Below are 576,716 nucleotides of genomic sequence, written 5' to 3' on the forward strand. Positions count from 1 at the left end.
CCTAAGCCCTCCTAAGCGGAGGGATCCAGCGCCTGAAGGCAATGAACGCTTAGCTGCTTCTCCTGTTACATTTCTAGAGGAAGAAAAACTGAGAGGACATTAGAGGGAAGGAGAATAATGGATTGGACATATTTACTCAGGGAAGCATGTGTGACATCTCTTTTAAATTTACGTCGTCATTCCGGCCCCTCTACAGGGATCAATAGGGGAAATATTGAAGATATTGAAGCGAGTTTTCCACAGTTGTTTGCTCATTACCTTGCTGTGTAAACAGATTAGAAAGGTGTGTGGAAAGGTATGTGTGCGGCTCAGTCAACTCAGGATATCTGACCAACGTTTGCACCCATCCAAATTCCCCCCTTCCCCTTTGCCCCCGCCTCCTCCTGCTCAGTCCGGCCTCAGATTGATGAAATTGGATCAAGATGACACCAATAATTGGCTCAAGCTGTGGCCGGTGCACAGACCCAACGATCCATATCTAACTCCTTTTGTTGCAACGGTGTCCCTTTTCCCGCGCCGTGCTCCATTTGGAACGGTTTACCTTGGCTCTGTCGCGGCGCTACGGCCCAATCCCCCGCTGAACACAACGCCGCGCTGACATCATGAGAGCAACGGAAAGGTTACATTTTTTACAGATGTCTGGGAAATTATCGCTGGCTTTTTATGGTCACCCGAATCATCCCTTTTGTTCGCCGTCCCCGGGGTGGGCGCCACGCAGCGAGAGGACGAGGTGTTTTGGTGTGAAGGGATATCGATATCAACGACCTGAAGGGGGGAGATCGAAAACTTTTGATGGCTTATTTTGAGAATCAGTGGGCTTATACCTGCGATGAAGATCGGCCTGATCATTCTGGAGGAAAGAGGAGAATTCTGGCAGACGTAAAGAGAAAACCTTATCTGCATGCTTCCCATATCCAGGGAAATTCACATCTGATGCCGACACGTCGCCTGGACTCCTGGCTAATAAGCCCTCCGCTTTCGTTCCTCTCCCCCGGCCTGATTTATTTTTTATGGAGATGATGAAGCAAAATGTTTGAAGCTCTCCAGAATTGAAAGTAAATTCTGACAAAGTGCAGCAACATGAGCACAGAAAGGCTTAATCAGAAACAATATACACCTCACAGTTCTGCCGCACCACCTGACAATCCGTCTTTAAACAGGCCTGACGTGTTTGTTATTTTTGAGAATTCCTGACTACTGGAATCTACTTTCACCCTTCAGATTGCTGACTTTCCTGGCCACTGCATTACCTCAGAGCCTGCTCCAATGCAAAACTATTAAAAATAAAAAGTCCGATCACTTGAGTCGCAGACGTCCAGCCATCTAGGGCTGCAGGGTATCCGCCTGCCGCCCTGAGCTGATGCATTCAATTAGGCAATTCTGGCACTATATCTAATGTTCCGTGCTGCGGGCCAAGGTGATCCCGCTGAGATGGAGTCATGGACGAAAACTCACCCTGTCAGACCCGATTCAAACAAAGCCTCTCGGATCCCCTTGCCGTCGTCACCGAGGATACTAATCAGATTTCCATCCTGTATGGCCGTATAAAGGTTTTCCTGATCAAACGCAGAGACTTGACCCAAGCGGCCGGCCGGGACCATTATCCAACATGTTTTCTATGCAGCGGGGTCAAGCACAGTGTAACGCTGGGGTAGAAACACTATACCTGCAGGCTGTAGGTAGAGCCACCAGCAGGTTGGAGAGGTAAGAAACTGATCTCAGAGGGGTCAACGTCGGGTCTCTGCCCGGCACAAGTCCAAATAGAACAGAGGTGTTTTCCAAAGTTTAAACAATTGAAGTTGATGCCTGAAGATGATCTGTCTTTAGAAGTTTAGTAGAAGGTTAGTCAGATTTGCCAGGTTCTAGTCATGCCACCTTATTGAGGCGTGATCCATGATCCACACTGAAAACTAAAGAGATAATATTGTCTGCTGATGTTAGCTGCTCAAGGGAATTTAAATAAAAAACCTTTTCCTGCTCTGACAGTGTTGCAGTGTCAGTCTTCTCTTACTATCCTGAAGCAACAGGTAAGGCAATTCAGTAAAGCAGAATCAAAGATTTGTGTGGCCTCAGCAACTCTGTTTGGAAAATTGGTGAACCATCTGAAAAGGAGCTAGTGAAGACATAATTTTTTTTAATTCCTATTCCTATTCCTATTTTTTTTATAATGTGTTTTTTCATCTGTGCGTCTCTCACAGGTCAATGACTTCTGTCATGAATTTAACAAACTTTCTCTCCTGTATTTGCTCAATAGCGAAGACATTTCTTAAGCTGTGTCAACAGCATTTTTGCCGCTCAATGAACAGTTTAATGTATCAATATTTGAGATGATAGTACCTCTATCTGTGGTTCTTCGAGAGAGAGTGAGAGAGATAGAGAGTGGGTCGATGAAACACATGAAGTTCTGAACAGCTTTAGATCTAATAAGTGTTTCTTCCTTATTTACCGTTTATAATCATGAATTATGGTGTGAGTTGGAGTGAACCTTTAGTCACCCTCCCTGGGTAGAATATGGTTGTTGTATGTAAGTACTTCGTATTGATCCCAAACTGGCTAGTATGCTGTATATTCACATATGAATAAGTTGCTTATTAATGGTTCATATGTGTTGCCAAAGTTACACTTGACCCAAGATGGATTATTACATTACATTGATACTGACTATATACCATACAGACAAATGACCATTAAAGTTACCCTTCGCAAACGAAAAAAAAGAAAAAGAAAAAATAGAAAAAACATGGTGTAAAATATTTGAATTCCCACTTGCTTGGATGGCCACTTTTATTGTAAATATCGCCCATTTTTATGGCTCTACTGGTCCACATTGAGGACAGATGTCTTCTTCTTCACCTGCAACTGTTGATTATTAGAATGAAATATTAGAATGAAAACAATACGGTAAATAGTTTGCCTCTCAAATAAGGTTTTGGAGAGAGTTTAAGAGGGAGGGAGAGATAAACATGAACCTGCTGTGCCACCGAAAAGGGAGATTGCACCCTTCTGTACCAACTAGGACCACAGTTGGTGCCAACTATGATTGGATACTATGTACTAGGAAAACAGCCGTCCCATAGACTGATAGATTGTTACATGTTTTCTACTAAAACAACCATAGCTTAGAAAGCACAACTACCTATCGTAATAAATGATTATATACAGTAAAACACAAAATGGAGTCCACACATCTCTGCACGTTGTTTATAAATCATCTTGTCGCTTAAAACATTGGTAATATGAATTCCAAAACAGGCAGTATTTCAGCATATTTAATAAAACTAAAGGCACTCACGTTTTGCTCTTGCCGAAGATATTGATGCCTGCAATAATGTGGTACCTCGGACTGAGCCACGTCAGTTGATGCAGTATGTCGTGCTAGATGCCATACAGCAGAACAAGATGATATTGTGACACAGTGTTGACGTGAACTGTATAGTAACCAGTTTCATAAGAAACAGCGGCTCAAATAGTTCAGTTTTAAACATAACCTTATTCCTTATTGCATACCATTAAATCCTCTGAAAAGCAACTTGGTAAATCACAAAAAAACATAAATAATACAACATAAACATAAATAAATCCATCAATCACTGTCTTGACTTCTTGTTTTTTCTATTTTTAATTTCTTTCATTCGTAACTTTGATTGGACCTGTTGGACCACAAGGGGCTTCACTTAAAGCACAACTCGATTATGTTAAAATAAAACTTGTTGAGGAACCTTCATCCTGGGATGACGTGTCGCATTCACCCTGTGTGCAGGAGCGACATCACGCAGCAGTACTGACATAACCACACAAGGTTATAGATTTACTCTGAGGCTGCACACAGCCAATCATATGGTGACATGTTTATTGACACAGGACTCGACCTCTGACCTCCGCTGAACTGACAAGATGTGTGGTATTAATCAAGAGTGCCACGTCGGGCAGCTTTCATATGAGTGAGCATCGTGCGTGAAGATAAACAGTTTCAATGACAGAGGGGAGACTTTCTTGTAGAGAGGGTCATCACTAGCTCCTTGTTCTGCCTGAAATCTGAACGTCAGTTTGGTTGAGAGACGCTCTCTGCTCACCTGGGGGGTGGGACTGGGAACACGTTCACTTCTGTTACAAGTTAGTGTTTTTGTGTTTTCTGTCAATTGCGTGTTGTTTTCCTTTTGTTTCCACTTAATCGTGTTGTGTTTTGAGTTAATTTGGCGCTGTTCTGTGTGAATTTTGTATTGTTTTCTGTTTTGCACTTCTCGGCCACCGTAAAAAAGAGATGAATTTTAATCAGCAAAATATGAAAACATTACAATTATGCCATATATATTGCTTATGTATAAAATCAGAAGAAAAAAAATGAATGCAATGGAAAAAAAAAGTATTTAAAATATGCGTACAAAATGTTTAATATAACTTGTTAAACATTAAATAAAAATTTGGAAAATGTAATGGATATTATCAAAATTATCCATAAAATAAAATGAATGAAATAAAATAAAAATGTGACTTGCATCCTTATTTTAATATGATCTTAATAAGAAAGTAGATTGGCAATAGACTTTCAGGCAAAGGGCGGCATGTGGCTGCACAGGTCTGCTACAGGAAGAGAGGATATGTGTAACAGATGGATGCTGCCGGGTCCAAGAGGTGACCAACTTTAAAAGAAAGGCAGGAGCACAGAGGAGTGGAGGGAGTGTTGAGTGGTGGACATCGGCCTTATTCTGTTTCACTTAATGTAACCATGGAGGACGGGGAGCCCCAGCGCTGCCCGCTCTGGGCTTCCTAATGTAAATAGCCATCGCTGCTCTATCACACAGTCACATGTGAAAGCTCCACAGTCTTGTTATATGACTCTGTCTAACCAAACAGCAGTCACAGACATTTCTGCCTGAGCTCTTTTCCCATCGCTCAGCGAGGACGGTAGAGACAGACGCGGAGAGAAAAGGAAAGTGCGAGGGATCGCTTTTTGGTGAAAGAGGAAGCACTTCTTTGGCAGGAGGTGCAAGACAATTACCAGCGAGACATGCTTCTCGCAGACAGAAGAAAAAGGCATTTCTGTGCGAAGAAAAAAGGGGAAGCAGCGATCTCGTGGAGTGAAAAGTTCACGATCTCCTCAGAAACGTCCACCGCGCGGAGTTTACCGGTCTCTCAGGGACCTGAAGTGCCATGACCTGATTGGCTGTCAGCCTGAGATTGAGGCGCTTTATTGGCTGTGGCACATTCCTCTTTCTATCTGACCTACTCCAACTTTTACATTCCCCTTGATGTCGGCCATCAAATTATCCATGGCTCTGGAACAAATGCACGAAATATTTCCTCACACCAGCTTCCATTATTTTTTGTCCAAATTTGGCGAAAATACGTTCGATTAAAGACACTCTGACAGTGTTCTAGAAGAACATCGCAGGCTTCCCAGCTCGACTCCAATGTGTCACTGATAAGGTGGAGAGAGGTTTAAAAGTTCATGTTTATAACTCGCTCTGGGTCCATCATCGTCCTCGTCACATGTGTCAAACTACGATGTTCGCCTTCGCCTCCAGGCTAAAACAATACACCACATCCTCCAATTGTGCCCCCTTGGCAAGCATCTGCCGCTGCCACACTCGCAGACCCCCAGCGCTGCGGGCATGTGTGCGGGTGCCCATCCTGTACAGTGGACACGCGTGCCAGAGGGAAGTGGAAGTTCACACATGCATAAGCAGGGATCCATTAAGCCGCATGTTAAACAAACTCAACATGTGCTGCTTCCTTTTCCTTTAATATGAGCTTTTATCCAGGCTGACCTACAGGCTGCTTGTGTCAGCGCCCGCTGCACAGTTGAAAGACGAGGTCACACACGGAGGTTCATTCATGTGGGTGAGAGGTCAATGACGGTGCCATCGCTAGCTGGAGCTCGTGCTACACACCAGTGAAGGAACAGGTATGTTCCTTTTTCTATATCAGTGTGGCTCATAGCAGGGACTCTAACTCCACCAATCGTGAGAATGCTAGTTTTAGTTCCCTGATAATAGTGTGTATAGTGCAGCTGCTGATGGCGTAACTGAGTTACATTAAAGTTGGGGCTGAGGATCTCCTTCAACAATATATTTTGGGATTAAATTGTGACAATATTTCTCATCTGAGTGAAAAGCAGGCAGAAGTCTGTAAGATTGTGAGCAATCTAAATGTTTTGATGTGACCTGAGGGGGGCAGTCATGTGCATTTGCTACATCTTCTCTGCAGCGTTTATTCCAACAAAAAGATAAATCTAATAAATGAATGTGTCCAGACCGACGCTGACATCACGCTGTTCAGAATTGCGCGAGGATATTGCTTGCAAAATGTTCATTTCAAGTTTAAGTCGGTCAAAGAACTCTTTGAAGATAATAACTTGTGTTTATTTTTCTTGATATAAATGTCACCTGTGTAGTGAAAATTACTTTTAAAACAACCCCCACACGGACACATTTTGCCAGCCAGACATGTTCTGCATGTTCATCATATGATGGGGCTAACGCAAGAGCTATGCTAAGACACATGCAGAACCACAGCAGCTCACTGTTTAACTGTGACGAAAATGACTAAAGACCTGATATCAGTGAGACAATACTGCGTGCGTTTTCACTGCAGCTGATATGAGGGCAGTACTTGAGCTAAAGGGGTTTTGTGCGGGGATGGCATCCCTCCTGAACAAAAAATAAAATGAAATAAAAATCCAGATGATGACAACTAAACTAAAAAAAAAACTGAATTTACATCAGAAATAATTGCATTTAATGCGTCTATTTAAACAAAAAATACCAAATACTACAGTACATGGGTTCTGGGGTTCAGAGCCTGTTTGGCCGACTGGTTAGCACATGTTGCTGTGGAGTGCAATGTTGCTGGTTAGCGTCTAGACTTCTAAATGTAATGCATGGAACGGTTGATTCAGTAACATTTTGTGCTCATGAATCTAAGGATGAGGAAAATAAATGGGTTCGTGATGGGACACTTTTCTCATACAGTTAAAAAGAAGGAAAAAAGCCGGGTCGATCGCCGCACGTACCTTCGTGATGTGACAAGTCTAATCTCGTTGAAAGCCTAAGTGATGTATCCTCACGCATTTATAAGCCAATGCACAGAAATCACCGATCTTTCTGTGGACTATAGGAGAGGTCCATTCATTATTGCCATGCAATCTAAAGCGGGTTCTTCTTCTTCATCTCAGAGCTGATCTTTTCATTTGTGATGGGCTTATGAGGCTTCATGAAACAGCGTCCTCATTTTCAGAGGCCACTAGATGGAACTCTCTGTTCTAAAGTCTTTGGATTTGAACCACCCTTTCAATGAAACCATATGCCATTTCAAAAACCAAGGGTGCCACCTATTAGGCTGAGAAATGAGGACACTGTTTCGTGATCCCTCATCTCTTAACCCTAGCATGTCACCTTCGTAACAGGTGAAATTGATAATTGATAAGATAAATGTTGCATTTAGATCTAGCTTGGAGTCAGAGCCCTCTCTTCCCCACCATCTCTGATGTAAACAACGTTCTGTAATGGGCATGAAGTGAGCATTTTGGCAGTGTTTTTCTCTTTCCAAAGACAGAAGACTCAGCCAACTGCTGTGGTCTAGAGAGGTCCAGCATGGATGAAACCAAGAACAGACTGAATCGAACTGCTGTCATTTCCCGGGACAAGACGAAGGCCATGAAGACTTTGAGGCCATTCTTGACTTCAGTGGAACTGTCCGCACTCAAATGGTAAGGGAAAGTTGGCATCAAATTGCAGCAACACTTTAATAGTCCTGTTGAATCTGAATGTTTTCTTTTCAATGCCCATTCTTTTTCAGTCAATGCCTGAGCAGCATCGTCATTACGGAAAAAAAAAGCTCCCACCCAAAATCTTTTCTTTTCTCCTCATACATTTCCACCACAAAAATTGGAAACAATGGTTTGCTCTTCTCAGTTATCATAATGTGCTTAATGCATAATTGAATAACGGCACAGAACGTAAGTGGAGGTGGTGTTGGAGCTGACAGCATCAGCACACGTTTCCAAAACAGATACGTATCTTGGCCATTCCAGCGCCGCTGCTCCAAGTGAACAGTCAGTTTTGGAAGAAACTGGGGAGACGGGAGATAGTCTCACACAACGTGTGTGTGCGGAGGAAATCGATGACCTCTTTAAAGGACATGTTCCGACAACACGGTGCAGTGTGAGAGCTGTCTCTGCCGTAATGCGAGACCGGAGGAGACTTTTCAAAGGCGAGCGGCTCAAAGCTAAGTGAGAGCAGCTGATGTTGCATCATACTTCAAACATTCTTCGATTTAACAATATGTCAAAGGCTACACACACACTCACACACCATGCATCTATGTAGAACTGGAATCTGAAACGGTGCCTGCATTGAACTCTCAGCATATAAAGCTGCAGTTACTGGATATATCACGCAGATATGTTCTGAAGCAGCAGGGGGCGAGATTCTCATCACTGGTGGAAATTGCAGATGTTTCCAGAGCCGTCTGAGACCAGCTGTTGAAATGTTTTCCCAGCGCATGAGGAGACGACACTATTGGCCGCGGTGCTGGGTCATGTGACCAAGGTCATATGACCAGCGATGGAATGACCGCCGTAACTTCGTTTATCTGAACCGTGCCGGCCCACGCAAGGCTGAGCTATTGATGTGTGGCCAGCGGAAAAGAGGAGGCAACTGTCTGTCACATCAAACAGCCGGAGCCTCCCACTCACAGAGAGAGGGTCCGACTGTACATACAGCGCGCGGGACAGACCAAGGTCAGACAGATGGGAGCACGTGCTCCACACCGTGCTCAGTAAGGACTGTCCGAACTGTCCTCAGCAGATTTCAGAAGATGGTTTTGTTGCTCTGATCCCAAATATGTGGTCAATGTAGTCATGTTCTGTGAATCAGAAAAGTACATACTGCAACTGAGGGACCACTGAAGTCTTATTGTTGCATGTGCAGGGCAGATTTGCATTGAAAAAAATTCAAATAATAAGAAAATGTTCTATAACAATAATAAGAGCAATAACAGATAAGGAGTGTATATAACTGCGTCAAATGAAGCTGATTTATTTTACTCCAAGCAGTCATTCATTGTTTGTTTGAGATTATGTGGATTTCAAGACCAAAAAAGAATCACTTTTCACTGCATCAATCAACATAGTCCACACTGGAAATCTGAAAAATATGGCAACATGACCTCTTCATGAGAAATGAAGACGTCAGTGGAATCATTGAACGTTTATATATTTTTCATTTTCAGTCATTTTGAAAATAAATTAATCATCACCAATATGTGATGACAAGGAAGTGCCATTTTTACCAAAGGTATTTTCCAACTGTCATCAACAATAATATTTTTAAATTACAAAAATATTATTAGGACGAGAATTAATGTTGAAAAAAGTGCGATAATATGGTTCATGGTCCCAACTGATGTTTTCACTGGGAGGTAAATTCTTCAATACCCATCACTTTTGATAGATACTGACCACTGCTGTTATGATGCTGAAGAGCCGTTGTTTTGCTACGAATGAAGAACGACACAATTCCTAGGGCTGTTATGACGGTATAGGAAGTTGTATATACACCCAGCTCTTTTGCAAAAGCGTGCAGATGCATGCAGACAGACCTTTATCTCACTGGAATGTTGAGGAGGAGACTGAGCTCTGGGCTGAGGCCCTCTAGTGCTCTGGATTGGAACTGTGTGTTTTAAAATAAAATTAAAAAAAAAAGTACGAACAATGCATGAAAATGCATTTGAATATTATTTTATGAGAAATATTTTAAACATGCTAATTATTATATCATGCAATGAATGCCATCTTTATTCAGACATTATATGTAATCTGCATTGTTTATTCATTTGTTTATTTGCAGAATGCTTCCTTGCTCCCGCTGAACAGTTTGAAAGTGGATTTGTGTTCTTCCGACTGAAGACAAAGTCGCACACTACATCCTCTCTCCCGCGGCGACAACAACATCAGCTGTTAGCATCTTGCGTGTCACTTCACTTCCGCTCCCCATTACGACCGCAGCCTCTCCCTTGTGTGCACAAATTTGCTGCGACAGACGTGACAGTTATTAATCACCTTTTCTTCCGCCTCTTGCGGCTCAGCGGCAAAGGAGAAGTGTTTTGGTGCACAGTGGCTATTATTAGGGACCGGTTCAATCAACGGACTGATTTAGTGGGAGCCTGTTCTCTTGCGTGTGTGTGTGTGTGTGTGTGCATGCGCTCTGGTCACACTGGACTTCCTCTCCACCAGGAAAACCTTGCTCCCGACATGAACTCATCAGTTGTTTCATGGCGACTCGACTTTAACTGGATCCTCCTCCAAGCACCCGCTCAACCTTCCACTGGTGCAGAAGAGCAGGTGACCTTTGGCCTTTCCAAAAGCTGAGCACCAGCTAGCTTATCAGCGCCACGCTCCCTCTGTCACCTCAGCTCTCGTCCACCCCAATCTAGAATGATAAAGACAACAAAGACTGATTTGGGGGAGTGTGCTGCGTGAGTGCTGCGGCTTCTCACGTTTCAGGTGTGCCCAGTGAAGCTGGTGAGTCTGGGCCTCGCAAAGACGTGGTCCATGAAGGCTTTGCTTTCCACTTAGGTTGGTCAGCAGAAGGAGTGTCAGGTTGGTTGAGGCCATGGAGGTTAGAAACCATATCATTTTTATTATTTATTTACACAGTGGTGAAGTTGTAACTTTCTGAACAAAAAAAAAATGTTTTGGCATTATATTTACAATACAACTTTTATCTCTACAACATATTAGTACAGTATTTTCAAATGTTTCAGTCTCTTTTTATCTCATGAGGAAGCTTAAATCATGTGTGTTTAAATCATTTACACTATTGTTTTTGTTTTTTTCCCCACCACTAAATGATCTTTTCATCATTCATATGACGTCATAGATAGTGTAGACAGTAGACAGTGTTTTTTTTTTTTCCTGATGCAATTCTTATTTATGTAATATCTTTTCAATAATAATTAGAAGTATTTTTAATACTGCCTGCAGTTAAAACGTTATTCTTGGAACAAAAAAAAGCCCAAATAAATATTCGTAACACCACAACTTGCGTGAGAAGGATCCCAATTTTTTTACCACATGGATCAGATTATTGCATCAAAATACTACCACTTTTCTCAATTAGATTTGCACATCTTAATGGCCATTTTTTTGGTCATTTTATTTATATTCATATACAACATACAGTGAATGACAAAGGTAATAAGGTGTTTAAAGAGTTGGTGTGTGTTATATAGCTATATTTGTGGGCACCAACTCTTGGAAATATACCTCTTTGTGGGAACTTTTTGCTGGTCCCCATGAGGTTAAGATTAAATTTGAGGATGAAAACTTCAAAATAATGGGGTTATGATAACTGAATTTGAGTTTGGTCTAGATCCTGGCTAAGGTTAGCCATTTGTTTTGGATGGTTAGGTTTAGGGTGAGAAGTTGGGGAAAGCATGAAAGTCAATGGCATGTCCCCACAAAACTTTACTTGTGAAGTGTGTGTGTGTGTGTGCACCTCCTCCTCTGGGGATGAGGAGTCAGCATTGAACATAAACACATGGATGGAGGTCATTGAAGGTCAGTGGGTGCAGGTGAACTCAGTGTTCTCTGACTCGGGGAACCTTCACCCCACAGCCCAAATTCAGTTCACCTAGTGGTCAACTGGTTTAGACTCAGGGTGAATCAGAGATTTATAAATAAAAATAAAATGTCTGTTTCATTGCCTTTGAAACAGATGTGTCTTCTCCAACACTTTCCTTCCATTTTAGATTCTGGGGATTTTGGAAGTCAGCTGGAGTCCAGCCCTCTGTTCACACTACACTATACTGTGGTATAGTATACTAATAGAGTGTCACCTGGAGAGTGACTGTCTAAGTTATTGTCATGCCAGTAGCCATCACACAGTTGTGACTGCTGTCAAGTGTAATATAGTGCTTGCAATACCTTTCCAGGTCACATAACTCAAGTTTAGTTCTTATTTTCATCCTGCCTACTGTGGCCAGAACAGCACTGGTACAGTAGCAGTCTATTGACAGTGGGACTCGCCAAATTACACGCTTGTTCATGAGCAACTTGTTTTAAGAACTTAAATTAAATTATAGATCAGATTCTTGCATCAAAATACTTGGACTTTTCTCAATGAGATTTGTACAACTTAAAGGAATTTTTTTTATTAGTTCAAGCATCCAACAGTTTTAACAATCTGGCTTGGGAATGTCTTGCTGTAAACAAAAAAGCCGATGATGAGGAAGTCCTGCATTAAAATAGGATTCAAATTGCTGTGAGCTGAAGGGTGAAGTACCTTTATATGCATTATGCACAGTTGGTTTGATTTAAGTGAAGAGCGGTTGCAAAGAGAGTGAACATGGGAAGCTGCCGTGTCGCTCAGATCTGAGAGAGGAGGCAAACGGCTGATGTCAGTTGTCATGTCAGTGTGCCCTCTGCCTCCTCTTCACTCTCACTATCATCACCAGTCATTCCAGCAGCAGCAGGAGAACCAGGCAGCCTTGAGAGCTCGCAACCAAGCCACAACATCCCACACACAGGTGCAGACTCGCACTCGCACTCACCCGCAAGTCATGCTCTCACACACACACAGGTTTGCCACACCATCTTCGTGGGGACCTCTCATTGCTGTAATCCTTTCCCCAGCCTCTCATCCTGAACCTAACCATCCAAAACACATGGATCACCTTAACACTGACTCTGAACCAAACTTAAATTGGATTATAATGTCCCAGCTATCTTCAAGTCTTCATCCTCAAATTGAGGCTTAACCATATGGGGTCCAGTCAATATAGGCATTAGGTCCCCACAAGTAGGTGTTTTGTCAAGAATGCATCCCCAAAAGGTAAGATCAACTGGTGCACACACATGCACACACATGTGCATATTCAAACCCATTTTAAATAACCCTAAATGAATAAGTGAATGTTTATTTCAATCCTCTGTGTTACAAGTTCCATGACATTTGGGTAGCCATTATACCACATGGCTTTATAGTTGATACATTGCATACAACTCAGTCAATATTTCTACATTTATCATACTGAGATTGAACTGGAGCAGAGTGAAGAACAGGTCTTATTATTTCTGGCCTTTGGTCTCTCTTTCCCTGTTTTTCAGATCATATTCATGTATTTCTAGTTTACAAAACTCTATAACTGAAATAATTTTTTTTTTTTTACAAAAAGCATTGTTGAACACTTATTTTTTAGCATTTAGGAATGAAAGAATGGATAAAACCCCATGCAAAATTCAACATGACCAATATAATTATTATTATTTTCCAGTCATAACTGGTACTTTTATCTTATAAATGAGCTTTAATATTCCAATTCATAGTCATTGCTGACTCTTTATTCGCATTTGTGACATCTCGTGGCCCCAGGAAATGCATACTCTTCATCACTAGCATTTGCCTAATATTGCTGGTGGTTTAATGCGAAAGTAGAACTTCAGTAGTTTAAGTATTTTCATGAATTCTTGATGATAAGACTAATGTGATCGCACAGTAATAGGCTGATGAAACAGTGCCCTGAGCTCACTAGGAGGCGCCCTTGGTGATGTGGGTTTTCATGGTTGCAAACATCCCAAAAATTTAGAGCAAAAGTGCCACCTACTGGCCTCAGAAAATTCAAACTGTTTCATGAAACACTACACAATGAAACACTTTATGACAGCCATAAACCACAATGAGCCAACAGAAAATGTTTGAATGTGAATTTTAAGAATTACAATAAAGCCTTATTCGGTGAATCACATGGATTAGGAGAACAAACTTTGAGTCAGTAGATTATTTTTATTCTCCTCTTTTTCATTCAGACTCATATTAAACCTCCTCACGCACACACACACTCCCCTTTCCGTTTCACCCCGCTCTGAACTCATGGCTAAATAAACACATGCGTCAGGATTTTCTCAGCGTGCCCCACTGACGCTTGCCAACCTGGCCACCACCTTCTTCGCCCACTTCATCCTCCTCCCTGATCTCACCCCCACCACAGCTCACCCTAGCACCCATCAAGACTCTCTTCAACACTCAGGTTTCACCGCTCAGCTTCCTGCTGCTCCCAGCTACACACACTCAAGCGCTCATGCATGCATTTGTATGTGTGTCTGAACATGCGTGTGTATTTTCTCTCAGGTTCAGTGTTCATTTTTGCTTGTAGTCATACTTTGTAATTGGTATATGTTTGAGTGTTTTTATCACTATTTTTTTTATGTATTGTGTATGTTTTATACATGTACTCGATATATATAGGATATACTCAAGATCATGGGACAGAACACGTCAAGTTGACTGGCAACCAAACTTAAATGCAGTTCATTTAACTGTCATATTTTAATCTGTTTATCACCTGCAAAGAAAATGAAACTTAGGAGAACAATAAAAAGAATGTGATTATGATGTTGCCTCATTTGTATTGGGATTCATGTCTCAAAAGTAAAACAAAAGTAGTATATATATATATATAGCACAAGATAAAAATAAAACGTGCCTTACTTACTTCATGCACATTTAAAGCTTTGTTTTACATGCATTACAGTCCATTGTTGAACCATCATTCATAGTGAACTAGCAATCATTTTACGCCTCCAAGACAAAACCCCTGTGGTGCTCCATGCCTGACTACTCCACTGACACAGTATAAATAGCCAGCTTCATTTGAGCTATGTGGATTCATGCAGATGTACTGTATATTCACTGCAATGTTGTATTCTTCTTTTTGCACGATATAGATCAGAATTCTAGAGGAACCAACTGTGGTCATGTGATACGTCTCCGTCCAGGAGGTGCTCCTGTATTCTGTGTCCGGACAGGGTTTATTTTCTCGCTTGAGAGAGGATGGCTGAGTTTCACTGGAGTTTCCGTCACTAGCGGGACTTAAAACTGCACAGGAGAGACACAATCCCGTCTCTCGCTCTCCCTCTCCGGATTATCTTCTGTCAGCAGCTCGACAGCTGTGTGCATCTGGTTGTGTCGGGGCCTCTTACAGCTCAATCCACACGTCGTTCCTCCGCTTGTCTGGGGCCTCCGCACTGACTGCCACTGCTCACCTCATTACCGGCCGAGCCACACCTCCATCTGTCCCCCGAATATCTAAATCCTCCTGCAGATTAGCTGGGGACCCTGGTGCAGAGAATAAGAGAGAGGGGATTTTTAGCAACAGTCTTGGCACGAGAATATGGAGAGGTATCTGTGACAGAAGTTGAGTCTGGTACACAGGAATGTGACAGTCAGTAACAGATCAAACATTCTTTAAAAACCCTGGGAGGTTATGCTATTTTCGAGTTTTAGATATTGTTATTATGTAACTACAGTCAAATGAAATAGACATAATAATTCAAGAAACATTTAAAAGACTTTTTCTTTGAAAGCCGAACTTGAGAAGTGTAGTATTACCAAACAAAAAAGAAGAGCAGTAGTCATAATGTATAATAGTAAACTATTACCAAATAGCTCTGCTCTGTGACACACTAAGTTAGAAGCTTCTAAAATTCTACAACTATGGGATCACTCTCACCAAGTACAGATATTTTTCCCTCGAAAATATTTCAGTGTCAGGTCAAGTTTGATTTTTCATGACTTTGAAAAAGAAAAGCATGATGATGTATATGCCAATTAGGTTTGAAAGTTGGACATGATAGCTTAAAAAAACAAACAAAAAAGGAACAATTGTGTTGCTGGTGACTCATTTCTGGATTAACAACAACAACAACAACAACAACAACAACAACAACAATAATAAAGTGACTTTCTTCCAGCCAGTGGTGATGATTCAACACGCTGTAAAAAAGATGAAAAGCTTGTTCATTGATGCAGCTATGGTTGAATAAGTGTGTCTTTTGTGTTGCTTAACTGGGGATTCTGATTTTTGTGCCATGACAAATAGCTCTCAATGAAGCGGAGGATATCAGCCCATCATGATGCGTTGTCAAACCAGACCACGCCTGCCAAATGACCTGGAAAATATCGTCCTTTGTTGATATAAATGCTTTGTGTGCGGTGTGAGCGTGCCATCATCTGTCATCTGAAGTTTCAATTTACTAGTGATAAAGCTTAGTTTTGTAAATCTGATCATGAATGTCTGACATGACATCATCACGAACATGTAGTCTATTCGTGTTAAATACATTATGAGTGCAATGAGCTCAATCTGACTGCAGGTGGCAGCACTGTTACGGAGCACCTCCAACACACAGTCAAGAGGACACAAAGAAGTGGGCTGCGGCAGCAACAGCAGAGGATGACTGTAACTTTCAGACAAAGGTATCTCCACATTTTGTCAGAAACATGAAAGTTGATTCTTCAGTGAGGAAATTGCGTGTTATGTTTCATTGAGTTAAGTGTTACTGTACTTGATTTTTTTTTTTTTTACTGGATATTTCATTCAATAGAAATGGAAATCTTTAGATCGTCCTGGAATCCAAACACAAGTTTTAAAATAAGATTTGGACTTATTGTGTGTGCAAACAAAGTGAACACTACTAAATGAATATAGTTACATATTAAAACAAAACAAAGGTTGTTATTAAACGCCCAAGCATTCTGTCTACAGAGTGGCATATATCAGTTATCATTTTAAGCAGGGGCAGACTATTGACCTCTTGACCACACGCCACCTCTGGATCCACTCACATTCCTTTAACTAGTTCCTTCCATCACATTATGTTGGTCTGTTTTCCGACTTACCATATAGGAGAAGGGGGGGAAAGTAAGAAGAACAAATTCGCCAAACTCATTTATCAGAAGTCAATATTTCCAGATCCCAGATAGACACAACGTTCGGCAAACGCTCATTGACATTTGACTGAATATCTGTCACTGTGAAACTGATTTTCATACAGAGCTATACTATTGGCTGATTTTCAAATTTAAAGGACAAATGACAAAAGAGAGGTGGAACTGACAGATGTGAGTTACGTCTGTTTGTTGTCAATGTTGAAAGCATAATAGGACCAAGCAGAGGTGGATCTGTGCTTTGAAATGTGCATTCATCACAACTACCCCTGATACTTTTATTATAAGGTTTCACCTGAAGTGTCACACATTTCATCAATATTTATTTCTTAGTTTGAATCTAGCTATACCATGACAACTATATGCATTAATACTTCCTTCTTTTTCACTGAACTTTAATATTAAATACAGAAACACAGCATCAGCAAACACTGATATTAACAGTAAATGGTACTGTTTATTTGTAGATGATTTTATCTCATAGATAGCATGAGCCTTTGGTTTTTTATGTCATGTAGAAATATGCGTTATGTTGTGCTAAATATTTTCTCCTGAATTAGTCATACTGATAAGATTTTTTTTTTTTTTTTTTTAGAATATTCAGCCTTTCCCTGGTAGAGTTGAATGAGAGAAAGAGTTATTGTTTTCTCGGGTGAGAGGTTTCAACAAAAGGCTGGCTGAGAGTCCAAACATTTACCGAAATCTGAGCCACAAGATGAATGAATAAATGAAATGAGTTTAAGATGATATTACAGATGAAGGACACATGTCTTTTTCAGAACGATAAATTCTGTATTGGTTGAACCTTCACCTCATGATCATGACACATTCTAACTCAATTTTTCTTCCAGTTGTATTTTATAGTCAAATAAATGCCTGTAAATTGTGTGCATTGCTATCATTTCTTCCTCAGACAAATAAAGGCTCAGTATAACTGATGAACGTGGCAAAAATATTTCAGTGCGTCCCAACATAAATGATTGTGTCTGCGCTCCTTAAGTTCAGCTCTCTCCGAAAATATATTTTGGGTTTAAATAATTCGATCTATTAAACGTAATTTGATAAATAATGATGCCTGTCAACATTGCACCATAAGTAACTCGTGCGGTGGAAGTCTTCTACGTTGGTCTGGCGCCACCTAGCGATTAGACGCTGTACACAAGGGAAAACTCATTTTGAGCGCTTTAACGTTAGTTATTTCACGTCCTAAATCTTTATCAATATTTGAAACAAGCATTACAAGCAGCTTCGATTTGAACCACGCTGTTTCACGTCCACTCAAAAGTCACTTTTCGCGAGATATTTCCTTCCGTCTTTCTGTAATTCACCTGTATCCAGGCACAGGCTTAAAGACTTCATATCCCATGAAACCTTGCTTGTGACGTCACGGACGCGCAGGACGTCACATCCAACATGGCGGCGCTCGGTACAGCACGGTGTATTTTTCGAAGCTTCTCCTGGTCGACTAACGTACAAAAACAGAATCGTTTTTTAACGAAATGTGGTGTTAGGTGGCTTTGTGCTGCGACTCCAAGCACAGGTTTGTTTAAAACGTTTAATTTACTAATGTGGTTTTACATTGACCTTGCGGTGTGTTACGCTGTCATCCGTTGTCATCTTTTATCATATCATATATATTTTTTTAAATACACTTCCGTGTTGTAGTGGAGTAAAGATGACTTTTTATTTCATAAATCTATCAGTACAACTTGCTGTCCAGTGAAAGAATTAAAATTCAAGTTAAAATCAGGAGTACGTCCGTTATGTATAAATCATTATCCATTGAGTTTGTCTGCACTCACCTTATTAAGTCTCGCAATCATACTGTCTCTAAAGGTGATCCCAAGCCGCAGTTCACGGATCCAGACGTGCAAGAGATCCTCACCAGGATAACTGGCCTCGACCTGCAAAAAGTGTTCCGTCCCAAAAAGCAGGAACTGAAGCCACCCACCTATAAACTCATGACGGATGAGCAACTGAAGCAGGTACACGTGGTGCACCAGTTGATCTGATGGCACACTGTGGCACAGTGCTTGCACTGAGGAATCAAGTTACCTTGTGTGTTGAATCAGCCATCCATATTCAAAGTATAATCCCAGTTGTAATGACCGTCCTCCTGTGTCATTCTGTTCCACTAGGCAGTGGAGTTGGCCAAAGAGGAAGCGAGGAAACTTCTCCGGATGCCTCCTGTCCTGCCAGAGAGAAAGCCCATTGACAACGTTCTGTCGGAAGACAAGATCCTGGATGGCATGGACACAGCCAAATACGTTTTCACGGATATCACTTATGACATCCCTCATAGGGTAGAGACACATGATAAACCTCTGTGCAGTTAGTAATGGAAGTGACAGTAGTATCCTGCTGAAGTGAAAAGATCTTTTGTGAGCTTAATCTTTGTCAACATTAAGTCAGAGCTTGCATTTTAAAAGCTGCTTTGTTTTCCCTCAGGAGCGCTTCATTGTCGTCAGGGAGACCGACGGGACTCTTCGAAAAGCTACCTGGGACGAAAGAGACCGGCTCATTCAGGTCTACTTCCCCAAAGACGGCCGCAAACTCACTGTGCCGCTGATATTTAGGGAGGAAAACCTCAAGGTAAAATACTTGTTTTGGAAAATCTCACTGTAGTTTTCCCATCGATTTTCTCTCAAAGCTCACATCAAGTGCGTCTAAAAAATGTAGAGGTTAATTTTAAGTTAGTTAGTTAAATTATCTTTTTTAAACTTATGTTGAAACATTGACATGCATTTGTTGACCTCCCCAAATATTTAAAAAATAATTATTGTCATACGTTTAGTGCCATAAAAGTGAAGCGCAGGTGTGTGTTTTTCTCTCACCTGCCGTAGGTAGTGTTTTCTGAGGACCGTCACGAGGACGTGCTGGACTTGTGCCTGGTCCAGTTTGAGCCGGACTCTGCAGAATACATCAGGGTAACCAATTGTGAATGTATTCAATATTTTAACAGTTGTGATCCTGATTAAAATATATTTAAAAAAAAACTTACCACAGTATTTCATATTGTCATCGGCAATCGGCAAAAACAATTCTGAAGTCTTACCTATTTCACAGCTAACCTGAAAAGCATGGATCAACTGACTATATAGATTTTTTCTAAATCTGCAAGTAACCACTTCCGTAGCTGGTATATGAAGTTTTCTTGTGGTAAAAACTCTTTCCCAGATTGTATAGAGGTAGGTTAGAACTGTGTTTTCTGCACCAGTTTCTAGTTTTCCAGTTTTTTTTGTTTCTAAAACAATTCCATTTCATTTCTGAACATGTCTCAGGTTCATGCGACCACGTACGAAGACTTGGACAGACACGGAAAATACCACCTGCTGCGGTCCACCAGGCATTTTGGAGGAATGACGTGGTACCTGGTACATGCTCGGAGGGTGGATGGTCTCTTGGTGGACATGCTGAAGAGAGAACTGTGAGTGTTTAACATTCAGCCTTTACTTAATGTTAGGTTGTCATGCAAGATTGTTTTATGAAAAACCCCTGGTGATGAGGTGTCTTTATTTTTGGAGGCCACTAGATGGCACTCTCTTTTCTGCGTTTGTCGTTGGTCTACCAGGTCAATGCAACTCATTATTTTAAAACCTAGAGCGCCCCCTACTGAGCTGTGAAAATGAAGACCTGCTTTCATTTATTTGAAATTAATTACAGAAATTTACTGTACACGGGAACAAAACCGCAGATAAACTCATGACTGAGTTCTTGCTTTTGAAGTAGTGCAAAAAAAGGGCAATATATAAATAAAAAAAAAGTCACAGATTTGAGGAGAGGAGGTGAAGAAACTGAGAAAAACATAACAGTGTTAGTTTAAAAGAATGGTGTTCCTTGTTTATTGTAGGCTGATCTGCTCAAGCAGGGAACAGAAGTAGCTCACTAATAGTCTGCCAGCACGCACTGATCCACCGGCGATCTCAGACTGAGACTGACAGTCAAAGTGAGTCGATGCGCTCCTGCTGGAGTCATCAATACTGTCAACATCATTACTTCAAGACAAGGCTGGTGAAATTAAGCGACAAAAGTGCTGCGTGTAACAGAAATGAAACACAGAAACTCTGTTTACCAAGAAGCAAGCTCATCACTTCTCGCTGCCCACGCCCTTCCAGCTGCACCATGATCCAATGTTTAACTCTGCTATGGTCTCATTTTGGGACAGGAATGTGTGTTCACGTTAAAACCACCTCTAGAGTGGAGTTGTGAAAAGTGACTGAAAACTAGTCCCCCTGAACTTTCCCACTTCCCACTACCTTGCAACATGCTCTCACCACTGAGTACCTCGCAGTGTAAGACTGAAATGACTTGAGTTCTCACTCTCATCTGTTTCAGGCTGGAGGATGCGGTGAGTCTAGCGTCGCTGTTCAACATGGTCCATCCTCAGAGTGAGTCAGCTCAGGAAGCTGCTCGCCTGCAGGCCACTGGCACTGACCTGCTGAAGGTGAGAACAAGACTCTTTTCACTTCATAAACAGCTGGTAAGCTTGTGTGAATCTGGAGTCAGAAGAGTTCCCAAGGGGCCATTTCCTTCCTGACTGGGCTTCCCTGTGTGAAAAGGACACATCAAGGCGCATTAGTCCGCACAGGTCTTTGGTAATGAAGCGACACAGATGATCAGTGACAGTGGCAGCCATTTAATAAGCAGTAGTTTGAGGCAGGAGACCCACGTGTCACTCGCACTGGTAGATAAAAAATGGTTTCGGAGAGGTTGCATTTGAAACGCTCGCCATCATTAAGAGTCTTTTTTCAGTCCTTGGAAGTGACGGCTCGCTCTGATCTTGCAGATCTACGCTCAGAAGGAGTCGCAGAGGTCAAGCTACATCGAGCTGGCACTTCAGGCGTTTGAGCAGGCTGCAGACAAGCACTCGGCGGCGTGATGGGTTCCACCAGGACATGGACCTGACCTTCACCTGGCCGTGTAAAACATTCACATGATGTATATAAAGATGACTTTGTATTGGTGACTATCATTAAACCTTGTAAACCAAACTCTTGTCTGGTGTGCTTGCTGGGTATGGTTTCATGCCAGGCTATCTGACGTGGCAAAAGAAGGTGGCGAGCACCCCCTGCTGGCAATTTAACTGAATAAAGTTCATCCCTGACACAGCATTTTTACAAGTAGATAATAAAGATTTGTATCTAAATCTGATCTCCAGGAACCTTTCTGTGTTTTCCAAACTGCTGTCCAAGTTATATAGAAGAGGAAAAGAACAAGTGCTTTTTTAAAAATTATTTTCATTTTTTAAATCAAGAGTTACAAACTAGATTTAGTTAAGGGCCTGTCTGTGTTACTTTTTGTGATTTACGGAGCTGGCGCCGAAGCACGCGGCCCTGACAGAGGCTGTTCGATATCAGATTAAATGGTCCTTTAGACTGGCCTTATCTAAGTAGCGAGAGTGGCATTGTTATCTACTCCTGCACCGATAAGCCGCTATGACACAGATGGTTGAGTATTTCTGATGAACTCACTTTGGAAGTCTTGATGTTTTTTCCGCAAGAGAAATCAGGTCAGAGACGAACAGCGGCCTCTGCAAGATAAATCCTGGTCCCACAGCGGCTCACAGTGATGGGCTGATGAGACATGGAAACTGTCTCCTCGCTTTCAGAGCTCGTGATATGGCACTGTTTTTTGGATTTGGACGATGGTTGCAATGATGTTTTTAACCAACAGTTCCATCTACTGAGCTCTGGTTTTGTGTGGATGCCCTGTCTTGTGCCTTTCTTTTAAAGAAAAAGGTTTGAAAGTGAGCATGAAATCCATCTAATTCTGTACATTTATCATTTAAATAATGTTGGGCAAAGTAAGCTGATTCAAACAACTCAACTTCTCCTTGTAAAAGCTCACATTTCAGACACATTTCTATTCCAACAACCACTATTTCACTTGCACACTGAAAATGACCTGCTGAGCACCAGAAAGTTTACTAGTTAAATGATTCAAATCTCTTCCCAATGTTTGGAGCTTTTGAAACCTGCATAGCCAGTAGGTGTCATATTGATTTTTATAAAAATAAAGGGGCTTGTTTTTTTTCGATTCTTTTCCGTTTCTATGTTTATTTTTTCCTGACTGGAAACATAGTGCTGACAAGCAGGCCAGAACATTCCTTGTTATCGAGGAAACTGGTGGACAGATGTAAATAATTCCAGGCTGATGCTAAACTATGAATTGTTATGATTTAGCTAAAAATGTAGCCTCTCAACCTGGGCTTCTAATCGCAGGTACTACATTTTTCATAGGTTTTCTTTCATAGTTTTTTCTGCAACACTGACATACAATATACAAGTCAAGTGCCTGTGACATATCAGCTCAAAAGAGACGTTGCCCTTCTTGTCACAGAACAGGAGGTGGCACTCTCAGTTTAAAAATGATGGGCGGTATCATTGAAACGGTTGTGCAATAAACGAATGAGTATGATATGAGAGTAGAGGACACTGTTTCATGAAGCTTCATCAGCCCATCACAACAAGTCAATAGCCCTACCAGCTGCATTGACTTGTCCATCGGGTTGAAACTAGGTTTGGGTTCATGAAGCTTCATGAAACAGTGTCTTTTTTAAGATCACACAAGATGGCAAAAGCGCCACCTACTGAGCTCTGAAAACGAGGACTGTTTCATGAAGCCCGTCACTAGTTGATGATGCTTGTTGATGTGTGGCCATGTCTTCTGGATAAGAAAAAAACATCACACACTCCACCAAGTTGCAATTTAGGCCATCAACTGACACACATTTGTGGAGATGTTTGTCAGATTTTGCAACATCACTGGCTGACATCTAAGTTCACTCTGGTGTATTTTTTCATGTGGACAGATGGTTGGCATGTGTGTCGGAGGCATTTGAGCCCACGCGGTTTCACTCATCTGTTTGCCAGTTTTCAGATGAAAATAATGTGAACACAATTGAAAACATTTTCAAGGAATCGTCCAGATATCTGAGTTCTCGTGCCGCTGGTGGATAACGCAACACAGAGAAAGACTGTTGGTGCATAACTGCTCCCCACAGTCTCAGATCAAAAGGCAGAGAATCCAGAGGATGTGGAGGTACATGTGGTGAGAAAATTGTTTGAAAGAGAAGGGGTTGAAGCAGGTTTGGGATTCTGAATCCCAGTCCAGAAGCACTCACTTTTGGAGCAATGGAATGTTTTAGAGAATCAGTTCAGCTGTCTCGTCGACTGATTTGGCTGCACTTTCTCTGAGTCCAACAGGGGGCGCAAAGATACTCCAACAATGAGATGACTTTCAATTTCTGCTGAGCAAATTTAAGGAGTGAATATTAAATGTACTCAAGTCACTCAGCAAACCTTGATGTGAAAGCAGTTGAAGAGGAAGCATCCAGCCTGTGTGTGTAGGCTGATTCAAGGGGAACAGGAAATGAGTCTGGGACTTGAATTACAGACACTTACAGAGTCTTGACAGGCGCTCATATAATATCATAAATAATGTTTAATGAATTACTCAATCACAATGAATACGATTAGTTGTACACATTCCCTCCCACCCTCTTCAATTACTTCATCAAAACTAACACATGAATGTCCCAGAAACAGAAAGCACCACAGTTGTTCATATAAGTCGACAGAAATAAAAATATTAATGACAATAATGTACATCACAAACAAGTCCTACTGTAGTCTGGAACAGAATTATCGGAAAAGATACCAGCAGAATGCTGGAGTCAGTCTGGACGCGTACTGTCCAAGGGTTTCTTACTTAGTTCTTCTGCCGTCACTGTCCATGATCGAGATGGATGATACAGTTTTCCACCACTGCTCTCATGTGTGCCATAAAACATTCACCTCTTTTCTCTCAACGTCTACAGACTCCTCTGAAAACCTGTGCTGTAGCTCATCTCTTCACCAACAACTCTTTTCATGTAGAAAACCTGGCATTTAAAATGTGCATCTATTGATAACCCATCCAGGCCTGCTTGCTATTCTCAAAATTTTAATAATAAATTGCTGTGTGTTTGAGTTGAAGGGCAGAGAAAATGTTTTCCCCATCATTTTTATGCTCCTGTCCAGATCTGTTCCGTTCCGTTTTCACGTTGTAGTCATGTTCTATTTAGCTACTGTAGATGGTTTTAGTACGACTAACCTGGAATTACTCCATCTGTGTGACAACAATGGGAGTGTATGTATTTTTACTGGCCTCTGCAAATGAAGACACTGTTTCATGAAGCTTCATAAGCCCACCAGTACACATGGGTCATTTAGGCTGCTGGGTTGCCAGGCTTGAAAGAATGATACAGTCTGAACATTCAATAATGACTGCCATTTCAGTGACTGTATATTGAATATATTCAGCTCATTCAGCTTCATTGGGAGATATCCCTGACAAAATACAATAATTACGTGTGCTGGGAATAACTACAAACTCTTGAACTGAAGAAATATCTATGGCAGCTTCAAATGTATATTCAAATATTTAACCATCCCCATCTGTTAACATCATTGTTAGTTTAAAATGAATTGACTACCATTTTATTTGTTTACTTATGAACTTTTCTTTTTATTTAATTATCGTTTTTTTGTCTTTTCCACAACTATAAACATATTTAACAACAATAATAAAAATAAAATCATATTAAAATAGTTATAATAATGTACATTTATAATATATATACATGGAGAACTTTAGGGGAAAAAAGTAAATATTCAACTATCTTTTTTTTAAATACTATTTTTTAATTTAAAAAAATATTTAATATTTAATATTCTTAATAAAGACACCAACCTGGTCATCTGTGCAGTTTCTGTGGGCAGACTGTCAAGTCATCTTAGGTGCTGTGAAGCAGTTTGTCTGTTCACCACACTCACCCACGTGGTTCTAACTCCACTCAGTGTCTGGTTTTTAAGGAACAGTCGAAAGCTGCTTTCTGTTTCTCCAAACCAATCTGATCAATCTCTGTCAGACTGTTAAGTTGAAACTATAGTTTACCATTTTGCGTAGTTTTCCATGCATTTTGAAATGTTAGTTTCATTTTCATAAAAAAAAAAAAAACCAAAACAAACAAAAAAAAAAACCATTGCCATTTCAGCTGCAGTAGCTAGTGAGTGCAGTTTAGTGTTTTGCGGAACATTATTCAATCATACTGTTACATTGATACTTTCAATTTATAATACTATTAATGACTACATGGTAAGACAACAGTTTCACAACTACAAATGGAAAAAACAGTCATACAGTGACTAGTAGTGAACATTACTGTAAATATGATTGGAGGGAAATTACTTTTACTGCCTCAAACCGACTGAAAAACTGAAAATGCACATTTTTCTATTCTGGAAGTAATAGCTTCCTCCTGAAACAACTGAATTGGATGCTGACTAAGCAATTCAGTGTAACATGTAAGCATATTCTTTCTTTGTCAGTTTCATGAGACCAAACTACTGCTATCTACTACATTCACACGTGTTCTGGTAAAATATGACATGATATTTGAAACACTGTTTTATTACATTTTTCATCGAACGTGTGAATGTGTAAGTGTAATTCTACCATGATTCAGTTCTGACCCTGTTTTATTTTATGAGTCTTTTCCCTGTGTCGTCTCTGTTCTCCCCGTCTTTACAGAGACTGGAGGCGATCACACTTATCACCGCCAGAATATCCTGTCGTCCCCGATGGATGGGCTATATAATGTTTATGGACCTCTCCTGCCACTGCCTGTCATCTTTCTTCACAAGTTTCTCTTTCTCCGGCCACATCTTTGTGTTATGTACACACTGCCTTAGCGACAGCTCATATTTGGAATTTATCTTTTTAACTCGTAGTTGCTCTTGAACCCTCATTTCTTTCTTGAGTTCCCCCCCAGTCCAAATCATCATATTATCAACCGTTTATTGACCAGAATGTAGCCACTTGTTTCAGACAGGAAACTTGAATTACAATTTTTTATTGACGTTCTGTACAACTGTTTCATAAATAGACAGCAACACTGAGAGGAAGCTCAGGCTTTCTTGAAAACTTGCTTGCAGACTTTGTCCAGGACATGGATTTCCTGAAAAACACGACACCAACTTTTAGTCTGGAGTCAAAGATCAACATTTATCTTGCACAATCACAAGTCAAATGCACCTTTAAACCTTATATAACAGCTTGCAATCATTGTAAACTAATTCAACCGCAATGCAAAGTTACGAATGGCTAACCTATGTAGCAATGTGGCTGCGAATAGCGTGTGCTGTTATTATCGATGAACAAGGTTGGCACCAGTGTTTTGTGTTTCGTAACAATATTCATTCATAGAATCATAAAAGGACAAAATATTGATTTCAATAAATCATCAAACAGCTACATCAAAATGTTCAACATCCACTCCAAAGAAATGTTTGCTCACAGGGTTATTCACCTGTGAGGATTTGCTCTTATGAATCATGGCTCTTTCATTTCTCATTTATTGTTTCTCATCTATGAAATGTAATTCTCCAGATTAAGGAGGGATAGCTGCCTCTTTATTAGCTAGGTCAGAAGTTTGTTTGTGGTGCGTGTTTCACACCGAAGGCAGATTGAAAGTGCTCCCGAGAGGCTGCTTAATAATGAGTCTAAGTTCACAATTGATTCCAATTCTACTTTGGTTTATTAGCTGGGTAGCTTTTCTGCTGCTACAGGTTTGTTCCTCTGGCAACGACCTCCTCTTAAAGCTAGTCTGAGCCTGCCTTTCATTTATGACTTCTCCATGATGGAAATAATAAGAACTTTGTATGTAGTAGAACTTGTTTCTGTGTTCACATTAGAAGGCAGACTGTCTTTCCAGACCCGGTAATTGACCCTTGACCCTGTGCGTCTTTCTGTTTCGTATTGGGCTGTGTTGGCTTTAGATTTTCATATTTTGCCTGTGCAGCTCATTGTTTTATTCTTGTCCCAGTTCTGATCTATATGTGAATCTCCATCTTCAGAATGAAGAAAAAAAAAAAATTATTTATTTATGTTTTGAACCGAGGACTTGATCAACACACCATACAGGGAAATGCGTCACTTTCTGTTTTCATAGTTCATTTTCAAAATAATGTCATCTTAATTTAATTTTTTATTTCGGTTTGGAATTTCCCCTCGCACCAATAAAGGCATATCTTACATGTTTTTATTCCAGCTATGTACAGTTTCATCTCGCTCCACCGTTTCTCTTACCAGATGCAGCATGTCTCCCTCGATCCAGTGCTTCCAGCCACGGTTTTCCTTTTCGCCTTTCTGCACACACACCAGCTTGTCTCCATCCCAGGTAACCAGCGTCTGTCAGGTCACATGACAATAGTTTCAAATCTGCTCATATGCAGATGCAATGTTATAGCTTTGCTTCTAACAATTAGGTTATTAAATTTTACTAGAATTGTTTTTCTTATTATTATTCCTTTATTTCTCCTTAATTCTCTTTCTTTCTATTTTTACTATTTCACCGCATTTTTTTTGCGCTGGTTTTTCTGTAAATCATAAGTACAACATGAATTGAATTTGAACATCATGCTGGTCAGAATTTATCTGTCTTCATTTCATTTCAGCAGATTTCTTTTCAAAACATATATATTGTGACTTGTTCCTTTTATTTTCCGTTGTTTTTTAAAATCACTGTTTCCACACCATGAGGTTGGGATCATTCTATTTATTTCTCAACTTGTTTTTCTTGATTCATGTATTGCGGCTTTTGATTCCAAAATACAAGACAAGCTTTAGTGTTATATGATTTTTCACAATTTTCATAACTCACTCATCATCATGATGACTAAACGATAAATACTAAATGGTGATAAACAACCTAAACTAAATTCTGACAAAGACGCCTACATTATTTCGCAGGTCCTCTGGAGCCAAAGATGGTTTGAAAGATGTTGCCGTGCAGATTTTATATTGCCTTTATCAAGCAAGACTCTTTGTCTCTTGGTGCAATACCGCTATATCAGCTTCACAGATAAGCGCTATCTATTACTTATCCAGCAAAGATCGCAGATATCCAAGCACAATATCTCACTGTAGTCAAGTCTCCTTACCATGACCTTGCGGTTGTCCAGACCCTTTGTATGCTCTTCAAACTCCACCCCCACGGTGAAGTTGACTTCGTAGTTCCTGAAAGTGCTCAGCGTCTTTGTTTCAAACTTGTCACCGTTCTGGACGATGACTTTGGTCTGGTGCAGGTGGGAGGCAATCTTCCTGGTGGCGAAGTCGATGTCTACGAAACAAGATTGTGACATTGTTTTGAACTTTTGTGGCCTCATGCACTTTCCACTGCTTTGTCTGACATTTTTGTTTCCATGAATGAAAGTACAGCGGTAGAATAATAGCATGCACCCTCGTGGCTCCACAGGCCACTTATTATGATTCCACTCCTACTGGTCTTTTGACATTTTGACAGTCTCATTTACCCTTTAAAAGCGACCTTGCTGTGAGTCAGAATAGGCTTAAATTAGTTCCTCTGCCTTGCTTGGCTTTGGGTCCCGCCAATGAGAACCACCCACCCCGAACAGTCTGATATATTCATATCCCATTTGCCCTAAAGTAAGAACCAATTTCTTCCCATCACTCTTACAGATGAGCTTGCTATATTTACCCATCTGAATGATATTTTACCCATTTCCATAAGGATGTCATTTTCCCATCTGCTCCATGGAAATGAGGAGCTGCGAACGAAACAATCTATTCTGGATTTCCAGGATTTGTGTGAGCTCAATGTATCGGGTTGTGTTATGAATTGCTGATAGAGTCGTGAATAATGGATACAGTTTGTGGAGTCGATCAATGACATGCCAAAAGAGAAAGCTTTCTTTTTTTTTTTTTTCTTGAGATGAAGAGCTGGCCTTTCCTCTGATCAGGGGTCGGGATCGAGCCGCATGCTCTAAATGCAAAAGGGAGTGAATCGATATGTATTTGGCGTGGTAAGAGACGGCAACCTCTCAGAGAGGAGGTTAAGTTGGCTTGACAGTGGCTCAATGAGGAAATGAAGCAGTAGCATCCATCCTCCTTCACTTCCGCTGTGGACTTTGGTGCCAGCTCTTCCCTCTGTTGTGTTCATGCTCAAGCCTGCCTCTTTTCGCTGCACTTGGAAATGCTCATGATATGGATGATATCACTGCATTGAATGACCATTTCCACAGTGCATAGCACCCATTTATGCGGACCAGTGGTCAGCCATCTGCACCTCTGTGTTGCACCAAAGCCAGGTGACCATGCTAAACATTCCTGCTGGCGTACATGACTTTGACAGGAGTTCCAAGGAAGGATGTAAGTTTAGCATGACAGACCCTTTTTTGCTCCTTTCAGACCATGGATGCCTGATGAAAGGCCCATTAATGCTCAAGGTTACGGATACGGGCGCAGCCTTCTGCTCGTGCTCTGCGATCAGGTTGCGATATATATTGGGTGACCGTCCACTGCTTTCAGCAATGTTGTCTCTGTTTTGTCTTTTGTCAAGAGGTACATTATCAACTCTTCTTCCACAGCCGCCGTGTTTGTTTTGGAGTTTATAAACATTTGACTGTGAGCTGCTCCCACTGGTGGATATATTGGTGAACAGCAATGTCAACGCTAGGAACGCAAGGAAGCGTGTGATCAGTGACGGTAACAACAATTGGTACAATATCGTTCATAAAGGGAGCATAAATGGGCCTTAGCTGAACTGTTATACTACAGTATTATCCTATAAGTCAGTCCTTATGCTTGGGGTCAGTTAAGTGAGAATTTGTCCCGATAATCGGCTCCCACATGTTCAACATTTACGACGCGAAATCGTCATGTGTGTGGGGAGAGCCGATCGCTACCGCCTTGAACTGTGATGCAGAATGGAATGGAGCAAATCAAGAAGCTCTGAATGACAAGGAGTAACGGTAAGTAAGTGTCACTCAAGCGGCGTGAGCGGCGGATGTGCTCCTCTCATTCAGTTTCTATCATGTTTCTTTTGGGATGCTTCCGAGAAAAATAAAGAAACACACAAAAACACCATCTTCCCACCAGATGTTTTTATGTCTGGGGTCTCTGACAGTCTAAAAAAAATAGGATTTTGAATATCCTTATGTGTGTCGCCCCCTATGGTGGAGTGGCTTAATGTACTTGCATAGACAAACTGCTTAACTCCTGAACTTCAATGAAATCATTGTTAAACAGTGGAAACATTTGGCATTGATCATTTGCAAATGTTTCCACTGTTTAAATGAAGGTTAAAGAGGAAAACTAAATAAAGCTTCCAATGTTGACAGATGTGTGATGTGACGTGGAAATGGGTGATCGCAGCACCAACTGTGAGGCAGAGTCAGAGCCGACTGGCCCATATATGAATGAGTGATATGTACCGTGAAAGCGTGTATGCGTGCCCAACCCTCTCATCCAGGTTCTTGAAAATGCACAGCCAGCATCATACTGTCTTGTCCATTTATTCAGCCAATATCAGAGACAAGTTTGAAGGTCACTTACCGAGGGCCTTCATCACATCCTCGAAGTTTTCGTTGGTCACCATCTCCCACCGTCCATTATAGTCTGCAGGCATGTTTACTGGTGTGTGTGAGTGGATCTGAGTGGAAGAGTGAACTCGACAGGAGAGAGAGGGAGAGAGAGAAGGAGAGTTCCATATATGCAAGCTTTTATTTACACTGTTTGTGTGGGCGTGGGTGAGTGTATGTGGGCCAAAGGACAGGGTCCGCCTGGTAGTTCCTTAATCACATTGAGCACATTAGAATAAGTAAACGGCCCGATGTGTGCACAGCTTATTGCTCACTTGATGCTCGCGTGTTTGCTGTGTTGATGAACTGTTTGCACAATATGTTTGACGCCCTTAAAGAGTGCTGTAGTTCGAGGAGAACTCGGCGGAAGCATGTCTTCATACGCCGCATAAGTGAACAGATAGTGTCCTGGAGCTGATGATTATTGACAGCCACACATGGGGAGGGATTTTGTTGACTCAGCTGCATTTTTGTTCCCAGCAAAGTCAAGCAAAATCTTCTGTCCCGTTGTACTCAGGCGAGGGAAGATTTCAAACTTATCCAAGGTTGACATTTTCAACTTGACTATGGGGTAGAGACTGAGGCTTCATGAAGCAGCGTCCACAAGAAGAATTTCTACACTGCAATTTGATGAAATGTTGCATCATTTTTACCACCTACTGAACTCTAAAAACAAGGCCACTGTTCTAGAAGCGTCATGAGCAGTGTGTCATAGATGCTGACCAGAATACTTTGCATCAAAAATTCATATCCATTATGAAGTGATTACTATTTTGTCTTTTAAAAAAGTCCCATCTGCCGCCAGATCTTAAATGCAAAGCAGTCATTTGTATAAAGTCAAAACTTCAGCTCTGGCCACAGACCATTATTCATGTTTTTAGCGTTGTGCATTGATTTGGCAATTTAATACCACTTTGTTTTGTTTATCTCAGACAGCAACAGAGACACAGTGTATTAGCAGCGGCTGGAATCGATGCAGTTTGTTCTCCAGGTCTCTTCAACACAAACCCCAGAGCCACTGAAAGAGCAAATTACAAAAGGCTGCGGTCAGGTAATAGTCTTTCACAATTCTGGCGCCACTCTGGTCCTGTTGCACTTGCTTCGTGTGCCGGCGACTGTCCGTATGTGGGAGGTCAAAGGTGTTTATCTGCTTTATCAGAGCTGATAACATGTTCGAGCTATCGCTATCTTCCACTCAAAGTTAATGACTGAGGTTCAAATTTCAGCATTTCACTTGATTTATCTATGTCAGGTCAGGTATCAGCGCACACGCTGCAAAGCCACTGAGCTCTAAGTTCACTTCTCTTTAATCATTTATCCAACAAATGCAAACATCTCCTCTTGTTTCATTGTCTGCCAGATGTGTGATATTCACTAAAATTCAGACCAAAATAAACAACTTAGTTTGTATTAAAACATGCTATTTACACTTCTCTGTTTGGAGGAAAAGCCGAATGATTTATTGTGGATCAAACAAGCAATTTAAACAAGCATGATAGCTAAGTGATTTTATTTGCCATTTAGCTGAGGAATATTAACATCAGGTGAACAGGACAGATTATAAATCATGATGGGAAAAGCCCTACACAGGGGCGACTGTTCTGCAAACACAAACACTATTACACTATAATTATACTATAATTATCTCATATGATCTTAGCACCCAGCATTTTAAGAACATTTAGTTTATCATCAGCAGAATATACCTGCAGAACAATGGAAAAAAACACTCCAAAGTCGTACAGAAACAAAGTAGAGTCTAAGTGCAAAGAAGTGTTTGCTTATAAGCAGTTCTGTAACTATGCTGCAGGCTCTGTAATACCTGGCACTGGGCAGTTTCAAAAACTGATTTCATGGTCGTAATACATGCTACCACAGGGGGGCAGTGGTGCTGCGGATAACCGAATCTTGTGGTCAGAAAAACAGCCAGCAGAAGATCCTGAATAGTGGGCAGAACAGTCTGCGATCCAAGTTGCCCTGTGCCATCTGGTAACTCGATCTGAGCTGGTGAAGGTCTGCTTTCTCTGCTGCTTTGCTTTCATCAGGGAAATACCATCCAGTTCAATGTTAGAATCTTATATATATATATATATATATATATATATATATATATATATATATATATATATATATATATATATATATATATATATATATATATATATATATATATATATATATATATATATATATCTGGACTGTATTGAATCTTCAGCTCGGCGTCTTGGCAACCTCGACTAAATGTAGACATGCCTGCACGCGCTTGTAAACAACACTTCGCCAACTTATGCAAATGCAATTAGAGTTGCTTTAATAATTCATGGCGCTGGATACATTTTTAATCTCACTTAATTCCCTTCTAATGGCACATCCGACTCCCCGCACCTTCTCCTTCATGAGCACACTTTTGTTTCCGTCCATTATGTTCCTTCCATTAAACATTGTTTGTCCAAGCGCTGATGTCAAATCCATCTCATTCAACTCAGTCAGGTATGAGCTCCACGTCCACCTCAAGGGTTGAACCAGGTGCAGGACACCTCACCTCCGCCAGGTCAGCAGTATTCCAAACCTGAAATGTATCGAACCAGTGTGTAGATGAATGACTTCCTTTGAACGTGACCACAAATGCTGCTTGTTGCTCACCTCGAGAGGAAATGTCCAACTGAGAAGACAGTGCCTCACTCTTCCTTACTTCCATCAGCACCAAGGAGCTGCTTTCATCTGAACACATGTACATGATGTCAGGGTCATAAAACTGTAGCACGGGTGAACATTAACCCACACACATCACTGTGCATCAGTATTGCCTCAGATTGATAGGTAATGTTAGTCAGAGACGTTTACTTGCGCCATGAAGGACTTGAACATCCTAACACAGAAGGTTCCATGCACCTTGCACCGCCATGCGAAACCAGGTCTTTTTATTCATGAGGATACAGAGAAGATTGATTTCACCACATCATCTGTTATCTAACAAGAGTTTAGATTTTGGAGACATAACTGTCAAATATGACAAGCCAAACGGTGATGTTACAGTTCGCAGGCTGGCACTATCTTTTGTGGGTTCCATCTGTGAACCAAATTTTCAAGTTCCAAGCCATTTTTTTTCACCTCTGAATATCTGAACATGGTTCAAAAGTACATTTGGGACCGTGCATGTGAGAGTGAGATGCTGGGATACTGTGCTGCCGCAACAGTATATATATATATATATATATATATATATATATAGGCAAAAATGCACTTTCCCAAAGTCATGGGAAAGAGATTGAGTTGCAATAGCCAAAAAGCATTCACCGACGTCAGTTATTCCCCTAGTTTCAGCTTTTAGTTTTTAGTTTATGATGACGTGTGTGCATCCATTCGGACGTTTCTAAATTCCAAAAGTTTTGGAATCTGGCAACCCTACTGGTGCTGTATCACTGATCAAGACATCTAAGCTCTCTCGGATTTCCATAGAGACATGACGGAACACTGTACCCGTGCCTTATAGGTACCTGTGAGGCACAGTCCATGAAGATCCTCCTTTAGAAATGTGATGGAACGCCTGTGAGAGGCACCCACAGCGCTACACTCACAGTGAGAATGGTACATCTCTTATCTAAGGACTCCAGTCCTGGAATAACAAACAGTTTGCCCTTGCAACTCTTCTTCAAGGAGAGCATGGAAGGATCATCATGCAGCTCCTTCTGGTGGTGATGTATGACCTTGTTCTTAAGGTGTTGTGTGCGGGAGAGACTGTGAGGGTTTGCTAAGAGGGGAACTGTTCACGTCAATCCAACTGTGAGTCATTCGAACTGAGTCAGTAGTGAGTGGTGTCTGTTTTTTCATGCAGTGGGGTCTGTGTTTGCCTGCATTGGTCCTGAAATGGATTTAGTAAATAATGTAGAAATGTGCACATATTATTAAAGCCTGCCTTTTCATTTCATTTCTATTTTAATATTTTGCCAACTCTTTTTCATTGCGAAGGATTCTGAGTTGAATGTGATGACAATTTTAACAAAAAATAATCTGTATTCTCCAGCAGTTTGGGACAATGTCTTGAGAAACCATTCTGGTTTTGAGACACAAAGCCAGCATGTCGGCAACACAGTTTTACATCGCACATTCCGTCTCTCAGGTCTGATCCCTCCATCGTACACTAATCTTCGCAGACACAGATGTGATATATTGTGTCTGCTTGTTGCATTGCTCCACTTTCCATATCCTGTGTGATTTAATTCAATTTGCTTCATTAGCGTAGCATTGGAAGCGCTGCGATACTAAGTCTTTAAATCCCCTTGCAGCTCCCTCAGCGGCCTCTTCAACGCGCCCATCTCCTCCTCCTCCCTATTGTTTCAACATCAAAAGGTGCGATTATTCACAATCCTCTGAGGGGACAAATGACTGAGAAACTGAGAAAAAGTCTGTGTGTTCTTATGAAATCCTTGCCATGGATTGCAGCAGAGACTAGATATATTTGTTATAATACATTTTCGCTCACACCCCTGGACTGTAATAGTGCCGTGTCTCGCTGTAGGCTTTGATGTCCCAGTGAGAATTGGAAAGGGCCCCAGTGTTCCCACACGAGTGAATAAATCCTGCCTGCATCAGCCTTATGGATCATTTCCTGGGGGGTAATAGAAGTGGAGTTGCCAGCGTCACTGAAAAATAGAAATGCAGCCTCATAAGTGGTGATCACATATGACTATTGAGACTTGCAGGGAATACTATTTTCATTTTTTCAGTCTATCATTCCGTTTGCAAAACAATGTGGCCCTACAGATGATACAGTGGATGAACCCTTACGGACATGGTTTTTCTCATTCTTCAAAATGTCAGCTGATTTGATGCACATTAGACCATGGAAAACACATGTAACTCACCATCCAGTAACAGTGTTTGCTATGTTTAAGTTTATGTTTTGAAATGGCTGACAGTGGAAGTGTCCTTCCGCTAGAGTTGAAACCTAATTCATAAATGGAAAATTCAATTTTCTATTTGTTCTGAAATGGGGGAGTCTGATTGGTCACAATTATATTAATGTAATGTATAATAAAAAAAAAAACAGTGGATCAAAATGCTTCACTTCGGTTAACCCATACGTCGTGGTTCCATGAGGTTTCATGAAACAGTGTCCCCATTTTCACCACCAGATGACACTCACTGCTCTAAAATATTTCCATTTGAACAGCCATTGAGAACCATCATTTTTAAACGGAGAGCGCCACCTACTGAGCTCTGAAATGAGGACACTGTTTCATGAAGCCTCATCAGCTCATCATTGCCTGCTGGTTGTGAGAGGCACTGCAGCCCCTTTACCCTATTCTCCTTATTCACTACAACAGATGGCTCGAAATGTCTGTTTTGAATGTGTGCTTCTGACCATCATATCTGCAGCCACTGTATAGATGTATGTCCAAAATATTGTGATGCAATGAAGAGTTTGCAAAGCAATTCAACTTGTATGTGTTTTTAAATCAGTGTGTGGACACTGCTCTAAAAACACTGAGGCCCCAGGATCGAACCCTTGCTCTCTCACCAGGCTGTAGCACGGCTTACCAATGCAGATCCACACGAATCAATGAAGCTGGATCAAAAATTTTTATTCTCTGAGAACCAGAACACTTACTGTATTTCCTTCTCCTTATCGAGCCACTTGGGTGACACAATTACTGAGTCCCATGGTCCCCTGGAAATGGAGCCTCGTTCATCTTCAGTAACATGATATTCTATTGATACAGGCTTCATTCTGGACGTGACCATGGTGCCAAACATATACCTTCACACTGCTTCAAGCATAACATGACTGCGCTGAAGGTTTACTTATTTCACTGTGTGTAAATGTGTTTCAGAACCAGGGACATGTAGGTCCAACTGTGTAAGTGCCAGAGTGAAAAGAATGGCATGCCAATGGGGGGTAATGTTCAGAGGAAAGAGCTGGAGTCTTTGTTGTTGCCATAGTGATTGTTTGGCAATGTTTTGATCTATTGCTTGAGCACGATGTTTTGGAAGTTATTTTTAAATGTGATGTGATTTTGTGAAATTTAAATTGTGTTGAACATCTTGTAAGAGGGGAGCCAAGCTAACCACACCCCTCCTCTCTGCTCTGTCCAGGTCAGGATCCCTATTGTTTACCATCCGAATGATTTCCTCAGAACTATGGGAGGGCATGCACATCTCATCCATCACAATTATTATTTACATATGGTCTTTATTGTCACTGTTTGTGTTGGTGTGATGCTGTACAATACAACAACAGCATGTGTAGCGGGGAGAAGAATAATCAACTTATTTACTCACCCCTTTGGGACAAGACGTTGTTTCTAGTAGGATTTATGTTTGGGAGACTCACATTCTGGTTCTTTTTTTTAGTGTCCTTCATAAATGATAACTGCAAGTATTAAAGCAACAGAACAGAATAAAAAGTTGCTGAATCGACTGGATGAAATGTCACACTTAGTACTATCACGTTTGATGCAGCTCAAATGAAATGCCAAGTGTTCTCTCTTTGGACGGGGTGAGAAGAGGGGTTTTGTTAGTACAGTGCTCCACATAAAACAGAACTCTGGGGGCCTTGTGTCACAACTTGAAAATGAGTCCTTGTTGATTTGGTTTAATGTTTTACGATGCTAACATCACGTCAGCCAATGGTGTTGACACAAAAATGTCAATTATGCCAAAATAGAATTCTTTGTAGAGTCACAAGTGATGGGTTGGCGAGACGTCATGAGACGGTAGAGCTCAGTAGGTGGCGCTCTTGGTTTAGAAATGATGTAAAGTTCCATTCATTTGGTTATTGAAATCCAGTTTCTAGGCATCTAGTTGGGTCTGAACCCTCATAATACCATCGCTGCTGAGGAGGCTTCATGATCCAGTGTCCTCATCTTCAGAACGCACTAGATCAGTGATTCTTAACCATTGGGCCAGGACCCAATGGTTGTGGCACGAGCGCCTCCTAGAGGGCCGCTAAAAGTTTCTTTGTTTTACACTTTTGGGCCATGAGGGCCGCATGACGCTCAGTTTAATCCATTAGCCACATCTGGTGGCAGTAGTGCGTCACTGAATTGACTTGACGGCCGCAAATCTGTGATAGTTGCCAACTATGGAGAAGATCTTGAAAAGAAAAAAATGATAAAAATAAAATTGATGTCACCCCCCGCCAACAGTAAAAACTGTTCTTATGGTGATACTTTCTTTACACTTTACTTATATCTTCTTTGGAATTTAAATAATATACATTATTTTTATTTTATGATATTTAGACATGGTTGTATTATATTTATTTTATTCAGAATTTGATTCCGTTTTTCATCAACTGCATTTTCCTCCCTTTTTTTCTTTAGTGAATTTGATGAATATGACTTGCACTTGGTTCTGCTGCTGGTTGGACCTTTCAATGACAAATAAATATCTTTGCGGTGATCACAAGCTTTCATGTCCTTTCACAAGGTTTTGGTTTGTTTACGTGTAAGTAGATTAAATTGTTGATCAGAAATGAAAAATCAAGCGTAATGAATCACTTCTATTGAATGGACCCTGGGCCATTTGTTCTGTGAAAGGTGGGCCCTGAGATCAAAGAGGTTAAGAACCCCCGCACTTGATGACACACTATGCTCTATATCCTTTGACTTTTGACCGTAACTGAGGACATATTGAAATCTCCTAGAATTCACTGCAAAAATATTCAGATGACGTTTGAGTTTGAGACAGTGTTGAGAGACCCAGGAGTAGTGATGGGCCGATGAAGCTTCATGAGGCATTTTTTAGGGCCCCCTCGATGGCAGTTGATGTCCAACAAAATGGACATCAAATGGAAATGAAACCTCCACTGAAAGCTCCATTTAGTGAGCAGGAAAATGATCTCCATTAGCCTGTCACTGCTCAGAAACAGAAACAAAAGTAAAAAGTTTTAAATGACAGAACTTCTCAACCCTATCACCAAGTGAAAATACCAAACTCTTCTTGACTGGTCATTCGCCATCGCTGAACCAACTCTCTGGAACTCTCTGGACCCTTCATGTCCGGTCACCAACACACTCACCACTTTCAAAAGTCCACACAAAACCCACCTTTTCAGAACAGCTTTTGAAAACTCACCCTGCGTACCCAAGAAAAGTACTACATAAAACTGATGTATTATTATTATTCGCATTAATAATAATAATAATTCAAGAACCTATAAAGTCATCCAACTAAAACAGCCAATGTCCAAAAGATCCCAAAAGTCAACAACAAGAAACACAAAAATGATTATCGAGTTAGGCATGGGACGTGGCTCCCAATGCTCCGAAAACAAAACAACACAAACCAAATGAATAAATAAATAAAAACAAAAGCCACAACACTTGGTGGTTTAAATGCAAGCAGAGAAATGAATCAATTAGAGAGTAGAGGAGAGTTGAGGCGAAGTGGGAGTCACCATTGCATCAGAATCAGGCATCTTCACGCAGGCTCAGATGCCTCATACAGTAAATACAGCCTCTTGAAATAACATACAGGAAGCAGAGACTAAAAATAAAAGCATGCAGGAAACAGAAAGACAATGATCTTGATTTTAGTTGGAAGTTGTTGGAACAACAAACAGTGAGCACACCTTTTTGAGTAGTCAAAGTGCATTGCTTTCTAAGTGCATTTCACTCGACTTTCATCTGGACAACAACCAGAAAATTCATGTAAATACGAACCTGAGATTGGCATCAGTTCTGTCTTTAAGCATGTCAGTTTCAGGTTTTGATGAAGCTCCTGGCAATTGATCCACCTTGGCTGCAATGCAACACAGTAGTTGGCATCAAATGGAAATACAGACATGGATCTCTTTTCTATTGAGATAAATGATCATTTTCAGTGTGTCACAAAGCTTCTGTTCCTCGTGTCAGTTTTAACTGCAGATGTAGCAGGTCTGTTGCTTTCCTGTTGAAATACCTGTTCACTGGAAACTTTCACTTTTATGTGGAAATGAAAACTGATCTCAGCCAGGAATTCAATGGTCCAGAACACTGCCACAGAAATGGGGCACTCACCCGTTGAAATGCAAAATTTGTGTTTATTTTTTCATCATATCTGGCACAAGATGCAGCAGAAGCAGTGGCTTCATCAGACAGGTTCTGTTGGACTCATATATTAACAAAACTGTATCTCTCTCCAGATGTCATGCCAAGCCTGATCTATATGTTCCTCTTTTTAGTATGGTGAATAGGACACATGGCATATATGATTGACAGCTCTCAGCTAGTGATGGGCTTTATAAGACTGATCAAACAGTGTCCTCCTTTTCATAGATGGCGCTCTTGTTTTAAAAATGGTTTTCGGTTTCATTGGTTTAAAATACGAGGATTTTAGAGCAGTGCGTGCCACCTAGTGGTCTCTGAAAATGAAGGCACTGTTTCGTGAAGCCTCATCAGCTCATCACCAGTTGATAGATGAGGTTTCATGAAAGAAGGCCCTGAGTTTCATAGGCCACCAGATGACATTGTTGGCTGTAAAATGTTTGGATTTGATAAACAAATTCAGTGAAAAAGCCTCTGAAAATTCGGACACTGTTGCATCCACCCTGCAATACTGTTTCATGATACCTCACCTCACCTACCCATCACTACTGACTACAGGAACCAAAGAAACAGGAACAAGTAGTTTGAGGAGGATAAATAAATAAATGAAGCCAGAAAAAATAGATAAATAAAATAAAAATAATTTTTCAATTTTGTCCCAAGGCAAGAATACAGAAAAAACTCACCATGTTGACTTTATTAACAAACTGAGTGAACCTTCTATAATAATTAACAGGTGCTGTGCTTTGTTGAGAACCCAAAGAATTCCCAACATTCCCAGGAAAAAATGGAGTTACAGCAGCATATCCTCGATAGCGGTTGCTAGTGATGGCCGTATGAGGCTTCATGAATCAGTGTCCTCATATTCAGGTTTCAAATCCAAATATTTCAGAGCAGAGAGTGCCATCTAGTGGGCCTTAACAAAAGGACATGAGGCCTCAAAAGCTCATCTTGACTACTCACCCTAAAAACATATCAGTAGTGCTTCATACTCCTCTGTTTGGAACTGCAGCCTCTTAACTCACATGTCCAACTGAAGGTCCGGGGGCTAATCTGGCCTTTTAAATCGTTTTACATGGTCCACAAAAAACTAAATTACTACTCAACTCCTACAGATTAGAGTGTTGTCGCATTGCACCAGGCAACAAATAAGCAAAGTCATCATTTAATCTGGAACTTTACATAAATTTGAGTTGAAAAAAAAAAAACCATATATGTATATATATATATATATATATATATATATATATATAGATCTGTGCCAATAACTGCATCTCATATGTCAGTATCTTCTGCCAGAATAGTTTTCCCATCAGGGCCAGTTTTGCCATTTGATGACATCTGAAACAGTTAATTTCATTGTGTTGAACATGGCTTTGAAACGTGTTGTCCTTCAAACATCAATCGATAAAAATACATTTTCAGACTAAAACCGTGTGCGGCTAAGGATCAGATGGAGAGATTACATGCTCAGTTTTGTTGACCTGATTCTTGGATGAAGAAATTGTTAAGATTTAAGACTGTGATAGAGAGTGAGACGGGGAGAACACCTGTATTGAGTGTCTTATGTTGCATTATATGAGTGATACAGTGCTAATAGCATGCTAGCAGATACCCTGATTCAACAGTTCGGAAAAGTCCCAGCACTCTATCAATGCACCTGATTTAAAAATACTGTGTGACTGACCCAGTTCTCAGGTCCATTTTTCCCAGCGGTGCTGTACATTCGTAGCCAGTCATAAATACATGCATGCTCTAAAGTGTTGCCCCTGGTTGTTTGTCCGCTTATGCATGCTAAAATGCTGCACCTCTCCAGACCGTCCTCACTCAGCAGGGATGATGCAACCTCTGCCAGACCTCCCAGTCATCCTGTTCCTCGCTGGGTTTTTGTGGAGCATAAATCAAACCCCTTCTTGTCCATGTGTCATTCCGTCCCTCGAGAAGTAGGATCGCAGTCCTGACCTCCGCCCATTCAAAGTGTTGCCTCACTCTGCATCCAAATCAGTGAAGGGATGCTGTAAACTCTGCTGCCGTCTTTGACATTTTTTTTTCCCCAGAAAGGAAAACAACTTTTTCTCCCTGAGGAAGATTGAGGAGAAACGTGGAGAGGGAGGGACAATGCTAAATATTTCATGTTTTGGTAATTCTGTGAGCACGAGCAGCACGGGCGACTGTGGGTCTGATTGCGGGACCCTGGGAAACTCGGTGTTTCACTTTCTCTTTCTTACCTCTCTCCGCTGGAATAGGCCCGACAGCTGATGCATAATGGATGGGGCTTCCTATGTGCAGCAGGAAAGGGCTGCAGGTCCTAAGGGATCAGCTGGGGGAATGGGTGTCCAGATTTAAATTCAGTTCTGTTGGTCAAGGAGCATCAAGAAGGAGATATGTTGGAAAACACTTTAGGGCAGTAATCACCACTGTGCTGCAGCGGTATTGTAAGGACAGCTGGAGCACTGCTGATGGGTTTGAACATCCCCCCCACCACGCCTGTTTTGTCAGTCGAGGATTGTACGGTTACACAAAACCCCTTTTTTCGTTACTATGCTAAGATAAATAAAAGATAATGAAGATAAAAATACAATAATATTCAAAACAAACAAATTGAATATGCGTATATGGTATGGATGCCTCATAGAAAAAAAATAGAAAAAAAAAATATATATATATATACAAGTAACATCCGACTTACGACCGGGATCGGTTCCGACCAACTGGACGTAAGTGGAATGTCATTCAAAATATCCGACGCGAGGGTTATAGGTGCTACTGTAGTGGTAGATCGCTGTGTGAGAGTGAGATGCTGGAATACTAGCGTAACTGTCGTACGCGTTGCCGGGCTGCTATGTGCTGCAGTGCCAGACGTGGATAAAAAACATAAATAAAAAGCATCTGCTGGCTGTGGTCATAAGTACGAGAGGACGTAGGTCGAGCAGGTCGTAAGTCGGATGTTACTTGTATATGCAATAGAGTGGAATTGCATTTGATTTTTTTAAATTTGTCAATATATATTTCAGTATTTATTTTTGCTATTATTCTTCAAGTAGACTTTTTTGTTTTTGGACAATTACATTTGAAGTATTACCTACCAGCTGCGTATATTAAAATCAAAACCATGTAAACAAACAAAACCTTATAATCAAGTAAAAATAAAATTGTATGGACAACTTGCTGGTCAATCTGATGGTATGGTGGACAACGGTATAGACCCACCGTCTGAATGTACATTTCTACAGTAGTTTTCTCTTTTACTCTTCAGTGCATACAATTCCGAGCCTCGGTGGTAGTTTCTCTTTTCCCAACATCTTTAACTCTAATAATCCAGGGCGATTACAGTCTTGTTTAAACATATCTGTTGTGTGTCAACAGTATTCCCTTCTCCCCTAAAGCAATTACAAATGGAATGACCCAGATCTTCTCTCTGGCCCACAAAACACCAGCTTCTCTGCTACTGTGTAAATCACTTCTCAAGTATATGCATCCATCAACCAGTATTCAACGACAAATGTTGGCAGGTGGACGTGTTCTTTTGAAAAATTGTAACATCAGCCGCGATCGGGATGTTTCCTCTGTCGCGCATATTGAGCATACTGAATCACTCAAATGTCTCCTCTGGATGTGGCTTGTTCTTCATCATATGTGCTTCTGCCAATGGGGCTTCGATGTTGGACATTTCATTAATGCACGATATACCGCACCATATAAAAACCACACCGCTATGTGGACTTCTCCCTTGGGCAGTCTGGTCCCAGGACAGAGAGAACCATGAAGATGTGGCATGGAGTCCCACACTGAGTCAAATGAGTCCTCCCACTATTGCAAGCCAAGTGATCTAATGTCATACACAGGATGACTTTCAAAGCCTCCGAAGATCAGACCACGAATCATATTTCACTGTGCCTGTTAAGAGGATGGAAGTGTGATACAATACCATGCAACAAGCTCCACCAGCCCTTAGGGAGGGACATTTTGGGTCATGCCCATGAGGAAAGAGGGGGCTTTGACCTTGCAGCTGCTTGGTGAAAGGCGCACTATACAGATCTGGTGCTGAAGAGGATTCCATTCAGGACGGAATAGAAATCATGGAAAGGTTTTGTGGCTTCTTACAACTTCAGACAAATGAACATCTTGGTAGCCATCGGACAGGTGCGGCGACAGTGGCTACCGATCAAGTGGAAGGACCTTCGCTGGACTCCAAGATCATATCGTCCTCCTCCCACATGAGAACCCATGTCAGAACCCTCCCGGAGGAGAGTCTACAAGGTCAGCTGGAGTGTTGGTTTGCCTCTGGGAGGACAATGACCTTGCTTGTACCGTGATGTTTCTTGGTTCTGATAGCTGACCACCTTTGATGGGGGTGCGTAGTGTTGAATGGCAATAGTTCAGGTGCGCTACTGGCGATGTGTTCTGAAATAAACATCCTTCCAATGTCGACAACACAAGGATCTCATGTATACAGAAGACAGAATATTGATGAGACAATACACTAAAAAAATCCAACTGAATCAGAATCAGAATCAGAATCAGAATCAGAATCAAATTTATTGCCATGGTCAGTGGGGAGCCCACTGACTAGGAAAGTGCCTTGGAATAAATTGCAACAAAAAAAAAAACAAAAAAACAAAACAAAAAACAAATAAAATAAAACAAATAGAATAACATTACAACAAGGCTGATCATGAATTTAACAGTCTGACGGCCGAGGGAAAGAAGCTGTTCCTGTGACGGGAGGTTCTGGTCTGGATGGACCGTAGCCTCCTGCCAGAGGGAAGAGGAACAAACAGTCCATATCCAGGGTGAGAAGGGTCGGCTCTGATCCGACCTGCACGTCTCTGGGTCCTGGAGACATACAGGTCCTGAAGTGGGGGCAGGCTGCAACCGATCACCTTCTCAGCAGAACGTACGATGCGCTGCAGTCTGCTCTTGTCCCTGGAGGTGGCACTGTTGTACCAGACGGTGATAGAGGAGGTGAGGATGGACTGGATGATGGTGGTGTAGAACTCCACCAGCAACTTCGTCGGCAGTCGTAGTTTTCGTAGCTGCCTCAGAAAGAACATTCTCTGATGATGGGAGAAAGGAAGCCAATTCAAACTGGATGGATTTTAACTGTACCACAATGACTGAAAAAAGGAGTGGTAGAGTGGCTACATTTGTCAGCAGAGAAGAAAAATGCATAGACGGCATAGCAAAGACTCCATCATGTGACCTAATGTAGAGTGTGGAGTGCCTCCAGGCTCAGTTCTACGACCCAAATTGTTCAGACCATATATACAGTACGTGATATCTGTGTAGTGTCAGAACAAATGAATCATGTGCTGTTTGCAGACGACACAAACAGTGTAGACCTAAAAACACGAATTGAGAACACTGAAGAGGAAAAGAGGCAAATCATTTTCTGGATTGATATAAATAGGCTCTCTGTAAATGCATAAAAAAAGGAACATCTTTTCAAATCGAAATGTGGACTGTAACTTTTCATGGAAAGAGATGAGATATGGTATCAAATGTGAATTTTCTGGGTTTCAATATTGAACAGCAGCAGACATGGAAACAGCGTTGACAACACTGTACTGTACTCTGATATTCCCACACCTACTCTACCCAGTCGAGGTGTGGGGGAACATCTAGCAAAGTAACAAGACCACTGCTTCTGCTACAGAAGAAGGCTAGCAGAATACTGAAGTGATCTGAGCCAGTAGATTGCTGGTCATGTTTAGAGCCAGAGCCAGAAATGGACTGCTATCAGATCATCTACAAATACGTTGAAACTAACTCTTGAGGAGGAGGAACAGAGAAGAAGAGGGAACTTTTACCAACCATATGGTACAACCACACTGAGACTAATGTACACTGCAAGAGTAGGAGTGGAAATGTGGAAGTCACTCACAAAGGAAATTAAAAATACCTGCTCAACATTGAGGGCTTTCAAGGAAATGGATCTGACACAGAAATTACTCTTCAAAAGAGACTTCAAAGGTGAGAAAGAATGGACTGGCAGTGGCACGCAACGTAGCACAAAGGACTTCACACCGACATAAGCTACACACATTATAATTTGTGATGAAAGGTATTTACAATGTGTTTGAAATATTCATACATTCATGTGATTTGATATATGGCTCAATATAAAATGGACAGTTGTTATTGTTATTATAAAAAATATTATAATTGTAAATAGATTATATATACCAATATAATAATAATAATAATAATATTTATATTGTGCCTATTTTTGCATTCCATGAAACAGCAATAATAAAAAGTGCTTCGGCATCAGATGAGAAGCAGAAAGTAATACTTCAGCAAGTCGAACTAATGATGTAAAACCACCACTAGGAGAATCTTCTATCTCCTACTGGGCTGACTAGTGATGGAGTCCACTGGTAAGTTCATTACCGGTCTATTTGACAGTTCCAGATGACCAGTTTTTCCTTCACATTTATTGCTCCTGTGAGCATTTTGGCTCACATCTGAACTCGGCTTCGAAAAAATAATTAGTGGACCAGTATAATATCAGGTTGTCGGTCACAAACCACACTCAGACCACACTTGCTGTGCGCTGATTCAATTGGTTTTACTGCATTTCTATGTTGCAAGAGAGCAGTTTTTTTCAACCATTTTTGAAAAATGCTGCACACTTATCTTCTGAATAATAACAATAACAACAATAATAATAATAAGCTAACTATATTATTATTATTATTATTATTATTATTATTATTATTATTATTATTATTATAAGAAGAAGAAACCAGTGTTGGCAACACAGCTTTGACATTAACCCCAGGAGTCTTGTCACATTATTCATGTTATTTCCTGTTTCCCAGTCTCTATATGCAACAGCTCAAAATACAGGTAATCAAATAAACAAGAAAAGAGATACAGGAGCTTTATATTCAGCTCTCTGCTGAGGGACATCAGGGTGGCAAGGTAGCTTTGAGGGAACAGTGGACCCTGTAAAACAAAGAAATAATCAGTCAAGATAATAAAATAAGAGTGAATAAGGACTCAGAAAGTAATGACTTTCAGCTTATGTTGCAATAAACAGCAACCAAAAGGACATTCTGTACATGCAGTACATTAAATACAGATGAATATTGTGGAGCAGCAGTGAAGGGAGTGAGGAAGATAGGTGATATAAACAAACGGCCATATATAATATGTCAGGCCTGTAGTGGACTGGCACTTACTGCATAGAAGAAGAACATTATGGCTTGTGAAAAGACATGACAATGTTTAAACTACCTGCCTTCATCTCTAAATGTAAGGTCACACACAAGGCGAGGGAGATTAACTCGCAGCAGCGTCTCCACATGCATTTGACATGAAGCCAAACATACAAGCGTTCGGCTTATACCATTTGGACAGATGGAGAGGAGGATGTGATGACACACTCATGAAACATTACAGCCGTGTATAGTGTGGAGATCAGGACACACATTTTAAGGCCATCGCTCAAGAGGGCTTGACGTTTTGTACAAGCAAACACAACAGATCTTTAATGATCCCGCGAAGACAGATTTCAGGCCCGATCAGCTGTCTTTGCAACACTCTGACTCCTGAGGTGTATTGACTGTCGTTGAGTGGACATTTGCGTACAATCTTGACTCATCAAATGACTCACGTGCCTACAGCATATCCTTCAGTTCAAATAGAATGTTACTGTAGTGGGAATGGTATTTGGTGTCTAGAGTACTGTATGTGAAAGTTTGGCACAGGGAGTCAAGCCCTTGATCACAGGTACGGCAGTATATACACACCAAATAACATCACATTAAATTTAGAATCGAAAGAAGTGCCCACCTGGCTTAATGGTTACTGCGTCCTTTCTGTTTTTTATGTGTATGTGACAGTCCGGTGAAGCGCTGGCTATGGCATCAGGAAGTAACACAGGGGAGAAACACTTCATCTGAAAGCCGAATGCAACAGGTAAGACCGAAGCCTGCCTCACTGTTGGATGGATACAAAAGTCAAGTTCTCGAATGGCCCTCTACAGAGAGCTTTGCTTTGCATTGGTGCTTCTGAGAGGCTGTTAGTCGGTGCACTATATGGAATAGCAGTTCATGAGAACCAGGGATTTCTGGGTCACGTTGAGTCAGTTGTATATCTTCAGAGAATAGAACATGTGATTTGGCCCAGCAAGGGTTCGATGTTTCCTTTAAGCCCAGGAACCTGTGGTACGTAGGAGACCTTAACTTCCCTGGTTCAGGAACTGGTTCTTGTTGTCACGCCATCATGCTGCAAGTTGTACCTCTCTCCTGTACACAGTATTTTTTACGCAGTGATCAGAAGCAAACGCCTTACCTGCTCAGCTAGATATGGCTTCTCCCCAGGCCCTACATTGGAATGAAGAAGAGCTGGCCCACAGATAAATCATTGCGTGCAAGCAAAAATATTTCACCACTTATTTATCATTTAAAAAAGCATAATATAATTCTTTAATAGATTATATTTTGATGAGCTAATAGTTACGTACCTCACGCAGCTGCTTCTCTTCTTCTCTCTCTTTCTCTCTCTCCCCCAACAACATTTCAATGTTGGGCATTTATGGGACAGTAAATCAGCTTTTGAGTAACATGGCTGTTATAGAGCATCCTCTCACTGCGTCGTGCAGGTTTGTGCACATGGACATCTCACCTCCACAGCAGTAAAGAGCGTCACTGGATCGCAGTGTGCTGATAAGTGGAGCAGTCTGTTGAATCCAGGCTGAAGAGTAGACAGCTCAGCTCCTGTTATCCCACAGCTTTGGAGCATCTCGGCTTATTGTCTTGGCTTATTGCCCATGGTTCACTACTACGAAGACAAACCCGCGACATCCCTCGCTGTACAAAGACATCCAAAGTCGCTGAACATGAATGAATTACCCAGTGAGGTGGCCTTGTGTGCTTTCTGAATATCAGAATTCACCAACATGGTGGCCGCGGGCCATTGAAAAAAAGTGTAATAACCATCTTATGTTTGATTTTGCAGTTCCTTTGTTGTTACAGTGTTGGTAACTACTGTGAAAACTCAACAACAAGACACATTATCTGATGATTTTTGTATATTCAGAAGTGTGTTCTGAACCAATGGTATCCCTTGGAGTGGCTCGCGGTTGCTAAAAGGTTGGTGACCCTTGCTGTCGATTATGCTACAGAGACTTGTAACTCTAAAGTGATTTATTTATTTATTTTACTGGTGAAATTTATACTGGGACACTATTGATATTTGATATCTGCAATTCCCTACATGGTACTGTGGCACCTGGACAGCTGGGAAATATGAACCCCTCTCTTTGCTGCTTTCATGACAAGGATCCACTAGACCTGGACATGATCTTGGGCCATGGGATGTAGGCACACTGGTATGGTACTCCTCATATGATCAGTCTCATGCAGGAACTTCATTGTGGACACTACTGCATGAAATACTCACAAATGAGTTAGATAGATAAACCTTCATTCAGTCATTCACCAGAGAAAGAATTTGGAATGTTATCGGTAGATATAGTTTCATGAAACATTGACACATTGTCTGAGTGCAGCAGGTGGTGCTCTTGGTTTCAAAAATGATGAGAGAGGGCTGTGAAAATGAGGACACTGTTTCGTGAAGCCTCATCGGCCCATTGCTAATTTTCGACTCATGAGTTGAGAAATACTTGTCAGAGAGACTCTTGAATTCTCTGTTCAGGGTAGAGGGACTATAAATGGCATTGATCAACCAGGGTGTGATGAAGGTTGACTGGTGAGATGACCAGGATGGTGTCATGAGTCAAACGGCGGCCAATCTAAATTCTCCCAATGGGAATGTCCGACTGATATCCAGACTCTGCTGGGTGTCTACATCGCTCTTTCTCTGGCAAGAGTTAGCATTAGCTCAAGTTAGTCAGCACTGCGCTGGCATGTCTTTTTGTTTTTAAGTTTAGTTTATTTTTTTAAATTTCACTTTGATTTTTTGGCTGCATATGTCTTCCTACCTGGTCTGTGTCTCATTTAAATTTGACCTCTTTGTCGACACAAACTCCAGCTGCCAGACAGAAAATGAAAACAGCGGAGTTATCAGCTCCCAGTCGGCAGCAGCCTCGATCCAATATCCTCATCATCTTCCAAACTTGGTTTCCTTTTGGATGCTGTTATTGTTTTACATAATAATTGCATTTAAATACATTTACTTGTATGAGATTTTTATCATTCTGCTTATGTCATATTTTTTTTTTTTAGTTTGGAGAGAACTTGTAATTTGATTTATTTTTAATTATTCCCCACAAATGGCAGTGAATCACAACTCTTCCTTTCTGGCACCGTCTTTACACTCCGATCGTGCAAGTTTCCACTGTAGACAGGATGAAAATGAAAGCTTGCTTCCAGAGACGCTCGGCTGCCAGTCCATCTGGATGAGTTGGAAAGTAGTTGTCACAGAAATTCATCTTTTTCTGGCCACTCACAGCTTGCGGTGGTGGAGAGGAGACTGGAGGGGAGAACTCCATGTAGTAACCAGACAGCAGCGAAAGAGAAATCGGAGTTAAAGGTTTCAGATATTTGTCCTCACATGAACGAGTCTGATGCGCGGCGTGGGAGAGGAGGAGAATGGCGGCACGGGTTCAAGTCTAATTTCTCTTACTTATTTGGCCTTTCCGCTTGCCAGGTTTTCAATCTCGCAGGCCTTCAGGGGGTCCAGATTATCTCTTTTGGTTTGGAGAAAATGAGCTGAGCTGGAAGCTACATTACCCTCTGCCATGTGTGAGCTCATTTTCCCCCTCGCCGCCATTAGCCCGCTAAAGCCATTTGGAGAGGCGCGGTGGAGTGGCACTGTGTTCATCAGTAAGTGCCTGGCATTCCTTCAGTCAATTATCAGCAGAAACGTCTCCGTGTGATAATTCACTCCCGGGGCCCGCGTCCGCGCGCCAAGATGGATCTGCGAGGGACACTTAATGGAAATGTGAAACGCAAAGCGGCGCTGAGTCTGTGTTGTTTTTCACTTTGGCTTTGCCCGGCAGAAACAAGTTGAGCCAATTATAAACGATTGATTGTATCTTGTTTGGGATTTTAATATCGCAGGTTTGTGAGAGACAGCGTCGCGGAACTTTGCTAAGTGCCTTTAACAGCTGCTCGGTGAGTCAGCCAGTGATGAAGACGCTTTTTGAGTCGTCTAATGAACGTGACTTCACAGATTGGTGACACTGAGTGCTGGAGTGAAAGTCGTGAGGTTGTCATTTCCGTCAATATAATGGTATCGTTCCAGTCTGTTGCATTTCTCTATGATATGAAATACTTTGGTCGGTGGGAAACGGGCCAACTCAAAAGTGATTCAGTTTTGGTGGTGTTTTGTTCCAGGTTTCTTCTGTGTGCTCGGATTTTGACGCCCAATGATGGCATTTCACCTCCTGCCCTTCACAGCGTATCCTCATTTTTTTTCTTTGTGGTTCCTTCGTGTGCTGCAGGACTTTTTTGTGCTGCCACCTGCAGTCTGATTCTGCTCATTACGGCCAGTGATATTACAAATGCCAGTTGTCATATTGACCAAATTATATAGGGTAAAAGAGTTAAAAAAACAAACAAATAAAAAAGTGAATTTACAACATCCTGAAAATGTAATGCATTTTAAATAAGTTCCAAAATAAAATATTTTTTGAGAATATTTATTTATGTTCTTGTTGTCAGTATATTAAATCCAATCAAAAATAATTAGAAAAAAATAGAAGAAAAAGAAGATAGACTAACATCTTGTGTCTATACACGGGCATAAATTACATCATGATGAAGATGAGTGAGATGATGGCGTCTTATGACGTAATCATCAACTCTGTAAACATGCACTGCTGAGTGCAGTGAATCAGCAAATGCTGTTAGCCATAGAAGGAAGTATTTCAGTGGTTTGTCAATATGTTTTGAGCAAGAAGATCGGGTTCATGCTTGCGAAGGCAGTGCAGCCCTGCTTATTTGATCCACACTGTCACTGTCAGTGGACGCAGGATCTGATCTTCACAACCCTGGATAAATACATAATATTTAAATTTATACTGCATGTAGCTTTGTAGGATAAAGACATAGTCTCACCAATGTGAAAAAAAATCTAAAATATATTTCTTATTTGGAGTCTTGTTAATAAAATAAAAATAAAAACACTGTATGCCGCCCTTTTCTGGGAACGTTTTGATATCGTTGCTTCTCTCCTCTGTTATTCATATGTTGATATCATCTTAAGCTGTTTGTTTCCGCGTTTGTTTCAATTTTCAATAATCCATGTTTTCTGAACTTGCGTCTCCTATTTTTAAAGATCTTCCCCTTTCAGGAAGAAGAATCTCTCTTGTTGCTAAACTGCACTGAACTTAATATGAAATAGTTTTACACATACTCGGTGGTTGATTCCAATAGACCCATCTTTGTAGATGAAATATGATCATTTCATACTGCATCTTTACGCATAGTTCCAGTACCATGTCAGGGACTCTTTAAACACATATCATACTAAAGTTTTAATATTTTGACTTATTCAGTTAATTCAAAAGTCTCTTTCCTGGCTTGTTTTCATGCAGCGTTATATATTTGAATTAAATCAGACTGCGCTTCTGTTCTCAAAATATTGAAAGAATAAAGGGCCAAGATGCTGCTGACTTTTAAATGACCTACTCTTCTTGTTTGTGAGCTGGAGAACTGTTACTTTGGTTTCGCCAGCACCGAAAGCGTCCGACCAATTTAGCACACAGTATCAGAGTGTCACTTCTAATTCTGAAATATAATTGGCCATCCTGCACTTTTAGTCCGCTCTTTCAAACACAGCCCTTTATCAGTGTTTTAAAACCCTCCTTTTCTGTCCCTCCCTGGCCCGGGCTGCGCTGTTTCAGCTAACCTTTATTGCCAGTTATGGACTCTATGAATAATTGATCCAGAATCTATTTAAGATCCTGACGAGGACAAATGGTATGAGGCTACACTGGCCAATATTTCTTCCTCCACTGCCCTAATAGGAATCCTCTTTACCGGCTCCGCTGCAGTCATTTTTCCTGCCTCTCATTTTCCCCCTCGCCCCCGTCCTTCCCTTGCTGCTTTTATCTTAGCCTGGTCTACCTCCGTCTTACAAAACCCTGCTGCTATTTTAGGAGCCCGACTCATTCCAGACAGTTTGAAGGGTGTTATCAAGGTGCAGCAACGGCTTCTTGACAGATGACGTTAACACTGTTCAATGAGGACGTGCGTTACGAGTCTAGTCCTGTGGTTTTGCAGCCCTTGCCCTCTGGTATCATAACTGGGGAGATCATTTGGAAACAACTGTGCTGTACATGTCTTGGTGGTGCTAGGGGAACAACACAGTCGATGCTAATCGTATTGACCAGCAGCCCTTGTGGATGTCGTCCAATTTTGGAAGTGTATCTCGACAGTGTGGATTCGTGAGTGGGGCTTGAGATGGGAAGGTATCACTGTATGAACAGGAGACGTACTGTCAGAAACTCAAGCACCACATATTTGTATATGTTCTCCTGCAGGGAGGTTATGTTTTTGCTGATCTGTGTGCAAAATAACATGGAGAGACTTTGATAAAGTTTTCAGGAAGTGCTGACAATGGGATGAGGGCATGATTTATGTTTTGGCATTCCATAATACCACCTGGTTCCTGGGGACCACACTTGCTTCTGCCACCTGCTGTCCATGTCTTCTACCCAGCAGGACATGCCAGCCTCAGCCAGCTCTTGCCTATTCACCAGCCCATCCCATGACCACAGGTGAGGTTTGGAACATACTGAACATACTGACTGGTAAAACTAGCTCTCTCCTTCCTCAAAATCTAACAGTCATGTACAAATACTGCAGCATTCACCTCTCAATATTGAACACCTGAAGTCAACTGGAGAGTTTTGAAGGGATGCAGCAGTCACTGAAGCATTTGGCTGGACTGCATAAGAGACAAGAGGTCCAGTCGATAATAAGAATAACATCCTTATTTGATCTTTTTCATTCAAACCAGGTAAACTCCTAACATGAGCGGAAACCACATGTCCACAAGTCCAAAAAGTCCAAAATAAAAATAAAAATTGGAAAAAGGTGTGTAACTTGGACTCCAGTCGCACCTATCAGTGACTTGAGACTTGACTTCAACTCCAGGGCAGAAGTCTCGAGACTTGACTTGGACTTGGACTTGGACAATGTTCAGTTTTGTATGTTGCATTCTGATCTCCTGCACCCGACAGTTACCAACTGTGGCTCTACTGCAGTGCCTATTGTTTGATGGCAGCAACTACAGGTGGTCAACTGCAATGTCAGCGGGTGAAGAATCAAAGATCGCTGCATCGACCATGTCATACATCTCAAAACACATTCCCATAAGTCTGTCTCATGTTGGGGGCAGCATTAGCATTAGCACCATTTACCTGCTAACTTGGTTCCTGTCCACACGGAGAGTACATTTTAGTACATGCAAACTGTAGTCACTTTCATTTGCTCATGTCATATAGACATTATGAATGATGCACCTACCCACGGAGCCTTCGTGGATGAGAAATGCAGAGCCCTGGTCACCACAATTAATGACAGGGATTATCAGCAAATTTTATTTATTTATTTATTCATTTTTAGAAAATGTTTGGAGACAATCTTGAGGCTTGGTTGAGGGCTGACTCTATTTCTTCTTCTGTTAGTGTGCATCACGAACAACATAAACACCTCTTCGGAGATGCTCTGAACCATCTGGAATTGCGACCACATTTCATTCTAAACACTGAAATGGTCTCGACATCTCTCATTGTCTCTCCGCTCATAGAACGACTCGACTTCCTCTGATGCTATTAAAGCACAATAGATGATGTCTTCCTCTGGAAATTCAACACTTTATATTATCTCCTTGTGGTATTTTTTTTTAATCAATTATTGTTATTGGGTTTCTTTTTGCTCCTGTGGTATGATAACTTACATTCCATTACGTTTACTTCCTTACATAACATTTGACTATCTCCTGTGCTGTTTAAATCAGAGCGCAGTCTCTCTTTCATCATTAAAATGCAATAAAGTTCTCTTTTGCTCAGCTTTTATTTTTAGATCTTCGGTTTCTCTGGAAAATGCCAATTCTTTTTTTCGATGATGCCTCCATATGACATGAACTTGACACATTCATTATCACCCTGTGCTATATAAAAAGGTATTTTGTTCTTCTCTTCTTCTGTGAATTGTAGGTTGCTTCCTCTTCATGTTATCACTGTGCGATTGTCTCACTTTCTCTCTCATTATTTCACTTCGACTTCCATTCTGTTTCTGCCATCAAAGGATGCAAAGTCTCCACTTTGTTGTCCAGAACTACTGATGGTCCAACTAGGCTTCATTTTTTTCAGACGCCATGAGATCGCACATAATGCTGTCTTACATAAATAACTATAGAAACCTCTCATACATTCTATACTGAGAGCGCCACCTACTGACCTCCAAAAATGAAGCCATTGTTTCATGAAACCTCAGCCCTTCACTACCCATTTGGAGGACACATTGAGGAACCAAGAATGTCTTTTTTTAACCCGAGAGTGCCACCTAATGAACTCTGAAAAACACTCATGAAGCACCATACTCAGCACCATACACTGCAAGCTCATTTCATAGGAATGAAAACTGGGAAGAGGCAATAGAATAAAAATAAATAAAATAATTATGAGAAGATGCTCTTTGTGAAAGAGGTGCTATATCTACACTGTTTGGTACTTTACTTGGTGAATGAGATTTGGTTAAATGCAGCTGAAAGTGACATAGAGGTGTTTGGGTGTTTGGTATACTGTGTCAAGTGAGGAAAAAAGTTTATTTTTTTGACTGCCACACTTGAACTCTGGGAAACAATATACAGACTGTGGCAGACTTCAGTCTCAATTGTCTTCATTCAGTGTGAAAAGAGTGAATTATTCAAGTAGTTTTCGAGAACTGACAGTAACAATCCTGCAATACCAAATTTAAGTTAAGAATTCTGAAGGTTCTGTACGTACAATAATGTATATTGTCAGCTTTCGTGTTATTCTTAAACTCCAAGTGACAATTTGTCTTAACACTTTCAAGGCATGCTGAGAGAACAATAACACAATTATCAGGTGCACTTTTTTCTTCACAGAGTTATGTTTAGCTAGTTACTTGTTATGGGGCAACGCTGAGTCTCAAGTCTTATACTCAGGTACGACTAGTATACAGTGACTAGCGTGAGCAAGGAGTAAACATGTGTGTGATACGCCCCGAAAATCTTGATTCTGTCCCATCAACGATCAAAATCATAGGCACCACAACAGGGGAACACAACATGCATCATCTGCACACGATTATGGTGGTTATCGGGAAAACATCCAGAGAGAATCATAACAAAATGAAATGATGTACAGCACAGACATCTGAAGGGATGGACCAGGTGAGAGCTGATGTAGAGGACTGACAGTTATTTTCAGTTACTTTCCACGTCACAGTTCAAGTCAGGAGCGATGAAAACACTGGACCAATGTGGTGTTATCACTTCATGCATTCATTCTTGTAAAATATATTTCCTGCAAAACTGCAACTAATTGTCCAGTGTAATGTTTTGTTTTTCTTCTTCATTAGGCATTGTTTTTACTGGTGAGACTTATGGTCCAAAAATACAGTGTGTTTGTTGATTCTACTTCATAGTACTTGGTGGAGCGAGAGTGTGTTAGATATGTTTTTGTTCATAATTGATATAGTTATTGTGCAGCATTGTAGCACAACCTGCATTTCAAGTGAATTCTGTTTTGTGCTGTAATTGTTGTTGACAAGAAGTGAGGTGCTTGTACAAGTGGAGGCCAGTTCAGTCGCTTTTTCCTTTTTTTCTTTTTATATTTTTGTTTTTGTGTGGATTAACTGGGCTCAACACGATGCCTTAGCGAGACCCTGATCCTTACCGTTGTGCCGCTGTCCCCAGTCGGGATCAGCAGTTAGCATTCCACACGAACTCCATGCCGGTGTAGCTGGGAAGCGTCCTGGCTGGTGTTCCCCGGGGCTGAGGAGGATAGACGGAGGAGTCGTGCCAGAGTGGAGCGTCGAGTAATGAAGGAACGAAGTGAACAGTCCATTACTGTGGGGAATGAGAGTCTCTCCCCAGCAATGCCAGAGACAGCAGGATGACGAGCGCTCGGCGCTGGTCCAGCATCGGTGGGAACGTGTGGCGTGGTAGTCGCTGAGCCATGGCTATCGGTGCGGGCGGCAAGTTGGACAGCTTCAGCTATCCCTCCAGTCTGTCACTCGGACAGTGATAGACAGCACCTTCCAGGATGGACTTTCCTGCCCACCAATGTCAGGTGGGCAGGAAAGTGGTGCCCACCAGTGGTGAACTTGGGCTGGAGTCAGTGTCATTGTTGAGCTCTTGGTCATTTCTGCACATCGAAGTCTATTTTATTTATATATGGTACATTTTATTTATTTATTTATATGTTTTTTTTCTGTTTCTAGAGTGTTGGCTGTGTTACTGTGCTGTGTTGTTGCTTTGTCTTGTGTCTTTAATATCAGTGCGCTGGAGACAAGCGAGAACGGAATAGATAAAGACGATCGACCAGTAAATTGTTTCTACATTTACATCTGTTGGTCTGTGGACCACGTTCATTTTTAGAGCAAACTTTTTTTTTTTTCATTGGATGTCCCTTAATTTGAGCAAAACAAAAGTAATCTGACCAACCCACTCTTTTTAACCTCTGTCGATGTGCCTCCACTCAACTCAATGAACCACTACGTGTATTATATCGCACTGTGACAGGATATTATTTACTGTGACTGTTAAGGTGCCGTCAAGCCCAAAGCCAGCCTTTAACTTCATTTTTGTGACTGAAATTTTGTTTATTTAAACAGTGAGACATTATACATTTTGACATTATAAAAGACATAAATTTATTAAGATATTTTAGTGCACAATATCTTCGTTGCAGAACTATGGATAAAACATGTAAATACAGTAAGATATAAAGGCAATTTATTGCAGGTTTTATTCATTTATTTTGAGTCATTATAAACACAAATTAAATAGTCATTAAAATAGTCAAATTTAATTTTCCGTAAAACCACTTGCAGCTAAGGGGAAGTAGAACGGTGTCATAACTGGTTGAAAATAATAAAACAAAAATAGTTATTTAAAAATTAAAACAACTAATGAGTGATACAAGTAATATACAATTTGCATTAAGTGCAACACAGTGGAATTTCTTTTCTAGTTTTGCTTTTTATCTTGTTTCTGCGCTTAGACCTGAGGTGACACGAAAATTGAGAGTTTAGTGGGGGTCTTCAAAGTACAGAGTCCAGTTGCAGTTTGATCATTTATGAGAGAAAAACTAAGAATTATGCAACTACACAGTACCATGTTTCAAAACTACCAGGAGCAATAGTAGTGACAGGTACATTTTTAAACTAGAGATTGATGAGTCTTCAGTTATGGTGGGCCCACTAGAGGGCACTGTCTGCTCTAAAATCATTGTATTTTGGACAACCATTTCAATGAGACCATTTCTTAGCCAACAGCACCACCTACTGGGGTCTGAAAATGAAGGCACTGTTTCACGAAGCCTCATCAGTACCCATCGCTAAGTGTCAGCTGATGATCCCTTTGAAAAAATCAACAAAATGCAATCATGTGGATCCTTTAAATTTCTGGACCCCTTTCTTCATAACTCTACACAAACAACGGCATAATGCAATTTGGGAGAGGGACGGAGAGGGGTCAGCGGATGCTGAGGCTCGTAGTGCAAAGTGGTCGCCAACATTCTGCACAGCCAATTGCTCCAGAGCTCCAAACTTCATGTGGCCTTCTGTTTAGCCAAAGTACAGTACGCAGAGAGCTTCATGGAATGGGTTTCCATGGCCGAGCAGATGCATCCAAGCCATACGTCAACAAGTGCAATACAAAGATGCGTTGGATGCAGTGGTGTAAAGCAGCTGCCACTGGAATATAGAGCAGAGGAAACGCCTTCTCTGGAGTGATGACTCACGCTTTTCCATCTGGCAATCTGATGGACCAGTCTGGGTTTGGAGGTTGCCTGGAGAACGGTACATTTCTCACTGCATTGTACCAAGTGTGAAATTTAGTGGAGGGGGAATTATGGAGTGGGGTGTTTTTTCAGGAGAATGGCTTGGTCACTTAGTTCCAGTGAAAGGAACTGTGACTGCTTCAGGATACCAAAACATTTTGGACAATTCCAAGCTCCCAACCTTGTGGGAACAGTTTGGAGCGGCCTCTTCCAACATGACTGTGCACCAGTGGACAAACTAAGGTCCATAAAGACAGAGTCTGGTGAGGATGACTGGCCTCCACGGAGTCCTAACATGAACCCGATAGAAGACCTTTGGGATGAATTAGTGTGGAGACTGAGAGCCAGGTCTTCTCAACCAACATCAGTGTGAGACCTCACCAATGAGCTTTTGGAAGAATGGTCCGAAATTCCTATAAACACACTCCTCAACCTTGTGTACAGCCTCCCCAGAAGAGTTGAAGCTGGAATCGCTGCAAAAGGTGGGCCAACTTCATATTGAACCCTATGGCTCGGGAAGGGGATGGCACTGAAGTTCATATGTGAGTCAAGGCAGGTGAGCAAACACTTTTTGTAATATAGTATACGACTTTTTTTTTTTTGTCTCCTCTTTGCTTGACTGTCTCTTAACAGTCTCCACTCAGCGCTCATTGATTTTGGGAATGTTTTAATACACGAAAACATCAGGACAGAATGGAACATCCCGCTGTAATTGTGTATTCATGCTAAGAACTTAGCGGCAAATAACAGTGGTTGACACAGGCCTGTAATCAAATGTCAGAGCCGGAGCACAGTAAGGAGGATCGTAATGGAAATCTTTTGTTCTCCTTCTTTCAAGGTGGGCAGAGAACAATCCTCAAATACCAAGCCTGGCACATGGCATTACTTTGATAGTGGTGTAATGGAGCGGTGCTTGCGCAGACTATCATTATCGTCAATGACGGTTTTGCTGAAAAGAAAGAGAAGTTCCCATTAACATTTTATCCACATTCTCATGTTTTTGTCGGGCCTTAATGGAATACCGCGCCTCCCGCTGACACTCATTATCAAGCTCTCCTGTCAACAATCCGCCGTCCTGTCCACAAAAACACACTGAACAATCATACTATTTCCAAGCTCTTTGTCTGCTGTGCATGGTTGGATCCTTCATTGTAGATTGGAAATTTTAAATATGCATATCATTTGATCCCTATTGCTCCTGAAATGAAAGAAGTGCATTCCTCCATGAGCTTGGTATCTTCTGCATCCTTGAAACAAACCACCTTGAGCTGCTAATGCTAAGCCAACTTTCTTCATTTTAGGAGGGAGTACGTCAAGTCAGCACATCCTGACTCCCATGGCATAATATATTGACGTTGGGAAAGTGGACTTTTGCATCGAACGCTGATGCAGAAGTCCTCTTTCATGGTGATGTATTAGCCTTTCAACTGAAGCACATGTTGCACCTTCCGCAGCATATCCTGACCCCGTGACCAGCGTGTCAGGTAAGGAAAAAACTGAGGTTTCTTCTCCACACTAACTGGACTTGGAATGCTAGACAGGAAAGGAAATGTTTGCACTCCATTGAAACAGCTATACTGTATGTCAACATGTGACGCTGAAGGCTGCCTTTGCCAACAACATGGTACTCAAAAGTTCACTTCCCAATGTCATTATACAGTATTACACTGTGGGAGTGAGACTGGTTTGCATCAGCAGGCACACACACACATGCACATTATGTTACATTTTGTGGATGCATTTCATTGACTTTCATGCTTTCCCTAAACCTAAAACGAACAAATGGCTAACCTTAACCAGGGCCTAAACCAAACGTAAATTCAACTATAACTATATTCAATTCAATTCAACTATAAACTATATTCAATTCAATTCAACTATAAACTGTATTTTGAATTTAATCCTAAAATTGAAGCTTAACCTGGTGGCCACTGTCAAAGGCTCCCAACAAATAGCACCAAATAGCAGAAGGTCCCCACAAGTAAGTATATATATATATATATATATATATATATATATATATATATATACATGTAGCATAATATGGACATTTTATTCACCAAGATGCAGCGAGGTTTCAATCGCATGGTGTGGCATGGAAAATCATTAACAGCCCTCAGAAAGAAAGCATATCAAGCAACCATGCCAAGTGAAAGGTAATGCTTTTCTTGCGATCTTCAATCTTTTCAAAGATTGCGCATTTTTACAGCATGCAGTCAAATGTTTGATACACCATGATAGTTTATTGGAGTATTTTTCCTTTTCATCTATCAGAACAGTTTCAGTTCAAACACTTTTTGAGACAAAGGCGAACAAAAACAACAGTGCACAGACCGACAACAAAGGCAAGGAAAAACATCTCTACCAGTGTCACCCAGCTGGAATGGTGGAGCGGAGTGGGTTTTTCTCCTGTGTGGGCTGAGTAAACAGTTAAGTAGAGTGTCATTGGTGACAACCTTCCCCAGGTTTCAGAGGAGCAGATGTTGTATGCATACGTAACACTCTGATGCAGCGTGTTCCCCTTCTCACGCGGCCTGTGATCGCTTCATGTATGTGGACATTTTTACAACAATGGAGGTAGGTGATGTGTTGATTTCAGACAGACCAACTGAAGTGTGTGCTTTGCTTCAACATAATGGAAACCGTGCTCCTTTGTTGTTTTTTAAGCCCATGTGCGATTAAAAAGGTTGAATCTCACATTGCTGGTGCTCAGCTTCAAACCATTAAAACATTAAATAAAGTAAAAACAAAAAAAAAAATTGCTATTAAAAAAGGCATGAAAAATCAGCAACTGATCCCACGCTTCTGCATCACCACTGCTTCCCCTGAGCTGGAGTTGCACCTATCAGAATAATTTGGGTTCAGTTGTGACACGGCTTCTCCTCCACCAGGATGCTCAGGGGATGATTCATGTAGGCATGCGTCTGGCACTGCGATAAAAAGACAGATGACAGACCTTGACGGAGATAGCATTGAAAGGTAGCGAGCGGCCGGGCCAAGCTTCTTGGAGTGGGTGGATGAGGAGAGCACCGCAGATAGCTGCAGAGTGGCACATGTATAATTGACATCCGGCACTTTCTCTCTATAGAGTTTATGACATTTTCTCCCTGTAATCTACTTTTCCTGGCCGGCACTGGCAAGGTGGGGGTGTGAGTCCGCGGCTCTCACAGGGAACGGCAGAGCAGAACATAAGCTTTGCGCACGGAATGTGACAGGAGGAAAATGCCAAAGCAGCCTTGGCATTTTTAGTGTGTGTGTGTTATATTTCAGCGTTACGCAAATCGGTCTGTGAAACAGGTAGAAGGATGTGAAAGAAACAATAAAGAAGCTCAGGACGAGTGTAGGACTTCTTTCAATGACTACTGTGCAAATCTTTAATATTATCCAATATTGTCTTGCTATTGGTCCTCAATGCATAACATAAACAAAGATATTGTTGTGATAATAAAGCGTGATGAGGTTTCAGATGGTAGTGCAGAGAATGCTCAGTCGGCTCTGAAAATGAGGACACTGCTTCAAGAAACATCCAGCCATCACTAATAATGAAGTCCATCAAGACAGTTCCCGATCAGTCTTATCAAGCTAATGAGCCCACTGACATCTTTGGCTGGAAAATGATGAAAATGATCCATAATAGTCGTACCTCAACCTGACTTAAGTCGGTCATCGACTCTGCTTTAGTCAAACAAGCTGCCTGACACGATTAAGAAACAATATGCAGTTTGAAACTATCTTTTATTGTCTGCAAAGTGGGTTCTGTTGAATTTGAACTCTAAATATGTGTCAAAGTATTTCTTAGTAAATAAGTAAGTCAGCGTAGTCTTGCACAAAGCGTGATCCTGAGACGCACTTTGATGATGTCATGATAGGAGTAGCCTGTCGGCTGCTCCGTGTGTTGTCAGTGTAAAGAAGCTCAGAACCTTCAATCTCAGCAGATAAATTTTGAAACCGCGTGTGGCGGCTGGATGATCTAGTTGCACAGGAGAAAGTGTATGTTTGTGCTTATTCCCACATGTAGACCACCAGAAAAAAATGTTTGAAGCAAGTTCACAGAATGAGGGACAAGTGGCAACCAACACCTTCTGTGTGCAGTGATCACTGCGCTACTGACAGTTATGGGGAGTTGCTTGCTATATGTGAATCTTGAACCCTCAACCAAGTTGAAGCTAAAGATGATAAATGTATCAAAACGGCGGCGAAAAGCAACAGTGTCAAAACTGGCCTGGAAAAGAGTAAATTCCTTTGTTCATATAACACAGTCAGACCCCTGATTCTTTTGACAAGCCAACGCAACCTCACTTCCACGTTGGGAAAGTTGCCTTTTGTGTCCTATGCTGACGCAAACGCATTGCATGTTGACGCATTGACAGTGCGACACATGAAAACAAGCATGTTTTCATTGCGTCCTAAAAAATTATTGACAATTTACTCAAATCTTTGCAGCATGTGCGGCTGGGGACGACTGTCTCCGACACTCGGACCCTCAACATTGGGTCTCCTCAGGGCAGTGTTCTCTCTCCATGGCTCTTCTCTCTGTACACTAACTGTTGCACCTCCAGTCACGAGTCCATGAAGCTGATCAAGTTTGCGGATGACACCACCATCATCGGGCTCATCTTAGATGGAGATGAGCCGGATTACAGGAGGGAGGTGGAGCGGCTGGTGTCCTGGTGCAGCCACAACAACCTGGAGCTCAACGCCCAGAAGACAGTGGAGATGGTCATAGACTTTACCCATTTCCATTGTAGACTCCTTCTGCTTCCTAGGAACCACTATCACTGAGGACCTCAAATGGGAGCCAACCATCAGGTCCCTCATCAGGAAGGCCCAGCAGAGAATGTTCTTTCTGAGGCAGCTACGGAAACTACGACTGCCCACAAAGTTGCTGGTGGAGTTCTACACGGCCATCATCCAGTCGATCCTCACCTCCTCTATCACCGTCTGGTACAACAGCGCCACCTCCAGGGACAAGAGCAGACTGCAGCGCATCGTACGTTCTGCTGAGAAGGTGATCGGTTGCGGCCTGCCACCTCTTCATGACCTGTATGCCTCTAGGACCCAGAGACATGCAGGTCGGATCAGAGCCGACCCTTCTCACCCTGGACATAGACTGTTTGTTCCTCTTCCCTCTGGCAGGAGGCTACGGTCCATCCAGACCAGAACCTCCCGTCACAGGAACAGCTTCTTCCCCTCGGCCGTCAGACTGTTGAATTCGTGAACAGCCTTGTTGTTATTTTATTTTATTGTATTTTATTATTTATTTACATTTTGACTGCACATTACTCCATAACACTTCCCTAGTTAGTGGGCTCCCCACTGACCATGGCAATAAATTTGATTCTGATTCTGATTCTGAGATAATGCTCACTACTTCCACTCCACAATCTGTGTTGACGTAGTTGGTTCCCCTCAGCAGCTGTGACCTTTGTTTGACCAAATGAGGGCAACTGACCATCACAGTTCGCTGCACCATGATTTAAAACATGGCCGTGTATGGCAACTTAAAGTTTTATATATACACGGAATAATCATGTCATCACCTTGCTGCCATAAAGGCTACATCTAATAATACTTCTAATCTGAAACACAGTTAACTCAGTCGCAGAATGTCACAAGGAAACAGTGAGCAATTTCAATAACCGTTTAGTTGCCTGAAATAAAGGATGCAGTTGTACATATTTCCATGTTCCCCGACTGAAAAATGATTATGAGGTGGCAGAATTTGGTGCAGGACGTCCACCAGCGGTAAAGCACTTTGAGTGTCAGGAAAAGCTGTATTATTGTTTAAGCATAATTGAGGGAATTCATCACCACGTGTGCTGAAATATGGACTTATTCACTCATTAATTCAAGCCTTGCTGGGAAAATGTCCCGTCATCAGCAAGAGGCAGTTACATTTCAAAGTAATGATCCATCAACTTTCATCATCATTTCCTCTCAACCCACTTGGTATTTCTTTGTCCAAAGGCACCTTTGAGAGTGACTGTCTTTTTTTTCTTACATTTGTCCGATTTTGTCTTTATTTTTTTCCTAGCTGCTTTTTAGGTGTAGACCTCAGGGGAGCAAGCTTTTGCCACAGCAGCGGGAGCAGGGTCAACTGTCAGCATTACCACACATGTTCAGCTGGTAGCTCTCTGAGGAAACATGCCCGGAGACAAGCACGTTTTCCCGTAAGAGATGTGGTGGAGATGCTAAGGGAGCCGCGCTGGTACCACAGTTCTGGAAATGTGATTTTTCCACTCTCGCAAACTGCAGCGTGGTGGTGGCATGTACACCACAGTTCGAGGCTGATGGTGGGGGAACATCTCTGCACCACCAACATCAAACAGATTTACTGTACGATGCCGGATCCCACTTTTACGAGTTTGACTTTTGCCTACATTACCCCAATGGTTTCACACTGAACCATTGAACCAACCATGACAAACATTTAACCAATAATACAAATAAACAAAATGAACAACTTTCATGTGACTGTGGTGACAAAATGTGTTGTTGTGCTACACTTACAATGGTTAGGGTTGTGAGATTGCTGGAGAGAACAATCCTGGAATATAGTCAAGTAAACATTAGGACTAGAATTCCCAAGTCAACGAGAGGACGCAAATCTTGAATCATGGAAGTTGTTTTGTGTAAAGTTTTTAAAAAGTCACATGATTCTAGTTCCATGGTGAACAGTGGTCTCAGAACTCAAGTTTAATTGTTGCACTTTCAGGTGGACTCGCTCAGCCAAACTTGACACTTGGATTGCCTTGATTCTTCCTACATAAATTAAAAAAAATACAAATGGCACAGTCTGACAAATCAGGCCTAGTGAACACAAATGCACGACTGAGCAACACTCAGAGTACGACACAGTTAATTTGCGGTCCAGGATCAAAACCAAAATATCAGTCTGAATAGCAAACATGTTTCATGGAGCAGGCAGATTCTGAGTCCAGGCCACAGCCAATGGTACCACCGACGATACTACCAGTGTAGCAGTCCACACCAGGCAGAAGTTTCGGGATCCAAAGACAAGGTTCAGGATTCAGACAGGCAGGTAGGAATCGTCACGCTGGAAAACTGGATGGATCGGCGGAATTGCTTCGACAAGCAGCGAGGGTTGACACGTCCATCTCTGGAGGTTCTGTCTGCGCCGCCAAAGCGAGTGAGAAGCCTTAGAACGCTGACAGCCCCGCCACCATCCCGCTGTTGTTGTAGCTGAGAGACCCCACAATGAGGGACGGTCCACATCCTTGTCCCCTCCTCCATCAGTGACCCCTCACATTGGCCCTTTTTTTATTTATTCACCCGCACATTAATTCATCCACTTCACAACAGAAAGTGAAATGTCAGTGAAATCTGTTCCCTGTCAATTTCATCACAACAGATGTTGCAGTTTACTCAGGAGACAACAGTTATCTTCATGTGATGAAAACATTTCCACAAAGTTTTGGACCTTGTGAGAGAGATATCCTGCCACAGTGCTCAGTTTCAGGGCAATTTATACAAAACACTGAGGCGTAACTATTGTTCTCTCAAACAGGCTGTTAAAAAAGGCCAGTGCTGATGCCTGGAAGTGTCACAAATTCAAACTCTACTTACACAGTCAGTGGCTGCATGAAGCGGATGTCAGAGAGTTGGCTGAGCACAGCTCTGAATGGGATGGCAACGAAAAAACACCCTGGTGGGTTTGAGGCATTTACATATTGAGAAATAGTTTCCGGGGTATGGAATGTTTTAGAACTTACAAAATAAGACAGGCTTGCCTGTGGTATTCACTGCAGCCGTGGTCTACAGGTGAAGTTGTTGGTTCCTGTGGTCCCTCCTGTGCCTTCTCCCTCTCTGCTGTGGTGTGGATCCCACTTCTGACACCACTTGTGAGGATGTACTCTAGTGATGTCTCCTATGTGCAGTTTTTTTTTTAAATAACCAGGGTTAAGAGAATACAGAGATTAGCCAATCGGGGTGTTGTCGTCGACCAGGAAGTAGCCTAGACAAACTCCATGAATGGTGAAAAGCTTGCTCATTGATGCACATTGTTCACTATAAATGAATAGATCCATTTGGCATGGAGCAAAATTCTCCAGGAAGAAGCCACTTTTTCTGTGACGGTAAATAAAAAGCTACATTAACCTGTTGTCCTGCACAATGAAAAAAAAACAGCTTAACAAATATCGCCTTTTCCTATCATAAATGTTCAGAAGAGTTCCACCGAATCCCTCATTTGAAGTACAAAAAAAAACTTTTTTTTAAATCGCAACTGCCGGATACATTTGGCACTTACACCAGCCGTAACACATGACGTGGTGGACTTCGTTTCCAGATTGAAGTGGCAACAAAACGTGGGGAGCCTCTATAAACAACTTTCGCACACTCGGAATCCTTTCAGTTTGTTTAAAGTCCTCCTCCTCATGGAGTGTGTGTTCACAGAAATGGGACTGGTGACATCACTGGCGCAACAAACTTAGGAGTGAATGCGCGGGAAGGTGCCAATGCTTATTCCTTTTCGTTTTCCATCATTTTTCTCACTTTTTTGAAAACGGTCAGTAGAGATTATGTGGCGTTTCATTGGCCCCTAGTCATTCGTTCTATGTGGACCTGGAGAAAGCGTAACGACAGAGTGTCAAGAGAAGCCTTGTGGTATCGTATGAGGAAATCTGGAGAGGCAGAGAAGTATGTTTGAGTGGTGCAGGACATGCCAGTGGTGAGGTGTGCTGCAGGTGTTCAAGGTGGAAGTGGCACTGCAGCAAGGCTCAGCTCCGAGCCCCTTCCTGTTTGCGATGGCGATGGACAGGTTGACAGATGAGGTTAGACAAGAAGCACCTTGGATGATGATGTTTGCAAATGACATTGTGATCTGTGGTGAGAGCAGGGAGCAAGTCGAAGATAAGCTTTAGAGGTGGAGGTTTGCCGTAGAAAGGAGAGGAATGAAGGTTAGCCGCAGTAAGACATAATACGAATGCTAATTGAATTAACTACTACATATTGCTCTTCCAACTAAACACTGAAACAACCCACTGATTTCTTTGTATTTAAGAAATGGCTGAATACATTATAGTGCATGACTCTATCGACTTCAAGTGTATCTGCCGGTGATGGGCACAATATACCTGGACGTTGTTTACCTCTCGGAATGGCTTCCATCATAGACCTGTCTCATTTGGGCGAAAGGTGTTTCCTGCGCTGCGTCTCGTTTCTCCGTTAGCCCCCTCTCTAACTTGTCATGTTCTTCTGTGGGTTACTTTTCATGTGGTTGGTGCGGTTTGTGGTGCTGCCATATCACCCCACAGACACACGCCACGTCTTGGAACAACTCTACCTTTTCTGTCAGCCACGCCACATCATTCATTCATCCTTTCTGCCTGTGACTTGTGATCAACAAGGCAGCAGGATCTTGCTTCGTACTGAATTCCCTTTTACTTAGGTGTAGTTTTCCACTTATGTCGATGAGATTAGCGTTTTAACAGAACCAACCTCCATTCAAGAGAATACTGAACCGTGTCAGGGACACTTTCAGTCCTGTTTTGAGGCTCACACTGCTCAGTTTACTGTTCTGAAAATGGTTTACAGTAATAATCATTCAGTCAATTCATTTCATACCTCAGATGAAATAACTTTTTTAAACAGTGCCACTTGTAAGCACTTCTGTATGTGAGTACACATACAAAAGCAAGCCTGTTTGGAGGCTTTCGTCACATCAACCCCTGCTGCTGAGATAACGCCAGCTGGACGCCAAAGTTAACAATGACACAAAACAACTGTGGACACTGTGAACTCACCGTTGTGTGTCTCTCACCTGGCTTGGACTGTGTCTGTATTTCATTTTCAGCTGTTTGTATTTGTTGCATTGAAAATCCTCCCCTTTGTCACTTGTCAGCTACTTGGCCATTTTTTTGCCCATCACACCTTTAGCGGCTGCTGCCTGGCACATTCCCTCTTGCCGTCACCTCTTTACTTTGTATTTATGAAATTCATCCATCCGGTCATGCGTGCTGCATTGTTTTTGCAGCGGGCAGTTCCACCTAGCTGCGCTCAGCTCGCGTTGATCTCCCCTGATTCTGGCGTAGTGCTTAGCGGCCGCCCGGAAACAGGCAGGTGGAGATGCTCCGCTGCTATTTGAATTCAGACATTTACATTTCCCGGCTTCACAATTAAACCAACTGAGTGCCGCATTAGCATAAGCCGCACAATACTTAATGAGAACTTTCTTTTGAAAACTGCAGCAATCACGACTACAAGTGATGCGTTTTCGCCTCAGTCTTGTTGCGTCTCCTCTTTCCAGCTCACAACGCGGCGGATGCATATTTATGAACGTCTCGGAGGCGTAGATATGAGCTACATATAATTTTGAGCATTACATTTTCCTCAAGGGCGTGGAAGCACTGTGCAAACACGCTAATACGAGCCACCCACTGACAGCAATTCTTCCGGGACACAAACACACGCACGGCGAGCAACTTAAAAGAAATGAGGCTCCTGATGAAAGCAAACACTGTAATCGAATAAGTTCAATTTTCAGTCCAAAGTGAAAGGATTTGCCTCCTGGCAGACGGGGGTTGCTTGTTTGATTTTTATTTTAAATTTTATTTCTCTTTTTAAGGAGATTACTCTCCTTGCCTCACATCCCACGCCATGTCATCTTCTGCATGCCTGTATTTAGCTTATCACAACAGAAGCAGTCCTCTTTTGAACTGCGGGTTTCTGCCTTCATCTGACTTTTATTGTGAAAAACCCACAGTCGGATGCATTAAAACATATTTCTTTTTCATCAAGTGACATTTAAAAAATAATCCAATGACTGCTTCTGGTTCCATTTTACATTGGGGAGCACATGTTTACCATTTCTAAACCAAGTACTGGCTTACTTGCTGCTAATATTCAGTATTTATGGTGTTTAGAGTGAACTTTGGGCCACCATTCCTGGGCTTAGCAAGACGCTGATCACTACTTCAAAATGAATCATTTCTGGCTGATATGATGCTAATACACAGAAGCATATAGTATGTTGTTTATTTATATGTTCCCTAATCTGAAGTGCAACCAGAGTTCAAATGAACTGCAAGGGAGTGTTGCATATTTTGGCTCATTGTCTTTTAAAATAAAGGACACGGTGACCCCTTCCTGCATTGAAATTCAAAAGGGTTGATTCACACTTGGAAATACTGATCCTCATCCCAGATGTTCTGTTATCAAATGCTGAGTGACTTCGATAGAGCATGTATTATTTGGACAACAGTATCCATCCCATAGTTTGGTAAAAGAATCATAATAGGTCTGCGCGCAACATGGTCAGGCTTATCTTGTATGTTGGGTTGAACAATGTTTTGCAATATCACCAGGGGATAAAATAGCTGCAAAGGTCAGTGTCTTTATCCTGTCTTTATCTACAAAACAGCAAGGTTTCAAAGTAGGAACGCTGACTGAAAAAATCCTCTTTAGAGATGTTTTTCTTATCTTAGTGAATGAATCAACGATCACTTTATTCTTCCGTTTTAGTCATACAAATGTCCCCATTGTGGGAAGAATAAAAGACGGCCTAATCTAGATCTAAAATGTAATAATAGTTATGACGGAAAAAGAAGAAATAATAACAATAATACTGGCCTTGTCTCAGAGGCACAGAGGAACAATTGTCACATGTCTGTTTAATATTTGTGATTTCATGTCATTTATAATCAGACTTTGCATCAATGCAACTGCTGTTCACTATGAGCGTGTGCTTTTTGTAAAGGGCGGCTTTTTAGTTCCAACATCCTGTGACAGACAACACCAGTTGAGAGGAGAGTGAGAGAGTTATAATCCCTCATATTTGGCTATAGACTTTTTTCCCTCTCTGTATACCCTGCAGCTGCAGTGACTAAAGTTTTCAAAGTGATTTTCTTTAGTTTTGCAACGGTGGTTTTATGCAGTGATTTTCACGAACTTCATCAAACTACGCGCAAGTGAAGACCATAGTTTCACTGAGCCTGATGCAGTAAGAGTAAAAGGACACTTTTCAGTTTGAAAGATTCACTGTGTGAGATTCTGCCTATACTTACTATACTGTAGTACTACTATAATATACGTTACAAATACAGGATGCAAGAAGGAGACAGACTACAACAACACTTTCTAAAAACACCTTGTGCAATGAGGACAGACTTATAAAGAACAAAACATAAAAACAAAGAACAAAAGACATTCAAAGTACCGACAGCATCAAGAATGACAACAAAGTACTCCTGAAAAAAACAGAACCAAAGCAGCAGGACCTGCATCTGAGTTCCAGATTCCGGATTGAAAGAGTTTTCAGGCTAAATGAAGACAGGGCTTGCAGAGTCAAGTGAAGGGTATTCACAGAAGACTGTCAAGTTAAGTGGTGTAAGCTGTAATCACTGATGTTGCACCTGAATGGTGAAATTGTACGATTAAAAAAAACATTTCTTTCACTTGCTTTGCTCATCATGAGGCCACTAATGGCTTGGAGGCAAACTGTGATTGCAACAACACTGTAAGTTGCCAATAAACAAGACGGGGGAGCAATTTAAGCGTCAGTGGCTCTGAAAATCTGAAGGGAACACAATGAAAGCTGCGTTTACGGAGCAGCAGACGATCAATCTGTCATTTAAGGTGACGGTTGATGTCTGCATGTTTCCCCAGGGATTTGAATAACCAATAGGAACTGCACCTCAAAAAAAGAGCACTCTCGGAGCGACGAAACAAAAATGTTGTTCTTGGTCAGCAGGGCACTATTCTTGATGTCAAAAACAGGCAACGAATTCAACAAGAAAATGTGTATGCGAAACATAAAAATGTACAAAATAGCCTGGACACACTGTTATTATCTCAGTATTAATGTCAGCTTCCTGCTCAGCTTGTCGACAAAATTGATAGTAAAAACAAACCACAATAGGTGTGGCTTTCAGGAGGAGTAACGCCTCAACACGATGCAGGTGAGAGTCAGAAAGGTCATTTGTATGACAGATAATAGAACTTAATTCACGTTTCAAGTCAGCGTTGAGCCTGGAAAATTAGGAACAGCATCTACGTAAACTTTGAAGTTAAATGTTATATAGTTAGTGGGTGAAATGAGATTTGTATCACTTGAGAGAATATTCTCCACCTCATATTTTGCAACACAGTTTTCTGAATTACATCTGATGCACTCATTGTCAGTGGAATTCTGTATTTCTTGAAAGAGAGCTACACTTCCCATTTCCACTTTATTTCTTAAAAAAGACCCATAATCAAAGACCAGTATCATTCGTTCAGTTTGTTTTGAAAAAAAAAAGCAAAACTGTATATATATATACATATCCATCTGTACAATACATTTTTGAAGCCTCCTTAAATACTATGTTTTACTCCAAAGTTTTGAGCCATTTAAGTACAGAACAACCATAAATGTGGTGCTGACTTCAGGTACACATCATCAAAAAAGACTGTGCATATCCTAGCTGGACAAGCGCATTACTCAGGTGCAAGTGGAACATACAACTTTAACTCGTGACAGTAGAAATGGAGAAAGTGCTGCAAGGCTTCAAGGGACAGTTCATATTATAAATACAGACCTACAACTGCTGAAGATCTAACAATTTATTAATTCACCCAATAACACCAGTGATCAGACAGAAGAACGGTGGACGTCACCAAACCGGCAGCAAACACCAACAGAACCTAGGAATAAATCTGGGAACAGAGATCAAGGAAGAACTTAAGATCACAGCAGTCGCATATGAGCAAAAAAAAGGTCTAGGAACAAAATACACACAGCAGTCAGACACTCAATCGAGTTAAAATACAACAGGCAGTAGCATGGAGTTCAAAAACTCACGCATAGGGAAAATGCAGGAAATATGAAAAAACATAAATAAGCTCATCGTGGAAACGCACGACTGAGGAATCAAGGAGAACAAAGGAAGAGAAAAGAGCACAGAACTGACTCCCAGATAGATGTGTAAGAGCTCAAGGATCAGGAAGCGAGAACGAAGGGAAAACACCATGTTATCTGGATAAGGACCAAGACGATGTAGTGCACAGCACTGGGACAGCAGAGTATAAGAGCGTGTGTGCCATTAGCAGATCAAGCTTAGGTGGACATGGAGGAGGGAACACAGGAAAAGAACAGACAAAACAAACAGTTTGATGATGCGTTTATAGCAAATCTAATGCATGGAAAAATAACCTGCTATTTGTGTCATGGAATCCATTTTGAAAATGAACAATGGAGAAAAAAATACTTTACTTTGCTTACACATTTAACAGGCCGCACATTTTTGGGTGATAATTTAAAAATAAATTTTAAAAAGTCTCACATTAATAGGCAGATTAAGTCCCTATCCAGTTTCTGCAGAGTAAGCTCACCTGGAAATGATCCAAGCACAAACGTCCCTGTCCTCCTTTAAACATCTCTAGATGGCACCAGTCCTCGTTCGGTCTACTCCATTCAAACTGTTTGCCTCTGTTGACAGCTTTATTAAAGCCTTCCCGCTGATTTGCATACGCAATGAGCTCATAGGTTCGGAACCTGTTCAGATTTAAGATGGCAGCTCCTAATTGGAAAACGGAAAGCGCTAAAGCAGGATTTGAGTTGGGCACGCTGCCTCCTCTGAGCCAGGGACTAATAAAGTGAGGTCCCTGCAGCTCGGGACAGATTAACTTGTTTTGTTGTTTCTGGCCTCAGATGAAACACATGAAGCGGGTTAATTGCCTCGGCCCTGCTGGTAATAGCAGAGAAAGCGTCTCGAGCTGAAGCCTAATCTTCTTCCCAAATGCTGCCTTAAGGAGAAGTGAAGGAAGAGTGACAGAGCGAAACAAGCTCGGAACACTGACTCAGCCCCCTGCCGTTCACCTGAGGGGACAGAAGTCGCTCAGTCTTTTAGTCTTTTCGACTCAATAGTTTTTATTTTATTTATTATTATTATGCTTTATTGACTTATGTATTCATCTTTTTTAATGTTGTATTTTACTTTACAGATACTTTACATTTTTTATTATTCAAGCAACGAACTAATAACTCGACAAAAGGAAATGGAAAACACTAAATAAAATGAATAAATAAAAAATTACTAAAATTATATTTGGAATTTGACATAATGACTGTTTGTATGAGGACTTCTGCAGTAGGCTTTAATAGAAGCACTTGCTCAGCCTCCAGTGGAATATCCAGACGCCGTAGACAGAGCATCACTTAAATATACAGACGGAGGTCGGGGCTTGGTTGGTGGTACCTTGGTTCTCGACCATAATCCGTACCAAACGGCCGTTCGAGAAGTGATTTGTTGGAAATCTGAATCGATTTTTCCCATTACAATGAATGGAAAAAGAAATAATGCGTTCCAAGCCTTAAAATAGGCTTTTGTAGGAGTGAATGTAGAGCGTCTGCTGCAGGTGCACTGTTCCTCTATGTGTGTGGCCGCTGCATGTGGGAGGGGTTGCCGAGTGAGTGACGTCTCTCCAGAAGTGAAGAGGTGCCCGGTGCGTGTCCAGCTCTGAATGTGCGCTTCTGTGCAGTTTGGCTGTGACAAAGTCATAAACCAAGTCACGCTCTGTCCCAGACTCGCCTCATCCCTGTCCCAGCTCCAGCCCACAACAGGACATCAAACCCTGGAGTGTGTGCTCCAGCCTCGGAGGTGTGGCGAGCGAGCACCTCCCCTGTGACACTCTACCACGGTCCAGTGCGGAGACAGGAAAGGTTTTACACCTCAACATGAAGAAAAAACAGCCAGTAAATGTAGCTAACGGGACACGTCTGCATACAGAGGCTGCGTTATACACAATAACAAAGCGCGTCGTGGGTCAGCTGATCGGTCCGTGCACGTTATGTTTTTTCCGGCTTTTTTCGGGGGCGTTCGAGTTCTGGATTTTCGTTCGAAATCAGAAGCAAAGAAATCTCTACATTTTTGTTCAAACTCCGATTTGGGGGACGTTCGAAAACCGAGGTCCCACTGTATATGATAAATACGGCACCTCAAAAAACTCACCAACCAAACTGAGAGAGGAGAGGTGAATGACCCGGTTCCTCTTTCTTTGTCCCGCCTACCTTTTCTCCACTCTCTGCAAGTGGTATTGAGACTCTGGATGGGTACAAATCAGATCGGCAGCAATCCGTGCGTTGTGCTAAGTCCAGAATGCCTCAGTTCACTTCTGACATCATCACTGACGCTGCTGACTTCCGGCCGACTCCCAGGGCCGCAGGGATAGAGAGTCACCTGATGGCTTGTCAATAACTCATACTTCAGTCTGAGTTCAGAAAGTTTAACTGATTTTAATCCTCATTTATGACTTGAAAAGCAGAAAAGGAGCCATTGTTCATGAGCTCAGACGGGTAGCTGTCACACACACTGAATTCCTTAACGTTTCACATGATCATCCATCAAGTTGAAATATTAGTATATATAAGTATATGCTGCAACATAAACATAGTCAGACACATTTGATGAAGTGCATACTTGCCCTAGTTTTTCCTAACAGTTCCAGTCAGTCTGTGTTTGTAACTGATTTAATTGGCCAAGGAAGTTTTTCACTTTGCAGTGATTTCTTTGTTAAGAGTTTATAGTGAAGTTCATCAGAATCGATGCTGGATTTGAATTAGAAGGGACACATTTATGGGAATGAGCTCATCATCATTGTCAGTCAAAGTGGCTGAGGTCTTCTTTCTATTAAACTAGTGTCAGTCACCAGGTTCAGCGTCAGACTCTTCGGTTTCACCCCGTCTGGCTCATGCGCTTCTTAATCCCTGCAAGTGTTGACGGATGACCAACCATATGTTGCGTAGAGACAGGTGCGTGTGTCTTGGCGTAATAAACCCTGGTTTCTGCCTGAGAAGCAGCACGTGAGAACTTGCCTGTGCGTTTTTGAAATTCCCCCTTTGCCATATTTGATCTCTGAATTACATGAGAAAGTGCTCTTTTTGACAACCAAAAATATCCAATTTCATAAATCCCCCAGATGGGCCTAATGCCCCCCATTATAGTTTTATACTTTTTTTTTTGGAGCCACTTGTTCACCTCAGTTCAGCGGAACAACTTTCTTAACATTTCTTCATGAATGAGGCACGACTGATAAGAGGATTTGCTTGTGAAGTTGTTTTGAAATCAAAAGTAACCAGTGGATCTTAAAGGCAGAGGTTTTGGAAAATTATTACTTCCCAAAGTTGGTTCTAAAAACAATACCCCATTTTGGTAAGAATTTTCTGAACCAAAATGCAAGCCGTATTTCACATCGCACTTACTTAGAAGCCTATTTTTCTAATGATTAACTCTGGACAGTGTTGAGCATTTTTTTTTAATACAAGATTTTCTATTTTGTCCAGCCAAACTGATTTTGTACATTCATGTAATGACTTGATGGTGGAGCAGAAGCCAATATCCGAGAAATTTTTAGAGCAAATCGATGTTCTTCCTGTGTTTACGTAGGGTAGGGGTGGGCTGTGCTTCATGAAACTGTACCAACACATTCTGAGCTCAGTAGGTGGCTCTCTCCATCTAAATATGATGTGTGCCTCCCACAGTCCAAATAGATACTCACAGGTTGTGGGGTGGTTGTCAATGGGGCTTCAAAGCAGTGGAGATGGGACGTAAGGGAAAATCTGTCATTTATAATAATAATGAATAAATGACACACGATGGAATATATATATATATATATATATATATATATATATATATATATATATATATATATATATATATATTCATAAACATAAACTCCTTGGTGGAGGTAACAATGCTGAGCACAGCTTGCAACACCTTTGCTTTAAATTTTCTCAACCACATGTATTACTTCCTTGTACAGACAGGTTGACTGAAAAATAATGAACAAATAGATTTATAGCCTCGAAAAGAGACATCTAACCGATTCTGTATGAAGATGACTGCAAGGCAATACATTTCTAAGTTCTTCCAAAGAACTGAAACAAGTCGATTGTACAGCATATATATATATATATATATATATATATATATATATATATATATATATATATATATATATATATATATATATATATATATATATATATATATATAAACTCATAAACATAAACTCCTTGGTGGAGGTAACAATGCTGAGCACATATTGCAACACCTTTGCTTTACATTTTCTCAACCACATGTATTATTTCCTTGTACAGACAGGTTCACCGAATATATATATATATATATATATATATATATATATTCCACCTCCGCCAAGGAGTTTATGTTTTCAACATTGTTGGTTTGTATATTTGTATGTCTGTGCTCAAAATAACTTGAAAAGTTAAGGACAGATTTCACTGAATTTTTCAGGAAATGTGTGAAATGTGACAAGGAATAGATGATTACATTTTGGAAGGATCATTTTTTGGTGTTCAGTCAATGAAACATACACACTTTCAAGGTCTCCAAGGCCTAGGGCAGAGCCGCAGTGGGCGCAGGTTTTTGTTCCAACGAATCGCCTTTTTCAGGTGTCTGAGGACTGTAATCGGTTTATTGTCAGTCTGGTGTAGCTTACTGGTTAAACTATGTGCGCTTGTTTGGTTGGAGCAAAAACCTGCACCCACTGCTATGTTTGAGACCCCAGGTGGAGGGCTTAGGTTTCAGAACTCTCATTAATGTGGTCTGGCTTTGATTCAAATGCAGCTTCAGACTGCAGGTTTGCGCTCTCTAAGTGCCTTTCTAGTTAAAGAGGCAATGAAGGCAGAAAAGTATTTCTTTCAGACTGCCAACTGACTGCTAAACCTCACCTGCTAAAGTCATCTTTCCACGTTACATGTCGACAGAATAGGCGTTCAGTTGAATCAGGCGTGTCCTATGCATCTTCTGACTTCTGGACCCCAAAGTCCACTTTAAAACTGTGAAGCGTGAAGACTATGTGTGGCAGGGATGTTTTTATTGGAACCCCTGCTGCATCACCCAGCACCATTTCCTCTCATTATTGTCAGGACGTACTGCGCAGCAGAACAAAGTTTAATGAAAACAATGCCACAGATTTACCATAGTCATCAGAAGCACATGGCAAAACCTCTGCCGCTGGAGGCCGTGCAACTGTGGTGATTGATTAAATATTTAACAGGGCTGTTTAATAAAGATATTTTCTCAGACTAATAGTCAACTAATGAAGTACTTATCAATTATAGACGCAGCCTTTGCCCACTTTCCTTTTGTACCAAGAGCATCATGGGAAAAATGATGGATTAAAATTCAAATGACCTTACTTCAATTTTTCAGAGCCATGTAGTGCAGAGTTCCTCCAGATGTGATCCACACTAAGATGCATACTGCTTGGTATTGTCAGCATTATTTTTTAATGCAGCTGAAGAAAACCCCTCACAAAAATAACCAGTGTTTATTAAATGCCATATTTTGTGAAATAATGATTCAATATTAATTCCAAAATGCCCTGCTTTGCTTCCTTGTTTCTCTCTCCGAATGCTTCTTAAATGGCTCCGTTCTGTTCCACATCCCAGTTCAGGTTGGGAGCGATTGGCTCTCCCGTCGCACATAAAGATTTTTAATTGAAAAATATTACATTTTCTTTCAACTGGTTTTGGAGCAAATGCTTCGTAAACACACCCCAGACATAAAGACTGTCTTACAGGATAATCTTGTAAGAGGTAAGATAGTCGGGCATTTACCACCGAGGCTGAGAGGCAGCGAAAACAGTCAAATTATCATTATGTGCCTGGCTCCCTTTAGTCCTTCAATCTTTATCCACCAGAAGCTGGTAGAAGCAAAAGGCTCGAGCAGTTTTAGAAAACGGTGTAGATTTACCGTGATGCTTCCAATGATACGCCTCCTCGTAAGCCTCATTGGATGGAATGAACTGAAATTTCAGATTTTGTTGGGTAAGAAGAACCTGTTTTGCTTTGGGACACAGAACTCCAAACCATCATCCAGTCTGGAAAAGTTGTTCACTCCCACATGAGAAAGTGTCCCGCCCCAAATTGAGCTGCAGTAAAACTGCTTGTGATTAAGACTTCAGTTGTCTAAAAGCATGATTTGATACTGTAACTAAGGCTGGTTATGTCCATTGTATGCAAACAGCATTTTGGCCAGTGAATGACTAACTGACAATTGTGACTATCCGTGTATTGTCTGAGCGATCAGTCATTTTCTGGCCTGTGATCTGCATTCTGATGATGTCTTCTATGCACACACACACACCAGCATCCACCCAAACATGCGTGTGCGTGCACTGCGGGCCACAAGCGTCACAGTCTTTGTGCCTCCTGCCGACGCACAAATGGAAATTTTAATGAAGTGAGCACAGCAGAGGTTGTCTTGTCAGCCGCCCCTATCTGAGAGAATGCTTCCAATGGCTCACACTGCCCCAAAAACGGACTGGTGATTTCATTAGAGATAGAGGGCAAATCTCCAGTCAACCACTTGTCTATTAACTTCTGCCCTCCTCATGCGCATACACAACATGTCTAACCAGGGAAGTGAATGAAACTCTGACCTTGGTGTCAAGCACTTTGCCTTTAATATATTTCTTTTATCCTCATGTTAGTCACTTTCCCAACTGCTTTATTTTACCACTCTGATCACCTTCATTTGAAGTATATGTTGAGAGGTGGAAAACATTTTTTACAAGAGAGCAACTGGGATTGGATTTTGTTTTAACATGCCTTTTTCAGTGTTGATCTCAAGAGCAAAACATCGTCTTTTCTGTCGTAAGCAGGGGAACTGACACCTTGATGATTTTGGGTCTGGGGAGGTCCTCAGTAGGACAGCACAGCCTCAGTCACTGCCCCCTTCATCTGCCTGTCCTAGTGCAAGTTGTGGAAGGCACAGAATGCCAGAGTGAGCTGAGGGGATACGGAGAACGATGAGGAACTGCCTCCCAAAGCTTCCACCTTTGCTGCTGCTTATGGCTTGCAAACTATTTCAGCACCAGCACCTGACACCCTCACAACATCAGTGAGATACCAGCCACCTCTCCAGCAGTGGATACCAACAGATGATGCCTCTTCCTTCTCAGTATGGGTTCCAGCCCCACGTAAGAATATGCTGCGACGTGGCTGCTCTGATCGAGCCACATACTGCGAGATAGCAGGGAGACGTGTGTCAACGCCTGCATGGCTTACCTACCACGTATGTCCCTCGTATGCAGGGTTGAATGAGACATGCACTGGCATAAACGGTGCAATTTCCAAATGACCTCAGTGCACTATGCCACATACTACAACTTACTCCATGTGTGTTAACATCAACAATAATGAGAGTGGATCTGCAACGTGTCAAGGTTGTTCCAAGTCACATGTCCTTAAAAGTCACATACTTAAGTGGTAGCCTGGGATGCACTGAAGGAGAGCTCCAACACAAAGGCCCGTCCGCTTCAAGATTATCCTCTTCTTCAGTGCTACAGTGGTAAATGCTGTTGACTGAGGTGAGCAGTGGGCAGATTATCCCGAAACACAGGGGGATTATCTCCAAACATGTTGATCTAATTTGGACCAGTGTATTTTCATGGAGGTGAAACAGCATTAGACTGCATGTGGAGATTTGGTTTCGGCAATATGATGACCACGGTTAATCTTCGGCAAGCACTTGATTCCTTTGGGAAATCTTTGGGTACAGCCAGATAAATACTCAGTTCTTTTCAGGGCTGGGCGATATTTTATTTCAAGTGGGTGTAGCGTGACGTGGGTTATTTTATTTTATTACTTTACTTTATTCCGAAGCACTTTCCTAGTTGGTGGGATCCCCACTGACCATGGCAATACATTTGATTCTGATTCTGAATTTGATTCTGATTCTGACTATTACTTCCTCTAAATGTGTTTAATCTTAGTCTACTTAAATCAGTTGGCCACGTTACTTCACTGCATGGCTGCCAAAACATTTCCTGTCAACCATGGTAACACAAGGAACCGTACTGTTTTGGGTGTTCTTAGGGATTTGTCCAAAATGGGTGAACAATCCCACCATTGGCGCCTTGGTCACAAAGCTACAGTAAGTACTTACAGTGATCAAATCTTTTCTGGGGTACCTCTAGTTTGACTGTTGCCTTTGTTAGCTTTAGATTTACTTTGTTTTTGTATGCTTTATATTCAGTAAACTGGCGCTGCTTGAAGTACATAAGTAGTGAAAGGCTTTTTGTGCCTTCTATTTTCATGGAGGTCATTTGAAGGTTTATTTTAATTTTACAAACAACCCATCACAAGTTGTGATGTGCGCTATCGGAGTGACGGAGGGTTTCAAGGTGAGAGTAGGATCACGTCAGGGACCAGCTCTCAGCCCCTTACTGTTTGCTACTGTAATGAATGGACTGACAGATGAGGTGAGGGGGGAGTCTCCTCGGACCATGATGTTTGCTGATGATATAGTGGTTTGTTATGAGAGTAAAGACACGTCGGGGGAGAAGCTGTAGAGGTGGAGGTGGGAGCTGGAGTGAAAAGAAGGTTCAATAGTATGAAGACAGAATAGCTGTCTAAATGACAGAGAGACAGGAGGACTATTGGAGAGTAAGGTGGTGAAGACTTTGAGTGTTTGGGATCAGACATTCAGAGTCATCGGCATAGTTTCAATGCAATGGATCACTGCCTTTCTAGTTCTTTCTAGTTCTAACATCTCTTAAATCTGATGTCTTTTTCATTCATTGTATTTGCCTGGTAGAAATTTAGGCAAAAATGATGGACAGAAAACGCATATGACTTTTTTCACGATGAGATAACATTAAGAGAGTACAGATGTCAGGAGGGAGGATAAAAGGCTGGACTTGAAACAAAGACAAAAAAAAAAAAAAGACTCCATGGCTCAGGTCTCAAAATTAATGAGGTTCCAGATAACATAATGGGACGACTCCATGTTGTTGAAAAACTGTCAAAGTAAACTTTGAACTCTGTGTTATTAGGGGTGAGTCAGGAATCTGCTTGGTCTATTTGGTTTATCCCGTGTTCACTGTGATATATTGATAAGAACGTCACTCACACAAATACATTTACCTCAAGTACTTCTGTAAATAAGGAATGAAATTATTTTCGAACATGTACGTTCAAATCACTTGTTTTGAGAGTCACTTTAACACTGTCGTCGTCATCACTAGTGATGGGCTGATGAGGTTTCACAAAACACTGCCTTCGTATTCACTTCGCAAAAGGTGGAGTTCTCAGTTTATGAATGATGTCATGTTGTTGTAAGTTAGTGTTTCGACTGTTTCGACTCAGTAGGTGGCACTCTCACTTTAAATGGTTGTTCAAATCAAAAGATTTTAGAGCAGAGCGCTCCAACTAATGGACTCTGACAATGAAGCCTCACCACTGCTGTCACTTGTGATGGGTCCTGCAGCACTGGTGCTCTGATGCACGCGCTGAGCGTAAGACAACTGCGTGACTGATGAATGAACTCTGTTGACTCTGCAAAAACATGGCAAACTGTGTTTATAAGGAAGCGCATCTGTCAACAGGATGCAACTGCTGAAACAATCTGATCTCACGGTTTCTTGTGAATGTCTTTATGGATTGTGGAGCAGCTCCAAGGGAAACGCAAGTTGTCTGCCTTGTGGGACCATTTTAATCTCCCATTGGAGAACAATGTATTTATTTCAATCTCCTTGTTTTACACAGTTTTGTTTCGCAGATTTTCAACTTGTCTTGTTCCATTCTAATTCAAATTAATTTCAAGGTAATTCTAATTTACATAGTTCACTATTCATATTGCTTTTTGCGAGAAACGCAACAGAGAAAATTTTAAAACGTTGGAAAAACCTTTTAAAACTTTTTTTTTTAATAAAAAATTGTAAAAAACACAAAGTTCACAAGCATCCTCATTCACATTGTTTTCAATTAGATTTTCACATGATGATATATGTTCACATTATTTAAAGACATGGAATAATACAATATGAATGCAAAGACTTAAAGACTTGGATACAGTAGCTCATCAAATCTATTCCATTCTGTCTATTCAGTCTTTCAAGTCGGTTGCCTGCAGGGATTTTTAATGTCCAGCAGGTGTCAGTATTTAGCGACACAGTATCAGCACAGCGTGTCACTGTGTCGAAACACTTTTTGATGCCTTATTTAACCATCACTAGTCAGCTCTCACTGTAATATTCAATTTATCTTTTTGTGAAAGACTTGGATCACAATGGACACAAAACACAACTTTATTTGTGGTCATTATTCATTATTCATTCAGGGAAAAATATATGAATTACTTGCTGAATTTTGGTGACATACTTGCAGGATCTGCAAAAGTCACTGTGAAGACACAAAAGGCACTGAATTATCTATTCAGTACGAGGTGCACTATGGTATATTCTGTCATTAAAGGTCCTAAAATATTCTCTATTTCAGCATTAATGCTTGTCCATCTGCATATGAAAGGTAATAACTGGTTCATAGCACCTGTGGAAGGATATCTCAGCCTCCGCCTGCTGCTCATTAACTTTGCTTCTGAAGTGTTTCTGCTGAGCGGGCTGTATATTATGTTCATGGAAAGCGAGGGCTATTTACTATTCTGAGGTTGTTGGGAGCTCGCTGAAGCAGGGTGCGTTATATGTTGTGTTTAAAAGGCTTGCTTCAATTTTACCGTGTCATTGTTCGCCACAGTGGCTGGCTGCATGTTAACATGCCAGCACTCCAAAAGCAGGGCCTGAATCCTGAAACTCTTCCAACAAAGATGACTCTGAAAGCCCCGCGTCTTTCAATGCAGGCATCAAGAGAAGGACGTCTTTCCCCTGCTTGTGCTGGTCTGATGCCCCAAAAAGAGCCCTTATATTTTAGTGATGGGCTGATGAGGCTTCATGAAACAGTGTCCCGATTATTCGTGCCCACTAGATGGCATCCTCTGCCCAAAAATCTTTGGATTTGAACAACCATTTCCATAAAAGCTCTCATTACTTTTAAACCAAGAGCGCCACCAACTCAGCTCTGAAAATGAGGGCACTGTTTCATGAAGCCTCATCAGCCCATCACTAATAACTGTGAACTGTCCCACACTTTTTTCTGCAAATACAACACAGGGATATTAGCAGTTGTTGCCCTTTGTGAAACTGCACAATCCACACAGTCCAAATAGGACACCAGCAAGCATTGATAATCTCATAGTATTAACGTATCCTTGTGCAAAAAAAAGCAAAGTGGTAGAGGGAGTCGAGGCTACAGGCACAACTCTCATACTGACTGTTCTTACAATGATGTGGGCCGCTGCTGACGCCAGCATGGTGGTAAACAAAACCTGTCTTAATATACTTTCCATTGCTCAACAGGAAACACCCACAGTGACATTTTTACATCTCGGTGAGTGAGAAATCCCCACTAAAAAGAAGAAATAGAATCGGATTAGTCTTTCTCAAAAAGAAAAGCAACAAGCCTAAATTGGACTTTCTAAGGTTTTAACTTTCAAATTAAGTTAAAACCTGTGCGGTCAAAATTCTAACTTGTGTGTCACTGGTCTGCCTGGGCTTTTTGAAAGGTACAGTGAGAGTCCAAACTTTGGCACACACATGCTATTTTGCTCGTGACGTGTGTACAGGTGTGATTCCTTGCTTTGTGTTTGTCTTTAGCCTGAGCATGTTAAGCACATATAGGTGCATATTTCTTAGCCACATTAGTTTTCTGAAATACTTAATTTGAAACGGCGCATAAAAAGTCTTTCTGTGCCGGCTGACTGAGCCATGTCATAGCTAAAGTAGATGCTTATTAATGAACGGATCCAGTTCTGAAACTACCGTTCTGACTGGAAGGGCAAAAGAAAACAAGTAAGCAAAAGGAGAAAATCAAACAGAGCCCAGAGGATGGACTTGACAGGTTCATTTTAGAGTCTGATAGTGGAGTACCAGTTCATTCCATGAGAAGCCCTCACCTTTGTCTGCATGGTGAAGTAGAAAATTCACTTCTATGATAGTGTAAGTGAGGTACTAGAAAATGTAAGATTATATTTAATATAAATTGTATTATTTTCAAGACTGAGGGTGGATGGTTGCACCGACTTTTCATACCAGTTTAAGCAATTTTTCATCGCTGAAGCCACTGAGAATGACTCGATGATACACGATACATGAAGAAAAGGACATTTAAATCACTGCCTAAAACAACTCGAAACATGCACAATATAGCAGAAACAAGTGGTACGTCAAACGATTAAGTAAATGGAAAAGTGAAAAAGTGAAAGTAATGGACAATGACAGGAAAAGGACCACAACTTACCTGATCCTGGGAGTGATGGAGGAGAGGGTCTTGTGGTTTAGAAGGGGGCCATTTCTGTGGTGGGATCCCTGTCAGTTGATCCAGGAGGTTTTGGGATCTGCTTCATGATGCAGCTGATGTTTTAGTCCCCTGAACGAGGATGGCCTCCCCAACTCTGCTTTGGAAAATGCAGTGATACATTGACGTTGGCCCAGTTTACTAGCCAGTACATCCCTCCCAAGAAGTTGGATTCTGACTCTGCCAAAAGACCTTCTCTCACTCTGAATTTGCCAACTTCCACAGTTTGTCAGCTATAAAATCCATCTTATCACTGAAAAAAAAATGCCTCAATGAAGGGCCACCAGCATCAATACAAGACCATCTTCAAACCAGAGGACTCTACTATTCAGAACCCCCTTAAAAGCTCCATCTACTTTTTTTATTATTAGTCAGTCATTATTATCAGTGTATTACTACAGCACAGTTATTATCAGAGCAGCAGTGACTTCGCACCATGAATCTGCTTTGGTGGTCTACATACATTGATTGTGACCACCCCGGCCCCTTCAATACCAGTTGCAGAATGACTGGTATTTCAATTTCATCACATGGTCAACTATCTCTCATGTGCTGCAATGAGAATGCAACAGGTACAATGACGTAACGGAAGGTGACGCTGGCAGAGGTTCAGTATTGCAGAGGTGATGTTCTGGTGATGTGTGGTGAAGAGCCAATAATCTTGTTCCATGTTCATTTAGAAGTTGTTGAAAACCATCTTGTTAATAACGTTGTGCTGGCAGCGATTTATTATGGAATTTGTGACAAACAGCTTTTATATTTTACTATTTATTTATTCATTTTTATTTTCAGGAGTTGCTTAATATGAGATCAGGGTTTGAACAAAACCAAAAAAATGTAATATAAACAACAACAGCAACAGCATGTTCTCAATAACATAAAGACTGATCCAACCCACCTCAGTCCCCTGGTATGATACTGTATATTGACGTTGGGGAAATGGACTTTTGCGTCCTTTGTATACAGATAACAAAGGCTGCAGAAGACCATTTAAGGGGCTTTAAATTGCCCATGACATCAGGATATGTGTAGAAGATGGATCATGCGCTACACTTGAAAACCATCAACAAGCAACGCTCATGCGACCAGTGTTTATAATGGACACCCATTCAAGTGTGATAAATGATGCTAAGATGGGTATCAACCATCTCAGCAGATGACAAGACTAAAGTGAATGGAACTGTTCCTTCATCTTTGCAATGATGAACACTTCTACATGAGTTTTACTATCTGCTGGCACTCATGTCAGAACTGCCCAATTTATCAAATTACAAAATTCAGAGGAGGGAACTGCTGATAGCCATATGCAAGGACCACACTGAGCCAAATGTTCACTGCAATACAAGTATCCAACTCACTGACAGAGGAAGAGAGATCAGGAGCTGATGTCATGTTTGCACCTGTTCCCTCTGTTTTTATATCTGTTGTATTCCCGCCGCGTTCCTTCCATGTGCTTTTACTTTGTTATTCTCCCCCGTTTCCTGTCTTCCCTCCACCTTCTCAGGCATACGCAGCTGGCCCTCATTCCGCTAATTCTCCTTCCATGGATATATTCTTCCCGATGTCGGCTACGTGTGCCAGATGGTAGCGTTTTGTCTCCACTCAGGTAAAGCTCTCCCAAGACTTCCATGTTCTTGCTCCAAACCCTGTTCTCTCTAAATTCTTTGCACGCTCAAATCCTTATTCAGCCGTAACTTCCTTCCCTCGCTCTTCCTTGTTCCACTCTCGCTTCCCTTCTATCTATTCAGTCCATGTGTGAGCAGTTTTATCAGTCTCAGTCTTTAGTTATTTAACTCCGTGAAGTTTAACCCTCGTGTGCATGTGTGTGTAGTCACCACCGGCGAGCACGTTCGGTTTGTCGCCACCGCGTTGATCTTAACTCCGGGTGTGCTTTTCCTGTTCTCCCCGTTTTAGCAGGACGTTGATTCTAATCCGCCTCTCTTGTCTCCGGTCAGTGTTTTGGCTTCCGGCGCCCCTTGTTTCCAGTGACTGTCTATCTTGTTTACTTCATCAACTTGTGTAATTTAATCTCGTTGTTTGTGTCATCTGTCAACCAACACTAACTGCACTTGGGTCCATCCACTCGCCACCGACAGCTGAAGACATAACATAAAGGACACTGGAGAGCGAAATGTAATGACCTCGATGAAAAAGCAGCACTGAAATAAACGATACAAACAAAAGCCGTCCATACAGACACATATATAAACAAATAAGGAAAAGAAAATCAACAGTGATTGTGACGCAAGAGTGGCAGCTGGAGTGAAAGGGAAGCTTTACCGGACAGTAGTGACACTGACCGCAATGTATGGGTTGTTAGAGAAGAGAGTCATAGAGTGGACATGGAGGGATCTAGAGAGGTTAGGTGCACGAGACTGACTATCTGTGGCAACACCTGAGTGGAGATAAGAAGGTCTTTTGGTAGCTCGACCACAGAGGCAATAGGAGCATGTGCTAGTGCCACAACTAATCTCAGGAAGCTTCTGAAACAGAACAGTGAAGAATCTACACCCTAGAAAGAGGAACCATGGAAAGAAAATTAAATTAGCGTCTGACAACTCTTAGGTTGTATTTGGCAGTACAATTCCTGCTTGAGGTTTACTGTCTCAATACAGCCCTAAAATAAATTGCTTTCATTCAACATTTTCTTTTTTTGGAATTATGATGTCTAATACAATTTCAATCTTTACATAGTGCATGCGATCAGAAAAAAATAAATAAAAAAGTGATTCTTTCTGCCAGGTTTGAGACAAAATTCATGACAAAACATTGCCGAAATGAACCAAAACTTTCACTGTCAAATGACACCAAAGTTTCAGAAATATTGTACAATATGGAGAGAAGTGTCTGAAATATGTTTATTGCACATGCACATGATGTAATAATGGAATCATATCAAAAATAATTAATGCTTATACAAAAAAAACATGCAATACTACTACAGCTACAGATGTTTCCGTAATGTCTTTAATTGTTTCCAAGAAACGTTTACCTGGCAGTTAACCAGTGAATTCAGTGTCCTATGTGAGACTACTCTGTTTATTCAATGCTCTCTATAAAAACCGCAGTCTTTCTACTCTCCACTTATTTCCTGTCCTAGCATCCACATCACATCAGTGGTTTTGCAGTCATTAATGTTTCTGCAGTTGCACGGCTGCATGCCTGACAGAAACATGTCCAACGACACCATCCAAGGCTTTCAGGTGGAGGAGAAGAATTTGCTGTACGCTGGATTCTATGGATGCATCATGGTACTGGGTTTTCTTCTCAATGCTGTGTCCTTGTGGATTCTGTGTCGCCGTCACAGCCTCAAATCCCCCAGTTCCGTCTTCATGGTCAGTCTGGCGCTCTCTGACCTTCTGCTGACCGTCTCTCTGCCGCTGAGGGTCTACTACCATGCCACGGGAACCTGGCCTCTAGGCAACGCAGCTTGTGTCTCCACCAGGATGCTCTTTCGCTACAATCTCTTCAACGGCTGCATCTTCATCACCCTCATCAGTGTGGATCGTCTGCTGGCCGTGGTTTTCCCTCTCAAGACCCGACACCTGAGAACTGTGGCCAACGCTTGGAAAACAGCAGCACTCATCTGGGTCCTCCTGATCTGCGTGTGCATCCCGGAGAGTGTGGACCTTTTTGGAGACTTGAAACGCTCCAATGTGATAGTCTGTTTTGCAAATCAAGAGCATCATCATCATCGAGGCAAAAATATTTTTCAGGTGGTGTTTCTCCTTTTTCTGCTGTTGCTCAGCATTGTGTCCACGGTTTTGGTGACTTGGTCTTTGTATAGACTGAAAAACTCCAAAATGGTCAAAAACAGAGTAAAAGTTATGATGCACTTCCTGATGAACATCATCATGTTCACTGTGTTTTTTTTGCCGCTGGCCATTGCGCTTTTATTGCCAGAAGAGACGTTGGTTAAACCCTTAGAATGCCTCGCCAGTGCCAACTGCTGTGTGGATCCACTGTTGTACTACTTTTCGTTTGGCGGAGTCTGGAAGAGAGACCGGCCTGCAAGAGAGGTTTCACAAACATTTAGGTTGAAATTCAAGTGACGCAGCCCTGTGAAAACCAGTCACCACATCCTGTGCTGATAGCCTCCACTCTCCACATGATCTTCAGCAGCTCACCATACAACCCTCTGAAAGCTTTTTTTGCCTGTGTGATTTTTCAACGGGGTCCAATTGTTGGAATTAACATCAGTTCCTACCTGAGAGACAGGAAGAGTTGTTCCGTCTTCTACACTGATGTTGTAAATCCTCATTTTGTTGAATAAAATATGAATAATAATAAAAATGAATAATTATTGTTTCCGACTGTTTCTTCATTGTTTATCAAAATTATCAACATCCATAGCAATTCTTAAGAGTGGAGTCCAAATGTTGCATAGTAATAATGATAATAATAATAATAATAATACATTGAAATAACTGCAACATTTGTCTTTGTTTGAGCTCTTTCTGATGTCGCACTTGCATGCCTTGATGCACCATGTTCAGTTTTCAATTAGGTTTGGTGACAGTGTTGGATGACCTATGTGTGTTGTACTATTATAATAGAATCCATATATTTCAGTTATTATTACGGGTCGCAGTGGTAAAGCATTGTACCAATGAGCTCCACACATCCAGAACCAGAGCATCCTATGTCTTCTTCTCCCTCTCTCCCTCGCTCTCTCTCTCTCTCTCTCGCTCTGTGTGTGTGTTTGTAAACTTGTATAGCTATACTTGTGGGGTCCAATTGTTGGAACCATACGTCCTTGTGGGTACCTTTTGGGACCATTTGTGGGGACCTTTTGCCAGTCCTCACAAGATAAAGCCTCAATTTCAGGATTAAAACTTCAAAATAACTGGGTCATTATAATTGAATTTGAAAGTTTGGTTCAGAGTCCTGGTTAAGGTGAGCCATTTGTTTTGGATGAGTTGGTTCAGGGTGAGAGGCTGGGGAAAGGGTTATGGCACTGAAATGGAGAAACAATACTGTCCCCCTGAAAATGAGATTAACAAAGAGTTAAGAAGGGACAACTCGGCTAGTGAATCCTGAAAATAAAAACAACAACATGATAAGAGCTAATATCAAAATCTACTCTTTATTTTATACAAATGAATTAACATATATAAAAGAGAAATAGGTGTGAGAATTCAATTCAATTATTCCAATTATTCACAAATAACTGGGAAATGTAGAGAACATGGTCGTGACAGGCTGACATGAAACAGCGTTTTCAAAGCTTTAGAACACAGAGTGCCATCTTGTGGGCTCTAAAAAGAGGACACTGTTTCATGAAGCCTCATTATACCACCAACAGAATATGTAAATCATCCACCAGCTCATGAATGTGTGCATTTTTTCCACTTAAAAAATGATTTCCAGTTATTGACCTAAACACAAATCCTTTGAGGAAAAATATGCATATTATTTTTCTGTCTAGTAACTTGGATGTTTCACGAAACATGTAAGGATAGACCAGTAGTTGTAAGAGTCTTTCCGACAGCCAGTGAAAAATGTCCTTCATATGTGAAAATGTGGCATAACTCCAGAACAACAGTACTATATTGGCATCTATTATGGAAAGAAGCATCAACTCACATTATCAGCTCAGTTTATACTGTTTGACGAACGATGGAACAAATGGACTGGAAGGAATCGGCGACCACAAATCTAAAACCAGAAAGCAAAATGCTTCAATTAAGATCTTCATAACTGAAAGTCACAAGGTTTAATACAAATATGTAATTGGAATCTAAACACCAGCAAATGAATTAAGCACCACCTCGTACATTCAGGCTCTTTTCAATCTTTAAGAATCCATTTTTAAAGCAGCAAAAGACAATATATATACATTTTCTGTTTCATATTGAACAGACTGACGCCATGTAGTCGCCTAGTCTGTGTCTCCAGCTCTCAGTGTAAGGAATCCCAAGACAACGTAGCTTTCCCTTGGCGACCCGACCAGGGGCAGGTCCTGAGAGTCAGGTCGCCACAGCCCACTCATGTGACTAGTAAATAAGTCAATCTAACTGTTCTATTCATTAGAACCATGGCAGAGGTGAAGAAGAGAAAGCGTGAATCTGACAGAGCAAGAGAACCAAGGACATTCAGATGCTGAAATGACAGTGTTTGAACTGGACTTGTAAGTTATTCTATGTTTTTATTGGGTGTCTTAGGTGTGAGATACTAACGCATGTCCCAGTGTCCACTTGACATTTTATTGTATTTATTAAAGTGTAGTGTAGATACAGAATAATCAGCCAAACAGGTTAGCTCCGACATGAGCTGCTAGCGAATGTATCAGACAGAAAAAAAGAGTTTAGCCGATTCACTGTCATAAGAAGTGTTGATGGACTACCTGGTTTGGACAAGAGTAACATGTACTCTGTGACTCAGTAGCTGTCGCAGACTCCAGCGTTCTGACTGCAGACCTGCGCCGAGCGGCGACCACAACATTTCCTTCTGGAACTTATTGAAGAAAAACTCTGACGTTTGTCTCCGCAGTCAACTCGAAATAGTAGTGTAACGGACGCTTTGATCACTGTTTGTATGCTTCTTACCAAACCACACTGAGTCATGACGTAATGGTGTTAGACAGGAAAAAAGCTGCACCACTCTGTCTTATTCTAGAGAAGTTGTAAACGATGGTGGCTTAAATGAGAACTGCCACGCCACGGAAAAAATGATCTTTCTTTAAAGATGAACCCTCTCAAGATCAAACGTATTTAGACAAAGTATAAATATCTGAATAGATGGAAACACATAGCACATCATGGAGGTGGACATAAACATGACGGCATGTTTTTCACAGCGGAGTCCCGAAAGAAAACATCAGAATGACTGAAGTCTGTTTGATCACGGAACTCAAGTCGACATATGAAGAGACAGAGTATGTGAGGACAGCTGCAGATTAGAGACAGATTTACTTATCTTAACTAAAAAATAGTGTTTTATTGTCACCAATTCAGTAAATGTCAAAACTTTCCCCTTTGCTTCATTCTGAAATGTGCAGTTAAAGTTTTATAATCTGGGTCCGTCGGTCTTGCTGCTGCTTCCACCTCTCTCTGGATCCTGCCTCTCCTCACTGGCCGAATGACAGAGTTTGATTCCTGATGTTGAAGGATAGATGTTTCTAGAGTTCACTTTGCAAGTTGACAGTCTTTCCTTATAAAAAAAATAAACCTCAGATGGGTGTGGGGACAAGGAAGCTTTACAGCAGTTTGCAATTACAGCAGCAGCAGAGAAAACTATGCAAGAAGAATTATGAACAAAGTAATTTCAGACCACTGCAGCTAAACCTGCTGTGTAAAATGACCCCCAGCGAATGCTTGTGTAATTATTATTATTATTATTACCTGCTGAGGTTTGTCTGAAAAGTGTCGGAAAACTCAGTAGTGAAAATGTTGAATGGAAAGAAAGGTTGTTCAGAGAAATGAGACAGTGGCACAGAAGACGCACTACTTCCTCTCTCTCCTCTGAAACTTTTTTTTTTCTTTTAACGCTCGATCAAAGCCCTCCCCAGTCATTCAACCTTCCACTTGTTTCCTGTTCTAACACAGACTTCTTAACTGTGGTGGACGAGGAGTTGACATCATTGCAGTTGCACTTCTGCATTTCACACAGAAACATGTCCAACAACACCATGCAGGAGGAGAATTTGCTGTACGCTGGATTCTATGGATGCATCATGGTACTGGGTTTTCCTCTCAATGCTGTGTCCTTGTGGATTCTGTGTCGCCGTCACAGCCTCAAATCCCCCAGTTCCGTCTTCATGGTCAACCTGGCGCTGTCCGACCTTCTGCTGACCGTCTCTCTGCCGCTGAGGGTCTACTACCATGCCACGGGAACCTGGCCCTTCGGCAACGTAGCTTGTGTCGCCACCAGGATGCTCTTTGAAAACAACCTCCGCAGCAGCTTCATCTTCATCACCCTCATCAGTGTGGATCGTCTGTTGGCCGTGGTTTTCCCTCTCAGGTCCCAGCGTGTGAGAACTGCGTCAAATGCTTGGAAAACCGCAGCACTCATCTGGGTCCTCTTGACCATTGTGAACATTCCAGACAGTGTGAAACTTTTCGGAAAGCTCTCCGATGTTGCACCCTGTTTTACAATTGCAGCTCCAAATCCAACAAAATGTATTATTGAAGTGGTGTTTATACTCTCTTTGCTGTTGGTCAACATTGTGTCCACGGTTTTGGTGACTCAGACTTTGTGTAAGTTGGACAACTCCAAAATCATCAAGAACAGAGTAAATGTAATGATTCTTTTCCTGATGACCATCATCATGTTTTCTGTGTTTTTTTTGCCGCTGGCCATTGCGCATTTATTGCCAGGAAAGTTGTGGGTTAAACCCTTAGCATGCCTCGCTTGTGCCAACTGCTGTGTGGATCCACTGTTGTACTACTTTTCTTTGGATGGCTTCTGGAAGAGAGACCGGCCTGCAAGAGAGGTTTCATGACCATTTACATTGAACCTTCATAAATGATTGTTTCAAGAAGTGAAAATGAGTTGTGATATCTTGCTCAACCGAAATGTCACACGTGATAATAAGATGTGTGAAAAACATAGCCAATGCTTCCTGTGTGATCTTGTTATGATGAAGTCGAATATGTTCTGTCTAACTATTTACCATATCACCTTCCAAAAGGTTTCTCAGTATTTAGTCATTTGCATGCTTCTTCTGAATAAGAAACATTTATGCACAGTCAAGATGGTTTTGTCATTTTTGCTGATGTTGCGAATCCTCATTTTATCAAATAAAAGCTCTTCAGATCTTTTTCTACTCTTTTATCATTGCTTCATCCAAATGCATCTGCATCCATACAGCTTTGCTAATAACAGACAATAATACACAACAGACACACATATTCACAGCTAAGCTAGAGAGACACAAGTTCACACAAACACTGGGCTAAAAAACAAGTAAAGAGGGATTAGGGGCAGACATCATAAAAGTAAATGTATCAGAGCAATGAAATAAACATTCACACATTCAGTAATCATTCGTTCATTCAGGTGAGGATGTCCAAAGGCAATCACACATGGATACAAAATATTAACTGCGTCCTACAGTACAGTATAAACAGGACGACTAAATCACTAACTAAGACAAGATAACTACACAGTCGAGTTGTGCAATGTGACGGCAGTGGGGATGAAGGACCTGCGGCAGCGCTCCTTCCTGCACTGCGGGTGTCACCGTCGTCCACTGAAGGAGCTGCTCTGCCCCTCAGCGGTCTGGTGCAGTGGGTGAGAGCTGTTGTCCATGATGGAGGTGAGCTTGGCTACATCCTCTCACTCACCCCCTCAGCTTGCCCTCCTGACCAGGATGTTAAGTCTCTTCCTGTCATGCCCTGTGTTGCCCGGGGCCCAGCAGACAGACAAATAGAAGAACGCTGAGGCTACCACAGAGTCATAGAAAGTCCTGAGCAGAGGTCTGCACATGCTGAAGGACCTGAGTCTCCTCAGATGAAGGAGGAGACTCTGGCCCTTCTTTTACAGAGCGTTTGTGTTGTGGGACCAGTTCAGTTTATTGTTGAGGTGAACACCCAGGTACTAAGTCCTCTCCCTGGATGTTCACCAGCATGTGTGGGAGTGTTTTGCTTCTGAAGTCCACCACCATCTCCTTCCTCTTACTGGTGTTCCGGCACAGATGGTTGCATTCACACCAGTCGACAAAGTCTATGATGACTGACTGACAGACACACAGGCCACGGTGGCGGAGTCATCAGAGAACGTCTGGAGATGGCAGCTGACCATGTTGTAGGTGAGGTCTGAGGTGTAGATGGTGAAGAGGAAGGGTGAGAAGACGGTGCCCTGGGGCGCCCCCATGCTGCAGACTACCACCTCTGACTCACAGCTGCGCAGCCGCACGTACTATGGATGGTCAGTGAGGTAGTCGATGGTCCAAGCAGCGAGATGTCCATCCACTCTGGCATTCTCCAGCTTCCTTTGCAGCTGCACTGGCCAGATGGTGTTGAAGGCACTGGAGAAGTCAAAAAACATGACCCTCATAACTTCGGCCGGTCACCAGATGGGTGAGCGCCTGCTGCAGCATACAGATGACAGCATCTTCAACCCTGATACTGGGCCTGTAGGCAAACTGCAACGGGTCCAGGGTGGAGCTCACCATGGATCGGAGGTGGTCCAAAACGGGGGTCAAAATCAAAACGTTGTTAGATATATTACCACATTTTTTTTTCTCAATTGAAAAGCCAATTGGAATGTTGTCAATATCATACATATAAATGTTTCAATAAAAAGAACAGCAAGGAAAGAAAGAGACAGGCGAGAGATAAAGAGCGAGGGAAACAATCGAAACAGAAACTAGAAACAGAGAAACAATGAAAGTGTCCTCTGAGAAAGACATAAACAAAACACAAGTGATTTAAAAGAGAAATGTTTTTTATTTATTTATTTATCATTTGGGTTTCACTACAAAGTACAAATTGACTTGGTTATTAAACTTCATATCACATGGCTCTGATTTCATGTTTTACTTTTGAGTTATGGTTTAGAGAAATAAATTAGAGAGCATGGAATAGAAAAACAATTATGTAAAATGAAGTACATCTCCTTATTTATTCCGTTGACTCAAAGAGTTATGGGATGGTGTATGTTTGAGAAAGGTAGATGTTTGTAAGCGCCACAAGAAAAATGATTTGTCAACCACAACAACAACAATAATAATTATAACAATATTTTACAGACATCTATAACTCTGAGACTAAGAAAGGTTTCTTTCTGGGTCTTTAAAATAAAGGACACAAAATGAGGATTTCATCCAAATATATTCATTATTAAGTACAACTGAATTGAGCCACATGTACCCACGCTTGCAATGGAAGTGGTATCACTAAGTATATATTCTACTTTCTTTACCCATCAGCTTCAGTGAGGGTGGCCCACACCATCGCAACTGACCAGACGGCAACTATCACGACTATAGGATATTCCCCAGCTGTGATGGTTCAGATAACCCATAATGCCTTGCAGCGAAATGAAACATTGCCCTCTCTTAGAGTAGTGACCTGTTTCACACCAGGTCAGACTGGTTCTAGGTCCGGTACCAGTTGCCCACTGCAATTTGGAGCTAGTCAGCGTGTTCACACAGGTCACACCTGGCAGTTGTCTCCACCCTTCATGCAGTCTCCCCTTCACCTCTTTTAATCTCTGTCCATTACCCTCTGCGACTGAATCCAAATGCTTGAACTCATCCATATTCAAAACTAGCTCTTTTACACTCATGTATCCTACCTTGCTTCTACTGAGCTTCCTTACTCATCTCTCAGTTTCTTCTCCAACTCATCTGTCGCTTCAGATCTTCATATCACCAGGAAACATCGTAGTAACCAAGGAAACTCTACACTGACCTCTCAGGCTATGGAAGGAGAGTATATGGCTGTGTATAGATTCATATTTAATAAAATGTAGTAGAATGTATCATGAATTCAATCATCAGCATTTTTTCCGGTTTTGAGTCCTCTGTTTATTCCATCACATTTCACCCAGAACATGGCATTTCAGTCCTCTTCACGGGAATGTGGTGGCATACAAGTGCCGTAGTGCATCTATGCATTTATTCAATATAATATCACATGTAAATCATGTCTTATATATTAAATATATTGTGTAATTTAAGTAAGCATATATTCATATTTCATATTTCATATTTCATATTTCATATATCTATATCTATCTATATCTATCTATATCTATCTATCTATCTATCTATCTATCTATCTATATATATATATATATATATATATATATATATAATTGTAGTATTTTCATTTTCGGCAATATAAATCTGTGGCATATACAATATATTACAAAATTACAAAATTATTGTATTCCAAAATATTACAATATACAGTAATATATAATATGATGCACTGCTGCGGAAATTCCCCAATTTATTAATGCACCTGAAATATATATCACACGATATATGGAGGCTAGATTGAGCTTCTACTTGCACCTTGAGTCTCTCTGTCACTCCTGCAGGACACCTCACTACTGTTTCACTGTCCTCATACACGTCGTGCACAACCCTCACAAACCTCTCTCATGCTCCGGACTTCTTGGATTTATTTAGAGCCACAACACACAGTGCAACTGTCTCTGACCTTCTCAGTGTTTCTCTATCAACATCCTGAGAGCAAACGATGGATCTGAGCCGCTCTTTCTTGGCATGAAACCATGCTGCTGCTGACTGATAAGGACTGCTCCGCTAAGCCTGGACTCAACTACTCTCATCAATGCGATCCCTCTATAGTTGATACAGTACTCAGAATCCCTGGTGTTGTATTAAATGGGCTCCAGATGAGTCTTCCTCTACGGGCCATCCTCTCAGCCTCAAGGACCTTGGCTGGGGTGCTGTCTGGACCAACTGTCTTTCCATGCTTCATCCTCTTAAGAGCTTCCCTCATGTCATCCACTTTATGGAGAGAATGACTCATTGATCAAGTTTGATGAAAAATGTAACAATTGGACGAGAATGAATCAACAACAAGATGTTGAAACAAAAACTGAATTCAACTGAATTGAAGTTATATTCACAACTTAATGTCAAAATTCTTGCTGAACATATTGAATTGTCATTCAAAAGCAAACTTGTTCACCACCACTTGACACATATAGGTCTTTTTTTTTTGGTTTTGTTTTGGATTTCACCCAAAGAATTTCAGTATAAACAAACTAAGGCAGGGGTTCTTCACCTTTTTGATCTCGGGGCCCACCTTTTCCAGAACAAATGAGTCAAGGAACATAAGGAATATTACTGATTTGTGATTTCAGAATTACTAATTTCACTTGTGTTCAATAACCTCACATGTAAACAAACCAAAACCTTGTGAAATGGCATGAAACCGTGTGAGCAACGTCAAGCTATTTGTCATAAAAAAGTCCAACCAGCAGCAGAAGTAGGTGCAAGTCATGTCATGTTTGCTAAAGAAAAAGGGAAGAAAAAAATATGCACTTGATGCAAACTGTTGAGAAAATTGGAAAAACTGTACGTCAGGAATAAATATGATAAATTGTCTAACTATCATAAAATATTTTCTTTTACAGAAATAAACTGGTGCTTTCAGTTTTTACCGCTAGGGGCGCCGTCACTTTCTTTAATGTATTACATTATGTATTAAAATCTGAGCATCTCACGGCCCTAACAGCCCAGAGGTGTAAAACAAAAACAAACAAAGAAACAGCCCTCTATAAGCGCTTGTGGGCCACCCATGGTTAAGAACTTATGGTCAAGAATCAGTGATCTAAAGTGTGCTAATGTGAGGTTTCCAAAAATACATTTTGTATATTATGATAACACTGTAACTTTGTATATCTTAAATGATTTATTAGCACAATTTTGTTTTTGTTTTTTTCAGGAATGAAATAAAAGGCCAATAAAAACCCCAGAATAAGTAGACAGCTGCAGTGAGTACAGCTTTCTAGGCGTGTTTTTTTTTTTTTCATTCAATGCTCTCTGTGAAAACCTCAGTTGTCTTTGTTCCTGTCCTTTTCGAATCTGTGGTTGTGTAGTCGTTGACATTACTGCAGTTGCACTTCTGCACTTCACACAGAAACATGTCCAACGACACCATGCAGGAGAAGGATTTGCTGTACGCTGGATTCTATGGATGCATCATGGTACTGGGTTTTCTTCTCAATGCTGTGTCCTTGTGGATTCTGTGTCGCCGTCACAGCCTCAAATCCCCCAGTTCCGTCTTCATGGTGAATCTGGCACTGTCCGACCTTCTGCTGACCGTCTCTCTGCCGCTGAGGGTCTACTACCATGCCACGGGAACCTGGCCTCTAGGCAACGCAGCTTGTGTCTCCACCAGGATGCTCTTTCGCTACAATCTCCGCTGCAGCTGCATCTTCATCACCCTCATCAGTGTGGATCGTCTGCTGGCCGTGGTTTTCCCTCTCAAGACCCGACACCTGAGAACTGCGCCCAACGCCTGGAAAACAGCAGCACTCATCTGGGTCCTCCTGATCATTGTGTGCGTCCCGGACGGTGTGGACCTTTTTGAGGACTTGAAGCGCCCCAATAAGACGACCTGTCTCATGCGGCATGATCAGCGTGACAGCAAGTCACTGATCAAGTGTGTTGTTGAGGTGGTGTGTCTGCTTTCTATGCTGTTGGTCAGCATTGTGTCCATGGTTTTGGTGACTCGGACTTTGTGTAAGTCAGACAACTCCAAAATCATCAAGAACAGAGTAAATGTAATAATTCTCTTCCTGATGAACATGATCATGTTCGCTGTGTTTTTCTTGCCGCTGGCCATCGCACATTTATTGCCAGAAGAGACGTTGGTTGAACCTTTAAAATGCCTCGCGAGTGCCAACTGCTGTGTGGATCCACTGTTGTACTACTTTTCTTTTGACGGGTTTTGGAAGAAAGACCAGCCCAGAAGAGAAATTTCAAGAACATGAAAATTGAATGTTTTCTTTTTTTTTCCATAATGTGACACAGCCATGTGAAAATGATCTGAACTCTTGCCCTAGTTAAATGTCCCACATCCTGCAGTGATGTGTGAGCAAACGCACAGTCCTCACTTCCTGTATGATAAAGGCAAATATATGTTATGTTCCAAAAGGCTCCTAAACAAAAGGTTTCAATTGAATATGAGAAATGGAATCGACATGAGACACCTGTTTGATTGTTTTGTCACTCACTTGTTCTTCCTCATTCCAGCAAATATATTCTGTTCACACTTTTTCAATGAAATATTCATTCATTGTCACTGTTTCAAAATGCTGTGGTTTTAAAATGTTTAGAGATGAAAGCATATGGTGAACGAGAACTGAGCTTGAGCTTGGTGCGGGAGTAAATTCAACCAGTGATGATGAATATGATGATGGCTGGGCACTTACTGCAGGAGCATGAACCTACGTTGCTATTTGCACATTATTGTTCTTCTTCTTCTTCATGCCTTCTGCCATGTCTGCCACTGTTTTTACATTTTTTTTTAGCATTTTTTTTTGTATACTCTTCGCTACCTTCTGCAATATTTCCACTGTGCCTCCATCACATTTCAGACAGGACAAAGCGCCAGTAAGTGCTGCTGGTGGATTGAGCAGACTAACCACCACTACACACTGAAGAAGCGCTTCTTCTGCGCAGCCTCACTGTACGATCATCATGCATCGTCCTCTTTAGAGTCAGAGTCAGTCAAACCTGTGCCCAATGCTCTTATGCTCCAACTGGTCTCCTGGACATTATTGCTCTGCATCTTCTCCTGCCTCTAGCTCATTTACACACTCGTATTATGTCCACCTTCACTCAGCTTTTCCTCCGACGCATCTTAACTCTCACTTCAGAGGATCAGCAAACATCACAGTCAGTGGAAACTCCCCTCGAACCTCATCTCTCGGTCTGTCCATGACAATAACAACCAAGGATGGTTTACCCCTCATCCTTACTGAGTCCCTCTGTCACTGCTACAGGACACCTCACCACTGCTTCACTGTCCTCAACCACTCACTTGACACAGTTTGACAACATATTTAACAGATGGACTCGAATGAATCAGTGTAGAAACAAAAACTGCACTAAATCAGCAAGCATGTGCCAAACAAGATATTTATCATTTAATGCCAACATCATTTATGATTTATTTATATTTAAAACGCAAACCTGTTAACCACTTAATTCATCTACACTGTTTTCTCTACTTTCAACTCAAGATTTTGAGGCAAAGTAACAAGGTCAGAGGCAAAAACTTGTTTTATATATTAGAATAGAAGTCTAACTTTGTATTCCTTAAATGATTTATTTGCACAATTATATTTTTTTTTCAGGAATGTGTCTGAATTTGTGGGAATGGAGAATGAAATAAAAGGTCAAGACAAACTCCAGACTGTTTAGACGGCTGCAGCGAAAGCATACAGCTTCCTACATGAGGGTTTTATTTTTTTCCATTTAACGCTCTCTGTGAAAACCTCAGTCGTCTTCAACTGTTGAACATCCTCTTTGAATCTGTGGTTGTGTAGTCGTTGACATTACTGCAGTTGCACTTCTGCATTTCACACAGAAACATGTCCAACGACACCATGCAGGAGAAGAATTTGCTGTACGCTGGATTCTATGGATGCATCATGGTACTGGGTTTTCCTCTCAATGCTGTGTCCTTGTGGATTCTGTGTCGCCGTCACAGCCTCAAATCCCCCAGTTCCGTCTTCATGGTCAGTCTGGCGCTCTCTGACCTTCTGCTGACCGTCTCTCTGCCCCTGAGGGTCTACTACCATGCCACGGGAACCTGGCCTCTAGGCAACGCAGCTTGTGCCTCATCCAAAATGCTCTTTCGCTACAACCTCCGCTGCAGCTGCATCTTCATCACCCTCATCAGTGTGGATCGTCTGCTGGCCGTGGTTTTCCCTCTCAAGACCCGACACCTGAGAACTGTGGCCAACGCTTGGAAAACAGCAGCACTCATCTGGGTCCTCCTGATCTGCATGTGCATCCCGGAGAGTGTGGACCTTTTTGGACCCCTAAAGTGCTCCAATGAGACGAACCCGTCTGAAAATCATCATCATGGAAAAAAAACAGGTTACATGGTGTTTCTCCTTTTTCTGCTGTTGGTCAACATTGTGTCCACGGTTTTGGTGATTCAGGCTTTGTGCAAGTCAGACAACTCCAAAATCATCAAGAACAGAGTAAATGTAATGATTCTCTTCCTAATGAACTTCATCATGTTCGCTGTGTTTTTTTTGCCGCTGGCCATTGCACAGTTGCACAGTTTAACTGACAACCGTTCAATAGAGTGGTCGGTTAAACCTTTGACATGTCTTGCGTCTGCCAACTGCTGTGTGGATCCACTGTTGTACTACTTTTCTTTTGACGGGTTCTGGAAGAAAGACCGGCCTGGAAGAGAAATTTCAACAACAAACGCACTTCCTGTATGATCTTGCTATGATAAAGGCACATATATTTTATGTTCCATAATGTTCCTAAATAAGGTTCAATTGAATTTGAGAAACAGAATTGACATGAGTCACCTCTGCAAGACAGGAAGTGGAGATTGTTTCGTCACTCGTCCACTTGTTCTTCCTCATTTCATCAAATAAAATCTGCCTTCATTATTTCTGTTTCCAAATAAAGCTTATACACGTAAGGATTCTTAACCATTTATGTGCTAGAGTTTTTGTTACGCGAGTGAATTCAACCAATGGTGACGGTGATGATGATGGCTGGGACTTACTGCAGGACCGTGAACCCCACTCTTGCTATTGACACAATATTTTCTCCAGTGGCTTCTGCCACTATTTCAGGGTTATTTATTTTATTTATTTTTATCATTCTGCTACCTTCGTCCACGTTGCCACTCAGCCTCCATTACTTCTACGACACAACAAAGCACCAGTACGAGCTTCTTGGGGACTGAACAGACTCACAGTCACTACCCACAAAGGAGCGCATTTTCTGACCGCCGCTTTCTGTCTCACTGTACGATCATCATCTGAGCGTGAATCGTTTTATCCAGAATCTGACTCAATCAAATCCTTTCTGTTTTGAATGGTCTGTTACTACCAAACGTCTTTTGTCTCCTTGACTGGGAAAAAGTTTGGAAGTTATGCAGTCGGTCTTCGCCACATGGTTGTGTGTAGCACATAACTACATCAGGCTTCATATTTGCGGCTTGGCTTGTTTAATGGGAGTCCTGTTTTTCCTCATCAGCCATCAAATCTTACATAATAAAATTTTAATATTAAATGATAGTAACTTCTATATGACATGCTGATGTGAGAAAAATGGTGTCCTCGCTCAGGACGCTCCATTATTCTACAAAGAACTACAAACATGGGGCATGAACTGTGAGTCACAAATCTTTGAGTCACTTCCAGTTTCAACAGATCACAAATATCAATCACCAAAGCATTTAATCCCGTACCTGACTGTCAATAAAAAATATAACTGACTCAGGTGTCACCTTCGCTTGACATTTTTTGCTGCAATTTAACACTGTAAGTTAGTGTAACAGTGAAACCACGCCAAACAGACTCCAGGTGTGGCTGGATGCATTCCAGGTGACCCAGACTGGCGGCGCACCGATCTGAGATCTGTTTGTATGTCCACCTGACACATGGGTGTCACACCATCACCCACGTGATGGTGTGGACAACATGAAGGTACACATGTTGCAGAATAATGCTTGCACTTGTAATGTGGTCAGTTAATAGCAGCATGGATGAAAAACCTAAAACAGAGTAATTTTTTTGTTCAAAGCTTTGACAAGGATTGTACTCATGACCTCAAATAAGGATGAAGGTGAATGTATTTTTGTTTATTATTTTTCAATAAAGAAAAGAAGGTTTTTGCCATTAGTTGACTCCTCCCGAACAAAACAAAACAAAACAAAACAAAATGGACAGATGAGGCATGGTGTGCAAGTTTGTGCGATTAATGTTTAGAGGTTGGGGTCCAGATTTTGTTTTACCTCCCAATATTGAAGTGGGACATCATGGTGACAAGCAATCAAACACAGATCAGTAATATAGAAACAGAACTGTGGAAAAGGTGGAGGTCAGAGCACACACACAATGAAAAATAAATAATAAAGAAGCGTGTGGTGATCCATCTCACACAGGGCTGAGCAGAAGAAAGGGAAAGGGAAGTGACAGTTGAACTAGTGTGCGGCATAAATGCTGCGAAAAGCTCAAGCACCAGAAAACATGAAGAGGTGACAACTGAGAGGCCATGTTACCAGCATGGGAGCCGATCGATCCACAGGCTTTTCAGCAGCTGGTGTGAGCAGGTAGGAAGCCAGGAGTGGTTCCAGGTGTGTGGCATTACCCTATTAAGCTCAAGGAACGAAGACAGGAAGAGTCCGGTTAAAATAAAACCAAAATATATTTTTGAAAGTAGAGGCATAAATGCAGCATCAAACAAATTCAACCAAGCGTAAGTCACTATCACTGCAATAAGACACTTTGCAACCAAATCATGCACCGGGTGTGATGGACGTAAAAGTGAAAGAACCAGTCCTGTAGCAGAGAGAACCGGCAGGGGGAAAATTGCCACTCCCTAGCATCCTCCTGAGACTGGTCACCAGAAAACCGGTATATTTTGTCTTGTTAAGCACACGTCAAGACTGTGTGATGACGGCCTATAAAATACAGAACATGCAATTGATCTTTCATAGCAAACTACTAAGAGATATAAAGATTCCAGTATGCTCTACAACAGTCCCCTGGTGTCACAGGCAGGTCACACAGCTATTTGGATCTCTTGGTTCCATCCAAAACAAATGGCTAAACTTAACCAGAACTCTGAAACAAGCTTTAACTCAGGTTCATTCAGTTCATCCTCTCATTGCCATGAAGCTTTTGCCAGGATCTCACCCAAAACCTAACCGTCCAAAACAAATGGCTCACCTTAACCAGGATTCTTAACCAATCTTAAACCTAGTCATAATGATCTTGTTGTATTGGAGCCCTTAAATTGAGGCTTAACCTTGTGGGGTCTGACAAAAGGACCCAACAAGGGGGTGTTTTCCCCAAAATTGGACCTCACCAGGGTAGATATGCTTAAACACACACACATGCGTGACTGATCCAGTCCATCTCTTGATATGTTTCCCAGCCGAGTGGAAGTACCAGTTGATGCCAGCACAGCAGAGTGGTCACCTGTGGTTTGTACGGTCACATGACTCACATTATCTTCACACTGGCTGATGATTGTTTGTGTCCCGTGTTTACCGTCCCGCCAGGTGCCACGTCCCCTCTGCTCCTCATCCTCTTTGACTGTATCTACCACCGTTCCTCAGCTATGTGCCTGAGCCGCGCGGCACGCTGTTTCACCTGTCCTGCTGTGAACCTGCTGAGTTTGGCATTAAAGGTCAGTACAAATGGTTTACAGGTCTCACGCGTGCTGCAATTTGGGCCCCACTGCATTACCGCAGAGTCTAATAAACTGTTATTGCGTTCATGCGAAGGGCAAGTGGCAGCAGGGGTGAATTCATGATATAATTATTTGTGCAGGCTCGTTCATCTGAAAACAAAACCGCTAAGGTGTAGTTGAGCAATATATTTCAACAGGCAATTTTCCTGTAGGGAAACTGCAGTTTAATTTTGTGGCTGGCATTGCTTACATTTTTCAAGCAAATCTGTGGCATTCCAGGTGGGCGTTTTTTAGCAGCCAGCTCAGTTTAGTTACGAGAGATGCATGAATCACTGTGGCCTTATTGTGGAGAGTCACCATTGAAATCACTGCCCATCAAACGAATATTAGAAATGTACAACATGCTTCCTAATTTAAGTCAAGCACTCATTTTGAGCTCATGCTGTTGTTTTCATGGACGGCGACCAAGGATATTGTCGTTTTTTTCTTGGGTGATAATACACATTGTGTGTTGTGGTCGCTTGGCAAACTGTTAAAGTCATCCTTAAGTGGATCATTGATGCCTTACCTCCTCTGCTCTGCTTTGTGCTGATACATTTGGTGCAGGTGGCATGATTCAGAGGGAGAGAAGCTGCATGTGTTAAATTATATGACGTCCAAACAAGATGGTGAGAAGTTGCAATGCAGCTTGGACAACCATTTCCTGAGAACAGTGTTTAACATTAGCTTAGCTTAAAGGTATGGTCGGTGATCTTGTTGAAGTATTTTCCAGTCCAATCTTTTTCCTGGCCTGTTTTAAAATGTCCGAATGAGCACTACTCTGTCGTCCTCACGATATTGTTGTGAAGTCACTCCTTTCCTGGAGGGACTCAAGGCAGTGACATCATAGTTCCCAGAAATGTGTGGCTCAACTGTAAAGACTTGGATCCAGTGTTTGAAAATGTCTGGTTTGCCATCCCAGAATCCACTTTGGGACATGTCGGCAATTCAAGTCAAATGACTGGAGTCAACATTTTAACCCATTTTGTCGTGACAAATGTCATTGATAAGCAAAGATGGGTGGGTAAATCACTTAAAATGATTGAATCTATTACTTTTAAAAATTTTTTTTTATAATTTGTGCACGAAAGCATTGAATGAATTAGTAGTGGTAGGTGTCATATATAAATACATGCCTATACTTCCCCAAAAAAACAAGAAAACTGTGTGAACTGAAAAAAAAACATTTACTTTTGCTCCGATGAACTTTAATGACTATCGATGACGGCGATGGGCAGGTAGTTTGAGACCAAGTGTTGCATTGCCAGACCACACAGGAAACAATATCACTGTTCCATCTTTTGACGCTAACATGCGTGGACTCCACTTTTATCAGTTGTTTGTGACAAGAGATAAACCGACTCTGCATTTGGGCAGCAGGCACGATTATAAATTATAGATACGATTAACTATGCTGATGAAATTTCTCAACAGGGACTTTCCATGCTCGGGTCAAGCAGTCCTTTTTGTGTTTTTGTAAACAACTTATAACGCTAACGGAAAGTTGTGCTTCAAGGCAGCGTGAAGATTTTGAGAGCTTCACTAGCAAACGCAGGGAGGTGACATTAGTTCTTCAGACCGCTGCGGAATGTTATACTGAAAGTCAGCAGCGGCTCTGGTGACCGTGGAGAGTCCAGATTTGCCGAAGGCAGTAGAAAAATACGAGGCTCAAACAGAAACAAACGCCTGCTGCTGAGTGGACAAGTGGTGGAGGGTACACCAAAGGGCAGGGGAACATCAATTCACCAGCATGTGTTTAAAGCTGCTCAAGTATAAATACTGCTACACTGCTAGCACACTCAGAAGATCTCATTATTGCCTCTTATGAAGTCTCTCACAAGTGAAAGGCCGATCTTAACGCCTCACTTATGTGATGTAGTAAGCTACTCTCTGTTTCTGTCGACATCATTGAAAATTCGGGTTTAAACTCAGTGAAGGAGCTCGATGGCTAAGGACGGCACAGGCAGCAACGTGAATGCTCATTCCGGTCATTTGATTGTTACCACACATGACAGAAAACATATGGAATAAGAACAAATTTAAATTTTCCATCTTATTTTATCCATCTTGGGTTTTTTGCTGCAGCATTTTATGGCAATAAAACTAACAGATTTTATAGGTCCTACAATGAAGAGCAAGAATAGAGCAGGGTGAAGTGCATGAGGAACAAACCAGAGGTGAGAGTGGATAACAAGATCTGTTACTGGTGTACACTCTGCATGCATATATAGATTGGACATGGTACTGTATGCAAGTGTGGTCCCTGAGGTTGTTAGAGAGTGCAGCCATGGAGCAGGCTTGACCTGCAGCACCTCTTCTTCCTTTACAGAGGGTGCAGAAGGAAGTCTGGAGCAGACTGTTCTGAGCCTCAATGGATGACAGCATGGCCAGCATCCTACTGTCAGTCACCCCCTTGATGGAGTTCAGAGGACACACCATCTCTTTGTAACCTAGTTAAATCTTCTCCTGTTCCTGTCAACAAGCCACATGGTGCAGAAGAACACGGAGGTCACCACAGTGTCCTAGTTTTCAGTAAACATCCGCGCAGCAAATAACCTCAGCAACGTTTGCAGCAGGTGCAGGCGACCCCAGCCCATCCTGAGCAGCATGTGGACTGAAAACCGTTCCTAGAAAACACTTCATTGTTGCTTAGTCATGGTGGAGATGTGGTGGTTGAAGCTTCAGTTAACAAGGTCAACACCCTGTCAAGACCCTGTGGCTGGTGAGGCCACCCTCAGCAGCAGCAACTGCAATCAAACATGTGCAATAACAGTCTTTTTAGCTTCTCGCCTCAGCATCTTATTAGGTCAGGTCAGGAGTTTGTCAAGGTCATCTTTTTCTTCAGCCATTCGGTGGTGGACTTATTGATGTGTTTTGGAGCCGTGTCATGCTGCTGTTCACTTCAGGTTTGAGGTTAGGAACAGATGGATGGAGAGCCTCCTTCAGAATTCATGGTTCCGAGTAGCCCCACGCCATCACACTCTCACCACCACCTTTACTGTGGCCTTGTTGTTCTTTTCCCCCAGACGCAAGTGGAAACACACCTTCCAAAAACTCAGTCTCATCGGACCACTGAGTATTTAAAAAAAAACATCTTAGAGAAGATCAAAATAAGTTTGGGCGAAAATGAGAAAAGCCTCTCTTTGCTCAACTGCAGTTTTCATCTTGGAACACTGAACTTAACCGAGGCATGTGAGGCGTGCTGTACTTTGGATGTAGTCGTGGGTCTTTAGTGACTGAGACGTTGCTGTGTGCCTGGGGTGAATTTGCTGGGCTGTCCACTCCTGGGAAGGTTCACAAATGTTTTCACCATTTGTGGTTAGGGGCTCTCAAACTGGTTCGCTGCAGCCCCAAAGCTAAAGCAAGCTTTTCCAGACTGACAGATCGCTGTAACTTTCTTTCTTATGTCTTTGGAGCTCAGCATGATGTCGAGCTTATTCTGCACCCGCCGATTATTATTCTGGTGTTGCACATAAAACAACGAAGCAGTAAATAAAGCAATCAAAATCCCCAATTCTTCGGCTGTATGTAGTGACAAAGATGCCATATCTTCAATCCAAAGTGCCTGCTGACTTTTGGCTGTGTCAGTGAGGCACTGGAAATGTGGTGGCGGTGTGATGCTGCAGCTGGGTATGGCTGCCTCCTGCAGCTCTTCTGGAGGAGTACTGCATATGGATTTCCCAGATCGACCAGGAGGCATTACCTTTCTAGACTGTTTTGATTTTGCATTATACTTATATGTTCCAACACTACAGTTACAATTCTGGTACTCTGTATTGGCTATATTTCAAACTTCCTCCTGATAATGTTGCATTAAGATAAGTCAAGATAAGCTGGTATTGAATCCTTGACAAAACAACTTCACAACATTCAACAGTGGATAGCACCATCTATTGAGTGTGGAAAACTAGGGCTCTGTAGTAAATAAATAACTGAATTTTGTTTGGGAGAAAGTATATCTGAACCCCTTTTTTTGCCATTCAGCTCATGTTGCCAAGGTCACGCTATTGTTTGCAACATCGAACAGCACAAAGTCAGAGCTCGCCTGAAAGTCGGCGCTCTCTGCACTCCAGGTGGAGTGTGAGTTATTGCCCCCCGAGTGAGGGTTTTCAAGTGTGTTGTGCTGACAGGTGGATTGGTGCAGCCTGGGTAATAATTCACAGCTGAACTGGTGTTGAGGGGAAGCCAAGCAATAAAGAGAAGCTTTCAAATCACCAGTGCATCTACATTCCAACTCTCAAGCATGAGCATCAGCTCTGAGCGATGACTGGAAGATTGTAGATACACGTGTTTGAAATGTGTTCCCCCCACAGACTACGACCAAGTGGAGTCACATGAGCATATTTCATGATGATCCGACCGGAGGAGAAACATTACTGCTTCTCACATACAGAGACTGAGTCACAAAAGAGCGTAGTGATGGAACTGTGCAATGAAAGGGAAGATATGAGGTTTTATGAGATACACAGTTTCAGAGACAAATGCAGGTGTGAAATTGTTATTCAAATTCAAAGATTTTAGAGCAAAGACTGCCATCTAGTGGGATTTGAAAATGAGAACACTGTGTCACTACTGATGAGGTTTCTTGAAAGACTGACCTCAATTTTGGAGCTCAGGCTTGGCGCCCTTGGTTGTAAAATGTCACCAAACTAGTAGCTCAAAGTCAAAGATTATAAGGCATAGAGTGCTATCAGCTGGTCACTGAAAATGAGGCCAACGTTTCACGGAACCTCATCAGGCGATCACTTCTGCGTGTCATTCTTTTCAATGTGATTCCACTTTATTTCACCAGCAGTTTGTTTTCTTTCCCAAACGCTAGGGTCACCAATGTAGATGCACAGATCCAGGAAGATGAGGAAGGATGGTGGATGAGCATGTCTGGTTCAAAGAATTCAAACATGCAAAAAAAAAAATCTAAAGGAAATACCTTAAACACAAACAAAAATTCATAAAATGGATTAAAAAAAGTTAAATTTAATTGAAAAAAACAAAACAAAAAAGAAATACAGTTTATATCCAAAGAGAAGCCACTTGACTTTTGCCTCAGATCCACCCACTGAAGCTCAGTGTTTGGTTGGATTGCACTGTCTCTGAACAATTTCTACTCTAGGAAATGCCACTAGTGGCTAGCACAGATGACTGGAGGACAGAAGACTGAAAACATTTAGTTTTGTGCTTAAAATCAAAGTTCATCAAACGCCAATCGTGGATGGAACATTTCCAAACCAGGACAGAAGTCAAGACTTCTGCCTTTGCAGTAATTAAACATGTTTTTCTTCACAAATAACTGCATTACTTTCAGGCTAATGCTGAGCTCCTAAATACACAGAATACTTTAGTTCAAACCCATGTGAGCTGTTGCAGGGAAGCTGCAGCGACTCCTCCACTTCCTGCTGTTATCGACTTATTAGCAGAAACACAAACCACATAGATGCACACACATGCTTCAACACATTCACAGATCTGCTGCTGCTGCTGGACTGTTTCAGAAATTCTATGTTAAAACATCTGTTTTTTTTGCCCTTTTTGTGTTTGTTTATTTTTATTTTGTGATTGTTTTGGGGGATTTATCCTTAATCATTGCCTTTTTTATTATTTTTATACACATAACTTATAAAATACACATGAAAACTGAGTCACAAACGGATTACATATTTGCAGATTGTTTTCTGCCATTATAGCCTTGTACATATGTATTACACTTTTGCATTGAGTGATAGTGATATGTATTGATCAGTGGATATAAATGGCATTCATGTCTCTCATTTTTTGAAGGCGTAATACAGCATAGCATGTGCCTCCTTTGTGGTTAGCTTCAAACACATGAACTAACCTGTGCCATTACACGGTCCTTTATCCGGAGCCTGTCAGTCCCTTAGTTTCTGTAAGTGCTTGAGTTACCATCCCTTCAAAAGTTCTACATGCTAAGTAAGCATTCTCTTTATCACATCACAGCAGAAGAGGGGAGGAGAGGAAATGAGAGTTTCAACCCTCAACACTCGCTCGGCTCAGTGCAGCTTCTTCTGTTCTCAGCTCCATTTTAACACACGCCAGCTGTGGAGCCAGATGTCATCGCTCATTGGTGTAGTATCAAACAAGTTCTAGGGGCATCAGATGGAAACGAAGATCCCTTCATCTTCTGAAAACTTTTAAGCCTGTTTCAATATTTTGTCACTCCCCACACTTTAAATGTGCTGAAGGGGTTATGACTGATATTTCCACACATGCCAGCAGAGGGCCCTGTTAAAAAAAAAAAATATATATATATATATATATATATATATATATAATTAACAATAATAATAATAATGTCGTTATTAATATTGCAGTTATATATATTTTTAATTTGTGCCTATTTAGTTAGCACTTTTTTTTTTTTTTTTTTTTAATTTTTTTTGAGGAACACCTTGATAAACACAAGAGCAGGGGTGGACAATCAAATTTCCTCAGGGGCCACACTACATACTGTGACTGTTGGTGAGCTGATTTAACTTTAAATTTAGTTACTATTAAACAAGGACAACATAGGAATAAATATTATTCATGATATTTATTAATGATATATTATAACATTATAGAATATTTTATTATATTTTATTATTATTATTATTAGATTATATTTTCTCAATTTGGATCATGAATAGTGAGTGTCTTTAAGCATGTATATAATGGTAACAGAACTATTGGTAAGCATATAAATAATCACCTTATGGTAATATTTTTTTCCCCCAACATCTTTTATTTATTCATTTTGAGTTACAAATAATACTAATCTAATTCAATTTCACTTGACAATATACCATACATAGGAGGGGGAGGGTGGCATATAAAATAATAATTAAAAAAAAAATAATAATAATACAAATGCAGGCATGGTCAGTTAACCTCAGGGGGTTCAGGGTTGCGGGAAGCCTGCAGCCTTTTCCACCAGTCATTGGGTAAGAGGCAGGAATACACCCTGGACAGGTCGTCAGTCCATCGCATTCACACACACACACACACCAATTTCAGCATGTCTTTGCACCCAAACGCACACAGGGAGAACACGCAAACCCCATGTACAAAGGCCACTGGTCCCACCCGGGAATCAAACCTGCAAACTTCTTGCTGCAAGGCGAGAGTGCTGACCACTAATAAAATAAAATGAATGAAATAAGATTGTAATTTCTTTTTCCAGTTGTGTTTTTATTTAATAATTAATTATTCAGTGTTGCTGTGACTTCAGCTTGTGAGCCACACCAGCATAAATGAAAGCCACAGACTACATGTACACGTACTTTGCACTGATCTGCACAAGAGGAAGCACAACAAGTTTACAGGTTTAAAGTCTGACTGCATGACTATCAATTCACTATTGATTTGGAGAACTGCAGCATACAATGAAGGTTCCCTTCAATAATACAGGCCTGGATTCTTCTTTTTAAAATGTCTGTATCATCAAAACAGGACGACTGACATTGCCTTTGAAAAAACTGGGGTGAAACACCAGGGCGATGATTGTCTATGCCCCCCCTCTTTCTTCCCCCTCCTCAAATTGTCAGGGGCAGCATGGGGGAGCCCTGCGCTCTGTCACCCTTACAATCCTGAGAGCAAAGGCAGATAGAGAGATCTGAGTGTGGTGACAGTACAGTGATGGCTGTGTGTAGGGCGGCTGAGAGAGTGTGCCAAAGCAGATACAGGATGAAAGATGGAACAAATAGAAACAAGGACGCCTGATCTCTTGAGACAAGTGACCTCTCAGTTGAGTGACAGATGAGAAGCGGTAAGGAACTGGGAGATTGCAGCTGAGATGGAAGATGACGTCCACAAGCTGTCTTATGTCGGCGAGAGCATCGACAGCAGGGAGCTGCTCAAGGTGGGCACGGCTCCGCAACCTTGAAATCCACCCGAGCAGCATTTGTATAGCCAACAAAAATCGCAGTCGCAGAAATGGATCCTTTTTATTAAAGTGAAAATCGCAGACACACGTCATTCACTTTCCCGTTGTATACTAAATCGCAGCACAAAGGAGGATGGGCTTCTCCATTCTCACCACACTATAAGATCAAATTAAGATGCATGAGTGTGCTTTTCTATCTGTCGCACTTGCTGCGCACAAAGAGATCCCTGTCCTGCTTCGCTATGCAACACCATTGTTCGGTGTGTATCCTCAGTCCCGGTGCGAAAGATAAATATGGAGAATGGACGTAAAAATTATCGAGGAAGAAATGTAAACCGCACACAGTGAAAACGGCCCTCAAGCATTATGTCGATTCAATTGTTCACGCTGCAGCCGACGAGGGTAGTCATGATATTTTACATTTGAATGACGCGCTGAGTTTATCGACACTGCCGAGTTGACGAAAGCAAATAAATTGTCTGGCTCCATTCCTTTGTCCTCCTGAGGCCTGCACACAGCCAGCTTCATTTACGCCGGTGAGAGAACCTGGTGGCTGCTTCTTCGCAAAGACATTGGGAAGTCACTGCAGTGAAACTTGGGAAATTATTTTTATTCTACCAATACCAAGGACACAAACGTGAACCAGTCAGGTAGCAGGTGAAACAAGCAGCACCCAATGGATTACAGTCTTCATACACCTGACTGGTGACTGCTTCCTTTACGTACGAAATTGTACTCGTCCTTTTCAAACCGTCACGGATCGCTTACGTCCATGCGTTCTTTGCACTGGTATTGCTGTTCACCAATACACTCACCAGGGGGCGCAGCCCAGAGTCAAATGTTTATGACAGCAACTCCAAAACAAGCATGGCGACTGTGGAAGAAGTATTGATGATTTCCCTCTTGCACAGAAGACGAAACAGAGGCAGCCTTGTAGGAGGCGGTGCTCAGTGAGGCCAGTAAACATGTCGCACCAATTTCCACCATTGTTTTGTCTTCTTCGTGTCTCATGTATCAGGTAGTAACAGCAACACCACCCCCTTTGTTTCTTGTGGTACTGCTCCCTTTGGCATGTATTCATAAGCTTTGCGGAAACATACAGAAATATGGATGAAATGAATGCAGAGCGCAGACAGAAGGCTACAAAAGCTAAGATAAAAAGCTACAAAAAGGCTTTTATTGAGACCTAAGTAATATGAATACTTACCACCTCCTCATGTACAGAGAACATCACCTTGGCCCACTCTGCACCAAACAAACAAGGACACCTACCACTTTGCCGTCTCCATTAAAACCATAACCTTGCTGTCCTGAACAAATTTGTTCACAGCTGACATTGGCATTCTGTATTCAAATGGCAGCCAGTACCATAATGGCCTGACAATGACCCACTTAGACACTATAAACATGAGGAACGTGCTTCGATAAATGTCCACTCTACTCCAGATTTTTAATTCTGGACACAAAACGTGGGAGATAAATTGTCAAAAATCACACACAATTGACCGATATCAACTCAACATCTTGGAAACTACAGTTTGTTTTTTAACTGCTCACAAAAGCCTTGTTTAAACCCATAGATACACATTCTCTTCACTATGAACACAGCTCCATCCAAAACTTTCAAAAGCATCATAAATTCACATCATCTCGGTATCTGCTCCAATTCCCAGACGTCAACACAGCAATGAAAAACATGCTTCCACAGCGTCACATTTAAAAGGAAATAATGCAGAGTATTCTTACGTACTGTCAAAACCTTGCAGTGCATTTCATTGATTCTCCATTTCTTGCCAGCACAGATATTTTTTGCATGCCAAACACATGAATGAACAATTTGACTGAGGCAAACCATATACACTATCCACTTGTGTCCAGGTATTTATCAATGTGCAGGTGATTTCATGCTGTGCGCAGTGGTTTCATCTTAGTGTTAGAGGTGTGGACTCCGGCATGTTTCTCCGCCAGAAGGAGTGGGTGGCTCTGTCTCAAATATCGATAAAAATCATCCACATCACAGCATTTCATATGAACCCATTTCTTCCATACGTGGATGCCTCAAGCTGAATTCAAACTTTGGACCTTGCAAATTGTTCACATATGTAAGTTTACAACATCCAGTCTCACTATTATGCGGTGATACTTCTTCCCATGCACATCACAGCGTCGCGATAAACAAGTGAGCCAGTCCACCACCTTGTTGGAACCAAATCAAATGCATAATAGATCTCCCACACAGTGACCAGAGATGGGAAAGGGGCGATTTTCAAAACGCTTTAAAAATGTTGGCGACATGACAGTTGTGATTTCTGGGTTGGAGACGAAACCCTCGCCATGTGAAATGTCACCCAGGTGCATGCAGACAGGCTCATTAGCGTCCTGTGCAGCGCCCAGGGAGGGAGAGGGATGCAGCCGACACCAAGTCAGGGCAGTCCCTTTATAATCACTTTTCACGAAAGTTCAGCGGGCCATTGTGTTTGCTGATGCGATCTTATCAACACACAATTTGCCGGTGACATTTCGAGGTTGTCAGTTATTTGGACATTCTTAAATTGTCCTCACACAGCCACAGCGGAAGACCTTGAGTGAACCCGCGCCAGAAACTCCAAAGCTTTCAGCTGGCTTCGTAATGTAATAAGAGGAGCGGGGCACACACAGTGGAAGAACAGAAGTGTGCATTAGTCAAGCTGGATGGTCTAATGGGACAAATAGCCAGAAAGTTCAGGAGGTAAGTTTGCTTTGTGAGAGAGGGAGTCCAATTTACTCTTTTTTTTTCTCCTTATATCTTGCAGTATGAGCCATAGCTCTTAATCTTTAAAGTGTTTTTTCATCAGGGACTTGTGTTCCCAAATCACCATAACTAAAACAGGAAATATGAAGCAACAATGTAGATATATGTATCATGGTATGCCTGCAGCGAACCGCCCAAGAACATCCCCTTTCACCATTTCAAAGACAGCAGGTGTCGACACTGAAGAGGGAATGACTGACACTCTGTCAGTGGTCTTAGAGAAGAGAGATGGGAAGAGCCTGTAGTCGTAGGGGAGGCAGTCTATGATGCAAGGTTAGGCAGTCTCTCTTCAAAACCTATGTCCTATGTCAAATCAATCCAAATATAAATGGAGTGAACATGGCATTGATGAATGAATGTTACGGTCTAGTACCCTGCTGCGAAAAAACCACATTAACCAAATCGGACATTTGTAACTCTGGATTATCGGTAATGGATAAACTACAAAAGCACAAGTCCACACCTCCAACCCGCGTCTATATCCATCTATCTCCTCCTATAATACTGTGTGCATAGGATCCTGTCCGTGCACTTCAGCTCTGCCTTCAACACCATCCTCCCTGCTTCGCTCCAGGAGAAGCTCTACCAGCTCAACGTGCCTGACTCCCTCTGCAGGTGTATAATCGACTTCCAGACAGACAGTAGCCAACGTGCAGCTTGGGACACACGGACCCTCAACACTGGATCCCCGTGGCTCTTCTCCCGGTACACCAGCTGCAGCACCTCCAGCCTGTCAAACTCACCAAGTTTGCAGATGACACACCCACATTGGGTTCATGCAGTGGTCCAGCTGATGCACTGGTCCAACAACATGGAGCTGAACTCCTTAAACTCTGACTGTCGAGTAAGATGCTGGTGTAGTTCTACACAGCCATCATCACCTATTCTCACCTCCTCCATCTCAGGGTTGCATACCAGCGCCACCTCAGACTCATCGACACATCGTGCATGCTGCTGAGAAGGTGATTGGCTGTAGACTGCCATCTATTCACGACCTGCATCTTTCCAGGAAGAAGGGGACGTGCAGGTGAGAGCACAGCTGGCCCTTCTCACCCTGGACATGGACTCCCTCTGCCTCTACCCTAAGGCAATCTCAGGCTAAATTTAACCTCAGGCCACAAGAACAGTTTCCTCCCCAGGGCTATAAGACGCATGAAGACTTCATTTCTTTAATTCATCACACAAAAATAATACTTGTAAATATTTCATTTTTTATAATGGCACACACATTTTTTAAATTTAATCTTGATGTTATGTATGTTTAATGCGCAACCGCACCAAAGAAAATCCCTCGTCTGTGGAACCCTTCACTGACAATGGCAATAAACCTTTTTCTGATTCTGAAGTTCATCCATGATCGGCTGTTGGTCTCCATTTGCTCTGTGTCAAATAGTGACAGGTCATCTTCATCCCTGAGTTGCAAACTGTGTTTCTGTTTTGTTTATTTATTTATTATTAATTCTTCTGAACACACACAACACAGCAGAAGTCAAACCACTAAGTGACACATCCTTCAAAAGATTCAGAACACGAGTGGGCAAACTGGTCCTCAAAGGGCTGAGGAGGTGCAGGTTTTTGCTCCAACCAATCGACCACACCCAGTTTTACCAAGCAGGTATCATTTGAAACAGGCAGCACCAGACTGGGAATGAACTCAGTGTTGAGAGACATGATTGGTTCAACTCAGTGTGCCAGATGGGTTGGAACAAAAACCTACACCACCCCAGCCGCCTGAGCACAAGTTATCCTACCCCTGATCCAGAAAGTACTCCACAATTTCACCCTAATTTCCTTATCCCATTATCAACATTAGCTGAAAATATCATTTGAATCTGTTCATAACTTTTTGACTTCCCTGCCAATAAACTGACTTAGATAACCTCCTTAGTGGTGGTAGTAAATGCCATAATTCCTCCTTTTTCTCATATTCTCCATCCTCCAGTAGGACTGAGTGAGGTCACGTGAAGATGGACATCTGCTTACACTCGCTGTTATGAGTTTATGGTCACAAAAAAAGCCGTCTCTTAGAAACAGCCCAAGGAGTGGCCAAAAAAAGCAAAAATTATTTGTAGCTTTACGAGAATCAGACTTTGGGACCTGTGGTCACTTGTTATTGATCGATGTGAACTTCTTGTACTATAAGATCAATATGCGATTACATTTAATGAAATAAAAAAAGGACTGTCGGGACGTTGAGAGTTGACTAGTGGAAAAGTGATGGCTCGCTGTTGCCATTCCCTGTTGCTTCCAAATCCTCCAAACATATAAGCAGTTTAAGACGAGATAAACTCATAATGTTTATATAGATATTTTGCAGTCGGATGTTAATTTGACAACTGCCTTGAAGAATTAAAGCATGTTGCTGTTCAACTGAGGCCCAGATAGCAAATTAATCTCAGAAAATGTATCACACTAAGCCCCCAGGATATTTACAATCCTAAATTAAAATGTGTTATTTCTTACTCAGCATATTCGTGTGTCGCCATATTTGTTCAAGCTGATTAATGGCTACAATTTCAGCAAATATGCGGCAACATCCTTGTGGAATATATTAAACTTGCACTTTGGAATGCTTAAATGGAAGAGTAAAAGAGCCTTCCCTCTTTAGTGAAATCCAAACAAGCAACAAGTCATTATAAGAATTACAATATTACAAAAAAAAAAAAGAAAATCCGCATCTGGTCTCAAAAAATAAAATGTCTTTAAAAGGACCTTGGCTGCCATATGTATTGTTGTCATTCACACATTGCATTTTTCACTGCCACTGTAAATAGAAACCGGACATTGACCACTTTTCCTCAAGTTCCTCTTGTCTGGTAAATCCGACATAGAGAGATTACCCTTAAAAAACAAAAAAAGGTGGCTCTTCACTCACATAGAATAGCACCAAAACACAAAACCTCTTCTTTATGACGACATTGGTCAGCAAGCGACTCTTCCCACTCATGCATACGTTTCAAATGTTGAAGTCCTCATCTCCATGATGGACCATGATGGACCTTGAATTTGCCCAAAGTGATGTCACATGACTCCGCCTCCAGCGCAGTTCTGAACCCGCCCATCTTCTTATTAGACCACGCAGTGCAGGAGAGACGTGTTTGCATTGGAGCAGATCAGGGATCAACATGTTATTGAAGTTTGTTTCACAGTGTTGTGTTAACATGATGTGTGTGGGCATGAACAACACACGCTCGCAGCGCTGCATGGAGGTGAAATGCTGTCTGATTTATTCCAGAGTGAATCACAGGCAGATGTGGAAGAGAGACAGAGCTGATCCATGTCAGTCACATCAGCGGTCTTCATTTATTTTGTTTGTGGTTGTAAGATTATTTTGAGTATCGGTGATGTTCTTTGTTCTCTTCTTTCTGCTCACCAAAGCGAGCGCTCTGTGTATGTTCATTTCTAAATATACAACAGTGTAGAAAGCGCATGGACGTGATGGTACACAACTGCTTATTTGGACGGACAAGGAACTGGCGCTTCAGTCTGCAAATGCTATGTGCATGCTTCATGTAGAAGGGGTTTGTGACGGGCTGAAAGTTTCCTCCTGACACATCACAGCAGAGTAGTGTGGTTAGTTCAAATCTTGGAAAGTTCTGTGCTACTATGATCAATAGGGGTCCAATATCATTTTAAAAGACTCCGACTTCAGCAGGATTGGTCCTCTTTATGGTCCATGCTGTGCTTCACATCATCATGTCATGTGTGAGTAAATGAGAGAGCCAGCAGTGGAAGAAAAAAACACACACACACACAAGCAATATATATTCAACAAGAGCCTCAGATGAAAGACACAATACACAGCCACAAGAGGAAGGTCCTCCAGAAACACTCATCCACTGAGTGAGCTTGGTCATGGAGGCGAATAAAAAAACGTGGTAAGTTGCCAACAGCATAACCAAATAAACCAAATAAGCAAAATGAAAGTAAGCAGTAAAGCTAGAGGGGAAAATACCAAGGTGTGAGAGGAGACCAGAGCAGTGACCTAAAAAGCTACAGGAAGGTTAGCTGACATTTGGGGGTCTGGTTCAATCGACTTCTTATTCAGTTCGGCCAGTAGTCATTGGTGATTGTGTTCAGCTTTGAGCTTTCATTGGCAGTTGGTCAGAAAATAAGAGTAAACAGGAAGTAGTCCTCACATAAAGTCCTCCGAGGGTACTTTTTAAATTACTCTGGGCTTTAAAGAAGGCTTTTCAATTATTTACAAGAAAAATAAAATGCAAAAATATCCTAAACAAGCCTTGAGTTTACCTTATCTATTAGTGATGCATATTTGTTTTCGACAAAAAAGCCATCGTGAGAGTTTAAATATAAAATGCCCAACATTTTTTTCCCTCATAAATGATAAATACTCTGCCTTTCATTCTGGTTATTGTTCATCTCAGTTGAAACTCCGTTTGGCAGCTTTGTGTAAAAATAAACACATTATTCAATTATTAAATTTAGTTTCCAGCTAGCATAGCTGCATATAAGGTACACCAAAAAGGACATCCTTTTCGCTTGAGTTTGAACCTCATCATGTTGTCTCCTTTAGAAAATGTGACTCATTTCGATGCCTTCTGGTGGAGACAGATCTGATGTTGCTGTTTATATGTTCTTATTGTGTTCATGAAAATTTCTTGATACAATATGAAACCAATGCAGTAAGTATTAAACTGTGAAAAGTGCTGGGGTGAGCCCTTCTCATAGTGAAAATAGGAAATGAACCAGGCCAAATGAGTCTGTCCAATTGGTTAAAGTTAGTTATGGGCTAATGAGGCTTCATGAAACAGTGTCCCCATTAGGCACTCGCTTCCCTAAAAGCTTTGTATTTGAACAACCATATCAATGACACCTCACATCATTTCTAAACAAAGAGTGCCACCTACTGAGCTCTGAAAATGAGGGCACTGTTTCATGAAGCTTCATCTGCCCATTACTATATAACAGTGTCCTCATTTTCAAAACCCAGTATGTGGCGCTCTTATTTTGAAAATGAGTTGAAGTTTTATTGGAATAGCTTATCCAAATATTCATACAAAGACTGCCATTTACTGACCTCAAAAAATGGGGACACTGTTTCATGAAGCCCTTAAGCCAACATGTGCAACTACGTTGGACAGAAGGGGATTCAAGGAGGAACCAGTCATTGACGGTCGCTCTCTAAGGACTGAAGAGGGCACACAGGGGTGACTTATAAGTGGTTTCATGCTCCCCCTCTGGGCTCAGACGCCCAGATCCCCTGTAGTTTCCACCCTGCTTTAGTCTGTGTGTGCCACTTTCTTAGAAGAGGGACCTTGTACGATAAAATCCATGGGAATGTCTAGGAACCTATAGTGACTCAAGTAATTATCCATTGAAAAGCATTCCGAGGTGTTGTCAGGAAGATCCAACATTTTCTTCACTGTAAAGAAAGTGTGTAGAACTGTATTCCAAGGACATCCGGATTTCAAAAGATCAAATGGTGCTTCGTGTTTCCTGTTGCAGCGCACTACAGATTTCCACTGTGAGAGAGAATCGAATTTTAATTCCATCATGAACCCATGTTGCAGATTCAAATCTATGTATTGTCAATGCTTTCCATTATTTTCTCGCTCCAGATAGCATTTGCAATATTCTCTCCGTCTGCCAGACTAATCCTAAACCAGCGATAGTCCAGGAGGAAAGTTCCCCGCTCAGATAGGATGTCTGCGGAAAATTGGAAAAGTTTCTGATTAATCCCACACTGCCCGGACCAAACCCAAGAAACAGCTCCTCGGCTGAATTCATTCCGAAATGGAACAAAAACCAAGTGTGAGTGTTTGAAACAATACTTGATTAAATCCCCATCAACATGCATTTAACAAAAACACTTGAAATATTATTGTGCTTATTACAAGAGTCAAACCTTCCATTGCAGAGTTTCACATTGATCAGAGCTCCATTTGCCTATAAGATACTAGGCCACTTTTCATTAACTTACCAAGGCCACACATGTATTGGAAAACAGAAATGACTGAATACATCTTTCAACATCGCTTTTCACCGAACCAAGCCTAATGTCCCTGTTCTGAATGGATTAGTTCAGAAGACGTTGAGTGAAGAAAGACTCACTGGACCTTTTGGTGCGTGAATGTTCCGTGTCAGTGAAGAATACCGCGACTTCCACCGTCACTTATTTCGCTTGGCAACACCAATCCGATGAGAATGGACAAGTGGCAGTTGTACATGTGGATTGAACATATCTCTTGCCAAATCTTGTGGTTAGGAGCCATGGAATTTAACTGAATTTGAGACCTGTCTTCCCTCAAACCCAAGGTTTCCCCCCGAAAACAGATTTCTAAATCCAGTGGCAGCTCTGCTCGAGTTTGCATCATGTCAGAATCTGTGACTCACTTGCCAAAGGGTGCATTAACAACGGCACAAAAGTGAATACAATGCTTCTCCCTTGTAGTGAAAGAGAGGAATAACTCCTGGAATAATTTAAACAGTCACTGTGAATTGTGATTCAGATTGTGCCGGGGATACAAAATGACTCTGAAATGACTGTTTATGCTCTGCCATTCACAAAGGCGTGTGTCACAGCTGGGTCGAGGTTGTTATAAAGTGATATACCGACGTAGTGATGCGCACGCATCAAACAACATCACACAGTGTGCAGCCAACTGCATTAGCAGACAGCAGTGAGTCGATCAATCCCTAATACTTAAAATAGTTCCACTGACATTCCCACTGCAAATTGGTCAGTCATATTACCGGTGCCCCTTGGCAAAACTCTTACTGGGTAGTGTTTAGGAAAACTACTTTGACTGGACTTTTCTCAACACAGCTAATGCTCATTGGTTGTTCAAAACTATCCCCTAGCAGACACTTGCTCCGACTCGACAACCATTCTGGCTGTTTGCAACCAACATTGACAGTCAGTTTTTGAAGTTAGTTTTTCAAAAAGAATGAATTGTTTTCAATCTGTCAATTTCCACTGGCAACTGAGCTGCGCTACTGCACGTCAATGTGGCGCGTGCGACAAAGTTGGAGTGGAGAAAAACAAACAGACAGCAAATCAGTGAGCGAAAAGTGACGTGAATCCTGCAAAATTTCGAAATAAAACGCTGTGATTTGTCCTTACAATAAGCAGTTCAACAGTCGGTTATAGCTCTACTCCATATCTGTTGCCTGAGCTCTGGTCAAAAAGATCTGATCCGTAGTCATTTTCTCAAGAGTCGTGTCCGTGGGTGAGGGTCGGGACACCTGAATGGTTGCGTGTTCAAATCCTCAATGGGTTTGCGTGTTTGATTTGAAGGTTTTACATGCACGGCCTTGAGTGTCTTCTGGGGACTACAACGGCACACCTGTCAACACTTATTGTACCTGGAGGGGCCGAACTCTCACCGACGTTTCAACTTGTAAAAATTTAAAATGAAGTGTTTAGCTGTATTTTTGAAATGTGAACATGTGGAAAAATGATCACACATCAAATGTATTAATAGTCACCCAGAGGTGATATCCAGTGAACAAGTCAGCATCCATGTCACAAGCTGCTGTTTCAGAACTTGAGAATTTGATCTGGCTCATGCATCCATCTTCTCCCCTCTGTGAGCTCATCTCTGCTTAAGTGGTTAAAATGTCTTATTTATTTGCTTCAACTTGGCTCCAGGGTTGTTTAAAATATCGATGTGTTTGAATAAAAGGGATTTAGTGGCGCGGATACCATCTCGGCTGGTGGCAGGGGCGGGCTGGGATGCTCCAGAGACGTGGAGGGTGGGAGGAGGAGAGAGGGGAGGGAGGAGAGAGTGAGAGAGGAGGAGAGGAACTGAGTGCATCTCTCTCCTCCGAGTGACGTCGGTCCGGTCCTGGAGTGCGCTTTTCTCTCTTGGTCCCGTTACTGCTCCCAACACTTTCACCTGTCCCGCGACCACCGTCCGGATCTCTGCTGCTGCTCCACGCCCGCATCCCCGCATCCGCGCGAAGAGGAGGAAAGAACCGGCTGGTAGTTGATAGAAGGAGGCGGGCGGGAAAGGAAAGAGCGCGGGAGGCAGAGAGAAATAAGAGAAGGAAAGCGGAGGAAAGAGGTCGCCGTTTCTGCGTCCGGACTCTCTCGCAGAGATGATGCTGACCGCCGCCGGCGTGCTGCTCCTGCTGTCCCTGGGCTGGAGCGCCGCTCACAGCAAAGGTATGACAGGTGAAGGACAACTTGCTGGATCTGATGCCGCTGGTTTGGGGTGGATGTGTGCGAGAAATACGCCTCTTTTTTGCGCTGGTGTTAAGAGGAGAGAACACTGTTGGTTGGACCTTGACTTGCATTTCTTGATGCGCTTTTGCGATTGATTTATTCTGATTTTTTTTTTTTTGTTTCCGAGTCTTTGCACAGTTTACAGTAAGATTTTAGTCGGTTAAATTAACATATCTGCATACTTTCAGTTCGGGAAGCATTTGAACTCCTCGTGAAACGCGAATCAATTTTCCTGTTTTATGATTGAAAGACAACACAACAGAAGAGGGTCGTCTTACGTGGGTGTCTGGCATTTTCTTTGTAAGTTGTGCAGCTCTGTTGCTGAGTGATATCCATGCAGGCAATTCAGATGGTTATGCCAACTTTGCTCCCTCGGTTTTTGAGAGTACAGCGAGGGGAAGTAAATCAATCTGTACATTTGCTGTATGGTCTTAAAAAAAAAAACAAAACAAAACAAAAAAAACATTATTTAAACTCTACTTTTCACAGCACACAGTGTGTATTAAATTAGTTATCTGTTACAATAGCAGGATTTCTTGGTCGTTTTTCTTTAAAAAAAATATAAAGAAAATATATTTTTATTAACTGGAAAGTGAATGCAATATATATAATAAAATAACTTGTACACTGTCGTCACCATCACTTAAGACTTCAATATGTTTAATGTGAACATCCAAACTTGTGAATACTGTGTGTATTCCTACTGTCCATTGCCTGTTCAATATTTAAAAATTCTCTGCTCATGATCGGTAAGATCAGAGTGGAGCGTGAGGACGCGCAGGTTCACCAGGAGTTCCCTCTTGTTTTGCTGTTTTTCCACTGTCGTTCCCTTATCAGGGTTGATCTTGAAGAAACACCTTTATAAACAGATCACATGGTCTTCAATCATAATGGAAATAGGTTGGTGTGTGTGCGTTATTTCCTTTTCCCCGGGGAGCACGATGGGAATTACAGTGTCGCCACACTGCTGCAGGATGGGGAGACAGTACTGTATGTAGTGCATACATACATTATAAAGATGTCGATGTTGACCAGGTGAAGGAGTTGGATGGCAGTAAAATACAATTTTACTTCCCTCTTTCAGATATTGCATTCCTCAGGCGCGCTAATACTGCTGCATACATTCAGTACTTGTTGAATATGTGTTCAAAAGAAGGCTCATTTAGTCATAAACTAAAGTCAGTACAATGATGCTGTGGATGCTAACAGGTCAACTAAGCTGGTGTGCAACAACTTCTCTGAAGGAATAATGATGCCACTGCTGGTCACATGGCTGCCGTCTCTTGAGTCTAAGGGAAACACCATGTAGGGAAGATGTAGTTTTGTAACACTAGCGTGGCCTTGGATAAGTAGGTTCTAAGGCAGGACGATATCGGAAGAGAATGAAGACTATGGAAACTACAATAAAAAAAATAAAAAAAAAGTTTCATGTGTTGTCCGATATTAAACAAACAAACAACAAAGCAAATTGTTTTTAAAAATATAGCCACAATGCATAACAAAGAACATACAAACAATCTCCACTGAAGCACAGGGAGCACACTGCGCTCTGAGGTTTGAGTCGCGGGAACTGACATCATGCTATGTTGGAGTCTTGGTGGCTCACACTACAAATAGACTCTGCGATCCTCGGCAAAAGTTTCCAAAACACCAACATGTCTGTGTGCACATTATTTCGAATCAGCACATTTTCAAGTTTCCTCCATTGTCTGTCAGACTCAGATCACGGCAACCTATGTAGCGGCTGGCCATGGTCACTAGGTTTATGAAATACTGCACTTTTATTTCTGTATTAACATGGGTTCCTTTGCATAGTCTTACAAGCCGATACATTTTACTCAATGATGTTTTCAAGAGTTGCATCTCAATATATGCAACATACTGTATGTTGCACAATGTTCTCCTTTTATAGTTTTCATAGAACGTCCCTGTCTAGAACGAACAACATTGACTTACTATGTGTTACTCCTTGAAAATAGTGAGGATACATCTCACTTTAAGTTATGAATAACCCAGTTTCTGCAGTATTTCAGTTTCAACTTGTATAGCTTCAAATATTTTGTGACGACAGACAAGCATTTTGTCACACCAATTTCATTCTCAGCAAGTGCTCCTGCTTGCGTCTCTCAGGAGAACTACGTCAGGGGAGAGTGAGCAGCCATTGAATAAATGTGAGTCATAATGTTCAGTCTAAACACACCTTAAAATCGGTATATAATGTTTGACTACATACCTGTGATACTAACATAAAGCTGAAATCAGAATGATCAAACTGGCTTTGACACGGGACACTATGATACCACAAGTGAATAAACTTCATTGTACTTTAAGTGTTGGAGTTCTTCCACGAGGTCTGAGTCGCCAACTCAAGGTTTCTGAGTCCTTGACATCCCTCTGCGTCTTGGAGACTATTCGTCTTATACAAGGCTGTGAAAAACATCTCCACTCTGTTTGCATTTAAATGCTAGATGGTTTGTTGGTCTCATTTTTGCCTCCATTCTTCTTTCATATGCATTCATTCCTTTCATGCGGCTGTATCCAGGCGAGACCATGACACAGAGTCAACAGCTACTTGACAATGCTTGGCTGCACATTTATATTTATCATTGGCTGCACAAGCCATTTATTTGGTGGCTAGTAATAATAGTAAATTTGCTGACATGAATATAAAGGGATTGTTTGAATTCACGCCACACCTGAGTATTATTCAATTAAATATAGTTAGATTGTCACTTTGCTTATGTGGACAGCTCTTGCTTTTTATGTTTTTACCATAAGTGAAGTATTGTTCAGCTAAAATAATGACACTGTGGTGATTAATGTTATAATCTAGCATGTCAAGTGGTGCTCTGGAAACACATTAGATGGTATGAAACGATCATGTCTAATTGTCAGTGTGGGTGGGTAATGAAGCGGTATTAATGAGGTTTCAGTGACCTGTGCATTTGTGAATTATACAGTGTGATTGGTGTCATAAATGGATACACTTCCAACAAAGGAACCCTATTGGTGGCGATGGGTGATAACTTGTCGTACACGATTTAACCCCCGATAACAATCTCCACAATGAGAATTAGGGTGGAGTATTGGCAGGCATCTTGCGATATGATACCTATCCCGATACAATACACTGCAATACTGTGCAAAACTGTAAGCTCAGCAATATATTGTGACAAGAGCCATCATTTTAAAGGGGGTGATCAGACAATGCAGTGCAATATCATAAGCTTGAAGACAACTTTGTTGTTATGACATCAGACCAGTGAGACTTCCAGTTAAATTTCACACAAAAGAGGAATGAATCGCTAAAAGAAAGAAAGAAAACATTAATATTAAATATGTCACAAATGCTGCAGTATATCCAAGTGTCTATGTATTAAATATTGATGTAGCCTACTGAAAATATGAAGACAATTTCACACAGTACAGTATTGATATATTTCAGCAAAAATATTGATACAATATCACGCCATCAAGTATTGCAATATTTGTTATTGATATTTTCTTACACCAATAATGAGAGTTCACTGTGGGACCTCAACATTTGTCTCTTTTTATGGACTCTCTACATGGACGCACATTTTTTTTTCTCACTGCTATTAACACTCCGACTAATGATGTTGTTGAGAAATGAATATGGTTTGAATAGTGTATGAAATATCAAGCTTTAGAAACTTAACACTTCATAGCGCCACATAAACATGTGGCGTGCTACAGCCTTCATTTCTGTGTTGAAGCAGGTCGAGTGTGAAACCAGGGATGAATATGCAGATGAAGCAAAAATTATATTTATCAAAGCCCTAATTTTATTCACTGTCACACGTCGCTTATAAAAAAAAAAAAAAAAAAAAAAAAAAAAAACTATTCCCAAAGACGCAGACAGAACCTTAGTGCCGCGAATGTGAGCCACACAGTCGGCAGGTTTGCTTCACTGTTAAGCTAAATTTAGTTCCGCCACGATCCCGCTGCAGCAGGACGGCTGAATCCTCCAGCACGCTCCAAATGTGCCAGGGGTAACTGCGACAACAGGTTCTTGCTAATCAACTCCCCCCGGATGCTGCCTTTAACATGGAAAACGTAACAAGGTGACACCAGTCAGTTTCGTCTGACAGGTCACAGTCGGATAAGATGCTCCCTCTCTGTCCTTTTACTGAATAAAGACACCCCTGATGGCTGGTCGGAGCTGCGATTGCGAGTGTGAAAGGTGAAGACAGTGTGGTCGAAGCCTTGACCTCCTCCCTGTCTGCAAGACTTCCCTCGGATGTTTATTAAAGCAGGATAGAAAGTCTGTTCTCCAGCAACCTAACCTTACGTTTGTATGCTGTTTATTCATCACTTTTTTGCCTTTTCTAATAGTTCACTGGCACAGTCCCAAGATACTTTCTAATTGGTGTGTATAAATTTGTGCATGAATGTGTGAGAACAGACCGAAACCCACTGAATCTGGTCTGCACAGATCTTGTCAAAGAACAATGTGTCCCTTCCCGTGTTAGACTGCTCCCTTCTTGCTGCCAAAATAACAACAATGCCGATCTTTAGAAGTGCTGATGATGGCTTTGAAAATACTTTCCTTGTCATCTGAATTTCATCCCTCCACCAGTCTGTCTTCGTCACTCAAATCTAACTTCTAAATTTAACTTCTAAATGGAACTTAAAACCTCAGTTGAATGTTTGCGCGCTTTGTTAAACTCTTTGTGTTGCATTCTTTGGAGTTAAATTGCTGGTGGTTTATTGGTCTGAGTGCCGAGGGAAGTCGTGCCATAAGCCATTTTGAAGATCATTTTGAGAGCAGTCTCAAGTACAGGGTTGGAAGCTGCTGGAAAACGTGGAGTGTTGGTTCTAATAGCTGCAGTTAGATGGGCAATTTGAAAAAATGCCATCAACCTTCTCTGTTCCCAGGACACAAACTGATACTAGCCCTGTTACACAGAGTATTTTCATTTGAGATCAGTGAGACTGGTCCATGTAGACGCTGCAAATGATGACCTCTTTGCATGTTGACTTTGACCGTAAGATATGTTCATCCAACAAGACTAAAGATAGTTCTGTGCTGTACCTATATTGCAATAAGTAATTGTCTTTACATGCAGATAGTATTAGTATTTGCTTTGTTTATCTCAGAAACTGAGCAGTTGTCATTGCTTTTAGTTGACGATAAAAAAAATTTAGATCGGTTTTTACTGCCTGTTTTGTTTGTATTGCTACACTGGTTGCGCGAGCTCATGCTGTGACAGCCTGATCTCCTTATGCCAATAAATAATCTCATGACTCTTACTTGGGAAAGCTGACTACCTAAAAAGTGGACTGTGAGAAGATGGTTGTAGCCCAAGCAACACATCTACAGATTGCTGTCACGTCGCTTTGCTAAAGCACTGTAAACAGAACTGTCTTTCACGTACCGTTTATCATGTTATTAAATTCATATTTCTCTCCCCAACTCAGAGTTATATGTTTACATGTATTTTAAAAGTAAGTCCACGGTGACCCACTAGTCTGCTCTTGCTACCCGCATCATTTGCTTAAGTGAATGCGGTTTGTCACAACTAGGTTCTCTACTTGGTGTGGAAGCAGTAAACACTCAGTGAGTGAAACACAAACCTCTGACTATTCTGAGCTGTGGATGTGTGTTTGCTGGTGTATTCATGCGGGGGATGTTGGTTACTTGTTTGGATTCCGTCCTGTGGGTTTGTAATCTACAAGAATTAACAGCATTGCATTGTCAAGTCATGTTTTTCTTTCTTCCTTTCCCGCTCGCAGAGCTGTGCTGCGGAGTAAACTAATTACGGCCAAGTTATTGGGGATGGAAAACCCAAGTACACCATGGTACTAATTGATTCCCCCAGGGCCACTGTACTGTGCAGTTAAATCTAGAAGAAAATACAAGTCTATTGTCTGCACATTTTTGCCTCGCCGCTACCTGTTGCCCGACTGATCCTGCGTGCTCCCCAGAACCAACAAGAAGAAGGAAATCCGCACATGCCTCATTCCGGCTAGTACTGTGGACTATGTGCTGATGTTGCACAAGCCAAAGCTGTTTTCTTGATAACTTTGAAGCAGTGTCCCGTCACTCGGCATTTGGTAAACGTTTCATTCACAGCAAATCTAGGACTTCCTTTAGTCACTATCACCCATGAGTCAGTGTGCAGCGAACGTTCTTCCGCGCATGTCCGCGCGCCTGTTATTATCAAGTTGAGCCAAGGGGTTGATGGCCAACAACCATTGAGGTGCTGCTAACAAATGATTCATGGCATTGCAGACGCACGCTGAGGCTCAGATGAGTTCAGAACTGCCGATGCATCACTTGCTGAATGAGGAGAATCTTTCGGCAATCGTGGCCTCGAAAGTGTCGGCGAGGTGGCCAGAGCTTTTGTGCGCGGCCTGAATTTAGATCACCAACCTGAATGAACCCAGGAAACAAATCAAGCACCGCTATTAAAATGCCGAGCTCAATATGGCGGATTTAAAACCAATCATTTTGGCAACCCTTGATCCTCCAAAGCACATGATGTCATCTATTAAAACTAAGCCTTGTTTGTCCAGTTCACTCACATGCGGAATATTTATGTGATATGAACTGATAAAACAGGAAATAGATTCCAAAAAAAGTGTTGTACCGGTGACTTTAAATGTGTCTGAATTAAATGTGCATTTCATTGTCAGTGTTTTGTAAGGAAGTGAAGTACAACATATTTACCTGGCATAACATTCAAATATACCACAAACATGTACAGTTAAAGACTATATGGATATTGGTTATTGGAGTAGTTATCTCTAGACCTTGTATCAATGATGGAACTTCAGATTCATTCCGAGCTGAAACGACATTAACACATCATCCTATCAGATATAACTAATGGTTAAAATTGTGATATATACACAACAGAAAATATATCATCACAATGATGTAAGTATTGAGCGCCACGGAGGTTTTCTGTATTTGACTGTTTGAAGCAAAAATAACCCAAAAACGGATTGAGAAACTTCAGTGAAATGATCAGGGAATATTGATAATGGGAATAAGGAGATGATGATTCAACTTTGGTGCCTCAAACTGCCACTGCCAAGTTCAAAATGTGCAAAAGGTCAAAATATTTTAGGTTAAAAAGTAGTTGAAGTTATTTGATGCAGTGCAAAAATACCAATGCACTTTAACTAACAGCAAGTAAAAGAGAATTGTAGCTCAGCTCCACGTAGTCTCAGCACCCCCAACTCGGACTATCACACATGCAGTTGAAGTGCAGTGCCTTTGACTTTGAGTTGAAAGTACAGATTTTGAGATGAATAGTTGGAATAACAGATGCAAAGTGAATGTTTCTGGAAACCTCATTTACTCAACCGCCAATCTTCTTAAGCGACTCTGTAATATTCAGGATAACATCAGAATAAAGATTTCGGCATGGCAGAGTTGCCATATGGTCGGAATCAGGAACGGTTTTCTATCCCAGTTCGCTCATTAATGGGATGCTCAGGTCTGGATAATAAACTTGAAGCCCGGAGTGTTGCCTGACGCCTGCAAGTCAAGTGCCAGGATTCATTGTCATGGTGTGTAATTCATCACTCTATGCACGGGGCGTCTGTGTGTGTGTGTGTGTGTGTGTGTGTGAGCCAGCGCTTGTTTCCTGCCCGGACATGGGATGGAGGAAGCCAAGAGGGTAGTCGTTTGTGGATCCCATTAGCAAATAAAAAAGAGGGGGTGACAAAAACGGAGGCAGATTTATATCCCCACCTTTGGAGAGCGAAAGTGCATTATGGAAGAACTCTATAAATCCTCCAAGTAGGCTGCGACACAAGCTGTGGCACAAATCCTGCACGGCCCATTGCAGCCACAGGAGACACAATGTGACCAGACATTTTTCCATGTTCAGTCTTCTCAGCTGGTTATTGGTTCAGCCAGATATCCTTGGTGAGGTTAAGGGGGTTTAGTGGCCACACCGATTGATAAAAGCCAATCTCGATGCTGTCCTGGTCCAAACAAGAAGAAAAATGGAGTCGTGCGGGAGGACGGATCAGGGGAGGGGGCCGTCTGTGATCTGGTGATTAAGGGGTGGAGGTGTGTTGCGTGAGTGTAGATGTGTGTATGTCATTGTTAACTCTACATAGTATTACATAGTACATGAAGGCATTGGCACTGAAGGCAACTCACTGTTACAGTCAGTGCTCCACTCTGACTCAGACAGGGAGTCAGTCGATGGAAAGAAAAGTGGATCTTGTAAGATTTGCTGAAGCGTCACCATGACGATGGACCTGAGACCGTGGATAACAAGGAAAGTGATCAAATATAGAGCAAACGTGAGAAGCGGGTCGGACAATCTAACTAATCTTAGATTGAGCTGCACCGGCTTGGTCATGATCCGGTGCTGTCGCCGCTGAAGTCACGCCGCGGTGCCTCTGTGACTGGTAGCAAGTTGCTCGGTTTCTGGTGGAGCGGTTTGTTCAGACCACAATCTCACTTGAATATTGAATTGTCACCTATTCAGACATGAGAAATCCCTTATCAAAAAGAAAAAAAAAACACTTCCTTTTACAAGTCACATCATGTGCCGAGTTAGTTTTCCCGTACAAAATAAGGCAGATGAGGCAGCAGTCACAAATGAATAACTAAGACTTCCACGACGGAGAAACCACACCATTCTATTTTTCTGCAGGAAATGCAAATGCATTTGTTACTGTTGTGTAGGTGACTGGTCCGCAGGCTTCTGACAAGAGTAATCGTGGCATGTCATTATCCGTAATACTGTATTCTGACTTTGACCACGTACATATAAAAGGATGTGATTATAATGATGATCTGGGCCCCAGAACTGCCTCATTAATGCTAAAGGATTTCAAACTGTCAGCGTGGACATACATGCAACATATTAGCATTTATAGAACGGAAATGTTTCCCTGCAGATGTCAGTGCTTGGCATCTCTCCTCTCTCCCTCAAAGAGTGGGTGTTTGTTGTTTGCTTTTAGAAGAAAGATCATAGCATGTGAGCTAGTCTGTATCAAAGGTCCTCAGTTATGTTCCTTTCTGGCCTCCACACATCTGACTCCAGCTTACCTCACGTCGCCACCCTCCTGTTTCTTCCCAAAACATGCAATTTCTTGTTCATCATTCTTCACGGTCTGCATTCTAACAAGCTAGCAGAAGTGTACTGACACTTTATTGCTGGGCACCAACAGGAAACTGAATGCATTAATGAGTAGGTGGGGATCTTACTGTTCTCTTGCTTCATTTTTCTTCCAGCCAAGAGAGTTTGAGTTGTCATGGCTGACTGTTCTTGGCAAATATTCAGATTTCAAGGTCCATTATTTTGCCAGCACAGTGCAAAAGTGCAGACTATTTGAATTGAGAAAAATATATAAAAGAGGCTTATGCAGAATTATGTATTTCAGGTGTGTTTTATTCCGGGAAAATGGGAGAGGATGATGGAGGGAATTGCAGTTGTTCTTGGAAGAAGGTGAGGGTTCATCGCTGACTGTAGGAAACAGCTGTTCACAGAATATTACTTTCGCGTTCATGCATCACCAGATTATTATCTTTTCAAATCTGGAACATGAGGCTGCCTGTGTTTTCAAATCATACCGAGGAGTGACGGGGGAATCATGTCGGCGAAGGTTGGAGTTGACTTTGAATCGGTGGAGCTGAACACATTTGAAGAGCTGCTATCATCGCCGCTCTATGTCAGAGCTATGATAGTATTTTATGCTACTGCTGCAGACGTTCCTTACATGCTCAAACCGTACCAGAAACTCTGATACCTTCGCCAACCAGCTATTTTTACATTTATAAAACAGTACACATGATCAACAAGAAAACTTCCGTGGTTCATTAATTGTGATGGGTCAGAAAAAGTAAGTTGATGTTTTTATTTATGTATTTATTTATCTATTTCTCTGCTAGTTTTGGCAGCGTGAGCCCCTACAGATTCAATCAATCCAAGCGAATGACAATTCCTATCAAACCATCCATAAAGGTGGTGACTTGTATCAAGATAAACAGTGGGAAACTCAGTTTAGTGGGGTAAAATCCCCTGCACCTCTACAGTGCTGGGGAGAACCTTGCCAAATCAACTTCAAAACACCAGCAAACCAAGCATGTGACTACTCCTCCCTTAACTGCCACCACAACAATCTTAAGCACTCTTAAACAAACCACCGCAATGGAACACAAAACTACCTATTCATTCACCACGATGGACATAAGCTAGTATGTTAGGCTATGACAGCACCTCTGACATGTGGCCATACTGGTTACCCTTGTCAGAAGCCCAGAACTTCCTTGCTTATAAGACAGCTCTACTGCAAACCTTAGTTGCCTGACTGGCGCGAAGACTCAATTGAAAAAGATGAAAGACGCTATGCTTAACTGGAAAGAAAGAACATCCTGATTTGAACAAATACATGACAAAAAAAAAAGACGTCTATGGTTGACAAGATCGCAACTATAAAAAAATGGTTCTGCATGTTTTGCTTTCGATTTAGCAGTTCGGTGAACCGGAATTGAGTTGTTGCAAACTACTGATGTCTGTCTTGGTTCACGATGGATTCTTTTATGTTTGATTAATCCCAAATCGACAGACTGCTTTCCGAGCTACGCTTGAGAACAAAAAGCTGTTCTGACTAAACCATCTGTTCGGATTGTGGACACTGATAAAAGAAACAGGTAGAAAGTACTGTACTGTAAGTTAATGGGCTCTTGCAGGACGACCTTTGTGACAAAATAGTTGCAGGCCGCATTGGCGTAGTAACCAGTGGGTGAACCAGTACGGTGTTTCAGATGCAGTAGGGCGTCCTCTGCTGAGACATGTAAAATATCCAAGCAAAAGTGAGGCAGTGGTGCCAGCTGCTTCTCAACCGTTGTGGCTGCCAATTCCTGTTTTGGTTCTTCATCTTTATTCCCAGAATAAATACTTTGATTCTTGGTTTTGTCTGTAAGAGGCTGACTTCCCTTCAATTCCCAGCTCAATTATAATGGAGCTTTACGAACGTTCTATGGTTCAGCACGTCTTTTTGGCTTTAATTTAGTTAAACTAATGTATTCAGAAAACAGCAGACTCATTTTGAGCACAAAAAGTGAGTAGAATAGCATCCAATATTTGAATTTCTGTCAGGTTTGTGCATGACTTTTTCAGTCAGTTATACTTCTGAGATCCACTTCATCTACGCCTCTCCCATTCAGTGAGCAAGGTTGTTGTAAACTGACCAGTCAGATGCGCTGTTGCTGATGATGCATTCAGGTGCATGACGCATTTTGGTCTTTTCATGCAGCTCAACTGTGTTCTTGATGAATATTCCTGTTTTTTTGTCAGCTGACTATTTTAACATAAATCTTTTTTTTGCGACCAAACAAAGCAGTGGATGATGCTTTCAAATTCTTCAATGCTATTATTGAAATTAGCAATAAAGTTATGGGAAATGGAAGGCTTTTATTGAACATCCCCTGTTGAACTTCACTAATCTGGTTGCACTCTATGTTAACCTTGTGACTGTCAATGTGTGTCTGTCAGACTCACACCTGCGCCCAGTTGCTCCGTTGTGTTTAGCATCTTGTCGGAACAACTAATAGTGTTGGCTCAATGTCTAGGCTGCAGAGCATGATGCACGTAAGCTCTGAACGTCATTAAAAAAAGATGAAATACAAATAAAAATAAAAGAATACTTTTCAAAATAGCGAAATTGATTCTTAAACGGATAATTGTGAGCGAAAATCCAATAAAATAAATCAAGCCTTCAAAGTTGAAACAACGTACTTCATTTTCTCTGACCGCTTCATCTCCAGGTGAAGATTCTCAGGATTATCAGCTCACTGTAGAAGAACAAGGCTCCAGGGTGCTCACTGATCCTTTCTCAGAGTGGGTCCTACAAGAACCTGTAATCAACTGCAGCGTTGAGCGGCGGCTGCATTTCACATTTCTGGTTTGATTGGTGAAGATCACTTTTATCAAGTTTGTTTGACACTCTCGGCGGCCTCTCGACATTGTTTGGTGCGGATTTGATGCCACGATTGCACGGCACTTGTTCACGCACAACCAAGAGCTCTTGAAGACTCGCAGAAGGCCCCTGCCACCATCTCACACTCGGTCTCATCCCATCCTCCATTCCTCCTCCAATCACTCACCTCCAGACCAATCTCGCCGTCTTCCATTTCTCTCCGACTCAGAGGTGAGACGTCCACACACAAACACACGCTGATGTGTTAGAAATAGACGCACAGACTGATAGTACCTGACCTGTCCCTCTTCACCAGCTGGGTCCAGATGACCTCGGAGGAAATGATCAGATGAAGGGATATAGAGGACGAGGGAAAGGAGAGGAGGTCAGGGAGAAAGTTGCAGATCTTTGTCTTGGTGACTCATAAATCTTCTCTCTTTGACAAGCACTCGGAGATGACTAGGACTTTATACTGGACTTTCAGAAACAGCAGGACCGGTGACGGATTCCTGCTGCGGTATTCTTTGGCACAATTGTCACATCGGTCGGCATGTGGGCTGTGACTAGAGAAAGAATGCGATCGAGTTGTATAGATCCCTTGCAGAACGATGGGAATCAATATTAAAGACATGAGTCGTGGATATTTTTACAGCTCTGCACCATAAAGTCAGAGAGTGTAATGCATCGTATCACATCACCACTGTTGAATTTTCTGCAAACACCTTCCACAAGGCAATGTAAATGAAGTCTAATCCTGTTTTAAATGTGTGCTCCCTATTGTTAACTGCCAGATGGGATGGATGTGTTCCTTCTTGAATCAATCTTGTTTCCTTCTGTGGTTGTTTTGTGGTTAAGCTAAGTAGCTAGTGCTGGTGGCGGGTAGTGGTGTGCTAATGAGGCTTCATGAAACACTGTCCTCACTTTCATTGCCCAATAGATGGCGCCATCTGCTCTGAAATTTCTACTAGTATTCCAGTTAAACCTCACATCATATTTTAAACCAAGAACGCCGCATACTGGCTCAGTGTTTTAGGAAGCCTCATGAACGCTTCACATGCCATTGGCGTGCAGTGATACGTCAGCAGGATGTTTAGTTCTGCTGCTGCCGCCCTCCATTGCCAGTCTCAGCAATAGTGGTGAGGTCAGGCAGGAGAACAGATGCTGCTGGAGAAATGGTGGTTAATGGTCGGAGACTGATCGCTCTGCCAGGCCCGTGTCTGTTTAACTACAGTCTCCATGTATGACTTTTATTGGACTGACGCTAAAGGAAGAGGCAGCCACTTGGGTGTCTTGTGGAAAAAGGAAAAACTGAGGTTATTTTTGGACTCTTTCGTCATCTTTTCAGAGGAACATGAATTATTTTGCAACAACATGAGCACAGACTTGAATTTATTCTGTAACTCTTGTTAATAATCTGTATGTCAGAGCTGCACTCCATGTTTTCAAACATTTGGTATTTAAATTATGTTACTTAAAGTCGGATTTGGCTTGTAACTAGGTAAGAGACTGGTTCAATTCCCAAAGACGAACCTTTCTCAAACTCTGTGTGTATCCACAAGTAGTTGTGGTCAGTGGGCAACAAGACAGCAGTGTGTTAGAAGAATAGAAACGACAGGATATGAAATTGGCCATGGTTGTTAGCACAACACGCACCTGATGATTTTACCATTATTCGCTTGTTGGCTTCGCACTTTGCTGTTTAATTTGATCTGGCTTCTCATAATCAGTGATATGTCGAAACAGGAATAGCATTTATTCCAGATTCTGTTCGGAGCCCCGAAAGATTGGAAACTGTCTTCCCAGGAACAAATAAAGGAAATGAGAGTTTTTACATCAAGCCAAATCAAACTTAAAATCTTGAACCAATTTCATCAAGATGTATTTTAATATTGAGGAGGAAATCTTACAGGGATTTCATTCATTTATTTATATGTTTATTGTTTTTTGTAAATGCTAAAGAAGGAGGGAGGGAAGACAAGAAACGATTTGCCTGTGAAAACAGCAGTACATTTGAACATTACCAAACAAAACATTTTAACAACAGTATTAAAAAGCACTCACAAGACAAAAATCCAACTATCACATGCAAGAAACCGTCACTGACTGAGTGAGAGTGAAAAGTTGTTCATAAGAGAGGCCATTTTCAGGTTTTTCATGATATCGAGAGTGTAATGTAATTTCCTCAAGAGAGCTGCAAGATACAAGTCACTGCTCTGATGAAGCTGCTTTTCTACCTTTATTTATCTGACAACATCGGCGTCGTTATCTAAAGCGTTCATTCATTATCAGGCAGGGATTTGCCTGTAAAGTAGGTCGCAATTTACTGCCATGTGAGACTGATTATGCATAAAGCAGTCATTTTAATAGCTTTTCTTGAATGGTGCTTCTTGTTGTGTAATATTAATACACTCATTCAGGGCTTCGTGTTAGTTGCATCCTGTTTTTCTAGGAAGAGCAGCGCCAGCTTCTGCCCTGGGACTGTTGCAAAAGAGCTGTCCATGGTGCTGAGTCAAGGGCTGCTTTGTCTCTCCTTTCGCTAGTACACGTGCAAGTGTCCATTTGCGTGTAGCAGGGAGCAGGACCATGGAAGTGGTGGAGATAAGTGAGAAAACATTGGGAAAGTGACAGGCTGTCTCTGCTGTGATAAGCCACAGCAGTGATTGATGAGTGACAGACGGAGGGGTGACGGTGGTCAGGTAACGTGGTGCATCTCAATGATTCACTGGCGTATTAGCATTTAGCGCCTTAGCAGCAGCAGGAAGAAAGTGTTCCTCAATATTCACATTGTTGTGTTGTTCTACTTTTTGATTGACAGTTATTTCATGTTTCATTTTTCTCTGAGAGCAGATAGAGAAGTTCAAATATTTTTCTGTCATCACCCAATCTTCATGAACAAATACAGTCAGGCGCCTACAGGAGGCATTTTATCTAAAGTAAATATTGGTTATTTATTTGTCAGCTATCAAAATCAGACAGATAAGACAAACAGTGCTTCGGCTCATTGGATCTTACATAGTGGTGGTCTGGTTCATAGACAGTTTGAGACCATGTGAAGGGCATTATTAATCCGAGGATGGTAATACTTAAAATTTAAATAGGAAAAACAATTTTCTGTTTTCTTTTCTTTTTTATTCTGTCGTTACTTATCAAATTTTTATTCATTTATTTATTCATATATTAGCATTTTCTACATCTACACTGCTCGTACTGTAGACTGTACTCAAAGAGAAAATGCAACTCAAAAAGTTGGATCTCAACAAAAAAAAAATATATATATATATATAATGAAAGTGGAGAAAGCAGTAATTTAGCCATTCATATATAAACAACTACCCATTTAATGCAAAAATTCCATTAAAATCAACTTGACGTTTGCTTTCGCAACCTGTGTTTTCAGTGTGAAGAGCAGAAATATAGTTTAAAAATGAAATGCTGTAAGAGTAGACGGCATTTAATATTTGTGTTGATGAATAAAAGAGAAAATACATTTTGAAGGACAACGGTGCAGTAGAGTTGAGTTAATAACACTTTAAACGGATCATTCTTTGTGTATTTATCCGTGCGGGTGCCTTTGTGTTTGTGTTACTGCGTGTGTATTCTTTATTAGCTTCCTAGGTGTAACCATAACTCTCTCACATCGGGGCCACGGAGCCAAGAACCATTAAGCATCTAAAAATAAATTGTGTTCCAACGGTCTGAAGTGCCTTGAGTTGTGGCCAACGAAACACACACACGCACATGCACGCACCCACGTACACACTAACACGCCAGCTGCTCAGCCATATTTTCCCCCTGCCAAAGAAATCTACACACACTGACCTGTGAGTCCTGCAGCTTTGTGATGAGGTGAAGTGTGTGTGTCATTTGTGAGCATCAAAACCTGAGCTATGGCTTTCTAATGTTCTGTCCTTCGCATCATGACATCTGCGAGCCTGGACACGCACACACAAACACACACACGTCGTGTTTTTTTGTGGGGACCTCTCATTGCCATAATGCTTTCCATAGCTTCTCACCCTTAAATGAACCATCCAATACAAATGGCTAACCTTAACCAGGACTTAGACTGAAACCCACATATACTTTTACTGACGTTTGAACCTTAAAAATCCTAAACCTTGTGACTCTATGTTCTCATAAAGCAAAATGCATGGCAAGTATGGCAAAACATGCCCTGACACATACGCACATACCGTGGGACACTTGAAATACAGAAGTACTGTAGGCTTCTTGTTGTGTAATATTAATACACTCATTCAGGGCTTCGTGTCAGTTGCATCCTGTTTTTCTTGGAAGAGCAGCACCAGCTTCTGCCCAGGGATGGTTGCAAAAGAGCTGTCCATGGTGCTGAGTCAAGGGCTGCTTTGTCTCTCCTTTCGCTGGTACACACGCAAGTGTCCATTTGCGTGTAGCAGGGAGCAGGACGATGGAAATACAGAAGTACTGTAGGCATAGTCGATCCTCCTGAATTGAATAACAAAAGAAAAACTTGCTAACAGTCACTCATTGTTGTATATAATGCTGAATAATACAATTGGAATAGACTCATTTAGCATTCATGCACGATGCGACAAGTAGCATCGGTATGTGGTGCAGTAGCACATGATGCCAGCTGTTGGCTACTTTTACAGTACTATTTAATATCTAGATCAAGTTTTTCCCATTTTTTGCATTGATTTGTTTTACACCCACAGTAAAACATGAAAATACTGTCATACTGTCTGTGTCATTTGGCATTTTTCAAGCCCACTGACAGTTTTGAAAATTGTAGTGTCTAGTGTTTAATCTTATTATTTTTTATTATTATTATATATTTACTGCATTTTGTGCCAAAATTATTTAATTCGCTGAACTTGAAGCTTGGATTCCATGTGTACGCCGTCATGCTTGTCGGAGGTGTCTCACTCTGTGAGAACACAGAATTAATAAGGATTCCAGACATTCCCTAAAAAGATATGCCTCATCGTCAAAAATTTGGTGGGAGGGAGGGGTGTTAAGGGGTCGCAAGTCTTCAGCCAAGAGTACATTCTGCTGCTGTAACTGGGCCACAGGCACCCACACATAGGCACTGGCCTGAAGGTGCATCCCTGTACCCCAGTTTTTCGTGACGTGCGTGTTTGGAGTCGGGCCCTGTGGGAGCTGAACTCTCCACTGACTTGTATCATTTTTTTAACGGGATGCTCAGGGCCTCATTTGTACCTGTGTGTTTTGGGAGAATCACCAAGGTGCTCCCATCCTCTGACAGCTGCGAGGGCGGAGGGATGGGTGAGCACCTGTCAGCCTGAGCAAGCACACCAGGCCCAATCGACCTGCCACAGGCAAACAAACAAAAAAAAGTACTTCATTTTCTGTGCATGTCCCGGCATGTTTAATGCGCTTTAGTGAGCGTCTTGTGCTGTAGTTGCTGATTTAGCTCCTATTTCTGTCATGTTTCTTCCCCCACGCTTGTGGTTTGTGCAGTCGACAGCTGCATGGCTGCAGTACCACCCACCCCCAACATATTACCGAGGAGGAGGATCTGGGTCACCGTGTACCTGCTCCTCCCACCACTTTGCATCCCCTTGTTCATCCCTCCATTTTACAATCATCCATGTGCTCCTCTGTTCGTCCGCTTTTGTCTACAGCCACAGATATCACAAATCCAAAATCTCCTTCTTTGCCAGTCTTTGCTCTCCATCCTCGCTCCCGCTGGGCTTTCTTGGGGTAGCGCTAACGTGTTGGTAATTACTGACGTAGCGGCTTAACCGTCTTATCGTGCTATCCTCTCCATCCCTCTGGATCCCCCTCTCTTTTTCGCTTTGCGCTGCTGGAGCTACAATTCAGAAGTCTGCTTTGCTTCAGCACTCAATTTATTCCACAGGATTAATAAGCTGACTGCCTCCTACCAGCCAAACAGACCCTGTAGGCCCTGAGGTTCACTCTCTGTGGCCACACAGGGAACTCCCCATTTAATACACAGCCGGCATGGTTGGATACACTCAGGATCAGGGGCAACAGTAAACTTAGATTGTCATCCATTTGAAACCAAGTTGAACAAGTCAGCTATGTAGTTACCTGGACCTGGGATGAGGCGGTAACAAGGGCAGTGTGGCTCAACGTGTAAAAGTGTTGCTCGATGCTTTACTTCAACTGCTGCCTTCAAAATCCACCAGTCCAGTGCGAGTGTTTTTTTTTCTATTAAAGGTTGTTTTGGGCGGGAACATTGTAACTCTCGTGAAGACTACACTGTAGCCTCTCGCTGCAGAGTAACTGTCATGCCCTTGGGAGCCGCTGCTGATGTGTTATTGCTAAACTTTTGCTATATATGTGAGCGCTAAATCATCTGAAGAAAAAGAATCTTACTCCAGTGTCGTCACTATCGAATAGTAATGGAACCAAATGAATCATCTCAATAGCCACAAATACTAGTATTAGACAAGTATTAGTAGTACTTGTTTATTTAGTAGCCTTTTCAGTAAATGCAGATACATCCATGGCATGATAAAGTGGACTTTTGCATTTTACACTGACAACAAAGGCAGCCTTCAGCGTTGCATGTTGGCACATAGGTTTTTCAATGGAGTGTCGTGGCTTACATGGTTCTCCTCCTTACTGATGTTGCTGTCACTGTGTCACCGTGATTGATACACACAATTGTTTGAGCGGCTTTAAATAACAGTTGACATGCTGTTTCATGTAGAACGAAAGGTGCGCCATCCCATACCTTACAGGAAGGCGGAACATGTGCGTCAATATAAAGTCTTAATGCGTCAACATGCAGCAGGGAAGGCTTCCATCAGCATAGGACGCAAAAGTCAACTTAGGTTGTGTTGGCAGATAGTGCGACCCTGACAGTCTCAGGCCACTTGAATTCGGAGCTTCGGTGACTGGATTTTGAGACATCATGAGTTCATTTGCACAGGTTTCAAGACTTGAATTGCAGTGGAGAAGGTGGTCCTAGGTGCTGGGGTAAACACGACCATTATTTTCAAGTGAGTGGCTCAGCTGCCACGTGCTGGTGGATTCAATTTGGAATCAGACTTTTTAGTCTAATGCAGGTTCCAATTAAGTTTGTCTCCTGGGGACTGAGAAAACCTCTCGCAAACCCACTTCAACTCGGATGTGCCGTTGCCATGAAAAGCATTTGAAGCAAAAACATTTATACAAAACCAGTTTGACTTGTGCAAAAATGTTTCCTACACATGGCAGCCCCCATCTAGTTTGCATGTGAAATATTAACTTTACACAAATGCTTGAAAGATTTACACTTTTTTGTCATTGAAAAAGGCATTTATTAGCTTAAACTGCACCATGGTTTGTCCTGCGTCGGTGCCAGTATGGAGAAACACGTCTGTTAATAGTAAGAAAACGATGAAAACTGACATTAAACAAACCCACTGTGGTGATGCTTCTCTCGTTGCCCCACCCGTCCTTCCCTCTCTCTGCCCTTGATTTGAATATCTTATCACTTGGTGTTCCTGCATGTTAACAGCAGTGGCTCAGCGCTCATGTGTGTGAAGGTCAATCATTTTTTTCCAAGCGACGCATCATTACTAAATCATGAATCCACCATCAGCTCACTTACCAAGCATTCTCAGTTGCAGTAATGAAAGAGTTGGTGTGATGCATATGTACACTTGGCTATTTACTGCATGTGTGTGCGTCGGCTTGCACGGGTCAGAGTCCCCATGAGTTCCAATTACGGTGCGAGCGGACCGACGGGCCAAGCTCCGACATCTGCCTCTGAGACTGACGGGGCCCACACCGAACTCAAAGCACAGAAGCACCTCGAGAGGTGAAGCGCTTTCCTGTAGCGTAACCAGTTAGACCCCTGCCTCCAGAGATTCACGGACTGAACTCTTAAATATTGACTTTATACAGAAATTGAACATTGACCTGGAAACAAAAAGGTCCCTAACACCCTGAGTGAGAAGAATGCATTAGTGTCTGGCCCACTGGCAGCAGAACGTGTGATGTGTGGTTTGACTGAAAAGCGTTAACCATTAAATGAACGTGATGTCAATATTGTGGAAGCGTGGAGTATTGTTTTGACTGAATACTTGGGAGAGGCTTAGTTTCTCAGCGTTGTTTGTGGAATTGCAATCTATGATGTATTGATGGGTGACGGTTGTCCCGCACCAGTCCTCACGAAGCAACACGATGTAAGCTTCTCAGCAGTAAGTCATCTGTATTCAGCCATTACAAGTGGAGTGGAGTTGTAGATCGAACAGAGAGTAGAACTGTCAGTATTCTGGGGTCTCAGATCTGAACAGAATTCCGCTTCCAATCCGATAGGTAGCAGCTGAAGAGGCACACTCTCCTCCCTCCTGATATCTTTTCCAGAAATTTCAGTGCAGCATCTCTGTTAAGCTGAAGTGAGTCAACTTCTCTCAAGCAACTTGAGAACTGTTGATCTTTGTCTTGTCAGTTAAGCAGGGTGAAGTGTTTTTGTCCTTTCCCACACAAGGATGGTAAATCCTCATTTTTTGTTTTTTTTTTTCAAGACAAGACAACCCTGTGATCTGAGGTGTGTTAAGAATAAGTTTGTCCTGATAAGTGGCTCCAAAAAGTTTGGGCCCAATGTGTCTTGGATATAAGAGATTAAGATTCCTGTGGACCCCATTCACACAAGGGTTAAGTCTTTGTTTATTTTCTTTCATAATTGTGTCTAGAATGGTTCTTTGGTGTTAACCAGCCACAGGCTCAAAGGCGCATTCAAACCCCTACAAGATAGTGATGTAACATTTCATGGACGTCCTAGAAACTGTGTTTCAAGCATCCACAATGTACCATAGACCTGAACAGATATTACGCGGTAGTTACATTTAGATTACACACACTGATTCATCTTTCTCTTAATTCAAAAATTAGTATGACTTGGAACGTTTTACAAAGTCGAGTTACTGAGGGTGACTGTTACCAAGAAAGCATTAGCCACAACTGTACGATGTAAATGTATCTTATGCAATGTTGCAGTGTCGACTAATGAGTGAAAATGTGGAGGGAAATGTCTCGCTGCTTAAATTGGCCTTGGAGAGCTGAGAAAGAAGGACGTGGCTTTTGTTTTCTCATCATATACTGCAGACCATAGTAAGCATGTCTGGGCTGCAGTCACGTTTCTGGAAGCCATTATCTGGTTGCTGTAGCTAATGCATGTTGGATTGAAAAACACATTGTGGTTTAAGGAAATGGTGGCGATGTGTTAGCCACCTCTGTGGGTGCACGTCTCTACGCATCTGGCATAAGCAAATTGGCTCCTATGTAGCTGTATATATTTTTCAATGATGAGTAACATATTGACCATTCAGGTTTCACCTCAACGTTCATTCTTTGGGTAATGTTGTTAGCATGCGTAACCAAGACAAATCAGCGACAACTGGTGGTGTAAGCATCGACAGCATATGCTTTAATCTCCTGTGGGAAACATGGCTAGACCACCAACTCACACTGCATTAAAACGCTGATGCGGATTTTTTTCATTTATTCATTTTAACTCGACTATTTTTTAAGTAAAGGTCATTATTACCATTAATGTACCTGTGTGATGTGTCTCTCCAACCCATTCTCACCCCCAAGGCTACATACCACTATCTTCAAGTGACTTTTGCAAGCTGTTTTGTCATCTTGACGTGTAGGTGTTTCAATTGAGTCCCCTCCGCCTAACGTGTCGAGTCGAGGGGGACTTAAACACTCAGTTGTTTGATACACTTTATACACCATGTGACCCATTGTTCTATAGAGTTTGAGAGGCCTATGGTCACGAGCTTTGGGTAATGACCGAAAGGATGAGATCGCGGATACAAGCGGCTGAGATGAGTTTCCTCCGCAGGGTGGCTGGGCGCACCCTTAGAGATAGGGTGAGGAGTTCGGTCATCCGGGAGGAGCTTGGGGTGGAGCCGCTGCTCCTCCACATCGAGAGGAACCAGCTGAGGTGGCTCGGGCATCTGATCCGGATGCCCCCTGGACGCCTCCCTGGGGAGGTGTTCCGGGCATGTCCTACCGGGAGGAGACCCCGGGGAAGACCCAGGACTCGCTGGAGAGATTATGTCTCCGGTCTGGCCTGGGAACGCCTCGGGATCCCCCGGGAGGAGCTGGAGGAGGTTTGTGCGGACCGGGAAGTTTGGGCTTCCCTGCTCCAAATGCTGCCTCCGCGACCCGACCCCGGATAAGCGGCAGAAGAAGGTGAAGGTGAAGTTTGAGAGGAGTGCCATCCCATGGCACCTCCATCTTTCTTTTACGCTGAGCTTCAGGATATGTCATGGAAGGTGGAGCACATGCTTCAATTGAAAGTCTAATGTGTCAACATCTCGCGCTGGTCTCTTGATAGTCGCTGTTTGATAACTAGGGAGTGAGAATGTTTCTGCCATGGTTCTTGGATGTTCTTATTGTTCTTGCTATCTTTTAAACATCATTGTTGTTCATGTCTCAAAGTGGTACCATGAACTAAAAATGTTGTATTCATTGTTAAACATGTTAAATTTAATGACATTCTTTTCAAGAGAAGTAAAAAGTAAAGCCGGTTTCATAATACTGCGGATGGCTTCACATTGATGCAATGTGAGGAAGAGAAGCTGGCCGTTTTTGAGGATAAACATGAAAAAGTTGAGGCTTTTTTCATATTAAGTAGCGAGGAGAGGAAATAAACAGAGGCGACACCCAGCAGCGAGACCGAAACACGTTCCCACATCAGCTTGAGCTCTGACAGCATGAGATCATGACAAATGTGGTCTGAAGACAAACAAGTGCACGCAGAACCTTAAATATTTAAACCGATCACATTAAACGGATATGACAAGGCGGCACTGAGAAAGCGTCGCATAGCTTGTGTTATGTTCACCTTCAAAAGTGTGTTTGCTGATGATTTATTTACAGACGATTGGTTTAAAACTCTGTCGGATGGCTTTTTCGATGTTGACGATTGTTTTCCAGCTCGGTGGGGAGCCGATGTGACTCCCCCTCTGAGGCCGAGGGTTCAAATTCCGAAGAGAATGGTTTTGGTTGTCACTGTGAAAAGTGCAAACTCAAAAAAAAACGAGTTCGAGTCTCTTATACTATTCAACCCCCTCCCCCGAAGATCCCACTTCATAATTCATATCTGCTATTTATTGATTTTGAACCGACTTCTAAATGTATTTTGGAATGACCAACAAAGGCTCGGCATTCTCTCTCAGTTTACCTGTAATGAATATTAATTTTAATGAACTGCTGTGAGTGAATGTGTGCAAGCACTGGTGTCTTCATTTTCCAACCCAAACAAAACAGACATGTCCTATAAATAGCCTATTTATTTATTTTAATGTATCCAGTTTTGTGCTGGGCAGCAGCCCCAGGAGTCCAATTTTAGATTCTGTTACTAATTTGGAAATCATCATCATTTTTAGGTGCATTCTATTTGGCAACAGCCACACACAAAAAAAAAAAACCCCTCTTGGATACACGGTTTATATTCCTTCTGGCAGGACATCATGTGATAAGTGTTCACACTTGTGATGGCTTTTTAAGATTTAGTGGGAGTTTCACTGAAAAGTCGATTTAAAATCTGGCTCGATCACTGTCTTCATGTAACATGACAAAAGCACTTTAACAAGGTTTCTTTCTCTGTGTTCTCACATAAAGTAAACCCTTGAAGTGCGTGACCCTCGGTCAGTGCTCGGACTGAACACATTCATTCAAGTAGTGTCGACAAATGGTGCGTGTCACAAAAACAAAACAAAACAAAGGAAACAGACACTTGTTTGGATTTAATAATATGAATATGATTTTCCATATTTATGCGTGTGTATTTCTCAAGGACTTATTTTGTGTTTTAGCTCAGTGGTGGATTTGTTATTGATGTTCAAGGTATCCACATGAGAATAATCCTGAATTCCACCTTGACTCTGAAAATGATTGCCATGCTTTTTTTTTTTTCTTTCACAGCTTCCTGCGAGCCACACTGAAATATATTTGCTGATATGAAACAATCCGTCTTTGTCTCTGAAAATCAACACTCTTATCTTTTGCAGTAGACTTCTATGGAGCTGTAAAACATGACTGATGCCTCCCCCTTCCTCTCTACTCCTCCTTACTCTTCCCACATTTACATAAGATTCCACCGACTTCCTCGAGCTGCCGACTGTCCGCTCCAGGTGGTGCTTTATAAGCGCTTTGGAAAACGCCACCTGATGTTAGTGAGAACTGGCAGCTGAGGAGGCATGTATGCGTGGATGTGTATGACGAATGACCTGCTATTCTCTGCCCTCTGACTCAGTCCTGTTGAGCCTTTCCATCTGCTTGAATGGAGACTTTTCTCCCGTCCTGCATCAAGGGAAGTTGACTGGACACCTACAGTGGGCAACACAACATATACACAACATATACTACATGTTGGTGTTATCTGAGGTGATGGGATGTGCATGCAATTATCTCCAAAAATAAATGAATGAATTACCTAAACAAAACAAAAAAATCATTTGCAATACATGTCAATATCGAACCCTAAAGCTGAATAAAACTTTACATTGACATTTACATTGCAGCAGAATGGAAGTGGCTAGGAAGGACATCTGAGATGAGTATGAGTTGTGTTTGGAGTTTGGAGACAAAAGGGTGAATTCCAGTTCCTCCCTTAATCCTCAATCTTAACCCTCAAAACCAAGTATTATGGGCAGTGTGTGACTTTGAAATGGGACATGACTTGCAAGCAGATTCAGACGGAGAAGTTTGACAAAAGATCGTAAAATGAAATCAAATGTCATGCAACTATGAGGGAAATAAACCATAAATGGGCTTAGATAATACAATGTTTTCCATAATATTTATATCTCCAAAGAAAATACTTTTGTTTACATTACAGCTCGTTTTTTTTGTTGCTTTGATGCCATTTTTTATTGGCTGAAAATCGGCAAAGCATTCCAAAGTTTTTCTCAATCCTGAGGTAGGTGCCAGCGAATATCAAAATTGAGGAAAATACTTCTTCTGAATGTTGCTCCACAACTTAGCTTCCTAAGAGTCGGGACAGACCTTGCATTTTATAGGAGCACGCACTTTTGAGGCCTGAGGTTGAGGATTAAGGAATTGGAATTCACCCAAAGTCAGGGAGGTTAAACTCAAAGTATATGATTCGATATAAGTGACAAAAGAAAAACTGTTTTACATGTTATACAGTCAATATAGATATGTCAATATGGGAGTGAGTGATGCGATGTGTTTGGGCCGATGTTTCAAGCGAGATTTGTCTGCAGATCTCACTATGTCATCAGTCCTGACCTCATGGAAGGTAGTTAACATAACCCACAAAGGATCTCGGCGTGGATGTGAAGGATGGGGAGCACTGACGGGCTGCACGGCCATTACTATAGTGAGGGAGAGGGTTGTGCCTTTCCAAAAAAACCACTCACTTAGTTTTTTTCATGATGGTGGAGCTGCAAGGGTCCCATTACGCAGAATCATGTCATGTTCGGAGTGCGGGGCGGAACCCAATTGCAGTGATGAAAGAGGCGCTAGAGAATGAAGCAAGTCAAATACAACAATTTTAAAAATAATACACAACTGTATAACAAAAAGCGTCACTGAACAGGGAGAAGAAAACAGAAAATAAATCCAAAGCGTCGCCGAGACTGGTTAGAGTCCACAACTGAATGAGTCCAAAGGAAAAGCATCACTGAACCGGGAGAAAGAACAACTAGAGTCTCTAACAAGAGAACACACTCACAATGGGCAATTGAACAAAGTGAACTATCGTGGTTGTCAACACGAACGCACGAGTTAGAGATAACAGAAAGAAAACCAAGAAGCCACGCGGAGCAGGGAGAACAAAGTAAATCTAAATACAAAAACTCAGAGCACCAGGGTTTAGAAACAGGTGAACAGAAGATAATTTAAATAATGGATAAAATGTACGATGGCAGACAGGAACGAACGAATGGAGCTAAATACCAGTAGAAGCAAAGGAGTCGATCTGGCACACGTTGTTGGAGTCCAGGTGTTGTTATACTCAGGTTTATTGGCGAATGACTGGCTCCAGCCATGTGCCACAAAACAGGAAGGAAGGAGGGTAAAACAAAACGGGGATCAAGGGACAAAATAAAAGTGCAATCATGACAAATCAGACAGATGCACGATGCAAGTATTGTGGAACACCACTCAATGAAAGTCCAGGACTGAACTTTTATGTGAGAGTGTGTGAATCTGTCTTCCCTGGAGCTGATGTCTTCAGTGAACACCAGTATATCACATTTAAACCACTGTGAACTTATCGTTTCTCACAAGAATGAGGACAGTCAATGGAGGGAAAATCAAATCAGTGTCTCATCATTCAGTCGTAGGACGTCACATTTTTGACATTAACTTGCGTGTTGAAGTGCAGCAGCTAATGTCTTAACAAGATGACACAGCAGTTTTGTTTTCATTAACAGGGTTTGTTTAAGCTTTTCTGAATGCTGAATGCAGTGATGTGTATTTTGAATTAGTTTAAAGCAGAACAGAGTCAGGCACTGCGCACCACCCACTTTTGTTCTGCTTGCTGTTCAGTGAATTTAGACAGAGCATTTTGAGTAAGGTAGCAGGCATTTTGTACACTTTAAATTGATATAACTTTGGAAAAAAAACAACTACATATATATATATATATATATATATATATATATATATATATATATATATATATATATATAAACTGAGGTACCACTGTATTTTTACACCAGTTGATAAAACTCGATTAGCATAAAATATATATATATATATATATATATATATATATATATATATATATATATATATATATATATATATATATATATATATATATATTTGGAACAAAGATTTCGAGATTTTTATGCTTCGAATTTCAAACGAAAATCCAGAACTCGAACAACCCCGGAAAAAGCCGGAAAAAAGCTACGCGGACTGATCAGCTGACCCACGACGCACTTTGTTATTGTGTATAACGCAGCCTCTGTATGCAGACGTGTCCCGTTAGCTACATTTACTGACTGTTTTTTCTTCATATTGAGGTGTAAAACCTTTCCTGTCTCCACACTGGACCGTGGTAGAGTGTCACAGGGGAGGTGCTCGCTCTCCACACCTCCGAGGCTGGAGCACTCACTCCAGGGTTTGATGTCCTGTTGTGGGCTGGAGCTGGGACAGGGATGAGGCGAGTCTGGGACAGAGCGTTACTTGGTTTATGACTTTGTCACAGCCAAACTGCACAGAAGCGCACATTCAGAGCTGGACACGCACCGGGCACCTCTTCACTTCTGGAGAGACGTCACTCACTCGGCAACCCCTCCCACATGCAGCGGCCACACACATAGAGGAACAGCGCACCTGCAGCAGACACTCTACATTCACTCCTACAAAAGACTATTTTAAGGCTTGGGACGCATTATTTCTTTTTCCATTCATTGTAATGGGAAAAATCGATTCAGTTTTCAAACAAATCGCTTCTCGAACGGCCGTCTGGAACGGATTGTGGTCGAGAACCGAGGTACAACCCCTTAAGAAAAGTAATAGATGTAGAGCAGCATTATTATTATTTTAGATAACGGAGTCACATCGGTTTGGAAACTGTTGACTGAACGCCACAAAAAGAGCTCAATGTTGTTTTACGAGACTATATCAGCACTGAGGAGGTCAGTGGTGTTTATATCATAACCATCAATGCGCTCACTTTTCTCCACTGTCTCCTTGGTACCAGAAAAGTCTGCACTCATTTTTTACCATCGTCCTATGAGATTTATTTGACCATTTCAAGGTCACACAGTAATCATCACCGATACGATGATTGAGCAACACATTTACACCCTCAAATATTTGTCTCCCTGCAGTTTTGGAAGTCTATCACCTGGTGTGTGTGTGCTAAGGCCCTGATCCCAAATAAGAGTCTTGAAAGTGTCGTACACGCGGTTGAAACGCAGACAAATGATTCAACGTTTATAGACATTAGAATCAGGCTTCACTTCAAGCGTGTCAGCTGTGGTTTTAAACTACACGTGTTTTCATGTTGACAAGGAAACTAAACAAGACATATACAACCACCAGGCCTCAGAGTGTCTGCCATTTATTTACCCAGCTTACTATTTACCTACAGTTTGTGCCTTCTACTTTCGCTCCTGTGTTTGTTATGGTTCTCCGCTGTGTGGCAAATGACTCGTCCTCGGCTGGGTGGGTAATTTCCTAGTGGCATTGGAGCTTTCATCCACAACGTCTCTCGGGGCGCTGTGTTTATGAATTGACATCATAATCATGCCTCTGCCACTTTCGCTCCATTTTCTGCATCTAGGGAGCAAAGGAAAAGAGCAGATTTTATGCAGATGTTTGAAAGAGAGAGATGGAAATCAGATACACGATGTTGCGAAAGGGCAGCGGCGGAGAATAGGTGCGCCACTGACTGACAGGCTGAGATTGAAATGAGAAAGCCCAGAGAATGAGGGGCTTTGATAAAGCCTGGCTGCTGATGAGGTTGTGGCAAATTGAAGTGAGATTTTGGTTGAATCACCAATAAAGATGCGATCGCTATTCAAATAAATAACTGTGTGTGCCTCCTTGGATAAACAGATGAGCAGTTTTCTCCCTCTCTGCTGCTTTTTGACATTTAGAAGTTGTGGATGTTGACAGTTAAATGTAAGCAGCTCCGGTTTAGTCTAGTAATGACTCCTCCATTCCTCAGAGTAAACACTTGCACTCTTTCTTTCTGTACAGAAAAAAGATGAAATTATCTCTCACTGTAAGGTCTTTATGAACGATCAACAACGGTATGGGTGATAGTGTTGTCTCGATTGTTCCTGCATTTGTTGCCCATTACATTTATAACACGTTGACAAACTGACAGATTATTGACTGACTTTTATTGACTTTTTTTCTTTTCTCTTCTTCCATGTTGTTAAAGCTAAACTGCCTTTCACTCAGTTGCTTTTGCTTTTTTTCTTTTATGTATAGCTGTCGATTTATCGCACAATAGCTTGTCAGCCGTGTTTGAGATTTTGACTTATTATGCTATTTTTACAAGCAAACCTGTCAATGTTGTCAGTGTTGTTGACTACACATATACAGTAAATATGTAAACAAAAGGCAGCTTGACTATTGTTGAGTGAAGGTTTTTGTGCATCCTTTTCACACAGAACATTGATTTCTATTGTGTCCACATCTGCTTCTTGTGGATCAACAGCCTTTTAGACAACATAACCAATCTTTACTGACCTATTTAAGGTTAAAACTTGAGACCAATAATGACTCTAGTGTTCAAGATTTTGCCACGTTACGGGTTACAATGTCTATAGCTGCGATTCTTTTCTAAAAAAAATCTGCGGTTGTTGTGTGCGCATAAGGCTCACGAGGTGCACCTGTGTCTTCTTCCTGAGCTGGGTGCAACCAGAGTAGTCATTTTGAAACAGCACTATGTTTCTGTGATACCTGTGCTGTGCTGCTGTCCCTTTCCTTAATTCTCTTGTCAATGAGTCAGTCCTGCCGGACTGTTCTGTGCGAGAAGAAGGATGAAACCGTAAGGTGACCTACATGTAACCATTGTTCTCAGAAGTGTAAGAAGCCCTCTAGCTCTAGAGCAGACCTGGGCCAAACCGCTCCTCAAAGTGGAACAGTTTGAGCTGTGCACACTGAAGCAGAACCTACATGATCTGCATGTTTTTTCCCTCATTTGACAAGGAGCAGCTTATAATACACATTTATCTCAAGATGCAAAATGAATCTGTGTACTTGAACAGGCCAACATTAAGAACGTTGTTCTGAAATATATTTTTATTTCGGTTATCCTTGTCTTGTTATTGAGCCAATTGTAGCAATAGAACAGAATAGAATTTTTCAGACCTTCAGTTTCTATGTGGATTCATAGATCTGAGAAGGACGCCTCCAAAAAAAACAAAACAATAATAACAATGGCATGAATTGAGAATATTTCACTCTTCAAAAGACAAAGAATGAAATGGCTTGTTTACTTTTGGTGGGACTCACCAGGTGCTATGAAACTACTGTAGCAGCGACACTGCCCTTGTGCCTTGTCTCTTTATTACCATAATTAAATTGACTTCATTATCAATGCTGTTTCGGTGTGTCATCATTGTGTAAACACGTCATGGACTTCATGTCTCTGCCTTCTTAACATAAATACTACAACAGCTGAAAAATAAATCAGTTTAGTGATCACTTCATGTCTGGTATTTTACAGTAGCTTGATTTAAAAGGCTGCATGAATACTGTGCTTGTTTCAAATGCTACTTCATGAATGAGAGATGGGCACATTCTCTTGTGCTAGATGTATGTCTGTAGAATGTTCGGTTACATACATTGATATTTTGTTTTTCCATTTCATTTTTAACATTGGGAGTAGGCAGACATAGAAGGTGGGGTGGACGTGGAGAGACACGAGAATCTTGAGCCTGACATTTGTCTCAGAGTGTTTGACGTTGGGAGGGAACTCGTGGCTCATGCTCTGGGTGATAAGGTCCTGTGTTGATAGCCTTGCCTTCTGGTCGGGACTGTAGTCAGGTGACAGCACGAAAGAGTGGCGATGGTGTGGCTCCAAACAGAGGTGACAAGCCAAAACAGAATCATGACAAAGAGAGTATTCTGATGAAATAATAGATTAATTGGTGTAACTGCCAAGTATAAACAAATGCATTTTGTTTCCATCAATAAATATAAATATGTTCAAATGTGAGCTTAAATTTAACTGCAGTTATGAAAGGTGCCGTCGGTTTTATGTGCAGTATATGTGTTGGTTATGAGATACGTTTGAAACTGGGGATGCTGTCCATTAGAACATGAATGAGATTTGCGTAAAATAAACATATGTTTTAGTGATGTCACCAGCTTTGGCTCATGTTTCTGTAGCCACTGGTGTTTTCAAAACAGAGGTCAAATGTCTTTTAAGTGCACTGTCTCCTCTGAAAGGACACTGAAGACCTTTGTTACCACCATGGCTTTGTTAGCTCATCGTACAGTCAAACTCATTTTTGTCCACTGTGTAGTCTCTTGCGTGTGAAAGGCAGAGTGATGAAATCCAGGGGTATAGTTTCCAGCGTCAAGGCACAAAGGCAATGGTGTGGGGATTAAAACCCACAAAGATGAGAGCAGCCGCCTTTTGATCAAGTCCTAAGCTCTCGTCGTACAATGAAGGAAGACTTGTACTTTGACTGTTCAACATTTCTATTAGTTCTTTTAATCCACTCGTTCACTATCTTGAGTTTGACAGTCTGCGGGAGTTGAAAACTACTCTTGCTCAATGCTTGGCAAAGGGCTTGTGGCATTTGTCCTCACTTCATTGCTCTCATGAGAAGTCAAGTTGACTGATCAAGTCAGTTAAATTGTTCACTCCATATCCATCAACCTAAAATGGATGCACCATTAGGTAAAAAATAGCAAGGCAAAACTAAATGTAATTCATTCGGTTTCCTAGTCCATGACGCCAAATCCCTCCGCTTAGAAGTGTATTATGAGACATACGAAGTGAGCATTGTGTTAACTTTGAAGAATAAACCTTGACATACTAACTGCAACGGTATCATTAAACTGAACACATTTCTGAGGTTAATGCCATACCATACCATACCAAGTTTATTTAGCACTTAAAAAGCAATGCAAGATTGTCACTAAGTGCTGTACAGCAGTAAAATCGGGATAAAACAGACAATACATACATAAAGTTAAAACAAAAAAAAAAGATTATTAAAAAGATCAGCTGTGTGGTTGTATAAAAGCGAAAGAGTAAAAGTGCGTTTTAAGAAGTGTTTTAAAAGTGGACAGTCATAATAACCTTTCATTCAGATTTTGTCCAGGCTACAGAAGAGAAAACCATTTGACTCTTCTTACTAGGAGGTCCTTAAAATAACTCACTTTTGTTGCCGTCTTTTGAGACATGGCAGAGACACTATGCCTTCCAGGCATTGTGGACAGAAATAACTGAAAACAACTGAAAAAAACAACAACAAGAACAAAAACTTCAACAAGCCCATTCTTGTATTTTTGTTTCAAAGCACCACAAAACGTTGAATACCTATGGAACAACTATAATGGACCAAATGACAACTCTGACTGTGGGGGTTAAGTGGAATTGAGCTGAGACTTGGTGGCGGCAAAGCACCAATTTGGGTCCACTTCACTGAACCACAAGGAGCATCATTTGAAGTACAAGTGAAACTTTAAAAGCCTGCGTTTGCTATTGATCTACCTAATGGACGTGAAGCTTCCTTTGGTGAACCTGTGACACTTTCATGTCGACCCCCTGGAGATTCCCCTGATATATCCATCGATTGCTTAGGTGTGATTTTTTCGACCGATGTGAACACCTGTAATCCAACCAATGACCTGAAAATGAGCAAAGGGAGGACGGGGATGAAAACTCTTCTCGTCCATGCTGCTCATTACCTTGGCCCTCTCTAGTCATGGTTGTCATCACGTGAGGACGCACAGCTCGACGAATCCCGTCACGTCAAATAACGGTTATGGCCCCAGAAGGATGGGGAAAAAAAAAATCAATGTTGTTCAAGCCCCATCCGGCCAAGTACCTCTAAAAGCATTTTCTATCCTGTTTTTCAGCTGCATTTATTAATCTTTCAGCAGCTTACTCCTGTCCCTCTTGCTATCTTAACATCTGGGATGAGGCTTAAGTGGTTACTAGCTGCCCCACAGACAGAAAAGTAGAAAAGCTGACTGAAAAGTGGATTGCGTGCGTTGAAGCAAGTTCATAGGCATTTTTTTTTCCATGGATATTGATAGCTCCGGATCACTGGCAAGTTCAAAACCGTCTTCTAAATTTAGCAAGGGTGCCAGTTGGGTAATCTGCCAAGAGGCTCTACATTGGGGTTTAACGGGAATAAATGAAAAACTTGCTCTATTTTCATGTTCATCTGCGTCTTCTTCCTCTTGACTGTTGGAAGACACAAACAGAAGGATTGAGAAAACGTTTGATTATGTTCGTCAAGTCTGAAAGGAGGAGGGTGAGGGAGACTTGTCGGAGTTTTCTGGCTTCCCGCCCAGACCACTGGCTACCGCTGTCTCGCTCAGTTGGAAAGGATATTACAGAATGTGCAGTCGGAGTGAAGGATGAGTAACAGCAGAATGTAAGGAGGTCGTGGGGAGGGGATATTTGCTGCCCCTTGTTTCCTGCCCGGCACTTGCAGACAAAATAATCCTTGTGAATTATATCCTTGATAGAGGAAAATCCCGTATTGGACATGCAATATCTGAAATGGTGTTTTTTCTTCTTCTTTCTTGCAGCCTGGATGGTACATGTATCCTGTAATAAAGAGGGTACATGAGGCTATCAAATCCTGTGTGTTATGCAGTTGCTACACTAAGCAGTACTGAATGGATAAATTGAAATTCCGCTTAATCACATGATCCCACTCTCCATCCCACAAGTCCATCTGCATAGTCAATACAATAGAAAAAAAAACAGGTCTCTCGCTTCCACTCAGTGAGTGAGAACACAATCCTTGTTTGGTTAAACTGGACCATCAACCAGAGTCAATGAGACAGGGAACTTGCTAAAAAGCTGTTGACCTTCAGATCACACTCCATCAGTCGTGGCCTTGCACATTTTTTAAAGGTAACCGGGACAGTCAGGTGCGCCAGTGCAACAGAGTGTCTTCCCATGTTCGGCCGGATTAGCTGTTTTGTTATTGGTCAACTAAAAATAAAAACGTCCGACCTTGACTCGCGGCTGTTGACAGATTGAAAACTGGAGCTGATGGAAGAATGGGACTCTGTGAGGGGAGATGTGAGAAGATGTAGAGATGCATGTGTGTTTTCTCAGCTCGAACACTGCCGTCCTGTCCAGATGTGTCCTGCCAGAAGGTCACCTACACCAATGTGACTTGAATAAAGCCACGTGTGTTGTAAAGGAATATGTTCCAGCCCAGTTAGACATGATGGTTGCCCTCCAGTCTCTACATACAACAAAAAAATAAAAAACACCGAAAAGTTGACGACAGTTTAGTGAACCAGACATTTAGCTCTACACGACTTGGTAAAATGGCTGAGGGCACAGATGTTCAGCCCACGTCGTGATTGCAAACAGACCTTAAATGGTGCGTTGAAGACAAAAATAAAGAACTGAACTGGCCTCCAGACTTTTTTACTCATTATAAAACACTGACAATAGTGGTTATTTAAAACACTTCTCTTGTAATGTTTACCTCAATGACATTGGCTGGAGGACTGGAGGTTCAAACATCCATCCAATAATCTCTAAATGTTGGTGATGTTTGATGGCCCTCAGGTTGTTTAGCTTTTGTTTCGCAAAACATCATTGGTTAAAATAAACAAATAAATAAACATTCCTAATTCTATCAACACAAGAGAGGCCAATAATGCCAAAGACTGGAACACAGGAGGGGTGGAATGGAGGGTCATTCAAGCTGTGTGGAGAGCAGTAGTGAAGGCAATAGTGAACATGTTTTTAACACACTTTTGACAGCACTGCTTATAGTTTATTATAATTGTGTGCAAGTTTGGTTTAGATAGTTTAGCGTGTGTGTGGGTGTGGATATGTTTTGCCATAGTTGTGACTACCAACTCTTGACAAGCCACCAAGTTTTGACGGCCAGGACGTTTTGCTTTGTGAGGACATTTTGGCCTGTCCTCACAAGGTTTGGAGGATTATGACACTGACAGTATTTTGTTATATTTGGGCTGGTTGAGAGTCCTGGTTAAGGTTAGCTATTTGTTTTTGGATGGTTAAGTTAAGGGTGAGAGGCAGGAGAAAGCATTATGTCAAAAATAGCAAAACAAACAAGTGTGTGTGTTTGTGTGCACAATTGTTTCTATTTATAGTAAATAAATAAATAAGAGAGTTCTAAAACATTCTCCTAGGTGGGATGGCACAAGGTATAAAAAAGGAGGATTGTTTTGTATGTTACGATGTGCCCTTAAATTATAAGCACATTATTTAGAGTTTAAGGCATCAATGGGTTGTTGCTCCCTCTGGCAGGCTCATGCATACATGGCACTGCAGTATCCTCCCTTTGTGACTCCAGTATATATATTTCAAGGAGGAATAGCTTTGCTGTTTCAGAAAGCAACAGGAAGAGATTAGTGATGTCTATTATATCTATCACCATCTTGTCATCCCAGGAAGTCCAACGGAAAGAACCATATCAAAGTTATGTGATGATCAAAAGGAACTGCGGCTGGTTAAGATCACTGGTCTCCAAAACTTGCCTCTTGTATATCCACTTGCCGCCCTCTCTTTTTGGCCCAGTTGTGCCTAACTCAGGCTTTCAAAGTCAAAGGGAAGTGGGTTACTGTGAGTTAGAGGGACTGTAATGATGTTATCTGTCTTCTGTCCTCAGTGACAGGAAAATATATTTTCCACAAGCTGTTTACAGAGGCGGTGCAGATGTTGGTTAAAGTTTTATGGCTCTTGATGAACAAGGGAAAGATTCATTAGGAGAGCTGCGGAGTCTTTCCTCGAGTGGTGTTTTGTGCGCCGACACGTTTACTGATGGGTGTCTGATTGTGTTTGTCTGCCGTAACGTTGATTTGTCATCAGTTGAGCCAAGACTGCTGTTGTCATGTGCAATAATATCATCGGCTCACACTATGAGGAGAAGTCAGACACACACCCTCATTCCTTTGGCTCACAGCCAGGCTCTGTCTCACTCTAGTGACGTATGATCGTGGCTCTCCTTCCCTTTCTTTGCCTTCTGTGAGTGGTGGATTTGCAGCACGATGTTCTCATACTGGATATGACTCGAGGCTGAATGAGCACCTTCTTTATGTGATACAGTGAAACTCACTTCCACTTGCTAATTTCTATGAAGCCGCAGGGAGTCGTGCTGAGCTCAGACTTGTGGCATATTTCAGAACCATTAAAACACCATTTCATATCCCATTAACTGTGTCAATTTGCCGCTGTTGTCATTGTTATCTTGTATTGTGTTTCTGAAAGTGGCATCACTGTCAAGCGTACTTTTCGTGGTTTACTACCATAAATAGCTGAGTGTCTTTACATTTTAAGTTAGTTGGATTCACATGAAAGTCAGCTAGTGGCATCTTTCTACATAGAACTTAGAATCTAATCTTTATTTATAAGTCACATTTTGCACAACAAAGTTGTCTGCACGGTGAAGGACAACATTACAGATAGGTATAAGCACGACTCACCAATGCACCATAGTAAACAGCCCAGCAACAGACGGATGGGAGTTACAGGTATGTGGTTGCATTTGTGTGTATCTGTTAGACGAAGGCCAGCAGCATTATGTACCAACTGTCAGCAACACTCTGAATTCATCAAATGGAAAAAGTGTAATGAAAAAAGGAAACAAATAAATGTACTCATATTTTCAAGTGATCAGCATTTGTGCTCATACTGAATCAGACTATCTTCTCTTGAGTTTAGGACTCTGGAAAGTTTTCTTTGTAAGACAAAACACATTAGAATATACATAACAATTAGGTATGCACTGATTCCGTTTCTGGTATCGGGTATCGCCCCGATCCATCCTCTCAAAAGTGGGATTGTGCATCGGTGAAAAATTGCCAAACCAGGATTTCAATGCGGGAAGCTGATCCTGGCATTTAAACTCTATGTTGCTGTGCTCATGTTGTCGTCACATGTGGCGCAAAAAACATTTTTATACTTGGAGGACATGGGTTTGTCTACGTATCACAAAGAGGAAATTAGCACTTTTTGCTATGGATGTTGGCGGACAAAGAATGAACCTATTACCATGTCACACATCTGGACCGGATATCACGTGTTGTGGTCCAAAAAATGATGGCGGACGATAAAGTGATATGTTTTCAAGAAGAAGAACCTAAAACCTTTCTGTAGTTGATCTGTCCATGATCAGTTGTTGACTGTGAGTCGAGTGTTTTGTGGCACGTTGTGAGACCCTCTATGATGACGTCATCCCATGGCACACTCTCCTCTATATAATCACAAAATAAAAACAAATGGAAATGGCCATAAAGTCGCAAATGTCGAAACATTCTGATGGTCAACAGGCTACTGTACCATTATCCAGCCTCCCAAAAAGCATGGTCCTAATAAGTTACAGGAACTCCATGTGGCTTGAGCCGAGTATTGGATTTAATTTCAGATCAACTACAGGTAACTGAAAGCTCTAGTGGGCCACATTAAATGACTGAGCGGACCAGATTTGGCCCCTGGGCCTTGAGTTTTACATGAGAACTAGAGTGATTTAAAACCTGGCTGAAGCTGGAACTAGCCAACAAAAAGCGGATGGAAGTGATGGACTGTACATGCTTGAAATAAGTATCTCACCATGCTACTATCATGCAGCCTGAGCTAAAAGCGAAGTGGCAGCGGTTGTCAACATTGTCCCAGGCTAGTAATGATGGGCACCTTCTCTTAGCTAGTGGATCCTCAAAGGAAGTGGAGGTGTGAGATACCTTATCAAATCTTTGGCAGGGTTCTTTTGATGTCACGCGAAGTACGCAGGGCACGAAGAGGACATACTATATAGTGAAGCAAAGTGTCAATGTTTTATGCAGGAAAGCCATTAGCGCTTGAGAGAGATGCTATGGTACACTTCTTCTCCGTGACTGTAATTGAGAAATAAAGCTTTGTCATGAGAGCAGAACAGAAGAAAAAGGTTGGAGTTTTAAATTAAGGCATGTACTGTCACAATTAGATCTTACAGGGAGGAACGTGAGCGTACAGTGTGAGACGACTCCCATGTGGATGGTCGATAATGACTGTTTCTGCCTCTTCCTCCTCCCGACGACGAAAGGCTTTCACTGTTCCGAAGCTTTAAAACAAAAAGGAAGGGATCAGCATCGGTTGATGAAAGGCAGCTCTCTGAAAATTGCCACCGCCACAGAAAAGGGAGCCTCATTTCATCACAGCCCTTCACTCACACTCTTCTTGTGCTCTGCTTCCTGCTTTTTCCCACTGCCTGCAAACTCCTGGAGACACCCAGTGGGGCCCACATCAGAGGCTGATAAGGAGATGCACAGGAAGGTGCGCAAGGATTCTTTTTCCTCCGTCAGTGCAGTGTGATCTCCATAGAGGCGCTCTACAATGGATGTCAGTGCTGCTTAGAACCAGTCAGCCTGGGCGTGTTGTTTTGCTGAGCCTATATGAACGTTTGTGAGTGCAGGGTTTGAAAGTGTCTGAGCTGCTCTGCATCATTGTGCACTACTTTGGCTGACAGCCTGACGTTTTTTTTTTTTTTTTTTTTTTTGTAGCATTCTCCTTTTCCCACAGTGCCGTATGATTCTCTAAGAGCATCATAATCCGTCTTGTTTGCTGTTCTTTAGAGGGAAAAAAATGGTTGCCAGACTGACAGTGTTATCTGAATATGTAGACCACAAATGAAAGGAATAGATACTTGACAAACTGAACTCTCACAACATGAAGGACCAAAGGGCATCTTCTTCTGCCACACTCTGAATCCTTGATGGAGTCCTACTGCCGAAAATGACATGCGTCAATATCTATGTTCTGTCATTCTTTCCTGTCCTGCCACAGAAATAACCTGTTCCACCTGGAGATGTGTTCAACACATCGACAGTCACAAGTCTGAATGCATTTTTCTGACAGGGTGAGAGTCTGAATTTCACCCTGGGAACCGTCGGATAAGGCGTCTCACATTTCAAACAGAGCAAGAAAGATTGCAGTAAAGAGGCAGAGGCGTTTTGTAATGGATACGAGTGTATAAATAAACCAAATATAAAGAGAGAAATGGTTAAGGGAAGAAAAATAAAATGTATTTTCTCTTCAGTGATGAGAGGCGCAAGCTGTTCTCTCTCATGCAAATAAGATTTTTTTTATAGTGAACTGCAAATCTGCTTAAAGAATGTTAAGACAAAATGTTACTTTGGTACATAAGCAAGGAAAGAAAAACAGGTGGAAAACTTCATGAGAACATTTAAAGCCTGGAAAAATGAGTGCCACTACTGTAATGCTGAAACTAGCAGTACATTTCCTAGCAACATATGGTCTCATGATCTACTGCCAGCCGGGGATGAAGGGAATTTTGGCTGTGTTTTTATTACCTTTGAAAGGAGGTTATGTTTTTGACCCTGGTGGTTTGTCTGTCTGTGTTCCAAATAAATTGATAATAGAAACTGGGTGGATTTGCTCGCAGTTTTCCGGAAATATCTGACAAGGAGACACGGAACAAATGGTTCACTTTGGGGAATGATAAGCGTAATAAGGAAGACTGGTGTTGGTGTGGACTGAAGCTGCTTGGCAGAGGTCTGTGCTTTTCTAGTTCTTTTAAAAAAAAATATTTTGTGAAGTTTAACATACACAATGTGTCGATGTGTGTGAATTCAAATTTAGAACAACAAAGCTAAAATGGTATTTCAGTAGATCAGCAGTGCTATTACCTTCGAAGAATCCAGGTTACTGTCCTTTGTGTGTGGACTTAGAATCACAACATATAGAAGTGAATTGTCACAGACCAAATCCAACGGGATTCCCCCCCTTTCCATCAGTGATCCCCCACACCTCAGATAAACAATGTCTTCTCAGTAAGCACATTTGCATAGCAGCTGAGAAAACTAAATTATTTCCATCATCGTACTACGATCGATGTCCATCTATTGGAGAGAATCGCTTTAATGTTTTGAGAAAGCCGCTGCGGTTTTTGCATGCACAAGCATAGCTGACTTGAAATTGAAATGAGAAGCCTGTCACATGCTACTGCATGTTTATCTCGGGAGGTTGTGTACCTTTGGTTGATGTGCTTTGTGAGCAGAAATAATGTCGATTTCGCAGTATTACAAGAGTGTAGAACGTCATGTCAAAGTTCTCCCTTATATCTGTTCTGTTGTGGCAGCTGCTTGGTGGACTCTGTAACCAGGAAGTGAACCGAAGTCACCATGACACAGTACTGTGAAGTTCATGGTTTTCGATAGAGCGCTCTTGGTATCGTTGTACGTCTTTGACTCTGTTCACATCCTTTAACTTCCTGGCAATATCTTTAGAAGTGTTCCCGTCGTCCTCCAACATAGAATGGTGCAATCTGTACTTAATATCTACTCAGAAGTCCATTTGGGTGGGAGACATATCCTGTGGCTGCCAAGCATCTCCTTACCCTGCCTTCCCTATCAGGAATTGCCACATTAAATCTATCAGAGCGATCTCGCTTCTGACTGCTGTGATAGTGTCTTCTGACCATTTATATCGGGTATTTGATGGAAGCGTGCCTCGCCTAGCGCCTTTTCATCCTGCCTGAGAAAGGAAGAGAAGGTGGGGGCTGTTTCCATCTTGTCAGGGGACCAATGAGGCCTTTTGTGCCCTGGCCGTTGACACTTCAAAGGACGGAGGGACGCCGCATCCTGATAGCTTATCAGATCAAAACACATGCCTTCCCCATTAGCTCGATAAAACCAACAAGACTCCGAGTTCTTACCACAAATGTATGATAACCGGTGCATCATCAGATCATGGTGCAAGAAAAAGCATTTCATTTGAAATGCGTATTTTAGATTGATAAATTGAGAAGACTGTTTCAGTCACTGTACACTAAATTAACCTTTTATCATTCATTGTCAGTCATTAGATCAAATGACATGACTAATATGTCCCGATGTGTGGTCATGTGGTGCCTGAATATTATATACAGTATTTAAGCTCAAGCATCCTGCCCTTCATGTTGATATGAGATATAGATATTTCAGTTAGTGCACTTTGCTAATAAGTTATTAAATTCCACCCGCACACTTTGAAGACACATTTTTATGACTGTAATTACCTCCTCGGAAGAGTATTTTAGCATTTTTCTGCCTGTTAGCAAAATCACATATGAACTGTTTTCAGTGAAATTTCACTTTGAAATGGTGCCTGCACGGCCCCTCCCATCATTATGTTGGGCATTGCCAATTATTGACTCAATATAGAGTGGTGTGGTGTCAGCATTCTAAAGAGCCAAGTGCTGATATAGTGGACTAAAGTTGAAACGTGATCATTTCGACTCTGGTGCCGCCATCTTTCTCAGCTCTTGTCTGCGCCCGTTGTTTGTGATTACCACGCGACACATGTAAAGCAGGGGCCCCCTGTCAGACACAGCGTCAGCTGGAGGGTCCATTTGCCGACTTCGGCAGGTGAAATGGAAACATCTATTTGTACCAAAATAACTTGATAAACAACAAATAAACAAGAATCTGAGTCAAATGACAAACCTTAACTGACGTAAACTCAGTAACTGTTGCCATAGTAACACGTTCAGATCCAGGGGTACCCTGGGTATAGCACCAAATATTCCTACAACTAGAAAACAATGAGTTAATTTACAATTTAACAATTGTTTAAAGTTTGGAACTTATCTGCGGTTTCCTCCTGTCATCAGCGTCAGACATCCCATCGATAGCAGCGCGCTTCCATGCCGGAGGTGTGGTGCGACTCGCGAGATGTGGATCACCGCAAGATTACAGCGGTAAACCCATATGGTGACCGCGATGGCCAAAATACGGTTGCGGAAGGGTCAAGAATCTGCAAATTTGGATCATATTCGGCAAAATTCCCGGGCGGAAACTCAATTTAATGTAAACCAGTGGGATGACACTACGAGTGGCCAATACATTTAGGGCGTCCGGCGGTTTTGAGTGCCGGACGGCGTCCATATTTTCATGTTCACGTCCGCTGGGTGCCCTAGACGCCCTCTAGCTAAAAGCCTGCCTCAAGAACCTGCTTGGCAAACCTAAGTTTAACTTCAGAATGAGCGGGTTCAGGGAGGTAAATACATCTATCAATCCACCAAACACTAATGTGTAATGGCCGACTTCTTACCAGCTCCAATCGATAAACAAACGTTAAAACGTTCCACGTTCTTCTTGCGGATGAAGGCTGTTTTTTAACTTCGTCTATTATATAGTCATGTGACATGAAAATATTCAAAGTAAACAGCTCACTTTAACAGCAGAAACGAACAAATGGCTAACTTACAACCAAGATAAAAAATGCTAGCATACGTCCTGCTAAATAATACCAGACTAACTTAAAGTCAACAATTAATCCATTTGTTAAAAAAAGGTGCCAAAAAAAGTGACATTCCGCTGAGCCGTTTTGATGATTCCTTTTTTTTTATCTCTTTCATTGGGCTCACAGGTGTTTGTTCCAGCTCAGTATATATTACTGAGCGTCACCACTTAAGCTGTGCTTGTCATGCTTGTATGATCTTATCTTCTCCTCCCTGCCTGTTGTGTCAAGTACTGGTTGCATCCGCGGTGCCTCCGGGAGCTTGATGATGCGCCATTATCCCAACACTTCTAACGATGGTCGTCGAAAGGCAGACACACATTTGCTCGTGCGCACACACACACTCTCTCCTCGAGATACTTTATAGGTCCTCGGAGAATTGGCTGTGATTATTGTGGTTGCTGCGATTGCTATCATCGCCTCCCATCACGACCATCATCAGCCGAGCATTTCCCCGCGCACCCCTTTCCGCTCACTACGCTGTTTACCCTAATGTGAGCGAGGGGGACGGTAGCACAGAGGCTACCTCCATAAACACCTTGTTATCTCCGGATCCCTCTCTAATTTTCTCCACTTTCAATGACTCTTGTTACTTTCGCTCGCCTCTTGAAGGGCTTTCCATGGCGCAGACACTCGGAGTAAAGGTTATGAAGTCTTCCTCTGAAAGAGGCCCGTAATGTTTGACAGTAAGAAGCCAAAGTTTTGCTGATGCTGTTATTTTCCCCTTCCTCCGTCTCACTAACAAAAGGCAGCAGTAGCCTATTTACTCCCAAAAAGAAATGAAAGTGGAGTGTGAATTTATTCCGACAGCATGGCCCACACATTTCTATCCATTGACTCTTTCCTTCCTTTCTATCGCTTGGTGAGTGGCATCACATAACCCACGGCACTTAGTCAATCCTACACAAATGGGATTGTCCCTGTCCAAATAGAGAAGATTGAAATCCTGAGGCATGTATTTAAAGAGAGTTAAATTTGTCACCCTTTTAATGCCTTCTCAAACACTGCAGAATGGAGAGTAATTTTAAGTTTATTTCCTAGAGGACTGTCACCAGCTGCTCCTGCAGGTTTAGGCTTTAACCTGCTTTTGGAGTGTCTGCAGCCTATATATGTGCATTTGTCAATGCTAGCAAAATGTAACTTTGGCTGTCTATAACTGACCTACAACATGATGCTCTCCTACTCTCAGTTACTCCAGGTGAACTGGTGCTCCTGGTACATCATAAACTGGCTTGTCCAGTGGATCAGACTTCAGCGCATGGATGACCTGTGTCCCCTTGGGAAAGCTTTACAATCGCTGCTGTTTCGGCTGACTTCACGGAGTGTCATTATCGTGGCATAATTTGCTGTCTCACGATCAATAAAGGTATTCTGTTGTTCGGAAATATTACTGCTGTGACTTGTGTTCCATGCGCTTCAGTGAACCAACCAAACCCTTTCTGAAACTGAGGCACATGTTGCAGCGCAGCATGGGATCCTGTGATAGAAAGTCAGTTGAGGTCCCTGTGAAAACTGGACAGGAAGTGAAAATACATGGAGAAAAGGAAGCAAATTCTCTGTTTTTTTTTCTGAATCTTTCGAGTATATATCTAGATATATACACTACCGGTCAAAAGTTTTAGAACACCCCAGACGTCAGACGTAAAGAGGCTTGCCTGGGCCAAGAAACACTGCCATTGGACGACTGAAGACTGGAAAAAGTTCCAAGTTCAAATCCAAATTTGAAATCTTGGGTTCATCACACAGGATGTTTGTACGGCGTAGAGTAGGTGAAAGGATGCTCCACAGTGTTTGACTTCAACTGTCAAACATGGAGGAGCAAGTGTGATGGTCTGGGCTTGTTTTGCTGGATCCAGGGTTGGTGACTTGTTCACAGTGAGAGGAACCCTGAACCAAGGCAGCTACCACAGCATCCTGCAGCACCATGCAATACCCTCTAGGCATGCGTCTAGTCGGTCAGGGGTTCATCTTACAGCAAGATAATGACCCAAAGCATAAGTCCAAGCGATGCCAGAACTATCTTGCGAAAAAAGAACAAGCTGGTAAACTTGAAAACATGGAGTGGCCAGCACAGTCTCCAGACTTCAACCCCATTGAGCTCGTTTGGGATGAAATGGACAGAAGAGTGAACGCAAAGCAACCCACAAGTGCCACACATTTATGGGAACTTCTGCACCAGACATGGGGAGAGCTTTCTGAAGCATATTGGATTTCCATTGGAGAAAGAATGCCTCGAGCGTGTTCAGCTGTTATATCTGCCAAAGGTGGCTACTTTGATGAGTCAACAGTTTAGAGTACATTTTGGTCTATAAATTGATTCCATCATTTCTTTTTTGACTCCAATTGCTTATTTGTACTACGCTTTCACGTCTGAGTGCAGTGAGACATTAAACGGTGTAATTTTCAGTAAAAAACACTGGAAAAATTGGGGAGTTCTAAAACTTTTGACCGGTAGCGTATATCTAGATATATATAATTATTCTAGTAAGAGATGTCAATTTAACAAGGATAAACCAAATAATGCAGCACAATATTATGTGACAACCTTCAGTTAAATTTCTACTGTACAGAAGGAAAATGCAAGCATTAAACACATCGCAAATGCAGCAGTGTATCCAAGTATTTAAGTGTTAAATATTGATATAGCCAGCAAATATTGTGATATTTCAGCAAAAATATCAATTCAATATCACACAATCTGAAAGCTGCATCGGAAAGAGGCATGTCAAAACATTACACTGGTGAGTCCTGCCTTTTGTCATACATGCACGCGTACATACACACACCTATATCTCCTGCCCAGAGCTGTTATCAGCAATTCATTTCCCAGTATCTAAACCATCAATCGTTGCTTCTTGTCCTGAAATCCAAATGAAGGGGTGATGCACACACAACAGGAAACTGGTGTTGGAAAAAATAACAAGAATTTGAGAGAGGGCAGAGGAGGAGGGTGGATTTTAATTAAGATCGCAATCGTCAGGCTCGTTCGGGATGAAAGTTTGTCAAAATGTTGGAAGTGTTTGATCGTGTGTGTCTTTTCTGGCCGGAGGTGCTGTGTGCCCTTCCGCCTCTCGGAAGAGAGAATGCTGGCCAGAGTTTGTGGAGTTCATCTACAGGGTCATATCTGCAAAATACCTGTGGTTTTGTGGTTGTGCCCTCTCACACCGTCAACTCCATCGCATTTCTTTGATAAGGAATCTGCTAACAACAAGGATAAGAATGTTTTAAATCATATGTCGAGCCACCTTTTTCTTTAGATATAGTCACCCTTATCAAGTCACTCCTTGATTTTCTTTACTAGTTACTTACAGCTTGGCAGTTATTCTTATTGCATCAACTTGCCTTTGAATTCCTTCACTCATTCTAAGGGAACTAAGGGCTCCGAGGACTGGGTGCTAAGGGAGGCCATTGGAGTGTTTACCAGCCGTTTGGTTCCAACAAATTCAAGTTGTGTAGTGCAAACTTGGTAATGTCTGAAGACAACTGCCCTGCATCTAGGTATAGCTCGTGGTTACTGTTATGATACACCACGATACTGTCATGATTTTGACGTACGCATCATCTCCCGTACTTGTTTTGCAAGTGTGTTTGGAAATGCAGTGACGGACCATGAGGTACCAGCCTGTATCATGAAGATAGGGGGCGGTAGACATACAGACAGAGTGGAGCAGGTAGAAGAATGGATAACAGCCAGAAAACTGGGGTCAAAAGAGAATAGAGCAATGGAGTGTAAAAGTGCCAACAGAAACACTAAACCTCCTGGACTGATGGGCAGAAACATGACTCTGCGGTTCCTTTAGGCTGGAATGGCAAACTGTTTGGTGAACTGAACCCTTTCTTGTATTTCTGGCTGGGTCAAGAATCATTGGTCTTAAAAGGAAAGAGTCCTTTTGTATATCTGGGTTCATCAAAGGTTCTGCTCCTGAGACATTTTCTCTCCCACACATGGAACACTGCTCACCTGGGAGAATCAGAAGCACTGCGATTTGATAAGGCTGGTAAGATAACTACACTTTTATTCCGTGGCAAGAATAAAAGGCAGTCTAATCTAATGTAATGTAATCTGATCTAATGATTATTTTATTTAGTTTTCGTTTTTATTTTTTGAAGAATAAAATTTAAAAACAAAAAATCCGAATCAGAAATGCAAACAGCTCCGTGAACATCTTTGATCTTTGAGTTAAAGGTAAAAATAAAGCCATGACCAAATGGATTAACGCTGTTCATTAGATCGAGTCACGCGTCCCTTCATGAGTCAGATGTGTCAATCTGATCAGCTCCAGTTTGCCTGCGGTGTGGTGGACTGTTGGACAAATATTGTGTGATTTAAGACCTTTCAATGAAAGGCTTCCAAGTGTGAAGAATAGAAATGTGGACGGTAGCTTGATGTACCCACCGCCTCTCTCTCACACATATCGTCATGTTGTGTTCTGAGGCCAAAGTACTGTGAGATCTGCTTGTTGGAGCTGTTTCAAATATGAATGATGATTTAAAAGTGAAAAGGATCATTGATGAGAATAACTGCTGGAACACCATTGTCTCTTGAGGTGCATAAATCAAGCGCTCCCTGTGTGCCACAACCCTGCACTAAAGTCTGGGGATACTGCAGTAAGTGCACTAGAGTAAAGTGAACACAATTAAAGGAATGTTTTTTTTCCCCTCATGATAATATTTATACATGTTTCAGATGTAAAGCCACTGAATTGACTGTTTCCATAGAGCGCTGCAGTTCACTGACCTGCTCTTCTGCATGTAAACAAAGCAGCCAGACGTTTAGTATTCTGAAATGCTGTGATGGTGTCATTAATACCGCAACACAAAGCGGCAGCGTGCTGTCCTCTGAATAGCATCTGAACAAACGTGCACGGTGAGACGATCTGTTCGTGGTAATTGTCTCCTGTCACTAGCAAGTCTTCTTGAGCACGATGCAGAAAGGAGACTTCTCTGTGTTTGGCAGCCTGCCATCTTTCAAACTACGTCTCTACCACCATCTTCCCTCAACTGAACTCAGCTCTTCTTTATGAACTCAAACTTTCTGCAGAGCGTAATACAACACACGCCACAACAAATGGATGACACATTTGGTTGCCAACACTTTTAAAAATTAATTTTTAGTGATTTTTCTTGACTCGTTGTGGAGCCTTTTATCACTAATGGAACCCTGTTACACGGAGAGACTGATGGCTGCCTGCCTGCTGTGCACCATAGGTCACAATTCAAAGCAAACCAGGACACATGAATCGGCAGTCTCCGCTGTTCTTCAGATAATGTCAGCGGCCGTAACAAGGAAAAAAAGCAAGCTGACTTTCATCTATTTCTATTTGTCCCTTCTCCCGTACTCTTTGTGTTATTACCGTGGCGACCCATTGTTGTCCTTCATCTCCATGCAAAGCCTCATTTGTCGGCTAGCGTGGATCTTTGTTCTCTACTTTTGGGAGACTATTAGTTTTTGATGTGAGCGCCACCTAATTGAGTGAGTGGTCTGTGTTAAAGCAAATACGGTTCAGTTTTTCCTGGAGTTATGGAGAGAAATAGAGGAGAACGTCACACTCAACACTTTCAACATGGATCGTAAATACGGAAGATCATTTCAATGTGAATATCTTGGCTGTGGATAAAATGTTCAAACATTGGTATAAAGCCATTTTATTCCTCTGAATTTTTATATATTATATTTATTATTATATTATATTTATATATTTATATTTTGGGTCCTAATTTTTACATACAAATATATTGTTCAAATGAGCGTTGCTCACTGAATGATTAGAATCAATTTAAGATGTCAATATACTAACACAAATACATGATTTATATAATAATATAAATGAAAAAAAGGAATGATTTGTGGGTTGTATTTTCAAAAACACAAAAATAACTAATGGATTATGTTTTGAATTCAATTTGAAGTGAATGCAAAAATGCAAATGCAAATGCAAAAATAAATAAATAAAATACAATTATTTTTCACGGTTTTTGAAGGCCGAGTAAATAATTGCAAAGGGTCGCTTGTGGCCCCCGGGCCGCTCTTTGTTTATGTCTGTACGTCATTGTCTGTATGTCATTGTCTGTTTCGGCTCTGCTGATCTCTGCTTAGTGTCACTCAAGACAAAGAAACCAACGGAACTCTGCCCACAGTTCGTTCACCGTGGACACGATGCATTAAAAAAACAGTCTTTACTTTGATGTCTAGTACAACATGCACAACATTTCCACATCATCTGACAGGGTTTAGTGTATAACAAAAAAAAAATCAACGTTGAAACCCAGGTGATTCATTTAATGATGCAATTCTGTCTTAATAACCCAAGTCGACTTCCTTTTTCAGCCAACTTGGTCCAGTCTGTAAGAAAACAAAACCGCTCTGTTATCCTCCCGAAGTTCTTTGTAACTTCAAAGGAACCTTCACACAAATGAAACGTGAATGCATTTCACTTTATTTGGGGGAAAATCAATCTGGCGGGGGCGAGATAATTATTGCAGAAGAACAGGAGCCAAGTTTCTTCAGTGTGGTAATTAACAACTTGTTAACATCAAAGCGGGACAAATACCAGAGGCCAACATCGGGCTGAACCCACAGGACGAGTCTATTTTTCACTCTTGATCTTAAATATAAGCGTAGAAATGTACACCCCAAACAACATTGTGTCTCTTTTGTCTTGTCGAGTTTAAATTCCCATTGAATTCCAAGGCAATGTCAGTTTATTTGGGAGACGTGGCGGATCGCGAGACAGCAAAAGCCTCAAATCTGAATGAGTGCAAATGCAACACCAGCCCATTGAGTAATATTTGAAAAGCAGAAAAAAAACAACAACCCCGAGCTTCCTGTGATCATGTTTGTTATAGAGCTTTGTGTTTGATGTCCCCTATGAGCAAATCTGGCTTCTTGCTGCCATAATTTAACAGGGACACAGAAAAGCCTGTTTTCCTGGAACCTCAATCACTCATGGATTTGTGGAGAACTTTTATTCCATTTTTTTTTGTTTGCTTCTGGACACATTTTCATCTGGCTTCAACTTTCACCGTCAGGGGAAATGGGTAAATGTAATCCTTTTTTTCTGATGGGTGAACAAGCTAATCTGCTTATTCCCTCCATTGTGGGCGATGGTGGGAGGAAGGTGATAAAGAAAAGTACAGAGAAAGAGGTTTATTTGATTTATCTACTTCACTGTGTCCCTGCTGTTTTTGCTTCAGGTCAAATGGCAATACCTATGGTGCCTGAATCAAGTACCAACAGGCCAAATAAGAACAGCTCAATCTCTACCAAGGATGATCGGAATGGATCAGTGGAGACATGAATATTGTTCTCTGCTTTGTGGGTTTGAGCTAGTAGCCCTGCAATATTGCAAAGGTTTCTCCTTGGTATTTATGGATGTGAATATATTAATTTAAAGCGAGACCTGATTCACTTACTGGACATGCATTTCTACCTTTTTGTGATATTCTATTGAAACATGAGGCTTTCATTTTGAATCAGAATCAGAATCTGAAAAACTTTATTAAGCCCAAGGCAAATTTTGTTGGTCACTTAACATGATCCGTAAACAACAAAAAATATAAATATGAAATGTAAAATATAACATGCAAAATACAACAACTCATTTTTTGAGAAGTGCTGACTGTCCATGGCAAAATTGTTGATAGAAAAATTCCACAACTTTACGCCTCCACTATCATTGTGTGGATATCTATCTAGAGAAGAGCGTTTTCTATGTGTGAAAGCTTGTTATAGAGTGTCATCATGGAGGCTGTTTTTTGTGCTACCTAATTATTCCTTGGAGGACTCACTTCAAACAACTTCAAATATTCCCTGTTACTGCACTCCTGAATGCATAATGCAGTTCCAGGTCATTGTCAAGCGCTGAAGGGGCTGGCTGTGGTAAACACATTTTGCAGCAACACAAATAAATGCCACTGTCACCTGCTGTCTGGGAAGTGAAACAGACCAGTGTCCGTCTCTGCCAATGGTTTTTTGAAGCATGGCGATGTTTATCAAAGGCGTCAGCAGGAATTGAACTGGAGGTGGAGGTGTATTCACATTGAAGAGGTTTCGCTGGAGTGGAATTACACACTATGAGGCGATGTGGCGTAACACCAGAAAAGGCGCCAAAGTTGCAAAACTGCAAGTATCATCGCTGCATTTAAACCAGCCAAGCTGCAAATATGAAGCCTGGTGTAGTTACTACCTTGCACAAGCACATGGCAGACGCCTGTAACTAAATTTGTTTTCAATGTGTGGTTCTATTCACGTTTTGGAGGAAATGCAATTTGATAAATGCTGCCCGGTTGAGGCGACGAATGAGGCTGTTGTTTCGTAGCAGGTGCATTACAGAGATCTGGATAACCGGTTTGACTGACTCATATTCTGAAGAGGAATATTCACACTCTAATGAAGATTCACTCCCATCCCTCTCATTTACAGAGTGCCTTCACTGTGTCTGCAACCATTTTCAAGCAACAACCTTTTGAAATACTCACATCAAAGTTGAATGTCATTGGGGTCTAAATATGAGAGATATGTTGACATCTTCATTCATATCACAAATAATTTTTCCTGGATGAGCTAACTATTACCACTAAACACACACGTCACTTTTGGTCATTTTGTCCTGTATGACAAATGTGAAAATCACAACTTTTGCCATACAGGACAAAATGACTTGTTTTGCTCATTTAATGTTATGGTGTGTTTTTATAAAGAGGTGCGATGGAGCGAAGGTGTGCGCTGTTTCATTGTGTTTTCTTCTTTTTCTTATTACTCTATTACTAGTTATAATGGGTCAATAAGCATGTGAGCTTTTGAGCTGAATCCTCTTGTCACACAAAGTTCCGTCTGGACTCGGACTGAAATATGTATCGAAAAATGCGCTGAAAATCGATTTTAAAAAGTGTTTGGTCATTTATTCATTGTGTTGCGCGATTACTATGCTGCGCAAAAATGTATTTATTTAAAAAAATATATATAAAATGTTGGGTTTAGTGCAGCTTGGAGGCTGAGGAAAGACCACTGCAGAGACGTGGTCACTTGTGCGTTTTGTGCCGTTTCTATAACACGTTTCACTGATTTAATTTGGTTTATACTGCGATAGAGACAGTAAAACTCCTGCAGTGATGTCCAGCTGCTTGCTGACGTGCAGAGGAGCTGATGACTTCAGCGGACTGTAGCTCTTGATTTCTGCACCCACAGAGCCGTTTGAGCTCTAGCAGTTGTTCCAGTTGTTTTCACTTTAAAATTGTCAATTATTTTTTCAAATATTTCCATCGAACAAATATCTCAGTAGTTCAGACTCTGAACTCTGTTCCTGTGAACTTGTGATGCGGACTGCATGTGTGAGGGAGACAAAGGTGAATACATCAAACAACCAGCCTTGCTTCTTGTTTTCATGGATTTCGAGTCCAAACTAAGCTACATTGAGAGAAATGTGAAATGAAATCTTAAATCAATAAAATAAAACAATGTTTTCTCATTTGAATATTACTCTTTCCCTCTTTTAAAAATTTCTCACTGTTCTCACATCCTCTTCAAAATATAGATATTTCTGTACACTATTAAAATAAGTCTATATTGTCTCGTAGGTCATTATTTTATTTATTTTAAATTTTAACTTTTAACACCGAAGACGTTTAAGAAGCAACTTGTGAATGCACTTTGTGAGGTCCATTCTTTGTAACCAGTTCTGATAGACTAAGAAGGTGGACATTATAGAGCTTTAATATATTGATACATTGAAAAAAAAAAATCGAGCGATGAATCTATTCTTAAAATGATTCTTAGTTGCAGCCCTAGAAATCTGTAGTAGGTTTTTGTTGGTCCCAGTGATCATGAAATTTCAACTGAGATCCCAGACAGCAGGTGACAGTAGTCAAAAGGCGGAATGTTGGCCATCTCAAAAGGAGTCATGTCACATCGAAGGAAAAAAAAAAAGAGTATTGCATATCGAAGAGAAGATGACTTTGTTTTTATTTGTTGAAACATTGGCTGTTCTATGACATGACATATGCAACTGTTCAAATGCCATGGCTTTGCTGTTGTCAGTATGTGTAGCATGCAAGCCTTGCTCAAATGAATACATGAATAATACTTGCTGGGAAATGGTATGTGAATGCAGTGACAGCATGTCCTCAAGGTCAGAGTGATAACCCCCGACACACTCGCTTTTACCAACCAAAATATAGAAAAATAGCTCATGGGACACATTTGAGCGTCTCGTTTCAACCAGACCATCTTGAAAACCTTGAGGGCCTTTCTTCTTAATGCTGCCCATTACTTTCCCTCGCCTCTGCTGGATGGAATTTCTGTCAGCCTCACACTCTGCCACATGGAGCATTTTGGGCTAAGTAGTCCAAATAACACGGCTCTAAAAGCCTTGAGAGCAGCTTTTACAGCTTGCCTAGCACTGTCAGAAGCCCCTCGTCTCATGGACACTTTGGTCTTTATTTCCTTCCCCACTTTCCACCTTTTAACCATGTTAGAGAGTCTGGCTCCCATCATGCACTGCTACATTATCAAAGTCGACCACCCGCAGTTTGTTAATCACGCAGATGGAGGCGTGAAATGGAGTGTTCACACTTGACAATGTGGTGTGGAAGCCGGTGCTGCCATGGTGGTTTGGATGGTGTCAACCATTTTGCCCAAAGCTGGCAGAGGAGACGCAACTAATGGATGCATTAAGTGAGCAGGAGTGAAGGGGCTTCAACTCCTCTAAACTCTAAACAAAACATTAACAGCTAAAATGTGTTTTCAGAATCAATTCAGTGCTCATTTAGACACTTCCAAATAAGTTTGGGGTCAGAAACCTTTTTGACTGAGAGCCAAGACAGACAAAAAAAACACATTTTATAGAAAAAAATGAGAACCAGTAATGTTATAGTAAGATAAGACTCTGAAATTATGTTTTAAATCTAATTTCATTTAGCAATAACAGAGGTTTAACGGCTTTCCTATCGAGTTTGGCCATTGACTATATCATGTGGAGTAGCATGGTTCGATCACCCTCACCAACAAACCAAAACACTTCCCATGATGCTTTGCAGTCCATTTAACCAATCACAGAGGTGAGCGTTACAATAAGGCTCCGCCTCCACAGCCAGTCTGCAGAGCATCATGGGGCTTTCACGCTGATCCAGAAGCATTCGTCAAAAGAGCCACATCTTGCCCGCGATACATATGTTCCGGAGCCTGATCTGAGTCATAACTGAATCTTCTGAATAGTGTCTCAATAATAGCTGTGCAACATGAAAGCTAATGCAAATCATATTCACCAATTCATTCGTAAATTGCTCACATGTCATCTCTCATAAGTTTACTCAAGTATAAAAAAAAAAAATGTATATAGTTTGATAAAACAAGCGTTGTTATACAAATGAGAAGCTCTGGACTTTATTCCTGAAATGCGTCCAAAAAAGCAATGCAAAGGCATTTCACAGAACAGTACAAAGAGCAGGCATATGTAACTGTTGTAAATTTGTGTTTTGTCGAAATGTATTACACCCAGCACTGCGAGTGAAGTGAAGTTGATTGTAGAAATATTGTCCGTAGGACAAGAGAGAAGTTGTGGATACACGTTGGTACTTTGGAACCCCTTAGTAACTTGTTACTCATACCAAAAATGATTTGATAAAGGTCCTTCAGTAGACCTTTGATTCGGCTGTCCTTCAGCATGGTGAGCGACTACTTCTTTTTCTAAGACTATTCTAAGCTAATTCTACCATGACTACAGCATTCCTTGACAAAGTCACAATATATTTGATGTCTAAAAACGTAAAATCTGTTGACATTTGACAGCCACCGAGTATTTGATCTAACCCTAAGGGCCAGGACTTGCCCTGCATCAGAGGTTACTACCAAGTCCACCCGCTAGATGTTAAAAAGTAGTAATATTTTATGTTCCAACTGGCCCTTGGTAAGACAGAGTTGAGCGTACCAAGTAAAATTTACACCAAGTCAGTCTCAAATAAAGTGACCCTCTGCTGGCAGCCTAGAAATATAATACAGATGTTTGAATAGTATAATTTACCGCAGCAAGAGCTTCAACAATACAAATGGTCAATAAATACAGTTGTCCTCTTCATGAAAGGCAATAAAGTGTGAAGTGGTGCGGCTGGCTGCCGCTGATAACGCTTTATTCACTGCTGAAGAACATAGCCCACAAATTCTCACCAGAGTGGCTTTCTTTGCGGTGAGCGCAGAAACAATTTAGAAAATGTGACACACGTACAGTAGAGAGCCAAGCAAGTGAATGGAATGGACAAATCCTGTGTTCCATTTAGCTGTGTCTCCAGAAGGCTTTGGGCATTCTAAAGCCACAGGGGACAAGCGCAGGACAAGTGCTGTAGTTCATTATGAAGTGAAGTCATCCCCAACTACTAGCAGTGAGTTGTTGTCTACAGTGTTCAAGTGGCGTAGAATGACTCTTATTTCATTGCAGACATCTCCCCTGGATTTGTCTGCACTGACCATAAGGATCAGACCACTGGTAGCGGTGACCTTTGAGGGAATGATAAATAAATGCCACCATGGTGCTCCTTCCTTTTACATGTTGCATATATATGTGATGAATGTTGCATTTTCAACATCAATTTCAACATCTAACAATGCCAGTGAATGACTTACTATGATTATCTTACTATGGCTATGATCAATTCAAAGAACATTCTGCTACTGAGTCCAGTGTACTTGAGTTTGGTATGGGATTTTTAACAGCAGTCTCATTTCTTTCTTCTCCTCCTCTGGCTCGATATTTCACTGGTGATTATCTTTCACTCGTATTAGTCCTGATAAATCCATTTAGAGTTTTCACTATGACAACGTGTTCATTATTAACATGACAGCTCCTGGGTTGCAAGTCGGCTTCAGATCCAGAATCTCCCAAATCATACAACTTTATCTCCTCACTCACCATCCATCCATGCACCTCGTTGGTTGTCCCACTCTTCCTACCTTCACGCTCTTACTCCTTGTACTGGGTGTCTCTGTTGCTACCATTTTCTCCAACTGACAGTGTCATCCTTCCTAGTCACTCCCAATGAAAGCCTGAGCATCTTCAACTCTGCCATGTCTAACTTTGCTTCCTGTCTCGTGTCAAAGCTACTGTCTCTAAACCATACATCACTGCAGGTCTCACTACTGTCTTATTGAGGTTCCCCTTCACTTCAGCAGCCACTCTTCTCTTGCAAATCTCCACTGAAAGTGATGTAATCCTGTGCTCACCTTAAAGCCCTCGGCCACTCCTGCAGCTCACCTTACCAGCCCAACTTAACATGCAGTGGAGAGAGAACAAAACTATTGAGTAATATTACCTACATGACAAGGGGTTTCGCTGTGAGTGCGTCAGTCCGTCCGTTTCAGCTGTCAAAACAGTGACAACACAGAGATGTCCTTGATGCACAGACCTACTGAAACGGAAATCAGAATCACAGTCCAATCTGGTTTTAAGTTTTAATACATTCAACAGTCATGCAACAGAGTCGTACTTTCGTCATCGACACGTGAGCCCCAATTGACAGTACTTTTCTTTGAGTTATTTCTGGGTTGGTGATTGTGATGTTGCGTTCTTGCTATAATACTCTCGTGAGAATGATCAAAACGACCTGAGTGAAGGTGGTTGAAAACAGATGTACACATCTTCATCTTCTTGGATTCACATAGACAAAGTCCTGCAGTGCGATCATAGTTGAGCTTAATGGTTACATCCAGGGTTAATAGAGCTATTAAGCATCATTCGTATTTCTCTCCCATGGTCGGACTCGATGTTTACATGCATTTGAACTTTTTTGGGCTCTCATGTAATGGTGGTCTCTGTCCCACTGTCCTTATATGTGTCCTGCACAACCCGGACAAGCTCCTCTGATGCTTCAGACTTCTTCATACGAATCACAGTTCCTCTCTAGAAACTCTTTCTGCTGATCTACAAAGACGGTGCAACTCCCTCTGACCTTCTCTAGACTTCTATCAACATCCCCTAGGCAAGAAACAGATCTTTCAACTGCTTTCAATGAAGCATCCGGGGACGAGGCACCAAGCATCCCTCGATGTATGAAGGTTGGTACCAGATGAGTCTAAGTCTGGTGGCACTCACACAATTATTTGTGCACTTCAAGATCACTAGGTTTTTCAACCTTTTGTCACAATACACACTGGCCCGAGGCTGGCCGGCCGCAGGCTACTCTGCTAGCTCCTTGAGCAGCCAAGAATGATTTCTTTTTTTTTTTCCGTCATTCTTAAATGTTTTTTTCACTCATTTTGGCATCTGACAGGGCATTTATTTGCGCTGGTGATGGGCATTTAAACATTATGTGACACAACAAGAGTTGCCGAGACATTATCCAGGCCATGGGTGGATAAAACAAAAAAAAAAGTGCCCTTTCATGATGATTGAAGGCCTGGTGCAAGGACCTTCAACATCCACTCTGCAATGTGAGTCTCTCATTATGGCTCGTCGACTCTTCTCTGTTCGCCCTGAAGCCAGCGAGGTTAAAAGCTGCATTTGGAAGTGAAATTTAATGAGAAGCAACGACCACATCATCACACTAATCCACTTTTTGAGGTTATCGACGCCTGTACCTTTAGCCGGCCAGTGCAGAAAACAGCCATTACATTTTTAATAGACTGATGTGCTGGGCCGTTGAGATGAAAGGGAAAACAACTCGTTTGTCAAGAAGAAAGAAAAACCAAAGACCTTGAAGTGCTTTATGGAAAGATGTATGGCTCTTGCTTTTTATGACTGACATTGTCCTGTGATAAAAGGATAGAAATGATTGATTCAGAAGGATAGGGCAGAGCCATTTTCTCCTGCCAGATGATCAATTGGAATGGCTCAATTTGAAGCCATTTCAGCCCCTGCTGTCCAAGACGTCCTGGCGAATCAATGGTTGTGTATGGTGTCAAAACAATTGTGTGTATGTATGCGTCTTGCTTCCGACTGTGCTTTTGCAGAGGTTGTGATTGGGATCCTGCAGAGTCAATACATTGGCATGCTGCTCTCTATCAAGGCTCAGTGAGGTTAAGGGTACGCCGGCGAGTTCAGAATCATTTCAGATGAGACATGCTAGCTTGCACACAACCCTGCGCGCCGTTGAATACAAATCTGATATCTCTATTCTGGAATCTGAAATTGACTTTTGCATGAATTTGCTCTTGTGTGGAGACAATGTTGCTCCTCAAATGTGGCGGGGAAATATGTCTGAGACATCAGGGTCTCGCTCGACAGGAGCAGCGTGCTTTCAAAATCATTTCAATTTAAATTGCTCTCGGATAAAATCATCGACTTCTCCTGTTTTTGTTTGTACCAAGGGAAGCCACGGCAAAGAGAGAGCATTTCGAATGGGCTGTTTTTATTGAATCCATAGCTCTCAGTGTGACTGCTAAATGATGTGTAATAACTAGTGACGTCTTTTGAATGAGAAAATAAGACACTGTCGACAAATTTAGCCTCGCTCTCTTAACTTCTCCGCTCATCTCCTCCTTCCGCATTTACATTGTAGACAGACCGTCAAGGCTTTCAGTGACTGTCACGCAACAGATGCATTAAAAGCCTATCAAGTGTCCTTCCCTTGCACATAAACACCTCAGTTCAACAGTCTTTGTTTATAGCTCGGATGGTAAATAGCTGCGTATGTGTCACCGGTAAATGAAAATATTCCCGCTTCTTTACCAAATGTGAAGTACGAAAATAGAAAACAGAAATAGAAAAGCTTACAGCATTGTGTTTATTTGGTCTCGGTTGTTACAGCTCTCAGCACTACTATGTTCATACCAGTTTTCAACGGGTTCACCAGTCAAGACACACTCCAAATTATTGAAATTTCTATCTTCAGTAAATAGCTTTGACCTTCATGTATCGGTTAAAATGTTTTATTTTGAAATCGATCAGAGCAGCTGCCTGTGAAGTCACAGGGCAGATCAAGATACCACCAATGTTAATTGAGTTACAGGGCGAAAATAGCTGGAAGTAGATCCTGCTACCCTTCATAAGGACGCTGACATTGACGGCTCACCCTGGTGGTTCCACGAGTGTCTACACGGAGATGTATTCAGAACTTGTTAGTGGAACCTTGCATCTCCCTGTGATCTGTTATCTAAGCGTCACTCGTCCTCTATTGCAGTGATGTATCAGCTAGTATTCATTTACATCAGCGCCTCCCCGTTTGATGCTCTTCAACTTCAGTAGCTCAGATGAGACTTTACCCCTTTCCTAATATCCCTTGTGGGAATGCAGTAATTTACTGTTTAACTGTCTTCAAGGAAAACTGGCGCCATCAAATTCTAATGTTCACATTTCTACTATTAAATTCTCATTAATAGCAATAGCGTTTATATCTCTCACACACCAGAGATGTCATTACATCTTTTTCTTTTACCAATGCAGTGATGTTGTATTACGTGTCGTGAGTTCAAAACCAGCGCAGGGTAGGTGCTTGGCCTTTTTCAGAGGTTCTCAAGGAACTCATAACTGTACTCCATCTCACTACTGTGAGATACCGAATGAAAACATAACAAAATGAAGTACATTTCTAGGTCATTACTAGCATTGCCATGAGGCTATAATTCAAACTGAACTCACATACAGTACAAGTTAGAGTGGAAACTCTTGACAAACATTCATGACTGTTGGCCTCTAACCATCGTGGCTTCTGCACTCTATCACTGTTCTCATAACCAGCCACCCATTGTCCGAGTAAGCTGCATATATTTTCAACAATACTGTTGCAGGTAGCAAAAACATAGCAAGCATATCCACAGGGCTCTGTGAATTTAATACACAGACCTATTCAGAGAAATAGCCCATATCCACATGTTGAAAGTAGGGAAGCGCCGATTCTGATCCTGGTATCGACACAATCGACCCGATCCAGCCTCTTAAAATTGGATCAGGCATTGGAGAAAATGGGACGGTCCTTTTATATACAATAGCGTCACGCATACAATAATAACAAAAGAACATGCCTTGTTATTCCATGAAGCACGATTCACTCATCAGCAATGCTTTACGTCTCTCCTTTTCCAGAGTTGAGTTTGGCTGAGACGGTGTGATTTTGTCAATCACTTGACTGGCTCTCTTTGCAATGACCTCCATCTCAACAGAACCAGCACCATCTGCACCTTTTTCTTCTGAATGGCAGTCCCTTATTGATCCTAACCCACACGTAACCCTGCTTCATTTCCCGCTCCACCTACTCCTTCCGTACATAGCTAGTCATGCAAGTCCAAGCAAAACAGATAACATACGGAACACTTCATTTTATATCACTTGATGCTGATGTATTTATTTTGCTTTTACTTGCATTGATGTGAAAAATATCTAGCATCAGACTGATTTTAAATCCTTATATTATTGTTTTTTTGTTCAACTATAATATCACATTGCCACCACGTGGAACCATTCCTTTCATCTCATCTCATTCTCTCATTAATTACCACGGTTCCTGCGGCACACTTTCACCATGAATAGCGCTTGCCATCAAAACGCACACCTCCACATGTTGTTCATGAGAAGCAGTGCAGAGGAGGCTGGACGGCTTCCCACTCCTGACGCTTCCATTTATCTGGCGTCTCATCGCGGAGATGCAATATCGCTGTGACAGGAAGACCACAACTGCTTAAACACCAGCGCCACAGAGGCGGGAAAGCAAGGGGAGGAAGCTGTGTTACAACCTCTGATAAGAAAAATCAGTAAATGCAACGTAAACCCTGCACGGCTATCTCCTATTTCTTCCCCCAACTCTGCTGGCCATTGAGCCTGTATTTAAGGAAAATGTGTGTCTTCATTGGCAAAAGATAAGGAGTGAGCTGTTGGCCATATCAGCACCTACACACTGATGTGGTTTAACTTGTATATAATACCAGGGGTGCACATTTATCTGCTTTGCTAAATGCAGTTTAAACAAATAATGAGAGTAAAAGTGTTGGGTTGTGTTCCATAACAAAGACAGATTGCTATCCAATATGTTGGCGGTGATTCTCTGGTGCCGCTTGCGAGGGCGATGGGAGAAACTTCTGGGCCCATCCATCATATCTTGCTGAGTCAATCCCAACCAGTCTGTCACTCTGAAGATGAACTTCAGGGATCAGAGTCAGTCACCCGGTGCGGAAAGACACGGAGTCACTTGCTAGCAGTTGAGTGGAGATGTGGAGGGAAACCAGATTACCATGTCAGTGCTGAGTACTTCCAGAGGTAAACTTCAAGTCAGCAAGCACAATACATGTGTGCAGATGTCCAGGTTATTTTTATTGAAGGGTTAGGTTAGTTCTTTATTCATTCATTTATTCCTTTGATGATTCCTTTGTTTTCATAAAGTCCAACTTTTACCCATCTCAAAATTGTAGTACTGCAGTTGGGCTTGAGTGTTTACTTTTATGCTGCCACTGGGTTTGAGTCCTGTTTGGAAGACCTTAAAATACATGTTTAAATGGACTTCCCTGTGTTTTTGGCCGTGATACTATGAGTCCAGTTTTCTCGACCTCAAGAGCAAACTTCAGCGACTTCCTCGACGTCTCCTTCTTCTCATAAGTGTCTCACTTCATCATCCATCAACAGGTCTGAGCATTATCACAAAATATTTGTGCATTACATCAGTGAGGTGCTTCTATTTGCACCGGTTCATCCTTTTCCTTGAGATCTTGCCCTTGTTCAACTGAAAAAAAAAGGAAAAAAGACAAGTGTAGAAATTCTTCAAGAAGGGCACTTGCAGTCTACAGGATTTTGAGAGACGCCAGCTGTAATCCCGACTCACATCAGCCCAATAAGGTTTGCTGGCCTGATTGATCTCTACCTTGATTTGTCTAGCATCATCACATAATTTGCAAATTTCAATTTGCCCTGACTTGGTTTGTCAAGGATTCATTTCACCCAGACAAGTCATGCGTGACAGATTCTCATTATTATTGAAGGTGAGTGCGCGTCGTGAGACATGTCATTTCCACTAGTGATGTTATTGTGGTGAATTATTTTCCCGAGACTCTTAAGTAGTGCCCATTATAGTTGCCCTGAAGACCAACGTGAGAACAACCATCACTTTAACAAACACTCGATGTCATCTAGGATACGACATGGCTGTGAGTTTCATCAGGGGCGTTCATTTTTTATCTCCCCCGGAGCAATCTCAGAAAGGTTAAGGAGAATTGAGTCAACCTTATCTCCAGCCTGGTTCAAGTCCTTGACTAGTGTCTCCTAGTCATGGACTTGAACCAACCAAATCAGCCACATCTCTGTGTTCATTTTGTTCATCAGATAAGTTTTCATTTTAATTGTGCTTCTTCACTTTTTCAGTTGGATATTTTTTATCATAATTTCTGAGCTATAAGCTGCTACTTTTTTCTCGCGGTCTGAAACCAGCCGTGGCTAATATATGGATTCTTACAGGCTAAAGAACAACAGGCTGTCAAAATTTTGACCGGCATTTGACTTATATTCAAGTGTTCGCCTGCCTGTCCACAGCTCCGCCAACACAGCCGATCTCACGTCGGACAGGAAAGAAGAAGCCTGCTGCTCGCAGACCAGATGTGGTGTCTGAACTTGCTGGCGCTTTAATGTGAATAAAATATGTGAGGAGTTCATGATTGCTGGGCATCTTATGTGTGAACAGTGATCTGTTTTCCTTCTTTTTAGTGGGTATGTCTAATATTCCGATGCACTCCATAGTCTGGAATTTACGGAACTCTGAAAGAGATGAGCGGTGTTGTTTTCCTACTCCACCATATGTTGAAGTGAGGCTCCATCTAGCCTGCTCAGTCTATAACGCTTAAAACAAGGAAAAAAACCAACAGGGCTCCTTGAGCACTTACAGTTCACATTTATGAATGCGACTGGCTGAAACTGAGTGACCCCTTTAGAACACCCCGGTAGCAAATTGAGATGTGACATCCAGATAACAAAGAGGATTCTCTACATCCTTTTTTCCTTCATTAAATAAAGCCATAATAAATTGTGACTTCCTAGTTGCTCCACTGGACTTCAAACACTTTCAACTTTCAACATAAAAGAGTGTTCATCTGAACAGCATCAGATGCTGTATGAGCCGCTTCTGTGAGCGCAACAGCGTGTCTGCTTCAAGTACCTCTCTGGCTCTGATCCATTACTTGAATCCATCACTAGTGCTCTCAGTTTGTTTTTTTTTTTTTCTGTCTACCCACTTGACAGTCCCCCCTCCGCCCCTCACTCTGACCCCCAAATCAATTTCTGAATCCAAATAGTCATTGCATTAGGCTGAAAAGAAGAAACATCCACTGTAGCCTGACAAATGCTGAACTGCTGGTGTTGTTTGTTTGCCATGTTATTGATCAAAGGTGAGGAGGGGAGGGTGAGGACCAGGTGGAGATAAGTCTTATTGTGCAGTAAATGTGAATCACTACCCGTTTGAGGTTGCAGGCAGCGAAGATTTTGAGGTAGATAAGTGAGGGAGTTACGAGGCGGGCAATGGAAGAACGTGGAAAAGGCGAGGAACATCTGGCAGTAGCTCGGACAAAAAGCAGGTGAGGAGCTGAGATAAAGAAGTGGCCAGGGAAGAGTGGTGGGCTGGTGGGGGGTGGGATGAGGTGTAGGTGGGCTCGACGACAGTGAGAGATTAAGGAAAGGCGCGTGGCACAGTGCAAGTGTTTTTGCCTCGGGTTGAATTTGTCAAAAGCAAGAAAGATGACGCCAGCTAAGACCAGCAGGTTGCCTGCCTGTTTTAGAAGTTACCCACAGCCAGGGGTCGCCACCCCCAGGGCGTGGATGATAAAAACAAAAGGCTAATGAAGGAGATGGAAGTGGAGGGATGAGGGACATGCTGGTGCTTCCAAGCTCCAAGGATGAGATCAAATATTTCACGACCGGCGCCATTAAACCCTCACCGCTGAGCAGAAGCAAATGAGTGTTGACAAGTATTACATCACCAAGATGAAGGTCAGCAGCTCGAATGAGTAGTTTATTTGACTCAAGGCCTTGGTCATATCTGGCCAGCGAAGCACTTTAAAGAAGAGCTTGGTTTTATTGAAAGCCAGACACAGCCATTTAAAGTGTCCCAAATGTCCAGGAAGAGTCCATTTGGTGCAGATGGAGGCCAGTTTCATGAAACGTGTTGAGAAGTGCGGACCAGTCCAATTTAAACCAAAACAATGGGACGAGCATGCTACATGAGAAATATGAATTCTGCTCTGACCCCGATTTCCAACATCCACAACAGGGCTGTGAAAGGATGTGACAGCATGTTTTGGCCTCTTTTTCATTAGTTAATATACATAAGATTTTATTTAATTTAACTCCATCCTCTCCCATTGATCATAAGCTTTTTAGGATTATTTTTATTTTTATTTAATTTCTTAAATATTTCTCACCTGTCTAAAATGTCACTTAAATGTTTGACTCTCATATTGTATTTATCCACAAAATTTTGCTGGTCCATGGATTGCAGCTTATGTGTGAACAATGGTCTATTTTCCTTCTTAAATTTAGTGGGTGTGGCTAATATTCCAGTGTGCTCTATAGTCTGGAATTTACGGCACTCTGAAAGGGATGAGCAGTGTTTTTTTCCTACTTCACCATATGTTGAAGTGAGGCTCCATCTAGCCTGCTCAGTACAATGGTACCTCGGTTTTCGAATGTCCGGGACTTCTTTTTTTGCTTTGGATTTCGAACGAAAATCCAGAACTCGAACGCTCCCGAAAAAAGCCGGAAAAAACGCGTGCACGGATCGATCAGCTGACCCACGATGCGCTTTGTTATTGTGTATAACTATAGTAGAAGTATAGTACACATTTACTGACTGTTTTTTCTTCATATTGAGGTGTAAAACCTTTCCTGTCTCCACACTGGACCGTGGTAGAGTGTCACAGGGGAGGTGCTCGCTCTCCACACCTCCGAGGCTGGAGCGCTCACTCCAGGGTTTGATGTCCTGTTGTCGACTGGAGCTGGGACAGGGATGAGGCGAGTCTGGGACAGAGCGTTACTTGGTTTATGACTTTGTCACAGCCAAACTGCACAGAAGCGCACATTCAGAGCTGGACACGCACCGGGCACCTCTTCACTTCTGGAGAGACGTCACTCACTCGGCAACCCCTCCCACATGCAGCGGCCACACACATAGAGGAACAGCGCACCTGCAGCAGACACTCTACATTCACTCCTACAAAAGCCTATTTTAAGGCTTGGAACCCATTATTTCTTTTTCCATTCATTGGAATGGGAAAAATCGATTCAGATTTCGAACAATTCAACGGCCGTCTGGAACGGACTGTGGTCGAGAACCGAGGTACCACTGTATTTAACTCTTAAAACAAGGGAAAGCCTAATAGGGCACCTTTTTTCATGCTAAATACTAACTTACCATGTTATGCAAAATTCATAACTTATATAAGAATCCACCTTTCATTTGATTTTTTTTTTCCTGATATTACAGGTTTATAAATAAACCAACTACCGTCTACACATACACAGGAAGATTAATGCTGTTAAGTCTGTTCTATTGTAATTTAGTGGCAACATCATAGAAACTTGCAGTTGAGTTGCAGTTACATGTGTGTTATTACAGTTCCCATCCAAACTCAGCGGATCCACCGTTGCATCATCCTTGTTGTTTCAGAGGTGTTGATTAAACTAACCCTCCCCTCCTCTCCCCTCCGTCTCCCTTCCTTCTTCCGTGCGTCATCTTGTCCCTGCCCCACTCATGTTTGCGCCACGATTTCACCACTCTCTGTTGCAATTTCAACATTTCAATATTTCATCAAATATTTCCCGAGAAGAGAGCATGGCCTCTGAATTATTTAGCGGCGCGGGATATCTGGGTGAAGAGAAGTCTGCCAGGCTGATACAGTTGTGCGCACACTCTCACATGTGGACTAATAAACACGCGTCCCAGCCCCAGATTTATGAGAGTGTGGATTTTCGCTGTGGAAAAGGGGGAAACGGTCAGTCGTGAACTGTGACCTGGAAAGCGGAGAGGTAGATCAATCAGGAGAACTGATCCCCCTCTTGCTATAATCACCGTCCACAGTCCTGTCCTGCTGCTGATGGATGACCACTCTCTCACCCACCTTCTCATGAATACTGCGCACACACATTCACCCACACACACACCAGCGCCTATAAATCAACACCGGCGTGGACAGACCTTCTCCTCTGAAGGTGGGCATTGTTAAGTGACATTTCCTATACGTAGATTGCAGAATCCCTCGGGGGAATTCATTCTTAGCTCTGCAAAACTCCATCACTGACGTGTGGAGTGGCTGTTCTCCTGCTCATCAGCCCAGACAGGCTTGTGCCGTCCACACTACAAAGACGCCTCGTGGCCATTAGTGTGAATCATACCTGGGCTGAGAGGTTACCTTCAATTCCGGTCTCGCGTTGGGTGAAGCAGATGAGACAATGGAATGAGAATTATGGATGCAACCTGCCCCGAGCTGCTCCTCTCTATCAAGAAGGTTATTAAAGCAGCTGCTGAAATTTATTGGACATTATTTATAGATCGCGGTGGATGACCTGGCAAAAATGAATATTTGTATTATTTTGGATTCACCATTTGAAGGATAAGACCAAAAAACAATGTGAAGAGAGTTACATCCAGCCTGTATGGAAATGCGTGTATCCCAATACACATAAAAAACATACACTGTATATTGTTTTATGCTTATATGAGAGTATACGCAAAATTCATGAACGTAAAACACATGCACATATGATGCAAATATTTAAAAATATAGCTGAAAGGGTCAATTTACTTAAGGTGTCTTGTAATTTCCCATTGATGCATGTACCGTACATGTGAAATATATAACTGTACTGCAACACATGTAACTATATGGTATCACATGTAGATGACATATAGATCCACTCATTTTTTTTCCACATTCATAAAAGTTGCACTCATACACTCTATCTTATTTTCTCTCATCTAAATTAAACCGTACATCATATATCTGTAGAATATTTTCTCTCATATATGTAGATATGTAGATGTAGATGTAGATATATGATGTACGGTTTAATTTCAAATATTGAAATGAAATCAATGTGGACTTTCCGATTTAGAAATCATTTTTAGGTCTTTGATTTCTATCCAGTATTTATATGCACTTTGCTTTGCCATATTACTGCAGCAAATAAATCACTTTTCAGTTGCAAAAAAAAAAAAGAATGGTCATTTGTGTTGTGTTCAAACCACACAACTGTGCTCCAGATCACCGCTTTTGATTCTTGGATCTGTGTATCAAGTACAATCTCTCATTCACGCCAGCCCACCATCCCCACAGCAACCCATTCTCACTCCTAAGGCATCAAATAGTGACCGCGCCTGTTGCATCCTATCATAGTGGAAGAGCCGCTGTCTTCCTGGCGCAACAAAGAAACACTGAGGCTGACGTTAGCCATGGGATGGCGCACATTTCGCTCTGTATGTTGACATCCATATCTATATTCAATGGTATGGTATCATTCAATGGTAAAGGTATATAAAACACTTCAAACAACTGTGAATTTCTGTCACTGTGACTTTGATAGTGGGGGGGAGTCACATAAGGTGCTATATATACAAATATAAGTGACATAAGTGATTTCATGGACAGAGCCTTCAATCGTCTCCAGAGTGTTTGTCCCCACTGCCACTTGGAATCCTGCATTTTCACTCACTTTAAACACCTCAACATGAGTAAGGGTAACGTCAAAGAGTGTGGACTTTTTGGTCAATAAAAACCTTTGTTTGCACTGGTCACCAGTGCTGTTTGTTCATTTGTTAAACTTCTGCGTTATTAACTGCCACATTCGTTGCCAAAATTATTTCCCGTTCAAAGCATGTCTTGCTGTTTCAGAAGTAGCATCTATTTATGCACTTTAACTAAGTGAGCTTGCTGAGGGCAACATACAAAACCAAAGTAGCTCATCTCTCTTTACTCTGAGATTAATTGGAGTTCGTGAATGTTTTCAACATCTTGAGTTCATCTTCAAATCCTGAATCAAATTGTGTGTTCTGCTGCTTCACGCAGTAGCACCACTGGCGTCAGTGCGTGGACAATGAGAAACAACAACAAACACAGGCAAAGCAGACAAGCTCTCCTCAGTTAGTTTAAGTATAAGGAATTTTTCAATCCAGAATTCTATTCCGAAGCACGTGTTGTGCTGTTTCATAAGTAGCATCAATCAACGACAAAGCCTGACCTCAACACATTCATTTGGGCTTTACATTGTAGCTCACCTCACATGGATCAATTCTGTATCCATTACTCCAAGTGGAGAACTGGACAAGCTTGACATCCAGTGGGTTAGTGCCTCAGTGCTTTTGGATGTGGGTCCAGCTTGTTCCACAAGGGTCCATCAACTTTTTCTTTCTTACTTTTTCTTTTTTTTTTTGCATCAATATAGTCTTTGTAATGCCACTGCATTTAATACATGTGGTTTTTTTGCATGCATCATGGGCTCTGGTGCTTTCTGTGAGAAATCCATGGTTATTAACCAGACTTTGATCAAGCCTGAAACTTGGTAAATGACCATTGTTAAACTCCCTGCATGAAAATCGGCAAAGTAGATTCTTCTGCTGAGCTACTTTTAGGTAGCTTTAAAAATCACATTCAAGATCCTCGATCTAAGAGTGTTTTGATTGTTGTTGGACTCAAACTCAGTGCTAATATTGGCTTTACAACCCTGAACGTGAAAAACATGTGTTTGCACCTTTGCCACAAACGGTTGTTTTTTTTATCCAGTGGTGACAGCAACAGTGTTTAACACACTTTCTCTGCCAAAATGAAATAAAATGGCCAGCACTCTAAACAAGCTTGCCTGCTAACATCAAGACCAGATGCGGTAAACAATGCACCGAGGTTGATGTTAAATTATGTCTGTAAGAATGGACTCATACAGACTCTGATTCCCATCATATCAGAATATTTATATGACCAGGGTGTTGCCTTTGCTGGACTGTATACGGATGTCACATGTCTGTCTGATTCAAGGTAGTCAGTGCTCAAGTATGTCTTTTTATAAAAGTTTTAAATAACATTTAAAGTTATTGTCCTTTATACAGAGCATTTAAATATATTCACACATTTATGTGGGTCGCACAACCATAGCGCAGCTTCCCATTCCCTGCCATCCCTCCTAAATAACAGTAAATGTATTTGTAACACTGAAGGCGGAGGCTGGAGTAGCGAGGCTGGAATGAGATTGCTGCTGTGTTGCAGGGGAAGTGAAGGGGACATTGAATCAGCACAGCCAGAGCGGCCATGCCCGATGTTGAAAACAGATCTGGGAAAGGTTTGGTTGTGTGTTCGTGTCTGCTCTCGTGATCATGAACGCGCAAGGAAATGGGTAGCTGTTGTACCGCGTCAAGGTCAGGTCACCTGCGGGAAACATTTTGTCAGCAGGTTATTATTGTACAAGCACAGCTTGATGTGTTTGGATTTGTATTTACCATCACAAAAGGCCTCAGCATTGATAACAAGGCTTCATGTGTGAAACAGTCAATATGTTGGAGTTAGAAATCTTTCCCTTTTGTACTGGAAATAGCATCAGAAATGCTGGTTTAAAGGTCAGGCTGTCAGACAAAACGCATTTCTAGTTTCTGATAAGGGTTCTGCTGGTTGTACATTTACTGCTCGTGTTTGATATTTTCTAAAGCAACTATTGTCCAATGATTTTCCACATGAACTGCTGTGGACCCCCAAGGCAAAAGTTATATCAAAGTTGATTGAACATGTTGTGTTCAGGTTAGATATTGTTGATAGAGTGTCTGCTCTATAATGGACCACTACAGTCACAGCAGCTGTAGTTAACAACTATACACCAGCATTTGGAGGACACTTGCGCACATATATATTCTTTTCTACATATGTTTTTGTTGAGGGTCTGACAGTGAGTGAGTCACTCATCAGTGACATACATTTCAATATAAACATCCAGTATTCAGCACCATCACTCACAACATCTATAAGTCTCTCAGAGTTGTCAATAGCCGCAGTGTGTGCCATCACTCTTGTATCGATGACTGATGTTAAACACGCATCATAATCGAGCTGAAAGGTTGATAATGATGGTGTGAAGAGGTTGACTGACTACAGCACTCATGATGAGAGCGTCAGAGCATGACGGAAGAATGAAGCCATCTCCCAGCCCAATACTGACAAGGGTCTGACCTGACCTATATATATATATATATATATATATATATATATATATATATATATATATAAACTGACACCCTGAGGTGGCCCTTCACTTCTAGGTTTAAAAACTGTTAATGCATGGAAACACTGGTGACATTTGTAAGTGAGAGTTACGTGCATCTGCCTTCCGACTGTCTCACAGTTAATACTGTGTTTGCATAAATGGCTCAAACAGAGGCTCAGGTCTGTGGTGATAATTAAAGTACTGTCTAAATATGGGTTAGAGGAAATGTGCTAATATTGGGGTGTGGATATGAATCAACCCCACACAAGTGGGCGAGTTAATAAGGCAAATGTCAGAGTAACAATCAAAACCTAGCATTCGCGAAGGCTGCACAACCTAATATTAAAATCCTGCTAAAACATGAGGAAAAGCCACAGGTGACCTTTTACTTTTTGGTGTATCGTGTTTCAGATATTCCTGGCTGTTATTGGTATTTAGTTTGAAGCAGGAAACGGCTTGTGAAATGCCATGTTCGTCGATCTGTCTTGGGCTTGGTTCCTGGTCTGCTGCACAGCTATCAGAATCAATGGTTGAGGGCTGCTGTAGCTACAGTCTGGTGTACTGGTTCTTATCCTCCTGCAGGCGTACAGCGCGCTGCATTAGCACACTGACTGACACTTCACTATTGACTTGATATGTGCATGTGTGTGTGTTTGCTCGGTGAGCCTCTTCCTCGGCGTCTGATCAACTCTCCAGAGCTGAGCTGAAGCACACAGCAATCGATCGCTGCCCTCCAATACCATCCTTCATACGCTCCGCTCTGTCTCAGACCGTCTTTGGCTGGAGCTGGTAATGCAACTCGGATTCACCGAAGAATCACGTGTCTTAATAACTTGCATTATCAGTGCGCTCGCTCGGAGTTCAATCGAGATGTTTTCATTTTGCCTTTTATTCCTTTTTTTTTTTCTAGCCTGTGTCCTTGTGCACAATGTTTTACCTCTTTCTCTCCCCTGTGCTGCTTCCAATTACGACCTCCCTCTCTTCTTCTTCTCTGTTCCTACCTATTACTGATGAGTCGATTTCACGACTCACTGATGCACAGAGGGTACAGTAGAATATGCTCTGTGTGAGGGTGAATAACAATAGCTAAGCTTGCTTCGTGAGAGCAAGAGTAATTATACACGCCGGCTTTCCTACAGCTCATAAAAAACACAAATGGTCATTTGGCAAGTTCCGGTCGCTCCATTGTTGCAGCACGTTGTTATTATTATTTGCTCAACCACCATGCAGACCAGATGTTGTTAGGCCCACTGTATGTTTGGTGGTGTTGTGATACCCAGTTATAGAAAAAGTGCTTTTCATAATTTCTGAGTTACATCAGAGGAACCTTTCTCAAGCACAGAAAAGTATGCAAAAGTATTATAGTATAAGTAAGTATTGGTGGTACAAAACTGTATGTTAGTCAGTAGTCATGGGCTGATGATGCTTCATGAAACATTGGCCTCATTTTAACTGCACACAAGGTGGCGGGCTCATCAATGATGTCAGGTTTCTTTCAAGCAAGTTGTTGAAAGTCTGTTTGGAAGACAGATATTGACATCTAGTGGGCCCATCACACTGGGTTTTTGAGGCATCGCGAAACATCCTTTTCAGAGCTCCGTAGGTGGTGCCCTCAATTTAAAAATAACGTATAGTTTCATTAAAATGTTCTTCAAATCCAAAGCTTTTTAGATCAGAGAGTGTCATCTAGTGGGCCCCAAAAGTGAAGACTCATCAGTCCATAACTACTGCTGAAGCTTCATGAAACAGGGCCCTCATTTTCAGAACTTATAACATGATATGAGATTTCATTGAAATGGTTTTTCAAATGCAAAGAGTTTAGATCAGAGAGTGTCATCTAGTCAGCCGGAAAGTGAGGACACTTTTACATGAGGCCTCATCAGGCCATCACTACTGATGAAGCTTCATGAAACAGGGCCCTCATTTTCAGAACTTATAACATGATATGAGATTTCATTGAAATGGTTTTTCAAATGCAAATAGTTTAGATCAGAGAGTGTCATCTAGTCGGCCGGAAAGTGAGGACAGTTTCACATGAAGCCTCATCAGTCCATCACTACTGATGAAGCTTCATGAAACAGGGCCCTCATTTTCAGAACTTATAACATGATATGAGATTTCATTGAAATGTTTTTTTTTTTTCAAATCCAAAGAGTTTAGAGCAGAGAGTATCATCTAGTTGGCCGGAAAGTGAGGACACTTTCACATGAAGCCTCATCAGTCCATCACCACTGATGAAGCTTCATGAAACAGGGCCCTCATTTTCAGAACTTATAACATGATATGAGATTTCATTGAAATGTTTTTTTTTTTTTCAAATCCAAAGAGTTTAGAGCAGAGAGTATCATCTAGTTGGCCGGAAAGTGAGGACACTTTCACATGAAGCCTCATCAGTCCATCACTACTGATGAAGCTTCATAAAACAGGGCCCTCATTTTCAGAACTTAAAATATGATTTGAGATTTCTTTGAAATGGTCGTTCAAATGCTGTTACTTTTGCTCAGATAGTGCCATCTAGTGGAGTCTAAAAATGAAGACACTGTTTCATGAAGCCTCATAAGCCCATCAGTACCAGTCAGTGACGGTGACAATCAGCGACTGACCTTTTTATGGGTTTTAAAAAGGCATGAATGTGGCTGCATTTTTGTGGATTCTTTTGAGCATCACTGAGAAATAATTTCTGAACAATATATTATTACACAGCACTTCAAGTGATATGAAAAACAAATGGAGATCTTTGCTTCTGTGTTCAAGCATTGAAAAAATCTCAGCTGGTTTGGAAGACTTTGTCCAGTCACCAATGTGTCGTGCGAAGGGTCAAACACACACAATGTCTGAGGCTCATGATAAAAAAAAAATTATGAAATCAGTTTCCTGAAGCTTCTAAATCAATATTTGGTTTGATCACTGAAAAGAAAATCATTATTCATAAGATCAGAGCAAACGGCAGATGCATAAATCAGAGCGCTCTTGAGAACAAAAGACGGATTGCCTCCTTTCACTGAGCAGTTGATGAAATGCTCTTGTTGCGTTGCATCATAAGCCATCTGCACGACACGTCTGAACATTACTCACCGATATCTACAATGCGTCTTTAAGGTGGATGAGCGAAGCGGAGGAAAGGTCCTGGAGCACAGGAGGTGGGCGAGACACTCATTTATACAGGCTTTTTTAGAATGAAATTTAATTGAGCTTCAGGCTTCTTATCTTTTTTAAAAAGGTGTGATCACAAAATATAATATATAAGGGCAAAGCTGACATCCTGCACTGCAACTTGTTCAAAAAGAAAGACCTAACAATTTAACATATCCCCAAAAATCACGCAAAAACTTCTGTAATGAAGTGTTATGCGCACAAGCTCAGCACAGACCAAAGCTCTTCTTCATATTGCCCCCTTGTTCTATAGTTCAGACAAGGGCACAGAGTCCAGCGCTCGCAAGCTGGCAGTCCGGGAGATAGCAGAGGTGCAAATTCAAAGCATCTTTTGATTTCTCTTTTTTTCTGTACAGTGCGGAGGCACGATTCAGCTATACAAGAATTCCAGCCTGGCAGGCGAATAATGGTGAACTCGCATGTATTCAGCACCAGATCGCACTTTGTTTGCGTTCAACAGTTGTGTGCTGTGGACTAAAATCTCAATGTTGTGCAGGGAGAGAACGCTGCCATGGCTCAAACACATTTTCTCTGTCTTCTTCCTATCGATGTCAGTTTTACTGAAAGGTCATGGCCAAGTGCAGGTTTTACCACCTATAGTAAAGGCTTGTGTAGAGATAACACCAGCCTCACTCAACCTTTCATTTAACTTTCTTCTCACTAAAGTGCCACCTGAAGTCACCAATATGTATTTGCACATTGCTTGCTTTGTGTGGCTCTTCTCCTGGTCGATGTGATTGTTTTCTCATTCACCAAGACGTTCCCTCCAGTCATAAGGAATAGGGGCCAAATCAAATCCCAGCCACAGAGTAAGACTCATGTTATTCTCCCACTCGGATCCCCCACTGCTCGATACTGCGTATTGTATAAGCCTAATGGAGGATAAATTATTGTTTTGTGGGAGTCTGAGTTTCCTCCTAATTTAATCTTCTGACCAACTTAATCCCCCACTCAAACACACTAATGCACATTAATGAGATTTCATGGACTGAAATGGGAGACAATGGCATTATCTGCCTTTGGTTTTCTTGTGTGTTCATGCAGCATTTGTTTGTTGGAGTCTGTCTGATCCTGTTTCATTTGTTTATGTGTGCATATTTGATCACAGTGAACAGCGGGTCTGTGCATCGAGAAAGTACAAGCTGCTGCATCAACAAAAACTGAAAAAACAAAAACTGAATAACGTTTTTTGCACTAGCATTTTGTGTCGGGTGTAAGGAAATAGTGACCTCACACACTCATGCAGGGACCATGGGACATTAAAACGATGCAGACAAATATATCCAAACTCACTGTTGTGATAGATACTACCTTGATCTATAATATATGGTGTTTGTTATGGCCGAGCTTTGCAAAATGCTCATAAATGAAGGTTTTTTTCTGTGACTCTCATTGAACAAACATATTTTCTTCATAATGATAATATGTCGTCAGTTTGGGCAGACAATAAAAATATCAATGACATTTGACTTCTGTGAAAAAAGTTTACTATTTCATCAGTTTAATCATTTTCAAGAATAAATATTTGACTTATTTAATGACACAATATTTGAGAAGCTATAACCTCACAGCATGATTCAGATGTTTCAGACAAGACAATCAACACCACATTTTTTTTTTATCTGATAATTTAAAAGACATTGCATAGGATATAGAAACTCCTTGTGTGTGGCCACCTTTGCTTCACGTGCAAGTACCATACCACAGCCCTAGAGGGGGAACTAACTGTGGAATAGATTTCATGAACAGAGGCGTGTCTTATTGCTTCTCATTTCATTGGGACGACGTGCATTGCCACCGTTCAGGAAATCCGTTCCACAGTTTGCAGTGAGCTAGCAGAGCAGCTGAAAATATTAAGGCTCAGAAATGTCAGCTGGTTGGATTGGAGAAGAAGAGACAGTCTTATCCCTACTTTACCTCGACCGCGAGCTAATGTGGTGGTCTTTGTCCTGTCTGTTTTGTTAGCGCAATGACTCAAAAATGGATGAACAGATTTCAATACGATGTTCTGCATCAAGATCTGCATCTAGATCCACAATTCTTTAGTCATTACTATATGTTGCTTACTGTCCAAGTGTGTCCTGTCGCGCTTAACGTGCGGCAGCTGCTAAAATCTGTTGCTCACGCTTTGTCTAAACCTTCCTTCAGCTGTACTCTCTCAGTTCATGTAAAGCAGATCTATGTGTTCAAGTCAGAGTGGAGGGCAAGGTGTCAGGTACCTTTAAGTTATGAAGTCATTTATGTAGAATATATATATATATATATATATATAATATAGAATTGCATGTTACCGTGATGTAAATGCTCGTGTTCAGCGGATTTTCATGACATTCGCAGTGCTATCCTCCACATGTGCAGTTTTGTTGTTTAAACTACAGATTAAAATTCCCAATTCAGTACATTTCAGATAAGGAATCAAAGCCGCGAGTCATCGCCAAATATTCCACACATTGTAAAAAACAAAACAAAAACTAAAACATTCAATTTAATAAAAATAAATCTGATTTTCATTCTCTCTATCTCTCTCTCCCTCTGTCTATATATATATATATATATATATATATATATATACTTGGCTGTGGGCTCGACTATTCGCTTGTCAGAGAGAATCTTTCGACTCATTTTTGTGAACACAAACTTTCCCTCCTTGAGATGAATAGTTCTTTCGACATGAGGCGCTTGGTCCTCGCCTCCACCTGTCAGGCCTGCCTCCTCCATCACTGCTTCAAAGTGGATTAATTGATTCCTTTTGGACATGTGTGAAGGACACAAAAGTCATGTCGCAGCAGCGCTTTATCTAGATTAAGCCATTGGAATGGCAACCCTCCACACCCATGGGGGTCTTTTCCCAACATGTGCTGCCTATTTATATATTCAGCAGTCAACCAGTCAGCGCACATGTGACTGAGCCATTAGGTGATGCTCAGAACAAAGGGAAAATAGCATCACACAAAACATAGGAAACAGGCGTGTGACGCTTTTGCTGAGTGCGCTGCTTCATCATCATTAGCCTGCTGCGCTGATAAGACGCAGTGATAGAAGGATGCAGGGACAGCAAGGGAATGAAAACAGAATGTGATTCTGCGGCGGCGCTATCAGTGGGATTACCTTCACAACCTATCGACTATCTCACCAGCTTTAATAAAAGCGCTCACAGGTTTGTCTGATGGGGCATTAAAAGGTCAGAGCGGGGTGTGTTGATGGCGCCGGAGAGAAACGTAATTGAGTGGCATCCAACACCGAGCGCTGTTGCTAACTATTTCTCGCTGCGTAAAGTAGGACCAGAGATGACACATTTGCATTCGCTTTTTTGACTTACACTCCCTTAATCCTCCTTTCGTCTTTTTTATCTGATGTACATTTACAAGTAAAATAGCCCTGCCACAATCCCCGACATGTCTTTATCAATTAAACAATACAGCCTGGACGGGGGATAAGAAGAATGTAAATGGGGTCCTATCAAAGCTCCCCTCATATCATTTACATTCTATCTAGTGCCACTCAATCTGTCTTTGAATGTCAGCTTTTGTGTTAGATTTTGTATCACAATTTCATAGTGCACAGTGACGTTGCAGCAAAATACGTTTACATTCTATGTTTGGCTTGATTTCACTGACATAAAAATAAATTAATGAATAAATAAATAAAATATTTCCATAGATTTAGCAATAGCTAAAGGTGGAGCTGGTGCATATGGTTACTGGGGGGTGCTATGTATATACAAGTAACATCCGACTTATAACCTGCTCGACTTACGTCCACCCGTATTTACGACCACCAGCAGATGCTTTTTTTTTTTTTTTCTTATTCAACGTCACGGCATCATGTGCGACAGTTACGGCAGCACAGTATCTCAGCATCTCACTCTCACACAGCCATCTACCACTACAGTAGCACCTATAACCCTCGCGTCGGCTATTTTCCATGGCATGGCTGTGCATCATCATTGGTCTTTGATTCGATTACAGTCATCCTGCATGTGATTCTATTCAATTATGATCACCCACCTCCAACTCAATCCAAGTCAATATCAAGATTCATTACAGCCAGATAAATTTCAACTCTCTTTCTTTGTGATTCATTGTGAGTTCTCTTCCTCATCTAACAGAAACAAAGAAATTACTCGCCGCGTTCTTGTTATAACCTCCAAAACAGTCTTCTACACTAATGTTGGTTTTCATTGCACACAGCAGGTAAACATTTTCTGTGAAGTGGATGCGAGCTGGTAGCGTGACTACCTTGGCTTTACTAGTGGAAAAAAGATGATGTTACTTATTTCCATTGTGTTTTTCCACAGCATATTTTACACATAATGTAGTGCCTTGTGAACTTCTAAATAATTCCTAAAATCTGCAATGAGCCCAGACGTCATTTTTTTTCAGCCACTCCCCCAGCATTTTCCTTGTTTTTGTTTTGCACTTTGTTCCATCGGCTGCTGTAAAAGCTGCTGCTTATGTTGCAAGCGAGTTTGCCATACGACAGTGTCCGTGGCGTAGTAAGTTGAAGCCTGTTTCGTCATTGCATTTGATGCAGAATCGTTCCTGTTTGCATCGAGGAGCCCTTCTAAACACCACAGCAGATTGCTTCCTTATCATCTTTCATTTATATTATTTTCTTCATTCCTTTTTGGATTGCATGTGTGTTTTGTCCCCAAAGTTGTTGCCCTCCTCATGAAATTTCACTGCTCAGGAGTGATGCGCTTAACCTTATATGCAGAGCAAACCACTCTCACGGTGTGAAGTTTCATTATATTTCAGTTCCAAACTTTTTAGAGCAGAGAGTGCCATCTCGCGGTCTCTAAAAATGAGGACACTGTTTCATGAAGCCACGTACGGCCCTAGCTGCCGCCAAGGATGACCCGTGGAAGACTTTTGGAACTGACAGACTCTCTGTCTTTCAGTGACAGCAATATTTTTTTTTTCTCATGGCTAGCCTAGGATATGGAAGCCAGTAGCTGAATTGGTCTACAGAAGACTCGGGACTGTGAGGATAATTCAACAAATTATTAAGATAATAATATAAAACCAAAGACGAACAGGAACAATAAACCAAGGACGTCAACACCAAACGCGGAGTGAGGTAACATGAGCAGGGGCAGGGAGAAACCTGAAACAGAAAACAAGTTAAGAAGATTAAGCCTGACTCAGGGGAACAACAGAAGACGCACTCAGATGTTGCTTACGAGGCTGAAGTAACAAAAAGTGCTCGGTGGTGGATCTAACCACACACGCACTAGGAATTACGATAACGCGGGGAAACAAAAGAAGTCAAGCCAAAAACACTAGCAACACAGCAGCAAGAAGCAATAAACAAAAGCAGAGGAACAAGAGTAACTAAGGAGGTGAAGAGAAGTGTGAATCGAAGGAGTTTACCATGAGGACACGAAGCAACCATCTGACGACACGAGCTGGCAACGAGGTGTTTAAATCCATGTAAGCTTGATTCGCAAATGAGTCCCACCTCGGGAAGCTGGAGACAACCAAGGACATGACATGACAGTTTCATTCAAGAAATCGGAACCAAACTTCTCCAAGCAAGAGAAAACACTGGTTAAAAATATACAAACCCCTTTTTTTCGAAACCACTAGCACTGAACATATATATATAATATAATATAACTTTTTCAAGGTGAAACATCCCCCGCCTTTGTCTCCTCTTAACCTCCTTCATCTGTCACCCCAATAAAATTGTGGGAGCCTCCGGAAACTGACTGGCAATGGCTCTTGAATAAGTGGAACATAATTATTTAGCTGTGACTAAATTGGCCAGGCAACTGTGGCTTAATGGTAGCGAGCATTGTGTGTGAGACAAACTGTGGAGGTTCACATTTGCAGTCATTTCTAGCGAAGCGTTGGTAGAGGCGTGTTGACGCCATGGGGGAGGCCAGACCTCCTTTAATTAAAGCAAAATGAATCAGTCATCTTCATTTGCTTCTGATCATCTCCACGGTGATGATGCTGGCATTGAGCGCTTCTCTCCTGCCTTTAATGAACCTGTTAAAACAATTGCCAATGTCAGCATGATTGCACACCAATTAATTTGGACATATTTTCTACGAGCCAGTGGAGGGAAAAAGGGGTGTTGTATTTTTCATTGTGTTCAAACTCCTGAACAGTGCAATCGAATGTTAGAGCCACACAAGGAGTAAATACATGAGTAGCGTTATGTGATTAAAGTTGTAATACTTTGTCATTGAAGTCGGAATATGACAAAAATCTAGACGTCACGCCGTGGGTGTCGGCGCCGCCATCACGGGGAGAGCACGGATACAAACGCGTAGATGTGGTGTTTCACGACTTTCCTAAAGGGAGGAGGACTTGAAGAAGGGCAAACAGCATGAAAGCGGACACTAACTATGACAGTGTTGATCCGTCAGTTTTGAGCGGAGGCTCCACGTGTCAACATCACGAAGCAGCAACAACCAGAGGACTCTGGATGAACGTAAAATGACAAACATTAATATTACTTGTTGAATAACAAATATTCAAGGAAGATGTGGCGATCACTTTGCTCTGCTTACTTTGTATTGTTAGAACGACAGACCATAAATAAATGTAGTTCCCTCCACCACGGAGCTACTGTAGTGTTTGTCCGTGATAGCTACTGCTGAGAGTCTGACGGCGATTTTATTTTAACAGGGAACTTTTTGAACTTGGCCAATACAGATTTTTGCAGATGTTTTTTTTTTTTTTTTTTTTTAGTCCTATTACAGTATTTATACAAACTTACTCAATAACAATAATTCTGGACATCACTGTGTTGACACAATTTACATTTTATTCCCTTTTCAAACCCACATCATAAATAAATATCGTGATCTTGCGTCAAAAATTGACAAACCGCTCTATACCAGTGCAGGCTAATAGGTCTGTTGCGTCCTATACTGACGACAAAGACAGGCTTCAGCAAGCATGTTGAAGCATAGGTTACAACCTGCGGTTCAATTGATCAGGCGAGAATTTGCAGTAACTGTGAATGGACTTTTTAAATGAGGCATGAAAGAGTATTGTCTCAAGAGTTGAATATAAAATAATTCTTCATTTTGTGTTTTCAGTGACTGCAACATTTGGAAGCAACAGAACAAAAAAGGCAACTTAGTTATAGGTAAAAATATTATTAGCTCCTTTGGAACAATAAAATGTGTCTATGCGTGTTTTAAAAACCATTTCTCCCCAGGACTCAATTGCAAAGGTCAGTGATGTGACTGTGGAGGAAGAAAGTCAGTTTTGTGATTGTGGCCATCGTTTTGAAATTAATTTCCTTTTCTTTCCCCCCTGACCTTTTTGGTATATAAGATTCAGCATCTCTTAATCTAATTTAAGCAGCTTTTAATTTGTAGTATTAATGTGTAATGTGTAACTCTCCCACACTTTATTCCACCTTCTTTCTCCACAAAGTTTAATGGTGATGTCACACTTGCGTCATTAATTCTGAGTATTGTATTTTAAACCATTGCTCATTTTACTGGTCCTAACACAGGAGCTTTGTCTTTTCAGAAACTCAATATATTGTCATAATTCACTTTAGTTTTCTTCACAAAATACTCCTCCCTTTCAAGCATGCAACTGACATGTCGCAAGTTTTATTTTGTGTGGAATGCATCTGAGTCCAGGCAGCAGTTGAGTTTCTGTTGACAGAACTGAGGTTTGTGATTTACGCTCGCAGTCTCACAGTCAGTGGAGAGGCACTGTGTTGATTATCCTGGAGTCCATTCGATAAATAAACATCTAATCTCCTGGCAGTCATTAAGGGGATCACTGCGTGAGCATCAGGGGACGTGGAGGCAGAGAAAGGAGCAGTGGTCTGCATGTTGCGCAGCAGGAAAGCCACAGCAAAGGGCACCAGCGGATCACAGCACGCTCCTTTGTCACTGTATGTATGATCTGCTTCAACCAGAGGTTTGTGTCCAAACGCTCCGGTAAACCAGTTCATGTTCCAACAGAAAGATTAGTGTTTTCTACGTCCTCGCCGCCCTGGTGACAACAAGCAAGATGTTTCATATTGTAGAAATGGTTGAGGCAGTGGAAACAGCCAAATTCATTTTTCCGAAATAGACTTCAAATCCAAGGCTCAGTTATTACTTGGGTCACAAACACACATGAATATGACTTTGTCAATATTAGCAATCACAGACTTGAAATTGCTACTATTGCACCACATTGTATTCTTTAAATATACTTTACTCATTTTGAGACATATATTTAATTTGTATTTATTGATTCAAGTGTTTAGATTTCACATTACATTCTCCAAGATTTTTAAATCAAATCAAAGTTTGGGTTAAGCTTTACAAAGCATATATTTTGTGGTACTCATTCCTTGTACTACCACTATACACATGGTGGTAAAAGGAATCTTCACTTGGGATTAAAATGTATGATATTTGCTATTTATTTGTTGAATTTCCCCACTGTTGAATAAATAAAGGGCATATAGTATAATCTAGTTCAACATGTACTAATGTAATGCTTCTTATACCTGGTTAAAAGAGTACAACCATGATGCTGTACAAGTATTTAAATATATATATATATATATATATATATATATATATATATATATATATATATATATAAGGTTTTTCGATTATATTAAATGCATGTTACTGTGACTCTGGGCGGGTGGGAAGGGTGGCTGCTTGACTGCTGCTATGCATGGCATGAGGAGTGGCTGGGGCCTCGGCACAGGCTTGTGAGTGCTGCAGTTCTGGTCACGAAATGATTCTCAGAAAACTCAAATAAATGGCACGCCAGATATTAAAATACAACTGGAACTGTCAAGTGAGAATTTGACAGTTCCAGTTGTAAAAAAACAAAAACAAAAACCTTCCTTTCTCATACAGTGAAAAAGGGTTTGGGCTCAAGCGGTCGATCTGCGCATGTCACTGACGTCTTGCCTCTTGCTCTTGCCTTAGTTAACTTGGTCAGGCATGACTTGTAGCATTAGCTCAACCTAGTCACTGGTCCACGTCTTTCAAGTACAGCACCACACACAGGCCATCCACCACCTACAATCCATCTACTACATTGTTATTACAGTTATTAGTGTTTTATTAGTAGCAAGGAAAATATCTATCGAGTGGACAAGATCATACAGCAAGGGTACACAGCACGCTTGTGTATACTAAAATGTTTTTTTTTATCATTATTTTCAATATTTTATGAACTATAGTTGTTTTTATAGTTGGTATCAATACTTCATTTGCGATCAAAGCTGGCCACATTCTTTGGCTGTCCTCCTCCATTTGTACTCTTCACAGGGCAGCTTGGTTTCATCCCTCCAGAGGAGATTACTGTCTCCTCTATGAAGTACAACTTGACCTTTGCCCCCACTCATTTTCTCCCACACTGCCTCTATCACTCCCCTCATCACCATTTGATGTAAATGCAAATGATTCTTCTTCCTCCACTGTTACATTATCAGCCAGCTATGACTGAGGAGGGGAAAAAAAAGGTCCTTTTCATGTCGGGAATCTCTGTTCTGACAAGTCAAGTACCTCACAGTGACTTTTTGAAACATCACTGGAACACATTTTTCTATTGTACTGTTCAGTATCAGTCTCAATATAACATCCCATGACATTTTACCACAAAGCTGCGGTGATTGTTTTCTCAGTTTCCTTGCGTCTGTATTCCATCCTGTTTCTTTCTCCCCCCCTTCTGACTTCACGCTTTTCAGTCTCTTATCAGTGGAATCAGCCAAGCACAGCCATTTTGGGGCCACAGACACACAGGAATTGGCTGACAGTGTGGAAGTGCCATCGAGAAAAAGCGGGAGATGTTGAAGATGACGAACGACAGAACGGGAGAGGACAGAGGCTGGGAAAATAAGAGTGTTTGTTTGTCTGTATTGAAAAGGAGATAAGAACTTAAACACACAATTTGCCATCAGCTGGCGACGTTTGGACAGCATAATTTATCTCTCCGGCCATCCTCCGAAAACAGCCTGCCACTTTTTTTTAGCGTCTTCCAGACACCCTTGAGCGTTTCATCTTGAGCAACATCTCTGTTTGTTTGGTTTTAACTTTATCTGATGCCATTTTCATGGGGTTATTTTTCCATATAGATATCAATCAACCTCAGGTGTTGAGCTTGACCCACTGAATACAGATGCACCGTTTTTTATTCACATCTAAAGTAAGTGGATTCAGGCTTCGCACGACGAGTGAGTGATCCATCCTATTCTCAATTTTTGGTGTGTTTGAGTGAGTAAAGTCGGCACCATGGTTTCCCATCTTGGGATTATTAAAGTACATCTATCTATCTGTCGAGTGAGAAGGGATTTTTATCTGTCCAGAAGCAAGTCAATTCCCTCCTCTGCCAGCTGTCATACTTATCGATGTGTGCAGACGTCTTTCGATAATCACTCCTTTCCCTATCAGTTGTGCTTTGACCTATCAGTGGACGGAAAAACCCTGACGTCACAGTGAGCCAGTCGGCTCAACTTTGGTTGTTTAAAAAGACAGGATATTTTGGGCTGCATAGACCAGCACCCCTCATCCTGAGGGTGTGCGGCACATTCAGGGTGAAATCTAAGATGATAATCATAATAATAATAATACATTAAACGGAATACGGGTAAGTGGCGGTCAGTGTGTTTTCTTGGGATTATGTTGACACAGTCGGCTTTGTGGACCTCGACACAAAGATGTGAGAAGGTGGATACTGACCATGGTTACATGGTGAAAAATATTGTTAGTCCGGCTAAGATTTGACAGATCTCATAAAAAAAAAAAAAACACAGTAACACCTCAGTCCATCTATTGGAGAGAAATTCCAATTTCCCTTACTAGGACCTGTATGAACTACAAAGAAAATATACCTTCTCTCCAAGATGGTGTTGAAACATCATTGCAATGCGCTGATTCTGGACCTCTGAAATTGATCATCACATACAATTGTTGTGTACCAAGTACAATGAGTACAATGTTACCTGTCAGCTGTGTTCACTCAGCAGTTGGACTGGTAGATTTGAAGACTGACGCTTCCCAGTCATGAAGGTGACTTTACTCAATAATACCTTACTACATATAAAGTCTTACTACATGTAAATTGCAACGCAGAAATACTGAAATATAAAACTGAAACGTAAATAAATGAACATATTTATTTACACGTGTCACATGTAAAAACAGCAATAAACTGGGATTTTTCATTTTCTTTTTGAGCTCAATACATACTTCAATACATGATGGAAGTCAATTCCTGTTCTTTGTTTATGTAGATGAATCACTATTCTTTTCAGTTTTGCTTTCCTTAATGGGGTTAAGTTGTTTGTCGGAAAGCCCAAGCTGAATTTACTGTTGCATAATATATCTTATACAGTCAAATCACTCTCGGGCCAAATAGATAAAGAAAGGCCAAGGTGTGGGCTGAAAATCTCAATATTTATCCTCACTCCTTCAGCAGGAAACAAGAGTGAGACAAGCTGGTGAAACGGCGAAGCTTGAGCGTGGTCATCTTCAGAGGTTACAATATCATCATGCATTGTCAATGATGTAGTTATTGTGAGCTCCCTACATTAGTATTGGTTTTATTTGTCTTGTCAAAGGTGGTGAGGTGCTGTAGCTGAGGACTTGACTTTGACCTGTGATCGCTTGTGTCTTTCTTTGAGGTGGATCACATTGAGTGACCTGTAACAATTTGATGTCCCATTTTTCAATCTCCCCATGATGCATGACACAGTGATGGTCATATATCATCTATAAGTGGAAAGTTGTGCCAACAGATGAGCTTACAAACATAGTATTTTTATGTCAGAGGATGCTAGTCCCTTCTGAAAGGAGCAGACTTTTTTAATGTCATGCTCAAACCCCTCAGCCAGTTTAAGGACTTTGGAAGCGATTGAAGCAGCTGCATGGATGTAAAGTGCCCAAATTAAAGAGTGAACAAACTCACTCATGCGCTCTAACTGCTGATGAAGGTTGTTGCCGGGCTATAAGGGCTAAATGGTTCAACCTCTCTTGTAGTTCCACAGGATCATCATTTCTGACCTGTCAGGAAGCGTCTTTGACAGATACAAAGTGCAGCACATTTTCTTCTGTAGCGCCAAATGGGTTGAAGGTCCCTGTCATATCTTGCGCAACAGTCAATCGATTTTTAACAGTTAATATTTTCAGTTCATTCAGCGTAATGATGAGCAAATATTCACCCTGGGAGCGGCATTGTGTGAGAATTGCTCGCCTCAATAGGAAGTAGACGACAATGCGGAAGGATCAAGTGTATGGAAAAAGAGGGGGGGACTGGTTGTGGGATTCTATCCATTTTAATGCATTTCATTAATAAGGAAGAAGAGGATGTGTAACGTGGGTGTGGGAAGACGCAGAGACGTAATAAAGACTATAATTAAACCAGTCTCTGGTCCACAGTGAGGACTGCGCTCATGCACACAGATTGGCTGCCTTATGCATATGCAGGACGCAGAGGAAAACTGCTGCTCTGACAAACATCAGTAGCAACAGATGAACGTACATGTGCTCTCCACGTGCCGCCGGGCGCCGGGGAGGAAAAAAAAAAAGAAAAGCGATATGATTGAAGACGAAGGTTGCTCAGACGTGTTGGCATTTGGACGACCTTGATAAAAAAAAAAAGTCCTGTTTGTCCAGTGAAGAAGGCCGACTGCTGTTGCATTTAAATGAGGGAATACTGTTGGTGTTTTAACAGTTTGAACAGTAACCTGCACCTTAGCAGAGCATTTGAAAATCTAACATTTTAAAGCCCAGAATCAACTCATCAGCCTGAACAGTGTGAGCGCAGGAAACTGAGTGTTATCTCAGTCTGTGGTAAAAGCGAAAAACCCATGACACAGAATAAAGAAAAACCATGGAATCAAAGCATCATCCCTGACAACATTACGTCAAATATCATGTAAGTGAAAAAAATGTCAATGTAATAACAACTACTACAGCAGTCTGAAACTGTATGTCGGAAAACACAAAATGTTGAAGGCTGCCTTCGGTGTCAGCATCGGACACATAGGTCCACTTGACCGACGTCACTGTATTACGCTATGGGAGTGAGGATGTGGAGCATCAGGAGCCAACTGATGTTGCGTGTCTTGTTCAGGGACACAACAACTCAAACATGTAGAATCCAACTCCTAGGCCAACCACGCTATCATGTCAGCTTGCTTCTTTGAAAAGAAAAGCACATGGACATAACTCCACGCCGCTGAGGACTAGAAGGTGCGGTCTGCACTAGTAGAGATGAGGAAGTTTTTGACTCATATAATGGAGAAACTGATTTAATCAGAAATACACTATTTAATGGAAGAAATATGAAACAACAAAGAACAAAAAGAACAAGAAATAAAGAACCCAAAACAAAGAGCCGATGAGACAAGAGATGTTTCTGTGAGCAAAAGTGTATATTTAAATTATTCATGGTTAGTTGTTCTGAATGATCATGCGTATTTGCATTTGCATTCAGGTTATATGATTTGAGGTAAAAGTGCTGTCTGGCTGGTGACTGGTTTTGCCATGAGCAAGACATATTTTGTTTCTCACCAGGAAGCTAGACACCTGTCCACCTACGTCCATGTGTTGTTGTTGTTGCCAAGCCTGCAACAGCATCATGCCAACCCTCACATGTAAACATTACATTTAATGTTTACTACATATGTTGTTTATTTAACAGGAATAGTAAATAAGAAATATGTTGTTTGAAGCTACGCTGTATATAATACCATCTGATTTTTTGCAGAAATGAAAGATTCATTTGGTTTGGAATCATTTTTACTATAGTGACAAAGGAAAACCTGAGTTATTCAGAATAAGATATAAATTCCAGTCTGAGCTGGAGTATATCATTTGCATTGCAACAGTACAGTTCTGTACAGTAAGTCATATTTGATTTTATTCATTTTTTATTTCTACTCGGTGCTGGAGGGACTAAAAAATATCGAAATGCAGTCTGGAGTTGTTCTTGGTTTCCATGGTTTTGTGCCACACCACTATAGCTGCATACATTTTCCTATTTATACACGCCACCTCTTAATTTTAGGAGCAAACAGCAAGTGAATATGCTGTTATTTGAAGCACGTTTGATCGGACCCCTCAGGCGACTGATCATGGCGGTAATATTGCCATCACATAATGCAGAGATGAGTGCGAGTCATGTAATGAGATGGTTTTTAAAGATGGCTGATGGCATTCACACATTGCACGTGTTATTGGGATAGAATCAATCAGACAATAGATCCTTCCCTGGAGGAGAGCGATGGACTGAGAAGAGATCAGAAATCCGCATCTTGCATCGACTACCAGAGAAGATAAAAACTCTGTAATGAAACAGCTGCTGAAATGAAAGGAAAGTGTTTCTATGAAATAACACCTCTGTGAAGTTCAATGTGCCGCTCTAACAGAAATGTCCGTGCACACACTCACAGTCGTCCGCCAGGTTCAGCAGCAGCATGAAACGGCTATAAAAAATGGATGACAGTTTCCTTCCCTTCTGCCGTTTTCCCTTCCTGCAGAATGTTTTTGTGCACTTGTACACTTATCTCCAACTAATAAAGGATGAGTTTCTGACTTTGTTGTCTCAAGAAGTGGCTGCTTAGTCAATAAATAAATGAAATCACTTGAAGAAAGGATACACTTGCCAAGATTTTCAGACAAGCTGTTCTGCCCATCTTTTCGTCATCTAGTTTTACTTGAAAACATACTTTTCAAACACAGGAGGAATCATCAAGGCCCCTTCATCTCATTTTGAAACGGGATAAAAGTGATTCCTTTGTGTATCTCATTTCCCTGATCTGTGATTCATCCTTGTGAAATTATTTGTATTTTGGTATCACACATGATGGTTACCTCAAACACAACTTAGGAACATCCATCTTGTCTTGCCAACTTCAATGTATGACTCAAATAAATGAATTTAAAAAGATGAGATTTTAAATTATTTTAATAATAACTTTGTGAGAGGTGTTCCCAAGTCACCTTGTTTGTCGTGAATACAGTTTTTTTCATATTTAAGACAGTTGATAATAAAAACTGGAGGATCAGGTTGTGGAGGTTGCAGGTTGTCTTTAAGGTACTGTAGTTCCTCACTTAGATCAGATTGGATGGCCTTTCTTAGTCCCACAGTGGGGAAATTCAACACACCTTACTAAATATATGCATGTTTGTAACAGTGTCTTGCAACGTAGCGAAAGACACATTTTGTCACTCATTCCTGTTATTCTCCAGCGTGACAATATGTCACGTAGGTCAGACTTTAAGCTAGCTATTTTGAAACATCCGAAGGCCCCAAAGCCCCGCCCACCAGCCCATCACCTCCCAACACACCAGGTCATCGACTGACATGACAAGTTTTACTTGACTTACCCTTAAAAACACACACACACATATATATATATATATATATATATATATATATATATATATATATATATATATATATATATATATATATATATCTTCCCGGGAGGAGCTGGAGGTTTGTGCGGACCGGGGAGTTTGGGCTTCCCTGCTCCGAATGCTGCCTCCGCGACCCGACCCCGGATAAGCGGTAGAAGAAGGCTTGAAAGGCTTGAAAGGCTATATATATCTTTTCATAATGATTCTTTCCCTCACTACAAGCTAAATGACGACATTTTTGTTCATCTTTTTCTGTCATATATATACAGTAGCCAACATGAGCATACTGTAGTATGTGTATCTGTGATGGTTTATATATATATATATATATATATATATATATATATATATATATATATATATATATATATAACAGTAGTAGCAGTAACATCGGGCTTACGACCTACTCGACTTATGTCCACCTGTACTTACAACCACGACCAGCAGAAGCCAGCAGATTATTTGTTTTTTTTTTATTCAATGTCTGGCACCGCCGCACGTAGTAGCCCGGCCACGCGTATGACAGTTAGCAGCACAGTATCGCAGCATCGCACTCTCACACAGCGATCTACCACTACAGTAGTACCGATAACCCTCGCGTCGGCTATTTTGAATGGCATTCCACTTACGTTCAATCCGACTTACAACCGGTCAGAACTGATAGCAGTCGTAAGTCGGATGTTACTTGTATATATATCAGACATCCCATCAATCATACGGGCTTCCATGCAGCGAGTGTGGCAACTCGCGAGATGTGGATAATCGCGAGATTAAGCCCAGCAAAAGGCTTGAGAATCGCCGAAATTACCGGCGGAAACATTCTTTTCATGGAAACCAGTGTGATGAAACTAGGAGTAGGGCATTATACAGGCACTGATCAGACATTTAGGGCGTCCTGTTCTGAATGCAGGAGGGCATCCATTTTTTTTTTAAGTTTTTGCTGATCAGACGCGCCCCTAGCTAAAAGCCTGACGTAGGTGCTTCCAGCTAGTAGAGGCCTCAGGTCTGAGACGGCGGTTTGCATAACCGGTCAGGCTGAGGAAAGCATTGGGATTTTTAGGTTTGCAAGATTTTGACTTTATAATGCTTCTGACCCAAACTTCAATTACAGTACTTTCTGATCATCATGAAACATGGAGGCACCAGAACGTACTCAAGACTAGGGCAACTCTCTTGGGGAGTTTGAAGCCTTGCCAATTCTCCTGCAGTGCCAACATTCATCCACGGGCGACCAGAAAAGCCCTTTCTAACCAGAAGCTGGACAACTAGCTATGGGCTGGAAAGTTATTGGACATCACAGAGATCACATTCCGCTGAGAGAACCCAACCAAAGAGGCCTGTATGCATGAAACTGTGCTATAGAACACTGGCAGGCGACATTGAATGGATTGTGAAATCAGACCAGTTTAAGAGGGATGCTGAGATTTCATGACTTCTCCCAACATCAGACTGTTGAAACACCTTGGTGTCCATGAACAGGCCTTGCAACACGCAGGTCTCAGACTGGTCTCTGAGGTGGCATAAAGAAGTAGCCAGGGGCTTTTGATCAAGGACCTTTGTTGGGCTCCAAGAATGGCAACATATAGCTAGTGCCCCATCCCACCACTATGGAACCTGGGGTAGAACCCCTCAGGAGGAGGGTGAGCAAGATACACAGTCAGTTCTAGATCAGGCCACCGTTGGTGACAGTGTCCACTGTTGAAAGGCTGAAATTCCTTGTGTTTCACACATTTAAGTCATCCTAAAATGTTCCCAGGTCTGACAGTTCACACTGACAATACCAAGAAAACCTTAGTTAAGGTCCTTTTTTTCCTTTGTGTTTGTCTGTTTATGTCATATGAGGTAATATAAGAAGAATTGTAATAGAGGAACCTGCTCTACCACCTTATAGTCTAATAAATAATGCATGCATCTGAACTGAAAGCACAATAGTATTTTTCATCTATTTACTGTGCTGTTCAACGCAGCATGACAGGGTTATAGTCATCACATGACCTAACCATGAACTTCAACACAAACCCCGGACTGACCCTCATAAAAAAAGAAAAAAAAAAACCTCACCCCTGCAACAAGACTGAGAACAATCACCCGCTCTGATGACCTCAGAGGAAATAAAGAAAAGGCCACGCAACGTGCTACAGCAGCAGTCGTAATAAAAAAGACAACCTATTCCAGGGGTGGCGCGGTCACCATTTTGTTAAGAGCCGAACAGAGTTCACATTCTGGCCGTGCGAGTCCGGTCCAGTCTCACACATCTGCTCCTGTCCAGAGAGTGGTACGGCATCCATCAGTATTCCAGGTGAGGTCAGTCCACGATGAATATTTGACGCTCGCAGACTCGACCACAGCATCCTGCAAAGCTGCTGGCTGCAGTTCAAAGGCCTGTTAGCATCAAACGAAAACGCAGGGCTGAAGTCATATCTGAGAAAGAAAGGGAGGGGCACAGTGTTGCAGCCGGAGCCGTAAAAAAGCCCAGTAATGTGTAGAACATAAAAGCAGATCGCAAAGATGGTCATTTCCCACTTTTTTTGCCTTCACAGTTGCTACATACTTCATCTTTAACCACTGGTACGCAGTGATAAGCTGTCAAAGGTTAAAAAACAGCATACATTTCATCCTTTCCCTTAATTCAACGTGCGTCAGCAAGCGTTTCGAGAACAGATTGTCAATACGTGCGAGGTGATTTGGAACTAGGATGGCTTCATAATGTGTTTAACAAATCACATTTTACTCCCACCTTGTTTGCCTCCACACCAGCATCCATCAACAATCCCATTTACTCCGACTGTTGGCCTGGTTGCATCACTGGCTAATAAGAATGGACAGTCCTTTGTGGATTTGGCTTTCCACAACATCTGCACAGTCATTTCTCTGGTTGCCTTCGATGGCATCCCTTCATCAATCATCTTCGAGAGAAAAAGTGCTGATCCTTAATCGGTTCGGGTCATTCAGGTTAATGCGACAGAATGACGACAGTGAGCGGATGATTCGAGCTCAGCACATCGCATGTGAACAACTGGATAAATACCAGCTGGAGCAGCCCACTGTTCTTCTGGGGAGCACTTTAATAATGAACTTGCCATCATTGCCAGCTCAGCAATATTCGGTACACAAACACTGACAAAGGAGGCATCATAACCCGATTTTAACTGTCATCAGAGGTGGGGAGAAAAATCGAACTTTCAGATGTCCCCATGAATTAATAAATAAATACATTTGCTCACACTTTATTTCATTTATTCAGCCTTGTGCCATGGTTTGTCAAGGAGGGACCCAAGTGCAGGATGTGCACAGGAGACAAGAGTAGATTCAAGAATGTAATCGATAAATGAAACAATGAATCAGACAGACAAATAATAAGAACCAAAAGCGACGGAACCAGAACGCGGACCGAGAACTAAACGCAGGTACTGGGGAAGAATCTGAAACACAAGAGGGGCGAGTTAGAATTCAGGCCTGAATAACTAGGAGAACGCAAAACGCTCTCAGAGTTAAGCTCTCGAGGGTCAATAAACGGAAAGCGCGGCGGTGGTGGAAAAACACACACACACAAGGAAACAACTACGTCGAAGAGAAATGAAAAGTGAGACTGGAAAACTGCTCACACGTAGGCTGAATGGCGAAAGGGAGAAACAGAAGCGGAGCGAGGAAGAACAAGGAACTAAGGAAGCGGCTGAATAGGAATTCAGGGAATGGAACGAGAGAGCATGGAAGTCTCAGAAGAGTTTACCGTCACGGAGTGCGAACCAACCATCTGGCAAATAGAGCCGGCATAGACGGGTTCATAATCTTGGGAGGCTTAATCATGAAATGAACGCCAGCTGTGTCACCAGTGAAGGTGGAGGGAAAGAAGGAATAGGAAATAGAAGAACAACCGGAGATCACAAAATAAGAGCACCAAACCAGTCACGGAAGAATACAAAAATGAAGAGACAAACAAAGTGCGGACATGACCCATTGGGTGTAATGAATGAAGAGGGCGATGGACTTTCTCGGCTGATCAGTTTCTGGTACACATCTTCAGTTGTTTTTATCAGACTGTTGTACCTTCGTTCCATTTCACCGTCTGCCTACACAGTTCTGCTTCAAGTGTCTTCTCCTCACAGAAGCAACACAGTCAGAAATCTCCGGTCCAGCTCGACTTTAATTATTATTTTCTTGCTGAACATTCATCTTGCTCACCAGGCTTGACACAAAGCAAATGGCATCACCTGTTAGCCTCACCGAACCCTAGCCTCCTGCTGGATGTGGCCATGCCCCATTATGCAAGAGTTCTGCTCAAGATTAAAGCCATTTTTCATCACCAAATATCATTCTGGTTGATTATAACACAGTCGGTTTTCTTTCCGACAATGTGTTCACATCAATTTATCACTTGTTTGTCAAGACCAGCGTGCTAGAGTTGATTATAGTAATACACATGTCCTTTGTCATAATAGTCCTGATAATAGTCAAGACTTTGATGATTCTTCTGCTAGAATTTAACATTGCTTTTTAATTTTTGTCTGCCAATAACAAGATACGATCATGTTTCGTCCACTTCTGCCATACTGTGAACATTAGTTTATAACATAGAAAAAGATGAGCCTTAACTGCACAAGCATTTTTAACAAGTCTGGAAAAACTCTGCCATGAATTCAGTGTGAAACCATTAAAACGTGTTGCTCATCAACACATTTTATGATGACACTGTGTTGCAACTCTCACCAACTCTCCTATTACACTCGGTTGCTGTCCTCACCTTTTGTTGTCACTGGGCCATGGGGGAAAACCAGATCATGTTTAGGGCCATTTGCTTTGATGTTCATGCTGGAGTGACCACGCAGCCCATACCTTGGTCTAAGCAGATTAAGAAGAAGAGAGAGAGAGTGCATCTAGCAAACTCAATGACAAAAACCTTACACCCTACAAAGAAGCTGATGTAGGTGGAAATGTCTTTGGTTGGCTCCTGACTGCGGGGTTGACATGGTTTTGAAGTGATCTGGTTTCTGACTAGCACTAAACGCACCATGTGACATTGAAAGGACTCCTGAAAGAGGAGGAGAAGCTTCTTTATTCTGCCTGAATGTAGATGACCATGTGTCGAGTGTTGATGCTGCAGTCCTACCTGTGAAACACTTTTGATACCAAGGTATATGACATCATCAAAATATGATTTTGATGTCTTTTTTTCTTCTACTTCAATTTATATATTACGCTTCCTCCCTGTGGACTTCCTCTGGAGTACAGTTTATTTCATTTTGACTGCACAACTAAGTATTTATTGCTCTCTTGGATGACGTGGTTCTTGAGAATTTGAGTGTCAAAGACACTCGCATTACTTACTTAGGAGTAGAATCCAGCAAAGTATCATCATTTTCAGAGCCCACTAGATGGCACTCTCTGCTCTAAATCTTTTGATATTTACAACCGTTTCATTTAACGTCATGTCATCTTCAAACCAGGGACTGAGCTGTGAAAATGTTGACACTGTGTCATGAAGCATCGTCACCCCATCATTTGTAGAGTCTCAAACAGAACATGATGTGGCCAAGTCACAGTCAATGAAAATGGAGAGTCACGGAAGTGACAGTTCAATGACAATAAAAGTAAAAATAATAGTAGTAGCATTTGCATAATAGCAATAGTAGCATTTGTAGTAGTAGGAACGGTGTCTATATTGAGTTACGTGGTTGTAAGGTTACGCTGAACAAACCTGAAGTTACCCTGAAGAGGAAATAAATCAGATCAACACTTGTGGGGACTCACCCGTGGGAGACCTTGGCTCCTGCAGGGTTTAAGAGATGTCACTTAAAGAAACACTATCTTTGTAATTGTCGGAGCATATAAGCGCTACGGGATGGTACGTAAGACTGTGGGATGGACATAAATCTGGATTTTATGATTTTAGACAGAGAAATTATATGAAACACAAAAAAATTGCTTAATATTAACATTTTGAATATGTTTATTTTAATCCTGAAATGTGTATTCCCAGGACAATAAAATTTTGGATGATTTTATCATGCATTTTGACACATTTTTCCGTGAGCTCATGTCATGGACTGGACACAATAGCCTCCAATTTATCTTCAGTGACCCTAGCATTCGTGGTACAAGTCCATAAGAACTGCTTAAACTCACAATACATATCATGCATCACGATTTGTCCTGAAACTATAATTTATATATTATTCTCATTCTGCCCTGCAATTCCTGCTGGTATTATAACAGTTTTTCACCATTGCAAATGCAACCATAACCATTGCCTGCAGTTTTTTCTTTGTAGACTATTTTGGGAAATGGCGCACACAGGGAGTACGAGCAGCGTGGAATACTAGCCGGCAGGCTTTGTCATTATGTAGTGTGTGACTTTCGCTGGGGTCTAGAGTCCCGTTAGGGTTTCTCTCCACTGCCCATCACATCACGCTGACCACTTCTGGTGATATTAAACAGAGACTGCGGTGAAATGGACTCATCTTGAAAACACCCGGGAACATCTAGACGTGTTTTAAAGACTTAACATATTTAAGAAAATGTTGGAGAAGAAATATATATAAATATGAAGATTTTTTTTCTGCTTTTTTCATTAAAAGGCAGAGCTGAGTGGTGTAAATGTTGCCACTGTTTCCATAGGTGAGAAGTGGTGCGGGAACCCTGTCGTCTCACAAATCTCTTTAACCAGATTAGTGTGAAAAGTGCACCTTGTGTTCCAGAAAACACAGCCTTCGCTTGAAGAGCTCCGCCATTCTGACAGGATTACAGGGCGGATGCTTTTATTTGCTCAATGTGCTGTCTCCCCTTTGCTTCAGTGCTGGCCTCGGGCCCAGCGTCGACTGGCCTTCATGTCCATCTGTGACTTTTTCTACCCTCCCGCTGTTCACTACAAGACACTTTGCCAGTATGGTTTACAGAAAAAAGCCATAGATTTTTGTGGAGGAACAAAGACATTTGTTAAAATAGAAAAACAAAATAGGCAAGGAAGTTCAACTATATCTGTACAGAGCGCATTAATGAAAAATTCACACATCACAGGGTTTCAACTCAGTTTGAGACCTTTACAGGCAATGAACCGAAGTGAAGGAATACATTCAAGGAATCATTTTTCCAACCAGTGTTTTCGACAGATAGATCGACAGATTGGTAATACATAGTATTGTATTTGTGTTATGGTGAATAAAAGGAATGAGTGACAGATGTGAGTGCAGTTGTGTGGACTGGGCTTCAGTTGTGTCTACAACCATTTAGGTTCTTCAATAAACTGCATAGTTTAAATTATAATGAAAAACAAATGCTACTGGAGCAAAACTTAAATGCCAAATCTCCATCTTCTTCTTCTTCTCTGGTAGGATAACTGTGACTGTGGACTGTGTAACGCTCTGAACACATGTGGTCCCACTCTGACCCTTGTGTGCACTTAACTGTGTAGGAGCATTACTTCACCTGTGCTCTGAATCTGAGAATGCATCTGCCTAACGTACATCATTGTAGAGCAGGGAAATTTCTGTCGTGACACCAGAGAAGCATTTCCCGACAAAAAAGCTCGAAAATGGCTGCGGATAATGGGTGCCAAACATGTGTTGTCATCTCCTACGCGTCTACCCTTTGGCTGTGAAATTATGCTTTTAGTTATTTTGTTGTTTCAGCGTATTGAGCGATGGTGTAGAAAGTAAACGTGTGTGCATTTAGGTGGGGTTTTGGACCTCGAACGGTGGCAGGATGACAATAAAAGCCTGACCTTTACCAGGACTTTATCTTTTTGCTGTGGGAACAATATGCGGAGGTACAGGAGAGAAATGTCACAACGAAAAAAGCTTTGTGAGGAGCGAATTCCGTCTGATTTAGAAATGCGTTGCTGCGCTTGTGTGTCTGACGGTGCTACAGCTGTGCCTTTGCTTTATGCTTTTTCAATATGAAAATGAGCTGATTTCTCAAAGGGCCTTTTTCTTTTCCAACACTCACATCAGAATGTATTCCTCGGAGCAGGAACAGAGGAAACACTGCCAAAACACAACCTAGCCAAATATCTAAAAGGAAAGGGAAGTTTTCATTTATTTTTCAATGAAAGCAACATTCAAATTCATTCTCAAGTAAAGATTTTGCCACTGGAGTTGAGAGGAAAAAAGCAAATACTCTGTTTTCTACCTGAGTCTATGCATGTTTACATCATTAGTTTGTGATTACCGGTTTAAATACTAGTCCTTCATTGTGATATCACTTATAAATTTACTTGAATTATTCGATTATTATACATTTGTGTCACTGGTTTTACAGAAATGTTGGGCCTGATGATGGACAAACTATCCTGGCGATCTCTGGTTTAGACAAGCAGAAGTTGTTGATGAATCTTCAATGTCATACAGTAGTACCTCGGTTTTCGAACGTCCCGGACTTCGCCCAAATCGGAGTTCGAACAGAAATTTTGAGATTTTTTTGCTTTGGATTTCGTACGAAAATCCAGAACTCAAACGCCCCAATAAAAGCTGGAAAAACTTAACATGTTTCATAACGTCAGCTGACCCACAACAGGTTTTGTTATTGTATATAACGCAGCCTCTGTATGCAGACGTGTCCCGTTAGCTACATTTACTGGCTGTTTTTTCTTCATATTGAGGTGTTAAACCTTTCCTGTCTCCACACTGGACCGTGGTAGAGTGTCACAGGGGAGGTGCTGGAGCGCTCACTCCAGGGTTTGATGTCCTGTTGTGGGCTGGAGCTGGGACAGGGATGAGGCGAGTCTGGGACAGAGCGTTACTTGGTTTATGACTCTGTCACAGCCAAACTGCACAGAAGCGCACATTCAGAGCTGGACACGCACCGGGCACCTCTTCACTTCTGGAGAGACCTCACTCACTCGGCAACCCCTCCCACATGCAGCGGCCACACACATAGAGGAACAGTGCACCTGCAGCAGACACTCTACATTCACTCCTACAAAAGACTATTTTAAGGCTTGGAACGCATCATCTCTTTTTCCATTCATTGTAATGGAAAAAATTGATTCAGATTTCGAACAATTCGCTTCTCGAACGGTCGTCTGGAACAGATTGTGGTCGAGAACCGAGGTACCACTGTATTATAGCTTCATTTCACTTCGTCAAACATGCAGTGTTCACACTGAAGCCAGCTGTGCTTAAATATCCAAACTGTCTGTCACCAATGTGGGACATTTTGTCTTCACTTCCGGCCTCTTTTCCCTGTGAGATCTGGCTATATGAAAGCACACTTCTTAATTGTATCGATCATCAACAGCAATTCTAGCTGCTATAACTTCAGTACTTCCTGTTTTTTCCCCCTTTAATTTGTTGATCCATAAAACTTACTCTGTGGTTTCTCAGTGAAAGTGTCTGCATTTGCTGTTTTGACTTGGTAGTAGTTCAAATTGCTGTGGGGCACTAAGCATGACTCCTATTTCCAGCCAACCAGTGATGTGCACCCCTGCTGAAAGATCACACACACACACACACACACACACAGACTTGAGGGGCTCTGGTATCATCCCCAGAAAAAGTAGAGAAGCAGCACGTCCGTGCACAGAAGTGGACGGAGCTTCATGAAATATATTCACCAACACAGACACCCGCCCTCCAGGCAATGTTACATCTGTATCAACAGACGGACAACAAAACCCAAAAAACTCAGTGTGGTCTTCTGTCTCTCACGCTGCCCTGCAGCCAGTAACAGCGTGAAATCTCCAGCAAGCCAAAGCTTTGTCCAAAAAGGCCAAATAAAAATCAGGTAGGGAATATGCAACAGTATCACATGTGCATCCTCTGGCATGACTCAAATACTAATCCTTGAAACCCATGCATTTCCCATAGGCATATTGGTGGTGACGCCATGATTCATTGACGTTCCATCACATACACAGAGATTCCCAAAGAACTCATTCAACAATGTCAGAGTAAATTTGAAAGGAAAGTGGTTGAAGGTGCTCTTTTTCAATTGGTTTTTATGTAATAAATTCACTATAGTTCCCGCCAAGTTTGACAGCCCTAGTTGAGATGTTTTGAGATAATATAAAGAGGTCAAGTTTAGAACTCGAGTGAAAGGCTGAAACATTGAGAATAAACAGAGCAAGTAAAAAGACACCGAGGTGAAAGCTCAAGTTTAGTAGGATGTATGTGTATAATCACGATGAAAGGAAAAAAAAATGTTTCAAATCAAACATTTAAAATATAAGCAAGGGATTAAAATACACACTAGATGACATGTCAAACTATATGAAAAGACTTCAAAAGAATCAGCCATGAAAATATGCAGTTAATATGTGTGATTTCTTTATCCTCTGAATGAGTTGGAGGCCAAAGAATGAATCAAGAAATTGTAGACACACTCAGAGAAAAGGAGTGGTTTATTAGGGAGAGAAATTAGAGAAGGGAAGGCAAGATGCCCAAGACTGAAAATGAAAAAAATAAATAAATAAATAAATAAGTATTTGTATGGTCATCTGGACCACCATCGTCTCAGTATATGTCACACTAAACGGTTGCACTTCCATTCCCTGCAGTTTTCCATAAAAGAAGGTCACCAGGCTCTTGTGGCGTGACCACGCTACACAGACAGGTACTCCAAGTTATACACAGGTCAAGTTGTCTGGATCTGTGGTGAGGGTCAAAGTGTCCTGATCTCTGGACCACACACAGATTTTTGAAAAACCTTACTTTAGCACCAATAACCTACTTGCATGGAATTTCACCAGGTGGAGCACTGTGTCATTCAGTATTAACAACCAACAAAATACAAAGTGTTTGTGCATCAGTAAAAGCTTCAACTGGATTCCAACAGTTGTACAACATCATGTGTCAAACTCTGGGCCTGGAGTCCAAATCCGGCCTGCCAAGTCATTTCATGTGGCCCACAGTGCTTTAAATAGATCTAGTAGAAATGAACCTCTAAACTAGGAGCAAGCAGAAGCTTGGTGATGAACATTCAATGTCAAAAACAAATAGTTTCATTTCACTTAGTCAAACATGCAGTATTCACACTGAAATAAGCAGTGTTTAAATATCCAAACTGTCTGTCATCAATGTGGGACATTCTGTCTTCACTTCTGGCCTCTTTTCCCTCTGAGATCTGGCTATAAGAAAGCACGCTTCTTAATTTTCAACACCAATTTTAGCTGATATAATTTCAGTGCTTCCCGAATCTTCAACTGGATTCCAACAGATGCACAACATCATGTGTCAAACTCTGGGCCTGGAGTCGAAATGCGGCCTGCAAACTCATTTTATGTGGCCCACGGTGCTTTAAATAGAGCTAGTAGAAATGTACCTCTAAATTGACATAAAGCCTCCTAAATTACACATTTGACTGTGAGTTAATGTGGAAAACACCAAAACACCAACCATCTCAAGTTTATTTCTCCTTCATGTCCTGCATTGGTGAAGAATGTAGCTAATCACTTGTCGGGGCGTCAGAGCTCGCCGTGCTGAACTTCAACAGTGGTGAGCAGTTTCCTCACTTCCTCTGGGAATGTCTGCGACTGATGGCTGGGCTTGGTCATTTCTCCACTCCGCACCCGCGCCTCCTTCACCCCAGAGATCCCCCAGCCTGTCTGTTTTCATGATAATGACCGCAGGTCATCCCTCTAAATGTCAATATGTGCACTTCATTGTTTAAAGACAGTCTGGAAGCTGAATTTCAATCTGGATGGAAGGTGTTTGCCGCTGAGTGAATGTGTGTGGCTGCATGTGATGGACATGAAGGTGGCAGCCCATCAAGACACTGCTGCAATTACTGAAGGTGGACACTCTTTAATGCCCTCATCACTCCTGGTGACAAACTGTTGCATCCAACAGGCACTGAGAGGATTTCAGATGCCATTACAGAGCAACGTTAGCTTAGCCTCGGCAGGCGGTGTGACAGGGAGTTCAGGGTTTGTCTGCGAATTGTGTCAAGAAGGTCGCCATCGCTGCAAAGGCATGCTGCGGGGCGCGACTTTCCTTGGTGAATTACTCATAATGGCTTGCAGCTTCCACTAGGATATAACCCTGTACCCTGTTTGTTTTGATATCTGCATCTTCTTAGTCTTTTACCATGTCTGATACTGTGCCACCTCAGTAAATGAAAACCAAAAATATATATAATTTGCCTGTTTTCTTTTTTTTTTTTCAAATGAGAGTGTTCAGGAGCCGCTGTGTATCTTGTCGCACCTCTTTTGGATTGATGTGTGTGCAACAGCAGTGTGTCGGTGAACAAAGGTTCATCTATGAGTAGGTTGCTCCTCTTCTTGCTGTTGTAGTTGGTGTCATCTTCTGTACCCTGACCTCATTCCAGACCCATTTTTCTTCACAACTTTCCACTTTCCCATGGTGGCTTGTGGTGTCAGAACTTGGAAAAGATAGATAGATAGATAGATAGATAGATAGATAGATAGATAGATAGATAGATAGATAGATAGATAGATAGATAGATAGATAGATAGATAGATAATGGATGGATGGATGGATGATACATAGATAGATAGATAGATAGATAGATAGATAGATAGATAGATAGATAGATAGATAGATAGATAGATAGATAGATAGATAGATAGATAGATAGATAGATAGATAGATGGAAGTGCAGAATGTAAGTACATACAAAGAGCCATAGATTCCCGACAGCAGCTAGAGCCTTCATTCGTCTGGACTCATTGAAAGTCCATATTTTCAGAATTCAGCTAATTATGGAGGTGTTTAATATATGGTGTGAATAGATCCTGATGAGAATCATCTGCGTGTTCGTGTTCCCACTGTACAGTTATTAACTGCTGAATGGCCCTGATTATTCCCACATGGTGCTGTGGAAACAAGTCTCCCTAAGCTCCTTATCAAATGTCTATCAAGAATGATTGAACAAAGCTGTGCTTTCGTGGTGGCGTACAATGTCCAGCGATTACCCGAGGACTGTTTTCGCACTTCCTCTGGCAGAGAGAAGGAGGCGAGCCGCGATCGCTTTCTGCCGGTTAGTCAGGACGTCTCAATCAGGCCCTCAACTCATGAACTTTGTTGTGACTGTGCATGAGAAGCAGCTCTCTGCTGGAAGCCCAGCGGTGGTCATTGATCAAGCACAGGAAAAGGGCTTTGAAATCTACAGGGGAGTCGTGTAAGGTAGAAAGAACAAACAGGACAAGGAAGGAGTCTAATAAAATGGGAAAATGTTATCAAAAACATCCAAGAACAAATGTTGTTCAGCGCTGCTTCTGTGACTATCTATGCAGCTTTAAGAGATTGAGCTTATTTTTTTGGCCTGATGCTCAAACCAGACTTTCGATTTCTGTCTTTCCAGTGAACAAGCACAAGCCGTGGATTGAGACCTCCTACCACGGAGTGATCACTGAAAACACTGACATTGTCCTGCTGGATCCTCCTCTGGTGGCTCTGGACAAAGACGCTCCCATCCCTTATGCAGGTAAGGCAAGAGAAGCAAGGCTTGTTGGAAATGAAAGTGAGTGTTATCTATGGAAGGATAACCAAAAGAGGTGCACATCAGTCAAGTTGAAGTATTCGCAGGTAGTGATGGGCTTATAAGGCTTCATGAAACACTCATTTTCAGACTAGATGGCACTCTCTGCTCTTAAATATGTGGATTTGCACATGAACATTTTAATGAAACGGATCATGAAAGAGGTCAATACTACCAGAATATCAAGCATCCAGTGAAGGTCTCTGAAGGACAAAGTAGGAATCGAGGTAAAGAACAGAAGGTCCAAAGTAGGGATGGTCTGATCGGTCGGCCGATTTCAGCGAGATCAGTGAATGTCGATCAATAGTTGTCAATGCAAATCACAACAATCGCTCACATGTGAAAGCTGGAGCTCCGATGAAACCCCGCTGGTAGTGAGGCCTGCGCTCCACCCTACTCGCTGCTCGCTCGGCGGCAGCATGTCGAATGTGGAGGTTCTTTCAATCTCTCATGTAAAGTTTGCATTCTTCTACACATGCACAGGAGCACAGAGAGTTTTCCTGGCTCATGAAAGTGACACCGCTGGTTCCTCAGCAGCAGGCTGTTAGCACAGCTGACGCTTAGCAACACTGGTCCGAGCGTGTCATTTGGAACACTAAACTAATTTCCCACCGAACTAGATGACCAGCATTTGTCAGGTGTCATTTACGCCGAAACGGAAAAGGGCTCAATCCCCCTTTTGGAGTCAGGTGCAGCATTCGCTGGCCACCTGAATCTGAAACTTTTGAAAACCAGTGGAAACTTTTATAAATGCAGTGCTCTCCGTCTCGGAGTCCTGCTACAAGCGGCCAGTATGTAAATATTTCATAGACATAGTAAAGTCTCTAGAGATTCACCAAACTGTGACGCCTCACACTGAATTATAAGTTGCACCATTTTGCAAGGTTTTCTATTTTTTTCCTCCTTAAAGAGGTACACAGAAACATGTCTGAATTAAAATGATTTAATGGTTCATTTTTTCACATCATTTACACAGAAGGTCTCGTCATTCATAGTCAATCCATGTGATCGGTATCGGTTATTGGCAGCAAAAATCCTGATGGAGCATCCCTAGTCCAAAGGCAAGAGGCTAACAAAGGTTTTTCTGGATAACCTTGTGGCTACTAAAGATAACCTGGCAGGGAAGAGCTTGAGTATAAAAATAAAATTGAGCAAGTGCAGGCATAGGCATCATTAACAAGGGAGTGAAGAGGAGCTATTTTGGCAGACCTTCCACAAAAATGTTGAGAATGCACATGTATGCAGAATATCTGAACTTCCCTTAACCTGTGTTGTCTTCCTCACGTCACACAAATGCAGGCATTTGTCATGATTATACTGGAAAATATTGGAATAAAAGATAAGAAAAGAAAAAAATATATAAATATTTTGGCAAAACTGGTCGCTTTAAACAGATTCCAACTCAATGATAACCAAACAAACACCTGAACCGTCTGATGTTCTTAGTAAGAATGGAATCTCATTGACTAAGGAAATGAGTCAAAACCAGTCTCTGACTTCTATAATGTTCCACAACATTCAATTTCACTTTCCTGTCCTCTGCTCTGATGTCACTCCCAGAGGCACTGATCTAGTCTTCAACAAAGCAGAGCAATGGTTCGCCTTACGGCTCTTGACATTTGTTTCCAGCTTGATCAAGTCTTCGATCCACGTAATAACTGCCTTTTTCACAACGTCTTCTCAAATTCTCTGCATAATTGGTATGTTTTATTGGAGATTACTGACGGCTGTCTTTCATGTCTGACTTGAAAATAAAGCCCAAAAGAAAGACCAGTGGGTGATTTATATTGATAATTTTTATTGATGATTTTTATTTTGTTTATAGTCATCTGGGTAGCATAAAAGTTTGAGCTCAGTGGGACAACATCACAAATTCCGATTTGTGCTCCTTCAACTTAAACCAATAATTCCTACTGAGCCCTCAAATGTTATTAGTGATGGAGATTGTCCCAAACACACCCGTGACGACGGAGGAAACCACAGGAAAATAGATAAATAACCAGAGATGACTCAAACCGGATTATAGCCGTCTCCCTTTGTGGCTATTCCAGCTCGTCCACAGGGTTCCAGCTACTGTGGGAGGACGGCTAGCTTGAGGGGAACTTGGCAAATCCGGGCCAGGTTATCTCCAGCCATGCTGCGAATGTGGCCAGGACCGTGGCATGGGTGGGAGCCCACTCACAGAGGCCCTCCAGCTGGGCTTGGGGCAGGAATGGACTGTTGTCTCTCTGTTTAGAAACTATATTTCATTGCCTTATGTCATTTGTAGTGTGTGGAAGAAGGCACGCATTTGGCAAGGAGCATCAGTGAGATGGTCCCCCGAGAAAGAGAATGTGATCAGTGGTGAATCTGGCTGTCTGAATATGTTGTGTGGCTCTTTAACATTGAAGTGACATAGTTACTAGTCAGTCATGGGTTCAAAATATGAACTCCCCAGTAACCTGCCAGCATAAATGTTACAGTTGTGTCCATGTGAAAACAAACACAGTTTAGTGCTTATTATAAGAAAAAGGAAAAGAAAAATGTAACCCACGCACAGGTGTCAAGTAGACTTGTTATGCTTCAACCCATTGTCACTCCCATGATGTTTTTTTGTTTTTGTTTTTTTTTGGAGGCACAACACACCTTAAAAATCCTGGCAGAAACCCTGCTTTTTTTAGGAGATTTATGTTAGATGCTTTAAAACATAATTTGAGAATCGGAGGGAAAATTGGAGCCACTTCACTAGTTGAGAACGCTGACATCCAAACCTTCATTTGAGAGTGTTTCCCTGGCGTTTCCTGAGTGACTAGCTGAACTGAATAACCCGATTTACAGTATATAGTACTTTTGGGAAAACTACGGCATCACATTTTCAGCAGCACAGAAATTGGTGGCTGGTTTGCATCTGTTGTGTTTATATATATATATATATATATATATATATATATATATATATATATATATATATATATATATATATATATATATATATATATATATATATATATATATATATATATATATATATATATATATATATATATATATATATATACCAGTCCCGAGGTGTGGAACAGTAAAAAGTGTCACAGAGTTCTGGCTGTGGAAAAATATATGCTGGTAGTTGTGCACAGAAGTTACTCTCATGCTACAACATGTGGAGGAGAGTGGAAATGGCAGGAACGTATAAGCTTTTGAGTGGTATTTCAGTCAGATTCTGCATCACATGGTGTGAATGGCACCGGACCTGGGGTCAGGACTGAATCCCGTTCCTTGGAAATCTTTACACACTGCATGCTGACAGATTTCAGTGTTAAAGATATGTGATGTTTTGTTTATAAACTGTGGCTAAAGATAAAAATAATCTAACTTTGGTCTACAGTATATTGTAAGTAACATATTTAACCCGCGCGTAAATAAACTGAGCATAAAAAGATAAGGACATAACTCTTCCCTGCTGGAAAATGATCAATTAAAAGCTTGAAATGAATGAATAAATTAAAGAAGAAGTGGTGTCTACTGGCTGTAAATAGAACATTTTAATTGAGTCTCTAGCTGAGCTGAGTTTCTTCAGGCACGCGTATCACTTGCATTGGGTGGGTCAACAGATTTGCCTATGGCCACTGTAGTGGGAGTTTGCGGTGCTCATTTAGACAGTTGAAGGCCACTCTAAACCCTCTTTTACTGACATCGTGAACAAAACTCAACTGTTACTATTAAAGAATGTATTGATGCCCTTTATGCGTCAACAGCATTGTTTGACTGAGGAGACTCTGAAGACATCTTGCTCGTGCTTTTTTCTTTGCGGATGATTGACACCTTTGCGCCCATCATTGAAAAGCTTCTGCTTCCCCATAGTCCGGGGTCCTGTGTAGAACACAGGGTGATAGTACCGTTTCCACTGGTTCCAGCTAGATGACTGACTAATGTACAGATTTTGTTATGAATAGAAAGTGTCACTGACCTGTACCGAAGCTCAGGGAAGTTCTCTTTGTCAAGCTTAGTCCATAAACATCCACAATTTCCATCACTTGTTGGGAATTGGCTCCCGCTTAGAAGCTGGTCTTCTTCTTCTGCACTTCTTTCCCTCTTTTTCTCCCACGTGGCAAGTGATCTGAGAGACTGTGTCACCTAATTATTGAGTCAAAAACATGTTCAATAAATCAATATAAAATGAAATCAAGGCTTTGGTGTTGTGAAAGATTTTGATGCCAATCCATTAATATTCCTTACCTAAAAGTGAGATCCTGTTCCGTCATTCATTTTCATTGTTTTTTTTTAAGTGACACAAATAGATAAACAATTTCTACATTGTCCTTCTTGTTGTACTGAGATCACAATTTTGAATTCATTCAAATGCATTTTTGTAGCAATCTGTCCCGATCTAAACATAAATTAATATTCAAATTTCAATACTTAATGATAGCTCATGTTTATTGTTAATTTCACAGGTAATTTAATATCAAACATATTGAAAAAAATCATAAAAATCTCAGGAGACACTTGTAAGCCAAACAGCTCCTCATGATGTGCTGGACTAAATGAGCCACAACCCTGTTACTACTGAGTCCATCATATCCAAACAAAACCTTTTTTTTTTTTTTTTCAAATTGAAAAAGTTCCCATCCCTGCCCTCCCTGCTGTTACGTGATGCCAGCTCGCCTTTCGCATGATCCTAACTGTTGGACTGTCACACTTGAGTGTTCACTGCTTGATTCATGGACACAAGGTTTGGTTAGCTCCGATGACACTTGTCAGTATATCATCCCGCTCCAGACGTCAGTACTGACACCTGCATATATATACATTCCTGTTGAGAAACATCTTCTACACATGTCGTACCTTCACTTTTACTCATTTTCAGGAGCACGACAGGCTTGAGTCGGGCTGATATTTCAATGCGGGATTGACAGGTTGCCTTTTTCTCGCTGCCCTTGGACACTGCGCTTTCACCTCCAACATCAATCCAAGCTTTTAACAGCTTCCTCTGGAGAAGCTGCTGCCCAATGTGATTCCTGAAAAATAAAAAATAAAAAATCATTGAAAAGTGCTTTGTATGAAATACCAATGGTAATCTTGCAAAACTTTAATTAAAAACCATTCAGTGTTTGGCCTTTTCCAGTGAAATCAAGCGTTTCACTTTCCCACGGAAACAGCAGGAGACATGCTATCGCCCTTCGGAGCCTGCTAGTGAGGTAAATAGATATGAGTAAACATGCAGGCTGGCTAATGTGCCGTGATAAATTAGCCTCTCAGTGTCAGATTGCGAAACCGATCTTGCGCTAATTACCAGAAGTATCTCATTAGCACAGAGCTCAGTACAGTCTGTAGGTGGAAATGCATTATAATAATGTGTTTATTAACACATTAATGGGGCTTTGGTGGGCTGTTGCCTCGGTGAAAACTAAGCACACTGTTGAAAAGAACAAGAAAAAGGGATGATCATTCTGATGACTGTGAGGTTTAGATCCCAAATATAAACTATGTTCTGTTTCTTTTTCAAATTCACTGCCTCACTGCTACATTTTATCCGACACTTGTATTTGAAGTCTGACACAACCAGAGCTCTACACAATTCAACAGAAAATAAACAGTTCTTCTTCTTTATTGATATTATTATTATGGAAATACAGTTTGTATTACAGCTCTTACAGACTCAGTGGGTTTGACTCATATTTCAATTGAAAATGAAAAACAAAACAACCTTGCCAAAAGGTCCAAATGTGGCTCAGCCCTTATCTGCATTTGCACCCCTTTGCCCTGCGTGAAAATGGGCACTAGGCGAAAACTGATGAAGTGATGCGCTATGAATTTGTTCATAAAATAACACAGGAAATGATAAAAGGGGCTGTTTTTGTGAAGCTTTTTTTTGCTCCAAAAACTGTCTGTTCATCTCTAAAACACTCGACTCTGTTCCAACTCAAAGACATCAACTGCTGTCTTTCTGTCTTTGCATTTTCTCCCACTGGATCCAGACTTGCTGTTTCCCGTCCTACTTCTTCCAAACTGTTTCAGTAGTTTTCGCCAATGAATCTCTGAACTGCACAAAATCCTTTACAATCACTTTGATAAACAAATAATTATGCATATGTTTTTCTTTTTCATCATACAAAGCATTTCCCATTTGAGTCCATTCCATTCAACCTCCATTTTTTTCTCTCTCTTTTCTATGCGGCATGCAATAAGAACAAAGAAGGGAATTTATAGCTTTTTTTTTCTTCTTTTTTTTTTTACTGAAACTGAGCGCTGAAAGCTCCGGACTTAATAGGGATTTCACTTCTGTCATACAAAGAGCACTTTAGACTTCGATTCCATTTCCATAGAACTCTGCAATTGTTCTCCAAGTCATGTATTAATGAATTACTGAAACTCAATCTGCATCTGCATTGAAGCACAAGGATGAGCGAAATAGTCTTCATAATGAGATTTTTTTTTCTTAAATGCATTTAGCTGTTTTGCTTTTTAATGACTATGAGAGCTGATAAAGAGGGGAGAGGGAAAGAAACTTGTCTGTTGCTCAGTGGGGTTTCATTGTTGATGGTCAGTACTGTTTAAAATGGAAGTTTTCTGTCCTGTTTACATCTACTCCGTTTGTGATTCCAATTCAGATTGAAGGCCATGCGGCGTGGCAGTCGAGCAGCTCTTCTGGATAAAGATCTCACAACAGCTACAAGCTTTTTCAGGATATTGTTCAATATATTTGGTCATTTGTGACATTTATACACAATGTTTAGCATGAATTTTGTCGACAAAAGCATCACTGTTCGACCCAGTTGCGATATTCATGAGTTCACCCACTGTCAACTGACACACAGTGAGCTTCTTTTTTACATCAGTTGTCCAGTTCAACCACAGTTGGATACTGCCACATTAAAATATCCATAGAGAGCATTAAGAGAAACTAAAGTAGAATACTGGGATGCTATTTTGTTTCACTGCGAAGCTGCGTCTTCCAACTTGGCCCCTTTCACACAGTGTTGACTGGATTCCAAGAGCGCAAGAATAAAATTTCCATACAGCCACACATTTTAGTTTTTTTCATGTTCCTTTTGCTCTTTTAAGTTTTCATAAGTGAATCAACCCATTTAAAGTGACATATATGATCCCATGTTTCTGGTTACTGAAGCAATTTTTGCACTGTGAGTATTTATTTAAATGAGTTTTTTTTTCCTTGAAAGTAGTAGGGCCTTGAGAGAAAAGCTTAACCTGGCTTTCCAGCAACTCTTTGCATGAGCTTCATAGCAAATATGCAGGGCATCATTTCCCACAATGGCCCTTACATCCCAACCAAACTTAGCTGCCATATCAGCAGATTTCTAGGAATTCTAAATCTTGAATATTGCTGTTATTTTTTTAAAGTGGTGCTACTGTATTTCTCATGATGTTTTTTTTTTTTTTACTTTTACTTCTGTCTTTTTCCATTTGCTTACTCTATGATCTAGTCTGCAAGTTAAAGGGGACCAAACCTCCCCAGAAATCACAACCAACATTGCTTGACAGAGCACCAAGTGCCTCCTCCCATGTGAACATGCCTATTTTTAAGTGTACTTTTGTTGTTGTTGCTGTTGTTGTTGACACCGAAATCAGCCTTCTGGATTACATGTTCAACTGAGGCACATTCTCACTTCTGTGGCACATCCTGATGGTGCGTCATTTAATGGATGGATGGAGGTTGAAGTTCGGGTTAGCCATGGGATGGCGCTCCTTATGCTCTGTATATTTAGTGGTGTCATTTGCAAAAGTGCTTCAAACAACTATGCACTTTCAGTCACAGTGACTTCTACGGCACCTTCAGTCAGTAAGAGGGAAAGCCGCAATGCATTAGGTGCAATGGCTTATTAACCAAGTGACAATACTTGCGAGTCAACAAGGAATTTCAGATTTCAGACAAAGAAATCCAAAATATCAACTTAATACTGACCTTTGATGTTCGCTGTGTTCACGACTGTCAGGCATTTCAAAGGCATATGTCTTCCTCTTATCGAGCCAAACCGCGCTTGATCAAACACCTGTGCAAACATAACAACCACGGCATGAAATGTGATTCATAGCAGAAGCAACTGTCATTCTCGCTAACACAGTTAAGACAAATGGGCTTTATCTTCATATAGAAACCCTGAGAGACGGCTTATGCGGATGAAAGTAATTTATGACTGGAGCAGCACATGCACATTTTCTACCTTGACTAGCGATGAAATTGATGGCAAGCTCCTCAAGCAGACACTTAAAACAAATTATATATTTTAAACAAACAGAGATTATGGAGAAACACGGCAGACGAACATGAAAGATGAGGTGTAGCCTCGAATAACTGGAGACGACACTGCAGTCAAGGGACTCCACATCAAGGTTACGCCCCTGAAAGAAAAGAAAATAGAATCTGTTCACGATGTATGCAAGTGCTTCGGCCTCTTGCTTCTCCAAGCCAAAGCTCAGCTGATACAAATCTTTCTCATATGTTTGACAGCCAAACAAAATATCTTCAGTCGAGTGGCTCCCACAGAATATAGAGATAACTAAACAAGACGAGTATTGATGTGTCAGCTGGAAGTCAGAATCAGGCAAGCGTGTATAGCGAGATGATGCTAATGACCAAAAGTTAAGTGAACAAGACCGGCCCGCGCAATTCAATCTGCTTACGGCTTTCGTCGTTTCATAAGGTTGACGATGCTTGGGAACTTTTGACAGTCCAATTAAGAAAGCTTGTATACAAGAAGGCTTTGATTATCTTCACCCACTGGTGCATAAAATGAAGGAGACAAACACTTGACTGTATGAGACTTTGAGAACGTGTGTCATCGCTCTGCGAATACGACCTGCCATTACTACTTTTATTGACTGGTTATTGTGGTGATAATGAACATGGACGTGTCTCCACCAAGTTTGTCTAAATGTTACATGTTTATATTGATCAAGCTGTGTTCTTTCGAATTTCAACATGAAGACTTTGGTAGCTGAGCATATTTGGTTAAGAACGTCGCCCTCCTTTTAGGAAAGAAACGGCAAATGTTTTCCCTAACTAAAAAAAAGAAAGATGCACAACCCTACCTCCCTCATGATCGGTATTGATGGCTGTTTGCTGTGAAAGTCACCACAGACTTGCTTTTCTCAAGGTGCCGAAAGGACTCATGTGTCAGTGTCAATAAAGCGCTGTTTTGGTCTGGCACCATATCTGAGCGATGGAGTTCGTACTTGGCTTGCCGCCAGCCTGGTTCAGCGCATTAAGACATGTGACTCAATGAACCTGTGTGTCATAAAACTTCACCTTCCACTGGTGTGAACTGATGATTCTCTAAATTGAAGGGCTTTTAGTTAAAAGCTTGACCCGGGTCAACATCGATATCCCGCATATCTCTTCAGCAGTTATTGAAAGGAACCTGAAAGTGGGCCAGAACAACAACCATTAACATATCAAAGTGAATCATTTGCTTGGAGAGCCAGAGTTTAGGTGTTGAGGGCTGTTTAATTCTGGACAAGCGCCAAATTGATTTTCTATCTCCCAGGCAATGCCCCATTTACCAAATCCAATTCACTCTCCATAGTAAGGTAGTGGTCTTGCTGGACAAGTGCTTTGTTCAGACTTTGTAATTGCAAGAGTTTTTAATATGAACATGCACTCATTCATATTATCAAGTAATCATTCAGTTCATATATGTTTGACTAAATGCTATTTTAATGGATTTATAACTTGTTCAAGCCATCGAAACATAAAGTGGTATCAAAATATGAGGTGAATAATTCAGTTTTTTTATTCTTCCATCCATCATTCTTTCTCATATTTCAGCTGCTCGCTGGAGTGACTGTAGGCCGGTACTGAAAATATTTGACATGCATTTTTTATCAACCATCTGTCATGTTTAATGTTTTTAATTTTGGGCTTCCTTCCATCATGGTGAATTATTTTAAGCAATTCATAATGTGTTCACTGAAAGTTAGTGAAAGTTTATCATTCATATTCGCAAAAGTGAACCGTGCCACTCGTGTTATTTCAGCAGATGCAGTAAAAGCCCTCGGGTCAGTTAGTGCCAATGGAATATCTCATACTTCGAATAAAGCTTGGAGACTCTGTGAGATAATGAAATGCTTATCCTTTACGTTACTTCAAAACATGTCAAAGGCACTAAATGTAGCCACTATCACCATATAAAGGGGGAAGAATCTGAAACACAAGAGAGGCCAATTAGAATTGAAGCCAAAAAACTGGGAGAACAGATAAAAACACTCAGAGTTAAGCTCATGAGGTGGCAATAAACTGAATGCGTTCGGTGGCGGAGATACACACATGAGGAATAAACTTGTCGAAGATATAACTAAAAAGTGAGACTCTAAATAACAGCTCACGCATGCACTGAATGGAGTTAGGGAGAAAACTGGAGCAAGGAAGAACGAGGAACTCAGGATATGGCTGAATAGGTATTCAAGCGTGCAGGAAAATCGAGAAAAGTTCAGGGAGAAGAGCGAGAACACAGAAGTCTTGTAAGAGATTTAACTTAATGGAGGGAGAAACTACCATCTGGCCAACAGGAGCTGGCGTTGATGGGTTCATATCCTTGGAAGGCTTGATGAGAGAATGAATGCCAACTGTGTTGCCTGTGAAGCTGGAGAGAAAGGAGGAACAGGAAAAGAGGACAATGGCAAACAACAAAATAAAAGCACTGGAGAACAACACAGAAAAATACATAAGGAACGGAACAAACAAAGTGCGAACGTGACACTCATTGAGCAAGAAGGGTGGATATGGTCTGGCTCTCTTGTCTTCTAGTATGTATGCAAGCTAATGAACAGACCTACATGGTGTTTGGAGAAGGAAGGCTTTTAGTATCGCTCTTTCATATTAAACTGGAAGCCTCCACTCCTACCAAGACCCGTCTCATTGTTTCTTTTGATGAAGAAGATCTGAACCATTACAGTGTCCCAGCTTCTCCTTAAGGTCGGGGGATACTCTGCTCCTGTAAAGAGAATATGGCACACTCTCTGATTTTTCTATGCTGTTTAAGTAAATTTTTGTCTTTTAATAAATAAGTTTATTGTTATATAATGTTTTGGAATTGGATTTTCGCAAGTTTTTGTTTTGGCAAAAAAAAGACTATTGTGCTGTTTACCACACTGTTTACCACTAATCTAGTGGTTTAAAATAAATAAATGTACAAATTCTCTGGAAGGCAGCAGTATTTGTCAGGCTTACTTCAGACTGTCTCAGGATACACACCAAATGGTTCGTCTCCCAGGTGAGCTCCCATATAATCCACAGCGGATTGATGAATTACCCAAGGAATAATTAACCTTCTTCTACTGTTTAAAATGTTCCTCTAGTGGTATAACCCTCTTGGAAGTGTTGCACTAGTTTTCGTCTTCGTGGTAAATGTCAACATTTAGTCAGAAGAAAAAAGATTAAATTAGCTCCTGTGGCCTCTTTGCAACAATAGATAATAATATTAGCGACTCGTGTTGTTTTTTTTCAACATTATTTTTCCACTAAATATGGTTGACTTGGGTTTACTATTTAGCCCTTTATGTGGCTTCAGACTATAATAATCACCGTGGCCAGTTTATCAGTAGAAATCTGAACTTTACAAGTTTGAAACAGTGCCCTGCTCTTGCTAAGCAATTGCCGAATGTCCAAGGACTTAAGTTCAGTATTTTATCGTAGAATTGGACAGCGTAGATACGATCTTTTGCTGCTTTCTGGGTCCCCAAAGTGTAAAAATAAGCGTGTGACTTATCGTTGTTGATATACTGCCTGCTCTATCCCTCAGGCCTGTGAACCGACTGCATTGGCAATGAATCTCTCGGCAAGCGGACAGCAGTTTGTGTCCGTCCCACCCCTGCTAGCTGTAGCCCCTCGGTTACCTTCACGCTTGGATATTTAGATTGTGCTAAGTCTTTGCTTCGTCTAGCTGGGACCTGCACATATATCACTGTCAGTCGGAGTCATATTGACAGCGTGTCTGTGTCACAAATGTAATGTAACCCTGCCCATCAGCATTATAGGCATTTATTAATGCAACAGCTCTGCTGACAGCTTAACAATTGTGTCATACCTCTGCTGGTGCTTGATAGTGTCATCCTCCTGCCCCGAGCTCTTCCCTGTCATTTCCCTCTTGCCTGATCCTTTTTGCGATACTGACGGTTACATGCAAGCGGAGAAATATGGAATAGAATCACGACAGCGCACTACTTCATTGAAGCTGTCATATTTCATTGAAATGAAAGGCGAGCGGAGAAGCCCAAGACGCCGGGACAAGAAGATAAAACTGTAAAAGAAATGAGCTGTTTGGGCGTTTATCTTCAGGAAAAGTGACAAGGTGCGGCGATCAAACAAATATGGGGGGTGATGAATGTGGATGGGAACTTTAAGAGCCCATCCTTGGACCCAAGCAATTTGCCAATATTTAATAAACTGTAATGCAATCCATCAGAGTGGTGATAGATGGAGTTGTTGTGGCGCGGCCCTCCTCTGCCAGGCGAACAGCGATAGCTCATTTAGCCTTGAGAGTGCTCTGAGGCATCGCAGCAATCAACACCAACTTTGAGTGTCGTGTTTAGGATCCAATTGTCAGTGAGCTGTCAGCAGCAGTGTGTTTCCCCGCTTCCGTAAATGTGATTCTGCACGCTTCCGCATCCAGCCGACAATGTATTGTGATTAAAGATTTATCCTGCGTGTGGGTCGGATCATATTGCCAGGCATTTTCCTCCGAGATTCAACAGAATGGTTATTATTGTGTGTAGCATGTTCTGGTGACATTCAACGCCCTAAAATGGTGTCTGTTTGGAGGAAAACATGTTCGTGGTTGTGTGAAGGAGCGCAGAGCATCATCTGCCGCTTTGCTTCAGAAATGGGTTTGCATTCATTAGAATGAGCGCAAGTCACTCCGTCTACAAATGCAATGTGGTTTGTGTTGCATTTATTCGCACATACAGCCAGCGTTACATAAATACTTCAAAGACTGGGACACCTGTCTTTGTCTCTAGGGTCATAAGGGGTTGACACAGCAACCACCACCTTGCTCCACGGCCTTGCCTATCTCCTTCATGTCCTCTGTCATGATTCCTTCTTCAACCAAGCTACAAGTGTGAAGTCCTATGAATGGTTAGCCTCAAAAAAGGGTAGGGCAAAGTTAACTTGAGCATTGCATGTTGACTTGTTAGCAGTGAGGGGCTAAGTAGGTGGCGCTCTTGGTTTAGAAATGATGTGAGGTTTCATTTAAATGGTTGTTCAAATCCAAAGATTTTAGATCAGACTGCCATCTCCTGGTTACTAATACTGAGGACACTGTTTCATGAAACCCCATAAACCCTTCACTTTCAATTGAAGAATTGATCATGCTCTGTGTCCTACAGCTTCCAGTCATCTCACTTGTGCAGGTCATAACACCCAGGAAAACCGTTTTACCTCACAAAAACACCTATAAATTTGTTTGTCCACATTCTTATTATCAACATCATGTTTAACCAAAAGGAGTTCATCACTATTCTCATATGTGGCAGAAGTATCCCATCGATTTCAGGGATACCAGCACCAACAAAGATGCATTCACTGATTCCAGAACAAACAAAAAGCACCAGGATGACATGTCTGTGAAACTGTCCGCTGTGAAATGTGTGCCATATAGGAAGAGTTGCGTACATCTTCGCTGCAGCCGCCATCTTGAAAAACAAACTTAATCCACTGAGCCTTTGTGGTGGGGTCTTGAGGGAAGTCAAAAATACTCTTCCTCAACTTCAAGAGGAAACAAAAAAGTCAGTATATAATATATAATATATAATATATATATAATATATAATTTTCTGGTACTTCCTGACTTTAGGAATGAATCAGGGAAATTGTGTCATGACGTTTCATCTTTCTGACACAGTATATAACTGTTACAACATGGAACTACACAAAAGGGACCCTTTAAATTTAACAATGGCCCCTTTCATTGTATTGTACGGCGCCTAATCTAATGGCAGTTCACTGGATTGAAAACTGAGTCCGTTTTCTATTGTTACTCTAGCTATATTCATCGACTAAGTCCAATGCATCCATGAAAGTGACAATTGAGTTTGAAAGATGTCAAAATACTTTTCAACGTCGAGCCACTTTGGTGGGCTACAATTGTTCAAGGCATATCTCGAGTGGTAAATATGTTTTCCAGTTCAAGTCACATCAGTTATATAAAGACAGTTAAAACGCTGGATTGTTTTTGGTTTAAAAAGCTGTCAGCTATTTCTCAACTTAATGACTCTTATTTCCGTACCAGCAAATATTTCAAATCCCTGCGCTTATTTCACGATAGACCTCAAACAAAGACCTAGCGAGGCTCCCTGTGCTCAGTGTCACAATACAGTCCATCAATTCAATAGCACCTCAAGACCGTCAGGCATGAGTGATAGTGGTCCAGCTAAGTGAGAAGGAAGTGCCAATTGATAGCATAGATTATCCCAACTTCCATTTTCTACTTGACCTTTATGGCTTATCACTGAAAAATAAAGCTTTCCTGCTTTCTTTTCAGCCGAGCGTTCAATCCATCAACGACTGGAGCAGACACAGGGAAGGGTTTTTAGAATAAGATATCACAAATGGCTAATGGAAGCCCTGCTTAAATGAACCTGAGTGTGCACTGGTGTGAAGGGAGATTAGCTAAAATGAAATTGTCAGCTCTGGATTTAACTGTGATAACTTCAGCGTTTTTGTTGCAGCTGACACGATAGCAGCATTAGGGGAGTGAGACTCCTGTGGCGACTTCCCACCATCAGCAGGGAGAAGAGACTTTTCTGAAGTGGTTTACAATTGAACGGAGCAGTCGATGGTGGAGGATTGAACCATCTCAGTTCTTCAAGACTGCTTCTTTATGTATTAACAGGTCCATCATTTATTCGTAGAGCTCTTGTCAGTGTTTTATAAAAACCCTTTTTAAAGCACCTCATTCATGATAAGTCACAACACATTTCAATATAATCTATAGACAAGTGAAGTTTATTGTGATCTGACTTTTAACAATGGCTTATTGGGCCATAACAAGGGTTCATCCGCTGCACTACAAATTGACTATATAAGTGTATTGATGTGAGCATGTTTGTAGTACGTATTTACGATGAAGATTCTTCAAACTCAAAAAGTTAAACTCAATTGGATTTTCGCAAGCAATGTATTCTTCAACACTTCTCACTCCAGTTGTTCCAGTTATTGTACTGTATTTCATGATGGCATCGGTTTGCGCTTCAACGTCTGTGTTGACTGTCCAACACTTGTTGCAACATGCAGAGGCCCATGTTTTGCTGAGATGACTGTTGTCTGGTCAAATGTGGCTGCATTACATCAGAAAGAAGAAGACACATGTCATTAAATTGAAAGAAATTTCCACTATTTCATTGACATCCTGTTCATTTTGTAAACAAAGATTTGACATGCCCAGTGTCACGGTCCCTGAAATTGAACTTGTGGGTTCCAGCTGCAAACTTTTCAGGGTTCGTTTTTTTTGGGGGGGTTCCATGTTGCTGGAGTCCAGGTGCTTAAGTACTGATGTGACTAGGGGTTCATTGGCTCTAGCCGTGTGCCAGAGGAACAGGAAGGGAGGCGGAAGAAACCAAAACATGACTCAAGGGACAGAACAGGAGCAGAGTCATGACACTTTCCTCATCACAGTCCCCCTTATTCTTTTTAAACACATGTTATGTATGTACTATTTCTATAATATATACATATAAACACTGCACATACAAATGTCCACTTGACAACTACCAATATGTGACACCTCAGTGTTGTCAATGTTTTGAATGTCAAGCTTATGCATGAGTGGAATGATTTCAATGCCTTTTCTGTCCTTTTCGGGCAGCGACTTCTGCTGAGATCTTTCTGTAGTCACAAAATACGCCAGCAGAGATTGGTTCTGAATGCGCGAATGCTGATGTTGTCAGAGCAGGTCAAGGGCAACACATTTAAATCTAGCAGGAGGGAGTGTTAATATTGTAGTTTTAGTCCACATAGTCTTTGGTTTGACACGTCTCAGTTCCACCTATGCTTCTTGAATGTGTTCTGTGGACATGCTTCATCTTATACTTGCTAGATAACTAATCACAACAACAATAGAAATCATGCTTCTGAATCATAATCCTCATTGTTACATGCATCATTTGAATTATTACAAACACATGGACATAGACTTGGCAAGGCACTCAGCAAAGAGAGCATCCATCCGTCAGTGCTCTGAGCTGGAGTCAGCACCAGACTCCCATCTCCCCTCCATGAGACTTCACAATACACTTCCCCACAACACCCAGCCACAGCCAGACACCGAACATGGTTCATCTTATACTGGTCCAGCACCTGCCATGACAGTCTCCCTCCTTCCTCCAGTCAGGCCAGAGTGATACAAAAAAATATTTTTGCCCCAGCAGCTCACCAAGTTTCATGTGATTTCCTGCAATACATGTGCATTCCTTTCGTCTGTTTCAATTCAGCACAGCAAAAGCCTACTAGCTTGTTTGCCCACGGTCGGACTCGAGGATTTAAACATCTGTTTCAACGGCTCAGTAATAACTGGATTTGCACTGTTTGAATCACAGAAAAATAAGAGTTCCAAATAGAATCCATGTGATTATATCCCCTCCAACTCCTCTCTTCGCCTTGAAGTATTGCCCATGTATCACGTGGTGCCAGCCACTAGTGGATTCCTGCTATCAAGATATCTGACGTCTAAGAGCCGATCTTTACCTTCAATCGTCCAGCACTGTTCTCTGACATTGACTTTTTATCTTGCAAATATAATCAAATCTGCAGCTTCATTCACACATCACTCTTGTAACTTGGTCCAACTGCTTTGTGCAGGTACAACTTTGAAGTTAGAGAATAAACCAATCTCCATTGCCACTGAGTTGGGAGCGTATTACATTGGGCAGATGAGATCAAATGTGGCACAGCCTTGCAAGCATCGTACAACACACCAGACTACTACTCCAGCCCTCCCTCCAATCCTCACAGCTTCCATCCTTGGAGTTCCTGTCATGTTCTTCTCCAACTCTGCCCATTTGCCATGACAAAGTCTTGCGAAACCTCTCTTGTGGGACACTGTGCTTGGTGTACATTTTTTGAGTCAAGGATCTTTGGCAAGTTTTGAAGTTATCAGGGTGATATCACTATTATATAGTACCTGTGTAGCTGCCATAGTACCCTGCATTGACTCATTTACATCCCTGACAGAGATCATGACGAATGTAATCGACCACCATACCCGGCTCAAAGGCTTTATCCAGGGGATATACTGCAAATAGAATCCCACAAAACAATACTGTACAAAAAAAAAACAAAAAAACTTTTTTCTTCCACCCCTTTTTTCTTCTATTTATTCTCTTCAAAGTCATCCCCATAAATCATAGACTCCCAACAAACTTCTATACTGTACGCTGGAAAGGAAATATAAGCGTACAGCTGTAATTCCAGTCATTTCTGCCCGAAGGAGAGTCTGGAGGTGGGGCTGAGAGAAATGTGGCTGACGCAGCAAATATTTCGGGAGAGGAGTGCAGAGGCAGGAACCAAAGAGATAAAAAGTGAACATGCTGCTGAGGGACCGTGGTGAATTCAGATTTCCGGAGTTTTCCCTCGTCTTAGCCAATATATGTTACTGGTTCAGACAGGTGTTGAAGTGCAAACTTTTCTGTGACTCATTTTCTTTGTTATAATGGCCGAACCCCGAGGTGAGTCCAGACTTCACTGTCAGCAGTGTAGGCCGCTGCACTTTTACTTCACGCCGCTTCCACCTTATTGTCCAAATAACCCTCCAGAGACAATGGTCATCCACCCACACACCTCCGTCCACAGCCACATTACCTCTGCAATAAAGTGATTTATCTGCACCGTTTTAATCCCAGTGGGAGAGTGTGTTAATTACAGAGGGTTAATCGATAGCTCCCACTAAATGATGGCTGAAAGGCATGTGCGCTATTTACTGTGTCCTTTGTGTTTGTGTGTGCGCGAACCCTCTTGGGAAAGTTTCAGTCTTTGCACCTGCAGTGATGGATGAGGTGAGTGTTCTGGCCATCAGCAGTGTTTTACAGGCAGTGACTGGTCGTCCATGCGGCGACCCTGTGACAGGCACTCTGGAGCGCTGCCAGACGTGTGGAAGGTGCGGACGTACCTTTACAAAAGATAACAGAAGGAGTCAAGATGGAATTATTCACTTCATCTTTGTGCTTTAGAAGGGCCTGGCTGCTGCTGTGTTGCTGAGTCCTGGACCAAATTGAGATGGCAGATAACAAGAAAAGGAGGCTTTTAGAGGAGGATTGGTGATGAGATTTTCAAGATATTTATTAGGATATTATGAGGTTATGTTTGTCTGTCTGTCTGTAAGCAAAATAACTCAGTCTTCTCAACTTATTTACGTGTAGTTTTCAGGACCTGTTGGTAGTGGGACGTGAAAACTATCATTAAATGTAAATGTTTAAAGGAATCATCATTCCTCATTGATCATGTTTCAGCTCTGTTCAGAACAAGCCAAAGAAAAAGAAAAGCTTCGACAAAACACAACACGCAATGGAATGGAATGGATTTTTTTCCCTTTTTCCTTGCAGTGAGCCCACAAAATATTGATTAGACTGTGCACTGTGTTTAATAGAGTGAATTGAAATGAGCTTCTTGGCGGAGGTATGTGCTGTTTCAGTGTTTTTCTAGTTTTGTCTATAGACAAAAGGCTGGCAGCCCTAACTGACACCAAAGCAGGATTGGAATAGCAAGCTCATCATATTGTACAGTGGCGGTACGTGTGGAAATTTAAGCTCTTATTGTGTAGCGCTTTCTGGAAATGGGCTACATTTCTGTTTTGTCACTACTGTGTGGTTCACCGGAGGCCAGTGAACGTACTTTTGGGATATCGCCATTTGGATTCAGATGCTTACATCAATTTATGGCATGTGCAAATTATGTAATTACATTTGTGGTGGGACTTTAACAAGTTAATTAAGATTTGCGGAACCTTAAGTGTAGGTGCATGAGTTCCTGGTCCACTGATCACACTGATGCACAAGAAATGTTGCAGCTAGGATGATAACAACGACAACAAACATGGAGGAATCCCTGAACAAAAGCAAACAAAAGCATCTGTTTGCTTTTGTTCAGGGAGGTTTTTCACTACACAATGACCAGGGTTTCCACTACTCTGAATGGGCTTGTAATTCTTATACAAATATTTTCAAGACATGAAAAGAGCTTTAGTTTAAATAAGGTGATATAAAACCTTGAATGACGCCACCTTCCTGATTTATTGTGCTATTGTCAAACAGATGCAAAATAAACAGTATTTTGTGTGTTTTAATCAAATCCCACCCCTAAATAAAATAGATATTCTATCCCATGCCTGACAATGGCAATTCCATCCAAGCAAGAAATTCCATACTTAAACTGATATAAAGTAAAAACATCTGAAAGCATTTAATGCCGTCCCTACATCTAATGCTCTGATATACCACACTGTCTGATTTAATGACATTTCTTGAGGAGAAACAACCAAAAAAAAATACAACTGCTGCTGCATTTCCAACTTCGCCAACTTATTTGTGTGTGGAATGATTTTTTTTTTTTACGTGATATGAAAAGTCTTACTGAATTCACAGGGTCTCAAACTCAATGGGCTGCAGTCAGTGTAGGTTTTTGTTCTCGCCGAACACGCACCAAAAGGTGGACCAATCTGGTGTCTGGTGAAACACGCAGCAGCAGACTGACAAGCCAATGTTTACACTCTTTAGACACCAGATTGGTGAAGAGGTGTCCTCATGACTGGCTGGAACAGAGCTGCAGCCCTTCTGTGTGAGACCCCTGCTCTAAATGAAACTTGTGTCATGTATCTTTTTTGTGACGTATCATGCCATTTAATTCACCGGTGCATTGACATCCGTTTCTATGAACCAACCCACATCATGATTTATGTTTTTTATGATCAAAATTTTGAAATAATGGATGGTCCCTGACTTGTGCTGGATGAAGTGAACCCTTCTCTCTGGAGCGACCCTCGAACCCTGACCAAATGCATCACCGTTGACAAATACACCCCGTCCCCTAGCAAAAAGGCAGCTTCCCTATTATATAATGGGGAGATCTTCCAATATTATCTTGAATAAAGCTCACTACAGAGCTCTTCTCTTGGATAATAATTTAAAAAGACGTACAGTATATCCGTATTTTCAACAAGGAAACTCACAATCATGTACTGATGTTTAAAAACCTAGCATAACAGACCAGTGACATAGAATGAAAAAGCATCCCATCCTCACTCCTGTGGCGTAATATGTATATTGACATTTTGCATCCTATAATGATGACAAAAGCAGCTTTCTGTGTTGCATGTTGGTGTTTCAATTGAAGCACATGTTCTGCTTTCCGTGGCGGCACAACAGCTAAAAAAAAAAAAAATGCCGTTTGCGTAAGTCATGGTATGGCGGTCCGTTCATTCTACATTTAGTGACCGAGGTTGGAGTTAGGTAAGCCTTCATTCATCCTATGCGTCAACTGCTATTTAAATCCCACCAAACAGCTGTGCATTTTAGACACTGTGTATTTCAGTACCGTCACTACGGAGGAGAGCCACACAAGGGGTTATAGATCAATAGAAAGTGTTTTTTCTTTTTCTCAACGCACCCTGTGCTACCTCTACGCAACACTCATTGTTCACCCCCCAGGCATCATGCAATACTGAAGGCTGCCTTTGGTGTCAGTATAGAGCACAAAACTCCACTTTCCCAATGTTAATATATTAAACCATGAGACAGTGTATTAGACTTTTTCTTCTGGTGATCCCAAGACATTCAGACATTCCTGAGCTAGAGTGCCCTTACGTGGCATTGTTAAGATACACCTGGGATCAATACAGCATGGATCCATTTTGCAAACGGAGTCAATACTCAACCTGGGCTTTGTAAAATAACCAACCAAATGGATGCGTAATGGGCAATTAATAATACACTGTCAAGATGGAACGCGACACCACCAACTGTGCCTGATGCTTCGCCAACAGGGAGCCAGAACACATTAAAGAGCCGCAGCACGGAGAGTGGGCTCGAAACACAGTTAATGCAAGAATTATTGATACAATGCCGCGATTTGGCTGCGTGAATGTGCCGCGCCATAACGGTGAGCTACTTATCCCAGCGGTAAATCTAACGCTAGAAGGAGCAGCGCTGATGATAACAACAAAAGCAAAACAAAGCCAAATGCATTCATGGCGAGCCCACCATTTTCAGGGAATCATAATTATTATTCAACGCCTCACTGCCACTCTCATTAGCTGCTATTCATGTCAACATTTAAATATTATTTTCGCTCATCCAGTGGACGGCGGAAGCTCAAAACACTTCTCAGGATGGTGTTGTGAGACGCTTTACCGCAGTGATGGACCCTCTTTGTCTGGTGGACTGTGATCACACAGTCATTCTGTGACTTGAAGCAGACGCCCAGCGACTCAATTTCTCGCTCCTCCAAGCCTCATGTCCAAAGGCCATCATGCTCTTTCTGGCCTTTGTCACAGAAATCATATTTGATAGATGTTCAGCCGCAAGCAGTTACACAGGCTTTTATTTTTCTGTTGAAATGTCATGTGTTTTTGTTGAGCATGAACGCACCACGGGCGTCTGAGATTACAAGTTCATGAAAAAAAAGAAAACAGACAAGAAATAGATACCAGGAGTTAAGTAATCTGCACACACGCTTGATGCTTTTTTTTCTACAAGTTTAAATGAATGAATTATTAAAATGACTGACGCCTTTCAGACAAGCAAGAGCGACAAAGAGCCACAGATTGCTGTAGCTTTGCCCTGATTTTGGGCTTAGAACCCAATGAATAGTAATTGAAATAAGTGAGTTTGGGTCAAGAATATGTTTGAATTTCTCTATTCAAATTGCTGAAAAGTGCATAATAAAAAAGCACTGTCAGTGAGGAAGTAGACAAGTTGAATCTTACATTATTTGTCACTGTTTTAAATAACATTTTTTTCATATATTTACATAAACGCTAAAAATCTGCATACTCCAAACTTCTGTTGCGAAGAATTCAGCTGCTGACTGTGAACGTGGTTCATAAAAATAAAAGTGCGACACGGATGGACACTATAAGCAGCAAATAGAGCGCATTGAGTGTAAAGCAGTTATTTCTATGAAGAAATAACTTTCATTTGAAATCAACCTTAGTGGAAAAAAATAATCCTAGCAAGTAAAAGACAAGTGTTTATGAAAATAGTGATTTAGCAAACACCCACAAGCAACTAATTTGAGGTTATGGTCTGAATATGAACAAAAGCTAATGAAATATTCAAAAATAAACAGCCTCAAAAGCTACAAAAAGGGACCTCTAGTTAGCCAGCAAAGAAACACTGAAAACTCGTGAGAAAAGAATGGGATTCTAGGAAGACATTATAAAGTGAGACAGAAGTGAAATACTGAAAAGGATATGATTTAAATGCACAAAAAATGAAAGACATTCATCTTAAACCCATATTTTCATTACCATAATTTTGACAAACTTTTTGGTTGTATTTAAACTTTCATGTCTTCTTTCCTCATTAGAAAGTATCTTCATGGAATCCCAATTATTCACCATTTAAGTGGAGTGTTTGCAAACACCGATTTTGCTCAGCAAATGAGTTTGTCACAGCATGGGCCTCGGAGGCAGAAAATAATCTTGATGGGAGACTTTCGCAGTGCCTTTTCCATTACTACAATTAATTATAAGGATTATTATGCCGTAATGAGGTTGTGTGTTTAATTGGTTTTTCTCTGTTTGGTCTTTGAAAGTTTGAGCTGTTTTCTCGGGGTTGAATCTCCTGTTCAGCGAGTGCAGTTACCGCTCCCATAAAGGGTACAGGGTTATGGTGGGTAATTGAGCAAAAGGAATATATGTGCCTTCAACTGAAGCACTTTTTTTGGATGTTTGTGTCACGGGTTTGTCCTCGGATTCACTGTAATCGTGTGTGCAGGATCACTGTTGGGTGTAAACAGAAAAACAGCTCTGATTATGACCACTATATAGCTTGAAAATGTCCACAAACTACAGAAAGCGGAGATTCAGAAATGAATCTTCAGATTGTTCCCGAGAACTGGCGACCACCACTTTGTTGGGAAGTTCAGGGATTAGTATTTCTGTGCTTTGATAAGTTAGGGGATTTTTATTTTATTTTTTATTTTTGGCACAAGAACTTTTTAGAGAGCAGAACAACAACCTCCTTGTATAACATCTAGCTAGTGTTCTCTGGAATGTACTGTTCTCGGTGCGACACAGCTGAGGCCTTGGCTCATGCTGACACACACTCCTCCAACTTCAACAGTAGAAAGATCTTAATTAAAGAATAAAAACATCAGGCACATACCATTCTTAAAAGCCCCTTTTATCATCATTCGTTTCCTACACGTCTTGAAGATCAAGCATTTTATCTTAAATTTGATCATCCCAGCTTTGTGTCGCAAAAGAAGAGATCTCTCTCTCTCTTTCCCTCTCTCTGCCCAACAACGCTTTTATTTGACTTGAATGGGTTTTAGGTTGCAACAGTGGCTCATGTATAGATATAGTCATCATTTTGTTGACTTTGTTTGTTTCCATAGACACTGCAAGAGGGCCTTTATCTGAATTACAGAGGGAAAAAACTAGAGCCTCTTTCGCCAGGTTTATAATGATCCACCAAAGAGGTAAATCAGTTCCTCCAGGAAATCGCAATGTTCTGATCGCAACTATCAATGCAATTTTCACCAACCCCCCAGGTTCTGGGTGGCGCTGCATTTTTGTCCAGTCACCACAGCTTTCCTGCAAATTCCTCTAACTTTAGTCTGCCTTCACCCACCCCTCTACACGGCATCATGTTCACTCCCACCTTGTTGAGATTGAGTCATGTGCGAGGTTCGTATGTCCAAATTCTGATCATTTAAATCAAGGGTGGGAGCATTCTTCAGCTCATGAGCCACTTATTCATGAAGGATCGACCTTGGTGATATTAAACTCAGTTGCCCAAGATTGGGCTGCAAAGCATCATGGGAACTGTGCGGTTTGAATTCACCATAACTATTGTTATTGCTGAGAGTGATGGCACCTCACATGCAGTTTAGGAAGTTAGGGACTTGAGTACGTTGAAACAGAAAATACAGTATATTAATGTGGTCTCACGGATGGAGCTTTGCGATTTACCAACTCTGTTTTGCAACCGGTGTATTGTGATCGACGTGATGCCCACCCCTGATTTAAATGAATAATTTAAACTGCACTATCACTATACAGAGGGGACATAAACAAACATGGCTGAGCACGAGCTCCATCCCTCTCAGAGACCCTTTGTAACATGCAATATTGCAAGTTATTGTCTGTATTAAGAGCCACTGAACAACTCTGGCCACACACAGACACAAATGTTCCCCAACTTTACCTCTCAGACTCCACCCAACCAAACATCTGTCAATCTCCATCCTTTTTAGGATATGCATCTGTAACAACGCACACTGCATGCTGTCAACCTGGAAACTACTCACTGAACATCATAATACATCATTATGTATTTATTTAATGTCATTTGTTATTTAAGTACATTTATTTTAATTTCTTGTCTGTGTATGTTGAATGTTTTTTTTTTTTTGCAGATAAGCATATTTTGCTGAAATCTAATAATGACAGTTTTTTATTTTTTTTTACAAGCTATTTACAAAGGGTCTTATTTCCCATAATGATGTTCCAGAACCATAAATGACCGCAAATTTCACTGCAATATAGAAAAACTAAAGAAAAAAAAGAGAAATCCTGGAGGGACTGTTAAAAAGTCATGACTGAATAGGAGTAGCAATTGATTTTCCAAAATTGAAAAATAAATAAATATAATTGAATCTTGCAATTTCCATTCAGCTAATTCAGTGGTATTGAACCCACATAAGCAGACTTCCAAGAACGGTAGAGTTTGTTTGAATCCTTTCACGAAAATACTTCCATTCGATTTCAGATGAAGAAAAGAAAAAAAAAATCTGCCATTGATCGTCGTTTTGTTTCTGGTGCGCCCACATGAACCAAACACAGCAGACCTCAACTTAAGAGTCTGTCCCACCAGCTTCCAAGGAACTTGTCTTTCAGGCCCGGAATTTCGTGTGATCATGAGGACACATCACAACAAGAGTTAAGGGCAACATGTGACATGGACGTAGATATGAAGGTGTTGGTTTCGGGTGGATTTTTTTTTAATAACTGAATGGAAGGAAGACAACCTGTACGCCTGCAGAACTAAAGTTCACGCCGGCCGGACATCTGAAGCAACGGATTCATGTGAGATTTACTTCTCATGATCATGAATGTCAAAATTCTCCACTGTGCTTCCTTGTGTCTCTGCTGTTGCTCCCTGCTTGGCTGCACTTCATTCCATGTCAGGGTTTGTCTGTGGACTTCTGATTGTTGAATTTGCTTCAAACTCATCCCAAACACGGACAAGGAATCTGTTACTTAGAGTTAAGATAATCGGCCATTTACCATCCTTGGTCAGAAAGGGACAAACAACTGGATTATCCTCATGTGTGTACCCTCCGCTATGAAGCGCAAAACCAGGAAGTAGCGGTGTAGCTGGGCTTTTCTAATGTCTAAACTGTCTTTTGCCTTGAAGTGTTCAATAGCCAGATGCTATGGCGTTTTACAGTGATACCTCATAAAGGAACCTCAGGTGAACCACCAGCAGTTACCAAGCTTTGAAAGTCGCGTGCGCCCACATGTGAGCTACGCCGCCCCCTCTTTACCAGTGATGAAACAAGTTAATTACAAGCGTTTTAATGTGGATCTGCGCTTGGGAGGACTCAAGAACGCGTGATCATGTACTGTATGATTGCCTTCCCCAATTAAAGCGGGAGTGTGAGAGAGTACCCGGAGGGTTGGCTGCCGCTCGGCTGAGCAAGTACAGGTGTACTTACACGGCGTTCTCCAGTGTTAATGACGCATTTCAGCGAGCTCAAAGCTGCTGGCTTTGACGTGTTAGCAACACTCTTCATTCCAACACGCTCCATTCTCAGGCTGGTTCAAGAAAATTCTCCAATGTTTCAAAATGGTCGTGGTGTCAAATACATCAGACTAATCCGAACAGCTCTCTCACTTCGCTAGTCACGTAATTTCCTCAAGGCTTTGTCGCGGCTGAAAAGCTGAAATGTGAAATTTGGGTCTGAGAATGCGACGCTTTATTCGCCAGTGAATATTGCCCAGGTGGCGAGGAAAGCCCATTTGATTTGCAGTGCTCCCCTCTTTGACTCAGTTTGATATGCGATAAGTGACTTTTCCTGCCGATGAAATTGCTGGTAATTTCACAGTTTGTGCTCTCTTTCTCTCCTTTGCCTCTCCATTACTCCTCAAGAATAGTCGTACTATTCTCGCAACCGGCTTCTCAGCGGCTCCGGCGTGCTGCCTGCAGGCATGAGTGCCGCGTGCGCCGCAAATGAATTGATTCCAATACAAATGAAGTCCCGATAGTAATCGGGCGCAAAGCGTCTGCTGCTTAATTTCATATTGATGAATGAACTGCCTCGCTCGGTGCTCCGAACAATGGTTTCTAATTAGACTGACACTAATCACAGGCACATTGATCGGCTGATAGAGCAATCTTGTAAGTATTCTATTAGATGGTTTGAAAAGTTGTTCCTGCGGGGGGTCGCGCCGGCCTGTGTCGGTGGGTCACAATGTTAACAAAGAAGACGACGTGTCAAGTAGCCCTGCCGTGATGTGGGAGTCATTGTTGCCTGCTGTCTGCAATACCTGCAGGTACAACGGAGTTATTCACACTGAAACGCTTCGGTATTTTACATAGATTCTGGGACTTATTGTGGTTTTAAAAACACTGTTCTACTTTTTGGTTACGGGTATACTCCGCTACATCCCACCGTGATGCAGCATGGAGCAACGGTATCTTGAGAGCTGGTTAAGTTTGATCGACATGCTGACTTACAGTACTGTACGGATCCCGTGATAACCAGTTACACAAAGACGCAAATGTAAATAACGTTGCTGACCTTAATATAATACAGTACGTATTGCTAATGATAGCAACATTTGCAAGTGAACTTTTGCATCCTATGCTGACGCCAAAATCAGCTTTCCTTGTGACATGTTGACACATACTTGTTTCACCGTATTCAAAAGTAGACTTTTTTTTTTTTTCTTTTTATTCTTGATCAGCTTTTGTTTTTTGTGGGTTATTTATTTATTTATTAGTGGTTTCTTTTTCGTTTTCTTTTATTTATTCTGTTTTCTTTTATTTTATTCATGACAACACTTTAATCTAAAGCACTTTCCTAGTTATTCTGATTCTGTTTCTTCTTGAGAGCTGGTCAAGTTTTATCGACATGCTGACTCACAGTTCTGTACGGATGCCATGATCACCAGTTACACAAAGACACAAATGTAAATAATGTGGTTACTGTTATGAGTCAAGACGTGGAGTGGGACCCAAGTGCAGTGGTGAAAGTCACAGGAGGCAGGAGCGAGTCAAAAGCAATAGTTTAATCATCAACAACAAGAAAATGACAACAGAAAGCGTCACCGAACAGGGAGAAACAAAGCGAAGTCAGAATTTCCAGAATTAAGGCGTCATCAAACCGGGAGAAGTCCACAAGCACGAGTAACAGTCCAAACAGAAAGCATCACCGAACAGGGAGAGTCAAACAAACTTAAATCTGTAAACAGAGAGACAAATACACAATGAACATAAATAATAAAATCACAGAATAAACCAGGAAACAGAGGAAGGAACTAAAACTCTAACTCAGGCACCAGGGTTTCAGATACAGTAGTAAAAAATGAACAAACTAGAGCACAGACAGAGAACAAACAAGGAGAACCAATTTACCACAGGAACAATAGGAGTGGATCTGGCACACGTTGCTGGGGTCCAGGAGCTCAAGACACAAATGCCCAAGACACAAATGTAAATAATGTTGCTGACCTTAATATAATACAGTACGTATTGCTTACTGTAATGATAGCGACATTAGCAAGTGAACTTTTGCATCCTATGCTGACGCCAAAATCAGCTTTCCTTGTGACATGTTGACACATAGTTGTTTCACTGAAGTCAAAAGTCACCTTTTTTTTTTCTTTTTATTCTTGATCAGCTTTTGTTGTTTGTGGGTTATTTATTTATTTATTTATTAGTTGTTTCTTTTTATTTTTATTTTATTTATTCTGTTTTATTTTGTTTTATTTTATTTTATTCATGACAACACTTTAATCTAAAGTACTTTCCTTGTTGGTGGGATCCCCACCGACCATAGCAAAAAAAATTCTGATTCTCTTTCCTCTTGAGAGCTGGTCAAGTTTAATCGACATGCTGACTTACAGTACTGTACGGATCCCATGATCACCAGACACGAATGTAAATAATATAATACAGTTCGTATTGCTTACTGTAATGATAGCAACATTTGCAAGTGAACTTTTGCATCCTATGTTGTTAGTTGTTTGACTGGAGTAAAAAGTATTTTTTTTTTTTTTTTTAATTCTTCTGTTTATTTTATTTTATTTATTCTTTTTTATTTTGTTTTATTCTGTTTTATTCTTGACGGCACTTTAATCTAAAGCCCTTTCCTAGCTGGTGGGATCCCCACTGACCATAGCAAAAAAGGAGATTCTGTTTCTTTCCCTGTGTAACATTTGAGCCGGAGGGAATTTGCTTTCTCAGGCAAACTGACATCACTGTAGACACATCGGTAGAAGGACATAGATCGATGGCTGTTGCTCCAGAAACAGTGGATTTTCATATTTTATTCATTTATTTTTAGATGGGAGGTTTATGTTAGATGTGCTCTGGGATTGTTCGCACGCATATTAACCATTAATAAACAAATGACTTGCTAATTTACTGGTAATAATCAGTAATTATAGTGTTGTTGGTCGTGAACTTTCTGTGACCATTTCAGAGTCAAATACTGTCTGGTTTAACAAGATGCTAATCACTACTCACTGTTTAATGACCGGCTAACATGCCGCACAAATAAGTGGTGTGTTTATGGGAATATGTTCCCTGAGCTGATGTGTAACCCCGGGATTAGTGCACGGGAGAAACATGTCTGACAATGAAACGGTTTGTGTTTATTAAAAAACTCACAGCAGATATTCTGCTGACTGAGTGACATCCACAGATGCAAGAGAATCTCAGTTCCACTGAACAAAAAATGAATCAAAAATAAATATATAAGTATAAATAACACTCATGTCATGTCTGGAAGTGGCCAGAATAAATTATGACCTCCAATAACAGAAGTATATTTAGCATAAATGTGTCGTTGTCACGTTGTTTCGCAGTATTATCATATGCACACGTTTCAGCACTGTGCTATTTATTGTATTTGTAAAAAAAAAAAAAAAAAAAAAAAAAAAACGACTGAAGGGCAGATCAGGTGTTTTGACAATTGTAATGTAAAAAAAAAAAAAAAAGTTGAATTTAATATCAAGACATCTATTTGATATGGAATTATTTAGCATAATAATAAAAAAAATGTCATGCTCTTAAATAACAGACAAGTGGACTCAAATGAATTAACATTTCTAAATCATGAGATTTCACCTGGCAGAAGAGCCTTAATCGTAATAATGTTCTCATGTAGTTTTCAGTGTAGTCCAATGTAGTTTTCTTAACAAATCATGTGTCTACGTTGTGTGCGAGTTCCATGTGACTGAAATGAATTTTCCACCCAAAAGATGGGAGCAAGACCTGAACGCCACAGGAGCCTCGAGGCTCCAGCCACCAGCAAATTTTCGACTCCCAGAAAGAGACTTCCTTGCCAGCTTAATTGCAATACGACACTTCTGCGGCAGAGACGGAGGGAGTGGGAATAGTTTGGTAGAAAATACAGAAAAAAAAACAACAACTTCCTCCTTGATACTGGAGCTCAAAGCTCACAATCACACGTGAAGTTTAGCCCCTGCTGAATGATGAAAGTGTTGCCATGGTAACTTAGTTGTATTTATTTTTATTTTTTTCGAGGTTCCGATCAATTTCTTTGTTCTGAGCCTGCAGGATGAAATGTTGTTAGAGGAGGGCAGCCGGGGGCCGCCGCTCTTTGCCTAATGCAATCTCCGAGGATGAACAATGGAGGACAATAAATCCCACCGACATCTCGCTCAGACTCGTAGCTCTTCCTGTTCATATGAGAGAGTGGGATCAGCAGTTTTATTTACTCATCCGGTTTCTCAATTTTGAGAAAAGAACCCCTTCACCTATCCACCCATCACCACCACCAAGTTCATCCCATTCATATTCGATGCCTTTTATTTAGCATTTCAGATACCACTGACCACAGTAAGCGCAATCGGACAACGGACAACAGTAGTGTAATGAAACTTGAGAAACCTTAAAAGAAGCTCCAGATCAGACCTGACCAAAGTGCAGCCCGTGGGCCATATGCGGCCTCTTGTGGGTACTTTTGTGGCCCTCATGAGGTCAGACTAAAACTGATTTTTCTCACGGTTCCTTTGTCCTGTTTCTATTTACTAGTTCAACTGTCAGACTATAAAAAATAATAATAATAACAAGACTAGTTTTTTTTTAACTAAACTTTTTTTTCTTTAGTATTTTTCATTCCTCAAAATACATTGAAAGAAAATTTGAAATATATTTTCAAAATGAAATGCCTTTTTTAATCTTTTTAATTGTTTGGTCCATATTTCTATTATGATTTATAGCAAAATAAAATGAAATATTTTTTACAGGTTTCAAGTCATATTTACTCATCTTAACATACTCACTTCCATTCAGTCTGTTTAGCTCTGTTTTTCCTTGTTTACATCAGTGAATATTTTGAATTTTTGCCATCATGGTTTGCCGTCATCGCTGTCTTTCTCTTGGCATGATGGGCCCTCACAACAGTCCCAGCTTGCAATGTGGCCCTAGAAGAGATTTAGTCGCTCCCCCCTCCTCTAGATCCTTGGCCTTCAACAGTTGCACCCTGCTCACTGTGGACCAACAGCGTGTGTGATTAATCCAACAGGTTGTAACACCACAGGATGATCACTTACCGACAGTTGCCAAGGACGTTTTTGTCCGAGAGTGACAGCACATCTAGGGAAAGGCGTACAAGATGGAGTGGCATTCCTTCAGGTTCCCTGGCATATGAAGAACCTCATGATCATGACCTGACTCGCTTCCCACACTCAGATATGTGCGTACTGGGTAATTCATTCCTGTCACTGACACATCATACGTTCAAATGTGTGAACTAAATCACGCTTTCTGCGACAGTGGTGAATTAAGTGTTGTTGATAACCCACACCAGCATTACGTGTTCTGTCATGAGCAAATGTCATTATTACTACTAAAGAAATGCAAATACATGTATTTGATGTGAGGATAAAGAAAACAAATCTACGACTTTCTGTTCATGAAAAAGAAAAAAACATGAGGTGTAATTTTTATTTATCACGATGAAATGGCTGAGAATGTGATACGTTTAATATTTTATTTGATTTCTTATATCATGTAAATACTTTCTGATAAGGCCTCCATGCAGTCCATCATGTTTTAAATGTCAATACTTTGATGCATATGTTATGAACATGACATCAAGCAGGTTATTTACACATCAAAAGGTTTTTAATTTTTTTTTTTAAATCCTGTCTACAATGTTTAATTCCCTCTGTAGTGCAGTTTTTAAGGTAAAAGCAGTTGGTCACATGACTGACAAGATAAGTCAAATTCATGCCTGGAAAAAATGGGGAAAATGCAGCTGCTCTCCCCACACATTCACTATCACATCAATACATTTTTTATCAGGAATCGGGGGAGAGAGGACAAGGACCGACCGACCCATGGTGTAATACTGGCACCGAAGGCAGCCGTCAGCGTTGCATGTTGACACATTAGGTTTTGAATTGAAGCACATGTTCCGTGGCATATCCTGACGCCATGTCCAGTGCATCATGTAAAAGACAAATGGAGTTTAGTTCAGAAATGGGATGGCGCTCCTACTTTTAACAATGTGTCAATTCTTATTTGAAGCCTCTCAAACCTCAAATGTCAGTCTGAGTTTCAAAAAAGAAAAGAGAGGGATGAAAATCAGCATAAAAAAAGTCTTTTTTTTCCCTTCCTTACGCTGAATAGAATGTGGGTTAAGGCAGAACTGTAGTTCCATGCAATATAAATGGATGTAGAACATGGTATTCCATATTGCTTTCTTCTCATAAACTGAACTGGTCCAGCACCACTGTCTCTGAAACGTTTGCTTCCCCGTCCTGCTGATTCCTTTTTTTGTGATTCAATAACTTCAAATTTGGTAAAAGGCTCCTGACTTCTATGCACTTATTCTTTCATTTCTGGAGATACTGACTCATCCTTGCGAGCATGTTAAGTGATGCCTACGCTTGTAGAAGTTGGGTCTGTGGTGTTTGAATGTCGGCATAACCCAGAATGTAAAAAAAAAAAAAGTAAGTATCTGAAGAGCACAGACCTTTACCATGGAGCCAAGCTTTTTTTTTTTTTTCAAAAAAATTACATTTATGTTCATTTTTGGATCAGCCAACCAATCGGGCAGCTCCTCTCTCTCCGCATGGTGAGGAGCTGCACTGTTTTGTGTCTGTGTGTTTAATCTACGCTGCCTAAAAGCTTCTTCCACTATCTTCCAAGGCTTCCTCCTGGGAGAGTCTCTGACAGCCGCAAACCCTCTGGCACTAAATCTCCTCTCCTTCCTCACCGGTGTGTGTGCGAGTCAAAGTGTGTGTCTCAAGATGAGGAAAAAAAAAAGTCTTTCCACAATGAACCGTCCTCACGCCAGGATGAAGACAGTGGCTATCACATCCCATCAGGGTCATCAACTCCTCGATGATAAGATGAGCTCATGTTTTACTAAGGCACCAGAGATGGAAGGACAGTAATGTGATGGTGGTTAACTGCTGGTCAGAGTCAGAGTATGCAGCACTGGTGGAATGCTGACTCGCTGTGGGACTGTAGCTACGTCCAATTGGACTGAAAGGCAACAGAAAACCAGTGGACACAGAATCCTGAATGGACAATCATATTTGCATGGTATTTATTGACAGTACTTCTCTTTTTAATACATTTTCCGGATACTCTGTAAAATCTCTCAAGGCATATATGTATTTATTTGTATATTTGAGATGATCATGGAACCCTCTCCTACCACATTTTATTACATTCAAAAAGGAATACTGTGACTTATTTTATTTTAATTTATTTTAATTTATTTCTGATACATATAGCAATCCAATCTAATTCAACTCCATTAGAATTCCTTGCCGGTACATTTAACCATTGATCCAAATTACACAGTATACATGGTGAAAATCACATTCGTGGTTGACTTTGGAGGTAAAACTAATGTCAAATTCTACAGTATTCCAGGCTGAGACAGAGACTACTGTTACTAACTTCAGGGGGAATGAAAAAAATCATATTTTCCCATCCATTCTGAAGTGATGAAATAGGACTTTCTGACACTGATCCGGGATTTAGACCACCCAGGGATGTCTGTCAAAGCACTGGGAGGGGAATTTGAGCAAAGTCGGGTTGGGATTAGTTCTAAACCCATCTGGACAGAGAGAGTGATATTCTCTGATTAGAACCAACTCTGGATTTATGGATCGGGTATTAGTTCATCAGGCCGCTCTCCGTCCGTTTCAGGTGTTTCCTGTCGGCGCGAATATTTGCCGATTGATGATGGATTGATGGATATATATATATATATATATGGGCTGGTGAGGCTTCATGAAACGGTGTACGGTATTTTTACAGCCCACTACATGGCACTCTCCGTCCTATATCTTTGGATTTCAACAACCATTTCAATAGAAGCTACCATTTTTAAACAAGAGCGCTGACTTACTGACAATGAGGACTGTGTTCAATAGTGACCTATCCGAGTTGTGCCTCACCTCTTGCCCCGTCTAGCTGGGATCTTTGTGTCTTTTGCTTCTTTTAACTTTGCACTGCTCCATACCATATTTTAGCAAGTTTACTTATTTACCAGTATTTAACATTTATTTAGATGTATTTATGAAGCCAAAAGTAATAACCTTTTAAAATGTAAATAATAACTTTAAAAAATATATTATAAAAATCTTTTTTTAAATTTCATTTTTTCAATTTTCATTTCATTTTTCCTACTCATTTATCATGAGATATTGCTATGTTATTCACTCAAAAATTCAAATGTGTTAACCACAATCTGACTCCGGATTACCGTACATCATTTGCGCCGCATAAATTCAGCTCAGATTAATGCATTATGCAGATTCAACTGTCATGATGCATGTTTCAACATTGGTGTTTGCCAGATGCGCGTTTGAGGCGCTTGTATATCATGTGTCCCTCCTTGTTGACGTGCTGACATTTACCGCTTCAATGCCACCTTTGTGCCGCTCTCATCACCGTGACAACAACAGACAGAGATGGACAAAAACACACTCGAGAATCCGGTCGGCTCGGGCTGCTCTCGGCAAATTTGCCGCAAACACGTGGAGTGCAGATTTCTAGGGAATTGCACTAGCGTGTAGCGCACAGCCATGTGAAGGGCAAGAGTGAAAATAAAATCCGATATAACAGTGGTGGTTCTTCCCTCAGAGGACCGTGATTAAAAATGAGTGAGTGTGACATTTCTGCCTACGACGGCCTCATCTGAATGCACATCATTATGTTACGTTTGCAAGAGTGTAAACAGTGTCACGGATGTGAAGATGCATGAAAAGTGTTGTAATATTGATCCGGCATCAACAGAATCCAGCTTCCATTTCTTCACCGTCCATCATTCACTGCAATTGCTAATCTCAATTTCTTGTGAGGACTGGGGAGAGCGATGAAATGAGAGTGAACTGAACTTAATATTTAGCTGAGACCAGAAGCCAAAGAAGTTTGTAACTTAGTTACAGTTACTAGTTACCTTGTTCAAAAGTAACTTTGTTACTTCAAGTTACTCAGTACTTTCAAAGTAACCAGTTACTAGCGAAAGTAACTTTTTTAAAACTATATTATAGCGGAGCTCAAACATGAGCATCTTAGAACAGTCAAGGTCATCGGCCTGGGTTGGGAACAAGCAACATTGGAACTTTTGATGGGCATATTTATTGGAATCATTCAGATTAGAAACTACTTTTAGCAGTGTAAAAAATAAAGTATTTTACAGAACACTTGATAGTAGCAGGAACAAACAATAGTGCCAAACCGATGCTGATGATCATCTCAACAGCAACACAACTACACCAACTGGAACTGAACTGCAGTGATGACTCCACAGCTGCGATAGGCAGCATGTCTTCCAGTGTCCGACCAACAGACTCAAGAACTCTTTTGCACAGCATGCCATCGTACTATAACTAACTAACTCCTCACTTGGGGGGACGAAGTAGTAGGCTACGCTACACTACATAGCAATGGACACTTGTTCAATGTGCAATACCCGTCTCTATGGTGCAATACCCTATTTTAATCTAATTTAATTTTAACTTTATTTTAATTTAATTTAATTTTATTTTTTTTAGGTTATTAGTATGATTATTTTATTTTATTTTATTTTATTCTCTGTGTGATGCTCTTCCTGACTGCATGCCCTTTCTTGCCTCTATTGCTGCTAGAAATGTTAATTTCCTGGAGGGAGTCATCCCAAAGGGATCAATAAAGACTAGTCTAAGTCTAAGTCTAAGTCTAAGTCTAAGTCTAAGTCTTCCACAATATACCTCGCAACTAGTGTGTTCAACTGCTTCTGAGATAAAGGCTGTGCAACAGGCTCTCCCAAGTCAAGCTTCTGCTCTTTGGCTGCTGTGGCTTCTCATGTGGCATCTTTCTGAAGATGTTTCGCCAGATTGGAACTGTAAGTAACCAGCATGTTTAGTAAGGATAAATGTGTTGGTAATTTTGGTTTGTTATTACAAAAGATCACGTAGCTCCCATAACGCATTGCTTCATAACGTGCTTGTTCCAACACTGTTTATATGACATAAGAACCAGTGCATCTGGGACATTCAGAAGATGATGTTGATGATTGCCTGCCATCGTGAGAGTCAGGTGCCTGAGCACCATCCACTCACCGCGGTGCCAATATTACACTGAATTTCATCATAAGTTAGTCATGAAATGTGCCTCCACATTCGCCCACACGATAGTATAGATTTCAAACTCTGACAGAGTGACTGCTTCAAAAGACAATTGTCACAGTCTAACCACTCCGTAGTTGGGAAACTGCTCCGTCTACGAATGAGCTCCTGACACCATTAGAAAATGAATATGCCGAAGTAAAGAAAGATCTGAGGTGCTGTTGAATTTCAGGTTTCAGGTCGCTGCGGATTGGATCGATTCACAAGGACAACAATGTTTGCAAAATGCTGATCCTCTTAAAATGAAGTGTCAAACAGATCATTTGCATGAATGACTTATCGCACAAGTTCAAGTCACCGTAATTACGTTTGACAGATATTACGGTTGTTCTCCCCGCAATGGGAGTAAGTGACCAATTTGTACTGTGAATAATGCTTTATTTGACATCATTTGCGTGTGTCGTTTCATGGAGTGGCAGCAGTTGTTAGCAGAACAGCTGACGGCCACAATTCTGCGCTTAATGTGGCGTACCAGGAAGCTGCAGTAAAGATAATATAAAGGGTTGTAAAAGTGCTAAAGCTAATTAGCTTACTGGCAGATGCACAAGAGGCAGAATAGATGGGGGGCTGATGAGTGTGAAATGGAGAAGAGTGAAGACTGATCTATATTCCAGGAGTCGAGTTCGACATTGTCTCAGGCATCTGCTGCCATTTTTGGTCTTTATAAGAACCAGTGAAACCTGCATATCCTGCGGTGTCGTAGGCGTGTGCGGATTGATCTTCCCAGCCGACTGTGACGCTCCCAGGTTTCTGTTCATCCCAATGATCGTGAACTTTATCACCTCTTGTGACAAGATTCTTTTTAGATTATTAATCATATGGTTATATCCAGTATGTGGCTCGATGCGGTCATGTTGAGTCAGTGAAATATTGTCTCTGGCGGAGAAGTCAAAGGTCAAATTGTTCATGAAAAGCTTGTTATTTTCATGATCAGGCAGTGTGAAACAAATAATAAATGATTCAAGGTCAGGAGGGCCGAAGGTTCAACTTCTCATACATGGGTGAACACTAAGGTGCTGTATTGTATTATATTCTCATTTGCTACGATTCAGAATCCATCTATCCTCATCTGCTTATCTGTTGCTGGGTCGCGGAGGCAGCAGCTTCAGAAGGCCGCGCCAAACGCCCTTCTCCCGCGAGACATCCACCAGCTCCAACTGAGGGTTCCCGAAACGCTCCCAAGCCAGAGTAGAGATATAATCCCTCTACCGGGTCCTGGGTCGACCCTCTCCTCCCAGCTGGCCGTGCCTGAATCCCCTCTACAGGAAGACATCCTCACGAGACGCCCGAACCACCTCACCCCGACTCCTGTCAACGCGGAAAAGCAGCGGCTCTACTCCAAGACAGAACTTCGCACCTTGTCTCTAAGGGAGACGCCTGCCACCCGTCACAGAAAACTCATTCCAGCCACTTGTATCCGGGATCTCATTCTTTCGGTCATGACCCAAAGCTCATGACCATAGGTGAAGGTTGATCGCTAAAGTAGAGAGCTTGGTCTTTTGGCTCAGCTCTCTTTTGCACAGCACTGTTACTGCTGATTCAGAATCAATGGTCCAAAAGCGATTTTTAGAATCTGCTGGCAGTCAGTTATTTTGAAACTATGTGGAAAGCACGATTACATAGATGACACGGAGGCAGATACAACTAGTGTGTCATTACGGATTTTACGCATATGCCCGGAAACAACAGGCTGGACGTAACGCACACGAGTGGTGCAACCATTGCAAAACTAAGATTGTGCACTTCAGCGACACAACAAATGCTGTGGCTCGTGTTGCGAGGCATCACCCGGCGATCACAGACTCACGGAGCAGTCAGCCGTGCACAGCTGTGCTTCACAGACAGTGACGGCTTTTTCACTGATATACGAGGAAATAATGATGCATTTTTGGACGGACCTTTTGCTGAGAAAGTAAAAGCAAACTTTTCAGTAGTAAAACCACTTTTGGTTTACTGTGGCACCCATATTGATACGTCTGTTAAACTGACTATGAGCATGGTTTTGTTGTAGATTTCTGCCATTGAAAGTCTGAGGTGCTCAAAGTTGAACATAAGAGGGAAGATGGAGCCACAGGAGGAGAAGAACAATGAAAATGCCGTGACTCAAAAATGGTTTTAATAACAAAAATGAATGCCGTATCACTTATAATCACTTAGTCTGCTAAGTAGAAATGACAGGAGAGAGTCCACAGAGCTAATATCTATCCAACAGAAACTGACGAAGCAAATGGCATTACTTTATTTCCTTGCCATTTTCCGAAAGGTGCTTCGAAAACGTAGAGTCATCTACTGTAAAAGAGTGGACACAGTGTAATTCACATGTGAGGTCTGTATGTGGTGTGAAAAAGAGTCAGAGGACAAACCGACTAAAGCATTAAAAAGTAGTAAAGGAAGGGTGGCGGTTTTGTTTTAGCAGTGTTTGCAGGTGTGGGATGGGTTGCCTGCTACTTCGACCATACTTCTTGGTAGGACGTCCAAATACATGCTATCTTCATCTGGTGGTCATTTATCGCTAGACTTTGTATTAATATATCCAATTAGTTTGGGACAAATGGATCATGACTGACTCGAACTTTTTGTGGACAAGGCCTAAAAGTGACTGACCAACGAAAACTGGAAGCCAAAACTCCATGAGACAAGGAGGCCAAATACGAGAGGAGAAATGACAGTAATATCCCAAAGCTGCTGAAGCAAGTCAAACTGCAAGCATTGAAGAATCACATTGCTTCGACTGCTCCTTCAGCTTCTTCTGCATGCTGGTGATGCAGCAAGTTTCTCCAGCTGTCATACTGGACATAACCACTATCAAGAGAAGGACACGGAATGCAGACATGGTGTCTTGATTTCAGTATGTGAAACTTAACCTAACCCCTGTTATGGCAATGTAGGATATGGTTATTGAGGAAAATTGTGTTGTATGTATTCTCGCCTCAACACATTTTAGTTGATCTACATTTGATTTGTATACTTTTAAGTTGTCACTGCAATAAGGTATTAAAGACAGGCTTCCCGCAAATCAAAATGGATGGAAAAAAAATGAATTCCCCAAAATAAAAAGCAAAAATTGAATTTTGGAGTGGGGGGATCAACCAAACAACACATTTTGTAGGCCCATATTTTTCATGAATTGTTTTAATTTGAGTGCACCAAATGAAACAAAGAATGTCTCTTTTACTTTACCATCACTTATTATTGTTTTGGCTCGACCTTTTATCTTATCTGAGATTGAATCTAAATTTGAAATTCAACAGAGGAAAATAAAACAGCCGTAAGGTCTGCTGTGATTTTGGTTTTGAGACTGCAGCTCTGGCACAAAGACAAGAAGCAAGAGTTGGACGTTGCAGAGTGGAAGAAGGTTTTCTTTGGGAGGTGCTGAGGAGGACAAGATTAGAAACAGGTATATCAGAGGGACAGAGTTACTGGTCCCAGGTGTGGCGACCACGATAACAAAAAGGTTTTGCTCTATAAAAGAAAGTGTCACAGTCTCAGAGCAAAATGGACAGATTATGTTCCAGTTAGTGTTTGTCTTAAACACTCCTTAGATCCACAGCTTTCACTTTCCACTTCACAAAATAGCTACAAAGGTCTAAATAAAATCCACTTAATATGAACCTGTGATTACTCAAGCTGACTTGTGAGTTGATTTCACTTGTACTTGACAACCACTGCTCTGTCTAAATATATCATCACCTTTGTGAGGACTCCGAGCTCGGGATTACTTCTCAGGCATGAATCCAACCTCAAGATGCACAAGGCACTGTACGATGAGTAAACATTCAAACTTTGCTTCATCCATTTCAGTTTCACCAGTAAATGGAAAAGACAGTGTGGTATCATTGTTGTCATTGTTACAAGTGTTACGGTGTGTTCAAAATAAAACAAACCCGCCCTCCAGCTGTGCTCAGTCCTGTTCAAACGGGACTGCAGCTCAAAACTGTATAATAGCAGTAGCCTTATCAGCATATTTTGTATGTAATAAACACCACCAATACTAAATGCAGTCACCTTCACCTTCACCTGGAGACCAAGTTAGGGAGGCCAGCCACGTGGAGAGGCAGGGAACATGCTGGACAAAGAATGGAGATGCTGGGGAAAAGGAGAGAAAAGCAAACATTGATGTCCACAGATATGATAAAGGAGGACAGGAAAGGATGCTGTAGGAGTGTGATAGTGTAGGTTAAGGAAAGTTTAGGTCAGAGCTTAACTGTATTTGTTCCACAGGACAAACAACATCTGTGATTTGTTGTGCAGTCATTTTAACATTGGTCAATGTTCTAGTACTAGAGACATGAAATATTAATAATAATGAAGATATAAACATTGGAAAGGAATAGACTGTCTGACTCACAGTGGACATGCTTTGAATTTTGAAGTCTGGTCCGTAAAATGGAAGCCGTCGCCTGAATATTGTATTTGTCTTCTATTATGTCTCTCGCATGAAGTGATGTACAGAATTAATGTTTCATGTTTTGACATATTTTTCAAACACACAACAGAAATGTGGCTTGTGAAGAAGAGTGCAGACGTCCTGCAGCAGTGGAGCCGTACCAATGGATGACATAACCCTCAAAATATCTCTAACTCCAGATGAAACTACACATCACCACCATGATCGAGTCACTTCTGAGTCAACCCACTTCATACAAATCCTCACAGCGTCATTGATCCATTCGAGTTGCTGTGTCGACAAATAAACAAATTACAAAAAACACATTACTTATGTTGTGCATAAAATAGTGACAAATGATAAGAATATATAACAAGTGGAAGTGGAACCGAAAGACATGACAGATGTCGATGATCACAACAGTACGTGGAGCCAGTCACAGTTTCACAAGTGATGATGAGGCTTCATGAAACAGTGGTCTCATTTTCTGAGCCCAATAGGTGGCGCTCTTGATTTAGTAAGAATGTGACGTTTCATTGAAAGGGTTGTTGAAATCCAAAGATTTTGGTACAGAGAGTGCCACCTAGTGGGCACTGGAAATGAGGACACGGTTTCATGAAACCTCATCAGTCCATCACTAAGTTTTACTGCACTCGCCATGTGAATTTAGATTTTTGACAGAGTTCACCGAATGCCCTTTCCTCACAAAACAGCATCAAAATGAAGCCTGATGTCTTTGAAATACAGTGCAAACTGCCAGGTGAAATATCTCATTTTTCCTGAAAATGTGAAAAGAGAAACGTGCCTTCGAGGCACTTGTTTAACCTAAGATTCTACCTTTATCGTTCGACCACAACTCGGATCAAAAAGCAACCTGAGATGTTATTCAAGAAGTAAAATAAAAAATGGCATCTTCAAGGTGGAAAAGGGCAACGGGAGGAAAGAATGGCATGAAGAGAAAAGAGAGAATGCCAGAGGAAAAAAATGCCATGCAGCGGACAAATGACTGTGATGACAGACACTTTATATGGAGCTGAATTTGAGGAATGGTGCAAGTCAACGACATGAATAAATGAATGTGGGGGTGAAAGGAATAAACGGTCGCAGCAATAAAGCTGTTCTCCTGCTCGCATTCAGCAATAGAAGGGGTTTCCACATGCACTCATTTTTCAGGAGGCCATCTTCTATAACCCAAACATAATGATGAAAGACAACGCAGGCACACAGTGCGACGCAAGAAACAGAAACAGCACCATGCTTTCAGAAGGGGTTCTCCACGTTGCCTCTGCCCTTCTTTGTTAGTTGAAGATTTGGTTTCATTGAACAGCTAAGTTCAATCCTACTTTGATGACATTTAGTTTTCTTTGTTGTGTACGTTCACTAACAAACAAATGTTACCAGACTTACCAGACACATTCAGATAAAATCCAAATAATATCACGTCATCTTCACCCAAGTGGTGCTCGGTTTGGGAGTAGTGATGCGTTCATGAGGTTTCATGATACAGTGCCTTCATTTGTAGAGCCCACTAGATGGCACTCTCTGACTTAAAATCTTTTGAATTGAATAATGATGAAACCTCAATCAGTCTCTTGAAGCCATGAATCCCCATCAGTATTTACTGGCACTGAAATCTGTTTTGCAGTAGCTTCTAAGTTAAATTATACAGTGGTACCTCGGTTCTCGAAAGTCCCGGACTTCACACAAATCGGAGTTCGAACAAAAATTTTGAGATTTTTTTGCTTTTGATTTTGAACATCAATCCAGAAGTCGAACGCCCCTGGAAAAAGCCCGAAAAAAACGATCAGCTGACCCACGACGCGCTTTGTTATTGTGTATAACGCAGCCTCTGTATGCAGACGTGTCCCGTTAGCTACATTTACTGACTGTTTTTTCTTCATACTGAGGTGTAAAACCTTTCCTGTCTCCGCACTGGACCGTGGTAGAGTATCACAGGGGAGGTGCTCGCTCTCCACACCTCCGAGGCTGGAGCGCTCACTCCAGGGTTTGATGTCCTGGGACAGGGATGAGGCGAGTCTGGGACAGAGCGTTACTTGGTTTATGACTTTGTCACAGCCAAACTGCACAGAAGCGCACATTCAGAGCTGGACACGCACCGGGCACCTCTTCACTTCTGGAGAGACGTCACTCACTCGGCAACCCCTCCCACATGCAGCGGCCACACACATAGAGGAACAGCGAACCTGCAGCAGACACTCTACATTCACTCCTGCAAAAGCCTGTTTTAAGGCTTGGAACGCATTATTTCTTTTTCCATTCATTGTAATGGGAAAAATCCATTCAGATTTCGAACAAATCACCACCTTCTGGAACGGATTGTGGTCGAGAACCGAGGTACTACTGTATCCACTTTTTTGAGGGGAAAATTTCCTTGGAGGATATTTTCAAAGTGACTGGTATATAATTTGGAATTTCGAAAGATTTTGGTGCGTTGTAGCGATCCGTAGATGAGGTATCATAAAACAGTATTGTACAGTATTGTATTGAGTAGATGAAACAGTGTCCTAACTTTCTGAGACCACTAGATGGCGCTCTTGGTTTTTACAGCAGACACTGCCATCTATCGGCCTCTGAAAGTCAAGACACTGTTTCATGAAACCCCATGTACCCACCACAAATATGTAATTTTATTCCATCTGTATTTGGGTTGGTTTTGAATGTGCGCTTTGTCAGAATTGCCTAAGGTCTGATCCAGGTGCAGATGATTGCAGGCTGACAGAAGGCACGGACAACAAGATTAAATTAAGAAACGTAATAAACGACACCATACAATAAAATAGAAGACGGAGACAGGAACTGAAGGCGCTGGAGCCAAAACGCAAACCGGGATATACACAGAGGGACTGGGGGAAAATCTGCAAAACAAGAGAGGTGACTTAATATCAACCTGCAAAAAATGGAGAACATAAAAACGCTCGGATAATAACTAACAAGGTCCAGTTAACTTGAAGCGCTGCGTGGAGGAGAAACACTCAAACTCACACGCAGGAAAAAACAGACAACAATTGTTTAATGAAAAGGTGAGTATAATACTCACTATTAAATTTAGAGGACCATAAATGAGAAGAGAAGGAGAAAATGAAACTAAGAAGTGGCTGAAGCGGAGTTCAAAGCGCGCACAGAATTTAGAAAGCTCAGGAGTAAACAACAAGGAAGATTAATCGCGGGAGAGTTACCGGATGACACGAAGTGACCATCCAGCAGCCTGCAGTCTGGAACCCACGAGAAGATGTCCACAGAATCGCGGATGACGGGATGAGTTCCAGCTGAGCTGCCATTAAGCTGGAGATGATACAGGAAACAGAAACTACAGAGGGTTAACAAAATGCACACGGAACGGACAATGGACAATAAAGGAGCACAGAGTGCAGAACATGACACGCTTGTTTGTTTGGGAAGCATATCGCTGATGCTACTCATGTATCCAACTTAAAAAACAAACAAAAAAAAAACTGTATAATCAACAATATCAAACTTTCATGTGGCCATGGAGAAAAATGTGTTGGTGTTCATTTGACTTCATGATTTCTAGTTAACTCTTTTTTTAAAGACAACAGTCCATAGCAGGGTGACCACCACAGGAGGTCATGCCAGTCGAGTCCTTCTCTGTAAACTCTACCGTGTTTCTCTGTATCGCTGAAAACCTGCAGCTGAGCCAGTCCAACATTAATTTTGCCTGAATGTACAAAGGGAATTCACTCTTGTTTTTTCCCCTCTAATTGTTTTTTAATGGCTCATTCGTATTTGTCTTCAGAGGTATTCAGTAATAGATAATGGCAGTGTTTAGACGTAATGAATGTACTTAAGAGTTATATGGCTGCTATATTTCTTCAGTGTCCGTTGTATTGTTCGCATTATGAGTCCCATAAACTTGAATTGCGCAGGTTGTTAGTCCTTGAGAGACAGAATTCTGCACATCTCATCCATCTCATGTCAGCTGCCTCTCCAGGGAAGATTCACACACACCTGAATCTCTTCTCTCTTCTCAGACAGTCTGGAAACATACTGTATGTGTCCCGTTTACTTTGCTTTCACCATCTGCACTTGTCTTCTGTCCTCAAGGTAAATGGTGCCCACAACAGCGCTAGTACTGTCACCTGAGGCCGTTGTCTTTGAGGCAACATCCTTGTCATACTAAACCATGATGCACTTATTAATCCACCAAAAATGATCTGCTGTTGCTTCGCAACGGTGACAACCCGACAAAGTTGTGGGAGACTTTTGATGTAGCTTCACTCCAGATCCAGAAAAAAAAAAAAGAACTATCAAGAAGATTAGCAAATAAACTGAGTTTAAGTGAGGACTTCCAAAAAGGCTCAGAGCCATTTCTCACTCCCACTATACCAGACTTCACTTGGTGTCTTTATATTGGCCCAAACCCAGACTGAGGCAGACAGACTGGAATGGTTCCACTTGTGATAGCAGCTGCCAAACATAAGCCGCTTGTACAGTAATCTACGTGATCAGTCTGGCTGAGAAAAATGAGTTGTGAGTGCCTCTGTTCTTCTTCAACATATTCTCAACATATTCAAGTAGCAAGTGTACTTTACTATAGTGACATCAAAGTCAACGTTCCGCGCTGCATGTTGACACACGGTTGTTTCAGTGAAATGTTTTCCCTCTGTGTAACATTCCTGGGAGAGGCTGGGGTTAGGAGGGACATGGGTGTTCCTCACTGGAAACTCTCATCTGTACTCTCATGTATCACTTGGTGTACTATACATATAGCATCACCACGGCTCTCAGCCTTACTGTTGATGATAGCTCCGCAGCATGTGATTGTCTGAGAGTGTCACAATCATCATACAGCACGAAAGGAGCGCCACCCCTTGGTGTCACCCCAACCTTTCTTTTACGCTATGTGCTCCTCATGGCATCAGGACATTCCACGGAAAGTAGAGCAATGTGTCGATATGCAACGCTGACAACTGACTTAACCAATCAGAGGGTGGAGAAATGCATCCCTCACTGACTGAGGTTACATGATGGACCAAAACGGAATTATTGCGCTAGTCAAGCTAAGTTTGACTTTTGTTTGCCAACAACTTTGTCTGACTACCGGGAAGAAATCCAGATTCCTCTTAGTCGGACTTGCTAAGTTAGTTGACGCTGACACGCTGGTGATCAAATGACTCTGTATTTTAAATAATTCACATCTATCATTCTTGTGATACATAGAAAAAAAAACAGTCTCATGAATATTTAATTTCATTCTGAAACTTGTGAGTTTAATCCAAAAATCTTATGGAAAAAAAGGTTAAAGGTTATGGTAACAGTGTTTGAACCATTGCTCCGACACGCTGAGTCTGGACCTCAGTTCAGTCATAACAGTCTGAAACAGCTCCTTGCTACCTGTCAAATTCCATTGCTCTTCCTCTACGGTCATAGGAACCCGGAAGGACTGAAGGACTCGTGGCGCCAATGCTTAGTCAAGCTATTGCTATAGTCGGGTTACGCTCTATGTGGCACTGAAGGCCTGTTCAAGGCCTCTGAAATGTATTTGAACTAGTTGGAAAGGCTGAAGAACAATGATTGAACTGGCTAAAAGAAGATTAAAGTGATCTCTATTTGTAGCCCTGTCAACGACTGGATCCATTTTATTGTCAGTTCTGGTCAAGCTTGAGCTTCCAGCTTGTTATTGTGCTGAATGATTCGTTGTCATGGCACTAAACTGAACCACAAAAACACATCTACAGCGATTTTACTAGACCGGATTGAATTGTGCCACCTTGTTTTGACAGAATTGTTTGCTTGATAGCAACAGATTCCGACATCCAACCTGGACTAAGATTTTTATTCAGCCCACCTAATGTGATGTTTATCACCTGCCAAGTCCCTGCCTTGATACATTGGTCATAAAAGTGATATAATAGATTTGTTACGTTTCACTGTGATACACTCTACCTATATTTGCAGTCTAGTGTGTGGTCTCGCTTCGTTCACTCAGAACAACTCGTAGTTTATATTGAATTTTGCTGAGACAAACTTCTTTTTTGCTTCCAGTTGCCGCCCTCCAAAAAGCACAGGTGAAGAAATTCATCTCATATTTCTGTTTAGATTTAATATAAATTAATAAAATGTGTAAAAAGTTGCGAGTCTAAACCCTTCTAAATGGAGAGAAGTTAGCGAAAAGTTCAATGAAAAACTGACAAACAACATTCCAATATTTTGGGCTTGTCTGATCACAGTTAAATGTAATGAATTTCTTTAGCAAATACAAACTCATTCTTCGGTTTCCTGTGCACACAGCTTTATTCCTTTGCTCTCAGCCATCCAGTTTTACTTCCTGATTGCTTTACTTTCTTAATTCATCCCAGGGTGCGAAACTTCTCAGCCCAGATGTGTATCATCACAGCCCTAAATATCAAAAATTGACACACAGAAGGAAGGCGTTGAAATGTGAAATGTGAGCAAAGCCGTACCCTGGCATCAAAATGTAGAGTAGCCAGATTCGCATTTCTTTATTTACTTTCTCAATCGAAACCTTTGATCACATCCGTCAGTGTTCAGTCTCTGTTTGGCGTGACCTTCGTGAAGGAGATTTTGTGATAGTTGGAGTTTGTGTGTGTAGGTTTTCCCATTGATCTCATTGTTTCTAATGTGCAAAGAAGAAGGTGTCAAATTGTACGTATAAAATAAATCTACAGCAGTGATAGTCAGTACTTGGAGGACGCCTTTTCCAGTTTTCATTGTACTTCAGTTGGCTGGACAACTAATAAAAACGTGGCGTGGATGCACGTAAGATGGCAAGGACAACCCATACATGTGTTGTAAGCTGCTGAAGAGCTCCTTCAGAAAAGGTCATGAAACGTGAAGGAGAAGATGAACATGTACTCGGAGTTGTATTTCTCTCATTGAGGTCCTCCCCGGCTCTAATTGACAGATACTCCATCTACTCACTGGTGTGGCGACTGTTGGATTTGTTCTGCTTTGTTGACCTTAGATCAAATAAAGCCAATCCATGGACAAAGAGACTCTAAGTGGAGCGATGCTTTGTTTCATTGTGTTGCTCAACTGTGCAGAGAATCATCCTCGGGGCATTAATGGGGGTCATAAACTCTGATACGGATATCTGAACACATTGAACTCTAACTGGCCTTGCTCAGAGGAGGACGTGCACTTTTTCTCGAGGTTATTTCCATGAACAGGTTTGGAAAATAGATGCTATTGATTTCTTGAGGTGTTAGATGTGATTACACTGCCAGTTTGTCTGGCGTTTATTACATTGAGAGAACCAGTTTGCTCTCCTTCTGTCTGTGCATCCTCAGATTGGGAAGTGAGGGGAGTCTGCTGTTATATTTGGCTTTATCACCTGTTATTTTGCAGCTTTGCAGAATGTGATCACCAGATCATGTAACTTTGTTAAGTCAGAAACTGTACTGTACACAAGTGTTAACAAGGTATTCTCTGTGCGACTTTCTCATTCAGCCATGTTGTTCAGCAGTTTCATAAATACTTATTTTAAACAATGAGGGATACTTTTTGCACAAATTTACTACCATGACAAATCCACAGATATGAGGCGAACCTTAAAAACAGAGATACATTCAAGTATAGAGTGGAACTAGCCTCCGGTTGAGAGTCTACAAACAAGAACCTGTTCAGCATTTCCTAGAGTAGTGAAGCTTCATGAAACAGTGTCTTCCTTTTCCACTAGATGGCACTCACTGCTCAAAAGAATTCTCAAGAACGTCAATAAAACCTCATATTTTTTCGGCAGAGTATGCCACCTATTGAGCTCTGAAAATGAGGACACTGTTTCATGAAGCCTCATTGACATAGCATTTCTGCATTCACTTTAATGTTTAACTAAAAAACTCTTTGAATTTGAGGCTCTTTCCATTATTACATTCAATGATTTTCTTACGCTCGTCCCCTGAAGGTGTCACTGCAGGACAGCGTCAATCCCAGTGACTTGGGGTATAAGGTAAGGGAAAATCTGAACCCAAACCCTCACCCAGGTCATGAGCCTATTCCAGTTCACACAGGGAATTTAAAGTTATCAACTGACTTCTCTATGTTTTTGGACTGGGGGACGAAAGCACGTAGAAAACAGTCAAACGCCACACAAAAAGGAGCCAGGTATACGCCAAGAGTTGTGTCGGGAATTGAACATCCTGCTGACCCACATTCTTTTGTGTCAATAAGTTATCGGCTTGTGTGGTTGAGAAGAACGGTGATATGGAATTTTCACCCTCGAGTTCACTCTGATCAATTCAGCTCATTGAAGTTTGCAGCTCTCCTATGGACCCCAGCAGTCACCAGGCTCTCTTTATAGGAGGGCTGGGTGTATTTAATGAATGGGTCTCTACTAGAACATGTCGACAGCCAATGATAAGAGAACAGCCCTCGTCCTCACGACCCATTTAACTGTATAACTAGTCATTTACATAGTAAGTTAGGAAACGAATTGAGTTGTGGATGAGCACAACTGGAAGAGCATTTTGCATAGACACAACAATACAGTTTGTTCATTCTTATGTGTATGCACTTTCAGAGATTAGTAGGTGGCACTCTTTGTTTAAAAGTGATGTGAAGTTTTCTTGCAATAGTTGTTCAAATCCAATACCTTTAGAGCAGTGAGAAAATGTGGATGTTGTTGAAGCTGGATGAAGCGTCCTCAGTCCATCACAACGAATGAAGCTTCATGAAACAGTGTCGCCATTCCAAGAGGCTAGTAGTAGTGTTGGCACTTGCTCTAAAATCTTGACATTTTAACAACCATTTCAACGAAACATACTTTCTAAACTTATATCACCTTCACCTTCTTCTGCCGCTTATCTGGGATCAGGTCACGGAGGCAGCATTTGGAGCAAGGAAGCCCAAACGTCCCAGTCCCCACAAACCTCCAGCTCTTCCCGGGGGATCCCGTGGCGTTCCCAGACCAGACCGGAGACATAATCTCTCCAGCGAGTCTTGGGTCTTCCCCGGGGTCTCCTCCCGGTAGGACATGCCCGAGCCACCTCAGCTGGTTCCTCTCGATGTGGAGGAGCAGCGGCTCCACCCCGAGCTCCTCCCGGATGACCGAACTCCTCACCCTATCTCTAAGGGTGCGCCCAGCCACCCTGCGGATGAAAACTCATCTCCGCCGCTTGCATCCGCGATCTCATCCTTTCGGTCATTACCCAAAGCTCATGACCATAGGTGAGGATGGGAACGTAGATCGATCGGTAAATCGAGAGCTTCGTCTTGTGACTCAGCTCCCTCTTCACCACAACGGTCCGATACAGCGACCGCATCACTGCTGCCGCTGCACCAACCCGTCTATCAATCTCACCCTCCCCTTTTCCCTCACTCGAGAACAAGACCCCGAGATACTTAAACTCCACCACTTGGGGCAAGAAGTTATATCATCATCTACAAAGCTGTAAAAAATATGACACAGTTTCATGAAGCCTCATCAGCCCATCACTAATAACAAGCCTTACACACCATACAATCTGTAAAGACATTCAAAATTACATCAAGTATTTATATGCTTTCAACAAATGAATAAACTTTTACACAAAACATCCATCATTTCCAAACATATTGAAATAAATGTAGGTTTTTAGTGAACGCAGCTGGAATTGGAATTGATCCCATGCAATCCAGTGTACACAACAACTTACATGTGAAGCTTTTTTCTGTTGCAAGTCACAGAATTAAATCAGCTAAATCAACAGCGCATTTGTTGCTCAATTCCTGTTGGTCATGCTTGAGAGTTTTCTTTTGTTATAGCAGCACAAAAGGGCCCCAGATGGCAAAACTTTTGAGCAGCTTTTACAAAATAACACAGATGTCCAGACGATGAGTCACAGGCTGAGAATTGACTTTGTTTCACCTGTAGTTTAGTTTACTTTTTCATACACAATATTATCTCATTGCTGACTGTGGGGTTATTTTTCAATTCGTAGACTGGATTGAGAGGACGTTCATGAAACGTAGTCCAGACAGTCCCATAACAGAAAACACACCTGTTTAAATGTTTAATGCTGGTTGTGGTGACCATATTACTGATCCAAGGCCTGCTTGCTGTGTGTGGGAAATGTGGTTCAAAATGTTCGGGTCTCCGCATCAGGTCACAACAAAGTCTAGCTTCGCAAAACTGAGAGACATTTGGCTTTAACATCGGCATTTTCAGAAGCCTGGCAGGTTTTCCTACATGATAAAAATCAGTGTCTGTTGGCCCCTAAAAATTTGGCTCATCATACTGTAGTGCACTCCAGCGTGACACATTCACTCTCCATTAACTCCCATTGTAAGCCAACGACCCAAAATTGATACCAAACTCAAACAATAACTGTTGGAAAAACTGTTGGAAAAAACTAGCTGTCTCAATGCTATTTTGTAAAACTCCTACATGTGAAGGAGTGGCCATGGGGTGACACCAAAACATTTCCCCATCCTTTTATAAGAAGTTACTTTTCTCTATTTTTAAGGTCTTTTGTTAGCATGGGAATAGTTGTGACCACCAAAACTAATGGCCTGCCATGTATGATCAGTATAGAGTTTAGATATATGCGATGTGTAGGTGCACCCTTCCGTCCAGCACGAACATGAGTCTACTGTAAGAGTGAGTGTACTAAACTTTGAGGTCTGGTGAGCTCCGGACGGAATATGAATATGCGCTGCCTGACTTTTTAACACAGAGCCTCAGCTATTGTGTATCTTTCTAACAGTCACTGCTCTCCTCCCTATTTCTCTCCTTGCCTATTAACTATGAATGAAGATAGTAGGATGTCATTACGCTTGTGAGAGGGGGCTTTAATGTAAGTGATGTGGAAAGACTAGAAAGGGTGGGAGTAGCTGTGGTGTCAGAGGCAGGGCCAACCACATCATCTCGCAATATCGCACTCTGGAGCGAAACAACACGAACGCTGCGCAACCCCATCATCCGCGAGTGACAAAAAAGCCCTGTCTTTAATTAAAAATCCTCCCTCCTGACACGTTCGCGCACACCACTCTTGGTTCCATTCGCTCCAGTTGGAACAAGCCTGCTTGATTAGTTCTAATCCTTATCTCCGGTATGGACAGCTTTTCAATTGTGTTATTTTCATCGGCTGGCTAATTTCATGAAGAGCATAATTATAGTGTTTTCAATTTTGGCCGGCTGCGGAGTTATAGGGCTGACAGGGCTATCTCTGCGCTGCAGCTGAGAGCATTTTGGGTGGTGTGAAATGAGAATCCATGATTCCCGGAGTGTTGCCGCAGGGAGAATGAGACACCAGTGCGCTGCGTAGGTGACAAATATACAACTGTAATCCAAGCCGAATTGAAACTTGCCGCGGAAACTTGCCGTAATTCACAGAGGTCTCAGTGCATGTGCGTTTATCCTAAACCTCCAGGGATGTGCCACAGCAGGTCGCAGACTAGATCCGAAGTCGACCCAGTCTCTGTTGCATACAGCGCGTCCCAACCAGCCAGTGTCCTCGGTGAGAGCAAACTAAGCAGGGTGAGCCGGAAAACCCTGCCGACGACATGCTGCTTTGAATTTAACAGCTTATTGACCTTTCTTTCCTGCAGTTGAATGAGTGATACGCTCAAATGGACAAATAATTGGAGAAAATGACTTTCATAATTGTTAAAATTGTGGACATGCTGTAGGCTCTTGTCATTTTCTTCATTAATAGTGTAAAAAAAAGAGACAATTTGTTGCTCTGTTGTTGTATTTGTTTACGGTATATTCACAATTACACGCTCCTTGAACATGGCTATGCTGTTGTACCAAATGCATGTGAACACAAGTCATGAATATTTTTATAGATTTACTGACGGGGAGGTCTCTGGTGACAGGCAGACCCATTCCCAAAATAATAAATATAAAGGGCATGTGCATATCGAGACACATAATACATACATAATGACTATAAAAATGATTCTTTACCAAACAGTTCTATTTAAGACAGCAATACACCTGTCCAGGGACATTTGGAGGCGTTGCTATTTTAGCGTTCCCGTCTCTGTGGCTCTTTTTAAATGAAGACAGTTGTCAGTGAAAGCTTGTGTTTTGGTCTCACCATATTTAGAAGGTTTTACCAGTGGTTTAAGCATTTATACTTGATCTTGCTTCTGTAAAAACTGGTCACAGCAATGAATAGCATGCAGTTGAAGAATGTAGAATTCACTCAAGCAACATGGAAATTTAGTGGATCCCATTATTAAGGTATCCAGGGATTCTATTGATGCATTCTAATGCCAGCATGGTGGAGAGTGGTCCAGGATGCATCCGAATCCGTAGGATATCCAGTCTCCATCAGTGGGAGGATGAAAAGCATGTCAGACCTGGTTAGAAGTGCCAAGCTGGCACCGTCTCAGAGTCAGCATGTGTGTGAGGATTCATGTCTTGACTTTGGTCACTCTCCAGTAGACGGATGGGATCTGCCCCAAGGCGGTGGCAATGTTCGCATCCAACCCAGTGTCGCCTTTCATCTTCCCTCATATCTCGCCTTCCCTCTTCCTTCCTCTCTCCCACCTGATGTTTCCACTTCTACCGCTCACTCGTGGACTCGGTAATTAGCTGCCATGCATGTCTAAGAACCGGCCACACTCCGCGTCCGCCAGAGTTGATCAGCAAGGCTCTCTTTGCTTTGATAATAGCTGGGTGGCCCTGATGTGCCGTGGCCCCTGATGCTTTGTCACTCTCCTCCAGCTCCGCAAACAGCAGCGCCCCTCGCCAGTGAAGCAGCTCTGCTCTGGCTGATAATGAGCTCCGTGTCCTCAAAGATAGTGCTGTTTGAACAGTGGCCAGATTCCCATGAGGTGCTCAGCACTGCAGGACTTCTGACACCAACAGGACGGGCACTCCGCTCTTCAGCTCTCATTGGCACCGACTAACTGGCAGTCATTAATTTAGACTTGATTAAACGAAAACGTAATGATGCCCAAGAGGGAAGTTAAGTCTCTGCAGCAGAGGAGAGTAATATGGATAAAAGACACTGACAAATACAAGTTTTATGGCTCTTGCTGTGTCCCAGAAAGTATTGCCTTTCAATGTTTCATACATTAGCATCAGTGCAAATTCAGAGTAGCATCTGAACATCAACCTCTTCAGCATTTCCTTCACTTGAATTTCTGATTCTGGGGGTGAAAGTGAGAAGGGAATGATTTGCGTCTCAGTGGGATAAGACTCCTTCACTACTTCACACCGATGATGTTCTTAGGTTCCTCACGCAGTTTGTGGCTCATGACTGTGACAAGATTAGGGGTGTGAATTTGCACCTACCGAGTGCGAACAAGTCTTCGACAAAAGTGGGCAGGTTGTCAGTGCAGAAACTACAGCACCGAATCGTTCGATCCTTTCTGGTGGGGGTGAAGTGGGGAAGTGAATCACGCCCATGAAACTCCACTGGTGAGCATGAGACAGCAACATTTATGCCTTGCTTGGCCAGAAGTTAAAATAAAGACAGAATTTTAATATTGGTTTAGAGAGATTTCAGTTCTCCCTCTCACTCCTCAGCCTGCGTACGTTTATTTTCTCCATGTATTTTGTGTAACAACTCCCAAATCCATAATAGCTGAGGATATATTATTGGCCTCTTTCCAACATTTAATGCTTTGTGTGGATCGATAGGCAGCAAATCTGCTACGATGAATTGAAATTCATAGTTAAGACATGAGGGACAAAAGTCTCACAAAGCAAAGAATAGTGTGATATGTCTGAAAACCCCCATCTGAAAAGATGGAGAGCTCAGATTAGTAAGGCCAACTCTGAGTCAGAGTCTTATTAATTTTCACACCACTGTGGAGTGACACATTCTCACTCCAAAGGCATCTGACTGAACATCTGACTCCTGTCAGGTGGACTTTGGAGTCCACTGTTGAAGCAGAGGTCAGCTTTCCATGTTGCATCCCACTGGAATTTGAGTGTGATCAAATGACTACATTTTGTGATAAAAAAAAAGTGCTGCGGGATTCAATTGAAAAACCTAGTGCATCAACATGCAACCCAGACTGCGTACATCTGCGTCACCCTGGGCCGCAGATGACTTGCTCCATGTTGCACTTCCGATGTATTAAAACATCACCTTCTGGTAGAATTAAAATCAGCTATATCAGTGTAACTTTGGACCAATTGATGATCATTTTATTGCACAACGTGACTTTAAACTGTTATCAAGATTCAAATAATACATTGATAAACAAAACATTCAGTTGTTGAAAGGAACAAAGGAATTCATCGGTTCAATTGAATGTGAAGGCTTATTTATGCTCTATTTACATGCGAAAATGTGCCCGTCCTTTTCAAGCGATGTTAGCTGTCACTGATCTCACACTTCCATGTGTTCCTTACATTGGTATTGCTGTTCAGGGTGCAGCCCCGAGTCAAACATTTTTGACAACAACAAACTCCAAAACCAATTTGATGACTGTGGAAGGAGTATGGATAATGTACCAAAACAAAGGCAGCGTTGCAGGAGGCGGTGGTTGGTGAGGCGTTACATGTTTGGTGACAGGAGGGTGGAGAATTCCCGCCATAGTTTTGTCTTCTTTGGGTCTCGATAGCTACATCTCTGGTAGTAAAGCAACACTGCCACCCACGGTTTCCGGTGGTCCTGCTCCGTTTGGCCTGTATCTGTAAGCGTTATGCAAACCTGCAGAAATACGGAGGAAATGAAGAGCAGAGGACAGAAGATTCAGTCTGTATCCGGATCTGTATGTAATGTTGACCATACCAAAGATTTACCGAAGATGCATTATAAAATATGAATCGGTTGGAACAAAAGCCTGCAGTTGGTGACCATTCCCAGAGTCACTGGTGTCCCAAGTATTCTGTTGTTAAAATCCCATGAGGAACCTTTGCTGGCTGCTGACATTTCACAACAAAACAAGTAAATCCCAAAACATTAAAACCAAAGAACTGATGTCTTTTTTTTCATACAAATAAGTGCTGATAGAGCCTGATCTCAATGCAGTATGTAACACCCGAAGACCACAGTGACCATAAATCTTACAGTTAAAAGCGTAATGTGATTCAGAGACACATAATCAGCTAACAGTTTAACACTGTAATTAGCTTCTGCAAAATCACTGCCAAGTGCCAGCCGTCCGACATCTGTTCCTCCTCTGCTAAAGGGGCGAGCTTTTTATTCTCTCCCTCATGCTCCCCCACTCCATGAGCTTTCTTTGCCTCTCCACAGGTGGCGGAACACTTATTTGGCCTTGAGCGGAGCCACCGTTTGCTCTGTTGGCCCTGCAGTTGTTTGAGCGTTCATTTAAATCTCGAACAGATCAAGGTCCCCCTTCTGCATTCGGCGCCCGCCACCTTGACCTCTTTGCCTTGCTTCCCGTCAGCTACAATTAAGTTGGCAGAGAGAAAAGATCTCGGTTGTGGTGCGCAATATCACCATAGTTTTCAGCCTGTTTCACGCTGACGAAAAACTTCATTCGATTTATTCCTCGCTTGGTTGGTGATGGATTCTCTCTCGCCTTGTGCGTATGTAGTTGCGCAGTAGAACGATGTCACACATTCTCGCCGCGCATCATTCTCTAGACACCATTCCATGAGTTCGCTCTGCCACATTGTGCGGGGTCATTTAACTCTGGTAAGTCACTGTTTCGACGATACACTGTTCCTTCATTTCCCGCCTTCGACCATTCCCTCTGTGTGAGAGCAACCGTGGAAGGAAGAGAGAGAAAAAAAGGGGGCGAGTGGAGGCGCACTGGGATTATGACAGAAACAGCTTGAGAGGTGAGGGAAGGTGGAGGGAAATAAAGTTGCTCTTATCAGAAGTTGCCAGCAGCAATGTGCAGACAAAGCTGTTCGGGGAATCCAATTTAGTCCTCGCTGTTAGTTTAAGTGATATCAGTGCAATTAGCCGTCACAGGTCAGAGTGTGAGCCCGGCGCTTTAAGTGATTTCCTGAATCCCCATAGTGCCGGGACAGCAAATCTTCCTGAAATAAAGGAAGAAATAGAACGGCTCATACTTGCCACACATTAAATATATTCCACTCTTTGGTTTTGTCAGCGCTTTTGTCCTAAATTAAATGGATTTTTATCCTCAGCTCCTCTGGAATAATGACTGCTACGTCTTCTGTGTGTCATGACGATGAGTGTTAGCTACATATATTGCTTGATTTCCAGTCTCAACGGAGGAGGATCAACAATAATGTATCGATCATGATTGAGCAGAAGATCACCAGGTCAAAAGCTAACCATTCCATGCTATCGAATTACAGTGGTAACTCGGTTCTCGACCACAATCCGTCCCAGACGGCCGTTCGAGAAGCGAATTGTTTGAATAATGCGTTCCAAGCCTTAAAATAGTCTTTTGTAGGAGTGAATGTAGAGTGTCTGCTGCAGGTGCGCTGTTCCTCTATGTGTGTGGCCGCTGCATGTGGGAGGGGTTGCCGAGTGAGTGAGGTCTCTCCAGAAGTGAAGAGGTGCCCGGTGCGTGTCCAGCTCTGAATGTGCGCTTCTGTGCAGTTTGGCTGTGACAAAGTCATAAACCAAGTCACGCTCTGTCCCAGACTCGCCTCATCCCTGTCCCAGCTCCAGCCCACAACAGGACATCAAACCCTGGAGCTCCAGCCTCGGAGGTGTGGAGAGCGAGCACCTCCCCTGTGACACTCTACCACGGTCCAGTGTGGAGACAGGAAAGGTTTTACACCTCAATATGAAGAAAAAACAGTCAGTAAATGTAGCTAACGGGACACGTCTGCATACAGAGGCTGCGTTATACACAATAACAGAGCGTGTCGTGGGTCAGCTGATCGGTCCGCGCACGTTATGTTTTTCCCGGCTTTTTTCGGGGGCGTTCGAGTTCTGGACTTTTGTTCAAAACCCGAAGTAAAAGAAACTCGAAATTTTTGTTCGAACTCCGATTTCTCCTGGACGTTCGAAAACCGAGGTACCACTGTATTTATATTATACAATACAATATATACAATATTCATGTTGTTTTTTTTAGCAACATCTGAGAATGTAACAATTAGAAAGTTGATTAACAAAAGCACTACATAAGGAATAAACCCAGCAAGTGACCAGTGTCTCCTCACACTCCCTTAAGTCCCCCACTGCATCCTTGAGTGACTCACACCACATCCTATTGTGTCTAGAACCTGGATGCCCATATGATCATTCTCTTATTATAAATGCTTATGCTTAATTATTTATTTATTTATTTATCTATTTTTTTCGTGTGTGTTTTTTTGGTAGATTTCTAACCTCTGCTCTTTGATCTGTACTCGCTTACTACTCCAAATGACACTTCCCCGAACATCTTCCACTTTGTCTCTGGGGCTGACAGAGTTCAGTGTTCGGCCTGGGACTGAGAGGTCGCTGACAAATAAACCATTTGCACCAAATGGTTCAGATGGCGTAGCGACTGACAGTTATTGTGTGTGTGAATACCTTAGTGTAAAACACTTTGGGTCCTGGATAAGCATGGAAACCGAAGTATAAGTTCGAATCAGCTTATCTTGGTGTCTGAAATACTGTGTCTAAACCTGTGTCATACCAGTCCGATAAGCACCGCAGTGGACGCCTTCTCTCCACTCAAGTGTTTGAAGGCTGTAATTGACTGCTTGTTTCAGCTGACACCAGATTGGTTAACCTATATGTGGATCAGTTTAACACTGCTGCAGGGGCAGAGCCAGAAGGTGGAGTCTTGTTGCAAAGAACTGTAAAACATTGAACAAATATAATGAAATACATTAACAAACAAGCAGTGGAGAATAGTAAAAACAGAAGATATTGACAATGATTTACCAATAAACTGAATAACTGAATTGCTTTAGAGCATAGGCTTCCTCCACAAACGAAATAAATGCAAAATTGATTCAGCTGAACAACAGTCAAACTTTAATGTTTTTAATAGTAGTGCAATTTTGCGCTGCATGATACCCTCTTCCCTCCCTCCGTTGACACTGAGGTGAACTGTTCCGAGGCTCTGCATTGCCTTGCTCCCCGCTTCCCATTTTCGAGCCCTACTGGAGGTGAGGCACCGTCAGGTGAAACTGCACTGGCTGCACCTACTGGTTCGCCTAACCAGCTGCGCTGGAGTTATCTGACCAGCGCAGGCTCACCGATCATTTTTTTCTGTGGCGTAGCTCTTGCCGCCTCCCAAAAATTGCAGATCTGAGTGCCTGCCCTATTCGCCTGTGCCTGGTACTGCCACTGCATCAGGTGGCCAGTTGGGTGGCTGTTGAGAAGCCAGGGGTGGCCACAGCATCAAATAGCTTTTTGGTGGATTTTCACGTCACACAGAAGTGTGACACAGAAGTCAGATGTTTGCTTTGGATCTTGACGCATTAGGCTTCTAATGGAAGCACACTTCACCTTCCACAACAAGTCTTGATGTTGTGGACAGGTAAGAGCATAGTTGACGCTTAGATTAGTATTATTATACCATTAGACAGTAATAGTTTGAAAAAAGAAAAGTTTAAATGAAGTTTGAACTATGGTAAATGTGGTGGTAGTTCATGCTGTGCTGGTCATTTGGTTTCCTTTGTCATTCATTTACACCCATTGCTTTTTGAAGATCTACAACAGGAATTCACAGGTGGTAATAGGAAGGTGTTAACTGAGCCTTTGGAGTCTACATAAAGTGAGTGGTTCGCACATTACTCCAAAAGAGAGTGTAAACCTGTCCAAATTCAAACAAGATTTCTATGGTGTCAAAATGAGTTGTAGGGAGTAAAGACAGGAATTTGTATCTCCAAGTTTTAAAAGTGAGTCAGGGAAAAGAAATGCAGTTCTACTGCAGTAAAATGAGATCATTTAGATATCAACCAAAATGTGTGTATTTTGGCGAGCCGTGGGTGTCCTTGGCTGATCCTCCAAGAGCAATTAGACAGCAAGTCTGGGGGGGCATTGAGTGGAATCTGAGCCTGATCCGTTTGTTAAGCTCCAGCCAGAGTTTCTGCTGCGCCGCCTCCACTGTATCTCGGTTTGTGTTCCACATTACGAGGTAATATGAACTGAAGGTGACTGCGCAAGGATGGAAACTTTGTGCCGCCTCAGCTCTCCGATATAAACACTTTCACCACTTTCCCACTTTTACAAGCACAAGTCACAGACCTTCAGGTCTAAAGGATTCGATTTGCTGCCCGGTTTGCTTAGTAATGACTGACCTCAAGGAAATGAACAAAACCAAAAAAGAGACATTAACGCAGCCTTTCATTTTCAACTTCATATGTCTGTGTAGCGCAATGCTTGTGGGCTGCGGTTCATGTATTGTACTTCATTTATTACAAAAAATAAATCTTTTTTTTTTTATTTTATTACTTTTTGCTACTTACAAAAAATGTGTGAATAGCCACTCAACACATATTCAGATGAATAATTATGTTTGATCCACAAAGAAAAAGCTTTTTATTTTGGGCTCATGTTCTCCAGTATTCATTATTCATTAATATATTTTGTGTTTCGTCAGACTGATGAGTACTTCTGTCCCTGTTTCTTCCTTACTTCTCTGGCTCTAGGGGAGATCTGTGCGTTCAACATCCACGACTCCGACGCGCCGTTTGAGGCTGTGGTGCTCAACGGCACGTCAGGGGAGGGTCAGCTGAGGGCACGAGGTCTGGTGGACTGCGAGCTTCAGAAGGAATACACCTTCATCATTCAGGCCCATGACTGCGGTTCTGGACCAGGAGGCACTGAGGGCAAGAAGTCCCACAAGTGAGTAGAAATTACGGCTGACACGTTGTCATATCATCGGGTCAGTGGACCCAGTAAGTAGGCATGATGTAATAGATCATATAAATGGAAGTAGTGCACTTTCAAATCCATCAATTTTTATTGATTTATTTTTTAATTGTTCACAAGACAAAAAACAGCAAAACTAAATTATAGTTTCAATATGTCACTTCTCAACATCGTGGGTGGTGAGAGGCTCATGAGAAACAATGTCCTCAATTTTTAGAGACGGCTCACGTCATTTCCAAACCAAGAACCTCCTACTGAGCTCTGAAAATGAGGACACAGTTTCATGAAGCATCATCAGCCTATTGCTAAATGTGGGTATCACAGTCAGAGAATGACAGTGAATGAAGGACCTCAGTGAGCTTTTGTTAAGGCAAATGAGTGATATTCAGCATGAAATGAGTAGTAGTAGTAGTATCACAAATGTTTAAAAACTAAAAGGAAGGGGAAGATAAAATGAAAATAAATGGTCCCAGATATATTGTGCAGTTGGAGGCAGCAACAAAGAGCAGATTGTCACATTAAAGGAAGAGGTAAACAAGGGGAGGAAGTTCGCAAAAATAAAGAGGACAACAAACACATGATGCAAGCTAGGGCCAAAGGAAAGGAAGCAGACCCCAGAAGAAATAGGAGAGATTCACAAAATTTGTAGTGAAAAAATGATAAGTTCAGTAGCAAAGGAATTGTAAAATGATGATACTAGGCTCTTTGTTTAAAAGAGCCTGCTCAGGGTTACAAACCACAACCATTCGTGGTTACTTTCCATCATGATCTGAGCAACCTATGAATGGCCTGTTGAGTAACCAGACCAGGTCACATTTGATCCCATCAATCCAAAAAAAAAAGTCATAAAGGAAAGTGGCAGTGAGAAAGAATGTGTGAAAAAAAGACTTACACAATCTTTTCTTTGCAAAGCTTTGTGTTCAAATTGAAGATGAAGATTTATGATATACAAGTTACAAGTTGGGTGCTCTATCTGGTAACAGAAACTACAACCAAAGTCAGTTCCATTGAAACCTTTAACCTCTTGGGAACTGGTCTTACTTTCCCTTGGTGATAGAAGAGGCTTGTATGTGGAAATCATCCATCTTTCAAGATATTCTCGGTTTACATTTAGATGCTGTAAACTAGGCCAAAGTTAGCGAAAGTCAGGGATTTGTAGTATTGCAGTCAGGTGCACCATCAAGCTATTAGACCAAACAGGTGCTACTGTTCATCAATGTCATGTGAAGGTTGAACCAGTCATTAACAGAAACAGCTGTGGAGGAGGCTTGAAACTGGGTGAGGAACAGCCAAATATTATACGTACTCCACACTATGGAGAATATGGAGAGTGCAATTGCAAGACATACGTTGGTTGTACTGCATCAGCAAGGTCTCTGGCAGACAGATATTTTGAAGCAAGCCAGGCCCATGAACAATGCCTTACTATGCACTATGAAATCCTGTTGAGTTTGGTTGAATTTTAACCCTAAATAAGTGTAAAACTATTTCTCAGAGAATGCAAATTCAAGATCTTGAGACACTCCTCGATAACAATACATTTCTTTGCATCTGATCTGTGTAGTGTCGATGTGAAGAAGCTCTTAAGTTTCAATATCAACTAGTGCCGAAATGTTTGGTGGCGGCTGGGTGTTGTAACTGAATGTTGTTATCACCATTCAGTGTTATGGAGCCGACCGATGTCCATCTCAGATTATTAACCATCAGACTCTTCATCCTCTGACAAGCACGAGTACTCGCCTCAGGACAATGCGGTCCTTCGTCAGCATGAACCTGCTCTTCTTCCTCAAAAGGTCCCTCAAATTTTTTCAAACTTCCTCGACGTCTGTGCACTCATCTTAGCGTGTTTACAGAGTTGGTTCCTCCAGTTATCAGTTACCAGGCATCAGCTGGTGTCGCTGTTTTTGCCCACAACATCCATCAATAAACCAACCATCGCACTTGTCTGAAACTCATTGTAATTTATGGCATTACATGGAAACTACTGTAATTGTTTTGGACACACAGAAGAATAACAGTATTTATACTTTCTATTAGCGTTTTGGTTGAATTCAGAGTGTGAGACTCTTTAAGCGATTCTCCTATGAAGTTAAATGAATTAAAATCGTTGAGTGTACAGTGAAAAACTGCCACTGGCAGATGGAAATTTACAATTCATTAAAAGATAATCGACAAAGTGCATCTGGTGCGAAACAGACCTGGTGTCTTTTTGTCCTTACCTCAGGCATTTTAACTGGCGGCCCGAGGGAAACAGGGTTATACTAAGCACAAGCAGACCCAAGGAGAAGCGCTGATGAAAAATAATATTCACAGAACAAGTAAAGATAATTCATGATATGCATTATTCTTTCACTTACCAACGTTTGTTTCATCAAGTCAGTTAAGGAGACAGAAATTGCAGTTGGCCTTTGGTCTGAAGCTCGACAGCTGAAGACTCTTGTGGTAACTGACAAATCATATATAAAGGTCAGGTTCCATCAACATACATGCTGAAGCAAATGAACGCAGTATACAGACTAACTCTGTCAAATGAAAAAACTATTTGTCCTGATTTTGTTGATGTTGAATATTGTATATTGTCACGTCATCTTAACACTCGTGATCTGCGGATCGATCTTGAAATATCAATACTTCCGATACCGGATCTTGATTCTCTAAAATCGATTCTCAAACCAAAATATTGATACTTTCGATACTAGTAATTTGAGGTAATGTATATCCTTAACAGGGACACGATGAAAAGTCGCTATACTATTGAGATCCTGTCTGGACATGCGGTTAGTGGGAACCACTTCTTCCGCCCGTTGTGTACGCGCAGCCGAAGCACGCTGCTCTGCGCCAGTAACAGTCAAGACTCGATCGTGATCAGTGCCCATGAATGGCTGACCATATATTGGAAAGGAATATGACATATGTACTGACATATCCATGAACTTCAACAGACAAAAAACTTGATGAAGGCTGGACATCTTGAAAGTGTACTGAGCTGGAAATATTTCCGTTTTTATTACGTATCCATGCAACTTCCGGGCCAGCATGAAAAACTTGGACTTGTTTTCATATTGACCTGATGGCACATCACCATACAATCTATGTGAGTTGAGAAAAGCAACACCTCAGGCGTGCCTTCATCTTCATGTCCTGCTTTTTTACCACACAAGTAATAAAAAATACTTCAAAGGTGAATCAGCTTCAGCATCATACTTCATACACATGCACATGCAACATACACAGAGCAGTTTTTCATTCAAACTTGCTGTGGCTTGGTTCTTAGAATGGAGCAAAACAGGAGTAGAAGTTTTTTTTTCTGCAGTGGACATGCACTTTTGCATTTATGGACGGGGTAATGCAAATTAGTTCACCCCTCGCAATTTGAATTAGACAATCCACCCATGAAGGATGACACAGTAAGCACATCTCTCATCCTCATTTATTTTTTTTTCATTCAGTCAGTGGCCATTCTTACACCAACACAGTACTTGGGTGGACACAGGCAAGGTCGGCGAGTGGAGGCGGAGTTTGCTGTTGGAGTGGACGACTGCACATGAGCTGTTTGTCTGTGTCTTGCCACTGTGGTTAGATGGTATAGTGAGGTTGGATGAGATGATGAGGACACTCCAGGAATACTTCCATTTAAAGTGTGGGATTCTTTGTTCATTTGGCTACATCCTCTCATGTCTTTTAAAATTTGTCATGCAACAAACCATAGAACGCATAGTCTCAGATTTAGCTGCGCAACACAGTTTCCAATTGCTCACACTATCTTAGCAAGTCACCTGCCTTCAGTGGCTCTGCACCCTGCCCTTGATTCGAAGCTGCACGCGCTATTTAGTGCTCACAAACAGGGAGCTTAGTAAATCAGCCCCTGAGTGCCGTTCCACACAGAGTTTAGTAGATTTGTAACAATTCCAGACAATTTAAGTGGCCTGTCCTTTCGATGGCAACTCTCCGAGGATGAGTCTGGCCTTTTGCCGGGCTGCTTGCTTCGATTCAGTCATGAGCTAAAACAGAGGTAGGCTCTGTGCCTAAGGCTGCTCTCAGATTACTCCTGACACGCCGACAGCTACGACTGAATGCGGTTCCCAAAATTACCAGCCAAAGTACACAGCAGAGACGATTAGGAGAATGGAGTTTTAACTTCTCTCTTCAGTCTTCTTCACTCTCAAATGCCACCAGCTGCTGCACTGCCACCACTAGTCCTGGTACCTCCACTAAGGATGTTTTGTTTTCAATGTCTCTCTGTCTGTCTGTGTTTAAAATAAAAGAAAAACTAATTATTCCTTCTTTGCGAGTGGATCTGGAAATTGTAAATTATGGATTGGAATTATGGATTTGCTGGACAGGGTTCCACCAAGACTGTAACAATAGCAACAACCAATGGAGAACCTGTCTGACTACGGATCAGAAGGTTCTAGGTTCTGCTCTTCACTGCCTCAAATGTTTGTACCTCCACCAATGATGTTCTGTCAGGGTGCAAAATAATGTGTAAAGTTAGAGACGGATTTGAATGAAATTTTCAGGAAACATGTCGAAAGATAAAAGGGTAAATGATTCAATTTTTATGAGGCTTCATGAAACAGTGCCTTCATTTGCAGAGCCCACTAGATGGCACTCTCTGATCTGAAATCTTTTGATTTGAAGACATTTTGATGAAACCTTAAGTGTTTTTAAATGAAAGCGCCACCTGTTGAGTGCTGAATAGATGAAGCTTCATGAAGCTTCGTCCGCCCATCAATAGTGAACCAAATCTTTTTTGTCCAGGTGCTCAGTACACAATATATAGACACTTTCAAGGTCTACATATGCTTAGGTGGTCTGGGGTTTAGGACTCGGTGGCACCTCAAATGAAGTTTCAGTTCTTTAAAGGATTCATTACTGCCGATGGCTGGCACTCTCTGTAATCTGTATGTCATTGTAGCAACGTCAACGTTTGCACTCCAACTCTGACTGAAACACATTTTAGTTTTCAAACGAGTGGATGGTCAAATTCAAGCGCCGCCCCCCCTTATTTCTTATTCCTCACTGCAATGAGGAATAAGAGATAAGACGTGAGTTAATGCTGCAGTAATCTTGCTGCTGACCCAAACTCTGACCCTGGACATTGAATTAAAATCATACCTTGGAATTGAGTTAAACATTTCTCCCTTATTAGATATGACACCGCTTATATTGGAAGATTATTTTGTTGATGTGCTGCATAATTTGATTTTGGAACTCCAGGTATGAAAAATATGACAGGAATGATAACAAGGCACAATATTCTCAGTAAATTAGACTAGCTTTGTTTTACATCTTGTTACTCATAAAAATACCACGGCATGTTGTTTTTAATAAAGTTTTCAAAAAACCTTGCCAGGATTGATCACCATGGCAACTGACGGTGTGAGGCAACTCATGCGACTCCAGCACTTCACATTTGCAAGGTCTTAGTGGCGTTGCATTAATACGCCAGAAGAGAGCGGGTTACACGCGTCGACTGTAGTCTGGAGTCAGCAAAACTACACATGCCAACCAGTTCACCTTAATCTCCTTCAGACGGTTTCCGCAGGACAGCTTTAACGGAAACATAAATTCATCGCAAAATATTAAACTCTGTCAAACTGGAATGTGTGAAAAGCCGTAAAGTGATAATGAGATTTTTAATGGAAAGTTTTAATTAGCATTGGAGTCTTCAGGACTTTAGCATAGAAAGGCATTTCTCAGCCACCAACGAATGACAGTACAACAAGAATTGCTCACTGAGGCAAAATGATGTAGAGTGGAGTACATACTTATAGAAAAAGTATGATCAAATATGTACTGTTGATTATATAAATGCAATTTTGGATTTCCCCTACCCCCAGTCATAAGAGCATCGCTGGGGATTTAAGGATCACAGTCGTCCATAGAAGCACTGCATTATTTCAGGTCCACCCTGTCTCAAAATGACCCTGGGTTGCAATAAAAGAGTATCTTTATTTACATGAACAATAAATTTAAATCTGAGTTTAAGAGTATTTCATTTTCACACTGGATATTTGAAGTTTACCATACCATGTTAGTGTTATCATTGACTGATCTACATATGTTTTACTTCTACAAATATGACTGTCTACTGAGCTGGAAAGTGATCGCCTGTGAGAGGGGAGTCATACCGACGCCAGAATGAGAGGATGGCAGCCCATGCTAAAACACATGCAAATCTATCTACGTACAGTGGTATAACAAAACCCTACGCAACAGTTTTCATGTAGAAATAGCTTATATATTTAACACGGCAGCACTATTGTGTTCTTGTAACTCAATAGAGTACCATATTCTTGCATTGGCTCAACTTAGACCAGGCATCCTGAACTCACCCTCTATTGAAGTGTATGATTCAACAACTCAGCTCTGTGTGTTGCCGTGAGTTTCAGTGACAAATGTCATGGAGGATGAATGTTTGGATGGTATGTGTCGTTTTTTTCCTATGGAATTAAGGTGACCCCATGCACCGAGAAATTCTGGTTAACTTGGAAAAAGAGCCTGCTTTCCAAAATCTTATGGTACGATATCATGTAGCAGCAGATGGCTCCTTATTTATGACCCAATGTTGGGGTGAAACCTCAAGTGGTCATGACCCATTGATACAGTATATTGTTCAAACACTAAGATCAAGTTGTGCTGGATGGCTTCATGCACTTGTGTCCTTCCAAAAAGCTGCCGAATGAGAAACAGATTTACATAGTTTCAAATTGTAATCTTCATAAATCATATACAATCGCGGACTCCACCCTCCCACTCGCAACTTTGATAGATAAATGGGAATCTTGGTGATGCTTCTTCAGTTCTTGAGTTGTCTCAAGCTACAGCAGTGGTGATGGGTAGATGAGGCTTCATGAAACAGTGTCCTCATTTTCAGTGGCCACCTTCTGCTCCAACATCTTTGGTTTTGAACTATTTCTATGAAACATTATTGTGAATGAAACATGGCCACAGTGTCTTGAAGCCTCATCAGAAGTTGACTACTATGCTGCTGTTGGACCAACCAAAGTGGATCCTACTAAATTACCGCCAGCAGCCAGAAATGTTACTTTGATTTTTTTCAGTTTCCTGTCTTTTAAGAGGTTCTATAGCTGAGCTTTGCACCCACAAGGTACTCAAAGCTGAGCCTCATCTCATCTTACTGGGTGGCTGATTTGCCTTCATATTTATTGCCAGGACTGCAACCTCTGTCTCTGCTACCAGAGTTCAAATCCTGGCCAAAGCCCCCCGTGCATGCATGAAGGCACACATTGTGATGCGAGCAGCCAGCTGTGGACTGCTCACAGATATAGTTAATATAGCGTACTTGGAAGCAGCAAGTCCACGATTTAAAGTTGGGGCAGTGCATTTATTAATATAAATAAAATTGTCATGAGACAGAGTAGATTTCTGGCAGAAAAAAAGAGTGAAACCACTTCTGCCTAACTGCAATAAAGCAGTAGATTCTCAGTTGAACACAACTAACTCCGATGAGTTTCACTCACAGCTTGTTATTGTCTCTTGCTCTCGTGGCGCAGCTGCGCCCACACAAACTCCAACACACACACACACACGGAACAATCTTCGGACATCATGCTATTCCCACAGCAGGTGTACCCCTTGCACCGAATAAGACTACATCACTTTGGAATTCATTTTAAATGTCACACAGCATCACGATGACTAGTGACAGGCAAAGAAGCTATGTGCATCTAATGAAGTCCCAAGCTGATGCCTGTACTGCCATTTTCATACATAAAATATTGAAATTCATTTTATTTTGGCACTAATATTGAAAGTAAAATGGCCCTTTATGTCATTGGATAGTTTTACTCTGCGTCATCTGAATTTAACTGATAACTCAGTGTTAAAAATACAATCACATTCTCAGGTTCATATGTCTCTATTTTTTAAAATGTCGTCAAAATTTCCATATTTCTGTAGAATTCTAACGCAGCCTGTGTCACATTCACAAAGCAGCAAAATGGGGCATCATTTGTCATCCTTCGTTTTGCAGGCGCACACCCTGATGCCTGGGGTGGTTGAGTATCTTCTCACTTTTGTAAAAAAATAAAAATATGCCATCACAAATCCCTGCATTCACACCTACACTTTGGCGCATTTTAACACTTGAAGACAGCGAAGTGGCTGTTTTTCCAATTGTCTTCACAGTCCACATTTGAGTCATGTAGAAACATGCAGGTGACAACAACAGGTGATGGAAAACATCACCTTCCGTGTAGATTAATAAAATAAACGTATCAAAAGTTGAGCATCATGAGCATGCTCTTTGCCCTTGACCGCAAATCACCTTCTGCATGACTCTTCATTATTTGCTTTTTAAAAGCAAAAACAAAAATATACAGATGAAGCCATTCAAAAGTTCCCAGCTTTCCGGTTCTGTGACAGGTCTGTGACTGGTTCATGACCGCTCCTTTCATGGACCCCTGCAGGCCCCCGGTGTGTGATATGTGAGAACTAGTGATGGTCTCCATATGTTTGTTACTCAATGTGCAGAGATCAAAAATGATCTGAGAGCAAACTAGGCTTTTCTATTGATCCGGAGTCACTATCCAGAACTTGATCACGGGGGAGGGAGTGGCGTGTACCAGCGGTTTTACTCAAAATTCAGATCATCGCCAGAATCTGATCAAAACGTGTGTGATGTATTTCGTCTATTATTCATTAGCAATTGCAGTGAAATCATTAAATCCAGTGGAACATATTCAATATCCACCGCTTTGTTCTGGGCCCCTGGGTGTTCTGTCAATGTGGAAGTTATTTTAACAACAGTGACAACAGTGCGTTTCAGGTACAAAGCTTCGGTGAGATGTCCACTTGCCCACAGCTCCTGTCCTCCAGTCAGACCTTATCAAGCCACACGCACTTTTCACCCGAGCCATTACTCCGCCTCTATAGCATCATGGACCTTCAGCGGCATCAATGAAATAGATAAATAGTGATGAAAAACATTTGTTCTGTACTATAAAACAGATCAGACGCAAACATTTATTTTTACAGACTGGAAACCAAATTACTAACACTATAAAAAATCACAAAAAATAACTCACATGCATAAAATAAACTGAAGTGCAGGCAGAATATCAGTGTCTGTATTAAAAAAGCAGCTATGTCAGTCAGTACTACTTGAGTTCTTGGTCTGCTTTTCTCAGACTGTGGAGTTGTGAACAGCCACTTTCAACTTCTGCACGTCTTCTCTCAACTGTTTCACTTCTTATTACAGCAGTGAACACTCACTGCAAATACTGTTGCCCTCAGTCATCGCAGTCTTGGTTTTGATGGCCTCTCCAAAGTTCTTCCAGGAGAAAGAGGTTGGTCCTCCAGAAGAAAGAGTGACAGAGTTATTCATTCACATTTAATTTCTAATGAATGTAATCAAATAAATTGGAAAATCCAATAAATAACTTAACACCTTTTGTTTAACAAGCCTGAATGACCCCAAGAAGAGGAGGGTCACTCCGGCGGCTGGAACTATGCTGGCAGGGGAACTATTGAATGGATTCTACTGTATATATGTTATATATCTTCAGGATACAGTAATGTTGTTTTACTAAGGAAACAGGATGTTGTTTAGTGTTCAAATGATGTACATCAGTGGTGGTGTCCAAACCAGTTCTATAGGGCTGCAGTGGATGTCCAACCCAACTAGTGCACACATGACTTCACCAGTGAGAAACCTGCACCCACTGTGACTCTCTCTGTTACAGTTTGCTGTTTCCTTGCCGAAAAGCAACAAGCAAAGAGCAGGGGCGAGGGGTTATAAATAGCAAATGACACCCAGTAATTTTGTCAACAGTGCTTCCGGATGTTGCCTCACACTTCCCTCCAAGTGCCCTGTCCTTCTGTTTCATGAAGCACCATCAAAGCTTCATGAAACAGAGTCATCATTTTCAGAAGCCACTTCATGGTATTCTCTGCTCTGAAACAGTTTGATATAAATAACGCATTCACTGAAATGCCACATAATTATTAATCCAAGAGCGCCTCCTACTGTCAGCCTGGTGGCAGTTTCTTGTGGGCTTGCTTTGCCGCAGGAGGCATCGATTCACTTCATAAAATAACCTCATCAATTTTTAAGTGTCCTTGCGTGTCTTTTGGCAAAAAACAAAAAAGGTTGACAAGATCTAAATAGGTTGCCATTAAACATTGCATGAATCCAGCTTGATGTAACTGTTGCAGTGCAGAACAGGGATTTCCAGTTTCCAAAAACAATCTTTTGGGGATGGATTTTGCTCCTCATACGGTAGCTGGGATTGGCCCAGAGGAGGAAAAGGTATGAGGAATTCATTGGTGACTGATCTGACATGAAGAATGTGGTGTGAACCACGTTGTGTCATCATGGCGGTCTGGTCTATCTGTCAAGGGTAAAATCCATTCTGTCTGCCAGCGAGTGGGCCCTATGATCAGCTTGTATTGGGATGACATCAGCCGCAGTAGATACTTCTGGTCCAGCCTCGGGGCGTGTGTCGAGCGAGAAGAGGGGTTTTGTTGCTTATTGACGAGTCTACCACTGTTGTGATCCCATCGGTATAGTTACGGTGGTTTATTTCCGCTCTCACCTTACACAAGGAAATTGATGAGTCAACCTCTCGGCTAATTCTTGACGGAGATTAATAGAGTACTTTGTTTGGTGTGTGTGTATGTGTGAGCAGGCAGCTCAGCGACGCCTCTCAGAAGCCGTCTTCATAAATATTGAGTGTGGTTGAATCTCTAATAAGCCGGGGACAATCCTAACCTGGGATCAACATGCAGCTGGTATCTGATGTCTGCGTCAGCCTGTGATTTAGCCGGATTTAAATCACACCTGGCACTAAAACACATCGCAGCTGCAGAGCGCCGTTCTCCTGTCACGCACTTCATTCGCACATGTAATATTTAGCTGCTTGAAAAGTGCCGCCCAAGATCTGCCACCACTGTTTGTGCATATCTCGCTTCATTAGAGCAGAGTTTTCTCTTCAAACAATGCTTGACAGTGATTGGAAATGTGTGGTTGGAACCCGTCAGCGATGGACACGTTCATCCCATTTGCAATTTGAAGATGATACATGGCAAGTGTTTCATCCCGCCTTCATTTCTAATCGAAGAGATCTCTGCTCGTGGCTTTTGCCTTTCCCTCGTCCTGCTTCATTTGCTTTGTCATTTTTTATTAGTTCTTCTTTGTTAAGCGAATGCAAGAGTGACCAGCACTGTTGCACATGACTTGTTGGGACCAGGCCTTCAGAGGTTTGTCCTCAGATCATTGTGTTGACTCTGTCCAGGTGGTCGTAATTTCATCTTTTTACACGCTGGTATGTTTTAGTGGTTCTGCCTACTGGAGCTTCCGTGTCCCAATAGACAGCAACACTTCGAGTAGTCATCAAGTGTAGATCACTTAGCATCCACAGATGATGCTGCCAACGTTTAACCATAGGTTTTACTGACCTTGATGTTCCTTGACAGATTCAATGACCTTATGTATGTTTTGTTCGTCTGAGTATACAGCAGACCCGCCGGCCGGAGGGACACATGGGACCTTCGCCTGTATTCATCCAGTCATCCTGATAAAAGCATGAAATTATGGAGCTGAGCATATAGACATAGGTGTTTCTGTTTGTGATGTTCCTATCAATAAGTCTTCCTATCATTTTCTTTCTTTTCTTTTTGTAACATTTATTTTGTCTCTTTGTTTTGGGAACAGTTACCAACAGTTACATCCAAAGCATTTAATCGCTCATTTTTCTTCATTGTTTTATATATTAAAAAGAGAAAAACTATTCCCCTCTGCTCCGCCCTCCTCTTCTTTTTTAGCTTCATTATATGTTCCATTACCTCAAGACAAGACATCATCTCTCCTCAGGAGTCACATATTTACATGTCTGTTTGTCACCAGAACATCTCACATGTCAATAAAGTAGCTGGTTGGGCTGAGGCCCAAGCCATGGGATGAGATTCTCACCTTAAACCAGTGTCTCTCAGGAAGAAGTAAATCATTCGCGCCCCGCAACTGTCTGCCTGTCTGTCTATAAGATTATTATATGTACACCTCTGTATAACATTGTATCCTTGTTGACATTAACGAAACGAAAACAGAAAGTAATATAGATCAACTTACAATAAAGAATAACTTTTTAATTTTTATCTGTAACAGAAAAGACTTGCATAAATTTGCCTGAAATTAAAAATAAAAATAAATCATGAATGGATGTTCAATTACACTTTATTATAGTATGTTCTGAGGTCACACTCCTTCCCCACTATTTGAGAAGGACTGCCTTAAAGGAACACACTACGGCTATTCCATAATGAAATATGTTCTTCCCATAGTTGGCTTCATCAGCATCCCAAACACACCTAAGTTAGAGGTGACCAAGTTAAGGATCATGTCAAGGATTTTATTTGTCAAATCCAATGTGTAGCCACAATGACAGATGTCGCCCTCGACATGACTCTTTCCACCACCATTCTTTTTAAACGCTAAAGGCTGACTTGTGTCACAACACTGGACGCAGTCCCCTTTGCAAATGTCAACACCTAGGTGTGAGAACGTGCTGCTCAGTTTCAAGCCCCATTCTGCTGCCTGCCGATCATGGCGATATTTGATGCTGCTTACTTCTCAGTCCGCAGCCATGTCTTCGGTTGACCACTCCAATGCTTCTACCATCTCTGCAAGGGGACTGGACTCATATTTTATTACATTACATGATATTGTACAGTTTTAATGGGGCACCCAGTGTTCATGTTGTAGATATTTGCAGTGTATACCATGTAGCCATGTAGCTGGTTTCAACACTAGTGAATAAACATCCTTACACTCGGAGAGGGTAGACAGTTTAGCATGCTGGTCATGATGGCCAAAGATCGCCGACTCGCCGCTCGCTTGGCAACGGCACGTCTACAGCGGAGGTTTTTTCTCAGTCTGTCATGTAAAGTTGGCATCTTGCAAATTCAATACGATATTTAAAGCACCAGCACTGAACATAGCACAGAGAGTTTTCCGTGCTCATGAAGGTGAAACTGCAGGAACCGGTGGTCACTCACAGACACTCGCCGGTCTGAGCGTGACATTCGGAATGCTAAGCATAATGCCCAAGAAATAATCTTTCATTTCACCAAGCCAGATGACCAGCCTTTCTCATGTGTCCTTTTAAGACGGAATCGAGCGAATACACTTCTGTTTCATGTGTGTCAGATGCAGTATTCTTTGGCCACCTGAAAACGTCCGGAGTGGGAACTTTCATGAAAGAGGTTGATGACCGCTGCTTCGGCTGTGTGCTCTCCTTGTCTCTCGGTGTATCACTCATGTTTACAGAATAAAGAGCGTCATGCTGGTAAAAATATTGAGCATCGTCACTTAAAAAACGATGAGATCACAGCCGCTTCATTTACCTTAATTATTATTAAGCGCTGAAATTGCGCAGGATCGCTGAAAGTGACCCTCATGCATTTTCTGTGTCGCGGACAGCACCAATGCACCCGTGGCATATGGACCGGTGCGGCTTATGTAAGATCTATTGTCCTTCTTACATTTCGTGGGTGCAGCTAATATTCCGGTGCGCTCTATAGTCCAGAAAATACGGTATAATTCTGTGTTTGCATGCTCTCATATTGGCCACAGATGTTTCTTAAATGTCTTTCATTGTTGTTGAGATTTCTTTTGAAAGACACACAATGTGCTCTCTTTGAAATCATCATCATGGCCATGTCTCTAATAGAAGAGTTTGCAAAAGCAAAACAATTTGACATCTTCAAACTCACTGCGCTACAAAGGGAGATTACTTCTTTTTGTGCCATCGGTTCAGGCGACCTCATATTCATGTTCTTTTTCTCGTGATAAGTTTTAGGCGTGGGGTTCAGAACAACCTTGTGTGCAGCAGCTGCAGATGTCTCCATCAGCCAGATGTGTGCCAGCGGCACACAAACGCACAATAAGATGTATAAAGGGCTCACAGATGAATACCATGCATTTATGGCCGCCTGCAGATACAATCACACACAACAGTATCAAAAGCATCTGAGGATCCCGACATATGCCAGCGACCGTACCACAGGGGAGGTTGGCAAGGCGGGGGGGTAATGTTTATGAGACACCATCATTAATATGACAAAACAAGGCTGGCTCTGGGATTTTTTCTTTTTTTTTTCTTTGCAGAATGATAATGTCTTCATCTGTTAGCATCCCAAATCATCACCCAACCAAGTCTCTTTAAAAACTTGGTTTCAAAGTTCTATCAACATACAGTTTATATTTCACCGACAAGCATTGAAGAAACAGCTATGAAGATGAAAGAGCTGCTACATAGTATTAAAAAAAAACACAGATTGATGGTGTCATCATCGAGTTTAGTTATCTACGTTTGCTGTCTAACTTTCATTCAATACATATGTACCAGTACTTTCCTGGTTGACACAAGTGATGCGCTGATGAGGCTTCATGAAACAGTGACCTTATTAGCAGGGCCAACAAGATGGCACCCTCTGCTTTAAAATCTTTGGATTTGAGCAACTATTCCAATAAAAACTCACATTTTTAAAGACAGAGCGCCACCTTCTGGGCTCCGAAAATGAGGACACTGTTTCACGAAGCCTCATCAGTCCATCACCAGTGGACGCCGTATAAACACATGTGGCCAACAGTCAGTGGAGTTGGATTTTTCATGCAGAATGGAGACATTTCCTTTCACATTGTTTTGAAAGAGTAATAACTTTGAACTTCGATTTGAAGTAAATGGAAATTCACCATCAGAAAAGCATCTGTCTCTTCAGTTCTTGCTTGACATTTCTGGTCCGTCCGTCTCACTTTGACCTGGACTAAAACCTACTCACTGGATTCCCTGCATCTCTTTGCACTTTCACAATTTATTCATAGAGCATTATTCACATATTTCCATAAGCCTGTGTGCAGTAAGTGTAATTTATTTCATTTTAGCTGCTGTAAAATGGGGTTTTACTTTAAATGCTCACTTGCTTTGGAGACACAGCATATCTTTTCATGTGAATCACTGCACTGCATATAGTTCACATATATAACCGCTGTCTCCATGACTGCATGATTTTTTTAAATTTTTTTTTTAAAGGACAGTTGCTATTTGTCTCTTTCTTTTGACATATTTCTCTGCCTTGACACGTAAGGGTCATTTGAAAATGAATAAATTTATGAATATTTATTTCAATCTTCACTTATCCTTAGACATGATATACGTTTATCGACTTATATTTTTCATGGTTGTACAGTACATTGCCTCTGGTACGTTTTCACATCATGTAAGCCTCATTTCGTCTCACATTTTAGAGAGACTGAAAAAGGGAGGAGTGAAGAACAATTCTACTGAATCTCAATGCACAGCACAGTTCAGAATTTTGAGCTGGTGGCTGAGCCACCAGCATAACAATTGCATAAGCTGCTTAAAACGGGTGTTGGAGACACTCATTTTCAAAGGTTAATATGTTTCATTTCACAGACGCCATGTGCTGATCTGTTAAACACAGACTTACATAAGTATAGTATAAGTATAGTATAGTATAGTATAGTATAGTATACTTATAGTATAAGTATAGTATAAGTATAATCATATTATTTTTACTAATGGTTGATGAGGCTTCATGAAACTGTGTCCTCTTTTTCATCGCACAGTAGTTGTTGCTCTTGGTTCAAAAAGGTTTCATTGAAATGGTTGGGAAAACCCAATAAATTTAGAGCAAAGAGTGCCATCTAGTGGGCTCTGAAAACAAGGACACTGTTTCATGAAGCCTCATAAGCCTGTTTCTAGTGGCTACATTTTCAGAGCCCACTAGATGGCACTCTTTCCACCTGACGCCTCTTCTGCCCATCACTAATCTTTTAACTGTAGTTTGTCCAAACTACGGGCAGGCGACATGTACTTGTGCCTATGTTCTAATTCCATTGGCAGGGTATGAGAGAAGTCATTCATGGTCCTTCCATGCGTGTTGATGCGTGCCGTTTCAACAGCAACAAGTGATTTCAGTTTCAGCGCAGACTCACATGAATATGCGTTCATAAGACATAAGTGGATTCATAACAATAGTATGCAACCATTACCATTTTATACTGACTTTAATTTCACATTTCTATTTGACTGTATCATGCTAAATACTGTGAACTGTGAATGTAGAACAAAGAGCAAGAGTTCCAAACTTCTCTGGTTGCTGTATTACAAATATACAGTAATACACAGTGATATATGGCATTGGTGGTTGGATGAAAAAGTTGAACAGCATTTTAACTTTTGGGGAAACTGACGTTTATCTAAAAAACATTCGAAAAATATGGAGCATGGGAATAGCTGCCTTGGCTTCAACCAGTCTTGACTCATATTGAAGCAGACTTTGAATCCAGTCCTGTTGCGTCAGCTGATATCCCACTGAAATTCTCTGCCGAGTGAAAATCAAGTGTTTGCTGTTTAAAGAGCAAAACCAAGATGGGAAAAAAATAAAATATAATACACTACGAGTGCAGACGTGTTGAACCTATCTTTGGAGAATGCCTCGCAGCAATCATATTTTAGAAATGATCTTAAATTATGTGCAGATTTTCTTGCTAACATTGACTTGACAGTGTCAAGATTGTCTTCTAAGACAGCCAATATATGCTCAGACATTTGCAAGACTGTGGTGCGTTTTATTAGTCATGAGCGCTGGTTCACGTGGTACAAACAACATACATGTCACAACAAACACCCGGGAGCACTACATCTCGAACCTCGTGACATTTCACTTGCAGCTGATCTTCGTCTCCCATCTCTCTCCGTCTTCAGGGCAGTGGTGCACATCCAGGTCAATGATGTCAATGAGTTTGCCCCGGTGTTTCGGGAGGCCCAGTACCGAGCTGCGGTGACAGAGGGGAAGATTTACGACAGCATCCTGCAGGTGGAGGCGACTGACCAGGACTGCTCTCCGCAGTACAGTCAGATCTGTAACTACCAGATCACCACGACGCGGACGCCGTTTGCAATTGATCGCAATGGTGAGTCGAAGAAGCCCGGATGATGTTCTCACCTATCCCACGTTTTAATATTATTCGCCATCATTCATTTCTGTGACGCCAAACACAGCCAGAATCATCTGTCTTTATTATCATTGCTGTGGCATGAATGCTCTAATGATGAATATCCTGTGAGATCTGGTTTGTGTCAGCTTTTTTCACTGTGTGAAGAGATGCCGTGCTATTTCAAGTCAACTTTTCTTCCGGTGCTTGTGGTTTTGTCTAATGAACTGCCGTCTGCCATGCCAAATTGTGCGCCCCTTAAGAGACAGTGGCCACCTACCGATTTGAAGTAGCAAATTGGATCGTGGCGTGGTAAAAAAAAATACCAAAAACATATTTTTGACATGTAAGTGGCATGATTTTTTTTTTTTTCTAAAAATGACTAAGTTCCGCCTTCTATTCCTAATTGGGTTGTCCGGTAGTAATGTCCATGAAAGTCCTCGCAGAACAGATGCTCATTGAAAAGTGAATTCTTGGTTTCATGAAATATGGGGACAAAATGTTATTGTGAAGTACAATGCAGGTCTAGATGTGCAGACTAGAATTCTTAATGCTCTTCCTAGAACTTAATGTATTAGCGACTAATAATGGTTGGACGAGGTATAAGGAAACAGTATTGCAGGGTGTATGATACAGTCTTGATTTTCAGAGGCCACTAGATGGCGCTCTTGGATTATCAATGAATGGAGGTTTCATTGTCCAAAAAGTCCCAAAATTCTACAGCAGACAGTGCCATCTGGTGGCCTCTGAAAATCAGGACGCTGTTTCATGGAGCTTCATCCACACTAGTGTTTCCCTCAAAAGAGAAGCATTTCTCATGTTGGCAAAATGTCAGATTGAAGATGAAAGAGTGACTTGAATTGTGAAGACATAGATGTTTTTAATGTGATACTGTGTATTTTTTCTCCACTTGCTTTGGTGATGTTATTGAGGAGATTTCATTCATTACCCCCTGGTGGACATCAATATCTTCACATGTATGAAAATGGACAAATGGTGCTTCATGAAACAGCCCACTTGATGGCACACTTTGCTCTAAAAGTTATGGATTTGAACAGCCATTTGTGAGAGCGCCACCTGCTGAGGACTGAAAATGAGAACACTGTTTCATGAAGCCACATCAGTGTATCACGGTTGATCGACAGCTTGCTCCATTGCTCATATTCAGAGTTAGCGTGCTTTTTCTATGGACTGAAACATTGCAAGCCATCAGTCACCACAAATCAGATCACACAATCTTGTACCAACACAAAAAAACATGACTCTCAGAGACAAAGATGAATATCCCCTCCATAATAAATGATATAAACCAGGCTTTCACTTTGTGTGTCAAACCCTTCCTTTTATGAATATTATAAATGAAACCAAGACAGGCAGATAATACGTCTTTAGAAATGTGAATAAAAGATAAAAGGAAACATTAATGAGTCATTATAACTTACAGCTTTTTTTCACTCCGACTGAGCATAAAGTCATAGGTATTGAATCATATTGTACAGCATTTATTGAGCCACAGGGGATCACATTTTAGGGCGTGTTGTTGCTGACTCCTGAGTGCTGCAATAAAGAAGCTGTCTGGATCATAGGCCAAATTCACTGTGAGTGATGCGGTGACGGAGGTTGGAGTCAGAGCACTCGCTCCTCTCACCGTCTGTTTAAGGAGGTCTCGTTCAGACTCTGACCTCAGAGGAAAAAGCTTGGAGAGCTCTTGAACTTGAGAGCACCTGACTGTTAGAGAGGAGAGACAGGAAGAGCAGGGAAAATCACCATGAAAGGGGCAAGAAAAGGGAATTGTGACTGTAATAGGCAAGAATAAAATAGCTTTGTAGGAGTGTAAAGTTGTCGGCTGTGTGGCCACCATCAAGGTCACGGCACAAATACAGGGGGTACGACAAAATTCCTCATAGAAGATGACAAAGAAAACAATATTCTATATTAAGCATTGCTGGAAAAAGAGGATGAATTGTCATTTTCACTGCCTCTGTACATGCTGTTTTTAAAAAGGAAACATGACAAGACATGATTTGCTCTCTAATTTGTCTTTGAACTCCCGACAGTTGTTTCTTTCCTCAAACTGGATTCCTCTAAGCAGATATCAAGTGACTCAAATTTGGCTTTAGAAAATAACTATCCATTGTTAGTCGTACTACAAGACCTGGATAATGTGGTTAATAGTTTGGCATGTAGCCGAGTAGCTTGACTACGACTGGACTGAGTGATGTGTGGCTGAGCGAGCTTCAGCTACGCAGCAGAAGTAAACACACTCGTAGACTAATCACGGTCGAAAGATGTCGATTAACCTTGTTTACAACGGAAACGGTCGTGTGTGTAACCAGATCCTGTATGTGTGTTCGTCTGTGATGTCTGCGGTGAAAACATGACAAACCTGATATCGGCTGTGTTTTGGAACTTGCGACGATGATGATCTGCAGATGTGTAGAATTGTCTTCAACTTCCTTCACTCGGGTCATTTTTATCGTTAATTCCGACAAGAAGATAAGAAGACGTGATTTGTTGTTTTAGGAGACGACATTAGCACCATGTTCGCAACCGTTAGCATGGCTGCGAGGTAAGTAAGTCGGGGCTCTTGACAGTGGTCAAAAGCGCAACTCTCTACTTCGGATTCTCCGCATCTGTCATTCTTGTTATACATAGAAAACTATCTCCAGAATTGATACAGGACCTCTGAAGTTCACTGTCTACAGAGTTCAATATAACAGTCTGAAACAGCTCAGGTTCCATTGCTCTCCCTCTACGGTTATAGTAACAGGAAGGACTGAAGAGCTCAAGGCGCCACCCTTCACCAAGGAGGTGAACTACTCATAGCTCGATTTTCCTTAGTCAGACTACTCTCTTCATGGAACTGCAGTCAATAATTTTCTGCTACACTGCTCTACCACATAAGTAGATGCAGGTTAATCTATCTCAAGGAAATTTCACTGATGCTCAAAGAATTGGTTGATCATTGGAAAATTGGTCATTTGCCACGGATCGCTGTCTGCAGCCTTTTCACTCAGAGCACGAATCCATGCTGGATCGAGTTTGCGAACACAGTTGTGAACCGGCTGGCGTGTTCAAGACACAAGAAAAAGAAATAAGACAAAAAAAAAAAAAGTAGTACAAACTCGCTAACCGTGACATCATCAGTGGGTGTGTCGCATACTCTGTTTACAAAATTAGAATGAAGTTGGGGTAATATTCTGTCAAACTTAATGAAATATATGTTGTCCGTCGCTATACCACAAGACAGCTACATGACCTCCGACAACAGTCACGTCTAAGAAACATATCAGCCCATTCACACGATGTTATATATGTTATATTATACACCAGATGCCTCATGCATCATGGTCCTCAATGTCTCCTCATCATCAAAAGCTGCTGCATGCTTGATGAAAACAAATAGCCCCACTAAAGGAACAACATTCAGTATATTGGAGTGACTTATCTCCACCCACGTAACCCTTGCTTTTACCGCCCTGCCACTTAATTTGAGGTTTGGAGAAACCTCAGCAGAACGGTGTCGGTGTGAAAGGCCTGATGTGACCTTGTTTTTATTTGAGCCTTGACTGGGGCTCATCATTGAAGAATCAATTTGTATTCAAATAGTGGCTAAAAAGATTTTTTTTTGTTTAAAGCTTGCACCATTATTCTTATTGTTCTTTGTTTTTTCTTTATTTTTTTTTTTTTAGAAAAAAGTCAACAATGCTGTATTTGACGAAAATGTCCTGAACCAAAGCTTTGTAACTGAGACCCGAACCAAACCAAAAACAAAATTTTTGTGTAACGTTACATCGCCATTGGACACCCATTTAGATTTGTTGTCCAAGGAAGAAAGCAAAAGGTAATAACTCCAGGGTGATATTTTGGCAACTGGAGGCAGATTGAAAGTTCCTCCGCGTGTTTCTGTTTACGTGTGTTTGACAGACAGGCGAATAGAGAGAGTGAGATGGAGGGTGAAGTAGTCATTTACTAGCTGGTCGCCCTCGCCAGCAGTCGCCGCACGCACTGCCTGCTGACACGGATAAGTTGATGTTGTAATTGAAGGAGTTGGAACCTCCGCTGTGCGGAAAGATGCCAGTGTGTGTTGGTAAAGGCGAAAAATATATAAAGAATGGCAAGAGCTGAACGACAGATGAGGCAGCAAACAGTGAAATGGGATGAGGCTGCAAAACAGAGAGACAATGATGTGCAGTGAGATGAGAAGGGAATAAATTATAAATTCAAGAAGGCAGACAAAACTGATGAGGAGATGGGGGGAAAAAGAACATTGGCGCTCTGTATAAATAACATGTAATCCGCTCACTTGCGCTGTCCAGCACTTTGTCAACATGACCTCTTATTAGAACCAGAATCAGAAAACTCCTGAGGCAGCTTCCTCTCAACTCTGCACTGGTTCTTCATTCAGCTTCCTTGTCTTGGTCTGGCTGGACAGTATTGTCAGCCATCCATTGTTTTGACTCATCAATTATTTACAGAGAAATCCTCAGCACACACTCCGTCCAGCAGGAGCAAATACTTTAGTGATGGCCACTTTCCATGTGTCGCATTTGTGCCACAGATGAGAGAGAATGTGTCTTTGCCAAGTATACATACATAAGTTCATCAAAAAATGGCACGAGACTTGAAACTTTGAGCGCTATTTGATACAAGGATTTTACTAATATTATTGAACACTGACTATATTTTAAATCACTAAACATTAGTTACCAACATACAGCAACATAATTTGCAACAGAAATGCACGCAAACCCCACATAAAAGGGACCAGGATTCGCTCCGAACCTTCAGTTGCCTTAAGTTGATGCCGCTACCTTTGTGCCTTGACAGGTTAAAAGGGGATCCTGCGAAACAAAAACCCATATATTTTACTTCCATATCGCTTCAGGCACGGGTGTGGATCTCCTCGCTATAGTGCTCAAAACATTACAACACTACATTTTTGTGATTTAAGCGAGCATATTAATGTAGGTCCACTCATGTAAGTGACTTAATACTCCTCATTTTGTGACTTAGCAATTTAATTAGAATAAAAATCTATTAAGTACAAAATGCATTGATACAATATTCTATTCCTCCATGTGCAGTATGTATATTTATATGTGCTCTATATGCCCCATAGATCACTGAAAACAGTCAAATCAATGATAAATGAAGTGAAACCTGGCAGCGTGTGATATATTCACATGTCTGCAAATTAGTGAAACATGAAATGTTGGCTGCACTTGTTGGTGCTCTGGACGTTGGCCACACAACCTGGGTCTCCTTTCATGACTGAGGAGGAGAAAAACACGTTGAGCTTAAAAGCAATCTTTCATGTTTAATTTATTCTGATATGACTAATAGCAGTTTCTCTTTTTTCCTCAACTGCCTCAAGGAATGGTATTTTCATATATATACCAGTTACATATATGGTTTTATATTAGCAAAAACCTGAATGTCATTTGATTCCAATAGGTTTTACTAAGTGATGTGTGCAACGTGAGCTTGCTCATCACTCACATTAGTTATGGGTTGATGAGGCTTCATGAAACAGTGTCCTCATTTTCAGAGCTCAGTAGGTGGCACTCTCAGATTAAAATCGATGGTGGCATCATTTAAATAGTTCAGAATCAGAAACAGAATCAAATGTATTGCCATGGTCAGTGGGGATCCCACCAACTAGGAAAGTGCTTCCGAATAAAGTGCTGTCAATAAAATAAAATGAAATAAAATAACAAAGGCTGATCACAAATTCAATAGTCTGACGGCCGAGGGGAAGAAGCTGTTGTACCACATGGTGATAGAGGAGGTGAGGATGGACTGGATGATGGCCGTGTAGAACTCGTAGATTTCGTAGCTGCCGCAAGAAGAACATTCTCTGCTGGGCTTTCAGAATCCTGATGGTCAGCTCCCATTTGAAGTCCACGTTGTTGGAATGCAAAGATTTAAAAACACAGCTCCAAAAACGAGGAGAATGTTTCATTCACTAAGCTGCATAGTATAGTATATATTTGTGTGGACATTTGTTTGCCGGTGCTTGACTTCTTGTTTCAAGCTAGCAAACTCTTGTTCTTTTTCCGGAGTCCATTAAAGTCGAGGAGCTGATTTAGTGACTCAGAACATCTAAATGTCAAAGCTCAGTTGTGGTTACTAATTTGCAATTAATGTATTGGTCTCCTCTGAGTCTTTCCCACCCCTTCTGTCCCGGCGAACAAATGGAAATCGTCAAATTAAAATGAATCACCTTGAAAAACAATTGTGTGCACTGCACTTGTTTCAACTTGGAGAGGTGAGTAGCAGCAATTGATTTAACTGGCTGAAACATTTACTGTCACTGAACATGCCACTTGTCTCTCCTCAGGGATCTTATCTGTATTGAGATTTAATTTCTCAAGATTCATAGGAATAATAATAATAAAAGGTTTATCACAACGTATACAAAGGACACAATTTTGAATGAATAATTATCATGGTTTATTAAATATACTGAGGTCCATGCTTCGTTTCTCAAGTCATCCCAAATATTTAAACTTAGCAGTAACACTAAAGTAGTGAGTATAAATGAAGTAAAACTTTATCATGGAGAACGCAGCTCAGTGCACATTCACTCGTGGCTAAATTAAGGTACAGGAGATTTCCCAAAATGCTCATATTCCATTTTATGTCTCAATAAAATCAGTCCACTGTGAACGTTTTTGTTTCTATGTCCTACCATGAAAAGCCATTGTCTAACTTTATGGTCTTTTTATTTACTCTCCGTATACATTACATTGAAGGCTAAAGTTCCGTTACTCATTGCATCCAATATGTGCCATCTTGCAAAACCGTGAACTGTTTTATCATTTAAAATGCCACAATAATTCTAAGGTGTCCCCTTTTACCACATTTCCACCAAGCGGTCTGTGTCGGAACAACTTGTACCATTGCCCCGGACCATTTTTTGGTATATCTCGCTTGGGTTCCGAAAAGTGTCCTGCTGCCACAACGGCACTGAGCAAGCAAAGTCAAGTTGTTAGCCTTTGGTGTTAGCGAGTGTGACCCTAAACTACTAAACCCATCCATGGGGGAAATGAAAACCTGCAAGCATTTCTCGTACTTGTCAGAGAGGATAAGATGCTGTGTGTGCGTGGCTTGTTTGCAGACAGACAGCGGGACTTTGGCTTCAACCCTGGAAACATCGGCTCTGTAGAATCAGATTTGAACAACCAGCCTGTCTTAACTAAATTTATGTCGAAGGGGATTTATTTTGTGCACATTCACATGATCAGAGCACACCGACTTTTCAAACTGTGTTGTTCTTGGTTGTACACATTATCCACAACTCTGCTCCGCTCGTTGCTTGTTCCGCCTCAACCTGATCCGTAGTGACCCACACCACTCAGTGGAAGTGCAAGATTTACCAAAGCTAGCTCATCTTTCAAACTGCACAGGGCCCAGTACGCGATTGACCAGGTATGGGGGTTGGTTTTGGCGACTGGAAAGACACCAAATATGTGGTACCTGTGTGGTTTTATATGTCACACATCATATTGGGAAAGCAGACCCCGGGTGGTATGGAAGGAGGATAGACTGAGACACTTTCTCCAGAAAGGAAGATGTGTACGCAGCAGGGCTTGGTCTTTGCCAGAGTTCTGTTTCATATTCAGTCTTGTATTTCCCTTTCATTGACAGGCCATGCCAGGTTCTTATTTTTATTTTCTTTTAAAATAAAGAAATGTGTGGCTTGGCATGCACACACGCACCTCGCTATGTCGCCCCCCTGTGCAGCTATGTCACCAAAAATATCGGTCTCCTCACTCCTGTGTCACGCTGCATGTCCACAGGGGGCTCTCCATCTGCCAAGTAGCTTAGACTTTCAAACCTATGCTTGTGGAACTAGGTCGCTGGAGGTCAGCATTCATTGTTTTTTCAAGCCAAGGATTTTCTTTCCTCTTCCACTGTCTCGTAATCTCTTTGTCTGTCTTTGTCTTCATCATTGGTGATGGCTAGCTCCTGCAAAATGCTCTCCGTTTTGTTTCGCGCTTCCACAAAAGATGTAGTTCACTGACCTCTGGATTCCTTTGTTGCCGATACATCTGGTTGGCTTCATCGTTGTGTGACCTTAAGCTGTTACTCAAGCATTTTTTTTCCTCAATGGATGATGGGTGGAGATTACTGTTCAAAGAGCCAGAGAGCGCCAGTAATGAATATTGCTATAGCACTCACTTGTGACAAGGAGGACTGCTTAGCAAGAGGGCGAAGCAAGTCACCCCCAAAAGGACTCTGATGAAGAAACCCCAGGGGACGGCTGGAGAGGTGCCACTTCATTTCCTGGGCACAGAAGTGGCAGCCCTCTGCGTCCAACAGTGGATTTATATAGTGTGTGTGGCTGATTGAGCTCCATAAATGTTTTGAAAGACTAAATTACAATTATTGTTTCTGTTCTATGGAGTCAATTTTGTGTGAAGGTCAAGTCGTGTTATTTTGGATTTTGTCGTTGGAAAAAGTTGTGAGACTGGAACAAGACTGTTTTGTCCTTGCTAACTCATTTCAAAGAAAATGCTCGAAATCCCATTGACGCATGTCCGAATGACGTCGTAGGCAAAAAGAACGTCGTCTCTTCAGGCCTCTGACAAGCAGCGACACATCATCTGTAATGAGAAATTTCATATTCACACCCACCGGCTGAATTGATTTCAGGTGTTTGCGCTAATGGGACTCATGGCGCCCTGGAGTTAAGGGCACGTCGGAAGCAATTAATGATACAAGCTGCGCGAAATCGCTGGTCTGTTTAGTGAGGATTGGACGAAGCGATTGCATTTGAACTTTGGTCTGACCCCAATCCAGGAAGACAGATCCTTGTGTTTACCGACCGGCTATGTAACAAATAAGACTGTGATAGTTGCTTGGAGAGACAAATCACGAATGAAAAATGCAGCCTCACCAGAGTCCAGACTGTGGTACACTGACTGAATGACATCTCCTTTCTTTTACCATATGCACCAGCATATTTACTCCATACTTCTGGGGATCTCAGTAAAGCAACACTTTAATAAACCAGTCACAATTGAACACAAACACCATACTGGTATAGACATTTGTAGCCACCCAGTGGGGCTGCAGAATAAAAAGTTTCATGGGGGGCATTGCATTTTTTTAATAACCAAAACAACAACATAATTTGCAGGATGAAAAATCTTTCTTGTTCGTTGAAACATTTATTTTCTGCTATATTTCTGCATTTCCAACAACAAACACACACAGTGCTAGACTGCAGTGCTGTTACAGATTTACCACGTATAAACCTCCGCGAGTATTCCAGTTTAAAAACCTCAGGATGGAAGTACAATAACTGCTGTTCTGAGCACTGTATGGAGCAAAAACGTTTGCTCATGCTTGCATCACTTCCACCTTGATGTTAATGCTGATTCAACTTAAATGTGATCATTCTGGTTTCAAATATTGCCATACAATTAATCCTAAAAAAAATAATGTAACAACCAATTACATTCTTTTTAAAAATGAGTCCCACCCCGATTACATATTACAAGTAAACAACAACCATTGCAAAACCTCTATGGTGGAGTTCCATTTTCCCCTATTGTTCTTCTTGTTTTGTTTGTTTGTGCGGAGCTTCTTAAAGGTACGTGAGAAAAATGAGCTCTGATTTTTATGTTTTCCCATACGTTTTTTTTTTTTTTTAAATGAAGATGAAGCCGTTTCTGCCGTCAACACGTTCAACAATGTAGTATCTATCCCCGGACTGTAGTGGGGCTGTAACAGTGATAACAAATTAAGAAGACCGAAAGACTCGTGCACATGAAAGTTGTGCGCTAGTCTTAGCACAGGAGCGTAAGCAAGTCGATCAGACTAACAGACGCAAGTGTTTATCGACGTCTATGTCATGGCTGTCTGTGGGATCAGACCCAGTTGCTGAACTGTTGCAGGCCGACAGAAGACTCGGGAGATCGAGAGCAGATTTAACAAGGTTTATTCACAATTACGCGACAACACAAAAGACGAACAGGAACGAAGAAAAGAGGTGAATTATAATCAAGCCTAACTAACGGGGACAACGCAAACACACTCAGACTATGACGAGAGGAAAGCAAAAAGTGAAAAGGTGAGTTGTACAAATAACTCACACAAACAAATAGTGAGAAGCGAGAAACAGAAAACTGAGGGAGGAGAAGAAACTAAGGAGGCAGCAGATCGAAGATCAAGCACGCACAGAATTTAGAAATATACAGGAGCACGAGTGAACGGAGGGTCAAAGGAGTGTTTACCGTGAGGAGGCGAAGCAACCATCTGGCAGCACAGACTGGAACCCAGGTATAGAAATCAGTGGAGTCTGCTCAGCGGAATCGGATCCAGCCAAGCTGCTGTGAAGCTGAAGAAAGAGAGAGAAACAACACAGGAACACAGGAAATAAAAGTACTTGAGACATGAGATGCTCACCTAACTGCTTTTCAGTGTCCCTGGAGGAGGTCTGCTCAAACCACAGGTCGGCGATCAGATGGCATGGCTTGATGTAGCAACTAAAAATAATTCCTAGAGAGATGTTAGGTGGGGATACTCCATCACTTCACACTGCAGGATTCCGAAAACTTCGGTCATGCCGAGTGTTTCCTTTTCATGGCTTAAACAGAAAACAATCCAGTGCAGTACTGGCCTCACTTTATGAAAATATAGTTCAACTTGAATGACTTCTCTCTCCTCAGGCAACATTCGGAACACGGAGAAGCTGAGCTATGACCGGCAGCAACAGTACGAGATCCAGGTCACCGCTTGGGACTGTGGCCAAAAGAGAGCTTTGCACACAGTTCCCGTCCGCATCGACGTCAAACCTGTCTGTAAACCCGGCTGGCAAGGTGAGACTTCATCACGAACTTGTGTTTGCAATGTGTGTAAGCAATCACGCCGCGGGTCTGTCGCCCCACAAGCACAGATGCGTTCATCTGTGTTTAAACATGAGTCTGTGTGTGCAGCAAGCGTTCACCAGGTTTTCAAATGAAACTCAGAAGTGATTGTTTGAATTCATTCCCCACCACACCTTGGATTGTATTTTCTCAGCTTTTCTGCTGTTGACTCTTCCTCTCTTTTTCGACTTACCTTTGCTTACTTAGCTTCGTGCTCCGTCTGCCTCTCTCTTCATCGCCACCACCCTCTTCCACTCTGTCGACGTGTCTCTCTCTTTGGTCTCTTCCCTGAGGAATTGTCCTGTCAAGTTTGGCTGGTGTGATCAACAGCACTTTAGTCAGAGCACTGTGACACAGCCAACACGGCTCTTAGCACATCAGAAAGGCGCAGCGGCAGCTGCAACAAGGATCGGAGTAATGCAAAGACAAGTATAAGCACTGTGAGCTACAACCAAAACAGATTACAAGTTAATCACTACTGCAATTTGCTCTTGTCAGGCGGCACAGCGAAACATGTGACAGGAGAGGAGCATGGGCTTTCACATGTGCAGACTTTGACAATAGCTGCGATTGGGGCTTCTCACCATCAGCCCATTCATTCCCACTCGTGACTCCATGTTCGCAGGCTGCTGATAAACAGCAGCAAATTGGAACTCTGGCACCGACTGAACCCGGCCAACAGGTTGGCACCGACTCAACCTAACAATCTGTGTCGTTTCAAAACAAGTGGCTACAAATGTCAGCGCTTTTTGAACCGTTCAGGCTGCTCTGATGTGAGTTGAGCATTTTTAATAGCCGAGCCAGGGAAGAGCCAAATGAATTTATTTTTGCATCGCGAACATCAATAATTCAGTGGCTGTCTGGAATAAAAAAATGAAAAAATCAACTTCGGTACACTCTAGTTTAAATAATTTCTTTAGATGGCCAATTTTTAGCGGGGCATTAATAAGAGCACCAGAAGAGATGATTTTAGGACACATAATTAAAAAGTGAATCAAAACGAAGAAGTTACTTTTGTACTTAAAAATGCACATTCCGTATTCAAGATAGTTGAAATACAGAATGCAGAATGCTGTGATAACCCTTCTGTGCACTGGAAACTACTGGAAGTTAGCGATGCCAATTCTTTTTTGTTCCGCTCTGAGGCTCTAAGACTTCTTACTTCTGAACTTCATGGGAAACAAATTACACATGTATACATGGAATTGTTGAGTTCGAAGTGTCAAAATGAGTCCAGGAGGCAAGTGAGGTTCTTGAAAAAGTAGAATGGGTCACACCGCCTGTTGCTCAGCAACTTCAATGGCACTTGTCGCGGGAGTGTTTTCTCCCCCATAAGCAAATACTGACTTTTTATTCTAGGTTGTGCAGGCCAGCATAGCGTGTCATTGCATCCAAATAGAAGCCATCATTTTATGTCAGACGGAGTTATGTTTTGTACCTCACAAAAGGGAGTTTGCCCTTCACATTTCTGTAAATATTCAATTGTATCTTTTCATGGCACAAGAGTGAGGAAGTGCTTTGATATCACGTCAGGTGGTCACTGTACAGCCTGTATAACAGTGCAGATTCACATTTATGTCCACTTTAAACAACTCAACACTCAACCCTTGATGTCTTAACCGCTGGCATGAAAATCCCAGCCTTTTCAGGTAGTTAGCTTCTCACACTCTCTCATACTGGTCGCTGGAAGTTTAACATGCTTTAACATAGAGGTCTCTGAGGATCTGAGAAAAAGACTTGCTGCTCTACTGAAAGACGGACGAGAGTTCCACTCAGAACAGGCCTTGCCACAGGTTGTCTTTGGAAAATAGATGGATGAGTGCTGCCAGCATTGTTGCAGAGATTGAAGGGGTGGGGGCTCAGCCTGTAGGTGCTCAGACCATACGCTGCACACACATCATATTGAATCTTATGATGATGATGCACAGGGAAGCCCGCTAACTGGTCGCTAAAGACAAGTAAACTAGGCATGTGGAGCCAAGGGTCAAGCAAGTGAGGAGTGCAAAGACAAGTGCCAAGTGCATGGTAGTTGGAGCATCATGGTCTGGGGGTAGCCCCGCCTCTTTTCTGCCAACAACGATGCAACATTATTGATGTCTAGGGTATAATTTAGACACACAAAAAAACAATTTTCATGTTTGATCAGGATGGGCTGCTTTTCTATTTGGAGACCAAGTCAGCCAAGTTGGAGACCAAGTTGTTGGCCAAAACAACAGAGTACGAAGAGAGAGCATAAAATCACGTGAAGTATAAGAGACAGATAGACTTCTTTTTTGCTTAAGCATATGTGAAATCTAAGTTATTCATTCACCTTCCAACTTATATTCAGCACACATGCCAATAACCAATAATGGACTGAAGTGACTGGAGGATGTATAACCCCACCAAAGGGTTCATGAGTTCTGTTGTTTTCCTTCCTCCGAAAAACAACCAACAAACAATGGAGTATAAATGACCACTTCCAGTAAAGCTCCTCTTATTCTGGAAAGCCTCCTACTTACACCTAATTTGTTGGAACATGGTGAAAAAATTGCGACCTTTATTTGTTTTACAGTTTAATTGTGGTAGAACAATTTAGTGTTGGGGGGCATTTTCTTGGTGCGATATTTGGTCTCAGAGAGCACAAGCTTTCTTCCTGTGACTTTAGTAGGACCATTCTTCAGGGTAACTCGTCCAGTCCAGTCATGAAGAGAATCTGTTTTGTTTGTTTTCCTTTTTCAGTTCACCAGGGTGGAACCTATTTGTACCTTCTACTTGAGAATGTAGCAGTGGTAGGAGCGTTGATAATATATATAAGTGACAATGGGAGCTCAAGACTCATTGGTGAGCGTGCAGAAATGTATAGAGCAGCCTCCATCACTCTACGTCTAAAGACATGCCAGCAGAGCAGACAGACTTGGGACCGCGGAGGTCAGATGGGCGTGGCGGGACAAATGGCAGTTGTTTTATTGACACCTCACCATCCAATCATTCTGACATTATTACAGCTCAGCTCCACAGGTGACATGAGATTTTTGGGTCAGAGCATTTCATAAAATGGCTGCAGACATGGGGTGAAGAAGGGGATTTTAAACTTAATATAAGTGCTCTCCTTTCCTCCCTTAAAGTATAAATGTCAATACCAGTCTTTTATCAAGATTCAGACTGTAAATTAAATAAATAAATACGAGTCAGTAATCTGTTATAAAGATTGTAATGGATCTTGTTGTAGGTTTTACTTGAAGTTAAAAGCTGCTTCATGTAAGCAAATGAACAGTTATTAAATATATAATTATTATTATTATTATTATCATCATTCAAGGTTATCAATGTACCTCTTGAGCTGAATTCAATTCAAACTGAATAGTGGTTTCTAATCCCGGCCATTTGAATCGGCCTGGCGTAATTAAAAATAGCCAGATTTGTGTTGTTAGACTGTGTTGTCAATTTCTCAGGAAGTGGAATTGGTGATGATATTGCACTTTTGTTTCCCATTCACCCTGAACTCTGCTTTTCTTTGGTCTTATCCTTGTCTGATCACAGACCGGCTCCAGCTCTTTTTACTCTTCTGCTTTACTTAGCTTGTGTTCAATTATAAGTTCTGCCTTTTGCTTTTGCCCTTGTGTCCGTACTGAAGCAACTTTTCTTATCTTGTCATGTCTTTGCTCCGCACTGTTTCTTTCAACTTCACACCAGCCTCAAATGAAAGTGAGGCGAGCCACAAAAGTTACCTTAATTTTGGACCGTCATTATCTTAACAATGCAACAAGAAAAGTTCGCCTGATGGTAGCTGAGAAGATGAGAGTGTGAGGAGGCTGACAGCCAGAGTTTCATTCAATAGGATAGTGTGAGGAAGCACAATGTGAATTGAACTAAAATTGGGTGGCTGAACATGTGCCTTTGAGCAAAGCAGAGGAATTCAGCAATGCAACAGTCACATATTTCCAGAACATGCCGATCACTAGACCAATGTTTTCCAGTTTATCAACCTATACTTGGTGTCTGAAGTAGCTCAAACAAAACTAGCGCCTCAAGTTAGGCGCAACCTAAAATAAATATGTGACTAGATTAGAGTTTCACTTTGTCTTAAATTGCTGCTTCAAATTCTAGATATGTATTAAGTATGTTTTCCTAAGACGCCAAAGTGTGGATTGGTGTTAGCAATGAACCCCAATAGCATTTTCATGAGACTTACCATCTGTGGCAGCAGAGAGACTCGGTGTTCACGCGTCACCTCATTAGCTGCAGGTGCGACAATGACAATGGGTCGATGCTGGTGTAATGGGAAATAGATGGAGGAGGACAGGCTTCAGTGTTGTTTAGAGTCAGCAGGAGTGACGCCATGGCTACTGGGTGGGGCTTCGCTAGCGCCTGTGCAGCAGAGCATTTGACAGGGCTTCTTGTTTGTTTTCCACTTACTAAATAACAAAACATGAGTCATGTTGTACGGCACAGTTTATTTACAACACTAAATGGCAAGTACACATGATACAGCTTCCCCACACCCTTTCAAAAAAAATAAGACAGAAAGAAAAAGAAAAAAAAAGAAGTGGTGTGGGAGGTTCAAAGAGCTGGTTGATGAAACAAAAAAATGGGAAACTTAGTAGATCACAGCTCTATCTGGAAAAACTGGAAGTGTCATACTTGTGGACTATAAGTCACATTTTTGCTTGCCCTGTGACTTGTACTATACAATTCCACATGGTCGCACTTACCAACATGACCAAGGAGTAAACATGATGTGCCTCCGATTTTTTGGTGTCTCTAAAAATGGAAACGTCATATGACAAAATGACAGGAACAGCACAGCAGAACTAAAGCTCGCGTTTACCTATTGAGATGGACCGAGTGAAAGCGACTACAGTTGAGTGATATTTAAGAACGGCTAAGGATTAAAATATTTTTACAGTGATATTTTTACTTCTGCAATGCATATTTTGACGGGTCTGACTCTGGAGCAACTTATAGTCGTTTTATACGTTTTTTTATGATCCAGCAAGCACTCACAGGGTTTACAAATGGTTTAACAAGGTTTCTTTAAGAATGTGGTTTGTTTGTGTGTGATGTGTGAAATGGGAATGGCGGCTTGGTATTTTTGTATGAAGTCACCAGCACGTATTTAAAACTAGACAATGGTCTAATTCTAATTCCTTCCTTAAACCTCAAAAGTGCATCCTCCTGTGAAGTGCGAAGTGGTCTGTCCCGATTCTCAGGCAGCTAAGTTGAGGAGCAAGATTTGAGGAAAGTGTCTTCCTCAATTTTGACATTAGCTGGCACCTACTTCAGGATTTACTTCAGGATTTTTAGCCAAAATGTTAGTAGCAAAGACAGCGAGCTACAAAGTATTTTCTTTGTTAATGGAGCTAGAAGGTTACAAAAAACATGGTATGCCCTTAGTCCATTTTTTATTATTTACCCCATTGTTGCACAATATTTACTTTTATTTTACAGTCCTCTGTCGATATTCTTCTTCTTCTGAATTGACAGACCGAACGCTGCTTTTGCGCAATGCTGCCCCCACAGTCTGAGGACGTAAATGCATTTAAAAGGTGTCCCATTTCTAAGTGACACATAACCCTTAATATTTGGTTTTGAGGGTGAAGGTTGAGGGTTTGATTTGGATGATGTGGTATTCCACAGCAACTGTGAATTCAGCAGCCAGTGCCACATCCTTCTCAAGATTGTAGTACCTGCCTACTGGGTTGCTTATGCATCAAGTCCAGTCTGCAACTGGGAACTCTCACCAGTCAGCATCAACAGTTTTCACAGAGAGAAAAATGGAGTTATAGCTGCAATAGTCGCCACACAACTTGGTGGCACGGGCTGCGCAGAATTTACTGAGAAGAAGGGTTTCATGCATGAAGCGCAACACATTGAGGCTAGAGAAGGTATTCGAGAGCATACTAAATGTTCTAGCTTGTTTTAATTTTAATAAATCTAATTAAGCGGCTATGTTCAGCGTTCCATCTGAGAGGACAGCAGACTCAGTTACATGACACAAATTGGACTTTTTAAAACAGTTCCTCATGCAAATGAACAGCAGTTACATTTAATCACAAATGATCCTATTAGCAGCGTGGCACTAAATGGAACATGATGTGTCACCTTGACTCCTCCGCCTTCATGGAGTCGTGCAACCATGACTCTTGGATAATTATGAAATTCAGATGGCTCATTTTATTCTTGTGATTATGCTAATGGGTTGAATCACGCTTTATTTAAAGGTCTCGCACCCGATAAACTGTAATCACAATATCTCAGTAAGAATCTGTGAAAACAAAATGGATTTCTTTACGATGTTAAAGTATGCTGACTTCAGGACCAACAGTTTGGTTTTTTAAAGAGGGTTTAAGGCTTAAATAATTATCAGAAAGCCTTTTTCGTGGTCACAGCAGTTCCGTTTTTGTTGTGCTGATTAAGTCCAAACTTGCCTCTGTCTCTGTCACCACTGACAGGTCTCAATAACAGTGTCCGTGCAACATTCAGTTTAGAAGCTATGCGAAGAAATGTGCTCAAACTTCTGCTTCATATTGTTGTTTTCAATTTAAGGATGTAGAAAAAAAGTGCACTTGCCTCATGCAGGCAAGAGGGGCTGGTGCTTGAGCACCGTAAGGGGTCTGTTCTCATGCCTCGACTGGAGTCACTGTGTGGGTTGAAGTGGCACTGAGACAAGATTGCTATAAAGAACAGGGGAAAACAGGAGGTTAGTTCAGTTGCCTCACAGGAAGACAGAGCGCTTCAATGAAATGACAACAAGAAGAAGGGATGAAATCAGTTTGAAAACTCGGGGTTAGTGTTCCACAACAGCCAGACATGAGTGGCGCTAAATGCGTGTGGTCAGGATGGAGGTTTGTAGAAACAAGTGGTCCCTCAGGTGGTGGTGAGACAGGCACATGCCATACGATCTTGAGACAGCAGAAAGTTTTAAGCTTTCCTCTGAGACTGATGAGCACAGACAGGGTCGAGACTAATGGTTGGAGTGAGCGCGCAGGTCAGAGAGCATCGAATTGACAGTTTGGACATGTGCCAATGTACAGTGATTCCCACTGACTTGGGAACGATAGAGACTGTGTATCAAATGGGGTCAAAAAAGGTTCTTCACCTTTTTGATCTCTGGGCTAAAGACAGGTTAAGAATACAGAACACGGTCATAATACATAAGAGAAGCCCTGTTAGTGTTTCCATTCAGGAAAATCCAGTCAGGACGATGGACAGATGTTGCCAAGGCCACCAACTTCACGAACAAGCACTGCAGGAAACCCCTGTAATCATTTACTCGTCTAAAGAATTTCCAGAAATGAAAGAACCAAAAACATCTTTTTAATAATACATTTCACCCCCGCACACGCATTCTTTTACCTCATGAGCCTCTGGTCTTCTGTATCAGGACATATAATCTCAGTAAAAAGCAGATGAGTGAGAATGCTTTAAACAATGTAGTGCAGATGGCGGATGGAGGAGGACTGTATCAGTGTTTAAGAGGACCCGAAGAGCAGCACTGGATTGCTACTTTAACAGTATGTCTGTGTTTTAATGGAGCGCACTGTACGTGCGTGTAGGAGCAGGCACAATAAATGTGCAGACAGAATATGTCCATGCACACACTTCCTGCCATGTGAAACAGTATGAAAATCTAATGATGTATCTCACTCTGAAGCACCCTCATCGATCTTTTTCTCTGCTGTTTTACTTTCCCTCACATCCCAGATCTAAAATGTTTCAAGGATCCTGTGACCTTACACAAATCCACACCAGTGTTTTGCTGTTGTTATTCATTTGTTGTATATTCTAAAAGGCAGGAAGGAGGATTTTTTTCTCTCTCATAACTTAGATGTAACGTTCTAATGTGCCTAGCTCAGTGGTACCTGGAGAGGTGAGTCTGTCAATAACATGAGTCCTTTAAAATATACATAGTTCCTGTCTTGCACAAAAATTCCCCACTTTTGAATTACTGATGTTTTGCTCTCTTGTCTTAGCTTCAGCTCATCCAAAAACTGCTGGAGTGATCACTTTCCGGTTGTAACAGCTTAATTGGCCCTCTATCAAATATCCCCATTGAATATGAAACAGTCTGTCTGTGCAAAAGTGACTCCCATCCCACTTTCATGTGGAAACAAGCTTTTCAAGAGCCTCCATTTTCACTGTCATTTTTCTGCAGAAATTCCTTTTTAAATTTAAAACGGCCGCCATCAATAAACAAGCAGACGAACACAACACAGATGTACAGTGTAAGAGGGGTCAAGGTTGTTTTTTAAAAAGTATTGTAAGTATTTACTTCTCTATTGATGGGCTCATGACGCTTCATGAAACAGTGTTTTCATTTTCCGAGTTGGTACTGCTCTAAAATCTATAGGGTTGAACAGCCTTTTCAATGAAACCTCATATTATTTGTCAACCACGAGCACCACCTGCTGAGCTCTGAAAATGAGGACACTGTTTCGTAATGTCTCATTGGCCCATTACTACTGCTACTGCAAATGTCAAGAGCGTCCCCAGAGGCTTGGACCCACCCTTTGTCAACAGCTTCATCAGTCAAGGTCAAGGTCAAGTATATTTATATAGCACAACTCTGCAGCATGTTGCTGACAAAAGTGCTTTACAGGAACATAAAACAGTTTGAAATATTCACTACCGCAAGAGTAAAACACATATGATTTAAAAAAAAAAAACAGTATGAAATAAAAGTAAAAAGTAGTAAATAAATAGATAATAATAGAAAAAAAGATGCTCAGTTTGTATTTAAAGCCAGTGCAAAAAGGTACGTCTTCAACTTGGATTTAAAGTGCTCTAGTGTCTGGAGGGAAACAATACTAGAGTCGAGGATCAGCCTCAGAAAAGCACGGTCTCCTCGGGTCTTCAGCCTGTTGCTGCGGCAGTTCAGAAGATGCCCCGAAGACGACCTTGTGGGTCTGGTTGCTGGGTGAACATAGAGCAGTTCAGCCAAGTATGTGGGCGCCATTCCATGAAGACAATTAAAAACACACAATAAAATCTTGAACCGGATCCTTAAGTGAACAGGATGCCAGTGAGGCACTGAGGAGATATGATCACGCCACTTGGTCCCAGTCAAGAGTCAAGCAGCAGCATTTTTGACCAGCTGGAGCCGACAAGGTGACGTCTGATCAAGACCACAGCAAAGGGAGTTGCAGAAGTCCAAGTGGCAAGTGGCAAGACATTTCTCAAAGAGGGGCTGTAATAGGTGACCATTCCAATCTTGGATGTCCCAGTGTAGATCCTGGGGGAACACCAGTCTAGAGTGGCAGATTTTGAAGTATAACTTCTCATGTAGACAGAGAAGGACCTGTCTGACAGATATGATTGAAACCATTTTAGTACATCGCCTTTCAGCCCGACACACTTTTCCAAACATGACAATGGTCAAAGAATGTCAGATGACAAGTCTGTGACATGAACACTGTTAGACATAACTGTTGAAAATTCATGTTTTTTGTCGTTGTCTTTTAACCTCTGCAGTCACTCAGTCTTTGTTACGCTGAAGTGAAATGAAGTGTTCAGTGTAATTTCGCTGTCAAGCACTTGTTGTGAAGTTCATCAGGATCGATCCAACGCTCTGAAAATGAATTTGAAGAGACACTTTTTGGAGAAATCAATTTATTACATTGGACAGTTGACGTGCTCGGAGTCTAGTTTCAATTAACTTTGTTTTTGTCCTTAGTTTCGGTGTCAGAATCTTCGGCTTCGCCTCGTCACGAGGCACTGTCTCTCTGCCTCACACTCAAAAGAAACATGGCTGCACACTCCACACGCACTCTACAATGACAGTACACACGAATAAATCTGCATTTTAACAGCATTCTACAACTGTCTGTGACACATCTCAGCGCAGACTGAGGTGAAGGTGAAGTTGACATCTTTGTCAGTCGAGAACCGTGGTTTCGACATGCAATTATTACGAACAAAAATGATTTTGGTGAAAACAGTTGCAGAAACAAAGCACTATTTTCCACCTGCTATAAATGTGTTCAGTGGAATTGGGGAATATATTAAATGGACGTTTCGACTTGCTGGAACGGCCAATAATAAATGTTACAGGCATAACTGGGCGCCTGAATCCAAGTTGACATCCATCACAGACGACCCCTCTTAACCCCTGGACAGGAGGCTGTGAGCAGCTCCTTCAGCGTCAGACTGCCGCCTCCATGGTGCTTCACTGAATGCGACTGTAGGTCATCTGTCCGCGCCTCAGTTAATAATTACCTTAATAATAGCTCTAGTGCTTGCTGCCCACCTCTTGTGCAGACTGCTTTTCTTCATCCTGCTTTAGATACAGTCAATTTTTCCTAATAAGTTTTATGAGGAACGTCCATATGTATTTTGCTGAAGACATTTCTATCTATTTACTGTTTTTTTCCCGTCTACCTCTTTGTTTCCTCACCTTGTATGCGTACTGATCACAATGCTTTTTAGCTCTTCCTTCACTCAGAGTCGACCATTTTACAACCTGCTTCCCCTCCAGCCTCTGAGCTCACTGCTGGTAATAGGCATCAGCCGCTGCACTCCAAAGTGGACAAGACTGTAATTCAAAGGAGATCTGGAGTCCTTTTACCGATTCTAATCTGGGAGCTCTCTTGGTGGGAGGAAGGTCAGAACAAGCTCAATAAAAAATACAATGTATTTGCCTTGCTGATCTTGTGTCATTGGTCATTTGGAAAGGTTTTAGTGACTCCCAGGTTAAATTAGTCGCTCCATATCCATAGTGCAAGTTAATAACTGAACTCACGAGTATCAAGTTTAGAGTGGTATCTGACTGGTGCCAAGGCCCTATCCACATGGAGACGGTCGGTCTGTGGTAAATGGGTGTTTTGACTGGAGAAAGTTACCAGTCATGGTCACGGGAACCAGATGACAGAGGGTCTATTTAATAAAGCGCCTTTGTATATACTTTGTATAACCGACTTACGACCGGGATCGGTTCCAACCAACCGGTCGTAAGTCAGATTGGACGTTAGTCGAATGCCATTCAAAATGGCCGACACGAGGGTTATAGGTGCTACTGTAGTGGTACATCACTGTGTGAGAGTGAGATGCTGGAATACTGTGCTGCCGTTATTGTCCTACGCTTTGCTGCTCTGCTACGTGCTGCGGTGCCAGACATTGAATAAAAAAAAGCATCTGTTGCATCTGCTGGCCGTGGTCGTAAGTACGGGTGGACGTAAGTCGAGCAGGTCATAAGTCTATGCACAACTAGGGTCATCGATCATTTAACGCAAGTGTTACAGTCATATTTATGTCATTGTTGTACATGCATTTTTGCCTTCACAAACCCTCCCTGTACTGTTAAAAAACCCTTGGCTTTATTAACAACGCACAAGTGCCACAGTGCAGGAGCGTGATGAGAAGCCCATACGTAAAATAATACTTGGAATTTTAACACACATTTTGCAGCAACAACAATATTAATGCAGCAACTTTTTGAGACTCACGTGTTAAAGCAGATCGGCATACAGTAATGATGGTGAGGGTGTTGCTGTTTCCTCAGCCTCTTCTTCTGCAGCTTCCTCTGTTTCATTTTGCTTTGTTCTTACACAAGAACAGAACAGACGGTACGAGATGTTTTACTGTTTACTCAGTCTGGTTCTCCTTTTCCAACATCCGTCCTCAACCAAGCTTCAGGTGTCACACTAATAAGAGTTTCCCAGAAAACGGTGAACACAGAACAGTACTTGTGTTGTTGCTCTCTGAAGGTGTTACAGTGTTAACTAGTGTAACTTAATAGGCACGATGGGAAAGGCGCTCACATACTAACTGAGGAGAGTCAAGGCCAATACAAAATATATAGGCTCCCATATTAAACTCAGAAAACCCCCAGAAAGTGACCCGCATTATTGTGAGGGACGACTGTATTTGAAAATCATCGCCATCCTTCTTGTTGCTCACCTGGAAGTCCATGTCACTTCACAAGAATGTAGTGTAGAGTAGACCTCATTCAGCAACGGCTATTGAGCTTAGTGTAAATATTGACCAACCAGAGGATAACTTGGATCTAGCTGAAGTGTATACAAATGACTCTGGTACCAGTGTGGATAACCTCTTTCACCTCAGCCAGTCTCGATCATCACATTCCCTCTCTCTTCTCCACCTGTCCACATGAGTGAAATTCAGTGGAGCAGCAGACTCCCTTTGGAAGCCCTACTACTACTCGCTTCCAACCTCGCAGTTTCTTGCTGCAGCAAAAGACTACTCACCTCATGTCCTCTTTGAGTTCTTTTGGAGCCAGGCCAACACCACTGTCATGACTATTTTTCGACTCATTCAAGTGTACTTTAATGTGTATATACTACTGAGAGTCATCGTTCCATGGAGCAATGGTTGTGCATCAAAACAAAGGGTTTCTTTTTAAGCATTGTTTAAAAAAAAAACAAATACAAGTTAGAATAAGTATTCGGAGAATGATCTTGACTGCAGCAGAAAGCTGGCATAAATTCTGCGGGGCGACTGGGGGCGACCGTGTGTAACCGCAACTATTTAAATGCAGTTCTTAAGAAACTGTTATCTCAAGAGTGGGCATGTATTTGAGTACAATTCATCTACCCTTTTTTGAAATTTGCAAAGAACTCCCAGCATTATGAAGATATTTATCCACTGTGGAGCTTCCACTTCTCTGCTCATGTATTTTTGGGTTGTGTCTGCCTCACTTCCTCTTTCTTTTCTATGGCTTTTACAAAGAACGGAACCCCTGCGCTCGCTGTGCAAGACAGGCTCAGTGTTCTGCAGGCAAGCACTCAACTCAACAGAGACCAAATAGTTTCCGATTAAACCCACACTGCTTTTAAGACAGCCGGGCTTTGGTGCCGGGGTGTGTGATATCCTGTCAGAGAGAGTCGAGGCACATTCAAAAAGTCTGGTTTTACGGCTCTTTTGGTGCACAAGCTTGAATAACAGCAGCTCATGCTTTCAGATGTATGTGTATGTGTGTGTCTAGACCCCAGAGCCAGGAGCTCAGGCAACATCCTGGATGGGGTTTGTGGTGTCAGCAACGGCAGCATCCCACTGAGAATCTTAATTCTGACTAAATAATTCAGTAGCAGCTCAGCGGTGACCCAGAAAGGTTACAGGACAGTCAATTCATACATGACTCTTAAGTGTGCTGCACCGCATGCATGAGTGAGTTGAACTGTATTAGGAGGTTTCAGACTGGCTAGTTTTGGAACTGGTGATTTAGTGTCTGGCTGGATATATCAGGAATGACACAACCTACTAGTAGAGCTGTGCTAAAGCGATGTTGTCCTGATGGGCTGATGGGGCTTCTTGTCCTCATTTTGGGGGCATAGTTGGTGCTGTTGGTGTAAAAGTGATGTGACCTTTCATTGAAATGGTTGGTCATATCCCAAAAAAATTAAGGCAGAGAGTGCCACCTATTGGACTCCACAGCATCACTTACTTTACCGTCCAGTTTCCACAAGTAAAACAGCCTTCTGTGTTGTGGACAGGCATTTCAATAGAATCACATTTCCCCTTCCACTGCATTGCAAAACATGGCTGAGGTTAGCCAGGGGATAATGAACATAAATTCTCATTGTTACTTGATCTGACGTTATGTACCGTGCCATATGTGGCCATGCGCTTCAGCTCATCATGATATGAAGCGCAATATACCCCAAGTGACATGAAATGTATTTTAAGACAGTCTTTTTTTGCGTGATGTGCTGCTTACTGCTTCAGGGTATGCCACGCACATGCTGCTTAAATGAATGTAACAATTGGTTTTTAACACCTCGGTGAAGTCATACTAAGTGAAATGATGTTGCACAGCGGGAACTTGAAACTCATATGCATCAACAGTCAAACTTCAAAATTTAAGATTCAAAAGCCTTTACCATTTTCTGTTTTATTCCTCGCACACACTGCAAGGAATTCCAACTTACTTTAACGCAGCAGTGGTTACTTTCAGCGGCTGCAAGTGAGCCCAGTGCATAGTTTCAAACATCTTATTGAATTGTTCATTGTAGTTTTTTCTTGACACTTGACACCATGCCCTTAGTGTCCTCTTCTTCTGTCTCTTCCGGCTTCTCCCTTCAGGGGTGGCCACAGCGGATCATCTTCCTCTATCTCACCCTGTCCTCTGCTTCCTCTTCTCTCAAACCTACAAACCTCATGTCCTCCTTCACCACCTCCATAAATCTCCTCTTTGGCCTTCCTCTCCACCTTCTGCCTGGCAGTTCCAACCTCAACATCTTCCTACCAATGTACTGGCTCTCTCTCCTCTGTACATGTCCAAACCATCTCAGTCTAGCCTCTCTGACTTTGTCTCTGATCTACTGCTTCCTGATCCTATCCAAGACGACAGTCAGTATGCTACTGTATATTCCCTCATCTAATAGTGTTTTAGTAACAAAATTACAGTTAAAGTTCAATTTCAGGCCTCTTTTTTCTTTTGGCTTTGATGAACCCACTCAATATTTGTATGAATATATTTTGGACCAACACTGTGCGCTTGTTATATTAAAAGGCATTTATTTTGTTCAGGTTCCATTTTCCCACCTGCTTCAACACAAACACTATCGCCTGTGTCACCGAAGGACGTCGTGCCTGAAAACGACTTTGGTGTTTTTTGGTGTGAAACAACATCTGCTATTGTTGGGTGTGTGTTGGTGTGTGTTTTCCGGATGGCTGGGATCTGTATATCTCATTTCATACTTGCCTTCCTACCAGCGAGCAGGTTGCTCATTATATTTGATGGCTGTGCGCAACAGTCCCTCAGTTTACATTCATCATCAACTTCTCCATCAGTAGGGTCACGGCGAATGAGGTCCATTTCTCATTATTTGTTTCCCAAAGTTCTCTCTTGTATGCTACAACCAGAATCCAAATTCAGCAACCTTGCATTAGCATCCTGTGGCTCATATTACAAACGTGGGGGCGAATGTTGTCGGAGAATGGATACTGATCTGGCAGCTGTTTGGTTTTTAAGTCTGGTCAAGGTTCAGGACCTTTGTTAGACCAGAACAAAGTCTGAACCTGCTACTGGTTTGCTATTCAATGTGAAACAGTGACAAATTGGAAGGCTCCTTAAAGTAATATATGTGAATGTATCAAGTTTTCACCTGTTGCTGCCAGCCAACTGCTGAGAAAGTTACTTTTGTAACTCCTGATTCTGGTGACATCCAGCAGTTACATCCTCACTAAAATAAGTTTGTCACATGGTAACATAGTTGGAAGAGCGTCATTGTTCGAGACAAAGACAATAAACCACTGTGGAAACCAAAAAAATGAACACACAAATTATAGTGTAAGCAAAATCCTATTACGAAACATTTATTCTATTGCAGTTGGAATGTTTTATTATTATTGTAAAATTTGACCGAATAGAACATATGATCATGAAACAGCTTGGGGGGAGTGACTGCTTCATCCATATTTACAAACATTTTAGAGCTACAGTCAAACATAGCTTCGCTAATGTGCGACCAAATTCTACTCTTCATGTTGTGCGCTCTGTGTCACTGCTTTCACCTGTTGTCCGATTGAGCTCATTCCAAATAAATGGATGAAATGGTATTGCGTAAGAAATCCCAGCGTGTGTGGAAGTTGTTTGTGCTCTCCGGGTGCCTGTCTAGTTTCAAGTACTACAGCGTAGTACCTCGTGAAGTAATTGAACTCATCACTGAACTCTTAAATAGATGCATGGTTTTTCTCATGACTTCAAGATGATCTGGAATTGGGTCATCTATGAATTATTCACAAGATAGCAGTATATATATACAAGTGTGATGGAACACTGCGTTCTCTGATTCCACATTGGTTGACATGGATTTAATTGATGAATAATGTAATGGGTACATATGCATCCAGAGTCCCCTCTCTGCTTGCAGTGAGCAAGACACGCTGTACTGAGCCCAAAGATAAAGATAAGGCAACAGTGAAAACAAGTGCAACACGTAGTATCACCTGGAGCTGGGCGGACAGCACCTGGAATTCCTAGTCGACAGAACAGGCTCTGACAATGTAATGATTCATTCTGTTAATAGAGGCGTTGCACTCCAAACAGTGAGGCACCACGTACGCTGCACATTTTGACAGAAAATCCAGTGACACGGTGCCACATTTATCACAGCAAGTAAAAAACATATCATCAGCAAAATGACACGCCTGTGAAATATCTTTTTTTTTTCTACCCGAGAAAGTTGTTTATTTTGTCCTCTGCATTTCCTGACATTTTGCCTTGTTTCCTAGGGTGGAACAAAACAGTGGACTATGAACCTGGCACAGGCAGCAAGCAGCTTTTTCCCAAAATGCACCTGGAGACCTGTGGGGGACCATTGTCCTCTGTGAGGACGATGGTGGAGCTACAGACCAGCCACATCGGCAAAGGCTGCGACCGTGAGACCTACTCGGAGAAATCCCTGCAGAAACTCTGTGGTGAGATATTCTCAACATTGTTCTACAGTCAAAAGAAAGACCGGCAGGAGTCACTGACACCGATCTGTTCAATGATTTTAGCCAGTATTGATCGAAACGAAAGTGCTCATAAAAAGGACTGCAAATGAGCTCTTTTCTGTCATGTACTTGCAACTGTTTGAGGCATCTCTGGAAGGACACGCAAGCATGCTGACCTTTGAGCGCCGGAGCAGTGACAAACTGGAAGTTACTGCATTGAATATAAAATCAGTGAAAGCCTGTGTGGAATCCAGGCTCGAACTCACAGGGTCAGACAAGGCCTCAGGTGCCTTCCGCTCATTTTAAACCAGACATCAGAGAGCTCCGAGCCCCCGCTTCCTCCTTATCTCTCCTCGTGTCCCTGGTAAACCCTTTTGCACTGAAGAAGGCAGAGAACGAGAACTTTAAGCAGTGTCACTAATGATGTGACTGAACAACGCATTAGCTGCCCCCCGATGCCGTCGCGTTCTCCTCCACACTGAATGATGAGCAGGGGAGCCACGGTGTCAGCGCCCGGAGCGCCAACAAAACAGCCAAGGATGCCCGTCGTCCACCCCCTCCCTGTCCACATTGCACCACCAGCAGGGGGGCCGGAGTCATCTGCTTTGACTAACGGCCTTCGCGAGCCCCATTCCGGCTCATCGGGATTCATACCGACTCTCCCCCCGCCCCGTCTCCCTTGGCTCCCGGTCCATGCATGGTTTACCACTAAAGAGTCCTTTTCAGGCACCTCATAATGGTTATCTGATAGCCAAAAGAATAAATTGTAATTGCTTTTTTAAAGCACAATCAATTTGGGATAATGTACAAAGACATCGGGCTGCTGGATGGCTGCAGCTGGGTGTCGGGGAAAGTCGATGCATATTTATTTACTGAAGGAATCTAATTACTGAAGTGAGAAAGTCGATGCTGGCGTGTGTACAAACTAGAAAAACACTTTTTACGCAGGAAAAAAAACTCCATTAATGTGCTAATCGTGTATTATTAGTGGGACTGACAGGCATGCTGACATTCTTTTTTCCCCCAGCGTAGCATTTTGGTTATCATTTCTGCTACACCTGCCGACACTACAGAGACGTACCACCGAAAATCTTATTTAGAACACTTCAGGATGAATACGAGCTCCAAAAACGTATACCTACATTCACTATATTTATTATTTACGGTCAATATGAAAACATATACTTCAAGAATGTAAAACGATACCATCATTTTGTCATTCCCACTGAGCCATATTCCAGTGGCATGCTAAATTCTAAATGACAATTTGCGCCTCCTTTCGAAAGTCGGTTTCATTTGCCATGAATCAATAGCCGCCTCCTTCATCCATCCCGCTCTATCGATTACATATTAAGCCCTGCCATCTGCCGTACTCATAAGTAATCATAGCCAAGGTGAGACCGGTATACGCTGCAAATCACCCCTGATTGTTATTGACGGACCTTTTGTCACATCTGCAGGGGCTTCATCGGGCAGCACCGACCTTCTCCCAGCTCCCAGTGCTGCCACCAACTGGACGGCTTCTCTGGTGACTGACAGCGGACGCGACAGCGACCTCATCTTTAAGTTCGACGGTCACCAAGCAGCCAAAATTCCAGACTGGGTTGTTCCCCAGAATCTGACCGATCAGTTCACCATAGCGACTTGGATGAAACACGGACCAAGTCCTGGACTTCGAGCTGAGAAGGAAACATTGCTGTGTAACTCTGATAAAACAGGTGAGTAATAAGAAACACACACTTTCACGTGCAGTGTTTTCAGTGTATTTGAGAAGTTCTGGATAACAGTCAGAGTCATGCAAGTTAGACGATACTTCTGTGTGTATTTCTCCCCACTTCGAAAAGCAAAGTTGGTGACCTTGAATAACAAAAACAGAGCTTGCCTCAGTGCTGACTGAAGAAGATGAATGTGTGACTTATCAGTTCAGCAGAGGACCTAGAAGCGGAAACAGCCGCAAGAACATTGACGGTTCATAGCCTTCTAATAAACAATGATGCGTGAAGCAAGTGGTAAATTCAAATTGTGCCCCAAAACTTAGTAAAGCAAACAAAATCCAAACTCCAGATTAACTGGGGACAGAACTCTCAACAACAGATCTACAAAGAGCCAGAACTCCCATAAAGGCGCATTTATGCTCAACATTGCATACATAAAATAAATAAAATAAAATAAAATAAAATAGAATAACAACAAGGTTGTTCACGAATTCAACAGTCTGACGGCCGAGGGGAAGAAGCTGTTCCTGTGACGGGAGGTTCTGGTCTGGATGGACCGTAGCCTCCTGCCAGAGGGAAGAAGAACAAACAGTCCATATCCAGGGTGAGAAGGGTCGGCTCTGATCCGACCTGCACGTCTCTGGGTCCTGGAGACATACAGGTCCTGAAGAGGTGGCAGGCTGCAACCGATCACCTTCTCAGCAGAACATACGATGCGCTGCAGTCTGCTCTTGTCCCTGGAGGTGGCACTGTTGTACCAGACGGTGATAGAGGAGGTGAGGATGGACTGGATGATGGCCGTGTAGAACTCCACCAGCAACTTCGTCGGCAGTCGTAGTTTTCGTAGCTGCCTCAGGAAGAACATTCTCTGCTGGGCCTTCCTGATGAGGGACCTGATGGTTGGCTCCCATTTGAGGTCCTCAGGGATGGAGGTTCCTAGGAAGCAGAAGGAGTCTACAATAGGAATGGGTAAACCAGCCAACATGAGAGGGGACATAGAAACTGTAACTCTCCTGAAGTCTATGACCATCTCCACCTTCTTCTGGGCGTTGAGCTCCAGGTTGTTGTGGCTGCACCAGGGCACCAGCCGCTCCACCTCCCTCCTGTAAGCCGACTCATCTCCATCTGAGATGAGCCCGATGATGGTGGTGTCATCCACAAACTTGATCAGCTTCACGGACGACCATTGTGACGTAGACCGTCGCTCCAGACGTTCACTTTCGATCCACATTCTCAGTCATTCATTTCTTATCAACGTACGTTTTGGGAGCCTCTATGAATATCAGAGGGGCGGTCATAATGTAATGGCTGCTACGTTATGTATTTGGATTATATCATTTATTACATCTTTGCATTCATAGCACTCATGTGCATACTCCATAGTAATGGAAGGGTGAGCATGATGGATGTTTGAAGCGATCGGGTGGCTCAGCTTCCGCCGGGATTTACAGCATACATCTTTATTTATTCATCCACCAGCCAACGCAAACATCAATCAGCATTTTGCGATTCTACATGAATATGAAATAAGCCTCTGTAAGATAATGAGCTTTATGATATCCCAAGCAGTCCCTGGCCATGTTGTACTGACTGATGCCTGAATAACATCATAACTTCACACCTCTGTAAATGACAGATGAAGCAAATCCAAATCAGACACAACCGCATTTGATCCAGCAGGAGGTGGAAAATGACAGAGCACAACTTATCATGATGGAAAGTTCCGCCGCTGGAAGCCAACTTCCAGCTTAAAAGTTTGTCAGTTGGGGCTCACTTTATATATAATCAATACCCACCCACAGTCGTTGGCAGTGCTGACCCAAAACGCTATTTAAATACCCTCTGGTTGTTGCCCCCAACTGACCCGTTGATACTCTGTGAACTGGATGTGTGGGGGAGTGTCTGTGTAAATGCCCCAACAGGTCCGAAAAATAAATAAATTACTGTCCAAAAAAAAGATTTTTTGTGGAGTTTAATACAATTATTAGGATTGTTCATATGCAAGGGCTCATCAAACTTTTTATCAGTTATTGTTGCATGGAGAAAAACATATTTTTGTGCTTGGACAATTTCTACAAATTTTGCGTTTGCAAAGTCAATGTCCTTAGATAATACGTAAAATTATTTGGAAAGCATTTCCCCACTGTGGGACAAACAAAAGATACTTGTTTTCAATAATAGCAACGACATAGACAGCAATGGATCTTCTTCATCTTTGTCTTCTGGCATTGCCCATCTGGAGCCTCGAGCATGAACAATAAGGACCCAATTCCAAATCTTGGAATCCATGCCAGACATCTGGATATTGATGGGATTCAATATGACTGTGGATGCAGAAAAATTAAATCATTGCCATTGCCATTTGCAATGTCATATCTTGTGTGTTATATGCCTCAATATAGATATTGAACCATGTAGCTTTCATTTCAGGACCAATAAAGGTAATATAATAAATATAATATAATATAATATACTGGATTACGTCTCAGTGTGGCCTATATCTCCAATGATCTCCACTCACCTGGTCCATCTTCTCATTCCACCCACTGCCAGTCCCAAGAACCACAGCACCTTCAACTCTTCTTGCTGTCTTTGTGTGAGAGCTACTGCCTCTTACCCATTTACCCTGGAAGGTCTCACTACTAACCTATCTCAGCCACTCTTCTGTCACGAAGCACCTCTGACAGTCGTCTCCACCTGTTCCAACCTGTCTCCTCTCCTCTTTTCAGTCCATTTCTGTGGATAACTTATCCTGAATTCCAACTCATGGGTTTTCTCTCTCTACTCTGTTGTTCCTCTCTCTTCTGTCTTTCTCTTATTTGCACACCTATATTCTGTCTTTCTTTTGTCCTTTTGAGCTTGACACCTCTTCTCCCCAGCTCAAATGTCCAGCTCCCTTGCTTCTCCTGCAAATCCTCCGTACTCTCACTGCAGGCTGCTATATAGTCAGCAAACATCATAGTCCTGAGAGACTCCTGCCTAACCTCAGCTGTTAGTCCGTCCATAGTGGTAGCAAACAAGAATGGACTGAGAGCTGATGGACTCCTACTCACACCTTGAACGCCTGTCGCACACCTCACCGCTGTTTCACTGTCCACAATGTTTTCCCTCCTGAATTCTAAAATGACAAACTTATCAATTGTATTCTTTTTCAAGGCCATCACTGGTTAATGAAAAGCGTTTATTCACCTCTTCTCAATGGCACACTCTCTGTTGGCAGCACCTTTGTAGCTTTTTGTTGAGTTTTCTTTTTCACTGTATGATATGATATACTTTCAGCTCGGTTCAATGAACAGCATCCTTCTCTTGAATGAAGGGTCAAGGCATCAAATACCTTATATTTCCAAAAACAATATCATGGTAATAGCATTATCACAATAAAAATAAAATAGAAAAAAAGGAAAAAATTGCTGATGAATTACACTTCAACTACCTCTCTGAGGAGGTAGTGAGACACTATAAAAACTGTATCAGTACAACGAATACAAAAAGTGCCATTTTCACTCAACGAGTTACAAGATGCTATAATGCTATAATGGCTGGCATAAATGGATCAAATTCACTTGTAGATAGAGTTTCCTCTATTGGCAGCGGAGATAGCTTAGAAACTGCAAGCTATCATGTTGTCAGACTTTTGGTTCCCACAAAAAAGGTCACACAGGTGAGTCGACTCTTTTCGTTATAGGATTGAGTGCTATCATCTTGACAAAGATCCCTGTCTGCTCTCCATTATTACACGTCCCAAAGAAGGACACTTCAGCACTACTGGGGGTCAATCCTGAGTCCAGTGAACTTTTTATGAATGGACAATTTATATTTAAATGAGGATGTCTCCCTCTCTCAGCAAATGCTGGAACCAGGTCACAAAGTGGATATATGTGTATCCATACACTTTAGAATGAGTGTATGTATTAAAGAAAGATGTTTTCAAACAGTGCCAGAAACTTGGAATGTTATGCTCTGACAATGGTTAATTCTTTTTTTTTTTTTTTTTTTCTGTAACCGCAGAGATGAACCGCCATCATTATTCGCTCTACGTCCATAACTGCAGACTGGTGTTCCTGCTGAGGAGAGACTTCACACAGGTGGACACTTTCAGGCCGGCCGAGTTCCACTGGAAGCTAGAGCAGGTACCATGTTGTGGAAAACATAAGCTCGACACACCAGTGTTTGATTTCAGTGTGAAGACAGAGGAAGGTCTTTACACCATCTGAGCTGATGGCAATGGTCACGCACCGTGTGTTCCTTTAGAATTTTTCCATATTCAATTATTACACACTCTAAGATGACTTCTTTGGTCATGAGTCAGTGAAATTTATGAAGAAATGTACTCAAAGCCATGCATGAAAATGAAGGAAAATATCTGTTCTAAGTAGTTGTGGCATTATGAGGCATCAAGAAACAGTGTCCTCAGTGTTTTCAGAGCCCACTAGATAGTGCTCTCTGCTTTATAATAATATTTCAACTACCATTTCAATGAAACTTCACATCATTTCTGACATTTTTTTAAACTAAGAGAACCACCAACTGAACTCAGAACTGAAGGAGATGAGGTCATTGTTTCATAAGGTTTCATCAGCCCATCATTACCGGTGAGACTTCATGAAACAGTGGCCTCCAACTCAACTTGCGACTTGCAGATCTTCATGTATTGTGTCTTGCCAGCTCAACTGCTATAGACTTTAAATCCAGTCAGCAATTGCTTGGTTGGGCTGAGAAAGTGTGGGATTATGTTGACAGCAGCTGTCTATCGAATAAGAATGCACTCTTCAAGTCAGCCAGGTTACTTCCACTCACAAGACCTTTGCATACACCCACAGGAAGAGAAGAAGAGAGTTAATAAGAAGAGAGTCTGGGCTTCCGGGAGCATCACCAACAGCTAGTTTGAGCAGACAGCTCATCAGACGCCCCGGATATCTGTGTGTGAAGCACTATTTTAAAGATGAGGCCAGTTATAAAAAATAAAAACAAAGCCAATGTATGTCATCAAGATTTTTTTTAAAGCTATTTCAGCGTGAGAAACATTTTTTTATGTATTCTATACACTGTAAATGATGAATGAATATGCGTTAAAAATCTCATTGTGTCTTAAGGCGCAACTCTAACAAGGACATATTATCTGTCATTGTATTGTTTGGGGTCTTTCTTTTGGAGGAATACATACTGTGAGGAGGCTACACATGGAATAGAACCGTACTTGGAGCTTCCTCACCGTCTCAGTCTCACGCCTGTTGTCTGACCTTGCGGGCATGAGCAGGAACTCTCATTAAGTCCCTATCTCCTCCCTCCTCTCAGCTGAAGTATTTGAAACCAAATGAACTTGAGGATCTGAACACCTCCTCTAAATACAAAGCTTCATCACCGAAGTTCAATTTATTCCCCCCTCCACCTAAACAGGCCCCGCAAGCTGCCACATAATGATGGTAATGAGGGGCCAAGATGGCTCCTGATATTAGTTTTAGTGGCTGGAATAAACGGCTGGATTCTCTGCTCACTGGGGCTTTGTAGGTGCAGAACTATTGCATTCGGTCTTTTTTAAAACCTCAGCCGTTCCTTTGCCTTTGGCATTGTTTGAGATTTTTTATTGACTTGTATTGAACGGTAGTGAGAAGCACCTTGAAGTAACCAGCTGTCAGTCATGTTTTGTTGGAAGCTGCGTCAGAGCTGAATAGGATTGTACTTGTCTGAATACAGTCAATTCAAAACTGTCTTTGGTGCATGGAGGTTGGAGAATATTAGCTGCTAACCTGACAGCTGTTTTTGATATTATAAACAAATAAATCTCATTTTCACATGGCATTCATATTCACAATGAGTTATTCATGTCACAGTTTGAGGTTGCTGATATGTTTGACAGAAGACGAATTTGTTTATTTAGAACAAAATCAATTCAGTAGCTTTTAACCCAAAATTTGAGTTACTGTAACTGGATACTAGACTATTGCATGTGAAGCTTCCCAGATTCCTGTTGCGTCTTGTAAGGGAGTCAAGTATCAATTAATTATGAATATAAACAAGTTAACCATTAATAGCAATGCATTCACATTTTATTTAGAAAAAAGTGCAATGAACACCTGAGACTGCATTAACTGCATGTGAACTTTTACAATACTGGTATAAAAATAAATAAAATGCAACGTGGTTGAATATTAATTTAACCCGAATAAATACTGCTTACAGCTCTTTTTTAATTCATACTGTAGTATTTCTAGATTTAAAATTGAAGTGGAGGCTTAACTGTTCAAGGTGGCGCTGTAGCATTATGGAGCTGTTACGATGTACAAGGTGCACTCAGCCGAAAAGCCAAAAATGAATGACAGAACTTTTGTAAATCCAGATGAAAGTGAAGAACATCAGCAAAAAAAAAATCCTATTTGTAAACAATTATCTGTCATTCATGAGAAAATTCTGCAAGACATTTTAATAAGTCGGGTCTGAGGTCCAGTCTCATTTCTCCTGGCTCAGTCATGGGAGTGTGATGCTTGTGAACAAATCTTGTGAATATGCTCTGTCAAGATAAGAATGGGTTACTAGGTCTGAGCCATTCTTTTTTGAGCCATTTGTAGAGATGGCTAGATGAGGTATTATGAAACACTACTGCAGGGTTGATGAAACAGTGTCCTAGTTTTCAGAGGCCACCAGATGTCACTCTTGGTTTAGAAATGACGTCAGGGTTTTTGCTGGAACCTCCTCAACACTTCAATACTGTGTCATGAAACCTCATCTGCACATCACCCACCACATGTAAATTCCTCAAGTTACCATCACATGTCACCACCTCTGTGCCTTTAGGTTTGTCTGTGCAGTGAACAAGTTTATTGAAAGAGTTTCTTGTCCATTCTCAAGAATACTCCTATAAGTGTACAGTAGACGTAGCAGTGAGTAGTGATGGGCTGATGCGGTTTCATGATACAATACTCATTTTCAGAACTCAGCAGGTGGCACTCTTGTTTTAAAAAAATGAATTCATTGAAAGCAGTTTCTCAAAACCAGGGATTTTAGAGTCGAGACTGCGATCTGGTGGGCTCTGAAAATAATTCACACTGTTTCATGAAGCTTCATCCACCCATCACATTTTGGTGGTCCCAACCTGGAACTGTCAAACATACTGAAAGTTGAACACATACAATACTTGGTCTTAAGAATGTCTGCCCGCAATATACATTTTACACTGAAGCATGTGGCATGGAAAGAAGTCATGAGTCTCGTGACAGGAGGTTGCTGGTGTGTCACCTGCAGCGATAGAACAAAATCATCTCTGCTCTTTTAGTTTTTATTTTTATTCTTGAAGGCCTCTTTTGGACACTTAAAATGAAACAAAATAAAAGCACTCCAGTGCTCGACTTTGGAAACAGTTCAGGGATGTGTGTGTGTGTCTCTCTCTTTTGTTGTTGATTTAGAGGGATTCAAAATGCTGGAAAGCAAAGCCAATCCAATGGTGTGAGCTGTTGTGAGCAACCAAATCATGATGCAGTCCAATGGCTAAGTCACTATGATGTGACTGTTGTGACTGTTTGTGTGTTTATTTTACTTGAATATGCAAAACTGGACACCATTTAAACGCATAAGGATAGCAAATAGCAAACAAATAGCATCAGTATACGTTGATATAAAACGGCTTTGGTTTGGAGTTTTGGTTGAAAATTTAAGAAGCACTCTGAAAAGTGGTTCATCAGTAATCCCTTATTTACAAAAACATGCTTTCAGAACATTGAAGGCTTTCATGAATGTTGAATCACTTCATTTTTAGATGCTTTTTGGCCCCAGACCGGTGGCTCACACGTTGCCAGATGATGTTGTAGAAACATTGTGTGCTCATCCAGACAGCCCGTGGGTCTTTTACTTTACATTTGGCCATTCAAGTTTGGCACCGTGACACACACAAACACAATCTTGGACATGTTCCATCTCAGGGGAGAGTTGCTGGTGAATGATGGATGAGTCGTACTAAGAGCCTGCTAAATTTAGAGCTGCACCGCTCCTGCCGGGTCCAAAGAACACCATGGCAAGACAAAACAGACCGTTCTTCCCTCACTTACCAGGACAAAACAGTCGCTTGCATTCATTTCAGTTGTTGTAGAAGATGAGCAGACATGTATGTTGATGATGTGTTCATGCTTCAGCAGAATGCAGTGACTTGTTGAGTGTGAGCTGATAAGGGTTATCGCCAGCAATACGGTTCCCAGCAAGTTTATGCAAGTCTGAGTCTATGCAAAGTTAAGTGTAGCGCTTGTGAGCTTATGAAGTTTCAACTGTCAGAGTCCTTATTTTCAGAGACCACTACATGACACTCACTGCTCTAAAATCTTTGGATTTGAACAACCATTTCATTGAAACTTATATTATGTTATATACTTATATTTAAACGAGACCAATTGTCCATGTTTCTGCTTCTGTTATCAAATATCTCATACTAATAGATTGGCTTCATATTAAAATGAAATTATATATGTTTACATATATATATATATATATATATATATATATATATATATATATATATATATATATACTTCAGACTTTGTTATTCAAATGATGAAAAAATAAAATAAAATAGAATTTGAGTTAAAGTTGAGTTAAAAGAGGAAATGTGACACACATGAGATGGAAAGCCAAAATCATTTCCACTTGTGTTGAACCGCTCCTGTTTGGTCATCAGCAGGTTAGTACATTGGAGCCTCTGAGAATGGTGGAGTGGGTTGCCAGAACTTTGTCTTCTGTGATACTGAAGCCAAAATTTCTTTTTTTTTTGTACTATTCTGCCAAATTTTTGGTGCATCCCTTCTCATTTCATCTACCGGTTTCTAGTGAAAACTAATATCAGTCACCAAAGCATCTAAAGCAGGTTGACTGAAACTGTAATTTAAAAACTCCTGTGTCGTCTTGGCTTGAGGTTGTTTGGTGCATTTCAGTGCATAACAGTGTAATGCTGAAACCTCATGGCATGGCATGTCTCACACACACTCCCAACTCCCCACTGAGACACTGATCTGAGGAGCAATGTCACTCTTTATGTTCCAGGATGTTCTCTTCCTCGCTCAGTTTATAGCGTTGTCCTCATTCTTGTGGTTCACAGGAGTTTATTTGTGCTGTAAATGGCACAATCTTTATGTTAGTGACAGCAGCCCCGGTAATGAAGGATTCATAGAGTCAGATAGATGCCAAAGTTGGTTGGTTTTAGGGGAAAAAAGCCTCTTACTGAGCATGAATGGTTCACTGCAATAGCTACAGTACAGCGGCTGGTCATGTCTGTGTAGCTGTCAGTGTAGCTGACATCTGCGTAGACCTGGGAAAGTAGGCTGCTCCTGCACCTGTAGCCTCTTAATCCACAGAGCCTTCCTTGTACGAAGCAAGCCAATTGCGTAGGGGGTTGTATATTGTGTTTCCACTGAGCATTTTTGGACTAAAAAACGTCTGACAGACATATAATGGTCCCTAAACTAGGCTAAAATATTTCTACAACTTTTTTAGACTGCCGTCTATTAGTCTGTTCATTGATCATTGACCGTTGAATGTTTTATTTGGTAATGATGTACACAACTTATATTTGCTTTTTATCTGATCTTTAATCCTGAATAATGAATAAAGCTCTATCATCTAGATTTAGGCCAAATATAGACCGAACACTGCACATCTAATAGATGTCTGAGGCTCAGAGTGTTGGCTCCATATTTCTTATTTAAAAAACAACTGGAATGGATGGCCATGGTTCTCTCACACTCCTCCATATGTTCAGGTGATGCATCTCTCTAACACTGGGGATTGCTCTGAGAACATGTAACCGCCATGTCACTGTAACTCTCGGGGGTCTCAGATTCAATTAACAGGAGGCCATTTGAGGCAAAGCTCTGGTGAGGCTGGGCCGCGGGCCGGGAAGTGAGGGGTCTTGTGGTTTTTGCCACTGTTCACTTTGTACCATCTTTAGCTTGTAAATAAAGCCATCTAGATAGTAGAGGTGCACGGAGGAAGACCAATAGAAGGGGATCATTTAAAAAAGACAACCAGAAATGTGACACAAAGTTGGCTAATACAAGGTTTTAGTCGACAACAAGTCATCCGCAGCATACACTGTGCGGCTGAATGGCTCCACTGGCTGTTGTTTTTCTTCTTTTTTTTTTGACTCTGCATGAATGCCATCTAATAAAGTTTTCAAAATCACATTAATAATACAGATTACAATATATGGATGACCATATAATTCCGGCCACAGTACGTCCTCCACACCTGCAACAAAACTGCAAATGTATCTGCACTTTAGTTTGGACTTTAACTATAAGTTTTTCAGGCCATATGTCATCCTTAGGAATTCACTTGAAAACTGGGGGGGGGGAAAGGCTAGCAGCCACATACATGCTAAAATTGGACACCTGGTGGTGGGCAACCTAACTGCATCTTGCGGGCCGCAAATGGCCCGCGGCTCATGAATTTGGGATCCTCTACTCTATGTTACATGGAGGTGAACAAATCCCGCTGAACAACCCATCCCTGCTGTATCCTCTTAGTCACTATCAATAAAACCAGCCCTTATTGATTTTCGGTCCTCAAATTCTTCACCTGGGTCAAATCCGCTTACGGCTATGACCTTTTAGACTTTTATGACCTCCAAGCTACAGTGACTGATACTCAGCTGCACCTCCAGAGCAGAAGATGGGATTTTCCAGTGGCCTTTGTATACGGTTAACCCTCCTGCTCCTCCCAGGGATTCCAAAATGACACTGTACTTCGAATGACAGCCCAGTTCCTGTCTCCTACCGAGCACACATCCACATCAAAACGATGGATTTTTATTGTGAGCGCCAAACTTGCGCCGCTACTTTGGATCGATTGGCGCTCATGCAAATAGCCTTGTTTGTATTCCGTTGGAGGATCTCATTGAAAGCTGGAATCAATAACATGAAAAGATGGGAGTGTTGAAGCTGATGCCAGCAGGGAGGAAGGAAAGGTGAGTGGAAATGTGTGTGAAAAAGAAGCGCTCCTCGGGGTGCGACATATCTAAGAGGAAAATAGGTGCAGAGAAGAAAAATGAAGACGGAAGCAACAAAGGGGCGAGTTGACAGAATTGGCTTCCCACTGGGAGAGACGCATGCCAATATATAACGTAGTGGGGGGAACCGCTGGGAGAAATAGGAAAAGATCACAAAACTGTTGAAAAATAACAGCCTTATTTCTTAACGGCTGGTATCACTCAAACAGGATCTGGCTGGTGGCAAGAGGCACACGCAGATTGATGGACGGCGGAAGCAAAGGACAACGGGAAGAGGAATCATTTAATAGGATGAATTGGAACGGGCACATTTTGTTGTTCCAGTCCTCTTGAGTTGATTTCGCTCATCCATCACACATATTAATATCTTCTTTTATCATTTTCTTCGGGAACCGCAGATTAAATCAGCTCCTATTACAGACACACCAGGTACTGGTTTCCATCATGATCCGTCTCCATTCCGTCCATCCTCGGATAATATAATCTCCTCTTCATGAGAGAATGAGGATGTGCAGGTCTTTGCTGGGTAAATATGGAGCTGGAACCCGTAAGTGACAGAGGAGCAGCGACAGAGCGCGCGACTATTTCTTTTCAGGCCCAATGACTGTCACAGAGGCCCGGAATATTATCGCAAACGAAAGTGACAGAAGCAAAGAATGGCATGTGCCAAACTAGTCAACATCAAATGAACCGTTGCAACAGGTTATTTTTTTAACTCAGGAAACTTTCAGTTGATCAGAATCATTTCATGTTTTGTTCATCAGTTCTGTTGGGTCCAGGTCCATTTTGCTCAGGAAGTTATGCAACTCGCCATTGAACGGATGCAGCGAATGGATGTCGCTGGTGTTGCATGGAGTTGAGTTATCTACAGTGGTGGCTGGAGACAGTAGTGCCGTGCCAGTTTCAGAGCATCTCATCAGATCACTCAACACAAACAGCAGAATAGCCGTGTTCTGTCATGTCATGAACAACATATTACTGTGAAGCAGTGTGTGTGTCTGTGAGAGCGCGGTATCTCCTGCTATAAGTGGATGTACAGTACATTCCAGTAATGCAGAGAACATGCGTGCTGTCACTTCCTCCTGCTATTGATGGTTAGGTGCGAGGCTTCACAGTAACCAAGGTTATTTTAGTTAACGGAAACTAAAGAAAACTATTGAATTGTTAATCTTTCATTAGCTAAAATGAAAATAAAAACGTATGCTTTTCAAAAAGTGGTAACTGAAACTGCATTGTCTTTTTACGAAACCTTTTTGAGAATTTTTTGAGAATCTATCTTCTAGGTCTTTATTTGCCTAATAAAGACACATTTTTAGATGATTTAAAATCTATTTGTTTTGGCTCGGCTGGTTTTCAGCAGTCAGCCAGGTGCGGCATGTCACGTCTGTGACATCACTTGTGTTGGTGACTTGGTGGTAGTCGGGCAAATTTCTTTCCAAACTTTTTTTTTTTTTTTTACATGCTCTCATGGTGTCATGTTGACGTTTTATTTCTGACTAGTTTTGGGACCTATTTCAATCTTCAGTCTGGTTCCAATCAAATAACTGAAACTAATAAAAACTAAATTGAAACTAAGCATTTTTTCAAAAAACTGAAACAAATTATACAGATTAAAACTAGCCAACCCACTCAAACTAACTGAAAGACAAAAATTCAACACTAAATAAAACCCAAAACAAATGAAAAATACATAAGCTGGACAGTTACATCACTGTGTCACTACACCCATCAAAATCTCGACGCAGTGATCGTCCACCTGGAGTTGTTGATTTATCGTGGCGTCCATGCCGCTTGTGGTTGGTTCTTCTGTTTTGCTGACCATGTTGAGGTACAATCATAATCTGTTTTTGTCTGTATCCATGGCTTTCCAGCACACACCAACAAGAACAGCCAGGCTCTCTCAAACCCATTTTTCAGTTGCGCTGACTGAGGTTGTTAATGAAAGTCTGTGCCCAGTTGGAGGGTTTATTAAGTCGCCTTCATGTACCAAAACCATCTACAGTCAATTTCATTTTGCAAAACTGGCCGCGCTGCGACGGAGAAGGCAAACATTGATTCAAGAAGATGTCTCTTTGCACCTGTTTAAAAGTGCTCACACAATCGGTGGCTCAACACCATGCAAACTTTTTGACTCCCATCGTCAGCTCCACATTAAATTAGAAAAAAGGGTGTGTGTGAATCTATAGGGGAAATCATCAGTTGGTGATAAATACTAGTGCAGAAGTAATGAAACCTGCACAGAAAGGCTGCTGCTCTCTCCCATTCGTCATATTAGTCTCAACCAAATGGGTTTGCTGAGTCTCTTTTTCTTGTTCACAATCTTTTCTAGTTTTTTTAACCCTTTCGCCACATTTGTTGGCCACCAATTTGTCTTACTCTCGGTTCAACAAGCACTTTCCAACTTTGCGCCCCGGACTTTGTTTCTGCCTACCCAAATAGTTTTTAATAACAAAAGTTGTTGTTTTTTTTTCATGTTGCTTCTTGCCACCAGCTGGCCACAGCACTTCCTGCATGGTGTCTGAGGCTGTGAAGATTTATTGTGCACTTCTCTCTCTCTGACCTCACTGGTGCTAAACGAACAAGATGAGAGAGATAGTTGAGTTGAATTGAGGAGGAGATGGAGTCAGCTGGTAATTATGGCGTGGGAGTATCAGCGCTGCACATGTTGTCACGGTTCTCTGTAATATAGAGGAGGTGTGTGATGGATGGAGTGTGGCAATAGGCGAGGTGGCACATTGTAGCTTGCCAATTTGTCTGCATCCACCCCCTCTGATGAAGCATCGTGGAAACTTTCACCCCGGCTGGTCTTTGTGCTGACACTTCAAACTGCGTGACCTTCTTTTCCCTGTTACTGAGGACATCCTTTTTTCCTTCATGTTTTTGATAGATCTCCTTTCGACAGTTTCTGAACTTCAAGTCTCATGTTGTCATCGTGTTAAGTCATTGCGCAGATGAGCCTGTGTTTCTGTCTGTTAACAAAAAAATGCAAAAACTGAATTTCAGTGGTGCTCTGAGTCAAGAAGGGCTAATGAGGCTTCGTGAAACAGTAGTCACATTTTCAGAGCTCAGTGGATGGCGCTCTTATGTTAAGATGGCATGAGGCTCATTGAAATGGTTGTTAAAATCCACAGATTTTGAGGCAGAGGTTGCCATTTAGTGAGCTCTGAAAATAGGGACACCGTTTCATGAAGCTTCAGAAACCCATCATGAGTTTTGTGGAGCCATCAATGAAACTTTTGTGAAAGATTTGTCACTCATTATGTAGCGACAGTTTCCTGCTCACTCCTGCTGTGTGTCTTGGGCAGTTCATCAACATAATAACTGTTACATATATAAAATTCCAATCATCTGAAGTTGAAGTAAGTTAAATATGTCATCGCAAAAAAGCATGGCACATACTGGGGTGTCGAGTTGAGCTGCCCCCTCTCAGCAAAAAGGCTGAGGGTTTGCTTCCAACTTGAGGCAACCACGGCCCTTTCTGTGTGTTTCTGTGTGTGTTTGTATGTTCAGACAGTTTTCGATTGCTCTCCAAAAACATACTGTAACTTGAACTGACACATTGGCAAGTAGTGATGGGTTGATGCGGTTTCATGAAACAGTGCCCTGATTTTCTGAGACCACCAGATGGCACTGTCTGCTGTAAAATGTTCAGACTTCAACAAAACCTCACATCATTTCTTAAACCTAGAGCGCCATCATCTTTCACCTCAGCTACCCTTCACTACTGCCAAGTAAGTTACTGTTGTCATAATTGCCTAAGAAGTGACCCAAGTGCAGATGATTGCAGGCTGACAGAAGGCACGAACAACGAGATTAAGTTCATAAATTTAATAGACAGGTTACAATAAACACAGACAACGAAGACAGGAACTGAAGGCGCTGGAGTCCAAACACGAACCTGGAAATACACAGAGGGACTAGGGAAAAATCTGCAACAAAAGAGAGGTGAATTAGATTCAACCGTCAAAAACAGGTAGAACTCAAACACGCTCGGATATAAATTCACGAGGTCCAATCAACTAAAAGCGCGACATGGAGGAGAAACACTCAAACTCACATGCAGGGAAAAATCTACACAATCGATAAATGAAAAGTGAGCTAAAGAAGACTCACACGCAGTCTGGCTAAAGAATTGAGGAGACGAAAACAGAAGTGGAGCAAGGAGGAGAAGGTGGAACTAAGAAAGCGGCTGAAGAGAAATTGAAGAGCGCACAAGAATCTAGAAAATTCAGAGGAACAAAGAGGAATGACACGAAGTGACCATCCAGCAGCCAGCAGTCTGGAACCCACGAGAAGATATCCACAGAGGAGTGGATGATGGGATGCGCTCCAGCTGTGCTGCCATTAAGCTGGATGGGACACAGGAAAAGGAAACTACTGGCGGTCAACAAAATAAAAGCACACGGAACAGACAAAGAATAAGAGTGCGGAACGTGACAACTGTGCCTCTGTCCAAGTGGCAAATTACATGTACTTTTATTTATGTTTATTCATGACACAAAGGGCTTGCCTTTCTGATCATCTTCATTTGTTTTGTTGAAAACAAGCATCCAAGATCATCTAATTTTTATTTTTTTATTTTTTTATCATTGTCATCAATGACTTCTAACTGACAGATAATCCAGTCCAACCAAGCTAAGTGGCTCTAGTGTTTTTGTATTTAACAATAAATGAAAGTAAAAGCACACATTAGAAACAAAAAGACACAATATTGTGGGGGAAAAATAGTAAAAAATGATCATCGGAAGTGTCAGTACTGTAGACAAGCTGCCTTTCTCATTGACATAGCTGGACAAAGTGTGAAAGTCAAACAGTCAACGTCACTGAGCTGAAAACCATTACTGCGGAAAGCCTCGTGGATACATGAAGTAAGGCGTTAATGCTTGCAAACGTGAGTCAGGGGAGGACTGGGACGGGCGCGGCGGAGGGGTGGGGGGGCAGTTATGAGCTGGAGGAGAGGTCATTTGGCTCTGACTCCCAGTCTGTTCAGCCAGCGTTTCATAATTGCTACCGCAATTAGTCACTGTTGCCAGCCACTAATTCACAGTCACCTTCAAGTGTATCGGTGCTGGTCGCATCCGCCGCCGCCGCCATTGTACACATCCGTCCAGCGCAGCTCTCGCCCTCCGTCACCCGACTCTAATTGTTTCTTCTATTTTGGTCATTACGCACTCTCAGACGTCCAATTTGGGGCCTTGAAAACAATTGACACTGGAACAGTTTCCACGTTGACAGCGAGTTGAAAATGATTTATGGCAATTATGGGAACGCAAACAGCTCAAGTATTTCCTTTAATGAGGCGACATAAATGAGCGCGGATAAAAGCCAGTCATTTAGCATCAGAGACAGCAGCAGTCATTTCATTTTTTTTGTTTTGCCGTCTGTGTGGTGCTCATTCACAGTTTGACAGTGGCGATAGATGGAAGTGGTGCATTACCATGAACTGCATTGTTAATGGAAGCGATGCCCCGCCCACCAACAGCAAACATTTTGATCAGAGTGCCTATTGAAGCGGTTCTTAAAATGAATTTGAAAACTGACAGCGATACTTTCATGTGCACTTTATTATATCTTGTTTGCAGTTTATTTGGGGGAAACAAAGCTTTGAATTTTCTTCATTATTTCTCCCATTTTCTCAGCAGTTTGCGTCGAGTCAATTATTTTCTTTTTTTTTTTATATTCTTTAATACATTTGATGAATATGACTTGAGTCTGGTTCCGCTGCTAGTTGGAGTCTTCGATGACAAACAAATATCTTTGCGATGAACACATGGTTTAAGTGTAAGTAGATTAAATATGGTTATTGAATACAAATGAAATCCAGAATATTATGAATGTGGTTCTATTACATGAATGGGTGCCTGAGATCAAAATGGTTAAGAACCCCTGGTAAAGAGGATAAAAAATTTAATGGGACTGACTATATTATTGAAAGAAGCCAATCTTCAGGCACATCATAACAGGTCATGTGTGAATTACCAAAGTGGTTAGACGTCATTCTGGTGACAACCGAGTGACTAAATAGAGAGCTTCCGACATCAAATCAACCAAGATATAAACATGAAGTTAGCAAGCGCAATGTTGAGTCGTCATAACACCGGCGCCATCGTGTGACGTAACTGGAGGTACCAACTCTGTAAACAAGCACTGAAGTGGTACGATATCAGTGAATATTTGAACAATTTGACAGAGGTTTTTGGGGAAGAAGAGCAGGTTCATGCAAACGTAGGACTTATTTTTATTAAAACTATGTCATTCTGAAAGTGCCGGGTGTCAGAGGATGATGCGTCTGACAGCGTCTGCTGTGCAGTTGGAGTTGTACATCGGTCGGCTCCATTAGAGTGAATGGTCATATGAAAAATAAGATGAAGTAGAACTGAAGAAAGGGACTCGCTCCTTTACGGCACAAGTTTCGTCACCACTGTTTGTCTACATAAACTGAATGTGAACCCATGGTTATTGCAGTCGGTTTAAGAACCCATTTGAGGTGAACTTCCAGGCCAAAAGATTCCTGCACAGCGATGAAATGAGTGCTGCCGAGTATCGACGACACAGATGGCTGCCACTTTTCCCTGGTTCTTTTAAGCTCCTTCACCCATTTTTCTTATGATGCTGTGCATCTTTTGGGGAGAAGATGTTGACCATCAGGGTTTAGCGTCCAGTACCAACTTTGTAGACGTGATATATGATCATTTCATACTGCATGTTTTGGCACAGCCTTGTCGGTAACTCTTTAAGTCAAGCAATTCTGTGTATTCAACATGATTACAGAGGTGGGCCACAGGGGTAATAGCAGAGCCACGCAAGGTTGCTGGTTCCCTTCCAGTGAACTGTCAATTTGAATGCATTTCTCTGTGAGCCTGTACAGACTGTACATGTCTAACTGATGTTGCTTTGCACCATATGAGGAGGAGAGGTGTGTGTGACGGTCGGGAAAAGATGCGATCCAAGAACAAGTACTGAAATAATACCAAAATACAAGAATAAGAATTGATGAGAAGCAGAGTATTTTTTTTAAAAACCTGAGAATGAAACGGAAAAAGGGCACTAGACTCCCCCCAAACCTAATACCGGTCCATGTAAAAATACACCAGGTCATTGTGTTTTTAGTTGCTAAAGGCTTTAACATTGCAACCATGCAGTGCGAGGACAGCCATAGAGTTTGTTTTTTTTTTGTCTGCTCCTCCTATGGCCAGAGAAAGAGTTACTACATTTGTATTGCATCCTACCAGCTTAAGCCAGATCATTGAGGCTTCTGGTATCTGTGCTCTCACTTTTCCAGCTGCGAACCAGAGTTCACAACCGTAAACCTGAAAAGAAAAGTCAGCTCCATCTCTCTTACTACCGTGAAGAAGAGCTCCTATAGCTCTGACTCTGTCCCCTCATTCAGGACCTGAGAAAACAGGCCCAGAGAGACAGGCACATCCCAGCTTGGGTTGAATTATAGTGGGTGCTATATGCTTTTATTTTAACAATGATTTTGTAAAATAATACAGTAAATGCAAACTAAGTTGAAAAGACAATAAGCATACGAACAAACTATTCCGTGCTCTATTGTCCTACTGTGATCCTGTTTCTGATTTCATGTGTGCCTTTCCTTTGTCTCAACACTAACTTTGTCACTGCTTCCTTGGCGCCTCCTATCTGCTTCTCCCAAAAGTCACCTTGTTTCCCCTGCTCATCAATCTTTGTTCTTCTGGCTCAGCAGCACTCCTCCCTTCTTCACTGCTCTCCCCCAATTCTTGGCCCCTTTTCCTCTAAATTTCACACTTCTGAGATTGCACATTTGAGAAGTGTTTCTCTGTTCCCCTTCTCTTACTGTTTAACAACAACATACAAATCCAAACACCGGGTGAGTGGATTTGTTTTTAACTATGTGAATCCATCTCCAGTCCCACAAAAAATCTGAAGACTGCAGGCTTCCAACAGTGATTCAGACTATGTTATCAGGTTTGTGCCCTTCTGGGGTCAATGCCTGGGACGTGCCTTAGCATGATACCTGAAAGAGTTAGAAAAGACTTGAAGCTTCACTTTTAATTGAGAACAAGCAGAACCACACAGACGGTGCAAGTGCTTTGTTTGTGTAAAAATAATTTGTACACCCATTAAGGCCTGCAGGTTACGTTGACGTGTTATGTTACATAAGTACAACAGAAACGTTTCGTCTGCATACTGAACCCTGCGGTGTTGAAACTTACTTCTTGCAACTTCACTGTCTCCATGGTGACCTAGATGAGTCGACCCAACAACCTTATCGCTCTACTTTTGGCGTCAATATGTTCCACCTGGTGTAAACAATCCATCACATCAGCTATACTGGGACCAGTAAGTGTTTGCAACAGATGGCAAGCTAGCCCTCGCTTTAATGATGAAAATGAATCTGACACACTTGTGTACTATAAAAGACTTGCTCAGGGGTGGAGGTTATGGTGATGTAAAGCCTTTTTACTGAGTATAAAAGTAGTGGAGACCTGTGTTCTTTGCTAGTCTGGATCATGCAGTGCTGTCTTTGTGGCACTAGCATCCCTATTTAATTCTTCAACTGACTTCAAATGTTTATGGAACTTGCGGCATGTGGCTCTTTTATTAGGGAAACCACCCAGCTGCTCATGGTCCCTTGCGGGCTGGACTGACTCAAATACAGTGAATTGGTGTCGGTCATTCTTTTCTACTGATGATAAAAGCATATCATTGCATTGTTTGTCACATGGTTTTCTGAGCAGCAGGGGCGAAGTGAAAATGAACCTTGTTTTATTATTGTCTGTGCATGTGTGTACAGGTGAAATGTGCCTGTGACATGTTGTGTTGGGCTGATGAAGCTTCATGAAACAGGTTCCTCAGTTTCAACGTTCAGTTGGAGGCACAATGGTTTTAAAGTGATGTGCAGGTTCATTGTAACGGCTGTTCAAATCCAAGGATTTTCGAGTGCGGAATTCCATCTAGTGAGCTCTGAAAATGTGGAGAATGCTTCATGATGCTTCAAGCTTCATCATCATACTCCACAAACACCACATACTAAACATTACAAATATAGTTCATCAATAATTTATGCCGAGAACAAAAGTCTAACTGATGTACAGTTGACGTGTGAGCATCTGTGACATGGATCCAGCAAGCAGTCCTTGGTTGCATGTCTCCAAACTCATCCCTGATACCTTGAAGAGACGTAAGCAAGGCAGTGTGCTGTTGTAGTCGAGGTGTTTGTCATTGGCTGCTTTCTGCTGTCGATCACCAGCAAGCATGGAACCAGCTCTGTGGTTGGCTGGCCCGAGCCTCACATTGAAGCCACAGCATTTGCCACTGACGCCGCTGTACATGCAGCACGAGCGAGGGATTGTGGGATAGCAGATTATGTGATATGAATATCTTCAACGATAAAGTAAGAACATAGTGTTCAGCCCTAAACTAATTCTTTAAATATCAAGCAATGAATGGGGATTTAGACGCTCAACCTAGACAGAAAATAAGGCTTTATTGATAGTTGCTCACTCCTCTTTATCCTAACTCAACCCTCTGCCCTCAGATTACCTAACACGCCGACTATAGAAGCTTTTCCACAATGAATCACTCCACTTTTTTATGAAGTTTGGAGGAGGAGTGACAGAGATCTGACAACTCATAAGGACTGGAGGCAACAACTCCCACAGTCGGGTTATAATGGAGGCGAAGAAGAAACACGAGAAGCCACGCTCAAAGAGAAAGAGAGGTGGAGGCAGACAGATCTTTTCTTTTCTTCTCACCGTTGATCGCCCCAAGAGATGATAGAGGATCTTTGATGCATGATGTTTCCGATCTCTACCTCTCACCAGTCGTCGACTTGTTTCCTGTCCTCCTTCTCATTTGTTTGTGTGCTTTTTTATTTCATCCCTTCCTTTCGTCTGCCAATTTGCATTTGACGCTGGAAAAGCGGAGTGATCAGGGAATACAGAACTTTTGTTTCACAAGCAGAGCTTCCACTTTGAAGGTTTGAGGATGATGTACGACTGATGTTTGTTCATTTGTGTACGCGTGAATGTGTGTGGGCCTGTGTTTCAGCACGTGTTCACCCTGGTGGAATCACTGCGTCTTTGTCTTTCTGACAAACCCTCACTCCTACACCTCGCTGCGGTTTGTGGATTTTCCTCAGGCTTCCTACTTAGAAATTAAAATGGACGATGAGTCAGTTGATTTTAGTCATGAGGTTTCTGTTGTTGACAATGAGGAACCTTCACTCCTGTCATTTCCAAGCCTGTGTTCAGCTGTGACCTTCGAATGATTTGTAATGCATCAATTTGGATTTTGAGTTTCAATGCTTTCATTTAATCTTTCCCAGTTTTGCGAAATGTCCAAGTTATCGATAATATTTCACCACATTTTGAGTCCAAATAGCTCAGATATGGGTTTATTATAAACTCCTTCCCTGTTGTGGAGGAGGCAAGTGCACGGAAGTCGGGAGAAGTGGATAGTACTGATGAGCTGATGAGGCTTCATGAAACAGTGTCACCATTTTCAGAGCCCAGTAGGTGGCACTCTTGGTTTATTGAAACAGTTGTTCATATCAAAAGAGTTTAGATCAGCGAGTGCCATTTGTGTGGGCTATGATAATCATGACACTGTTTTGTGAAGCCTCATGAACCCATCTCTACTGAGTTGGTGGCAATATAGCTTCAAAAATAGATTTCATTGAAATTGTTGTTCAAGTCCAAATCTCTCAGAGAGAGAGTGCCATCTAGTGGGCTCTAAAAATGAGGAAAGTGGTTCATGAAGCCTCACCACACATGGAGACAGTCATGGTTTTGAGAGTGTTCAACAGTTCAACAGATGATACTTGCTGGTTCAAGCTTTTACATTTCAAGAACAATATTATCGTCTATGTTAACAATGAATCTAAATGAGAATGCGACTTTTTTCCCTCACTACTATGTATTTCTATGAATGTGCTTCCACTTGTATGTCACATTTAGCTTCCGTGTCAATAGATAATAAACCCTTTTTTCTCCTTCAGATCTGCGACAAGGAGTGGCATTACTATGTCATTAACGTGGAGTTCCCGGTGGTCACGTTGTACGTGGATGGAGTGACCTACGACCCGTACCTGGTGACAGACGACTGGCCTATCCACCCATCACAGATTGATGTGCAACTGACCGTCGGCGCCTGCTGGCAAGGTGAGCGTTTTTTATCCCAATGAAACGGTTAACTATTCCCCCCTTTTGAAAAGGCCGTCCACAGAGCTGATGATCCGAACAGGAACACCGTGCAGATGGAATAAAACGTTGATTAAAGAGGCAGAAATTAGCACTTGCTTCAACAAAATTACAATATGAGGACTATTTACCTGAGTTATTATCACCGAGGGATCCGTGGTGTGTGTGTGTGTTCTTTGGCCCTGGATGAACAATGTCATTAAAAATGCACTTAGTCGCTCTTTGACAAACGATAAAGCATTTTAAATGGCTGACACTCAGCTCGTCCTCTGGTGTGAGTGTTGCCAGTAAGTAAACCAAGGTGAGGGAAATGCCCTTTTTCCACACAGCTGATTTTATACAGCTGAATCCGGTACTACTGACAATATTGCTTCTAACTTCCAGCCAAAGTTTGACACAAATGTAATTACACTCTGTTTTGATGGCACTCATGTGTTCATGTGTATGAAGTAAAGAACTCATTCATCATTTGCATCACCATGGGACGCAAGAAATGTCGGCATCAGGGGATATGTTGGAAAAAACTGTCGTATTAAAAGTGCCTTTTGCTGATGCTCATGTGCTTGTCACTTGCTGCTGTCTGAAATTTAAATATCCATCGTCCTTTATCAGGCACAACCACTTGTGTCCAAGACTGTTCACAGCATATGTCCAATGCAAATAGCAGAAATAATAAGTTGATAAACGTTCAGTCCATATTTGATTTGATCGTTGCATTCGGACTCATGTCTGTCAGTATTCCATTCGTAGAATGCAGTGGCATTTGAAGGTACAAATAAACAAATATTTCCCTTCCAGCAAGTGAGATGAATCACAACCTGGTATTTCCCTCTTGCCCACAGTCTCAGTTTTGCCCAGACGACACCTGGGCCTCAATAGAAGTTCAAGATTAGGCTTTTGTTAAAAGGTAGCTGGCAGCCACCTGGGTTATCTCCTGAGAGAGTCCGTTTCAGTCTCGTTCCTAAAGGTAAATCCCCAGAAATAATTGGAGCCTCCGAAAATGTTTTGCTTGTTGACATTTCTCATCTTTGTTCTAATCTAATTTTATTTCACTAATCGATACGACTATTCTATTCTAGCACCAGAGAGCATCCACGTGCCACAGGACACTTTACTAGGAGACTGAATGTCTGGCAGTGATGCACAGTAAAATGTCAACATGATAAAGGCCTCAGGCCCTCGGTGCTGGAGTGACCAGGAAGCGCTTTGAGCAGGGCGTCACAGTTCATCACGCAGCGGGCCAGAATTTTAAACACAGTACAAGAGTCAAGTTTATATTTATTGAACTATCAATCAGAGGCTGTCCAAGTCAGTCTCTGTACTTGTGTTTGGCTGATTCACTTGGCATTATTCCTTCTGCCACGGAGGTTATGCTGTTGCCTGTGTTTATCTGTTAGTCAAAACACACCCAATACAAACTCCCACAAACCGTGATGTAATTTTTGCTTTACTAAAAGCTGCATCTTTTTTCTCGCAGTCTGAACCCTGCGGCCTAAACAACAACCTGGCAAATATATGGATTTTAACAGCCTCAGTTATTGAGCCTCATCACATCAAACCGATGAAATCATAAGTGTTTTATTTAAATGCACTTTCGCCTGCGTGTCCGCAGTTCCGCCGACAAAGCCGATCTCCTGTAGGACCAGAGACAAGAAGAAGCAGCAGCTGAGACCTGCTGTGGTGACAGAACTTTGGACACACGGGCGCATTTGGAGGACTATAATGGGGATAAAATATGAGCTCATGACTCAAGTTCAGAACATTACGAAGCTTGTTTCATGAGTCTGACTTGATGCTGGACCCCGTTTTTAAAACTAGTTTAATAGTGATCCTAATGCATTTTTTAGCCAGGTGCACCACTGACCATTCTACGGCGCAGACAGAACCACTGCTCTTGGGTGTGGCTTATATTGCGGGGAAATCTGTAGTCCGGAATTTGCTGTAATTATTTAAATGAATTCAAGTTGTCATGTGACATGACTCGGGCCAAGTCTTAGGCAAATTTAGATTGATATCTGAGACACAGTCATGACAAGAGATCCAAGAGGATCATCTGATCCGCGAGCTGAGCCTCACCATGAAATAAATTATACCACCATGAAATAAATTATATATATATATATATATATATATATATATATATATATATATATATATATATATATATATATATATATATATATATATATATATATATATATATTAGACAACATACAGTATTCCAATGGCCCAAATATGACCTTTAGTTAGACCCAAATGATCACGGTACTGTACAGCCGTCTGCCCGGACTTTGAATTCAAGCTGTCACAGACCGCATGATATGACTCGAGTCTAGTCTTAGGCTGTGTCCCATTTCTCCCCCTAACACAAGCACATAACATGAGCACTTGAGTGTCCTCCACTATGAAGTGCCCTCCGACACTAAAGTGAAGTGATTGATGTACCTGAGAATTGGGACAACACTTCATGACATCACGCGTAAAGACAACGTGTCGTTGGCTGCCTTGCTGTGCCCTCAGTCTTAGGAGTATTGGGACACTCTACACTTAGACGAGAACGCTCAAAACTGCGTGTCCGGGCCAAAAACAAGTGTTAGGGTGAGAAATTGGACACAGCCTAAGTTCCTGTGTCTTGTCTGTGACACATGGAATCAAATGAAACTTTTACATTTTTAAATTTCTATTTGGAGTCAGTATTTAAAGTCAGCAAAAGGCAGCATCCTATTAGATGTTTGTCACCCACCATTCATTCAAAAAACCCTTTCAACAGTGTCTGTGTATTGAATCGCTGAGCGGAGCTGCTTCCTTTGAAACTTTGGTCGAAAAATGTTCAATTATATTTTTATATAAGACTATCGGCACTCACGCACGGCGGGATAATAGAGTTTGTGAACAGATGGCTGCATAAATATCAAGCATTTGTCAGCATTAACGTGTGCAGCAGTGATATTTGATAATATTCCATTAAATGCTCTGATGTAATTTCATGGCTCGTAACACTTAACTGGCCAGTCAGCATTGTTTTATGGAAAATAGATTCTGTCACAGCGAGTAAATATCACTTAGAGTCATGACGTTCGTCACGTGAAACAGAGGAGTTTTTAACAAGCTTTCCCCATAACAGATCTGTTTTTGGTTGTATGCATTTTAATGGGCCAAGGTCCGCGGTAAATTGTTTTTCATGGTCGAATACAACATAGATGGGGGTGCTCTTTTATTGGACACATAAATTCAGAATATTGTTGTATTTGAATATTTTCAATTTTGGCCGCCGCAGCCATGTTTTTGTATTCATCAGCATATATTACTGAGATTTATCAGCGTCTGGATGACGGAAACACTTTTATTGGAAAACACACAGCCTTATCCATATGCATGAGGATTCTGTACGCAACACCTCAGGCCTTCTGTAAACAACCAGATAAGTTGAGGAAGCAAATGAATACACTCACTGGTCTTATTTTAGTTGTTGGGTTTTTGTTTTTTGTTTTTTGGTAATTTTAACTTTTGTATCAAAAAGAAATTGCCGGTACTTTAAATTGACCATTTTCATAATCTTGCTGAACTTGAGAAATTTTTAACCACACCACAATGTAGCAACTATTGTTTCATTGAGTTGCTCCTCAAGCTTTTCCTCAAGATTTTTTTTGTCATAATCTGATCACAGATATTGCATAAAATAAAGGTTGAGTGCTAACAATCCAGACGAAAGACAATTTAGATGTGTTTTAATTTTAATAAACAGGTTTCTCTTTCCCTTTTACTGAGGGCGCCCTCTTTTGTCTGGTCAAATCGCAGTCCTGGTAGGATGGTTACTGAAATCCCGTCACCAAGTCACGTCCTCCGCACAATCGCCATTAAACCTCTGGACAAAAACAAGTTCTTCAGTGGTAAATTGTAGAACTGGTAAAATGTGCTGACAGACAAAGACTGTGTCCTCTGCTTGACTGCTGCTGGACAGATTGTTTTCCTTCTTTTACGCTCAAGGTTTCGCCGAACACACATCCAGACATTAGCCGCCGTTCATTATTTTGTCCCTAGTGAACCTTAACATTACCACTGTTTGGTTCAATATCGATGCCTATTCACAATGTCCATTAATAAACAACCTCAACTGTACCATAGAAAGTAGAGAAAGCAATTCAACAAAACACGCTTTCCTTGTTTTCACTGTATTTTTATCTTTTCATTGTTGCTGTTGACAAATGGATGGGCCTCAGCAAACTGCTGCAATGAAGAGCCGTTCCCTCTCTCCAACAGTCTGCCTTTATTTACACTCTGACCTGAGTGAGTGCACTTCGACAGGCAGTGAAGAGCATCACCTCACCTCGGCCGTCTTTCAACACCACTCATACAGTGTGTGGCAGTTTCACCTCTGGAATAGTTCCTTGCTGCAACAGATGAGGCGCTGTTCACACATATTCTACCTCTTCTGGTGTGAGACAAACCAGTGAACAACTCTCCCAAGTGTCTTCTGACTCTGAAGACCTGGGTAGTGTACTGTTCCATTTCATCCCAGTTGGATGAAACCCCTCACCACTGCCGTCTTTGACAAATGCTTCTACCTCCAATGGCACCAGGGGGACTATTGGTTAAGACGTTTAAAGCCATGAAAAAGAATTGAAACAAAGTGAGCCCTAATAGTAACAAATGACAGTGAAGATAAGGAAGAAGGAGGATTCACAGCGAAGGGAGCTGACTCCACACAAAAAACCTGCGTAATAATCACGGGTTTTATCACCCATATCATTCGTGGTATTCCCCCCTCTCACTTCCATTCGCACTCCGGGACGTTAAATGGTCCCTGTGCCTGGAGCTTAAATTGATAACATCTGTCAGGGTGGGACTAAGTGGAAAGATGGAGCTTCCACTAAAAAACACAGGTCAGGAAGAGGCTGAAGGGAAGTGATGCAGTCGAGGACCTCGAAATCGAAATTTTCCAAATGTAGTTTTCACGGTAAACAGTTATGCAGTTGGTGCTTTACAATATATCACGTATAAAATCGCAATTTTCATTTTGATTGTCATACTTCAGCTGAACTATAAATAAAAATAATGTTCACCCATGAGAAGCGCTTTGATAATGATAGGCAGAACAATGACGAAACCTTTAACTCAACTTATACGCCACTCTGGTGTGAAATTGAGACCAAATTGGAGTCAAAATGAAGCATGTAATAATGCAAATGCTTCTCCTGAATTATTCCAAGCTTGTTTAAGTATTGCAGTCTGGCTTGGAGTTAAGTAAATTGAATTCAAGTTGAGGAGAAGTTGTGAAAAGTGTCCAAATGTCTTGAGTTTTTCATTGTTTTCTTTTCCCCTGCCTCCAGTTCGGGGTTGAGACTGGCACAACCCAAGTGCATGTTGTAAACAGTCCACAGGAGGACTTGGACAAGCAAGATTAAAACGTATTAATACACTAAATATACTATCACAGAGCGACACGTTGACCAACATGTTCTTCTGGATTTTGTATATTGAATATTGGCAACGGATGAGGCTTCATAAAACTCTCTTCATTTTCAGAAACCAGAAGGTGTCACTCTCTGCGTGAAAATCTTTGTGTTTCTACTGAGCCTTGAATAGAAGGACACTGTTTCGTGAAGCCTCATCAACCCATCAACGCTAAATACTGTATAAGGTTGTGTTGTATGAGCTCAAATATAGCAATATTTGTCATTTGACTTTTGACATTACCAAATAAAAATCAAGCACTGAAACACAAATTCAATATTTGTTATACTCTCTGTACTCGAATGGGAGCCATAGATCCCAGATAAAAACCTTGGGCTCTAACTGTGGCACTTGGAGGCTGAAAGTGGATGCTGCAGCTGCATAATACTGGCTGCATTGTATGAGTGAAATGTACTTGGTCCAAGATCACACCAACAACTATACTTCACACAAATATTTCTCTTCCAGTTGAGCAATTCGCCCCTCATGAGCTTGTAAATCTCATTAAAACTGTCGAGATGAGAGTCATTTCGCCCTTAAGACACAGCGATTCCTGTCTCACAGTACACGGTATGTATTAAATACAGCCTTTATTACGTCTAAAACCAGTGATCATGATCTGACTGAACAAGTTTCAAAGTTCAAATTGGATGGTCCTACTCCAATTCCAAATTCCTGGAGCTAATTCTCGAGGCGACGTGAGATTTAGAGGGATCAAAGCGATAGTGAGATAAATTAGAGCTGCTGAAGAGCCGGTTTCTCCGGCTAACTATCACTGGCTCTGCTCAATCGCCTGTGATGGGACACAGTTGTCTCTCCTGCATGCAAACAAGCCGACAGCGAGGTTGGAGTTCTCTTCCAATTCACCTGATAATGATGTGATTTTGAAGGCAAAACATAGCGAGGTGGAAGAATGTCATCGGACGAATAAATACACTGGAAAACAACACATCCTTTTGATACTCAGGACTAAGAGGAATATTTCTTTCTTTTTTTCCTTCTCTTTGGTTTAGAGAGTTTTCTTTAATGTACATGGTGTTTCAGTTGTAACCACCAAAATCCTGCTTAACTGATGGTAACTACATGTTGGAAAAACACTGCGACTGAGGTTGAGTTATAAATTCTGGATGCAAACAGATGTAATTATCAGTTTGTCCTTCACCACTGTCTGTGGTGTATATTCCTTTTCTCTCTTATTTTCCTCTGCACCTTGGGTTTGATGGAGTTAATAGCTGAATGAATATCAATAATAGATGGTGTGACAATATAGAGCAAAAATGGATATGAATTGGGTGAAGTTGAAGGTTACATAAAAGCAACCTCACAGTTCCCAAACAATTTACTTCGGAAATCGGAGTTCTTCCCTCTAATAGATGTAGCTTCTTGTAAACTCCTTTTTTTTTTAACATAACAATGGAATGTTTTCTGTGCTGCTTCTGAATGGACATTCGCACCTGCTATGCCTATATGAGCATGCAGAAACCAGTATAACCTTTGGTTTATCTGAGATATCAAAGTTTATTGTGCTTTTTGGGTTATTTTTAAAATGACTTTTTTTTTCCAGATAGAAGTGGATTATTCTTTTTCCGACCTTATCATGGATAACATGGATAGTACGGAAATATTGTAACAAATATTTATGGATAAAGATTATTCAGGTAAAATGACTTGCAACTAAATCCCGCATTTCCTTCTGAAAATGAAGTCACTGTTTCATGAAGCCCCATGAGCCCATGACGCCTGACAGTGACTCTGTAACCTGTGGGTGAATACTAGACCGTTGTACCCTCAAATACTGTTGTCTTTAATATGCCTCTCCTATCCACTGGTGTCATAAGCAGAGGAGAGAGAAATAACTACAATCATTTCAGCAAACACAGAAGCTTTTTTTTTCTTTATTTGGGTGGACGGTTCCACCCAGGTGAAACATGAACACTGCCGTCTCCTCGATGTACGGAGTCCAGCCACCGATACAGAAGGGAATGTCATTTGGCTGATAAACATCTGATTCACTTGGAGAGGAGCACTGCAGGATTCTGCATCAGTTCATGAAGATTATCAGACTATTAATTGAACACTTACACGCCTGGCTTTGTAGTTGTCTGATAAAAATCTGTGTTATTAGATTAATGTTATTGTTTTCCTGCTGGGAAGTTGAGTGTCAGACTTCTCCCTCACTGCTGCTACTGCTATTTTCTTGTTGTTGTTCATTCAAACAAAATCCATTTTCTCACTTTAACATGAAAGGTTTGTGAAAGTTTAAGCCTCAGCCTCTATTGTAAAAAGAGTCTCCTCTGATGAGGAGTCTGTGTGTCTGGTAATGATGCAGAAATAAGGTGATCAAAACATCCCCAGCACCTCATGTGGTTCGCCTGTTGCTGAAATGTCATCTGAGGTGCTACATATACCAGTCCCTCCAGGAAGTCACAATGTTAGGATTGCAACTATTAAAGCAATTCCAGCCATTCCCTGGAAGTTCGGCGAGGTTTGTCCAGTCACCACGACTTCAGTTCAAATTTTACCAGCCACTATCGTCTCCTTTCAGCCACCCCTCTACACGGCATGTGCGTCATCGTATTCACTACCACCTACATGAGATGAGGTTACGTGTGACAGAAAACGTTACACAAATACTGCCTCCAAGGATCGATCAATTTTGAACATTTTTTTAATTGAAAACATTTAAATGTACAATAGACAGAACTAAGAGCCAGAACTCACTGATGCAGCTACGTGAACACGAGACAGGGCACGCGTAAACACACGTCTGACCAAAAAATCCTTCTCTCTTGATACATTTTCTGACATTCTACGTCCCGACCCTGTGTAACACATCACCAGTTACTGTTTTAATTCACTGTACGAATGAGCCACTGAACTGCTCTGGTCACATGCACACAAACATTCCCACATTGTACTTTGCATATACATGTATTTATTTATTTTATTATTTTGTCTGTGTGTTCTTTGCATTTAAAATACTCGTAGCTTTTTGCAAATAAAGCATATTTTGTTAAAATCATTGATCTTCTTTTAGGCTGAAAAGTTTCACTAGTTATTTACAAGGTGACTTTCAAAGGTCCTTATTTCCCATCATCTTGTTCCGGAACCACAAATGTTCACAACTTTCTCTGAATTGTTTTTCAGATTGTGCAGCAAAAGCACAACAATGAAAAGACCTAACCCTAACCATACCACTGTGCCAGATACGTCACTCCATTGAAAGCCTACTGCATGCCCATGCAACACAGAAGGCTGACTTCCGATTCACTAGTCCTCTCGAAAATAGTCCATATTTGAGTGAGAATGTGTTGCGACAACTGAAAACATGTCAGCTTTTCCTTCGTCTTTCAGTTTAGCTGTGGAGCACAGAATGTGGGAATAACTCCCCCTGATAGAGGGGAGTACACGTGGTCACATTTGCACCATTTTTTCAGTGGAATTTATGGTTTGTACGATGTCACGACAATCGTCTTTATTGCCACATGTTCTTATGCAACATATTCGACTTTAGATTGCTGTCTTTGCAACACAGGAGATGAACTTGAACAGGCAGAAGCCTGATCTATTCTTCTTTGTATTGAGGAGGGAATGTTTGTGTTTGTAGGTGGAGAGGTGACCAAGCCGCGCTTCACTCAGTACTTCCGGGGAAGTCTGTCCGGCCTGACCATTCGACCTGGCAAGATCGCGAGTCAGAAAGTCATTTCCTGCTTACAGGCTTGCAAGGAAGGGCTGGACATCAACTCCCTGGAGAGCCTGGATAAGAACATCAAGGTACTCACACACACTCACTCAAGAGTGCTGTTGAATAAAAACAGTCAGCCAAACGTGGAGCTCGAAAGCTTCTTTGTCGTCTCCCAAGTGCTTCAAGGCCCACATTATCAAATCCAAATTATATTCAAGATATCTAAAGCTGCAAGAAGTGTTTATTTTTATGCTCTTACTGAAGCAGAAGAAGTAATTTATCAGTCATTCACTACTTTCACATCGCGGGCTTCTGATCTTAATTCATGTCAAAAGCACAATCCTTACTTAGATCGCTGGAAATTACCACTCATTGTTCACAGTTTCTTTGGAAATAACAATAAGCTAATGGTTTAAATTCAAATGAAATAGTGGATACTTGTGCTAAATAAAAGCAATGTCTGGTAATAGAAAATTCTGAAACACAATTTATATAACAATCATACAGTGCTTCATTTGCAATAAAGTGCGTTTAAACATTTTTTTAAAGATACAATTGTGAAATTAAATGAAAAAAATTACAGTAAACCTATCTATTCGACTCATTATTTCCATTTACTTTTCAATTATTTTATGACAATATCTTTACATCATATCTGTATACTGTAATATTATCTTCCAGTGAGGTTAATAATGTACTATAATAATATAATGACTCATGAACAAACCATCTGTTTCTGAGTTTTTGAAACACAAATCCATGATAATATTTGGCTTTGAGTGACTCAAAACATAGTTTGTTTTTTTGAGAATCTTGCAAATTATTACTCTATGGACTCAGAGCAATACTAGCAAGAAATTAGGTGTGAGTCTTAAAACACACTGTTAATTCCATATCATAAATAAATATGATTTGCTTGGTGTCTTCAAAATCACAAAAAATCCCTAGAGTATTTGAAACGGGCTCAGTTCAGAATCAAACATGTTCCTCATTTATATTCAACTAACTGGACCTTTCAGAAACTATGATCCTTTAAGACAAACCCCACCATAATCTGAGTGGGCCATGTCCTGATGCAGCTTTGTGCTCTGCAGTTCACTCTCCCGACAAGGTGGGTGAACTGCAGAGGTGAGGGAGAACCTCTCAGGGGAAGCAGAGTTTATCTCCCTGAAGCCCAGTCTCCTTTGTCATGCAGTCGTCTGGCTTCTGTACATCCAGCAGAAGCTTAAAAGCAGTGTTCAGTCACCCAGGTGGAGCGCCGGCACCGCAATCAGAGAGAAGGAAGGCGAGGTGGAAAGCAGAGTGACAGAAGTGTAGAGGAAAATGACAGGGAGCAGCTCACAGGGCGACAGTCTGATCACCCTGCTCCTGAGGGGGAAACACCCGACACTCGGCACAGGTCCATCACCAGCCACTTTTGAAGAAAGATGAGTTTCAAATCCCTTCCACCCGACGGTTCAAGTGAACACAAGCACGCTTGTCACTGGCTCGATCATTTGAACAGGTCAGGACTTCCATTAAAACGGGCCTGAAACCCGGTTAAAAAGGTGATCCATCACTGCAGTTCTACAGGTACCCAACCAAACCTGTGTCCACCTTCATGAATGTGTGGATTTTTATTTTCTGAGGCGAACACACTGATGATCACTGGTGAAGAACTGAGTCCATTTGGTCATTCAGAAACTCACATTTTTCAGTAATGGAAGAACAATAGAATAATGCTCTTCTAAACATTTTTTTTTAGGAATTTGGCACATTAAGGGATCCGTAGTTTCAATATATCACTTTCATAAATAATTCACTTCATTTTTCTTCCGCTCTATTTCTCTCTATTGTTGTAAATGCAGGATGGATTTGTGCTTCAAAAACTCCTTGAGTAATTATATTATTATATTACATTAATAACCACACTAGAATGTAGTATGGCAGTATGCAGAAGTGATGTAAATATAGTGTCATAAAATAATTGAAAAGTAACTGGAAATAGTCGATTAGAAAGGTTTATTATAGGGTTATTTTCATTTAATTTCATAATTTTATCATTTTAAAAAAATCCATGTTTAAACGCACTTCATAGCAGTGAAGCACAGTGTGATTGTAAATTGTTACCCAGCAGAATGTGATCATGAATATTCAAATTGATTTTGAATTGAAGCGATTGTTCAGGTCAGCAAGAGATAAACAGGAGTTTCCTACAGCGAGCGTGTTAGCATCCTCAGCTTCACCAGTCTCTCCTCTACTGTTCATGCTGAACCAGCTCACCAGCTCCTTGAAAACACGCTGGCTAAAAAGCTGATCACTGTGTTTCTCTTTCAAGGCGGAAAAAAAAAAAATCAATCTACCAGCCACGGTTGTCAAGAGGAGGGTGCAAGCCAACAAGAAATTGCTAAGACCCTCATTTATTTGTCAATATTATTTATTATTCAGCAGCTTAATTTGCAAAGCCTTGTTGGCCTTGTTTCCAAGATCGTTTCTCCCACGTGGGGCAGTCAGGATTAGTAAATGTGAAAAATAACAAGGTTATCGAGCCGAGCAAATGTGGATGCTTTCAACTGAAATTACATTTTCATGATCCTCTCTGCTGATATCGCCCAGTCAGACCAGTCTGCTGTAGAACCTTCCTCCAGCATGTGACCTATATGTATCTATGTGGTTTGAATTCATGGAATGATGCAGAACAATAAGAGGTTCTGACTAGTCTGCGTCCTTGTCTCTGGCAACCTTTTCACCTCATGAATATTGAAGCTGGAGTGTTGGAAGAAGAAGCAGTCACTCTGTCAACATCATGAATTGTATTTGCATGTGTGAAATACATCTTCGTTCTAAGTGATATATGTTATTCTATTTATTTTATTTTATTTTATTTTTTGTCAGCACTTTATTCCAAAACACTTCCCTAGTTAGTGGGCTCCCCACTGACCATGGCAATAAATTTGATTCTGAAATTTGATTCTGATTCTTGCTTCCGTCCTCAGTTTCACTTCAACCCAGCTCAGTCCATCCTCGTAATGGAAGGAGAAGATTTGGAGAGAATTAATGAAGCTGTGAGAAAAGTGTCCTACATCAATTCCCGGCAGTTTCCAACACCAGGCGTTCGACATCTGCACATCTCCACCAGTGTCCAGTACGTACTGCAGTCTTTGCAGAGTCAGAAAGTCATTGTTTCGAAGCAGAACTTGTGGCCATTTATAGTCTACAGTTAACTCTCTGTGCTGAGTGTGTGATTAAATACTGTATGTGCAGGTTTTGCAATATAAAAGTCTAAATAAATAGATGACAAGATATATTTAATAGACTTTCATTTAATTGACAAAATATAACATGACACATAATGATTTAAACCCCTTCGAAAATAAGTGAACAAAATGATCACCCCAAAAAAATATTTCTTGAAAAATCTGGACGCCTCATGAGAAGGTGTGTTATGAGTAAAAAATGATAAATTAAACAGAATTTAAAAAAAAGGTTCAACACAAAGGCATGGTTTTTGTTAGAAGTGACTGGCACAACGTCACAAATGGAGAAGTTTAGAGACTGAATTCTGGAACGTTTTTACACGTTTGGTTTGGACACATGGAGACAGGCAACATGGTGGTGAGAGGTGAAAACACAATACAATCTAAGAGCTTCGTGACTGTGGTTGAGGAGGGTATGAAGCTGTGATCTGGGAGGATGATCTAGATGTGCTAAGGTGGAGGAGGCAGCCCCAGATGACAAAGATTATCTTCCCTAATGTGACACTGATCTCAGACGTGAGCCTTGACAACTTCAGCTATTATCTTGGTGGGTGTTTTGGTTTCATACAGAAGCATTATCAATCTCACGCTTGTCTCTGGTGTACTCGCCAATCCTCGCACCTCGCTCTGGCGTTAACACAACACTGCCGATCTCTACTGACACAAACTTCCTGTCTCTCACACCCAGCCCAAATCCCTCGCCTCACACTTGTCGCTCTCGCGTACTTTCCCTCTCTGTCACTTTTCCTTTCCTGACAAATGCACTTTGTGACGTGCTGGCACCACGCGAGGCTAGTTTTTATATTTCCATGTCATCTATTAATTATTCTGCCTTGCTGGAGAAGGAGCGGGAGCTTGAGGGTGGCAGGAGAGGGAATAGAGTCGGCCTCCTCACTGGTAGAATTCATGATTGTTTTAAATATATGTGGACCCCTGCAGCACCACTGCGGGGTGCACGCACTGCCCTGATGGGTTTCATGCTCCACTACACACCCGATAACAATAAACACAGCGGTAGCCTGTGTGTGTACAGTTGTGCGAGCGCATGTAGCGAGCAGTCGTTCCCTTATTAGGGGATATATCACTGACTTATGCGTGCACATTTGCAATAGGGATGCGCCGATACCAGTTTTTTCCAAAACAAATAGTGTACGCATTTGAGTACTCACCAATACTGAGTACTTACACCATTACAGTTTTTGTATTTGTCCATATATACCCTGCATATATTTTACAAAATTGTCATAAACTGACATTCAATAACTGCTCACTGCCATAAAGTGGTATCGGTTTTGTGGTATCGGTTGCTATTGTACGAGTACGAGTACTCAAGCCCTGTATCAGAACGATACCCAATATCGTTTGATTTTTATGCCTATTTTTGAGAGCTAAATTCAGGCTATAAATTAGTATAGTACTTGCCCATCATTATAAGTCTGACTCGCTCATTTCAAGTGGTTAGCATGCAGTGGAAGCACCAGGAGTTCTGTTTCAATATTTGCTATGGAAATGAAAGATGAGCTCAACCACATCATTTCATTGAGATACTGACTTTGTCAGATGAAGGGGCTTCTGGTTCTGATCATGACATTATCGGTTTGAGGCAGTATTTTTTGGCAAATTTAATGAACTGTGTCTCAAGGAAACATTCATTGTGGTAAATTTTATTGTATTTTTGGGCAATATTTGGAATCGTGTTTTTGAGGGGTTGAGGTAGGATTAAAGTTGTTGGATGGAACGATGTTGGTTAGATCATAAATGAGTAGATGGAGAGCCCCTATCTTTGTTTTTCATGCTGTCGAATGTTGGTATGAAGGTTTGGAGGAAGCCCTCAGAGGTTTCCTTCAACACCTCCTCAGCAGTCGAGTGGTCATTGTTTTAACTGCTCTTCTTGTTGATGCCACGTGAGATTCAGCTTCCAAACTGTTGGTTCTGTTCTCCGTCCAGACTCCACCTGGCAGAGACAGTTTCCTGCACTGCTTTAGTAACACTACGATAGCCTTGGCTGGTCGCCACACAACTCTCCAAGAAAATAGAAGTCCCTCGACTGCTGCAGACAGTATCGCTTCCCAGAAATAAACAACGAAGATAATTAATTCCTCTAAATGAGTTTTGTGTTGACACCTAATAACTGCAATTACTGCAGGCTGCAGGAAAATAAAAGGAACCAGTTCGGTTTGGAGCAGACCTTGGAGGCTCCCCTGTCATATTTCTTTATAATTATGTTGGATCGCCTCCAGTTTCTTTTATTTATTTCTTTCTTTATTTTCCTTTATCTCCTCCAGCTCGACAGGCCCACGCAGCAGCCGAACTCTGCGCATCACTGACTTTGTGTCTCCCACAACAATGGCTTAGTAGCCAAATGGCGAACAAACACATTGGCGGCTGCTGCCTTGAGAGAGACACAAAGAAAGTGACAAGATGGCCAGGAGCTTGTCTTCGTCTGAAATGAAGCATTCGCCGTCGCGGATTTGTCCGTTGTTTTTAAGTTATCTAGCTTTGTTTTTAAGAATGAATGATCAGGGTGTCTTCAAAATTCCTACGGGTGATAATAAAAAAGAAAGAGATTTGACAACTTAGACTCATATTCTTCAAGTTGGGATGAAGGCCAACAAGTTTGTGTTGCAACTATAACCTGCTTTATTTTTGTAAGAAAATACTGTACATTTTGGAAGCGGCAGCAGTCAGAAGGAGTTCATCAAGATGCATGGTTTCCTCTTTTTTTAATCTCAAACAAAGTTCCTTGGCAGATTCACAAGGACGTGTGTGCATGAATTTAGCAAGTGTTGCTCCAATTTAAATATGGATCTATATATTCATGGTGTATTTTGCTTGTGCGCGACCCGTTGCTTGCTGGTTAATGTTTTCATGTTTTGTTCTACCACGGGATCGCTGGGGAATCAGTGCTCTATTTGTGGATCAGACAAGGTCTCAAGTGGTGATTTGTGACAGTGTTAACATGTCAGCTGTTTTTTTGGTGTGTTTTTTTTTTTTTGTTTGTTTGTTTTTTGGCGGGTCTGTCCTACTTAGTTCATCCAAAACACTTCTGCTATAGCTCCAGAGATTTTCCCTCAGGGTTTTTAGGTCTAGCATTTTGCCACAGTGACTGCATGAGAGGAGGAAGTTAGTGGTGTCCAGAAAGTTATTTGCATTCAGGATTTTTTTTCTTTTTATTTAAATTTCATGCTATATATTGTGATATTTGTTAGCAAGAAGTAATCGAGAAAAATTACATCATTACAAAAAAAAAAAAACCTACGGTGGACTGTTTCGAACTTGCATTAACATATATTCTGTTTCATTTCTAAAGTCATTTTTTTCAGAAGCAGTTTCTGAACAAACAGCGATGTATTGATGCGGTGGACTGTAGTTCCATTTCAGGCTTTGCATGGCGTCTCTACTTGAAAAGATGGCTGAGCAGTAAACAGTTGAAATATTGCTGTCAGTACACGATCTGGGAATTCTGCATAACTCGTGGATGCAGGTGCGCACAGACTCAATGTTCTGTATCAATTTGCCATATTTTTATCGCAACCCGATTTGGACAAAAAAAAAAAAAGAGTACGTTAGTAGTGTCAGTCCACGATCTGGGATGAATGTGCGTTACTTTCCAAAAAAAAACAACTTTATTTATACAGACAATAATGTAATAACTACTCTCAAATCATACATTTTATAGAAGATTATAAAGAAAACAAAGTATTGAGTCTTTCTGTGTACACTTACTCTAAACATCTCGTTCATTTTGTCTTTCACCGTGTACGATTGGCTACGTATATTGGTTACATACTTTGAGACTATTCTGTTGTAAATATTTACACACATTGTTTTCTCAAGGTGTTAGTTGAAACATGTCACCACACGGTTGTTTTACTCCATTCACTTCCTCCATCCAATTTATTTAGTAAAATAGTTTAACAATAATTTCAAAAGAATATTGTTATATTTGGGGATTAAATAAGACACATTATCATCTAATATTAATAACCGATAAGTATGACCAGGGACCCTTGAATGTGCAATAAAATATCTACGATGTCGAGCCGTGCGTTCATAAATTGCATGCATTTTTAAGACAAAACGTTGAAGTAAATGTGCACAAATTATATATGCTATATTTGAGTCATTCTGCCTTACAGAGGCAGAGTTGTAACTCCCTAAGAAACAACAATATCTCCAAAACCATGGCAGACCGTGAAAAATAACTGACATGAATTTCATGTTTCTCCAGCCAACGGTTTGCGATGGATGGCGAGTTGAAATTGAGTAACTTTGCTACAGTTTCACTCGGTGCTGCTCCTCCGTTTCATTGGAAGTCAATGGAGCCGAAAGCCGGGTTTGGCTGCACATTTGGGAGTCTCATCTAAATTCTGCAAGTGCACTAGTTTGTCTGAGCACATCAGACAAGAGAGGACAAGTGTGTCTACAATACTGGAGATTCTCATGATTCTGGCCAGATCTTAGGTTTCTTGCGGCACATTTTATTTAAAAAAAAAAAAAAAAAAAAAGTTCAGAAGACGAGGGCAGTTTCTAGGCAAAAGTATGGAGGAGCTGTGAGTCGTTGAAATGGTGGCAAAATTCTGTAGTTTCTTGTCCTCCTCCCATTTCAATGGGAAAATTAAACCTGAAATATCTTGGAAATTCTGTGTCCTAGGTCCAAGAAAAAAGTAATAGCGGGCGATTCCCGACCAAGCCAAGCTCTGTCGAGCATTCACAACAATAATCCAGGATTTATTTTCATTTTCCCCTTGACTGTTTATTATAGGGCATGACAAAAAATTTAAAGTATTTGATTTTCGAAAGGTGACCCAGCTGAAGTTCAATCTGACATGTCAAATTTTAAAGTGTTAACAGAAATGCTTGTTCATTCTCAGAATAAAGTCACATTTTTTTGACACCTACAATAAGTGACTGTGGTTGCGCACGGTTGAGGTTGGAGCCACTTGAGTATATACACTGTTTTTGCAATGTGAGATCTCGTAGTCAATAACATGGCGCTTAAGGAGAAGCTGCCTTTAAAATATCAATTCCATATCATTTGTGTTGATATTTTCTCCCAATCTGTTCTCTGTCTGAAATGACTGATAAAGATTTGCAAATAATCAGTGTATCAATATATAAAATATTGGCACACTGTTTTGATGGGACAATTGTTGACAAACTGTATGATCTGTGAATTTGTTGCTGACTGTCTATTTCATTCATTCATTCAAATCACCACCGACCCTCGAGGTCAGTTTGTTAGTCAAAATACTGCAGAATAGAGGAATTGAAAAACCTTCAGACCAGAGTAGAACGGCCGTCTTCAGTAGCCAGGAACCAGTGACTGGGATGGTGAACAAATGCCAGCGGCAGCCGACCTTGATCGAAGTCAGAGAGCCATAGCAGAAACCCGTCTCACTGTCTGCTTCCTCTGACCACAGAGCACCGTCATGGATGGCATTGTACTGTGGAAGGCTGCTATTCTAGATAGAAAGTGCTTCCACTGACTAGATGAAAAGTGAGGTGAAAGAAAGGTGAAAGTTTCTTGGTCTGTGTTGTAGCTTTTTATTCCTCCTGGTGTACCTGGGCATCTATGCTATCTGATGTCATGACACAGCCAAAACATCATCAGCTGTTCCTTGTTGAACTCGAATCTCTAACGACTATTAATAAATATAAAATAAATAAATGATATAAAGTTTACAGGTCGGCCTTCAAGGGAAAATGCAGCTGCCGAGCTATAAAGCTATTCAATATAAAATAAAAAACAAAGTAGAAAAGCTGCTGAGCATAATAGTAATTTTATATACTCTACTATGTAAATGCATTAAATAAAACAGGTTTTATTATTTTTATTATTATTATTATTGAATTTTTATACTGAATTTATGGGGCATTTTTTGTCATAACGTGGGGCACTGCCGAGAAATTTCTGGTGCCTTGAAACCATTTTGTGTCTGTGACTGGGGCACTTTTTTCATCTCGGACAGGAAGGCGCTACCTCCAAAATGCAAAGAGTCATATTTTATCAGGTTCTACAGTATGGATGAGGTGGATGGAAACAAAAAATATCATTCTCCTCCCTAAGTTTCTAAATTTAGGGAGTGTCTGAAAGCTTGCGTCAGATTTCCTCTTCAGATCAGTGAGTCCCTTTCTCTGTTGGAAATACGATTGAGTGGCAGTGACGCTGGGCCAGAATAACTGAAGAAACAAAAAGTGTGTGTGTAAATAATACGTTACAATAATATATGACATAGAACCAGAGTGGGGTTACCGTTACATTTCCTGAGAAAGGTCACAAACTCATGGAAGTTTGGCGGTGATTCTCACACAAACTGCGATGACGTGCCCCGGATGGTTTTCATCTCTACATCTTCAGGGCTCAACAGTCGTGTGAGGTTGTACACAGACATTCTCATCTTACATCTGACATTTAATCCACTCGACAGTGTTTGTATTCCCTCAAAGCTCGCAACTCAAACACCCAAAGTGGATCAGCTGAATTACGGTTTTTAGCCAAATAGAGCCTCCTGGTTTCGTTATACAACCAACCACCCACTGGTTTCAAAACGTCTTTCTTTTCGGTGAATACATTGACTCCACAGCAAACCTGAAGAGCTGGTGCGTATACATAAGAGCCCTTCTGTGATCAATTTTCTGAACAAAATAACAAAAGCCTTTTGTCAACATGAAGCACTTCTGTTGTTTTGTAGTTGGCATCCAGCAAAAGCTGCTCGCACTTTCTCTGTGATTTGTTATCCAAACAAGTCTGTTTAGACGTGCATTGACAGCCCAGCTTTTCAGACAAACACCAGTTGCAGTTCCGAATACCCTTCATCGCGAAATTGGTGAAGGAATCCTGCAGGTGGGCTGTTACCCTAAGTAGCTTCAGACCTATTCATCCTGGCTGAAGCTGGTTACCGAGTCAAGGTAGAGAGAAAAGCAGTGACGTTCCTCCCACTGACAGATGTGGTTTTGTTTGCTTGAAAGGCCTTTGGTGAGATGCAGAATCAGAATGGCTTTGTTCAGGTTACACAGCTACCGACCAGCAACCGCCTACACCTCTGATTCATCTGTTACTATCCATTAATATGGCTTGTTTTTCCTTTTTTTTCTGCTCATTCATCAGAGGGATGCGTCCAGTCTAATGACTGTGGAGCCTCCTGATGGGCTTTAACTGATTTCTCTATCTGGTGTGGCAAATGCAGCCTGGATGATGGACGTGTTGTGGAACGCAGGTTCAGCTTTATCACTTGTGGCAGAAGGGCATCAATGTTGGGGGTCAGTTGAGGTACTGGAAGAGACTTCATGAAGCAGTGTCCTCATTTTAAGAGGCCTCTAGATGGCACTTTAACCTCTAACATCTTTGCAGTTGATCAATGAAATATCAGTTTTAAACTGAGTTCTGGAAATACAGACACTGTTTCATGAACCCTCTTCAAGTCAGGACCCTGCGGAAGGACACTCTGAAATTCAAACAAGTCCAGTAGTGAAGGTCTGAACAGGTGCAACCAACTGAGCTGTGCAAACTCATCTTTCCGAAAGAAACGGAGCGGCGAGCCTTGTTCTGAATAAAATGTTGTTCTAATCCAGAAGAGAGGTACATGCCGGTCGTACCCATGTACTCCTGCTCTGACCACCTCTCCCTATCTGAGCAGATTTCATCTTGAGACATGACCAGTAAAGCTGATGCATCATGCACAGCTGCGGAGCTGAACCACTCATAGCTGAATATTAATTTGAAAATAATGTGAAACCAATCTATTGAACAAAATACTAATAAATGGAATAACATAAGAGCGTTTGCAGGAAGGTGTTGCTAGGCTACAGATGGTGGATAGAAGTGGCAGAGCGGAAGAGTCTCTTCATATATGCTTCCGACTTCTCGCACTCCATTTTGCAGCACTGTGCTTGTCAGAGTAGCTCAGTTCTCATTAAATGCTGGATCGATTAGTGTCTGTTTTTTGCGTCATGTTAGCAGGGAAGATTTTACCTCCAGTCAGAATACAGTCATACCGATGGTGCGGAAAGTGCCCATGTCACCTCAGTTAAAGACTTCTCCTTCTATGCACGGTCTGTCATTTTCATGGGTGTAGTGGATCATGGTTCACTTCATTCCCCACTGAACGATACGCAGATTTGAGGTTGACATTGCACTGGCTGCTAACGCAAACTCTCTCTCTTAACTTTAACACTATAGTAAGTGAAACCTGGCTGAGTTTAAGCAAAGCAAGAAATGTATTGACCAACAACTGGAGAGCAGTCATTCAGACCCTGGTATATAACAGAGATAACACAAATCATCGACGTCATGTAGGCTCACTAACTGAAGCAAATTCCTTCTGTAACTTCATAACTTTGGACACATTTCCATGTCAAACCGTCAACTCATATCAGGCACTCCTGCCTCTCTGCAGGTGGATCCCATCCGCACAGAAAGTCACCACCATCTTTGTAGAGTCTCAGACTGAAGCCATAAACCTTTACCTAACTATGCAGCATAATATTATTACAAATAAAAAAACACTATTCTTTCAAATTCTACACCTTTTAATAGCCTTGTTATAAGCTGTCATATATGGTTATGAACATTCATAACATCTTCTATCACTATTTGAATGTAGCATTAATGCATTCTAGATGAGACCTTTCAGTAAAGTGACTGTACAATGGTTCAAATAATTGAGTAAATGCCCTTCGTTCTCTTACATGAGTTACACAAAACTTTTTTTTTAAGTATGTTTAATGAGTCCGGTGGCTGTGGGAAGGACAGCCTTTCTCTCTTTCACTTCATTTTTCTCAGTAAAAGATGCTCAAGTTTAGAGGTACAAAAGTGTTGAGATCCTGGACATTTCACATGCCGTGGCTTGTTGCTAAGCTGCTCCTTGACTGCTCCGCCTGCGCTCCCACACTGAATGACCTTCTCCTCAGTGTTCAGAGTTAAACCCGACTGAATCTAATCAGACCCAAGATGAAAAGAAAGGAATGCCTTTTACAATAATGTCACACTCCTCTGAAGGGCAATTCCCTCGTACAAGTACCAGCGGGATAATTTTGGTGAAAGTTGTGGAACCATAAGAGATTTCCGTGGTTTAGCTGCTGCTGTGCGGAAGGAAATGTTGTCTCACCGAGCTCTTTCTTGATAATTGTTTGTGTGGAAGATGTGAGAGTGCAGAAGGCCTGATAGGAATATGGACCAATACCATACACGTTGCTTAGACAAAGGTTGGAAGATCTTAAAGGGAACAAGTCGTCCAGATGTGGTTCTCACACCAGCTCAAATTCTTCCACCAGTCCTCAGCTTCCTCTGCCGGCTTCCGATAAATGCAGAAATTATTTTCCTGCAGACTGTGGTTGATGCCCTATTTAGATGTGAACAGATGTTTTGTGCGTCATGCTATTACTTTGCCTGCGAGAGGTTGCTATGTGTCTAAATGACTCACTGGGAAACCTACAGCAAGTAAAGCATCTGCAGGGAAGTTCCTTTGTAATCTACGCCATTCATTGGACTTGAAGAACGACTGACCACCACAGATCATTTTCAGGAAGCCCCATCACTTGTGATCACAGTTTCAAAAAAATCTAATGTTGAACTTTCTCTTGGTTGAGTTGTTAGTGATGACTAGATGACTCTCCAAGATAAAGAGACATTTTCAGAGCCCAGTAGGTGGCGCACCTGGTTTAAAAATGACATGAGGTTTCATTGAAATGGATTTTCAAATCCGTGGATTTTGGAGCAGAGAGTGCCATCTAGTGGGCTCTGAAAATGAGGGCACTGTTTCATGAAAGCGCAGTCACTACTGACCACCAAGTCTGGGTCTATTGAGGTTTCGTCTTTAGCAGACAGTTTTGCTGTCAGTGTTCTCTGTTCTATTGATAATTCTGTGAAGTGTGACTGGACTGTTTGAACTTCGCAGGTGCTTTGGTGAAGACACTTGCATCACCATCCCGGACATTGACGCTGTGGTGATGGTGTTGCAGCCAAGTGAGCCTCGCATCACCATCTCCGGTTTGGAGCGACTGAGTCGGCCTGCCTTTGACCTGCGTAGCTCCAGCGGTGTGGAATTATTTCAGGACCTGCACATTATCAGCACCGTCACCAGAGCGGACGCCACTGCTCATCACGCAGGTGAGGAGTCAGAACCGAGTCATATTCAGCATATTATAAATGTCATTTATGAATCACCCATGTTCAACAAGTAAAGTTCCACCTAACACCAGTGCAACATCATGACGAAAAGTTGAAGCTCCTCAATACTTTTATCCTCTTTAAGGAGATTGAAAAAAACAAGTCTTTTTTCACAGATGTGAGTCAGCTCCCCGCAGCAGTCGAAATCCGCCCGACTGAATATTTCAGGGCTTTTTCCATATTTATAATGTGTTCACTCATTTATAAGTCTCATATCCCGCGCGGTGTCACCTGCTCACAAGCGTTGCGAACCCTCGGGGGAAGGAGAACAATTCTTCACGTCTCTGGGGACTGAGATCAGCAGCGGGCGACGCGCCTCTCATCTGCTCTCGCTCTCATGTGAAAGTAAGAAGTCAGAACTCAAACAAATTGAGTCTTCGATGCGGAAAACAAAACAAATGTCGCATATCTGTCGTTTCGAATTCACTGAGCGTTTTGAGTCACGCCTTTTAAGAAATGTTCAGGCGAAGGTGCGCGTGCTGTTAGACGAGGACGGAGGGGGGTTGGATGTCAAGTGGATACTTTGAATGGAAGTGTCCCTCTTTGGTTACTATTGGCGAGGCAGATTAAATATTTACCCTTGTTTTGTTTTTCAGACTTCAAATTAAGACACAAGCCAGACAGTTCTTCTCAATATTCGTCTCTGAAGCAAAAAATGTGACTAGCAAATGACCGATTAAAGCTCTCATGGAATCCTAGTTATTCCAACAAGTCATCTGCTTTCAAGCACCTGTTAAGAGCCCTGGATCATATCAAGCTGAGCGTCTTAGCCAGGTGCATCAATTCTGTGTGTGGGAGCCTTTTATTTTCAGGAGGCCACAGCTGTCCTGATCGAAGGCTTGTAGGAGGGGTAAAGTGCAAAGGTGAAAACAAGGATGTTCCTGCCAGATGTATTTCCCCCCGAAGAAGGTTCAGAAACTGAAAGCTCATATGCAACCGCATATTTTCACTTTGTACTCCGCCCAGTAGGCTGCAGTAGATGCCTTCAAGTGCAGTAGAAGCAGCACATTTTGCCACCAAAACACTTCGCTGTGTCTCGACTGTTCTAGTTTTGAACATGATCCATGTCTTAGCCAGCGCACATTATGTGGTTTCTCCAAAGACAAAGCGAGTCAAGGGCAGACTCTATAAAGTTTTAACGTTGTTTTTTTGTATTAATGATTTCTTATGGGGCACACGGCTCTGTATGTTCTGCCCGCGCTTGCTTGGGCACACTAGTTTCCTCCCACAATCCAAAAACAAAGGTTGATCAAGCACCGTCTCGATATATGTGTATGTACCCTGTTTAAGGCAGGGTATCCCGATCCTCTCGCCCAGAGTCGACCCCCATAAAGAAACAAGTAGTAGAATATGAATTAAGGTGCTTTTTAAATATTGTGCATAGAGCAAAAAAAATATAACAATTATGTCAAGTAAATATAAATATACTGGTCGTACCCCCAGGTATACAGACACGCATTGTATTTGGGTACTCACCAAGGAGACTTTGGCAAAACTTCAGTTTGGTTGCTTCATCATGTTTCCCACATAGTTTCAATATATTTCATCCATCAACACATGGCTTCGTGTTGAATAACCTTGGCAAAAGTATAAAGTAAGATCCATCTGTTCTGTGAAACCTGCTCCTGGCCCTGCTATTCTTCCCTGCTTTTAATCACTTAAGGCCACAAATGCACTTCACGTGTTGCAAGTTCTGAAGGCTGCAAACCTTAAATAAAAGATGAAATGAGACGATCAAAAAGGCTGACACAAGTGCAGTGCGCAGGTCAGTATTATGGAACACCGCTACGTATTATCAAGCACTGCTTCAGTGTGAAGAGTCCAACTCATTAGCTGGTTACCTCAGCGAACCTGATCTCCATTTAAGTATGGGGTCCTGCTTAATAGGGCGGCAGCTCTTGCCTTTGGACCGAACCTCTCCGGTGTTGCTCATGGACCTGTGAGCCCAAAGACTCCAACGGACCACCTGTCTAGATGAGCGCGTTAAATGGAACCAGCTTTCTTGTCTCATGGCAGAGTCTGACCACGGAGGCAGGAGCGCCTCGAGACCTCTCACTCCAGGGCCAGGCTGCCTGCTGACAATTAGCGCCAGATAAGCTCCGGGTTCAGCTCTCCATTGTGTGTGACTCCGGGAAAGATTGAGGGTAGGAGGTGGCATTGCTTTGGGGAGTCTTTCTCCCGGTGATACAGAGGGTGCATCTGAGGGGAGGGATCAGCTGGAAGCCACAGACATGGCTACAGCGAGATGGAGAGAGAGAGACCCAGAATTTGCTTTCATGAGCCTTTGATGATGTGAATGAAAGCGCACATATCTTTTGTCGGGGATGTAATGAGTGGATTTTAGCTTTCTTTATCCGTGCTTTGTCTCTTTCTGCTTCCCCCCTATTATTCTGCACAGTGCATATCCTCTCCAGGCTTTGGCAAAGGTCATCAATTCTCCCTTCAACTCCGATTTGTTCAGATTTTGGACACTGTCTTGTCTTTTTTTTTCTACTTCAAGTTGCTCCTCCACTCTTTTCTAAATGGGATCAGTGTTTTGTCTGTAACCCTGATGATCCCAGAGAACCTCTGGGAGTAAGAAGTAAACAAATATAACAGGCAAAACTTCACATAAACACAATGGCCCGAAAAATGTCCCCCAATGATTCAGCCCAGATTGATTCAAAAATGCCAATTTTTTGTTTTATATAGTTTGCGATCCACTGAAAGAACTCTCACCTGCCGTCAGGTGAACATTACCACCGACAATGTGAACATGGTTATGAATTAACTCGATGTTTGCGTGTGTGTGCAGCACACCGAGGTGGCATTTTGGAAGAGATCATCCACAATCTGGACTACTGCGATATCCTGGTTTTGGGGGACGAGCTCAGCCCGGAGCTGGAGTCACTGCAGCTTCAGCGTAGTGTTCTGCTGGGAAAGCATCTTGATGCCACCAACTCCACTTCCGGAATGTCCATATATGGTAAGCGTGTCCAGTACTGATGGTCGTGTGAAGCTTCATGAAACAGCATGCTCATTTTCAGAGCCCACTAGATGGCAATCTCTGCTCTAAAATCTTTGGATTTGAGAATGCATTCCAATAGAACCACAAATATTTTTTAAACTGAGAGCGCCACCTACTGAACTCTGAAAAGAGGAACACTGTTTCATGAAGCCTCATCGGTCCATCATGAGTGTTGGCAACGTCTATGTGGTGATGATGAGACTTTGACTTGATTTTAAATGTAAAGTTCTGATTCAAGAAACTAACTACATTCTCCATTGTTTTCCATCCATAAATGTTGGCAGTTTCCAACTGTGAGGATTTATTATCTTTAAAATGATTTATTTGTAAGGGGTCGTCGTCACATTGTACTGTAAAAGTCGTGGTGCTTTTGCATCTTTTGGCTAGAGAAATGCTGCCTGTTGCATTTTTGCAACTTCAGCACCTAAAGGGTCCATTCCAATGTTTAAGAATGGCCAACAAAGAGAATCCCTCCTGTCCATGATGAAATTGCCAAATCCATAGTACCTTTTAAATCGTCCCAAATGCTCACGTTGTCTGTAGCTTACCCCTTTGTTTCTCCGCAAACAGGCGTGGACTCCATGTCCAACTACGAACAGGTGATCCGACAGGTGCGCTACTATAGCAGGAGGCCCGGAGACATAACAGAGAGACGGTTCCGCCTCACCTGCTCGGAACTGAACGGCCGCTACACCAGCAATGAGTTCAACCTGGAGGTGAGTTTGAGAGAAATCTTTGTTTGAACGTGCCCCTGAAATACACTGTGTTGCCGTTAACAGCAACTCTACCTTGACAGCAAGTTGTTTTATTCCCTCTGTCATGGTCAAAAAAAAAGATTTAAATGTCCTTGGACCTTCCATTCAATTGTCATGGCCACATTTAATTATAGTCAGCATTACCACTTCTGCGTTCATTAACCACTCTAAATCCCATTTACTTTCCAAAGAGAGGTTTCTAAGTCTAATTTCGACCAACGCCAGCTCTAGAAAACGCATTTTGTCCAAAGGGAACCGGCACAATTGAAGCTCGCCGCTCACAATATAATGGCACAAACCCAGTTAACAGTATCGTGATTTAAAAGTCCCTTTTCTCAGGGCTGACCAGCTGTGGCATTGTTGCAGAATGCAGGTCCCACATCCTCCACTATGAGAGATTGTGTGAACATTCATTAGCAGGAGAGCCAACTACAGCAAAGTGCATAACGGGCAGACGCGCTGACTCAGCGGAGCTTGTTGGCAACGGCTTCCCTCCGACACTTGAGCAAATTTAGCAAATGAGCCTGTCAGAGGGTCTGTCAGCAGCAGACACTCGGGTTCGGTGACCTTAAATATATCTCATGCTCCAGAGGCTTCTGTGACGGAATATTCATGAGATGTGTGTGATAACCAACCCGTCTGCCCATGTCACTGCTCTCAACTATGGTGTTTTTCGGTGCCTTGTATTTTTGCTTTCTCCAAGGACTTTTAGGGCTGTTGAGCGTGATCTCATTTCCATCTCGCCTCCTTGTACTGAGCTGACCCCTTCCCTCCACTGACATAAATATAGACTTTTGCTGCTTCCTCCACATTCTTTCTGTGGGTCTGGTGACGCACAGCAAGTGGACGCTTTCCGTTCAGCCACAGTTCATCTGACACACGTTTTTCTTCTTCTGCAGGTGAACTTCCTCCACAGTGCTGAGGTCGGGGAGCATGTCAATCACATGGTGGCGCCGCCTCAATACATGCAGTTGTTCCACCACCCGTCCATGAACTACGACCTGTATCCTGCTCACACCCCAGGTGAGAACACACACCAGGTGATACTGAACAAAGTGAGACTTTGAAATCACTAACCCACCACAGCTATGAAGCGATTTCCCAGTTTCCAACAGTGACATCTCAACTCACCAGTGCACGGTCCGCTTCTAAGACGGCATGTGCCATCGAAAACATGAGCAAATGTGGATACACAACCATTTAAATCTGTGACTGGGCGTTTCTTGGTTTGTATCAGGGTTAGTGATGAGGCTTCATGAAACAGTGTCCACATTTCCAGAGCCCACTAGATGTCACTCTGCTCCAAAACCTTTGCATTTCAAAGACCATTTCAATGAATAAAATCCCACATCATTTTTAAACTGAGAGCGCCACCTATTGAGTTCTGAAAGTGACGACACTGCTTCATGATGCTTCATCAGCCCATTACAAATTGGAGTAATTGGACAAGCACAAGCACATGAGGGACAGGTTGGCATCAACCCTGAGTTTTGAAGGTGCTTGAGTCGTTGATAAACAGAGGCTTCCAACTGAACAGAGTCTGGAGTTTCACCCTTTATCGTACTGGCAAGACATGGATAAAGACATCACCCATCTGTCGTCTCCATAACACCAGTTGCTGGCACAAATTGTCTTCGCGACCATCAACACGGTGACACAGACACGCAGAGATGAAGTGCTTAACCACGTACGCCAGTTTCAGTCCTTCTGTGAATCCAAGTTTTCTGTCAACTTAAGAAGTAGCATCTATATTGAAGCGATTGTCAGTTTTGAAAGAGTCAAATCTGGATCAAAAAGGTTGTTTTTAAACTTCTTGATCAGTTTACTGTGTTGCACAAATGGAAACTTAAGAAACTATCATATAGAGCAGGGGTTCTTAACCTTTTTTGATCTCATCATCATGTTTTCTTTTCAAGAACTATCACAAATTTGCAGCTGTCAAGTCAATTCAGTGACTCACGACTGCCACCATACGTGGCATCATTTCAACTCCTTCTCACCATGAAGGCATAACATGACAATCATGGCCTCCGAGGAATCAGCCGACCAAGTTGCATGTTGATGCTTCAGGCTGTCAGTTGAGTCAGTTGTGAATATCCTGACCCCAAAGGCAGCGCTACTCCGGACTGACCGACAGTTAATGGTTGGGCAAGTGTGAACCCATAGGGTGGTGCTCCTCTTGGAGTAAAATTTGATGTCAAACAGTTGCTCATTTGTGGTACTTATGAGCTTCACTCACTCACTGTGAGTCAAGCCTATGATCATGTAAGGTAGTGTATAACTCAGGAACATCACAAGCAAAGCAACCATGGCAGCTTACGACTGTGACCCCTGGGCATCCCAACCATTCCTTTTGAACATCAAAACATTTGCAGCATGGAAGGATGACTTCTGAGTCAAAATTGGTCACGAAAGTCCATTGCTCATAATCGAAATGTTACGACTGAGGAGTGAGAATGTGTTGGTTGTTTGTGTTAGGGCTCCTTCGGTAGCAAATGCTTCACCAAGTGGAGTTCTGATGGGGGGAAACATCACATCCAGCTTAATCCCAGATTCCTAGCCGGAGGAGTTGAAAGCAAAGAATCAAGGATCCGTGATGGTTTATGGACATATCCAGGTCAATTCAGTTCTGTGCTCTGCACAACTCTGATCTGAGAACGGAAAAAGATGTTACTGACTCCATAGGTGTCCTGGGAGACTGAGCTCGGAAAACTAGGACCCTGTTTCATGACAACGGTGGTGAAACACTAACATTAAGACGTAAATTCAGTTCAACTGAAACTTATTTGACAGCAAGGAACTTGCTTTTATGACGAGCCAGTTTCTTCAGAGGTGGCTCACCTTACTCCACGAGTATGAAAATCAACATGTAAAATAGTTATTTTTATTCAAAAAATAAGAGTGATCAGTTATGTTGGCTTCCAGATGGGGTCAGGGTCAGTGTGATTCACAAGAACATTCATCATGGAGAAGCCTGAGTCATCGTCAGTCAAATCCTTTAACGTCCTTTAAACGTATGCGTTTTCAAAGCAGTGGTAAGAGCATGAACTAGTGCGGATGATCAGAAGAAGTAAACATTTACATCAAGAGAAAGCCCTCCGAGTGAGTTCTGAGCCCCAGACTACAAAACTCAAGCTTATAGTACGCTTCTGCAGCTGCGCCCGGAGACCAGATCCGCTGCTTTCTTTAAGAGAAGCCTTTGAAACTGACTCGTCTTCGACGTTTTTCAGCATTTGCTTTATTTGTCGGAATCAAAGCGGCAAGACCTCGGACACATCCAAACGCGCAACCCTGATTTCTGCATCCAGTCAGTTATTCTGCTTCCTTCTGTCATAACAAAAGGTCTGCCGTTTGTTATGACATGAAAGGTCTCTCTTTTGACTTCTTTAGAGGAATACTACACAGATAAGTTGATCTCCATGGAAGGAATTTTAAGTTGCGGGCTCATGGTTTCCACGAGGTGAAGGTCAGATTGTAGAAGCCTTTTCTATGGTGCCTGGGGGACAGCTAAATCTGCATCAGAGTTTCTATCAAACGCAAGAGAAACTATTGAACACAGCAGTTTAGAGAGGTCAGGAGGAGGTCCTCATTTGTCTGTGTGCATGAGATGTTACTTTTTAGAAAGATAAGCTTCCATGTGAGGCGACACCAGTGGATGAATCTGCTCTTTCAGCTGTCAAGTCACGCTTGTTTTCCTTGAAGTGAAGAAAATCACCATTGACGCTACAATGAAGGCCAGAGCTGCTACTTTTGCAAGGCAGTTTCAGAGGAGACATTGACAGTTGGAGTATCATAAGGTCACAGACCACAATTGCACTGAAAAAATATTTTCTCAAGCACTTGCATCACATTTGTTTGACGGGAATAAATGTACTTTTTGGTTAGTTTTGTGCGAGCCTCTCCCACTCAGGCTGCACTCTGATGTCATTACACCTTAAGAATTGGATCAAAATCTTGGCTAGAATTATGTCTGTTATTGCTGGGTTCCTGTATATTGTAGTGGCTGTAGAAATATTTCCAGAACGTAATGAAGCTCCACTGATGGACGACTGACTGAACCAAACTTTTTCTCACGATTTAACTCCATCCCAACCAAAGATGGCAAACCTCTGATGAACTCTTCGAAAATGGTCCTATATAAAGTGGCCAAGCAACAAGCAGTCGACAGAGAAACAAGGAAGCAAAGGGGGGCAGTTTAGACATTTATTGAGTTGATGCCAGTAAAAACACTAGTTTTAGAAGTAAATTATACTCCATTCTGAAGCTGTCCTCACCTGGTCAGTTCAGTCAGGTGACAAGGCGGCAGTTATTATACTTGTTTCAGGATTTTTTCGTTGAAAAAAGGCGCCTATAACCACCATCGTCAGATGCAGTTTCACGTTAGGTGTTGCGTTTTCCACTTGTGGTGATGTTTCTACTTCATTTTATCACATCTGATCACACAAGATTTATGTTTTGGAGGACGCACTTCTCCGTCAGCACTGCGCTGATGGTACTATTGGTCCACACCACACCAACATACTGAATAACTTGCAACTGCCAACTTTTTATCTTTATTTGTGGAGTCTTAAGATTTTGAAAATTCTTATGTTAAAAATGTTGCCTTGAATGATGTAAAACAGCGACATCATGAGGTTGTTCCGTTTTTTATTTTTCAATTTTTTCCAATTTTTTTTATCACAGTCATAAGTCTTGCAGACGGCCAGGTGTGACTTCACCCATGTGACTCCACAAGGCAGTGTTTGTCACCTCAGAACTGTAGCTGTATGTCGACATCAAACAGGACTTCCCAACACTTCTTCTGCCACTCGCACATGACCATTTGCATCAACGCAGAGCAAAGCTGCTGGGGGAGTCGTGGGAGGCTGATGGGGCTTCATGAAACAGTGTGCTCATGTTCAGAGCCTAATACTGTAGGTGGCACTTTTCAAGGTTTTAAAATCATGTTCAGTTTCAATTCCAAATACTATAGAGCAAGAGTGCCATCTACTGGGCTCTGAAAATGAAGGCACTGTTTCGTGAAGCCTCGTCAACCCTTCTACTTTTCTACTGAAAAGATGAAAAGTTCCCCGTATTGGATCGAACAGAAGTGATAAAGAAGGACTGTAGTGAGCAAATTCTGGGAGAGGTTGCCGTGTGAACAAAATGGTACTATTTATTATTATTTGCTATTGTGGAGGTGAGCTGTAAAACTGGTTCAGCTAGCAACTACTTGCAACAGTGTAGGCGTGGTGAGGGATTATGGTTTTATCAAGACAAGCAAATTGCCTTAAACCGCTTCTGCGTCATCAATCACTGTGAGTAACTGAAGTGTCGCCCCTTTCCCTGGACCACAGGAGTACCCAGCGCTGCCACCGTGGTCATCGTGATGTGCATCGCTGCTCTGGTGGTGGTGGTGGTTGTTGGCATTTATCGACTCCATCTCACCCACCAACAAGAGGTGAAGCTCTCCGATGAGACGCCTAAAGGAGCAGAGGAGAGCTGGGACAACTCAGCTCTTACCATCACAGTCAACCCTATGCAGGTGAGGCAAAGTAAAGTTTGGCTTTCTGCAAGTTTGGGGTTTATGCATGTCTCATATCCTCTTGTGTAGAACCGGATATAAAGGGCTTGTTAGGAGTGTTAAAGTTGGACGTTTAACTCCATGTTCTTATGTTGGTGGTGCCCTCCTATTAAAATGATCCAAAAGACATTAGAGCAGAGAGCGCCATCTAGTGGGCTATGAAAATGAGGACGCACATTTATGTCACCTCATCAGCTAAGGAATGCCTTGAGCTGTTTTGTAAACTCTCAATTGTCTTTGTAGAATTTGGTTCTGAGCCAAGAAGCAGAAGTCAACGAGGAAGAGGAGGAGGAGGAGGAGGAAGAAGAGGATGAGGACGACGATGATGAAGATGAAATCAGCAGTGAGTCAGACGACAGCGAGGAGGATGCAGACGTCCAGCTACCGAGGATGCAGAACAAAAAGGGGCCGAACCGGAACAAAACGACTCTCACTTACTAGAACACACACTGGCTGACACACACACACACACACACACACACTCACAACATGGCCATGGAAGTTTCACCTCAAAGACTCTGCTTTACGAAGCTCTATGAATTAGGTCTGAACGCCCCCTATTGGCAGATTACACTGCCTTGAAAACCAAGGCGACTTAGTCCAACAGTAAACAGTTTTCTACTGCTTCTTAGAACATCTTCTTAAAGGGACAGCGCACTAAAATGAGGTCAGCCCTGAGGCAGGATTGATTTAAAACCAACAACATAGTTGTGTTTGTCCATTGAACCTTGCACTTTTTTTTTCCTTTCTTGTTTCTTTCTTGCGCAGAGAAGATCTTGAAATTCAGTTGCTGAAGATTATTTTTGGTTTATATACATATATCAGGCTTTATCCGGCCACAGAGATAGGCTCAGAAGTTTTACAGAAATAGTTTATTTAAAGAAAATCGTACAAAAAAAAATGGGAGTCCTGTTGAATATGTCGTGTTAAATTCACCCGGGGGTCAATGTTTGGGGTTCGAGGTAAGGATGGAGTCTGCCTGTACATTTTTATACACTCTGTCAGTGTAAATAAACAATATAGACACCCCAACATACAAGACCCTCACCTCACACACACTGTACAAAAGACACATCTTCATGTATGTACACACTATGACCCTGTAGCGTGTAGACCTTGTTACAGATCCATTAGTCCGGCGTGAGTGTGTGAGCGCATGTTTGTTCGGTCGGGTTCTTGTGAGCGCCCCTAGTGGCCAGGATAGGTAAAGCAACACCAGAAGCGAAAACTAACTTGTGTCAATGCTGAGGAGGAGATGTAGAAATCCAACATAATGCAACTGTGAAATTATATTCTTTATTATTCACAGCAGTAAAATGAATTGATGAACCAATGTAGTTGCGTACAGACAAGATACTAACAAACAATAGTTGTTTTCATGCAACTTCAACCATGCAAAACAGATGTTCCAAACTTTTTTTTGGAGAACAGACTTGTGTTACAGAAAAAAACTAAATCAGCCATTGTGATGTTGTCCATGGATATGATTTTGTGACAACAACAGGGATCATAAATACGTTTAAAGATGTGATTTCTAACACTGTAACATCTGTTTTGTAGCTGGACGTCAACTACAAAATGCCAAAAATGATGTCACAACACAACACATCTATCATACTGTGAGATTCTGAAAAGCCGTTCAAAGTGTGTTTGTTTCTCTGGTCAACAGACCATTTGCTGGTCTGGTCGATGTTCCTGCTTCCCATCTTTGTTATGATTCAGGAGCAATACACCGAAGAATCCTCTAATAATATATACGATCATGACTATATATATTTTTTTTTTTTTTTTTTTTTTTTTTTTTTGGCACCTTTCTGACACTGTATTGAGATTAAATATATGGATGTTGAGAGAAAACATTGTACCATATGAAGATTGACTGATATTTGCTTGCTTCAAACTAGAAAAAGCTATATTCAGCTTTGTTCACATGTGGCTGACGTTTGAACAGGATTATCTTATTGATCAGCCAGGTCATTATGCAGTATAGCCAAAACATTTCACAGTTTTCAAATGTCCTCCAAATGTGGCTGATGATCAGAGTATATATATATTTCAGATTTAAGAACACATAATCCCTGGTGTTTCCTGGTGAGCTTTAACTAATCTTGCAGGTAGAGGTCGCTCACACAACTCGACTGTATGTTCATGTAAAAAAAAAAAAAAAAAAATTAAAATAGATTCACCAGTGTCATGTTTCCACGTCCTGTGTGACGCCTGTCTTGTGACATCCTCTCATCCCTTTAGACCTTTGGTGGAGTTTTGCATCGACCATGTTGTCCTGCTCTTTGTTTTAGAAACAGAAGGACAGTGAAATAAACAAGTGTATAATGTGTAAAAGTTTTTATTGAGTTCTAACTTTCTTTACTTTACTCTCTGGACTTTTTTGGTCTGATTTCTTTTGGAATGGTCACTACAGCACTTTCTGTATATTGGCCAATAAAAACTTGTTTTGGAATCTAAAACTGTGTTTGGTCTTTTTGTATGTTTCACAAAACAGGCTCAAGTGTGACACTTCGTTCGTTCTTATAAATCTTGAGTTCTAAGTCTGACTGGTGAATTACCAGGCAATACTGTATGTTGGCCTGTATGATGTGCACAGCAGTTTTAAGTCGCACAATGCTCATGTGTAGTGTGTCGAGAAGATGCCATTGACCTCACCCGACGACTCCATCCGACTTTTAGAAAGATGATTGTTTTGTTGTCATGACTGGAGCTACATTAATGTGCTCAGTGTAACCAGGCGACGCAAAGAATGCGACTTTATGGACGATGATGTTTGCTGATGGTATAGTGATTCGGGAACAGGCGAGACAGAAATGTCAAAAGATAGTGATGAGCTGATGAGGTTTCAGGTTTATAAATGCTTTGGGGTTTCACTGAGATTGTTAAAATATCAGGCAGGGTGGCAACTACAAGTTGCTGTAAGGGATGGTCTGTGACAGAAAAGTGTGAGTTAGAGAGAAAGTGAAGCACAATGGGACAACAGTGAGCGGTGGCATGGTGTGTGGTCTGGAGACAGCCACTCGAGAAGCAGGACTGTATCTGAGGGTCATACCATATTGAAAGGCCAGAAGGCCAGCCTCCTGAGGTTTGGACATGTGGAGAAACAGTTGGAAGAATCTTGGAAATGGAAGTACTGGATGAAAGGAAGTACAAAACAAAAGAAAGGCAACAACTTATCAACTCCTGAGAATTGCCTCAGTAACTCCACCGTGTGAAACTTTTGCAGCTACTTTCCCCATTGTGTACACCAGACTGACCTCCGTCAGTCTTTTTTTTTTTGAAAGTCAGGGAAAATGAAACAGCCACATCGATCTAGGTTCCCACCATGGCAGGTTCCCTTATTAAGTGAAAGCAGTCAGACAATAAGTAGTGACCTTGGGCTTCATGATCCCATGTGTCTTACAGTGCGAAATGGATGGTTTAAAATGTGGAAATATATATCGCTTCAGGGGTGGTGGTTGGAGAGGATTTGTGAAGTCAAATCCCAAAATTGGATGTGGGACCTGCTTTGTTGACAGACCTCCAGCTCCAGCTGCGACTGAGTGGATGATTGTCGCTGAAGTTGAAGGATCAAACTGATCCTTTTCGCCCAGCGTGGGTCCAAGCATATCAGTGGGCCAGCTGTCGTGTCCAGTTCTACCTGCACTTGGAATCGTCCTTTTTTTAATTTTTCATTTTAAATCTGCTTCATAATGGATTTAATCAGCAGCAAGTTGAGACACAAGTAGAAAGTTTCAGGGGTGAAAACATTTTTATCAGACAGTCTTTTTCTAGATAAAGAAAAACGTATATGTAACAATAAAAGTTTTCTGTACAAGTCATTTTCCAGAATAAATCTTGATGGAGCATATTGATAAAGCAGAGGAAAGTGTGTGTAACGATGAGAGAAAAATATATAATAATAAGGCATATCATGATGCAAAAAAAAAAAATCTAATAAATTACACTTAAAATTTAAAGATGATTTGTCATTTATCTACATCTTTTCACATATGTATTTGCACAAATATGTTTAAAATAAAAACAGCACATAACAGGATTTTTATCCTCTCAGTATTTTTCAGTGACTCAAGCACTATACATACTTTATTTCAGAGGCAAAGATGCGTTTGATCTCTATTGCTGTTGGTTTTTACACACCGCCATGAGAGGTGTGCAGTTTTACTTGCTGTGACAACGTTCACAGAAGAAAATCACTGAAATAAAACAGGTTGCAAATGACGGCAGCTGTTGCTTCATGGTTTTATTGGACGTTAAGTTATTGGATAATAAAAGTGGATCATAATTTCCTTCTCGTTTGAACGGTTTTACAGCCTCTACTGTTATAAACATATTTTATTTTTTATTTTTTTTAATTCAAACAAAAGCGAGATCTGCCCTTTGAGACGGAAAATAGTTTTCTGACTCGCAAAACGTTAACGCTCTGTTACCATCTAGTGGATAGAAATTTTACTGCGTTCATTTCATTTTAACAAAGGATTCCTGCAGTGTGATTTCTCTGCATAATACTGCTGGACGGGGAAACTTGCTCCAAAGATTAAAAACCAATGATCCACAAACAGTCGCTTCTGTTTCCCACAAAAGCCATTTGTTCAGGCACCAGCAGATGGTCACAGTGGAGGCCAAGATGTGAAGGATTTGAAGGTTCAGGCCGGTCACCGCAGGGTCCAGGACCCCTGAACCGTGACGGCACGCAGATATTGTTTCCTCGCTGTGTATCCAGTCTATATTCCAGTCTGCATGTTTACTTGCTTGATTCTGGAGGAAGAATATGTTCAGTAGATATTTTCTATTGTGAATGAGGCCTGTTGGTAACATCTGACTTCATAAGAGATAAGAGACTCATCCTTTTATTGCCTGAAAACTGAAAAATGGAAGAACAGAATTCAATGGAATTTTCAGTAAATGGGACAAGAAGCAGAGTTTTAGTTTGATGGTGTTCCACCTGTGTATTGAGAGAGCTGTTACTGATGAACATCGGGATGATCTTCATGACACCATCCTGTGGTAAATTTTTACAACTGCATGTTATTTTATCAGCGTCTTGACATGAAAATTACAAGTGGACAAAACAGATACTTCAGTCTTATTCTGAAATAATACTTTTGAGTATGTGGTTGCTCTTTTCAGATGTGTTTTAATACCAATACATACATTTAAATTGTGTACTCAGCTCGCACAAAATACTGGAGAACACAAATGCAATTTGTTTTTATTGTGAGCCTCTCACTCATTCATTTCAAATGAAGCAAAGACTTCAAGATTGTGAACTTGAAGCCTCTTTATAGGTGCAGAATGGGCCAAGAAAAAGTCCTGGCCTGCGTTCCTCTTTCTTTGGGATCACACCCAATCTTCCCAATTGTTATGTATCTCTGTATAGACAACAAAATAAGCAGACAGACAAATATACATCTTGTTTCTACATCATCATGATAATATTATGCTCGGTTAACATTACACCCAAAAATATTGATAAAGAGACCAATGAAATTACAGATTTAACATAGAGTAACGAACTGTTAGACCTGCTGCATCACAACGATATAATATAAAATGATAAGGTAATGTGCTCTTTAAAGAAGTCTCTCTTACTTCAAGTGTTGTGGAACACTTGGCTGATGTTTTGTGGCCTGTTTGAGATGCAAGCGCAGTGGTCGATGGGCATGTATTAATGTTGAAGATGGGCTGAACTCAACGTAGAGTCGCTTTAGTGGGCAGGACCCTCGAGCTCAACGTGGGCGTACCTCAACCGCCCCGTTCTCCAGACTGCAGCCAGGGGCTTCTCACCTATTGAGCTCTGGAAATGACGTTTCACAAAGCCCCATCAGCCAGTCACAACCAGGAACTGATATGGAGACCTAAGTTTGAGGTGGAGACTTCACACACCCTCTCTCATTCGCGCCCATAAATCCAAATATTGACTGCAACCCCAAGCCTGATATGTATTTTTCTCCATTTGTTGCACTTGGGATGAAGCTGAAAGGACGATTCTTGAGAAGATTGTGCTTTCAGCCTCTGACCGTCCTCTCAGGCTGTGGGCCTCAGCAAATGTGATGGTTTCTGTTGTCTGGCTTTCTGAACTGTGTTTGCTGAGATGTGGTGGCATGACAGTTTCATCATCAGTGGCATGTTTGAAGCCAAGTGCCTCGTGTCAAAAGCTGCAGCTCCAGTTAGTTTGAGTGTTGAGCAAAGCCCATGGAGGATTGGAGAGGAAACAGAAGCTGAGCTCAGGGCTCAGATGTCCACTCTGAACCCAGGCCCTCGGCACTGTCTCTGGAGCTGAGGGGGGACGGTGTTCCTGGGCAGAACAAGAGTTGACTTTACCACCACACAGAGCATTATTTCTGTCCACACTATTTATCATCTCATAAAAACAATATTTCCAGCAGTAATCTGTTTTATCTGTTTCCGTCTGCGCGCCATTAACTTCGCATGGTGTCGCGTCGATCTTTACTTCGAGGCAACATAAAACAACTTCTGTTAATCGTCGCGCTTGTTTACTCTCATTGGACGCGGTGGCCTTGCTGAGTTCATGATTGGATTCACTCAATACACTGTTCGATTTTTCTATCACAGTGCTTTGTCTTGCTGGAGAGTAATTCTCATTTTCAGAGGAGGTTTTTGGGGAATACGTGAGGACAGTCTGTAAAGCCGCTGCTCATCATCAATAAGGGCGTGAGTCTCAAAGGTGGGTGGCGTAATTTATGTCACATAAATGATGCGACGTGTTGGTGCCACAAAAAGGATCAGATTATTATGTAAAAACAAAGCTTAGTTAACTCTTTCTTGGCCAAGGGACGAAGAAAGAGATCTGTAGTCATTTGAAAAATACATGAATTTATTTAATTTAATAAAAATTCAAATAAAGAATGTATGTAATATGGTACAAGTGAGGATATTCACAAGAGAAAAATGGTATATTTTTTCTTTGTACAGTTCATCCCATATATACTTTATTTACATGTGAATCCTAAGAGAATTAATATACGTACGTGTGTACAACTGCATGACTCTATTTTATTTTTTTTTAGGAACTGCAATAACCCACAACCATAAATGAAAAGAAGAAAATATATATAAAATTTTTACATGGATTAGTGTGCGAGTACAAAACTTTTTATAGTTCGACGACCGCACGAAACACAGTCAAAGACGAATCAAAGACCACCCTCAAACGTTCATAAATTTCTCTCTATTCACTTCACTTCAAGTGCTTGCACTCATCAGAACTACTGTGGTGATGGGCTTCACAAAAGTGTCCCCATTTTCAGAGCCCACCAGATGGCGCTCTCTACTCCAGAATCTTTGGATTTGAACAGCTATTCTAATTTAACCTCACCTTGGTTTGAATTTATGAGCGCCACCTACTGGGCCCTTAAATGAGGCCACAGTTTCAAGAAGCTTCATCAGTCCATCACTAGCTGCTGGGGCTCTTCTCACTTGATGAATATTGTGCATCCTCATGAAAACAGTCACCTCGAATAAACTCACAAATGTGTTGCTATTTCGTTCTGCACAATGATAATATGTGGCAGGCAGGTACAGAGTGGTGTGCTAAAGCGATGTGAAGGTGTCTTCAGAGGCTGCAGAAGTGTTGTCAGAGAGCACAAAATTATACTGGTGAACAATGGTGTTGAGCGTCTGCATGTGCAAGTGTCGTGTCAGAGACAGAGAAACAAACCAGTGTCAGCCACAAGATTCCTCTTCTTGTTTCTGGTGGAAGCAACACTCCCGTATTCCCTGATCAGGCAGCGTGGAGTTCGTCTGACGCAGGTTGTCAGATTGCAATGGAGGGATGAAATAAAGCAGCCCAAACAAAACCAGGGAGGGATGGGAACAACCATGACTGGGGAGAGATGGGAAACATCATGCATCAAAGATCTCCCATCATCTCTCGGGGTGATCAGCGGTGCAAAGAAAATAAATATCAGACTGCCTCCATGTTTCTTTCACTCCGAGTGTGTCTGCTTCCATTTCGTCTCTCGCTCCATTAGAACCTGACTGTGGGACTTGTTGCCTGAAGTCCATCTGAGTTGTCAGATGTGTGCCACCAGTCCCTCCCTGGCAGGAGAAGAGAGAATCAGCATGGTGGCGAGAGAGACATCAGTAATGCTGTCCAAACATGTATTTTATAGACAAAGATAACGTCATTATAGCAATGTTTTTGGTTCTTGTTTTATTGTCTATAAATGACAATAAAACTACAGTGGTACCTCGGTTCTCAACCACAATCCGTTCCAGGTGGCCGTTCCAGAAGTGATTTGTTCGAAATCTGAATCGATTTTTCCCACTACAATGAATGGAAAAAGAAAGAATGCGTTCCAAGCCTTAAAATAGGCTTTTGTAGGAGTGAATGTAGAGTGTCTGCTGCAGGTGCGCTGTTCCTCTATGTGTGTGGCCGCTGCATGTGGGAGGGGTTGCCGAGTGAGTGACGTCTCTCCAGAAGTGAAGAGGTGCCCGGTGCGTGTCCAGCTCTGAATGTGCGCTTCTGTGCAGTTTGGCTGTGACAAAGTCATAAACCAAGTAACGCTCTGTCCCAGACTCGCCTCATCCCTGTCCCAGCTCCAGCCCACAACAGGACATCAAACCCTGGAGTGCGTGCTCCAGCACCTCCCCTGTGACCCTCTACCACGGTCCAGTGTGGAGACAGGAAAGGTTTTACACCTCAATATGAAGAAAAAACAGCCAGTAAATGTAGCTAACGGGACACGTCTGCATACAGAGGTTGCGTTATACACAATAACAAAGCGCGTCGTGGGTCAGCTGATCAGTCCGCGCACGTTGTGTTTTTTTCTGACATTTTTCAGGGGTGTTTGAGTTCTGGATTTTCGTTCGAAATCAGAAGCCAAAACTCTCAAAATTTGTTTGAACTCCGATTTGTTCAAAGTGCGAAGAAAACCGAGGTACCACTGTATATCAACTATTAACTTTCCTTTCATTATTAAGTTCTGCTCAGTGTATTTTACTCACAAACTAGAAAAAGCTAAGTAGAAATGAAAGTCTTTATCAGATATTTTACTCATTATAACCTTCCCTGAATATACTACACATGTGTCCATCATACGTCATGAAGAGTGAGACCCAGACTGAAGGATTGATAATGAGAGAATATAACCTTCAAGTGGCTGTCACATTGCCTCTCCAGTTCTGTTCATTCTTCTTCATATCACTTCTTACTCAGACAGCACTTTGACTTGCTGCCAGTGATATGGACAGAGAGTTTCAAACACCCATTGTGTGAGTCATGGCTCATGTCTATATGCAGAGTGGGCTCTTGACATCATGATAAATGGCAGGAGCAGTGTCATGAACATAGGCACTGGCATATTCAGACAACCAGGTACCTACTGCAAGTCCAGTCTGATACATATTTATGCCAGCAAAGTATGACATGTTTAGAGAACCCGGCCCACTCACAAACTGTCCATTTCTTTTAAGCCAGAAGAAGCATTCCTCCAGTGTCAACTCAAAGTTCATAGACTCTCCTGGCAGTTTCAATCCACAAAATTGAAAAGAATAGACCAAGGAGCCAGTTGTGCCTCTGATGTGTGGACATATTGACGTGTTACATACATACAAAATTTATTCCAAGACCAGAAAAATCTGAGTGCAGTCTGAGTTCAATTAGAAATAAGTGGCCGTGTGTCTCCATCTAGTGGTTGAAACCTGCACAAACCAAAGAGTCATTCAAACATCATTTGATCGTTGTCTCGTTTTTGCCCTGTCATCCCCAAAATGGGGCCGCAGGAGGCTGGTGCCATCCCCGCGACGAGTGGCGAGAAGCAAGGGACACTTTGGACACTTTGGCTGTCCACCATGACAAAGAAGACACAAGGAACAACAGGACTCTAGATATAGCAATGACAGTCTTCAACCACAAGATGGCAGCATTGCAGTGAACAGCAATGCCTTATCTTTTCACCAGCGATGACATTATTTTTAATCTCTCAAAGTCAAGAAATTGAGGGGTAATACTTCCGTTATCTCGAAGGCACTGAGTAAGAGTCTGTCCACAAAAGCCACTATCACAGTTATTGCCAAAGTAAGACCATAGTTCAGTTATGAAGTCAGCAGCGATCAGTGGCGGGCCGTGCATTTTACACCGAGGCCTTCAGTCAAGCAAGTGGCAAACTGTCTCCGCCTGGTTATCCCGCTGCTGTAGATGCCGGGGAAATGCCGGGTTGGAGAACAGCACGATACGCGCTGGAATGTCGCCAAACATCTGTGGTTTCACTGATCTGCCACGAATGGGTAACAGTCAAAGCAGACCATAGGCCTGTACTGTAGGTGGGAGGACTCACTGTTGGAGCATACAGAAGGGCAAGTTGGGTCACCAGACAGGATGACACAGGATGGTGTGTGTGTCATGAACCTCCTGGTGGCAGGTTATCTTCAAGGAAAGTCGCCCTAAAGACGAACAGTGTGAGGAACATACAGGACCAACTACAGGATCAGGTTCAGTCTCTAGAGCTTCCAAAATCACTCTCTCCTGATGCACCAGATGGCAGCTCGGATAAAGCAGGTATCAGGGAGGATTGTCTCAGACTCACCGTCCTATGGGGCAACTAACACATGCGGGACGAGGCATCGGGTTTGACCTTGATTCCTGGATGTTATGGCAGAGAGACGATAAACCGTCACAGAAACCCTTCCAGGCTTATGGTGTTCTACAGGGGTTGGACAAAATAATGGAAACACCTTAAAGCAAAAAAGCTTTAAGGTGTTTCCATTATTTTGTCCAACCCCTGTAGGTACTCCACACTTCACTGTACACCAGGGCTCACCAACCTTTTTGCAACAGCTAAACACTCCAAGGGAACTGTGTGACCCAAAGGGCTACTATCGGTTCAGGACACGCTTCTGAAATCACAATATATAGTGGATGATAAATAATATTCCTCTCAAATACTTTCACAATAATTACCAATGGTCTTCCAAAAAAAAAAAAAGATTCCAGCAAAAACAAACATAATAAGATGGTTATTAGATTATTATTACTATTATGATTAACATCCCGTGGGCTCCTCCCTTGTTCTCTGCAGGCTACCTGGTACCTTGGTGCCCATGTTGGTGACTGCTTTACACTTTATAAAAGGCGAGTTCACCTGAGGAGAACTCTGGAACAGCAATAGCGGGTTCACGAGTGCAACCTGTAGCAGTAGAATGAGTTTTGCCAGGGGAAGTAGATTGTCCTGCCTGAGATGTCATGTGCTTAACTGACGCAGAAACAGAGGAAAAGAGTGGATTATTGTTTTCTGGGTAGATTTCTCCAGAGTGGTGGTCCTGATGCCCAAAGCACCAATAGCTAAGTGCAGGTCTTTGAGTCCTGCTCTGTCCAGTTTTCCAGCTGAATTGAGCATTTTGCTGATATTTAATGTGTTGAAGTACCATTTCTCACACCTTTTTTACCCATTCAGCCCATATTTGTCACAGACAGTATTTCTTGATACAGCCATGTTAGGTCACATTTAAGTTTGCACAAGGCGAAAAATTTCCATAAAATTTCCATGAAATAATATACAATGGAAACATTCAACGGGAATTTATTGGAACTAACGCTGAATATATAACATCCTAGTATAATCTAAACAGAGCTCATAAACATCCAGACAATATGCTTTCAACATATTCATGGTAAGTAGAACGGTACATTTTCCCTATGTTATGGATGAACAGAAACAGGACAACACAAACATCCAACTCTGAGTCTTCCTCTTCAGGGTCACAGCGCTCTACAGACCCAGGTCCGCCAGCGTTTCCACTCTCACTATGGTTGCGAATTGCGAACCTTTGTATGGATGTTGCACAAGTGACCACTTGCGCTCGGAGGCGGCTGACTATAATGGAATTTGGAGGATGATGGCGGCTACATTTGCAAGGGCCTCACATCCACATGGTCCCTTGGTGGCTGCAGATATGGGCTGGCATGACGGCCATATTCTATCCCTTTTCCCAATGCATTGCCAAACTTATAACCATGAGCAAGGGTGGGGATAACAGTGGTGATGCAGGTATCTGCCTCCTGAATCGGCTTTTGTGTTGAATACTTGGTCAAATGACTGAGACTGGGCTTAGTCCCAGATCTATTAAGGTGGTGGGCGAGGTCAGAGCTGCGCCAGAGGCAGGATGTGTCAGGATGTCTGCAGCACCTTCCTGGTAAAGTCAGTCCAACCAAGAGGCCCCACACAGACTTATGATGGATATAACAAAGAGTATTATGTGAGGGATGAGATGCAGTCATGTCGTAGGAGCGACATTCTTGTCTTGCATAGCTGAAGCTGACGTGTTGCTCACCACTCTGCAGTCAGCTGACTTTTTTTCACTGACAACAACAATATGGTAGCACAAGCAAACAAGCAGGTGACTTGTCCACGAACATGGATTTGATCTAAAAATAGAGTCATTATGAGCCACACATGAATCAGCCTGGTCTCAGTTCAGTTGTTGACCTGAGTCAGTGCATTACCAATTTTAGAAGCAGCGGCGCAGTGAGGTGGTTCGGTTTTTGGCCCAAAATTCAGCAAGTGACATTTTAAAAAAAAGGCTGGAAACAGCAGGCTGGAGGTCAGAATGGAAAACGCTACAAGCTACCAAGAAACAACTTTAGTTTTATTTGCAACTTGCACTCCTTTATGTGCACAGATATATGAACCACTGGGGGAAGAATGATGCAGCTAGTGAATCCAGCATGCAGAGCAGGAAAGGGGAGGCAGGAGGAGTTGCAAAAGACGATGATGCTACAGACAGAAAATAGATGAAAGGAGGATAAGGAAGAAAAAAATAAAGGCATGTTATTATTGGATGTCACGCTGAGTCTTCCCACTTGGCGTTTGTTAGCATTCAACGCAGAGCATGACTCATTCATGCTTTCACATTAGACCTGGACCCTTCACATGTTCGCCAGACCTCCTTACACAACATTGATGAGGCCTGCAGGTTTATTTTAGTCACCTTTGCTTTGGTGCATCCAGCTCCAGCAAGAGAACAGCCTGTGAAGAGATGCCGACTAGAGGGAGGGGCGAGGTTAGTTCAAGAAAAACTGCCACGATCCTGACCACCCTCAGTACATGCCTACTGTACACAGGAAGCAAGAACTTGCTTACATTTTTCATTTGCTTGTGTATTTGAGGAGCCACCTGATTTCTGGTCGGTTACGAGTCACAGTCCTGGCTGGGTCATCGAGAGCTAACTCAGCACTGAGTTACAGGGCTAAAACAAATCAAAGAATTCTAGCCTCTTGCACCATTTTGTTTCATGCCCATGACTTTATGAATCAGTAGCTGTGTGCTTATGATGCTTCATGAAACAGTGTCCTTATTTTCAGAGCCCACTAGATGGCACTCTCTGGTCCCACCCCTTCCTGTCAGTGTCTCAAGTCTCAGTGTTTTCAGCTGTAGTGAAGACTGTTGAAGAGGACTGTGAGAGATGTGCAGTCCTCCTCCTGACCCCCTCAAACCCCGGCACATCTTCTCTGCCACCCACACAGCCACCAGGTGGTGAATTTGGTTTAGAAATGATGTGAGGTCTCAAAGAAGCCTGAATATAGATCAGTTTGTTGAAGCCTCATAAGCACCTCACTAGTGATGAGGCTTTATATACATTTCAAAGCGGACTGAAAGACATTCATGGTTTATGTCATTACAATGTTATATGCATCTAAAATGGTTGATGATCATTTCCCATATCTTTGCAAAATGTTTGCAAATGTTTCTTTTCTCCAGCCAGCCCTGTAAAACATGAAGCAAATAATCCACAGGAAGTCTTGGGACACCACGTTGCTGCTGTGTTTTTCATTGAGGTAATTGATGTGAATCTAGCGGAGTATTCTGCATTCAATTTTCCAGTTGTTCAGGCTGGTTCAAGTTAGTTTTGCTGTTGATTTAATAAGGTAATGGATTAGTCTTGTTCCAGTTTGTTTATTGGAACATGTGGGGAAAATAAGTCAATCACTTTGTTTAATGATTCCCTCTGCTTTTTTTTCAATTCATGTTGCAAGTGTTTTCAATCTTTTCAGCTGGCAAATTCCATATTAGCGATAATGGGTTTCAGCTTGTTTCCACATGACCTTTTCTCACCTTATCGTCGCTCTGTTTCACTATGAAACCAAATACCACGCTTCAATGTTACACGTACATCCATCTTCAGTGAACCAGTGCTTAGTCCTGGTCAGGGTTGCGGGGAGTGCTGGAGCCTGTCCATCGCAGGGCACTCACGCACACACACACACACACCTCGGGGCTGTCCAATTCACCTGGTGCGCATGTCTTTGGGCTGTGGGAGCAAACCGGAGTACCTGGAGAAAACCCACACAGGCACATGCCAACTCCACCCAGACAGGTCCAGAGCTGGATTCGAACCCTCAACCTTCTTGCCGCTGTGCTGCCCACACTTCACTGTAATGCTACGAAAGGTCCAGCAGCCACTGTTTCAGCTGAAACAAATGAGAATAGTGACCTGAACAGAATGGAAAAATAATGACCACTGGACTTCAGGCATCTCAGATGCGCATCGCTGATAATTGCAGGCTTCAGGTCTCTGATGCCGCGTTTAAACCTCCCACCTGCACGAAGCTGCTGTTCTCCCCGGCGCCAGTTCAGACAAGCCCCTCTCCTGCGGCGCGTTTGAGGATGAAGGTAAAGATCTCGCGCTGATATTTATACATACACTGCCGGTGGGCAACAGGAGACAGAGACGGCTTTTATTAGAACTCTCCGGTGAATCGTGCGCTCCGGCTCCAAACATAAACACAGGTTTTTGTCTTGTGTTTCGGAACGCTCAAAAAAAAAAATGGGGATATTGGAGAATATCAAGCCAACAGGCAGCAGGCACTTAGCTGTGGAGAAGAGGAATATTTAGGAAGAAGTTGGAGCCTAAAAATAGTACTGTACCATGCGCAGAGAAAGGAGCGGTGCTGCAGTAACAGAACAAGAAGGAGTCGCAGATGTCTCAGTACTTCTTTATTGGTAGAAACAATTACTCTCACAGTGTTGGTTATATATTGGAACAGTATTAGAGGCGCAGCAGTACCAGCCAGTGGAAGTTGGAAACAGCTGCAATTGTCATAGTAGGACCCCTCGCAGTAACCGAAGCTACTCATGGTAGTTGTGTCTGTATTAGTAGGATGCGTTGGATTAGTACTCTAGTCAAAGCGTGACATCATTGGTTGCCCCCCAACAGCAAAAAGCACCTGTTGAAGCAGTTTAGAAATGGCAATACATTTATTTACACTTCACTTATATCTTCTATGGAGTATAAATAAAATTATTATTATTATATTATTTTTGTTTTTTATATTTAGACATGGTTTTATTATATTTATTTTATTCTGAATTGTATTCAGTTTCTCCAATTTTCTCAACAGTTTGCATCACAGGTATTTTTTCCTTTTTTTCTTTAGCAAATTTGATGAATATGACTTGGACCTGGTTCGGTTGCTGGTTGGACTTTTCGTTGACAAATAAATATCTTTGCCATGACCACATTGGTTCATGTCATTTCACAAGGTTTTGGTTTGTTTACGTGTAAGTAGATTAAATAGGGTTGTTGATCACAAATGAAATCAAGAGTCATGAACCAGTTCTATTACTTGAATGGACCCCAGGTCCACGTGTTCGGGGAAAAGTGGGCCCAGAGATCAAAATGTTAAGAACCCCTGGGATAGTTAAGAGATATGTAGACAGGGAGCTATAGTGCTTTACAATGGGCTTCTACACTGTGAGCCAAGCCCAAGCACACAACAGACCACCAATGGAATGGCAGCCACAAGCACCTTGAAGATCCCCAGTGATGTGTCCTCTGTGTCCAGACTTCGTGTAGTGAGTAATCCGTTTTTTTTCACCAAGTGCAGTTGACATTTGAAGCAACGCAACCAGTCGTAACACATGGCAGTTGAGGAGGAGATTTTGTACTGTGCATAACAGTAATCTATCTCCTATTTCACCATTTCTTCCGAATTGAAGCTTTAAAACTTTAAAAACACAAATTTTTTTTGTGTACCGTTACACCTCTACTGTGGCTGCTTCCTGGTTTGACTGTCAATAGATTTGTATTTTTTTAATCTCTCACTGAAGTGAAGTTAGATCAGGATTCATGGAAAAGCAGTCACATATTTATCTATACTTTCTAAATGCAACTTAAAGGGAGATGTCACCGACACCAGAGTGGACAATAATGTTTCCTTTATGCAAACATTTGTTTACTCCAAACACCCAACAGAACAGATAAGATCAAGGACATGCTCTAGAAGAACTTCAGAGGCACTGAAGAGACTGAAGCACAACAGAGTCCGCGTGATCGGTTGGCTTTATGATGAAGTTATATTCAGAACCGATATAAAACATGTGATTAATTTGCCATTCATTGTGCGTCAACGCAACTTAAGTGTAATTAATTGAGACTTAACATTTTCATCTATTGACAGCCCTAAACCAACCTGACTGTTTGGAAGTGGGACTGGTGTGAAAAGATTCTGAGAGTCCTGAAAGTTCATGAAACTATCTAAAAAAAAAAAAACTGTCAGCGACATTTTTCACTCCAAAATTGATCTATAGAACACAGAGCTTGGCTCATGCAGGTTGCTTCTGTAATGGAAGACCTGACACGATGACCTGAGGTAGAATGAATATGTCTTTGAATGATGTTTGAATTAGTGCTACAATAACAGGTTATGTTCCTCCACCACAGAGTGTTTCTCAGTCTCCCAAACAGTCCAGAATGTATCTGAATTCAATTTCCAGTAAATGTCATTGGTTCAGAGAAGAGCCAAATACATTTTGGAGGCGTTCCCTCAGGATTTAAGAGGGTCCTGAAGGACTCCTCAACGCTGTGGCTCATGCAAAACTAGCTAGGTTTCAGAAAACAGAACACTGAAATGAATCAACTTTCGTGTGACTGGAGACAAAAAGCTCTCTCACTGCATTGTTAGGGCCGCTCGGTAAGCAGCCGTGAAACAGTGTCCTTATTTTCAGAAATCTCATTGAGGGAATCATGGAAGTTGTTTTGTTAGTTTGTCAGTACGCCGTGTTCTTATGGAGTCATGTTGGCAGAGGCACGTGCTGCCCCGGTCTGGTTGACTCGCTGAAATGTTTTTAGGAACAAGTTAGACATCCAAGCGCTGTGGCTGGATGTGAATGTGGCACGGTCAGGGAAGAACATGGCAATGAACAGGAATCGGCAGCATAAAAATGGCTCCGTAAACACGTGACTGCATGAATGCAAGCACCCCAACCACCCACAGCATTATGACCTCCTGCCAGAGATCAGGACTGGCTTTAAAATGGTTGGGCTTTGTCACAATGAATAACAGGCTGAAAAAAATAATGGTAATAACTCTATTTATTACCATTAAATAGAGTTATTACCATTATTTGGTAATAATATTTATCCACACGAATTCATTTATTTCCTGCCCCAAAAATGATGAGGAAAGTTTCTCCGCTTGAGTTGTCAGCCCCAGTTTGAAGTGTCAGGAATCAAAGTCGCGCTTGAACAGTAGGTTTTAGAGGAAACAAGTCTGTGGAGCGCAGCGCTGCTGGGGGGAAGAGGACAGATGATGGATGCACTGTGGGAAATGACGAAGCGAAGCTGTTGAGCTGCAGATAAAAAAAATGTTTTAACCACATCGAAAACTGGAGGAAAAACAAGTCCTCGCAGTTCAACACAATATTCACATATGCTGGTTGGAGTCTTCCGGACCAACAGAACATGATGTCAGAGCTCAACAAGATTAGAATCCCAGCAACATTTCTGTTGTGTAACAGTAACAGAGACTTGAAGTTGGCTGAGCAGCACCGACCTTTGATCAGTCCGCACACTGCTGTGTGTTTAAAGCCTGTCATGGGAACAAGGATCCGATTTAGCACCGGATCATCCCCGTGCTACCAGCAGCCAACTTTTCACAGGAGACGTCTGGATTGATGCAACATAGCAACTACCATTTAAATGTCTCAGGAAACCAGCCGAGGGAGTGGAGTGCTTGGAAGTTAAGCCAGCTCCAGATCCAACTTACAGTCTAACAAGCCTTGGAGACCGCTCACTCTGATGGCGTACAGAGTGTGGCATACAGACTGTGAGCAGATGTTCTCATCGTGGCAGGGACGGCACAGTTCGCTCAGCAGGGGGCCGCTAGACACTGAGATAAAGTAGCAGCTGCCCCACTTTTAACTACGACCTGTGCAATATCTGGGTCATGGTGCTGTCTCACTGTAATGGACTGCAGCATGAGTCAACTTGGATGAATCGGGAGTCATTCCTAGCTCCACGCAGAAGGAAAGGAACATTGATCGCAGACAGGGAGATAACCGCTGTGTTGGTGCTGTCATGTGGCCTAATAAGACTATTAAAATATATATATATATATATATATTTAACCTACAACTTTTGAATATTTTCCATGCAAATACGTCCTTCTAAATGCAGTATATATATATATATATATATATATATATATATATATATATATATATATATATATATATATATATATATATATATATATATATATATATATAAAGTTAAACCTCGAACTTGAATATTTTTTACATTTTCTTGTGCTACCAGGCTTCTGCTTGGACGCACCTCACTAATTGGCTTTGGAGACCTATATATTCCCCCTCCGAGCCGCTGGCATTTGGCTTTGCAATCCTCTCTTTCACCCCGACCTTTCCCTGGACTGCCGCTCACAAGACTCACTTGCTGCTGAACTGTGTGCATACGCTTGCAGCCGCGCTTCAGGAGGGTTCACACCATTCATCCGACTGTGGAACAAATGTGCCCAGACTGGTGAACAGTGTAAACCCTCTTGTCAGTCATAAGATCTGTAGAAAGAAAATATTAACTAATAGTTTTCTCACTGAATGGAGGGTTTTGTTGTCCTTCTTTGTCATTTGCGTTGCAACTAGTGAGGGCTTTTATGAGGCCACTAGATGGCACTCTCTGCTCTAAAATCTCCGGTTTCATTGAAACATCATGTTTAAACTGAGAGCATCCCCAACTGAGCTGAGGACACTGTTTCATGAAGCCTCATCACTCATCACTAGATGTGACTAACTGTTCACAGCTCTCAGGTTCTTCTCCCTGACATCATCGTGTCTTCCGCCCAGAAACCGTCCTTACGTCATGCTAGATTTGGGAGGTGAACTTTGAAAAAAGTGGTTTGCAACGGTGCCTTGCTCTGTTTGCTGATCCGGGTGCTACCACATCAACAGTCCATGTAGCAACTGTCTAGGCAGGGCCGTACGTGAGCAGCCACCATAGAGGCATTTTGCTGGGCTCAGCATTTGTTTCCACGCTCCAGTTCCCCTCACAGCTGCTCCATTCACTTGCAATACCAGCACACGAGAAAGTGTGAGCATGTGTCATCAAGCACTAACACAATATCCTCAGTTAGATTGCGACATTTGAAAACATTAATAAAAAGGCTTCTTCTATGTGCAGCCGTACGTACTTGTCCAGGCAAACGCTTGTTTTCAAAGAAAATAGCACCACATCATTCAGAAAAAAAAACAGAATTGTCATTCCCGTCTGTTAGTGAAGGTGATCAAAAATGCCACACCATTCCTAAATATGGAGTCATTTCTCCTGAGACGCCTGTAAAACTCTTTACTGCTGAGTCAAATATTTGGCTTTGCCGTTTAAAACACTTCAATATCGAGTGTTGTGAGAAAACAAAACATGTTGAGACAGAAATGGTGGTCCAGTGGTGATGGGTTGATGAAGCTTCATGAAAATTCCAGAGCTCCATCGGTGGCAAGGTTTTATTGAAATGCTTGTTGAAATCCACAGATTTTAGAGGCGGTGTGCCATCTGAAATGAGGTTTCATGAAGCCTCATCAGCCATCATCGCTTGTTTTTAGAACTTGACATGCCACTTTTTTTAACCTTATTATCTTGAACACGTACTTGACCATGGGGCGTCAGGAGGTTCCAGAGGGAGCCACTGAGGCTTCATGAAGCATAGTTCTAATTTCAGAGCCCACAACATGGCATTCATGGCTCTGAAATGTTTTGACTTTGAGCCATTTTGAAGTCCATCAGAGAGATGCTGTGGACAATAACAAGCTCCTGAGGCAACACATCATGTAGATCTGTGGTCTTGGAGCTCAGCGCACCTGTTGAAGAAGACTCACCTGAGGTTTGTGAATATCTATGGAGTTCAGAGGCATCATCCAGCTCAGTGTGACTATGGTGAAGAAGCTGGAAGAGAAAAAAAATCCTGGGCTCTGAATCTATGCTGTTTGGGTCAGGAGCAGTGTATTTGTAGAGCTTCCTTCTAGAAGACAAAATCATTTGGACCAGCACAAGCAGATTGAGGGACAGCTCCTTCCTCAGGGATGTGAAATCCATCTCACCCCGGGAGACCAGCCCTCCCACAGACAGAGAACCCAGCTCGCTCTCACAGCAGCTACAGTGGGCACAGCGTGTTTCATCTCACTGTACTGGATTTGCAGCGTCAGAAATGTCCCCACTGTGGGACAAACAAAGGATGTCTAATCTAACGTGTTTCCAGGTTGATGCACAGACATTGTGGAATCATCTTATCTTAAAAAAACAACAACAAAAAAAAGATATAGGCATCAACTTCCAGTCAATGCACGTCATGCTGGAAGCCCTCTGTTTGTTTGTGGAGGGTAATTCAGAGCTATGTGATGAAGTGTTTGCATACAAGTTACTTTTACCTTCAAGAACTGTGTCTCGGGAGTGAGCACTTGTCAGCAGCCTTCCTCACCAGGAAGCTGAGGCTTTTCGTGCGTCATTTACAAAGTGTCCTCATCGCTTTGCAAGAGGAAAGTATGGGACGACAAGGACGAGGCTCTCAGCAACACACTTGAGTTCAGTTTTCAAAAACAACGTTCCTGACTGAACAAGTTCAGAAAAACAGACATGTTGTTAAATCAGAGGTGATGTGAACTGGATAGGATCTAAAATGCAAGCTGAGAAATGCATGCATTCTCCTCAGCGTCTCCCCTGCCCAACACTAACCCATCACTTGGAACAAAGACTTTCATTTCCCTCACAGATGGGACGCAAATCCCGGAATCTGCCACAGACTTGGATAAAGTGCCACTGAGAGTGGATCCAGTTGATGCAGTCCGGGAAAAACAGGGGTCTGCGATGTGCGGCTCACAAGCTACAGGAAGCTGCCGCAGCCCTGTCCGGCGGCTCACCAACAAATCAGTCGTGTTATAACAGAAACAATATCACACCATCAATGAGCTGCCAAACACTTGGTCATGCTGCATTAATAACTAAAGTTATTTTGGAGAAACAGAGTTCTGTTTTTACACGTGTGAATGACAAGTGTGTCTGATTTATGGCATGAAAATGCAAAGGGATGCAGCAATGCATTAATGTTCACAGCAACTTCTCCAGACACTTTTCATAGACAAGCAGCCTCCAGAATAAGGTATAGGAGAGAGAAACTAAATTCAGAGCACAAACTGCTGTTTGAGGCCAGAGCAATACCGATGTAATGTCTTTAAAATTCATATTCCTTCAATCTCCGTGTGAGAATAACTTGGGACAATGGGACAGTTTAGTAGGGAGTGATCTGGAGCACCGTCGCCAGCCGTGAATTTCTTAAAAGGATTCTTTAACATTGGGAGATACCGTAGGACCATTTGTGCCAGATGGATCCAGGACACTGTGTCATTGGTAGTTTGTGTTGTGGGTGGACTTAAGCTGCTTGGCAGAGGTTTGGACTTTCTCAGTGCTTTTCTAGTTTGTTCAGAAATTCAAATCAATAAAGAGTATTAAAAAATATATATATAATGGAAACAACTCCAAAAGTACAACGAATCATTTTAACAACTTTGCACGCATGCACAGAAGTTTTCAGTCAATCGATGAGTACAATGACGAGAGGTTTTAAGATGTAATGCTGGGCAGCATCTTACTTCAGAGCCCACAAGATGGCACTCTCCTAAAGTCCATGGAACCAAGAGCGCCACATACGAAGTTCTGAAAATGAGAACATCGTTTCATGAAGCTTCAGGCTAGGGTGCTGATACGTCGTCATGATATGTAGTATCATTTGAAGTTTAAATGCTGCTTTCGTCATAACATTTAAGAGGTTTAAGTCACTATAACATTGGTGTGGACTTGATATAAGCAACACACTGCATGGTTTCAGCAAAGTTTACTTTATTCACATTCAAAAAGATTCTCAGGTTAAGACATTCTTCCACCAAAACCTGCGAGACATCACGTCTGGCAGACAAATCTTAAAAGTCAATAAAAGAAAAAAAAAAAACTTAAAAAATATATCAACAAAACTTTCTCTGGATTAAAACCCACTCGAGTGTAAGACCGTGGAAGAAAAGATATAAAAGCAGCATTTTTAAAATCATGAAGACGACTCTCTAGAAGACGCACATAAGACTTCAGTTCCACGCACTGACGTTAGGGCAGAGAGCTGCAGAGTCCGAGACAGTTTCATTAAAACAAACATAAAATCAGACAACGCCAACTGAAATTTGAATATTTGGTTGCTAGGTGATGACAACTAACAGCTTTTGAGTTGATGTTTGTGTGCAAATAAAAGTCAGAAATAGCAAGCAACATGCTTTCTATTCCACAAACTCGCTTTCGATGCTGAACTGAACATGAGATTGTTACTTTCAAACGGTCACCCATGAAAAGAGGCTTCCTCAAGGTCATCAATAGAGGAGTTGGTAAACTAAAACCATTCACTGCAGCGTTTGGGGCTGTAACTGGAGTCAGTGTTCACCATCTGTCTAACAAAGACGACGATGATGATGATGATGATGATGAAAGCTGGTTCATTTGAAAATCTATCGGTTCTGCATGAGCAAGTGAGCAGGGTCACTGGTACTGGAGGTAGTTCTTGAGGGTCTGCGGCAGGGGAAGAGTGTCGATGTGATGGATGCGCTCCCTACCGAGGGCAAGGCGAGCGGCACGTCTGCACAGGTCCATGAGAGGGAGGGGCTCCGCTGTGAGGGACGAGAGAGACATGGTCAGGTGTCAAGCTGTGGTGACAAGCAGTTCCAATGTCAAAGTCTGGGGTCAGTCTCCGTATGTTCACAATATACTTTCATCTCAGGTCCCAATAAAATGTTTGGTTTCAGGAGCTTGAGCAAAGGAAAAATAAAAATGCCGTCCTACAGAACTTGTCCTTCAGTCTAGCTGCCACGCTTTTCTGTCACAGATCACACCTAACAGTCGTCTTCACCCATTCCACCCTGTCTGCACGCTCCTCTTCACCTCTGTCCATCGCTTTGTATGACTGAAACAAAATACTTCAATACTTGCTTGAACTCTGTTCTCAAAGCCTAGGAAAACTAGGAAGGCATTGGGCATCTGCAAAACATGAAAAAATGGACGCAGATTCTCGCCAGATTACGTTATATATATATATATAATATATAAATATAATGAATTGGGCGTCCATTTTTTCATGTTTTGCAGACGCCCTCCTAGCTAAAAGCCTGATGGCGACCAACGACAATGGAAAACATTCTATTCCGGAACGTGGTGCATGTTTAGATGACACCTCTGTAAACCCCAGCACTAGTCAGCGGGCCCTCCTGGTTTGTGTGTAAATATAATAATACTGTCAAAGTTTCCACCTAAAATGTTAAGAGAGAAAAAGTATTTTCATGAAATCACAAGTGGATTATTGAAATCAGGGTCAGTTCAGTAAAGCTAGTGCGTAGTGCCTCTTCACTCGTGACCCATCTTGTGCATTCCTCCTAAGACCCACCAGTCTCTTCACCTTCTCCTTTATCACATCCACAAACCTGAAAACCATCCTCTTCTCGGTCATCACTTTGTTTGTCCAGCATGCTCCCTGTCTCTAGTCAGTCGACCAGTCCAAACCATCGGAGTCCGGAAACATTTTTTCCCTGCATGAGCCGTCCTGCTGATGCACTACAGTAGTATCGTATCTAGAATACCACAGCATACAAATTCATGTCAATCTGAAACTGAAGGTGAACAGGCTAACATGACTCAAGTGACCAGTCGAAACAAAAATATTCTTTAAGTGTTCACCAGAGGCAAGCATTGAAGAGCAAAAACAAGTGTGCAGGAGCTGTCTTAACACCAACTGGCATCCATTATCACATCAGGCGCACGTGTGAATGGTCCAAGCCTCGAGCTGATCACTTATCCGACTGTCTCTTCCTCGAGAAATGGAATTATTAGTCATTTTTCCCAGGTTAAAAAAAGCAAGTTGGGAGGAATATTGCAACAAATTGAACTGATCTGTCCTGTTTCACAATACTGCAATAGAGGAAAAAAAGCATATTCAGCAAATATCAACATTTGTTTAGCTCCTGCTTAAAATAATCACCAGTAACTGCTCACACCCAACCCACAAGGTTCCCATGTGACGATTGAGATGGATTCCTTGCATTCGTCAGGTGAGAAAGCTCCACGGGCCTTTCACAGCATAGGACTGGAACAGGACATTCATTTTATTCATACTTTCCTAAATATTTTTTTGTCCTAATATATTCCCAACTGCAAATAAGAGATGAAAGTACAAACACATCTTACAGAAAGTGTATTCAGCAGGTGGTGCTCTCGCTGTCAAAATGACTAGATTAGACAAGGACTGCAACATTAGTTGATGCCATCGATAACGCCGACAACAAACATTCGTTGAGCAGCGAGAAAATATCACATTCTCTGGAATCATTCAGATATGTTAATGTATGTTCCTTCAATTGGTTCCTGACTGAGGTCCGACTCCAATCATTCATTTTGTTTGCGAAGACAACGCGTCTTAAGGATGAGCAAAGCCCTTCGACACCATGGTAGAATGATCAAGAGTGTTGGTCTGTGACACACACACACTCGCTAACAACAAGCATGTCAGTTAGCACGGCGCTAACTTGTAAGGGGAAACGGATTTGTTTTTAATGCTGTCACACACGTCACATCTGCGCTACGAGAGTGTTTTTTTTGTTTACAGTGACGTAGTGAAGTGTCCTTAGTGTCTCTCCTCCTAATAATAACCTGAACTGACCTCGGGAGCTACACTGAACACATCGGTTTAGATTATTATTAAAATAAGACCTTTTTTTATTTTATATGGGATACATTTGTGTATAGTGATGATTTTAGATTCTTCTCAAGGACCAATAAAGACCTCAGTTTTAAAGAACTGGAGCTCTCTGTCAACTGTTTCGTGCTTCACAGGGTGAATACATGTTCCTGGATTGTGTGTCATTATATTAACATACAGTGGTACCTCGGTTCTCGAACACAACACGTTCCAGACGGCCGTTCGAGAAGCGATTTGTATGAAAACTGAATCGATTTTTCCCATTACAATGAATGGAAAAAGAAATAATGCGTCCCAAGCCTTAAAATAGTCTTTTGTAGGAGTGAATGTAGAGTGTCTGCTGCAGGTGCGCTGTTCCTCTATGTGTGTGGCCGCTGCATGTGGGAGGGGTTGCCGAGTGAGTGACGTCTCTCCAGAAGTGAAGAGGTGTCCGGTGCGTGTCCAGCTCTGAATGTGCGCTTCTGTGCAGTTTGGCTGTGACAAAGTCATAAACCAAGTAACGCTCTGTCCCAGACTCGCCTCATCCCTGTCCCAGCTCCAGCCCACAACAGGACATCAAACCCTGGAGTGTGCGCTCCAGCCTCGGAGGTGTGGAGAGCGAGCACCTCCCCTGTGACACTCTACCACGGTCCAGTGCGGAGACAGGAAAGGTTTTACACCTCAATATGAAGAAAAAACAGTCAGTAAATGTAGCTAACGGGACACGTCTGCATACAGAGGCTGCGTTATACACAATAACAAAGCGCATCGTGGGTCAGCTGTTCGGTCCACGCACGTTGGGTTTTTTTCCGGCTTCATTTGGGGGCGTTCGAGTTCTGGATTTTCGTTCAAAATCCGAAGCAAAAAAATCTCGAAATTTTTGTTCGAACTCCAGGACGTTCAAAACCGAGGTACCACTGTTCTTGTTTAATAATGTGCGGTGTCTGGGAATCACAGTGAGAGGATTTAAACAACTTATGGTGAAACAGAAATTCAAAATAAGTCCAAACAAAGGTAATGGCGATTAACTGAAAAAATAATGAATAGATTAGTCGACAACGAAAATAATTGTTAGTTGCAGCCCTAGACTAGACTAGCCTTTATTTATTGCCACAGTGAGGAATTCAACAGTGAGGTTTCTGTGGTTTCAACTGGGCTCTGAAAATAAGGACACCGTTTCATGGGGCCTCAGCAGCCCATCCCCACAGATAGTGACCGGATTCAAACCCTTGGTGGGAATTCAAGACGGACCTCTCACCCTCATGGGCCAAGGGTCATGTTTTTTGAGAAGGCATCGTAAGGAGGCCTAAGCAAAGTGGCCTCGTCCGCAAGTGTGGCAGCACATATCAAACCTCAAAGGCTGTTTCAATGACACCAACAAGTTCCTCTCCCGATGAGATAAAGCCGATGAGAACTGATGGGAAACGCTGCAAGAGTTGTGAGACTCATTTGAGATCAGGTGTAAAGGAGCTGACCCGGCAACATTTTCAGTCTAATTGCCACTCAACCTGCTGACCCATGTGGCACCCTTGACGACAGAGTGGCTGGTAGTTATTTCTCAAAACGGCTTGAACCTTTAACCTGTCTAACGCCTCTCATGAAAGGACTGAACATTGCGTGGAGAGAGAAACAAACCTTTCAGCATTGATGTTGAGTCTCCATCTTGGCCAATCATTACCAACTACACACAGTAGTGTTCGAACCCCTACACCTAGAGTTGTGCCGTTTCTGTGTAATAGATGGGTAATAGCAGCTCAATTTATAATATTTATGATGTGAATTCATATAGCGGTATAAATGGAATCCCTACACAGTGTAGAATAAACAGAACACCTCTTTCTCACTGTAAATAAACAGCGAGTCAATTTGATGTTTTAGAACACACCACAATTTCCTTGACAGGAGACAACATATTGGGCTGCGGTTGGACCACAAATTAGGCAAACTAAGCAGTAGTGATGGTCTCTCTCTCTCTCTCTCTCTCTCTCTCTATTGTGACTGAACCTCTGGCTGTACCCACTAACTCTGCACACACCTAAACAGGAAAGCAAAAGGCCCCTGATACCACAGACACTTGCCGACCATGAAGCCTCCAAGGGACTACACCCCCACACCCCCAGCTCCCACCACCCCCAGCTCCCACCACCCCCAGCTCCCACCCCCCAGGGATGGATGTTCTGTCTGTTAGTTCCCGACAGCATCGATCAATCACGTCGCTCTCACTAGTGCAGCCACCACGCATAGATTTTTCCCGAAATAAGCGACTGCCGGAGCCAGGAACGGTGCGAAGTCACAGTTATTGCCTCAGACACACATTTGGCTCATTAGTTATGATCGTGTCGTCGGGAATCTATGAAATTCTGATGCAATAGTGCCACTGCAAAACCTCCAGCAGGAGAGACCGGAAACAACAGTCTTCTGATGAGAGGCCATTCAGTCGAGCTAGCTGTACAGACTACTACATACAGGAACACTGATGGAAGCAATAAAACTTGTCTCCATCCGTCACATTAACTGAGGAGCTGCTGCTGCTCTCCAATGGGAGACAGTGACGTGACAATGCAACAAACTTGTTGAAAAGCATCCAATCCCTGATGACTTAAGCTGGTCTCCATAGTAAGGGTTGCCCAGGGCGACAAGTGGCCCTGCCAGTTATGGGTTATAAACACGATTGGAAGAGAGCTGTCAGTCATCTGACTCTTGTTGTACAGTTGGGGTTTCGATCGGAGGTTGCCCACAGTTCGAGAAGGGAGCTGACATGACAAAGCTTGGCTAGAACTGGTGCAAGGACAGACATTTCTGAATGTATCTTTATCATTAAATAGACAATGTCAATGACATTTTTCCATTGATTCTTAGTTTTGCAGATAAATTTGATTTACACAGTGGAAAACCACAGAATGAGCTAAGATTCTGGCTCTGTAAGTACTTGGAACTGCCGCCCTTGTTTGATGCGTCATGTGACTCATACCACGCATTTGGTATCACATGCGCGCAGACAACACATTTTGCCGTGTGACAACCCTGGTGTTGTTTTGGAGAACAAGACCTTGTTCTTTAACCTCAGGGAACACATAGATTTAAATGACCTGGAATATCATCCTGGTTACAGACGCCACATTAAATAAATCAGGCATCAACTTCCTTCCATCTAAATCCGTCTCACAGACCTGGTTATTGACCTGTACCACTATACCAGACCTGACCGCTGCAATAGTGTTCTCATGGTCGATTTGAGGAAGTGTTGCAGATTATCAAGACGCGATTGTACTCAGTACATGCAACGAGACCTTCCGCTTTTTTGAGTGCAGTGTCATTTAAGCCCTTCACACTGGCCAAAATGATATGAAATTATTTCCACTGCGTCACCAGTCAAGAGAGCAAACTAGTCCTATCACACAATGCATGTTAATAATAATAATAATAAGTGGACGCAAGGAACCTTTAGCAGTCATTGTTAAGACTTGGGTGAGTCATTATTGCTGCCTTCTGGACCACAAAGAAGTAAGCTAGCGTAAAGGTGAAACCATGAGACGTCACACAAACTCCCTACTGGCCTTCTCACAATTGAAATCTTCTCCACACTCCTGAGTTCCTTTTCGTTTCAGATCAGATGCATCACACAAACGCACCTGGAAAGATCATGACCGTGACCACTTTATGTCACGTGATCCGAACAGATCACATCGGTGTAACATTTTGTGCCTATATATTTTTAGAGATACACTATTCAGAAATGGAGGAACATGGAGCTTTCACAATGACACCATCGGTTTGCCAAGACTGTCGATATTCCAGCGCTTGTAACTACAGCTTATGCGCTAAAGCAGGGGTTTGATGTGTTGGGAAGTTGCTTTGGACAAGGGAAGAATGCGTTTGTCATCCTTAACGTCCTCAGTTTCTCCGCTAAATGACAAAGACTTCTTCAACTGACATAGCAAGTCGCAACACGTCGACTTGAACAGCAGAAATCCCCTGCTACGGTGGGAAAATATCAGTATGTGGGGACAAAATCCCAATGCAAGAGGCAATGCACTAGAGAGAACCCTCGACACCAGAGTTTTTTTTTTTCTCAGCAACAGATCTAGGATGACACAAGTTGTTTTGAAGTCACAATTGAAAAGCTTTAACTGCCACCTCAACCAAAGTGAAGAACACATTTCTTTTACCTCTTAAGTGTACAGTTAGGTCAGAAGTTCAACCAAGCAATCTCTACCAATCGATTGATGAGTCGATTGATGAGTGTAGTATGAAAAAAAGTGGCAAATACACATCAAATACCAGAATTATACTTCAAAGGTAAATCAATATGTATATAATAAAAACAGTAGGCATTAAGGTGTTAACAATTCTAATAAAATCTCAATCCAGCAACTGACCATCATCTCATCATGGCCATCGGGCTTCTTTACACGTTTGCAAGTATGTCCTGTATTTCCTGGGATGAAGTTTCCTTAGGTCACTTAACTATTTATCATGCCATCATTTATTAACTCACAGCATGTTTTCGGATCAGAATGGAGGATGAAAAGCTCCATGGAGGAAGATGGAGGTAGATGGCCGCTTTCCTGGTACAATACAGCCAATTTTCACCTGCACTTGTTTCCCCTGCGATTTCTAACAATGCCCTATACTCTACTTTGGCACTACACTAAATACTCACTACAGTCGTGAGATAAATAAAATCAGGTTAATAAATTGGAACTGAAATATCATCACATTCACTGCTCTCATACCATCAAATGTGGGGACCACAAGCAATTTTACTTTTCACTCTAGCAGCTGAAGGTTGCTTTTTTCACTGAGCCCTAGTGCCGCAGACAGGTTTGGACAGATTTACGACACACTGTGAGGGAGTGTGAGATAATTGTGGGAAAGTCTGTTTAAGGACAAGTAAAAAAAAAGGCACAAACACATTCCCCACACTTCATGGACACCCGAGAAGGGAGGAAGATTTGAATTTTGAACGTCGGACTGTCTTCCTCCTGCTATAGAAGAGCATGAAATTAAATTTGTGAGTGGGTGTGCATATCTACACGCCAGGCAGTACCACTCAGATACATGATACTAAGTGGAAGCCTATATTTTTGACTCGTATCTTCCAATTTACTCCACTCCTCTGGTTCTTAGATTCCATTAACAGTAAGAGACGATGCTAGCCAACACACACCAGGAGGCAAGGCAGCAGACTACTGACCAGGCTTATCTGCTGCATTAGCATAAGTGTTGGGGCTGTCTGACCTACTTTTTTATGGTGCATGTATGCACCTATACTTACTGCCCAAGACTTGTCTAGAAAGGTTAGGAAGAGGAGAAGAGAGCAGAGGAACGAGTTTGAGGAGAGACAGAATCAGAACAATGAGACAATAGTGCGGCGGTGAAGAGGAAGGAAGAAATAGAGCCCTACTACGTCCAATCAGAAATGCAGGTGTCCAAATTGAATCCTGCATTTGAAATCGATTGCTCACAGGAGTATCCTTGGACTGTCATTATCTGACTGCCCATTATCTCGCACAGCTAAGCAGGACGAGTTCCGGACAGCCGACAATTTAGTCCCAGCTCTTCCTCCAGAGCCAGAGCACACATTGATTGTCAAGAGGCTGAAACTGCACTGGTAAACAGCACAGTATTCCGCTGCACTAAAAGATCAAATAACCCTAAAAAAACAGGAACAACAACCGCATCTTCCAAGTTCATCTTTAGTGTTCTCTATGTGAGAGAAGATTACTACTACTGACTTTAATGACGTTGCATTAAATTTAGACTCAGTTTTTATGGAAAACATTTTCCAGAATTGAACTCAACTTGAGGGAAAAACCTTGTACAACAGACATACTCATGTCTCGGGGCAGAGATCCACCCACTTAACAAGCCACTTCAAAATGATGGATGTCAAAACACGCACAGTACAGGCCAAAAGTTTGGACACATCTCTCAGTCAATGTGTTTTCTTAATCTCCACAGCTATTTACATTGCAGATTATCACTGAAGGCATCAGAACTATGATGTAGTAAACAAAGAAGTGTGTAACTACTCACAACATGTTTTGTATTTTAGATTCTTCAGAAAAGCCACCTTCTGCCTTGATTACTAAAATCCAAAATATGAATGTAAAATATGAAATATTTTAGATGACTCAAATTCAACTTTTTCTCTTTGCAACATAATTCCACATACCCTGCATCATATATGTGATATTTTCAGTATCCATCTACAAAGCAAAAAGTAGAAAGAAAATAAAAAACACTGAATCAGAAGGCATGTCTAAACTTTTGGCCTGTACTGTCGACTTGTGCCAGTTGTTTTTAAAATTAGAATTCAATTGGCAAGACTTGCCGATAAAAACAAATTCATTGCATCCCAGGCAGAGTGTACTCCTGCTTTTCTGGCTGACATCAGCGTTTATGTCAGCGGTGCTACCGAGTTACAATGTCATGTTTCAATTCACCAGAACTGAGGACTAATGTCACAAGTCGCTGAGTCAATTGTACACACACACACGGTGCATGGAACACTCCACCAGAGAAGGACTCGACTTTCCTACTTGAATAACTGTTCTCCTGGATAAATCATGTTTTGCATGGGATCACATGTTGCATATCTTGTGTGATTATAATGCTAAGGTTTTCAGGGGCTCTCTCCCACTCAAACAAGTAAGGGCTTAACAAAATACCTCACATAACAAGAACTCAATACAAGGACCACAATATTAATGCTCACGAATTGAGACAAATTTAAAATAGTAATAATAATAAATCAAACAAATGTGACAAATGTGAAAACAATTTGACTGCATAGCTAGCTTCAGCTGACATACGCACCAGCATACTGTAGGTGCTCAGCCCCCTATCACTAAAAAAGGAGATATGACACCATTTCAAAACCATTTAAAAAAAATAAATGGCTGATCTGAGACTCGTCATCGTCGCAGTTATGCTGAAAAAGCTAAGTGCCGTGTGAGACACTGACCAAAGGGCAAATCCAGTGAGTTTTATTTATTCTTGTAACACGTCCAATTTTCAGTCTTTTTTTGCACCAAATTTTGTACGAAATTGTGTTACACCTCTTCCTCTGGAGGTAAACAGAAGTGTGCTGATGTGAACGTCAACTCATCGTGATAGTGGATACAAATCACGGCAAGCGGAAACAATATGGTACTTTAGTGGCATGGTCACACCAGGGCCAACCTGCAGTGCTTGAGCTAAAAGCCCACAGGAGGTGCAGCTGAGCATGGCATGCTTTCTTGGAACGGCATGGTTGGATGAGGTGTACTGTGATGGCACGGTCTGAATCTACAACAGACAGTCGATAAATCCTGCTGTTGGTGAGGGCTGACTATAAAGAAAAAAGTGTTGAAAGAAGAAGAATACCACTGCAGCCATGTTGTCATGTTGCTGACAGCCAAAAGTCACTCAATGACAACCTCGAGTGTCAGGGCTCTCTGATGGTGTTAACCGTGAAGAAGTAGGTAGGTAGTATGATGGGGCAATTGTGCTGGTCTGGGATCATGCTAGCACAGCATGGATGAAATGGCCCCACTTATTTGTTCAAGGCTAATTCGCCCATGCGGGTGGCAGGAAAATAAATCCCTCCCTCTCACTGTTCCGTCGTCTTCAGGTGTCAATGGCTCGGGTCAGCATGCTGCCATCAGGCTGACTCGTGTTTATAAGAAAGCATGGTACACTTTACAAATGACATGGCTGTTGCCCTGCTACGGCTATTGTGGTATCATGATATTTGAGTGTATGACTATTTTCTCACATCCGTTAACAGATATACTTAAATATTCAACGTTGAAAAAAACAAAGCAGCTCCACCATAAAGCACCTGATTTTATACATGCAGCAGGAGGTTGAATGATATCCCAAAGTGATAAATAGGACTGGTCCAACCTCTATAGGGAGCAGTGGGTTCACAGTAGTGGACTGGAACTAACCTATCCAAGGACAAATCAAATGGACACTTAATAAATCATTCCCTGCAGCACACGCCCATTCCTGGGAGACGACAGCGTTTATTTTTCTTTAAAAATAAAAGAGGAGAGAGAAGGATTCCAGCAATATCAATCGAGACTAAGAAGGAATACTGCAGTAAATTTAGTTCAGCAATTGAAGAAAACCGTTGTCAGCGCTGAGTACTACATTTTAAAACAGATAAAACAATATGAAAACTGCTTGCTCTGTGCTCATATCAACATTCAACTTACAAATCCAGCCGACAACTAAATGGTGAGAGGATGCTGAACACAGCCATCAGACAACTAACACAAAACACCCAGGCCAGATCCTGAGCGCCCTACACTTGCAGATGGCAGATGTTGGACCCATTGGCACACCAGGAATTCCTCCTCCATTGGCTCGTGTCCAACATCACACAGACAAGATGTATGGCTTGCAGCCACGGACACGGTGTTCAGGGAACACCCCCAGCTTGCTTTGGGTGTTTGTGCAACACGCAGCCTTGTAAAAGTGGAGGCAGACTGAATTACATAATCTGTGGGGCAGGCGCTATTAAAATCTCCCAATGGTGACATGTTGAAGAGGTGGATGCTTTCAACATGAGCTGGGAAAGGGACAGTTCTGCTACATCAATGAGCGGTTGTGTGTTGCACCACAATAGTGACGAACATCTAGAAAATTCTTATCTAACAAAGGAGGTGGCTAGAAATGTCTTTTTCTTATTTATAAATGAAGCTAAGCACTTCATAATGCCGACAGTGAAATCTGATGGGTTTTCTTCCCTTACAGAGAATACATTAAAGCAGTCAGGACTTACGCCTTGTGGAAATTAGAATGAAACAATGGAAGACCACGTTTTCAAGTTGCAAGCCTCAGTCAGCTGCAGACACAATACAAGTAGATCATGGATTCTCAAACAGGAACTTCCCCTCACTGCCATCGACACTACATCTTACGTACCTTCAAAACAACTGCAAATGCACATGTGTCAATGCAAAAAAATAAATAAATAAATAAATAAATAAAATCGATCGATCGACTCTACCTTCACACCACCAAACTCAAAAGTTTTTAACGGACCTCCAAGATTTGCATTCTGAAGAATGATATGAAAATGAATGACATCAGCAATTTAGGAAGAATTTGAGAGAAAATAAAAAAAATTAACACTCAAACTTGAATTCTGACATTGAAACAAGCAATTAGATTAGAATCTGAGAGATTCTCATTCAATGCTATATAACCTTAAAACTCATAAGAAGTTACTCTTGATTTAGCGTTTTGTCACAAAATTCTGCATATAACTTTCACCAGCAAAAAAAAAAAGTGTTGTATTTTAGACCTCAATGGGCTAAACAGTAGGTCTCCATCATGTGATAGACTGTCTTTGTTCATTCACCTTACCGCACTCTCAGACTAACAGTATCTTTGCACCGAACACAACACCCGAGTGGTTGCTGGTTTCCTGCCACCAAAGCAACTTCCCTTCCCCTCTGAAGTTACATAAAAAAGTCAGTGTGCTGAAAGGCGGTCACTTTCCCTTTGTTGTCTTGTTGATGAATTTCCCTCTCTGCGTAAGTTACAGTCAAACCTGTGCTCTGTTTGGCGCCGCATCTGGTCGCTGGAGTTCAGTTTTCAACATCAGTTTTTCCAATTTTTGTTGTATGGTACTACAAATGTGTGTCAGCAGGCATGTAAAATACACCAATAAGTCAAATGTTTTCAATAAAGCCATGGGGTGATATGACACTGTTATGTCTAAAATACCCCTGGTTATATGATGTCAGTCATTACAAAATCAACATATGATAAAAAATACCTCAAGAAAAAAAATCTTCAGGAGTAAAATGAAAGTACTATTTAAAAAAATCTGTGTGTACTACTTATTGAAATTTCTGAGTAATGAAACTGTGCGTGCGAGTGTGATTGTTACTTACGATCAAGGCCATTGACATAGCGGATCGACACTTCACAGTGGCCCCACACAGCACTGACGATGGGGTACAGTCTTTTGCCCTTTAGTCCTCTGAAAGCAACTCCTAGATACTGTCCATCCACCATGAAGCTTAACGTTCCGTCATCCATGTCTAGTATTACTGTTAGAGAGTCTGGAAGAACAAAGGACTCGTCTGGTTCAAGAAAACAGGGGTATGTGGGCGCTGTCGTTGAAGCAGGCCGATTCTTTCCATCATGATATAGTTTGTTCCGACCCAAGTCCCAGCCCCACGACTCTGAGTCTGAGCCCACGAGGGCGGTGTATCCCACCGAGTGCAAAGATGCTTCAGCTGTGCCCACTCCCACAACAGCATGGGTGCCCCTTTGCCTGGCTGGCCAATTTATCCTCCAAACGTGTAGACCCCTGGTGTAGCCCACTTTTCCACGGATACAGTCTGTGCTCTGCGCTACAGGGTGTCTGTGGAACGTCAGTTTGTCATCCTCCTTCACGAAAACATTCAGTGATCGATCGTCAGGGTTCCAAGCGTGGCGAAGCTGAGCATCTGTACTTGCTGGTGGCATGTCCAGTAGCAAGTCCAACCGTGGAGGGCGGCAAAAATCAGGACCGCGCAGTTCCCGCCGTACGGGCCTGTAGGAGGGCTCCCCACGTACATCCACTGACTTGATGCTGCCGGAAATCTTCTGACCCATTGTTTAGAGAGAGGAGGGGGCAGAGGGGAGGGAAATGGACGGACCAAGGGGCGGTAGTGAGGACGTTTTAATACCCGACGTTACCTCATGGGCGCAGTCGCAACAGAATGCGTCCAGTGGGGAAAGATGCAAGTAGTCTTGCCAGCCAGATGGTAAAAAGCTCCTACAACACAGAAACAGACAACAAATTAAAGACCTGTGTACAGCATGACTCAGACAAGCTGTTGCCAGTCATTTGAAAGGATTTTTTAACAGTGTCTGTACTGAGATGTTAGTTGGAACACAAAGTACATGTAAACTAAGTGTACACGGAGCACTGGACAAAAGGGGAGAGAAGTGCTCTCCAGCATGTTCAGCGCAGCATGACAACATGTCAAGAGTGACAATGACAATCTTCATCTGCTCCAGTTACATCAGCCTCGCATTTAAGATTTAACCAGCAACAGCTGTCATTGGCTCAGTTCCTCCAACTTTGCAACATTCATGTAAATGCTCATATACAGGCCCCATTTTCAATTCACTCTAAATTTAAACTGAGAGCTGCGACGGTGACAAAAGTCAAGGAGACACAGCCTTCACAGCATTGAACTAAGGAGCTGGGATAATGTGGGCATTATTAAAAACAGTGCAACGTTGTAGCTAAGGGTAACATTAACAATTGGAATTCCTTTTAATAGGTTTGTTCCATTTGAATTATTGAGAAATAATTTTGTTAATTTAAATTTCATTATTAAACAAAACTAACATCTTTCACCATATGAACACAAAGAAGTACCAAACATTACTTCCGCCGAGTACCAACACCCAGGTACCAGTATCGGTTTAAATAAGTACTACTATACTAACAAAAGCAATGTAGTTTAACATCATCATTGATCTGAAAGCATTACAGGAGTGGTGGGAGTAGCACCATTAGGCATTGATAAACTCGTTTTTTTTTTCTATGAATCAACAAAAAACACATTTTATTTACACAACAGATAAAACTACTGTTTCTACTTTGTAAGAGCCTGCAAAGAAAACACTTTGAGCCTAAAGGGGGCAGATCTCTGCTCAGCTCCCGGTGACTCTTGTAGATAACATCGGCAGAGAGGATCAGTTTCGAAAAAGGCCTAATGCTGGACTAATCCTGTAATTCAGGATGTCGGTGCACCTCTGCTTGTCATAGTGGCTTTGAACCACATACATTTAAATAATATATTATTTATTTGACATGCATGACATTATTATTTAGGAGTCCCTTTTTATTTAATTCCACAAGGTTTTGTACGTCTTGTTTCTTAGGTCATTTTTCAACAGCAATATTACATGAACAGTTGGAGACCATTTGCACATATTAACTTGTTTAGTAAAATCGCTGGTTCTAAACTTTTCCTTGCTACTTTGAAAGCCTCTTCTTCCTCCTTACCAAAACACGGGTAGCAATGACACAGATTCAAATAAGGTACTTCTCAGTGGGTAACCCCAGACATTTGCAATTGGAGATGTGATTTAAGGAAGCCATGGGTGAAGCATGGTCACGCCGGACTGTTGCCATGCTACTGAAGAGGCCAGTGTCATTTCTAGTGGTCTGATAGGAGATCACACAAAGTGCACGCCATAGTCCAGTCACAAATTGACCTTATGTCTCCGTCCAGATAAACAAGGACAGAATTTGTCCATTCAAGCACACAAATGCCCTTCTCGAACACAAAAGAGGATCTGCTTTATGGCACCATTCTTGAATACGAGCACTCTATGAATTGTATCTAAATGCAGTTCCACACTGAACTGTACACAACATACATTAATGTGGGACAATTTAATATGGAAATAAACACTTTCCACAAGCATCAATGTGAAAGCTACCTCACAACCAAGCAATGTCCAACACAAAGCACAGTGTCTTCATGTTTCGCATTTTTTATAATCCAAAACTTCGTCTCCCAACCACAGGCTTATTCACATGTTGTAGAGACACTGTCCCCCAACTATGAATGTCCTTATCCAGCACACTCAAACCTTATTTCAAGTATGTATAGCTATCAATGTATAGCACTCAAGTTAAATGTTTGTGCCCCATGTAAACGTTGAAATCAGTACAACCGTCATTCAACATGACTAAAAGTCATGGCAAAGACCACATCACTGTAATATTGAATGGATATAGTTGTCAAGTCAGCCAATATCAATGATAAGGAGAATAGAGCCTAAAAATTCACATAAAACATTTAAAGCGAGACTTGCAAAACCGCTTTTTTTAACAGCTGAGCAGCCATCTTCAAATGCAATCCTCACCACAGGGAGAGCTTCACACTGAGGAATTCATATAAGCTCTAAATGTATGAAATATGATCCAATCAGATGCTGGGCAGTTATCAAAACCAACACCAATCTTCCATGCAAGAAAGTAGGACACTTGTGAATTGTTTCAAAATCACCACATTGTGAGGCCAACATATAAATGTGGATGATTAAGTAAAATAAGACCAGGTCATTCAGAGTCACCTAAATGTATTTTTAAAAAAAGCACTGAAATACCCCAAAATTCAATGAACCATCTCAAATGGTGACAAGCCCGATGTAGCCCTTCTGACAGGCCAATTGACTCTTGACTGAGTCATGACCAATTTTGTGTTAACAAGCAACATGTTGAGCTCCTAACTGAATGAATGCTCCTAAACTAAACACTAAAATAATGGTTTCATGATAGTCCATAACCTCTCTAAGATGGTGAAAATAGAAAGCCAGAAGGAGCAGAGGTGAGCTAACTGATGATTCTGGGATTTACAGATCAGTCTAATGGCATGAAAATAAAGGACACAAATGATGCAGAAACACTTCAGATATCTGCGGCTGAAGTTGGGAATTATCCAGGACAAAATACAAGGAAATCTTGTCAATCTTCATAGAAGCAGCCGGTTAAAAGCAGAAACATCCTCAACATGTGGCTATCATTAAACAGGACACAGTGACACGTAGAAGGCCGCTGGTATCACAACGGCCATTGTTTGTTTATCAATTCTCCCCAGGAAAATCAAGCAAACAATCACCAGTTCACCAAAACACATATCTTTAGGGAGAGGAATGCAGACATGAAAGAGACTTTGAAGTATCAACCACTCAGTCAGACTTATCTGCATACAGTTGGAACATCAGCTCGGGGCAATGGAGACACACACACATACAGACCCTGTCAATGACAAAGTGATAGGAAAGCCAATAACACAGTTCAAGAGAGATAAACAGACACCAAACTCTGACAGGTGGCGTTTTGTTTTTATCCAAGCGGGGCTAAATGAAAACCTTCATTTTCTATATGACTGGAGGAGGGTAAACAGATTTGTCTCAGAATCATCAAGTGTCGAATGTTTATCTTTGAGAAGTGGCAAACACATTTGTTCAAAGAAAGCAGAGAACCAATTGATTTGCATTTCTAAGATGAGTTTGGATCCAAAACAGTTCTGGTTTACCTCTTATCTATATAAAAATGCTTTTGTGAACCACAGAGTCACAACACAGGAAAAGTGACTGAATACTTGGCAGAAATTCTAAACCAGGAGGCACCAGCCTCAAAATCAAAAACTACCAAGGATGATGACACGAGGTGAGGTGTGACTCCGCATCCAATCCAAGCCATCCTCACGCGGTTTGTCTCTTCATATGTCTGGCCGGAATGCATGACTTGAGTTCCTCTAGCAACGGACTACAGTCATTATGACGTTTCTTTGGGGATTTTTCTGCGAATATCCACTTCCATGATGTGTTATGTGTTGTGTGGCAGAAACCCTGCATTGTCTGTGGGAATAATAAAGAATTGAATGTTAATTTAAATGTGGTACAATACAATTATTCTAAGACCCTGTCCACAGGGATTCAGAGTCGGTTGAATCCCAAGTTTGGTGTCGATCAGGCCTTTCATCCACGCAGATGTTTTCACGTTTTCATTCACTGCCTCTGATACTTTTAGGAACGGGATCCCAGACTTGGCTCTCTCCCCGATGTAGATGTGGCCGAAGGCTCTTCAAACATGTTCCCCAGAGTCTTTCGTCCTTAACTTGTCTCCAAACCTATCGACGTGCCTTGTCCCTCTGACATCCTCACGCACAAGTTAATGGCCAAACATGTAAAATGAAATTAAAACATTGTCCCGACTAAACAACTGGCTATACTCTTTCACCATCATGTAAATAGGAAAATCTGTATCCATTTATTCAGATTGTGAACAAACTGCTGACATAACCACAGGTCATGTCACACATAAGTATTAAGAACAGAGTCAGCAATCCACTGAACATGAGGGTAATGATGTGTATTAAAATCTCTCAACATAAACTGCTGCTGGGATGCCTTGTCATTTGAAGGCGATTTCAAAGTGCTAACAAATTAATATTTTCACTTGGCAGGCTTGAAATGTCTTAAAATAAATTAGTTGAAAATAATTTTAATTATGAAGCTTCTACTGAGCTTTACTTCATCCAGCTGTGCTTTCTGTGTCCCATAAACATGCACGCAGAATTTGCATGATCATATGTTATTAAAAAAACAGTCAAGAAAAAAACATTATGTCGCTTGAATGCTGCGTCGGTCCTGTATTTACGCGCCAGTATTGTCACAATTGGAGCAAGATGTGGGGACCAAGGGATGGTCTATAAGAAATGTACATTTAGCTCAAAGATCCAGTCACGATATCTAAGGGTAACAGGCTGGAAACAAACTACATTGGTCTCGCAAGTTTATGGGACAAAATTATCAATCACATTGGCCCACGCTTCAATCCGACTCTGGCTTTAATGCAGATGCCCTCACCGATCCAACCCTACCACCAAAGGATGTCTGTGGGCATGAAAGCTTGTCCACCAAGGATCTCAATGTCTACAAAAGGCTGGAGAGAAATCCTAAAGGAGATCAAATGAACTGTTCCAAACTTTCGCACACAAATTACCATGTATGCGGCTTGATCTGAAGTGAAGTGAAGTCTGGTTTTAAAACAAAGCCTCCCCTCTGCAGTCTGCTAGTTCAATCCAGATAGGGATGTGAAAGACAAATACACAGTCTCAGAAAACTACACACAAGACGGGACAAAGTGGTCTGGTTCAAGAGAAGACACGTCTTACCAGGAAGGCATTTTCACCAACAGCCAGGCGTCTCTCATGCAGCAAAGTCAACAAGCAGCAGCCGAGAAGAAGCACACTGGTCCAGTGTGCAGTCCAGATTGAGGTCAAGACACTTACGACAAGCGCAGGACAGCACAGAGTGTAGATGTATGTTTCATTAATATGATAAGACGCTTCCCATGACGGGAGCATGAGGGGGGAAAAAGAACAGCCAGGCGACAAGACACAAAAACAGCTGCTGGAAGAAAGAGGAAAGGAGATCAAGAGAGAAAATGAGAGGGGGGTGGGGAGGAAAAGAGCGCATAAAGTTCCAAGCACTACCAAACCACCCACTCGCTTACAGAAGCACCATCGGTGTCTCTGAAAGATGATCGAAGAAAATATGGCAGTTCTGCGTCTCAGAGCGGCTCAGTTCAGCTTCTTCACAGCTGAACCAGCAGATAACGCGTAGGCAAAACCTTGGAAGGGTGTCCACAAAAGCTTCGCTGCTTTGTGAGTCAAAACACAAGACTCATCCGTTTCTAAGCAGAAAGAATCAATACTTTTGAGACTCAGGCTATTTTCTAGCTAGGATAGCTTCTTTCTTCCCAGTCTCAAATTTCACCATACTGGCGGTTTAACAAAACATCTGTCCACATCTTTGTGTTTATTACGACCACGTTCACATGTGCAGAGCGGTCGAATGCCGGTAAACGCTCAACTAAGCCAAGAGTGTGGCTCCCCCCATACACATAGAGACAAATAGAGTGAATTGAATTATTGAATAATGTCTTCTCCCTGATTCTGGGTCAAACCTGCGGGAAAGCATCACCACAGACTGTCTAAGAAAACTGTTTGATTCGGTACACAGGGAACATGCCCAACAGCAGCTTTAAAAAGGTAAAAAATCTGAAAATCTGAGCAGTCAAACTCAAATAGTCAGCTGTAGAACTTTTAGTGGTCTGTGAGGTCAAGTTTGCATCCCGCAACACACGCAATGATAAAATACTTGGCAGGTGAAGCATGATGAAAGGCTTCAAAACACCCAATAAAAATCATTATTATTATTTATATAACAAGCCCTATACAGAGTTTTTGAGGCTGGGAATCGGAAAGTGAGGACACCGCCCTCACTTATAGCAACAACACTCACCCCAAACAAGTGTGACCATCAGACAGCCAAGACAATGATCTGAAAAATATTCCATTTCACCGGGGTGGATGATCAGCCTTACTCAGTGGCGGGAGAAAGTGGCGTCTGCGGAGTGCTCTCTCGCTCACTTGGAGCCCCGCCCCCATGTCAATGCTTCACTTATGTAGCCTTGCCAGCACTCCATCTGACTTGTGTTTTTAGTTGTCTTTCTGACTGAAGAGTTGCTGCATTGTGCCTGCCACTTATCTGCATTTTTTGCAGATACCTGACCTGCATTAGAGAGATATTATGGCTCCCTTGATCCACATCATGTATCCAGAAACCCTCATCATAACGACAATGTCATTACCAATTGATACCCAATTCAAATGATCAGAGTCGGCGAACGGCACTATAAAACCAGACTGGAGCGTAACCACTGACTTCAACCACCATATAATGAGGTACAAAATTACCTCCACCGCAGTGAAAAAAAAGAAAAATGTAATCCCAACAGTCTTGTGACGCAAATGAATGCAATTTATTTCTTGTGAGAACTAATGACCCAAAGGAAGGTGTGGGTGGTAGCTGACACCTACACACGAGACACTTGTCTCTTCAGAGCAGATGTCGACAAAGACCAAAGGACCAAGGCAGCAGTTAGTTAGACAAACATACACAGGACTTCTCCCCTATGTATAATGTTGTTGATCCAGATGACAAGAGGGGCACAAGGTATCGCACAAGATAAAGGCTGAGGCACTAGAAACAAATTGAATTGTATCGGAAAGGACATCGAAAAATATCCGCAAAACATTCATTTCATTACACTGCGATGGTGATTTAAACCTCAAGACACTGTTGGCATCCCTTAATTTGGACTGTAAGCACTACAGTAGCAAGGAGATAATGAGGCCACGGTGGATTGTGCCAGATCCGTGCGCCGATTTTCCAAGCGCACAGCTGCATTCTGGTGCAGAGGAAGGGGAGGTCACCTTTCTCCATTTGAATTCATAATGCCATCCTCAGATTATTTATAGCCTTTTGGGTTTATATGCAAGGGATACTGGGGGAAACACTGTTTTTTTTTTTTAGCAATATGGAATCCTCAATTCAACATGCTTATTTTTAATATCAAGTTAAGGCTTGGATGCTTACTGTAACCCGAGTATAACACGCCTGAAAGAAGAAAGGAGATACTGGATAAAACCGTTTCTTAGATAGGATCTTGAATTTTTAGGTTTGCTGCAGAGATCAAATAACAGGTATCAATCACCTTGTCGGTTGCCGTCAAGCTATTTCTCTGCGTGACAATAAGCAATAGTCGCTGAACAATACTTTAGCAGCAGATGTCCTGCACTTTAGGGCTGGACGGTTATCACAAAAATGAAAATCGTGATTATGTTGATTCATACTATAATCACGAATATTCAACAATTTAAGATTTTGCTGTCATGGACCACACATTTTATTGAACAATGAACTACAATAAAACAATGCATAAAACACAAATGATAATATTTAACCATGTAGGTTGAAGGTTTCTCTCTAGAAACACCAATCTATATGATCTGGTTTTAGAGTACAGTGAACAGTGGAGATATAATATTTCCAGTTGAGCAGGCACTTAGCTGAAAACCATGCCACTGAGTCGGAAGCTAACGGTGGCTAATATTAGCGTCCCCCACGCCGTGTGTGCAGAGGCTCAAGCCCTCTCGGCGCCGGGCAGAGCTTAGCGCTGAGGGGCTCACTCTGTGTAGCGGGCCCACTGTGTCTTCCAGAGCAGCTACCCACCGGGCCCCTTTCATGGGGAGCAGGCATGGTGCAGCGTTTGGGTGAGAGCTGCTGTGGTTCGGGCGTTCCACTCAATAATCAGTTTGATTTTCACGTCTGCATAACTGTAGGAAGACATACTCGAATTCCCGATTAAACAATGCACATGCAATCCTTCACCACTTATACATCTTGGCACCAATTCCAATCAGCCTATGTGTTGACAAGGCACACAAACCTCAAGGAAGTTTGCAGTCCGGAGATGCAGATAGAACCCGAAGCTCATGGTTTGCATTCACACCTTTGAAAGAGTTCAACAAAAAAAAAAAAAAAACCACAAAAGTGTGATTTGGGATAGCTAGGCTTTTTTAGAAGATCATGACTAAACAAAAATCATACGCAAGAGTGTGTAAAGGTCGAGTTCTTGGTTGATTTGACTGGTGTATTAATTGTGGCACAGCAAGAAGATTGATGACGTCCAGTGCAGATGAGAAACTATAAGTGAGTAATTATATTCATTAGCTATTCATGTGCTAATGAGCCATTTGTTTCCAATTGCAGGTCGTAAAATAAATGAAAGGTTTGCGGGCCAGTGGAGCCAGAGGATCGTAAGATGGAAGGGGCTATTTCATAGTCTCACTTGTGCAGGTATGAGTAAGGCTGGGTACTGAACTTCGGTTCTTTCATGGCTCCAACCGTAATGTCTTGGTAGTGGTGAGTATCAAATGAGGCTTTGTCGTCTGATGCCAAGTTTAGATATCCTGAAGCAGGGCTCTTACGTCTCACACATTCAGCGTGTGACACGCTTTTTACCGTTGCATGCGGTCACACAGTGTCTTTGTTGTCACTGGCTGCACTGACATGTTGAATTTCCCCAATGTGGGAGTAATAAAGGACATCTAATCTATTCCCTCATAGAAACACAATCCACCGAATGATCGTAATATGTATGCAGCGTAATGTTCAGTCAGTGGAGGCTCTTCAGGGTGAACTACAGGAGCAGTTTTTTGTTCTGTTGAAGTCAGGTGTCAAAGGTCAAAATGCACTTCTATACCAAGCAAAAGTGGAGGGGGTGAAAGACACACACACCATGTCGTTGCATGTTCAGAGGAGAGAAAAGGAACACTGCACTGCAGATGCAAAGACAACATGCTGGTCAGGTGTAGAAAGTGAGTGAAAGACAACAGTGAAGTGTGAGAAAGAAACGTATTCCTCTGTACATATTTGATTTGGATCGATCAGCAAAGCAAGTAGCGCCAGTAAACTCAGAATACAGTGGCCTATAGAAGACATAAAGTTAGTCCCATATTAGACGGACACATGAGCTTTATCCATCAGTTGCTTCAAGTTCTTCAATATCCAGCGCCTTATAAAGAGTAAATTCACTACGACTTATTTTCATGATCAAGCTGGTGGAGTCAGTTTACTCCATATACTGTATGTGAAGACCAAACATTCTACACATATTTTCAATGGATTCTATATAAATTACCTTCAGTAAAACACACATTTAACAAATCTATGAAAGATCAAAATACTTATTTTTACTGACAATGTGAAGGTATTGGTATTGTATGGTGATACTGATATTGGATTTTTTTGGTCCATACTCAGCCCTATCACAATTATGATATCACAATTTTGGATTTCAAAAAATATTTTACTGTTTGTGCAATGGCCAGAACTTAATTTTAACAATTATTTTATTTAAGTTTCCACTATATTATTCCAAGCAATCAGTACCTGAAGCACAATTATTCAGCTATAATGAATTAAAATGTACTTTTATTCACTACATTACAACACTATTATATCATTATGGTCTTTAAGAGAGTAGTCAAACATTATATTAAATTTTAATCGATTAATGTGACCAGTCACAACGTGTTCATGCATTGATTCGAGACTGTGTTGAGAGCGACGCAAACAGACATGAGGATTGAATCCGCACAGGGAGAGTAGAGAGAAATTACATGTCGTGTAAATAGCAAATAAATGTGAGGGTTTCTGGACTGATTTAATAAAAGAACACAGCTAAACAGTGCAGGGATTTTTTTTCCATGTCTGATGCGCTTCCTCCAAGGGGTCGGGCTGTGCCTTTGGAGGGGTTCAGCACCCCCTCTGGAGCATTGTGGGGCAAACACTGTCACAGTATATATGTTTTGGTGAAGCACAAAATGTGTCACGAAATTATATAATATGACCAAAGCAACAAAAGCACTATTACAGACAAATGGGAGATAGCATTATTGGTGTACGGAAAATATTCTCCGGGACTGAATCTGGATTAGAGACTTCACCCATTTTGCTGTTGATGCGATATTATATTTTGCTTGCTCACAGTCTATGATCATTTACCTTGACTTTTACATTAACCACAAATCGAGTATTGCTCTCCAAAACAAGTCCTGAGTCTGTGCCATACCAGAGAGGAGTAATATAGTTGATGTTGTTTCTATTTAATGGCAGATCATCTTTTATAGACAGCCTTGGCTAAACCAGTCAAATCCAGCCACTTTAGATTTGTAAACGTCTGGGTCCGCACTCAAGAAAAAAAAAAGGAAGAAATGGTTTTGTAACTCACGGAGGACAGCCTACAGGCAACAACAAAAAATTATATGGCAAAAGAAAATTATATTATTACTATAAATATTATATATATTTATATTTTATTTATTTATTTATTTATTTATTTTTTCTGTGTGATGCTCTTCCTGACTGCATGCCCTTTCTTGCCTCTATTGCGGCTGGAAATGTGAATTTCCTGGAGGGTGTAATCCCAAAGGGATCAATAAATTCTAGTCTAAGTCTAACTTTGTAGCATTTAAAAACACAAGTCGTCTGCGCACATTGTTTTTGTAATTTGTAATTTGCTACCAACATTATGGAAATATTTCAAGAAAGCAATAGTAGCAATTATTAGCTTTTAAGCAAAAACTTTTCAGCAAGAGCCAGTCATTATTCCCTCAAGACGCAGTCATCTGCAACCTCAGACAAGTGTTTTTTCCTCCAGCGTTTTCATGAAGTCAAAGAGTTTGGAAAATAAACATATGAAATGTGTTTATTATTGAGATGGTTATGCAAATGTACCAAGGAAAAATCCTTCAAATGCCTTTTTTCTTCCTTAACCGTATGCATTAACAGAGCAATTGCTCCCATCCTCCACCCCGGGACACAAGAAAGCCATCGTCTGACTTGTCATCTTGTTCCGTATATCCACGGGAGCATTCGCCTGTGTACGGCTGAACTCTCAGCTGAAGGTGTTCTGGCAAAAGTCTTCACACTCTAATGCAATCTGACCGTAAAAGACACAAAAGATGCACACTCAGCATAAAAGAAGGCAGCTACTAGTTTGACTTGTGGTAGTTTTGGATGGGAAGGCAGTTAGAAGTCTGTTAATCTCAGGAGTAGATCAGACACCACGAGCAGTCATTCCTGTCCTCATTAGTTTTCCCTCTAGACCTTCAGTACCGCAGCCTTAGTAGGCAACGTAGAAAGGGACAGGAGACAAATTAGACCGAATTGCCAGAAACAGGAAAAAAAACTGGATGTTGAAGTTTTAAAGTCAATGGACTTTCAACTGCTCCTAATGAAATGGCTGACTTTGAAATGTGTGGATAAAAGAGTCCGGTCAGCCTGCAGAGAGGGACGGTCAATAACAGACTCATTTGTCCAAGTGACTTCCGACTCATCCGATAAAGCCTGAGACAAGTCGCCGTTTGACGTCTCAATGTCTCCATTTCCCCAAAGTGAGAACTCTGCTGGCAGCCATGTGTCTGAAGCAGGAGCCAATGCACACTGTCTGAGAATCCTCTTTCTTCTGTTTGAACTCTCAAGTGCCAACCAAACAGGGGAGACTGGAAGAGGGAACCCAGTGTGTGCTGGATAGGAGACAGATATATTTTCATAGGCAAGTGTGATCAGAGGGCAAAAAGTGCAAACCTCAAAGTTGCATGCATAAAGGGAAGAGGCAACACTAAGGTAATACTAATGGGCCTAGTGAGGTGATTTGGGCTTCTCCTTAGAGGGGCCACTGCATATTTAATAATAACACGGACAATATAGACAATACATAGAATACAGACGAGCTATTGAATCTTTTTCACCTCTATTTTTCAAGCTCCGTTAGTCGTTGAGCAATTCTGATGAGAGACACACTGTACAAGAGTTCCAGGACTGATGCGACAAAAAATGTATTTGAAACCCAAACTACAAACTATGGGGCTTTGCACACTGCGTATTTGTCTCAGGTTGCCCGAGTCCAATTTGCCACGTCTCCAGGAAGTCGTGAAAAGCCTGGCGACACAAGGGCCTCAAGCCCAAACCAATTGAGTTGTTTCTCTGTCACTATTTAACACTACGAGACATTGTCAACTGTGATATTAACCAATGATGGACTTCCACTATGGATGTCACAGAATGTGGCGTTTCACAGCCAAAAGTAAACATGAAAGAGCGTTCCGTTTATTTTCCAAGATGATAGCGGAAACACGGTGCGTAATACTGACTGTCTCGATTCATCCACGCTACTCATTGAGCAAACATGTTGAACACAGTGAGAGAGATTAATGACAATCGAAAAGATTTTTTATCAGTGCAGTACAGATCCAGATGTCAAAAATGATCGATGAATAGTGTGTCAATCTTCAATAACTATACAATATATATATAATAACTAACAAAAATGAGCGTCTTTCCTTCTCACTGTTCCCCTCATGCAGAGGCCAGTGATAACAGCATTATTCATTTATTTATTTATTTATCATGTAAATCTTTCCGTCAATAAAATCAGATCAGCCTAATAAATGCAAAAACACGCGAGTTACCCAACTCCCACATACATAGCGAATCCCCGACTGCTGCACTGTTCCATGACTCTGGCTCTACAGCATCGGTATGCCAATGCTGTGGCTGCACATCTCAGTGTTCTGGGAGTTTGCGAGGTTGTTTTTGAACCATGTTGTCCGCCCCGACAGCGATCAGAAACCTTTACGGCTCTGCATTTATCATATTTCAGTGGAGTCTGATTACGTAGTTTCCGACATCTAGCGCTGAATTGCTTGAGGTGAGACTCTCACCCATTGCAGACAGAGTTTCGAGATGAACGAAGAATAATGGGATGGACAGGTGGCAGAATGGACCAAATTGCCTGACTATTAAGAGAAGATATGTGGATGTCGAAAACAGTCCAAGTCCATGTCTCGTACTCTTGCTCTTGATGTGCGTCTGATGGAAAAACAAACTGTGCACCTCAAACTACGAACAGTGTTCCAGAGAGTTATGGGGGTCCCACTGAAACAAAAAAAATAAATCCAAGCTAAAAGCTTGCTGTAATTCAGCGCCCAACCAAGGCAAAATGTTAAAAGGCAAAACTAGTAACAATCTATGTCTATCTATGTGTGTCTGGTTCAGTGAGAGACACTTGTATCAAGGTGTGTGCACTGCTTGAAGAGAAGACGACCCCCAGGTGTCCCGTGCTGTCGGATTCAGATGCGTTGATGAGTTTTTCATTTCAGGAAAACCACAGGGCTGCTACAACTCCTGTGTTTCTTGCACCATGCGTGTCAATGGTTATGAAAAAATCATGAGAGTGACAGCTTACATGTCACCAGCTGTAGCAGCTCGGTTACATTTTTGTCAGACAGGCTGCGGCAAGACGTCTTTTCAGGCATTGGCGTCATGCTCAACTGACAGCGGCGGAGCATGATGTGCGTTTCAGCGATAACATTTGATTAAATAGTAATCCAGGTTCCAACAGATTCATACGTCTGTACCTTTGCGAGAACCTGTATGACTTTTTAATCAACAGAGAGAGGACATTTTTGCAAAGTGATGACATTTTGGCCGGTCCTCACTTCGTCATGCTTCATGTGAGGGTTAACACAGCAAATTAGCAAAAGGTTATTGTTATCATCAGGTTTTAGTTTGGCTAAGAGTAAACGGTTACGTTTTGCCATTTGTTTTAGATGGTTAGGTTTAGGGTGAACGGTCCCCACAAAGACAATCGTGTGAGTGTGTGTGTTATTGCTTTTGCCACATTGCCCAGTCCTCAACCTTCAGCGTGATGTGTCAGAATGAATGAATCTGACTCTATCTTTATGTTCTACTTTTCCACGTCCCCAGTAGTGATTGATATGGCAAAGTCAAATTTTAGTCTGAGGACTATTTTGCTGTTTTTTGGGGTTTTTTTGGCTCCTCCTGCTCCCCAGTGATTGCTTAAAGGTGTGGAGGATGAGAAAACCATTACAGATACAAAGCTGATACAACCGCATGCTTATCTTGCATAAATATATGAAAGAAGATGAACAAAACAGTAGACACTCAACTTGTAGTAAGGAAAAGAATCATAATTTTTTTTATTATTTTAATGAATCAGGGTCAGTCAAGTCAAACAACCGCCCAGGAGACTCCTGCATCTGAAAGTATTATTGAGGCAGCAGCTGCTGAGTTCATCTCAGTTAACAATTATTTGACTCGGATGTTTGTTTTTATAAAGTTATTTTTGTAACACATAAGCACAAGGTAAGTTGAATTTGATTATTAAACATGCAACTCAAAGGTTGTGGGGAATCCAATATTCTGTTTGTGTTAGAAACCAGGGTTTCAATCCCATCCTGGGGCTCAGTTGTTCATGTAGTCATGAGGTTAATGACATCTTCTACAAAGGATGAAAGCAGAGACAAACTATTCCGGAGGTATGTAGCAGATGGTTTTGGCTTCCTATTGGATAGACTACTTAGCAAAGCACTGCTCTGGCAAGGAAACTCATCTACAAATGTTACTGCATGTGGAAAAACACTCCGTTTTCACACGACTAACAAACCGATTCGTACAGCTGACTGTTGACCAACAACGTAATAGCACTAAAATTAAAAATCAATATGACCAATAGCTGATAAGCTTTCCATCACCACCAGCATTTAAATGAATGTTTATTTCAATCCTCTGATATGTTGCAATTGTATTACAAGTTACATGACATTTGTGTAGCCATCATATCGCATGGCCTCTTAGTTAATGCATTGCATACAACTCAGTCAATATTTCTACGATTGTGATGCAGAGGAGGAGTGGAGTGAAAAACAGCTCTTTTTTATAATTTAACAAATGTATAATAAGAGCCAGTCAGGAACTTGAACACCAGCTGTAATGAGGAACATGATGTTGGCTTTGTGCTTCGACACTCACCTCCTAATCCATCTGACTTCAAGTTTCTTTGGAAAGATCCATCTTTGCCAGGTCACCGGGGGCCAGTCACAACAACAAAATGTTCCTGTTAAGAAAAAGAAAAGTTGAATTCTTCCACCACACTGGAGTATTTACAGGGGTCATTAGATTGACATTTGATGAAAGTACGAGGTCTGGTTAATGCGACAACAAGTGTGTTGTAGACTGAGAAAAACCAACAACAAATGGAGGAAAGGTTTAGTCCAGAAGTGACAAACTCAGTCATGCAAGGGGCCAGATGTAAAACAGTCCTTGGTCCAATTAAATGTATATTTATTGAACTGTATTGTCTACAACTGGCACTCCTACAGGAAAAAAAAGGCACTAACTGAATTTGGACCTTTCGCTACAGGCAGTGATCTAGTTGACCTTGTCGTTTACGGCTTATTTAACATTTAAATCCAATAAAATAATTTGCAATTAAAAATCATAATCCATAAAAAACTAATTCTTGTGAGGTCCACACAAGCAATGTTTCTAAGGAAGCGGATATAGAACAAGTCAGCTCTTAGATCTTCATGGGTCTGTGCAAGCGTAATGTTCATCATCATCAAAATTTTAGACGACTGGAGTTTAAATATTAAAAGGGGTGGTGGTGTGTCATGCCTGAGGAAGTAGGTGAAGTCATCAAAGTAGTGCTCCAACATCTAAAAACACTCAAGGTTGAGTTTTTTTTTAACAATTCACCATCAATCATGCCAAAGTTTAGCTTGAGAACGCCCAGTTTAAAACCCTGCACTGTGTGTTAGCGTATGAATAAAGACAACCTGCAATCAGTAATCAACCTTTAAAACAACACTGACATTTTTACAGCAGTTTCAGAAAATATTCGGCTGCAGCTGGCGTGCTGCAGCGTGGCACAGTGACTAAATCACACCAAATGTGTCGTACTTGTTATCAATGGGGCCTTTTTTCTGTGTGTTAAAGATAAAGAGACTTAAGATGACTATCAAGATAGATGGACCATGACGGATGAATGGGTCTGACTAAACCCAGTACAGATGAAAACAACCAGTAGATACACATGAGATATCTGAGGAGATGCATGCAGCGTAGTTTCATCTCGCTCTCTCTCTCGAGGAATGTGCGTGTGATTGGCACCCAATAAGTTTCCTGTTTGTTTGGATGGGGAGCAGTGTGTGCATCTGCACTGTGCTGCACCATCAGGCATCTGCTTTGCATGCATGCTTGTTGCTTCACACTGACAATCATGTCATGAATCGACCCAGAGGGGAAAAGTATAGGTGCTCAACTTCCTTCTTTGCAACCACTTATCATTGACACTTCCCTTACAGATCAAACAAAAAGCAGTTACTCAGTTGTGCTTTCTAGAATGGCACGTCTCAATAATGCAATGTTGAATATGTACTTTTGGTTAGGGGTTTGTAGGAAAACATGCATTATCTTTACTTAATATACTGTACATAATATTAGGATATTTATATCTCAGCAAAAAACCAAGATAATATGCAACACTGACGCTCACTGACTGATCATTTCAACGAAAACTAAAGTTGTTCCCAGACTTTTAGCTAGAGGGAGTCTTGGGCGTCCGGCTGACGCCCTAAACGGCAAAACATGAAAAAAATGGACACCCCGTTTCCTCAGCAGGACGCCCTAAATATGTATTATTAGTGCCTGTGTAATGCCCAACTCGTAGTGTCCTCTCACTGGTTTACATTCAATTGCGTTTCCGCCCGGTAATTTTGCCAAATATGATCCAAATTCGCAGATTCTTGAACCTTTCGCAACCGTATTTAGCCCACTGAGGTCAGCATATTTGTTTACCGCCGTAATCTCGCAACACTCGCGGCATGGAAGCATGTCTGACGCTGATGACAGGAGGAAACCGCAGATAAGTTCCAAACTTTAAACAATGACAAGCGGATTAAGCCCTTAGCCCTTTATTCAGCTTCTCAAGGATCAAAATTCGAGTAGTTCCTATTATTTAACCAAGCGCGAAGCCTTCATACATGTATTGTTTGAATGAATGAATGTTGTGGTTGTGAAAGTTTAGAAAACCATCACAACTGCGTGCTTATCTTGCATAAATATGTGAAAAAAAGATGTAGACACAAGGCTGTACACACGATGGCTTGTTGTAAGGGAAAGAACCATTATAAAAATGTTTTATAATAATATTTTTTTTTTTTTTTAATTAATCAGTGTCAGCCAAGTAAAACAATTGCCCAGGGGACCACTGCATCTCAAAGTGTTACTGTGCCAACAGTTACCTAGAGTTCATGTCTGTTAAGGTTTGTCCTTTGACTCAGTTTATTTGTTGTTTATCAAGTTATTTTGGGACAAATAGATGTTTACAGCTTTGTTTTTTTTACACACAATGTCAACGACTGACAATAAACAACTTTGTTTATTGTCAGTCGTTGACATGGTGTGTCCAGAGGGGGTGGGGTTAGGGGCGGGGTTATAGGTTAGGGGCGCCCCGTTTCAAAATCTTAGCTAAAAGTCTGGTTGTTCCCATCTCAAAACATTTTTTTCTTTTTCAACTTCATACTCTCTTGAATCCTGCCTGTAGGTGAAAGTCTTTCTTCGATCATGCCGAGCCACTGCTCAGCATAAGTCAAAACCTAGTTCCAAAAAAACCTAGTTCCATTAATGCACATGGTCACGCTCACGGACACACCATGGTTACTGAAAGGCTGGAGCCTATCCCAGCAACATTTGAAAAGAAACAGGGGGCACTCAAACAGGTGGTCAAATCATGCACTCGTGAAAACAAAACTGAATTTCAGCAACACAATTCGGAATAAACACCATCCGTGCACAAAGCAACCGAACTTTGAGTCACTTATACCTATTCCAACAAGTGTCGGGAACATTCTTAAGGAACCACTGATTGCTTTTGTTCTCTAACCTCCAACACCACTGCGATCACATTTTCATTTCATCTTAGCGGTTAGTAATACTTGAAGGATGCCTACGCGTAGTAACTGAGGTGCAACTTCAATTAACGTCAAGCACACTTGGGAGTGCAACACTCCACAAGAGAAGAGGAAGGAGAGTGGAAGGATTAATCGCACCAGTGATAAAGGTTTGAATATGGAGGATACCGAATGTTGAATGACATTACATTATAAAGACAGATTATTGGCTTCATTGAAAGGCTAACTTTTAAAATTTTGAACAGAAAAGACTGAACTGCAATGTCTGGTTCTTGGACCTGATTCATACAAGTGCTGCACCTTTCAATGAAATGACTTTTTAATCTACTTTCAATTTAGACATCCTGGATTCCTGTCAGAGACGAGGGATAAAAACATACTGCCAACTTTATCTGGCTTGCACCGAGTTGAGGTTGGCATATTGTTCCTCATTTACCCTTCTTTTGTATAAATGTATTATAGTTTTGGAGAGATTACTATTAAATCTTTGACATTCATCTGCTCAGATCGTTTCATCACAGTAACAACTCATTCGAGTGTGTTCAACAAGTGTCATGGTCCTGTTAGCAGTTAGCCCCGTTAGCTCTGTGCTTGCGGACAGTCTTTAGCGTTGCAGGTCAGACCAGAAAACTCATTCAACCATTCTGCCATGACCGTGTGTGGTTCAGTTAAGAGGCGCATCACTTTTTCAAATTTCAAAACATTTCAAAAAAAGGTCGGATTTTTTTGACCGACTTGTTTGCTCCATTGGTCCAGGACAGCGTGCGCTAGTGGCAAGAGAGCGGAGAGTCGCCGGCGGCATGTTACAATAGATCTATAGTTTCTAGAGGGAGACAGAGACGCTCCCATATGGTCTCCTCACTTTGGCAGATCGACAACATGTTCAAATAGTCCACGATGGAATATCGCCATATCGCACACCTGTAATCAGAAGTGAATCTGTCTCCACTCTACAGCAGGCCGTCTCTTCAGTCTGGCTGGGATGCAAGACTAGTTCCACGAGCAGTGGTTATTCCGATGTTTTTTTGAGGATTTTTCTCTTAAAAACACACGGAAAACCACCATGAACACGTCCACGATGATGTGTTATGTGCTTCCACTAGTCGTTTCCACTCAGTACTCCACTCAGATTTCTCCTTTAAAAAGAGATTCTGAAGGCGTGGGGACTCTCATTTAATCCATGATGGTGCAACTTTACTTTATTTACGTGTCGCGGAAACCCTGAGTGAAGAGTGAATGACTATATCAGTGCTCCTTCACCTTCAGTCCAATAAGACACCACCATTTTAGGTCGACTCTTAAGGAGGTACATTAATGGTGGACAGTCTGCTCTGCCATTGTCCATTGGGTGAGGTTTTTAATTCATGTCATGGTTGTAAAAGCTGGCACGACTTAAGATATCAAAGTCAGAACCTAAACATGAAAACAACTACCCAACTAATGCAGGTCTTGCACACATAGGTTGGAGATCAAAATCCTTGTTCAAAACACTGACCGTTGCACGCCTGGAAATAATGCTCTCGAGGCAATTGCTTGCATTTTAGGGGTTACTTTTACAGGGAAGAAGTGCACACTGCATGTAGGCCACTAAATGTCTTGCATGCCCCAAAGCTCTAATCTGTTGACAAACTGCCATAGCTTTTTATGGTGAAATGTGCCATGGTTTAATTTATGCGCCAATGAATTTCCCAGTGCATCAAACACCACATTACATTGCTCTACTTCATTGATATCTTTGGGAACAATTTGGAAATACTGGGGGGAAAATAGTTTTGCTCCACCATTGACATGACCTCCTGAAATGATGAAGAAAGAGTCCGGCAGCATGACAGCAAGCACGGACAATGCACAGCAACGTCAGTAAAGCAACAAGATCCCACAACTGAGGTTCAATTATTCATGCACATGATGAAGTGGTATGATATTCCTGGCTGCAGTGAGTTTGGAAAGTAAAATGTGTGTTCAAATGGACATGGTAGGCAGAGTTGAACACCAAGTAGTTTAACCGTACGCGTCATCCAAAAGTATTCATAATGGATAATAAGTGACATTGCCAGATTACTGTATGTGCCGCCCCACTATTTGTAGTCACTGGAGCGCCTACATCTATTCATCCAAGTAGCAGCGCTTTAGTTGCACAACCTGTTTTTCTAGCATGTTAAGCGATTAAGAGGTTGACACAAGTCCGACCTTGTTAACGTTTTGTTGACATTAATCAGTATGACACAAGAGATTAGTATTCATTATTTGAAATTTGAAGTTACATAGGCACCCCCCAAAAAACTGAAATTAACGCACCCCAAGTTAGCAGCATCGCCATGGTAACAGTACTTTGAAGTAGTTCTCCTGAGACATACAGTATGTTCCTCTTCTGCTCAGCATTGCAGGTGAAAAATGATAAAATCTGATATTCTGCATTAACCATAGAATGTTTTATTGGACTGTTTCGGCCTAATAGTTAAAAAAAAAAAAAAAAGAAAAAAACGTTGCTTCTCCTGAGCCTCTTGCCTCAGCATGCTGACAAGAGGACGCAATAAAGGCAGATCATCTTTCATTTTTTCAACCAGCCAACAGTAGCCAGCCAACAAGCCGAACATCACGAGAACACACTTCCCCCAAAAAAGTATTTCTCAGCCAAATCACAGCAGACGAGGAAGGTTGTGTTGGAATTATTTTCTCAACTGTGGCGTAATATATTTGGAATATTTCCCAATCGGTGTACGTCATACTGACCGATGGTGAGTCTGAGTTCACATGAGCTGCTTGTGTATAATGATGGTGGCCTCACAATGACCCAACATTTGGGCTCATTGTTTAACATGACAGGGTGCCCCGGCAGGAAAAACCCGACACGGAGGAGGTGATGAAGAGAGTGAAGAGGAAGAAGCGGCTGCTGATGAAAAGCTTGTTTGGTTCTTTTGGAGTTTCCTGCATCCTCCTCATATTTCTGCATACTCCTGTGCAACTGAGCACCTGAATGGCTCCATAAAGAAAAGAAACCCCAATTGATTGTCACAAGAAACCACCGTCCCCTGTTAAAAAAAAAGTGTATTTTATTTATATATTCATCATAATAAATACTAGAATTCTCGCTTTATTATCTGTCACAGAGCGCAGTAGCTACTGATCACTTCAGCAACTTTATCTCACACTGCCTCACACAGTCTGACCACCAGTATTCAAATCAACTTCGACAACGGGGTTCGGCTGGAAAGACCACTTTGAATACAGTAGTCGGATGAGGTTTTGTCAATACCACCCAGGGTTATATAAACAGAGCTGTGTGTTTTCACTAAGGACCCGGTGAACAAGACAGTCCAGCTCAATAACCAGTAGATTGTCTGAGGCTCTTTAACAAACACAGCTTTACAAACTTCTACAACACCTCAAACAAGCGGAACGATTTCAGTATAAATATAGGAAAGATACTGTCCTTTCCTAAACAGTATAGAAAGGGCTCCCGCTTGATGAAGAACAAAGCATCTTCGCTCATGAAGCACAAATACGGGTAAATGAGCTCATAGGGAAACACCTTGTCAGCTTCACAGCCACGCAAAAATGTCATTATATCGCCAGGTAGCTTTCAGCTGGCAAAACGATTCATAAAATAGTCAGCAATTCGTGAATTCATGAATGAATCCATTACTGGTTCTGTGACATTTACACTGAGATCTGAGATGAAGCGCTGAACAGTAGAAGCAGAAGCACATGCAGCACATTTTGACTGAATCTTTCAGGTAAACAGCACCAGTTTATTGTGCTAATGCTGAAACATGCACGTAAAAGGACCACTCCCAATTCCTTGTGGGTTGCAGTACACATTGAAGACACATTTTATTGTGCGATTTTTTCATAAAAGTAAGCCTTGTGAAAATGTCCGGACAGGAAATCACCACAGCAGGACGAGGACACTGGGTTAACAAAACATAAAAACAAGGCCCTCTTTCATCATAGTTGAATTTTCCACTCTAATTTCATTTTGATTTCTTAATATTTTTCCATTTCTATCCAATACAGCAGCAATTCATTGTTTGGGAGAGATATTCCTTTGGCTATATAGAGAGGCATCCAGGCATTCTGGGGGCGCCCCAAACTAAAAAACCATGAGATATCGGACAAGTTGTTTTTTCAGCAGGACGCCAATAGATCATGTAGTGCCCTAGTTATGGTGGTAGTTATACGGCTTTCAATGAAATTGAGTTACTCTCCGGTAATTTCGCTAAATTAGGTCGAAATTCAGAGTCTTGTGCCTTTGTGGAACCTTGCAGTTGTTCACATATCACAAGACTCGCATTTGTTTGGGACGACGCAGCATGGAAGAACGTTGTCACTGGCAAAAATTTCCCCATAAAAAGCTGGAAATAAGAGTTTCAGGAGGGTTCAAATTTAAAATATTTTCGGAGGACAATGCCCTCCGACCCTACTATAGGGCTAGTGTATACAGTGACCAAACATTGGAATGCCCTTTCTCAAAATCCTAGATCCTGTTCGTGAACTGCAACTTTGAGGGCAGCTTAAGGCACGTAAGCAAAGCAAAATAAAAGCTTGCCGGCTTAATCCTTCCCATACATTTCACATCAATGATCTGCAATACTTGATTTCACTTAAGTTCAATGCCACATTTGATTGACTGAACTTTTCCAGCTCAAAAGAAGACATTGATGTCATGTCACTGAAGTATTTCTAAAACTAAAGTAAATAATCAGTCAAGTACAATCTACGTTGATCTACCGACAGCATTTCCCCATGTCGTTTCTTGTACGTGTCACCAAAGCATGACAGTACACTGAGGCGATTAGACACTCAAAATGACACGGGTTGGTTTCAAGCATGTTCCCCAACTACAAAAACTGAACCCTGCTGGGAAAAGATCAGAACAGTCTTGTGATCAACACTGACAGAATGATGCTAGTGGTTCCACTTCCATCCCCAAATGTGTCAAAGAAAACTAACCACAATCACAACAGTTGATCAAAAGTTGTCCAGATTTATGAATATACAGTGTCTGTGGGTCATATCAACAGGGTTTGATAACAATAAAATGGGACATTGCTATAACTAGTTACATGCTTCTTCATGTACTGCCAATCCCACTTAGACAACCTGTTTGACCAGACTGACACGTAGTCGTTGAAAACGGTGTCTGTGGCTGCAGACACTGGCTTGTGCGAGCATGCGGGCACTGGCGGTCGCTTAAAGTGACCCACTGTCCTGTAAAAGCAGGCACGGCCGTGCTCGGCACCACAATGCTCTTAATGGGATTTCAAAACAAACAGTCTGCTGAGTCAGCGTCAGACAAGCTGGCTTCAGCAGGGGAGTGCCGTGGAACTAAGTGTGCATGTGTGTGTGAAAAGGCAGAAGGGGCAAGACTGGGCACACAGCACCAAACTGTCAATTGAGAACGCACGTGACTCTCCAAAGACAGAAAAACATCCACTGAAAAGACTACAGAGACGTCAAAATCCAAACAATTTCACGGCGTGCAGCGGTCTGGAGGCAGCAACTCTTGCAGTGGACCTGGATCCACCCAGTGAGGAGTCTTGTTTTGTCTCCCTTGCTTGCGTGGGTTACCTCCTCCCGCAGTCCAAAAACACACAAAGGGTAATTGATGACTTATCTGAATGTAGGTGGGAGTGGTAGGCTGTGTATATATATATATATGCCTCGGGATGAACAGCCCAGAGGGTCACCCACCTCTCGCCCCACTAAACTGGGATCAGCTTCTGGCTCCCAAGACCCCATTAAAGGAATAATAAGGAAAAATGTTTTCACAAATTTTAAAGGATCTCACAAATCACTTCTTGTTTCAATCTACTTTTGACAGGAGCAGGTAATGACCCAGTCGGTTACCCACTCAATGATCCATGATGGGAACATGTCAAGTGGCTCAAACTACAGAGACTGAGTGGAGATGTTTTAAAACAGTGTTTCTTTGTCATAAAGCCTCTTCAAACCTCAGCATTTGAAGCCTAATTTCATGTATACAGACAGCTATCACTTTTAGGATTGCTACGTGACACGAGGGGACAGGTATGATTCTAGCAGCTACTCTAGCTGGAAATTCCCAGATCCCCACTTTTACATATTTATGCACCCACTGAAATAGCTGGGGCAAGGGACATTTGAAGGGAAAAAAAAAACAAACTGTGAGTCTTGGCCAGTAGGGGCACACAGAAAAAAAGTTTCACATGGGAATAGTGATTCTCATTTACTAGTACAAGTAACATCCGACTTACGACCTGCTCGACTTACGTCCACCCGTACTTATAGACACTTTTTAATTCAATGTCTGGCACCACAGCACGTAGCAGCACGTACCAGCCCGGCAACGCGTACAACAATTATGGCAGCCAGTCAGCATCGCGTACGACAGTTACGGCAGCACAGTATCGCAGCATCTGACTCAGCCATCTACCACTACAGTAGTACCTATAACCCTCGAGTCAGCTGTTTTGAATGGCATTCGACTTACGTCCAGTTGGTCGGAGCCGATCCGGGTCATAAGTCGGATGTTACTTGTATTCAGAATCAACTTAAAATGTATCCAAAAACAATTTTCTGAAAAATTAAACATTCAGCTGACTGTCTGGCATTTTGTAAGTACGCACAAAGCATGGGTAAATGTTAAAAAGCACACTTTCAAAAAAGGCAATTCAATGACTTTATTATTCATTCCGTCAGGCTAAGCAGATTAGGTTGTGATGAATAAAATTGTATTGAAAAATCAATTTTAAATTGAATCGTGGCCCCAAATGTCAGAATCAAATCGTGAGACAGTAGAAGATTCCCAGTGCTATTGTCTAGTCCAACCAGTTTCTTCAGTGCTCTTACTGGATGATTTGTTGCCGTCAGTTATATGTTGACGTTTCATCAGGACTGGATGATTAATTGATGCCCTGTTTCTCGATTAAACACGGACTCGTCTACGACTTAACAATTCAGAGAAGTCGTGGTCAGCACTTTTTTGACCGCTTTCCGTGTCTCTCAAGAATGACTGAATATATGCAAATATACTGTAGTTCCGTCGCCACGGAGCTAGGATAGTCGGCGTCAGCTTGAATGATGCTCGACGCACAAAACAAGTGGGAGACCGACAGACAGGGATTGCGAAAAAAAGAATCACCACAGTCTGACTTGGTTTAAGTTTCAATATCACCGTTAAATAGTCTCATAAAAGTCTTGCTTTAGATGGGTATGTGCGAGAGCTCCGATATAATCTAAGTAGACCATCTTCACCGCTTCCTGAGGAGTTGGCAATTCAACGTTGGTTTCCATGGTGCAGCAGAAGCTCACACAGGCGCAGATCACCCAGTCCGATCATAGTCGAGCTAAACAGGGGCATGCAGGTTTGGCGGAGCCATTAACCGCACCATTAGGGCAGTCAAGTCCAAATAAGTGAAAATCACATTTCTCACTGAGCTGTTTACTGAGCAGCAGAACTCCTTCAGTTTAATTCAAACTGCGCTCGAGCAAGCGAATGCCACCCACTCACAGTGGCACAGATCAGGGGTCAAGTGGTGTCACATCAGTCACCCGGGTCAAATCCCAGATGTGCGGAACATGGGTCACCAGTTCCTCCAAGAAAGAATAATGTCAATCATCCTGAAGCAGAATAAATTAACATTCAAGCGCAGTCTGGAGTCGCATTCACCAGCCTCCACTAGTTGTTGATCACACACACACACACACACACACACACACACACACACACAGCATCAGACGCACCAAGTCACATCTTGCTTTGGTCTCTATCTTACCATCTGCTCTTGTCCACCCACATCAATTTCATCCAGCGCTTCATGTGGACAGAAGCATGTCAATACCCACGAGGACGCGGCAGACAGGGCAGGGCGACACAGCTGAGTGAACTTGCGTATATGTGACTGTATAATTTATGATCATCTGTCATGGGAATCATACATTTGGTTCAAGGGTGTGCGCGTTAATGGCGGCAACATAAATCCAAAATGTATCAGGATGAAAAGCAGCATCAGAATAAAGGTGACACAAACGCACAGTGACTTCCTCAAACTAAAAACCAAAAGCACGAGCCGTCACGAGTGGTCCCACTGGTAAACAACAGGACGCAGAAGCTGTAGACGCAGCGCTGAGAATCGTGTCGGGAACCTGTGCGGGATTTGGCTGCTCAGCGTTTGTACGCTTCTAGTAAAAACTGAAATCACAACGCACTGGAAAAGGGGGGTGGAGATCGGAAGCCGCGTTCCCCCGTTTGAGAACAACAAAAGTTTACAGGAGGAGTTTTCACCTCCTCGCGAGGGACCGAGGAGGTAGAATGACTTCAGGTTGTGGTCAGCGTTGTTTAGCCAGTGGTGTTAGGAAGAAATAGACACGAACCTACCGCGTCTTCTCCTCCAGAAGCCGACGTACGAAACACTCGGCGAAGTCGACTCGCACACGGCAGGCGCCCCCTCCTTTCTCTCCAAGCTGAGCTGCAGTCACGGAAAAGGAGAGAGTGAAAGTGTTAAGAACGCATTGGGAGAAGCGGCTCCACTTGGTGTTGACACGGTGAGACGAGCCTGGTACACAGCCGAGGCTTTCTTTGTTCGTGCTGCCTGCAGCCGCGGATATTATCGCCCTGCATGCGTGTTCCTGACAGCCGCTGATTGGCTGGCGGCTCGGGATCAGAGAAAGGTGACCAGTGTCAAGTTACACAACACGACATGAGCAGATCCCGATCCACAGGGTTGCAAATAAAAGTGTCCCGATATGGTGAGTTTATTTGTGTTTGTATTGTCTTTCTGATCATTCGTGCAGTCACTTTATGAATTATATTTTATTATTCCATATATATATATATATATATATATATATATATATATATATATATATATATATATATAATTGCTGTAGTTAAGAGAACGACTGAAGCTGGAATGTTGAAAGTTTTTTCAGTCATATTTGACCGAACAAATTAGAATTTGTAAATAGACGTGTTGAAAGCAGAAGTAGAAAGTAAACAGAAGTATTCAGTAATATTAGTAAGAACTATCAGTGAAAAGGAACTTCTTTTTAAGCATGTGTCAAACCAGTGGCCCAGGGGACAAGTGCAACCAAGACAGGAGTTTTTTCAAAGCGCACCAAGCGACACATGATGTCAAGAGCACGTCGATATCCCACTAAGATGACAATGTCCAAGTTCAGCTTCCAGCCGCAGAAACGAGAAAGGCCATTTAAAATGGATTAAAATAGCAAGATAAATGGAGTGTGATAAAGTCTAAAAAATTCTGTAATAAAGCAGTGGCAAAGGTGAAGGAGAAACAGTTATGAAAAGCTGGTTATCATTTGATCCTTCTAGTTTGGTCGTACAGTAAGTCACTGTGGAATCTCATGGTGAGTTTATGTACGCTTGGGTATGATTCCTATATTATTATTTTTTTGGTGCTGTGACAAAAACGTAAATGTTATTTGGTTTGATTTGTATTACTAATTATCATTTTGACATAGCACACCACCTGCTTTATCCCTGTGCTCCAGATGGGCGTCAGTATACCTGTTCCGTTTCCCTCTACTCAGTGGCCTCCTGACTCCCTGGGACCGGTGTGTGGACCCCTCCCCAGTTACTGCTCTTGGGCTAGCCTTAGACCCAACTCCATTTGTGTTCCCTCTGGATTGCGAATGAATGTCAGATTTTGTCTTGAGTTTTTATTCAGCGTACTGAAGTGGACATTTGTGGTACAGGGCAATGGCTCAGATGGTCCGTGCTCTACGATCATTTTGTCCGTATGTCTGTATGTTTCCACAAAGCCTACGGACATGGACCAGACGGAGCAGTACCACCGGATACCATGGGGAGGCAGTGTTGCTGTTACTACCCGATACGCTGCTCTAATGAGACATGAAGAAGACATAACAATGGCGGCAATTCCACCGCCTCCTAAAATGCTGCCGTCATTTCGTCTTTTGTTCAAGAGGTACATTATCAACAGTCGCCATGTTGGTTTTGGAGTTTTATTGAGTATTTTCTGTTGGACCCCATGCGTGGTCTTCTCGGTCATTTTTGAACCTGTGTTTTCTGGTAGTTCTAGAAGGACCCTGTGTGTGTTTCACGATGGGTGTGTTTTACGATGGTAAACACCTCTAGGAGAAGAAAGCACTCCTTGTAGTCTGAGTGGCAGTCATTGCCACATCAACTAATATAATTCAAACGGAGGCTGACATCACGTTCTGGTCTGACTCTTCCAGTCAACTGCTTCTGACGTCCGTTTCATTTGTCGCAGTCTTAATCCAAATTAGTGTTCTATTCAGGGCCCCGCCCACCACACCGGTGCTCCGACATAATCGCTATTTAATGCTTATCGTCTGCTTCATTGTGTGATAGAGTGAATATAGCAACACATAAAGCCTCTTTCCAAGCCTCAAACCAATTTGATGGAACGTCTCAGTGCTTCAGGGAGCCTCATCTGTCTCTATTTCAAGCGCCACTTTGTGATTGGTGAACTGAACATTTGTCGTGAGCTAAGGAATGATGAGATTATCTTATTGCTGGAAGAAAATCTGGAGCTTTCATTCACCGCCTTTCGCCCTATTATCTTAGTTTTTACCTTAGGCTGACGGAATTCTGAAAGTCTCAACTGTACGATGGATGGAAATAGCATCCAAAGTTCAGATCACTTCCATGCAGCAGTTGTCTGGCTGTTGGTTCATTTTGAATTGAATTTATTGTCAGAAATTAAATTGAGTTTGAGAGATCAGAGCCCCAGCATGAAGTCATAATCCTGCCTTTCAAGTACATTCAAGTACTTTCAAGTACATTCAAGGTCGATCAAATGACCTTTTAACTTCTTGGCCTTTGTTTTTTTAAATCTGGCTTTCATATTAGAAATATTTTAAAAGTCACTCAGGACAGGTATAATTGCTGAGCTCTTGACTGAAGGCCTGAAAAGATGACTCTCTTTTTACATAGCCAATGTTTTTGAACCGCGAAGAGAAAAACAGCAGCATTTCTTTAGACAGAGTTTCTTACAGCTTATCCAGCATAGGTAACACAACTTGTGACGATGGAGTCGGATAATTCTGACAATGAAGTAGACAATGCCCAAGCAGATCAAGATGCGGAGGGATTACAAGAAGACGGGGAGAATGAGAATCCTGACTCAGATGCGGAGGGTGAGGATTCAGACAAGGAAGAAGCAGCGGAAGATAAGCCGGGTGATGCTGACTCAGTTGAAAAAGAGCCGCCTCCAGTGATTGACAGGGCCACTCAAACTCAACATTTCCCACTGAGAGAGAAGGGCTGCCAAATAGAGCCTCCTCAGTGCTACACCTTCGCGGCAACTGCAAATCAGTGGAAATTTGAGCATGCATACAAAAGCTTTCGGAAGAAGCAGAGCGATAAAGGGAAGCCTAAATCCAAAGAGCCAGTGAAAGATGTGGACGCCGTCTTGAAGAAGGGCTATAATGCCAACAGAGTGGCCAAAATAGCCAAGACCATTGAACGAATGCTCCACCAGAACACATTCGATGACCTCGCGCAGGACTTCAAATACTATGAGGATGCTGCCGATGAGTTCAGGGGACAAGAAGGTACTCTTCTTCCCTTGTGGAAGTTCCATTATAACAAGGCGAAGAGACTTTCTGTCACTGCCCTCTGCTGGAATAAGAAATATAATGACCTGTTTGGCGTGGGGATGGGCTCTGATGACTTCAGTAAACAAGGCAATGGAATGCTCATTTTCTATACTTTGAAGAACTCCACCTTTCCGGAGTACATCTTCCCGACGGCGTCCAGTGTCCTGTGCTTGGACATCCATGCCCAGAGGTCTTACCTGGTGGCAGTGGGTCTGTATGATGGCTATGTGGCAGTGTACAACTTGCGGAAGAAAGGGACGGACCCTGTGTACAGGAGCACTCCTGAGACTGGGAAGCATACCGACCCAGTTTGGGAGGTTCGTTGGCAAGCCGACGATATGGCCAACAACCCTACTTTCTGCTCTATATCCGCTGACGGAAGAGTCGTCTCCTGGACACTGGTGAAGAACGAACTGGCCTATAGGGACATTATCAGGCTTCCAGCAGATGGCGTTTTTGCCAAAGGCCCTGAGGACGCTGAGACGATCAGCAACGTTCGTGGCACATCTTTCGACTTCCACAAGGAAATTGACAATTTCTTCCTAGTTGGCACCGAGGAAGGAAAAATACACATGTGCTCCAAAATGTACTCGAGCCAGTTTCTGGAAACCTTTGAGGCACACACGATGCCGGTGGATACAATAAAGTGGAACACCTACCACCCAAAGGTTTTCATGTCATGCAGCTCAGACTGGACTATCAAGATCTGGGACTACACCATCAACACACCGATGCTTACTTTTGACCTGGGTTCTGCCGTCGCTAACGTCGCTTGGGCCCCGTACTCCTCTACTGTGTTTGCCGCCGTCTCAATCGATGGCAAAGTCACAGTTTACGATCTAAGCCTCAATAAGTACGACCCCCTTTGCCAACAGCAGGTGGTAGCCAAAAAGATCAAACTGACCTCCATAGAGTTTAACCCAGTCGAGCCTCTCATCATTGTCGGGGATGATCGGAGTTATGTCACCAGCCTCAAACTTTCTCCAAATCTCAGAAAAGGACCCAAGGGGGAGAAAGGTCAGGAAATGCCCAAAGGCCCTGAAGCTGAACTTGCCAAGATGGAGAAGTTACTCAGCTCTCTTAGGGAACAAGATCAGAACAACTGAGATGTTAGCAAGACAAACGCGTATCTTCCTTCATCTGCGAATGCAATTCAGCACTGTCACTGTCCATCACACCAGAGGGTAGCCACCCATCACAGATTCATACTAGAGCCACCGCCTCCATGTTGGAAGGTGGCCATATAGCTTAAGAATGCCAGAGGATACCGAGCAATAATGACCATCTGAATCACCACTTTTGGTGGATGTCTGATTTTGGACAGGACAAGGAAACGTGTCCAGGGAACAAGAAAGACCAAAAGCATGTATCCATATACTGAAAGTATTGCATCACTGGTCCTTAAATAAAAAAAATATACATTTCTAAAATTCATATTGTATCTGTTCTTTCCTGACCAAATGTGTTACCTTCTCTGTCGTAAAAAAACATTTCAGAAACAGAAAAAGTCAGGTCAATGTCCGACTAATGGATAGCGGTCATTTACCGCTCATGTAATCCAGAGCTATTCAGACCAAAGTTTAGTAAGTCATCGTGGCAGCTAAGAAACTCTGTAGAGAATTATTCTTATTGTGAAAAGTAGACCAGAACTCTCCAGGTAGCTGACCTCATATCTATTCATAAAAGATCTAGATAAATGGGGTAATGGATGGGAAGCTGATGACATTCATGACAACGTAAACCGTCCGTCGATTGGCTATAACATTAGCCCTTACACATGTTGGTAAACCATTTCATTTCACCCACTAATGTGTGTCGATCGTGCCCAAAGAGCCAGCTCGGGATTTTTCCTGCTGGATGGCTCCATTCTTGACTTTCATTCGCAAACGTGCAAACATCATGTGGGAAGTTCCCCTCGCTGCACATTTGATATTCTGCCCAATTCCACCAACCAGCGCTCCTTTGTACCCGCCACCTCACCCTTTCTTTCTCTTTGTCCACCCCCCAGCTTGTACCTCCTGACTCAGCACTCTCCGGTCACATCTTCATACTGTGGCTCTTTCCCGCTCGGACTTGGAGCAGGACATACTTGGCAGTTGTCCTGACAGTAAAACAATGTCATCGAATCACCACGAGTTGGGAAATAAATGGGACGTCTTTGTTTCGACTTGGCTGAACTTCTATTCACTTGCTCATGAAGGTGGTTGTTTTGTGTGTTTGCGTGTAAAACCCAGAGAAGCCCCTATTTCACCCAAACAACAAGTTGGTGGACATAACTAACATGCACATTGAAAATACATGTGCGACCGTAGCAATTATCATCGCCATCTTGAATTTTAAGACATAATTCAATAGAACTACACAATAGGCTAGAAGGAGGATTTATGTTGTCGTCCACAGGTGGATGTAAGTACTGCAAGAGTACTCCCTGTTTGTTCAGTTTTTTTTTTCTTTTATTGCACTTTGGAGGCACATTTGTTGGCTTCTTTGTAGCCTGGGTGCTGCATCTTTTTGTCAGAGGACGCAGCCCAATGGTCTGGGACTCGAAGGTCAAGCTGATCAGGTGGCGTACTCAAACACTTCCTCACAGCACTTTTAAAGCCTATCCAACATCCTGTTTAAGCCTCCTGGCCAGTCCGCCTCTCCTTTGAAAGGTCCAAGCAGGTACTGTGGCAACAGGTATAAAAGGAACTGGAGTAAAAAGACTACTCCTGGGGAAGTGCCAGATTGTGATGACGGACTCTAGCTTTTCAAGTGGTGTGTACGATTCATTCAAATAGTAACACAATAATAAATTATTTTTATGCGTAGTAACCATTGGGTGGTGTCACTTGGGCTTCATCTTCTGATGCTTCTCTGAGTCATCCTACCTGAAGGCATTGAACAAACGAGCTGGACGTAGGATTGAACCTTAGTACTATATCTGGACTAGAGTCTTTTTCGCCTGCTTAGTTGAAGAACTTCCACAGACCCCTAATGTCAGGGCTGGTAAACGTGACCATTGGACCTTTAAAAAAAGAAGCAAAAACACAAAGCAGAGTGAACATAATCATAAGCAGACATATAAATTCTCAGGTGTCATGCGAACTATGTCATTGCGACCTCACAAACCCTGTTGGACAGTCCGGGTGAGTGAAAAAACACAATGGTTTGGAACCACTTTGTGTGACCAGCCCACTGTCCATTACTGATTTGGTGAGTAACCTGTGCACCATGTTTGTCGCTCAGCTCAGCAGGGATTGACTCTGAGTGACAAACCAGCCTGAAGGGATAAAATGGGTCGGGATGTTGGTCAGATTTAATTAGCCCTGACCAGTCAATAGGGGGCGCCTTATGGTAAAGGCATTTATTTATTTTTCACCATTAATCATCACTGTTTCAAGTGCAGAGTGCACGACAACATGTCATCTGTGAAACAGAGATTGCTGCAGTGTGGAGGAAGCAGCTTCCTGTTCATTACAAACTGCCTGTGGGACTCAGCAGTTTTTGGAGTTTATCATACAGTTTGGTAAATGGTGAGGAAAAAAGTTCCGTCAGCATTTGAATAACTATAAACAACTCAAGGCATCACTTGCATTGTCTGTCTGTTGCCTCAAATAAAAAGTTGTGTAAGTTCAGAGAGGAAACTCTAATAATAATAAGCATTTACAGAGACTATTTTTCCACAACCTGAATCCACAAGATGCCAGTGTGAGTCAGTATTCATCTTTAACATGAGATCGCCAAAAGTAATCGGGCACTTTCAACTGTACAGGAACTTAAAGCTCCACTTTCATTTTCATTTTGCAGCTCCTCCACCTGCTGACCTGACAGCAGACCGTCCTCTCGCTCAGGCTACAGTAGAGTCTCACAGGTGTTCTGTCTGACAAACAGCTTCCTAATACCTGAAATGGCTGCACAAAGCTCCAAAAAGAAAGGACTCGCCTGAGACTCGTAAGTGTTTGAATAAAAGCCTCAAGAACAACTGAACAAACTAAACCTTCTTGACTCATCTAAACTCCTCAAGTGTTCATTGAGATAATCAGATAGATACATAAATGAAAGACACTGCAAAGAAGTTCTCCTTTGTGAAAAATGTCAATCTTTAATACAGATAATACTGAATTGGATTACACAAGGATACATCACAAATTGAAATCAAATCTTCATATCTCAGAATATCTTCTATCTTAGGTGTCCATGACTCTGGCCAAAACACAGAAAGGCAAATTATATTTGAGCTGAAATCTGACCTGAGCTGCAGTTTCCAAAAGACCGTGCAGTATTGTGAGTGTCTGTGAATGGTCCGCTGTGGTGAGGATCCACACCCAAGTGACTTTTGGGATTGAGCAGACCAACATGGACGCACTGCCAGAGAGGGCACAGGCTTGTCTCGAAGGCAGTCTGAGCAACACACTGTTGACCCATGATGGGGATTAAAACATAGTCACAATTGCTGAATATAGATGAACTGGGTAGACATCCTCTGTCTGTCGTCAGGGTTCACTTTGTTAGTTTGTCAGTAGACGTCCTCGGTTTGGGAAGTGTGAGAGAAGCACCATAGAAACTGTAAAAAAATAAATAAATAAAACAGCATGAGCACAGAAAATGTAGATGAGATTTAGAGTGTGGGTGTGGAAATAGAAGGATGCCCAGCTTCTAGATCTTTTTTCAAACAACAGCTGCATCCGTCACGACTGAGTTTACGCAGTTTCAAAAAGCCTTCAGCCCCATTCAAAATGATCAATTGAAGCAGGGCTGAATGGTTGACACTGGCTTTTGGCCTTTTAACTCGATCCTTGAGAAACTCCAACATTATTATTTTTGTTGAACAACAGTGCCCCCTAACGTCTATAAAACCATTGACAAAACATGTTAAACACTTTACACTGACAAACATAAATACTAAAATATGTCTGGAGGTGTGTATTCAATATTGAAAAACAGTCAACAGCTACTAATATTGAACTCTCTACAACACAGCTTCTACTTGTGAGGCATGTGAAGACTACTTGCGGTGGCTTGAGGCTTGTTTGGGTTGAAGTAAGGGCAGGGGAAAATTGAGTTTATTGACCTGTGCAAAACTACTTGGCAGCATCCTAAATAAGCGCCAAATTGTTGACCTTGTGCAGCACCTTTGTTGGGAGCTTTTCGAACTAAACCTTGGCTGAATTGTCCTATATTTGACGCAAACATCTGGTATTGAACTAATACAGAATGTCTTTTGTTCATAATGAGGAGTCATGAACACAACAAGGAGCAACAGTTTTGCACCTCTCCTAGTTAGTATTAACCTCCAATTCTGTTTTCAACTGGACAATACAATTGTCAGGTAGAACCAGAAGAGTCTATCATGGCTGTTTATAATGTTCTTCTGTGGTTGACCTCTTGTTTAAATGACCTGCTTAGTAGCAGCTTCACACATACACAATAGAGTTATTTATTTTCTACAGATTGTGACAATATTCCCCCCTTCATCTACAAAGGAATCTCTTTATTGCATGTGATCAACCGTGTTTTCATTCAACCTGGCACAGCAGTCGGTTAAAAGACTTTCTACAATAGAAAATAGGTCCATAACATGACATTATTGTGGCATGATGCTATAAATGATCACTTTTTTCTCCATGAAATATCTAGATATCACAGTTAGTGATGTGCTGATGCGGCTTCATGACAATGTCCTCATTTTCTGTGGCCCCGAGATGGATTTTAATGAAACCTGAAATGTTTTTTACACCAGTAACGCCATCTACTGAGCTCTGAAAGAGGACAGTTTCATGAAGCTTCATCAGCACATCACAACATTAAATAATACTTTGATAACGCGTGTTAATCCACGTGCAGGAAATAATGGAAATTGGTTCCATTTTATGAATCATAATGTAATGTCATCTAATCCGTGTCTGGCCCTAACTAAGAGACCAACCAACTATAATAATAATTTAAAAAAAAAGATATTTTTCTCTCTCTCCATCTGTCTATCTATCTATCTATATATATCTATATATATCTATATATATCTATATATATATATATATATATATAATGTATTTGTTGTTAGAGAAACTAGGACCAACAAACAAATTGACGCTTCCATTTTATTGACTTTTTTGTTTGACAGAATGCAGATGGAGCCAGACCTTCCTGCTGACTCATCAATGCCAACATGAAAAAGAAACACAAGGAGGGTTGAGAACACTGTGTTTGAAGAGGCTCCTTCAAGGTTCTTTCATACAATTTCTCACACACTAAAAGACAACACGGGAGAGGGTGATTGTCATGGAGGCAAACATTCACATCACTCACTGGAACATGCCTGTACAGAAAATGACCACGGCGTGTAAAACAATAACAGAGTGTAGTACCAAACACTCTAAATTATTTGCTATGATTCAACTGAATTTTCAGATATCTGAAATGTACCATGATGCTAACTGCGGGAATTAATACACCCACCATTCACATGTAAGTAATTTCAAGATTATTGTCTACATTATTATAGACTTCAGACAATAGCATCGTATACGAGATAAGAAGTCTTGCATTTGATGTCATGATCCATGTGAAAAATTAAGTGCAAATTTTCACAAATATTAATGTTAGCATCTGTCAAATGTAAGCGATGGATCAGGACACATCCAAAAAGACTCACACTTAAATCTAAACCTAAAAAAGAAAATGTATTCTAAAAAGGTGAAAACCCTTCAAACATTTCCCTCCCAAGCAACTGAAAGCAATATAAGCATTAGAAAAGAACAACTTTTGTGATACTTCATTCACACTGTGTAGCAAGGGATTGTCTGGTCTTGGCTGTGGTTAAATTCGAATTTGACAGAAAGTGCATGAAGACAAAAATGGCGGGCAATGACGAAGTGGATGTTTCATTTATCTTTACTGCGAAGACAAATGGCACAAAATCACATAAGGTATGTATTTATGTCACTGTTCATATCTATATATATATATTCATATATATATCTCCATGTTACATTAAAATAAAAGATTTACGTAATTACAAAAGTGGGTCAGTGTTTCACATTCCAGTAGTTAAAAATGGTGTGTTAAAAAAAAAAAAAAAAAAAAAAAAGGGACATTTTGGGACATCTATTTGATAAGTGACATTTGAGAAGCTGTTTTCTACAACAGTATACTGAATTAGAACCAGTGTACAACTACGTCTCTTCACTTCCTCTGCGTCACATTTCAGCCAAACCCTCTCGACCTTGCTGCATCAGATAAACTTCATCTTCTAGGCATCAACAGTTGGGCTTCCACTTAAGAATTTGTTAGCGGCAGTATAGACTTGTTTCAGAGAACAAGCAGACAGAGCATTAAGCGAATAAAGGTGGAAAATAAAAATAATGTCCATATGAAAACAATGATCCCAAAAGTAAGTTGAATTAATTCTTCTTGTGCGATTCATTTTCAACAAGTGCCCCCAAAAGACATTTTGCGGAGCAGCAGGTGAGCCTCCAGGTGGCGCTCGAGATCACTGTCTCCCTTCACGTTGGACAGTCTGCAGGTAGGAGGAGCTTCTAACCGTTCAGAAGGTATACCACAAGCTCATAGGTGCACATCATAATGGCAGTGTTTGGGATCTGTCGTACTAAATGTGTGGTGAGGCCACGGTACAGGGCCCGGTACCCCTCCTCCCTGGCCACCGTGGTTAGAGTCTGGAAGAAGGAGCGGTACTTGGAGCCTTCCTCCCGTAGTCTGGTACGAATCACTTCTGCAGAGACGGAAGGAGGAGAAGGAGGTGAGTAACTGAGTTCACGAGAGCCACCAAAATCTTGCAGAATGCCATGCATGCATTCCGAACAGACGCCTCTGTGTGTGGAATTCAGCTGCCTCATCTTGCCTGTTCGAGTCACGGTTGGCTTATATTCTAAAGTGCACGTGCATGTCCACAATAGACTGATGAAACAGTGTCCTTATTTTCAGAATTAGATGGCACTCTGTGCCCTAAAATCAAACTCCACCTACTGAGCTACGAAAATGAGGACTACTGGCTAGTACCATTTCTCACCCTCAACACTGGGTTTGGAGTGCCCTCCACTATGCAGTGCCCTCTGACGACAAAGTGAGAAGTGATTGTTGTTCCTAAGAACTGGGACAGCACATTACGCTTTACGCATGTCACGTGTAAAGACAACGTAGGCAACATTGAAGGATGTGTTTTGTTAACTGTACATCAAGTGTCCCTGTTGTCTTACACCCCATTGTTATTAAGTCAAGTTATCCAACATGTTGGTATCCTGGGAATCTATCCGCACTTCATCTTCCCACTTGGTTTCAAGTCAGCTCCGAAGCCCCCTCGGTTTCATGTCAGTGATGAACGGCGAGTGATGAACGGCGAGTGCCCTCGGTCTTAGGAGTATTGGGACACACTACACGTAGACGTGAACATACAACTTTGAGTGCTAGGGCGGGAAATGGCACAGGCCCACTGTGTCATGAAGGCACAACAGCCCATCACTGGTAGATATCCATGAATCAAACATCACAAGCTGATTCCTAGAAAGAGGATACTCTAGACAACAATAACTTGACAAATAGATCCAAAAGACAGGCAATTGCGAAAAACAGTTTGCGAGGAAATATTGCACAAATAAACAAACACAAATAAAATCTGGCTAATGTCCCGTTCTGACTCACATTTCCAGCACAAGGAGTGCTGAAAAGTCTATTTTTAGTTTCACCCGCATATTGGTCCCTTGCGTAACACTCGTGGCTTGAAACAGAAACTACTCCTCCCTCAGCCCGGATATACCGTTTAGATCCTTCTAGCTTCGCAGTCTTGTTGGAGATCTGGAGGGAATTGAACTCCAATGCTCCATTTATCGGCTGTGGGTCGATGAAACATCACAAAGCATTTAGGCTTCATTAAAATCATCGGTCAAAGCCCATGATGATGGCGCAGACAGCGCCACACCAGGGTCTAAACACTCATCTGCACTTCAATGAATCAACAGATGGTGGCGCATGGTCTGAGCGGACCAACACTCTCTTCTTCACATCATGCAAATTTTACAGAATAGTATAAAAAAAATAGTAATTTTTTTTTACTGTGTCTGCCTTTGCGCATTTATCATGACTGTTCTTAATCCATTTTCAGAAACATATGTGTTGTTGGACAGACCATAAACTTCAATGATATGCAGTGTATACCTTGCCAACAAAAAGGGAATACACTCCTCTCAAAGCCTGAAAATGATCAGGCAATAAGGGGGAAAACAGAAATAAGTTGAATATGGCAGATGATTTAACACTATACATATGACATTATTAAGGAAAATACAACTGATGTGTGGCTATAGGCTATTTAAATACAAGGGAAAAAGCCCCAGAACTTGTAAAACACAATTGACTTTTATCAAGTAAGTGTGTTCTAATCTCACCATGAGGATAAGCGATGGATGTGGCACAGGTCTTGGAAGTTGCAGCAGCGAGCATCATCCCCACGAAGTCCGACGCGTCTTTCGATGCCTCCTCTTCCTCGTCCACATTCTGCGGCGCTTTGGCTTCCAGAAGGCGCCGTTTGATGTTCTCATAGATCACGAAATGGATAACAGTCTCTGAGATGCCGGCGTATGAAGCTGACATTCCCCTGTAGAAGCCTCGCAGGCCGTCTGACTTGTACACCCGTCTCACACAGTCAAACGCACTCATCCGTCGCTCCCCTCGGTTCCTGAGGATGGAAGTTAAACGGTCCAGTTACATGCACATTCAAATGCACATCTATCGCTCAAAAAACATCACAACAGACAAATTCCTTCACTCGACAGTCTCAAAATAGGAGCTAGGTCAACTTGTTCTGCCCCGCTCAGCAAAAAAATCTGGGTCAAACCTGTGGGTTTTGACATGTTCTCTGTATATGATCAAGAGTTTAAAAAGCACCACATGACTTTGTACATTGAACAGCACTGTGGAGTTCATTCTTTTAACAAGCAGAGTCAGTCTAAGTATCATTCGCAACACATAAAAATTGCACAACAGTGTGTGATTTAATTTTAAAAAAGAACAAAGAAAAAAAGACAGGAAAACAAGTGGCAAAATCAAAAGACAAGCCAGAATGTGACTTCACTACTCGGGCCGTACTAATATATTCAGGTTGACAGTACCTTGCGTCCAGCTGCAGGCGGGTCTTTATGAGCCATATAGGATTGGTGGCAGTGATGGCTGTAAAACCTGCAGAAGTGAGCCACACCAGGATTAAATGAGATCCAGAACCGTAATATACAAGTGCGACTTTGTTCTAACACTAAATAGAATGTAACAATGCTGCATAAAGGTTATCATTAAACAACAGCATTTAACAAACAAAAACACCTAGTGGCACTTTTCCACTGCTGGACCTCTAAAAGCTTTGCCTGTTTGTCGCTCTTCCAATGCAAAATTTAGTATTTCCTTAACCATTCAAAGTACAATCATGAGTCTGACTGTTGATCTATTGCAACACAAGTTTTACTGTCATAAGACTCACTGGTAATGATGGGGCTTCATGAAACAATGTCCTCATTTTTAGAGCCCTTTTGAAAAGAATGAATCAAACTAATCCCTTGATAGTTGTTCCACTATGTACAATGAAAAAAATATCATAATGAGTGAGTCATTGGTGTTTCTGACTGTGTCTTTGCACATCTCTGCCCATTTCTCACCACTTCAGCATCCTGAACGTGCAAGTCTTCGTCATCACTCCTTGTTCTTGTTCATATTCTGTTAGTTAAACGCCAGTGGGAATTGGTCTGATGGGTTTCCACTACATTATCTTGGAACCTAACTCTAGCTTTGCTGGATAAAAAAAGTGCGGCTCTGCTTTCCTTTCCAGAAATGTATCTCATTGCCACTTGCTACTTCCAGTCTTCATAAACTTTTAGTAAGAGGTGAAATGTCTTATCGATGATGATGTATCTTGCCTGCCTTGCTGCCCTGAGAACCTTGAACTTCTTTACTTCCTTGTGGAATTTCAGCAACATAGGTTGTGGTATTACACCCAGGGAAGGCACCCAGCTGGTCCGCTGTGCAGTCGATAACACATTCACCTTTTTATCCCACCTTGTCCTTCATTAAGTTCTCTGTGAAGCTTCTGAGTTTATCAGCTTCCACGTCTTCTGGCACGGTATATGTCTTCATATTCTCCACTCTTGCTTTTGGCATCCAAGAGTTCAAGCTTCTTCTTAAGTCTCGGCCGCGGGTGTCTTCATGTACTTCAACATTTCCACATTATGCTGTAGGTGTTTGCAGTCATCAGGACTTGAATATCTTCTTCAGTTTGTAGTTATCTTGTTCCAGTTTCAGTACTTTGTTTTCCAGTGGGGAGTCCATTTTTTCTGGCTTAACTATCAAAATTACATTTCCTTACGGTTTCGGACAGTCTCTCCTGCTAGAGTTTCTTTTTAAGCAAATAACATCCAGGAACACTGAATTAATGGCCGTCTAGTCTGGTGCCTTTAATGCCTTGATATCGCTACTCTGAAGTCAGAAAACTTAAATTACATTTTCAATGAAACCTCCCATCATTTAAAAGAGCGCCACCTACTAATTTTTAAAAATGAAGACACTGTTTCCTGAAGCTCCAGCAACCCATCACTACTTGAGGGTGCCACCAACAAGATGCTTTGGAGTTGATATCTCAGAGGTAAAATAAAGCCATCCATAGTGTAGCACAGTCTGAAAGCATTTTTCCCAAGTGTGTTGAAAGACTTTATTTTTGTAACAACAAATTATTTTTGTAAATGAACGCTTACCAGATAGTTTGACAATTCCACAACCTAGTTATGTGAAAAACAACGGGAGAAGATTTTGCAGTGTAGACAGCAGACCCAGTAAAGCTGATAAGGAACTGAGCAGTTGTAAAGTGCCACATCATCGAGTGCCATTCCCACTGTATTCTACATTACTGCTAGAAAGGAGCAACTAATAACATGCAAGCAGGTGAAATACATTGTTTTATCCCATGACCTAGATGAGAAGGGAGTGCAGGAAAGAGATGAGGAGAGAGAAAGAAGAGCCAGATGTATTAAGTAGGAAAAAAAGCATAGATCTGTGGTGAGTACTCACGCAGACCCAAGTAACTCCTCACAGATGCAGCTAGAGACCCCTGGTGGTGCGGGGGTCTCATGCCCTTGCGAGAAGAGAGCTATGGTAGAGTAAAAGCCTAAAACAGACACACAAGCGTGTGTGTAGCAAAGTGACGGGCATGCAACCATTTTACTTTTCCCCACCATCCATAAGTATTGTTTGGTCACAAAAGCGTCAGCACTCAGGCCATGCCTTTTGATTAATAAAACAAAAAGGACAAAATCTGATGTAGTAATACTAAAACACATTACGAGTAAAAGTGTTGGACCTAATTCTTAGTACATTTATTCTTAACCAAGCATGTGCTTTTTCTTGAGTGTTAATTCACAGCTCTCCAAGTCATAGACAAAGTGTACATATGTGGAGCAGATCCATGCGTCCAAGATTTGAGTTCGAGTTTGAGATGTTTTCAGCAGCCACTTTCAGAGGCCCAGTCATTGTGCTCTTGGTTGAATAAAGTTCAGGTGGTCTGAAGGTAGGAAGAGGTCCAGAACTCGAATCAAAATTCCCAGTGTGTGCATTACACAGTGAGGTTTATTTTTGCTCTGGCTCTCTTTGTTTGATTAAAAGAGGTCAGATTTGAAAACTGTTCGGTCCATTAGAGCTGTGAGTGAAGTCATTTAGCTGTAGACAAGAGCGAGATCAGGACGCTACTGTTTCCCAACCTCATTCTTTCATTCGTTTTTTTCTACCTGGATGTGAGTGTGGTGCGGAACTCAGGCAAGTATGTGGTGTTTTCGTAACAAATATTACACTAAAGTGAATGTAAAACATCTTAACAGTGTCATGTCTCCCTTTCAGTATTTGTTCACCAGATTATGCTCCAAATGAAGAATGGAGATTAGAGCTGCAACTAATTTGATGGTCGAGCATCCACCGACTGCCATCACCATTAGTCTGCATACGACTGGTTAACCAAAACGGCAGCACATCTGATTACAATTTCAAACAGTTAATATCGTTTTGGAAGTTTTAATTTAAATGGCTCAAAATGTGGATTGAAAGGCAAGTTCCTCTTGCTTTCGTCTATGATGAGTGTGCAATGTTTGAATGCTTTCAGCGTTTTATGTTGCACGTGTCCCGCAGCCTCTACTCTTACGGTGCATTGTGCCAAGTAACAGAGGCGTGGAAAAGAGCGCTGACGTTGCAACTCACCAACGCAAAGCCATCTGCAACAAGTTCAATGATTATATCAACTATATTCAACATGTCTCTGCGGCCCAAGTGGAGAAGTATTGCAGTTAATCCTTGATCTTAAACATTAAACAAGCTAGGTTTTATATCAAATACAAAAATGAAACTGACTGATGACTGGTTGAAATGACTGCATTTGCAACCATGTCTCATATGAACCAATAGAACTGCTCCAAAGTTTCTCCTTAGTTTTCCACACATATACTCTTTGTATACCGTTATACCATGTGTTGCAGTTCCACAGCCCTCTTTGTGTGGGGAACCTGATTTCCAAAATGTTAATTTTCTCAGTTTTTCATACAGTGAGAGTTATTTTGCATGACTATCTTTCACGGGTTGATTGGCTCCTCAAAAGTCATTTTAGTGTACTGAAGACACAGTTGTCATGTGTAGCTCAAGGTCATGACATAAATAAATCATATCTGTGCTGAAAAGTTAACATCTCCATCTGTCAACACTGCTGGATCACTGTGGCATGTTTATGGATAGAAGGCCACAACCACAAATGTTGACCTTGACTTAGCTGCTGAAATGTCTGAGTCACAGTGAGCTAAATGTGGCTCTGTGGCAATTTCACCAAAATGTCTTTGATATAAATAACTACGCATAAATAAACTACACACATTCGTAGCTACCACCGCCTCACTGACCTACTTTGTGAAGCTGCATTCCTAAATGGGTCAGAGTGACAGGTACGCAGTTAACCTTCCCTGACACAGCGGGGCATAGATGAACTGTATTTAAAGCCAAGTGTCTTTCAATGAGGTACAGTAGAGCAGTACACTGTGTCAAGTTCTTCAAATATAGTGATGAATCAACACCTGATTCAGAGACAAAAAAGCTGACCTTATATCAGCAAGTTACCTGCCATCCCAGCGGAAACCATGTGAACTTGCGTGGAGTCCGGTTCCAACACACCGTTAAGCTTCTCTTTGGCAGTTGAGTAAGCAGCGAAGTAAATGGCTCTGTGAGACGCAAGAGTCAAAAGTACATGTTATTTATAAGAGATAATCCCGCACTGCAACCTTGTAGTACCCAAGTTTGATTATTTAAATTTCTATTAACAACTACAGTAAATTACGGACTATAGCGCACAGCGCACCAGAATATTAGCCGCACCCATGAAATTTAAAAAAGAACAGAGATCTTGTCCACACATAAGCCGCATTGGTCTATAAGCCGCGGGTGCAGTGGTGCTGTCTGCTCTGTAGAAAGGTCAGTGGCGCAACAGGCATGATTTCGATTAAAGCGCTCAAAATGCGCTGTTTCGCCCACGTGTCCAAAGTTCCGACACCACAGTCAGTCTCAGCTGCTGATTCTTGTCTCTGGTCCTCAAGGGGATCTATGTTGTTGGAGCTGCGGACACACGGCCGAAAACAGCACATTTTATGCACTTTAAGGTTTGATATGAGCCTCATAACATCAAACTGATTTCAGAGTGCAAGAAAAAAGTAGCGGCTTATAGTTATAGATATTACGGTATATGGCTAATCGATAGACTTCGACTGCTTGGAACCAACAGAGGAATAAGTAGAAAACAACACAATGTTAAAGTAAGTTTGTGGCACTCTGGAATGTCATTAAGGTTTTTTAAAAGGATGAATTTTAGAAAGTTGTTTTCAAAAGCCTTCAAATGATCAGCGACGTTGGGGGGCCCTAGAAACTAATATTTAACTGACACATATTCTTTTTTAAATACACTTAAGGGAAGGCGTTCATCCGTGCTTTCAATAAATCTCTGTCAAAGAACCAGAAGCCTCATTACCACAGGCAAAAGTATCTTACTTGGGTTTGCTGAGCACTACTGTTTGCCATCTGTAGTCATTAGCACCACTTAGCAACCTTCACCCGCACACTGGGGGTTGATTAAATGACCAGGGTGACTTTACACAGCTAACTTTGTTGTTTCATAGATTTTGGGGAAATGAGCCGTTACAGAAGTGTGGGTGTAACCGATGGGACAAGCCACCATTAGTGCCAAAATGGTACACAAATAAGGATGCATACGCAGTTGCCACCCAAATGCTTTTCGTAACCATGAAAACTTAAACAGTCAGCAAAAATGAAAAAAATACAATGCAATTTGTACACTCCTCATTATACTTAACTAATAGATGTTTAGACAAACAGAGATTTCTTACCGAGAAGGTGCAACACCCACAAGGTTTGGCCCCAACCCTCTGAAAAGGGAACGAGGCCCTTCCTTTTCTAATATTAACCTGAAATGGAAGAAAAAATTAATTAGGTACATGGAGGTTTCTGGTTGTGTTGGAAGTGAAATGAAACGAAATGAAATACTAGATAATACATATATTATAAGTTTTACTGGACCTGTAATTACCACTGTAGAACACAAAAGCGCAGAACACCAACGGAAAGCCAAATAACTGTGACTTTAAAACATCATTCACCTTAGAAATCTTTCTGGGAAAAAAACAACTAGAACAAAAATATAATTGAGTGAGCCTGACCACGAAATGTTAAAATATAATAAATATTTCTTGTAAATTCTTTCAAGACTTGAGTAGTTTTCTCGCAGCGTAGCACTATATTCCACAATTTCAAAACACAGAATGATTCTTCACACAACTCTGCCAACAGTCAGGAAAACAGTTTACTTGCAAAGTCCAATTGAGTCTCTTTGAAGTGTGAATTTATAACACAATGGTTCCATAAAACTTACAGAGAAAGTATCCTGAACTGAACTGCAGAAACAAAAGAGTCATAATACAAGTCATAATACAACATATGCAAAACAACACCAAACTAAAACGCTCTTCATTCCACAACAAGTAATTTTAAGACCACAGAGTTGTTTTCATTGAACACTTCCTTAACATAAGGCCCAAGATGATGACAGAAACAAGTCATGTATTTGTATTTAGTGCATGGGTGGATCTCGGAGAGTTTGCCAGATGAAACTGGAGCTAGACTAAACACGCAGGTATGCACTTCTATATGACATGTTTTTAGATATTGCTCAACTGAAATGTACTCTGAACAGGTTATTGCATGGCACAAAGGAAGCAAACCAGTCAGACTTATGGCATTACTTTCAGAATTGCTTAGATAGTCAAACTTCCAAAAATCTTAAATGTCAGAGGGTAAGGTAGGGGCCGATGACACTATCTATTGTTTACCAAAGAACATTTCAACATAATGTGGTGGATAAACCTTTTTGTTTACATGGAGTTAGGGATGCTGCAACGTCGGCAACATTTTCAGTACCAACAGTGCACTCACGGACAACAACTGTGATGTTGTTGGAGATATGGTTCTGAAAACCAGTGACTATTTGGAAGTGCTTACAATCGCTCACACTCCAACTGCGACAACACCATCTAAACCAAGCGTGTGATTCAACATGCTAAAACAAATCTGCAGAAAGAATGCTCAAATATAGAAGTTTTATCATCAAAGGAGTGACTCCTTCTCTAAAGAATCTCAAGAAAAATGTTGAGAATGTGCTGATGATCAACTTCTGCTAGCAGAGTGCAGACATTGATTCTTGATTTCAGTATAAAACGGTGTCAGGTGAACTGATTAGAAAGAGTAGATAAAGGAGTAACTGGTCTTGAAGCTTAGATAACGTGTTCTGGTTACTTTTGAATGATACTAAAATGTCAGACTGTTGACGTACTGTATGATACATTGAGGAAAAAAACTGTTTGTATTCTCACCTCAATAAATATAAGTGGATTTCTATTTCATTTGTATACATTTCAGCTGTTCATAATAAAAAAAACACTGTATTTGATACAAAAATAAATTATTAGAGTCATCAAAAAAGGATGCCCAAAAGTTAAAACAAAAAAACCTTCGATAATAAAAAAAAAACAGATTTTATAGGGCCCTTGGAAGGACTCACTTGAGACAATGCAGCGGACCAGGAGGAGTCATTCGGGCCACACTGGCCCCATTGACGGTGCTGAGGTGAACTTCAGAAACATAGAGCGTTATGGAAGACGATTGAAGACGAGTTTTCACGACTTCCAGGGGACAGGTGAGTATGGCTCCAACCGTGCCGCCACATCTACAAGAAAAACAAAATGCAAAAACAATGCAAGTGAACTTCACATCAGCAAGCAGTCCTGTGTGGACATTCATAGGCGAAGAACGGTGTTAAAATAAATTATGTGGTGTTGGAATCCCAAAGCTCTGTAGCATGTGGTTGTGAAAAGAGGCTGAAGAACGGCTGCTGAAAGCTCAGCAGTCAACACCACATAGTATAAGCATGGTCTAGCTTGTCTCACACGAGACAAAATGTTGACAAAAAAACGGTATGACTTCCCTTCAGTCAGTAGTTTTTGATGTTTAAAGTGAAGTCATATACATAGAATAAGGTTTGAAATACACAATAATTCATTTGATTCAAACCACAATTACAAAGACGCACTTTAGATGTTATTTGTTTTCATTTTGATGAAGAATTTAATAGCACTTTCTACCACACACAAAACGTCTATATTACCAAGCATATGCCTTTCATACTTCCCGGTCGGATGGTGACAGGGAACGCATTGTGACTGGCTCACGTGTGGCTTTATTATGGAATTCTACTGGCCATCACATAAAAATCAACCCTCTTAAGGAGACAATTAAAACTCACAAAAAGATACATGTAGCAAGAAATGTACATCAATGAACAAGCTTTTCACCAATTTGTCTACATGTTGACTTATTTGTTTTTCTTTTAAAAAGCGCCTTGTTTTAGTTTTCTACAAATGCTGAGTGTGGATTGCTTACATTTGTTACACATTGTATCCAAAAAATTTAAACTTTAGTGGCATATTTGTTTGTGACATGCTTAAAAACATTTGTCATTACAGATGCTTCAAAAAGTGGACGATATAAAAAAAATTATATCGTCATCTTTTTTGGCAGTATTGCCGACCCTTACGAAATACACTGCTGGGAGGAAAACACGGGCATTTAAGAGTTATTTAAACGAACCAAAGACTGTGCACCTCAAGTTCCGATACGGTTTTTCAAAAGAGGATTTGTGTCATAATAGACTTGGCAAGCGGCAGATGTTGCATCAGTTTCGAATTCCTGCACACAGCCTCAGAGGTGCAAACGGTCGAATCGTCAGGGAATGTTTCAGTCATGTAACTTGTCGGTTAATTTTTACACCTTGTTTCTACACAGAGCAATATTTTCTCCTAACTAGGATCAGCTCGTTACAGACAGCGGGTTTCAAACGCCACACATCCTGGTGACATTGGCTGGTGACATTGAGCCCCAAGCCCGAGGTAAACGTGTGGTGCGGATCGTTAAACGCGCATTAATAAGCATGCTTGTGTTTAAAAGTCCATCTCAGCAGCACATTCAGACTAACGTCGATTCCAGTACTCAATAACATGTCGCGAGCAACGATGGCTAGCATCAGGAGCGTACTCACCCTCCAGCAAACAGATGAACCAAGGTGTCTCTTTGGCTCATTGTGTATCATATTCGTGAGGTAATCACGGAGACAGCCGGAAAGGACTTGGAGTAGTGGTGCTAAAACAGCACCAGCTTCAAAAACAAATGATATTGTGATGTCTGCTGTGGAGGTCAGCTGCGTGGAACCAACGAGGGTATGTAACGGCTAATGGAGCTAGCACGTTAGCTAGGGCGCTCCAGTGCGGCTATGAGGACCGCTGGTTCCGCTCATCTTCACTTAAAACAGTCGTCTTCATGGAGTGTGGATGATGAGTAATTCCAGTCTTCAAGTTGCCTTCCAGTTTGGCTCAGAAGGGCTGTGGTAGCCTCTCAGAATGCCCTCTCCGCGGTTCCGCTCCCACTGTTTATCGTCGAGTGTGCGCCCGCAAAACAGACCCTCTGATTGGTTAATAATTCACGATGTCCCGCCCCTTCACTACTCCCTCACGTGATCGCTCATTTATTTTGGATGACGGACAGGAATGAGCTTCCGTAAGACAGAGCGCTTAAAAACGAACACGACTCATTCAACCACTGCTAAAATGTCGTCATAAGGACTTGCTAAATATGAAATAAATACCCTTACCCTTGATCTCGTAATTCCCGTAAACTCTTTTATGCACGTCGGAACACATCTGATTTAAAGGCACTGTCCGTGCATTTCGTTACAACTTTTCTTTCCCTCTGATGGTCCAAATACTGTATCTATCTATCCTTTCACAGTCCATGGTTTGCGTTTCCATGATCCCCAGTTTCTCCTTGGGACGGTTCAGTTCAGGTCCAGCGGCACCTGAATTAAATATGCAACAATAATGAGCACTGTTTATTTGAAATGCATTCCAAACAGGCATTGCAATTTAATGCACCTCATCTTTAGATGCGGTCATGAGGGTGGGGATTTCATGAGGGACTCCCCCTTTGACTCGCCAGTTAAAGAGCACAGCAGCGACCTCTCTGCCCCAGGATCATATAGAAAACAATTGAGAAAAATTATGAGTTTACAAGTCAATGGCAGCAATTTAGGGTTCTTGTGGTCACTGCAGGTGAGGAGGTGGCCAATTTTATGTGTACCTTAAACTGCACAATACCATGAAATCCTCCTTGTTACATTGGTTGTTTCAAAAATAAATCAGCATCTATTGTGTATGTATGCAAGTTGGACTGTGTGTTTACACAACACAGCATGAAAGATTAGTGTTTGCTGACTGCCAGTTCAGCAAATTTGTCATGCAGATTAGGTTAACTGTACAGTGAACACATGATTTGAGTCTTTGTAGTGGTGCATTAGTGTTGTGTGCTTCACTTAAAAGGAGAGGAAATTGGGAAAAATTGTGTCAAGGTTTTACTTAACGCATGGCCCTGTTTTTTTTATGGCCCCGTGACGGATGTGCTAAGTGCAGCTGTGTGTTTTGAGGTCGAGGGTGCTCCCATGGTCTCTTTGAGATTATGTTGTACGTATATTATTTATATTTCCGTTCTATATTTTCAGATTGGGTGAACGCACCTGTACACCTTCTGTCTATCAATGTAGTTTCCAAAGCATAGCAGACAAATCACTTCAACTTCTGGTGTCTCAACTATTGGAACATTTTTTTTATTTAAATGCATTGCACCGTGTGACTGAAACAAAAAAATAATTTTTATGAACTTCCTCCATAAGCAGAGGAGGAAGTGATAATTTATAACAAGCGGTAGCAAATGCAATTCAATTTTAATTTTCTTTCTTCCATAAATATTGTATATTTATGTTATTTTTCATCTGAAATTCGAAGGGATGGGTTATATAAATAAGGTAAATTATAGATAAACAGTCATGTTTGCTTTCATTATCACTCAATTCTGGTTTGTTTGGAATTGCATTGATTCTACTGATGCCAAATAAATGTAATTTCTCTTCCTAATACTCTTCCTTGTCCTTGTATCTCTCCTCCATCACTTTCCGCTCTCGCTCATGTATGTGTCTGATGCATCTTTTTGTTTGGTTGTTCGAAGCTAAATTCAATAGAAAATAGCTCCCGGCCTCTGCTGCCACGGGCCAGTGCATGGTTATGGCTACGGAAATATGGAAATATGACTTGATCCGACTTGACTTGCGTTTCAATATTACCGTCAGCTCTGTCCTGACCATTCTTTCAAAAACGAAAAATTTAAACTATCAGTTTATGTCTCCATTGATCATGCCTCTAGAAATAAAGCATTGATATGCAGTGATGAATAGGATTCTACGCAAGCCTATAATGGCTGACTTTTTTGTTTATAAATGTATACATATTTCATTTTTCAAAAGCGCTGTTTTCTTGTGATAATGACTGAGAATTTTTAACATAGATTTTTTTTCATTATCTCAATATAAAAACATTGCTTTCTCACAACGATGAATATAATTCATCACGATTGATTCATTCAGTAGACATGGGTATTTAACAGCATCCACTTTTCTCTCTGTTTATCAGCATTTGAATCAATTTCAGATACATATTACAACTTGTCTCCAGTCATTGGTAGCTGAGTGTGTCACAAATTAATATTGTTTTGCATTGGCAGGGCTGCGAGATACGCGTGACATAACCGAGTATTAAAATGTGAAACATAAAATTCAGTCAATTTACATCAGATTCTTCTTGTAGTTGTCAAAGGAACATCATATTCAGAATAGTTGTCTGAATATATAAATGGATAACTAAGGTATCATTTCATGGCAATTGGTTTAACGGAACAAAGGAAAAAAATGGTGGGTGAATTTAGGGGAAAAAAGAAAACAGTAAGCACAATATATACATGTGGTTCCACTTATAGGACACCCATTAAGTCAAGTATCTTAAACTGCTCAAACTGCTCAAACTTCAAACTGTAGGAACCATTTTAGACCAAGGAACGATTTGGAGGAGCCACAGAAAACGGCTATACTGTGACTGTATATTTGTTCACATGAACTCACCCTTTTTAATCTCACAGAAAAACACATGGATAGGGTAATCCTTATAAATTCTTATATCGAGGTTGGCATTGTTGGCTGTAGAGATACTGTTTTTTTCATAATATTCCAAAAACTTTAACTCTGAATCTGTTAAGTAAAGTTATTTTATTTATGAAGATGTTTTTCTCCATGAGGTTTTTTAGACTTTGTTGCGTATTTAGTGGCTGCGTCTTTTTCGTCAACTGCATATGCAAAACTAATGATATAATTGCGAAAAGTGTCTTGTGAAACGTGTCAAGTCATTGTTGAGTTTTAATCTATCGCTGAATTTTTACCTTTTTGCCTGGTGGGACATTGCTCATTGAAGGCATCAAGTAATCTTTCAGCCCAGATCAAGTTTCTTTTTTAATATATTTTAATAGGTTACATACTGAATCATTAATTTAATGTATTTTAAGTGACATTATTATAATTGCTTGTCTAAGATACACGCATCATCCATTTTAATGTTGTCATTATGAAACTATTTTAGGTGTGCAATTGATTAAAAAAAAGTCGACCCAGTTAAGCGCTGCCTTGCTGCTGGGCAGGGTAATGGAACTCATCAGAATCCCATGACAGTCACACGTGCATGACTAGATTCCAAACATCATTTAAATTCCATTAATCAATTCTTTAATCAGTTGCGGTTATAAGACCGCGCTAAAGTAAAACAAGGTGAGGAACCTATCAGTGAACTTGTTGCTGAAGACACCAAAAGTATTTAAAATCACAAGACAACTGGCCTGAGTTGACTGGCAGTTGTTGACACCAATTGCGTACATTTAAACATGACTGTTTTAAGAGTTTGTATTGCTGGCAGTGTGTTTTGATGTTCATCTGCTTTTGTGTGTTTAACCCTTGTATATGTGTGTTTGTGTGCGTGGGCCTGTTTTGCCATACATGTGAGTACCAAATCTTGACAAGCAACCTTCTTGTGAGGACATTTTGATTAGTTAGGACATTATAGCCTGTCCTCACAAGGTTTAAAGGTTAAAACGTCAGTAAAAGTAGTTTGGTTCAGAGTCCTGGTTAAGGTTAGCTATCTGTTTTGAATGGTTAAGTTAAGGGTGAGTGTCTGGGGAAAGCATTATATCAATGAGATACCCTCACAAACATGCGCGCATGCTTGTGTGTGTCCTTTCTAGCTGCTCTTGTGGGGACCAATTCTTAGAAACACATCAATTTGTGGGGACTTTGTGGATTTGTGGGGACATTTTGTCAGTCCTCACAAGTTTAAGTAGCAATTTGAGGATGAAAACTGAAATTGAATTTGTTTTGGATGGTGCCGCTTAGAGTGAGAGGCTGGGGAAAGCATGAAAGTCAATGAAATGTTGCCACAAAACATAAAAAAACATGACTGTGTGGCGTCTGTTTGTGAAAGGTGCACCCAGAATGTGCTTTTAGATGTCTTTGCTAAAGTGCATGGTAGTCGACATACTGCATATCCTTGACTTCAAGTGTTTTTATTTTATTTTTTGTTTTGTTTGTCATTCACCCTTTGCCACTGAAGTTGAAATAATTGTATTTAAAGTCTGCTGACTTCTAACACGTGACACAGTCGCTAACATTTTACATGGATTATAATGGTTGGCACTGAAACCTGCTTGGTCGAGAACCTGATGCGCTTACAGCGACTAAGGGTCATCAACCAGGGACCACGACTCATCTGAGTTTTTGTTCACTTTTAACCTCGGAACACCTGCTGGTGGCGTCTCCCTGCCACCCTTTGCAGCTGCCTCATCTCATTTTCCGGACCCCAAATTCCTAACTCTCCTACTCAGCCAAAGCCAGAATCTTTCTCTGTTTCCTCAGCAAAAGACTCTGTAATGCTATCAGCGTCCAGAAGCAACTGAGTTGTTGATGTGCCGACAAAACTGAGACAGCCCACCTCCACTGGGTAGATGGTTGTGAATCAGTCTGCCTACTGGCACTCAGCAGCCAGGTCTTTTTGTGCATGTAGGCATTCTCCTTCCTTCCATTGGACGGTGAGGCTCTATGAACATGGCAGAATTTGCTGCTGTAGACCTGAGAAGAATGTCTACCTGGCGTGATGTGATGCTGATCTTGAGAAGCAGTGTAGTTGTGTGCCAACATCTGCCCACACGGTCCAATCCTTTGCCAGGGACAAGGTGCTCCATGAAGTTTGTAGTACAGTATCTCTTTTGCCCTCCTGCCCTCCACCTGATGGACTGGACTGACTGCTTCCTGGCTGTGGGCTGGTTATTGGAAGCTTCTCAACACTTTTTTTCAGACTTTTTCCAGATTAGGTTTGCATCTGACAATCCCTGGGTCGACCCATTTCTGAATGTGTGAGTAGGCTAACCTGTCCATGCTGTTGGCTGTTGATCAAATGTCGCACTTCTTCGGTGGCCATATGAAGCCTGTGAAATTGGAAGACCATAGTTGTTGCTGTACAGCCTTAGTTGTCAAGTTGCTTGTCTGACAAGTCTGTGTGTTTACTGCTGTGCTAAGCTCTGGATGGATTGGCTGGCCAATAAAGGGATTTGTTCCCTTCCTGTGACAAAGGTGGTGCGGTCAGTCATCATGCCTTTTCTGGGGGAGAGGCTTCAAGACACTTCAAGATGGTTTTATTCACCGTCTCGGGCATGAAGCTGTCTGCAATACAAGGATGAGGTCGTCCATGCAACTTCTGAGTTGTGCAAACCTATCCCCTGCCACAGTATGTCGGGCTCTGTTGAGGATGATCTCAAGGGCTACAATGAAGAGGCCTTGGAAGATAGAACTCCCCGTGGTGATGCCTACATCTGGCTGCTGCCATCCTGATGTGAAAGCCTATAGGCAGCAGCAGACCTGGAAGTCCTGGAAGTAGGCCCTCACAAGGTTGTTGATGCAGTCTGGGACATGGAAGAACTCCAAAACTCCAGAGATTACATGGCTATAAAATGGCTTAGGCTATTTTAAAGGATCTTTTCAGTGAGGTAGCCATATTTGTATAACTTGATGAGTCCAAGCATCTACTTTAGGTAGGTGAGATTCAATTATACAAAATAAAAAGTCCCATGAATAAATTGTCAGAGCTTTACCTTGAAACTCTTGTCAAGTCAGCGACTACATCTCTGTTTTGACAGTTAGCACAGAAACAGGAATGAGTATGGGTGAAAGTAGGTTTATTGCTTTGACCTTAAACTCAGCTGATGAAGAATGAAGCCACATGCACTAGCGTGTAATTTCCAATAACCCACGTCACGTCATTCATCCCATCCCATGACTTCCATTGGAGCAGCAAGGAAGCTAAGTGGATGCACGTTCAGCAACTCATATGACTGGCCTACCTTCAATTATTAGAGTACAAACAATGACCCATTGATGCCCTGGTTGCTTCCTGCGGAGGTCTTGGTTCTACTGCACATTCTCTAGGTGCAGGCTTTGCTACTTGGATGGCTACGTGGATACATTTTTCACAGTCAAGTCATTGTTGACAGTATTAGAGTATTCATGGATCACTCAGTGACCTTTGCATCTTTGACTTTCAAGTGCTTTTGCTGGTCAGGAAGGATGTGACACATTTGTCACATGCATTCTTTTTAGTATGTGCTGTTGTCAACACAGAAGATCAAAAGTATGAAGAAGCCCAGATGTGAGAACGCTGTTTACAAATTTGTGGCTTCAAAAAGGTTTAAATTAAAATTCCCTATGAGTGTTATTTCACCTTCACGTCACTCATCAACGTTGTTGACAAGCAGAAAACAATGTGCGACGAGTAATGGTTTCTTTCACTCAGATGCATTGTTGGGCAGGCAATCTAGGTCATTCGAAAAATGTAAGTTATTTTCAGTGTCAGGAGAGCTGTAGCAGAATGTACAAAGATTTCACTGAAGCATGGCGAACACGAGTGACGACCACACTTTAATACGATTAAGAGAACATTGTGTTGCTTTTATATGTTTGTTTTTCTTCGTGTGGTGGTTTAATGTGGACTCAACAGACATAACATTATGTTAAAATAATGATTTCACTACCATTTGGTTTGTTAACCATGATTAGGGATTAAAACACATCGATAAATAAATAAATAAATAAATGAAAAGAACTAATTGAAAAAAAAGAACAATGGATAATTGAATAAATAAATAAATAAATGCAGAAATAAAACGAAAATTCACAAATAGATAAATAATTTAAAATATACATATATTTTCGATGTATTTAGACATTTATTTCCTCATTGATGCTTGTATTTTAGATGTATGTTTTCTATATCCATTTGTTTACTTTTGCAGTTCCACATTTATTCATTCATTATTTGAATTATTTATTTCTGCATTTCTGTCTCCACTCGGTCGGAGGAACAGTGAATATGTAAATTACGTGGGCGATCCTAACTACACTATCTGATCCATCTGATCCATCAAGTAATAAGATTCCAGCCGTGGTCAGTGTTAGCGGATGGTTAAAGTCTTTTGACTCCACTGGGTGTGCCCTTAAATCTGTATGATTTTGTATCATAAAGAGGATTCCCCGCCCCCTTCCTCCGTGGCATATTTCGATTTCATCCCTCACATTCTGAATTCATATTACAAGATTAAATAAATATACACATCTACAATTCACGACATAGAAGAAAATCAAACTCACAGGTATTTGTTATTGCTGACTTCTAATCGATAAATAATATTTTCTTGTTTTTTTCCTTCCCACCCTTCCACATTATCCCCCTTTTTTCCATTAAAAAAAAAAAAAACTTTTTAATTACTTGGGCATTCCGTTCTGTCTAACTGCGCCCACCCACAACTTTAATATAATAACCGCAAATCCATTTTTGTTCCCCTCTGTATCCAAGCATATAAACGTACAAATCCCTTGACGACTGAATATTTGATGAACAGTTATTCTATTTTTGTTTTAGATTCTGCTCTGTATTTATTTCCACAGGTGTATCTCTTTATTTTATAGCTACTATTTGCTTTGTATTTTCTTCATGTATCTTCTTTTCCTTTTTTAAGTTGGCTATATTTTGAGAGACGTGAGTTTTCTTGTTACATCTGAACGATCGGTAATAAAACCGTGGTGTGCATTACTGCCAGTTGACCAGCAGATGACGGAGTAACACTGCCATCTATCGCGCACATCCCTGAAATTTCCAGCTGTATCCGTTTAACCTCAACCGTCAAGTTAGAAAAGATGAGCAGCATAGGAAACGCCTGTTTACGTAAAAGCTTTTGTTTGCCGAGAGAACAACTAGTATATTAAATACACGTTGCACATACTAGAAATCCTGCTTAAAACGTACAAATGTTCACATTATTTTCCTGGAAACATTTCGGTGAATAAACCATGGTGTGTTTAATTATTTGACAGCAACATAGGACAACTATTAAAAATGTGTCAAAGACACTTAATAAAAAATAAAGAAATAAATAGAGATATAAATATGTGATAACTGAAATTATGATTTTACTAAGTTATTTTATTTTGAAATATGAACAGGATGTGCATTATGAATGCATTTCACTTGACGTGGTCTGGCGTTCAGTCGATTGTCCGTCGTATCGGAGAAAGAGAAGCGGTGGATTCAAGTGCATCATCGGTTTCCAGTGAGTCCTTTTGTTTCCAATGATCGGAAAGTGTGTGAAAATGTTGTCGAATGATTCCTCTCGAGTCGAGAGCGTGACATAGCGAGTGTGTTCGTGCGTCTGTCTTCGGCGGTCTGTCACTGTTGATGTGGCATTTGAATGGAATGCCGCCGTTTAAACGCTGTGCAGGACAACATGTTGTAGCTTCGTATTCCAAAGCGCCGAGTTGGTCAAAGTCCAACCAGACATCTTCCGTGTGTACGTCTGCGGCGGCGGCTGGTCAGTTGGGTGTCTGTCAGTTGTGGTGTCTTCCCTGCCACCGGAGATTAATGAGCCCTAAGTAGCTAACACACTGTTAGCAGTTCAACTTTCCAGCCTGTGTGCGACTGAACAGCGTCCTAGCTGTTTCCCCCCCGCGTCAAATGAGAAAACACTCATCCTGCTGTTTGACGTGGTTGGTTGGGTTTTCAGTCTTCTGTGTAATAATGGCAAAACAAACACATCAATAATGGATAGTGAATAGAGCGATCTGATACTACTGTATGATGTTGAGGTGTGGGGAAAACAAAGAACTGTTATTTGTACGTAGGCTGGTCCAAAAATATAGATGGTGAAATATAGAGTGCGTACAAATGTTCTGAAACTACCTGATCTACCTGAGAGACAAGAATAATCTAGTCACAATATAAAGTAGAGATACCCGCGTCCTTTAAGTGGTTTTAAACTGAGTACATGAGTCCTTAATCTTGTATAATAGTTTTGCTTGACTAGAAAACACGTCCCCTGAGTGGAAGTGAAGTCTGTCCTTTAAATCTTCTTGCAGAATCACAAAGTCCTGCAAAGGTAAACTTTCTTCCAAACATTTGGTGTGGTGCACCCCATGGTTTTTGAGATGGCTGTGTGTTTTTATCCACCGTCCTTTGGTCAGACGTCGGGTGAACATGTATTTTTAGAACTTCTAATGGTAGGGTACGTTGAGAAGGGCTGCACTCGCTGCAGTCTGAAACTGTTTTTGTTCATGAAGAATGAATGTTGGTAGCACTAACTCATAACCAGAATTACTTTTTAACTATTTTTTTTTCCCACAGTGGTCGTGATACTCTTTTGCACATGTTAATGTTGGCAATGACGTTTGATGAGTTTTCCAGACCTGAGGTTTATATTCCAATAATTCACTTTCGAGCAGACGTCATGGTTTTCTTTTTTTCTTTTTTTAATACCAAAGTAAGCCTCTTTAAAGTATCTGATTAAATATTTGTTGAATACCTTGAAGCCGTTGAACTGGAGTTGTTGTGCAAGTAATTTAGTCGTGTTAAATTAATGAAATCTACTTCCTCCTATTTTTTGTCCACTACTAAAAAGGGACCTTTATGAAAACAGTCTGGGTTGAGTTCAAATGGTTTGTTAGGAAATAGTAAATTGTGTCCTACAACAAGTCAAAATGCCCATTCAAGGTATGTGTAACTATGTGAATATTTTCATGTCTGTTTGGTTGTTTGTAATCGTAATACATTTCACTCATTTAATGCAACTACACTGTTGCTCACAAGCTTATTACACTTCAGACAGCACGTGCCAACATTTCTGATTCAGTCTACTGTTATGCTTAAATACCTGGGCACCTTCCTGTTACTTTCTGTTGTGTGAATTGTTTTGTTCATGTCAAGTAACAAGCAGCTTTTCTTGTTCAACTGTGTTGTAATGAAAGAATTTGTAATAGAGGTGGAATGACGAGAACTACAAGAACGCATAAGACTCTTCTCTTTTCTCCAGAATATTATTATGGTTATATTTTTGTCGTATTTGTAGTCTATTTTTGTTATGCCTTTATAGCAAGTATCTCAATATGTGACTGCTTAATCTATGGCTTTAATAGTAGTAGTAATAATAGGCTTTAGGACTAAAGTTTCGTGTTAATATTTAATAAAAGAATGAAGAACTATGTTGTTTTATTGAAGTATAATCTTAAATCTTGCTCTTTATTTTCCATCTTTAAGGCTGCTGCTCGCTCGGCTGGATGGCTGACAGACAGGGACGTGGACCAATCACATGACAAGATGCTGGCTCGTAACCGCTTCCTCCTGTTGGTGGTAGTGGGTGCGGCAGCTCTAGCTGTCATTAGCCTGAGCCTGCAATTCTGTAAGTTGTTTTTTTTGAATGTGTCCTCCGCTTAAAGGACTTGACACATGGATTCTTAATGATATGATTGTTTTGGAAAAAAGAAATTAACGTTTCAGAGCTGGACATCCTCTCATTGCTTTCTTTCAAGAGACCCCATTCATTTGAAAACAAAGCTCAATTCCCTATAGACCTCCTACAATACCCAGTTCTAAATATGACTCTCTGGATACACTTAAATCCCAAAGAGCGAGACAGACATGCACAAACACACACAGGCACTGCTTTTCTACATAAAGTCATTGTTCAGCATTTCCTAGTAGAATGTATTGACGGTGGACAATGTCCAACCTAAGTAAACATATGGTGACCACCAGTAAGTCAATGCACACTTTGCTTCAATGTGTTTAAGTGGAGCAAACTTGGTGAGGTCAATTATAAAAGACAAAGATCTAAATGAATCTCACTGACACACACACACACACACACACACACACACACACACACAAACACACACTCAAGCACTATCTTTTTGGGGTCCGCTCATTCATATAGTGCATACCCCAACCTCACACATTAAATCTAACCACCCGGTTCAAATCGCTAACCTTAACCAGTACTCTAAACCAAACGTAAAAACAATTTTAATGACCAAGTTATATTTAAGACTTCATCCTCAAATTGAGGCTTTACCTTATGGGGTCTGGCAAAAGGGCCCCACGAAGGCATAAGGTCCTCACAAGGAGATGTAGGACAGGATAGGTAAGCTGAAACCACAAACACAAGCAGACACACACACACATTTCTTTCACTACTTCCTAACTGACATCGTCCAAAATTATGATAAATATCAGTCACAAGTGCAACCCTCAGGCCAAACCCTCATATTAGACACACAAGGTTTGGCCTGTGCTCAAGAGAGCAATCTATTCTGGGTTATCAACCATAAAATCACCCCTGATCTCTTGTCATCTTCAGCACGCGACTATCACATGTAGTAGAAACATGCGCATTAGAGTCCACCTAACCATTCAACCCTGGTTTCACAATGTTTTTTTTTTTACCGTCTTGCAAGTCAAACTGTAACTCTAGCAACACATGAAACAGGTTCTTCCACTCTCTTCATTAGCTTTTTTTTCCTCCAAGAACCAGTCCTGAATTTGTTTAAAACATTCTTTTTCGACGGTACTACTTTGAGCAGAAGACACTCATCATTTATTTACTGTGCTCTGAGAAACATTTGGGACATTATCTTGAAAAATCCTGAGATGAAAACCTCATGTTTTATAGATATCCAGCATTTAGTCGTGCCCCAGTTTTCTGCAAAAGCACACTTGACTGTTCTGCACTTAAGGACCAGACACTCAAGATCTTCTGCCTGCTTTTAAGCAAAGCTAATCATTGCCTGTTGACATTAATACCATGGGAAGGGAGTGATGGATGATGATGATCAATGGGGGAGTAAACGCTTTAGTCTGGCTCCAGACTGCTTCATATTAAAAGTGCCATGCTGAGAACAAGCTATCACTACAGTGGCCGGCTGCATTTTTAGGGGGAGGCGTTGGACAGCATCATTGCTACCTAATTCATATGTACCTCACAACTCTGAAGTCTAAGCTACTTCATGGTAGGATTTTGATAAAAAAAAATTGTAGCCTCCAAATTCAAATCATATAATGCATTTTTAAAATCTGAATTATTGGAAATTTATCGGCATGTGTTTTGAGACCAACTTCTTTATGTATACTCTAAAAAAAACGGAAGTGATCTTTATAGAATCGATCCATGTGATACAATGTAATGTAATGTTGATGCGAACCATATTTTCCTTTAATGGCTCATCCATCTTTGTCAAATAATCTTGAGTTTTTACATTTTGTTGGCAGTTAGATGATACTCATCTAAAGGAGAACAATATAGTCTCAAAAATGTTGCTGCAACAGGCATAATTTAACCCTAAAATTGAAACTGACGGTACGTTTCTGCGACGTTGCAAATACACTTAGGTTCCACTCTATAGTTGTTTTTTCACCTGTACTAATATGTCAGTTATTTCTTTTTGTGTTCTGTTGCCTAGGGATTAGATTACTTGAGTACTAACTGACTTCACTGAAGGCAGTTACTCAGCAGCTCATACATTGAATGTTGAGTCATCTGTACTACAACATGGCTCAGCCCCTGAGCTTTTATTGATATTGTATTTGCACAGAAATGATCGACAGTGGCCTCACACATGGATTATGAAAGAAAAAAGTGCTTGTAATGCACCAAGCCTATTCCCTCTCCCTAAGTCACAAAAAAAACAAACATGTCACCATGGCCAAACAATCAGGAGAATGGAGTCTACATAGCTCAGAATGACGGAGCTTAAATCCAGCGAGGATTTTCACCTGCTGCAAATCTCTCGCTCCTATCTGAAGCTGGGTGGATATAATGCACAGAACCATGATATGAGGTCACACTGGCTCTCTGATGGGCAAATACAAAGTGCTTTTTCCTGAGCTGCTGAGCCTCTGTTGGCATTGTCCAGCATTAGCGCTTAATTAAATGTGCTGATGATAATCTCCGCTCCTGATGAGGTCTGCGTCCCTTCAGATTGTTTTTAAAAGCAGTGATGCAGCAGGCAGGGAGTAAAATAATATACTGCCACCACATAAGTCAGACTGGAAAACACGAGGTCAGCTGCCACATCGCTTTCACATGCGCATGTAACGTCAATATTTGCTGTGCTTAATGTGACTGATGGTTTCTAACGGTTGAGAAGTGGAGGGTTTGTGTACATATGCCACCATGAATTCAGGCTAAACCACACGCCAAGTAAGCTCAGCCTAAAAACTTTGGCCCTCACTCAAGTTTGCACATACGTTTTAAAGCTCCACACATTTTTCAGATGCTTGAATTAGCTCGGCCATTTCTCAATTTGGAATAATTGTTTGTAACATGGTGTCATTGATATCGTTCGTGTCATACTTTCTTCTGCTTCTGCACCTGAGCAATGCCTCTTTCTCTAAAACCAGCCTCTACAATCTCAACCGACTACAACTGCACACATATTGACCACAGCTGTAAAGCTGTAAGTACAATTTTCAATGACTTTGCCTTGATACTAAAAGATAACCTCAGTGTGTGGGTTTAACACTGCAGTGTATCACAAGAGAGTACCCTCCATATTTCCCTGCCTCTGGTTCATCCCCTGCCTTTGTCATCCTGCCCCTAGCCACCAAGGTTCTTTAGTGCATTCTTTTCATTCATGCTATACAAGTGCTGCTGTCCAATGACTAGAAAGCGCCTTGAGATAAATTCTCTGTTATAAATAGGGATGTTCTCCCACACCATATGAATGAATGAATGAAGTTTTTTCCATGTTGATACAATCATGTTCCTTATTGTCCAACAATGTGAGCATCATCTTCATCAGGGGTCACCAAATTCATTCATTCATTTCAAACTGTGAACTGCTTCATGTGTACTTCATAGGAAATTCCCAACACACCGATACCGATTGTGGCCAGTTATGTTAATCACACACAAAAGTCACTTTTTTATTCGAACCTACTAAATAACAGTATTACTCAAAAGCACTGTATTAGTAACATTGCAACTTTTAAAGCAAAATAAATACCAATACAAAACCATATCTGCTCAATGTAATATAAATAGCTTTTATTCCTTTCAAACCCACAATGTAAACTTCACTCATTACTTGTTAAATACCGTAATGTTGTCTTATTGTGTTAGACTGCTCCTCTTTTCACCGACTACAAGACAAGTGTGGCTGGCTCTGCAGCTGCAGACGGCACTGTAGGCATCTCCGCGGTGTGAGTTTCCGGAGAAATGCTTTGTATAGTCATTTTTACATCCTGATGTAGTGCCATCACTCATCATGTATGAGCATAAATACAGTAGCATCTAATTTAAAAAATATATACACGTATATTTATCACTTGATCTGTGAATAATGATGATGCCATCGATGTCCATATTGGCACCAATAAATCGGCCGGCCGATACATCGATGCAGCCCCAGTTTTAATCGGTTAAAAAAACTTGGAAATTGATCACATTATTGGTTCTTAACAATAACAATGATTACAGTACCATAATAACAATGAAGATAGAAAACAGTGTATTATACAACAAAGAAAATACACGAAGGTGGAGAGAGATTGTGGCATATTAAGTCAAAGGGCTGCATTGGCCACCAAGCCGCGCTCTGGTCAGACCTGCTGTAATGCCACTGTCTTTTAGTGTAAATCATCTCATTACACACAGAAGTGTGGTGCAATAATTCTGTAACTTAAAGTGAGGTAATGTTACGCCCCCTCACCTTTGAGACTGTGCGACATTTTGTTTTTGCCAGGCTAGCGTTGGCCAGCTTCTGGATAATGGAGAATGTTGTGGTCTTTAGCTGTTATGGAAACTGCCAGCCCCAGCTTGGCACTGGGCAAATGTTCTGAAAGTTAAAGTCGAAAATTTCAGGAACAAACTAAAGGTTCTTAATGTGTCACACAGGTGGTGCAAAATCATTTTTTATGCATGTGCGTTTCAGTCAGTCCTGTTTACCATTGGTGTGTAGGCACTTGGTAACGCCACAAAAGCTCCATTGTGCCTGCGTCTGAGCTGGGCTGCAAAAGTTAGGTTAGCTGAAGCTGGCGTGTGTGTAGATGCTAGGTGGGGGTGGCAGTGTTTGACGCACACAGAGCAGAGGGGGACAGGTCGCGGTTCTGAATGGTCCCCAGTGTGCTTTGGGACTTCTAGGTGGTGAGTTGTCGTCAAAATGGTGTCCGCTGTCGCTGCATACCTTCCCCTCTTCCTTGTCACAGGTGAGTTTTGGGGAAATTCCTGCAGCCTGCTGCCAATGGTGGTGGTTGGCCTTCTGTAAGTGTCTGACAGATTCACATAATCTCTCTGTTAAAATGTAAAATCAACATTTTCTGAAAGCTATTTTGAAATCTGTCTAGCTTCCCAGGTGCATGTGAGCCGGTGGTTTTTGTATGGGTTATAATGTGTTGTGAACATGGTAATGATTGAGAACATGACTGCTATATCCCAAGTGTGTGACCAAAGCAGCACTGAAAGAAAGCGGATCTTATCAAAATGAAATATCTAAAAAATGTCTATCTCAGCAGTTAATTTTTTACTTTTTATTTGATGGCTTAATCCCTCGAAGAGAGCAGTTCTGCTTTTTGGTTCTGCTTGAATCAATGGATTTTCAATGTGGACTTAAGGGTTGTTCCATGAAAAGGAAACATAAGCTCTTTCTATGTTTGTAAAGAAAGCCAGCCCTGTCTTCTGTCTCAACAGACGCATGGTATATTTGCTCGGTTTCCTCTCAAGTTTTCAGCTGAGATTTCTCATGTGTGCTTGTGATTTAAGGAGTGGAGCAAGTGGGATTTCTTTTCTTCAGAGTTTGGTCTTTGTGAGTGCTTCCTCTAGTTTCCTCTGCTCCTAAGGGATTATTTTGAACAGAGATCGCAGGTCACTGGTGTCCAGGCAACATGGTCAGAGCAGTAAGGGATTTGGGGGGCACGTCGCTGTTGTCATGGAGATGTCTTTTGGCCTATAGTTCTTGTGTTGCCCAAATGAATTTCACTTTCTAATAATTGAAATCATTCTCTCTCTCTCTCTCCCTCTTTCTACAGTGAATCTAATCCCTGTCACTCCCATCGTGGAGGAGAGACCATTCCCGGCGGCAGATGAAATCATTTCGTTGGTTCAGGGGAAGAGCAGAAAGCGAGTTTTCCTGGTGCCTCATACTCAAGAATCTGATCCGATATCGGAGGCTTATGCCTATTGCAACACCCCCAATCGCACCGAGCAGGCATGGGAGGGTGAGAGCGACACATCAACTTCATAATAGTGTCAAAGTTTTTATGCATTTGAAAATTGCATTTGTGCAAGTATCAAATAAAACAAAACCTTGAAACCGATTAAAGAATGAAGTAGGTATGGGCCCTGAAGTGTACATGACAGTAGGATTGTCATGACACTGAAATTACAAACTTGATATCAATACACTGGAAAATACTCAATACCATTTTTGATACTGCAGGAATAAAAAATGGAATAAAAAGGCACTGAAACATATCGTCTACATGAAAAGCAGTACTGCAGGCCTGTTAAAGAAATACATTAAATAAAAGGAATGAGGGAATCTAAAATAAATAAATAAATGAAACACAACACAACTTGTGCTGATGTTTACTCCTGCACTGTGTGTGAAGTGTGCGCAACAGAAGCTATTGAAGATTGCATAATTAATTCAATTTTTAGTTGTACAATGAGGGTTGAGTATTGTCAGCCAGGACCATCCTGTTCTTCTAAATTTCATGGCTCTGCCGTCCCTACTTCGTTCTTCAATTGATTTCAGTCTTTGTTTTATATACTTACACTTTACACTATGTGTTTTTGCACGTGTTTGTTGCCCGTTTTTTTTTTGCCAGTGTTGTGTATTAAGAGAGCTGTATAGTGAGCATGACTGGTTTTTGTTTTAACTGGTCAAGCAGACACAGTTTAACCAATGAGCACACACAGTATAACCAGTGCCAGTACTAAAGAATCCTTAAAGGAACTAAAGCGAAATTTGAATCAAACCCAGGCCACATTAATGCGGGAGCTGAATCGTAACCCCAAGACCAGGGTTCTAAAAGTGTTATAGTGCATACGCAATAAATAGTGTGTAGTTACTTTAAGTTATGACCTGATGATGGTACGTAACATCGTATGGCGTGGGGATATGTAACATTTTCATTATTTAATGAAACATAAAATAATTCTAAGCAATTTTTGCTACACATGAAAGGTATATGACCACCCTCCAGCCATGTTATTATTTTAAAGAGCGGAGTGGCTGGGTGTGGTGAGCTCAAGTCACTAGTAAATCATCAAATGATGCAGCAGACGTTTCATGAATCCTAATGAAAGCTCTCAGATTGAACATAGACTATCAGGGTCTGGTAAACTACAGCTCTATTCACATGATGATTTTCCAGTGATGTTGCAGAAGATCAAGTATCCCAAGCAGTGAAAAGCAGGGAGGTGGCTATCAGGCTGCAGATGAACGAGCGCTCTATTCATATTTACTGTTGAGTGAGGCTGCAGAAGGTCCAGGATGGTAAGGAACACCGTCTGGATGGGGGTGAAGAACCACAGCTCTATGCTTCACAGCTTCATGTTGATCATCAGATGATGCTGCTGAAGGTTCATGATTCCTATAAAGGCTGAGTAGTGGCTCTGGTGAATACATCGCATTCAACAAATTCTCACTCCAAAGAGGTGTCAAATGGCGACTATCTTCAAGTGACATTTGCGTCCTATGTTGATGCAAAGCCTTAAGGGTCATATGGTCACCATGGGGTGCCGTCACATAGAAGAAAGACCAAGGTTGGGGTACCCTGCCCTTGTCAACTCTCTCCGATGGAAACATTGTACAGGAAAGGGAAATCTTCATTCCACTGAAACGCATCAGAAAAGTCACTTAAAGATTGTCACTATTTGATCATGTTGATAGAATTTCACCATGGACATTCAGAACCTGATTTGAGATGGGCAATTCATGATACTTCTTCATAGCGAAATAATTTGTCCGCTGATACCCAGCGCCAAAGACAGACACAAATCTCTCCAAAAACCAAATTATTCTCCATTTGTGTACATACGTGTTTAAGCATGGCACGCTCCATTGTATGTGAAAAGTTACTCTTGTGTCCAAAGTTAGATGTCTTGGAAGTATACCTGGCTTGAGATATTTAAATTTATGTCAATGTAGAGTCCGGACCATTTCTGGTTATTGGGTCTGCCAGCCAGATCATAGATACTCTTTGGTAAATCATCTTCCATTTTAAAGTCACCATATTTTCCCCTCATCAGTCGCATATTTCAACAGTTATTAGGTAAGATTTTCTGAACATAGTCGTGTTTTGAGTGAAAAAAATGGCAGAAGTTTTGCGTGCACCATCCATCGCTAGTTAAAAGATGAGCACAGATGTCTGTCGCTACATTGTATGCCAGCAGAGGTGCATGGATTTGACAGACGGCCTTCATCACAATATCTTCCATTCATCTGAGCAAGTAAGGATTTTCTTTCTGACTGTTGCTGACTTGATTTTCTGTCGCAGGTCACAGTCCTGCAGACTACAAGCTGCTGTCTGTCCAAGTGATGATCCGCCATGGAGATCGTTATCCTCTCTATTACATCCCCAAAACCAAACGTCCCGCCATCGACTGCACACTCTCCACTGACAAGTGAGTGTCGTGTTTACCACATGTTTAGAGGCGCCTGATGTGCTGCCCCCATTATCCATCCCTGTTCTTTTTTTCTAAACTGACCAAAGTTTTGTACTCTAGTTCACATTGTGGTTATGTGCTATTAGGAAGGTATCTATTTTCAATTCACTGCCCGATGGTGTCCGTGACTGAGCTCCTTCATCATCTCTGAGCATCTGGTTTAGGCAGGTTGTCTGTAATCTTTAGATGCAGCGCTGCAATTCAATCTGCTTATCTGATCAGTGGTAACATTTAGTGTCCTTGAGTTTTGATTGAGCAGTCTGTGCTCAGACAACATTGTTTGTAGCACTTTTCTAAATTTGAACCATAAGTTTAAGAATGTGTGAGAAAAATGTGATTGTAAAATATTTTTTATGTAAAATCTTAATTCATCTTCAGATTGTGCAGCTCTTGAGGCATGGTCGTCCTGTGGCTTGGTGTAGTCACTGCTTTACACAAGCAGGTGGCGCACCTGTAACTTCAAATTAAATAACATTTGTGGATGTTCATATATAGTAGTTTGGCGTAAATAGACCTTGACCAACCTGGTTGTCAGTGCTGTGTGTTAGCTGGTAACTTGCGATACGATACATATCACAGTGTCAGGAGTAGTGATACGATACATTGCGATACATTGTGATACTCTTTCAACAATAATTTTAAGCGAGAAAATCAGGTAATGAAGCACAATATGAAAATGATTTTGTTGAGTGTATTGTTATGACAACAAAATAACAAAGAAATGCCAAAAAGAAACTGTTAGCAGTAAACACACACAGTGGCACATCTGTTAAATATTGTTATAGCTGATTTGAAAAATTGAGACTGTCACACCATCAAGTATTGCAGTATCCCAGCAAAAATTATGGATACAATATTGTGCGATCAGTTATCGCATAAACATAATAGAAAGCAGGAAAGTGGATTTGACAGACTTGGATTCTAAAGTGGAATACTCACGAGTAGTGACAGTGAGTCTGTTCATCGTGACAGTCCTCTAGCAGCACATACTTGAGCAGATGCTTCACAAGGATCAGGACATGGTGGAGGCATGGACAATACACTGCTGATTGGAAATATGAAAAACAGTGGTAGCAGATGAGATGGTAGCGACGGGGAGAAAATGCACTGTGAATAGCAGTGGCAGTGAAGCTCACGGTCTCGCAGGAAAGGCAGTGATGATAAGGGAGGGTGTCACAATCTGTTAAGTATATGTTATTTCCTATGGCTACTGGCTGTGACGTCATAATATCCAGACAAGATGGATTTATTTCCACCCCAAACTTTGTGTCATATTGAAGAGTTTTCTCATTTATGGTAAACCTTCATCTGTAAGCATTTCCAAGCTGCAACATAGTGAAATGGTGATATCCAAATATTTAAATGAAAAAAGTTTTGCGACTGAAGGTTTTTTTTTTATCTCTACAGCAACCTTCCAGCCACTAATGTGTAGTCACTATCAGTACCTGACTGTATTTTGTCGTCAGCGATTCTAGCACACAAAGTGCTAACTGTCCCGTTGGTGACCTAAATTGTCGAGGAAACGGAATTTATTTTTTTCTGCAATCATTCACTTCTGTATTACATGGTATGACGTAAGAAGCTCTCAACACGGAGATTGAATTATATCAAATGCCCAAACAGCTCCATTATTTTTCATGCACCTGTGTGGAAAGAGCAACAATTTGTAAATCCTGAAAAAGACCTCATACAGTCATATTTTGGGGGGAATAAATTCCACATGAACGAATGAAATCCTTTCTTACCTGATGTAATAACTGTGTCATCAAACACTACGTCAGCATATTTTTCTCCATTGACAGTTGAGAAACTGGAGGAGAATCTGGAAGTTAAAGGTTAAATGACAATACCTATTTTAGTCTTGAGATTCAGCTCCCCTTGGCCCCAGAAGTGAAAGTGGTGTATATATTTGTGTGGTGTTTTATTGTAATATTGCACAATGTACACAACACATTGTAATTCCAACAACCATGGCTCCAACATTCACGTATCACGGTGTGACATGTTTGGTGTTATCTTGACAGTGATGAAGATGATGGAGCTCTTGAAGCAGTTGAGACTTGTTGAGCCACTTCACTTCCTCTATCAGACGTATTTTGACATGATGATGTGTAGCCAAAAACATTATAGTAATTGGATATAAGTAATTTTGTACTTTGGGCTGTTTCTGGTTTTACGCAAGTATTGATGGGTCTTTTCGTCTCATGCTGGAACTTCAAAGTACAAATCGACCGTACCCCACAGGCGGGATGTTACTCTGGGTTGTGTGAGTGTGCCGGCACCAGCTTGCAGACCCACTGTCTCTGTCTGTCTGCGGTTTACTGCACTCTCATTATGGAGGAGCGGCTCCTCTGTCTTCTCTCATTCTCCGTCAGCAGTGACTTGTAGAAATGTTTCCTCTCCATCAGCTCATATTTTCGGTAATTTGACAAAGACAACAGTCATCAGGCGACACTATTGTCGCTCCTGCACATTTGTCCGCTGCCAACTTTCTCTCATCCTCCCTCTCTTTGCTCTGTGCCGATGCATACGTCCTCTCTAATCTCCGTCCCATGGCCTATCCTGTGGTCATAACCCTTGCCTAATGGAACCGGACTCTGTGTTGTTGGTTAGCAGCAATGGGCCAGACAGACAGCCTGACTGTCTTCTGTCCACCGACATCCCGCTCGTCCACTGGAGCCAATTACACTGAAATTGCGGGCGACTCCACCATCTGATCGGCTGCTGACGAAAGCACAGTGCTGCACTGCTGGGACCAATATTTTGGCCGTTGCTCTGTATCTCATGTGCCCTGTGGCCGACTATGTCATGTGATGAATTACTCTCGAGTTTTTTGTTCCCATTGAATCTGTGGCATGTTTGAAAGGTAAAGGCAGTGATCCACCCGGTGGTCACTATGGAAACCATCCATTTGTGAGCATGAGCATAATTCCCCTCACTGTCCCCTCCTATCTTTATTTCTCCTGCTAAATCTCTGAGCTCTGGGATTCATCTCCCCCAGATTTGTCAAATTAAATTGTGATCTCCTGCCTGCCCACGCAGCATAAACGACTGTGCTCTTAGCCGCCTCACTAGTCTTGGTTCATCCGTCTGTTCAAGTTCAGGTTGGACTCCAATTCATTATTTTATATTTCTCTGTCCCTGACTTTCATCACCGCCCACTTGTTTTAAAGCTGCTGCCGCTCAGCAATGTCATCTGAAGACACCTGGTGGTCAAAAAGTGAATTGCTCTGCTAAAGCCTACCTATTCTTTTTTGGACTTATATTAGTTATTTAGAAAGTATGTTTGCTCATGAGTAATAAGCAGCCTTTATACAAGACGTGTAGATGTACAGACACAAGACTGAATGTCTTGTTTATAAATATAAAAAAAACATATGCTGTATACATATGAGGTTAGTTCAAGTTGTATGTCATGCTTTTCTGTCCAATTTTCATGACTAAAAGTGGTTTAACTCGGTAAGAATTTATCTCTCATGTTGTCTTGCAATCCTGAAACATGGTTTTTAGAACACTGGGATTAAAGATGAGCCTCGATAGTACATGAGCAAAACTTCTGATTTCGATAGAAAAGATAAAATAGAGGAGATTGAAGATAAAATATTGTCTTATCTGTTTTAGGACAAGCACATGCTTTGTAGCCAGAAAAAATATTTTGGTGATAAAGGTTCATATATCTAAGTGGTTGTTCAAGGGATATTGATTATAATTCCAGTTCAGTTGTACTTGAGTCTTAAGAACATTTTTCATAGTTACTTAGATGCATATTAATATGGTCTATGTTTGAATCACACGTTTAAACTACTGCAGATTAAAAACAGACACTATTTTATATAACCACTCAGTTATTAGAACACACTTTTCAGATTGATCCCCAAGCAGATTATATCAAGGATTATCATTGTTGGGTATTTTCCATAACTCCATCTCGTGTCCGTCTCTGTCCGTTACTTTGTTCTCAGTTTTATTGCAGTAGAGAGATAAGGTACCCAAATATTAGCGCCTTCATTTTCCTCCTCTCATGTGTGGCTGCAGGGAGCCATCACACCCCCTGCTGGCCTCCTTCATCCGTCACATGGGCCAAGGAAGTCGTGGTCATTGGGAGTCTCCGCTGGCTTCTGTGGCTCGCCTGCCCAACCACAGTGCGTGTGAGATGGGCGAGCTCACACAGACAGGTGGGAATGAGAGACCCACTGAAAGGGGAATGCTTTCTTGTCTGACCTTTCACTCTCACGCTCCAGGTGTGGTGCAACATCTGCGCAACGGGCAGCTCCTGCGTCAGGCCTACAGGCATCACAGCTTTCTGTCTCCTGACTGGCTACCACGGGAGGTGTGGGTGGAGACAACAGGGAGGAGTCGTACCCTTCAGAGCGGGCTGGCCCTCCTCTACGGCTTTTCTCCGGACTATGACTGGACCAAGCTGACTGTGCATCACCAGTGGAGCACTTTGTTTTGCGGTTCTGCCTGTGACTGTCCGGCGAGGAACAGATACCTGGAGGAAGAGCAGAGGCGGCAGTATCGACTCCGAGTGGCTGACGTTGAACTGGAGAGGAACTACGCCGACATGGCACGCACCTTGGGTGTCGCCACGCGCCTCCTCCGGGCAGCAAACCCCATCGACTCTCTTCAGTGCTACTTCTGCCACGGGCTAGCTTTTCCATGTGTCTTGCGCGGTGAAGACGGCGCTGGTGGGTGCCTGACCAAAGCGCAGTTCGCTGTGATCCGTCGCCAGCAACTGGAGGACGAGGTGGATCGCAGGAAGGTGGGACTTTACCATAAATACGCCGTCCTGGCAATGCACCCGTATCTCAACCGGACTGCCGCCAAGATGGAGAAGGTTGCCAAAGCCAGCGTGGCCGGCCGAGCGCGGAGCGAAGAGGTGTTCAGCCTCTCCTCGGCACACGACGTCACGGTGGCTCCTTTGCTAAGTGCCCTTGGCCTGGAGGACAGTAAGTTCCCCCGCTTTGCAGCTAGAGTGGTTTTCGAACTGTGGAGGAGTCCCTCGGAGGAGCCCAGAAAGCAGCCGGGTAAGGCTGAGAAGGTCTTGGACAGGGAGATGTTCATCAGGGTGCTGTATAACGGCGAGGACGTGACATTCCACACCACTTTCTGCCGCACCCACGATCGCCACTCCAGACAGCCGCTCTGCCCTTTGAAGAACTTCCTTTCTTTTGTCCGCCGAGACATGTTCAGATCCATGGATGCCACTTCATACCAAGAGGCCTGCTCCAGACACTCCGGCTAACCACGGACCACTGAAGGGGTCAGGAAGATCCTGGCTTTTCAATGACGGTGCACTTTCACTCTGCTCGCTGAGTTTTTAAAAAAGCTGGACGCGACAGTGGATAGTAAATGCTTCTTGGTCTATCTCTGCTGTTGGATGGCACTTTAATCTAACATTCCACTGTTCCGTAGGAAATAATATTACAACATGTCAGTTAGAAAAGGGAAGCTATGGAGTGGGGTTTTATGATGGATTTCGATTTCTTACTTGTTCATCATTTGCAATAATGTCTGCACAAATTTACAAAGGACGGTACGAGTTCGCCACAGCGTCTTCCGTGGTCACCACAGTGTTGCTCATCTGTGAAATATGTTAAGTGTTAACAGGGATGACATCAATACTTAATGTTATTGGTACGGCCAGTTTCTGTTGGGACGACTGTGTCATATGACAGTTGTCATAATAAAGATGATGGGGCTTGGATTGTCTGTTGTCTGCTTCAGTGATGACATGATGGATTCACAGTACGGATGCTGGTGTGGACATGGTCCAAACTGTGGTTCAGATTTTTTTGTCTCATTTTATTATGATACAGATTTATTCCAAAATTGAAACTGTTTTTTTCTGAAACACTACATCATAATGATATATAAATAATACTTTGTTGACCCACCTCTGGTCACGATTGCCGTCCCAAGTCATTTTGAGTGTGAGATCAGAAGCTTGGATCTACGGCACCTCTTGGATAGCAGATGGCGCTAATGTGGTGGGCAATGAATTCCTTTTCGCTCTCATTGCTATAGGTCGCAGCTCCGTGTGCTCGAGTCAACTTTGATGTTGATACTCTGAGTGGTAAGTAACAAAAATGAGGTACTGCATCAAACAGCAATGACAATTATTCAAAATGTTAATTACTGAGTGCGCACCAGCAAGTTATTCTTTTAAGTCTAAAACTTTATTATTTAGTGACACATAAAACGTGTTTATTGTTGTAAGTATAGTGTTATAGCAAGGAGCAGTGACCACTTAGAAACATGCAGAAATGTCGGATAGGGTTTTCTTTCTTTTAATGTTTATTTATTTTGTGATTGTTTTTGGTTTGGTTGTTGTTTACATGATCAAAATAAATAAATCAAAAGTGAATTCTCTTTTACAAGGTACATCAGAGGAATCCTCTGGATAAGGCTCAGACTCTGCCTTCACTTCTGAAGCATCGACCAGAGCCCAGACCCTGAGAGCATCAAGTTGTTCAAAGTACAAATGCATTAAGTAGGGGCTGGATCAAGGGCGTTCCTTGTACCAGATACTAGTGATGGGTCTGGTCCGCAAACCGTGATGCGCCGGCGCGCGCGCCGAGCTCACGCAGCAATCCCTGCGTCGGTGCGCGTACCGCTTTAAGTCAATCACATGACTGTGTCGACCCGTCAAAAACACGCCGAACTGTGTTCATGAGGAAGCGCATCTGTCAACAGGATGGAGGATTTGATGTATTTATTTCGATCTTTACCCAGTTTGTCTTAAATTTTCGACTTGAATTGTTCCATTCTATTTCTCATTTATTTCATGGTATAATTAATTGTATATAATACATATTAAAAATGTATTTTTCTGAATAAAAATTTGTCAAAACAAAGAGTCCACAAGCATCCTCATTCAATTCAGTTTGTCAAGTCGGTTGCCTGCAGGGATTTTTAATGTCCAGCAGGTGTCAGTATTCAGCGACACCGTATCAGCACAGTGTCTCATTGTGTCGAAACGCTTTATGATGCCTCATTTACGAATCCCACCAGTTTCATATGTGCATTCACCGAACCCTTATGAGGTGAAAAAATAAATTTTTTTTTTAAATTCAAGACATAGGTATATGTTTTTTACTGGTTTCTAAAATGAGCCATGCATGAACGTCACCTCTGGCCCCGACAATCACACGTTGATGACAGCGGGCACCAAAGTCCCGCAGTGCTTATTGGCCAAGCAACGTAACGTGATCATCTGTAGCCAGTGATGGGGCGCGTCATCAGGAATTGAGACTATGAGTCGGGTGTGTCTTGACCTCTGCGGCCAGGCTCCGCCGAACCCCTAAGGTTCGATTAAACCCAGGTTAGGAACTGAGCAGTGCCTCCTGCGGCGTCCTGAAAATCCTTGGTCTGTGAGCTGCTGCAAATCTTTGTCATGCGCTCTCAACAAACCCTGCCACTGCCGGGGGCTGACTGTTTAAAAAAAAAAGGGTTGAAATAAGCGGAAAGAGCCTTGTTGTCGCCTGCTGTTAGAATGTTCTCATCTTTTGATGTGGTGGGGATCTACAGATTGTGTTTAGGTCGAGTGTGTGTGTGGGACTTCATGTGTGTCGTGCTGTTGACTTTACGACACCAATTTGTTTATATTATAATTATTGTTATTTGTTGCATGAAAAAGTGTCGTAAAAATGTCTAGCTACGTTGGAAGTACCACGCTGATGTATGTTCTTCCAGTGTGACAACCCAATGCAGCAATCAGCATGGATGAAAGTGACCCGACCCTGACACTAGTCAAAAGAAAAAGAATAGTGCATATAGCGGTAATTCACTGCTCTAATACACTACTATAATACAGGAAGGATCTTTTTAAGTGGTGAATAATGTGGGGACTATAAAACAATACAACATAAAGGCTATGTTCCTCAGGGTACTTTAAAAATAATACATTTTTGAGGATCAAAACATACTGTTAAAATGAGCATCACCCTTTGGAAAAATCCAATTAAAAACAGCCTAAAAAGAACAAGTAACAATTTGAAAAGTGAACAATGAGAAACGTACCACATCTCTTCCAGTTTTGCAGACAAAGGCTGTGTATATTTGCCCACCTCTACTCAATGGCATTCAATATCACACACTGTTTTGTATTATGTTTCCACTAGACATACAGATGAAGCCAATGCAAATGTCCTTTCTTCCCTTGACTGACAATGTAGATGTTCAGAACAGAAGATTCAAGGGGGGGATCTGGAGAGGACTGATACCTGGACTGATACAACCATTTGCATCAAAAATGATGTTCAGTCCATCCTCCACCATTGTTGGAGGATGACCCTAGCATACCACACCCCCACAACAGAGCTCCATTCACTGGAGCCATCAGGTGAAATGCCCCATCAGACAGACAAGTGGGGGCTGAATACTTTGAATCAGAATCTTGAAGGGGGGTGGAATTTGTGAGCACGTCTTGTTTGCTGTGCTGAAATGTTTCCACCAGACAGTGTTGCCTTTTATCGAAGACAATTCACAGACGCTTACATCACTGTGTCAGTTCGGATCACGCTGTAGCTCAATGAACATTTGAAAAAGTGACAAATGTTTCGATCACTATCTGTTAGAAGGGGTCAGAAGTTAAAAAATATATAAGCATATTTTTGGCATATGACATCATGCTGAAATCACACTTACACTAATAAATGAGAAATATAATTTAAACTACATCTAATTCAAGTTTTCCTGACTTGGCGCCCTCTTCTCACTGTCTAGAATGTGTCCGCAGAGGACTTGCCCAACTGCATGTTAGATCACAAGCAGAGGACAATGATTTTTTTGTTTTCTTTTTCTGTATTATTCTGATGTACACAATAACAAGAAGTTTTCTTCTCCGCTGGGTCCTCCTTCATTATCAATAACAGATTTCAACACCAAGTCCAGGCCGGTGATCAGTCTGTTACAAAACTTCAAGATGAGTCTGGTGTTTCAAAACCTTTCCGTGAGCTGGATGTGAGCCTCCCTTGTACCTGGCTTGGTATCCTTGCGAATGAACTCCTTCACCCAGTTTATCCCCACGGACGGCATGTATGCTTCCTCAGCTGTGTGTGCTGAATCGTTGTCCTGAAAGTAGCGATGTTCTGCACCAAAATGTTTTCATATATACAGCGCTGCGCGATCTTTAATGATGCCTTTGAAGGAAGATCGATCCATTGTGCCCTCAAAGATCACCATGCTGCCTGCACCGTAACCTGAGATCATTCCCCAAACATGCACTTCTACCAGATGTTATGGTTGTTTGGCGCAGTGTTCCGCTGTGACCGTAGCTTCGTCCATGAAAAGAGCATCTTCCCTCTTCTCCCCAGAGCCCCACCACACTGATGCTAGTGTGGCATCAGTGTGGTGCCTCCTTGTTGCGCATTTTCCCCAATTTCCAGCGAGAATGGCGCACGCCTGATAAGACTCAATCAAGCGGCGAAATCTGACTCCATTTTTTCTTGCGCCGACTGGTCTGGGTGACACAAGTATTTCTTCATTGTTTGGTCTACATCAAGTGTTCTACTCCACTCGGACATCATATCACCACTAACTAGAAAGGCACTGCGACAAGACATGCCACTCATTTCCACCAAGTACAGCCTCCATGTATTTCATCGATGTAATGCGTGTTTAATGTATTCCAAGTGCAACGCACTCTAGACTCTCTCTAGACTGGAGACCCAACTGTCAATGGTTGAATGAGAACTTCTTCAAAACATAAGTCACCATAGTCACATTGACGTTCCTTAGTCATAAAACAATTTTATATTTGTCTTTTTACGTTCACTTTTGAAAAAAAAAAAAAAAACCCAAAACAATCATTATATCAGTTCCCATTGTCCTCAAAAGAAAAAGCTGAAATGAGTCAATATCTGAAAGTTAAATCTTTTCTTATCATGTTCTTCTCATGTTAAAATCAATGTTTAATACTTTCCAAAACAGTGAAGCTGTCCGGTAAGAGCTGAACTTGAACATGTAAACTCTCTGACCCCGCCAGTAATAAAATGAAGATAATGACTGAATGTCTTTTTGCTTCATCTACTAACATCCTCTGATTCAAGAGGAAGCTGCTTAAGCATCAGCAAAAGCAATCGCTGATGCGTTGCTTTCAGTGACTGACAAAATGTAGAGAAAGCTGATCATAACTTAGTTTATGACTCACATCTTGGAGAAAGAACATCAGATGTTATGGATGTTTCCATCTCTGTCTGTGATGAGGACCATTCGATCACTCCCAGGGTTCATTGGTCCTGAGGCTGCAGAAAAGTGCGACCTGGAGGCCACGTGCAACTCTTCAAATACATTGATCTGGCTCTTAGGAGGATGGAGCAATTTGAATTCTAAGTAAAAAAAAAGTTTTTCTTTCTTTTTCTTTTTTACAGTTTGTTTTGGCTGACATGAAACCACAAATAAATAAATAAACATTAAAGAAAGGAATAATGCCCCCTCAACTTAAGAATCTGTTGTGGATTTTGTTGTTGCAATATTTCCTTTATACGCTGGGTGGCAGCAAAGGCCAATGTAATCCTCACTGCGGCCATCGGTTGTAACCTCCACTTGTAACTGAAGCAACCTTATTTCATGAAGACATTCGATGTGTCGAACAAGTCAATCTTAAGCGTCGACATAAAGCCACGCTAACAAACAGCAGATACAGTTTTATGAGCCCAAATGTGAGCTCCATAAATGGATGTGACATAAGAGCCAGCAGTGGAGGGCATGTCCTGGAGAGAAGAGAGTTTTTCACTCTATATTTAGTGGGATGAATCTTGCATTACTGTGAGCCGGTGAGTCATATACTTAAATTCAAACGTTTGGAGAAGCCACATGCATTAATGCAAATGTATTCACTCCAACTTTTCTCGGTCAGAACTCGCTGTCGGGTTACTTCCATGTCACAGACTCAGTGACCGGGCTGAAATGTCCTGCTTCTATGCAACCTCACCTCCATGAGTAATTTAAATGTATAATACTTGAAGTTTTACTGACAGTTGTTTCAGCTTCATGAGCCGTCACGCTATCATTCTCTCAGGCCTTTCATCTGAAGTTGTTTTCATTCTCTTCAGTGTAACCTTCCCTTTTTAACTTTACATCAGTGCAATATATCAGTATTTTTATGTTATCTCATTCAAAGCATTTGCGGATAAACCATCAGTTTATGCCTTAATATCCTGTTCATGAACTGCTTTTTTCTACTTTTTGTAGAGACACGGTATTATTTCTTCTACAACAAATTACATTTTCCTCAGACATGCAACATTTTAAACTCATCCTTGTGTGTGTTTTTGTTATTTAAAATCATTTTGCTCATTATTAGATTGTTGTTGTTTGCAAAGTGTATATATATATATATAAATAAATAAAATTCATATTTATTTGTTGTCTTTGTATCCCACTTAATGACTACCTCTGTCCCAGTTTTCTCATCATGTTATATTGTTTTCATTTGCTTGGGCTCCCCACGATTCTCATCCTGGCAGCGAGCGCATGTGGTCTCCCAAGTTAGACACGTGACAAATCAATGCTAACATGATACAGTAGCTGGTGAGTGTCTCATCTGAGGAGCTGACGTGGAGACGGACGGTCGACAGCTCAGACAAGACCTGGAGGAGCGCTGGGGTCTGTCACGGACTGAAAGAAGATGCCGCTTGTGGTTCAAATTTGCCATTGACATTGTGGGATCAGTGCAGGACCCCAAAACCACAGACTGGGCCACAGAGGGAGAGATTGGATTTCATGTTGAGATGAGTTTCTGCGCGGAGACAAGAAGGCGTGTGGTTGATGCTCTACTGCGGCGAGTCCAGATTCCTACACTGGGGAGTCTTCACTCACCCATTCACTCTACTGGCTTCCTTATCTTTAGCTCCTCCATGCACAATCTTTATCTAATATCCATGTGACTCTGCACGCTTTCTTTGTCAGTGTTTCTTCTCATTTTCTTTATTTTATTTCCTTAGTTTTTGTATATTTTGAGCTCACTCCTCCTAAGTTTATGCTACATCTCTTCTTTAGTAAATTCTATTTTTCAAACAGTCTGTCTTCCTTGGTTTATATTTTCATTTCATTTTCTTTACGAATATCCTACATAAAAAACACTTTTGACAGTTTTTATTTCTTGCATTGTATTTAATAATTAACTATCCAACATATAAATTAAGACTCACTGGGGTCCTCACACATCTGTTTCTGTTCATTACAGACATTTATTCAGGGACACAGACAGAAGGAAGGTCAGTTGTGTTCAATTTCTGTCACTGTGTACATGAGTTTCTTTGTTCTTTCTGCAACTTTTTTTTTATGTAATGATGCATTACAAATTCCACTCACCTTTAAGACAGTAAAGCTTTGTCACAAAAGGCATTTTATTTTTTTTTGTGTAAATGAATTTGAAGAAACTCTGTCCAGCTTGGTGATGGACAGGTCCCAAATAAATAGACATATTTAGTCAGTGACGTAGAAAAACAAGGCCAAAATTGGCGTGTGTGTAAATCCGAGGGTCAGCTAATTGGGGGTCTGAAGAGTGTGTGAGTGTGTGTGTGTCCTGTCTGCCAATGTCTAGACACTGCTGCTGGTGTGTTTTCTCAGATGTGAGACTTTATTAAGCCCTTTTCCTAAGCAAACAGCAGCCTGAGTGTGTGTGTGTGTGTGTGCATGTGAGTGTGTGCATCCTTGGATAGCTATATCTCTGTGGACCAAGTTTTGGAAACACACCTCTGTGGGGACCTTAAGCTATGTGTGGAGACAATTTGCCAATGAAAGGTTCCCACAAAACATGACTTTTGTATGTGTACTTGTATTAATATTCTTGTGCGAACATTTGGGCCGGTCCACATAGGGTTTTGAGGCTTAATACGACAAAAATAACTAGGACTTGGGTTGAAGTTTTTGTTAAGATTTTAGCCATTTATTTTGGATGGTTAGGTTTAGGGTGGGAGGCTGGGGAAAGGGTTATGACAAAAGTCTCCACAAAGATAGAGATACAAACATTTGAGTGCGTGTGGTAAAAAAACAAAAACAAATCAGAGGTTGAGGCCATGTTCACAATTGTTGTGATGGGAAAGACTTTTGCTGACCTGATGTGGAGTCATGAAGCTTCCTGCCCGGCCACAGCTTCATCCCACTGAATCTGGTGCTCATGCTAACACGGCATTCTAATGGGCTTTGGCCATCAGTGTCATCCCTGTGTGGAGCGCTCACTCACTCAGTCAGCCTGCTCTCACCGACACTCCTGTGACAGGATGCATTCTAATTTCCTGGTTTTGCTTTTCCTCAAGTGTGTTTGGCTCATGTAGAGCCTCGCTAAGTGTGTGTGTGTGTCACTCTCGATTCTGTTTTCCAGCATAGGCGCAGCCTTGATGTCCACCCCGACGTCTCTTTTCCCGTCTCCGCTGAGATTTGTGTCTTTATTATCAGCACTCGTCTCCAGCTGCCTTCTATCTTTAGTTGCTGGTCACACTATGCTTGCCTGAGTGTCTTGCAGCGTGTGGGTGGCGTCTGCCTGAGAAAGTAAAACACTCCAATCTGAATCGGTAAAGATGCAAAATGAGATCTGCAGATGGATGGACAAAGCGTGATAGAGGTGCATACAAATGTGTGGCGAGTCGGTGACAGAGAGAGTGAGAGGAGGAGATGGGATGAAAGTGTTTGGTAAATAGGTCAGGCCTGTCTGCCGTCCAAAAGCACACACGCTGCAGCCTCCAGAGATAGAAGCAGACTGCTGCTGGAGATGGAGATGGAGAGATGAGGGACAGTGGAAGGTTGCAGACGTCAGGAGGAGCTTGGACAGCCAGCAGGACAGGCGCCTCTCTTAACACCAGTGAGTGCTGCAGTGATCGTCCGTCACGGCGGTCACTTTTGGGACACGAAGGTCGGCCTTCCAACCTGTCACAGGCAAAGAAAGTCATTGGACTTTGCTCTGCAGTGGAACTTGTAGTTCAGTTACCTCCAGAGAATCAATACTAAGAAGGTCAAGAACATTATCGTTGTGTGGGCTCTCAGTAAAGCAGGTCATTAAAAGGAGAGGCGACAAAACTGGTCTGGCAGGAATGTAAAGAAAGTGGCTGCTGCTGGTGATGAAATTTTTGGGCTTCATGAAACACTGTCCTCATTTTCAATGACCACTAGATGGCACTCTCTGCTCCAAAATGTTTGGACTTACAGAGTACCATTGACTGCTGTTGAGACAGTGTCCTCCTTTTCAGGGTCACTAACTAGACCCTGAAATATAGTGTATAGTGTATAGTGTATATATATAGGTTCTCCCTGCGCTGCGACTTCTCTCACTACGCCAGAGGAGGCGAATTACATTTCCTGAAGGGCCATATTTTAAACTGTGACTGCTGTGAGGAGCCATCAACCAAAAAAAAGATGAGCATGACGAAAAAAAACCCAACAAATCTTAAGCATCATGTACAAAATGGACCTAAAAAGATGAAATGGATGAAAGGTGTAAATATGCCATGAAACCTATAAAACAATGAATTTATGTGCATTTTAACTGAATATATATATTTATAAAACTATTCACCAGACAGCAGGAAATATAAAGCTTATTTTAATTACTGTCGCAATTGTAATGGTGCAAAAAGAAGAAGGACCAAAAAAAAAAACAGTCGACTACATATCAGCTGTATAGTTTTATTTGAATCTCACAAGGGCCATGAATACTGTACAGAGGCAAACAGCCGTATATGGCACCACACTTTGCCCAAGTCTGCCTTTCGCTGTTTCCAGCTTTTTTTGTCTACATGTAAGTGTGACTCATCATGTCAGTGGTCCCTCACTATCATTGAGCAGTGCTCTGTCTTTTAAGGTGGACCGTTAAGGTGGACCGAGAGGATGTACAATGCGCTTTGTCGCTGTCAAACTACGATATATTTTCTCCTACCTGAATCATTAGCCCACCAACACATGCAGCTCAACATGCAGCTCCTTTGTCCTGAAAAAGGACGAAAACTTTATCATTCATAAATGCAAACTTGCTTTAGCCTCTTAGTTTACAGCTGGCAGAAATGAAGGAACATAGTCTCTTATAAGTTCAACGCAAATACATGTAACCTGAAGTTAAAGTGACTTCAGTGTGCGGCACTGAGACAGCAAAATGGTGGCTAGTTCCACAGCGGGGTTTGTTCACAGTATGTTTCCTCCCGAAACTCTGGATTACTTTCACAGTGATCCAGAGTTACGACAGTGGTGAGTCAATGCCATGACATTTGGACCTCACCCAATAGGTGTGTGTGTGTCGTAGCCTGTTGTATAAACACACCACAGACAGATACATGTGATTCTGAACAAGATGACTGTGATCGTGATTTGTTGACACCAGTTCAAGCCCTCGCCTGCGCGGTGTTTTCCTCCCGCTGCTGTAATCATTTTTGCACACCTGAGGAAAGCGGTGACAAAGGTCTCATCATGGTATGGTGTGTGGCTCATGTTTCGGCTGTCGCCACTGCATTCCACGGCGCGCCGTCTTTACGCCACGCTGCCGTTTGATGAAAGGACATGCTAGGTTTGTTTGCTGGAATGAAATGGCATCAAAGCGCGGCGGGGAGAAGAAAGCAGATGAAACCGAGCTGCCACTGAAGTGTGAACTTCTCCTCGGCTGCTTGGCTTGAAGAGATGAAAGGGTTAATCTGGACTGACAACACACAACAAAGCCTAATGACTCTGAAGCTTTCTGGCTCTGGTGCGTCCCACCAGGCAGGTTCTCCTTGCTTCCCTTGTCTCCAATGGTGAGCTCCTCTTGTCTCCTTCGCTTCAGTCTCGAGGTAAACACGTATTGGAAATAGCAGCTAATCCATCACTGGCGTCACGCTGAAACATTTCTCCCTTGAGGCGCTGCAACGCTGCCGTATCAGATGGAAGGGTTCCGCTTCCTGTCTTTGTGGGCAGGTTCCTGGCCAAAAGGGACAATCTCCCGTTTGAGCATGAACCCCTGAGGCGACGCTACCTGTTCCACAGCAGCTCCAGACGGCGCCATTCTGTGCCATGTTCGAGGCAGTGTGTGTCCCCCATGCATGTGGAACAATAAGTAACAAGGGAAGTTTCTGTGCCCTGGAATAGCCTTCATTATTATGGGCACTCTTGCTGTTGAGTTGTCAGAATCTGATTCACCAGGCTACATTGCAACTGTGTCGCAGAGAAAGAGCTCGCCCCACACACACACACACACACCACCGCTTACACAGGATGAGCTCTCCTTGGTGAGCCGCACAGATTTTAAATTGAATCTCACTTGTCCACGCTGTGGGTGACCTTCCCTTTCACAGCTGACGGGCGCTCCAGAAAGCCAATACGGCCGCTGTGATTTCGTTCTTACAGAGTCGGGAAGAGGGAGCCGGGCGGGCAGAGCTGGTGAGACGCCGGATTGATGCCACATTTCTTGTTACTTTCTGACCTCATACCCACAGGTGAACAAGATGGAATGGGGTTTCCAAATAGTAATGTGTTCCAGTGTGAGTGGAAATGAGATTTGGGGGGAACAGAAGTGTTATTACATAGAATACCGTTCTCTGGTTACCTTTAAAAATCCCATTATGTAGAAGAGTGTCTCAGGACCTGACAAGGCTGTAGCTTTGCTGACTCATTCTGCAACTTTTGTTGAATTTAAAAGTCAGTCGCAGAGAACCAGTGACTCCAGAAGTCTAAGCAGGTACTAGCGCAGCACCGCGTACAAGAGTTTTGCTACTTTTTCCTTCTTTTGGATATTTATGAGCTTGTTTTAAACACATATAAAATGCTAATGCTAATGTAAAAGTTGGCAAAAGTTCAACATACCGACCAATACCGGTGTGGCGTCATGAAACATCGTCCACATTTTTGTTGGTTTGAGGTTTCATTGAAATAGTTTGTCAAACCTGAATATTACAGAGCAGAGAGCGCCATCTAGTGGGCTTTGAAAATGAGGACAATGTTTCATGAAGCCTCATGAGTTCATCAGTGCTGACTTCAATATAATAATGGAAAGCATCAGAGGCCACAAGATGGCACTCTCTGCTCTATATTCTTTGGCTTTGAACAAGTATTTCAATGAAACCTGACACACATCATTTTTAAACCGAGAGCACCACCTACTGTGCGCTGAAAATGCACATTTCTATCGGAGAACTTTATGTCCTTCAGTTAATAATGTATGAAGACAAAAGCATTGAGGAGATTTCAAGTTTAAAGCACTGCAGTGTCCAACTTTTAAAAAAAGTTTTATACAATCTGTATTTCATTGAAAGAGAAAAAAATGTTAAGTGTGAAAGCTTCTAACTTAGTAACTAAGCGCAAAGTGAAATACTTAAAAACCTATGGATAGTTTCATTATAAATAAACTAGTGGATCAGTCCATATATGTTACGTTCCTACTTGCCTGTTTTGCACATTCTGACACTGCTGGGGCAAAACTGATACTATTCTCTGTCGAAAACAAATGACTACAGACTGAGACACACGCAGCTCTGTCACACCATTCAGTCGGAGATAAACATCACCACCAGATTTGTCAGCAAGCACAGCCCAGAAAAAGTTCACTGCTGTTGCTGTGGGTGGACTGACAATTGCGTCAGCATGCCAACACCGCTCAGCACTCCGTGTTCATATCTTAGTAGGCAGAAAGGACGTACAAGGGCAGGTAGAGAAAATGAAGGCGTAACTGAATGATCCGACTTTGTGCCATATTTTAGAGGTGAAATGAGAAGACCTAACTAGGGAAAAAGTGTATTGGGAATACGTATCATCAAACGTAGGCTACTGTTTTAGCTCATTTTCATGTCGGCGGTGATTGTCCTCACTCTCAGAGCCCACCAGATGGCACAAGCTTTTGGATTTGAACAACCGTTTTAATGGTCACATTGCTATAATACCAAGAGCGCCACCTATTGAGCTTTGAAAATGAGGACGCTGAAACCTCATCACTGCCTGTTACGTTTACATTGCACACATTTCACAGTTTTCTGGTTTTTATTCATTATGTTTCGTGGTTGATGCCTGATCATGAAATGCTTGACATTTTACTGCATTTTGAAAATATATTTTTCTTGTTGAAGATGATGAAGTTTTGGGTGTGTACTGGAGTTAGATCCAGGAATCAGGATTGTTTACTGAATTATTTGGCTTCTCCTTTGGCAACTTGAATGCATTCAGTACTCGGTGCAAAAGAACAGAAACATGACTTAAAAAAAAAAAAATCAATAAAACTACGTTGCCGGAAATGTGCTGCAGTTCATTCAACACTGTTTTCGGGCTGCTGAAGTGGAGTGCTGTGGGAGTGTTTCCAACACCGCAAGTGTCGATGTGGTTGGTAGTGAGGGGCTTATGAAGCTTCATGAAACAGTCGGTGGCTCACTCTCCTCCAAGGTCTTTGGACAGCTGAAACTTCAGTTATATTTAAGCTGACAGTGCCACCTAGTGAGCTTTGAAAATGAGGAACTCATCAGAACTGCCAATCGTGAATGTGTTTGAAATGAAAATCACATTACTGGACATCTCCTCTCTGGGTGTCTTTCTTGATACGTGATGTGTGTGGAAGCCAAGTGACATAAATGTTAGCTTCATTTGCTTAAAGTATAAATATAATACAAGATACTTTAAGTATAAGTATAAATAACATTTTGACATTGAATCAATGTGAATAACTGCTTCTAGTTCTGGTATAATGAAAAGTAAAACTTCAAATCGTGTATAAAAGCATTGAAAAATCTGGCCAGAGATGACTGGATTTGTTGTTTCAGTATGTTACTCGGTAGTTCTTGTCTATTATTGTTCAGCCACCGCTGCTTTGGCGTCTCTTTCCAGTCCTGTCTTCCATATCCAGTGCTTTATTCCATCTGTCATAATATCAAAACCTTTTAGTTCACATCTGTGCCAGAAAGGATGGAAATACGTGGAAATGTTCTGGTGTATTCCAAGAATATTATTGTGTGAAAGTCCTTGGCCAAAGTGCCTTTGGTTGTAAATAACAGGGCGGAATCGAGGAATTAAGGGGAACGTTGGCTGGGTCCAAATGGCGCACACAGGGAAAGTAAAGTCATCCTGAAACAAAATGATTTCTGATGCTCTTTTCTACTGTTGATGCCGACGAGGCGCGCCCTGGGTATCCGATCGATGTGTCTCAATTCCACAAGTGAGCGTGTTGTTAAAGCAGAAATCTATACTGGTGTTTTGAATTATTACAAATCCATGTCTCTTGTTTTGCTCGGTGCCGACCCGCAGAGGTGGGGAGGTTGTCGAAACAATGAGAGTAAATCAATGGCCCAGGCAAACAAAGCGCACCCCGCGGAGCCCCCATCATAAGGTCGAGCCAAAACAAACGCTGCATTGTGATTAGCGAGATTCGATATTTCCCCCTGTGTTGGGTCCGCCGAGAGGTTTTCACTTATCGAGAGTGTGAGAAGAGACTGAGGCATGCTTCCATCCATCTATCAACAGGTAATGAAGCCATCATCCCAGGATGCACATGTGTCTGACCTTGTTGTCTCCTGACCGTGAGTCACCGCGCCGCTGCTCTGGTCACACAGGAGCCAGACAACGTCCTCGCATTCCCATTCACTTTCCAGCAACAAATCACTGTTATGAGACATAGCGTTACTAACAAATACACGGCAGCATTACCAGTGAATGAAGTGCTGCTTGCAGGAAGCTGCTGTTTAATACACACGTCCAAACACTAGTGAGTGATCACAGACGCAAGAGGAGCGAGCCTGCGATGTAAAGTGAGTCTTTCTAACCAGCAGTGTGTAGCGCTGGGCTGATGAGGCTTCATGAAACTGTTTCATGAAGCTCAGTAGCTCATCACAAGTTGTGTTTGTGAAAGATGACTATCGACAGGAGCTGCTCTAAGAATGTCAGCAAGAAACATGTGACTTAGAATCAGGAAAGTGAAAAACCTCCCATCTAGCTTTTATACATTTCCCTCACCATCAAGAAAAACAAACTCATGAGTCAATGTGTGTCTGAGTATATTACATACATACTTACATCTACAGGTCATGAGTGCTTAGTCCTGTTTAGGGCATTAGTCATTGGGTGAGAGGCAGGAATACACCCTGGACAGGTTGCCAGTCCATCGCAGGGCACACACACATGGGCAGTATTAGAGTGTCAAATTTACAAGCATGTCTTTGGACTGTGGGAGGAAACCGGAGTACCCAGAGAAAACCCAAACGCACACGTGGAGAACATACAAACTCCTTCTTTGCTGAGAGGCAGCATTGCTAACCATTGCGCCACTGTTCTACCCATTCCTTCATTTGAGAGTTTTGTTTGAATGATATTATTTAAACGAAACTCTCAAATGAAACTACATAAATTATTCTTGTTTAAATTCGTATTTGAAGTTGCTTAAAATGTATTTAAATATATATATTAAAATAGTCAAAAATGTTAAGAAAAATATCCATATAAAATACAAGATGAAGATGAAGATATGTCGACCATGTCGACCAATTCTTATGATGGTGAAGTAAAAACACAAAAAACAAACAAACAACGATAAATAAATAAATAATGAATAAACAAATAAATAAAAATGAAAATCAATTTCCAGTTCTGGGCAGTGGTGGGCTGATGAGGCTTCATGAAACAGTGTCCTCATTTTCAGAGCTCAGTTGGTGGCGCTCTCAATTTAGACATGTGAGGTTTCCTTGAAGTAGGTTTTAGAGCAGAGAGCGACATCTAGTGGGCTGTGAAAATGAGGACTGTTTCTGCCGCAGTAACACATTTATAGACCCTACAACCCAAAATAAGTGAAAACAAAGTGACTTGATTTTCGGTAAACATATTGGAATGTGCTTTCACCCTGCTGCATCAATACTGGCACCATCTTTTTCCCTGTCTTCCTGAGCACTAGACCAACCAAAGTGAGGCACAGGTTTTATAACAAAAAAAATCATTATAGCTGTTTGTCTCAAACGATTTGAAGAATGAATCATTCATCATCTCTCTCTCCATGTCACCTGTGGCTTGCTGTCAAGACTCATATCACTTTCGCTGTCTCTCCTGAGTCGCCGTTTGTACTTGCACTGTGACGTGCAGTGTCTATTTATATACGTCTCTGTCCAAAGTAAACTTTTTAGTTTTAGGCTTGCAGATTGTGTCGGACCCTATCTTATGCCAGTGTGCCCACTGAGTGCACGGAGACAGGGAGTCCTGGGAAAAGTTGAGAAGCCAAGGACAGCTGGATGTTGGTCTGACAGATGTCCTCGCTCTCTGAGGGACGCAATGAAATAGCTGACATAGTTTGGATGGTGGGCTTTCACGCCCTCTCCTTCACTCCAACTCTCCCTTTCACACACACACACACACACGCCAGCGCCCAAGCTGTCCGTCGGAACATAAACACGTATTAGCCGTATCATCTCTCATCAACGTTTAATGCCCCGCCGGCGGGTGTTAACACACCGCAGGCCTTTTTAATGTAGTCTGGCGGCAAACTTTGAGCACCATTGTGAATGTAAATCACTCGGAGGCGAGTTAGTGACTGAATGAAACACCAGCAGGTCGGCCACGACTAGCTGCCCAGAAGCAGGCCTTGACTTTAGAGACAGTATTCAGGTTCCTCACTAATCCAGCAACGGATATTACACACATTAAGGTACTTTACATCTGTGTAGCTGCTCTAGATGGATACAGTAAGTGTGTGTGTGCGATCTAATCCCATTTCCTGATGTCCACGGCGGCTGTTTAATTGTGCAGTAATACAAGCTGGAAGGAAGGACATCACACACATGGCTGCACACACACTTCCAGCGGCAGGTTTAGCCCTGGCTCGGATGACTAAGTACAGTAACCACATGACCCGGCATCATGTGGCGTTCGGATGAGGATTCATTCAGCCAGGATCAAAGGACTTTTGCAACAAGGCCGTCCAACAACGCAAGCATGTGTGTGTTTGTGTCTCGCCACTCGTGAAGAATCCAACCTGAGTCATGATGGAATGTTAGGAGCGGAGCTGTTTCCTGCAGTGTTTGTCAGCTGATGCATTCTCTCCTGTCTCTTGACCTTGGTGTATCCCTGCTTCACCTCCGCCCGTTTCTCTAATCTGGGAGCTTCTTCCTCCATCGATCTGCCTTCTCCTTCAATCTCTTCTTCTTTCATCCCTCCCAGGCCATAACTGCATTTGCGGGCACTTTCTCATGGCTTTATTTACCAAGTCAACAGTACTTGTCTTTGAGGTGGCCGCAGCTTGACCGTCCATCCAATCCCCTGTTCGTGTTAACTGGATGAAATCATGACAACATTTCGCTGACCTGGTCACTTTGACTCAACGGCAGAGGCGGCGAGGGAAGGAAAGTACTGAGGATCACACATCAGGTGCTCGCAGATATCACGTGACTTTCCATCAGGCTGCTGCTGAAATATATATCGGTAATTGTAGCTGCTACTAGGGAAAATGCAGACACATCATGGGAACAAAGATAAAAGGAAAATTCAGAACTAATAGTTTTTGATGCAGCTTTCAACGGTAAAATAAAACCAAAACCAAAAATGAAATCTTTCACAAGATGATCTCGACTTGGTCAATCTTAGAACTCATAAGGGCCAGATCAATTCAAGCAGAGGGCCACACGTGGCCCCCGAGTCACCCATTTAATGGGTCTTATGTGTACCAAAGGTAAAAGTTTGATCAACTTTTCACCTGTTGGCAAACTTAGAATATCCTATTGTTCATACTATATTGTGCGTGGTACACAGGATTAAAGTCTATGAAATAATTTGATAGATAAATATGAGTATCTTCAGATTAATTTTGGATTGTGCCACCGTATAGTGAAATAAAATATCGACCTATTTCGTATGGATTAGTTTTCTTGTGCAGAATGAAAATGTCTGTCGGTGGCAGAAACCGAGGCCAAGTCATTGCAGTTTGGACTAGCCGGGCAGAGCCACCCCTGACGGAGGGGCGCATGGAGGGACCTGATCTCAGCGTACAGGAGAATAGATGAGGAACACAACAGAGGGCTCAGCCAGCTGCAACCACAATCGATGTGCTTTTTCTAAGTGACTTCGATTCCTCGCACTTTTCCCTCTGTGTTTATACACCCACGCCGCAGCAACACGTTTAAAGCCCCTACATCCCTTTAACCTCACGTCTTCATCACAAGGTTCCCAGACTGAATCCTCCTCTTTCTTCGTCCTGGTTTGACTTCCTTGTTCTTCACGACTTAGACTCTTTTACTCGTGTATTTTACTTTCTGCTTTGTTTCAACGCACTCCTCCGTTTGATTTGTCTCCTTTGACATTCCGCTTCACTATCAAGCCTCTTTCTCTTTGCATTCCGCCCCGTGTCTCTCCCTCTACACCCCCTCTGGTACTCGTCCTGAGCAGCTATTGATTGAGTCCTCACAGCTTCATTAGGATTCTAACGCTCACCTCGTTGGACGGCGCCCCGGGGCAGGGATCCAACGGCGGCTCTTGAAAGAATAAGGCTCGGGTTACATGTCAACTCGTCCCATATTTCTCCCTTAACAGACTCGCTTTTACTTATCACCTCATTCCAGGCTGCGGAGTACGCTTCAAGGATGTTCCTGCCTCACCCAAGGGGGCGTACTGTCCTGAAGACATGTCACTGTAAGACAGTGATGAAGATTACATTTTGCCGTTTCTTTTTCTGAGGAGGAGGGTATTTTTTGACCCAGTTGTTATATAAATCAATGTGAGGCTGACACTAGTTTGTAGTTTTCAAAGTATACAGACTTAATAAGATATGACAGCAGGCATTTAAACCTGAAATATGGATGAGTGGACGGCCCTTCCCCGGAGACATGGGCCCTCATCTCCACCCACCCATGAAATCTGTGTATAAATCACGTGAGAACACATAAATTGTTGGGGTGACAGCAGTGTTACTCCTTCTTCTGTAGTTTCTGAGGTACTTTTTCTTTCGGTTTTACGAGGATAAATGGAACCTGTAGGATGTTTTGACAATAGTAGACAACATAATCATTGAAATAGAGATAAACTGAGATCAGGTCTAGTCTAGCTGGAGTGACACTTTCTAAACTGTGAATCTGTAAAATGTACCCGCCCACTCCTCTTGGCTCATCCCATGTCAGTTGACTAGGGAAGCAGCTGGAACACAGAGGCCCTGACTTCCCTCCCTCCAGAGAAATCCTCGTGCTCTTTATGGCCAACACTTTCACTCTATAAATGCGACTATTCATGACTTTCGCGTCCTAGATTGACCAGGAAGTCTGCAGTCTCTACTGCAAGTTGACGCATCAGACTCCACCTTCCGTGGCTTGTCCTAAAAGAAAGATGGGGGCGTGTCACTGGTGTATACACAGCAAATGACAATGAGGTTCAGTCACGGTGCCTTGGACGTGAACACACCATCAGTAAACCCTAGAGCCACAAGGGGTGCTTTGCAATGAGAGATTCATGACTGCATCCTAACCCCAAACCATTCTTCTTGGAAGTCGTGACGGAGGGGAGATAGTTGTCCCCGCTGAAACACCCACCTGTCAACATTGTACACAAAATTTCACTCACAAGTCGTAGCTCTTTGAGACCATGGCTGTGAAAATGTGTTGTCTGAAGGAATTCCTGGGTTTTCTCAGGCCAGTCATGGAACAAGGCCCCTCCACACATGTCCTTCAGCTCTGCCAAGACTGGCAAACATGAGAGTATTCTTGAACCCTATATAGGCTTCTCTGAATACACAAGAGCCATGGTTCTATTCGGAGTCTCTCTCAGAGAACTGAGTTATTCACCCTCTCCAGACATCCTGCTGAGAAAATTCAATTGTGTACACATTCTTAATCGCTTCACCGTGAATAATAGGAATGTAGAACGCATGTGAAATGAGAGCTGTCTTTTGGCTCAGCTCTTTCTTTACCTTCACAGTGACTCCAAAGGCAAAAAATCAGCATCGCCCTGGCTCAGAGGTTGGTCACTGGGACCTGAGTACGGAGTTTCTCATGGGCTGTGAGTGAGAGGGGTCATGTTGGTAGGGTAGAGAGGGAATGAAATCCTGAATTAACTAACTCACATTTGCTAAACAATTACCTTCATTTTGTACAGGGATTTATAAAGTCAATTTGTTGCACATATTTTCAGTTTTAAACTTAGTCTTAGACTTTCTTTATTGTCATTGCACAAAAACATATCACTGTATTATGGCTACGAAATTTCGGTCTGAGGCCTTCGGTAAGCAAAAACAAAAACTATATGTCCAAAATAAATAAATATCAGATAAATACAAAAAAAAATCTATGGGTTATTTTGCTGTTTTGTGGTTGTGTGATGGTTTATTTCTTTTTTGCTCAGTTTTGAGCACAGTTGTTTTGCTTTGATAGCGGCAATGTAGAGAACAGACATATTGAAACAGTCAAGGATTTAGTTTTTCTTGGATACGACAAACTCTAAAATTGTTTTTATTTGTTTGTGTCCGTGTAAAGCAGCCTTTTGAAACAGACTTTTTAATGCTAGAATTTGAGGTTGTGTCAAAGTTTAAGGATGTATTTATTGCACTGCTTCTTGCTGCTTTAATTTCTCAATTTCTTAACTTCATTTCCATCCACAACAATCTCATCTTATCGCATGTTCCGCTCTACCTGCTGTTCATTATTATCCCTGTGACGTAAATTTGACAGCCACTTCCAAAGCACTTTTGTTGAGGGAGGATCACAACACTCCGGCAGTCTTAACACTAACGCCGCACATTACTCTGGATTACTGGTGTTTTTTGCTGGACCCCATCTGTTTTCCCTCTTGCATTGCATTTTCTCAGCCAGACTTATTACAACCTTTGAGCTCATGTTCCAGGGATCCGATTGGTCTGGAGTTTTCCTAAATATGTCATCGCGACACAAAGCAGAACCAGAGCGTACGGAGTCGGTGTAGTGGGAGGCTTTCATGATACACGGATGATAACGCACTGATAACATGTGCCTACCAACATACACACACCTGAGCTGATACTGCATGTACATAAACACAGGACCCCCACACAGAAGAGGTTGTTGTTGAAACAGAGTGGCTTGACTTGTTCCCACATAAAACATCAATGCACCAGTTCCCTCGAACATTAGTCAAGTCCAACTGCCATCTATGACACTGTGCAGACCCTGTGTTTGAGATGTTGGTTTGATATGTGCAACTGTATGTTTCACCCGGGCAGCTGCCGTCCGCCTGCACGTGTGTTCCAAACTGCAGGATGATCGACAGAGTATATATATATATGAACTAAAATGTTCTATATCTATGCATATTGTTACCATCATGGACCTTTGTTTGGACAGCGCCCACTTGTTTATAATCCACCTTTGCTCGTATGTCCAACACTCTATTAAGCTACTAAACATATACTCAACTAACTGTAATATTTTGCAGTGTTTCAGTCCCTAATATACCTTTTCGAACTTAGTCTATGATGTAATTTCTCTGACACAGGCATTTGTCATCATTTTGAAAGAGAAAACAAAAAACATTTACATGTATAAGTATCAATGAAATATTGGAAGTTGCACGATAAAAGTCAACAAGCATGTATACACCTCGTAGTGGTGAATATCACTATTTAAAAACCATCTGGTCTGGTGATGCGTCGACCTCACTGGGTGTCAGCGGTGAGGAAAGCAACAATAAAAGCAAATAAAACACCGCAGTGTGGCAGTGTGCAGAGTTTGTCTGATCTATAGCGGGCCATCCAATTCCGCAAAGACAAAAATTGGTCCTTTCTCCATGGAGTTTGTACGTTCTCTCTGTGCTTGGTGGAAACTCTGGTTTCCTCCCTCAGTTCAAAAGCATACAGAGCTTCATTGATGACTACAGTTTCTGTTGGGTTGATTCGATTCTGGTTCCTGGCGATTCTCATTTCTGATTTTTTCAAGCGGCAGAGTCATAAAAGTACACATTTCAATTCTGTATGACTTCTATGTGAATGTTATTTCTAAGTAATTTTACTTTTTATAATCTCTACAGTTCAACCAACTGGTCCAAGAATCCTGGATGGACAGCGTTGGGTTTGTATTTAATTTACATGTTTTGCTGTGCTTTAGTCCTTTACCTGATTTTGTTTAAGTTCATGATAATTACACGACTATTATAAGGTAGAAAGCGTTTATATGTTGATATTGTTAATATTTCATGTTATATATATCATACTGAAGAATGATTTATAGCTTGTGCTATATATAAATTATCCAAAAAACTAATTTCCCTGAAAATAAATAAATAAATTGCACACTAAACTTAAGACTTGTAAAAAAAAAAAAAAAAAAAAAGTCAGAATTTGGTTAGTTCTCGAAATTATTCAGCCCTAATGTGGGAGTTAAACCTATGAATCGTAATCTCTAACTTTCTGTGTTTGAAAAGGTTTCTTCATTCGCCTTGCAACAAACCACCGTGTACCAACCAGTAGCTCGGACAGGCTGCAGCCCACAGCAAACTCCTTTATGGGACTCTTGAAGTTCATGAATGACTGACCTGAAGCAAATGTAAATAAATGAATGAATAAATAAATAGGATCTAAGGTCGGTGATCTTGGCAGGACAGTCATTTTATGAGCAGGGCTGCTGACTAAAGCAAGCATGAAAGAAAAAGAAAAATAACTTGACTCAGCCAACCAAACAGAAATGTCAAACTGAAATCAAAACTGGTAGGTGATGTTGCTTCACACTGTAATTCCAAACCAATGAATGAGTGCTGAACACGGTGAGACCTATAAAAGTGTGTAGAAAACGGAGCATAGACTGAAAACTGACTTATCTACTGTGTATACATGAAGTATTCATTCCCCGATACACAGTTCCCCTTTTGCAGAGTCACAACGCGCCAGCATCTTTCACTGCTTTCCTCCTGACTCCAAATATTCTACAAACTGATGTCCGCATATTCCCAGACATGTACGCGAGGGCTGTTTAGTGTTAAGTGCCGCTGAGTGTCCCTGACTCCCCCACTCTCGCCTCCTCGGGGCTGCGGGGAGATGAGTTGCAAGAGCTGCTTCAGGTCTCCGGCAGACACGTGTTTATTTAGCCCGACATTCCTTTGACGCTCGCTGCGCAGGAGCGCCAGCAACTCTGCCGAGTCTCATCCTGACTCAAGGCTACTCCATCATTGACATGTTCAATGTGGGCTGGGGGAGTTACAGTGTACTGTGTGTATGTGTGGGGGAACTATCAAAGAGTTGGTGTAGGAATATCATGGTAATGGGCTTTGCTCATATAAAATAAGCAGATCCTCACCAATGATTATAAGTAGTTCGCGAGGAGCTTTTACTTCCTGAGAGTCTCTGAACATTCTCTAAATTTGGTATTGCAGAGACTCTCCCTTCACTTTTTTCTTGGGCTTAAATCATCCGACTGCAGGGCCATTTTTCAAAACAGGATTCTAAACAGTGTCAGGCTGGAAATACTCTGCACAGAGAGGAATGATATAGAAGCTTACATACTGTTTGTTTAAGCCTAATCGAGAGCCTCCATATGCAACTGGTGTGTCATGTTCACTAAGTACTCATAACTTCTGAAAATCTTCCCACAGTTCAGATCCAGAGTCAACAATGTATTTAATTTTTATCAGATAGTCATAAGTCTTAAGTTGATTATTTAAAAATCATTTTCTTTCAGGCCTGATCCGGAATCTATCGGAAATATCGCACCAGTCAATTCACCTCACTCTTTAAACACCCAGTGTATTTCAGGCTCTATATTGTATTTCAAGTTCAAGTAACATGTGACTTACGACCGGGATCGGTTCCGACCAACCAGTCGTAAGTCAGATTGGATGCGTAAGTCCAATGTTATAGGGGGTTATAGGTGCTACTGTAGTGGTAGATGGCTGTGTGAGAGTGAGATGCTGGGATACTGTGCTTCTGTAACTGTCGTACGTGTTGTCAGGCTGCTACGTGCTGCGGTGCCAGACCTTGAACGAAAAAAAAAAAAAAAAGCATCTGCTGGCTGTGGTCGTAAGTACAGGTGGACGTAAGTCGAGCAGGTCGTAAGTCGGATGCTACTTGTATTATAATTTCGTAGTTATTTCCCAGACAATATATGACAACAACCAGAGACTGCTCACATTGAATTATTCGACGACCACCAAAAAGGATCCTTTGGACAGATCATTTCTGTAATACTAGGCACTGTCCTATACACAGTTCCAAAAGAGAAATGAAAAAAAAAAATTAGTTAGATGGACATTTGCATGAACTTATTGGACCAACATGTAAAAGAGTTCACTGAGTACGGATATGGCAAACAGCATTTGCCAAACAATGAAAAAAAAATGTTCGTCGTCTACACGTTGAAAATGTCTTGGCACTTATTTAGACTTTTCTGGTGTTCGTCGACTCATTTTGGCACCCAGTACATGGTGTTCGAGTATGATGAATTGAAAGTAAATTGGTCTTCCTTGATGGTGCTGAAAAGCACAAGGAATTCCTCGAAACACATTTGCCTCCAGGAATCGTGTTGCAGTCCAATTTTCTCCCAAAGTACTTAGCCAGACTGAAACTGGAGTCTTACCGTACTATTGTACTCTAAGTGTATGTTATTGGCTTGTCGTGTATGCGCCAGGAACAAAGCAGAAAGGTGTGTTCTATGTACGCTAAAAGCAAATTCTGTGTACGATATGAATGATCTGAGCAGTCAGCCTGGCTGCCTTGAGTGTTAAACTAAAAAAGAAAGAGGTAGTGGGCCTGATCTTCGCAGGTATGATTCTGCCGACAGAGTGCCTTTGTTCTGGTAAACTTTGGTCCTGAACGAGGAACCAGTGAGGTAGTCTGTCCAGTCCATCCTGCCTCGCCACAGTGGGGGAGTTTATTTACCTTTCACTTCTCATTAGACCATGCGCTTCCTCCTGCCGTCACGCACGGCGGCCGCCTCAGATCGTTGAGAAGCCGCAGTCCACCGGGGCCTCTAATGAGTGGACTGCACTTTCTGTCGATAGTGCTCACGTGGACGGCTTCATTTGCCCCTGTTCAGTATTTTCTATAATTGATATTGAGCACCGACTTGCATTTCACTTAGCACACGTTGAGCGACGCGTCACTCAAAAGTAACCTGCTTTTATGGGGCAGATTTGTGCACTGAGTCGTGGCCGTACGGTGTGGCTGATGACACAGTTTACGATAGGTTTTCTTTACCTAAATGGCAGCCCGTTTTTCAAATTCTTGAAGGGCGACTTTACGGCTTCTTTTCTTTCCTTTTTATCCCCTTGGGAACACAGTGGAACATATTTTAGTCACCACTTCACGTTCAGAGCCAGCTCTCATTAAAAACAGCACCACCGACACACTCACAATCCTGAGGTGTAACATATTATATACGACCGTCAAGTGGACTTCTGCATCCCAGAGTGACGCAGAAGTCAGTCTTCCATGCCACATGTTGACACATTAAGCTTTTTCTTCATGAGGTAGGATGAAACCTTGGGGGTGGCGACCCACTCTTCAAATACAACTTCATGCTGCTTAGTATATCCAATACCATATGTGATCATGACTTTGGGACCATGAGTCAAGATCATGATCGTACCACATGCTCACACCTCTTCTTCCTTTCCTGTCGACTTCTCCCTTCAGGGGTGGCCACAGCAGATCATCCTCCTCCATCTCACCGTGTCCTCTGCTTCCTCTTCTCTCTGACCTACAAACCTCATGTTCTCCTTCACTACCTCCATCAATCTCCTCTTCGGCCTTCCTCTCCACCTTCTGCCTGGCAGTTCCAACCTCAACATCTTCCTACCAATGTACTGGCTCTCTCTCCTCTGTACATGTCCAAACAGGCTCTCACCCATGGCGTAATATATTGGGGAGTGGACTTTTGCGTCCGATGCTGATGCTAAAGGCAGCCGTCACCGTTCCACCTTGACACATTAGGCTGTCAACTACTGACACCTGTCATATTTGGTGCCATGTATAGCAAGTGAAACAACATGAAAGGCTGTCTTCGGTGCCAACCTGGGACTCAAAAGTCTACATCCCAATGTCAATATATTACACCATGAAAGTGAGAATGGGATATATATATATATATATATATATATATATATATATATATATATATATATATATATATATATATATATATATATATATATATATATTTTTTTTTTAAACGTCAGTAACTATTGTTGGAATAGAAACATTCATCAATTGTATCACGCCTTCACTGTAGCCCCAACACACATGGGTACCACTTGCTACCACCAGGTTGCATCCCTCAGTTCCTCTACATCTTGCAGTTGCTCAGAAGATCCTGTTAAAGTAAATAACATTGTGTGGCATTTAATGGGAAAAGTTCAGCAAAACTCAGATGCTTGCATTTTTTGGATCACTTTTGGTTATCATCCATGCAGCAGTTGCAAGGCTTGGTGTCCGTGCCACAGGGACAGGGACTGTGCCATTTTTTGTCAGTCGTGGTACTCAGCTGCTGCTCATACTGTACAAGTGAATCACAGTTCACAGCTCAGAAGTGATCTGACTGCTCCATACACAACATCCAATCCGCCACAGAGCGTGGTCCTGCCATTTAGTTCTTATGATGTTTTATATTTTGTGACAAACACCTTTGAAAACCACCGCCATGATGTGTGTTGTGTTTTCCGCTTCTAATGCCACCATCATTTACATGCAACTAAAACCCTGGAGTATGCTCTGTCAATTCTCCAATGAGAGCTGGAGGTAAGCAGCACCTACAAAATGGCATGCTGCTTACGTATCTACACATGGACCTGCTTGTGTGGTTTGACTGGTTGAGGTAAATTGGCTCACGTCACTGCTTCTACTAGGAGATGACCTCACAATGGGCAACCAGGGCGTCACACCACTTCTGGAACACTTCAGCAAGGCCTTGCGTGGTGGACCATTGTCATTGACCTAAATTATGGATATTATATGACCAGGTTTGGTGACGTGGCACAGACACCTTCGGTGGATCCGAGGGATGAGAGGTCCAAAGTGTGCCGAGATGCAACCAATGCAACATCGCTATATGAACCTTGACACCAGGTGGGGCAGATCTATGTTTTCAATTCGTAACACAAAAATCTTACACTAGCTATTGAACGGAGCACTTGTGAGTCATGTAAATGCCTTTCCCATAGTTTGTCTAAGTGGTGCAGTTTGTGTATTTAAAGATCATTTAAGCCACAGTTGTGTACACTTTGATTGAGTGGTAAAAACTTTGGTGCATTCCAACAAAGAAAATTGTCAGCTTTGTTCCGGCATGAATTCCTGTCTCCTCGAGCTTGTACGCTTGTTCTGTCGTCTGGCTGAAACTGTTATTCACTATGGACTAAAAACAATTACGCCCCTCGACTGTAAAGGGACAACAGGTGTGAAATCTTAATCTCAGTGCTGCTGCTCTAAATGGGACGTGTGATTAGGATCTGTCATGTGTTGTTGGCGGTGGTGACTGGTGTTTCTGCGCAGACAGTTGCTCCTGGCCTGTCTCACTCATTACCCTGTCATAACAAACACTCCGACGCTGCACTTCACCTTACATGCGCACCAACAACAAATACATGCTTCCAAGTTTTTCTTCACCTCATTAGGCCGCAGCGAAGGAGAGGGTGGCGGGGTAGGCTTCGAGAGGGGCGGCGAAAATGGACAAAGCGAGATGAGGCGCAACGTTGAAAGCTTGTGTTTTATGTTTGAAGCTTTTCTAGGTCACGTTGTCGCAACTGGACTGCGAAGTTGCTTTGAAAAAAAAAAGAAAAAAAGTGCCAGGTCGGATCTGTCAGCCGGCCTGACACGGGAGAGAGGAGAGAGGCCGAGTCGATGTGTGTACGTCAGGGCAAAGTGTGTGTACGGGCTTCGAGAAACGCCCTGAATGCTCTTCACATACACCGGCCTTCAAGGATGAATGCACAAGTACACACACACACATATTCCACTCTGGCCTCACTCTTTACCTTCCCACATGTACACACATTGAGAAAAGGTGAAGTATGGACAACAACATCTCAGGATAAGTCAAAGGCTTATTTTGCTACTGAAAACATCAACCAGCCTGCTAAACGGTGGCTGTACTTTCTGTATTACAAAGAAACGACCTACTTTTTTCTCGCAGTCTGAACCCTGCGGCTTAATACAACAACACGGCTAATATGTGGATTTTTACAGGCTAAAGAGCATAATTCAGCCAAATATTCATCCTTGTCACATGAAAATACTAAAATGACATTACGTTTTATTTACCTTGAAGAGCTCAAAATGTGCGCATGTCTGCAGCTCTGCCCACAGAAGCAGTCACCCTGAGGACCGGAGACAAGAAGCAGCAGCTGAGACCAGCTATGGTGTCAGAACTACGAACTTGCGGGCGAAAACATTGCATTTTGAGCACTTTAACGTGAATAAAAGATGCGAAGAGTTCATGACTCAAGATCAGAACATTTGGTTTCATGAGTCAGTCACCATGCTAGAGCCCATTTTAGTTTAGAAGTGATCCTCATGCAGCACCACCTCACCTGCAGCGTGTAAACCGGTGCTGGTTATGTATGACAAGCTCTATTTTCCTTCTTAAATTTATTGGCAGTGGCTAATCTTCAGTTGCGCTCTATAGTCCAGAATTAACTGTGACTAACATCCAAACACATGTAATGTCATGTATGTAACAGAATCCCAAATTGTTTGTCATGTTTGTACTTTCTGCAAAAGTTGTATGAATCAAACCTATGTAATGACACGCTAACTAGGCCTGCATGTGTGCTGGAGCCGCTCCCTCAAGCTTGACCTGCGCAGGATCTGGATGAACTAGTTTGGCAGCTGTCCATCCTGCGCCACAGACGCTAACATTTGGAATGAAGTGAGTGGAATCTGATAGGGAGCCCGTCTCATTACTGCCAGGAAATCTCTGCAAACACAGGAAAGACGCTCTGTCCGCAACTGCGGCACTTGTGCGCCACTTAAGACGTATATCCTCCAACGCTTTTCATGATTTTGACTCCCACTGCTGCGCTGAGTTACAGTGCGGTTATCCAGCACATGGCGGTGAATACGTTTTCACTCATGAGTTTAAACGCATGAAGCCCGGCCAGGCCCCGAGGTGGGTCACTTTGGCTTGTTCCCATACTGATATTCCCTGGCTGAGACGGGGAGTGAAACGTTATAAATGCTCAGCTGCTCCAGAGGTTAGCTCCTCTGCAGTACGCTGATTGTAAAAACCTGCAATCATTGAAATATTTCTGGAAAATCATAACCACAAGACAATATGATTCGTGTTTAAAAGTGCAGCTGACAGATAAGGATTTGGAGTCCAATCAGCAAGAATAACAAACCTATGAAATCCAGTGGGTTTTTTTTCTGAATGCAAATACAGAAATGTAAAAATAATGTTTTGCTAATGAAGTTTATGTTCTGCGGTCACATTAACAAAGTTAGAATTAGTGATGTTTTTCTTTGCCTTTGCTTCAGTACAATGAATGGTAATGCTATTTAAGTTTTGATGGAAAAAAAAAAAAAATTTTAAGTTTTGATGGAGGACACAATTTAAAAGATGTGATAACTAAGCAAACTATTTCGTTCGCACAGTCGTACGCACAGATTTCCAGTACAGCAAGTGACACAAATGCTACTTTGAACGTTTGAGCATTTTCATATTAAGTGCAGTAGCAACAGCTTTCTTTTTAACAACACGAAGAACAATCATTGTCAACAACAACAGTAAACACATGACAATAATGCTGCAACCTTCAACAACAAACACAAAAAACAATGACTCTTGATTGATTTTGATTTCAGCAATGCAGAGAACATAAACACTGCCGTCTCTCCTAATCTTTCCATGTGAACACCCGCTCTGTGGGGTGTTTGTGTTTTGTTGCTGCTCAAATTATAAATATCAAAGAAAAAACAAATACAATTGAACTCTCAATTGTTCTGGCCAGAACCTTGTAAATTAGCTGCACAAATACCTAATAAATAAATGTAAAATTATATTTGTGCCCTAGCAGCATCCATCTGTACGTCTGTAAATAAAGTTTGTAAAGTCAATACAGTCTCATGTGAATATTGAACAGCACTGTCCACAGGATAGGAAAATGTTTTTCAACAGCTTGTCAAAACCCTCTCAGAAACTGGCACGGAGAGGAAAAGCCAAAGTCAGAAATGGATCAGAGGACAAGTTTCTGAGAGTTAGCAGCCTGCATGATAGGCAGCTCACAGGATAAACCGTTTCGAGCAAGTCTGAGTTTCATTTGTGAAGGGAAGCCATCGAGGTCTGACAGGGCGAGCAGCGGAAGAAAGCCGTGGCTCAAACGTCCGGACGGAGACGGCGGCTTCCCTGGGCGACGCTGCCAGTTTACAACTGAGGACTGGAAGGCTGTGAAAAGAATCTTCATTAATCATATGGGATCTTTGTATGTTGTCAAGTAGGCTGGTTACAGGATGTGTTGACTTCAAGTGACAATCATGGCAACACATTCTCACTCCTGTTGTGTCAAATACTGTCCAACTTGCAGGTGGACTTTTCCGTCCCAGAGTGACAAGGAGCAAGTGCTTCGATTGAGGTCCCGACACCGTAGCTGGGATTGTGTGTTATGTAAAAGAAAGAATGAGGTTGGGGTTCTTTCATTCTGTACAGCCAGTTGTATCACTTATTATATATAGAGCCTCAATCGGTGAAAGGCTTTAGTCATGGTGCACCATGAACCAAAATGGCTTCCACAGCATCCTGCAGCACTAGTATATGGGCTCATCTTAAGTTAAGATAGTGAGTAAGCTGTCCACCACTGCCACACATTTACAGGAACTTTTGGAATATTGGAAACAGGGAAACTGTGGGGTTTTTAAGCATTTGACCATTAAAAAAAAAAAAAAATCATGCTCTGTGTGGAAGCCTCTTGCGAAATTATGTTACTTCCTTTTTCTTTATAACTATGTTGACGTCAATACCTTTCTATCTTTATGTTCTCACATCAAAAGAGTAAGAAAACTCTTGATTCCAAGCGTGAACACGGACAATATTTTTCCAACGAGAGCTATGTCAGAACCAGAATCGGGGCGTCTGACAGGCCTTGTTGCCAGCAGGAGGTCCGCGCTGCAGCGTTAAATGGATGCCACTGTGAGAGCGTTACCTGTTTTGCCCTCGGGCTGCACATGCTTGACAGTCCTGGTATGAAAACAGGTGATTCCCACCATCCAGCCCACAGCGAGGCGGATCTATCTATGTCGGCCTTGGTCGCTGTGATGAAGTGAACTGTTTGCTCATTAGATGGACCAGAGTCTGTTCATGTGGATTAGCTGTGGCTGCTCCACATATTTAGCAACGTCAATCCTGAAACAGGAGACCTTTAACTTTTAAGACGTACATCATCAGGAAGTTCAGGAAGTATATGCTCTCGAAAATTCAACTCCACGTTCTCTCCTCTTACCATTTAGCGCCACAGGAATTCTCCACTTTGTTCCAATCATAACTACAGGAAAGAGTGGCTGACAGTGGGGGGTGTGGGGGGCTCCAAGCAGGAGGTGATGGATGGTTTTTCAGGGCTGTGTTTGTGTAGCGCATAACTGAAGCCGCCGATGGGACCGCCCGCCATGGACCAAAACAAACTGGGAGAAGGGCTAATAAAAGGGCTGATAAGAATAATAAAGTTTATTAATCGACCTTGTGCGTTTCATTTGTCTGTGTAGATTGTGTTAATCAAATTTTATTTCAATATCGGAGCCAAAACAAGACACGTCATGTGAGAAGATGGATGTAGGACTAACAAGGTAGCGCCGGTGTACGCAGCACTCAGGGTCATCCATCTCCGCCATCTTGTAGGCTGACAGGTCAGCAGGGGTCTAATCTCCTATCCAGATGTTCACCTACATCACACAGTTCCCTTTTTAACAAACACAGACAGGATCGTTCAAAACCAGTTACATGTTTTTGTTATGGGTGGATATTTGTTTTGGATATTTTTTTAAATCTATTTTTTCATATTTACTTCAATCTGGCTTCAACAATGATCTGCTGGAAAAGTGTGTCCTCATATAGTTCTTATTTAGTTATGAGTAGATGAGTAAGTTGGTGAGACAAATCACTGTTCCTTCATTTCATTTGTCTAAAAATTACATTGAGGCAAATCGGAAGCAAACACACACTCCAGTGACCCTCAGTGTAGGTACTGAGTTTCCAGGGAAGACGTTGATTCTAAAGCGCAAATACTCTTAGTGGTTGTAAAAAGCAACAATGGGTTACTGAGGATTTTGACCTCACTTTAAATACATATCCCATGCATTTCGGTATGTTGGTATCATTTATATTCTGTTGTAGAGACTTGTTTTTGTTTTGTTCTTTTGTTAGTTTGGAGGTCTGTTTGCTTACTTCCTGTTTTATTTTGGCAATGGTTAGCCTTGTCTTCCTGGATGCACCTTGTCTTGTCTCCCTCTAATGCCTTCATCGATTGCACCTGGTGTCTTGCTTCGTCTCCTTTATCAACCCCTCTGTTCCTGTCTTCCCATGTTAGTGCGTGTTTGGCCGCTGTCTCATTACGTCAAGTCATCACCGTGCCATCGTCCGCTAGTCAAGATGAATGAAGTCTCCAAGTCAAGTCAAGTGACAGTCTAACCAAGTTCTGTCTCATCAAGTCAATGGATGCGTCCTGGCTGGTGAAGTTGTCATCGTCTTTGTGTCAAGTTAAGTCTCAAGGTAAAATCCAGAAACCTTCTGGTCAAGTCAAGTCAATGCCTCATCTTGTCAAGTAGCAGTCAAGTCCCATCCTGGTCTTGTCTTGTCCTTGTCAAGTCTTTTCAAACTCTAGTCTGTTCTCCTCTTGTCAGGTTTTGTCCTCGCCGTCCTGCTGAACTCTGATCCTGCACTGTCTTCGGCTCTTGGATCGAAAACCTTATCAGACACCATGAGAATTTATTTATGAAACTTTCCCATAATATTTCCCTTAATGTTAGACTTTGACATCCCAAATTGAATCACCTTCATGTAACTTTGAATGAATTTCGCTTCACTTTAAATTCAACATCCTCAACTATTTCCTATATTCTAACATTTTCATTAAAAAACTATGCTTGTAAGGGGAGTTTCCTTCCTTCCATGGGTGCGACTCAATATTTGAGATTTAACTCCTATTTAATATCCTATTTTCAAAAGATGTTGTAGAAGTTCAACAGGAATCTATTAACGAATCCAGACTATTTATTTATTTAGAATGTGCTGCCACGTATATATCACAGTAGATAGTAATAACACCAAAGTGGACACAAGTCATTGACAAGGAGGACAATTTTGGGCTACATTTTCTTTCATTAATGTGTTGAATACAACAGTTATTGGTCACGACTTCGCAAAAAATAAAATGAAAGTTTTTTTCGTGAAAGTGAACTTAGACCAGAGCAGACACAAGATCCTGCCTAAAGCTAAACAGCTGTTGTTTTGAGGGTCTCGACTTTCCCTGGACAAATATTCCCAGAACAAACCAACCAAAGGTGAGCGTAACCTCTGCAGTGGTAAAAACGGGAAACTGCAGTTCAACTAAGCAGATCATTGAAATGCCGGTAACAGCATCCCACTTTTCCTGTCCTTTGCTCCCTCTGCTTCCCTTCCTCGCTGAAAACCAGTTGATTGAAAGCGACTGTGCGGGGTAAGAGGTGTTTCCTCCCAAACAAGACATGTGTATGCGTGCGCTTGAGCAATTCAGGTGACCAGATCTCTTGTGACTGTGGGGGAGTCGGGCTGTCAGAAGTCCCCGTCAGGCTCAGGGTGCAGGGGCGGGGGCGACGGGGGTCAGGAGTTGACAGTCGGGTCTTTATATCGTCAGCAGTGAGTGAATGACGGCAGGTCGCCAGGGCAACGAACGACACCGCTTATCCACGTGTTTGAACGGGAATAATTTATGCCACAGGTCATGTAAACGCCGCCCGAGTCTTAGACCTGAATGACTGGCTGCAGTAATGAAAACCATATTTGGTTGATTTGTGGATCCAGGAAGGAGGGAACTTTGAGCGCCCTTTCGAGAGGGAACGCTTGAGAAAGTGTTAGCGCCAGAGCTGAAGCGTGTGAGCCAGACATTCGAGTGCGTCTCCCTAACCATGACCTTCATACTGACCATGAAGTCAAAACAGCCTCATGAAGAAAAACGGCTATTGACTGAAGGGGCAGCGAACTCCACGATATCGATAATGACTCACTCGCTCATGCACTCGCACTCCATTCAACATGGGGTCAATCAATTGTCTGCAGTTGACCACCTATTAATCACACCACAGGGAGTTAAACTGACATAGTACGTCAAAGACAGGATAACCAGATTGATGGCTCTTTGCTTGCTGGTTAGTCTGATGAGAAGCATATTTTCCAACAGTGAGCCAGGTCATTCTTTGTCCTCCTGTTTCCGTCCAGTTCTTTAGAAACTTTCATTTGTTATATCCACCTTCATAGTAAAAGCTGCAACAACAGAAGAATGTGTTTTGTCCTAGCACTCTCTTTGCTATCTCATTGGATAGCGCAACAAACACATCAAAGGTTCGAATCACACTTCGCTACTTTGAACGTTTCGTTGTTTATTTCTGGTTTTATTTTGGTGAGGTTGGTCTGGTCTTCCTTCATTGAATGCACCTGCTGTCTTGCTTTGTTTGTAATTTCTGCCCCTCTGTTCTTGTGTTGGTGCTTTTTTCTGTTGACTGTTTCTTGTAAAGTAGGGTCATGTCATAAATAACAGTCTGGTTGAGTACCTCCAAGTCATTGTCTCGTCTTGCCCCATCAAGTCTCCATGTCTTTTCCCGTCAAGTTTCCATGTCTAGTCGAAGAAACTGTTGGGTCAAGTCCCTCCTCATCAAGTGTGTCCTCTTGTCAAGTCAGTCATGTTTCCACGTCAAGTCAAGTCTCAAGTGAAGTCATTGTCTTGCCAATTTAAGGCAAGTCTTATCTCGTCCAGTCATCATCTTGTCTCGTCTTGTCCAGTTTTGTCCTCCTTTTGTGTGGTCGTGTAAGGTTTTTGCTTGGATTAAATACCAAGGTTAAAATTTGATCCTGCTCTGTCTCCTCTGGTTTCCAAACCTTGACAGACCTAATGAAAACCCTGGCATTAGTCATCTTTTCATTATTGACATTGGGCTTTGCAGGAACAGAGATCAGCATTTCTGACATGAGAAGGAGGCTCTCGCTTCCTGGACGTGCCTTTCAGACCGACGGTACACCTGAGTTTTGAAGAACATAATCCATACAAAGGAAATCTTAGCAGCGTTTTTGGATTTGTGTGCTCCACCAGTTGTTTCTCACCTTATGTGGTGCACTTTCGATGCTCTGCGAATAAGATTCTCCTGGTCTTGATTTGATCTCCAGGCCTTCTTTTCTCTCCCCATGGTGCTGCACTGTCTCCCATCTGCAAAGTCAGCTCTTTAAGTTGCAACGTAGCCTCCACTACTCCTCATAATTCACAAAGTTTGCCTCTAAAGCACACACACATATACACACTTATTGCTTCTGCGCTCAACCTTGGGAATAGACGGAGGGAAGTAGGAAAGTAAAGATGGACGGGAGGCGGGAGGAGGGGACAGGGAAGGATGACTGTTCTGCTGTTCTCTCCCTTGGTTCATAATTACCTGGTACGATGAGGTGTGTGTGTTTGTGTGAGTCAGTCCGTGTGTGTGCTGTGACCCATTGGGGTGGTCCGACGGCCTCCGCGCAGATTTAATGCTGATGCAGAGTGGAGACAGCTGGAACTTGGGTCATTACGGTTCTACTGGCAAAAGCAAAAACATCCTCACACACGGTTACTGCGCTGCTCAATGAGGCTTTTATTTTGGAAAACAAACCGAGGAGTCAGGAAAATGATAGAATGAAAACACTGCTGGTGACAGGCTCTCCATGGGGCTTGGGGACGGAAAGAGAGGAGAGACAGGAGAAAATGTAAGACAGAAACAAGGGGGAGGGGGAAGGTGTCATGAACAGCCAGACAGTTGGAGAAGTGTGTATTTGTTCAAGTGAGAGCTTTGAGTGGGTCCAAAACAAAGTGGGAATTAAGGGAGATCAGAAGGGACCCTATGCCTCCCCACCCGCTGTCCGGCCTCGCTCTTCCCTCTCCTTCCATCTCTCCAGCCTGTCAGCATGGACGTCCAGCTCGCGCTCGGAGGTTCTGCTGGAACTATGGGCCTTTGTGTTACCGGGATACGAAAACAGACGCCTGCAGGAGCGAACCCCTGGTGAACCATTTCTTTACGACAACTTATGCAAGCTGTCTCGGAATGATATTAGCGAGAGAAATGATGGAGCTGGAAACGTTGCGTATGGAAAGTTTGAGAAAAAGGAAGGACTCTGATGGGCTGCTCACCTCGGGCAGGGAACGTCCTTGCCACAAAGGGAAAACTTTTCGGTTTTGTTCAGAAGTGATCAGACAAGCAAAGATTGATGGGCGATTCCGAGTCTGGGACGGGTTAGATAGTTTGCCTTACAGCGCCTTTGCTATGAAATACCTTTTTAAAATGGTATCCCTCTGTTTCCCTTCACTCAGTTTCATGAGTCACGACAGACAGAAGTCGATCATGAATACAAGTGATTGTGCGCAAATATTACCACTACAGAACACTGCATTACCAAGTCACATCAGTTCCCATCACTTGGGAGAGTTACTCAAGAAGTGTCAGAGTTGAAGATGCTCAGGTTTTTATTGGGAGTGACTAGAAAGGACAAGGTCAGAAACCAGAGGAACATCTCATGTAGAAAAGTTTGTTGACAAAGTTATGGAGGCAGAAGGAAAACAACCTATGAGGTTGATGGTTGAGGTGTGACATGAGAAGATAAGGTGGAGGATTCTAATTTCCTGTAGAACAAAAGACCGTCACCCTGGTGTTGTTTGGTCATATGCACTTACTCACACACTTGCATGGCCCTCAGTATCTCACTGAAGTGAAGGAAACCCATACAAGAACAGAGAGAGCATACCCAACACAAACAGTACCTGCTTGCCTCAAAGTGGATTTTAACCTCCAAGTTTCTTTCTGTCAAATAAGTTGTCAATAAAATGCTAATATGCTGAAATCCCTCTGCAAAATGCAACATCAATCTGAAATTAAAGCTAAATTCGGGCTGAAAAGAAGGTTAAAAATGATGAAATGAAACATTTAATTGCCAATTTCCCATTTGTTTGAGGGGTTTCAAACATATTTCTGGACATTATTTTTCTTCTGTTACCCACTTGTTGTGAGCTTCTCCAGTTTTAACTGCATCACAGGCAGCTACTTCCATCCTTGCTTGTACCATTCCCACAAAGTCAATTACAAGTTTCCGTGAACTCCAGTGACCATACTACAATGCAGTACAAACCTCCAAGGGCTATTCTCTGTCCTTGAGGGAATAAACTTTGTGAACTTAAGGAAGGAGTTTTGTAAACTATTGCTTGAGTCCAGTGTCCGGGCTTGTGTCCACTTTTGACGATGCATCACTGAGCAACTACCTAAAACAAAGGTCTCGCTAACTGCAGGGTGTCCGCACACACCGACTTCTGGATCGCCTCTCTCCAGGCCCCCTGCTGGAGCGTCTCCATGATTTATCCTCTCCAAAGGGTAACTTCTCGAAAACCACATGCTGTTGACCATGTGTGAGAAGGTAATTACATCGGAACATTTTCCCCGGCGCAGTCTCGAGGCTGTGGAGCGCGAAGGCGGCTGAGGCGCACCACTGCAGCAGATGTCACGAGACGCCAAACAAACGCCCCTCTGCAGGGTCTCCTCCCAGATTTAATGAAATTAAATCTGTGATTTGTTTCTGTTTGTGGGGCCGCAGCTTCAGGGAAGTGAGCGAGGGAGCGAGAAAGATAAATGAATGAGTGAGAGCGAAGCAAAGTGTGTGTGAGAGAAACAGAAGGCATTGGAAGAACGATTAGTGCAGTGGTATCCATCATTGGAGCCGCGCTGCTCTGGTCGATTGCCACGGACACTGAGGAATACTTCATCTGATCCCAGTGAAAGGCAGAAAACACACACACACACACGCTCAAACGTCCCATCTGTCATCCTTAATCCGTCATCCTTCACCTCTTCCTTTAGTTCAACCCTAACTATTTCACCTTTTGTTGGTTCATCCTGACTTTTTCTTTCCTCTGCACCCTTTCACCTCTTTTCCAGCCTGACCTGATCTGACTCGCTTCTAAAAGCAACGTGCAGCAACACCAGCGCTGGCTCTATTTTTAATGCTGACATGCATATTGCATGGGCGAGGGTGTGCACGTGAAAGTCTGCCCATGTGGGCTTTGTTGTTGTCATGTGTGCATGTCAGCTGACTCAGCTTCATACATGTTCCAGTCGACAGCTGGAGACCAGTTTCAGAGCTCACCATCGCAAATATCATTAAAATTACAGAGCTATACTTAACACAGATCAACCAGGTCGTATAAACACAGGCGACATGGACTCCAGGGTGAGTGTGTGTGTGTGTGCAGGCACCGGTATGGGAACAATTAAGTTGATATTCCTCTGACCTCTCAGGTGGAAAGGGAAGGATTAGGCCAGTTTGGAGCCATTAGCCCTCATCTGTCCGCCGCTACTTCTGAGTCAGGTCCACATCTTGGAGCTAATTGCGTGGTGTAAGATTGCAGGGAATACACATTCAGTTAAAGTGCTTATGCAGTTGTGCCCAACAATATTGACACTATTCTGTCAGGAACCTCCACACTTCTCCCTGAAAATTGTTAGAATTGCAAGTGCTCTGCGTCGAACATGTTTATTTAGATTGTCTGCACTGGAACAACACAAAAATCCCCAAAGCAAAGTGCAACTTCTGACAGTATTTTACAGACCCAAATCCTCTGGAAAATTCCTTGCAGACACAATAAGTTTCTTAAATGTTTCTAGTGGATTTTCAAACCAGGTATTCCAGTGTATATCTTGCCTCAAGTCTTCAACAGGATTCCGACTGGGCCTTTTTGAATGTTTCGGGTCACTGCCCTGCTGACATCTCCTTGACTCGCAGTGGTGCCTCTCTATTTTTGACAACATCAGATTTCATGATGCCATTCACACATTCAAAGCGTGAAAGACACCCTGGAACATCACCATCCACCATGTTTAACCGATGTGCCCATGTTCTTTTTTTTTGAAGGCCATGCAAAGCCTGACCAAAAAGCTCTACTTCTGATTCATCTGTCCACATGGTTGGAATGGCAGCCATAGCACCCTGTATTGTTCCAATGGTGACATGTACTGCCATGTGACAGAACTGTACACTGAAGGTCAGCTTGTACTTGTTTGGAAGACCATCAAAGTTCATTATTCATTTTGAGAGCGATGGTTTTTGCCTTCTGTCCCACGTGCTAGCTACAGGACATTGAGCACAGACCATGTGTGATCACACACGAAGTCTGAGTCATATCTTCTCATGTTCCGCACACCTGTTGTCATGGTGCATTACATTCTAATTGAAATGATTTATTACAATTTTAGCAGGGTGAAAACAATTTTGGCTGATCTGTTTTCTAGTTCTGAAGTAATGCAAAATACGGTTGGCATTTGTGTCGCAAAATTTTGTTGTTCCAGTACAAACAAAATAAATGAATAAAACAATTGTTGCCCATTAAAACATCTCACCAAAATGAGATTATTGATCAGAATCAGAAAACTGTATTTATCCCAAGGAAAATTATGTGTGAAATTATGATGAACCTAATAATAGTTGTGCAAAATATTAAACTACAAAAAACACACACACACACACAGTCATCCTTTTAGCATCATGAATCATGAAATGTATAGTCTGATCCAGGTAAACGCTGTAGGACAGCGACGTCCAAACTGATCCAGAGTTGCAGTAGGGGCAGGTGTTTGTCCAACCAATCAGAGGACACCATTTCACCAGTCAGGTGTCTAACAACAGCTGCCAACAGCTGACTGTCAGTCTGGTATTGTTTGATTCAGATGAGGCTGGATTGGTTAAACTGTGTGTGTTTGTTTGGTTAGAACAAAACCTGCTCCCACCGCGGCCCTTTCTGGTGACCCCTGCTGCAGAACGTCAGCAAACTGGCAGTGACCTTGCTGTATCTACAGGACCCACAAGGCTTTTAGGAACACCACCAAAACAGCACCTGGAAATTTCAATCCGTCCTTTACTTCTCAAGTTGCTGAAAGACCGTCACTCAGTTGCACCTAACTGTAAAATATTCAACATGTGCAACTTGTTATTATCCGTTTCAATGAATGAATGTCGAAAATAAACTCATTTCCTTTTCATCTAAGTTTCTTCTCGACAAAAACTAAACAGAGGAGCTTGGATCAGCTGTATCTGCTTGCAGTTTCTTTCCTTTTTTTTTTTTTAATTCCAAAGACGAAGTATTTTGTGTGGTCTCCTTTGATCTGAGGTCATTCTTGTTACACACTTTTTAGGGATATGTAATGATTTATCCACCAAGAACTGCCATTAAGTTAATATTTTAGCTCAATCTGTTTTACATTTCTTTGCTTTTTGTTGTCCGTATCCATGACAACAGACCCTCAACATCCCCCTACTGTTGTTCTCAATTAGACCATTGTCCAAAAGGTCTGTGATGCCAATAAAGAGCTGATCATTTCCTGCTTGTGCCGGTGTCACAGTGAGGTGAGTGCAAACACACTGTGATCCATCATTGTTTTCTTAAAAAGAAAAGCATGAATCAGCACATTTCCCTTTCAAGCCCCCTGCAGCTAATTATATATAAAGTATATAAAATTTCAGACTCCTGCAGCGTGACAAACGGCATATTGTGGTGTAACGCTGATATTTCACAGGGTATGTTTTCCATGGTCAAACGCAACAATCGAAAATATCTCCAATGCCGATCCAAAAATGTGTTTCAAATGAAAGAAATTCCGAGGGAAATCTCATTTCTTGATTGTCCAGACGGTTCTGTTAAATGTCCGGTCCAGAAAGAAACCAAAGTCGGGTGACAACAGAGAGCGAGACCCATCACTCGCTCAGGTTGAGTTGAAATACAACTGCTTCGTTTCGCAGTGAAGAAAAACAAGAGTGCAGGCGTCAACACTGGCGCTTGAGAGGGATTTATGTCACATTTGAAGCCAGAGCAGGCAGACGGAAGACGACAGCGTCCCAGCAGTGCCATGCATAAATCTCCCACCTGGATGAGCTACAAACGTGGGTCCTGGCCTTGGCACCGTGCCACTGCCTGAGACGACATTTGTGTGAAAATGAAGAAAAACAAGAGATGAAGAGCGCAGATGAATGTAGACGGACATTAGGGACCGGGGTGGAGTAAAACGGAGAGCATGTGAAAACAAATTCTGGATGGTTTCACCTCTGTTCCGAGAAGGTATGAGGTCAAATATGGTCATGGAGAAAAGCAAACAATTCCTCACCTGCCGGCTAAATATAACTTCGCTTTCGCAACCCTGCCTCTTTGATGGAAGCCAGATGATGCAAGAGATCCCACCTTTTGGGTCACCGCAGAACCATATTCTGAAGTCGCGTCCAATGAGCAGACGCCACAGATAAAGAAGCTCCATTTTCCAAAATGGCATCACAATACTTCTGAGGGCAACAGGAGGGAATGAAAGATCTGCCAGTTAATACATTCAGAAAAGTTATTAGCCATGCATGGAGACAGAGAATATGGAGAAATCTGGAGAAATTATACTCTTTTTTTTGTTAACGCAGTACATACAGTTTCTGCAGGTTGGAGGGCGAATAACCAAGTGGCCAACATCTGCTGGTGTGGAATCAAAAATTGCGGATCTCATAAAACAATCTATAAAAACAGTTAGTGGTGCCTTTCTTAAAATGTTTAAATGTTTATTATTTATTATAAATATTTGTCGATATATGCTTAGAACTTTTCGACTTATCTTGGCGTCGGGCAGATTCATTTGTACACAATTCACAACACTGTATGCTTGAGCTTATAAAAAAACAAACCTAAAAAAAATACATTAATTCAGTGATACAATGTTTCCACGGATGAAAGACAGGATTCAAAGATGTATCATAAATGAGCCTTTATCTGTGGATCTGGTCGCAGAGGCACGCACACATTCCCTCGCAATCCGGGGAGTCTATTAACATTCAAGCAGAGTTCAGTCTGGCGAAGGTCTGTGTCAGCGGCGCCCTCTCATCAAACACACAAGCGGAGAAAGAGGGAACATGGCAGAAAAACAGCCAGCGAGGGAGAGAAAGAGAGTAACAAGGGAAGACAGAGAGAGAGAGGATGGACGGACATTAAACACAGGAGTTTTGATAGTCGGGGTGGTTGAAACAGAGAAGATGGGAAGGTGTTGAAAAGAGACAAGGCAGACATTTAGAAAAAAAGAGAAAGCCTCCACTCCAGATCAAATGTGAGTTCTCCACGGATGTAGTTTTGGTTAGGCAGATATGAATGACAAGATGCTCTAAATAACAAAGTGAGAGATGTCTGTGTGAAGGGTAGTGTGTTTGTAGGCTTCGGGGTGTTACGTAACAGGTGTTAGAGTGTGTGTTCTAAATATGACAGCAGACACCCCTTGAAGCCAGACCAACCGTCTCACTGTCAACTTGTCACCCAGACGATTGCACCTGTGTTCTGCTGGAGAACCGACGAACACGTCCCTTTCACTGAAATTCTCAAAGACGGAACTGATCGGTCTGGTGACGACAGCGGAGCTTGTGAAGTAGATTCTTATTAACTTAGCCTTCATAATCATAATTCATAAATATAGGCGGTGAGACAATGTTAATTCTGGGCTACAGATGTGGCACAATAAATCATTGGTCTGATTCATTTTTTGAAATAGCGAGGCGACCAAAATGTGTCATTTAAGTTTACTTGATGGACTTTTTAGAGATTTAGTAACTTCCTTTTCTGTTTATTTAAAATCGATGTGAGGTTTCCCTGAAATATTTGACAGCAGAGTGCGCTGTCTTGAGAACACTGTATCATGAAAAATCGGCTCATCACTGCCTTTCATTCAAAAGTCCAATGGTACCAACAAAAATATGTGAAAAGGAGTCCACAAAGACGGCAGTCACGGACAGCGCACCAGCAATACAGGGACGGCAGATCTTCTTTCTTCTCTCGATGCACTGTCCCTGAAGACCACAGCCTCTGAACAAGAAGCTAGCACTCCACAAATAACAACAGTAAATGCGGAACATAATATTCTTCGTCAACATGCGTCATGGTGCCTAGCTATCTGACAAACAGTCAGCTTTGACTGGATTATCTGAAATGTTCTCAGGACAGGTCATCTCCACTCCAGGGTTTGATGTCCTGTTGTGGGCTGGAGCTGGGACAGGGATGAGGCGAGTCTGGGACAGAGCGTTACTTGGTTTATGACTTTGTCACAGCCAAACTGCACAGAAGCGCACATTCAGAGCTGGACACGCACCGGGCACCTCTTCACTTCTGGAGAGACCTCACTCACTCGGCACCTTGTAAAGACAAAGATGATCTGAATAATGTACAAACTTGCATCATGTTTTTGACACAACTGTTTTGTTACTGATAACAACATGTGCATACGATGACTGCAGGCCGCAGTGCTAGATGGTCAGAGAAAGTCTGCTATTTGTTCCTCTGCCTCCTCAAGAAAAATGTTCTGGGTGGTATCTTCTTGAAGACTGCAGCAACAAGTGGTGTTGCTCATCCAGTCAGTGCTGAAGGTTGAACTGAGATCCACCAAACATTTTATGAAATGTATTTTGTATTTAAATTTAATGTGCGGTGTAAAATATATTGTTGTGTGTCAGCAAAATGACGTAGTAAGTACTATAGGCATTTTTCCATATAGGCTCCTACTTCTGAATGAACTGTGGCAAATAGTTCTGAGGGCAAATATAAGCCACTATTTTGCTGAGACTGTTATGGTACTGAGTGGTAAAATGATGGAGGAATGAATGGTAGAGAGGTGGAAACATAAGCGTTACATCACTGTCCCTTTCCCTGGAAGCCTACGTCCCAGCCCATTTCATGGTGGTGTTTGAGAGTTTGAACTACTTCCACGTTCACTCCTGGTGCCAAATGAGCTCATAGGAGAATGCAAAGAGCCCAAATGTCTTTAAATGGCTTTGAGAAATACCTTCTTTTTTTCAACCTCTCACAGCTAAAACATGGGCCTAATGGCCAAAAAAAAAGCAGGTGGATTAGAGTAAAGTGGAGGCCCTTGCCTAAAATACAGGCTGGCTCCTGTCCGAGTGTCACAAGTGAGAGAGTCCACTTTTAAACAACATTAGGACAGAGTCATTTGCTGAAGTGCATCACTCTGCAGGCGTCTAATAAATGTCACATCATGTCATGCTACATATGAGGGAGGCCATGTGATGAAACAGCAACCTGTCGCAGTGGACTATGTTCCAGCTTCTTTTATTCTCTAAAATTGGAACTAATCTTCAGTTCTCCCCAAACCTCATATATTTTGACAATACACTGCACAATTTCATCTTTTGTTATCTTGTTTTCCTTCACTACATATCTTTCCTCATCTCCTCCACAGGTTTTAGAGTCACTGCCATTTTCTTTCTCTGAAAATAAAGGTTTTTAGAATGCTAGCGTGGTGATCACAAAGCTTGTATTTGTCTGCGCTGTTTTTGAATATCTATGTGCTTATGAAAACCATTTTGAAATTCTCGGCTTCTGGGTTCTTTCTTTGAAAGCCATATTGATATTATGCTGTCGAAAACTCAACAAAACTCTCAGAAAGTGCCAGGCTTTAGTTCCGTGCTCATAACCTGCTACAGACATTGGTCTGGGAGTCACGTGGTTGTGTGTTTATTTATCATTATTTATTTAGAAAATACAAAAGCAAACTGCACTGAGGTCCCCTGTAAGAAAAAAAAGTAAAAAGTAAAAAACTGTATTAAAAAAATCAAATAATAAAAAAAAAAAAAATGAGTGACATGTGCAGTTTCTCATTGGTTTTTGCTTTATACTCTTGCTTAATTCAAATGATCATTTGTATGTTGGCGTCCAGTGCGTCCAATAAAGAAACTCCACCAACAGAAATGAGCTTTTCTAGTCTGATGCCTTTTCTCATCTTCATCTTCATCATCCAAACAGGATTTGTTAAACAACAGTGGCTCAGTTCTTTCAAGCTATCGAAAAGTAAACAGCTGGGAACAGTGGCAACAAGTTATAAAATACTCAAGATGTGGGAATAGAAGAATATTTTAACAATGTTGTGGTAAAAAAAAAAATGGAGATTGTAATCACTTCAGCGCGCCTGAGCTCATGATTGCACTTGAATACACATGGTGCTGAATTCATAATGATTCTGTCTCAGCCAAACAGACTCAGCTTTTGAGATGGCAGGTTTTTTTTCACGGTGTTGTGATTAGACACATTTCAAAATGATCATAAAAAATCCACCCATTCTCACATGAACAGATATGTGAGTTGGTAACTTCTCCTTCAAATTTTGTTCCCCCGAAGTCCGAAACATTTACTTCTTTCTTTTTTTATATGGAACTGGACTTCAATAGCACAATATATACATTTATTACTAATATGATTTAGTCTTAAGCCTTTGTGTGAGGGGACATTCAAAGTGTGGTCAGTTAAGGAAGAGTGGAAACGTTGGCATTTCAAGTAAAAAAAAAAATGACATGAATAAAAAATATTAAGATACAATTTTCAAGATGAAAAGGAAAACATCAAGAAATTAATTAATGAATAAAAAAGAAGAAGAAAACTCCTTTGGTTATAATTTATTCGGCTCAGTCGAATACTGAATGTGGAAAAAATTAAATAAAAATAATTCTGTCGCAATCTGCCCACACTGGACAATAATTTCATCTGATCACAAGTTTGTTCTAGTCTGAATTTTACATTTTTTTTTAATGTACTTTAATACTTGAAACAGTTAAGGTCAAACCGACATGTGACTTTAACTAGTTCTAATACATGCCATATCACTATATATATATATATAAATATATAGTCATATTATTTTATTGTCATATTAGACGCATCAAGACAAAACAATGATAAGAAAACTCTTTACGTAGAAAAGATTCTCTAAAAAAGCCAGAAAAGTTCAGATATGACGTCACCACCGTCAAAAACAACAGCAGCTGACGTGATCCATCATCTGACTCTCCCCTCCTCTTCCCAAAAGGAAACCGCTGTGTCGTCCTGCAACACGCAGCACTTTCATTCTGGAGCGGTTGCAGATGGGCTCATGTGTGCACATGTATGTGGTGGGGGGTGGAGGATAAGTGATTTTAGTTGAAGAGGCTTTGGGGGCTCAAGCAGCACATGCCAGTGGGGCAGCTGCAGCTCAGCAGGGATCCAGTGATCTGCAGAAGAGCTGACTGCAGGAACAGCTTACACACTCTTGAAAACACACAGACATGCACGCGAACTGTGACAAACAATATTCCCCTTGTGTTGCTTCATTACGCTCTAACCTGGAAGCAGAGCATTCCTTGGAGAGGTGGTGTGTGTCAGGGTTGGTTTGTGTGCGTGTCACAGCCCACAGACTAAACAGTCACTAAACACTCAGGTTGGATCTGAGAGGACAGGCAGAGCAACACCATTCGGTCAACAGAGGGCACTCTTCCTCCTCAGTTTGCCTTCAGACTGGAATCCCAGCAATGATGCTCAATTTACTCCTCAGCCCTTGTTATCATTTTCTCTCTATTGACAGGCGTTTTTGAGCAAACTGTTTTCTCTCTCTTTTTGTGGAGACGTAAGAGGAGTTTTGACACAGCAGCCAATGATGTTGACAAGTGTGTTTTGGAAATCTCTGTCTTCATGCAGGAGATGATGAAGGAGAATCTAGACGTCGTTGGTGTTGCTATAAATAACGGTGCACTCGCTGGTACAGCGAGCGAGGGTGTGCTGTTACTAGTGTGTGTGTATTTTGTGGGGAGTAATGCTAGACAAAGCAAAGGACCTTATACCCCACAAATCCAAGCCTCAATTTTGAGGGTGAAGACGTCAAAAGAACTGGGGCATTATACTTAGGTTTCAGTTTGGTTCAGAGTCCTGGTTAAGGTGAGCCGGGGTGAGAGAGTGGATGAGTGGACCCGGACATGCATAAGTGCCAGTACTAGAGCAAGGTTAGCCAGTTGATGAAGATGACAAAAAAACAACACAATTCAATTAATTCAAAATGCAATATTCTAATTTCTAATAGTACATCACATGGCACACGAAAGATGTAAAGATATTCAGGTTGTTGAGTGACTATTACGGTGAGATGATATCTTATGTTATATGATGTCCCATGAGTGGTATTAAAAAGATCTCAAACTTTCATCAACCATTTCCTTGTTCTGAGAGTCAAAGCAACTATCAACACACATAGGTTGAAAAGAATAGAAAACAAGCTGCTACGCGCATCCTAAAATGACCCTCCTTTTACTTGGTCATCTTGATGGGTTTTTCAATTGGCCTGCTGGCTGAAAACCAAGGAATGCAGTGTCACTGGAAGTCAAAGCCCAGATCTTAACACCATCAGGATGCTGTAATATTTATGGAAATGGACTGTACACCACATAGCATGCCATTTAGCAAGGCACCTTAGACTGGACGTAAATGTAGTGTCCGTACCTTTGCTTACCGCGCAGAGCAACGCACTCATTGTCTAAACAACCTGACAAATAACAAAGTCACCTGTTGGATTTAACCACGCAGATAGGTACGAGACTCCTATTGGGCTTGGGTCAGTTGATATTATGCACCTAAAATTTGGGTCACCTGACTGACCCGACTGACCAGGTTATTGAAAAAGCCAGGATTCATCTGGCTCATACTGCGATAGCCATTTTCACAGCAAAACCACCTGTTCGTATTGGGTGGTTTTAAACCCCCTATTGTGTCACCCAGCTGGTACAAGTGACCATGGAAACCTCTGTGCTGGCAAACTTGGAGCAAACTTTTGTGCAGGACTGTGTGACTCAGACACAGTGGTCAGACTCTCTTGTCATTAATTCAAGATCCTCCAGAAAAATAATTGCGACACTTGGTTATTTTAGCAAAGAAGAAGTTTCCAAATCATTTGCTCACTTGGAATTCTGTAGTGTAATGCAGAGGTGGGGCCGCAAGAGGCCCTTTACCTTTACCCTTTAATGATGTGGCCCTTATGTGGTGAGGTTGTAAAAGCATTTTGAATTCCAGATAAAACTGATAAAATTGAAGTTCCCACAATTCCCCAAATTCCCACATCCCTCTAACATTAACAGTATATATATATATATATATATATATATATATATATATATATATATATATATATATATATATATATATATATATATATATATATATATATATATATGTATGGAACTCTGCCTCTTTTTTAAAGCCCTTTATATATATATATATATATATATATATATATATATATATATTTATATATATATATATATATTTATATATATATATATATATATATATAAGTGCTTAAAAAAGAGCCAGAGTTCCAAGATACTGCAAATAATATTCTTGAGTTTCTAAATTGAAAAGTATTTTTGCTTGTGTGTCAGAGATACTTAATGTCAAACTTCCAATCTCCAGTCGAGCCACACACACAGCATCTGTCTCCACTCGATAAAGCGACTTGTTGTGTGGTTTTGAGTCCATGTCCGGCATCACGGTTAGCACTGGAAGTAAATTCCCAGCCTGACATTTCCTGTCTGGTGTCGAGCTATCACACCCACAATCTGCGTGTTTATGTGTGTGTGTGTGTGTGTGTTTGCGCTGGAGTGTTATCATGAAGTGCTCCCAGTATTTCCCCTCTTGTCACTTCTCTCCAAAGCATCTCTTGCTATTCATCCATTGTGACTGAGAGGATCCTTCTTTTTCCCTTCACTTTCACTCATCTTCTTGCTCTCTATGTTCCCGTCCTCACTCCACAGCACTAATTACCCAAACTCCGGCGAGTGGCCTCTCCTCCGAACCCTTTGAAGGTTTTTTTTTCTTTTTCTCCTTAAACCCAAGGACAGACCCGGGATGCATTTACCGACCCACAGACGCTGCTGTTTGAAGTGTCTCCTGTTGCTGATGCTTATTGAATGTATGTATGTATGTAGCAGAAGCTTGGCGGCAAGTTAGCGTGTGGTGGGTGAGTTTGGGTGAGTGGTCACATGCCAGTGTCTGAGATTCTATCTGTGTGTGTGTGTGTGTGTGTGTGTGCCAGAGGACTGCGCATGAATGCAAGCATTCTGGTGTCGCTGAATGGCTTGATAGCCTTTCACGGTTCTGTTGTACTGAATGGACGGAGCAGCACAGAGCCACATGTTGTTCTTCTGCAACACTGGACACAATAACAAAGAACTGTAGAGAAATCCACTCTTCAACAAGTTTGAAGAGCTTCATTTGTTTGTTAAACCGAGACAATTTTCATAAATATCAGTTGTGCTTCATCTATCTAAGCATTCAATGACATATTACTTTATTAATGGGAAAAATGGATGAGAAATATGTGTTCAATCGCCATTAAATATCACCACATTTTATGACCGTCCTATCTAGGTTGTTATTCAATGACATCAGGCAGAGCTAGTAATGCATTTTGGCATTCGGCTATACTTGTCTAACTGCTTCTTCAGGTGAACCAGGGTGATATCAGATGGGCAGAAAGGGCGAGACACGCAGTGACAACAGACAAAACAACCTCACACACTTGCAGGACCAGGAAGACATTCAAGATGACAGAAAGTTCATTTCTTACTTTGGTGTTCTTAACTAGTACATAGATGTTTCAAACACCTTTATATTGATAGTTGGTCTCAACCGATCAACAATGACTCGCCATTCTTTTTAAGATGGGACCAAGATTGCTGCTTTTAAGTCTAGGATGTTTTTGTGGTTGGTTCCTGCAGTTTTGTGGTTTAAATGAATATGATATCCACACAGTTCACCTGAATATCCATCCAGCTTCTGTCTTCTCAGTCACCTCCTCCTGCCCTTCCAGGGTAATAAGGAGCTATGGCCAGGCCAAATGAGACGTCAGTCTCCTGGGTCTGCCCCGAGGCTTCTCCCGGCTGGGCATACCCATCTTACCTCTCTGAGCGGGCGTCCAGGAGTCATCCCAAAAAGATGCTCGAGCCACCGCAACTGGATTCACTCGATGGAAGAAAGAGAAGCGGTTGTATTGCGAATCTTCATTGAGTTTCATGAGGTTGGGACGACAGTTGAGAACTCTCATTCAAACATTGATGATTGATCATTTTTAAGCTGTAGTCAACTTCTCCGCAAACAGAGATCAGTATCACGGATTCAAACAACTTAACACGCACACATTAGCAGCGTCATCTGAGGTTTCAAAAAGCACAACATCCACTGAAACATTTGATCGACGCAGTAAGAGTTTACTCACACGACTAGTCTGATCTGCGTGTTGTTACAAAAACCATGTTGTGCAAGGAAGGGTTTCGACTCTGCTTGAGACCGTCAGACCTGTTCCCATGTCATAATTCAAACGGCATGTGATGCAAAACAGATCAAATTCCATTGATCTGAAGTAAAGTGAGTCTGCTTTTTGTATGGGACTAATGCAAAGCTGCTTGAGGCTCAAATGCCGTGTGATGGCCGACATGCAGCCGCCAAAGACGCTGAGAACAGGTGGGATCAACTCCACGTTCTCCAAACACTTTTATATTTCATAATCTCATTAATCCCTAAGATTTATCAGGGCCAGTAATGTGAGTGTCTAACTACATAAAGGCGTTGTTGATATGCACAAAGACATTGAGTAATGGATTTAAACAGTCATGAATAACCACTGAGCTCAATCACCTGTGCTGCAGGTGGGAAACAAAATATTTCCAATTTTGAACCATCCCCAATAATAATAATATCTGACATTATAATATAAATACATGACAAATACTGATGAATTTGTATTTTGAATCTCTATATTACTGTATGGTTAGGTCCACAATCATGCACAAGCAGTGATGATAATGTGAAAACAATAACATAGCCATCTTCCATATTGGAGATAGAGTACAATACATACACATACACATACTGTACAGAAAAATACCTAACACTTCATTTGAAACAGCTCTATTCTGAAAAAAAAAAAAAAAAAAAACACAAAAAACTATCCAGTCAAACCCTTCCCAAATTGAAAAATGAAAACTTCAAGATAGTAGTATTTACTTCATGTTATTATGCAGAATCATTAATGTCTTGTGCATAAGAGGAGTATCATGTACCATCCATAATAATATATATTTAGTAGTTTCCGATGTGTGCTCGAAACTAATGGTAGCCCTGTGGGTTGCACACAGCCCTTGGAGTTGATCACGGTTGCACATGGGTTGATAACCCGTGCACTGACTGAGCTAGTGAGGTACGGTGCGATGGTGGTACTGCGTATTACACATGGCGCACTAAGATGCTGTGCACAAAGTGTATATGAAACGTCTCTCAGATAGTGTGTTCCCTGGTTTCCAGCAGGGCGGGTTTGGAGAGACACTAGAGCATGATGCTGCCTGGCACAATATAGCACATGGACAATGGAAATACCAGCATTGAAGTACTTTAGGACACACACCATACAGAGAGACAGCATCGTGCTCTCATGGCACAACATGCCAGCTCTGCAAGCGAGCTGATGGCGCATTCTGACTCAGGTCGCTGGTGCCTCGCTGTACGTTTCACATTTGAGTGAAAAACGAATGAAATTGAAACAGCTTAAGCTAAATGGAAAATAACATCATAGTCCAAATCAGTATATAAATATAACAATTCATTGTACTTCCCCCTGACTGCACATACCTTCAACATGCTGAATAAAGGCCACTCGGTAGCCTCAGTAATGTCGAGGTTACTCTCATGTAACCGACATTCTCAGAAGTGTGTGAAGACTTGTTCGGGACTTTCCACCAGCCTGCAGCCACCTCAGCGCTTCAGGAAATAGGAGGGCGAGGTTATGGCAGGCCCTTCCTCTTATAGCAACAGGTGCTGCCCCCTGCTGGCTGACATATCATTTTCTCCACTGCACGGACTCAAAAAACTGCCTGCATGAGTGAAGTGAAAGTGAAAAAAATAGGTCACCCAAACTATTATTCTCCTTTGAAAGATGCAAACTTGTGTGTACCGTCTTGATGAATCGCTTTTTACAGTGTGAGCAAACAGGTTTGCACGGGTTTTAGCACAAGCAAGCTCCCAGGCCAACACCATCAATATTCCTTCTAAAGTAAATGTATGTAAATAATTTGAGGAATCGTTCAGCGTCCTTCCATCTAGCTGTAGATGTTCACTTTATTATTGTTTGTGTGTACATTTATCGGTTAGCACAAGTTTAAGATAAAAGATGACAGTTTCCTCACAGCTCCCTGCTTCAAATCCCAAACAAACAGTAAATCTCCTGTCGAAAAACTGTGTGTTTCCTAATCCGTTCCAGGCTTGTCTTTCTCTCGTGTTTGCTTGTGAGCATCACAATCTCCCACACACACTGTGGTCAGGACTGATTGAAGTGTTCGTCCTGGTTCACCACACTGGATCACTGCAGGAAAACAGTGTTCACAGTGCAAAGATGGACCCACCATTTTATCTCCCTCACAGTTGGCCTCCTCCAGCTGTTGGTGTTAGATGTCCCGATATGCCCCCCTACCGAGCGTTGCAGCATATGGAAGCAGAAATGCACACACGCACTCGCGGACACACACATTGGCCCTCGGAGGCAGACAAAAGCATTCACTTGATTAACATTCTCTGTTACACCCACTTAGCCCCATGTGTAACCTACATTTTTTAAGAGTAAGAAGTTTGTTTCAAAGCCACGATGAAGCGTGAACCCGCGCCTAATGCATCACAAAGTTGCGGCCGCAGTCAGAGAGACGCAGCAAAAAGTACTTTTCGCCGTTAAGTGCCCTAAAAGGTATAGTAAAAAGAATGTGTTTGAGGTGACAGAAAGGCGTTTTTCCACTTTGTTCTGTCAGTTAGGATCTGAGCTCATTCATGGCTCAGGCACTTATTTCAACAGAGCAGCCAAAAAGAGTGAAATGATGGCGGCTGCGTGTATCTCAGGGAAAATAAAGCTCTCAAAGAAGCTCTAAGTGAATTGATTTTTCACTAAACTCTCTCGGGGCATCATTTTTTTTTACTTAAAAGCAGCATTACATCCCTGACCTTGGTAAACGCTGGGAAAGATGAGGAAAAACTATTTTGCTGTTCTCATGTTTGAGGTCAAATCAAGCGAATGTTAGCTCCAGTCTCTCTTGGAGAGTTTTAAACACCCAATTAAAGCGCCAGTCACTGTTGATATATACTGCTGGTGTAACCAGAAACAAGGTCCTTGTGATATCCGAGGTGATTTCGAAGGAGAGTCTGAAGGGCTGATAGCATCTTAGCTGCAGCATTTCATCTTTAGCAGTCTTAATTTGCTCAATATGTCTCCGGGCCTGATGTTGTGTCCCTGTGGAGAACAGTGTGTGGTTTTCGTCCAGACAGAGCGGACTGTGAGGGAGAAATGTGGACTGGGAAATATGATGTGATAAAGGGTCATTCATTCACATTCAGAGAGTGACACATATCTTTCTTGCAAATATACATCATTAGACATTGAGTTTTCATGAAGTTTTCATTTTGAATATCACGAGTACCGTACTTTCCGGACTATAAGCTGCTACTTTTTTTCTCACGGTCTGAACTCTGCGGTTTATACAACAACGCGGATGGATTTTTACTCGGGATGCTCCAATCGACCGGCCACCGATTATGAAAGGCTGGTCTCGGCATGATGCCGATCACAAAATCCGATCACATGTGACAGCCAGCACTCTGATGAAGCCCCGCCCATGCACATTGCACAAATGCACAAATTAAATATGATATTTAAAGACAGTTTTCCGTTTTTCATGCTCATGAAGGTGCAGGAACCAGTGGTCACTTGCAGACACTCGTCGGTTTGAGCGTGACATTCGGAACGCTAAACATATCGCCAAGAAATAATCATTCATTTCACTAAGCCAGATGACCAGCCTTTCTCATGTGTCGTTTTAAGACGGAATCAGGCGAATACGCTGCTCTTTTGTGTGTGTCGATGCAGCGTTCTTTGGCCACCTGAATCTGAAACTTTTGCAGATGTCCAGACTGTGAACTTTCATAAAAGAAGACAGCTGCTTCGGCTGAGTGCTCTCCCTGTTTTCTCGGGGCATCCCTAGTTTTTACAGCCGTCATGCTGGCAAAAATATTGAGCCACACCACATCAAACCGATTATATCACAGGCATTTTATTTACCTTTCAAGCGCTGTCTTTGCCCATGTGTCCACAGCTCTGCCAACAGTGAAACAGCACTTTTTGAACACTTTAAATGTAAATAAAATGTGAGGAGTTCAGATGATTCAAGTTCAGAACATTGCCAGGATTGTTTCATGAGTCAGTCTCAATGCTGGACCCCGTTTTCAAAACTAGAATTAGAGGATCACTAGATCGCATTTTCTGCAGCGCAGACAGCACCAGTGCACCCGTGGCGTATGGACCGGTGCGGCTTATGTATGAAAAAGATCTATGTTCTTCTTAAATTTCGTGACTGCGGCTAATATTCCGATGCGCTCTATAGTCCGGAAAATACGGTAAATGTTGTGTCTCATTGTCAAGACAACCTGTTGTAGCCTGCAATCACCTCCAGACATATGATTTAAGACGCCTTGTTTATTCACTCAATCTATAATAGGACTGTTAGTCCTAGTTAGTGGGAAATCAGCGATTCATGAGGTAAAGAGTGACTGAAAGAGTGTGTGCTATCCTGACGACAAAGTCGGCCTTCAGAGTTGCATGTTGTCACATTCGTGAAGCACTTCCCCTAGTGTCAGAATCAAGATCAAGATGGTATCAAGATGGTACTTGTCACGCTGCAGTTAGGGAGGGGACCGATCCAATTCACGATTCCAATGTTTTAATGGATTGAATAGTTCTGATCCCACCATTGTACATTTCTGAACTCGCCTCTGTTCTGATAATCTTTACAGTTTTAACCATTTATCCTGTGAGCATGTAGCAGCACTGGGGAATTCTCTCACAAACACGCCCGCTGCATGGAATGACTTTTCTCCAGGGGTGGGTGCTGTGTACGGTACATGGGAGTCAGTAGCAACCCAAAGAAGTGATCAATGAAGTGTTTACAAAGAGCGCTGCTGTCCATTGGAGCTGATGCTGAAGCTCCTCTGCATGTAAACAGTGTACATCTTCAGAGTTTCAAACGTATTTTCAGGATAGGATTTTGTTGTCTTTTGTCATACACAGTGAACAATAATGACCATAATGATAAAACAAAGAGAGCTTTGGCATCGGTTTGGTATAATACTGGTATCAACAGATGTCCAAATTCAGGTATTGGGATCATCTTGGAAGTGAAAAAATATGGATTGGTGCATCCCTCACAGTGTGAAAAGGATCAGTCTACCGCAACACTACAGTCAAACATGAACAAATAAATTTATTTGCACAAATAAAAGAGTGATATTCATTTTTCAATCAAGCGATAAATCCCTAAATTTTAGGTGAGTTACTTTTGTCAGGACTGTTATTGACCTGACCAGCATGTCAGGGAGTGCGGATTCTGGTTTCACATATGAAAACTAACTAGTTCAAACAGCGTGAAACATTCATGAGTTTAGCAGAAAGCTTTGGCCATTGGAGAGCTAGACGCTTGCTGTGACAAGTATCTGACTTATTGCATCTTGCAGGCATATTGAATGATACCTTGTCAGCTCCTTTATGCCCCATGAAAGCTGCCACACAAGTCCTTGTATTTCCAAAAACATTTAAGTATTTTTGGACAAGTGAGGATCTTTTCTTTCCCGTGAGAGAAATAATGTACTTTAAACAGTCTCTTAAAGAGGATTCAGGCAGAATACTTACTCTATTGTCAGACCTTGGCCTGTTCTGTCTTGCAGCAGCTAAACTACTGCTGAGTACCAAATGCTCAGGGTCTTACAAATGTTGAAAATCATAGTTGCTTAATTTATTATCCACCAATACTGCGACGTAGACTCTGTCAAAACGTGTTGAGTCCAGACATGATAAAAGATCATTTTGAGGTTCATCTTCCTCCAAATCTACGACACTCATTTTAGTAAAGCTTTCATGGTGAGGGTTATCGAGTTCCTTCCACCCCCCCTCGCCCTCCTGCTCCCTCCTGTTAAATATGCAGATACAGCAGCGCAAGCTTGCGGGTTCGTTGCAAGAATTGGGTCAGTGGCGACGTCACAACATTTTAGGAGGAAGCTGAGTTTCTTATAAAACTCCCAGTGATGCTGTTGCACTTTGAGGAGAGGAAGACTGTCTGCAGCTGAACTGTCATCCCTGTTTGTTGTTTGTTATTTTCACTGCTGATCCTTCGATGTGGGAAAACAGGAGCATGACTCGCTGATCAGACTTAGACTCTTTGAATACTTGTGACAACCTGTAATTGCAGGAAATCACAGCAGGCAACTGTCCAATCAATGCAGTGATGGTTGGAAAAGAAAACCCAGGCTTGTGCTTCAGTTGTCGCCAGTAACCAAAGACTAATGCATCTCACACACACGAGTATTGATCGCCCCACTTGTGATTCCCATTGATCACCTTGTTAGCACATGTGACCCCAAGCTTTTGACACTGGGCGCACAGGAGGAGGAGAGGTGCAAATCAAACAAACATTAGCATTGACTAGACTCCACATCAAACCTCCCATGAGTCTTTTAAAGCTTTTATCATACCCTCAAATCATTATAGTCTCACTGGAATGACGCTAACTTCAGCATCAATGAAGTGGCAGTTGCAATTATTTTAGTTAAATGTAATAGAACTGGTATCTTGGGACACATTCTAAAATGGAACATGTTAAATGATGTTTTAATAGAAAGTTGTTATACATAGAAACATTAGGAGGCTGCTCCAATGTTCATCAGACAGAGTTAAAGTCACCGTACTAACAACCCAAGATGGACCAACATTACTGGATCAAAACAGCTTGTACCTTTCGGTGTCGTGTTTCTGTTGAATAATGATGAATTCAATTAATGAACATACAAAAAAACTGAATTGAAAAAACTGAAGTGAATGTTGATGGGATATTTCTGGCTACAGTTTATTGTACATGATGAATTTGAGGGAAAAAAGCTAATATGATTTTACGAATATGATGGAATTGGTACTGTTTCAGAGACAAAATAATAAAATACAAATAATTTCATTAGTTTGATATATATATATATATATATCAAACATTGATATATTTGATTGATTGATATATATATATATATATATATATATATATATATATATATATATGTGTGTGTGTGTGTGTGTGTGTGTGTTCTGGTATGAATTTCGTGTGTGGCCGGTGGATGTCACAAGTGAGTGGAGATACAGAGAAAGAGAGAAGAAGAGAAGCAACCAGAGAGTTAATGTGAAAATAACAGATATGGAAAGTTAAAAAGAATCCGGACTCCACGTCTCCTGTGACTGCTTCTACTAACACCACACACGACAGCAATATTCATGTGAAGATAACCAATACGCTGTGTTCTAGTTACCATGGTAAACATCACTGCAGCCATGTGTGCAGAATTACGAGTGCACACCTACTCTATATCGAAACTTCTCTCTGATTTCACAACATACTTGCCTTGTGTTGAATAAATCATCATCTTCAAGGACCACTAGATTTCAATAAATCTGCCCATGTATTTTCCTGTCAGAGGAATAAATGCAACAGTATGTTGGTAGCAACCATGACAACTGTTGCTGTTCACACTCTTGCAAAAGGCAGCATTTGATACTTAGTCTGAATCAGTATTCTTCAAATGCTTAAACAGCACAATCCAACGCAGTGCTCTTGCCAAATAGTTTGGGTTTGATGATTCATAAGTCGCGCATGTCACTTGTGTGGTGTCAGCATTTCAGTTGGCATTAAAAATCTATTACTTTAAAATCTGGATTTACTGCGGCAATCGATTGAATCTGCTTTAATTCTCCGTAATGGAAACTAACAGTAACAGCGGCGCCTCACACACAGATCTTGGCTCAGGTAGGTGGGCTTGTTCTATTTTAAAATAAACTCTACTTGTTGGATGTTGACTAAGACGTTCCTCTGACATTTCTGTGACTCTCTGACCAGTGAATCAATACACTTCACTTTGGTCACTTGAGAGCAGAGTCAAGTAACAGCCTTTCTCAGAGTTCTGGCGGACGATCAACGAGTCATCCACACAATCCAGTAAAGGTGAGCGCAGCTTTATTTTTGCCTTTCTGCCGAACGCTTCCAAGAACAAGAAATCTCAGAGTGTTTTGTCATCACCCGCCTCCAGCTGTGCAGCTAAACCCTGCGCAGCTTTACAGCTCTCTCTCCTGCCTGGTGGCGGCTCGCTCAGCCCAGGCCGCATGAATTATGGATAAGAGGAATATTCCTGGACCCTGTTTTGAGAGTGCTTTGCTCTGGACTCTGTCCGGTCCTTCAGTACCGGCCTGAGGACAAACAGATGGTCCAGTCGGAGCCGGGCCAACACAAACACGGCTCTTCTGAACAAATCTAGAAATATATATTTAAATAAATATTCTACAGGATGATAATGTGCAGGGTACATTGCCAATATAAACACAGGTCACTGGACTCCTCCAGGTCACTGCTGCCCAGAATTTATATTTCTTCGTTCTGATCATTTCTTGCTTCTGTCAGTCATTCTGTCGACCCCGAAATAGCTTGTTTTAGTTCTTCTCATCTGCTGCTAATCTTTCCTGTTCTGCTCTAATCTGATTGGCCTCTGCTGTTCTCTCATGCCTGTCTTCCATCCGTCCTCTCCCTGTCTCTGTTTCCCAGCTGTGGTGTCTTCAGGTTTTATGTACGACGTTTGGACGCCTGGATCTTGGCTGACATTTCACATTTCTCGGTTAAGTCCCCCGGTTCCAATTTGGAGCCAGTGTAGGGGTGGTATACTGTGTATAAAAAAAAAAAAAAAAAAAAGCGAAACAGGTGACTTTCATGTGTCCCACAAAAAGTGACAGGTCGCACTCCTCTTGAGCCGATCACTCTTGGACAGGTGGTGGGAACATGAGTGAAAGAGGAGAGTGGTGCTGGCCTCGCATGGCTGCTTTCTTCTCTGTGTTTGTTTGATATCTGGCCTGAGTGCAGGATGAAAGAGCGGCCGCAATAAAGACTGGAACGAAAGTGAAAGGTGAGATGAATGTGTTTATTTCAACTTGGCAGAATGTGCGCCGAGGATAAGTAAAAGGAAGAGAACGGGGGGGAAATGAAATACAGACATGCAGACACGTCAAAACAGAAGTCCGTGAGTGATTTGCTGGTTGAGTTAGATGGGGGGATTTGATACTCTCCATCAATCTAAACATAATGACTCAACCTGGCCGTGCCAGCCTGTAAACAAACGGCGAATAACACAAACATGTTAAACTAATGCCCGCGACGAGGGCCTCTTGTCGCCGCTCTTTGAAAGCCACTCTTTTTAGAAATAATTAGGGTGGATTACTGGCGAGAACAAAGACTCCAGAATATCGCTTTTGTGTTTCACAGCTGTGTGTGTGTGTGACACCGTGAAGGTCATGGCACCTGTGTGATTAAAAGAAATATGTGATTTGCATGTGAATGTCGCGTAGGTCCTCATGGTTTTAATGTTAGTCTTTCCTCATGCATAGGTGCTTTCACTGCTTGTGTGTGTGTGAGAGTGCGACAGGAAGGACGATCACATTGCTGTCGGAGAGCATTAGCAGCGAGTCTGTCCTCCGTATCTCAATGAGAGGATTAAAGGACTATTCATTAGTGGAGTTCTGATAGGTGGCGTGCCAGTCCCATCCTCTCTCGGGAAGAAAGGCCAGCGGGGTAATGGATGTAGCGGCTGTCTGCGTTGCCTTTCTTTGTCTTTCCTTACATATTTTTGTGCTCATATGATCCCTGTGGAATCCTGTCTCGTCCCTTTCAACATCATTGGTCGGGATTTCCCAAAAGTATGGCGTCCAATACAAAAGATAAGCTGCGCTTTATTCACCAAGCAGTTTGTGAACGATTCCCCTTTGCAGCAAAATAATTGAGCCATGCAGATGCAGTGCAAACACTGGAATTCGGTTTGTTCTTTGAATTATATTTCCCCTCTCCGACTCTGCCAAACCAAATGTGTGATTTAATAAATGTATCATAACAATGTAAGCAAGGCTTGCCTTATTAAAGGAACCCCACATTGCTTTTATTTCGTAAATCAGACGCCTTAAATCTTTTTTAATGGTTCTCAGTGGAGTTGACGTTGGGAAACTTGCGTGAGTCCAATAGCTCTCACAGAGGATCGGTGAAAAGTTGAAACGATTGATGGAACTGGCAATGTTTTGTTTTCTCATAATGAAGGACTCGTAAATAATTTGTCACAACTATTATTATTGAAGAATTAAGCAATGGAAACCTGAGTTAAATACGGATCATTGGACGACCAGACGGTGCTCAGGGACCATATTTTATTGTCTAAAGCACAGCACTTTAAATTTCTAGCTTGCATACTTAAGTTAACTGACTTAACACGGATTAAAAAAAATCCAAGATGTCCTCACTAGATGCCCTAAACCACCTCAGCGACCAAACAGCAGAATTGTGGATGTCTGGCAGTGGGACTAGGGATCCATCAAATGGTATCTGTTGTTAGGCGCATATGCACAGGCTTGTTGCCTCAAATCTCTCAATTCTGACTTTGGTGTCCTAACATCATTATATTACACCATGGGAGTGAGGATGTGATGACCAAACCTATTTGGCAGAGCACTTCACACTACTCTGTATCATGTCCAGCATGACCTGTTGTCCCATACGTTGCATTGCGTTTTGCCAAATGTAGCTGTGGGGCTGATCCAGCCATTGGTGCCTTCAAATGAGGGCCAGAGGAAGTGCTGGCTCAGATGGCCAGGAAAATGACACCCTGTGATGACACATTGGTAGCTCCAATACTATTTAGGATCATTTAAAAAAAGGATTCTAAATTACTATGAGAGTATTTTAGAGAGTGGAAAAATGTGACTCAACATTTATTGTAATCATCTCCTGCTTTACTGTATTAAGGCGGAAAGAAAATACAAAAACACATCCAAACATAATAGTGGTGCAGCTGATGACTTTGCTGTAGCTCTTTTCCAGTCATACTGTAGTCAAGATAATCTAGTGCCTGCACAATGTGTTTGGCCTGGGGCCTTGTCGACATGTGCACAATCTAGGTTGGGATTAGAAAAAAAGGCTTGCTGCTGAAAACCTGGGTTCGTGGGATCATTGTTTTGTTATTTATTTTGTTATCTACAAGTCTGACAGGTACATCAGTTCAAGTATGTGAATGTGACACACAACAACAAGCCTTATTGTGATGTTTGGGACACTTTTTCCAACAATAGATTGACTGCAAAATGACTGAAAGCTGACAGTGGAAACTGCTGGATGGACAAGTGCGCCGACCGTGGTCAGACATGTGGACCTCTTCTGTGACCAGTTAAGCTAACAGCCTGCAGAGAAGATTAAAATAATGTTTTCTGGTGATACAATCTGTGACTCTTGTCGCCCTGTTGCACCTGTACATTCACGTCATACACTTCACAGGAAAATAAACTGTTCACTTTTAAGCTTGTGATCCCCAACTCAAACACTCTCCACCTTCCTACACACATTTTCTCTGTTTTTATAGTGAATCTGCTGAGACAACAGTTGCGAGGAATGATGATTGAGAAGTACACCATTTCAGTCAGTGAAGATTGTTTTCATCGAAGCTGCCTTGTCTTTGAATGCGGCACTGAACATTGGTTAAGCAAAGACAACGTTTGTCTGAGCAAACCAGGGCTTTGCGTCGATGGGGACAGTGTGTTTACATTTGTCTACATTCTCCGCCTGTCTGCTTCATGTTTGCTGACGGTGCGCTTTTATGAAAAGATGATAAGAAAAGAGAGGAAAGAAAAAACATGTTTTTGTGTGCGAAAGATGAAGCGAGTCTTTTAAAGCTTGCCACAAGGACAGCCAAAAAAGTCATCCTCTCCTCCCACTCATCGCCTTTTTCTGCACTCTCTTTTTTTGTTCTGAGCGCTGGCGAATGTAGACATGGGCCATGGGACGAGGGGAGAGTGAAGGGGAAAGGAGGGAGGTGAGCCTGTCAGTCGATGAAAAAGAGTAGAAAGCTAGGGATGAGGAGAGGAGGGAACTGGGGACTCGTTTTGATCCTTGCCTCTTAATAAATCTGTCAGTGCAAGACAGAAAGGGAGCACCGCAGAGAGGGAGTGAAAGAGGGGATGACGGGAAGAGAGGGCTGGAGATGGAACCGGCTGCAGAGGTCTTCACCAGGTGGTTTGAAGTGCAGACTCGTCCCTCGTCCTCCCGCTTCAAGTGGCGCTCCGAGGAGTCTCCCTGATTTCATTTGTGTGTTGTGCTTGAAGATGAGTGTGCGGTGGAGTCGTGCGTGCCTGCTGAGCACAGACATATTGGCAGAAAATGAACACTTTGGCATGCTGCGACCATTTGGTGAGGCACGGAACATGTCACATTAGCTGAACCTTATGAAGTCTACATCGCTCTACAATGCTCAAATGTTCGCAGATTGCGCCTCCTCAAATCTGCTGCTTCTCCTTAACATTGGAGAGAAACTCACTTGGGGTTGTCGTCTTGGGTTAGTGTCGAATCAATCATGGCCACACACAACCACAACGACCACACCTCAGCAACTGGCCATTGTAGACAGACGTAATGCTAAATGCTAAGCTCCAGTTTCAAGTACATTGAAGACTTGGTTTGGTAAGAAACGCACGTCCCTCAAATTGGAGTTGAAAGACATTTAGCATGTGCAGAGCAGCTCGCGGTTCCTATCAGCAACTTAACTCCCCAAGGTCTTATCTCATGTCTGAGTTTCCAACTCACAATATAACACATCATCAACGTCTGTATCGGGAATGTGACGCTTAATGTGATTTGGACACACAGAAATGTGACTCAATTAAAAGTAGAGCACCATGTGCATGTATATATATGGCATGGTATGGTAATAAATGTGTAATTATTCATTACAAATGTGCAACCATTGAGTCAATAACACTCATTAGACCTATGTAAACCCATGAATACCATACTGGGTATCTGCCCCAGCAGAGGACCTTGTTTTTTTTTCCTGGAATGCAACATATTGCTTGAATCATGGAGGTCATATTATCGATTTGCTTGAAAGTGAAGAAAGTACGGATAGATTAACAAGCTGGTAATGGACTGATCAACTTAACACAAGAAGTCCCGGAGTCCCTTTCTACCTTTAAAACCCAGAGATGGGTCGATTGACCTGCCTTCAGCTGCGAACAGCTGCTTTTGTTGAGTAAACAAGACCCTTGCTGCTACACCACAGGAGGGCCCATGCTGAAGGGGAGACACTGTAGGCTTGTTGACTGTGCCAGGATGGTGGTTTTCCGGCTAAGCAGTCGTCGTGCAAAACAAATTAAAGGAGTTCTGTCAATATTGTTTTGATTGGAATTGCTTGCTCTGACGTTCACTAGACCTTCTGCTTCCTTAAACCATTTGCAAGCTAACGGAGCGGAAACACCGAGAATAGCGCTATTAGCTCTCAAAGTTATAACGCACTGCGGCGCACTGATTTCTTGTGGTGACAGTCTCCGTCATCATAGACATCAATGGTCACGAGGCTAAAGGCCCATTTATGCTCAAGGCTACGTACAGATCCGGATACGTACAGAGCCTTCTGCCTGTGCTCTCCATTTATTTTGTCCATATTTCTGAGTTTTTTTCCACAAAGCTTAGCAATACAGACCAAATGTAGCTGTACCACTGGAAACCGTAAGGGCAGTGTTGCTGTTACTATACGTAGCTCTAATGTGACACGATGGCAATGACAACAATGGCGGAAGTTCTCCGTCCTTAGGTTGCGATATCATTAAGTGCCTCCAACAGTGCTGCCTCCATTATGTCTTTTGTGCAGGAGGTACATTATCAACACTTGTTCTACAGTCGCCATGTTGGTTTTGGAGTTTGTCGTTGTCATAAACGTTTGACTCTGGGCTGCTCCCCCTGTTTGATATATTGGTGAACAGCAATACCAATGTATGTGATCAGTCGGGGAAACATCGTTTGAAATGGACGTGTACAATTTCATACCAACAGGGAACATAAATAAGGTTTAACAACAACCATTTGAACTCTGTTGCACCTGTTTTGTTTGACCATGGATCCGAGCTTGCCCTCACCTCGTGAGTCACAGAGGCTCAGACACCCATAAACCCGGATCCTGGCTTTCTGAAAAGTTGTCGACCGATGCAAGAAGAATGTAACTCTTTCAAAGACATTTAGCTTTTCACTTGTTGGTGCTGTGAAAGCAACAGTCACTATCGTTAATTGTATTAAAATATGGCAAATAAAATGAAAACAAACAATGAAAAAAAAAACAAAAGAAACAACATGAACAATAGTTATTCAGCACACGCTTGTCTCAAGAGAATGATATAACTACCTGTAAAAATCACCTTGTGACTGTGGTGACTCTTTGGTTCATAAGACTGTGTGAGCACAGTCACATTCTTAGTGGCAACAAATATGAGGATGAAACTCCCGAGACACACGAACCAAACACCCGAGCGTGTTGAATCTCTGTCTTTATTCTCTCCATCCGTCACATAAACCTAATGACAAGAGAAAGGCGTCACCAAATGATCTTTTCACGGAAGTTGCCTTCTGCTGCGTGGAACAAGATAACATTAACATGAGTTATACATCCCGACGACAGGAAGTCCAATAACACGACATACATGGCCACACAGACCCACACACGCCTGTCTTATCTAGTCATTACCCTCCAACTGGGAGTCATGGTGTCACGCAGACACTATAAACAAGCGGCTATATCAAACAACAATAAACACAATTCATCCAGGAAGTGTGTAAATATACATTGAGGATCCTGCTGGCTCCACCAAGCAGCGGATGCTTCCCCGGCTGCGGCATGGATCTTTTTTATTGTTTCTGTGTTGGGTTTGTTTGTGCTCGACTCGCAGGGTAACCGGGAGAACATTCGCAGCCCAGGGAGCTTGAACATGCTGTAAATTGATATCACACATATTTGTGTGTAATTATGAGACAAGGGGAGGAATGAGGGCAAAAACACAAGGACCCAGATAAACAGAGGGAACATGAAGGGGGGTAGAGAGACGGATGGGGTGAGGAAAAGTTGAAATTGAATGCTGATATAGTGAGAAAATGGATCTGTAGTTGTTTTTATCCTTGCCCTAGATAGTAACCATAAAAATAATAAGCAGGCAGTGTACAAACTATGCATATGAAGGATCAAGGTTTGCTTTAAAAAACTATTGCCCTGCCTTTCCAATATATTTTGTAATGATAATAATAATAATGTAATAGTTATACAGTAATGCATAATGTTGTTCTTAAACAAAATATTCCAAGATGACCAACACAACCCCACAAATAAAAGCACACAAACCGAAATACTAAAAACACGCAGGAGCATCTGTAACATCACTTCAAAGTACTTCTGCGATAATGTGCTGTATGTATTCAATATTGTATTCAATAGAAGCAGGTGATCAGGTGAGTCCTACACAATAGTTTGAGAGGAAATCTTCCCAAATACGACTCGAGTCCTGTAGCAGCCATTTCCCCAATCTCTGATGGAGTTGACTGCTGAGGATGCCTGCGTACTCTCAAGGAACAGTTATTTAGCAGTGGTCACACAAAGACGTGAAATAAAGATCAACTGACTAAATTGGAAACTGCTGTCAAATGGCTGCTCCGAGTGAAGGTGAAGTGACAGATGCTGTTGCGCTGATTAGAGGATGAAGAATATACCAGGAGGAAAGTGCACTCATTGTAACCTGCGTGTTATTATATCTGACATACAGATGGAAATGGAACCTGATTTCTTTGATTTGCCTGGAAATGATCGAGCTCCAACCTCCAACAATAATCTGAAAGCTGTTTTTTTTGTGTCAACTGCAGTCTTCATAACCTACTTTTTGTCATAGATTCAAAATATTCATTCCGTTTTGGGGGAATTTCCAGAACAATCATTAACATTTTTTATCTCACTAGTTGAAAGGAACACAGTAATCTCACTTGGCCTTGATGCTACACACTTCGTCTTGGCCAAAGTGTGTTTTACTCTAAAACCTGAGGTGTGAACAGAAAGAACGCAGGTTTGGTCCTGGACTCGGAATCAATCTGATTTTGTGTTATGCTTTGCTCCAAGCAACTGAGCTCTCGACAGAAATACATACAACATACAGCCTGACTCAACATTAATCGCAGTAGAATGTCCATGGAGCAGCAAGAAGTTAGCCTCTCTGATGCCAAAATGCAAAAACAACTTGACAAAATACACACTGAGCTTTTCACCTGCATCAGAGGGCAACTGGCTCTCATTCATCATGAGGTGTTGAGGCTTCATGAAGCACTGTTCTCTTTTTCAGAGCTCACTAGGTGGCGCTCTAGGTTTTCAAATGATTTGAGGTTTGTTTGAAGCAGTGTTTTTTAAAGACCACCCTTTCTCCTTTAAGAAAGTGAGGGTTATGGGTAATCTCTGTGACATAGTTTATGATGTCGTTGTTGAGGATTGGTCTGTGTTACATGGCAGAAGCAGAAACCGTCGAAAGACAATGTCAGTAAGGCGCTACATTGAAGTGTGAAGTCAAATGAAGCCCAGTTACATGCTGAACGCCTTTGTTTCCAGTCCAATCTCCGTGTGCAGGATCTACCAGAAGGCAAGTTCTAAGTGCATAACACAAGAGACTGAGTAAAGTGTCATTACGTTGTGAGAAACCACTGGGTCGCAGATGAAAGCTGTATTAGCCCGATTCTTTGACTCAATCCAATACCATCTGGTCTTCCAAAAATAGCACGATCGGCTGCCAATACAAATCATATGCTTTCACATTTCATGTCACTTGCTATTTATCACCCCATATGACCCTCCTCACTGACAATACATGTTGGGAAGTGACCGTGACTCAAACGCACAGCTGTTGAAGGGGCCATTTTAACAGCAACTGAGACCTTACTACCTGTTGGACGAAAGGAGCACCATCCCATGTCTTACCTAAACCCAGTGCTTCTCAATGACTTTCTGTTGCGCCACCCACAGGAAGAGGGTAAACGTTTCGCGCCCCTCAACTCTCTGCCGTCTCTGTAAATATTATCATATACACGACAAAACAGACCACATACTAACATATGTTTCACACAGTAAAAGTGGCAAGAATGGGAAATGATACACTCTGCTCAAAACACAAACAAAGATCATGAGTGGATGATATTACAGCAAGAAAGTATATTCCGAGGTCACATGCGCCTAACCCCAACCTCTTGTTTCTTTTACTCACGGCATCAGGATATGAGGAGGAAGGCGCAACATCTGCTTCAATTGAAAACCTAATGCGTCAACATGCTGAAGGCTGCGTTCTGCGTTATTATAGGACATTGAAGTCCACTTTACCAACGTCAATATATTATGCCATGCGACAGAAGATGTATTGCAGCCATGCATACACGTACATATACATTATCCAAATCACAAGTATTCAATAAATATTCTTAATCTTAATATTTTTCAATGGCTGTCACAAACACTTCCGCAAAGGCTGCCCATGTTTTCACTGAACCTACACATCTTCAACATCGAGGATACATTGAGGATATTTTATACGGAGAAATTCAAACACCAGAAATGGTTCTTACCCTCATTGGTTTAGCTCAGCCTGAAACCGTTCTCACACTGAAGCGCCAGACAAGGGTTAATTCTAAGCAGATATGCGTGCAAATGCTATTTATTTGCACCTAATCTTAGTTCAAATCTCCAAAGTCTATCCATTCTCCGCGCAGAAAAAACATCACTATCATGGATTTAGGTTTATTTGTTTGGATTCTCCCGGCCGTCTTAAGTGGGATTGTTGCAGCAGAACCGCTTCATGTGCAGACTGGTTTTCATCTGATACTATCTCCGTGTTGATTTGCACAAACAAGGAGCCTTAAAATAACTGAACAGGCTGTGTCGCTCCCTCCAAGCATGGAGGTCTGGTGCTTGGCCTCCGTGCAGAACCATGAGAATCACTTCCATTTCCACTTTCTGGAAGTTTTTTTCCTCTCTGCAAATTGGGTGGTCTGAATCATCTCTGCAGTAAGTTCTCCACGCTTGAGATTTTATCGATCGCACCACTAAATATGAAGCTGATAATGTGATGCCTGACCATCTCCGCCTTATCTACATCTGTTGTCCAGCTATTCAGGCCACTGACGTTTGTTTCCATCGATGCTGCCCCTTTTCTTCCCTTCACTTCTTACAGTAAACACCTGCACGCCCTTCAAATGGGGAAAAAAAACAAGATGAATGGTGCTGGTGAAAGAGTGCTGACAGCTCTGAAGAGATCCTTTGACACACAAACGCTGGCCAGGGAGGAGGACGGGGGCAAGCATGAGCCTGTGTGTGCCGGAGCCCAGTCTGACCTCAATTTACATTGATATTTAATAATTATCCTGCCATTTCAGCGCCGCTTCTCCATATTCCCATCATTTTGTTTGCTTGTTAGAGAAGCAAACCCCAGTTTCAAAAAACGCTGTTGCTCAAAGGCCGAAAATAAAATCCCAGCCCATATTTCACAGCAATGTTTTTACATGTTTCAGCTCATTAAGTCCAAATAGTCCGTGTTTTATATTCCTGCTGACTGACTCCCAAAGCACACAATACATTTGAGATGGATGTTTCAGGCCTGCAGGCAGTTGCTGGGTTCCGTTCATTTAATTATAAAAATGATCTTGAGGACTTGATGAAAGAGACCTGTGGTCCATCATGGTAATGGAGGCGAAAGTTTCACCCTTACAGTTAAGGAAGGCAAAAGCTGTAATAAGTATATGAAGGAAGGGGATGTGTAGCAAAAATATCAATAGTCACCAAAATTGTAATATTCATTCTCTTTCGATTCTCACTGAGTTGTGCATCCATCTGTTGTGTGCTGCTGTTCCATCCCTCCTCATACTGTTCACCACAATTATGTTGAAAAATAATAAAATTCATCAACTCTTCTCTGTAGACAAGGCAACACATGGAGGGCAAACGTTTGTGAATTCAGCAGTGGAGACTTCAAAGATCACAAGTAGCTGAAATAAGCTGGACATTAGCCAAACACAAATGACTGACTTTAAGAAAAATGAAAAAGGAAGAAACGCACGCACATACAACTGACTGAACACTGTATTGACTGACAGAAACAAAGCAAACGAAGACTGACAGTAACACACGACATGACAAAACAGACCACACACTGACATATGTTTCACACAGTAAAGTGGCAAGAATGGGAAATGATACACTCTGCTCCTTTTCAATAGCTGTGAAATGTAGTCAGAAATATTGACCAAGTTGAATGCAATGAAACAGTAATGAAGCTATGTCATATAACAGTCATACAAATTGCATGCAACTTCATGTCATGTAAGGAGGACGTTGACATAAACATTTATTAATAATAGTATGTCTGTCACCTCTAGTATCGCTATCTATCTCTATAAGTCTCAGACAGGTGAAAGTAGAGGACACGCTTTAAAGGAGAAACCATTCAGCTGCTCAGCACATTGATCCCGTTTGCTTGTTTCTGTGATGTGTTTAGCCATGAACTCTTTATAGCTATCACTGATAATAGTGAAGGGTTTCTGGAGGAGGAGACAGACCTGCTCTGGCAACTGCTGATGGGCTTCTGAGGCTTCATGAAGTCTTCATTTTCACTTTCATTTTCACATTTTCACTTCCACTGGATGGCACTCTCTGCCATCTTTCCCTCTCTCTCTCTAGATTTGAACATCCCATCATGTTCAACATCCCATCATGTTAAAACCCAGACCGCCACCTACTGAACTCTTTAATTAGGACACTGTATCATGAAGCCTCATCACGGGTGGCAACCCCTGATGGGAAATCCCAAAAGACAAAGAAGAATGGGGTATAAAAGAATTCTTGTTTTGAAAGTAGATTTCTGTTTTGAGAGTAGATTACAATACTACTCAGTTCAGATGTTTGAGGCAGGCAGAGAATTTTGCCACAGTGTTCAGCAGATTGATGCTAGTTTTGTGACAGGTTCTTCTTTGGTGTGTTCGCTGGGCCACGCATGTGGTCAACCATCCAAGAATCCTCTTGAGGTCCCTGGTGTAGGGGCCGTCAAGCCAGTCCGCCTGGTTGTTGCCAAGCAGCCAGCAGTGCTGTCCTTTCAAGATAAGTCTGTGTTGAGATTGATGCTGCCAAAATCACAACAAAATTGTAGATGCCAAAGCTGTCGCAAGTGAACTGAATGAAGCTTTCACGTTGCATTACTTGGACTTTGTTGACCGGGAAAGTTTGTGGCCCAAACTTGAAAGTTCTGTGGTTAAGGTGTTCTGCTCGGGTTGGAACATGGATGTGCATGGTTTCACGCTGGGTCAGAGCCTTTGAGATTCACTCAAGTGCACCAACCAGGAAGACTTTGTTCTGCTGAGCTCACTCACAAAGACTCTAGTTATCAGACAATTGAGGAGCCATGTCATGTTGATGGAGGACTCTGTAGTTCTCAAGCAGCAGAATTCTAAGGTTCTTCCACAAAGGAAATCGTTTATCGTTTCACATGTTGCATCAATTGTCCCTACAAAACATATTCATTGGAATTAATCTCATTTTTGATGTTGAGTAGGATCCACATTTATGCATGAAGAATCTGGCGGGCAATAACACACGCATCGTGCATGAGGCCATGACGTAGCTGTTGACATTAGAAGCCTCACAACTGACCTGAACCATGTGACCGGTTGACAACCTGGATTGGCCAGTTCGTTTCCAGACAAAACACAATGGAGGTCCCCACTCTATGACTGTAGGAATCTTTTTAGTGCATTTGGAACCACAATTTCTTCAACCATAAGTATTCAGTTGGACAGACGAGTGGACCAAAGGCAGGAGCGCTGAGACACAACAACTTACAATAGTGAGTGAGGAGGCAGCAGTTCTTCTGTTTTCAGTGTTACTGGACTCTGACTCCAAAAGTTCATCTTCACGCACCTTCTCGCACCATCGCAAAAGACTGAACTGTGAATTTTGCACTTTAGACTTTGTGTATTTGTTTACAACAATTGATAACAATAATTTCTTTTTTTTTTTCTTCAACATGAACCTCTTCTCAAATATATTAACTTAAAAACCTTAAAAAATGTTGACTCCTTAATGTGATTCATTGTATTTATTGTTCATTATTTACGGTTTTAAAATCCTGTTGATGCTGGACAGAAATTCTCAACTTCATAATGTTCATGTTCAGAAATGTTGCATTCGTGTCCCTTTCTGTATTGAAAACGTATCACAGCGAAACTTTAAAACTGAGAACTGTATGAAGCTGAAAATGTTGTGTACCATTTCACCCTTAATTTCCAAGTCTTACTGTCAGCAAATGAGAAAAATGAATATGTGTTGTGAATCATGTCAAGATTCTCTAGAGAAACAAAGTACCAATTTGAAACCAAAACCTTGTCATTCACGTTGTTCCTAAAGCCGGAGGGCAATGTTCGGGACTGACCCCTCTACTGTCAGGAGTTTTATACACTGTGCTTTGAATCATTTAAATCGGCTGTTTTTCATTTGGGAGATGATGGATTATATTTTAAAGATGTAAATGAAACCTGGTTGCACTGTGATTGTATGATGCTGCAGGGTAAAGGATCATTTACAGTGGATCAAAACACTCATCTTACATGACAAAGATCAATAAATCATCAAGACTGTCACATAAAATAAACATCATCATTAGTCACTGAGTAACCAGTGATTTATTTGCTGTGTAACTGGACATATTGAGGCAAACAGTGACCAAAGACCTCCTCATATAAACTCTGAAAGGTATTTGGGTCGGAGCCTGCTGAGTCACTTTGGTTAATGCTCCAATAGATAGACCTAAGGCTTTTATTTTGGCAGCTCTGCTCTGTGAATATGATATACAGCAGCTCTTAATACTCTCACTGGCACTCAAATACGTAACCGGGGCGAATTAATACAGTCGTCTCAGACACAGACATCTTGAATTGAGAATTTAATTTAATGAACCTTTGACTGTCATTTTTTATTCCTCTGCTCTCTTTCCATCCTTCCACTGCATGGAGGAGGGGCCACAGAACTTTTCACAGGTCTATTGGCTACTCCTCAAAAAAATCAATAAAAAAATAAAACAGTGCTGCAATTTTCATTTTGGTTTTCTCACGACAGCTTTCAATGTGTTGTCTATTACCAGTAATTGGAAAGTGCTGCGTACAGATTGGATTTTCTTTATCCCAGTCCAAAAAATGTGATCCGTCCTCTTATGTTGAAGTGGATCCACAGATGCGCAGTGGAACCTCCAGTATCACTGAAATAGCTCTCTCATCAGCAAGCGCGGCGATGAATGTGTGATCAAAAAGATCAAAACTGATCAGCTCATAGAAGGAGATGAATGAAAAGTGGTGGCTTACTCTTTAATCCTCGCTCTCCTTCTAATATTCATTAGAGGCAAAACACATTTGTCACGGTCTCCCTGAACCAACGGTCACACTCTCAAATAAGTGGATAGTAATCTGGTGCGCTACATGTCGACAGCATGTGATACATTGATCCAGCAGAGCCTCTGTGTCCTGCGGTTAATGCTTCACAGCTTGGTCTCTGTCTCTTCCCGGTCACCTCTTAGACAGCATCCCGCTGCCCCCCGTGGTGAGCCTGAGCCACTTAGCATCGACAGATCTGGTTACCTGAAGGACAGTGACGAACCAATACCAGGAATGAATCACTGAGGCACGGACATACAGTATGTAAGGATGTGCGCTCAGGTGCACAAAGATGTTAGCAGAGGACGAGAGAGGAAGTCTGCATGGATGTCACATGACAATATGGTTCCATGCCTTCAGTGAACAGCAAATGGAGTGAATGAACTGCAACTGGTGATGGGCTGATGAGGCTTCATGAAACAGTGCCTTCGTCTTCAGCAGGTGGCGCTCTTGGTTAGAAAGTGTTCGGTGTCATTGAAATGGTTGTTCATGATGGTTGTCCCGTCATTTTTTAAAATCATGGTCGAGCCGTGTCATCCGATCAAATCGGATTGAGGAAAAACAACTGGAAGTGATGCTGTATTCATGCCATGTGACGCTGTCATGCTCTCACAACAGTTGAAGGAGACGACATTGTGACATGAAAGTAAAGGAGTTTAAGCAAGACGGACATTCTATGTGTGAGGGATAGGTTTTGTTTTGCTGCAATGAATTATGGCTTGCAAAACACATGGCCGGATTGGCCACGCTGACGGAAGCTGATGGCTAAATGAGGTAGGATCCCAACCAGTGGGCGCAGGAGGCCCATAAGAATGAGTGGCATGCGTCCTGAAAACCAGCCATTTTATGGGATGACTGCATCCGTATGGCGTGAGGGGGCATTCACAATCCTACAGAATGGGTATTTTAGAGTCAGCAGTTTATCTCTGTATGTTTCAGGACAGAGGGAGGAAACCACGGGGCCTGGGAGAAACCGCATGCACCTTGAGAACATACTTCCTTCACTCCAACCCCGAGTGCCCTCAGGTTGGAGAGGAAACTCTGACCTCGCTGTGAGGCTTCTGCACTCACCACAAGCCCGCTGTGCTGCCATACCTTTAGAGGAAAGGAAAAAAAGAGATCCTGCAACAAAAGTCTCACTGGTTGTGTTGTGGCCACAATAAAACATGTACTCAAGCAGCTGCGAAAGATACAATGAAAGCTACATAATTTGGGGTGGAAGAGATTGACATTCTAGTCTGTCTCTCTGGTGTAGCTGTCTGTTTAGTGCCGGTCCCTGTGGAGGCATAATGGAGAAAGAGAGGGAGGGATCCCTGAAGGCCCGGCTGTCTGCTTGGCGTTGGAGAGTGGCTGAAGCAGATAGTGTTGCACTGGACCCAAGGGAGACAAGGAGATGTGGCCAGAGGGTTGAAGAGAGGTGTGTGTGTGAGGGGGTGGCATTGTCATGGTGACACTGTGTGACATATTAAAAGAGACAAAGAAAGCGAAGGATGAATAGATTCAGGCTGCATCAGGTACAATTCGTTCTCCGCAGCATGAAACCACTTTATGAGGGAATTCCAATAAAATCATTATTATAAATATATTTTCACCGACAGAGGCTTGTTGACCCTCTCTCCTGCTCCCGAAATACCGATCTAATGCCAACAAGTTCCCATGCTCTCGCTCGTCTCTCCTGCCTCTTCTCCTGAACAGAGCGGGTGTCGGTGTCAATCTCAAGTGGCCTTGTCTACTGTCTGAATAGCTGCGCTCTTTGGTGACTGTGAAAAGGCAAAGATGGCTGTAGGCAGAGGTAAAAGTGGAAGAGACAAGGCTTTAGGAGACTGAGCGTGATGAGAGAAAAAGACACTTGAGAGGATGAGTGAGTGGAAAGTTCTAAGAAGGGCTTGGTTACGTAGGAGTGCTATTAAAATGCTGAAACAAAGAGATAGCAAGTGGGTTGAGCTGTGTGCATAGAATGGCGTCCCAGAGTTAGCATTTTAGCTAATGAATGCAGCATCTTTTATCAGGACAAACATGTGTAAAATCCTTAGAACAGATTATAAAAGATATCTGATTTGTGTCTGCTTTTATTATGTCTATTTCCTGTTTTGATTCTGTCCTCTTCTGTTCACCCTTGGAACCAATCCACCATCAGTGCACTTGTCAGTACTTCAGCCTCCAGGTTGGAGTCCACGCTGTCAGCTGTCCATTGTCCATCCTACGCTGGTAAAGTTGACCTGTCTCTTGTTCCTGGAGCTGGAGCTTTTCTGAAATGAGTGAGTGCAAACCTCCACATGCCTTTTCTTCTTCAAGGTCTCCTTATTCCTGCTGAATTTTTTTTCTCTCTCTCCATCACTTGCCTCTTCACTCATTGGTTTGGAGTGTGTCTGGACCATGGCAAAGTAGTGTGTTGGTTTTCAAGTGGACTTTGGAGTCTCAGTGTGTCATCTGCATTCCTTGCCACAAATAAGCAGACAACATCAATATCCTGCATATCGTGGTGGACGTAGCAGGGATGTAAGAAGAAAGACACGAGAGAAAACACTGTGTGTAGCTGCAGTGGATTTCCCGGTCACGCCTTAAACTACGGGTGTTGTTCAGACATGAGGAATAATGTCTCCAGTGGATCAGATAAACATCTGTAGCAGCAATGCAATTCAATATGGCTGCCACCTGGTGACATCACAATATACCAGGTGGAGGAGTGAAAGGGTGATTTCTGATTGACAGTATGCCTATATCTTGGATTTTCAAGTTGCAACCTTCTGAGATCATGACAACAAAATTGAATATAACCTAAATGGTTAAATCTTATGTACATTATTTAAAGGGAAAAAAAAGTCCAGTGTGATTCAAATCAGCAAATGGACTGTCATGGAATTGAAAAGTTAAAAAAAAGAAGAGTCACACATTCAGACACACTCGCACACATTGATCCACTTAGTGGTGCCAGGCCCATGTGTGGTGCAGAGAATAGAGTCACACATGCAGCGAAAAATGCCTCTAATATCAGATCTGGCAGCATGAGAAGAGGAGGAAATGAAAGAGACAATGAGGTGGTGGCGCGGAAAGAAACAAGCCATTGTACCGTCATATCAAATGTTCTGAGAACATTGCGAGCCTCCAAAATGGACTGCATCTTCTCGTCTTTGTAATGAGGGTTATGATTTTGCCTTCAAGGTATGAAAACCTCACGGGGGGAACAAGTAATATCACAAGATTCGTTTTGTTTGTCTGGCTTTGATATACTTCCTTGCACGCTCCTTTTTTTTTCAGGAAGCTTGGACTCACTTTGCTTCGGGGTCAATTCCAACTAATTGGGGTCGGCACAAAATCGGATTGCATTCGTATGGGTTAATTTATACGTCTATTTCGGATGACAGACAGGGAATTGAGGGGTTTCGCTCGACTAATCCTTGGATTTCCTGAGTTGCTAATAAAGTGCGAACTATCTGGTTTCAACCCTTTCATTTTCCCTCCGCTGTACTATTTTGCTGTCTGATCTCTAATGGTACATATTATGACAGAGGAAATTTGAGGTGTTGGACAGGGTATCTTTATCCAAATCTCTCTCTCTCTTTCTCAGTTTTTTTTTTTACTTTCCTGCTCCCTCAATACCACGGTGTAATCTCCCACTTTGTGCACACACATTGGCTATAGTCTTCAGTGTATACTGGGTTTTTGTTTGGTGTGTGGAGGAGACTCTACGTTCCTGATGTCTAGCTGCTGCAGCAAAGTGGTTTTTCTTCTTCTTGAGCTGAGCATCAAAGAAGGAGCAGAGATGTACGGACGAGAGTCCATTGGGTCTATACCCTGTAGTTGTTTTAGGTCTTCATCTGGTTCTGCTAACCCTCATGTGCCAAGCTATTTTTCCTGACCGTGTGATGCTGTTATGGCTAAGCTGCCAGGTAAGTCCCAGTGTGGTTTCGAGACTTTTGACATGAGCCAGCACCCGAGGAGGTGTTTTAAAACGGTCATTGGTTTTTTACACTAAGGCACTCACACCAATGACAGTTGGGCTGCGAGGCAGTACGTCTACATTTTCAGGAGGCGGCTAAGTGTCTTGCTCAGAGATACAACAACACGAAGACATCAGGAGTATAGACAGAACTAGCATAATCTCAGTCACAGGCTGACGACTCTACAGTACCGTCTGAACCCCTTTTAACTGTGGTGTTAGCTCTGCCAAAGTCTGGAGTCTTTATACTTGAATATACGGGGCAGTGCTAAAAAGAAGCAATTGACAGTAGACAGTCCACACTATTGGCTTTCCACATGCTTTTGCTAACTGGTGGTGACCTCATGAGACTTCAGGAAATGGTGCCCTCATTTTATGTTGTCTGCTCTAAACTCATGGGACTTGAACCACCCTTTCAATGAAACCTCATATGCTACTGAATCCGTGAATACCGTACGTCACCATAGAACACCATCAAAATCACATCTCTTCAAAGTTATCTCATTTACAACCTGAAAGATATATTGAATGTCTTTTGTTTGTTTTATAATAATGCTGTTCCAAAACAGAGACCCCAAATGCACTTTACCGAATACTAACACCACTGTAATTCACAGTTAATCCTCAAATAAACAGACAAAGTGAGACCCTTGTAAATACACATGAGAGTGAAAGTCATACAGATAGTTTTGTTTCTCGTGGCACAGTACATTATTTGCTCACAAACAGCAGTTAATGGCAACCCTTTAATAAAGCTGATTCATTTATAGCTGTCGTTCCAGCATAAGATGAGCAAAGGTTTCCATTATCACGCTTGTCGTGGCACAGGAGCTCTCCGTGAATACAGACAGCGAGTCGCAATCACTCCATTTACACTGCAGTCGGGGCTTTTAAGCTGACGCTCTTATTCAAGCAGCTTCAAGGGATGGTCTTCAAAAAAAAAATGCATTTACAAGTGATCAAAGAAGCTAAAGACTTCGAGTCATGGTGAACAATGTCTTATATTACACATTAATACCAGTGCCATTACGTGCCAGTGTTGCACTCTTTCCCGCCTGATCAATAATGTAAAGAACTGGTCAGATTGACTAGCATTTGAGTCTAAGTGTGGGACTTTAGTGGGGTGGTTGTTTAGTCTGATGACTTGGTCTGAACTTGCTGATCTTCACTTCACACCGCTGTTTGGCACTGAACAGCAACACGTTTAAGATAAGAAATGACATGATTCACAATGCTCTCTCAGTGCACCAGCTCATCGCCGTCGACTTTCCTGTCCGCAAAACATCGCATCAACTCAGGTGGATCCTCAAGTCAGCTCCAAAGATAACAACACAGTCACTGCTTTGTCTTCTGCTTTGTCATGGCACTTCAATTCGTTTTGGTGATCACTCACACCTCCAGTTCATAGCTGTCGCTATGCAACTCCTGTTACAACAGAGCAGAGGCTGCTAATGCGTTAATCCTTGAAATGAATCTGAAATATGGAAAGCTCCCCTTGTGAAGGAGAAATTACAAATCTGTAATTGAGCGAGAGAGAATGCAACAGCAAGAGACTAAGAAGAAAAGATAACACTTTGCTCAATAAATAATATGCATAAATCCCACTGAAGCGGTGTTTAACTTTAGGTGAAACTCAAATTATATTCAAACTCTCAAAAATAAGAAACAATGCTGATAAGCATTCCATTCTTACCAATGTATAATTGAATTGATGATGTTTATATTGACACTCTGAGGTTGGTAGATTTAGCGATCCAACCCCACAGTGACCAGCACCCCTGCTGACCACAGCAGTCAGGGCTATTGACTGAGTTTATGACTGTACTGCCATGCAGATTAGAGCAGGTTTCAGGAGCTACATTGATAAAGATGTGCATGAAGAAAGGTTGTTGAGGGAGGATTGGTACCTCTGCTGAAAATGTGAAGTCTGGAATCTGAAGTTGGGCACATTTGTTGCTTCTGCGGAATTGCAAAAAAAGTATGCAATTCCGCAGCAGTGGGTGAGTGATCAGGATGGGTGTGGCCCACATTCTCAGAGTTGCTGGAGCAAGTGATGGGCAAATGAGGCTTCATGAAACAGTGTCCTTATTTTCTCACTATTTGGCAATCTCTGCTCTAAAATCTTTGGCTTTAGAGCACAACGATTTCAATGTAACCTAATGTATGGGCGCCACCTACTCAGCTCTGAAAAGAGAGCATGAAGTTTCATGAAGCCTCATTACTAGCAGAAGGATTTCACAGTTGGTACAGGACTCTCTCCTTCGCCAAAAAGGTAGAGAAGATGTATGAGAAGATTTATCATACTGGGGCTATTACATGGTCTTCCAGGGAGGCCCAGACATGACCATAGACCACATGTCCGGTGATGAATGGGTGAATAAGAGCCATTCATCAAAAGAGAGTGTGGGGTCCAGGAGGTTGCAAGGTTCTTACTAGTGTAGTGAACGGGAAAAACAATCAAAAAGCTTTCAGGCTTTGTCTCCATCGTGGGTACGATCCAGAGAGTGAGTATGAAGTGTCCAGATGCCCAGTGGCCACCAACACTCTCACGTATGGGTTGAGCAGCTGGGGTATCAATTTAAGTGATGTGGCGGCATATCAGATGTCGAATTGTTTCCACTCATTTGTGCCAAGGGAATATTTAAGTGTTAAAAGGTAGCATTCCACTGGGTTTACTGATATTGATCATGCCCTCTGTTGCCTGTGTGCGTGCCACGTGTGTGTGTGTGTGCGTGTGCGTGCACTCACTCTCATATCCACTTGGTTCAAAGCAACCTTTGTTAGAGCTTATGAGCAGCATTTGTCAAAGTCACTCTCATGTTTGGACAGTCCACTGCCTACTTGGATCTAATCTAAATTCCGTTTGTGTTTCATCATCATCATCATGGTCATCATCATCATCATCTTCATTGCGCTTTAATTTCTGGCCCTGCTCAGTTTACTTTACTGCACTGGAAGCACCTGCCAGCCATTCAGTCGGCCACTTAAGATGGAGGAATCCAGGCAGAGGATGACTCATCCTTCTCTTGTTCGCAGAGCGAGAGTGTGTGTTTATGCTTGTTATTGTATGAGAGTGAGATGCAAAAACTCCAAGATGGATGTCTACTTTTGCACTTTAGGATGCAGCCTGAGAGCTATACCCATCCTCGGCCTCTCTCTCAACACTTACACTTACATTCATCTCTTTGGCCATGAGGTGCGTATATTTATATATAGGGGTGTGAGTCCCATGTCCAGCTCCTGCAGCTGTAGACCAATGGCTTCCAGATGTCCATCCATCTTGGGGTAGTCCAGGTTGACAGGTGAACTCTCCTCTGTCTGCAAGTGTCGACCGCCATCCTTCACTCTCAGTGAGCTCCGGCTGACGAGTGTGGCCACACACACACGCGCATATATTTCTATCCACATGCACAACAAATGCAAATGATCACACACTCACATGTGCACTTAGTATTCTATGCAAATGACTGCAGCTGAAAAGCCTGACACGCAGCTCATATAGAGATCAAGGATGTGTTGAGTTTTTTTTTCTTCCTGCATCTGACAATACTTACAGATGAGTTTTGCTGAGTTTTGAAGAGAGTAGGTGGCGCTCTGTGTTAAAAAAAATGTGTGAGGTTACGATGAAATGGTTGCAAAAAAATGACAGAAACGTGAATCACATCTGGTGACATGCCACAGAGGCTTCACAAAACTGTGCAGTCATATTTGCTGCCCAGTAGATGGCAATCTCTACTGTGAAATCTTTGGATTTGATCAACCTTTTTACATCATTTTTAAAACAGAGCGCCACTTACTGAGCTCTGAAACAGAGGACACTGTATCATGAAGCTTCATCCCCAGTACCAGTCACCAGAGATGGGGTCAGAAGAAAGAACACTGTTTCAACAACCCTCAGCAGCACATTTTTTGGGCACCCCAACAAGGAAATAGAATTTTTTTCTTTGTTTTTATCTCCCCTCTTAGTGGAAAGCATGTTTTAAATGGAAATGTATTCGAGAACATTGTGCTACTGAAGTCCATAAAAGGCTCTTCACCCACAGGCAGGAACAATACAAGTTGATTGTGTTGGATGCTGGTTGAGTTCTTCAGTAATTTGGGATCCTGCAGTAAAAGAACACAAAAAAATCCCAACTTTTTTCATATATATATATTTAAACACGACTTCAGTGGGATTCATGCATTTTTTTTTCACCAATTTTGACAAGAAAATTATACTTGAGTCTCAGTTTTGCTCTCTTTTTCCTTCAGTGTCAAGCTGCTTCTTTGACAAAATATTGAATTAGAAACCCCCTGTTTTCAGCCAAATTTTAAATATGAATGATTTTTGGTGGCTCTCTTGTCTATTTCACCATATTTCCAGCGGGCGTGGGCACTGCAAAGGTGAATGCTGCACATACCCTGTGTCTAGTGGTGCATTTAGGCTCTTATGAATCATGACCAGAAGCAAAGAGGAATGCTAAAGTGCAGCATCAGTCAGCAGTTGGTAAGTGTGCTGTGACCTGAAGTGCTTCTTTCGCTGGCGTGTGGTAATAAATACTGTGAATAACTGTTCTCGCTTCCTTATGTGCCATGACTGCTCACGGGAATGGAGCCAACTACCAAAAAATATCTCTACTCCTCCATGCATTTTTAAAGTAGAGTTGAAATTATCAAGAGTCTCCACGGCAGCGTTTCAAGACAAGAACGTCACTGTTTTTGGGTGATTTTAAGGGCGTAGTTGCAAGGCATAATTGAGACACAGCTCCAGTCAAGCCCAGTTTCTTTTGTCGCCTACGTAGCTGCATTTACCAAAGCTTTCTGACTGAAGGCGGAACTGAAGGAGAGAAAGGCTAGACAGCTACAAAGATAAAAAGCTGCAACAGCCGGAGTATCAGTGAGTGAAAAACAGCTCAAGGAAAAGTGTGCGCCAGCGATGAAAGAACACATCAACAAGCAAGTGAACACACTGCGAGAGGAACAATAGTAACGTGGATGAAAGACGGAGACATAAAGGAACATTAAGGAAATGGAAATAACAGTGTGGGTGACGGCTTCGATGTTTGCTGTAAAGACAATTACCAAAAAGTGGCAGAATATATATATGCAAGCATACAAAAAGAAAGACAATGCACTCCCATCGAAGAGGTAGGGATACACACATGCGGACAAACACAATAGCTGATCACTGTGCGTTTCTCTGATACACAAAGATAAGATCGCAGTACCACACAAAACAACACAACCAAACACACCTACACAAAAAACACAGACATCTTCACATGCAAACTCTAACCATGGACCAAGCATTTTACATCACAACCATCATCCACATGTGTTTTTCGTGCGCATAGTGCCGCTGGCCAGTGGGTGTGCGGTGCGTGTGTGTGTATCCCACAGTGGCAGATGCCGCCTGGCTTCTGCCAAATGATGGAGACGATAGCTAATTGTGCAATCAGGCAATCGAATCTTTCCGATCTCATTTTCGGTGCGACCCCCCACCGCCTCACGTACGTTTTCTGATGATCCGAACGTAAAGTAAAACAGAGGGGATGGCACGAAGAATGACTGCATAATGTAAACACCATCATTGGCGGCCGTTTCCACTGCGTTGCAGCCACAGCTCTGTGAATCGGGGATGCAGCGTGTGCCAACACATTGGTTGTGTGTCTTTCAGTGTCATTCACTTGTGTGAGCGCTTGGATCCCAGCGTCTCTTTCCCCACACTGAGATGTTTACCTAATCAAGCTGGCCTCGGCGTCCAACAGCAACGGTGAAGTCCAAAATCACGGCAGAAGGAAGCAGGGATATTAAACAGTGTTGATTTAATTCAAGAACAAGAGCCCAGGCCAAGTTCTCATTTGCAACCTGAGCCAGTGCCAGGCATTGATTGCAGGGACTCACTGTCATGTACACAACACAACAATAAACAGGAAGCTCTGACAGAATTTGTATTGACTGTAACTACAAATTAAACAATGACTATGAAAAATCTCACATAAAAAAAAAAGCTGGCAAGTACTCAGCGGGCGCAGACCTCCGCCAAGGCAGCTTTCCTTGACACAACAAACCATGTAGTGGTTAAAGGACTACTATGTTTGGAATGTTTTCACATCACATTCGTCCGACACAAAAGGATTCCGAATATTCAAAATTCAAATATTGAACACATTTAGTTAAGACAACCAAATGGCAACCGACAATATTCGGCATGTAGCCTGTAGCCTTTTATATAACATCAAACTTGGTACGCATGAAGTTCACTTCTATTTGTACCTATAGATCTATCCATCATCAGATCCGATGAGATTTATCGGAAACAATTTGCCACACTGATGGACAGATGATTCTTTATGAAGCAGTGTCCTCTTCTTCATCAAAATCCTTTGTTTTAGGTTGGTCTAAAAGCACTCTCCTTCTTTGCTCATTTTTTTTGTACCACATAAATATAAACTTGGGACTGCCATCGCCTTGACTACATGATACTGTGACAGTTAAATCGCCAGGTTGAGTCCTGGTCCGGGAAGTGAACTTGCTTCTGCAAGATTTTCAGGGACAATACATGAAGAGTTACCGCTGAAATCCTGAAATATATTTTTTATAAATCTATTTCCAAATGAAAAAAAAAAAAATTAAATAAAGAAGAAATGTAATGTGTTATACATTATGTGTCATGACCACCATGTTCTTGCTCACCAATCTACATGACCGTACATGACCGTACACCAGGTTTTAGGTCCTAAAGGTCGCATTTTGGTTCTTCTTCAATTCCAGAACTCTTCCGAGGTTTATTTGCGTGAACCTGTCGCAGAGGCCAAACAAATTACGCATCTTTTAAATTAATTCACTGAAAATTTCTGGCAGAAGGTCCATCGTCTTCCTGCCTGCAGGTGCAGTGTCTCCATCTGGCCGGAACCTTACCTTCTTTATTATCTTGGTTACTCCCTGGTAGGTCATTTTTAAGCATTGTTCTATACGAGAGCCTCTTCATTCTTTCTAGCTGACCTTCCTCATTTGGAAGAGATAGCTGTTGCTACCACAAGAAGAGTTTAAAAACAAATTTTACAGATCTTTCTCTTTGATTATTGACTTTATTTTACTGTAATATTTTCCACACCCTTCAGTCTTTTCAGTCTTTCAGTGGCCACCCAGCGTTTGCTGCTTAACCACACCTAAATAAATCTTATGCCCCAGACACAATCCCACACATACAGTAGGTAGCTGTTCTCTCAATATGCTTCAGAAGCAACAGAAGCCAATAAAATACAAGAACCATCTTCTCCATGACTCAGGCCAGAATCTGGCCCATGAAAAACTGTTCGTGATGAGTCGAACACAAAACTGGCCACAATTCATTACATGTTCATAAATTTCACATTAAACCTCCATAAAAAAAATATAATTTAACATGAAGATACAACCAAATCCTCCCACATTTCCCCCTCCGCGCCATCTGTAAATGAAACGTCCTTGCGAAGATTCAATATGAGCCGCCGTTCTGTAACTCTTAAGATCTATTTCTCTGTCTGCATTTATGTTTTTGTTTCTCTTTCGGGAACCGCTGCGCTCAGCGTGTTCCTCAGAGTGATTGCTTTGCTGAGAAAAAAGCATTTTTCACTGTTAGATGTGGAATGCTTAGCCGGAAAAGTTCCAGTCCCCCTTCAGTGTG

At 41.8% G+C, this 576,716-nt stretch overlaps 11 protein-coding genes across 16 annotated transcripts; 8 read left to right on the forward strand and 3 right to left on the reverse strand.

Annotated features, from left to right (window-relative positions):
• Positions 1–18,140: 18,140 nt before the first annotated feature.
• Positions 18,141–21,703, forward strand: mrps22 (mitochondrial ribosomal protein S22). Its single transcript, XM_053873894.1, has 8 exons — positions 18,141–18,267; positions 18,564–18,712; positions 18,866–19,030; positions 19,176–19,319; positions 19,571–19,654; positions 20,009–20,154; positions 21,063–21,171; positions 21,514–21,703. The coding sequence occupies exons 1-8, from the start codon at positions 18,141–18,143 to the stop codon at positions 21,604–21,606; spliced, it is 1,017 nt and encodes a 338-aa protein (XP_053729869.1). The 3' UTR covers positions 21,607–21,703.
• Positions 21,704–26,592: 4,889 nt separating this feature from the next.
• rbp2a (retinol binding protein 2a, cellular) lies at positions 26,593–31,250 on the reverse strand. The gene is made up of 4 exons (XM_053873903.1): positions 31,125–31,250; positions 28,712–28,890; positions 27,858–27,959; positions 26,593–26,727 (listed from the first exon to the last, which is right to left on the reverse strand). Exons 1-4 carry the CDS (start codon positions 31,195–31,197, stop codon positions 26,677–26,679), a joined length of 405 nt encoding a protein of 134 aa, XP_053729878.1. The 5' UTR covers positions 31,198–31,250; the 3' UTR covers positions 26,593–26,676.
• A 57,200-nt stretch (positions 31,251–88,450) lies between these two features.
• Positions 88,451–89,565, forward strand: LOC128764104 (lysophosphatidic acid receptor 6-like). Its single transcript, XM_053873557.1, has 2 exons — positions 88,451–89,311; positions 89,365–89,565. Exons 1-2 carry the CDS (start codon positions 88,451–88,453, stop codon positions 89,563–89,565), a joined length of 1,062 nt encoding a protein of 353 aa, XP_053729532.1.
• A 3,300-nt stretch (positions 89,566–92,865) lies between these two features.
• Positions 92,866–93,864, forward strand: LOC128764272 (lysophosphatidic acid receptor 4-like). The gene has a single exon (XM_053873902.1). It carries the CDS (start codon positions 92,908–92,910, stop codon positions 93,733–93,735), a length of 828 nt encoding a protein of 275 aa, XP_053729877.1. The 5' UTR covers positions 92,866–92,907; the 3' UTR covers positions 93,736–93,864.
• A 1,242-nt stretch (positions 93,865–95,106) lies between these two features.
• On the forward strand, positions 95,107–99,738 carry LOC128764105 (proteinase-activated receptor 3-like). Its single transcript, XM_053873559.1, has 7 exons — positions 95,107–95,162; positions 95,235–95,434; positions 96,166–96,245; positions 96,322–96,524; positions 96,569–96,670; positions 98,349–98,403; positions 98,814–99,738. The coding sequence occupies exons 1-7, from the start codon at positions 95,107–95,109 to the stop codon at positions 99,708–99,710; spliced, it is 1,593 nt and encodes a 530-aa protein (XP_053729534.1). The 3' UTR covers positions 99,711–99,738.
• A 319-nt stretch (positions 99,739–100,057) lies between these two features.
• Positions 100,058–102,347, forward strand: LOC128764106 (lysophosphatidic acid receptor 6-like). Its single transcript, XM_053873560.1, has 5 exons — positions 100,058–100,096; positions 100,317–100,444; positions 100,599–100,770; positions 100,965–100,985; positions 101,271–102,347. The coding sequence occupies exons 1-5, from the start codon at positions 100,058–100,060 to the stop codon at positions 102,180–102,182; spliced, it is 1,272 nt and encodes a 423-aa protein (XP_053729535.1). The 3' UTR covers positions 102,183–102,347.
• Positions 102,348–123,594: 21,247 nt separating this feature from the next.
• LOC128764265 (calsyntenin-2-like) lies at positions 123,595–387,367 on the forward strand. Of its 2 annotated transcripts, none has more exons than XM_053873891.1 (17): positions 123,595–123,963; positions 224,690–224,812; positions 284,718–284,913; positions 301,695–301,903; positions 312,607–312,756; positions 328,978–329,163; positions 330,642–330,899; positions 334,905–335,026; positions 352,865–353,027; positions 362,128–362,294; positions 365,181–365,329; positions 375,341–375,552; positions 378,407–378,577; positions 379,190–379,335; positions 380,274–380,397; positions 384,711–384,898; positions 385,181–387,367. In XM_053873891.1, the coding sequence occupies exons 1-17, from the start codon at positions 123,888–123,890 to the stop codon at positions 385,376–385,378; spliced, it is 2,838 nt and encodes a 945-aa protein (XP_053729866.1). In that variant the 5' UTR covers positions 123,595–123,887; the 3' UTR covers positions 385,379–387,367. The 2 variants fall into 2 exon arrangements, with proteins under 2 accessions (XP_053729866.1, XP_053729867.1); XM_053873892.1 differs by having other exon boundaries at positions 123,595–123,954.
• A 19,709-nt stretch (positions 387,368–407,076) lies between these two features.
• Positions 407,077–449,314, reverse strand: LOC128764271 (SPRY domain-containing SOCS box protein 4-like). 4 transcript variants are annotated; one of them, XM_053873898.1, is made up of 5 exons: positions 449,227–449,314; positions 447,024–447,114; positions 435,723–435,807; positions 419,846–420,717; positions 407,077–407,892 (listed from the first exon to the last, which is right to left on the reverse strand). In XM_053873898.1, the coding sequence occupies exons 4-5, from the start codon at positions 420,552–420,554 to the stop codon at positions 407,765–407,767; spliced, it is 837 nt and encodes a 278-aa protein (XP_053729873.1). In that variant the 5' UTR covers positions 420,555–420,717; positions 435,723–435,807; positions 447,024–447,114; positions 449,227–449,314; the 3' UTR covers positions 407,077–407,764. The 4 variants fall into 4 exon arrangements, with proteins under 4 accessions (XP_053729873.1, XP_053729872.1, XP_053729874.1 ...); XM_053873897.1 differs by having other exon boundaries at positions 447,020–447,114; XM_053873899.1 differs by lacking the exons at positions 435,723–435,807; positions 447,024–447,114; positions 449,227–449,314 and adding an exon at positions 426,783–426,881.
• A 91-nt stretch (positions 449,315–449,405) lies between these two features.
• LOC128764266 (dynein axonemal intermediate chain 1-like) lies at positions 449,406–451,644 on the forward strand. Its single transcript, XM_053873893.1, has one exon. It carries the CDS (start codon positions 449,683–449,685, stop codon positions 451,357–451,359), a length of 1,677 nt encoding a protein of 558 aa, XP_053729868.1. The 5' UTR covers positions 449,406–449,682; the 3' UTR covers positions 451,360–451,644.
• Positions 451,645–456,319: 4,675 nt separating this feature from the next.
• LOC128764268 (solute carrier family 25 member 36-A) lies at positions 456,320–469,408 on the reverse strand. Its single transcript, XM_053873895.1, has 7 exons — positions 468,912–469,408; positions 467,379–467,543; positions 465,652–465,729; positions 464,375–464,475; positions 460,357–460,423; positions 459,634–459,923; positions 456,320–457,964 (listed from the first exon to the last, which is right to left on the reverse strand). Exons 1-7 carry the CDS (start codon positions 468,950–468,952, stop codon positions 457,771–457,773), a joined length of 936 nt encoding a protein of 311 aa, XP_053729870.1. The 5' UTR covers positions 468,953–469,408; the 3' UTR covers positions 456,320–457,770.
• A 7,967-nt stretch (positions 469,409–477,375) lies between these two features.
• Positions 477,376–494,558, forward strand: pxylp1 (2-phosphoxylose phosphatase 1). 2 transcript variants are annotated; one of them, XM_053873583.1, is made up of 6 exons: positions 477,376–477,448; positions 479,425–479,566; positions 485,188–485,376; positions 487,663–487,789; positions 491,867–492,006; positions 492,073–494,558. In XM_053873583.1, exons 2-6 carry the CDS (start codon positions 479,485–479,487, stop codon positions 493,074–493,076), a joined length of 1,542 nt encoding a protein of 513 aa, XP_053729558.1. In that variant the 5' UTR covers positions 477,376–477,448; positions 479,425–479,484; the 3' UTR covers positions 493,077–494,558. The 2 variants fall into 2 exon arrangements, with proteins under 2 accessions (XP_053729558.1, XP_053729559.1); XM_053873584.1 differs by lacking the exons at positions 477,376–477,448; positions 479,425–479,566 and adding an exon at positions 484,151–484,368.
• The last annotated feature ends 82,158 nt before the right edge of the window (positions 494,559–576,716 follow it).

This window comes from Synchiropus splendidus, chromosome 8, assembly GCF_027744825.2.
Source record: "Synchiropus splendidus isolate RoL2022-P1 chromosome 8, RoL_Sspl_1.0, whole genome shotgun sequence".
In the NCBI taxonomy this organism is placed as follows: Eukaryota; Metazoa; Chordata; class Actinopteri; order Syngnathiformes; family Callionymidae; genus Synchiropus; species Synchiropus splendidus.

Coding starts and splice junctions, on each gene's coding strand:
- LOC128764272 (XM_053873902.1), top strand. CDS start 92,908: ATGTCCAACAACACCATGCAGGAGGAGAATTTGCTGTACGCTGGATTC.
- LOC128764105 (XM_053873559.1), top strand. CDS start 95,107: ATGCTGCAGACTACCACCTCTGACTCACAGCTGCGCAGCCGCACGTAC. Junction 96,246..96,321: donor GATATTCCCCAGCTGTGATG/GTTCAGATAACC, acceptor GTTTCACACCAG/GTCAGACTGGTTCTAGGTCC. Junction 98,404..98,813: donor GCGCCGTCACTTTCTTTAAT/GTATTACATTAT, acceptor GTGGTTGTGTAG/TCGTTGACATTACTGCAGTT.
- LOC128764106 (XM_053873560.1), top strand. CDS start 100,058: ATGAAAGCATATGGTGAACGAGAACTGAGCTTGAGCTTG. Junction 100,445..100,598: donor TCGTCCTCTTTAGAGTCAGA/GTCAGTCAAACC, acceptor CTCTCACTTCAG/AGGATCAGCAAACATCACAG. Junction 100,986..101,270: donor TTTTGAGGCAAAGTAACAAG/GTCAGAGGCAAA, acceptor GTGGTTGTGTAG/TCGTTGACATTACTGCAGTT.
- LOC128764104 (XM_053873557.1), top strand. CDS start 88,451: ATGCCTGACAGAAACATGTCCAACGACACCATCCAAGGCTTTCAGGTG. Junction 89,312..89,364: donor GAGACCGGCCTGCAAGAGAG/GTTTCACAAACA, acceptor TGTGAAAACCAG/TCACCACATCCTGTGCTGAT.
- LOC128764266 (XM_053873893.1), top strand. CDS start 449,683: ATGGAGTCGGATAATTCTGACAATGAAGTAGACAATGCCCAAGCAGAT.
- LOC128764265 (XM_053873891.1), top strand. CDS start 123,888: ATGATGCTGACCGCCGCCGGCGTGCTGCTCCTGCTGTCCCTGGGCTGG. Junction 284,914..301,694: donor GAGGGCAAGAAGTCCCACAA/GTGAGTAGAAAT, acceptor CTCCGTCTTCAG/GGCAGTGGTGCACATCCAGG. Junction 353,028..362,127: donor CGTCGGCGCCTGCTGGCAAG/GTGAGCGTTTTT, acceptor TTGTGTTTGTAG/GTGGAGAGGTGACCAAGCCG.
- mrps22 (XM_053873894.1), top strand. CDS start 18,141: ATGGCGGCGCTCGGTACAGCACGGTGTATTTTTCGAAGCTTCTCCTGG. Junction 19,655..20,008: donor ACTCTGCAGAATACATCAGG/GTAACCAATTGT, acceptor AACATGTCTCAG/GTTCATGCGACCACGTACGA. Junction 20,155..21,062: donor GACATGCTGAAGAGAGAACT/GTGAGTGTTTAA, acceptor CATCTGTTTCAG/GCTGGAGGATGCGGTGAGTC.
- LOC128764271 (XM_053873898.1), bottom strand. CDS start 420,554: ATGGGTCAGAAGATTTCCGGCAGCATCAAGTCAGTGGATGTACGTGGG. Junction 407,893..419,845: donor CTATGTCAATGGCCTTGATC/GTAAGTAACAAT, acceptor CGTCCCTCACAG/CGGAGCCCCTCCCTCTCATG.
- LOC128764268 (XM_053873895.1), bottom strand. CDS start 468,952: ATGAGCCAAAGAGACACCTTGGTTCATCTGTTTGCTGGAGG. Junction 467,544..468,911: donor GTTCATCTGTTTGCTGGAGG/GTGAGTACGCTC, acceptor TTTTTCTTGTAG/ATGTGGCGGCACGGTTGGAG. Junction 464,476..465,651: donor GTGGGTGTTGCACCTTCTCG/GTAAGAAATCTC, acceptor TGCGTCTCACAG/AGCCATTTACTTCGCTGCTT.
- pxylp1 (XM_053873583.1), top strand. CDS start 479,485: ATGCTGGCTCGTAACCGCTTCCTCCTGTTGGTGGTAGTGGGTGCGGCA. Junction 485,377..487,662: donor CACCGAGCAGGCATGGGAGG/GTGAGAGCGACA, acceptor TTTCTGTCGCAG/GTCACAGTCCTGCAGACTAC. Junction 492,007..492,072: donor GGGCGAGCTCACACAGACAG/GTGGGAATGAGA, acceptor CTCACGCTCCAG/GTGTGGTGCAACATCTGCGC.
- rbp2a (XM_053873903.1), bottom strand. CDS start 31,197: ATGCCTGCAGACTATAATGGACGGTGGGAGATGGTGACCAACGAAAAC. Junction 28,891..31,124: donor GGATGTGATGAAGGCCCTCG/GTAAGTGACCTT, acceptor CTTGTTTCGTAG/ACATCGACTTCGCCACCAGG. Junction 26,728..27,857: donor AGGGAGACATGCTGCATCTG/GTAAGAGAAACG, acceptor CGTGTTTTTCAG/GAAATCCATGTCCTGGACAA.